The 418,014-nt window shown below is 48.2% G+C and overlaps 3 protein-coding genes and 1 long non-coding RNA gene across 8 annotated transcripts; 2 read left to right on the top strand and 2 right to left on the bottom strand.

Annotated features, from left to right (window-relative positions):
• Nucleotides 1-22,349: 22,349 nt before the first annotated feature.
• On the top strand, nt 22,350-291,893 carry LOC120999840 (ATP-binding cassette sub-family C member 10-like). 3 transcript variants are annotated; one of them, XM_040430859.1, is made up of 24 exons: nt 22,350-22,369; nt 56,507-56,689; nt 59,250-60,504; nt 61,920-62,147; nt 62,435-62,594; nt 62,661-62,779; nt 63,109-63,188; nt 63,265-63,436; nt 64,333-64,431; nt 65,523-65,712; nt 69,483-69,560; nt 82,517-82,705; nt 82,830-82,968; nt 92,922-93,111; nt 93,315-93,658; nt 99,434-99,603; nt 99,670-99,830; nt 99,928-100,181; nt 100,255-100,400; nt 100,471-100,568; nt 100,677-100,789; nt 103,135-103,869; nt 169,159-169,164; nt 290,729-291,893. In XM_040430859.1, exons 2-22 carry the CDS (start codon nt 56,529-56,531, stop codon nt 103,271-103,273), a joined length of 4,485 nt encoding a protein of 1,494 aa, XP_040286793.1. In that variant the 5' UTR covers nt 22,350-22,369; nt 56,507-56,528; the 3' UTR covers nt 103,274-103,869; nt 169,159-169,164; nt 290,729-291,893. The 3 variants fall into 3 exon arrangements, with proteins under 3 accessions (XP_040286793.1, XP_040286794.1, XP_040286795.1); XM_040430860.1 differs by lacking the exon at nt 169,159-169,164 and having other exon boundaries at nt 103,135-103,829; nt 290,767-291,893; XM_040430861.1 differs by lacking the exons at nt 169,159-169,164; nt 290,729-291,893 and having other exon boundaries at nt 103,135-103,801; nt 103,858-103,927.
• Nucleotides 103,900-294,255, bottom strand: LOC120999841. The gene is made up of 3 exons (XR_005778658.1): nt 293,962-294,255; nt 234,125-234,126; nt 103,900-103,984 (listed from the first exon to the last, which is right to left on the bottom strand). It is a non-coding gene; the product is annotated as an uncharacterized LOC120999841 (long non-coding RNA).
• Nucleotides 149,930-291,893, top strand: ABCC10 (ATP binding cassette subfamily C member 10). Of its 3 annotated transcripts, none has more exons than XM_040430856.1 (23): nt 149,930-149,975; nt 160,991-161,173; nt 163,930-165,184; nt 178,800-179,027; nt 180,616-180,775; nt 180,842-180,960; nt 181,268-181,347; nt 181,424-181,595; nt 183,263-183,361; nt 184,781-184,970; nt 186,590-186,661; nt 222,386-222,574; nt 227,682-227,820; nt 278,779-278,968; nt 279,172-279,515; nt 280,810-280,979; nt 281,046-281,206; nt 281,304-281,557; nt 281,631-281,776; nt 281,847-281,944; nt 282,053-282,165; nt 290,520-290,732; nt 290,765-291,893. In XM_040430856.1, the coding sequence occupies exons 2-22, from the start codon at nt 161,013-161,015 to the stop codon at nt 290,656-290,658; spliced, it is 4,479 nt and encodes a 1,492-aa protein (XP_040286790.1). In that variant the 5' UTR covers nt 149,930-149,975; nt 160,991-161,012; the 3' UTR covers nt 290,659-290,732; nt 290,765-291,893. The 3 variants fall into 3 exon arrangements, with proteins under 3 accessions (XP_040286790.1, XP_040286789.1, XP_040286791.1); XM_040430855.1 differs by having other exon boundaries at nt 186,590-186,667; XM_040430857.1 differs by lacking the exons at nt 181,268-181,347; nt 181,424-181,595 and having other exon boundaries at nt 186,590-186,667.
• Nucleotides 294,256-306,445: 12,190 nt separating the features above from the next.
• DLK2 (delta like non-canonical Notch ligand 2) lies at nt 306,446-321,746 on the bottom strand. Its single transcript, XM_040430854.1, has 6 exons — nt 321,612-321,746; nt 317,241-317,330; nt 313,129-313,192; nt 311,529-311,659; nt 311,118-311,262; nt 306,446-307,685 (listed from the first exon to the last, which is right to left on the bottom strand). Exons 2-6 carry the CDS (start codon nt 317,311-317,313, stop codon nt 306,986-306,988), a joined length of 1,113 nt encoding a protein of 370 aa, XP_040286788.1. The 5' UTR covers nt 317,314-317,330; nt 321,612-321,746; the 3' UTR covers nt 306,446-306,985.
• Between the last annotated feature and the right edge of the window lie 96,268 nt (nt 321,747-418,014).

Raw genomic sequence — 418,014 nt, 5'->3', positions numbered from 1 at the left:
TTGCTGCCCTTCTTGACACCAGGCCATCTTCCAAAAGTCTTGGCCTCACTGTGCGTGCAGATGGGCGCACACCTGCCTGCTGCCATTCCTGAGCAAGCTCTGCACTGGTGGCACTCCGATCCCGCAGCTGAATCCTCTTTAGGAGACGATCCTGGCGCTTGCTGGACTTTCTTGGACGCCCTGAAGCCTTCTTAACAAGAATTGAACCTCTTTCCTTGAAGTTCTTGATGAGCCTATAAATTGTTGATTGAGGTGCAATCTTAGTAGCCACAATATCCTTGCCTGTGAAGCCATTTTTATGCAACGCAATGATGGCTGCACGCGTTTATTTGCAGGTCACCATGGTTAACAATGGAAGAACAATGATTTCAAGCATCACCCTCCTTTTAACATGTCAAGTCTGCCATTTTAACCCAATCAGCCTGACATAATGATCTCCAGCCTTGTGCTCGTCAACATTCTCACCTGAGTTAACAAGACGATTACTGAAATGATCTCAGCAGGTCCTTTAATAATAGCAATGAAATGCAGTGGAAAGTTTTTTTGGGGATTAAGTTAATTTTCATGGCAAAGAAGGTCTATGCAATTCATCTGATCACTCTTCATAACATTCTGGAGTATATGCAAATTGCTATTATAAAAACTTAAGCAGCAACTTTTCCAATATTTATGTAATTCTCAAAACTTTTGGCCACGACTGTACATACACACGTAGTGTGGATTCTGTAATCCTGGAGCCGCTCATTGTGCAATGTCTGCACTCCGCTGACCAGCTGTAGCAGCAGCCTCTTGGCACCAGAGCCTCCATTTATGAGGGTTACAGGTTCTGTACAAAGATCAAACTTCACAGAGTCCTGGGTATGAGACGAGGAGAAGACAGAGCACCGAGGAGACCCTAAAACAAGGTACAGGGGCCCCAACTGAGGGATCATCTCCACATGGAATACAGGGGCCCCAACTGTGAGATACTGAGGGATCATCTGCATACTCTGGATATGGGGCCCCGAACGTGAAATATGTGCGGTATACAGGTCAGAGCTATAGGTGATATGTGCGGTATAGAGGTCAGATGTCACGATCTATCGCGCACCCTGTTGTGCCTGGGGTCAGAAGGTTGCAGCGGGTGGCTACTCGCTCAGTTTCTCAATAGATCGCTCCATGACCTAGTGGTTGGAATGGATTCCGGTCCAAGTTTTCCTGCTTATGTTTGTGATCCTTTTTGTCCAATTTAGGAACCTGTAGCTTTTCCTTTCAGCTGTTCTCTGTCAGCCGCTCCCAGCTACTATATATTCTCCCTTTCTGCTTCCCTTGTTGCCAGATATAGACCTTCTTTTAATATCTTCTATTCTGACCTCAGGTGGAGTTGGAGTTGCTGTGGAGCCGGTGGGACTGTTGCTGTCGTATCTCCGGTTCTCTCCTGTTTGTTGTCTCCCTTCTGCGATTGTTTGTGTTGTTTGTCCTTTCCCTGTTGTTCCCCGAGTTGTCAGTGGTGAGGACTACTACTCCCACCGCCCTACTCACTACCTAGGGCTTATTTCAGGGTAAGCCAGGGACGAGGCACGTGATCGGTGTACGGGTTAGCAGCCCATCTAGGGTGGTCAGGGCAGCCAGGTGAGCTAGGGGTCAGCACTCCTCCCTCTCCCTAGTGGAAGGGTTCTCCTCTTCCCTCCCCTCTGCTCTGTTACCTGCCATATCGTGATATTATATCTGACCCTTATTTAGTATTTTCTTTTTTAAAGAGAGAACTTTTTTTTTTTAGATTCACTATGGATCCTATTGCTGCTTTGAAGAGGTCTGTCTCTTGAAGTGGCAGGATTCAGGGTGTCGGTCCTTCAGCAGCTGCAGCGGACCTCGAGCCCAGTGGTTGCTATGGGTAACCAGGTCAATACAGAACCTAAAGTTGCTCTCCCAGACAGATTTTCTGGAGGTAGAGACAAATTTGTGATGTTCCGAGAAGCCTGTAAACTATATTTCAGGCTGTGTCAAAATTCCTCTGGTAATGAGGAACAGCGGGTGGGGATTGTTATCTCCCTTCTCCAAGGGGATCCTCAATCCTGGGCTTTTTCGTTACCAGCTGGTACCCAGGCCCTCCGGTCGGTCGATGAGTTTTTTGAGGGCCTGGGTCTCATATACGGTGACCCTGACCGAGTCTCCCTAGCTGAGTCTAGATTATGGTGTCTTCAGCAGGGAGGTTGGTCAGTGGAGGTTTATTGTTCAGAGTTTCGAAGGTGGGCCACGGATACTTTGTGGAATGACCCGTTTTGCCAGGGGTTGTCAGAGAAAGTAAAAGACGCCCTTGCGCTGTATGAGACTCTAATGTCCCTTGAGGCCACTATGTCGTTATCTATAAGAATTGATAGACGCCTTAGGGATAGGCCGAGGAGTTCTTGTCCTCCAGAGACTTTTCTCAGGCAGGAGTCTGTTTGTTCTGACTCACACAAACCTATGCAACTAGGGGACGCCACTCATCAGGTTGGTCCTCCTGGGGTTTGCCATAAGACTGGGTTTTGGGTTTTTTGTGGTCGGAGGGGTCATTTTATTGGAGCTTGTCCATCCGTACCCAAAAAGAAACAACCGCCGGAAATACTGACCCCAGGTTGTGCGGAGGATGACACCCTGGGTGTATACATCTCCTCCATATGAACATCTCAGTTTTTTTTGCCAGCTATGGTAGTCTCGGGTAATAAAACTGAGACGATTTCTGTTTTTTTTGGACAGTGGGGCTGGGGTCAATATGGTGGATGCCCGATTCGCTCGGACTCTGGGTTTTTCTTTTAGTCTTTTACCTAGATCTATCCCCATCGACTCTGCTCCTCTTACTCAGGGGAACCTGACACATATGGTACATGACATACATCTTCGGGTGGGGGCCCTCCATAATGAGTTTATTTCTTGCTATGTCCTTGAAGGTCTTCCCAGTCCTATGGTATTGGGTCTTCCCTGGTTGGTGGCGCACAATCCTGTTGTTGATTGGCAGACCAGGGAGATATTGGAATGGAATGAGCATTGTAGGGAGAATTGCTTAAGTAGCAGTTGCTCAGCCACCTCCATTACAACCTTACGAGCATTTGTGTCCAACTTTGAAGATGTTTTCTCTGAGAAGGGGGTGTCAGGAGTTACCACCCCATCGTCCGTATGATTGCCGGTTAAACTGAAAGCGGGTTGCTGGTGGCTCACCTGGCCAATACAATGTGTAGGTGCTCTAGGTTTGACTGATTCACCCAATCAGGAAGGAAGAGTATGCAATAAAATGTATGTGGAAAACCGGCACTCTTCACCTGGTAGTACACTACAAGGAGCGATGTAGACAGATTGGTGGGTAAAAAATATGTATTTGTTAAATATCAATATCACTAATAAGGTATATATAATATAATGGGAGGGGGGATCGTATACGTAAATTCATAGGATTCGATTTAAAATGTAGTAGTCAGTGATAGTGATCACCTAAAAAGGCATAAAAGTAAACAATAGGATGAAAAGTAAAAAATAAAAATATAAAAGCAAAAGTGGGGGTACAGGTATAGTCATTCAGCGCTGATTTCACCTTTAATCATTTGCTGTCACTCTGGTGGGTAGGTATCCCATGTGCTCAGTTTGTAGATGGAGTAACAGTAAGAAAAAGTAAGAAAAAATGTAGCGAGATAAAAGTGTGTTACTTGTAGTACTTCCCTGTTTGGATTTACTGGCCGGTCACTATTAATGGAAATAATATACAAAGAAGGACGATGATGTACCAGTAGGGCGTCCCATACGGTAAGAAGGGCTGCACCCTGACTGTGATGTACCTTCTTAGTAAGGTGCTAGTGTCCCGGCTGTTAGTGCGTCCTTACTGCGCTCCGTAATGGCCGCTCTGATGTTTCGGCATCCCACGTGGATGTGACGTCACCTGTATGGCATCTCACGTGTCCTTCCTTTGTTCGATTCATGATCGCTGTATAGCAATCTTTTATTGTTGTGTGGTTGGTTTGCCTCTTTAATTTATGACCTCCCATATCTTAGATATATTGCGTGAGCTTTGTTTGCCTATGCAAACAAAACTGAAATATAATTTTAGCATATAACTTATTCTCCCGAGGGTCAGTAATACTTGTTTTAAATTATCCTGATGAGTTTCCATATCGGGCGAGTAAATTAGTATGTTATCGAGGTAAATAACAACAAACCTCCCAAACCAAATGATGAAAAATGTAATTGATAAAGTGCTGAAAGACCGCCGGGGCATTAGTCAACCCAAAGGGCATGACCAAGTTCTCGAAGTGGCCCTCAGGGGTATTAAAGGCCGTCTTCCATTCGTCCCCTTCCATGATTCTTATCAGATTATAAGTCCCTCTTAAATCCAACTTGGAAAACACCTTGGCTCAGACAATCTGATCAAATAAATCGGGGATCAAGGGGACGGGATAAGGGTCAAGGACAGTGATAAGATTTAGCTCCCGGAAGTCTAAACACGGTCTAAGCGTCCCATCTTTTTTTTTAACAAAAAAGAAGCCGGCAGCCACCAGTGACTTAGATGGTCTAATATGTCCGTTTGCCAAACTCTCGGTAATATACTCTCGCATAGCTACTCTTTCGGGTTGGGAAAGATTATACAACCGAGACTTTGCCAATTTAGCTCTAGGAATAAGGTTGACCGGACAATCATACTCTCGGTGAGGGGGTAACTCCTGATCTCCAACTTTAGAGAATACATCAGGAAAATCAGAAAGAAACGGGGGTAACACCTTAGTGGATACCACAGAAAGTGACGCACCAAGATAGTTGTCTACAGAAATCACTCCAATTACTGGTCTGTCTTGCTTGCCAATCTATGTTAGGATTATGTCTGGTCAACCATGGTAAAGCTAGCACTAGAGGGGCAGGCAAACCCTTCAGAACAAAACAAGAAATGGACTCAACATGGGAATCACCCACCCTCAAATGAATATCATGCACCATATGACACTTTTGCGAGAGAGGGGCAGAATCAATAGCAAACACAGATATCCCTGTGTTCAATGCGCTTGTTTTAAAACCATGACTCTGAACAAACTGATAGTCCACAAGGTTAACCCCTGCCCCACTGTCAACAAATACTTCCAATTCAATATTTTTGGAGTCTAGCGCCACCATGGCAGGCAGGAGAAATCGGGTACTACCGGTAAAAGACAAAAATACCTTCTCCGACTCCCCACACTGCCAAGGGTAAGAGAACTAGACCCATTAGTTACAACCTTTTTTTTTTCTTTTTCACCTCAAGGTTTGATATAAGGACATACGTTAATAAAATGTCCTTCTTTACCACAGAAGAAACAAAGTCTTTTCTGAACCCTGAAGTTCCCACTACCAGGGCATGAAGAGACCTGTCCCAATTGTATAGGCATATCACCAGACATGAGCTTGAGTGTCTCTGTACCCTATGGGACAGAAGAGGTAGTTTCCCCATATGGTAGTGCATCCGGAGTGAGGGAAACCTTGCACCTCTCTCTCAGGCGTCTATCAATCCGTACGGTCAGGGACATAGCCGCCTTCAATGAATCAGGGTTTTCATGGAATGCCAGAGCGTCTTAGTCTCTCAGAAAGCCCTTGACAGAATTGACAACGGAGTGCTGGGTCATTCCACTCCGAGTCAGTCGCCCATCTCCCAAATTCTGAGCAATATGACTCTGCAGAACGTTCTCCCTGACTGAGAAACCCGGTCTGGGTCATCTTAACCACCTCAGCCCCCAGTGCTTAAACACCCTGAAAGACCAGGCCACTTTTTACACTTCTGACCTACACTACTTTCACCGTTTATTGCTCGGTCATGCAACTTACCACCCAAATGAATTTTACCTCCTTTTCTTCTCACTAATAGAGCTTTCATTTGGTGGTATTTCATTGCTGCTGACATTTTTACTTTTTTTGTTGTTAATCGAAATTTAACGATTTTTTTTGCAAAAAAATTACATTTTTCAATTTCAGTTGTAAAATTTTGCAAAAAAAACGACATCCATATATAAATTTTGCTCTTAATTTATTGTTCTACATGTCTTTGATAAAAAAAAAATGTTTGGGTAAAAAAAAAATGGTTTGGGTAAAAGTTATAGCGTTTACAAACTATGGTACAAAAATGTGAATTTCCGCTTTTTGAAGCAGCTCTGACTTTCTGAGCACCTGTCATGTTTCCTGAGGTTCTACAATGGCCAGACAGTACAAACACCCCACAAATGACCCCATTTCGGAAAGTACACACCCTAAGGTATTCGCTGATGGGCATAGTGAGTTCATAGAACTTTTTATTTTTTGTCACAAGTTAGCGGAAAATGATGATTTTTTTTTTTTTTTTTCTTACAAAGTCTCATATTCCACTAACTTGTGACAAAAAATAAAAACTTCTATGAACTCACTATGCCCATCACGAAATACCTTGGGGTCTCTTCTTTCCAAAATGGGGTCACTTGTGGGGTGGTTATACTGCCCTGGCATTCTAGGGGCCCAAATGTGTGGTAAGGAGTTTGAAATCAAATTCTGTAAAAAATGACCTGTGAAATCCTAAAGGTGCTCTTTGGAATATGGGCCCCTTTGCCCACCTAGGCTGCAAAAAAGTGTCACACATCTGGTATCTCCGTACTCAGGAGAAGGTGGGGAATGTGTTTTGGGGTGTCATTTTATATATACCCATGCTGGGTGAGAGAAATATCTTGGTTAAATGCCAACTTTGTATAAAAAAATGGGAAAAGTTGTCTTTTGCCAAGATATTTCTCTCACCCAGCATGGGTATATGTAAAATGACACCCCAAAACACATTCCCCAACTTCTCCTGAGTACGGAGATACCAGATGTGTGACACTTTTTTGCAGCCTAGGTGGGCAAAGGGGCCCATATTCCAAAGAGCACCTTTCGGATTTCACAGGTCATTTTTTACAGAATTTGATTTCAAACTCCTTACCACACATTTGGGCCCCTAGAATGCCAGGGCAGTATAACTACCCCACAAGTGACCCCATTTTGGAAAGAAGACACCCCAAGGTATTCCGTGAGGGGCATGGCAAGTTCCTAGAATTTTTTATTTTTTGTCACAAGTTAGTGGAAAATGCTGATTTTTTTTTTTTTTCATACAAAGTCTCATATTCCACTAACTTGTGACAAAAAATAAAAACTTCCATGAACTCACTACGCCCATCAGCGAATACCTTGGGGTCTCTTCTTTCCAAAATGGGGTCACTTGTGGGGTAGTTATACTGCCCTGGCATTCTAGGGGCCCAAATGTGTGGTAAGGAGTTTGAAATCAAATTCTGTAAAAAATGACCTGTGAAATCCGAAAGGTGCTCTTTGGAATATGGGCCCCTTTGCCCACCTAGGCTGCAAAAAAGTGTCACACATCTGGTATCTCCGTACTCAGGAGAAGTTGGGGAATGTGTTTTGGGGTGTCATTTTACATATACCCATGCTGGGTGAGAGAAATATCTTGGCAAAAGACAACTTTTCCCATTTTTTTTATACAAAGTTGGCATTTGACCAAGATATTTATCTCACCCAGCATGGGTATATGTAAAAAGACACCCCAAAACACATTCCTCAACTTCTCCTGAATACAGAGATACCAGATGTGTGACACTTTTTTGCAGCCTAGGTGGGCAAAGGGGCCCATATTCCAAAGAGCACCTTTCGGATTTCACAGGTCATTTTTTACAGAATTTGATTTCAAACTCCTTACCACACATTTGGGCCCCTAGAATGCCAGGGCAGTATAACTACCCCACAAGTGACCCCATTTTGGAAAGAAGAGACCCCAAGGTATTCGCTGATGGGCATAGTGAGTTCATGGAGTTTTTATTATTTGTCACAAGTTAGTGGAATATGAGACTTTGTATGAAAAAAAAAAAAAAAAAAAAAATCAGCATTTTCCGCTAACTTGTGACAAAAAATAAAAAATTCTAGGAACTCGCCATGCCCCTCACGGAATACCTTGGGGTGTCTTCTTTCCAAAATGGGGTCACTTGTGGGGTAGTTATACTGCCCTGGCATTTTCCAGGGGCCCAAATGTGTGGTAAGTAGGTAAATGACCTGTGAAATCCTAAAGGTGCTCTTTGGAATATGGGCCCCTTTGCCCACCTAGGCTGCAAAAAAGTGTCACACATGTGGTATCGCCGTATTCAGGAGAAGTTGGGGAATGTGTTTTGGGGTGTCATTTTACATATACCCATGCTGGGTGAGAGAAATATCTTGACAAAAGACAACTTTTCCCATTTTTTTTATACAAAGTTGGCATTTGACCAAGATATTTCTCTCACCCAGCATGGGTATATGTAAAATGACACCCCAAAACACATTCCCCAACTTCTCCTGAGTACGGAGATACCACATGTGTGACACTTTTTTGCAGCCTAGATGCGCAAAGGTGCCCAAATTCCTTTTAGGAGGGCATTTTTAGACATTTGGATACCAGACTTCTTCTCACGCTTTGGGGCCCCTAGAATGCCAGGGCAGTATAAATACCCCACATGTGACCCCATTTTGGAAAGAAGACACCCCAAGGTATTCAATGAGGGGCATGGCGAGTTCATAGAATTTTTTTTTTTTTGGCACAAGTTAGCGGAAATTGATATTTTTAATTTTTTTCTCACAAAGTCTCCCGTTCCGCTAACTTGGGACAAAAATTTCAATCTTTCATGGACTCAATATGCCCCTCACGGAATACCTGGGGGTGTCTTCTTTCCGAAATGGGGTCACATGTGGGGTATTTATACTGCCCTGGCATTCTAGGGGCCCTAAAGCGTGAGAAGAAGTCTGGAATATAAATGTCTAAAAAATTTTACGCATTTGGTTTCCGTGAGGGGTATGGTGAGTTCATGTGAGATTTTATTTTTTGACACAAGTTAGTGGAATATGAGACTTTGTAAGAAAAAAAAATAATAATTCTGCTAACTTGGGCCAAAAAAATGTCTGAATGAAGCCTTACAGAGGGGTGATCAATGACAGGGGGGTGATCAATGACAGGGGGGTGATCAATGACAGGGGGGGTGATCAATGACAGGGGGGGTGATCAATGACAGTGGGGGTGATCAATGACAGGGGGGGTGATCAATGACAGGGGTGGTGATCAATGACAGGGGGGTGATCAATGACAGGGGGGGTGATCAGGGAGTCTATATGGGGTGATAACCACAGTCATTGATCACGCCCCTGTAAGGCTTCATTCAGACGTCCGGATGCGTTTTGCGGATCCGATCCATCTATCAGTGCATCCGTAAAAATCATGCGGACATCTGAATGGAGCTTTACAGGGGGGTAATCAATGACAGGGGGGTGATCAGGGAGTCTATATGGGGTGATAACCACAGTCATTGATCACGCCCCTGTAAGGCTTCATTCAGACGTCCGGATGCGTTTTGCGGATCCGATCCATCTATCAGTGCATCCGTAAAAATCATGCGGACATCTGAATGGAGCTTTACAGGGGGGTGATCAATGACAGGGGGGGGATCAGGGAGTCTATATGGGGTGATCACCACAGTCATTGATCATGCCCCTGTAAGGCTTCATTCAGACGTCCGTATGCGTTTTGCGGATCCGATCCATCTATCAGTGCATCCGTAAAAATCATGCGGACATCTGAATGGAGCTTTACAGGGGGGTAATCAATGACAGGGGGGGGATCAGGGAGTCTATATGGGGTGATCACCACAGTCATTGATCACGCCCCTGTAAGGCTTCATTCAGACGTCCAGATGCGTTTTGCGGATCCGATCCATCTATCAGTGCATGCGTAAAAATCATGCGGACATCTGAATGGAGCTTTACAGGGGGGTAATCAATGACAGGGGGGGTAATCAATGACAGGGGGGTGATCAGGGAGTCTATATGGGGTGATCAGGGGTGATCAGGGGCTAATAAGGGGTTAATAAGTGACGGGGGGTGTAGTGTAGTGTAGTGGTGCTTGGTGCTACTTTACTGAGCTACCTGTGTCCTCTGGTGGTCGATCCAAACAAATGGCACCACCAGAGGACCAGGTAGCAGGTATATTAGACGCTGTTATCAAAACAGCGTCTAATATACCTGTTAGGGGTTAAAAATAACACATCTCCAGCCTGCCAGCGAACGATCGCCGCTGGCAGGCTGGAGATCAACTCTCTTACCTTCCGTTCCTGTGAGCGCGCGCGCGTTCACAGGAAATCTCGCGTCTCGCGAGAGGACGCGCCGGCGCGTCCAGGAGGAATGAATCAACCACCTCCAGGACGCGTCTGTGCGTACAGCGGTCCGGAGGTGGTTAAATAAGGCCCAGGGCTCTGAAAAATTCATCCACCGATCAGAGGGAACGGAAACCGATCGGTAGAGAGAAGGTCCCGGACTGAGCATCATCTTTCAGCAGAGAAATAATAATCCCCACTCTTTGATTTTCGTCCCCAGAGGAGAGCGAACGCAGTCGAAAATACAGTTTACAAGATTCTCTGAACCGAACAAAATTATCACTCCCCCCAGAAAACCTATCTGGGAGGGCGACTTTAGGTTCAAGGCAGCCCGGGTTCCCAGTGACTGAACCAGACACCTGAGAATTCTGAAACTGTGCAACAGAATTACGGAGGTCAGCTACCTACAAAGATAATCCCTGCATGCGATCCACCAGTGCAGTAACAGTATCCATAGCTGCACAAAGCAAGGAAAATAATGACGGTAGGAGCGGTTGACAATGTCACGGCAAGTGGGGATAAGAGGAACACCAAGTAAACAAACAAGCAACAGGTAAACAGACCAGGCCCCAAAGCTAAGGAGGAGGGAATGGTAACCTCCTAACAATCCCTGAGCCTCTCCCTGACTGCTGACAGTATGAGCAAGTCCTGATGGTGAACGAACTCATACGCTGGAACCTAAGCCCTGCTGACACTGTCACAAACCCTAACTTAGGGAGCGGGGAATGAGACAGCCGGTACCTTCCACCGTGAAGGGACCAGCGTCTCCCTGAGACCTAGAAGCAACACATGCACAAAGGAGAAAACAGGAGGACTTAGCTTGAGACGAGCGGGAAGTAGAGGACCCACAAACAACCAGTATAGAACTCCAGAAGGAAAATATCAACTGCAAAGTCAGCAGAAAGAGGCGGACTTGAAAAGAGCCTCTAAAACTGCTAACGAGCAGAACCTGTGGAGAGGTGGGATCCTGCCCACAACAAACAGAAAGGAAACACAGAAAGACCTGTCGGATAGACTCACGTTCTGCAAGTCTATCCAATCTTCTCAGATCCCTCACAGGGCAGGCAGTGACACAGGGAGACTATGGACTCTATACTGTAAGAGCAGGGAGACTATGGACTCTTTACTGTAAGAGCAGTGAGACTATGGACTCTTTACTGTAAGAGCAGTGAGACTATGGACTCTATACTGTAAGAGCAGTGAGACTATGGACTCTATACTGTAAGAGCAGTGAGACTATGGACTCTTTACTGTAAGAGCAGTGAGACTATGGACTCTATACTGTAAGAGCAGTGAGACTATGGACTCTATACTGTAAGAGCAGTGAGACTATGGACTCTTTACTGTAAGAGCGGTGAGACTATAGACTATATACTGTAAGAGCAGTGAGACTATGGACTCTATACTGTAAGAGCAGTGAGACTATGGACTCTTTACTGTAAGAGCAGTGAGACTATGGACTCTGTACTGTAAGAGCAGTGAGACTATGGACTCTATACTGTAAGAGCAGGGAGACTATGGACTCTTTACTGGAAGAGCAGTGAGACTATGGACTATATACTGTAAGAGCAGTGAGACTATGGACTCTATACTGTAAGAGCAGTGAGACTATGGACTCTTTACTGTAAGAGCAGTGAGACTATGGACTCTTTACTGTAAGAGCAGTGAGACTATGGACTCTATACTGTAAGAGCAGTGAGACTATGGACTCTATACTGTAAGAGCAGTGAGACTATGGACTCTTTACTGTAAGAGCAGTGAGACTGTGGACTCTTTACTGTAAGAGCAGTGAGACTATGGACTCTTTACTGTAAGAGCGGTGAGACTATGGACTCTTTACTGTAAGAGCGGTGAGACTATGGACTCTTTACTGTAAGATCAGTGAGACTATGGACTCTATACTGTAAGAGCAGTGAGACTATGGGCTCTTTACTGTAAGAGCAGTGAGACTATGGACTCTTTACTGTAAGAGCAGTGAGACTATGGACTCTTTACTGTAAGAGCAGTGAGACTATGGACTCTTTACTGTAAGAGCAGTGAGACTATGGACTCTTTACTGTAAGAGCAGTGAGATTATGGACTCTTTACTGTAAGAGCAGTGAGACTATGGACTCTTTACTGTAAGAGCAGTGAGACTATGGACTCTATACTGTAAGAGCAGTGAGACTATGGGCTCTTTACTGTAAGAACAGTGAGACTATGGACTCTATACTGTAAGAGCAGTGAGACTATGGACTCTTTACTGTAAGAGCAGTGAGACTATGGACTCTTTACTGTAAGAGCAGTGAGACTATGGACTCTTTATTGTAAGAGCAGTGAGACTATGGACTCTTTACTGTAAGAGCAGTGAGACTATGGACTCTTTACTGTAAGATCAGTGAGACTATGGACTCTATACTGTAAGAGCAGTGAGACTATGGACTCTTTACTGTAAGAGCAGTGAGACTATGGACTCTTTACTGTAAGAGCAGTGAGACTATGGACTCTTTACTGTAAGAGCAGTGAGACTATGGACTCTATACTGTAAGAGCAGTGAGACTATGGGCTCTTTACTGTAAGAGCAGTGAGACTATGGACTCTTTACTGTAAGAGCAGTGAGACTATGGACTCTTTACTGTAAGAGCAGTGAGACTATGGACTCTATACTGTAAGAGCAGTCAGACTATGGACTCTTTACTGTAAGAGCAGTGAGACTATGGACTCTATACTGTAAGAGCAGTGAGACTATGGACTCTTTACGGTAAGAGCAGTGAGACTATGGACTCTTTACAGTAAGAGCAGTGAGACTATGGACTCTTTACTGTAAGAGCAGTGAGACTATGGACTCTTTACTGTAAGAGCAGTGAGACTATGGATCCATTACTGTAAGAGCAGTGAGACTATGGACTCTTTACTGTAAGAGCAGTGAGACTATGGGCTCTTTACGGTAAGAGCAGTGAGACTGTGGACTATATACTGTAAGAGCAGTGAGACTATGGACTCTTTACTGTAAGAGCAGTGAGACTATGGACTCTTTACTCTAAGAGCAGTGAGACTATGGAACTCTTTACTGTAAGAGCAGTGAGACTATGGACTCTTTACTGTAAGAGCAGCGAGACTATGGACTCTTTACTGTATAAGCAGTGAGACTATGGACTCTTTACTGTAAGAGCAGTGAGACTATGGACTCTTTACTGTAAGAGCAGTGAGACTATGGACTCTTTACTGTAAGAGCAGTGAGACTATGGACTCTTTACTGTAAGAGCAGTGAGACTATGGACTCTTTACTGTAAGAGCAGTGAGATTAGTGGACTCTTTACTGTAAGAGCAGTGAGACTATGGACTCTATACTGTAAGAGCAGTGAGACTATGGACTCTTTACTGTAAGAGCAGTGAGACTATGGACTTTTTACGGTAAGAGCAGTGAGACTATGGACTCTTTACTGTAAGAGCAGTGAGAGTATGGACTCTTTACTGTAAGAGCAGGGAGACTATGGACTCTTTACTGTAAGAGCAGTGAGACTATGGACTTTTTACAGTAAGAGCAATAAGACTATGGACTCTTTATGGTAAGAGCAGTGAGACTATGGACTTTTTACAGTAAGAGCAATAAGACTATGGACTCTTTATGGTAAGAGCAGTGAGACTATGGACTTTTTACGGTAACAGCGGTGAGACTGTGGACTCTTTACTGTAAGAGCAGTGAGACTATGGACTCTTTACTGTAAGAGCAGTGAGACTATGGACTCTTTACTGTAAGAGCAGTGAGACTATGGACTCTTTACTGTAAGAGCAGTGAGACTATGGACTCTTTACTGTAAGAGCAGTGAGACTATGGACTCTATACTGTAAGAGCAGTGAGACTATGGACTCTATACTGTAAGAGCAGTGAGACTATGGACTCTTTACTGTAAGAGCAGTGAGACTATGGACTCTGTACTGTAAGAGCAGTGAGACTATGGACTCTTTACTGTAAGAGCAGTGAGATTATGGACTCTATACTATAAGAGCAGGGAGACTATGGACTCTTTACTGTAAGAGCAGGGAGACTATGGACTCTTTACTGTAAGAGCAGTGAGACTGTGGACTTTTTACAGTAAGAGCAGGGAGACTGTGGACTCTTTACTGTAAGAGCAGTGAGACTATGGAACTCTTTACTGTAAGAGCAATGAGACTATGGACTCTTTACGGTAAGAGCAGGGAGACCATGGACTCTATTGTAAGAGCAGTGAGACTTTGGACTTTTTACGGTAAGAGCGGTGAGACTGTGGACTCTTTACTGTAAGAGCAGTGAGACTATGGACTCTTTACTGTAAGAGCAGTGAGACTATGGACTCTTTACTGTAAGAGCAGTGACACTATGGAACTCTTTACTGTAAGAGCAGTGAGACTATGGACTCTATTGTAAGAGCAGTGAGACCATGGACTCTATTGTAAGAGCAGTGAGACTATGGACTCTTTACGGTAAGAGCAGGGAAACTATGGACTCTTTACCGTAAGAGCAGTGAGACTATGGACTCTTTACTGTAAGAGCAGTGAGACTATGGACTCTTTACTGTAAGAGCAGTGAGACTATGGACTCTATTGTAAGAGCAGTGAGACTATGGACTCTTTACTGTAAGAGCAGTGAGACTATGGACTCTTTACTGTAAGAGCAGTGAGACTATGGACTCTTTACTGTAAGAGCAGTGAGACTATGGACTCTACTGTAAGAGCAGTGAGACTATGGACTCTTTACTGTAAGAGCAGTGAGACTATGGACTCTTTACTGTAAGAGCAGTGAGACTATGGACTCTTTACTGTAAGAGCAATGAGACTGTGGACTCTTTAATGTAAGAGCAGTGAGACTATGGAGTCTTTACGGTAAGAGCAGTGAGACTATGGGCTCTTTACTGTAAGAGCAGTGAGACTATGGGCTCTTTACTGTAAGAGCAGTGAGACTATGGACTCTATACTGTAAGAGCAGTGAGACTATGGACTCTTTACTGTAAGAGCAGTGAGACTATGGACTCTACTGTAAGAGCAGTAAGACTATGGACTCTTTACTGTAAGAGCAGTGAGACTATGGACTCTATACTGTAAGAGCAGTGAGACTATGGACTCTTTACTGTAAGAGCAGTGAGACTATGGACTCTTTACTGTAAGAGCAGTGAGACTATGTACTGTTTACTGTAGGAGCAGTGAGACTATGGACTCTTTACTGTAAGAGCAGTGAGACTATGGACTCTGTACTGTAAGAGCAGTGAGACTATGTACTCTATACTGTAAGAGCAGTGAGACTATGGACTCTATACTGTAAGAGCAGTGAGACTATGGACTCTTTACGGTAAGAGCAGTGAGACTATGGACTCTTTACGGTAAGAGCAGTGAGACTATGGACTCTTTACGGTAAGAGCAGTGAGACTATGGACTCTTTACGGTAAGAGCAGTGAGACTATGGACTCTTTACGGTAAGAGCAGTGAGACTATGGACTCTCTGCCTGAGGAGGTGGTGATGGTGAAGTCACTATAAGAGTTCAAGAGGGACCTGGATGTATTTTTTGAGTGTAATAATATTACAGATTATAGCTAGTAGAGATGGGTCATTGATTCAGGGAGTTATTCTGATGCCTGATTGAGTCGGGAAGGAATTTTTTTCCCCTAAAGTGAGGAAAATTGGCTTCTACCTCACAGAGTTTTTGTTGCCTTCCTCTGGATCAACTTGCAGGATAACAGGCTGAACTGGATGGACAGAGGGCTTTTTTCAGCCTTATAAACTATGTTACTATGAGATCCTCCAAGATAGCATCTCTTAGAAAATCTTAAAACAGTTTACCCAAGACAGATGTTAAACTTACCGGCTTATAGTTTCCGGGCTCTGTTTTTGTACCCTTTTTGAATATTGGCACCACATATGCCATGCGCCAAACGTGTGGAACATTCCCTGTCAGTATAGAGTCCGCAAATATCAGAAATAGGGGTCTGGCTATGACATTACTTAATTCCCTTAGGATACGGGGGTGTATGCCATCTGGTCCTAGCGATTTGTCTATTTTAATCTTTTTAAGGGCTCTTTCACACTTGCGTTGTCCGGATCCGTCGTGTACTCCATTTGCCGGAGGTGCCCGCCGGATCTGTAACACCGCAAGTGAACTGAAAGCATTTGAAGACGGATCCGTCTTCAAAATGCGTTCAGTGTTACTATGGCAGCCAGGACGCTATTAAAGTCCTGGCTGCCATAGTAGTAGCGGGGAGCGGTATACTTACCATCCGTGCGGCTCCCGGGGCGCTCCAGAATGACGTCAGAGCGCCCCATGCGCATGGATGACGTGATCCATGCGATCACGTCATCCATGCGCGTGGAGCGCCCTGACGTCACTGTGAAGCGCCCCGGGAGCCGCACGGACGGTAAGTATGCTGCTCCCCCGCTCCCCACTACACTTTACCATGGCAAACAGGACTTTAGCGTCCTGGCAGCCATGGTAACCATTCAGAAAAAGCTGAACGTCGGATCCGGTAATGCGCCGAAACGACGTTTAGCTTAAGGCCGGATCCGGATCAATGCCTTTCAATAGGCATTAATTCCGGATCCGGCCTTGCGGCAAGTGTTCAGGATTTTGGCCCGGAGCAAAAAGCGCAGCATGCTGCGGTATTTTCTCCGGCTAAAAAACGTTCCGATCCGGAACTGAAGACGTCCTTAAGCATCCTGAACGGATTTCTCTCCATTCAGAATGCATTAGGATAAAACTGATCCGTTCTTTCCCGGTATTGAGCCCCGACGACGGAACTCTGTGCCGGAAGAAAAGAACAACGCAGGTGTGAAAGAGCCCTAAGACGCCGCTGTACTTCTTTTATGTTTTCCTTGTAGTTTTTCAATTGTTCCTCGCCCCCTTCCTGTTTAAGTGATTTAAATGCTCTCTTTTTGTCATTTATTGCTTTCTTTACATTTCTATTTATCCACATTGGTCTTCTTGTTCCTTAACCCTTTTATTCCCATACGGTATGTACCTCTCACAATTAGAGTTTAGGCTGCTTTTAAAAATATGCCATTTTGTGGCTGTATTTTAATTTTTGAGGACTTTGTCCCAGTTAGTTAGGACAATGGCCTCTCTTAGTTGGCAAAATTTTGCTTTTTTTTGTTCCTCCCTGAAGAAACCCTCTTTTGAATAACAATTGGAAGGTTATTACTTTATGGTAACTAATTCCAAGGTGTCCTCCAACCTGCATATCTGGTATAATTACTGTGAGGGGCACATATCTGGTATAATTACTGTGAGGGGCACATATCTGGTATAATTACTGTGAGGGGCACATATCTGGTATAATTACTGTGAGGGGGCACATATCTGGTATAATTACTGTGAGGGGCACATATCTGGTATAATTACTGTGAGGGGCACATATCTGGTATAATTACTGTGAGAGGGCACATATCTGGGTATAATTACTGTGAGGGGCACATATCTGGTATAACTACTGTGAGGGGGCACATATCTGGGTATAACTAATGTGAGGGGGCACATATCTGGGTATAACTACTGTGAGGGGGCACATATCTGGGTATAACTACTGTGAGGGGGCACATATCTGGTATAACTACTGTGAGGGGGCACATATCTGGGTATAACTACTGTGAGGGGGCACATATCTCGATATAACTACTGTGAGGGGGCACATATCTGGACATAACTACTGTAAGGGGGCACATATTTGGACATAACTAATGTGAGGGGGCACATATCTGGTATAACTACTGTGAGGGGCACATATCTGGTATAACTACTGTGAGGGGCACATATCTGGTATAACTACTGTGAGGGGGCACATATCTGGATATAACTACTGTGAGGGGCACATATCTGGGTATAACTACTGTGAGGGGGCACATATCTGGACATAACTACTGTGAGGGGGCACATATCTGGTATAATTACTGTGAGGGGCACATATCTGGTATAACTACTGTGAGGGGGCACATATCTGGGTATAACTACTGTGAGGGGGCACATATCTGGGTATAACTACTGTGAGGGGGCACATATCTGGGTATAACTACTGTGAGGGGGCACATATCTGGGTATAACTACTGTGAGGGGGCACATATCTGGGTATAACTACTGTGAGGGGGCACATATCTGGGTATAACTACTGTGAGGGGGCACATATCTGGTATAACTACTGTGAGGGGGCACATATCTGGGTATAACTACTGTGAGGGGGCACATATCTCGATATAACTACTGTGAGGGGGCACATATCTGGACATAACTACTGTAAGGGGGCACATATTTGGACATAACTAATGTGAGGGGGCACATATCTGGTATAACTACTGTGAGGGGCACATATCTGGTATAACTACTGTGAGGGGCACATATCTGGTATAACTACTGTGAGGGGGCACATATCTGGATATAACTACTGTGAGGGGCACATATCTGGGTATAACTACTGTGAGGGGGCACATATCTGGACATAACTACTGTGAGGGGGCACATATCTGGTATAATTACTGTGAGGGGCACATATCTGGTATAACTACTGTGAGGGGGCACATATCTGGGTATAACTACTGTGAGGGGGCACATATCTGGGTATAACTACTGTGAGGGGGCACATATCTGGGTATAACTACTGTGAGGGGGCACATATCTGGGTATAACTACTGTGAGGGGGCACATATCTGGGTATAACTACTGTGAGGGGGCACATATCTGGGTATAACTACTGTGAGGGGGCACATATCTGGTATAACTACTGTGAGGGGGCACATATCTGGGTATAACTACTGTGAGGGAGCACATATCTCGATATAACTACTGTGAGGGGGCACATATCTGGACATAACTACTGTAAGGGGGCACATATTTGGACATAACTAATGTGAGGGGGCACATATCTGGTATAACTACTGTGAGGGGCACATATCTGGTATAACTACTGTGAGGGGCACATATCTGGTATAACTACTGTGAGGGGGCACATATCTGGATATAACTACTGTGAGGGGCACATATCTGGGTATAACTACTGTGAGGGGGCACATATCTGGACATAACTACTGTAAGGGGGCACATATTTGGACATAACTAATGTGAGGGGGCACATATCTGGTATAACTACTGTGAGAGGCACATATCTGGTATATTAATGTGAGGAGCACATATCTGGTATATTACTGTGAGGGGCACATATCTGGTATATTACTGTGAGGGGCACATATCTGGTATATTACTGTGAGGGGGCACATATCTGGATATATTACTGTGAGGGGCACATATCTGGTATAACTACTGTGAGGGGGCACATATCTGGTATATTACTGTGAGGGGCACATATCTGGGTATAATTACTGTGAAGGGGCACATATCTGTGTATAATTACTGTGAAGGGGCACATATCTGGTATATTACTGTGAGGGGCACATATCTGGTATATTACTGTGAGGGGGCACATATCTGGTATATTACTGTGAGGGGCACATATCTGGTATATTACTGTGAGGGGCACATATCTGGTATAACTACTGTGAGGGGGCACATATCTGGTATAACTACTGTTAGGGGGCACATATCTGGTATATTACTGTAAGGGGCACATATCTGGTATATTACTGTGAGGGGCACATATCTGGTATATTACTGTGAGGGGCACATATCTGGTATATTACTGTGAGGGGCACATATCTGGTATATTACTGTGAGGGGCACATATCTGGTATATTACTGTGAGGGGCACATATCGGGTATATTACTGTGAGGGGGCACATATCTGGTATATTACTGTGAGGGGGCACATATCTGGTATATTACTGTGAGGGGGGCACATATCTGGTATATTACTGTGAGGGGCACATATCTGGTAATAACTACTGTGAGGAGGCACATATCTGGACATAACTACTGTGAGGGGCACATATCTGGTATATTACTGTGAGGGGCACATATCTGGTATATTACTGTGAGGGGCACATATCTGGTATATTACTGTGACGGGCACATATCGGGTATATTACTGTGAGGGGCACATATCTGGTATATTACTGTGAGGAGCACATATCTGGTATATTACTGTGAGGGGCACATATCTGGTATAATTACTGTGAGGAGGAACATATCTGGACATAACTACTGTAAGGGGGCACATATCTGGTATATTACTGTGAGGGGCACATATCTGGTATATTACTGTGAGGGGCACATATCTGGTATATTACTGTGAGGGGCACATATCTGGTATATTACTGTGAGGGGCACATATCTGGTATATTATTGTGAGGGGCACATATCTGGTATATTACTGTGAGGGGCACATATCTGGTATATTACTGTGAGGGGCACATATCTGGTATATTACTGTGAGGGGGCACATATCTGGTATATTACTGTGAGGGGCACATATCTGGTATATTACTGTGAGGGGCACATGTCTGGTATATTACTGTGAGGGGCACATATCTGGTATAACTACTGTGAGGGGCACATATCTGGTATATTACTGTGAGGGGCACATATCTGGTATATTACTGTGAGGGGGGCACATATCTGGTATAATTACTGTGAGGGGGCACATATCTGGTATATTACTGTGAGGGGCACATATCTGGTATAACTACTGTGAGGGGCACATATCTGGTATATTACTGTGAGGGGGGCACATATCTGGTATATTACTGTGAGGGGGCACATATTTGGTATATTATTGTGAGGGGCACATATCTGGTATATTACTGTGAGGGGCACATATCTGGTATATTACTGTGAGGGGCACATATCTGGTATAATTACTGTGAGGAAGCACATATCTGGTATAATTACTGTAAGGGGCACATATCTGGTATATTACTGTGAGGGGGCACATATCTGGTATATTACTGTGAGGGGCACATATCTGGTATATTACTATGAGGGGCACTTATCTGGTATAACTACTGTGAGGGGCACATATCTGGTATATTACTGTGAGGGGCACATATCTGGTATAACTACTGTGAGAGGCACATATCTGGTATAACTACTGTGAGAGGCACATATCTGGTATATTACTGTGAGGGGCACATATCTGATATATTACTGTGAGGGGCACATATCTGGTATATTACTGGGAGGGGGCACATATCTGGTATATTACTGTGAGGGGCACATATCTGATATATTACTGTGAGGGGCACATATCTGGTATAATTACTGTGAGGGGCACATATCTGGTATATTACTGTGAGGGGCACATATCTGGTATAACTACTGTGAGAGGCACATATCTGGTATATTACTGTGAGGGGCACATATCTGATATATTACTGTGAGGGGCACATATCTGGTATATTACTGGGAGGGGGCACATATCTGGTATAACTACTGTGAGGGGCACATATCTGGTATATTACTAGGAGGGGGCACATATCTGGTATATTACTGTGAGGGGCACATATCTGGTATATTACTGTGAGGGGCACATATCTGGTATATTACTGTGAGGGGGGCACATATCTGGTATATTACTGTGAGGGGGGCACATATCTGGTATATTACTGTGAGGGGCACATATCTGGTATAATTACTGTGAGGGGCACATAACTGGTATATTACTGTGAGGGGGCACATATCTGGTATATTACTGTGAGGGGCACATATCTGGTATATTACTGTGAGGGGCACATATCTGGTATATTACTGTGAGGGGCACATATCTGGTATATTACTGTGAGGGGCACATATCTGGTATATTACTGTGAGGGGCACATATCTGGTATAATTACTGTGAGGGGGCACATATCTGGTATATTACTGTGAGGGGCACATATCTGGACAGAACTCCTGAGTGCTGTAGGGCCCGGGGCCCCTGGTGCGGTCTCCTGTTCCCCTGAGTCCGAGCAGCGATCAGGAGGGAGGGTGTGAGGCCATGGCGGGAGGAGGCCGATAGGTGCGGAATGACCCAGCTCCAGCAGCTCGTGTTAACCTGTATTGGGAGTAATACTCCCATCATCACTGGTGCAGCACTAATTCCCGGTACCGTACATGTACGCTGCCATCTACCGGTTAGACACTTAATTACACACGTACTTTACTTCCTCGCTGCAACTAATGACGGCCTCGCTGCCATCTAGCGGCTGGCGCCAGTACTACAATTACACTGTACTCACATCACCTCTAGATGCTCTGGTTTTGGTTCCTCACATATTGTCGTCCCGGGAAACATTTTCCCTTCTGTGTTGGTTCCGCTTCCGTGAAAAGAGCTGCCGGGAGCGGGAGGGAAGTGAGGTGAGAAGCGGCAGAAGTCCGTGCAGATCAGATGTGTCTCCATTATAATCCCCGACACTGAGTGTGTGGATGTAACCGAGCAGTGCCACCCCTCAGGATAGACATACAGCCTGTAATATAATGTACAGGGTATAACATACAGCCTGTAATATAATGTACAGGGTATAATATACAGCCTGTAATATAATGTACGGGGTGTAATGTAGTGTGCGGTGTATAATGTACGGGGTGTAATGTAGTGTGCGGTGTATAATGTCTGGGGTGTAATGTAGTGTGCGGTGTATAATGTACGGGGTGTAATGTAGTGTGCGGTGTATAATGTACGGGGTGTAATGTAGTGTGCGGTGTATAATGTACGGGGTGTAATGTAGTGTGCGGTGTATAATGTACGGGGTGTAATGTAGTGTGCGGTGTATAATGTACGGGGTGTAATGTGGTGTCCGGTGTATAATGTACGGGGTGTAATGTGGTGTGCGGTGTATAATGTACGGGGTGTAATGTAGTGTGCGGTATATAATGTACGGGGTGTAATGTAGTGTGCGGTGTATAATGTACGGGGTGTAATGTAGTGTGCGGTGTATAATGTACGGGGTGTAATGTAATGTGCGGTGTATAATGTACACAGTGTAATGTAGTGTGCGTTGTATAATGTACGGGGTGTAATGTAGTGTGCGGTGTATAATGTACACGGTGTAATGTAGTGTGCGGTGTATAATGTACGGGGTGTAATGTAGTGTGCGGTGTATAATGTACGGGGTGTAATGTAGTGTGCGGTGTATAATGTACGGGGTGTAATGTAGTGTGCGGTGTATAATGTACGGGGTGTAATGTAGTGTGCGGTGTATAATGTACGGGGTGTAATGTAGTGTGCGGTGTATAATGTACGGGGTGTAATGTAGTGTGCGGTGTATAATGTACGGGGTGTAATGTAGTGTGCGGTGTATAATGTACGGGGTGTAATGTAGTGTGCGGTGTATAATGTACGGGGTGTAATGTGGTGTGCGGTGTATAATGTACGGGGTGTAATGTAGTGTGCGGTGTATAATGTACGGGGTGTAATGTAGTGTGCGGTGTATGATGTACGGGGTGTAATGTAGTGTGCGGTGTATAATGTACGGGGTGTAATGTAGTGTGCGGTGTATAATGTACGGGGTGTAATGTAGTGTGAGGTGTATAATGTACGGGGTGTAATGTAGTGTGCGGTGTATAATGTACGGGGTGTAATGTAGTGTGCGGTGTATAATGTACGGGGTGTAATGTAGTGTGCGGTGTATAATGTACGGGGTGTAATGTAGTGTGCGGTGTATAATGTACGGGGTGTAATGTAGTGTCTGGTGTATAATGTGCGGGGTGTAATGTAGTGTGCGGTGTATAATGTACGGGGTGTAATGTAGTGTGCGGTGTATAATGTACGGGGTGTAATGTAGTGTGCGGTGTATAATGTACGGGGTGTAATGTAGTGTGCGGTGTATAATGTACGGGGTGTAATGTAGTGTGCGGTGTATAATGTACGGGGTGTAATGTAGTGTGCGGTGTATAATGTACGGGGTGTAATGTAGTGTGCGGTGTAATGTAGTGTGCGGTGTATAATGTACGGGGTGTAATGTAGTGTGCGGTGTATAATGTACGGGGTGTAATGTAGTGTGCGGTGTATAATGTACGGGGTGTAATGTAGTGTGCGGTGTATAATGTACGGGGTGTAATGTAATGTGCGGTGTATAATGTACGGGGTGTAATGTAGTGTGCGGTGTATAATGTACGGGGTGTAATGTAGTGTGCGGTGTATAACGTACGGGGTGTAATGTAGTGTGCGGTGTATAACGTACGGGGTGTAATGTAGTGTCCGGTGTATAACGTACGGGGTGTAATGTAGTGTGCGGTGTATAACGTACGGGGTGTAATGTAGTGTGCGGTGTATAACGTACGGGGTGTAATGTAGTGTGCGGTGTATAATGTACGGGGTGTAATGTAGTGTGCGGTGTATAATGTACGGGGTGTAATGTAGCGTGCGGTGTACAATGTACGGGGTGTAATGTAGCGTGCGGTGTATAATGTACGGGGTGTAATGTAGCGTGCGGTGTATAATGTACGGGGTGTAATGTGGTGTCCGGTGTATAATGTCCGGGGTGTAATGTAGTGTGCGGTGTATAATGTACGGGGTGTAATGTAGTGTGCGGTGTATAATGTACGGGGTGTAATGTAGTGTGCGGTGTATAATGTACGGGGTGTAATGTAGTGTGCGGTGTATAATGTACGGGGTGTAATGTAGTGTGCGGTGTATAATGTACGGGGTGTAATGTAGTGTGCGGTGTATAATGTACGGGGTGTAATGTAGTGTGCGGTGTATAATGTACCCGGTGTAATGTAGTGTGCGGTGTATAATGTACGGGGTGTAATGTAGTGTGCGGTGTATAATGTACGGGGTGTAATGTAATGTGCGGTGTATAATGTACGGGGTGTAATGTAGTGTGCGGTGTATAATGTACGGGGTGTAATGTAGTGTGCGGTGTATAATGTACGGGGTGTAATGTAGTGTGCCGTGTATAATGTACGGGGTGTAATGTAGTGTGCGGTGTATAATGTACGGGGTGTAATGTAGTGTGCGGTGTATAATGTACGGGGTGTAATGTAGTGTGCGGTGTATAATGTACGGGGTGTAATGTAGTGTGCGGTGTATAATGTACGGGGTGTAATGTAGTGTGCGGTGTATAATGTACGGGGTGTAATGTAATGTGCGGTGTAATGTACGAGGTGTAATGTAGTGTGCGGTGTATAATGTACGGGGTGTAATGTAGTGTGCGGTGTATAATGTACGGGGTGTAATGTAGTGTCCGGTGTATAATGTACGGGGTGTATTGTAGTGTGCGGTGTATAATGTACGGGGTGTAATGTAGTGTGCGGTGTATAATGTACGGGGTGTAATGTGGTGTCCGGTGTATAATGTACGGGGTATAATGTACGGGGTGTAATGTAGTGTGCGGTGTATAATGTACGGGGTGTATAATGTACGGGGTGTAATGTAGTGTGCGGTGTATAATGTATGGGGTGTAATGTAGTGTGCGGTGTATAATGTACGGGGTGTAATGTAGTGTGCGGTGTATAATGTACGGGGTGTAATGTAGTGTGCGGTGTATAATGTACGGGGTGTAATGTAGTGTGCGGTGTATAATGTACGGGGTGTAATGTAGTGTGCGGTGTATAATGTACGGGGTGTAATGTAGTGTGCGGTGTATAATGTACGGGGTGTAATGTAGTGTGCGGTGTATAATGTACGGGGTGTAATGTAGCGTGCGGTGTATAATGTACGGGGTGTAATGTAGTGTGCGGTGTATAATGTACGGGGTGTAATGTAGTGTGCGGTGTATAATGTACGGGGTGTAATGTAGTGTGCGGTGTATAATGTACGGGGTGTAATGTAGTGTGCGGTGTATAATGTACGGGGTGTAATGTAGTGTGCGGTGTATAATGTACGGGGTGTAATGTAGTGTGCGGTGTATAATGTACGGGGTGTAATGTAGTGTGCGGTGTATAATGTACGAGGTGTAATGTAGTGTGAGGTGTATAATGTACGAGGTGTAATGTAGTGTGCGGTGTATAACGTACGGGGTGTAATGTAGTGTGGGGTGTAATGTAGTGTGCGTTGTATAATGTACGGGGTGTAATGTAGTGTGGGGTGTAATGTAGTGTGCGTTGTATAATGTACGGGGTGTAATGTAGTGTGCGGTGTATAATGTACGGGGTGTAATGTAGTGTGCGGTGTATAATGTACGGGGTGTAATGTAATGTGCGGTGTATAATGTACGGGGTGTAATGTAGTGTGAGGTGTATAATGTACGAGGTGTAATGTAGTGTGCGGTGTATAACGTACGGGGTGTAATGTAGTGTGCGGTGTATAATGTACGAGGTGTAATGTAGTGTGGGGTGTAATGTAGTGTGCGTTGTATAATGTACGGGGTGTAATGTAGTGTGGGGTGTAATGTAGTGTGCGTTGTATAATGTACGGGGTGTAATGTAGTGTGGGGTGTAATGTAGTGTGCGTTGTATAATGTACGGGGTGTAATGTAGTGTGGGGTGTAATGTAGTGTGCGTTGTATAATGTACGGGGTGTAATGTAGTGTGCGGTGTATAATGTACGAGGTGTAATGTAGTGTGCGGTGTATAATGTACGGGGTGTAATGTAGTGTGCGGTGTATAATGTACGGGGTGTAATGTAGTGTGCGGTGTATAATGTACGGGGTGTAATGTAGTGTGCGGTGTATAATGTACGGGGTGTAATGTAGTGTGCGGTGTATAATGTACGGGGTGTAATGTAGTGTGCGGTGTATAATGTACGGGGTGTAATGTAGTGTGCGTTGTATAATGTACGGGGTGTAATGTAGTGTGCGGTGTATAATGTACGAGGTGTAATGTAGTGTGCGGTGTATAATGTACGGGGTGTAATGTAGTGTGCGGTGTATAATGTACGGGGTGTAATGTAGTGTGCGGTGTATAATGTACGGGGTGTAATGTAGTGTGCGGTGTATAATGTACGAGGTGTAATGTAGTGTGCGGTGTATAATGTACGGGGTGTAATGTAGTGTGAGGTGTATAATGTACGAGGTGTAATGTAGTGTGCGGTGTATAACGTACGGGGTGTAATGTAGTGTGGGGTGTAATGTAGTGTGCAGTGTATAATGTACGGGGTGTAATGTAGCGTGCGGTGTATAATGTACGGGGTGTAATGTAGTGTGCGTTGTATAATGTACGGGGTGTAATGTAGTGTGCGGTGTATAATGTACGAGGTGTAATGTAGTGTGCGGTGTATAATGTACGGGGTGTAATGTAGTGTGCGGTGTATAATGTACGGGGTGTAATGTAGTGTCTGGTGTATAATGTGCGGGGTGTAATGTAGTGTGCGGTGTATAATGTACGGGGTGTAATGTAGTGTGCGGTGTATAATGTACGGGGTGTAATGTAGTGTGCGGTGTATAATGTACGAGTTGTAATGTAGTGTGCGGTGTATAATGTACGGGGTGTAATGTAGTGTGCGGTGTATAATGTACGGGGTGTAATGTAATGTGCGGTGTATAATGTACGGGGTGTAATGTAGTGTGCGGTGTATAATGCACGGGGTGTAATGTAGTGTGCGGTGTATAATGCACGGGGTGTAATGTAGTGTCCGGTGTATAATGTACGGGGTGTAATGTAGTGTGCGGTGTATAATGTACGGGGTGTAATGTAGTGTGCGGTGTATAATGTACGGGGTGTAATGTAGTGTGCGGTGTATAATGTACAGGGTGTAATGTAGTGTGCGGTGTATAATGTACGGGGTGTAATGTAATGTGCGGTGTATAATGTACGGGGTGTAATGTAATGTGCGGTGTATAATGTACGGGGTGTAATGTAATGTGCGGTGTATAATGTACGGGGTGTAATGTAGTGTGCGGTGTATAATGTACGGGGTGTAATGTAATGTGCGGTGTATAATGTACGGGGTGTAATGTAGTGTGCGGTGTATAATGTACGGGGTGTAATGTAGTGTGCGGTGTATAATGTACGGGGTGTAATGTAGTGTGCGGTGTATAATGTACCGGGTGTAATGTAGTGTGCGGTGTATAATGTACGGGGTGTAATGTAGTGTGCGGTGTATGATGTACGGGGTGTAATGTAGTGTGCGGTGTATGATGTACGGGGTGTAATGTAGTGTGCGGTGTATGATGTACGGGGTGTAATGTAGTGTGCGGTGTATAATGTACGGGGTGTAATGTAGTGTGCGGTGTATAATGTACGGGGTGTAATGTAGTGTGCGGTGTATAATGTACGGGGTGTAATGTAGTGTGCGTTGTATAATGTACGGGGTGTAATGTAGTGTGCGGTGTATAATGTACGAGGTGTAATGTAGTGTGCGGTGTATAATGTACGGGGTGTAATGTAGTGTGAGGTGTATAATGTACGAGGTGTAATGTAGTGTGCGGTGTATAACGTACGGGGTGTAATGTAGTGTGGGGTGTAATGTAGTGTGCGTTGTATAATGTACGGGGTGTAATGTAGTGTGGGGTGTAATGTAGTGTGCGTTGTATAATGTACGGGGTGTAATGTAGTGTGCGGTGTATAATGTACGAGGTGTAATGTAGTGTGCGGTGTATAATGTACGGGGTGTAATGTAGTGTGCGGTGTATAATGTACGGGGTGTAATGTAGTGTCTGGTGTATAATGTACGGGGTGTAATGTAGTGTGCGGTGTATAATGTACGGGGTGTAATGTAGTGTGCGGTGTATAATGTACGAGGTGTAATGTAGTGTGCGGTGTATAATGTACGGGGTGTAATGTAGTGTGCGGTGTATAATGTACGGGGTGTAATGTAGTGTGCGGTGTATAATGTACGGGGTGTAATGTAGTGTGCGGTGTATAATGTACGGGGTGTAATGTAGTGTGCGGTGTATAATGTACGGGGTGTAATGTAATGTGCGGTGTATAATGTACGGAGTGTAATGTAGTGTGCGGTGTATAATGTACGGGGTGTAATGTAGTGTGCGGTGTATAATGTACGGGGTGTAATGTAATGTGCGGTGTATAATGTACGGGGTGTAATGTAATGTGCGGTGTATAATGTACGGGGTGTAATGTAGTGTGCGGTGTATAATGTACGGGGTGTAATGTAATGTGCGGTGTATAATGTACGGGGTGTAATGTAGTGTGCGGTGTATAATGTACGGGGTGTAATGTAGTGTGCGGTGTATAATGTACGGGGTGTAATGTAGTGTGCGGTGTATAATGTACGGGGTGTAATGTAGTGTGCGGTGTATAATGTACGGGGTGTAATGTAGTGTGCGGTGTATAATGTACGGGGTGTAATGTAGTGTGCGGTGTATAATGTACGGGGTGTAATGTAGTGTGCGGTGTATAATGTACGGGGTGTAATGTGCGGTGTATAATGTACGGGGTGTAATGTAGTGTGCGGTGTATAATGTACGGGGTGTAATGTAGTGTGCGGTGTATAATGTACGGGGTGTAATGTGGTGTCCGGTGTATAATGTACGGGGTATAATGTACGGGGTGTAATGTAGTGTGCGGTGTATAACGTACGGGGTGTCATGTAGTGTGCGGTGTATAACGTACGGGGTGTCATGTAGTGTGCGGTGTATAACGTACGGGGTGTAATGTAGTGTGCGGTGTATAATGTACGGGGTGTCATGTAGTGTGCGGTGTATAATGTACGGGGTGTAATGTGGTGTCCGGTGTATAATGTACGGGGTGTCATGTAGTGTGCGGTGTATAATGTACGGGGTGTAATGTAGTGTGCGGTGTATAATGTACACAGTGCAATGTAGTGTGCGGTGTATAATGTACGGGGTGTAATGTAGTGTGCGGTGTATAATGTACGGGGTGTAATGTAGTGTGCGGTGTATAATGTACGGGGTGTAATGTAGTGTGCGGTGTATAATGTACGGGGTGTAATGTAGTGTGCGGTGTATAATGTACGGGGTGTAATGTGGTGTCCGGTGTATAATGTACGGGGTGTAATGTAGTGTGCGGTGTATAATGTACGGGGTGTAATGTAGTGTGCGGTGTATAATGTACGGGGTGTAATGTGGTGTCCGGTGTATAATGTACGGGGTGTAATGTAATCCAGCCTCCGCCAAGGGGGTGAAAGTAAAACTAGTGATTTGATTTGTTATTCATAAAAGCAATACTTCTTCTATTCTGCAGCGTCTTGTCTCAGAGTTAGTATTCTGCAGCGTCTTGTCTCAGAGTTAGTATTCTGCAGCGTCTTGTCTCAGAGTTAGTATTCTGCAGCGTCTTGTCTCAGAGTTAGTATTCTGCAGCGTCTTGTCTCAGAGTTAGTATTCTGCAGCGTCTTGTCTCAGAGTTAGTATTCTGCAGCGTCTTGTTTTAGAGTTAGTATTCTGCAGCGTCTTGTCTCAGAGTTAGTATTCTGCAGCGTCTTGTCTCAGAGTTAGTATTCTCTAGCGTCTTGTCTCAGAGTTAGTATTCTGCAGCGTCTTGTCTCAGAGTTAGTATTCTCTAGCGTCTTGTCTCAGAGTTAGTATTCTGCAGCGTCTTGTTTTAGAGTTAGTATTCTGCAGCGTCTTGTCTCAGAGTTAGTATTCTGCAGCGTCTTGTCTCAGAGTTAGTATTCTCTAGCGTCTTGTCTCAGAGTTAGTATTCTGCAGCGTCTTGTCTCAGAGTTAGTATTCTCTAGCGTCTTGTCTCAGAGTTAGTATTCTGCAGCGTCTTGTCTCAGAGTTAGTATTCTGCAGCGTCTTGTCTCAGAGTTAGTATTCTGCAGCGTCTTGTCTCAGAGTTAGTATTCTGCAGCGTCTTGTCTCAGAGTTAGTATTCTGCAGCGTCTTGTCTCAGAGTTAGTATTCTGCAGCGTCTTGTCTCAGAGTTAGTATTCTGCAGCGTCTTGTCTCAGAGTTAGTATTCTCCAGCGTCTTGTCTCAGAGTTAGTATTCTGCAGCGTCTTGTCTCAGTTAGTATTCTGCAGCGTCTTGTCTCAGTTAGTATTCTGCAGCGTCTTGTCTCAGTTAGTATTCTGCAGCGTCTTGTCTCAGAGTTAGTATTCTGCAGCGTCTTGTCTCAGAGTTAGTATTCTGCAGCGTCTTGTCTCAGAGTTAGTATTCTGCAGCGTCTTGTCTCAGAGTTAGTATTCTGCAGCGTCTTGTCTCAGAGTTAGTATTCTGCAGCGTCTTGTCTCAGTTAGTATTCTGCAGCGTCTTGTCTCAGAGTTAGTATTCTGCAGCGTCTTGTCTCAGAGTTAGTATTCTCCAGCAGCGTCTTGTCTCAGAGTTAGTATTCTGCAGCGTCTTGTCTCAGAGTTAGTATTCTGCAGCGTCTTGTCTCAGAGTTAGTATTCTGCAGCGTCTTGTCTCAGAGTTAGTGTTCTGCAGCGTCTTGTCTCAGAGTTAGTGTTCTCCAGCGTCTTGTCTCAGAGTTAGTATTCTGCAGCGTCTTGTCTCAGAGTTAGTATTCCGCAGCGTCTTGTCTCAGTTAGTATTCTGCAGCGTCTTGTCTCAGAGTTAGTATTCTGCAGCGTCTTGTCTCAGAGTTAGTATTCTGCAGCGTCTTGTCTCAGAGTTAGTATTCTGCAGCGTCTTGTCTCAGAGTTAGTATTCTGCAGCGTCTTGTCTCAGAGTTAGTATTCTGCAGCATCTTGTCTCAGAGTTAGTATTCTGCAGCGTCTTGTCTCAGAGTTAGTATTGTGCAGCGTCTTGTCTCAGAGTTAGTATTCTGCAGCGTCTTGTCTCAGTTAGTATTCTGCAGCGTCTTGTCTCAGAGTTAGTATTCTGCAGCGTCTTGTCTCAGAGTTAGTATTCTGCAGCGTCTTGTCTCAGAGTTAGTATTGTGCAGCGTCTTGTCTCAGAGTTAGTATTCTGCAGCGTCTTGTCTCAGAGTTAGTATTCTGCAGCGTCTTGTCTCAGAGTTAGTATTCTGCAGCGTCTTGTCTCAGAGTTAGTATTCTCCAGCAGTTCCTCCCAAGTTCAGAAGGAGCAGAACTGTCTCTTGTCTGTCAGACTCTGATAAGGGAGCGAGGGGCCGCTATCCGGACCTCGCAGCGAGGAACTTCTGATCTATAGACACAGAGACTCCCACATCCTTCACAGCCGGTTCATTAATTTTCCACATATGCACAAGATGGAGGACATGTTTATACAAAATGGATTCTCATCCCTCACAATTCCCCCATTTTGAGATATCTTGGAACTGACACAATAACCCAGAGTTACTTCAGGTGGGGTAGGTCCAACTGCCGGCCGGAGGCCAGATTCCCTCTCAGGTATTGATGCAGTTCCCTCTCAATAATCCTGGTAGTTTCTCCTTTTGGTACAGAACCTGTTGGCGCACATAAACAGCAGCTTAACCCCGGCATATACTACTATTATAATCAGCACTACTTGCAGTATTGTTTGTCTTGCCACCAGGACCCTCCACCCGCCCTGCTATGGGGAGAGGGACCGCAGTGGGGTCATACTTCTCATCATCAGGCCCTGGTCTTCTTTGTGAGACAAACTGCCAACAAGACATATCAATAAGTTCTTTAAAAGTCAAAGGGATTGCCAGATAAGGCAGAGTTCTTGAACAGATCCAACAGTCCTTAATTTTCCTGTCAGTTTCATTGAGTCCTGTAAACAGCACCTGGTGATGTCGGATAAGTACATTGTCCCAGTTATCCTACAGTTGTTGGTGCGGGGCCATTGTCCCAGGATTAGGGCGGCCATCAGCAGGAGGATCCTCATCCTCGGGCGTCAGAACTTTCTTGCAGTGAGAAGCGTGGATCCGGTTAGGCTTTCCTTCAACCTTTACTGCTGTATGAGTAGTCAGCAGGACTTGGAAAGGACCATCAAATCTGGGGTCCAGGCCTCTCCTCACATGTCTCCTGGTTGCAGACTGTGTGTTCCCTCTACTGGATCTGGAAGGGAAGCAAACACTCGTTTATGGCTGTGCTCAAGCCTCTTTGTGAGGGCCGCATGTAGCTGGTTAGGCCATCATTGTTCATTTACAACTGTTGTGCAAAATACAATCCTAACCTGGGGGCGCTTCCAAACAGGATCTCAAATGGGGGTAATCCTGTCTTTCTGTTTGGAGAGGTCCTGACTGAGTATAAGGCTAAGGGCAAACACTCTGGCCAAGGCCGCTGAGTTTCCTACATGGCTTTCTGGATTGTTAATTTGAGCGTGCCATTTAGGCGCTCGACGCGTCCGCTGCTTTGGGGATGGTATGCTGTATGGAAAGCTTGGTGACCCCTAAGGCTGGGTTCACACCTGAGCGTATTCGATAAGCGCTTTTTACAGGCGTTTTTGAGGCGTATTTTGGGGCGTTTTTGTATTTAGGAAACGCATGTAGTACGCGCGTTTGTGTGATTGACCACAGAGGCATCCAATGAAAAACTGCCATAAACGCGCGACAATACTCCCCAAAGAAGCTCCTGTACTTTTTGGGCCGTAGGGCGTTTTACAGCGCGTTCGTACGCGCTGTAAAACGCTCAGGTGTGAACCTAGCCTAAAGCCTGCATCACTTCCCTCATTACTTCTCCTGTGAAGTGGGAACCCCTGTCTGATTCAGTAACTTCAGGGACCCCATACCTGCACACCAGCTCGCTGACCAGCTTCTTTGCTGTGTTCTTTGCATTTGCTACTGGGAAGTCTTCCAGCCAACCTGAAAAGAGATCAACACACACAAGGACAAATTCCTATACTCCTACCTAAGGCAGTTGTGTATAGTCTATCTGCAGTCTCTGGAACGGGAAAAGTGGCCTGGGGGGGGCTCGCTTGGAGTCTTCACCACTTGACCGGGATTGTTCAGTGCACAGACCATACACCCTTGTACAAACCGAGCGGCTACTGTAGAAAATCCTGGAGCAATCCACCCTGCATTAACCACACTTACCATGGCACCTTTTGATAGGTGAGTGGGCCCGTGGGCCTCCTGAGCCATAGCTGGGTATAAAGGGCGCGGTAGACAAATTTTGTCCTTGTTTCTACAAATTACATGTTCATCAGGTTTGGCCCCTTGTTTTGCCCAAAGTTCTTTTTCCTCAGGAGGGGCTTGTTCGAGCATTCTATGAAATGTAGTTACTGAGATGTCCTCAGGTCTCAAGGTTCTCACCGGGGTCGCGTCAGCATTTAGTGGCTGGAGGGCAGCTAGTTTGGCTGCCTTGTCTGCTCGATCATTGCCTTCTGCTTCCACCGTGGTACATCTTGTATGAGCCTTTACCTTAATAATGGCGACTTCCTCTGGTAATAACAGAGAGTTCATAAGTTCGAGTACAGATTCGTTATCTTTAATTGGCTGGCCTGCTGATGTTAGAAAGTCTCTAGCCCACCATATGGGTCCATAGTCATGTGCAATACCAAAAGCATACCTCGAGTCGGTGTAGATGCTCACCTTCTTCCCCTTGGCCAATTTCCACGCCTCAGTGAGTCCCTCCAGCTGCGCCTCTTGCGCTGACATGTGAGGTGGCCGTGGTTCAGCTATCTCTACCTCATGCTGTGTGACTGTAACGGGGCCCTTATAACCCAAATGAGTAGCTCCGTACTGTCACAAGATCATGCGATCCTAAGGTCCCCTTTTCCTCAGAGAAGACACCACACAACCTCTGGTTCATGTGAACTCAGAACATAAACTGATTTATTGAGGTAAAACAACAGTTTTCATATCCCCCTCCACAAGATGTGAGGGATAACAACAGTTTCGAGTCCCCCCTCTCTCATGGCAGGTCACATGACATTATCACATTCCATTGCCCCTATAAGGCTTTACAGGTAAACAACCTTAAGTCCAGCTGTTAATCTGTTGTTGCCGGGCAGAGTCTCCGCAGGGGATGGTGGACACAGTTACAGCCCTCATTCTGCATAGGGGAAGAGATGACAGGATCTCTGCACAGTTCATGACACACAACCATGGCACTTGCTCTCCTGATTTAACAATACTCCCCCCCTTTGTTCAAAGGACCGGTAGACCCGGCCAGATCCTAACGGGTCGGCTAGGGGCTGTCCGGGAAGTTCAGCATTGTTCAGTTCTCAAGCTCCAGTTGCCGGGACAGACCATCAGCATTCCCGTTCTGCTTCCTCGGTCGGTACTGAACCCTGAAGTCATAGGGCTGCAGGGCAAGGCTCCATCTGAAGAGTCGGCCATTGTCCCCAGAGACACGGTGAAGCCATACAAGAGGGTTGTGGTCAGTGAGCACCGTGAAGGACTGCCCATACAGATAAGGCTGGAACTTCTTGAGGACCCAGAGTCAGACACTCCTTCTCTACGGCTGCATATCCTACCTCCCGAGGTAACAACTTGCGGCTAATGTACATCACCGGGTGCTCACGGCCATCGTCCCCCACTTGGCTTAGTTCTGCTCCAAGTCCAAAAGCAGAGGCATCTGTGTGAACACAAAATCCTTTGGTGGGGTCAGGTGCAGTCAGTACGGGTGCAGTAACCAGAGCGTGTTTGAGTTTCTGGAAGGCAGCTTCACACTCTGGAGACCACAGGACTTGTTTAGGCAGATTTTTCTTTATCAAGTCAGTTAGGGGCTTGGCTATGGAGCTGTACTCGGGAACGAATTTGCGGTAATAGCCAGCTGTACCAAGGAACGCTAAGACCCGGGTCTTGGTGCGGGGGGGTGGGCCATCGGGCAACTGCCTCTATCCTTGCCGGCTCTGGACGCTGGCACCCACTACCCACTCGGTGCCCGAGGTATGGGACTTCCGCTACCCCAATTACACATTTGTCGGGCCTGAGGGTGAGCCCCGCTGCCTGCACGCGGTCCAATACAATACCCAAGTGGTCCAAGTGTTCCTCCCAGGTAATGCTGTAGATAGCAATGGCGTCCAGGTATGCGCAGGCATACTCCTGGAGGCCATCTAGGAGCCTATCTATCATCTGCTGCACCGTTGCCGGTGCGTCCTTCATCCCAAACGGCATTACCTTAAACTAGTACAGGCCAAAGGGGGTGACGAACGCCGACTTCGGAATAGTCTTCTGGTCCAGACGAATCTGCCAGTACCCCTTGCAGAGATCTAAGGTGGTGAGGAACTTGCCCCGGGCATTGCGGTCTAACAACTCATCGATACGGGGCATGGGGTAGGCATCAGTCGTGGTCCGGTTATTGAGTCTCCGGTAGTCCATACAAAAACGGGTCGTCCCATCTTTCTTAGGTACGAGAACTACCAGAGAAGCCCAGGGGCTCCCAGATGCCTCGATGATCCCTAAATTGAGAATCTCTCTAATCTCTTGCCTCATCCCTGCTCTAACGGTCTCTGGTACCTATAAGCGGCTTGCTTGAAGGGAGGCTGCCCTGGGGTTTCTACATGGTGCATGGCTAGATCTGTGACTCCTGGGATCATCGAGAACAGGTCCCTACGTCGGGCTTGTACTTCTCTGACCTGCCTCTGCTGGATATCCCCTAACTACTTGGATATCTGTATGCCCTCTATCCCTACTCGGGGTCCCCCCTGTCTGGGGATTTCGGGAAGTGGTAGCTGCTCAGTGTCGTCATCTTCAGGGGCACAGATGGCAGCTACCTCCCCTGCCCTCCCCTCGTATGCCTTTAACATGTTCACATGAAAGGTTTGTTGAATCCTCTCATCTAAACACGTGGCCAGGAGATACGTGGTGTCGCAGAGCTGCTTCACCACCCTTGCCATTTGCCTTGGAGCTTATCCGTCCATACCGGTTTTAGTGCCAGCACTTTCTGCCCTACTGCTAGGATACGGCTCCGAGCGGTACGATCGTACCAAACTCTTTGTCGACTCTGGGCTGCCCGAAGGTTCACCGCCACAGAGGCAGTTAGCTCCTTCAGCCGGTCCCTGAGATTGAGGACATACTGATGTAGTGGGGTCCCTTCCTCCTCCCTCTCTCCCTCCCAGTGGTCTCAAACCAAATCTAGGGGTCCTCTAACTCTTCTCCCGTACAAAAGCTCGAAGGGAGAAAACCCAGTAGACTCCTGCGGCACCTCCCTGTAAGCGAACAGAAGGTGGGGCAGGAACCTCTCCTAGTCCCGGTACTGCAGGGCGAATGTCCGAAGCATTTGCTTCAGGGTCCCATTGAAGCGCTCGCAGAGACCATTGGTCTGGGGGTGATAGGGGGATGTATGCAGACTGTGGATCCTACACAGATCCCAGACCTGCCGGGTCAGTTCAGCGCAGAACTGAGACCCGTTGTCGGAAAGCACCTCTCGAGGAAAACCCACCCTGGAGAAAATACTAACCAGTGCATCATTCACTGACTTGGCGGTGATATTATTTAACGGGACAGCCTCAGGGTACAAAGTAGCAAAGTCTACAACTGCGAGGATGAACCTTTTCCCGGTGGGGCTGGGCTTAGCGAGGGGCCCGATAATATTGACTGCTATGTGGCTAAAGGGCTCCTCCATAATGGGTAAGGGGTGCAGTTTAGCTCTGAGGTTGTCATCTCGCTTCACAAGTTTGCAGGTACATTTTCAAATCCTCGGATAGCCCGGGCCAATAAAAGTTCTGAGTCAGGCGATCCCTGGTACGGTTTATTCAGAGGTGGCCAGCCAGGGGAATGTCATGGCTAACTCGCATGAGGTCAATTCGGTACTGCTGGGGCACGACCAGCTGCTTCTTCTTCTGGGCTTTGTGCCCTCTGTAAGCCGGTATAAAAACCCCTGGCTCCATATAATTTTACCATCGCTTGGCTTTGCCGGCTCAGCCCCAGCACGTTCTCGATACCCGGCTAGGGTTGGATCAGCAAGCGTGGCTTTCCGAAACTCTGCTGAGGTGGCCCACGGCCTATCTGGCGGGTCAGGACCGCTATCTGGGTCACTACCTAGGGACTCGTCAGGGTTGCAGTTAGGGGCAGTCTCACTCACTTAGTTCTCCTCCTTGAGTGCCCCTCTGATCCTCTGCCTCTGCTGGCGTGTTACCACCATACATGTCTCTGTGGTTACGGTATCCTTCTGATAGTGAGAAGTTAAGTAGCCCGAATCATTGGCCAGAAGCACTTCAGCTGGTAACTCCTGCATAACTCCAACTTGGACCTGTTGGCTCCCGTTGCCCCAATCCATTTTAACTTGGGCAAGGGGAATCCGATGTACGTTGCCTCCGGCCACTCGGACAACTATGAAGTTGGACAACTGTCCAGCAGGGGGAACCAGGTGGGGCTTAACAAGGGTCATAGTAGCCCCTGTATCTCGTAGCCCTTCAGCTTTCTTGCCATTGACCCACTCATCCTGCCGGTGGTGTTCCCTGTTGTCTCCAGAGGCAGCTCGGACTGGGTCCACCTCATGCAAAGTTCCAAAGTCCTCCTCAGTTTCTAGGCAGAAAACTGGAGGTTGGGCAGAAAGACGGTTGTTCTTGGGACCCCAGGTGTTGGGGCAGTGTAGCTGGATATGTCCCGCTTGCCCGAAACTAAAACAGGTTCGCAGGTCTGGACGGGTTGGTCTTGCTAGCACAACTCTGTTCTCAGCAAACTGTGCCCGGTAGGGGTTTCGGGCAGCTGAGAGAGGGTAGAATGGTCTGGCAGCTGTGAGAGCAAGGGTTGCCGGACTGGGTCGGGGCTGGAACGGGGTTCTGGTTGGAGTATGTGCATTCAGTACTTGCCTATTATTGTCGAGGTGCCAATTGCGTCGGGAGTCCAGGTACTCGTCCCCAAGAACCAGGGCTGTGGAGTCGGTAGATAAATGTTCCGACTCCTCAGTTTTATGTACTTCTGACTCCGACTCCCCACTCCGACTCCTCTGTATTATCTGCTGCTTTCTCCTTTGTGTGCTTATCTGCTGCTGAAGATAGGGCAGTGGGAGGATCCAGGAAGGGGCATTTATTCTAAAACATGATTTTCCAGTAGAATCCTATAGTCATGTTTAAAGTTTAAGCTAACAATCGGAGTTTACAAGTTTTTATAGCCTTAGCTAAATGACAGCAGTTTTTCCAATGGTTTACAGCTTCAGTCTTGAACTATTGGCCCTCCATTCCCTTCACTTATACAAGTGTCTCACTCTCTAGTCCTGCAAAAAACATATTTATTTAATCCCTTATCAGTGAGAGGCTAGGTTACACATGGACGCTGCGTTCCCTGTAAAAGCAGAACACAACACTATGGAAAGTATAAGTATTGCAGCTCCTAATTGTGCGTTGCGTGCCATATAGTGAAGCACATGAAAAGCATGCTTCTTCACGGTCACTTAACGTGTTCGTTTTGCGGTTACGTGAGGCACTGCATGCATTGGTCTTTATTCTTACAGTAGAGAAGTCATTAATTATAACTTTTTGTGAATTGGGACATTTAAACTTGCTTTTTTTTTTTTATTCCAATCTAAATTTAGTAGGAGTCGGAGTCGGTGCATTGTTTGCCGACTCCGACTCCAGGTACCCAAAAGTTCCCCGACTCCGACTCCTCGACTCCGACTCCACAGCCCTGCCAAGAACTGCTGCTTCGTCCGCAGTTTTGGGTTTACGGTCTTTCACCCACTCGGTGACCGCAGGGGGAGCGAACTCATAAAATTGCTCCAGCAGTACTAACTGGATAACGTCCGAAACAGTCTGTAACGGACCGTTTCAGCAGACAAGGGGTTAAAATCCGTTTAGGCGATAAGCCCCTTTCTGAGAGACAGGCCCAGCTACTGCAGAACACCAATGTCCCGAACTGGATACAAAGTAGCACTCCAAACTGGAACCTCACGAATAGCTGCTAGCAGACGAACAGGAAAAGCATACAATCCTGGCAATCGGTCTTCTAACAGCATACAGCGAATCCCCCCAATAACGAGACAAGGCTCTGTGTTGAGGGTCAAACAGTGGTCTGCCTGTACTTCACGTACAGCCTCTTTTATTCATAACCCACAAACATAGTACTGCCCACAGGGGTTTGAAATACAACCAATCAGTAATTTACAACACATACAATGATACAACAGCAACCAATCATTCACGCCCCCAGAGGACCAGAATGAAGACTGTGACATAGGACAACATATCCCCACAATGCATCATGGTTTCCTCCTCTCTGTCCAGACAACCTGAAGAGCAATCCAATTATCTCTGAGGACAAAGGGAGATTGCCAATACACATGTGAGGACAACAGAACAGACATCACCATTTAAACACACAATGGGACAATGGCACAATAGAAACACACCCGCATTTTCCTCCCAAGCTGACAAGTTACACTTATTATAAATTGTTACAACTTTGTGAGTTTACATTGGCCATACACATAACTTACATTAATTTAAACAGTATAACTTGGGGACAAACCTATCCAAAATTCACTTGAATAGGTTCAGGGGTTTAAAAGTTAGTATATGGCCCATAATCCTGGGGCAAGAGGCCAGCAGCCAGTCCTCTCCAAAACCCAGTGGCGAGGTTGGTTTCGCCACACATCTCCCCCCCCCCCCCCCCCCAGGGAAGACTAACCAGATACCTGACCTCACGCCATTCGGTACCTGAGTTAGTCTGGCAGCCCACCGACAACCAAATACTGGACCTGTTGCATTTGGTAGCCTGTCTCTGTCCAGTGAGTCCACCAAGGTTATGCTGGAAGCTGGTACTCCCGGTCTCTGTGTTGCTCCCTGGCTTAGAGTCTGGTTGTTGGAGGGGGAGACCGACTGTCTCTACCCCCTGTGCTGTAAGTGCAGAGACCACGGTCCCATCTGCACGGTTGTGGGTTTTACTGTCTCCCCCTGGTGCGTTAAGCTGCCGCTGGGGAGAGGGGGTAACGAGCTCCTCTCCCATACATACTTCCAGCCGCTGGGGAGGGCGACCGACCGTCTCCGCTCCCAATACAGTGTCCTGTTGCTGGGGAAAGGAGACTGGGCTCTCTATTCCCTGCTGGACACTCTGCCGCTGGGGGACAGGACCGACTGTCTCTGCACCCTGTAACTCCGCCTGCCGCTGGGGAATGGAGACTGGGCTCCCAATTCCCCAAAAATCATGCTGCTGCTGGGGGGCAGGAACAACTACCTCTGCCCCCTGTAACTCATCCTGCCGCTGCGGAGGGAGGACGCTGCTCTCCTCTCCCTGCATTTCACACTGCCTTCCCGGCATATCACTCTGCTGCTGGGGGGCAGGAACAACTACCTCTGCCCCCTGTAACTCAGCCTGCCGCTGGGGAGGGAGGACGCTGCTCTCCTCTCCCTGCACTTCACACTGCCGCTGGGGAATGGAGACTGGGTTTGTCACCTTACTGTCCTGCTGAGCCTTCTCACTGGCGTGGAACAGCTGCTGGTAGCCCTGTTCCAGCTCCATCTCCCGGCTCACCAGGTGGACCAGGTCCTGCTCAATCTCATGAGTGTCGTCCCAGTCATACCTGCTCTCCCTCCATTCCAAGAGATCATGGAACCGGGCTTGTGTAGGGCTCCCAAACTCCAGCTCTGAAAAAGTCTCCCATAACAAGCCAGGACCATCAAACTCCTCTCCCTCCGGCTTGTCATGCTCAGCTGTCCTGGGTAGGTACTGTGCCCCATACCACCAGAGCGCCGGGTAGGCATCTTCCAGCCACAGCTCCCGCCATGCTAGGAGTTCCAATTCCTTTACCCATTCCTCCCGGGGCTGCTCTCCCAGGAAGGGCATCCGCAGGGCTACTCGCTTCTGCAACCGCTGGTCTTCCGTGGGGAGTCTCTCGTCCTGCATATACTCCATAATACCCAGTGCCTGGTACCAGATGCCTTTGCGGACTGCATCTCGGTCATCCATGACACCCTCATCGTACTCCACTGCTGTTTTCATTCTGGTGCTGTCAGGGTTGCTGTACTGGGACATGCGTTGCCCTCAAATTGTAATTCCAGGGAATGATGTTTCTTTGTAGCTGTCCTTCTGGGCTGTGGGAACGATCCCGCTGCTTGCCACCAATGTAACGGACCGTTTCAGCAGACAAGGGGTTAAAATCCGTTTAGGCGATAAGCCCCTTTCTGAGAGACAGGCCCAGCTACTGCAGAACACCAATGTCCCGAACTGGATACAAAGTAGCACTCCAAACTGGAACCTCACGAATAGCTGCTAGCAGACGAACAGGAAAAGCATACAATCCTGGCAATCGGTCTTCTAACAGCATACAGCGAATCCCCCCAATAACGAGACAAGGCTCCGTTTTGAGGGTCAAACAGTGGTCTGCCTGTACTTCACGTACAGCCTCTTTTATTCATAAACCACAAACATAGTACTGCCCACAAGGGTTTGAAATACAACCAATCAGTAATTTACAACACATACAATGATACAACAGCAACCAATCGTTCACGCCCCCAGAGGACCAGAATGAAGACTGTGACATAGGACAACATATCCCCACAATGCATCATGGTTTCCTCCTCTCTGTCCAGACAACCTGAAGAGCAATCCAATTATCTCTGAGGACAAAGGGAGATCGCCAATACACATGTGAGGACAACAGAACAGACATCACCATTTAAACACACAATGGGACAATGGCACAATAGAAACACACCCGCATTTTCCTCCCAAGCTGACAAGTTACACTTATTATAAATTGTTACAACTTTGTGAGTTTACATTGGCCATACACATAACTTACATTAATTTAAACAGTATAACTTGGGGACAAACCTATCCAAAATTCACTTGAATCGGTTCAGGGGTTTAAAAGTTAGTATATGGCCCATAATCCTGGGGCAAGAGGCCAGCAGCCAGTCCTCTCCAAAACCCAGTGGCGAGGTTGGTTTCGCCACACAGTCTCTGCCCGGTTGCCCAAGATCCAGCCTTCCACAGACCGCTTCATACAGTGCGTCCACCACCAAGGACTGCTGTACCTTCCTTCTGAGGCTACAGAATTTCACTCGGTGCGCCTCAGGGGTTATTCCATAGCGGGCGAGCAGCCGCTCCTTTACTCGTTCATAGTCCTGGCAGTCCTCAGCAGGCATGCTCTCATAGGCAGTCCGTGCTCGGCCGGTAAGCTTACTAGCACAGGGACCCACTCGTCCGGCTCCAGGCATAAGTTGTCTGCCGCTCAAATACCTCAAGGAACTCGTCAATGTCTTCCGATTCCTTTATGCTTGGAATGCCCCATAGGGTAGCTTGTTCCCCCCTATCTTCAGGGCCGGGGCTACTGCTTCCTGTTGGGTCATCCGCCTTTCCCGCTCCAGCTTGTGCACCTGATCCAGCACCTGGTTCACCTTCTCAAGCGTGGGGTGATCTCCATAAAGGGCAAGTCGCCACTCCACCTGCTTCTTTGTGTCTCATATGACAGGACTCTCAACTCGGACCTCTCCTTGTTGCTGGTCTAACTCACACAACTCTTCGATCATCACGGCTTTGGTCTTATTGCCAGACGTTCTTCCTCTAGTCTCCAGCAGATCTTTCAGGGTCTCCCTCTTTAGAGTCTCATAGTAACGCTCCATCATTACAAAGGGGGGTCCCAGTTGGTGGTTTGAATGTCACCCTAGTGGTGGGATCTATCCCACCTCTGCCACCAAATTGTAACGGGGCCCTTATAACCCAAATGAGTAGCTTCGTACTGTCCCAAGATCATGCCATTCGAACATCCAGAACCATGCGATCCTAATGTCCCCTTTTCCTCAGAGAAGACACCACACACCTCTGGTTCATGTGAACTCAGAACATAAACTGATTTATTGAGGTAAAACAAAAGTTTTCATATCCTCCTCCCCAAGATGTGAGGGATAACAACAGTTTCGAATCCCCCCTCTCATGGCAGGTCACATGACATTATCACATTCCATTGCCGTTATAAGGATTTACAGGTAAACAACCTTAAGTACAGCTGTTAATCTATTGTTGCCGGGCAGAGTCTCCGCAGGGGATGGTGGACACAGTTACAGCCCTCATTCTGCATAGGGGAAGAGATGACCTCTGCACAGTTCATGACACACAACCATGGCACTTGCTCTCCTGATGTAACAGTCACACTGCATATCCAGTGTGGAACCGGCCGTCCTCTTCCATCAACCTGCTTCCATCTACAAAATTCTCAAAATTAGGGTTATGAAGGGGGTTTTCATGGACATGATTAACTCCTGACGTTTCTTGTTGCATTAATTGTACGCAGTCATGGGGGTCATGTTCCATCATGTCATTTAGGAGGCTGCCTGTACCTTCTATGCTTCTTCCCCCATTTCTGAATCTGTGATTGGTAACAAAGTAGCAGGATTCAGAGTAGTGCACCTTGTGAAAGAAATGTTAGCGGCATGAGGAGTGCACACTGGAGTCTGAGCTGCCTGGCCATAGAAATATGCTTAGGTTGAACTTGTGTTAATATGCCCTGTATGTCATGGGGTGTTTGTACAGTCACCGGGTAGTCTAACATAATTTCAGAGGTTTTTCTATCATTGCCTGCACTGCTGCTACCGCCCTGACACAGGAGGGGGCGCCTCTGGCGACACGATCTAATTTGGCTGAAAAGTACGGCACTGGTGGTCACCATGTTTCTGAGTCAGCACAGCTATGCTGTGACCCTGCATTTCTGAACAGAACAGGTTAAATTCCTAGTCATATTTTGGGATACCCAGGAGGTTATGCACAGCTTGAATGTATGGAAATTATTCACTCCCTCTTCTGTCAGGTGAAATAGGTCAGATGACAGACAATAATACAGAGGCTGTATTAACATGGAGGCATGTCTAATCCAGGGGTGACAGTATGACACCCGCAGGCTTTGTGCTCCTTTGGGCACTTGTATCCTTTCTTTCTGGGGTTAGGTAGCAAGCTCCATGGGTGAGAAGGTGTCCTAGAAATACAATACCAGCTTCTGTTTTGAGGCTTTACACCCGTTCTGATGGAGGAAAGTTAAAAGAGATATAGTCGCCCCACAGCAAGTCTCATTGTCTTCAGCACACAGGAGCAAATCATCCACGTGTTGTAACAGGAGCACTGAGCCGGCGGTGCCCGGTCTGTAAGGACAGATGGCAGAGCCTGTGTATACATGGTCGGGGAGTTCTGAGCTCCCTGAGGCAGGATGGTCCAAGTATATACTGGTTACCCGTAAATGTGAAGGCAAACAGATACTGGCAGTCAGGATGCAGCGGGACACTAAAGAAGGCATTTGCCAGGTCTGTCACTGTGAAACACGTGGCAGTGGATGGAACTTGTGACAGTAAGGTTGTGGGTTCAGCACTATTGGAGTTTGTAAAACTGTCACCTTGTTAACTTCTCTAAGATCATGAGCCATCCTGTAACTGACAGGCTGTCCCTTAACTGGTTTCTTCTTTATTGGGAACAGCGGGGTGTTAGCAGGAGATACTGCTTTTATCAATACACCGGCCTGGAGGAAAGCATCAATCTGACTGGCCACTGCTATCTCCTGGGCATGACTGAGGGGTACTGCTTCACTTGAGGGGGCCGACCTCCTGGCTTAAGATGCACAGTGGAGACACGGGAAGTCTCCCTATGGTTGTTTTTGATGTTGCCCATAAATCCTTCGGTACCACCTCAAGAACAGCCTGGTCTACAAGGTTTAATTCTGATGGGTCAGTCTCAGGCAGGGCCAGTGTCGCTTTTAAGGGACATAATACTTCCTCTGGGTAATCAACACGGGTAGTGCCATCGGGGTAAAAATGTATGTGGGCTCCCAGAGCTTGCAAAACATCAGTCCCTAAAAGAGGCTCTGGCAGTTTTGCTTTAAAGGGGTTGTCCGGGTTTAGCTCTGAACCCGGACATACCCATATTTTCACCCAGGCAGCCCCCCTGATGTTAGCATCGAAGCATCTCATGCTCCGATGCACTCCCTTGCCCTGCGCTAGATTGCGCAGGGCACGGGCTCTTTTGTTTACAATAGCACACTGCCGGGAGGAGGCTACCGCCCGGCAGTGTGTTCAGTGACGTCACCGGCTCTGATGGGCGTGCTTTAGCGCTTCCCTAGCCGTTTTACTGGATAGGGCAGCGCTAAAGCCTGCCCATCAGTGCTTCCTGGCAGCCCCATGGAGAGCCCGGTTCGTCACCGGAACTCCTGAAAATGCCTTTGCCCTGCGCGATTTATTACAGGGCAAAGGAGTGCATCGGAGCATGAACTGCTCCGATGCTCAAGTCAGGGGGGCTGCCTGGGTGAAAATGGAGGTATGTCCAGGTTCAGCTCTGAACCCAGACAACCCTTTAACTAACAATTGGGTAACAACCGTACTGTCTTTTATCTTTTTTTTTTTAACTTATTTTATTAAGAGGAAATAAAACAAAGTTACAGTACATTGACACATTGACAACTGATCCTCAGTCTCCTCAGAGCTTCCTCACTATATCACCTAGTGTACTCTGTTACTGAGATTTATTATACAAATCAAAAGTCTACAAACCGGACATCGGAGTCCAAGGACTTTGATTTCCTTTTCTATAATGTTCTGCAATTTTCCAAACACAGTAAAGAACAAACAAAACGTATACCGTGACTCCTAAAGCCAGACCAAAAACATTCCAATCAAAGTTACTCATGATCAGAAACTAAACCCAACAATCATAGGTATTTTCAACTTTTAAGGTTCTTTATCAATATGAACTTAACTGTGAAAGGACTTTATACGTACGCCCCTTCAACAATCCCTCGAGCCAAACAACCGGTCAGGGAGGCACAGATATAATGTAAGATAAAGTCTCTTACCTTGCAGCGCTGTCTTTTATATCTGTCCCTCCCAGTCCGGATTATCTAAGTTGTCGGAAGATCAATAAAGTGTCCTTTAGTCGAGCTCCTCGTTGAGGCGCCAAGTTTTGTTGGGGCAAAACCTGTACCTCTATGATTGTCTGGGTTCCAATTGAAGTTTTGTTTATGAGCGCTCAAGAGAGCTGACACAGGCACACTGCTGAATCAAATTCTCTCTCTCTTTATTCCATAAAAGCATATCTTTTTATAAGTCACTGTGAAAGGTGCACCACAATGATATGCAACTGACAACACTGGCTAACCCCTCAAGCTGATGTTAAGAACTGAGACTTTAGCCAATGTATTCGAGTCAGGAACACATCGGAGCCCTTTTGCACCACCATCAAGGTATCTCAGCGTGGCACGGGTTCCTACCACTAAGCTACCTACAGAGTGTGAACAACGGTCTGAGAGGTGCTAAGATCTAACTTACAGCCAAACTCCCACATACCTCCATAGTGAGATCACTCAGGCAGTGGGAGAGATACAACAGAAGTTTCTCCTCATCCTTCTTCAACAGAAGCTAAGTGTCTTGCTTGTTTGTATTTTGTCTTTTCCCCTTGGTTGTGGTTACTAGGCCTCAGGGAGACGCTTGTTCCTTCATCTTGGAAGGAACGGGTTGTCTCAGCCCTGCCAATATCTTTAGGAGTCCTCAGGGCCTCCAGGGCTTCTAGGTTCCTGTGTATGGGCATTTCTACCTTCAAGAGGTGCCCATACGGTTAGGAGTCAGGGCCAGGAGTGGGGTCCTTTAGGTGGTGACCCTTTCCCTAGCGTTGAGGTCTAGTCTCTTTTCCCTTCCCCTCTTGTTGTCGGTGTGGTGTTTACTTCTTTACCTCATCCGTGACATAATCTACCGACATAACCGACATTTTTTTGTTCAGGTCAGTGCAGCTATGGATTCTATGTCTGCACTGGTCGAACAGATGCAGGGGTTGTCTTTGGAGGTAGCAGGTCTCCACGCGACAGTCTTACAGATTCAGAAACCCCAGGCGGCTGGTTCTGGTGGTAGGTACCAGGCCTGCCCTGAACCGAAGGTGGCTCTCCCGGACAGATTTTCTGGAGATAGTGACAATTTCATCCGGTTCAGGGAGTCATGTAAATTATACTTTAAGCTGCATCCATACTCTTCTGGGAACAAGAGTCAATGTGTGGGTATGATCATTTCTTTGCTTAAAAATGACGCCCAGTCGTGGGCTGCATCTCTGCCGACCGGGTCACCGTCCCTCCAGTTGGTAGTTGAATTTTTTAGAGCCTTGGGTCTTATTTACGATGACCCGGATCGGATCTCTCAGGCCGGTGATTTACGGCAGGGAGAGCACTCCGCGGAGATCTATTGCTCTGAATTTAGGAGATGGGCTACGGATACGGAGTGGAGCGATCCTGCTCTCCGTAGCCAATTCTGTCATGGCCTATCTGAGAGGCTGCTGGACGCGTTGGCCTTTCATGAAAATCCTGAGTCATTGGAAGCAGCTATGTCCCTTGCTGTACGTCTTGATAGACGCCTGAGGGAGAGATCTAGGAGTCCTCACCCTCAAGACGTACTGTCACACAAGGTGGCGACTTCCTTTGACACTTATGGTAAAGAGACACCTGTGGTTGTGCCTTGTGATGTGCCAGTTGGGGGGAGCTACTCCTGAGACTGCTGGCAAGAGCTTTGGTCATATGAAGGGAGTCTGTTTTGTTGTGGAAAAAAGGGACATTTTGCAAATATTTGCCCATACATTCAGTGTCAATGTGAAAACAAAAGAAAAATCCCCAAATAACTATTGGTGGTGTGGGTGAGGAGCAAGAAAACTTACTTTTGTCATTTAGTAGTCACAGATTTCTCCTGTCTGCCGAGTCCAAAACGGTGGAAATCGAGGTATTATCGATAGTGGGGCAGGGGTTAACCTGATTGATGGACAGTTTGTTCACATTCACAGGTTGACTACTAGTGCACTAGAGAAAAGTATTTCGTCTTTGCAATTGATTCTGCACCTCTTACCCAAAAATGCCTGTCACAGGTGGTAAATGACATCCATTTAAGAGTGGGTGATTTCCAGCAGGAATCTGTCTCATGTTATGTGTTGGAGGCTCTGCCTGCTCCGATAGTTTTGGGTTTGCCATGGTTAAGCCAACATAATGTCACGGTGGGGAGTGGGGGAAACTCCCTACCGTATTAAGAAAGCTAATACTAAGCCTGGACACAGGGAAAAGATGCAGGTCACCTCCTACAGTTGTCCTAATCCTTACCCTGATCTCCTGACCCGGCTCATACACTGGAACCTAGATAATGCTAACCCTAACGGTCCCTTGCATAGGGGTCAGGAATAGGAGACAACCGGTTCCTCAAGGACACAGACCAACCAGAGTCTCCAGTGGCCTAGTAACAGAAGGGAAAAGATAGATAGAGCTGCAACTGAACGGCAGGTAAGCACCAGGTAAAACAACAACACACCAAAACAACAAACACTTACCTGCCGCAGCAAAGATGGAACAACGACAACCAAACAACCTGGAACCTCCTGCGAACACCGGATGCAAGCTGGCTCCAGGGAAGGCTGCTCCTATGCTTTAGGTTCACCCCTCCGGGAAACCAATAGGACCCCCTTCTGGAGGCATAGACAGACAAGGGGATGTCTAGCAACCATGCCAGGCATAACACCAAACATGCCAGGCATAACACCAAACAAGACATCACCACACACCCATAAAATAAACCCACACCAAACACAGCAGGTAAGGGTAGGGGATAGAACATAGAAACAAGGGGGTGACATTGATGTTCAACTAGGATGGCCCACAGACTGGACAGATGGAATCCAGGAACATCAACAGTCCAACACACACACCAAGGCTGGAGACAAAACTAGCTCTCAGCCTCAAAACACCAGGATAAATAGAGCCTAGAGACCACACCAAGGAAGACATCTTAACCCCGAACACACCAGGATGGGAAGGTACACACAACTTAAAGGGGAAGTGTCAAAACATGCAAAACAACCACATGTTGCCACCAGCAACAAGCATGCACGGCAAAAGTGTCATGGTCCACTACACCAGACCATGACACAGCCGTGACACATAACCCTACCATCGATTGGCAAGCGAGACAGATTCTCCATTGGAGTGATTTTTGCATGGACAACTGTCTTAATACGTCTTTTTCTGTGGGCACCACTAAAACTGTACCCTCGTTCATTTCCGAATTTTCTGATGTTTTTTTCTGAGAGTGGTAACCAGGAGTTACTCCCGCGTTGGCAGTATGATTGTCCCGTCAATCTTATTCCTGGAGCTAATCTTTCGGAGCCCGAAAGAAAGGCTATGTGAGAGTATATCACCAAGAGCTTGGCGAAGGGTCATATCAGACCATCCAAATCCCCAGTGGATGCTGGGTTTTTCTTTGAAAAAAAAAAAAGTTGGTACCCTTAGACCATGTCTGGACTTCAGTGAGCTCAACCGTATTACCGTCCGTGATCCTTACCCCCTTTCTTTGAGTCCGGATTTGTTTAATCAAATTGTCGGTGCCAAGGTGTTCTCTAAATTGGATCTGAGGGGGGCTTATAATTTGGTAAGGCTCAAAGAGGGGGATGAATGGAAGACGGCTTTTAATACCCCTGAGGGTCATTTTGAGAATCTGGTCATGCCCTTTGGGTTAACCAATGCTCCTGCGGTTTTTCAACACTTTGTTAATGACATCTTTCATCACCTGGTGGGGAGGTTTGTCGTTGTATATCTGGATGACATACTAATTTATTCTCCAGACATAGAGACTCATCAGGATCATGTGAGACAGGTGTTACAGATCCTAAGAGAGAATAAGTTGTATGCCAAGATGGAAAACTGTGTTTTTTCTGTTCAGGAAGTGCAATTCCTGGGTTACCTGCTCTCATCGTCAGTCCGTGCCGTGTTGGACTGGGATCGACACGAAAATCTGAAAGCGTTTATGTGGTTTTTGGGATTCACCAACTACTACCGTAAATTCATCTTGAACTATTCGACTGTGGTTAAACCTTTAACAGACATGACTAGGAAGGGGGCCGATTTCTCTGTTTGGTCTGAAGCGGCATTACAGGCCTTTTCTGCTGTGAAGTAATGTTTTGCTTCAGCCCCTATTCTGGTGCAACTGGACGTGTCTCAGCCATTCATTGTAGAGGTTGACGCATCCGATGTAGGGGTGGGAGCAGTTATGTCGCAAGGTCCTTCACCTAGTAAATGGTGCTATTTTCTCAAAAACTCTCGACTGCTGAAATAAATTCTGACGTGGGTAATAGGGAATTGCTCGCCATTAAGTTGGCTTTTGAAGAATGGCGCCATTGGTTGGAAGGAGCGATTCATCCTATTACGGTAATTACCGATCACAAAAATCTGGCTTACCTGGAGTCGGCTAAATGACTGAACCCAAGGCAGGCCAGGTGATCGCTGTTTTTCACCATATTTAACTTCATTGTAGGGCTGCAGTAAACTAATATTTTAGTAATCGAGTATTTACCGATTATTTTTATGATTAATCGAGTACTCTAATAAGAAAAAAATTAATTAATAGACTGTTTTCCTGTATAAAAACTCATCAGACCCCCTGCGCCCCTGCCATCAGTCCCCAACACCCTTCGTTCCCCCCGTGCGATCAGCCCCAGTGCCATCAGCTCCGTTCCCCCCAGTGCCATCAGCTCCGTTCCCCCCAGTGCCATTAGCTCCGTTCCCCCCAGTGCCATCAGCTCCGTTCCCCCCCAGTGCCATCAGCTCTCCCCCCCAGTGCCATCAGCTCCGTTCCCCCCCCCAGTGCCATCAGCTCCGTTCCCCCCCAGTGCCATCAGCTCCGTTCCCCCCAGTGCCATCAGCTCTGTTCCCCCCAGTGCCATCAGCTCCGTTCCCCCCAGTGCCATCAGCTCCGTTCCCCCCAGTGCCATCAGCTCCGTTCCCCCCCAGTGCCATCAGCTCCGTTCCCCCCCAGTGCCATCAGCTCCGTTCCCCCCAGTGCCATCAGCTCTCCCCCCAGTGCCATCAGCTCCGTTCCCCCCCAGTGCCATCAGCTCCGTTCCCCCCCAGTGCCATCAGCTCTCCCCCCCAGTGCCATCAGCTCCGTTCCCCCCCAGTGCCATCAGCTCTCCCCCCCCAGTGCCATCAGCTCCGTTCCCCCCAGTGCCATCAGCTCCGTTCCCCCCAGTGCCATCAGCTCTCCCCCCCAGTGCCATCAGCTCCGTTCCCCCCAGTGCCATCAGCTCTCCCCCCCCAGTGCCATCAGCTCTCCCCCCCCCAGTGCCATCAGCTCTCCCCCCCAGTGCCATCAGCTCTCCCCCCCAGTGCCATCAGCTCTCCCCCCCAGTGCCATCAGCTCTCCCCCCCAGTGCCATCAGCTCCACTATCCCCATGTGCCATCAGCTCCACTATCCCCCTGTGCTATCAGATCCCCCCCCCCTGTGCCATCAGATCCACTATCCCCCTGTGCCATCAGATCCCCCCCCCCCCTGTGCCATCAGCTCCACTATCCCCCTGTGCCATCAGATCTCCCCCCCCCAGTGCCATCAGCTCTACTATCCACCTGTGCCATCAGCTCCACTATCCCCCTGTGCCATCAGATCCCCCCCCCTGTGCCATCAGATCCACTATCCCCCTGTGCCATCAGATCTCCCCCCCCCAGTGCCATCAGCTCCACTATCCCCCTGTGCCATCAGCTCTCCCCCCCAGTGCCATCAGCTCCACTATCCCCCTGTGCCATCAGCTCTCCCCCCCTGTGCCATCAGCTCCACTACCCCCCTGTGCCATCAGATCTCCCCCCCCCAGTGCCATCAGATCTCCCCCCCTGTGCCATCAGATCTCCCCCCCAGTGCCATCAGATCTCCCCCCCAGTGCCATCAGATCTCCCCCCCTGTGCCATCAGATCTCCCCCACAGTGTCATCAGATCTCCCCCCCCAGTGCCATCAGATCTCCCCCCAGTGCCATCAGATCTCCCCCCTAGTGCCATCAGATCTCCCCCCCAGTGCCATCAGATCTCCCCCCCAGTGCCATCAGATCTCCCCCCCTGTGCCATCAGATCTCCCCCCCAGTGCCATCAGATCTCCCCCCTGTGCCATCAGATCTCCCCCCCAGTGCCATCAGATCTCCCCCCCAGTGCCATCAGATCTCCCCCCCCAGTGCCATCAGCTCTCCCCCCCTGTGCCATCAGATCTCCCCCCCAGTGCCATCAGCTCTCCCCCCCTGTGCCATAAAGATGACATTATACTGCATGGGGCCACAAGTTGACATTATACTGCATGGGGCCACAAGTTGACATTATACTGCATGGGGCCACAAGTTGACATTATACTGCATGGGGCCACAAGGTGACATTATACCTCATGGGGCCACAAGGTGACATTATACCTCATGGGGCCACAAGGTGACATTATACCTCATGGGGCCACAAGGTGACATTATACCTCATGGGGGCACAAGGTGACATTATACTGCATGAGGCGGCTGGGGACAAGGTGACATTATACTATATGGGGAGGATTATACTGCATGGGGTGGCTGAAGCCAAGGAGACATTATACTGCATGGGGTGGCTGAGGCCAAATGGTGACATTATACTGCATGGGGCAACAATCCCCCCCACCTTCCAATACAATATCTATTCAGTGTCTGCATGGCATAAATAGCTGAGGGCTTGCTGGCCTTTGTAGTGCACTTAAGGCCACAGGTTGCTTCTTTAACATTAGCTTATTGTATGATGCAAACACAAAGCATCACCTACCTCAGGCAGTGACAACCCCATGGTGGCTCCAGGGCGATGCACTGCAGTAATGTACAGCAAGCCACACTAACCTGAAACCACTTCTAAGCCCCGCCCCCAATCCGTTTATAGCCAATCACCATTTGTCTTACCTCTAACCAATCAGTAGGCCTGTTATGAATGTTCTCACATCAGGTGTACATGAGAGAAGCACTGGGATTGGCTGGGAGCAGCTGCCTGAGGGATTGTCGTACTGGTATGGAGACTGCCGGCTCCTGCAATCACTTCACTCCCGCTCTGTGGTCACATGACACAGACGAATCCTCGCAAAAAATTTGCATCGAGGATTTTTTTGTCTAATTACTCGATTTAATCTTCATTGTCACCTACCGCCCTGGGGTTAAGAACGTCAAGGCGGATGCTTTGTCGTGCAGCTTTCCTGGGGTGGGGTAGGGTTGATTCTAAAGATCCTAGTCCTATTTTGTCTGAAGGGGTAGTGATATCTGCCCTATATCCTGATCTTGAGGCTAAGGTGTTGGAGGCCCAAGAGGATGCTCCGGACTCTTGTCTTCCAGGGAAATTGTTTGTTCCTTCAGACTTGCGTCATAAGTTATTTGAGGAACATCGCTGTACTGTCTTGGCTGGACACCCTGGGAGTAGATCCACTGTCTTGGCTGGACACCCTGGAAGTAGATCCACTGTCTTGGCTGGACACCCTGGGAGTAGATCCACTGTCTTGGCTGGACACCCTGGGAGTAGATCCACTGTCGATCTCATCTCTCGTAGATTCTGGTGGCCGGGGCTGCGTAAGTGTGTTGAGGACTATGTGTCGGCCTGTTGTACCTGTGCTCATGCTAAGGTGACACATACTCGGCCTTCCGGATCTCTTCTTCCGTTACCCATCCTGTCCAGACCTTGGACGCATTTGTCTATGGACTTTATCACAGATTCACCGAATTATTCTGGAAAAACCGTGATCCTGGTGGTTGTTGATTGGTTTAGCAAAATGGCGCATTTTATAGCATTGCTTGCTCTACTTAATGCCAAGACTCTTGCGCAGGTGTTTGTCGATAACATTGTGAAGCAACATGGCATTCCCTCTGATGTGGTGCTGATTGGGGACTCAGTTTGTTTCCAGATTCTGGAGAGCGTTCTGTACTCGTCTGGGGTACAATTGTCCTTCTCTTCGGCTTTTTATCCTCAGTCGAACGGACAGACGGAGCGCACTAACCAGAATCTGGAGACTTACTTGAGATGTTTTGTTTCGGAGAAGTGGTCTTCATTCTTGTCGTTAGCTGAGTTTGCCATTAATAACCGTAGACAGGAGTCCACTGATAAGTCGCCGTTTTTTGGGGCATGTGGATTCCATCTGCAGTTTGACACATTTTCTGTTTTTCAAACTTCCGGTATTCTTGCGGAGGAACGATTTTCCTCTTCTTTGTCTTTGATTTGGCGGAAAATTCAAAATAACCTGAAAAAAGATGGGCAACAGGTATAAGCATTTGGCTGACAGGAGACGTATGAATGGTCCGGACCTGATAGTGGGTGATTCTGTGTGGCTTAAGGTACCTTCTTGGAAGTTGAGCCCAAGATTTATTGGTCCATATAAGATCACTGCCCTTGTTAACCTTGTAGCCTTCCGTCTTGAACTTCCTCAGGCTTTGAAAATCCATAAAGTGTTTCATAAGTCGTTGTTGAAGAAATGTGTCGAACCTGTTGAGCCGTCCTCCCCGCCTCCCGCTCCTGTCAAGATGGACTGTAATTTAGAATTTCAAATCAGCAGGATTGTGGACTCCTGAGTTCTTCATAGATCCCTCCAGTATCTTGTCCACTGGAAGGGTTACGGACCAGAGGAGAGGACGTGGGTTCCAGCGGCCGATATTAATGCGAATCCTCTGGTGAAGGCCTTTCACAGGGCCCATCCTGATAACGTCGGTCCTGGGTGCCCAGAGGTCACCTGTAGAATGGGGGGTACTGTCACGGTCCCTCCGGTGTCAGCTGTTGATCAGTGGTCATCACTTCTACCCTTTATAGTCTGACCCCACCGTTCTGACTATGCGGTAGATTGCTTCATTTGGTTTTGGAAAGAGCTGGAGTGTGGTTCTCCCTGAGTTTCTCCTAGAACCTAAGTGTCTCGCTTGTTTGTATTTTGTCTTTTCCCCTTGGTTGTTGTTACTACGCCTCAGGGAGACGCGTGTTCCTTCATCTTGGAAGTACCAGGTTGTCTCAGCCCTGCCAATATCTTTAGGGCTCCTCAGGGTCTCCAGGGCTCCCAGGTTGCTGTGTATGGGCATTTCTACCTTCAAGGGGTGCCCATACAGTTAGGAGTCAGGGCCAGGAGTAGGGTTCTTTAGGTGGTGACCCTTTCCCTTCCCTAGCGTTGAGGCCTAGTGGCTTTTCCCTTCCCCCCTGGTTGTCGGTGTAGTGTTTACTCCTTTACCTCATCCGTGACAGGTGGAAAGCGAAATTAATGATTTGATTGGTTATTCATAAAAGGTAATACTTCCACATCATACTATCAGGATTCTAATAATTAAGACGTTTTTGCAGCATCTTATCTCAAAGTTAGTATTCATTAGCAGCGCATCCCGAATCTCAGGAAGAACATAATGAGGGAGCTGCTTACCTTGGCCTTGTAGCTGTCTATACACAGAGACTCCATACCTCCTGCCAGCTGGCTCATTCATTTTTCCACATATGGGGGACATGTTTATGCAAAATGGATTCTCATCCTTCACACGGTGTATAATGCACGGGGTGTAATGTAGTGTGCGGTGTATAATGTACGGGGTGTCATGTAGTGTCCGGTGTATAATGTACGGGGTGTAATGTAGTGTGCGGTGTATAATGTACGGGGTGTAATGTAGTGTGCGGTGTATAATGTACGGGGTGTAATGTAGTACGGGGTGTAATGTAGTGTGCGGTGTATAATGTACGGGGTGTAATGTAGTGTGCGGTGTATAATGTACGGGGTGTAATGTACAGTTGCACCCTGCTGAGGCGGTCTATGACTCTAGCGGTGTGAGGGATGAGGCTCCGTCTTTGTGTCTGCAGACAGGGGGGGGTAGCTCAGCTCCTCCTGTGCTATTCTCGAGAAATGGCCACTGCTCGGTGTTCTTTATCTACTTCCTCTATCTTGATAAATGTCTTGTTTTTTGTACAGAAAGTCTGCGGTTATTGACATCTACACCTTCTGCATTTCTTTATGTCCAGATGTTCATGTAAAGTGTTTGCTTCCATAAGTAATAAACAGAGACTTGCTGAAGATACAACCTTGATGATTGTATTATTCTATTCTCCCGATTTGCCATTCTAATCTGGAACTCAGCATAAATCAGAGTAGGGGTCTTTGGCCTGACAGCGGTCACAGTCTCTGCTGTCTGATGATGTCTCTGTGGTCTCTTGCAGGGTCTCGTCTGCTGTGGATGTGATGGAAGACGTCCTTGTCCAGCTCTGTGGCTCCCGCTCCTCGGACCCCGTTCCCATCTGGGTCCATGGACATGTCGGCCTTTGCTTCAATCACCTTCTCATCAGCTGCATCCCTCATGTTCTCCTGGCTGTGAGCAGTGCATGTCACGCTGGAGCTCCCAGGTAAGAGCTACACCTGCCTTCTGACTGTCTCCCAGGTAACAGCCCTGTGCACACACCACCTACTGACTGTCTCCCAGGTAACTGCTCTGTATACACACCACCTACTGACTGTCTCCCAGGTAACAGCCCTATGCACACACCACCTACTGACTGTCTCCCAGGTAACAGCCCTGTGCACACACCACCTACTGACTGTCTCCCAGGTGACTGGTCTGTATACACACCACCTACTGACTGTCTCCCAGGTAACTGCTCTGTGCACACACCACCTACTGACTGTCTCCCAAGTAATAGCCCTGTTCACCCACCACCTACTGACTGTCTCCCAGGTGACTGGTCTGTATACACACCACCTACTGACTGTCTCCCAGGTGACTGCTCTGTATACACACCACCTACTGACTGTCTCCCAGGTAACAGCCCTGTGCACACACCACCTACTGACTGTCTCCCAGGTAACTGCTCTGTATACACACACCACCTACTGACTGTCTCCCACGTAATAGCCCTGTGCACACACCACCTACTGACTGTCTCACTGTTAAAAAGGAAAGGAATTTGGGGATCAACAAATAGTGTTACCTGGGAAAAGGTTCAGAAGAGACTAAGAGACAGAGAGGAAGTAGAGGGAATGGAGGTCATGTTCACCAGATAGGAAGAAGAGGGAATGGAGGTCATGTCCACCATATAGGAAAAAGAGGGAATGGAGGTCATGTTCACCAGATAGGAGGTAGAGGGAATGGAGGTCATGTTCACCAGATAGGAAGAAGAGGGAATGGAGGTCATGTTCACCAGATAGGAAGAAGAGGGAATGGAAGTCATCTTCACCAGATAGGAAGAAGAGGGAATGGAGGTCATGTCCACCAGATAGGAAGAAGAGGGAATGGAAGTCATCTTCACCAGATAGGAAGAAGAGGGAATGGAGGTCATGTCCACCAGATAGGAAGAAGAGGGAATGGAGGTCATTTCCACCAGATAGGAAGAAGAGGGAATGGAGGTCATGTCCACCATATAGGAAGAAGAGGGTTTGGAGGTCATGTCCACCAGAAAGGAACAAGAGGTAATGGAGGTCATGTTCACCAGATAGGAACAAGAGGGAATGGAGGTCATGTTCACCAGATAGGAACAAGAGGGAATGGAGATCATGTTCACCAGATAGGAAGAAGAGGGAATGGAGGTCATGTCCACCATATAGGAAGAAGAGGGATTGGAGGTCATGTCCACCAGATATGAACAAGAGGGAATGGAGGTCATGTTCACCAGATAGGAACAAGAGGGAATGGAGGTCATGTTCACCAGATAGGAACAAGAGGGAATGGAGGTCATGTTCACCAGATAGGAACAAGAGGGAATGGAGATCATGTTCACCAGATAGGAAGAAGAGGGAATGGAGGTCATGTCCACCATATAGGAAGAAGAGGGATTGGAGGTCATGTCCACCAGATAGGAACAAGAGGGAATGGAGGTCATGTTCACCAGATAGGAAGTAGAGGGAATGGAGGTCATGTCCACCAGATAGGAATAAGAGGGAATGGAGGTCATGTTCACCAGATAGGAAGAAGAGGGAATGGAAGTCATGTTCACCAGATAGGAAGAAGAGGGAATGGAAGTCATGTTCACCAGATAGGAAGAAGAGGGAATGGAGGTCATGTCCACCAGATAGGAAGAAGAGGGAATGGAGGTCATGTCCACCAGATAGGAAGAAGAGGGAATGGAGGTCATGTCCACCAGATAGGAAGAAGAGGGAATGGAGGTCATGTCCACCAGATAGGAAGAGGGAAAGGAGGTCATGTCCACCAGATAGGTGGAAGAGGGAATGGAGCTCATGTCCACCAGATAGGAAGAAGAGGGAATGGAGGTCATGTCCACCAGATAGGAACAAGAGGGAATGGAGGTCATGTTCACCAGATAGGAACAAGAGGGAATGGAGGTCATGTTCACCAGATAGGAAGTAGAGGGAATGGAGGTCATGTCCACCAGATAGGTAGAAGAGGGAATGGAGCTCATGTCCACCAGATAGGAAGAAGAGGGAATGGAGGTCATGTCCACCAGATAGGAAGAAGAGGGAATGGAGGTCATGTTCACCAGATAGGAAGAAGAGGGAATGGAGGTCATGTTCACCAGGTAGGAAGAAGAGGGAATGGAGGTCATGTTCACCAGATAGGAAGAAGAGGGAATGGAGGTCATGTTCACCAGGTAGGAAGAAGAGGGAATGGAGGTCATGTTCACCAGATAGGAAGAAGAGGGAATGGAGGTCATGTTCACCAGATAGGAAGAAGAGGGAATGGAAATCATGTTCACCTTAGAGGAAGAAGAGGGAATGGAAGTCATGTTCACCTTAGAGGAAGAAGGGAGGTCACGTTATCTGGAGGGGAAGAATGGGGAAGCTGCGGATGGTTGATGGTCTTAAGTAGGATAGAATTTTTTAAAGGGCAGACTGTGTTCACTAAGAAATATTGGAAATGTGTCTGGAGAAGGTCGCCATTTGTGTCGGAGCAGAGCTACCACCATGATGATGTCTCTGATCTTGTTCCTGACTGGTTATTCTGTCTTCTTGTAGGCATGGCATTTCTGGCTGCACGAGTGCTCCATGGCTGTGCAGGACTTGCATCTCCTTCGTCATATCGTGCCTTTGTGCTGCTGATTTGGTCCTTGGAGCTCTTTTTCCCCGTGAAGTTACCACCAATTTAGAGGTCCTTAACGGGAGTGTGTCCTGCTTAGCATGGATCACCCACTTTCTATCACTCCTCAACCTCCGAAAGTCCTGCTATGGAAATACTCGGGGACCTGTGAGTCTGATGTTTGCGGTCCTCCTGGTGACCCCGTCAGTGGTGATTATGATGGTGTGGCTGTGTGAGGAGGGAGCAGTGAGGTCACCTCTGAACATGGTGCTGGTCTCCCGCTTCTCGGTGTCATGTCTTCGCCTCTTTTGCATCATTGTTTATTTATGCGCCTTTCTTGTCCCTCCTCGTCACCTCACGTCTCCTACCGTTGTCTCCGTCAACGATGACGGTGAATATTCTCCTTTGGTCGCCTCGTTCCCCGACAGTGATGAGGAACCAGCAGAGGACGGTGAAAGTTGGTTGTCACGATTCTTCTATTTTTGGATGAAGCCCCTGCTACAAAGAGGAGCATGTGGAGCACTGAAGTGCCCTCAGGATGTTTATCTTTTGCCCCGTCATCTCCAAACACCAAGGATCCGCAGGAACTTCTTCTCTAAGTGTGGCCCTGGAGCCCCGAGCCTCCTTTGGGCGCTGCACTCCTGTTTCGGAGCTCATTATTACTCCCTGGGAGTCCTGAAGCTTTTCTCCTGTGCTCTGATCTTCATGGGGCCTGTGCTGCTTAATCTCCTGGTGAATTTCATGGAGACAAGGCAGGAGGCTCTCAGCTGGGGTGTGCTGTACACCATCGGACTCTTCACCACTGGACTTCTTGGTGCCCTGGTTCAGAATCAGTTCACACATCAGATTAACAAGCTGATGCTCTCCGTGCGGGCCTCAGTGCTCACCAGCATCTACCAGAAGACCCTCCGTGGGGAGGGGACTGGCCTGGCCAAGTTCTCCCCAGGGGAAGTCATCAACTTCATGAGCACAGATGCTGATCGGATATCGAACTTCTGCCGCAGCTTCCATGAACTCTGGAGCCTCCCGGTGCAGTTCTCAGTCACACTCTACCTCATGTACTTGCAGGTGGGCATTGCCTTTCTCGGGGGTCTGGGCCTGGCACTTCTACTGGTGCCCCTCAACAAAGTCATCGCCAGCCGTATAATGCACAACAACAAAGAAATGCTGCAACATAAGGATGCCCGGGTCAAGGTAGGAGCCCTCAGTATCTGTGTGCAATGTCATTGCTGTATAATCTGGAGAGCGGTGATGTCACCTCCTGTATAATATAGCTGATATCTGGAGAGCAGTGATGCCACCTCCTGTATAATGTAACTGATATCTGGAGAGCAGTGATGTCACCTCCTGTATAATGTAACTGATATCTGGAGAGCAGTGATGTCACCTCCTGTATAATATAACTGATAACTGGAGGGCGGTGATGTCACCTCCTGTATAATATAACTGATATCTGGAGAGCGGTGATGTCACCTCCTGTATAATATAACTGATATCTGGAGGGCAGTGATGTCACCTCCTGTATAATGTAACTGATATCTGGAGAGCAGTGATGTCACCTCCTGTATAATATAACTGATAACTGGAGGGCGGTGATGTCACCTCCTGTATAATATAACTGATATCTGGAGAGCGGTGATGTCACCTCCTGTATAATATAACTGATATCTGGAGGGCAGTGATGTCACCTCCTGTATAATATACCTGATAACTGGAGACCGGTGATGTCACCTCCTGTATAATGTAACTGATATCTGGAGAGCAGTGATGTCACCTCCTGTATAATATAACTGATATCTGGAGGGCGGTGATGTCACCTCCTGTATAATATACCTGATATCTGGAGAGCAGTGATGTCACCTCCTGTATAATATAACTGATATCTGGAGGGCAGTGATGTCACCTCCTGTATAATGTAACTGATATCTGGAGAGCAGTGATGTCACCTCCTGTATAATATAACTGATATCTGGAGGGCGGTGATGTCACCTCCTGTATAATATACCTGATATCTGGAGAGCAGTGATGTCACCTCCTGTATAATATAACTGATATCTGGAGAGCGGTGATGTCACCTCCTGTATAATATACCTTATATCTGGAGAGCGGTGATGTCACCTCCTGTATAATATAACTGATATCTGGAGGGCAGTGATGTCACCTCCTGTATAATATACCTTATATCTGGAGGGCAGTGATGTCACCTCCTGTATAATATAACTGATATCTGGAGAGCACTGATGTCACCTCCTGTATAATATACCTTATATCTGGAGAGCGGTGATGTCACCTCCTGTATAATCTAACTGATATCTGGAGGGCAGTGATGTCACCTCCTGTGTAATATAACTGATATCTGGAGAGCAGTGATGTCACCTCCTGTATAATCTAACTGATATCTGGAGGGCAGTGATGTCACCTCCTGTATAATATAACTGATATCTGGAGAGCAGTGATGTCACCTCCTGTATAATATAACTGATATCTGGAGGGCAGTGATGTCACCTCCTGTATAATATAACTGATATCTGGAGGGCAGTGATGTCACCTCCTGTATAATATACCTTATATCTGGAGGGCAGTGATGTCACAGTTCGCTGTCTCTCCAGCTGGTGACGGAGCTCCTGTCCGGGATGCGGGTGGTGAAGTTTTACACGTGGGAGGAACATTTTGCCCGTCTGGTGTCTACGTTACGGGCACGAGAGCTGCGCAGTCTTCGTGCTATTAAGCTGCTGGACGCGGTGTGTGTTTACCTGTGGGCGGCGCTGCCCGTCCTTATATCCATCATCACATTCATCACCTATGTGTTGCTTGGACACCAGCTGACTGCGGCTAAGGTGAGTGCCATCATGTCGGGTGCAGCAGACAATACACCTGACCCCGCCCACTCCCCACCTATATGCTCTCCTGACCCCTCCCCTTCTCCACCTCTATTTCCCACCCATCCTGACCCCGCCCCTTTTCCAACTCTATTTCCCACCCATCCTGACCCCACCTCCTCTCCACCTCTATTCCCCACCCATCCTGACCCCGCCCCCTCTCTCTTCCTCTTCATTCCGCGCTCCCTCTTCACCTCGTGACTGCGCTTCTTCCGGTTTCCTGACCCTGCCCTCCTCCCTTGCAGGTGTTCACCTCCTTGGCTCTGGTGGGGATGTTAATTCTGCCCCTCAATAACTTCCCCTGGGTGCTGAATGGAGTTTTGGAGGCCAAGGTGTCCCTGGAGCGGGTGGAGAGCTTCCTGGGGCTCCCGGAGCAGGACATGCTGCGCTACTACCGGGTGGAAGGTAAGTGTCCCCGCCCTGCGCCCACACCTTGCCCCACACGACCTGAAGTCTCTGCTGTCGTTTCAGCTCCTTCTAGAAATGGACGTCTGGCGGTGGAGATGAGGAATGCCACCTTCTCCTGGGGGTCAGAGGTCAAGGAATCCAGATCCTTCACCCTCTTTATCCAGCAGCTGTCTGTGAAGGAGGTGAGGCGCCCCCCAGCCTGAACCCCCAGATAACCACCCGGCTATACACCCTGTACTGACCCCCACTCAGCTCTGCCGCCAAGAAATGGCTATTGCATCATGTCTTATACTCCAGTCACATCCAGAGCTGCAGCCACATGTCTGCTGTTATATCATTCTGTCTTATACTCCAGTCACATCTAGAGCTGATGTTTTTCATATCTACTCTCTGGGGGTTGATAACTTGTTCTTGCGGGGTATGAATACTTTTCCACATCCTTGTGGTGTTGCACCCTCCTCATTCCTGTGAGTTTTTGGGGTCACGTTATCGGTGTCGGCCTCTTTCACAGGGCATGCTGCTGGCGGTTGTCGGGAAGGTTGGCTGCGGGAAGAGCTCGTTACTCTCAGCGATCACCGGAGAACTTGGCAGGTAATGGCGGCTCTCAGATGCTGGAGCGCAGCTCCGGGGCACATAGTAAAGCGCGTCTTTTCTGTTCTTGCGGCAGGCTGGGCGGAGACTTGTTTGTCGCACACCAGGAGTTTGGATTTGGGTTTGTAGCTCAGGAGTCGTGGATCCAGTTCGCCACCATCCGAGAGAACATCCTGTTTGGGAAGGAGTACAATGAGCGCCTGTACAAGGAGGTGCTGGAGGCCTGCGCCCTGAGCCCGGACCTCAACGTGAGTGGTGGCACTTGGAGTTTAGGCCACAGGTCCAGCTTCTTCAGTCATTGGGGGACAGTGGCAGCAGTTGGGGTTGAGGTCCCAGGTCCAGCTTCTCCAGCAGTTGGGGTTCAGGTTCCAGGTCTGACTTCTCCAGATGTTGGGGGGCATCCCAGCAGTTGGAGTTCAGGTCACAAGTCCAGCTTCAACAGTCGTTGGGGGACATGGCAGCAGTTGGAGTTCAGCTCACAGGTGTGGCTTCTCCAGCAGTTGGGGTTAAGGTCCCAGGTCTGACTTCTCCAGTTGTTGGGTGATGTCCCAACAGTTAGGGTTCAGGTCCATCTTCTCCAGCTGTTGGGGGACGTGGCAGCAGATGGAGTTCAGGTCCCGGGTCCATCTTCTCCAGCAGTTGGGGTTAAGGTCCCAGATCTGGCTTCTCCGGCTGTTGGGGAGCAAGACAGCAGTTGGAGTTCAGGTCCAGTTTCTCCAGGTAATGGGGTTCAGGCCCTAGTTCCAGCTTCCCCAGCAGTTGGGGTTCAGGTAGTAGATCCGGTTTCTCCAACTATTGGGGACGTGGCAGCAGATTGGGTTCAGGTCCAGCTTCTACAGATATTGGGTGAGCTTGAGCTTCTTTGGCTGTTGGGGGACGTGACTGCAATTAGAGTTGAGGTCCCAGGTCTGGTTTCGTCAGTCGTTGGGGTTCAGGTTCTAGGTCTGGCTTCTCTAGCAGTTGGGGTTTAGGTGGCAGGTCCGGCTTCTCCAGCTGTTGGGGAAGCAGTTGGGGTTCAGGTCCTCTTGTTTATTTGGTAGGATTGTGGAAAACCTTTTATTTTGTATATCCTTTTGGGGGAGGACTCGCCATATTGACAACCAATCAACTAACTATCTGACCTCACCATTCTCCTCCACTTCAGATTTTGCCAGCTGGTGACCAGACAGAGGTCGGGGAGAATGGCGTGACATTGAGTGGAGGGCAGAAGGCTCGGATAAGCCTGGCCCGGGCTGTATATCAGGTGAGTCCCTGTCTATAGAATCCTAGTGGTGGTTGAGGAATTTTGACAGCTGATAGTACAAGGCTCCTCCCACAGTGCCTGCCCTGTGACAGCTGGTAGTACAAGGCTCCTCCCACAGTGCAGGACCTGTGACAGATGATAGTACAAGGCTTCTCCCACAGTGCAGGACCTGTGACAGATAATAGTACAAGGCTCCTCCCACAGTGCAGGCCCTGTGAGAGCTGATAGTACTAGGCTCCTCCCACAGAGCAGGCCCTGTGACAGCTGGTAGTACAAGGCTCCTCCCACAGTGCAGGACCTGTGACAGATGATAGTACAAGGCTTCTCCCACAGTGCAGGACTGTGACAGCTGATAGTATTAGGCTCCTGCCACAAAGCAGGACCTGTGAGAGCTGATAGTACTAGGTTGTACCTACAGAGCATGCTCTGTGACAGCTGATTGTACAAGGCTCCTCCCACAGAGCAGGCCCTGTGACAGCTGATAGGACTCGGCCCCTCCCACAGAGCAGGACCTGGGACAGCTGATAGTACTAGGCTCTACCTACATAGCAGGACCTGTGACAGCTGATAGTACTATTCTACTCCCACCGAGCAGGACCTGTGACAGCTGATAGTACTAGGCTCTAGCTACAAAGCAGCACCTGTGACAGCTGATACTCTGTGGGTGGGACCTAGTACTAGGACCTGGGACAGCTGATAGTACTAGGCCCCTCCTACAGAGTAGGACTTGGGACAGCTGATAGTACTAGGCCCCTCCTACAGAGTAGGACTTGGGACAGCTGATAGTACTAGGCCCCTGCCCCCTGCCATAGCGCAGGGCAGCTGATAAAACTAGGCTCCTCCCACAGGGCAGGCAGCATGGTGGTACAGTCCTCCATAATTGGGCGTGGCCTCTTCAGGTTGGGTAATGTCACAATCTGGCGGCAGTTCCTGTAGTCATTACTCATCATGGTGTCCTTCAGAGTCCTCCCTCACCACTGTTAATGCTGCCTCTTCAGAGCAGCAATCATTCCTTCTGTGAAGATGGCGGAGGAACTGGTGGGTAGAGCGTGCTGCTCTGGGGGGTTAATCACCCTCCTTCACCTCCACAGGAGAAGGACATTTACCTCCTGGATGACCCCCTGGCCGCAGTGGACACAGATGTGGCCGCTCACCTCATGGACAGATGCATTCTGGGTATTCTCAGACACAAGACAAGGATCCTCTGCACCCACCGCACCGAACTGCTGGAGAAAGCGGACGTCATCGTACTGATGGAGGACGGCGAAATTGTCTGCACAGGTGAGTGATGGGTCCTCTGCCCTCTGTACAGGGCAATGATGGGTCCTCTGCCCTCTGTATAGGTCCTGTGCCCTCTGTACAGGGCAGTGATGGGTCCTGTGCCCTCTGTACAGGGCAATGATGGGTCCTCTGCCCTCTGTACAGGGGAGTGATGGGTCCCGTGCCCTTTGTACAGGGCAATGATGGGTCCCGTGCCCTCTGTACAGGGCAGTGATGGGTCCTGTGCCCTCTGTACAGGGGAGTGATGGGTCCTGTGCCCTCTGTACAGGGGAGTGATGGGTCCTGTGCCCTCTGTACAGGGGAGTGATGGGTCCCGTGCCCTCTGTACAGGGGAGTGATGGGTCCTGTGCCCTCTGTACAGGGCAATGATGGGTCCTGTGCCCTCTGTACAGGGCAGTGATGGGTCCTCTGCCCTCTGTACAGGTCCTCTGCCCTCTGTACAGGGGAGTGATGGGTCCTGTGCCCTCTGTACAGGGCAGTGATGGGTCCTGTGCCCTCTGTACAGGGCAGTGATGGGTCCCGTGCCCTCTGTACAGGGGAGTGATGGGTCCTGTGCCCTCTGTACAGGAGAGTGATGGGTCCCGTGCCCTCTGTACAGGGCAGTGATGGGTCCTGTGCCCTCTGTACAGGGCAGTGATGGGTCCTGTGCCCTCTGTACAGGGGAGTGATGGGTCCTGTGCCCTCTGTACAGGGCAATGATGGGTCCTGTGCCCTCTGTACAGGGCAGTGATGGGTCCTGTGCCCTCTGTACAGGGCAGTGATGGGTCCTGTGCCCTCTGTACAGGAGAGTGATAGGTCCCGTGCCCTCTGTACAGGGCAATGATGGGTCCTGTGCCCTCTGTACAGGGGAGTGATGGGTCCTGTGCCCTCTGTACAGGGGAGTGATGGGTCCTGTGCCCTCTGTACAGGGGAGTGATGGGTCCTGTGCCCTCTGTACAGGGCAGTGATGGGTCCTGTGCCCTCTGTACAGGGCACTGATGGGTCCTGTGCCCTCTGTACAGGGCAGTGATGGGTTCCGTGCCCTCTGTACAGGGCAGTGATGGGTCCTGTGCCCTCTGTACAAGGGAGTGATGGGTCCTGTGCCCTCTGTACGGGTGAGTGATGGGTCCTGTGCCCTCTGTACGGGTGAGTGATGGGTCCTGTGCCCTCTGTACGGGTGAGTGATGGGTCCTGTGCCCTCTGTACGGGTGAGTGATGGGTCCTGTGCCCTCTGTACGGGTGAGTGATGGGTCCTGTGCCCTCTATACGGGTGAGTGATGGGTCCTGTGCCCTCTGTACGGGTGAGTGATGGGTCCTGTGCCCTCTGTACGGGTGAGTGATGGGTCCTGTGCCCTCTGTACAGGTGAGTGATGGGTCCTGTGCCCTCTGTACAGGGCAGTGATGGGTCCTGTGCCCTCTGTACAGGGCAGTGATGGGTTCCGTGCCCTCTGTACAGGGCAGTGATGGGTCCTGTGCCCTCTGTACAAGGGAGTGATGGGTCCTGTGCCCTCTGTACAGGGCAGTGATGGGTCCTGTGCCCTCTGTACGGGTGAGTGATGGGTCCTGTGCCCTCTGTACGGGTGAGTGATGGGTCCTGTGCCCTCTGTACAGGTGAGTGATGGGTCCTGTGCCCTCTGTACGGGTGAGTGATGGGTCCTGTGCCCTCTGTACGGGTGAGTGATGGGTCCTGTGCCCTCTGTACGGGTGAGTGATGGGTCCTGTGCCCTCTGTACAGGGCAGTGATGGGTCCTGTGCCCTCTGTACAGGGCAGTGATGGGTCCTGTGCCCTCTGTACGGGTGAGTGATGGGTCCTGTGCCCTCTGTACAGGTGAGTGATGGGTCCCGTTTTGGCAGGCGCAGCACTATGAAGTGCCTTTTGCGCTGCGGCATTAGAAGAATTCTGATATCTCTGACTTTTAGTCTAAACAGACTGTCTATTACTCTGTAATTCCTCTAGCGCCGTTCTATGGAAACAGTAGGTATAAAGAGCACCCCAAATGCTTGAAATAACTTCTTTATTAACTTCAACTTTTCTTCATATATAACACTGCCACCTCCGCAGCAGATAGTCAATGTACATAACATGTGTTGAAAAGAGATCACAAAATGGCGGTATGCATAAGATGGTGGTTCAACTGTTCAATCTTGTCATTCAACATAAACTGGTGGATATATTTCTCTCTTCAGTATCTGTACTCTCACTTTAAGTTATTTAAGCACTTTATGATCTCTCTGAGGGGTATATCTGAGGTCTAACTAATAGTTCACTTGCTGAATTTTGTTGCAATTTGCAGTATGCAGTTAGCAGTAACTATTTGCAGATTGGTTGAGTATGATCTGGTATGGTTGTATGCAATTTGAATTGCAATATGGAATTTGAATTGTCAACTTTTTAGTTTGCAATTGGTGGAACTGTAAGTAAACATACATATAACTAGTTCAGTATACAGTTCTAATCACTATATTAACAGTAGGAACATTATATAACTGTTTTAAATACCTATTTTGGCCTCTTGATTCCATAAAACACAGCTTTTAGTGGAGTGAATGTCTCTTCAGCTCCTGTCTCTGGTGAATAATGATTCTAGCAGCTGGTGCTAGGGGAATTTCCCATACAGGCTGTGTGTGAGGCTGGCTGTGATTGGTCAAAACTCTTGCTGTGTGTGAGGCTGGCTGTGATTGGTCAAGACTCCTGCCCAGCAACAACAGTTTAACTTTATGCTTTCTGTTGTTTCTGCTGTGTCATTGAGCTAACCTTACATTATATAAAGAATCTTAAAAGCATATTATCTTTTCGGCTTCTGTGAAGACAATATATAACAGTTATATGACATCCAAACATGAAGTCACTGTAAATAACTCTGCTTTTGTCTTTAACACACAAACATAGGAACTGTATTAAGGTTATTGGCAGGTCTGGCTGTATACACATATAAGCTATACTAGCAACCTAGGACAGGTCTAAGCTGGCCAGCTACACCCGTTCCCTCTGTACAGGGGAGTGATGGGTCCTGTGCCCTCTGTACAGGGGAGTGATGGGTCCTGTGCCCTCTGTACAGGGCAATGATGGGTCCTGTGCCCTCTGTACAGGGGAGTGATGGGTCCTGTGCCCTCTGTACAGGGGAGTGATGGGTCCTGTGCCCTCTGTACAGGGCAATGATGGGTCCTGTGCCCTCTGTACAGGGGAGTGATGGGTCCTGTGCCCTCTGTACAGGGGAGTGATGGGTCCTGTGCCCTCTGTACAGGGCAGTGATGGGTCCTGTGCCCTCTGTACAGGGCAGTGATGGGTTCTGTGCCCTCTGTACAGGGCAGTGATGGGTCCTGTGCCCTCTGTACAGGGGAGTGATGGGTCCTGTGCCCTCTGTACAGGGCAGTGATGGGTCCTGTGCCCTCTGTACAGGGCAGTGATGGGTCCTGTGCCCTCTGTACAGGGCAGTGATGGGTCCTGTGCCCTCTGTACAGGGGAGTGATGGGTCCTGTGCCCTCTGTACAGGGCAATGATGGGTCCTGTGCCCTCTGTACAGGGCAGTGATGGGTCCTGTGCCCTCTGTACAGGGGAGTGATGGGTCCTGTGCCCTCTGTACAGGGCAGTGATGGGTCCTGTGCCCTCTGTACAGGGCAGTGATGGGTCCTGTGCCCTCTGTACAGGGGAGTGATGGGTCCTGTGCCCTCTGTACAGGGCAGTGATGGGTCCTGTGCCCTCTGTACAGGGCAGTGATGGGTCCTGTGCCCTCTGTACAGGGCAGTGATGGGTCCTGTGCCCTCTGTAACTCTGCCCTTTTTTTTTGTAGGTCCACCAGAAGAAGTCTTACCTCGGGTGCAGAAATCTCCTAAGTTAACCCCATCTTCTCTGCAGACCTCAGATGATGGTGTGTATCTATGTCATTGCTTGTGGAGTTGTGGGGGTTCTGCACCATTGTAGCTACACCGTGCCGCTGGGCTGTGTCTGTGCAGGGCATCGAGATGTGGGGGTGACATATCCCAGGAGACCCCCGCAGACCAGACACGGTCTCCTTACAGTTATGAGGAAAATGGCGCCCCCCGGTCTTGTAAGTTGTCTGCTTTATGTGACAGGACATAATATAATCATCCGGGTCTTAGAAGGTCTAATAATGAGGAAACTCCAGCCTCAGATGAAAACTAAGTGCTCCCTATACAAGTGCCCCTCATGACTCCATATACAAGTGCCCCTCATGACTCCATATACAAGTGCCCCTCATGACTCCCTATACATGTGCCCCCCATGACTCCATATACAAGTGCCCCTCATGACTCCATATACAAGTGCCCCTCATGACTCCATATACAAGTGCCCCTCATGACTCCATATACAAGTGCCCCCCATGACTCCATATACAAGTGCCCCTCATGACTCCATATACAAGTGCCCCTCATGACTCCATATACAAGTGCCCCTCATGACTCCATATACAAGTGCCCCTCATGACTCCCTATACATGTGCCCCCCATGACTCCATATACAAGTGCCCCCCATGACTCCATATACAAGTGCCCCTCATGACTCCATATACAAGTGCCCCTCATGACTCCATATACAAGTGCCCCCCATGACTCCATATACAAGTGCCCCTCATGACTCCATATACAAGTGCCCCTCATGACTCCATATACAAGTGCCCCTCATGACTCCATATACAAGTGCCCCTCATGACTCCATATACAAGTGCCCCTCATGACTCCATATACAAGTGCCCCCCATGACTCCATATACAAGTGCCCCTCATGACTCCATATACAAGTGCCCCTCATGACTCCATATACAAGTGCCCCTCATAACTCCATATACAAGTGCCCCTCATGACTCCATATACATGTGCCCCTCATGACTCCATATACAAGTGCCTCCCATGATTCCATATACAAGTGCCCCTCATGACTCCATATACAAGTGCCCCTCATGACTCCATATACAAGTGCCCCTCATGACTCCATATACAAGTGCCCCTCATGACTCCATATACAAGTGCCCCTCATGACTCCATATACAAGTGCCCCTCATGACTCCATATACAAGTGCCCCTCATGACTCCATATACAAGTGCCCCTCATGACTCCATATACAAGTGCCCCTCATGACTCCATATACAAGTGCCCCTCATGACTCCATATACAAGTGCCCCTCATGACTCCATATACAAGTGCCCCTCATGACTCCATATATAAGTGCCCCTCATAACTCCATATACAAGTGCCTCCCATGATTCCATATACAAGTGCCCCTCATGACTCCATATACAAGTGCCCCTCATGACTCCATATACAAGTGCCCCTCATGACTCCATATACAAGTGCCCCTCATGACTCCATATACAAGTGCCCCTCATGACTCCATATACAAGTGCCCCTCATGACTCCATATACAAGTGCCCCTCATGACTCCATATACAAGTGCCCCTCATGACTCCATATATAAGTGCCCCTCATAACTCCATATACAAGTGCCTCCCATGATTCCATATACAAGTGCCCCTCATGACTCCATATACAAGTGCCCCTCATGACTCCATATACAAGTGCCCCTCATGACTCCATATACAAGTGCCCCTCATGACTCCATATACAAGTGCCCCTCATGACTCCATATACAAGTGCCCCTCATGACTCCATATACAAGTGCCCCTCATGACTCCATATACAAGTGCCCCCCATGACTCCATATACAAGTGCCCCTCATGACTCCATATATAAGTGCCCCTCATGACTCCATATACAAGTGCCTCCCATGATTCCATATACAAGTGCCCCTCATGACTCCATATATAAGTGCCCCTCATGACTCCATATACAAGTGCCTCCCATGATTCCATATACAAGGGCCCCTCATGACTCCATATACAAGTGCCCCCCATGACTCCATATACAAGTGCCCCCCATGACTCCATATACAAGTGCCCCTCATGACTCCATATACAAGTGCCCCTCATGACTCCATATACAAGTGCCCCTCATGACTCCATATACAAGTGCCCCCCATGACTCCATATACAAGTGCCCCTCATGACTCCATATACAAGTGCCCCTCATGACTCCATATACAAGTGCCCCTCATGACTCCATATACAAGTGCCCCTCATGACTCCATATACAAGTGCCCCTCATGACTCCATATACAAGTGCCCCTCATGACTCCATATACAAGTGCCCCTCATGACTCCATATACAAGTGCCCCTCATGACTCCATATACAAGTGCCCCTCATGACTCCATATACAAGTGCCCCTCATGACTCCATATACAAGTGCCCCCCATGACTCCATATACAAGTGCCCCCCATGACTCCATATACAAGTGCCCCTCATGACTCCATATACAAGTGCCCCTCATGACTCCATATACAAGTGCCCCTCATGACTCCATATACAAGTGCCCCCCATGACTCCATATACAAGTGCCCCTCATGACTCCATATACAAGTGCCCCTCATGACTCCATATACAAGTGCCCCTCATGACTCCATATACAAGTGCCCCTCATGACTCCATATACAAGTGCCCCCCATGACTCCATATACAAGTGCCCCTCATGACTCCATATACAAGTGCCCCTCATGACTCCATATACAAGTGCCTCCCATGACTCCATATACAAGTGCCCCTCATGACTCCATATACAAGTGCCTCCCATGATTCCATATACAAGGGCCCCTCATGACTCCATATACAAGTGCCCCCCATGACTCCATATACAAGTGCCCCCCATGACTCCATATACAAGTGCCCCTCATGACTCCATATACAAGTGCCCCTCATGACTCCATATACAAGTGCCCCTCATGACTCCATATACAAGTGCCCCTCATGACTCCATATACAAGTGCCCCTCATGACTCCATATACAAGTGCCCCTCATGACTCCATATACAAGTGCCCCTCATGACTCCATATACAAGTGCCCCTCATGACTCCATATACAAGTGCCCCCCATGACTCCATATACAAGTGCCCCTCATGACTCCATATACAAGTGCCCCTCATGACTCCATATACAAGTGCCCCTCATGACTCCATATACAAGTGCCCCTCATGACTCCATATACAAGTGCCCCTCATGACTCCATATACAAGTGCCCCTCATGACTCCATATACAAGTGCCCCTCATGACTCCATATACAAGTGCCCCTCATGACTCCATATATAAGTGCCCCTCATGACTCCATATACAAGTGCCTCCCATGATTCCATATACAAGTGCCCCTCATGACTCCATATACAAGTGCCCCTCATGACTCCATATACAAGTGCCCCTCATGACTCCATATACAAGTGCCCCTCATGACTCCATATACAAGTGCCCCTCATGACTCCATATACAAGTGCCCCTCATGACTCCATATACAAGTGCCCCTCATGACTCCATATACAAGTGCCCCCCATGACTCCATATACAAGTGCCCCCCATGACTCCATATACAAGTGCCCCTCATGACTCCATATACAAGTGCCCCTCATGACTCCATATACAAGTGCCCCTCATGACTCCATATACAAGTGCCCCTCATGATTCCATAGCTTGTAGCAGCACCTTCAGCAGCAGTAACTTGAGGTCCTGGTTTTCTAAGGTTTGGGGGTGTCCGTTTTGTTCTCTTAAAGGGGTTGTGGCGAGTGTAAGTTATCCTCCATCCACAGGATAGGAGATAACTATCTAATCGCTGGGGGTCTGACTGCTGGGACCCCTACTGATGATGAGATCTGGGGTCCTTTTATCCATTCTGATGCAGGTTGTGCAGAATGGAGAAACGGGACCCGTGTTCTCGTGATCAGTGGAGGTCCCTGCGGTCAGACCCCCCACGATCAGTTAGTTATGCCCTATCCTGTGGATCAGCACTTGGTTCCCTTCTTTCTCAACCGTTCTGCTGTACATTTGCTGCTGTGCTCAGGGTCATTGTCCGTCTCCGTTACCCAGTTTCGGCCAAGTGTTGGATAGATGCCTCACACCTAACTCTGGAATACCTTGATATACAGAGTTGCTCATGGTTGAGTCATTGACTGCAAGGTGCCCGGGTCCTGTGGCATTATAACCATTCCAGATTGATGGCAGCAACAACTGCTTCTCTCCGATCACTGCTGAGGTCTTCAATACCCCAGACCAGCAAACTGACAAACCTTCTTCATTTAGGGTGACTTCACAAATTTTGATGACTCATAATCAGTTCTATTCACCTGAATGGGGCTAAGAGACATCGATGCGCGTCGCCCACTGAAATTAAGGGAACTGATCTTCATTCGCAGACATTTCTGCAACAAAATCCACAGTGTGTGCAGGTGTCCTTATAGAGGGGATCACACTGGACGTAAAACCAGAGACTTCACAGGTCGGCTCTCCTGATATCTGTCCTCCTAGAGTCCAGCGGGAGTCCTGATACATAAAACCAGAGACTTCACAGGGGCGGACTGTTCTCACACCCGTATATCAGGTCGGCTCTCCCGATATCTGTCCTCCTAGAGTCCAGCGTCAGTCCTGATACATAAAACCAGAGACTTCACAGGGGCGGACTGTTCTCACACCGATATATCAGGTCGGCTCTCCCGATATCTGTCCTCCTAGAGTCCAGCGTCAGTCCTGATACATAAAACCAGAGACTTCACAGGGTCGGACTGTTCTCACACCCGTATATCAGGTCGGCTCTCCCGATATCTGTCCTCCTAGAGTCCAGCGTCAGTCCTGATACATAAAACCAGAGACTTCACAGGGGCGGACTGTTCTCACACCGATATATCAGGTCGGCTCTCCTGATATCTGTCCTCCTAGAGTCCAGCGGGAGTCCTGATACATAAAACCAGAGACTTCACTGGGGCGGACTGTTCTCACACCCGTATATCAGGTCGGCTCTCCCGATATCTGTCCTCCTAGAGTCCAGCGGGAGTCCTGATACATAAAACCAGATACATCACAGGGGCGGACTGTTCTCACACCCGTATATCAGGTCGGCTCTCCTGATATCTGTCCTCCTAGAGTCCAGCGTCAGTCCTGATACATAAAACCAGAGACTTCACAGGGGCGGACTGTTCTCACACCCGTATATCAGGTCGGCTCTCCCGATATCTGTCCTCCTAGAGTCCAGCGGGAGTCCTGATACATAAAACCAGAGACTTCACAGGGGCGGACTGTTCTCACACCCGTATATCAGGTCGGCTCTCCCGATATCTGTCCTCCTAGAGTCCAGCGTCAGTCCTGATACATAAAACCAGAGACTTCACAGGGGCGGACTGTTCTCACACCCGTATATCAGGTCGGCTCTCCCGATATCTGTCCTCCTAGAGTCCAGCGGGAGTCCTGATACATAAAACCAGAGACTTCACAGGGGCGGACTGTTCTCACACCCGTATATCAGGTCGGCTCTCCCGATATCTGTCCTCCTAGAGTCCAGCGGGAGTCCTCCTGATACATAAAACCAGAGACTTCACAGGAGCGGACTGTTCTCACACCCGTATATCAGGTCGGCTCTCCCGATATCTGTCCTCCTAGAGTCCAGCGTCAGTCCTGATACATATAACCAGAGACTTCACAGGGGCGGACTGTTCTCACACCTGTATATCAGGTCGGCTCTCCCGATATCTGTCCTCCTAGAGTCCAGCGGGAGTCCTGATACATAAAACCAGAGACTTCACAGGGGCGGACTGTTCTCACACCCGTATATCAGGTCGGCTCTCCCGATATCTGTCCTCCTAGAGTCCAGCGGGAGTCCTGATACATAAAACCAGAGACTTCACAGGGGCGGACTATTCTCACACCCGTATATCAGGTCGGCTCTCCCGATATCTGTCCTCCTAGAGTCCAGCGGGAGTCCTCCTGATACATAAAACCAGAGACTTCACAGGAGCGGACTGTTCTCACACCCGTATATCAGGTCGGCTCTCCTGATATCTGTCCTCCTAGAGTCCAGCGTCAGTCCTGATACATAAAACCAGAGACATCACAGGGGCGGACTATTCTCACACCCGTATATCAGGTCGGCTCTCCCGATATCTGTCCTCCTAGAGTCCAGCGTCAGTCCTGATACATAAAACCAGAGACATCACAGGGGCGGACTGTTCTCACACCCATATATCAGGTCGGCTCTCCCGATATCTGTCCTCCTAGAGTCCAGCGGGAGTCCTGATACATAAAACCAGAGACTTTACAGGGGCGGACTGTTCTCACACCCGTATATCAGGTCGGCTCTCCCGATATCTGTCCTCCTAGAGTCCAGCGTCAGTTCTGATACATAAAACCAGAGACTTCACAGGGGCGGACTGTTCTCACACCCGTATATTAGGTCGGCTCTCCCGATATCTGTCCTCCTAGAGTCCAGCGTCAGTCCTGATACATAAAACCAGAGACTTCACAGGGGCGGACTGTTCTCACACCCGTATATCAGGTCGGCTCTCCCGATATCTGTCCTCCTAGAGTCCAGCGGGAGTCCTCATATATAAAACCAGAGACTTCACAGGGGCGGACTGTTCTCACACCCGTATATCAGGTCGGCTCTCCCGATAACTGTCCTCCTAGAGTCCAGCGTCAGTCCAGATACATAAAACCAGAGACTTCACAGGGGCGGACTGTTCTCACACCCGTATATCAGGTCGGCTCTCCCGATATCTGTCCTCCTAGAGTCCAGCGTCAGTCCTGATACATAAAACCAGAGACTTCACAGGGGCGGACTGTTCTCACACCCGTATATTAGGTCGGCTCTCCCGATATCTGTCCTCCTAGAGTCCAGCGTGAGTCCTGATACATAAAACCAGAGACTTCACAGGAGCGGACTGTTCTCACACCCGTATATCAGGTCGGCTCTCCTGATATCTGTCCTCCTAGAGTCCAGCGGGAGTCCTGATACATAAAACCAGAGACTTCACAGGGGCGGACTGTTCTCACACCCGTATATCAGGTCGGCTCTCCTGATATCTGTCCTCCTAGAGTCCAGCGTCAGTCCTGATACATAAAACCAGAGACTTCACAGGGGCGGACTGTTCTCACACCCGTATATCAGGTCGGCTCTCCCGATATCTGTCCTCCTAGAGTCCAGCGTCAGTCCTGATACATAAAACCAGAGACTTCACAGGGGCGGACTGTTCTCACACCCGTATATCAGGTCGGCTCTCCTGATATCTGTCCTCCTAGAGTCCAGCGGGAGTCCTGATACATAAAACCACAGACTTCACAGGGGCGGACTGTTCTCACACCCGTATATCAGGTCGGCTCTCCCGATATCTGTCCTCCTAGAGTCCAGCGTCAGTCCTGATACATAAAACCAGAGACTTCACAGGAGCGGACTGTTCTCACACCCGTATATCAGGTCGGCTCTCCTGATATCTGTCCTCCTAGAGTCCAGCGTCAGTCCAGATACATAAAACCAGAGACTTCACAGGGGCGGACTGTTCTCACACCCGTATATCAGGTCGGCTCTCCTGATATCTGTCCTCCTAGAGTCCAGCGTCAGTCCAGATACATAAAACCAGAGACTTCACAGGGGCGGACTGTTCTCACACCCGTATATCAGGTCGGCTCTCCTGATATCTGTCCTCCTAGAGTCCAGCGGGAGTCCTGATACATAAAACCAGAGACTTCACAGGGGCGGACTGTTCTCACACCCGTATATCAGGTCGGCTCTCCCGATATCTGTCCTCCTAGAGTCCAGCGGGAGTCCTGATACATAAAACCAGAGACTTCACAGGGGCGGACTGTTCTCACACCTGTATATCAGGTCGGCTCTCCCGCTATCTGTCCTCCTAGAGTCCAGCGTGAGTCCTGATACATAAAACCAGAGACTTCACAGGAGCGGACTGTTCTCACACCCGTATATCAGGTCGGCTCTCCTGATATCTGTCCTCCTAGAGTCCAGCGTCAGTCCTGATACATAAAACCAGAGACATCACAGGGGCGGACTGTTCTCACACCCGTATATCAGGTCGGCTCTCCTGATATCTGTCCTCCTAGAGTCCAGCGTCAGTCCTGATACATAAAACCAGAGACTTCACAGGGGCGGACTGTTCTCACACCCGTATATCAGGTCGGCTCTCCCGATATCTGTCCTCCTAGAGTCCAGCGGGAGTCCTGATACATAAAACCAGAGACTTCACAGGGGCGGACTGTTCTCACACCCGTATATCAGGTCGGCTCTCCCGATATCTGTCCTCCTAGAGTCCAGCGTCAGTCCTGATACATAAAACCAGAGACTTCACAGGGGCGGACTGTTCTCACACCCGTATATCAGGTCGGCTCTCCTGATATCTGTCCTCCTAGAGTCCAGCGTCAGTCCTGATACATAAAACCAGAGACTTCACAGGGGCGGACTGTTCTCACACCCGTATATCAGGTCGGCTCTCCTGATATCTGTCCTCCTAGAGTCCAGCGTCAGTCCAGATACATAAAACCAGAGACTTCACAGGGGCGGACTGTTCTTACACCCGTATATCAGGTCGGCTCTCCTGATATCTGTCCTCCTAGAGTCCAGCGTCAGTCCTGATACATAAAACCAGAGTCTTCACAGGGGCGGACTGTTCTCACACCCGTATATCAGGTCGGCTCTCCTGATATCTGTCCTCCTAGAGTCCAGCGTCAGTCCTGATACATAAAACCAGAGACTTCACAGGGGCGGACTGTTCTCACACCCGTATATCAGGTCGGCTCTCCTGATATCTGTCCTCCTAGAGTCCAGCGGGAGTCCTGATACATAAAACCAGAGACTTCACAGGAGCGGACTGTTCTCACACCCGTATATCAGGTCTGCTCTCCTGATATCTGTCCTCCTAGAGTCCAGCGTCAGTCCAGATACATAAAACCAGAGACTTCACAGGGGCGGACTGTTCTCACACCCGTATATCAGGTCGGCTCTCCTGATATCTGTCCTCCTAGAGTCCAGCGTCAGTCCAGATACATAAAACCAGAGACTTCACAGGGGCGGACTGTTCTCACACCCGTATATCAGGTCGGCTCTCCTGATATCTGTCCTCCTAGAGTCCAGCGGGAGTCCTGATACATAAAACCAGAGACTTCACAGGGGCGGACTGTTCTCACAACCGTATATCAGGTCGGCTCTCCTGATATCTGTCCTCCTAGAGTCCAGCGTCAGTCCTGATACATAAAACCAGAGACATCACAGGGGCGGACTGTTCTCACACCCGTATATCAGGTCGGCTCTCCTGATATCTGTCCTCCTAGAGTCCAGCGGGAGTCCTGATACATAAAACCAGAGACTTCACAGGGGCGGACTGTTCTCACACCCGTATATCAGGTCGGCTCTCCTGATATCTGTCCTCCTAGAGTCCAGCGGGAGTCCTGATACATAAAACCACAGACTTCACAGGGGCGGACTGTTCTCACACCCGTATATCAGGTCGGCTCTCCCGAGATCTGTCCTCCTAGAGTCCAGCGGGAGTCCTGATACATAAAACCAGAGACTTCACTGGGGCGGACTGTTCTCACACCTGTATATCAGGTCGGCTCTCCTGATATCTGTCCTCCTAAAGTCCAGCGTCAGTCCTGATACATAAAACCAGAGACATCACAGGGGCGGACTGTTCTCACACCCGTATATCAGGTCGGCTCTCCCGATATCTGTCCTCCTAGAGTCCAGCGGGATTCCTGATACATAAAACCAGAGACTTCACAGGGGCGGACTGTTCTCACACCCGTATATCAGGTCGGCTCTCCTGATATCTGTCCTCCTAGAGTCCATCTTGAGTCCTGATACATAAAACCAGAGACATCACAGGGGCGGACTATTCTCACACCCGTATATCAGGTCGGCTCTCCTGATATCTGTCCTCCTAGAGTCCAGCGGGAGTCCTGATACATAAAACCAGAGACTTCACAGGGGCGGACTGTTCTCACACCCTTATATCAGGTCGGCTCTCCTGATATCTGTCCTCCTAGAGTCCAGCGTGAGTCCTGATACATAAAACCAGAGACTTCACAGGGGCGGACTGTTCTCACACCCGTATATCAGGTCGGCTCTCCTGATATCTGTCCTCCTAGAGTCCAGCTTGAGTCCTGATACATAAAACCAGAGACTTCACAGGGGCGGACTGTTCTCACACCCGTATATCAGGTCGGCTCTCCTGATATCTGTCCTCCTAGAGTCCAGCGGGAGTCCTGATACATAAAACCAGAGACTTCACAGGGGCGGACTGTTCTCACACCCGTATATCAGGTCGGCTCTCCTGATATCTGTCCTCCGAGAGTCCAGCGGGAGTCCTGATACATAAAACCAGAGACTTCACAGGGGCGGACTGTTCTCACACCCGTATATCAGGTCGGCTCTCCTGATATCTGTCCTCCTAGAGTCCAGCGGGAGTCCTGATACATAAAACCAGAGACTTCACAGGGGCGGACTGTTCTCACACCCGTATATCAGGTCGGCTCTCCTGATATCTGTCCTCCTAGAGTCCAGCGTCAGTCCTGATACATAAAACCAGAGACTTCACAGGGGCGGACTGTTCTCACACCCGTATATCAGGTCGGCTCTCCCGATATCTGTCCTAGAGTCCAGCGTCAGTCCTGATACATATAACCAGAGACTTCACAGGGGTGGACTGTTCTCACACCTGTATATCAGGTCGGCTCTCCCGATATCTGTCCTCCTAGAGTCCAGCGTCAGTCCTGATACATAAAACCAGAGACTTCACAGGGGCGGACTGTTCTCACACCCGTATATCAGGTCGGCTCTCCTGATATCTGTCCTCCTAGAGTCCAGTGTCAGTCCTGATACATAAAACCAGAGACTTCACAGGGGCGGACTGTTCTCACACCCGTATATCAGGTCGGCTCTCCCGATATCTGTCCTCCTAGAGTCCAGCGGGAGTCCTGATACATAAAACCAGAGACTTCACAGGGGCGGACTGTTCTCACACCCGTATATCAGGTCGGCTCTCCTGATATCTGTCCTCCTAGAGTCCAGCGGGAGTCCTGATACATAAAACCAGAGATTTCACAGGGGCGGACTGTTCTCACACCTGTATATCAGGTCGGCTCTCCTGATATCTGTCCTAGAGTCCAGCGTCAGTCCTGATACATAAAACCAGAGACTTCACAGGGTCGGACTGTTCTCACACCCGTATATCAGGTCGGCTCTCCCGATATCTGTCCTCCTAGAGTCCAGCGGGAGTCCTGATACATAAAACCAGAGACTTCACAGGGGCGGACTGTTCTCACACCCGTATATCAGGTCGGCTCTCCTGATATCTGTCCTCCTAGAGTCCAGCGGGAGTCCTGATACATAAAACCAGAGACATCACAGGGGCGGACTGTTCTCACACCCGTATATCAGGTCGGCTCTCCTGATATCTGTCCTCCTAGAGTCCAGCGTCAGTCCTGATACATAAAACCAGAGACTTCACAGGGGCGGACTGTTCTCACACCCGTATATCAGGTCGGCTCTCCTGATATCTGTCCTCCTAGAGTCCAGCGGGAGTCCTGATACATAAAACCAGAGACATCACAGGGGCGGACTGTTCTCACACCCATATATCAGGTCGGCTCTCCCGATATCTGTCCTCCTAGAGTCCAGCGGGAGTCCTGATACATAAAACCAGAGACTTCACAGGGGCGGACTGTTCTCACACCCGTATATCAGGTCGGCTCTCCCGATATCTGTCCTCCTAGAGTCCAGCGGGAGTCCTGATACAAAAAACCAGAGACTTCACAGGGGCGGACTGTTCTCACACCCGTATATCAGGTCGGCTCTCCTGATATCTGTCCTCCTAGAGTCCAGCGGGAGTTTTACATAAAACCAGAGACTTCACAGGGGTGGACTGTTCTCACACCCGTATATCAGGTCGGCTCTCCTGATATCTGTCCTCATAGAGTCCAGCGGGAGTCCTGATACATAAAACCAGAGACTTCACAGGGGCGGACTGTTCTCACACCCGTATATCAGGTCGGCTCTCCTGATATCTGTCCTCCTAGAGTCCAGCGTGAGTCCTGATACATAAAAACAGAGACTTCACAGGGGCGGACTGTTCTCACACCCGTATATCAGGTCGGCTCTCCCGATATCTGTCCTCCTAGAGTCCAGCGGGAGTCCTGATACATAAAACCAGAGACTTCACAGGGGCGGACTGTTCTCACACCCGTATATCAGGTCGGCTCTCCTGATATCTGTCCTCCTAGAGTCCAGCGTCAGTCCTGATACATAAAACCAGAGACTTCACAGGGGCGGACTGTTCTCACACCCGTATATCAGGTCGGCTCTCCCGATATCTGTCCTCCTAGAGTTCAGCGTGAGTCCTGATACATAAAACCAGATACATCACAGGGGCGGACTGTTCTCACACCCGTATATCAGGTCGGCTCTCCCGATATCTGTCCTCCTAGAGTCCAGCGTCAGTCCTGATACATAAAACCAGAGACTTCACAGGGGCGGACTGTTCTCACACCCGTATATCAGGTCGGCTCTCCTGATATCTGTCCTCCTAGAGTCCAGCGGGAGTCCTGATACATAAAACCAGAGACTTCACAGGAGCGGACTGTTCTCACACCCGTATATCAGGTCGGCTCTCCTGATATCTGTCCTCCTAGAGTCCAGCGGGAGTCCTGATACATAAAACCAGAGACTTCACAGGGGCGGACTGTTCTCACACCCGTATATCAGGTCGGCTCTCCCGATATCTGTCCTCCTAGAGTCCAGCGTCAGTCCTGATACATAAAACCAGAGACATCACAGGGGCGGACTGTTCTCACACCCGTATATCAGGTCGGCTCTCCCGATATCTGTCCTCCTAGAGTCCAGCGTGAGTCCTGATACATAAAACCAGAGACTTCACAGGAGCGGACTGTTCTCACACTCATATATCAGGTCGCCTCATCTGATATCTTTCCTCCTAGAGTCCAGCGTGAGTCCTGATAGTTTGGAGGATGGAGACGAGGGGCCGCTAGCAGCTCCAGGCTCGGGGTTTAAGAAGGAGGAGGAGAAGAAGGAAGGGGCCGTGTCCCTGCAGGTGTATGTGGTATATTGGAGAGCGGTCGGGGCCACACTGGGGGCCTCCGTGCTCCTGGCGTTACTCTTCATGCAGGGTGAGTGTCCTCTCCGTCCAGACTTAGTCCTCTGGTGCAGATGTTCTGGGCTATATCTGGGGACAATTGGCCGACATCTGCGAGGAACAGCGGATGGATCTTAACATCTTGACCTTTCTTCTAGCTTCCAGGAACGTCTCTGACTGGTGGTTGTCCTTCTGGATCACCCGCTTACCAGACGCCCCCCAGAACTCCTCTCTGGTGATGGTAACCCCTCCGGTGCTGGCGCCATCTCTGCTGCTGTTTTCTGTTGGAGGTCTTGTGTGAGTAATGGCAAAGTGATAAATGTATCCCCAGTGTAAGTGGTATATACAGTATATACACAGTGTAGGCGGTATATACAGTATATACACAGTTTAGGCGGTATATACAGTATGTACACAGTTTAGGCGGTATATACAGTATATACACAGTGTAGGCGGTATAGACAGTATATATACACTGTAGGTGGTATATACAGTGTGTATATATATATATATATATATATATATATATACACACATAATGTAAGCGATCTCTATGGCATATACAGTGGCATGCAAAAGTCTCGGCACCCCTGGTCACCGTTCTTGTTACTGTGAAGACTTAAAGGGGTTGGCCACTATATAAGTACTTTCCACTATAGTGAGAGGTAGGGTAAAAAAAGAGTTTCCTATTATACTTTATTTAAAAAATCTGAATGGTAGTGGTTTAATAATGAGCCCCGTCCCCTCAGCGCCGCTCTGCGTGCTGCCAGTTCGTCCATGGCTGCACGCGACATGGAAGAGCTTTAGAGAAAGCTTGTCCATGGCTTTATTCTAACTGCACATGTGCTGCTTTTCCTAATAAGTCCCTGCCACTGGCGCGCTCCCTGCTCGGACTCTGTCTCTACAACCGGCTTATTCCTGTCAGAGTTCGGAGCGTGAAGAAAAGTAAGAGCGCATCGGGGATCAGACGCGCTCTTACTTTTCTTCCCGCTCTGAACTCTGACAGGAATAAGCCGGTTGTAGAGACAGAGTCGGAGCAGGCATGCGCTGCTCAAGTTCTATTTTACCATCATCGGTCCACAAGACTTGTTTCCCAGACTTGTATCAGACTTGTTTAGATGTTCTTTTGCTGAATTTTGTGGTGAGGACGCAGGAGTGGTTGTCTTCTGATGACTCTTCCATGCAGGCCATATTTGTGCAGGTGTCACTGAACAGTAGAATAATGTACCAGAACTCCAGAGTCTGCTAAATCTTCCAGAAGGTCTTTTGCAGTCAAGCGGGGGTCCTGATTTGCCTTTCTAGCAATCTTATGACCTTCTCTTGACCTCCACTGCCATTTCTTTTTTTTATCTTCTTTTTTTTATTATTCCAGCAATAAAATTGTACAAATACCATACATAAAACAACATTCATAGTATATTTTATGATTTGTAAGACAACCCAAACCCACACCACCGCCACCCCGAGAGCAAAGAGGAGGAGAAGAAAATACATTAATTGGAAAGTTCTTCCAATTACTCCATATTCTTTCATGGGCTTGCGTTTTGTTTAATTTGAAGTAACCTGCTTTTTCGATAGACCTGTTTAAGTTCATCACATTTATCTACTCCTTAACAGTGGGAACCTCAGTTCTCATCCATCTTCGAGCTACCACTAACCGAGCTAAAAAAAGGGATTTATAAAGCATAAGGCTACTTTCACATGCCAACGGAACTGCCCGCCGGATCCGGAAAAACGTGTGAAAACTGATTACATTTGAATCCTGATCAGGATTTTGATCACAATGAAAAAATGCATTGGAAAAAACGGATCCGCCATTTATGGACTTTAACTTTTTTTTCAAATTTTTCGGGTTTAACATGCAAAAGCCGGATACGTTTTGACGGAACACACGGCGCCGGATCCGGCGTGAATGCAAGTCAATGGGAAAAAGGCCGGATCCGGCGTTCAGTCAAAGTGTTCCGGATTTTTGGCCGGAGATAAAAATACAACATGCTACGGTTTTCTGAAAAGCCTGATCAGTCAAAAAGACTGAACTGAAGACGTCCTGATGCATCCTGAAGGACGGATTACTCTCCATTCAGAATGCATGGGGATAAAACTGATCAGTTCTTTTCCGGATTTGAGCCCCTAGGACGGAACTCAGCGCCGGAAAAGAAAAACGCTAGTGTGAAAGTAGCCTAAGCCTATTATCTTTTGTTAGTTTAGGAGAATTTCTCCCAAAATGCACAAAGAACACGTCATAAGTAAGTTAAGGTAAAAAGCATCTCTGATCACTTCAGTTAATCCTTTCCAAAAGGGTTGTATTTTAGGACACCGCCACCACATATGAATCAAATCTGCTTTATAATTTCCACACCTTGGGCATGCATTTACAGTACCTGCTGAAAATCTCTGGAGCCGTTTAGGGGTCACATATATAACCGATGTAAAATCATAAATTGGGTAACCCTAACCCAAAAACCCTTCCATTGTTCATCTGTTAAGGGACCAATATCCCTTTCCCAAGCAATCTTGCTATTCAAACTCTCTCCACTGTGACGAACTGTGATTTCCCCCCCAACCAAAAATGAAATTCAACAATTCATGTGAACATAATTCTAGTGATTCTAGTGAAGAATTCTAGTGAATTCTTATTCTTTGCTACCTTAAAAATTGTTGATTATTAAAAATATCTAAACCAACTCAAATTGTCATTTCCTAAATCACCTAGTAACTCTACCGTAGACTTCAGTTCCCCATCCTTAATATATTGTGAAATGTACCACAAACCCTTTGAAATCCAATAGTTAGCCTCCTCTATAAAAGTACTATCACCCAATGTCTTATTGTACCAAAAGGGAGTATTGTCACGGTCTTTGTTGTGCGCCGTGACACATTAGCCGTACATGCTGATTGCCAGGGGCAACGCGTTGTTGTCGCAGCATGTATGGGCTTTGCTCCCCTTCTCCTGGTTCCTCCCCTGTCTGGTGCTGGAGGGGTTAACTTGCTGGCTGGGTGTGGCCACTTGGGTTTTATAACCTGTGGTTTCCAGGCTGGAGTGAGTTGTACTCCAGCCTTTGTTGGTGCTGGAGCAATGTCTCCCCGATGTCATCCTGTTGTCTACCTTCCCTTCACTACCCTACCATATGTATGGTGATGTTTATGTATGGGTGGTTGTTGTCTTGTCTAGTCTGTAGGTGTTTGTAGTCCAGCATGTTGCTAGACATGTTCCCTGTGTGTTGTGTGCCTCCGGAAGGGGGTGTTAGGGTTCCCCAGAGGGGGAACTACAAGTCTGTATGCAGCTCTGCCTAGGGCCACCATGCATCCTGTTTGCATGGGGGTCCATGCAGTAACTGGTGTGCTGGATACCTGGGTGTGGTTGTTTGTACTGTGTCCTGTATGGTATTTGGGTACCAGTACTCATGCTTGGGCTCCAGTCGGTGTTGCTGCGGCAGGTACGGCTGTAGCAGGGTTAACACACAAACTCTTAACTCAAATTTCTTAACTCATCACAAAAGCCATTGAAAAGCAATTGAAGGTGTTTTCTTAACGCATTTAGTTTAGATAACAAGTCTCATAAAGCGTGTGTGTTAACTCTACTACATCTGTAAGTGTGTTGTATGGTGTGTTTACCTTGCGATCTAGTTACTGTATACGGTCTCCACTTTTTCCTTGCAGCTAGGCCGACGGAGGCTTCTGTTCATCCGTGTCTGGGATGAGCAGGTGGTCTCTGACCTTTCTTTATTTGAGGGATTATCAGGGCGACTCGGGGTCCTAGGTTTCCTGGGTATGAGCCGTCCTACCATCCAGGTCCGCTCATACGGTGAGGAGTTAGGGCGAGGATTAGTGATGCAATAGGAGGGGATCTGCTCCCTTGTCCCCGATGTCCTGGCCCAGTTGCTATCCCGTCCGCTCCCTATCGTGACAAGTATAACATGAAATTCCCTCCAATCCCAAGTGTCGTTTCTTCATGGACCGATTCTCCATTACCACTTTCACCATAGGAAACCTAGGTGCCCCTCTACTATATAGTTGTTGAGATTCAAGTAGTAGTACCAGGTATTGTAATAAATCCACCGGTTCCCATTTCATTATCAGTGCGATTTTAACCCCTAAATAATAAAGCTCCTTGATCATAGGCCTTAGTAAAGCAGCTTAATTTTTCCCTAACTCTCTTACCCGCTGTAACGGAACTCCTAGCACCCCGACCGGGTACCTCCGTTGATAGTTGCTCCTAGTGCTTTCCGAGGACTCCAAGCACTCCACTTGACACCGTCAGCGCTACAGACCCCACGAACCGCCGAAGCTTGGTTGAGGTCTCACCGTCTCCTACCCACCCTGGACCTACGACCAGGCTCCAGTGGGTGAACCTCTCTTAAAACCAGAGAGCAGGAACAGCTCTTAAAAGAGCTAGTAGTAAAGCCAGGGGAGTATAGCAAATCTCCCAGCGTATAGCAATCCCCAGCGTTGATCAGTTACCCAAACATCAGCCTCAACATGATCAAGGGTAAAACAGGAACACTTTATTGAGGGCTACCCGCCCGTATTTATGCAGGTCCCCATCTGGTGGACACGCCCCTAGGGGACCAGAAGGAAGACTGTGACACAGGACAGATATGCAGCACTGCAGGATAGACAGACACAATACATCCCCACAATGCATCATGGTTTCCTCCTCTCTGCCCTGGAGACACCCGAGGAGTAATCCAATTATCTCTCAAGACAAAGGGAAATCGCCAATACACATGTGGATACAACAGGACAGGAATCACCACCCAAACACACAATGTCACACCCTCCCAGCCAACACAGACATTTAACATATTCCCAGGTAGCTCAAGTCTGAGTGCATATCATTAGGTGAATGGCACTCAGAATACACAAATACAATTGCAAAGACAGATTTAAGCTGTGCGGCCGGTCTGTCTGCTTCTTTAAAGTTAGTATGGGCCATAATCCTGAGGCAAGAGGCTGGTAGCCAGGCCCCTCTGAAACCCAGTGGCGAGGTTGGTTTCGCCACACCCGCCCATACCAAAGCATTGAATAGTTTCTCCATTTCTGTAAAAATGGGTCAGTTCCTACTAATATACAACATTTGGGGTGGTAAAACCATTTTAGTAATGCCCATCCTGTCAGCTTTATCTATGGGAGGTTTATTCCATATCCTGGTCCTTTTCTTTAATCTTCCGAAACAGCGGCAACAAATTAAGATCTGTAAATCTAAAGGGGTCTTTTATTATTTCTAATCCTAAATATCTAAAACTGTCATGGGATACAGTATCCTTAATTGTTGATCTGTTACCTTCTCGCTCAACGGTCGTAAAACTGATTCATTCCACTTTATAACAACACCCGAGAGTGCCCCAAACGGACTCATTACTGCCATGACACGGTCCCGGTCTTTGTTAGCACCCCCCAAGAAGAAACGGCGATCATCTGCATAGTGTGAGAGTTTGTCCTCTCCCCCCCCCCCCGACCCCAAATCCACAGAAATCTGTTATTTGTCTGATTTTTGCCACTAGTGGTTCAACAGCTAGGGCAAAGAGTAGGGGGGAGAGAGGACAACCCTGTCTAATCCCCCTTTCAATGATAAAACAATCAGACAGCTGACCGGTAACAGAAATACGCGCTGTCGGAGCATTATAAATAGTCCTCAGCCACTTCTTGAATTCGGGTCCAATAACAAACTGGTCGAATATTTCCCATAGAAAATCCCATTCCATGCTATCGAAAGCTTTTGACGCATCCAATGACAGGACCGCACAATGACCCCCTCCTCCACCCATTGCAGGTTAGCGGAAATCCTGAAGAGGTTTAAGGATCTGGACCTTCCGGGGATATATCGGTTTTGGTCTCAATGTAATAACTTTGTTATTACTCCTTTCAGTCTTTTCGACAAAATCCAAGCCAGAATCTGACGGCCATTTCTTAATTATACAGTATTTTGAATTGAGGAAATGGCAACCTTAAAGCACTTTGCTATCTTCTTCTAGCCTTCTCCTGCTTTGTGGGCATTATGCTCAGCTCCTCCTGCTCTATAACACGCTGCCTGCAGATTACATGGTGACAGGTCCTCTGTGTATATATAATCTGCTCAGCTCCTCCTGCTCTATAACACGCTGCCTGCAGATTACATGGTGACAGGTCCTCTTTATATATAATCTGCTCAGCTCCTCCTGCTCTATAACACACTGCCTGCAGATTACACGGTGACAGGTTCTCTTTATATATAATCTGCTCAGCTCCTCCTGCTCTATAACACGCTGCCTGCTGATTACACGGTGACAGGTTCTCTTTATATATATTCTGCTCAGCTCCTCCTGCTCTATAACACACTGCCTGCAGATTACATGGTGACAGGTTCTCTTTATATATAATCTGCTCAGCTCCTCCTGCTCTATAACACGCTGCCTGCAGATTACACGGTGACAGGTCCTCTGTATATATAATCTGCTCAGCTCCTCCTGCTCTATAACACACTGCCTGCAGATTACATGGTGACAGGTCCTCTATATATATAATCTGCTCAGCTCCTCCTGCTCTATAACATACTGCCTGCAGATTACACGGTGACAGGTTCTCTGTATATATAATCTGCTCAGCTCCTCCTGCTCTATAACACTCTGCCTGCAGATTACATGGTGAGAGGTTCTCTTTATATATAATCTGCTCAGCTCCTCCTGCTCTATAACACACTGCCTGCAGATTACAAGGTGACAGGTTCTCTTTATATATAATCTGCTCAGCTCCTCCTGCTCTGTAACACACTGCCTGCAGATTACATGGTGACAGGTTCTCTGTATATATAATCTGCTCAGCTCCTCCTGCTCTATAACACACTGCCTGCAGATTACATGGTGACAGGTTCTCTGTATATATAATCTGCTCAGCTCCTCCTGCTCTATAACACACTGCCTGCAGATTACATGGTGACAGGTTCTCTGTATATATAATCTGCTCAGCTCCTCCTGCTCTATAACACGCTGCCTGCAGATTACATGGTGACAGGTTCTCTTTATATATAATCTGCTCAGCTCCTCCTGCTCTATAACACACTGCCTGCAGATTACATGGTGACAGGTTCTCTTTATATATAATCTGCTCAGCTCCTCCTGCTCTATAACATGTTGTCTGCAGATTACATGGTGACAGTTTCTCTTTATATATAATCTGCTCAGCTCCTCCTGCTCTATAACATGTTGTCTGCAGATTACATGGTGACAGGTTCTCTTTATATATAATCTGCTCAGCTTCTCCTGCTCTATAACACACTGCCTGCAGATTACATGGTGACAGTTTCTCTTTATATATAATCTGCTCAGCTCCTCCTGCTCTAGAACATGCTGCCTGCAGATTACATGGTGACAGGTTCTCTGTATATATAATCTGCTCAGCTCCTCCTGCTCTATAACATGTTGTCTGCAGATTACATGGTGACAGTTTCTCTTTATATATAATCTGCTCAGATCCTCCTGCTCTATAACACACTGCCTGCAGATTACATGGTGATAGGTTCTCTTTATATATAATCTGCTCAGCTCCTCCTGCTCTATAACACACTGCCTGCCGATTACATGGTGACAGGTTCTCTTTATATATAATCTGCTCAGCTCCTCCTGCTCTAGAACACGCTGCCTGCAGATTACATGGTGACAGGTTCTCTATATATATATAATCTGCTCAGCTCCTCCTGCTCTATAACACGCTGCCTGCAGATTACATGGTGACAGGTTCTCTTTATATATAATCTGCTCAGCTCCTCCTGCTCTATAACACACTGCCTGCAGGTTACATGGTGACAGGTCCTCTGTATATATAATCTGCTCAGCTCCTCCTGCTCTATAACACGCTGCCTGCAGATTACATGGTGACAGGTTCTCTTTATATATAATCTGCTCAGCTCCTCCTGCTCTATAACACTCTGCCTGCAGATTACATGGTGACAGGTTCTCTTTATATATAATCTGCTCAGCTCCTCCTGCTCAATAACACGCTGCCTGCAGATTACATGGTGACAGGTTCTCTATATATATAATCTGCTCAGCTCCTCCTGCTCTATAACACACTGCCTGCAGATTACATGGTGACAGGTTCTCTTTATATATAATCTGCGGTCGGTGGTTGTGTGGTAAGAGCTCCTCTCAGTGTCTGCTGTTGGTGGTTGTGTGGTAAGAGCTCCTCTCAGTACCTGCAGTGTCTGCTGTCGGTGGTTGTGTGGTAAGAGCTTCTCTCAGTACCTGCTGTTGGTGGTTGTGTGGTAAGAGCTCCTCTCAGTACCTGCAGTGTGTGCTGTCGGTGGTTGTGTGGTAAGAGCTCCTCTCAGTACCTGCAGTGTCTGCTGTTGGTGGTAGTGTGGTAAGAGCTCCTCTCAGTACCTGCGGTGTCTGCTGTTGGTGGTTGTGTGGTAAGAGCTCCTCTCACTACCTGCAGTGTCTGCTCTTGGTGGTTGTGTGGTAAGAGCTCCTCTCAGTAACTGCAGTGTCTGCTGTCGGTGGTTGTGTGGAAAGAGCTCCTCTCAGTACCTCCAGTGTCTGCTGTCGGTGGTTGTGTGGTAAGAGCTCCTCTCAGTAACTGCAGTGTCTGCTGTCGGTGGTTGTGTGGTAAGAGCTCCTCTCAGTACCTCCAGTGTCTGCTGTCGGTGGTTGTGTGGTAAGAGCTCCTCTCAGTACCTGCAGTGTCTGTTGTTGGTGGTTGTGTGGTAAGAGCTCCTCTCAGTACCTGCAGTGTCTGCTGTTGGTGGTTGTGTGGTAAGAGCTCCTCAGTACCTGCAGTGTCTGCTGTTGGTGGTTGTGTGGTAAGAGCTCCTCTCAGTACCTGCAGTGTGTGCTGTCGGTGGTTGTGTGGTAAGAGCTCCTCTCAGTACCTGCAGTGTCTGCTGTCGGTGGTTGTGTGGTAAGAGCTCCTCTCAGTACCTCCAGTGTCTGTTGTTGGTGGTTGTGTGGTAAGAGCTCCTCTCAGTACCTGCAGTGTCTGCTGTTGGTGGTTGTGTGGTAAGAGCTCCTCTCAGTACCTGCAGTGTCTGCTGTTGGTGGTTGTGTGGTAAGAGCTCCTCTCAGTACCTCCAGTGTCTGCTGTCAGTGGTTGTGTGGTAAGAGCTCCTCTCAGTATCTCCAGTGTCTGTTGTTGGTGGTTGTGTGGTAAGAGCTCCTCTCAGTACCTCCAGTGTCTGCTGTTGGTGGTTGTGTGGTAAGAGCTCCTCTCAGTACCTGCAGTGTCTGTTGTTGGTGGTTGTGTGGTAAGAGCTCCTCTCAGTACCTGCAGTGTGTGCTGTTGGTGGTTGTGTGGTAAGAGCTCCTCTCAGTGTCTGCTGTCGATGGTTGTGTGGTAAGAGCTCCTCTCAGTACCTGCAGTGTCTGTTGTTGGTGGTTGTGTGGTAAGAGCTCCTCTCAGTACCTGCAGTGTCTGCTGTCGGTGGTTGTGTGGTAAGAGCTCCTCTCAGTACCTGCAGTGTCTGCTGTCGGTGGTTGTGTGGTAAGAGCTCCTCTCAGTACCTGCAGTGTCTGCTGTCGGTGGTTGTGTGGTAAGAGCTCCTCCCAGTATCTCCAGTGTCTGTTGTTGGTGGTTGTGTGGTAAGAGCTCCTCTCAGTACCTGCAGTGTCTGCTGTTGGTGGTTGTGTGGTAAGAGCTCCTCTCAGTACCTGCAGTGTCTGCTGTTGGTGGTTGTGTGGTAAGAGCTCCTCTCAGTACCTCCAGTGTCTGCTGTTGGTGGTTGTGTGGTAAGAGCTCCTCTCAGTACCTGCAGTGTCTGCTGTTGGTGGTTGTGTGGTAAGAGCTCCTCTCAGTACCTCCAGTGTCTGCTGTTGGTGGTTGTGTGGTAAGAGCTCCTCTCAGTACCTGCAGTGTCTGTTGTTGGTGGTTGTGTGGTAAGAGCTCCTCAGTACCTGCAGTGTCTGCTGTTGGTGGTTGTGTGGTAAGAGCTCCTCTCAGTACCTCCAGTGTCTGCTGTCAGTGGTTGTGTGGTAAGAGCTCCTCTCAGTATCTCCAGTGTCTGTTGTTGGTGGTTGTGTGGTAAGAGCTCCTCTCAGTACCTCCAGTGTCTGCTGTTGGTGGTTGTGTGGTAAGAGCTCCTCTCAGTACCTGCAGTGTCTGCTGTCGGTGGTTGTGTGGTAAGAGCTCCTCTCAGTACCTGCAGTGTCTGTTGTTGGTGGTTGTGTGGTAAGAGCTCCTCTCAGTACCTCCAGTGTCTGCTGTTGGTGGTTGTGTGGTAAGAGCACTTTTGTGCCTCTCTCACCCGTTTCTCTGTGTCGCACGCTTTTGTCTTGATTCAGGGCCCCGATGAGCTGGGAGCAGTCCATGGGGCCGAACACCTCTGTGGGCATCAGCTTCTATCTGTCAGTGTACGGGGGGATTGCAGTAGCAAATTCCGTCTTTACTGCCCTACGTGCCCTGCTTTTCGCACTTGGAACAGTTCGCGCAGCTACAGTGATCCACGAGCGCCTGTTAAAGAGGGTCTTAAGGGTAAGATCTGCAGACCATTACGTAGGACACGACCACCAGAGAAGTATGGAGGCATTATACACAGCACTGAGGGTCACACTATAATGTGGCGTGCTCAGCTCTGCTACATACAGTATTCCAGGCAGTGGCTCCTTGGCGGTTACCAGTGCCTGATGTAGTGTGAGCGATGTCTGACATAGTCCACCCTGTTTCCATATTTCCAGGCCACGGTCACCTTCTTTGACAGTACACCTGCTGGTCGCATTATTAACCGCTTCTCCTCTGACCTTTACTGTGTGGACGACTCGCTGCCCTTCATCCTGAACATTTTTCTGGCCAACGCGTTTGGTCTGCTGGGAATGCTGGTGATGATCAGCTACGGGCTGCCGCTGATCCTGCCCATACTGGTGCCCCTGGCCATCCTGTACTACTATATCCAGCGTTATTACCGCCATTCATCGCGGGAGCTGAAGAGGCTGCAGAGCGTCACCCTGTCCCCCATCTATAGCCACTTCTCGGAGACCCTGACCGGCTTGACCACCATCCGGGCCACACGCCATGCTGACAGGTGAGATGTGGGGGCAAATCTACCAATCTGTGGGACTGATGTCAGTGGATGGGTGGTCTGGTTTGTATGGATGTTGTGTTTGGACAGGTTGTCTGCCTTTAGTGGGGTGTTGTAACAGTCCTACAGGCTCACCTGAGTCAGAGGACCGCTGGCTGGAGGTAGGAGTGGAGCCCAGTGGCAAGGACCGCAGGCAGGTAGTACGTGCAGGAAGTCTGGCAGAGGCGTAGTCGGTAGGCAGGCGGTGGGTCAGGGCAGGCGGCAGTAAGCGTGGTCAGACAATCCGGATGGCAACGGTGGTAGCAGTTCAGTAGGTAGGGACAAAGCAGAAGAGTAGTCGGTAGGCAATTCCTGGTCAGCAGTGGACTTCCAGTAGTAGCAAGAGCAGCAGATGAGGAGAAGCTTGATCAAGGCTCAGGAGCTCAATAATCAGCAAACTGGAGTGCAAGGGGCTGGACTTATATAGGGAAGTACCAGGTGTGGGGAATCAAGGGTGATGAGCAAGGCTTGGCAAGACTGAGGTTAACTAATAGGCTTCAGGGAGGAATGTCCAGAGAGGACGGTAGCCTAGTAAGCAGGACTACCGCCTGGGATGTGGCTGGTCATGGGTTCGAATCCCGACAGTACTCCCCCCCCCTTCCAAGGTGACCTCCGGGCACCGCAGGGGCAGTCTTACCGGGGTGCCGTTGGTGGAACTCTTTTACCAGTCTGGGGGCGTGGACATTTTCTTCTGGCTCCCACGAGTTATCCTCGGGAGGGTAACCCTCCCACCCAATTAGGTATTGTAGTCTTCCCCGGTGGATCCTGGAGTCGAGGATCTTTGCGACAGTGTATTCTTCTTCACCCTGTACCCTTACGGGTGGTGGAGGGGGCGAGTGGCGGCCAGTGAAGGTGTTCTCCACGTATGGCTTGAGGAGTGAACAATGGAAGACAGGGTGCACCCTAATGGAGTACGGAAGGTAAGACGATCAACCACGACCAGGATGGTGTTCATCCCTTTTAAAGGAGGAAGGTCTACCACAAAGTCCATGGAGATCGAGCCCCAGGGGCGGGAGGGAATCGGGAGGGGTTGTAACAGACCCACGGGAAAGGAACGAGGAGTCTTATTGTGGGCACAGACCGTGCACGAGGAGATGTACCTCTTGATGTCCTCCTTGTATGTTGGCCACCAGAAGGAGCAGGAGAGAAGCTCCTGGGTCTTTCTTGTGCCAAAATGGCCGGCCACCTTGGAGTCATGGTTGAGTTTGAGCACTTAGAGCCGTGCGATTTCTGGTACATATAGTTGTAGGTCCTGATGAAACCAATGACCGTTCTTAAACGTAAGGCTGACATTCCCTGTGGGGTGAACGAGGAAGGGGTCATTTTCATATCCTTCTTTGATTGTGCCCAGGAGTTCTTTAGAGTAGGTGGCCCCTACGACCCTTCTCTCGGGTAGGATGTTATTTTGGCCCTTGTTACTCTTTGAGGGCTCGGAAAACATTCTGGAGAGGGCGTCAGCCTTGCCGTTTTTTGATCTGGGGCGATAGGTGATGAGAAAGTTGAAGCGGGAAAAGAATAGGCTCCATCTGGGCTGTCTGGCTGAGAGTCTCTTAGCGCTGCGGATGAACTCGAGGTTCTTGTGGTCAGTTAGTACGATTATGGGGTTGGTGGCTCCCTCCAGCAGGTGTCTCCACTCAGAGAAGGCATCCTTGATCGCCAGTAGTTCTTTGTTCCAGATGTCATAGTTCTTCTCGGAGGGGGACATCTGGCGGGAGAAATATGCGCACGAGTGTAATGGCATCCTCTCCCCTGTCCGTTGTGACAAAACTGCCCCCACAGCGGAGTCTGATGCATCCACTTCGACTGTAAATGGCAGCTCGGGGTTCGGGTGGATTTGGATTGGAGCAGAAGTGAAGAGGAGTTTCAACTTAGTGAAGGCTTCCTGAGCCTCGGGTGTCCAGGAGAAGGGGACTGCCTTCTTGGTGAGTTGGGTGATTGGTGCTATGACCTTGGAGAAGTTCCGGATAAACTTCCGATAGAAGTTGGCGAAGCCAATGAATCTTTGTATCTCCTTCTCGTTTCTCGGAACGGGCCAGTTCATCACAGCTTGGACCTTCCCCGGGTCCATACTTAGGCTCTCAGGGGAGATGATGTATCCGAGGAACTGAGTGGTGGTTCGCTCAAACTCGCATTTCTCTAGCTTGATATAGAGAGAGTTCTGTTGGAGTCTCTGCAGTACCCTGCGGACGTGTTCGCGGTGCTGCTCGAGGTCTTCAGAGAAGATCAAGTGAAGATCTTCGCTGCCCGGAGTCTCTCGAGGAGTTCTGAAATCAGTGGGAGCGGGTACCGTTTTTTTACGGTTATGTTATTAAACTTTCTGTAGTCTATGCAGGGACGCAGGGAGGAGTCTTTTTTCTCTACGAAGAAAAAGGGGCTCCCGCTGGGGAGGTAGAGGGCCGGATGAACCCCTTCCTCAGGTCCTCGTCCAGGTACTCTTTCAGAGCCTTGAGTTCAGGCTCTGAGAGGGGGTAGATACTGCCAAAGGGTATTTCGGCCCCGGGCAACAGTTCTATAGGGCAGTCGTAGGGTCGGTGTGGTGGCAGCTTGTCTGCGTTTTTCTTGTCGCAGACATCCTGGAACTCGCTGTATTGAGGGGGTAGCAGATCCTTGACGGATAGTTTTGAGATGGTGGTGTCTTCGGGTGGAAGGACGGGTTTGTGGGAGCAATTTAGCGAGCAGAACTCGGACGGGAATCGTATGCAGCGGGTTTCCCAGTCCACCGAGGGGTTGTGGGTGGCCAACCATGGGATGCCCAAGATCACCGGGAACTTCGAGGAGGCGATCAGCGAGAAGTAGATCTTTTCGCGGTGATCGGGTTCTATGAGGAGTTGTAGTTCTGTGGTCTCGTGAGTGGCCGGCCCCGAGGAGAGTGGGGATCCGTCGACGGTTTCCAGGTCAACGGGGGCTGCCTTGATTGTCAGTGGAATGTTCTTTTCGCGGGCAAAGGTTAGGTTCATGAAGTTGCCTCCCGCCCCGGAGTCTAACATCGCTGAACAGGGGAGTTGTCGCCCCTCAATGTCGATGAGGATGGGAACGATGAAGTGGGATCCATGAGCCGCCGTGTTGTTATTTTCCGGGGCTGCTGGCGGGGTTGGAGTCTGTGGTTGCTCCTTTAGTTCCGTGACGGCAATAGTCTTTCGGATCTTATGAGGACATTTGATGGCAAAATGACCCGGCTCCCCACAGTAGAGGCAGAGGTTTTCGGCCAGCCGTCTCTCCTTCTCAGCTGGGGATAGAGACCTGCGTAGAGCGTCGACCTGCATAGGTTCAGTTGCTGATTGGGGGTCGTGCTGGGCGGTGGAAGAGAAGGAGTAAGTGGATCTGTGGTCCGAGGACCAGAGTCTTTCTTTCTTCCTCTCGGAGAGTCTTTGATCTATCCGGATGCATAACTGAATGAAGTCATCCAGATCGTCCGGGGCCTCAACTCTGGCGAGTTCGTCCTTTATTAATTCAGACAGGCCTCGCCGGAATTGGCTCCTCTGTGCCGCTGGGTTCCAGGTGGTGTCCGTGACCCAACGGCGAAACTCATCGGTGTATTCGGCGACGGAGCGTCTCCCTTGCCGCAGACCATGTAGTTGCGCCTCGGCTGTCGCACAGCGGTTGGGGTCGTCGAAGACTTGGCTCATGGCGGTGATGAAGTTGTTTAGGTTGTCCAGGAGCTGACTGTTAGTCTCCACGTAAGGTGATGCCCATGCTAATGCTTCATCCGTCAGGAGATTGACCATGAATAGCACCTTCTTTTTCTCGGTGGTGAAGGGGGCCGGGTACATCTGAAAATAGATGCGGCATTGGTTTAGAAACCCCCGATACTGGCGTCTGTCACCGCTAAATCTTGATGGGAGTGGCATGCGGGTGTCTGCGGCCGCGCCGCGGACGTCCAGGAGTTGCCTCTGTAGTTCAATAATCTCCCTTTGCTGGCTTTGGACTACGCCTTGGAGCTGGGCAAATTTCTCCAGATATGTAGTACCAAGTTCTTGAAGTTCGGAGACCTGCTTACGCAGAGTGGCCATTGCGGACTCCATAGTGCGGCTGATTATTCTGTAACAGTCCTACAGGCTCACCTGATTCAGAGGACCGCTGGCTGGAGGTAGAAGTGGAGCCCAGTGGCAAGGACCGCAGGCAGGTATTAGGTGCAGGAAGTCTGGCAGAGGCGTAGTCGGTAGGCAGGCGGTGGGTCAGGGCAGGCGGCAGTAAGCGTGGTCAGACAATCCGGATGGCAACGGTGGTAGCAGTTCAGTAGATAGGGACAAAGCAGAAGAGTAGTCGGTAGGCAGGCGGTGGGTCAGGGCAGGCGGCAGTAAGCGTGGTCAGACAATCCAGATGGCAACGGTGGTAGCAGTTCAGTAGGTAGGGACAAAGCAGAAGAGTAGTCAGTAGGCAATTCCTGGTCAGCAGTGGACTTCCAGTAGTAGCAAGAGCAGCAGATGAGGAGAAGCTTGATCAAGGCTCAGGAGCTCAATAATCAGCAAACTGGAGTGCAAGGGGCTGAACTTATATAGGGAAGTACCAGGTGTGGGGAATCAAGGGTGATGAGCAAGGCTTGGCAAGACTGAGGTTAACTAATAGGCTTCAGGGAGGAATGTCCAGAGAGGACGGTAGCATAGTAAGCAGGGCTACCGCCTGGGATGTGGCTGGTCATGGGTTCGAATCCCGACAGGTGTTTCTAATTGGGTTGTCTGGTGTGGATGGTTGTTGGTGTAGGATGTCTGGTATGCATAGGTTTTGTGTTTGGGTTGTCAGGTGTAGATGTTGTGTTTGAGTCATCGGATGTGGATAAGTGTTGTGTTTGGGTGGTGTGGCATTGATGAGTGTGGTGTTTGGATCTTTTGTGGATGGGTGTTGTGTTTGGGTCATTGGTTTGTACAGGCGTTGTGTTTGGGTGGTCTGGCGTTAATGAGTATGGTGTTTGGATCTTTTGTGGATGGGTGTTGTGCTTGGGTCATCTGTTGTGGATGTGTGTTTGGCTTTGGTTGTGTGGTATGGATGGATGTGGTGGTCGTCAGGTGGATTGGTTGGTTGTCCGGTGTAGATATGCGTTGTGTGTGGGTGGGCGTTGTGCGTCAGCGTTGTTTAGGTGGTCCAGTGTGGATGCGTGTTTTTGGCTGTTCCAGTGTGGATCCATGTTGTGTATGGGTCTTGTTGTGCGGATTGGTGTTGTGTTTGGGTTGTTGATGTGAATCATTGTTGTGTTTTGGTGGTTTGTGTGGATCGATGTTGTGTTTGTACGGGGGTTGTGTTTGGGTGGTCTGGCGTTGATGGTTATGGTGTTTGGATCTTTTGTGGATGGGTGTTGGGCTTTGGTTGTGTGGTATGGATGGGTGTGGTTTTTGGGTCGTCAGGTGGATGGGTGGTCCGGTGTGGATATGCGTTGTGTGTGGGTGGGCGTTGTGGATCAGTGTTGTGTTTGGCTGTTCCAGTGTGGATGGGTGTTGTGTTTGGTTGGTAGGTGTGGATCCATGTTGTGTATCGGTGTGGTGTTTGGGTCTTGTCCGGATTGGTGTTGTGTTTGGGTGGTCTGGGGTGGATTAGTGTTGTGTTTGGGTGTTTGTTGTGTTTGGGTGGTTGATGTGAATCGTTGTTGTGTTTTGGTGGTTTGTGTGGATCGATGTGTTTGGGTGGTCTAGTGTTGATGGGTGTGCTGTTTGGGTTGTTGCTGTGGATCAGTTTTGTGTTTGGGTGGTTGGTTGTGAATGGGTGGGGAGGTAACTTTGCTTCTTCACTGTCTCTTGGATGACTCAGGTTTGCGGAGGAATGTGAATCTCGGATGGAGCTGAACCAGCGCTGCCTGTTTGCCTGCAACACAGCTGTACAGTGGTTAGACATCCGTCTGCAGATGATTGGAGTAGTAGTGGTTACCGCTATTGCCATCATTGCATTAATCCAGCACCAGAGAAGCTCTGGAGATCCAGGTAAGTAAACGTCATATAGTGGTGCCGGCGCCTCATCCTGCAACATCTCACCAGCTTCCTCTTTAGGGTTGGTGGGACTGTCTCTTTCATACGCGCTCTCCATCACCGGTTTACTGTCCGGACTCATCTCCAGCTTCACACAGACGGAGGCCATGATGGTCAGTGTGGAGCGAGCAGAGGAGTACGCCACCACGCTTCCCTCCGAGCCCACCCAGGGCACCGTGACGGTGAGTCCAGGATCCACAGGTGGAGCACATCCCCAGACCCCCTCACCCTGTGATCCTCCTCCCCCCTTTGTGATGCAGACCTCCGCCTCCTCCTCAGGTGCAGCCGGAGTGGCCCCAGCGAGGAAGCATTGAGTTCAGAGACGCAGTTCTGTGTTATCGGCGGGGTCTTCCCAATGCTCTGGACGGGGTGAGTTTCATTATCCGTGCGGGGGAGAAGATTGGCGTTGTGGGACGGACGGGCTCAGGGAAGTCCACTATGTTCTTGGCGCTGTTCAGGATGATGGAGCTGAACTCTGGCCTCATCCTCATTGATGATGTGTCCACCCGAGAGCTGAGCCTGGACATACTAAGGTGAGCACGCCAAAACGCCGCACCCGCAGGTAATGAGCGCTGCCCATACTGACCTCCATGTCCCCCCCTCCAGGTCGCGGCTAGCCATCATCCCCCAGGATGCCTTCCTACTGAGTGGGAGCGTGCGGCAGAACCTGGACCCTCTGTCCCATCACACAGACGAGGAGCTGCAGGATGTACTGGGCCAGTGCCACCTGCAGGACCTGGTGTCACGCATAGGTAAGGGACGCAGAAGGGGAAAGGGGGGCTGCTGACCGCCCATTGTCATCTCACTGTCTATGTCGAGCAGGAGGCCTGAGCGCCGATGTCGGGGAGAGAGGGAAGAACTTCTCCCTGGGGCAGAGGCAGCTCCTGTGTCTGGCCCGAGCTCTGCTAACTGAAGCCAAGGTGAGGACAAGCGCTAGCTCTTGGGTTCAGGAACCCTGGTAGAGGTCATGTCACACTGAGTACTACTATGCTGTGGCGACCCACGTGACTGTGTGCATTGTGTCACAGGTTCTCTGCATCGATGAGGCCACTGCCAGTGTCGACCACCAGACGGACCACCTGCTGCAGGCGACCATCCGCCAGAGATTCCAGGAGCGCACCGTTCTCACCATCGCACACAGGTGCATGCCACATAACAGCTCTGCTCCACCCCCGCATACAACTCTTCTCCGCCCCCGCATACAGCTCTTCTCCACCCCCACATACAGCTCTGCTCCGCCCCCGCATACAGATCTTCTCCACCCCCACATACAGCTCTTCTCCACCCCCACATACAGCTCTGCTCCACCCCCACATACAGCTCTTCTCCGCCCCCGCATACAGCTCTTCTCTGCCCCCACATACAGCTCTTCTCTGCCCCCGGATACAGATCTTCTCCACCCCCACATACAGCTCTTCTCCACCTCCACATACAGCTCTTCTCCGCCCCCACATACAGCTCTGCTCCACCCCCGCATACATCTCTTCTCCACCCCCACATACAGCTCTGCTCCACCCCCGCATACAGCTCTGCTCCGCCCCCGCATACAGCTCTGCTCCGCCTCCACATACAGCTCTGCTCCGCCTCCACATACAGCTCTGCTCCGCCTCCACATACAGCTCTGCTCCGCCTCCACATACAGCTCTACTCCACCCTCCCCCACACATATCACACTGTTGTACAGCTCTACTCCACCCTCCCCCACACATATCACACTGTTGTACAGTTCTACTCCACCCTCCCCCACACATATCACACTGTTGTACAGCTCTACTCCACCCTCCCCCACACATATCACACTATTGTACAGCTCTACTCCACCCTCCCCCACACATATCACACTGTTGTACAGCTCTACTCCACCCTCCCCCACACATATCACACTATTGTACAGCTCTACTCCACCCTCCCCCACACATATCACACTATTGTACAGCTCTACTCCACCCTCCCCCACACATATCACACTGTTGTACAGCTCTACTCCACCCTCCTCCACACATATCACACTATTGTACAGCTCTACTCCACTCTCCTCCACACATATCACACTATTGTACAGCTCTACTCCACCCTCCCCCACACATATCACACTGTTGTACAGCTCTACTCCACCCTCCTCCACACATATCACACTGTTGTACAGCTCTACTCCACCCTCCCCCACACATATCACACTATTGTACAGCTCTACTCCACCCTCCTCCACACATATCACACTATTGTACAGCTCTACTCCACCCTCCCCCACACATATCACACTGTTGTACAGCTCTACTCCACCCTCCCCCACACATATCACACTGTTGTACAGCTCTACTCCACCCTCCCCCACACATATCACACTGTTGTACAGCTCTACTCCACCCTCCCCCACACATATCACACTGTTGTACAGCTCTACTCCACCCTCCCCCACACATATCACACTGTTGTACAGCTCTACTCCACCCTCCTCCACACATATCACACTGTTGTACAGCTCTACTCCACCCTCCCCCACACATATCACACTATTGTACAGCTCTACTCCACCCTCCTCCACACATATCACACTATTGTACAGCTCTACTCCACCCTCCCCCACACATATCACACTGTTGTACAGCTTTACTCCACCCTCCCCCACACATATCACACTGTTGTACAGTTCTACTCCACCCTCCCCCACACATATCACACTGTTGTACAGCTCTACTCCACCCTCCTCCACACATATCACACTGTTGTACAGCTTTACTCCACCCTCCCCCACACATATCACACTGTTGTACAGTTCTACTCCACCCTCCCCCACACATATCACACTGTTGTACAGCTCTACTCCACCCTCCTCCACACATATCACACTGTTGTACAGCTTTACTCCACCCTCCCCCACACATATCACACTGTTGTACAGTTCTACTCCACCCTCCCCCACACATATCACACTGTTGTACAGCTCTACTCCACCCTCCTCCACACATATCACACTGTTGTACAGCTCTACTCCACCCTCCCCCACACATATCACACTATTGTACAGCTCTACTCCACCCTCCCCCACACATATCACACTGTTGTACAGTTCTACTCCACCCTCCCCCACACATATCACACTGTTGTACAGCTCTTCTCCACCCTCCCCCACACATATCACACTGTTGTACAGTTCTACTCCACCCTCCCCCACACATATCACACTGTTGTACAGCTCTACTCCACCCTCCCCCACACATATCACACTGTTGTACAGCTCTTCTCCACCCTCCCCCACACATATCACACTGTTGTACAGCTCTACTCCACCCTCCCCCACACATATCACACTGTTGTACAGCTCTACTCCACCCTCCTCCACACATATCACACTGTTGTACAGCTCTACTCCACCCTCCCCCACACATATCACACTGTTGTACAGCTCTACTCCACCCTCCCCCACACATATCACACTGTTGTACAGCTCTACAGTTCTGAAGCTATGGCTCCCCTTTCTTTCAGGCTGCACACGATCATGGACTCTGACCGGGTGCTGGTGATGCATGCTGGGAAAGTGGCAGAGTTTGACTCCCCTAGAATCCTGAGCAGCAACAGAGATTCGCACTTCTACCGGCTAATACACAGCGCCAACTCAGAATGACAACGGACAGCGCCGTGAAAATACTGCACTGTTATGAGGCAGTACCGGCAGCGCAACACTACTGATTAAGATGTGCAGCGGGGACAGTACTGCTAATGATGTGCAGCGGTGACAGTACTGCTAATGATGTGCAGCGGTGACAGTACTGCTAATGATGTGCAGCGGTGACAGTACTGCTAATGATGTGCAGCGGTGACAGTACTGCTAATGATGTGCAGCGGTGACAGTACTGCTAATGATGTGCAGCGGTGACAGTACTGCTAATGATGTGCAGCGGTGACAGTACTGCTAATGATGTGCAGAGGTGACAGTACTGCTAATGATGTGCAGCGGTGACAGTACTGCTAATGATGTGCAGCGGTGACAGTACTGCTAATGATGTGCAGAGGTGACAGTACTGCTAATGATGTGCAGAGGTGACAGTACTGCTAATGATGTGCAGCGGTGACAGTACTGCTAATGATGTGCAGAGGTGACAGTACTGCTAATGATGTGCAGCGGTGACAGTACTGCTAATGATGTGCAGCGGTGACAGTACTGCTAATGATGTGCAGCGGTGACAGTACTGCTAATGGTGTGCAGAGGTGACAGTACGGGTTTGACAATGTCAGTACAGAGGAAGAAATGTGACGCTACGTGGTGGGGACAGTGCGGGTGACGCTGTGTAAACAGGACAGTACAGGTGACGGTGGGGACAGTACAGGTGACGCTCTGTGGTGCAGGAGGTACAGGCGGAGATGTGTGACATTTTCTGCTGCACTTTATCTCTCAGGGAGGGGCTTCTCTGCTCTTTTATACGGTGTAAATATTGTTGTTTCTTATAAACATTGTTATGACGGTCTCTGCTGTCGTGTACCAATCGTACAGCTAGCCCCTCCATCAGTCCTAGACCACCAGGGAATTTACAGCTAGCCCCTCCATCAATCCTAGACCACCAGAGAGTTTACAGCTAGCCCCTCCATCAATCCTAGACCACCAGGGAATTTACAGCTAGCCCCTCCATCAATCCTAGACCACCAGGGAATTTACAGCTAGCCCCTCCATCAATCCTAGACCACCAGGGAATTTACAGCTAGCCCCTCCATCAATCCTAGACCACCAGGGAATTTACAGCTAGCCCCTCCATCAATCCTAGACCACCAGGGAATTTACAGCTAGCCCCTCCATCAGTCCTAGACCACCAGGGAATTTACAGCTAGCCCCTCCATCAATCCTAGACCACCAGGGAATTTACAGCTAGCCCCTCCATCAATCCTAGACCACCAGGGAATTTACAGCTAGCCCCTCCATCAATCCTAGACCACCAGGGAATTTACAGCTAGCCCCTCTATCAATCCTAGACCACCAGGGAATTTACAGCTAGCCCCTCCATCAATCCTAGACCACCAGGGAATTTACAGCTAGCCCCTCCATCAATCCTAGACCACCAGGGAATTTACAGCTAGCCCCTCCATCAATCCTAGACCACCAGGGAATTTACAGCTAGCCCCTCCATCAATCCTAGACCACCAGGGAATTTACAGCTAGCCCCTCCATCAATCCTAGACCACCAGGGAATTTACAGCTAGCCCCTCCATCAATCCTAGACCACCAGGGAATTTACAGCTAGCCCCTCCATCAATCCTAGACCACCAGGGAATTTACAGCTAGCCCCTCCATCAATCCTAGACCACCAGGGAATTTACAGCTAGCCCCTCCATCAATCCTAGACCACCAGGGAATTTACAGCTAGCCCCTCCATCAATCCTAGACCACCAGGGAATTTACAGCTAGCCCCTCCATCAATCCTAGACCACCAGGGAATTTACAGCTAGCCCCTCCATCAATCCTAGACCACCAGGGAATTTACAGCTAGCCCCTCCATCAATCCTAGACCACCAGGGAGTTTACAGCTAGCCCCTCCATCAATCCTAGACCACCAGGGAATTTACAGCTAACCCCTCCATCAATCCTAGACCACCAGGGAGTTTACAGCTAACCCCTCCATCAATCCTAGACCACCAGGGAGTTTACAGCTAGCCCCTCCATCAATCCTAGACCACCAGGGAATTTACAGCTAGCCCCTCCATCAATCCTAGACCACCAGGGAATTTACAGCTAGCCCCTTCATCAATCCTAGACCACCAAGGAATTTACAGCTAGCCCCTCCATCAATCCTAGACCACCAGGGAATTTACAGCTAGCCCCTCCATCAATCCTAGACCACAGGGGAATTTACAGCTAGCCCTTCCATCAGTCCTAGACCACCAGGGAATTTACAACTAACCCCTCCATCAATCCAGGACCACCAGGGAATTTACAGCTAACCCCTCCATCAGTCCTAGACCACAGGGTAATTTACAGCTAGCCCCTACATCAGTCCAGGATCACCAGGGAAATCACAACAAACCCCTCCGTCAATCCTAGACCACCAGGGAATTTTCAACTAACCCCTCCATCAGTCCTAGACCACCAAGGAATTTACAATTAACCCCTCCATCAATCCTAGAGCACCAGGGAATTCACAGCTAGCCCCTCCATCAATCCTAGACCACCAGGGAATTTACAGCTAACCCCTCCACGAGGGAATTTACACATCATCCCTCCATCAGTCCTAGACCACCAGGGAATATACAGCTGACCCCTTCACTAGTCCTAGATCACCAGAGAATTTATAACTAACCCCTCCACCATTCCTAGACCACCAGGAAATTTACAATTTCATGATTTTCCTATTCCATGACGTAAAGTCATGATTTTATTAAAGACACGGAGGCGAGTATTGCATCAACTCTCTTTACTGTTACCATAGCAGCAAAGAATGAACAGTCAATCACAAAAGAAAACCATAGTAACAAACTCCTCCCCACCATCCCAGTATATAATGGCTCAGCCCCTGGGATCATCCTCTTTCTTTGTACAGCTGCTCCGAACTGTAAACCTTCCGAAACTGGCCACCCTGGACCGGAACCAAAACTCTTGACAACGCAGAAAGAATAACGCCTTCAACAGAAGGGAAAACGCCCCCTGACGGTGTAACAACACAGGTCCTATTCCTGGAACCGAATCTGCAAACCAACCGACGTCTCAACCTGTGGAATGGAAATACACCAGCGATAGAATCATAAAGGTAACGGAATGCACCAAACATACTTAAACTCTAAATCAGATAAATAACTGAGATGAAAGTAAGAACGAGGATTACACAACCACAATCCAAACATCATACACAATCTAAGTAAGGGCGGGCAATACTCGCCTCCGTGTCTTTAATAAAATCATGACTTTACGTCATGGAATAGGAAAATCATGAAATTTTATGACAAGACACGGAGGCTCCTATTGCAAGTTTAAAGCTGAGAAACAACAGAAGTAAATGCATGAGTCATGGGACGAAAATAAAATTCTCGGAACGCGGACACCCTGGACCAATCCGCTAAACGCATAACATCTTCCAAACGGGCCCCAGAAACCGACATGGAAGTAGCGGAAGCACTGCGAACCGAATGGGCCGTAAAAGTATTAGTATCAATGCCTGCTTGACTCAGAATCTCCTTAACCCAGCGTGACAAGGTCACACTGGAGACGGGGGCATAAGGTCTCCGAAAAGATATAAATAAATGAGGAAATTCCTGGAGAACGCAGGGCCACAGTACGGGATTCATACTCCTGTAAGCAAGCTACTGGGCAAAGTTGTGGGGACTGCCGGAAGGAAGGGTAGGATACCGAGCGGATGCCTGTTTTAGTACGTCTGGAGATGTTAAACTGGACACCTTACGGAATGAACGACCGCGCATCATAGTCTAGGGCTCGAACATCCGATACCCTCTTACAAGAAATGAGGCAAAACAATGTTACTAATTTTGCCGATAAATGGCGCAGGGACAGCTGAGCATTAGGCCACCAAGAGGATAAGAAATTTAACACCAATTCCACATCCCAAGTCGTAGAAAAGCGAGGTCGAGACAGACGAGAGCCTTTAAGCAAGCGACACACAAGAGGATGTTGGCCCACAGGGCATCCCTCAAAACCCTTGTGTCTTGAAGAAATCGCTGACCTGTAAAGGTTAATCGTGCGATAGGCCTTACCTGAATCATAAAGGGAAGACAAAAAGGACAATACAGAATTTACAGGGGCACGAAAGGGATCCAGAGAGTGTTCTCCGCACCAACGAGCCCAAGCGTCCCAGGCGGAACAATAAGCCCGTCTGGTTCCGGGGGCCCATGCGTTTTCCAGTAGGAAAACAGTTGTGTTCGAAACTCCAGACAATGAGCTGGAACACCCCAGATCCTGCAAGCGAGAAGGCGAAGCAATCCTACTTGTAGAAGGGGATGGGATTCCCACGTCGGACTCCACAGGAGGGAGAGCTGGTCCGGAAGGAGAAGCGGAAAATCCACTAATAGATCCAGGACCAGAGGGAACCAAGACTGTGACCTCCATAGGGGCAGGACCAAGACGAGCTCCGCTGCTTGGTGTTGAGCCTGTAGGAGAACCCGAGGGATCAGAGCAAATGGAGGAAAAGCGTACATTAACGCTCCTCCCCAGTGTTGCAGGAATGCGTCCACTGCTTCTGCCAGAGGGTCCGGTCGCCAGCTTGGGAAGCTGGGCGTTCAAGCGGTTCACGAATAAATCCACAGAGGGGAAACCCCATCGTGATGACAAAGCTAGGAATATCCTCTCGTCTAATTTCCAATCTCTGGAATCCGATATGTATCGCGAATTCCAGTCCGCTAACACATTGTGAAGGCCGGGAAGGTGTTCTGCAATCACCACGATACCCCTGGCGAGACAGAACTCCCAAAAGTCCTTCGCCAGGTAGGTCAGAACTGATGAGCGCGTGCCGCCCATATCGTTGACGTATCGGACCGCGGAGACATTGTCCATCCGTAGTCTAATACAGGTCGTGACTGTGCCGTTGGCGAAACTGCGAATCGCCAAAGACCCTGCTAGCAACTCTAGACCATTGATAAGGAGACGAGCCTCCTCGGGGGACCAGGGGCCTCCTGTGGATACCCCATTGCAGTGTGCTCCCCAGCCGCGCAAGCTGGCGTCCGACTCTATGACAAGATCTGGAAGAAGGCCAAATAGGGCTTTGCCGTTCCAGACCGACAGGTTCTGGATCCACCACCGTAGCTCGTCCCTCGTCTCCCTGTCTAGAATGACCATGTCGGAATAAGCGGCTCCAGCCTGGAGATGGGCAATCTTGAGCCGCTGGAGGGCCCGGTAATGCAAGGGGGCCGGAAAAATGGCCTGTATGGACGATGTCAGAATTCCTATTAGTCGTGCCAGGTGTCGCAGAGACAACTGCGGTCGAAGCAGCGCATGGCGCAGCTCTTTGCGAATCGACCGGACCTTGGATAGGGGAAGATGAAGGGTCAGGGAAGAGGAGTCTATCCTGAACCCTAGGAATTCCATTGAAGTAGATGGTGTGAGGCAAGATTTCTCTTGGTTTATGATAAAACCTAACCCGGAGGAAAGAAGATTGACGGACATGGAGAGATGTCTGTGGAGGAGAGACGGACTTTGCCCCATGATAAGAATATCGTCTAGATAAATTATCATGCGTACCCCTCTGCTGCGGAGCCAAGTCACTACTGGCTTCATTACCTTGGTGAAACACCAAGGGGCGGAAGACAGGCCAAAAGGTAGGCAGGTGAAACGCCAGATCTGCTCTCCCCAATGGAAACGAAGTAGATCCCTGGAGGCGGGGGATACGCATCTTTTAGGTCCAGTTTGACCATCCAGTCGCCCGCAAGGAGCATGTCTCTTAAAAGATGGATGCCCTCCATCTTGAAGTGATGATATTGGACCAAAGCGTTGAGGGGTTTCAAATTGATGACTGGGCGCATCTGACCTCCCTTTTTCTGCACTAGAAACATATTGCTGATCACACCGGTGGTGTGAGCCATAGTGCGCTCTATTGCTTGTTTGTGGAATAGCTCCATGAGTTCCCTGTGAAGATGTAACTGGAGTGAACCGGTTAAGTGTATAGGATGGGGAGTAGGCAAGAGGTCCGGGGAGGCTACTAGGTCTATTGTGAAACCTCTGACGGTGTTCAGTACCCACCGGTCTGAGGTGATCGCGGACCAGGCATGGAAAAAGAGACGGAGTCTGCCCCCGACACAACCTGTTGAAGAAGGCAACATGAGAGCGGGATGGGGACTTACCGACTGGTCGTCGAAAGGAGGGAGCTCCACGGAAACCTCTGGAACGTCCTGGGGTACCCCGGGAGGGGAAGAAGGAAGGTTGGTGTCTGGGGTCCTGAAGCGAGGATCTGTAATTAAAGGAGCCTCTCCCCGTGCCGCGGGGATGGAAATTAGAGCGGCCGGACAGGCGGCCCCTAGAGTTGCCGGCCCTGTTGGAAAAATGGTTGTTAAACACTTTCCGCCATGAGGTCTGAGCTTTGTCAAGAGCCGTGAAAGCCCCGACATATCTGCCCAATTCCTTTATAAAGGAATCTCCGAATAAAAGACCCTGGGCATCTTTGCCCGCCTCAGACAAGGCTAGGTTGGAGAGTTTTGGCTCCACCTTTATCAAAATGGCTTTACGCCTTTCTATGGCCAAAGAGGTGTTTACGTTGCCCGTAATACAAATGGCCCTCTGAATCCATCCTCCTAATTCAATGGGGTCTACGGATCTACCTTCTGCCTTGGCGGACTCCGCCATGTCAAAAATCCTGTCAAGAGGGCCCGTAATGTCCAGGAGCTTATCTTGGACGGCTCTCAGAGCCGAATCTAACCCCTTCTTGGGGTTGAACCCCGTTTTTGACAGAAACTGGACCATCTTTGGATCCACTGTCGGTGTCTCACACACCTTGTGGGGAATAAGAGGGCGTGGGCACTCAGCTCGCAACTTGTTGCGTGATTCTTTACTTAAGGGGGTGCGATACTGCGCTAGCTGGGAGCCATTCCGCAGAGCGGGGGTGATGGAGTTCGTCAGGATTAAACAATGGATCGCCCAGGGGGTCAACCAAAAGATCGTCCAGTATAGGGTGCCCTTCTGGTACAATAGCCGTTGCAGGGACGGGGTTAGGCAACAGATCTAGAGGATCAAGAGCCACATCCTCAAGTTCCTCAACCGAGTCAAAGTTTGACTAATTCTGAGCCTCCTCTATAGATTCCTTATCTGAATCTGACATTGGCTCAGGTAAGGTCCTGGCCGTCTTCCAAGCGCGAGTACGTTCTGCCTGTCGCGGGCAGGCTCTTTTACGCGGGACAACCGCGTGATCATATGATGGCTCACCATCAGTCATAGAGGTTCTGGAGGCTGAGGGCATGTTAATATCCACCCCTGCGTTCTGAGCGGACTGGGAACATAAGGCCTGGGATATAGACTGCGACAGGGCTGAGGACATAGCGCCCATGGCTGCCATAATCGCATTAGAAATCGATTGTTGTAACACAGCATTCTGTCTATCCTGTGAGGAAATCTCAGTGCGGCTGTCTACAGCAGGGGGGGGGGGGGGGGGTAGGGACAGAGGGGTCACCCTGTCTAGGGGTAGAACTATCACTGCGGCGGGACATAATGGAAAGGGTGGTAGGAGTAATTCACCCCAGACCACCAAACTGCAGCAGAAAAAACAGACCTAGAAGAAGAAAAGAGAACCAATGAGGGCCTGAAAAAACGTAATAAGCGCTAATGTAGGCGCAAGAGGGGGTACTCACCAAATGCATCGGCAGCAGGAGACTCCGGAATGAGCGCCGTGCGATTCTGTGAAGATGGTGCCGAGATCTCGGCGAAACGGCGAGATCGCGGGGGAAGAAGAGGGAGCACCAAGATGGAGGCCGAAGTCTCGCGATCGCGAGAGTTCGGCCGGGAAAGATAACAGGGCGCAGGAACCGGTGAGAGGGGCCAGAGGAGAGACCGGAGCGTCCGGTGAGTAGAAGAAAGCGCCGAATCAGGGTAGAGAGCTACCCACAGATAGACTGGCAAAAATGGGAATGAAAATAGCATAATAAATGCGACATAAATATAATTATGACAATAGATTGATCCATAAAGAAAAACGGGATCAAATAATCAATAATAATAGGGAATTAACCCTGAGTGGGGAGAAAAATAAGCAAAATCACCATCAAAGAACATACAATAGTAAATGGATACTCATCTGCCATGGCAGCAGCAAAGAAAGAGGATGATCCCAGGGGCTGAGCCATTATATACTGGGATGGTGGGGAGGAGTTGGTTACTATGGTTTTCTTTTGTGATTGACTGTTCATTCTTTGCTGCTATGGTAACAGTAAAAAGAGTTGATGCAATAGGAGCCTCCGTGTCTTGTCATAAAATTAACCCCTCTACAGTACCAGACTACCAGGCAGTTTACAACTAATTTCTTTTTCGACTCATAGACCACCAGGGGATTTTCAACTAACCCCTCCATCAATCCTAGACCACCAGAGAGTTTACAGCTAACCCCTCCACCAGTCGTAGATCACCAAGTGACTTTCAACTTACCGCTCCACCAATCCTAGACCACCAGGGAGTTTACAGCTAACCCCTCCATCAATCTTAGACCACCAGGAATTTACAGCTAACCCCTCCTTCAATCCTAGACCACCAGGGAATTTACAACTAACCCCTCCACCAATCCTAGACCACCAGGGAGTTTACAGCTAACCCCTCCATCAATCTTAGACCACCAGGAATTTACAGCTAACCCCTCCTTCAATCCTAGACCACCAGGGAATTTACAACTAACCCCTCCACCAGTACTAGACCACCAGGGAATTTACAGCTAACCCTTCCACCAGTACTAGACCACCAGGGAATTTACAAATAACCCCTCCATCAATCCTAGACCAGCAGGGAATTTACAGCTAACCTCTCCACCAGTCCTAGAGCACCAGGGAATTTACAGCTAATCCCTCCATCAATCCTAGACCACCAGGGAATTTATAGCTAACCACTTCTCAGGTCTTAGACCTCCAGGGAATTTACAACTAACCCCTCTTTCAATCCTAGACCACCAGGGAATTTACAGCTAACCCCTTCACTAGGACTAGACCACCAGGCATTTTACAACTAAGGGCTAGGAGACAAGATGTGTGGTCATTACCAGCAACAACACTGAAATAAGTTAAACCAAAAGATCACATCAAGTGCAGCCAGTCTCTTAGATCTTCTAACACCTGTCACGTTAGATACCGTGACATTACCCCCCTTCTACGGATGGCCTCCGAACACTCAGGACCGACTTTATCCGGATGAGCTCTATGAAAGGCTTTCACAAGCCAACTAGCATTAACGGCGGCCGCGTGAACCCACATCCTCTCCTCTGGTCCGTTACCCTTCCAGTGAACGAGGTACTGAAGGGATCTACGGAGAACTCGGGAGTCCACTATCCTGGCGATCTGAAATTCCAAATTGCCATCCACCATGACAGGAGCGGGAGGCAAGTAGGACGGTTCAACAGGTTCGACATATCTCTTCAACAACGACCTATGGAACACATTATAAATTTTCAAAGCCTGAGGAAGTTCAAGACGAAAGGCTACCGGGTTAATAATGGCAGAGATCCTATATGGACCAATAAACCTTGGGCCCAACTTCCAAGAAGGTACCTTCAACTTAATGTTTCTTGTGGACAGCCACACAGAATCACCCACTCTCAGGTCCGGACCACTCACACGTCTCCTGTCAGCCACATAGAATCACCCACTCTCAGGTCCGGACCACTCATATGTCTCTTGTCAGCCATACGTTAATACTTGTTGCCCATCTTTTTCAGATTATTTTGAATTTTCCGCCAAATAGATGACAAAGAAGAGGAAAATCTTTCCTTTTCAGGTATACCAGAAGTCTCAGTACCAGAAAATGTGCCAAATTGCAGGTGGAACCCATATGCCCCACAACACGGCGACTTATCAGTGGACTCCTGTCTACGATTATTTATGGCAAATTCGGCATGAAGACCACTCCTGATTCTCCGAGACACAACATCTCAAGTAAGTCTCCAGATTCTGATTAGTGCGTTCAGTCTGTCCGTTCGATTGAGGGTGAAAAGCCAAAGAGAGCCAGACGAGTACAGAACGCCTTCCAGAATTTGGAAACAAACTGAGTCCCCCTATCAGACACCACATCAAGAGGAATACCATGTAATTTCACGATGTTATCGACAAACACTTGTGCCAGAGTTTTAGCATTAGGTAGACCTGGCAATGCTATGAAGTGCGCCATTTTACTCTAGCGATCAACAACCACCAGAATCACAGTTTTTCCTGAAGAATTCTGTAAATCTGTGATAAAATCCATGGATAAGCGAGTCCAAGGTCGGGATGGGTAACGGAAGTAGAGATCCTGAAGGCCGAGTATGTGTCACCTTAGCACGTGCACAAGTACTACAAGCAGACACATAGTCCTTAACACACTTACGCAACCCCGGCCACCAGAATCTATGATAGATGAGATCGACAGTGGATCTGCTCCAAGGGTGTCCAATGAGAACCGTACAATGATGTTCCTCGAACACCTTAACCGTAATTCAGAAGGAACAAACAACTTCACAGGAGGGCAAGAATCCGGTGCATCTCCCTGGGCCTCCAACACCTCTTCCTCAAGGTCAGGTTATAGGGCGGATATAACTAGCTCTTCAGACAATATCAGACCAGGATCTTCCGAATCACCCCCCCCCCCCCTAGGAAAGCTACACGACAAAGCATCAGCCTTGACGTTCTTAACCCCAGAGCGATAGGTGACGATGAAATTAAATCTGGTAAAAAACAACGACCATTTGGCCTGCCTTGGGTTCAGTCATTTAGCCGACTCCAGGTAAGCCAGATTTTTGTGATCGGTAATCACAGTAATACGATGAATTGCTCCTTCCAACCAATGACGCCATTCCTCAAATGCCAACTTAATGGCCAGCAACTCTCTATTACCCACGTCATAATTCCTTTCTGCAGCCGAGAGTTTCTTAGTTAAGAATGCACATGGACGCCATTTACTAGGTGAAGGACCCTGTGACAAGACTGCTCCTACCCCTACCTCGGACACGTCAACCTCAACAATGAATGGCTGTGACCCATCCTGTTGCACCAGTATAGGGGCAGAAGCAAAACATTCCTTCACCGCTGAAAAGGCTTGTGATGCCTCATCAGACCAGACTGAGAAATCCAAACCTTTCCGAGTCATGTCCGTTAAAGGTTTAACCACAGTCGAGTAGTTTAAAATAAATTTACGGTAGTAGTTGGTGAACCCCAAAAACCGCATAAGCGCTTTCAGATTTTCGGGTGGATCCCAGTCCAACACGGCACGGACCTTCTCTGGATCCATACGAAAACCTGAAGATGAGAGCAGGTAACCCAGGAATTGCACTTCCTGAGCAGCAAATGCACACTTCTCCAACTTAGCATACAACTTATTCTCTCTTAGGATCTGTAACAACTGTGTCACGTGATCCTGATGAGTCTCCATGTCTGGAGAATAAATTAGTATGTCATCCAGATACACAACAACAAAACTCCTCACCAGATGATGAAAGATATCAACAAAATGCTTGAAAACTGCAGGAGCATTAGTAAACCCAAACGGCATGACCAGATTTTCAAAATGACCCTCTGGGATATTAAACCCCGTCTTCCATTCATCCCGACCAGATTATATGTCCCCCCTTAAATCCAACTTGGAGAAGACCTTGGCACCAACAATCTGATTAAACATCAGGAATCAAAGGAAGGGGGTACGGATCACGGACCATGATCCGATTGAGCTCACGGAAGTCCAGGCATGGCATAAAAGTTCAGTCTTTCTTCTTTACAAAGAAAAACCCTGCTGTCAGTGGGGATTTGGAAGGTCTAAAATGTCCCTTAGCCAAACTCTCGGCAATATACTGTACTCTAGCATGGCCGCTCTTTCGGGTTCAGAAAGGTTATACAATCTACAACTTTGCTCCGGGAATAAGATTGATAGGACAATCATATTCCCGATGTGGAGGTAAATCCTGGGAACCACTCTCAGAAAATACATTAGAAAAATCAGAAATGAAAGTGGGAACAGCTTTAGTGGTTAAAGGGCTTCTGTCAGCCCACTAAACCGTTTTTTTTTTTTTTTGCTTAATAATAATCCCTACACTGCGATTTATCCATACATAAATAAAATAAGAATTTTGGTTCAGTAGAATTTGCTAAAACCCTATTTTTATAATATGTAAATTACCCGTCTACCAGCAGTAGGGCGGTTACTTGCTGGTAGCAGCCGCATCCTCCGATGGTAATGACGCCCCCTCTGCTTGTTGATTGACAGGGCCAGCGGACGGGATCTTTCTCCGCTGGCCCTGCCTGTTTTCATTCAATATCTGGCGCCTGCGCCGCGGCCGTACCTATCTTCAATCGGCGCAGGCGCACTGAGAGGCGGCCACTCACTCGGCCGCTCGCTCCTCAATGCGCCTGCGCCGGGTGTAGATGTGACGTCATCGGCGCAGGCGCATTGAGGATGAAGCGGCCGAGTGAGTGGCCGCCTCTCAGTGCGCCTGCGCCGATTGAAGATAGGTACGGCCGCGGCGCAGGCGCCAGATATTGAATGAAAACAGGCAGGGCCAGCGGAGAAAGATCCCGTCCGCTGGCCCTGTCAATCAACAAGCAGAGGGGGCGTCATTACCATCGGAGGATGCGGCTGCTACCAGCAAGTAACCGCCCTACTGCTGGTAGCAAGGTAATTTACATATTATAAAAATAGGGTTTTAGCAAATTCTACTGAACCAAAATTATTATTTTACTTATGTATGCAGAGATCGCAGTGTAGGGGTTATTATTAAGCAAAAAAAAAACAAACGGTTTAGTGGGCTGACAGAAGCCCTTTAAGACAGAAAGAGATGTATTAAGACCGTTGTCCATGCAAATATCACTCCAATCGAGAATCTGTCTCGCTTGCCGGTCAATGGTAGGATTATGTTTGCTTAAAGGGGTTCTGCACTTTGTTTAAACTGATGATCTATCCTCTGGATAGATCATCAGCATCTGATCGGCGGGGGTGCAACACCCGGGACCCCTGCCGATCAGCTGTTTGAGAAGGCAACAGCGCCGCGGCCTTCTCACTGTTTACTGCAGGCCCAGTGACGTCACGACTAGTATTAACTGGCCTGGGCGCGGCTAAGCTCCGTTCCCTCGAATGGAGCTTAGCCCCGCCCAGGCCAGTTGATAAAAGTCGCGACATCACTCGGCCAGCGGTAAACAGTGAGAAGGCCGCGGCGCTGCTGCCTTCTCAAACAGCTGATCGGCAGGGGTCCCGGGTGTTGCACCCCCGCCGATCAGATGCTGATGATCTATCCAGAGGATAGATCATCAGTTTAAACCAAGTGCAGAACCCCTTTAACCATGGTAAGCCCAGAACCAACGGAGCAGGCAGACCCTCCAGGAGAAAAACACAAAATGGATTCCTGATGAAAATCACCCACTCCTAAACGGATGTCCTGCACCATCTGTGACAAACATTTCTGAGTAAGTGGTGCGGAGTCAATTGCAAACACCGAAATATCTTTTTCTAATACACTTGTTGTTAACCCATGCATACGGACGAACTGACCATCAACTAGGTTAACCCCTGCCCCACTGTCAATAAACACCTCAATTCCGACAGACAGGAGAAATCGGGTACTACCAGTAGATGACAAAAGTAAGTTCTTTGACTCCCCACCCACACCACCAAGAGTAAGATGAACTCTTGTTTTCACCTTGACGCAGAACGTAAGGACAAAATGTTAACAAAATGTCCCCTTTTTCCCCAGGAAAAACATACTCCCTTCTTATGACTAGAACCCTTGCAAGCAGGACCAGGGGTAGCTCCCCCTAACTGCATAGGTTTGTCACCAGACATAAACTTAGGAGTCTCTCCACCTAAAGTGTTAGAGGAAACCGCCACATTATATGATGGTTTATCCTGAGAGTAATAAGGGACCTTAGATCTCTCCCTCAGGCGTCTATCAATACGTACGGCAAGGGACATAGCTGCTTACAAAGATAATCCCTGACAGAAATGGCTACGGAGAGCTGGATCATTCTACTCTGTATCCCATCTCCTAAATTCAGAGCAATAGATCTCCGCAGAACGCTTTCCCTACCGTGAACCACGTAACTTAGTCACGGCCAGGGAGATCCGATCTGGGTCATCGTAGATAAGACCTAGCACTCTGAAAAATTTACCCACCGGCCGGACGGACTGTGATGCGTTCGGTAGAGAAAAAGCCCAAGACTGACCGTCCCCTTTAAGCAACGAAATGATAATGCCAACTCTTCGACTCATCCCCCAATGAGAGCAGATGTAACTTAAAGCGTGTAGAGGGAAGTCAGGTGGGCGTATGTATGTATCTGCCCTTCATTGATATGTGTAGGTATGTATGTATATGGGCCCCCTTATATGGCCAATAGGGATATATATTCCCTGTATGGCTGTGTATATATTCCCTCCTATGTAGATGTATATATGAGGATGTGTGTATGCAGTGCATACATCTGTATATGTGTATCTATATATATATGTATATATATATGTATATATGTCTGTGTATATATATATATATATATATATAAATAAAATCTCAAAAGGATGAGGCAGAATAGTAGATCTTTTATTCCCCTCTGCAACGTTTCAACCGCTCAATGCGGTCTTTATCAAGCATAAAATCAGGTGTCATACAAGGGTATATATACCCCCAGAATACATAGTGGCAAAACAAGTGATAATCATTCAATTAAAAAAAATATAGACATAAAAACAAGTCAAAATACAGACAATATCTCCATGATATGAATCGCCTAACAATAATGATTTACATAATGTGTGACATAGTGAAAATCAATAATATCCATAGACATCTCATATCTATACCCTAAATTGTGTAAATAGGGCTCATTATATTAGTGACACACCACCTGTGAGAACGTGTTAACAGTAATCATGATTAATAAAACTAAAAAAACTCACTCAGCGGTGACCGGATTACGGTGCCAAAGTCTGCGTCCTCCATGGCCAACTGCGCATGTCCCAACACCTAGCAACGCCGCCCAAACAAACCAAGCCAAGAGACGTCACAAGGCCTACGTGAATGACCACCTGATCACCCACCTGACCCATGCAACCATCGCAAGACCAGTCCCGAGGGCGGCGCCGAACACCGTCACGCCGGCGGGGAAGGGCAAGCGTCGAAGGGTCAACAACGCCAGCAATACTGGCGTCGTTGCCCCAGCAACCACAAGCCACCCACCGCAGGCAGACCGCGTCCAAGCCAGAGAGAAAGGGCAAAAGCTGCCAGGACAAGCAGGGAGTGGGAGAAACAGAGGGCACAACATAACGCAACGGCAGTCAAAGACCAAGGAAGTGGGCGTCAAAGGTAGAGACAAACAGATAAATGTATAAAGACACCCAAAGGTCGCTGTATTCAGGCTAAGGACAAGAGCGAGCGTGGTACTTAAAGTATATCAGCACCCAGAAAAAACCTTTCAGGATAGGTGCCATACATGTAGGGAGAGGCCACAGGCTATATCATTTCCATGACCATAACCGTAGGCCCACAACGGGTCTGAGGTCAAGGACACGTCCATGCCCAAAAACCTCAACACCCAATATCTCCCTTAAACTCTAAAATTAGAAAGATAAAGACCACCACTCATAGAACAAAAGCCCTATACAGTCGACCGGCATAATTGGCAATAATCTTTATTAATATTTGTGCCCCATGGATCCCCACAGTCCCAAAATATATAAGGAGAGACGTAGAATTCCGCGTCCGCCATCACCGCTGCAGAAGCATTGATAGAAACAATCTAAAAAGAGAAAAATAGGGATGAAAATAACTGAAAAACCAGTTGTCATAATAAATTATGAAGTGGATGACACCTATTGATCTCACACACACAGGACACAACAAACAACGAACACAGAGAATACTGAGGAGCCCCATCTTATATCACACTCCATTTAAAATCAACATTGAGTCCAATTGGTCTCAGAGTATTGAGGCGATGGATCCACCGTAGCTCTCTCTGTTTGAGAGCCAGTGTCCTGTGCCCCCCCCCCCCTGGACAAATTGATCTGGTCCAGTATCATACATTTAGGATCCTTCTCCTTATGATTTGCTTCAACAAAATGTTGCTGTTCCCATACAGTATAACGTCTCCTTGTAGCTGCCCCCCATACAGTATAACCTCTCCTTGTGGCTGCCCCCATACAGTATAACGTCTCCTTGTGGCTGCCCACATACAGTATAACGTCTCCTTGTGGCTGCCCACATACAGTATAACGTCTCCTTGTGGCTGCCCACATACAGTATAACGTCTCCTTGTGGCTGCCCCCATACAGTATAACGTCTCCTTGTGGCCCCCCATACAGTATAACGTCTCCTTGTGGCTGCCCCCATACAGTATAACGTCTCCTTGTGGCTGCCCCCATACAGTATAACGTCTCCTTGTGGCTGCCCCCATACAGTATAACGTCTCCTTGTGGCTGCCCCCATACAGTATAACGTCTCCTTGTGGCTGCCCACATACAGTATAACGTCTCCTTGTGGCTGCCCCCATACAGTATAACGTCTCCTTGTGGCTGCCCCCATACAGTATAACGTCTCCTTGTGGCTGCCCACATACAGTATAACGTCTCCTTGTGGCTGCCCCCATACAGTGTAACGTCTCCTTGTGGCTGCCCCCATACAGTATAACGTCCCCTTGTGGCTGCCCCCATACAGTATAACGTCTCCTTGTGGCTTCCCCCATACAGTATAACGTCTCCTTGTGGCTGCCCCCATACAGTATAACGTCCTCTTGTGGCTGCCCCCATACAGTATAACGTCCCCTTGTGGCTGCCCCCATACAGTATAACGTCTCCTTGTGGCCCCCCATACAGTATAACGTCTCCTTGTGGCTGCCCCCATACAGTATAACGTCTCCTTGTGGCTGCCCCCATACAGTATAACGTCTCCTTGTGGCTGCCCCCATACAGTATAACGTCTCCTTGTGGCCCCCATACAGTATAACGTCTCCTTGTGGCCCCTGATACAGTATAACGTCTCCTTGTGGCTGCCCCCATACAGTATAACATCTCCTTGTGGCTGCCCCCATACAGTATAACGTCTCCTTGTGGCTGCCCCCATACAGTGTAACGTCTCCTTGTGGCTGCCCCCATACAGTATAACGTCTCCTTGTGGCTGCCCCCATACAGTATAACGTGTCCTTGTGGCTGACCCCATACAGTATAACGTCTCCTTGTGGCTGCCCCATACAGTATAACGTCTCCTTGTGGCTCCCCCCATACAGTATAACGTCTCCTTGTGGCTGCCCCATACAGTATAACGTCTCCTTGTGGCTCCCCCCATACAGTATAACATCTCCTTGTGGCTGCCCCATACAGTATAACCTCTCCTTGTGGCTGCCCCCATACAGTATAACGTCTCCTTGTGGCTGCCCACATACAGTATAACGTCTCCTTGTGGCTGCCCACATACAGTATAACGTCTCCTTGTGGCTGCCCCCATACAGTATAACGTCTCCTTGTGGCCCCCCATACAGTATAACGTCTCCTTGTGGCTGCCCCCATACAGTATAACGTCTCCTTGTGGCTGCCCCCATACAGTATAACGTCTCCTTGTGGCTGCCCCCATACAGTATAACGTCTCCTTGTGGCTGCCCCCATACAGTATAACGTCTCCTTGTGGCTGCCCACATACAGTATAACGTCTCCTTGTGGCTGCCCACATACAGTATAACGTCTCCTTGTGGCTGCCCCCATACAGTATAACGTCTCCTTGTGGCTGCCCCCATACAGTATAACGTCTCCTTGTGGCCCCCATACAGTATAACGTCTCCTTGTGGCTGCCCCCATACAGTATAACGTCTCCTTGTGGCTGCCCACATACAGTATAACGTCTCCTTGTGGCTGCCCCCATACAGTGTAACGTCTCCTTGTGGCTGCCCCCATACAGTATAACGTCCCCTTGTGGCTGCCCCCATACAGTATAACGTCTCCTTGTGGCTTCCCCCATACAGTATAACGTCTCCTTGTGGCTGCCCCCATACAGTATAACGTCCTCTTGTGGCTGCCCCCCATACAGTATAACGTCTCCTTGTGGCCCCCCATACAGTATAACGTCTCCTTGTGGCTGCCCCCATACAGTATAACGTCTCCTTGTGGCTGCCCCCATACAGTATAACGTCTCCTTGTGGCTGCCCCCATACAGTATAACGTCTCCTTGTGGCCCCCATACAGTATAACGTCTCCTTGTGGCCCCTGATACAGTATAACGTCTCCTTGTGGCTGCCCCCATACAGTATAACATCTCCTTGTGGCTGCCCCCATACAGTATAACGTCTCCTTGTGGCTCCCCCCATACAGTATAACGTCTCCTTGTGGTTCCCCCCATACAGTATAACATCTCCTTGTGGCTGCCCCCCATACAGTATAACGTCTCCTTGTGGTTCCCCCCATACAGTGTAACGTCTCCTTGTGGCTGCCCCCATATAGTATAATGTCTCCTTGTAGCTGCCCCCATACAGTATAACGTCTCCTTGTGGCCCCCATACAGTATAACGTCTCCTTGTGGCCCCTGATACAGTATAACGTCTCCTTGTGGCTGCCCCCATACAGTATAACATCTCCTTGTGGCTGCCCCCATACAGTATAACGTCTCCTTGTGGCTGCCCCCATACAGTGTAACGTCTCCTTGTGGCTGCCCCCATACAGTATAACGTCTCCTTGTGGCTGACCCCATACAGTATAACGTGTCCTTGTGGCTGCCCCCATACAGTATAATGTCTCCTTGTGGCTGCCCTCCATACAGTATAACGTCTCCTTGTGGCTGCCCCATACAGTATAACGTCTCCTTGTGGCTCCCCCCATACAGTATAACGTCCCCTTGTGGCTGCCCCCATACAGTATAACGTCTCCTTGTGGCTTCCCCCATACAGTATAACATCTCCTTGTGGCTGCCCCCATACAGTATAACGTCTCCTTGTGGCTGCCCCCATACAGTGTAACGTCTCCTTGTGGCTGCCCCCATACAGTATAACGTCTCCTTGTGGCTGACCCCATACAGTATAACGTGTCCTTGTGGCTGCCCCCATACAGTATAACGTCTCCTTGTGGCTGCCCCCATACAGTATAACGTCTCCTTGTGGCTGCCCCCATACAGTATAACGTCTCCTTGTGGCCCCCATACAGTATAACGTCTCCTTGTGGCCCCTGATACAGTATAACGTCTCCTTGTGGCTGCCCCCATACAGTATAACATCTCCTTGTGGCTGCCCCCATACAGTATAACGTCTCCTTGTGGCTCCCCCCATACAGTATAACGTCTCCTTGTGGTTCCCCCCATACAGTGTAACGTCTCCTTGTGGCTGCCCCCATATAGTATAATGTCTCCTTGTAGCTGCCCCCATACAGTATAACGTCTCCTTGTGGCCCCCATACAGTATAACGTCTCCTTGTGGCCCCTGATACAGTATAACGTCTCCTTGTGGCTGCCCCCATACAGTATAACATCTCCTTGTGGCTGCCCCCATACAGTATAACGTCTCCTTGTGGCTGCCCCCATACAGTGTAACGTCTCCTTGTGGCTGCCCCCATACAGTATAACGTCTCCTTGTGGCTGACCCCATACAGTATAACGTGTCCTTGTGGCTGCCCCCATACAGTATAATGTCTCCTTGTGGCTGCCCTCCATACAGTATAACGTCTCCTTGTGGCTGCCCCATACAGTATAACGTCTCCTTGTGGCTCCCCCCATACAGTATAACGTCCCCTTGTGGCTGCCCCCATACAGTATAACGTCTCCTTGTGGCTTCCCCCATACAGTATAACATCTCCTTGTGGCTGCCCCCATACAGTATAACGTCTCCTTGTGGCTGCCCCCATACAGTGTAACGTCTCCTTGTGGCTGCCCCCATACAGTATAACGTCTCCTTGTGGCTGACCCCATACAGTATAACGTGTCCTTGTGGCTGCCCCCATACAGTATAATGTCTCCTTGTGGCTGCCCTCCATACAGTATAACGTCTCCTTGTGGCTGCCCCATACAGTATAACGTCTCCTTGTGGCTGCCCCCATACAGTATAACGTCTCCTTGTGGCTGCCCCCATACAGTATAACGTCTCCTTGTGGCTGCCCCCATACAGTATAACGTCTCCTTGTGGTTCTCCCCATACAGTATAACATCTCCTTGTGGCTGCCCCCCATACAGTATAACGTCTCCTTGTGGCTGCCCCCATACAGTATAACGTCTCCTTGTGGCTGCCCCCATACAGTATAACGTCTCCTTGTGGCTGCCCCCATACAGTATAATGTCTCCTTGTGGCCGCCCTCATACAGTATAACGTCTCCTTGTGGCTGCCCCCATACAGTATAACGTCTCCTTGTGGCTGCCCCCATACAGTATAACATCTCCTTGTAGCTGCCCCCATACAGTATAACGTCTCCTTGTGGCTGCCCCCATACAGTATAACGTCTCCTTGTGGCTGCCCCCATACAGTGTAACGTCTCCTTGTGGCTGCCCCCATACAGTATAACGTCTCCTTGTGGCTGCCCCCATACAGTGTAACGTCTCCTTGTGGCTGCCCCCATACAGTATAACGTCTCCTTGTGGCTGCCCCCATACAGTATAACGTCTCCTTGTGGCTGTTCCCATACAGTATAACGTCTCCTTGTGGCTGCCCCCATACAGCATAACGTCTCCTTGTGGCTGCCCCCATACAGCATAACATCTCCTTGTGGCTGCCCCCATACAGTATAACCTCTCCTTGTGGCCCCCATACAGTATAACGTCTCCTTGTGGCTTCCCCCATACAGTATAACGACTCCTTGTGGCCCCCATACAGTATAACGTCTCCTTGTGGCTGCCCCCCATACAGTATAATGTCTCCTTGTGGCCCCCATACAGTATAACGTCTCCTTGTGGCTGCCCCCATACAGTATAACGTCTCCTTGTGGCCGCCCGCCTACAGTATAACATCTCCTTGTGGCTGCCCCCATACAGTATAACGTCTCCTTGTGGCTGCCCCCATACAGTATAACGTCTCCTTGTGGCTGCCCCCATACAGTGTAACGTCTCCTTATGGCTGCCCCCATACAGTATAACGTCTCCTTGTGGCTGCCCCCATACAGTATAACGTCTCCTTGTGGCTGCCCCCATACAGTATAACGTCTCCTTGTGGCTGCCCCCATACAGTATAACGTCTCCTTGTGGCTGCCCCCATACAGTATAACGTCTCCTTGTGGCCGCCCCCATACAGTATAACGTCTCCTTGTGGCTGCCCCCATACAGTATAACGTCTCCTTGTGGCCGCCCCCATACAGTATAACGTCTCCTTGTGGCTGCCCCCATACAGTATAATGTCTCCTTGTGGGTGCCCCCCTACAGTATAACGGCTCCTTGTGGCTGCCCCTATACAGTGTAACGTCTCCTTGTGGCTGCCCCCATACAGTATAACGTCTCCTTGTGGCTGCTCCCATACAGTATAACGTCTCCTTGTGGCTGCCCCCATACAGTGTAACGTCTCCTTGTGGTTCCCCCCATACAGTATAACGTCTCCTTGTGGCTGCCCCCATACAGTATAACGTCTCCTTGTGGCTGCCCCCATACAGTATAACGTCTCCTTGTGGCTGCCCCCATACAGTATAACGTCTCCTTGTGGCTGCCCCCATACAGTATAACATCTCCTTGTGGCTGCCCCCATACATAGAAACATAGAATGTGTCGGCAGATAAGAACCATTTGGCCCATCTAGTCTGCCCAATATACTGAATACTATGGATAGCCTCCGGCCCTATCTTATATGAAGGATGGCCTTATGCCTATCCCATGCATGCTTAAACCCCTTCACTGTATTTGCAGCTACCACTTCTGCAGGAAGGCTATTCCATGCATCCACTACTCTCTCAGTAAAGTAATACTTCCTTATATTACTTTTAAACCTTTGCCCCTCTAATTTAAAACTGTGTCCTCTTGTGGTAGTTTTTCTTCTTGTAAATCTTCTCTCTTCCTTTACCGAGTTGATTCCCTTTATGTATTTAGCAGTTTCTATCATATCCCCTCTGTCTCTTCTTTCTTCCAAGCTATACATATTAAGGTCCTTTAACCTTTCCTGGTAAGTTTTATCCTGCAATCCATGTACTAGTTTAGTAGCTCTTCTCTGAACTCTCTCTAGAGTATCTATATCCTTCTGGAGATATGGCCTCCAGTACTGCGCACAATACTCCAAGTGAGGTCTCACTAGTGTTCTGTACAGCGGCATAAGCACTTCACTCTTTCTACTGCTTATACCTCTCCCTATACATCCAAGCATTCTGCTGGCATTTCGTGCTGCCCTATTACATTGTCTTCCCACCTTTAAGTCTTCTGAAATAATTACTCCTAAATCCCTTTCCTCAGATACTGCGGTCAGGACTGTCAAATATTCTATATTCTGCCCTTGGGTTTTTACACCCCAGGTGCATTATCTTGCACTTATCCACATTAAATTTCAGTTTCCAGAGTTCTGACCATTCTTCTAGTTTTCCTAAGTCCTTTTCCATTTGGCGTTTCCCTCCAGGAACATCAACCCTGTTACATATCTTTGTGTCATCAGCAAAAAGACAAACCTTACCAGCGAGGCCTTTTGCAATATCACTTATGAAGATATTAAACAAAATTGGTCCCAGTACAGATCCCTGTGGAACCCCACTGGTAACATGACCTTGTTTTGAATGTTCTCCATTGACTACAACCCTCTGCTGTCTGTCATTCAGCCACTGCCTAATCCACTCAACAATATGGGAGTCCATGCTCAATGACTGCAGTTTATTGATAAGTCTTCTATGTGGGACAGTGTCAAAAGCCTTACTAAAATCTAGATATGCGATGTCTACTGCACCTCCACCGTCTATTATTTTATTCACCCAGTCAAAAAAATCTATAAGATTTGTTTGACATGATCTCCCTGAAGTAAACCCATGTTGTTTTTCATCTTGCAATCCATGGGATTTTAGATGTTCCACAATCCTATCCTTTAATAGGGTTTCCATTAATTTGCCTACTATTGATGTCAGACTCACTGGTCTATAGTTGCTCGATTCCTCCCTACTACCTTTCTTGTGAATGGGCACGACATTTGCCAATTTCCAATCTTCCGGGACGACTCCTGTTACTAATGATTGGTTAAATAAATCTGTTAACGGTTTTGCCAGCTCACCACTAAGCTCTTTTAATAATTTTGGGTGTATCTCATCAGGCCCCTGTGACTTATTTGTCTTCACTTTAGACAGCAAACTTAGAAAATCTTCCTCTGTAAAGATACATGCATCAAACGATTTAATAGTCATTCTTTCTAGTGGAGGTCCTTCTCCTTTTTCTTTTGTAAAAACTGAACAGAAGTATTCATTAAGGCAGTCGGCTAGCCCTTTATTCTCTTCTACATACCTTCCGTCCTTTGTTTTTAATTTAGTTATTCCTTGTTTTAATTTCCTTTTTTCATTTATTTATCTGAAGAATGTCTTATCCCCTTTTTTCATAGACTGAGCTAGTTTTTCTTCTGCCTGCGCTTTAGAAGTTCTTATAACTTGCTTGGCCTCTCTCTGCCTAATCTTGTAGATTTCCTTATCTTCATTGCTCTGGGTTTTTTTTATAATTACAAAATGCTATCTTTTTATTTTTAATGATTTGGGCCACTTCTGCTGAGTACCACAGTGGTCTCCTACTTTTTTTGCTTTTACTGACAAGTCTAATGCAATTTTCTGTTGCCTTCAATAATGCACCTTTTAAGTAGTCCCATTTCTCCTGGACTCCATGTAATCCGTTCCAGTCTGATAAGGACTCATTTATGACTAATTTCATTTTTGAAAAGTCTGTTTTTCTAAAATCTAAAACTTTTGTTTTTGTGTGGTGGGACTCTTTCACAGTTCTTATATTAAACCACACTGACTGGTGATCACTAGATCCCAAGGTTTCGCCTACAATGACATCATATACCGAATCCCCATTTGTGAATACCAAATCCAAAATGGCCTCCCTCCGGGTTGGCTCCTCAACCACTTGTTGTAGAGATAACCCCAGTAGGGAATTTAGAATATCTGTACTCCTGGTAGAACTTGCTATTTTGGTTTTCCAGTTTATATCTGGAAGATTGAAATCTCCCATAATGATAACTTCTCCTTTCATTGTCATTTTAGCTATTTCTTCAACTAGTAGATCATCTAGTTCTTTAACTTGACCAGGTGGTCTATATATCACACCTACACGAGTTACTGCATGGTTAGCAAACTGCAACGTAACCCAAACTGACTCTATGTTGGCCTCACCAACTTGTATTAGGTTAGATTTAATGCTATCTTTCACATACAGGGCCACTCCTCCTCCTTTCTTGCCTTCTCTGTCTCTTCTGTATAAAGAGTACCCTGGTATGGTTATGTCCCAGTCATTTCTTTCATTAAACCATGTCTCCGTAACAGCCACTAAATCTACATTCTCAGATGCCATTATTGACCCAAGTTCATTGATTTTTTTACCTAAACTGCGAGCATTTGTAGACAGGACTCTGAGCTTATCATTTCTTAACCTCTGTGCTTCTGACCTGTTCTGGCATTGTTTCGGGGGGCAATTGGACTCTTTTATTTTCACTCTTTTGCCCCCCCTTCCTAGTTTAAATACTCTTTCGCAAATTCTTGGAGTTGTTCACTAAGTACATTTGTTCCTTTGAGAGAAAGATGCAAACCATCTTTTTTGTACAGTTCCTTTCTATTCCAAGTAGAGCTATCATGAGAAACAAAGCCAAATCCTTGCTCTTGACACCATTTACCAAGCCATATGTTGAACTCCTTCATGCGCCTCTGCCTATCATTCTGAACATTATGCACAGGCAGAACTTCCGAAAATGAAATGGTGGATGCAAAATCCTGTACGTCATTACCAAGTGTGATAAAAGATTTTTTCACCTCTGACACTTCATTGCAAGCCAGGTGATTTGTCCCTAGATGGACAAGAACATCCACGTCCCCTTCCTGCTTTGCTTGCTTAACAATATTAATAATACGTCTTCTGTCTCTTCTAGCAGTAGCCCCAGGGAGACATCTCACAAAACCATTTTCTTTAAGCTCCACACTTCTTATGATTGAATCACCCAGCAACAGCTGCTTCCTTTGAGACTTCACTTTATCTTTTTTGTTGCATACATTAGACATAGGAGTCGATGGTTTCTCACCCTCTGTGCTTGAGTCCATATCCATGTTGTCCTTACATTCTGAGAGTGCTGCAAATGAATTATGGAGAACCACCGACTGTGGGACATGTCTTCTATCCACCACTCTAAGACTTCCAGAACCTACAGTAACCCATCTGCCATTTCTGGGGGTCGTCTGTGGCAGTGGCATTGCAGCAGTCCTAGCTGAAGTTTGTTTAACAGATAATTTAAATATTTCAGCTTTCAAAAATGCAATTTCCTGCTGCAGTAAGGAGAACTGTCTACAGATCTGACAGCATCCGAATCGCCAAAGAGTGGAACATGAAATAAATGCGCAACAATTCCTGCACTGAAGCAAGTCTGCCATTTTAAAGAGGATAAAAAAAAAAATTGTAACGTTAAATCAAACAAATCTTACTTTTTTTTTTTTTTTGTATTGTTTCCACCTTCCAGCCTACCTCCTGACTATCTCCTGCAATATCTCTTTACTAGTACTTAATGTAGTACTTGAAGGTAGTACTTGCAGCTAATGAATGAATACAGTATAACGTCTCCTTGTGGCTGCCCCCCATACAGTGTAACGTCTCCTTGTGGCCCCCATACAGTATAACGTCTCCTTGTGGCTGCCCCTATACAGTATAACATCTCCTTGTGGCTGCCCCCATACAGTATAACGTCTCCTTGTGGCTGCCCCCATACAGTATAACATCTCCTTGTGGCTGCCCCCATACAGTATAACGGGTCCTTGTGGCTGCCCCCATACAGTATAATGTCTCCTTGTAGCTGCCCCCATACAGTATAACGTCTCCTTGTGGCTGCCCCCATACAGTATAATGTCTCCTTGAGGCTGCCCCCATACAGTGTAACGTCCCCTTGTGGCTGCCCCCATACAGTATAACGTCTCTTTGTGGCTGCCCCCATACAGTATAACGTCTCTTTGTGTCTGCCATCATACAGTATAATGTCTCCTTGTGGCTGCCCCCCATACAGTATAACGTCTCCTTGTGGCTGCCCCCATACAGTATAACGTCTCCTTGTGGCTGCCCCATACAGTATAACGTCTCCTTGTGGCTGCCCCCATACAGTATAACGTCTCCTTGTGGCTGCCCCCATACAGTATAACGGCTCCTTGTGGCTGACCCCATACAGTATAACGTCTCCTTGTGGCTGCCCACATACAGTATAACGTCTCCTTGTGGCTGCCCCCATACAGTATAATGGGTCCTTGTGGCTGCCCCCATACAGTATAACGTCTCCTTGTGGCTGCCCCCATACAGTATAACGTCTCCTTGTGGCCGCCCCCATACAGTATAACGTCTCCTTGTGGCTGCCCCATACAGTATAACGTCTCCTTGTGGCTGCCCCCATACAGTATAACATCTCCTTGTGGCTGCCCCCATACAGTATAACGGGTCCTTGTGGCTGCCCCCATACAGTATAATGTCTCCTTGTAGCTGCCCCCATACAGTATAACGTCTCCTTGTGGCTGCCCCCATACAGTATAATGTCTCCTTGAGGCTGCCCCCATACAGTGTAACGTCCCCTTGTGGCTGCCCCCATACAGTATAACGTCTCTTTGTGGCTGCCCCCATACAGTATAACGTCTCTTTGTGTCTGCCATCATACAGTATAATGTCTCCTTGTGGCTGCCCCCCATACAGTATAACGTCTCCTTGTGGCTGCCCCATACAGTATAACGTCTCCTTGTGGCTGCCCCATACAGTATAACGTCTCCTTGTGGCTGCCCCCATACAGTATAACGTCTCCTTGTGGCTGCCCCCATACAGTATAACGGCTCCTTGTGGCTGACCCCATACAGTATAACGTCTCCTTGTGGCTGCCCACATACAGTATAACGTCTCCTTGTGGCTGCCCCCATACAGTATAATGGGTCCTTGTGGCTGCCCCCATACAGTATAACGTCTCCTTGTGGCTGCCCCCATACAGTATAACGTCTCCTTGTGGCTGCCCCCATACAGTATAACGGCTCCTTGTGGCTGCCCCCATACAGTATAACGTCTCCTTGTAGCTGCCCCCATACAGTATAACGTCTCCTTGTAGCTGCCCCCATACAGTATAACATCTCCTTGTGGCTGCCCCATACAGTATAACGTCTCCTTGTGGCTGCCCCCATACAGTATAACGTCTCCTTGTGGTTCCCCCCATACAGTATAACGTCTCCTTGTGGTTCCCCCCATACAGTATAACATCTCCTTGTGGCCCCCATACAGTATAACGTCTCCTTGTGGCTGCCCCCATACAGTATAACATCTCCTTGTGGCTGCCCCCATACAGTGTAACGTCTCCTTGTGGCTGCCCCCATACAGTATAACGGCTCCTTGTGGCTGACCCCATACAGTATAACGTCTCCTTGTGGCTGCCCACATACAGTATAACGTCTCCTTGTGGCTGCCCCCATACAGTATAACGGGTCCTTGTGGCTGCCCCCATACAGTATAACGTCTCCTTGTGGCTGCCCCCATACAGTATAACGTCTCCTTGTGGCCGCCCCCATACAGTATAACGTCTCCTTGTGGCTGCCCCATACAGTATAACGTCTCCTTGTGGCTGCCCCCATACAGTATAACGTCTCCTTGTGGTTCCCCCCATACAGTATAACGGCTCCTTGTGGCTGCCCCCATACAGTATAACGTCTCCTTGTAGCTGCCCCCATACAGTATAACGTCTCCTTGTAGCTGCCCCCATACAGTATAACATCTCCTTGTGGCTGCCCCCATACAGTATAACGTCTCCTTGTGGCTGCCCCCATACAGTATAACGTCTCCTTGTGGTTCCCCCCATACAGTATAACGTCTCCTTGTGGTTCCCCCCATACAGTATAACATCTCCTTGTGGCCCCCATACAGTATAACGTCTCCTTGTGGCTGCTCCCATACAGTATAACATCTCCTTGTGGCTGCCCCCATACAGTGTAACGTCTCCTTGTGGCTGCCCCCATACAGTATAACATCTCCTTGTGGCCCCCCATACAGTATAACGTCTCCTTGTGGCTGCCCCCATACAGTATAACGTCTCCTTGTGGCTGCCCCCATACAGTATAACGTCTCCTTGTGGCTGCCCCCATACAGTATAACGTCTCCTTGTGGCTGCCCCCATACAGTATGTCTCCTTGTAGCTGCCCCCATACAGTGTAAAGTCTCCTTGTGGCTGCCCCCATACAGTATAACGTCTCCTTGTGGCTGCCCCCATACAGTATAACGTCTCCTTGTGGCTGCCCCCATACAGTGTAACGTCTCCTTGTGGCTGCCCACATACAGTATAACGTCTCCTTGTGGCTGCCCCCATACAGTGTAACGTCTCCCTGTGGCTGCCCCCCATACAGTATAACGTCTCCTTGTGGCTGCCCCCATACAGTGTAACGTCTCCTTGTGGCTGCCCACATACAGTATAACGTCTCCTTGTGGCTGCCCCCATACAGTGTAACGTCTCCCTGTGGCTGCCCCCCATACAGTATAACGTCTCCTTGTGGCTGCCCCCATACAGTATAACGTCTCCTTGTGGCTGCCCCCCATACAGTATAACGTCTTCTTGTAGCTGCCCCCATACAGTATAACGTCTCCCTGTGGCTGCCCCCATACAGTATAACGTCTCCTTGTGGCTGACCCCACACAGTGTAACGTCTTCTTGTGGCCCCCCCATACAGTGTAACGTCTCCTTGTGGCTGCCCCCATACAGTATAACGTCTCCTTGTGGCTGCCCCCATACAGCATAACGTCTCCTTGTGGCTGCCCCCATACAGCATAACATCTCCTTGTGGCTGCCCCCATACAGTATAACCTCTCCTTGTGGCCCCCATACAGTATAACGTCTCCTTGTGGCTGCCCCCATACAGTATAACGTCTCCTTGTGGCCCCCATACAGTATAACGTCTCCTTGTGGCTGCCCCCCATACAGTATAATGTCTCCTTGTGGCCCCCATACAGTATAACGTCTCCTTGTGGCTGCCCCCATACAGTATAACGTCTCCTTGTAGCTGCCCCCATACAGTATAACGTCTCCTTGTGGCTGCCCCCATACAGTATAACGTCTCCTTGTGGCTGACCCCATACAGTATAACGTCTCCTTGTGGCTGACCCCATACAGTATAACGTCTCCTTGTGGCTGCCCCCATACAGTATAACGTCTCCCTGTGGCTGCCCCCATACAGTATAACGTCTCCTTGTGGCTGCCCCCATACAGTATAACGTCTCCTTGTGGCTGTTCCCATACAGTATAACGTCCCCTTGTGGCTGCCCCCATACAGTATAACGTCTCCTTGTGGCTGCCCCCATACAGTATAACGTCTCCTTGTGGCTGTCCCATACAGTATAACGTCTCCTTGTAGCTGCCCCCATACAGTATAACGTCTCCTTGTGGCTGCCCCCATACAGTATAACGTCTCCTTGTGGCTGCCCCCATACAGTATAACGTCTCCTTGTGGCTGCCCCCCATACAGTATAACGTCCCCTTGTGGCTGCCCCCATACAGTATAACGACTCCTTGTGGCTGCCCCATACAGTATAACGTCTCCTTGTAGCTGCCCCCATACAGTATAACGTCTCCTTGTGGCTGCCCCCATACAGTATAACGTCTCCTTGTGGCTGACCCCATACAGTATAACGTCTCCTTGTGGCTGCCCCCATACAGTGTAACGTCTCCTTGTGGCTGCCCCCATACAGTATAATGTCTCCCTGTGGCCCCAAGTGTTTTTTTCTTCTAAATGGGCATTAATCGCGATAAATTTCTTAATATCGTTATCGTGGGAATATTTTTGATATCGTCCAACCCTATCTAGTATAACTACTGTGAGGAGGCACATATCTGGGTATAACTACTGTGAGGGAGCACATATCTGGGTATAACTACTGTGAGGGGCACATATCTGGTATATTACTGTGAGGGGGCACATATCTAGTATAACTACTGTGAGGGGCACATATCTTGTATAACTACTGTGAGGGAGCACATATCTGGTATAACTACTGTGAGGGGCACATATCTTGTATAACTACTGTGAGGGGGCACATATCTTGGTATAACTACTGTGAGGGGGCACATATCTGGTATAACTACTGTGAGGGGGCACATATCTTGGTATAACTACTGTGAGGGGGCACATATCTGGTATAACTACTGTGAGGGGGCACATATCTGGTATAACTACTGTGAGGGGGCACATATCTTGGTATAACTACTGTGAGGGGGCACATATCTGGATATAACTACTGTGAGGGAGCACATATCTGGTATAACTACTGTGAGGGGCACATATCTTGTATAACTACTGTGAGGGGGCACATATCTGGGTATAACTACTGTGAGGGAGCACATATCTGGTATAACTACTGTGAGGGGCACATATCTTGTATAACTACTGTGAGGGGGCACATATCTGGACATAACTACAGTGAGGGGGCACATATCTGGGTTTAACTACTGTGAGGGGCACATATCTAGTATAACTACTTTGAGGGGGCACATATTTGGATATAATTGTGAGGGGCACATATCTGGATATAACTACTGTGAGGGAGCACATATCTGGGTATAACTACTGTGAGGAGGCACATATCTTGTATAACTACTGTGAGGGGGCACATATCTGGGTATAACTACTGTGAGGGAGCACATATCTGGTATAACTACTGTGAGGGGCACATATCTTGTATAACTACTGTGAGGGGGCACATATCTGGTATAACTACTGTGAGGGGGCACATATCTTGGTATAACTACTGTGAGGGGGCACATATCTGGTATAACTACTGTGAGGGGGCACATATCTGGAAATAACTACTGTGAGGGAGCACATATCTGGTATAACTACTGTGAGGGGCACATATCTTGTATAACTACTGTGAGGGGGCACATATCTGGGTATAACTACTGTGAGGGAGCACATATCTGGTATAACTACTGTGAGGGGCACATATCTTGTATAACTACTGTGAGGGGGCACATATCTGGACATAACTACAGTGAGGGGGCACATATCTGGGTTTAACTACTGTGAGGGGCACATATCTAGTATAACTACTGTGAGGGGGCACATATTTGGATATAATTGTGAGGGGCACATATCTGGATATAACTACTGTGAGGGAGCACATATCTGGGTATAACTACTGTGAGGAGGCACATATCTTGTATAACTACTGTGAGGGGGCACATATCTGGGTATAACTACTGTGAGGGAGCACATATCTGGTATAACTACTGTGAGGGAGCACATATCTGGTATAACTACTGTGAGGGGCACATATCTTGTATAACTACTGTGAGGGGGCACATATCTGGACATAACTACAGTGAGGGGGCACATATCTGGGTATAACTACTGTGAGGGGTACATATCTAGTATAACTACTGTGAGGGGGCACATATCTGGATATAATTGTGAGGGGCACATATCTGGATATAACTACTGTGAGGGAGCACATATCTGGGTATAACTACTGTGAGGAGGCACATATCTTGTATAACTACTGTGAGGGGGCACATATCTGGGTATAACTACTGTGAGGGAGCACATATCTGGTATAACTACTGTGAGGGGCACATATCTGGGTATAACTACTGTGAGGGAGCACATATCTGGGTATAACTACTGTGAGGAGGCACATATCTGGAATAACTACTGTGAGGGGGCACATATCTGGGTATAACTACTGTGAGGAGGCTCATATCTTGTATAACTACTGTGAGGGGGCACATATCTGGGTATAACTACTGTGAGGGGCACATATCTGGTATAACTACTGTGAGGGGCACATATCTGGGTATAACTACTGTGAGGAGGCACATATCTGGGTATAACTACTGTGAGGGGGCACATATCTAGTATAACAACTGTGAGGGGGCACATATCTGGGTATAACTACTGTGAGGAGGCATGTATCTGGGTATAACTACTGTGAGGGGGCACATATCTAGTATAACAACTGTGAGGGGGCACATATCTGATATAACTACTGTGAGGGGGCACATATCTGGGTATAACTACTGTGAGGAGGCACGTATCTGGGTATGACTACTGTGAGGGGGCACATATCTGATATAACTACTGTGAGGGGGCACATATCTGGGTATAACTACTGTGAAGGGGCACATATCTGGGTATAACTACTGTGAAGGGGCACATATCTGGGTATAACTACTGTGAAGGGGCACATATCTGGTATATTACTGTGAGGGGGCACATATCTGGTATAACTACTGTGAGGGGGCACATATCTGGTATAACTACTGTGAGGGGCACATATCTGGTATAACTACTGTGAGGGGCACATATCTGGTATATTACTGTGAGGGGCACATATCTGGTATAACTATTGTGAGGGGGCACATATCTGGTATAACTACTGTGAGGGGCACATATCTGGTATATTACTGTGAGGGGCACATATCTGGTATATTACTGTGAGGGGCACATATCTGGTATATTACTGTGAGGGGCACATATCTGGGTATAACTACTGTGAGGGGGGCACATATCTGGGTATAACTACTGTGAGGGGCACATATCTGGTATATTACTGCGAGGGGGGCACATATCTGGGTATAACTACTGTGAGGGGCACATATCTAGTATAACTACTGTGAGGGGCACATATCTAGTATAACTACTGTGAGGGGCACATATCTGGTATATTACTGTGAGGGGGCACATATCTGGACATAACTACAGTGAGGGGGCACATATCTGGGTATAACTACTGTGAGGGGGCACGCGTTAATTTCTTAACGATAATTTGTTTTCCCTTAGTCCTAACAGCAGCACATGTGGGGTTTATCCGCCCCAGTGAAACTGGTAGGAAAGACGGAATATTTAATGAAGTAAAGTAATCAAATAAATCCACGCCCCCATTACCTCCCTATAAGAGGCCAAACCCCCCATACATCAGTGTGTCATAACAAGAAACTCTCAAAAAACAAAAACAAAGGGAGGGATATTTGTGTGCTGCTGTTAGGACTAAGGGAAAACAAATTATCGTTAAGAAATTATCGCTTCCCTTACGTCCTAACCAGCAGCACATGTGGGGACTTAGCAAGAAGTTAGCCTAAAGGGTAGGGACTTCAATGCTGAATGGAACTCAAAACAGACCGCCCAAAGGCAGTGTCTTCTGAACCCCTGAGGTTGAGTCTATAATGGCTCATAAGTGTAGAATGTAAGCTCCAGGAGGCCGCGGAACAAATCTGTTCCAGTGGAATAAGAGACCTTTCGGCCCAATTAGTAGAGACTGCTCGGGTGGAGTGAGCAGTGACAAAGGCAGGAGGAGGTCTATTCTGGGAAGCGAAAGATTCTCTGATGGCCTCTCTGATCCATCTACTTAGAGTAGGCTTAGAGGCCTTCTTCCCTTTATTCCTGCCAAAGAACAGGATAAGAAGATTCTCTGACCTTCTGAACTCCTGGGATCTCTCAATGTAGATTCTCAAACATCTGGCCACATCCAGAGTATAGAGGGAACTTTCTTCTGCAGAGGAAGAAGAGGAACATAACACAGGCAAAGACACAACTTGATTAATGTTGTGCACTCTGTCCGGTAAAAATAAAGTGTATGGCTCATACGCCGAAAAAGCCTGAAGCTCTGAAATGCGTTTGGCCGAAGTTACGGCCAACAAAAAGGTTACCTTCCAGGATAAAAAACTTAAAGTCCACTTCTTCCAAGGGTTCAAAGGGGGGACCACTCAACCCTTTATGCACCACTGAGAGATCCCACTGCGGTATAGGTCTTGAAATGCTAGGCTTAAGGAACCTCTTAATCAGAGGGTCTTGATGTAAAGATCTGCCAAAGGGCTGAGGCCCTTATCTAGTCCATCCTGCATGAACTGGAGAATAGCTGATACTGGAGGATCCTGAGATGGTACTTGATGAGATGCACACCATAGAAGAAAAATGCGCTTTACCCTGGCGTAGGCCTTGACAGTCCCAGGAGCTCTGGAATGAGACATCGTTCTTAAGACCGCTGCTGATAGCCCTTCAGGCTCTAGAAGGGACTCATCAATCTCCAGGCTGTCAGATTGAGTCTGGATGGATCCAGGCAGAGCTGAGTGCCCCTGGACACCAGGTTCTGCAGTGGGGGAAGCTTCCAATATTGCCCTCGGCTCATCTGCATGAGCAGGGTAAACCAAGACCTCCTGGGCCAGAATGGAATCACGGCTATTACTGAGGCTTGGTCCTGCCGATTCTTCATCAATACCCTGGGTATCATGGCGATGGGAGGAAAGATGTAGGCCAGTCTGAACTCCCATGGAATTGACAGAGCATCTACTGCCAAGGGATTGTCCTCCCGATACAGGGAACAGAACGTTTCCACTTTGGCATTGAATCTTGTCACCATGAGATCTGTCTGGGCGACCCCACCGGAGAGTGATCTGATGAAAGATCTCCTGGTTCAGAGACATTTCTCCCAGAGCTGGGACTTCTCTGCTGAGCTGGTCCGCAACCACATTCAGGGACCCCCGAATGTGGACTGCTGAAAGGTGGGAAAGATTCTGCTCTGCCCAAGACAGAATTAGACCTACTTCTGAGAGTAGACTCTGAGACCTGGTGCCTCCCTGTTTGTTGATGTAGGATACCGCAGTTTGTTGATGTAGGATACCGCAGTAGAATTGTCCGAGCGAACCCTTACAGCCTTGTTTCTGATAAGGGGGAAAAAATGAAAGAGAGCCACCCGGATTGCTCTGAGTTCTCTCAGATTGGATGACATCAAACGCTCTTGAGGGCTCCAGGATCCTTGAACTTGAAGTTCCTCTAGATGGGCACCCCAGCCTAGAAGGGATGCATCTGTTGTCAACAGGATCCAACAAGGTTGGATCAAGGACCTCCCATCTTTGACCCGTTTCTACCACTTCAGTGAGCGGCGAGCTTGAGATGACAGGGAGCACTTTGTCTCTAGCCCTCTGGGAGTTCGATCCCATAGACTCAGAACTTCCGCTTGAAGAGGGCGAATATGCCACAAGGCCCAAGGAACCGCATCCACGGCTGCTGACATTAGGCCTAACATCCTCATCAATACTCTGATAGTTACCCGGCGGGGAACCATGAGTTGATCTGCAGTCTTGGAAATGCGTAACTTCCTTTCCGGAGAAAGGTAGAGCGTCATGTTGGCAGAATCTATTATGAACCCTAGAAACCTCCTGGTAGTGGAGGGAGAAATCTCTGACTTCTGCCAATTGATAATCCAGCCCAAGCGCTGGAGGAAGGACTGAGCCTGCAGCAGATGAAGCGTCTCTACCGAGTGGGCTTTTAGAAGCCAATCGTCCAGATATGGAATGATCTCCAGGCCTCTCAGTCTGAGCGGAGCTACTATAGCTATTACCACTTTGGTGAAGATGTAAGGCGCGGTTGTGATGCCGAAGGGAAGCGCGGCAAACTGAAAATGTTTCACCGTCCCCCTTAGACTCACTGCCACTCGTAGATACTTCCTGTGGGCCTGGCACACAGGGATGTGGAGCTAGGCATCCCTTAGATCCAGTGTAACCATCAGGTCCACTGGGCTCAGGATGCTGATTACCGATTTGATGGTTTCCATCCGGAACCGCCTTTTCTTTATGAATCGGTTGAGGTAGCGGAGATCTATGATCATGCGTCAACCTCCTGTGGCTTTGGGAACAAGGAAAACTGGCGAATAAACGCCGGATCCAATCTCTTCTGGAGGAACCTCCTCCAAGGCCCTTTTCTGCCTGTATTCCAGTATAGACTCCTCCAACACCGATTGCTTCTCGCGCAGAAGTAATCTTGTCAAAACTAATTTTTCTGGGGGAACAGATAAAAATTCTATCCTGTACCCTGTCCTTATTATATTCAGGACCCAGGGATCTGGAACAAACTCTGTCCAGGTATTTAGAAAAAAAGTTAAACGGCCTCCGACTTAGAGGTCTGAAAGAATAGGAGTCAAATTTATGACTGGATCTGACGGAAGGGGAGGGCCGTCACTGGTCGGCTTTATTGTTTTTGTTCACACCGGAACGATATGATCCTCCCCTCCTGGACCCACGGCCTCGCTGAGGCCTGGATTGGCCCTGAAAGGGTCTGGACCCTCTACCCTGCCTACCCCTACCCCTAGGGGTTTGAGAGAGGCATTTACCTTTTTTATCGGCAAGACCCTCCATAATGCGGTCCAGTTCAGCCCCAAAAAGCCTTCCTGGCTCGTAAGGGAGGCTGCATAAATTATACTTGGAGGCATTATCTGCCACCCAAGGTTTTAGCCATAGTGGCCTCCTACCCGCTGAAGAGAGGGCCATAGCCTTAGAGGCTAATTTTAACTGCTGTGGGCCGGAGTCACACAGAAATTCCACGGCAAGTAGAATGGACTTAAACCGCGCCAGGATGTCATCACGGGATATGCCAGAGTCGATATCCGACTGCACCTGTCGGAGGCGTCTTTGGAGGAAGACGGCTACCTCCGTAGAGGATATAGCCACAGATGCAGCAGCAGCAGCAGTGGAGTAAGATCTTCTCAAGGTGCATTCTACCAGCCTGTCCATTGGGTCCTGTAAGTTGGAGCCGTCATCAGCCGGGACAAGAGTCCTCTTAGACAATTTTGCAATTGCCAAATCAACTTTTGGCACAGTGCCCCACTGGTCTAATTGGGATTTCACAATCGGGTACATGGATTTGAAGCGCTTTGAGATGACCGGTGCCTTCTCAGGATGCTTCCATTCTAGTTTCATTAACCGAGACATAGTCTCGTCCACTTTGAAGGCCCTTGGCCCCCTAGAGGTGGACTCTGAAGCTTCCCCGGGATCAACATCCTGGTCCCCCGACCGGATGGATCTAAGTAACCTCTGGGTCTTCTCTACAGGAAAGAAGTACCTTACAGCCTCTTCTTCCTCCCCGCTAGACTCAGAGGAATGGACTTCGTCCACGGTATGGTAGGCTTCCTCCTGCATAGGAGTGGGTCTCAGAGGAGATCGGACACTGGGTCTTCTGGATGACACGGAATCCCTTAGGGTGTTCATTGAGGACTCCACAAAGTCCTTTACCCAGACTACTACGTCCCGTATGGTAGGCTCCGTATCAGGAGGCAGAGAAGGAGGACGGCAAGAGGGACACCTATTAAATTCATAGGAGTCTGCTAGAGGGGTGTCACAATCCCTACATGCCAAATGCTTGCGCTTGGATGACGTCTTGCGCCCAGACCGATCCCCTTCACCGGCAGAGGACATTATCTGCAGAGAAAAAATTATAATGAATGAACAATGTCTATCCCTTAGACAAACAAAGAAGCAGAAAACCTACCAGGAACAGGAAAACTGGTAACTAAAGTAGTTTGCCTCAGTAACCAACCCAAGGCTGCAAACAGCACAGCCTGGAAGGACTGGAGGCTATATATATTTAAATTTGGCACCCAAAGTGACGTCAGACGCCAGGTTTGAACAAACTTTAATCATTGTTGTTCACCGACAGACCACCAGAGGGCGCTGGCACACAAGCTCCCGCAGGTGAAGAGAGGAAACCAAACAGGAAGCTGAATACAGGAGCTCCGTGCCTAGGACAGGAGCTTGCCTGCCGCCACCACGCCGCACAGCAGAACCAGCTTCCATCAGATAAGCTGCAACCCTGAAAGAAAAACACAAGGTTAGCCTGTAATCTAAGAGTACGGCAGCCAAATGGCTGCCCCCGTCTGTCCTGCAGTCCCAAGGACAGAAAAAAACACACTGATGTATGGGGGGTTTGGCCTCTTATAGTGAGGTAATGGGGGCGTGGATTTATTAGATTACTTTACTTCATTAAATATTCCGTCTGTCCTACCAGTTTCACTGGGGCGGATAAACCCCACATGTGCTGCTGGTTAGGACGTAAGGGAACTATCTAGTATAACTACTGTGAGGGGGCACATATCTGGATATAATTGTGAGGGGCACATATCTGGATATAACTACTGTGAGGGAGCACATATCTGGGTATAACTACTGTGAGGGGCACATATCTGGATATAACTACTGTGAGGGGCACATATCTGGATATAACTACTGTGAGGGAGCACATATCTGGATATAACTACTGTGAGGGAGCACATATCTGGGTATAACTACTGTGAGGGGCACATATCTGGGTATAACTACTGTGAGGGGCACATATCTGGATATAACTACTGTGAGGGAGCACATATCAGGATATAACTACTGTGAGGGGGCACATATCTTGTATAACTACTGTGAAGGGGCACATATCTGGGTATAACTACTGTGAGGGGGCACATATCTGGTATATTACTGTGAGGGGGCACATATCTGGGTATAACTACTGTGAGGAGGCACGTGTCTAGGTATAACTACTGTGAGGGGGCACATATCTGATATAACTACTGTGAGGGGCACATATCTGATATAACTACTGTGAGGGGGCACATATCTGGTATAATTACTGTGAGGGGCACATATCTGGTATAATTACTGTGAGGGGGCACATATCTAGTATAACAACTGTGAGGGGGCACATATCTGGTATAACTACTGTGAAGGGGCACATATCTGGGTATAACTACTGTGAGGGGCACATATCTGGTATATTACTGTGAGGGGGCACATATCTGGCATAACTACTGTGAGGGTAACATATCTGTTATAACTACTGTGAGGGGGCACATATCTGGTATAACTACTGTGAGGGGCACATATCTGGTATAACTACTGTGAGGGGGCAGATATCTGGTATAACTACTGTGAGGGGGCACATATCTGGTATAACTACTGTGAGGGGCACATATCTGGTATAACTACTGTGAGGGGGCAGATATCTGGTATAACTACTGTGAGGGGCAGATATCTGGTATAACTACTGTGAGGGGGCACATATCTGGTATATTACTGTGAGGGGCACATATCTGGTATAATTACTGTGAGGGGGCACATATCTGGTATATTACTGTGAGGGGCACATATCTGGTATAACTACTGTGAGGGGGCAGATATCTGGTATAACTACTGTGAGGGGCACATATCTGGTATAACTACTGTGAGGGGGCAGATATCTGGTATAACTACTGTGAGGGGGCACATATCTGGTATATTACTGTGAGGAGCACATATCTGGTATAACTACTGTGAGGGGGGCACATATCTGGTATAACTACTGTGAGGGGCACATATCTGGTATAACTACTGTGAGGGGGCAGATATCTGGTATAACTACTGTGAGGGGCAGATATCTGGTATAACTACTGTGAGGGGCACATATCTGGTATAACTACTGTGAGGGGGCAGATATCTGGTATAACTACTGTGAGGGGCAGATATCTGGTATAACTACTGTGAGGGGGCACATATCTGGTATATTACTGTGAGGGGCACATATCTGGTATATTACTGTGAGGGGGCACATATCTGGTATATTACTGTGAGGGGCACATATCTGGTATATTACTGTGAGGGGGCACATATCTGGTATAATTACTGTGAGGGGGGCACATATCTGGGTATAACTACTGTGAGGAGGCACATATCTGGTATAACTACTGTGAGGGGCACATATCTGGTATATTACTGTGAGGGGCACATATCTGGTATATTACTGTGAGGAGGCACATATCTGGTATATTACTGTGAGGGGGTACATATCTGGTATAATTACTGTGAGGGGGCACATATCTGGTATATTACTGTGAGGGGGCACATATCTGGTATATTACTGTGAGGGGCACATATCTGGTATATTACTGTGAGGGGCACATATCTGGTATAATTACTGTGAGGGGCACATATCTGGGTATAACTACTGTGAGGGGCACATATCTGGGTATAAGGAAGAGAAATCCGTCTCACTTCAGGTGAAGTATTATAACTTTATTCCAGCGTAGTAAAATCCGTAAACAAGTAACATAAATCAATCGACGCGTTTCCGACGATATGTGGGTCCTTCCTCATGACAAACGTGCATATGAAATGTTTACGGATTTTACTTCGCTGGAATAAAGTTATACTACTTCACCTGAAGTGAGCCGGACTTCTCTTCTCTGTCCTCTGGATCTCACCGCGCCCAGGTGCGGCCTCCGTGCACACAGGTGATTCAACCACCGCAGGTGAGAGCTGCCTCACTATCTTTCCGTATTGTTTACCTGGTGGCGTGCACTCCCTGTACGGACTTCCAATAATACAGCGTTGTTTTCCGGTTTTTCTCCTGGAACATGGCACACATTTCATTACGCCCTGTGGATAATGATGATGACAGGGTAAGGAAAATGAACGCCATTTTTGATGTTCCTAAGCAAGAATTACAAGATGTACTAAATATGAAGATGCAAATGTCATCGCTAGAGAATCTGTTACTCAAGGAGTTACGGACATGGTGGGACGCCACATGACATAGATAAGAAAATTATCCCCCGTGGCCTGCGGATTAACTCCGACTCCTTCATCTCACAGTGGCAAACCATTCTATCGGAACTGATAGTGCGCCACGAACAGGACACCCTCTCTAATGTGAGAGAAGAAATTAAAATCATTTAGCTCCACAGAACGCGAGTCACAGGAGTCTTCACCAGACCCAGCTGACCTCCCCACTAACAACTCGGAGAAGAATCCCAACCTCCGTGTGACATCCGTGGCCTAACACAGGAAAGAATCAAAAAACGACGGGCAGGCCGGAGGCACCGGAAGAAATCACTGCTACCCGTCCAGGCAGAAAAGATAACCAAGGACATACAAGTCATCAATCTGTCGGCATCCATCATTACATCGCAACAGGTCAAGGTTCTACAAAAGGGACTTTCGTTCTCACCCACAAACCACTTCAACCTTTACCGCACGATCCTGGATGTCAATAGATTCGCCCGGAACCTCACACTGAGGAAGCATTTCCGGGGGGAACCTTTGGGAGATGCACCAGATGCCGCTGTTTCTTCTCCGTTGCAAGTTCCACCGGACTCTGATACAAACCAGGGACTTGACAGCACGGCTCCTTGCATCTATCTGCGGCCACGGTAGTAAGTCTGTCACGGTTAATGCTATGTCCACATTATATAGTAACACCATGAGTTTTGCTGATTTGGTCCAATGTAACTCCCTTCAAACTGCTATCAGCGATGAGGGGGCTACATTAATACTTCCCCACAGGGATTCTTACCCCATCCAATCCCGATCGATTGCTCTTGATAAATACCAGGAATTGGTAGAGAGAGAATGATGTCTCTTAGATGATACCACCAGAGCACAGGGACACTCCAATGTGACCGCAGCAGAAGAAACTGCCCTTCGTGATCTGGGGGAAAGGGAGGACATTATCATCAGAGAGGCGGACAAGGGGGGGTCCGTGGTTGTACTGGACAAAGGCTTATATGGATCCCTTGTAACCACTATGTTAGGTGACATTGGGGTTTATGTCCGCTTGTCCAGTGACCCATTAAGGGCTTTTCAATCAGAAATGAAGAATCTCCTGTCACGTGGTTGCCTCAGTACCAGAGAGAGGGAATACATTTTTGTGGAACATCCTATAGCTCCTATTTTCCATGCATTACCTAAAGTCCACAAGGATGTATTCCCCCCACCCCTCAGACCCATCGTGGCTGGTATAGGCTTCTCTGAGTGGGTGGACTCCCTGCTACCACCGCTGATGCCACTTATTCCGGGCTTTCTGAAGGATACGAGGGCAGTATTACAAGCCTTCGCTGACTTCGAGTGGAGGATAACAGTGGACATCACGTCCTTGTACACTAATACTCCCCACAATCTAGCTGTTGTCTCACTGAGGTGGTTTTTTGAACACTATAGTGATTACACCCAGGTACTCAGGGAGTATGTTGTTCAGGTGGTGGACTTCCTCTTCAGGCACAACTATTTTCTGTTTGGTGAGAACTTTTACCTCCAGGTGTCGGGGGTGTCGATGGGGGCCAAGTTCTCTCCCTCCATTGCAATCATATTCATGGCACGGTGGGAAGGACACTGTCTCCTCATCGACACCTCTCCACTCCTGGACCGCCTGCTCCGGTATGGACGTTACATGGACGACCTGCTGATGGTATGGTCTGGCGGTGTGGCGTCCATACTGGAGCTCATGGAATATTTCAATTCCAAGGTGGACTGCATACAATTTGTTCTCCACACTCATCAAACTGAGATCCAGTTTTTGGATCTGTGCCTGAGGGGGGAGGTCTCCGCCCATAGGGTTAATACATTTACCCACCGGAAACAACTTGCTGGGAATACCATATTACTGGCCCAGTCATGCCATCCCTCCCTCACCATTCACAGTATCCCCAAGGGTGAATTGATACGTGCCCGTCGGAACTGTCCCGATCAGAAGGCTTTTGAAAGGGAAGCTTCTAACATAACTGAAAGATTGCTACGTAGGGATTACTCATGTACGAATATACAGCAGGCCACCAAGGTGGTCTCAAACATGAACAGACAGTCCCTCATTTTTCCCAAACAGTCCACGGCATCTAGACAACCAGCAGATACTGACCACAGCAAACAAGCAACTTATTTCGTCACACAATACAGCCAAGAATTCTCTGCCATATGCAAAATTATGAAGAAATATTTTCACGTGCTCAACTTTGATGGCGACTGGTCTGATATTGTGTGTAACGGAATTAAGTGTGTGGCCAGGAGAGCGCCCGCCCTGGGCAACATTATCAGCCCCAGCTTTATCTCAGAGGGAAGGAAACCACAAGCCACTTGGTTACAACACAAAGGTAACTTCAAATGTGGACACAAAACATGTATCTGTTGTCACCACATGACCACCGAGAAAACGTCCAAATCTATGACTAATGGAAAGTATATAACATCCAGTCTTATAGTAACTGTGACACCAAACACGTGGTCTATCTCATCACATGTACAATGTGCTCTCTGCTATATGTGGGCTGCACCACCAATCGGATCGGCAGACACATATCCGATGTGCCACATTATAAAGACCCGAATGTCTCTGAGACGTGTCCCATCTACAAGTCCAGGGTATAGAAAGGGTCCATCTGCCGCCGAGGAAACCCCTTAACAGGGAGGCCTTCTGGATCTTCCAGCTGGGACCTCGTCAGCCATGATCTCATCCTACAATACTGACATGAGATCGCGGCGTTCTCTTCTCTTTTCCTTTGTGTATATTTATTGACCTTTTGATTATTGCTCTTTTTGAATCTTGATTTTCACCTATTACCATCATTACTGTTTTTGTGGCAGCATTTATACCACGGCCTCCTTCTCACGTTGCTTTGATCCTGATTGTAAAGTTTTTTTAACTTGGTTAATTTGCATGTGAACACCGCCTGATGTCCCCTCCCCCCAGGTGATACTCATTAACCTGGGGTCAGTCTGGGATACATAAGGAGGGGCTCCCATTTCATATGCACGTTTGTCATGAGGAAGGACCCACATATCCAAGAGGTCGGAAACGCGTCGACTGATTTATGTTACTTGTATACGGATGTTACTTCGCTGGAATAAAGTAATAATACTTCACCTGAAGTGAGACGGACTTCTCTTCTCTGTTCTCTGGATTTGACCGCATCCAGGTGATCTAACCACTGCAGGTGAGAGCTGCCTCACTATTGTTCTATATCTGGGTATAACTACTGTGAGGGCACATATCTGGGTATAACTACTGTGAGGGGGCACATATCTGGGTATAACTACTGTGAGGGGCACATATCTGGTATATTACTGTGAGGGGCACATATCTGGGTATAATTACTGTGAGGGGCACATATCTGGGTATAATTACTGTGAGGGGCACATATCTGGGTATAATTACTGTGAGGGGCACATATCTGGTATAACTACTGTGAGGGGGGCACATATCTGGTATATTACTGTGAGGGGGCACATATCTGGTATAACTACTTTGAGGGGGGCACATATCTGGTATAACTACTGTGAGGGGGGCACATATCTGGTATATTACTGTGAGGGGGCACATATCTGGTATATTACTGTGAGGGGCACATATCTGGTATATTACTGTGAGGGGCACATATCTGGTATATTACTGTGAGGGGCACATATCTGGTATATTACTGTGAGGGGCACATATCTGGTATAATTACTGTGAGGGGGGCACATATCTGGTATATTACTGTGAGGGGCACATATCTGGTATAATTACTGTGAGGGGCACATATCTGGTATAATTACTGTGAGGGGGCACATATCTGGTATATTACTGTGAGGGGGCACATATCTGGTATATTACTGTGAGGGGCACATATCTGGTATATTACTGTGAGGGGCACATATCTGGTATATTACTGTGAGGGGCACATATCTGGTATATTACTGTGAGGGGCACATATCTGGTATATTACTGTGAGGGGGCACATATCTGGTATATTACTGTGAGGGGGCACATATCTGGTATATTACTGTGAGGGGCACATATCTGGTATATTACTGTGAGGGGGCACATATCTGGTATATTACTGAATTTACTGTGAGGGGCACATATCTGGTATATTACTGTGAGGGGGCACATATCTGGTATAATTACTGTGAGGGGCACATATCTGGTATATTACTGTGAGGGGCACATATCTGGTATATTACTGTGAGGGGCACATATCTGGTATATTACTGTGAGGGGGCACATATCTGGTATAATTACTGTGAGGGGCACATATCTGGGCATAACTACTGTGAGGGGCACATATCTGGTATATTACTGTGAGGGGCACATATCTGGTATATTACTGTGAGGGGCACATATCTGGTATAATTACTGTGAGGGGGCACATATCTGGTATAACTACTGTGAGGGGCACATATCTGGTATATTACTGTGAGGGGCACATATCTGGTATATTACTGTGAGGGGCACATATCTGGTATAATTACTGTGAGGGGCACATATCTGGTATATTACTGTGAGGGGGGCACATATCTGGTATATTACTGTGAGGGGCACATATCTGGTACATTACTGTGAGGGGGCACATATCTGGTATAATTACTGTGAGGGGGCACATATCTGGTATATTACTGTGAGGGGGCACATATCTGGTATATTACTGTGAGGGGCACATATCTGGTATATTACTGTGAGGGGCACATATCTGGTATATTACTGTGAGGGGCACATATCTGGTATATTACTGTGAGGGGGCACATATCTGGTATATTATTGTGAGGGGCACATATCTGGTATATTACTGTGAGGGGCACATATCTGGTATAATTACTGTGAGGGGCACATATCTGGTATATTACTGTGAGGGGCACATATCTGGTATAATTACTGTGAGGGGCACATATCTGGTATATTACTGTGAGGGGGCACATATCTGGTATATTACTGTGAGGGGGCACATATCTGGTATATTACTGTGAGGGGCACATATCTGGTATAATTACTGTGAGGGGCACATATCTGGTATATTACTGTGAGGGGGCACATATCTGGTATATTACTGTGAGGGGGCACATATCTGGTATAATTACTGTGAGGGGCACATATCTGGTATATTACTGTGAGGGGCACATATCTGGGTATAACTACTGTGAGGGGGGCACATATCTGGTATATTACTGTGAGGGGCACATATCTGGTATATTACTGTGAGGGGCACATATCTGGTATATTACTGTGAGGGGCACATATCTGGTATAATTACTGTGAGGGGCACATATCTGGTATATTACTGTGAGGGGCACATATCTGGTATATTACTGTGAGGGGGCACATATCTGGTATATTACTGTGAGGGGCACATATCTGGTATATTACTGTGAGGGGGGCACATATCTGGTATATTACTGTGAGGGGCACATATCTGGTATAACTACTGTGAGGGGCACATATCTGGTATATTACTGTGAGGGGCACATATCTGGTATAATTACTGTGAGGGGCACATATCTGGTATATTACTGTGAGGGGCACATATCTGGTATAACTACTGTGAGGGGCACATATCTGGTATATTACTGTGAGGGGCACATATCTGGTATAATTACTGTGAGGGGCACATATCTGGTATATTACTGTGAGGGGCACATATCTGGTATAATTACTGTGAGGGGGGCACATATCTGGTATATTACTGTGAGGGGCACATATCTGGTATAATTACTGTGAGGGGGCACATATCTGGTATAACTACTGTGAGGGGCACATATCTGGTATATTACTGTGAGGGGCACATATCTGGTATATTACTGTGAGGGGCACATATCTGGACAGAACTCCTGAGTGCTGTAGGGCCCGGGGCCCCTGGGGCGGTCTCCTGTTGCCCTGAGTGAGAAGAAAGCTGAGGCCTCGTCCCCTGGAGTCCGAGCAGCGATCAGGAGGGAGGGTGTGAGGCCATGGCGGGAGGAGGCCGATAGGTGAGGAATGACCCAGCCCCAGCAGCTCGTGTTACCCTGTATTGGGAGTAATACTCCCATCATCACTGGTGCAGCACTAATTCCAGGTACCGTACATGTACGCTGCCATCTACCGGTTGGAATTACACACGTACTTTACTTCCCCGCTGCAACTAATGACGGCCTCGCTGCCACCTAGCGGCTGGCGCCAGTACTACAATTACGCTGTTCTAACATCACCTCTAGGTACTCTGGTTTAGGTTCCTCACATATTGTCGTCCCGGGAAACATTTCCCCCTCTGTGTTGGTTCCGCTTCCGTGAAGTGAGCTGCCGGGAGCGGGAGGGAAGTGAGGTGAGAAGCGGCAGAAGTCCGTGCAGATCAGATGTGTCTCCATTATAATCCCCGACACTGAGTGTGTGGATGTAACCGAGCAGTGCCACCCCTCAGGATAGACATACAGCCTGTAATATAATGTTCAGGGTATAACATACAGCCTGTAATATAATGTACAATGTATAATATACAGCCTGTAATATAATGTACAGGGTATAATATACAGCCTGTAATATAATGTACCGGGTATAATATACAGCCTGTAATATAATGTACAGGGTATAATATACAGCCTGTAATATAATGTACAATGTATAATATACAGCCTGTAATATAATGTACAGGGTATAATATACAGCCTGCAATATAATGTACAGGGTATAATATACAGCCTGTAATATAATGTACAGGGTATAATATACAGCCTGTAATATAATGTACAGGGTATAACATACAGCCTGTAATATAATGTACGGGGTGTAATATACAGCCTGCAATATAATGTACAGGGTATAATATACAGCCTGTAATATAATGTACAGGGTATAATATACAGCCTGTAATATAATGTACGGGGTGTAATATACAGCCTGTAATATAATGTACAGGGTATAATATACAGCCTGCAATATAATGTACAGGGTATAATATACAGCCTGTAATATAATGTACAGGGTATAATATACATCCTGTAATATAATGTACAGGGTATAATATACAGCCTGCAATATAATGTACAGGGTATAATATACAGCCTGTAATATAATGTACAGGGTATAATATACAGCCTGTAATATAATGTACAGGGTATAATATACAGCCTGTAATATAATGTACAGGGTATAATATACAGCCTGTAATATAATGTACAGTGTATAATATACAGCCTGCAATATAATGTACAGGGTGTAATATACAGCCTGTAATATAATGTATATAATGTACAGGGTATAACATACAGCCTGTAATATAATGTATAGGGTATAGTATACAGCCTGTGATATAATGTACAGGGTATAATATACAGCCTGTGATATAATGTACAGGGTATAATATACAGCCTGTGATATAATGTACAGGGTATAATATACAGCCTGTAATATAATGTATGGGGTATAATATACAGCCTGTAATATAATGTACGGGGTGTAATGTAGTGTGCGGTGTATAATGTACGGGGTGTAATGTAGTGTGCGGTGTATAATGTACGGGGTGTAATGTAGTGTGCGGTGTATAATGTACGGGGTGTAATGTGGTGTCCGGTGTATAATGTACGGGGTGTAATGTAGTGTGCGGTGTATAATGTACGGGGTGTAATGTAGTGTGCGGTGTATAATGTACGGGGTGTAATGTAGTGTGCGGTGTATAATGTACGGGGTGTAATGTAGTGTGCGGTGTATAATGTACGGGGTGTAATGTAGTGTGCGGTGTATAATGTACGGGGTGTAATGTAGTGTGCGGTGTATAATGTACGGGGTGTAATGTAGTGTGCGGTGTATAATGTACGGGGTGTAATGTAGTGTGCGGTGTATAATGTACGGGGTGTAATGTAGTGTGCGGTGTATAATGTACGGGGTGTAATGTGGTGTCCGGTGTATAATGTACGGGGTGTAATGTAGTGTGTGGTGTATAATGTACGGGGTGTAATGTAGTGTGCGGTGTATAATGTACGGGGTGTAATGTAGTGTGCGGTGTATAATGTACGGGGTGTAATGTACGGGGTGTAATGTGCGGTGTATAATGTACGGGGTGTAATGTAGTGTGCGGTGTATAATGTACGGGGTGTAATGTAGTGTGCGGCGTATAATGTACAGTGTGTAATGTAGTGTGCGGTGTATAATGTACGGGGTGTAATGTAGTGTGCGGTGTATAATGTACGGGGTGTAATGTGCGGTGTATAATGTACGGGGTGTAATGTAGTGTGCGGTGTATAATGCACGGGGTGTAATGTAGTGTGCGGCGTATAATGTACAGTGTGTAATGTAGTGTCCGGTGTATAATGTACGGGGTGTAATGTAGTGTGCGGCGTATAATGTACGGGGTGTAATGTGCGGTGTATAATGTACAGTGTGTAATGTAGTGTCCGGTGTATAATGTACGGGGTGTAATGTAGTGTGCGGCGTATAATGTACGGGGTGTAATGTAGTGTGGGGTGTAATGTAGTGTGCGGTGTATAATGCACGGGGTGTAATGTAGTGTGCGGCGTATAATGTACAGTGTGTAATGTAGTGTCCGGTGTATAATGTACGGGGTGTAATGTAGTGTGCGGTGTATGATGTACGGGGTGTAATGTAGTGTGCGGTGTATAATGTACGGGGTGTAATGTAGTGTGCGGTGTATAATGTACGGGGTGTAATGTAGTGTGCGGTGTATAATGTACGGGGTGTAATGTAGTGTGCGGTGTATAATGTACGGGGTGTAATGTAGTGTGCGGTGTATAATGTACGGGGTGTAATGTAGTGTGCGGTGTATAATGTACGGGGTGTAATGTAGTGTGCGGTGTATAATGTACGGGGTGTAATGTAGTGTGCGGTGTATAATGTACGGGGTGTAATGTAGTGTGCTGTGTATAATGTACGGGGTGTAATGTAGTGTGCGGTGTATAATGTACGGGGTGTAATGTAGTGTGCGGTGTATAATGTACGGGGTGTAATGTAGTGTGCGGTGTATAATGTACGGGGTGTAATGTAGTGTGCGGTGTATAATGTACGGGGTGTAATGTAGTGTGCGGTGTATAATGTACGGGGTGTAATGTAGTGTGCGGTGTATAATGTACGGGGTGTAATGTAGTACGGGGTGTAATGTACGGGGTGTAATGTAGTGTGCGGTGTATAATGTACGGGGTGTAATGTAGTGTGCGGTGTATAATGTACGGGGTGTAATGTACGGGGTGTAATGTGCGGTGTATAATGTACGGGGTGTAATGTAGTGTGCGGCGTATAATGTACGGGGTGTAATGTAGTGTGCGGTGTATAATGTACGGGGTGTAATGTGGTGTCCGGTGTATAATGTACAGTGTGTAATGTAGTGTGCGGTGTATAATGTACGGGGTGTAATGTGGTGTCCGGTGTATAATGTACAGTGTGTAATGTAGTGTGCGGTGTATAATGCACGGGGTGTAATGTAGTGTGCGGTGTATAATGTACGGGGTGTAATGTGGTGTCCGGTGTATAATGTACGGGGTGTAATGTGGTGTGCGGTGTATAATGTACGGGGTGTAATGTAGTGTGCGGTGTATAATGTACGGGGTGTAATGTAGTGTGCGGTGTATAATGTACGGGGTGTAATGTAGTGTGCGGTGTATAATGTACGGGGTGTAATGTAGTGTGCGGTGTATAATGTACGGGGTGTAATGTAGTGTGCGGTGTATAATGTACGGGGTGTAATGTAGTGTGCGGTGTATAATGTACGGGGTGTAATGTAGTGTGCGGTGTATAATGTACGGGGTGTAATGTAGTGTGCGGTGTATAATGTACGGGGTGTAATGTACGGGGTGTAATGTGCGGTGTATAATGTACGGGGTGTAATGTAGTGTGCGGTGTATAATGTACGGGGTGTAATGTAGTGTGCGGCGTATAATGTACAGTGTGTAATGTAGTGTGCGGCGTATAATGTACGGGGTGTAATGTAGTGTGCGGTGTATAATGTACGGGGTGTAATGTAGTGTGCGGTGTATAATGCACGGGGTGTAATGTAGTGTGCGGCGTATAATGTACGGGGTGTAATGTAGTGTGCGGTGTATAATGTACGGGGTGTAATGTAGTGTGCGGTGTATAATGTACGGGGTGTAATGTAGTGTCCGGTGTATAATGTACGGGGTGTAATGTAGTGTGCGGTGTATAATGTACGGGGTGTCATGTAGTGTGCGGTGTATGATGTACGGGGTGTAATGTAGTGTGCGGTGTATAATGTACGGGGTGTAATGTAGTGTGCGGTGTATAATGTACGGGGTGTAATGTAGTGTGCGGTGTATAATGTACGGGGTGTAATGTAGTGTGCGGTGTATAATGTACGGGGTGTAATGTAGTGTGCGGTGTATAATGTACGGGGTGTAATGTAGTGTGCGGTGTATAATGTACGGGGTGTAATGTAGTGTGCGGTGTATAATGTACGGGGTGTAATGTAGTGTGCGGTGTATAATGTACGGGGTGTAATGTAGTGTGCGGTGTATAATGTACGGGGTGTAATGTAGTGTGCTGTGTATAATGTACGGGGTGTAATGTAGTGTGCGGTGTATAATGTACGGGGTGTAATGTAGTGTGCGGTGTATAATGTACGGGGTGTAATGTAGTGTGCGGTGTATAATGTACGGGGTGTAATGTAGTGTGCGGTGTATAATGTACGGGGTGTAATGTAGTGTGCGGTGTATAATGTACGGGGTATAATGTAGTGTGCGGTGTATAATGTACGGGGTGTAATGTAGTGTGCGGTGTATAATGTACGGGGTGTAATGTAGTGTGCGGTGTATAATGTACGGGGTGTAATGTAGTGTGCGGTGTATAATGTACGGGGTGTAATGTAGTGTGCGGTGTATAATGTACGGGGTGTAATGTAATGTGCGGTGTATAATGTACGGGGTGTAATGTAGTGTGCGGTGTATAATGTACGGGGTGTAATGTAGTGTGCGGTGTATAATGTACGGGGTGTAATGTAGTGTGCGGTGTATAATGTACGGGGTGTAATGTAGTGTCCGGTGTATAATGTACGGGGTGTAATGTAGTGTGCGGTGTATAATGTACGGGGTGTAATGTAGTGTGCGGTGTATAATGTACGGGGTGTAATGTAGTGTGCGGTGTATAATGTACGGGGTGTAATGTAGTGTGCGGTGTATAATGTACGGGGTGTAATGTAGTGTGCGGTGTATAATGTACGGGGTGTAATGTAGTGTGCTGTGTATAATGTACGGGGTGTAATGTAGTGTGCGGTGTATAATGTACGGGGTGTAATGTAGTGTGCGGTGTATAATGTACGGGGTGTAATGTAGTGTGCGGTGTATAATGTACGGGGTGTAATGTAGTGTGCGGTGTATAATGTACGGGGTGTAATGTAGTGTGCGGTGTATAATGTACGGGGTATAATGTAGTGTGCGGTGTATAATGTACGGGGTGTAATGTAGTGTGCGGTGTATAATGTACGGGGTGTAATGTAGTGTGCGGTGTATAATGTACGGGGTGTAATGTAGTGTGCGGTGTATAATGTACGGGGTGTAATGTAGTGTGCGGTGTATAATGTACGGGGTGTAATGTAGTGTGCGGTGTATAATGTACGGGGTGTAATGTAGTGTGCGGTGTATAATGTACGGGGTGTAATGTAGTGTGCGGTGTATAATGTACGGGGTGTAATGTAATGTGCGGTGTATAATGTACGGGGTGTAATGTAGTGTGCGGTGTATAATGTACGGGGTGTAATGTAGTGTGCGGTGTATAATGTACGGGGTGTAATGTAGTGTGCGGTGTATAATGTACGGGGTGTAATGTAGTGTCCGGTGTATAATGTACGGGGTGTAATGTAGTGTGCGGTGTATAATGTACGGGGTGTAATGTAGTGTGCGGTGTATAATGTACGGGGTGTAATGTAGTGTGCGGTGTATAATGTACGGGGTGTAATGTAGTGTGCTGTGTATAATGTACGGGGTGTAATGTAGTGTGCGGTGTATAATGTACGGGGTGTAATGTAGTGTGCGGTGTATAATGTACGGGGTGTAATGTAGTGTGCGGTGTATAATGTACGGGGTGTAATGTAGTGTGCGGTGTATAATGTACGGGGTGTAATGTAGTGTGCGGTGTATAATGTACGGGGTGTAATGTAGTGTGCGGTGTATAATGTACGGGGTGTAATGTAGTGTGCGGTGTATAATGTACGGGGTGTAATGTAGTGTGCGGTGTATCATGCACGGGGTGTAATGTAGTGTGCGGTGTATAATGTACGGGGTGTAATGTAGTGTGCGGTGTATAATGTACGGGGTGTAATGTAGTGTGCGGTGTATCATGCACGGGGTGTAATGTAGTGTGCGGTGTATAATGTACGGGGTGTAATGTAGTGTGCGGTGTATAATGTACGGGGTGTAATGTAGTGTGCGGTGTATAATGTACGGGGTGTAATGTAGTGTGCGGTGTATCATGCACGGGGTGTAATGTAGTGTGCGGTGTATAATGTACGGGGTGTAATGTAGTGTGCGGTGTATAATGTACGGGGTGTAATGTAGTGTGCGGTGTATAATGTACGGGGTGTAATGTAGTGTGCGGTGTATAATGTACGGGGTGTAATGTAGTGTGCGGTGTATAATGTACGGGGTGTAATGTAATGTGCGGTGTATAATGTACGGGGTGTAATGTAGTGTGCGGTGTATAATGTACGGGGTGTAATGTAGTGTGCGGTGTATAATGTACGGGGTGTAATGTAGTGTGCGGTGTATAATGTACGGGGTGTAATGTAGTGTCCGGTGTATAATGTACGGGGTGTAATGTAGTGTGCGGTGTATAATGTACGGGGTGTAATGTAGTGTGCGGTGTATAATGTACGGGGTGTAATGTAGTGTGCGGTGTATAATGTACGGGGTGTAATGTAGTGTGCTGTGTATAATGTACGGGGTGTAATGTAGTGTGCGGTGTATAATGTACGGGGTGTAATGTAGTGTGCGGTGTATAATGTACGGGGTGTAATGTAGTGTGCGGTGTATAATGTACGGGGTGTAATGTAGTGTGCGGTGTATAATGTACGGGGTGTAATGTAGTGTGCGGTGTATAATGTACGGGGTATAATGTAGTGTGCGGTGTATAATGTACGGGGTGTAATGTAGTGTGCGGTGTATAATGTACGGGGTGTAATGTAGTGTGCGGTGTATAATGTACGGGGTGTAATGTAGTGTGCGGTGTATAATGTACGGGGTGTAATGTAGTGTGCGGTGTATAATGTACGGGGTGTAATGTAATGTGCGGTGTATAATGTACGGGGTGTAATGTAGTGTGCGGTGTATAATGTACGGGGTGTAATGTAGTGTGCGGTGTATAATGTACGGGGTGTAATGTAGTGTGCGGTGTATAATGTACGGGGTGTAATGTAGTGTGCGGTGTATAATGTACGGGGTGTAATGTAGTGTCCGGTGTATAATGTACGGGGTATAATGTAGTGTGCGGTGTATAATGTACGGGGTGTAATGTAGTGTGCGGTGTATAATGTACGGGGTGTAATGTAGTGTGCGGTGTATAATGTACGGGGTGTAATGTAGTGTGCGGTGTATAATGTACGGGGTGTAATGTAGTGTGCGGTGTATAATGTACGGGGTGTAATGTAATGTGCGGTGTATAATGTACGGGGTGTAATGTAGTGTGCGGTGTATAATGTACGGGGTGTAATGTAGTGTGCGGTGTATAATGTACGGGGTGTAATGTAGTGTGCGGTGTATAATGTACGGGGTGTAATGTAGTGTGCGGTGTATAATGTACGGGGTGTAATGTAGTGTCCGGTGTATACAGGGAGTGCAGAATTATTAGGCAAGTTGTATTTTTGAGGATTAATTTTATTATTGAACAACAACCATGTTCTCAATGAACCAAAAAAACTCATTAATATCAAAGCTGAATATTTTTGGAAGTAGTTTTTAGTTTGTTTTTAGTTTTAGCTATTTTAGGGGGATATCTGTGTGTGCAGGTGACTATTACTGTGCATAATTATTAGGCAACTCAACAAAAAACAAATATATACCCATTTCAATTATTTATTTTTACCAGTGAAACCAATATAACATCTCAACATTCACAAATATACATTTCTGACATTCAAAAACAAAACAAAAACAAATCAGTGACCAATATAGCCACCTTTCTTTGCAAGGACACTCAAAAGCCTGCCATCCATGGATTCTGTCAGTGTTTTGATCTGTTCACCATCAACATTGCGTGCAGCAGCAACCACAGCCTCCCAGACACTGTTCAGAGAAGTGTACTGTTTTCCCTCCTTGTAAATCTCACATTTGATGATGGACCACAGGTTCTCAATGGGGTTCAGATCAGGTGAACAAGGAGGCCATGTCATTAGATTTTCTTCTTTTATACCCTTTCTTGCCAGCCACGCTGTGGAGTACTTGGACGCGTGTGATGGAGCATTGTCCTGCATGAAAATCATGTTTTTCTTGAAGGATGCAGACTTCTTCCTGTACCACTGCTTGAAGAAGGTGTCTTCCAGAAACTGGCAGTAGGACTGGGAGTTGAGCTTGACTCCATCCTCAACCCGAAAAGGCCCCACAAGCTCATCTTTGATGATACCAGCCCAAACCAGTACTCCACCTCCACCTTGCTGGCGTCTGAGTCGGACTGGAGCTCTCTGCCCATTACCAATCCAGCCACGGGCCCATCCATCTGGCCCATCAAGACTCACTCTCATTTCATCAGTCCATAAAACCTTAGAAAAATCAGTCTTGAGATATTTCTTGGCCCAGTCTTGACGTTTCAGCTTGTGTGTCTTGTTCAGTGGTGGTCGTCTTTCAGCCTTTCTTACCTTGGCCATCTCTCTGAGTATTGCACACCTTGTGCTTTTGGGCACTCCAGTGATGTTGCAGCTCTGAAATATGGCCAAACTGGTGGCAAGTGGCATCTTGGCAGCTGCACGCTTGACTTTTCTCAGTTCATGGGCAGTTATTTTGCGCCTTGGTTTTTCCACACGCTTCTTGCGACCCTGTTGACTATTTTGAATGAAACGCTTGATTGTTCGATGATCACGCTTCAGAAGCTTTGCAATTTTAAGAGTGCTGCATCCCTCTGCAAGATATCTCACTATTTTTGACTTTTCTGAGCCTGTCAAGTCCTTCTTTTGACCCATTTTGCCAAAGGAAAGGAAGTTGCCTAATAATTATGCACACCTGATATAGGGTGTTGATGTCATTAGACCACACCCCTTCTCATTACAGAGATGCACATCACCTAATATGCTTAATTGGTAGTAGGCTTTCGAGCCTATACAGCTTGGAGTAAGACAACATGCATAAAGAGGATGATGTGGTCAAAATACTCATTTGCCTAATAATTCTGCACGCAGTGTAATGTACGGGGTGTAATGTAGTGTGCGGTGTATAATGTACGGGGTGTAATGTAGTGTGCGGTGTATAATGTACGGGGTGTAATGTAGTGTGCGGTGTATAATGTACGGGGTGTAATGTAGTGTGCGGTGTATAATGTACGGGGTGTAATGTAATGTGCGGTGTATAATGTACGGGGTGTAATGTAATGTGCGGTGTATAATGTACGGGGTGTAATGTAGTGTGCGGTGTATAATGTACGGGGTGTAATGTAGTGTGCGGTGTATAATGTACGGGGTGTAATGTAGTGTGCGGTGTATAATGTACGGGGTGTAATGTAATGTGCGGTGTATAATGTACGGGGTGTAATGTAGTGTGCGGTGTATAATGTACAGGGTGTAATGTAGTGTGCGGTGTATAATGTACGGGGTGTAATGTAGTGTGCGGTGTAATGTACGGGGTGTAATGTAGTGTGCGGTGTATAATGTACGGGGTGTAATGTAGTGTGCGGTGTATAATGTACGGGGTGTAATGTAGTGTGCGGTGTATAATGTACGTGGTGTAATGTAGTGTGCGGTGTATAATGTACGGTGTGTAATGTAGTGTGCGGTGTATAATGTGCGGGGTGTAATGTAGTGTGCGGTGTATAATGTACGGGGTGTAATGTAGTCTGCGGTGTATAATGTACGGGGTGTAATGTAGTGTGCGGTGTATAATGTACGGGGTGTAATGTAGTGTGCGGTGTATAATGTACGGGGTGTAATGTAGTGTGCGGTGTATAATGTACGGGGTGTAATGTAGTGTGCGGTGTATAATGTACGGGGTGTAATGTAGTGTGCGGTGTATAATGTACGGGGTGTAATGTAGTGTGCGGTGTATAATGTACGGGGTGTAATGTAGTGTGCGGTGTATAATGTACGGGGTGTAATGTAGTCTGCGGTGTATAATGTACGGGGTGTAATGTAGTGTGCGGTGTATAATGTACGGGGTGTAATGTAGTGTGCGGTGTATAATGTACGGGGTGTAATGTAGTGTGCGGTGTATAATGTACGGGGTGTATTGTAGTGTGCGGTGTATAATGTACGAGGTGTAATGTAGTGTGCGGTGTATAATGTACGGGGTGTAATGTAGTGTGCGGTGTATAATGTACGGGGTGTAATGTAGTGTGCGGTGTATAATGTACGGGGTGTAATGTAGTGTGTGGTGTATAATGTACGGGGTGTAATGTGGTGTGCGGTGTATAATGTACGGGGTGTAATGTAGTGTGCGGTGTATAATGTACGGGGTGTAATGTAGTGTGCGGTGTATAATGTACGGGGTGTAATGTAGTGTGCGGTGTATAATGTACGGGGTGTAATGTAGTGTGTGGTGTATAATGTACGGGGTGTAATGTGGTGTGCGGTGTATAATGTACGGGGTGTAATGTAGTGTGCGGTGTATAATGTACGGGGTGTAATGTAGTGTGCGGTGTATAATGTACGGGGTGTAATGTAGTGTGCGGTGTATAATGTACGGGGTGTAATGTACGAGGTGTAATGTACAGTTGCTCCCTGCTGAGGCGCCATTCTCTGGGCGGTCTATGACTCTAGCGGTGTGAGGGATGAGGCTCCGTCTTTGTGTCTGCAGACAGGGGGGGGTAGCTCAGCTCCTCCTGTGCTATTCTCGAGAAATGGAGACTGCTCGGTGTTCTTTATCTACTTCCTCTATCTTGATAAATGTATGTCTTGTTTTTTGTACAGAAAGTCTGCGGTTATTGACATCTACACCTTCTGCTTTTCTATATGTCCAGATGTTCATGTAAAGTGTGTGTAACCGGAACTGGCCCCAATGTGGTATCAGTATTTGCTTCCATAAGTAATAAACAGAGACTTGCTTAAGATACAACCTTGATGATTGTATTATTATATTCTCCCGATTTGCCATTCTAATCTGGAACTCAGCATAAATCAGAGTAGGGGTCTTTGCCCTGACAGCGGTCACAGTCTCTGCTGTCTGATGATGTCTCTGTGGTCTCTTGCAGGGTCTCGTCTGCTGTGGATGTGATGGAAGACGTCCTTGTCCAGCTCTGTGGCTCCCGCTCCTCAGACCCGGTTCCCATCTGGGTCCATGGACATGTCGGCCTTTGCTTCAATCACCTTCTCATCAGCTGCATCCCTCATGTTCTCCTGGCTGTGAGCAGTGCATGTCACGCTGGAGCTCCCAGGTAAGAGCTACACCTGCCTTCTGACTGTCTCCCAGGTAACAGCCCTGTGCACACACCACCTACTGACTGTCTCCCAGGTAACAGCCCTATGCACACACCACCTACTGACTGTCTCCCAGGTAACAGCCCTATGCACACACCACCTACTGACTGTCTCCCAGGTAACTGCTCTGTGCACACACCACCTACTGACTGTCTCCCAGGTGACTGGTCTGTATACACACCACCTACTGACTGTCTCCCAGGTAACTGCTCTGTATACACACCACCTACTGACTGTCTCCCAAGTAATAGCCCTGTGCACACACCACCTACTGACTGTCTCCCAAGTAATAGCCCTGTTCACCCACCACCTACTGACTGTCTCCCAGGTGACTGGTCTGTATACACACCACCTACTGACTGTCTCCCAAGTAACTGCTCTGTATACACACCACCTACTGACTGTCTCCCAGGTAACAGCCCTGTGCGCACACCACCTACTGACTGTCTCCCAGGTAATAGCCCTGTATACACACCACCTACTGACTGTCTCCCAGGTAACAGCCCTGTGCACACACCACCTACTGACTGTCTCCCAGGTAACTGCTCTGTGCACACACCACCTACTGACTGTCTCCCAGGTAACAGCCCTGTGCACACACCACCTACTGACTGTCTCCCAGGTAACTGCTCTGTATACACACCACCTACTGACTGTCTCCCAGGTAACAGCCCTGTGCACACACCACCTACTGACTGTCTCCCAGGTAACAGCCCTGTGCACACACCACCTACTTACTGTCTCCCAGGTAACAGCCCTGTGCACACACCACCTACTGACTGTCTCCCAGGTAACAGCCCTGTGCACACACCACCTACTGACTGTCTCCCAGGTAATAGCCCTGTGCACACACCACCTACTGACTGTCTCCCAGGTAACAGCCCTGTGCACACACCACCTACTGACTGTCTCCCAGGTAACTGCTCTGTATACACACCACCTACTGACTGTCTCCCAGGTAACAGCCCTGTGCGCACACCACCTACTGACTGTCTCCCAGGTAACAGCCCTGTGCACACACCACCTACTGACTGTCTCCCAGGTAACAGCCCTGTGCACACACCACCTACTGACTGTCTCCCAGGTAACTGCTCTGTATACACACCACCTACTGACTGTCTCCCAGGTAACTGCTCTGTATACACACCACCTACTGACTGTCTCTCAGGTAACTGGTCTGTATACACACCACCTACTGACTATCTCCCAGGTAACTGCTCTGTATACACACCACCTACTGACTGTCTCCCAGGTAACAGCCCTGTGCGCACACCACCTACTGACTGTCTCCCAGGTAATAGCCCTGTGCACACACCACCTACTGACTGTCTCCCAGGTAACTGCTCTGTATACACACCACCTACTGACTGTCTCTCAGGTAACTGGTCTGTATACACACCACCTACTGACTGTCTCCCAGGTAACTGGTCTGTATACACACCACCTACTGACTGTCTCCCAGGTAACTGGTCTGTATACACACCACCTACTGACTGTCTCCCAGGTAATAGCCCTGTGCACACACCACCTACTGACTGTCTCCCAGGTAATATCCCTGTGCACACACCACCTACTGACTGTCTCCCAGGTAACAGCCCTGTGCACACACCACCTACTGACTGTCTCCCAGGTAACTGCTCTGTATACACACCACCTACTGACTGTCTCCCAGGTAACAGCCCTGTGCACACACCACCTACTGACTGTCTCCCAGGTAACTGCTCTGTATACACACCACCTACTGACTGTCTCTCAGGTAATAGCCCTGTGCACACACCACCTACTGACTGTCTCCCAGGTAACAGCCCTGTGCACACACCACCTACTGACTGTCTCCCAGGTAACTGCTCTGTATACACACCACCTACTGACTGTCTCCCAGGTAACAGCCCTGTGCACACACCACCTACTGACTGTCTCCCAGGTAACTGCTCTGTATACACACCACCTACTGACTGTCTCCCAGGTAACAGCCCTGTGCACACACCACCTACTGACTGTCTCCCAGGTAACTGCTCTGTATACACACCACCTACTGACTGTCTCCCAGGTAACAGCCCTGTGCACACACCACCTACTGACTGTCTCCCAGGTAACAGCCCTGTGCGCACACCACCTACTGACTGTCTCCCAGGTAACTTCTCTGTATACACACCACCTACTGACTGTCTCCCAAGTGACAGCCCTGTGCACGCACCACCTACTGACTGTCTCTCTGTTAAAAAGAAAAGGAATTTGGGAATTAATAAATAGTGTTACCTAGGAAAAAGTTCAGAAGAGACTAAGAGACAGAGAAGAGAGGTCATGTTCACCAGATAGGAAGTAGAGGGAATGGAGGTCATGTTCACCAGATAGGAAGTAGAGGGAATGGAGGTCATGTTCACCAGATAGGAAGTAGAGGGAATGGAGGTCATGTTCACTAGATAGGAAGTAGAGGGAATGGAGGTCATGTTCACCAGATAGGAAGAAGAGGGAATGGAAATCATGTTCACCAGATAGGAAGAAGAAGGAAGGGAGGTCATGTCCACTGGAGGTGAAGAATGGGGAAGGAAGCAGCGGATGGTTGATGGTCTTAAGTAGGACAGACGGTGTTCACTAAGAAATATTGGTAATGTGTCTGGAGAAGGTCTCCATTTGTGTCGGAGCAGACCTACCACCATGAATGATGATGTCTCTGATCTTGTTCCTGACTGGTTATTCTGTCTTCTTGTAGGCATGGCATTTCTGGCTGCACGAGTGCTCCATGGCTGTGCAGGACTTGCATCTCCTTCGTCATATCGTGCCTTTGTGCTGCTGATTTGGTCCTTGGAGCTCTTTTTCCCCGTGAAGTTACCACCAGTTTAGAGGTCCTTAACGGGAGTGTGTCCTGCTTAGCATGGATCACCCACTTTCTATCACTCCTCAACCTCCGTAAGTCCTGCTATGGAAATACTCGGGGACCTGTGAGTCTGATGTTTGCGGTCCTCCTGGTGACCCCGTCAGTGGTGATTATGATGGTGTGGCTGTGTGAGGAGGGAGCAGTGAGGTCACCTCTGAACATGGTGCTGGTCTCCCGCTTCTCGGTGTCATGTCTTCGCCTCTTTAGCATCATAGTTTATTTATGCGCCTTTCTTGTCCCTCCTCGTCACCTTACGTCTCCTACCGTTGTCTCCGTCAATGATGACGGTGAATATTCTCCTTTGGTCGCCTCGTTCCCCGACAGTGATGAGGAACCAGCAGAGGACGGTGAAAGTTGGTTGTCACGATTCTTCTACTTTTGGATGAAGCCCCTGCTACAAAGAGGAGCATGTGGAGGACTGAAGTGCCCTCAGGATGTTTATCTTTTGCCCCGTCATCTCCAAACACCAAGGATCCGCAGGAACTTGTTCTCTAAGCGTGGCCCTGGAGCCCCGCGCCTTCTTTGGGCGCTGCACTCCTGTTTCGGAGCTAATTATTACTCCCTGGGAGTCCTGAAGCTTTTCTCCTGTGCTCTGATCTTCATGGGGCCTGTGCTGCTTAATCTCCTGGTGAATTTCATGGAGACAAGGCAGGAGGCTCTCAGCTGGGGTGTGCTGTACACCATCGGACTCTTCACCACTGGACTTCTTGGTGCCCTGGTTCAGAATCAGTTCACACATCAGATTAACAAGCTGATGCTATCCGTGCGGGCCTCAGTGCTCACCAGCATCTACCAGAAGACCCTCCGCGGGGAGGGGACTGGCCTGGCCAAGTTCTCCCCAGGGGAAGTCATCAACTTCATGAGCACAGATGCTGACCGGATATCGAACTTCTGCCGCAGCTTCCATGAACTCTGGAGCCTCCCGGTGCAGTTCTCAGTCACACTCTACCTCATGTACTTGCAGGTGGGCATTGCCTTTCTTGGGTGTCTGGGCCTGGCACTTTTACTGGTGCCCCTCAACAAAGTCATCGCCAGCCGTATCATGCACAACAACAAAGAAATGCTGCAACATAAGGATGCCCGGGTCAAGGTAGGAGCCCCTAGTATCTGTGTGCAATGTCCTTCCTGTATAATCTGGAGAGCGGTGATGTCACCTCCTGTATAATATAACTGATATCTGGAGAGTTGTGATGTCCCCTCCTGTATAATATAACATATCTGGGGAGCGGTGATGTCACCTCCTGTATAATATAACATATCTGGGGAGCGGTGATGTCACCTCCTGCATAATATAACTGATATCTGGAGAGCGGTGATGTCACCTCCTGTATAATATAACTGATATCTGGAGAGCGGTGATGTCACCTCCTGTATAATATAACTGATATCTGGAGAGCGGTGATGTCACCTCCTGTATAATATAATTGATATCTGGAGAGCGGTGATGTCACCTCCTGTATAATATAACTGATATCTGGAGAGCAGTGATGTCACCTCCTGTATAATATAACTGCTATCTGGAGAGCGGTGATGTCACCTCCTGTATAATATAACTGATATCTGGAGAGCGGTGATGTCACCTCCTGTATAATATAACTGATATCCGGAGAGCGGTGATGTCACCTCCTGTACAATGTAACTGATATCTGGAGAGCAGTGATGTCACCTCCTGTATAATGTAACTGATATCTGGAGAGCGGTGATGTCACCTCCTGTATAATATAACTGATATCCGGAGAGCGGTGATGTCACCTCCTGTATAATATAACTGATATCTGGAGAGCGGTGATGTCACCTCCTGTATAATATAACTGATATCTGGAGAGCGGTGATGTCACCTCCTGTATAATATAACTGATATCTGGAGAGCGGTGATGTCACCCCCTGTATAATATAACTGATATCTAGAGAGCAGTGATGTCACCTCCTGTATAATATAACTGATATCTAGAGAGCAGTGATGTCACCTCCTGTATAATATAACTGATATCTAGAGAGCAGTGATGTCACCTCCTGTATAATATAACTGATATCTGGAGAGCGGTGATGTCACCTCCTGTATAATATAACTGATATCTGGAGAGTTGTGATGTCACCTCCTGTATAATATAACATATCTGGGGAGCGGTGATGTCACCTCCTGCATAATATAACTGATATCTGGAGAGCGGTGATGTCACCTCCTGTACAATGTAACTGATATCTGGAGAGCGGTGATGTCACCTCCTGTATAATATAACTGATATCTGGAGAGCGGTGATGTCACCTCCTGTATAATATAACTGATATCTGGAGAGTTGTGATGTCACCTCCTGTATAATATAACATATCTGGGGAGTGGTGATGTCACCTCCTGCATAATATAACTGATATCTGGAGGGCCGTGATGTCACTGCTGTATAATATAACTGATATCTGGAGAGCGGTGATGTCAACTCCTGTATAATTTAAGTGATATCTGGAGAGCGGTGATGTCACCTCCTGTTTAATATAACTGATATCTGGAGAGCGGTGATGTCACCTCCTGTTTAATATAACTTATTGTCACCGTCAGCTCTCTGAGAAGCTCTGGCAGATGTTCTTCTGTACCTCTTGCATGATGTTCTTTGTTTTGGTTTCACTTTGTCATTTCCTTTCCTTCTCCCAGCTGTCATCTATTTACACTGATTGCCTCCCTTTATATTCCCTCCCATACTGCCTCACTTTGCGGTTTATACTACTTCCTGGATTGTGCTCACTGCTAGATGCTGCAACTGCTGGTTCCTCAGATAAGTCTTTTCCTTTATTTGTGTTTCCGTGCTGGCTTGATTCTAGGTGACCCTGACTCCCTTCGTATAGTGCAGGGAGCCGGTGGTCGTGTCCCCTCACTATTATAGGGTTTTCAGGTGTCACACAGTCTAGGTACGAGGGCATGCAATTTTCTATCATAAAGATCTTTGCATGGGCAGAGCAGTCAGGGAGAGCTCTAGGGGTTTTATAGGGCTCACCCATATGTTCCTTAGTTTGGGATCAAGTCAGTCGGATGTTTATTTATAACTTCCAGTTTTCTGCAACACCATCTGTGACACTTATATCTTGAGGGCAGTGATGTCACCTCCTGTCGGGGATATAAAGCAAATGGCTTTATATAAAAGAAAGGATCAAAGAAAAAATATCGAAGGCAGTTGATCCTCGAGGTGGACATATATAACACCTCAAAATGAGTTTGATTGGTTATTTAATTATATTGTGTAATCAGTAAAACAAGGTACAAGTGTTTATATCAATACTATACAAAATAAAGTTATACATTACTGAGAATGCAGATGATGTGCAGAGACTAAGGGAAGTCAGCTCTAAGGTACGATCTGGTCATTAGGATCTTTCTCCTGGGTTTTCTTTGTTTCTCTGTGTTTTCTCTCTTTTTTTTTCTCTTTTGTTGGTGGTGATGGTCCCTTTCCTCATGTGTGTGTGGTTTATGATCACAAACTTAGCAGTTAGACACACCTTTCTAGCTAGGAGTTTTCCAATCATTGTCGGCTAGGCATGTACATACGATAAGAACTGTGATGTCATTGTATTACCCAAAATGCACTTCTGCTGCTGTTGTAATGTCACCTACTCATACCTAGGTGGCACTGTTGTATAAGCTATTAGCATCATTCTATTAAGGGTTAAATATCTAAATATGACTATCTCACATTCTATACACATAAACTCTGGAACCTAAATCAAAGCTATAGCAATTAATTCTGACACTTCTTACCAATTAAGGACAGACTTCTAGGCGCCCCTTGATTGTTTCTCACACTGTTAATTTATGGGACCGATAATATGAATGAGCCTTGTTTTCTCACAGAGATATCTGTGCCTCCTCTGCTACACCAACGGGTGATTGATTGTTACTAAAAACACCACATCTTTACAGATACTCATTAACAAAGTCCATACCCAAACTGTCTTCATCATATAATAGGAAAATATGCGTTCCTAAGAAAATATATATATATATATATATATATATATAACAGAATAACAGATACATAAACATCCTTAAAGGGAACCTGTCACCTCTACTATGCTACCCTCACTGAGCTTTTCTAAATGTTCATTGTGTTACCCTAAACATATAAATTACACTATTAATTTCATTTGCAGACGAATTCAATCAGTATTATGCATTTTTGTACTTCCCGCCTTTTATGCAAATTAACATAAAAGAGTCATATCTTACTTGTGTGACTAGAGAAGAGTCATATTTTCAAGCTCTGACTCATCTCAGGTTAATTTGCATATGTATCAAATAGTTTTTTTTACACAATAAAAGCACACAGAGCTATGGGGACTGGATATTGCGGATGTGCTAGCGGCCATCTAGCAACTCATGTCCTCAGCTCTATACCCAAAATCCAGGTGACAGGTTCCCTTTAATAATACGTAACAATATAAAACAATACATATGTCTTATTAAATTTTCTTATACAAAACTAAGGTTAATTATAAGCTTATATAGATATCACAGATTTTCTGCTTCATTAATAAATACCAAACTGTAGAGGTAATTAGCACCAGCTGTGTCTGGAGAGCACCCTTATCTCCTGTCATAAATCCATAAGGAGACAAGAAGGCCTCTTTTCAGACTGGTACATCCATGAGGAGAAATCTTATTAACAGCGACCTTCCCATGAACTTCTCTCGGCCATCTTTAAAATACATACATATAGCAATATGGTCTCTTATAGGTATATATAATCAAATCCACTATAATTATGATATTTAGATCAATGTTTTATACACTTATGAAAAAGCACAACAAATCCCCCTTCATTGCAATATAATCCATTGAAATAAAATTGGATTATATTGGAATACCAAATAGATGTTTTCATACGGGTTCCTCCAGAATCGGGGTGTTTGTACTCGGTTTGTAACGTTCCAACCAGAGCTTTGCTAAAGTCTTTCTGAAAACTTGCATCCAACACATCGCTTGGATAGTTAGGATCAATGCGCTCAGGAATATAAGTTCTTGTTTAAAATGTTCGTTACCCTCATGAAGATTTATTGAGTGGGTCAATAACTTGTAAGTTGGTGGTGACGATAGTGTCCTCCTCAATGGAATATAAGTCCGTTAGATGTTGCTTCTGATTTTCCATCTCTGCATGAGTGTCATCAGGTTCCTTTTTAGAGAACCGATCTCAAGTTCCAATGTCTTAATAGACATGGAATTAGCAGCTGATACACCGGTGGCAACGACAGCGCCTACTACGCCAAAGATTATGGCAGCTGCAATCGCAGAAATGAACCGCTTTGGTCGTTGACTCTTGGAAAGCTGTTCCCTGGTCAGGGTCTTTCTTGTCTGCTCCAGGATCTGTGTAATCCGTTCTTGGGAATAACCAACATGCATTTGATACCACATCTTTATCTCTGGAGACTGAATCTCGGGAACGTTGAACTGTCTTTCAACGGAGATGCGTGGATCCACTGACGTAGATCTTCTAGGATAGAATCCTCTTATTCATCAAGATGAATCCCATGGTATTCTGCAGCATAATCCCAGATGAAGGGCCTGGTACAGCGATCGGTTCAGCGTGGAACTCCTTCCCCAAGACCAGGACGATGTAGGTAACAGCAACAATCTTTGATGCCATCTTGCGCCTATAATATATTGTATGACAAATATAAGCTCATACATCTTCCCTCTTTTCTTTTAACAACCCTACGATGAAAGAAGTCATACTACCATACATCTTCAATTTGGCATAGTTTTCTTTCTTGAACAGAGCAAGTTCTTGGTTCAGAAGTGAGTTAAGAGATAATTAGTTACAGAGGAAAAATACATGAGGATAGGTTAGTACACTCGTATGTTTATACTATACCAATCCTGGGTTTCCGTCTTTAGCTGGAACCTTGATATCTCTTTACTCCTCATCATCGGGTAATCCTTTCATTTAGCGAAGTTGTGATTTGCAAAGCGTCTCCGCCTACACTTATCAAAGAGCCATCAACTATTTCAATTTCGGCTTCTTTGCTGTCACATCCATAACCTGTTGGAAATAACTATATAACAATATAGTGGCTTGTGATCCCGTGTCAAGTGAACTCCTAATCGGCCCGATAAGTTCATCTTGGAGATAAGAATGAACAAAATATCGGCCTTCAACCTGAAACAAATCACATAAGAAATTAGGATGTTCACTCATCTGACGCTTTTTTAGGATTTGATCCTATTGCAGCGATGCGACTTCTGGAGAAACCTGGACATTCCTACTGCACGCGGCAGCAGCCCCCGCCTTTGGGAAAACTAGATTATATCACAGTTTACAGACGGCAGCTCACAGATTAACGCTGAGATGATGGGATCACTCATTGGAGAAGACACATTAGTGCACGAATCTACATGGTTAGGCTGCAAAATAGACAACACGTTAGACACCTACTCTTTGGCCTCAATTTTCGGGTCAGGAACGCTGCAAGGCAATATAGGATTAGGAATCACATTAGATTCTTCCACAACCACCTCGGTAGCCTTGCGTTGGCCTGGGCTCTGACGCCGCCCTGCCTGCTTTATAGGGCTGAGCTGGGACCTGCAGCCGCCCCTAAAGAAGGCTCAGGATGTTTTTCCATGGACACCTGGGACATCTCATTAACTATTTCAGTTAATTTAGCCACTTAATCTACCAACTGATCAGACTGATCATTTGATTTGTGCACAGTTTGGTTTTGTGGTGTACCCTTACTAGAGGTGGGAGATCCAACTTCTAGGTGAAGAAGAGGGTCCAGGCCTACCGTCCTTCTGCTATCTGGGCCTGTTATTCCAGCGCCTGTATCCCGTGGACCCCTATTGTAATATTGGGGATGGTAGATAGACCTCTTATCACCATTATTATCCCCCTCTGACCCGTTAGGGCTATGAGGTTTTGTTTGCTTGGGTCCTATCTGTTGTCGCTGGGTTCTTTGGAAAGGTCCTGTAGACGGAGGGTACCTGCGTGGCTGCGTTTCAAATCCCAGGTTGGGGTTTATTTTAGCTTCTGCTACGTTTTGTTCTGGGGACCCTTTGTATCTCCTCTCACCCGTAGCATGGCACTGATGTTATACAGGGAAGTGGCAGCCGTCACCAACCTGTCCAAGAGAGCTTTAAGATCAAGATCTCTAGCTAGGCTAAATTTAATTTGCATAGGCATTGCATCATAAAACAGCTGTTTGAATTCCCCAGATTCCCAATTTGGGGACCTATATGGTAACCCATAGGCATTTTTAAGGATAGAGAGAAATTCCCGGGAACTTTGATTGGGTCTACATGTGAGTTTATAAATATCACTTTTTGCAGCAGTAATGGTCCGGTAAGGGCCAAATTCTAATTTTACCTCGTGCAAAACATCCTGCCAATCCCGGATCCCCCTGTCTCTGAAGGAAATAAAGTAATGGCAATATTTATTCTCAAATGCCCATGGTAGGAATCTGATCCTGTCCGCATCAGAATACAATTTTAAAGAATCCATGGTGGAATGGTACAAGTGATCAGCAATTTCAGGAGAACCTTTCTTAGAGAATTTAGGTACAGTGGCATTGAGAAATTGAATGATACTCGAGGAACTCTGATCCCCTTCTGCACACTGAGCTTTTTTCTTTCTAGAGACCACCTCAGCATATGATGGACCCCTGGAACTCTCTTCTGCCTGCAGCTCACTTAACCATGCAGTTACATCCTGATCCAAACTCAACCGTGAATTTACATATTCAACAATGACCTGGAATAACTGTTCCGGGCTAGATGGACTATCTCCTGTAGCTTCACCAGAACCCGCTTCACTACCGGCTGCGCTCATTTTCTCTACCAATAATTAGTTCACAGATATATCAACAGTCTGGTCAGCCAAGAAAATTATGGAACGTTTTACTATTTGCACAAAGGACTAATAAATTAACACAATCTCACTAGGGCCTCCATTTTTATGTCGGGGATGTAAAGCAAAAGGCTTTATATAAAAGAAAGGATCTAAGAAAAAATATCAAAGGCAGTTGATACTCGAGGTGGACATATATAACACCTCAAAAAGAGTTCGATCGGTTATTTAATTATATTGTGCAATCAGTAAAACAAGGTACAAGCATCTATGCAAAAATATAAATGATTTATACAATAATTTAAAATACAATCAGAGATTAATCAATGTGAAACTCAATAATCTGCAAAGATACACAGTGATATGCACTGTAGGGATCGACCGATATAGATTTTTTAGGGCCGATACCGATAATTTGTGAACTTTCAGGCCGATAGCCGATAATTTATACCGATATTCTGTGAAATTTCATTTTTGAAAAAAAAAAATTCCTACACACATCTGCTAAAAATAAATATTTTTATTGTTAATGTGTATTTTTTATATATTTTTTGTAAATTTTTCTTTTTTCTTTTTACTTAATATTTTGGTGTTTATTTTTTACTAACTATTAGCCCCCTTAGGGACTAGAACCCTTGTCCTATTCACCCTGATAGAGATCTATCAGGGTGAATAGGAGCTCACACTGTCCTTGCTGCTCTGTGCTCTGTGCACACAGCAGCAGGGAGGTTACCATGGCAGCCAGAGCTTCAATAGCGTCCTGGCTGCCATGGTAACCGATCGGAGCCCCAGGATTACACAGCTGGGGCTCCGATCGGAGGAGGGGGGGAGAGGGGACCCTGTGGCCACTGTCACCAATGATTAAAACTGGGGGGGGCGCACTGCGCCACCAATGTTTTTAATGTGGGGGTGGGGGGCGCACTGCGCCACCAATGATTAATACTGGGGGGCTTGGGGGGGCGCACTGCGCCACCAATGAACATAAATCTCTCATTAATTCATATACAGGAGGCGGGAGCTGGCTGCAGAATCACATAGCCGGCTCCCGACCTCTATGAGCGGTAGCTGCGATCCGCGGCACCTGAGGGGTTAACTACCGCAGATCGCAGCTACCGCTCATAGAGGTCGGGAGCCGGCTATGTGATTCTGCAGCTCCCGCCTCCTGTTCAATTTGAATGAATGAGTAAGTCAACATCATTGGTGGCGCAGCGGCCACAGCCCCTCCCCTCCTCTTGTCTTCTCTCCTCTCATTGGCGGCATCACAGGGGGAGGAGACACTGCTTCCTTCTCCCCTGTGCTGCGGAGGGAACACATAGAGCGCTGACAGCAGCGCGTTCTGTGTTCCCCATACGTTATCGGTATATCGGCAAAATAGATGCCGATAACGTTCAAAATCCTGAATATCGGCCGATAATATCGGTAAAACCGATAATCGGTCGATCCCTAATATGCAGTACCCAAAATTCACCACTAGATGACACCAACACAAATACCAGAGTATTCACAGTACCTCTCAGACAGAAGAAAATAATACAATCCGTCTCAACCACAATTTTTAGATATAAAAACTCAATAACATTAATAAAAGATACTGTCGGGAAGTAATAATTCAATTAAGAATTATTAATTATGGTCATAAAAATAATTAACCATAAAAAATAAAATTTATAAAATTTGTTATAAATTCTTAAAGGGAACCTGTCACCTGCAAAACGCATATTAAACCGACCACAGTACCTCACAGTATCCCCCAGTGTGTTGCTAATCATGTTCCTCTTTCCTCTTTGTGTTTCTTCATACTTGTGAAAAACGCTGTTTTAATGTCGGTCGGCGCTGTCTCCGAGTCAGGCTTGAAGTCAAGGGGGCAGCGGCCTCCTTGTCACATATTGTACTTCATGACACTGGTAAAATGAAGTCAAAAAAATTATTTTTTTTGCACAAAAAAGTACCTTATTTACCAAAAATTTGGAAAAATTTGAAAATTTCAAAGTTTCAGTTTCTCTACTTCTGTAATACATAGCAAATCTTGAAATGTTTCAGAAATTTACAAAAACTAAATTTTTAGGGACCAGTTCAGGTCTCAAGTCACTTTGCGAGGCTTACATATAAGAAACCACCCAAAAATGACCCCATCTAAGAAACTACACCCCTCAAGGTATTCAAAACTGATTTTGCATACGTTGTTAACCCTTTAGGTGTTGCACAAGAGTTATTGGAAAATGGGGAGGAAATTTGAGCCATAGTTTTTTCAGTTTTTGGGCGATTATCTTAAGTAGGGTCTCATTTTTTGCGGGATGAGATGACGGTTTGATTGGCATCTATTTTGGGGTGCATATGACTTTTTGATTGCTTGCTATTACACTTTTTGTGACGTAAGATGACAAAAAATGGCTTTTTTTACACCGTTTTTATTTTTATTTTTTTACGGTGGTCATCTGAGGGGTTAGATCATATGATATTTTTATAGAGCCGGTCGATACGGACGCGGCGATACCTAATATGTATACTTTTTTTTTTATTTATGTAAGTTTTACACAATGATTTCATTTTTGAAACAAAAAAAAATCATGTTTTAGTGTCTCCATAGTCTAAGAGCCATAGTTTTTTCAGTTTTTGGGCGATTATCTTGGGTAGGGTATGATTTTTGCGGGATGAGATGACGGTTTGATTGTTACAATTTTGGCGTACATGCAACTTTTTTGATCACTTTTATTACCTTTTTTGGGAAGTAAGGTGGGCAAAATTTCAATTTCATCATAGTTTTTTATTTTTTATTTTTATGGCGTTCACCGTTCGGGTAAAGTAACACGACCGTTTTATAGATCAGGTCGTTACGGACGCGGCGATACCAAACATGTGTAGGGAATTTTATTTTTTTCATTTTTAATCAGTGATAAATGTGTTTTTTGATTTTTACTTTATTTTCACTTTTATTCACTTTTTCTTTGACCCAGACCCAAGTGTATTTTACACTTTGTCTGAACAGATCTATGCCTTTAGCACAGATCTGTTCAGCACCATGGACAGCAGGACGCCTGAGACGGCGTCCTGTTGCCATGGGAACCTTCCCCGTCTGCTCAGTACTGGTCAGAACTTCGCAGACGGGGAAGGGTAAGGACGGGGCTGTTGGGGGGCTGTCTGGGGGCTCTCTCCCTCTCCATCGGGGGGCTGCAAAGGCTCAGCAGCCCCCCGTTGAGAGAGGGAGGGAGCTCCCTGAGCTGTTAACCTTTTCCATACAGCGGTCCGTATGGACCGCTGTATGGAAAGGGTTAAACGGCTGACATCGCATCGCAGATGTCAGCCGTTTATACCAGGGTGCCAGTAATGTGCTGGCACCCTGGTATACCCACTAGATGCCAACGATTATTCAAGGGGAGGCCGCACCGCCCGCAACCCTCCCCCTGCACGTCCCACCGGGCTAAAATCACTCAGGGGTGCAGGGGGGGGATACAGATATATTTTAGGGACACTAAAGTTTCTGATCCCCGCGGTCAGGGACCGCGGGGATCAGAAACTGCAGAAATCGCAGCAAACCGCAGGTCTGAATTGACCTGCGGTTTGCCGCGATCGCCGACATGGGGGGGTCACGGGACTCCCCCCGCGCATTTAGCCTAGGTGCCTGCTCAATGATTTAAGCAGGCACCAGGTCCCGACCACTGCCAGCCGCACGGCAGTGATCGAAAATACACAGGGCGTACATGTACACCCTGTGTCCTTAAGTACCAGGGCACAAGGGCGTACCTGTATGCCATATGTCCTTAAGAGGTTAAGGACAGACTTCTAGGCGCCCCTTTGAATGTTTCTCATACCGTTAATTTATGGGACCGATGATAATATGATGAGCCTTGTTTTCTCACAGAGATATCTGTGCCTCCTCTGCTACACCAACGGGTGATTGTAAGTAAAAACACCACATCTTTACAGATACTCAATAACAAAGTCCATACCCAAACTGTCTTCATCATACACAGGGCTCCAGACTAAAAAAAATTCCTACTAGCCATTGGCTCCTGAACTGAAAAATTTAGGAGCCAAATTAAATTTTTATAGTCGCCAAATCAAAACCGAATCAAAATGTTGGTATCGTGACAGATCGGCGTAGGGTTGTTTCGATACCAAAGTTTTGATTCGCTTTCGTCACCATAAAAAAATATTGCGATACTCAATACCGTGCAAAAAAAAAGAAAACACCAAAAAAAGCTGCGTGCATTTCGCATTTTATGAAACGTTCGGCCCATAATAGAACAGTCCGATCCTATTTTTTGGGGTGACAAGGTGACTAAAAATGGCGAATGCTCACCGCATAGGAAATTTTTTTTAAAAATTTTATAGTTTGGACTTTTCGGACGCAGCGCTATGTAATATGTTTATTTTTTGTTTATATATTTTATATGTAAAATTGGGAAAGGGGGGATTTAAACTTAATATTTTAGGGTACTTTCACACTAGCGTTTTTCATTTCCGGCATAGAGTCCTGTCACAGGGGCTCAATACCGGAAAAGATGTCTTCAGGTCAGTCTTTTTGACTGATCAGGCAAAAGATAAAACTGCAGCATGCTACGGTTTTATCTCTGGCGAAAAAAACTGAAGATTTGCCTGAATGCCGGATTCAGCATTTTTCCCCATAGGAATGTATTAGTGCCGTATCCGGCATTCAAAATACCGGAATGCCGGATCCATCCTTCCGGTTGAACCGTGCGATTTTCACGCATGGTTGCTAGGATGACAGTCTATTCACTGTATTACTTTCCCTTATAACAACATGGTTATAAGGGAAAATAATAGCATTCTTTAATGCAGAATGCGTAGTAGAAGGTCAATATAATAAACATTGGTGGCGCAGTGCGCCCCCCCCCAACACCCCAGTATAATAAACATTGGTGGCGCAGTGCACCCCCCTTCCCTAGTATAATAAACATTGGTGGCGCAGTGCCCCCCCCCACATAATAAACATTGGTAGTGCAGTGCCCCCCCCAACATAATAAACATTGGTGGCGCAGTGCCCCCCCCCACATAATAAACATTGGTGGCGCAGTGCGCCCCCCCAACATAATAAACATTGGTGGCGCAGTGCCCCCCCCCCACATAATAAACATTGGTGGCGCAGTGCCCCCCCCCCACATAATAAACATTGGTGGCGCAGTGCGCCCCCCCTCCCTAGTATAATAAACATTGGTGGCGCAGTGCGCCCCCCCTCCCTAGTATAATAAACATATAAACATTGGTGGCGCAGTGCGCCCCCCCCCCCCCCCTCCCTAGTATAATAAACATATAAACATTGGTGGGCAGTGCCAATGAGGGTTAAAAAAAATTAAATTAAATTAACTCACCTCCTCCAATTGATCGCGTAGCAGCCGGTCTCCTGTTCTTTCTTCAGGACCTGTCATCACATGATACATCACATGATCCATCACCATGGTAATGGACCATGTGATGAAGCTCAGTGACGTCACCACAGGTCCTGAAGAAAGAACAGGAGACCGGCAGCTACGCGATCAATTGGAGGAGGTGAGTTTTTTGTTTTTTTTTTAACCCTCATTGGCACTGCCCACTGCGCCACCAATGTTTATTATACTAGGGGGGGCCACACTCAATGTTTATTATACTGGGGGGGCCGCACTCAATGTTTATTATACTGGGGGGGCCGCACTCAATGTTTATTATACTGGGGGGGTCCACACTCAATGGTTATTATACTGGGATGTTGGGGGGGGGGGGGGGGGGTGCGCACTGTGCCACCAATGAAGATACCTGAGCTGTTAATACAAATACAGGAGGCGGGTGCCGGAATCAAATAGCGGCACCCGACCTCTATGACAGGGAGCTGCGATCTGCTGCAGTTAACCCCTCAGGTGCCGCTCCCAGTGTCATAGAGGTTGGGTGCCACTATTTGATTCCGGCTCCCGCCTCCTGTATTTGTATTAACAGCTCAGGTATCTTCATTGGTGGCGCAGTGGCCACAGCCCCTCCCCTCCTCCTCCTGTCCCTCTCCTTATTGGCCGCGGCGGCAGCAGCACAGGGGGAGGGAGAGACTCTTCCACTGCGCTGCTGATAAGAACATGATAGTTCAGCTCCTGTGCCCGCCGCTGTATTCAGAGCTGCGGCGCGGCTCTAGTCGCAAATGGCGACAAGACTAAAAAGTCTTGTCGCCATTTGTAAATTCTAAGTCGCATTGGCGACCATTTTGGTCGCCATCTGGAGCCCTGATATAATAGGAAAATATGCGTTCCTAAAAATATATATATGATAACATATAAATGTCCTTAATAATACGTAACAATATAAAACAATACATATGTCTTATTAAATTTTCTTATGCAAAACTAAGGTTGATTATAAGCATATATAGATATCACAGATTTTCTGCTTCATTAATAAATACCAAACTGTAGAGGTAATTAGCACCAGCTGCGTCTAGAGAGCACCCTTATCTCCTGTCATAAATCCATAAGGAGACAAGAAGGCCTCTTTTCAGACTGGTACATCCATGAGGAGAAATTTTATTAACAGTGACCTTTCCATGAACTTCTCTCGGACATCTTTAAAATTCATACATATAACAATATGGCCTCTTATAGGTCTAATCAACTCCACTATAATTATGATATTTAGATCAATGTTTTATACACTTATGAAAAAGCACAACACTCCTGTATAATATAACTGATATCTGGAGAGCGGTGATGTCACCTCCTGTATAATATAACTGATATCTGGAGAGCGGTGATGTCACCTCCTGTATAATATAACTGATATCTGGAGAGCGGTGATGTCACCTCCTGTATAATATAACTGATATCTGGAGGGCAGTGATATCACCTCCTGTATAATATACCTTATATCTGGAGGGCAGTGATGTCACAGTTCGCTGTCTCTCTCCAGCTGGTGACGGAGCTCCTGTCCGGGATGCGGGTGGTGAAGTTTTACACGTGGGAGGAACATTTTGCCCGTCTGGTGTCTACGTTACGGGCCCGAGAGCTGCGCAGTCTTCGTGCTATTAAGCTGCTGGACGCGGTGTGTATTTACCTGTTTGCGGCGCAACCTGTCCTTATATCCATCATCACATTCATCACCTATGTGTTGCTTGGACACCAGCTGACTGCGGCTAAGGTGAGTGCCATCATGTCGGGTGTAGCAGACAATACACCTGACCCCGCCCAGTCTCCACCTATCTGCTTTTCTTCCATCTTGATCCCGCCCAGTCTCCATCTATATTCTCTCCTTCCATCCTGACCCCACCTCCTCTCCACCTCTGTTCCCCACCCATCCTGACCCCACCTCCTCTCCACCTCTGTTCCCCACCCATCCTGACCCCACCTCCTCTCCACCTCTGTTCCACACCCATCCTGACCCTGCCTCCTCTCCACCTCTGTTCCCCACCCATCCTGACCCTGCCTCCTCTCCACCTCTGTTCCCCACTTATCCTGACCCTGCCTCCTCTCCACCTCTGTTCCCCACCCATCCTGACCCTGCCTCCTCTCTACCTCTATTTCCCATCTATCCTGACTCCGTACCCTCTCCACCTCTATTCCCCACCCATCTTGACCCCGCCCCTTCATCTCTATTCCTCACCCATCCTGACCCCGCCTATTCCCCACCCATCCTGACCCTGACCCCTCTCCACTTCTATTCCCTACCCATCCTGCCCCCGCTCCTTCTCCACTTCTATTCCCCACCCATCTTGACCCCGCTCCCGGTCTACCTTCCCTATTCCCCACCCATCCTGTCCCCGCCCCTTCTCCACCTCTATTTACCACCCATTCTGACCCCGCCCCTTCACCTCTGTTCCCCACCCATCCTGCCCCCTCTCCTCTTCTCCACCTTTATTCCCTACCCATCTTGACCCAGCTCCTGCTCTACATCCCCATTTCCCCCCTCTCCACCTCTATTCCCCACCCATCTTGACCCCGCCTCCTCTCTACCTTCCTATTCCTCACCCATCCTGACCCTGCCTCCTCTCCACCTCTGTTCCCCACCTTTTCTGACCCCGCCTCTTCCCCTTCTCCACCTCTATTCCCCACCCATCTTGACCCCGCTCCTGCTCTACCTCCCCTATTCCCCACCCATCCTGACCCCACCTTCTCTCCACCTATCTACTCTCCTTCCATCCTGATGTGACCCTTATCTACCTCCCTAGTCCTCACGCATCCTGACCCCGCCCCTTCTCCACCTCTATTTCCCACCCATGCTGACCCCGCCCCCTCCCAACCTCTATTTTTTTACACATCCTGTCCCCGCCCCTTCTCCACCTCTTTTCCTCACTTATCCTGACCCCAACTATTCTCTACCCATCCTGACCCCTCTCCACCTCTATTCCCCACCCATCCTGACCCGCCTCCTCTCTACCTCCCTATTCCCCACCCATCCTGACCCCGTCTCCTCTCTATTCCCCACCCATCCTGACCCCACCTCCTCTCTACCTCCCTATTCCCCACCCATCCTGACTCCGCCCCTTCTCCACCTCTATTCCCCACCCATCCTGACCCCACCCCTTCTCTACCTCTATTCCCCACCCATCCTGACCCCGCCCCTTCTCCACCTCTATTTCGAACCCATCCTGACCCCACCTCCTCTCCACCTCCATATTCTTCACCCATCCTGACCCCGCCCCCTCTCTCTTCCTCTTCATTCCCCGCTCCCTCTCCACCTCGTGACTGCGCTTCTTCCGGTTTCCTGACCCTGCCCTCCTCCCTTGCAGGTGTTCACCTCCTTGGCTCTGGTGGGGATGTTAATTCCGTCCCTCAATAACTTCCCCTGGGTGCTGAATGGAGTTTTGGAGGCCAAGGTGTCCCTGGAGCGGGTGGAGAGCTTCCTGGGGCTCCCGGAGCAGGACATGCTGCGCTACTACCGGGTGGAAGGTAAGTGTCCCCGCCCTGCGCCCACACCTTGCCCCACACGACCTGAAGTCTCTGCTGTCGTTTCAGCTCCTTCTAGAAATGGACGTCTGGCGGTGGAGATGAGGAATGCCACCTTCTCCTGGGGGACAGAGGTCAAGGAATCCAGATCCTTCACCCTCTTCATCCAGCAGCTGTCTGTGAAGGAGGTGAGGCGCCCCCCAGCCTGAACCCCCAGATAACCACCCGGCCATTCACCCTGTACTGACTCCCACTCAGCAACTGCCACCAAGAAATGGCTATTGCATCATGTCTTATTCTCTAGTCACATCTAGAGCTGCAGCACTGCTGATATGATTTTCATATCTACTTTCTGGGGGTTGATAACTTGTTCTCGCGGGGTATGAATACTTTTCCACATCCTTGTGTTGTTGCTCCCTCCTCATTCCTGGCAGTTTTTGGGGTCACGTTATGGGGTGTGATCTCTGTGGTGTCAGTTGTTGGCCTCTTTCACAGGGCATGCTGCTGGCGGTTGTCGGGAAGGTTGGCTGCGGGAAGAGCTCGTTACTCTCAGCGATCACCGGAGAACTTGGCAGGTAATGGCGGCTCTCAGATGCTGGAGCGCAGCTCCGGGGCACATAGTAAAGCACGTATTTTCTGTTCTTGCGGCAGGCTGGGCGGAGACTTGTTTGTCGCCCACCAGGAGTTTGGATTTGGGTTTGTAGCTCAGGAGTCGTGGATCCAGTTCGCCACCATCCGAGAGAACATCCTGTTTGGGAAGGAGTACAATGAGCGCCTGTACAAGGAGGTGCTGGATGCCTGCGCCCTGAGCCCGGACCTCAGTGTGAGTGGTGGCACTTGGAGTTCAGGCCACAGGTCCAGCTTCTCCAGTCATTGGGGGACATGGCAGCAGTTGGGGTTGAGGTCCCAGGTCCAGCTTCTCCAGCAATTGGGGTTCAGGTTCCAGGTCTGACTTTTCCAGATGTTGAGGGACATCCCAGCACTTTGGAGTTCAGGTCACAAGTCCAGCTTCAACAGTCATTGGGGTACATGGCAGCAATTGGGGTTCAGATCGCAGGTCCTGCTTCTCAAGCAGTTGGGGTTAAGGTCCCAGGTCTGACTTCTCCAGTTGTTGAGGGATGTCCCAACAGTTGGGGTTCAGGTCCCAGGTCTAGCAGCTCCAGCTGTTGGGGGACGTGGCAGCAGATGGGGTTGAGGTCTCAGGTCCAGCTTCTCCAGCAGTTGGGGTTAAGGTCCCATCACTGACTTCTCCAGATGTTGGGGGACATCCCAGCAGTTGGGGTTGAGTTTCCAGATCTGGCTTCTCCGGCTGTAACAAGACAGCAGTTGGAGTTCAGGTCCAGTTTCTCCAGGTGATGGGGTTTAGGCCCTAGGTCCAGATTCTCCAGCAGTTGGGGTTCAGGTGGTAGATCCGGTTTCTCCAGCTATTGGGGGACGTGGCAGCAGATGGGGTTCACTTCCAGCTTCTCCAGATATTGGAGGACGTGGCAGCAGCTGGGGTTGAGGCCCCAAGTCCAACTTCTCCAGCTGTTGTTGGACATGGCAGGAGATGGGGTTCAGGTCCCAGGTCCCGCTTCTTCGGCTGTTGGGGGACGTGGCAGCAGATGGGGTTCAGATCGCAGGTCCAGCTTCTTTGGCTGTTGGGGGACGTGACTGCAATTGGGGTTCAGGTTCCAGGTCCGGCTTCGTCAATCGTTGAGGTTCAGGTTCTAGGTCTAGCTTCTCTAGCAGGAGAGAATCAAAGGGAAAAAAATCACCAAGTGGCGCCTGACTGCTAGTAAGATGTTATAGGTACTTAGGTAAGATGTACACCAATAATAGCATAAATAGAGATTATAAATATATATATATATATATATATATATATATATATATATATATATATGTAAAACTGGAGTCGATATAAAAAATAGAACAATATAAAAAATAGATAAAAACTAATATATAGTAGATATAAACCCCTTACTAAAATAGAGGGGCGGGACACAGCAATGCTAAGTGCTAATATGGTAGAGCCATAAAACAGCTGGTGTATATTAAATGAAGCACATAAAAGCATATAAAAGGTGAAAAAACACCGAAACTCACTTCACCAGGGAGGGATGTAAAGAGATAAAGCTCAAGACACCCAAAACAACCACCTCCCTCGCCTGGCTCGCTTGTAGAGTGGTTGGAAAATACGGCAGTCCACAACTGGGATCTTCTGGTATAATCCTTTAATAGGTAAATAGGTCAGGTGGGCTCAACGCGTTTCGGGGATTACAAACCCCTTCCTCAGGAGCAGAGCAAGTAATAGGCTTATACCTTGGGTTGGTTGGGGTTTAGGTGGCAGGTCCGGCTTTTCCAGCTGTTGGGTGACGTGGAAGCAGTTGGGGTTCAGGTCCAGCCTCTTGTTTATTTGCTAGGATTGTATATCCTTTTGGGGGAGGACTCGCCATCCTGACAACCAATTAACTAACTATCTGACCTCACCATTCTCTTCCACTTCAGATTTTGCCAGCTGGTGACCAGACGGAGGTCGGGGAGAATGGCGTGACATTGAGTGGAGGGCAGAAGGCTCGGATAAGCCTGGCCCGGGCTGTATATCAGGTGAGTCCCTGTCTATAGAATCCTAGTGGTGGTTGAGGAATTTTGACAGCTGATAGTACAAGGCTCCTCCCACAGTGCAGGACCTGTGACAGCTGATTGTACAAGGCTCCTCCCACAGTGCAGGACCTGTGACAGCTGATTGTACAAGGCTCCTCCCACAGTGCAGGCCCTGTGACAGCTGGTAGTACAAGGCTCCTCCCACAGTGCAGGACCTGTGACAGCTGATTGTACAAGGCTCCTCCCACAGTGCAGGACCTGTGACAGCTGATTGTACAAGGCTCCTCCCACAGTGCAGGCCCTGTGAGAGCTGATAGAAGGCTCCTCCCACAGTGCAGGACCTGTGACAGCTGATAGTACAAGGCTCCTCCCACAGTGCAGGACCTGTGACAGCTGATTGTACAAGGCTCCTCCCACAGTGCAGGACCTGTGACAGCTGATTGTACAAGGCTCCTCCCACAGTGCAGGCCCTGTGAGAGCTGATAGTAGAAGGCTCCTCCCACAGTGCAGGACCTGTGACAGTTGATAGTACAAGGCTCCTCCCACAGTGCAGGCCCTGTGACAGCTGGTAGTACAAGGCTCCTCCCACAGTGCAGGACCTCTGACAGCTGATAGTACTAAGCTCCTGCCACAGAGCAGGACCTGTGACAGCTTATAGTACAAGGCTCCTCCCACAGTGCAGGACCTGTGACAGCTGATTGTACAAGGCTCCTCCCACAGTGGAGGACCTGTGACAGCTGATAGTACAAGGCTCCTCCCACAGTGCAGGCCCTGTGACAGCTGATAGGACTCGGCCCCTCCCACAGAGCAGGAGCTGTGACAGCTGATAGTACTAGGCCCCACCCACAGAGCAGGACATGTGACAGCTGAGGGTACAAGGCTCCTCCCACAGTGCAGGACAGCTGATAGTACAAGGCCCCTCCTACAGAGTAGGATTTGGGACAGCTGATAGTACTAGGCCCCTCCTACAGAGTAGGACCTGTGACAGCTGATAGTACTAGGCCCCACCCACAGAGTAGGACCTGGGACAGCTGATAGTACTAGGCCCCTTCTACAGAGTAGGCGTTGGGACAGCTGATAGTACTAGGCCCCTCCTACAGAGTAGGAGTTGGGACAGCTGATAGTACTAGGCCCCTGCCATAGCGCAGGGCAGCTGATAAAACTAGGCTCCTCCCACAGGGCAGGCAGCATGGTGGTACAGTCCTCCATAATTGGGCGTGGCCTCTTCAGGTTGGGTAATGTCACAATCTGGCGGCAGTTCCTGTAGTCATTACTCATCATGGTGTCCTTCAGAGTCCTCCCTCACCACTGTTAATGCTGCCTCTTCAGAGCAGCAATCATTCCTTCTGTGAAGATGGCGGAGGAACTGGTGGGTAGAGCGTGCTGCTCCGGGGGGTTAATCACCCTTCTTTACCTCCACAGGAGAAGGACATTTACCTCCTGGATGACCCCCTGGCCGCAGTGGACACAGATGTGGCCGCTCACCTCATGGACAGATGCATTCTGGGTATTCTCAGACACAAGACAAGGATCCTCTGCACCCACCGCACCGAACTGCTGGAGAAAGCAGACGTCATCGTATTGATGGAGGACGGCGAAATTGTCTGCACAGGTAAGTGATGGGTCCTGTGCCCTCTGTACAGGGCAGTGATGGGTCCTGTGCCCTCTGTACAGGGCAATGATGGGTCCTCTGCCCTCTGTACAGGGGAGTGATGGGTCCTGTGCCCTCTGTACAGGGGAGTGATGGGTCCTGTGCCCTCTGTGCAGGGCAGTGATGGGTCCTGTGCCCTCTGTACAGGGCAGTGATGGGTCCTCTGCCCTCTGTACAGGGGAGTGATGGGTCCTGTGCCCTCTGTACAGGGGAGTGATGGGTCCTGTGCCCTCTGTGCAGGGCAGTGATGGGTCCTGTGCCCTCTGTACAGGGCAGTGATGGGTCCTCTGCCCTCTGTATAGGTCCTGTGCCCTCTGTACAGGGCAGTGATGGGTCCTGTGCCCTCTGTACAGGGGAGTGATGGGTCCTGTGCCCTCTGTACAGGGCAGTGATGGGTCCTGTGCCCTCTGTACAGGGCAGTGATGGGTCCTCTGCCCTCTGTACAGGGGAGTGATGGGTCCTGTGCCCTCTGTACAGGGCAGTGATGGGTCCTGTGCCCTCTGTACAGGGCAGTGATGGGTCCTGTGCCCTCTGTACAGGGCAGTGATGGGTCCTGTGCCCTCTGTGCAGGGGAGTGATGGGTCCTGTGCCCTCTGTACAGGGCAGTGATGGGTCCTGTGCCCTCTGTGCAGGGGAGTGATGGGTCCTGTGCCCTCTGTACAGGGGAGTGATGGGTCCTGTGCCCTCTGTACAGGGGAGTGATGGGTCCTGTGCCCTCTGTACAGGGCAATGATGGGTCCTGTGCCCTCTGTACAGGGCAGTGATGGGTCCTGTGCCCTCTGTACAGGTGAGTGATGGGTCCTGTGCCCTCTGTACAGGGCAATGATGGGTCCTGTGCCCTCTGTACAGGGGAGTGATGGGTCCTGTGCCCTCTGTACAGGGGAGTGATGGGTCCTGTGCCCTCTGTACAGGGCAATGATGGGTCCTGTGCCCTCTGTACAGGGCAGTGATGGGTCCTGTGCCCTCTGTACAGGGCAGTGATGGGTCCTGTGCCCTCTGTACAGGGCAGTGATGGGTCCTGTGCCCTCTGTACAGGGCAGTGATGGGTCCTGTGCCCTCTGTACAGGGCAGTGATGGGTCCTGTGCCCTCTGTACAGGGCAGTGATGGGTCCTGTGCCCTCTGTACAGGGCAATGATGGGTGCTGTGCCCTCTGTACAGGGGAGTGATGGGTCCTGTGCTCTCTGTACAGGGCAGTGATGGGTCCTGTGCCCTCTGTACAGGGCAATGATGGGTCCTGTGCCCTCTGTACAGGGCAGTGATGGGTCCTGTGCCCTCTGTACAGGGCAGTGATGGGTCCTGTGCCCTCTGTACAGCGCAATGATGGGTCTTGTGCCCTCTGTACAGGGGAGTGATGGGTCCTGTGCCCTCTGTACAGGGCAATGATGGGTCCTGTGCCCTCTGTACAGGGGAGTGATGGGTCCTGTGCCCTCTGTACAGGGGAGTGATGGGTCCTGTGCCCTCTGTACAGGGCAGTGATGGGTCCTGTGCCCTCTGTACAGGGGAGTGATGGGTCCTGTGCCCTCTGTACAGGGCAGTGATGGGTCCCGCGCCCTCTGTAACTCTGTCCTTTTTTTTGTAGGTCCACCAGAAGAAGTCTTACCTCGGGTGCAGAAATCTCCTAAGTTAACCCCATCTTCTCTGCAGACCTCAGATGATGGTGTGTATCTATGTCATTGCTTGTGGAGTTGTGGGGGTTCTGCACCATTGTAGGTACACCGTGCCGCTGGGCTGTGTCTGTGCAGGGCATCGAGATGTGGGGGTGACATATCCCAGGAGACCCCCACAGGGCAGTGAAGGGTCATGTGCCCTCTGTACAGGGGAGTGATGGGTCCTGTGCCCTCTGTACAGGGCAGTGATGGGTCCTGTGCCCTCTGTACAGGGCAGTGATGGGTCCTGTGCCCTCTGTACAGGGCAGTGATGGGTCCTGTGCCCTCTGTACAGGGCAGTGATGGGTCCTGTGCCCTCTGTAAAGGGCAGTGATGGGTCCTGTGCCCTCTGTACAGGGCAATGATTCTGATGCAGGTTGTGCAGAATGGAGAAACGGGACCCCTGTTCTCGTGATCAGTGGGGGTCCCTGCGGTCAGACCCCCCACGGTCAGTTAGTTATGCCCTATCCTGTGGATCAGCACTTGGTTCCCTACTTTCTCAGCCGTTCTGCTGTACATTTGCTGCTGTGCTCAGGGTCATTGTCCGTCTCGGTGACCCAGTTTCGGCCAAGTGTTGGATAGAGGCCTCACACCTAACTCTAGAATTCCTTGATATACAGAGTTGCTCATGGTTGAGTCATTGACTGCAAGGTGCCCGAGTCCTGTGGCCGTAAAACCAACCCCAACCTCCCCCCTCCACCCCCGTGCTGGCAGTTGGTATGAGGGGTCTTCACAAGACATGGAGCTGTGCGTTAATGGCCAACATCTTTGGTCTGTTCACTCCAAACAAGATTGTCCCAGAAGTCTGTGGTTTGTTCAGACGTAGCCTGCACTGCCATGTTGTTTTTCTCCTGACAACCCTCGCACACAAGCCACACTTCTCCAGTCTTTTTCTAATTGTCATGAACTTGACCATGTAACCTGCTGACTGAGGCCTGGAGAGTCTTGGGTTTCTTGCAGTTCCTCTGAGCACTGCACGGTCTGACCTTGGGGTGAATTTCCTGGGACGTCCACTCCTGATGAAGTTGTCAGATGTCTTGAATGTTTCCCACATATGAATGATCTTTCTTGCTGTAGAATGATGGACTTCAGATGGTTTGGCATTATAACCATTCCAGATTGATGGCAGCAACAACTGCTTCTCTCCGATCACTGCTGAGGTCTTCAATACCCCAGACCAGCAAACGGACAAACCTTCTTCGTTTAGGGTGACTTCACAAATTTTGATGACTCAAAATCAGTTCTATTCACCTGAATGGGGCTAAGAGACATCGATGCGCGTCGCCCACTGAAATGAAGGAAACTGATCTTCATTCGCAGAAATTTCTGCAACAAAATCCACAGTGTGTGCAGGTGTCCTTATAGAGGGGATCACACTGGACGTAAAACCAGAGACTTCACAGGGGCGGACTGTTCTCACACCCGTATATCAGGTCGGCTCTCCCGATATCTGTCCTCCTAGAGTCCAGTGTCAGTCCTGATACATAAAACCAGAGCCTTCACAGGGGCGGACTGTTCTCACACCCGTATATCAGGTCGGCTCTCCCGATATCTGTCCTCCTAGAGTCCAGCGGCAGTCCTGATACATAAAACCAGAGACTTCACAGGGGCGGACTGTTCTCACACCCGTATATCAGGTCGGCTCTCCCGATATCTGTCCTCCTAGAGTCCAGCGTCAGTCCTGATACATAAAACCAGAGACTTCACAGGAGCGGACTGTTCTCACACCCGTATATCAGGTCGGCTCTCCCGATATCTGTCCTCCTAGAGTCCAGCGGGAGTCCTGATACATAAAACCAGAGACTTCACAGGGGCGGACTGTTCTCACACCCGTATATCAGGTCGGCTCTCCCGATATCTGTCCTCCTAGAGTCCAGCGGGAGTCCTGATACATAAAACCAGAGACTTCACAGGAGCGGACTGTTCTCACACCCGTATATCAGGTCGGCTATCCTGATATCTGTCCTCCTAGAGTCCAGCGGGAGTCCTGATACATAAAACTAGAGACTTCACAGGAGCGGACTGTTCTCACACCCGTATATCAGGTCGGCTATCCTGATATCTGTCCTCCTAGAGTCCAGCGGGAGTCCTGATACATAAAACTAGAGACTTCACAGGGGCGGACTGTTCTCACACCCGTATATCAGGTCGGCTCTCCCGATATCTGTCCTCCTAGAGTCCAGCGTGAGTCCTGATACATAAAACCAGAGACTTCACAGGGGCGGACTGTTCTCACACCCGTATATCAGGTCGGCTCTCCCGATATCTGTCCTCCTAGAGTCCAGCGGGAGTCCTGATACATAAAACCAGAGACTTCACAGGGACGGACTGTTCTCACACCCGTATATCAGGTCGGCTCTCCCGATATCTGTCCTCCTAGAGTCCAGCGTCAGTCCTGATACATAAAACCAGAGACTTTACAGGGGCGGACTGTTCTCACACCCGTATATCAGGTCGGCTCTCCCGATATCTGTCCTCCTAGAGTCCAGCGGGAGTCCTGATACATAAAACCAGAGACTTCACAGGGGCGGACTGTTCTCACACCCGTATATCAGGTAGGCTCTCCCGATATCTGTCCTCCTAGAGTCCAGCGTCAGTTCTGATACATAAAACCAGAGACTTCACAGGGGCGGACTGTTCTCACACCCGTATATCAGGTCGGCTCTCCCGATATCTGTCCTCCTAGAGTCCAGCGGGAGTCCTGATACATAAAACCAGAGACTTTACAGGGGCGGACTGTTCTCACACCCGTATATCAGGTCGGCTCTCCCCATATCTGTCCTCCTAGAGTCCAGCGTCAGTCCTGATACATAAAACCAGAGACATCACAGGGGCGGACTGTTCTCACACCCGTATATCAGGTCGGCTCTCCCGATATCTGTCCTCCTAGAGTCCAGCAGGAGTCCTGATACATAAAACCAGAGACTTCACAGGGGCGGACTGTTCTCACACCCGTATATCAGGTCGGCTCTCCCGATATCTGTCCTCCTAGAGTCCAGCGGGAGTCCTGATACATAAAACCAGAGACTTCACAGGGGCGGACTGTTCTCACACCCGTATATCAGGTCGGCTCTCCTGATATCTGTCCTCCTAGAGTCCAGCGGGAGTCCTGATACATAAAACCAGAGACTTCACAGGGGCGGACTGTTCTCACACCCGTATATCAGGTCGGCTCTCCTGATATCTGTCCTAGAGTCCAGCGTGAGTCCTGATACATAAAACCAGAGACTTCACAGGGGCGGACTGTTCTCACACCCGTATATCAGGTCGGCTCTCCTGATATCTGTCCTCCTAGAGTCCAGCGTCAGTCCTGATACATAAAACCAGAGACTTCTCAAGGGCGGACTGTTCTCACACCCGTATATCAGGTCGGCTCTCCTGATATCTGTCCTCCTAGAGTCCAGCGGGAGTCCTGATACATAAAACCAGAGACTTCACAGGGTCGGACTGTTCTCACACCCGTATATCAGGTCGGCTCTCCCGATATTTGTCCTCCTAGAGTCCAGCGTCAGTCCTGATACATAAAACCAGAGACTTCACAGGGGCGGACTGTTCTCACACCCGTATATCAGGTCGGCTCTCCTGATATCTGTCCTCCTAGAGTCCAGCGGGAGTCCTGATACATAAAACCAGAGACTTCAAAGGGGCGGACTGTTCTCACACCCGTATATCAGGTCGGCTCTCCCGATATCTGTCCTCCTAGAGTCCAGCGTCAGTCCTGATACATAAAACCAGAGACTTCACAGGGTCGGACTGTTCTCACACCCGTATATCAGGTCGGCTCTCCCGATATCTGTCCTCCTAGAGTCCAGCGGGAGTCCTGATACATAAAACCAGAGACTTCACAGGGGCGGACTGTTCTCACACCCGTATATCAGGTCGGCTCTCCTGATATCTGTCCTCCTAGAGTCCAGCGGGAGTCCTGATACATAAAAACAGAGACTTCACAGGGGCGGACTGTTCTCACACCCGTATATCAGGTCGGCTCTCCTGATATCTGTCCTCCTAGAGTCCAGCGGGAGTCCTAATACATAAAACCAGAGACTTCACAGGAGCGGACTGTTCTCACACCCGTATATCAGGTCGGCTCTCCCGATATCTGTCCTCCTAGAGTCCAGCAGGAGTCCTGATACATAAAACCAGAGACTTCACAGGGGCGGACTGTTCTCACACCCGTATATCAGGTCGGCTTTCCTGATATCTGTCCTCCTAGAGTCCAGCGGGAGTCCTGATACATAAAACCAGAGACTTCACAGGAGCGGACTGTTCTCACACCCGTATATCAGGTCGGCTCTTCTGATATCTGTCCTCCTAGAGTCCAGCGGGAGTCCTGATACATAAAACCAGAGATTTCACAGGGGCGGACTGTTCTCACACCCGTATATCAGGTCGGCTCTCCTGATATCTGTCCTCCTAGAGTCCAGCGTCAGTCCTGATACATAAAACCAGAGACTTCACAGGGGTAGACTGTTCTCACACCCGTATATCAGGTCGGCTCTCCCGATATCTGTCCTCCTAGAGTCCAGCGTCAGTCTAGATACATAAAACCAGAGACTTCACAGGGGCGGACTGTTCTCACACCCGTATATCAGGTCGGCTCTCCCGATATCTGTCCTCCTAGAGTCCAGCGTCAGTCTAGATACATAAAACCAGAGACTTCACAGGGGCGGACTGTACTCACACCCGTATATCAGGTCGGCTTTCCTGATATCTGTCCTCCTAGAGTCCAGCGGGAGTCCTGATACATAAAACCAGAGACTTCACAGGGGCAGACTGTTCTCACACCCGTATATCAGGTCGGCTCTCCTGATATCTGTCCTCCTAGAGTCCAGCGGGAGTCCTGATACATAAAACCAGAGACTTCACAGGGGCGGACTGTTCTCACACCCGTATATCAGGTCGGCTCTCCTGATATCTGTCCTCTAGAGTCCAGCGGGAGTCCTGATACATAAAACCAGAGACTTCACAGGGGCGGACTGTTCTCACACCCGTATATCAGGTCGGCTCTCCCGATATCTGTCCTCCTAGAGTCCAGCGTCAGTCCTGATACATAAAACCAGAGACTTCACAGGAGCGGACTGTTCTCACACCCGTATATCAGGTCGGCTCTCCCGATATCTGTCCTCCTAGAGTCCAGCGGGAGTCCTGATACATAAAACTAGAGACTTCACAGGGGCGGACTGTTCTCACACCCGTATATCAGGTCGGCTCTCCTGATATCTGTCCTCCTAGAGTCCAGCGTCAGTCCTGATACATAAAACCAGAGACTTCACAGGGTCGGACTGTTCTCACACCCGTATATCAGGTCGGCTCTCCTGATATCTGTCCTCCTAGAGTCCAGCGTCAGTCCTGATACATAAAACCAGAGACTTCACAGGGGCGGACTGTTCTCACACCCGTATATCAGGTCGGCTCTCCTGATATCTGTCCTAGAGTCCAGCGGGAGTCCTGATACATAAAACCAGTGACTTCAAAGGGGCGGACTGTTCTCACACCCGTATATCAGGTCGGCTCTCCCGATATCTGTCCTCCTAGAGTCCAGCGTCAGTCCTGATACATAAAACCAGAGACTTCACAGGGGCGGACTGTTCTCACACCCGTATATCAGGTCGGCTCTCCCGATATCTGTCCTCCTAGAGTCCAGCGTCAGTCCTGATACATAAAACCAGAGACTTCACAGGGGCGGACTGTTCTCACACCCGTATATCAGGTCGGCTCTCCCGATATCTGTCCTCCTAGAGTCCAGCGGGAGTCCTGATACATAAAACCAGAGACTTCACAGGGGCGGACTGTTCTCACACCCGTATATCAGGTCGGCTCTCCCGATATCTGTCCTCCTAGAGTCCAGCGGGAGTCCTGATACATAAAACCAGAGCCTTCACAGGGGCGGACTGTTCTCACACCCGTATATCAGGTCGGCTCTCCCGATATCTGTCCTCCTAGAGTCCAGCGGGAGTCCTGATACATAAAACCAGAGACTTCACAGGGGCGGACTGTTCTCACACCCGTATATCAGGTCGGCTCTCCCGATATCTGTCCTCCTAGAGTCCAGCGGGAGTCCTGATACATAAAACCAGAGACTTCACAGGGGCGGACTGTTCTCACACCCTTATATCAGGTCGGCTCTCCTGATATCTGTCCTCCTAGAGTCCAGCGTCAGTCTTGATACATAAAACCAGAGACTTCACAGGGGCGGACTGTTCTCACACCCGTATATCAGGTCGGCTCTCCCGATATCTGTCCTCCTAGAGTCCAGCGTCAGTCCTGATACATAAAACCAGAGACTTCACAGGGGCGGACTGTTCTCACACCCGTATATCAGGTCGGCTCTCCCGATATCTGTCCTCCTAGAGTCCAGCGGGAGTCCTGATACATAAAACCAGAGACTTCACAGGGGCGGACTGTTCTCACACCCGTATATCAGGTCGGCTCTCCTGATATCTGTCCTCCTAGAGTCCAGCGTCAGTCTTGATACATAAAACCAGAGACTTCACAGGAGCGGACTGTTCTCACACCCGTATATCAGGTCGGCTCTCCCGATATCTGTCCTCCTAGAGTCCAGCGGGAGTCCTGATACATAAAACCAGAGACTTCACAGGGGCGGACTGTTCTCACACCCGTATATCAGGTCGGCTCTCCCGATATCTGTCCTCCTAGAGTCCAGCGTCAGTCCTGATACATAAAACCAGAGACTTCACAGGGGCGGACTGTTCTCACACCCGTATATCAGGTCGGCTCTCCTGATATCTGTCCTCCTAGAGTCCAGCGTCAGTCCTGATACATAAAACCAGAGACTTCACAGGGGCGGACTGTTCTCACACCCGTATATCAGGTCGGCTCTCCTGATATCTGTCCTCCTAGAGTCCAGCGGGAGTCCTGATACATAAAACCAGATACATCACAGGGGCGGACTGTTCTCACACCCGTATATCAGGTCGGCTCTCCTGATATCTGTCCTCCTAGAGTCCAGCGGGAGTCCTGATACATAAAACCAGAGACTTCACAGGGGCGGACTGTTCTCACACCCGTATATCAGGTCGGCTCTCCTGATATCTGTCCTCCTAAAGTCCAGCGTCAGTCCTGATACATAAAACCAGAGACTTCACAGGGGCGGACTGTTCTCACACCCGTATATCAGGTCGGCTCTCCTGATATCTGTCCTCCTAGAGTCCAGCGGGAGTCCTGATACATAAAACCAGATACATCACAGGGGCGGACTGTTCTCACACCCGTATATCAGGTCGGCTCTCCTGATATCTGTCCTCCTAGAGTCCAGCGTCAGTCCTGATACATAAAACCAGAGACTTCACAGGGGCGGACTGTTCTCACACCCGTATATCAGGTCGGCTCTCCCGATATCTGTCCTCCTAGAGTCCAGCGTCAGTCCTGGTACATAAAACCAGAGACTTCACAGGGGCGGACTGTTCTCACACCCGTATATCAGGTCGGCTCTCCCGATATCTGTCCTCCTAGAGTCCAGCGGGAGTCCTGATACATAAAACCAGAGACTTCACAGGGGCGGACTGTTCTCACACCCGTATATCAGGTCGGCTCTCCTGATATCTGTCCTCCTAGAGTCCAGCGGGAGTCCTGATACATAAAACCAGAGACTTCACAGGAGCGGACTGTTCTCACACCCGTATATCAGGTCGGCTCTCCTGATATCTGTCCTCCTAGAGTCCAGCGTCAGTCCAGATACATAAAACCAGAGACTTCACAGGGGTGGACTGTTCTCACACCCGTATATCAGGTCGGCTCTCCTGATATCTGTCCTCCTAGAGTCCAGCGTGAGTCCTGATACATAAAACCAGAGACTTCACAGGGGCGGACTGTTCTCACACCCGTATATCAGGTCGGCTCTCCCGATATCTGTCCTCCTAGAGTCCAGCTGGAGTCCTGATACATAAAACCAGAGACTTCACAGGGGCGGACTGTTCTCACACCCGTATATCAGGTAGGCTCTCCCGATATCTGTCCTCCTAGAGTCCAGCGGGAGTCCTGATACATAAAACCAGAGACTTCACAGGGGCGGACTGTTCTCACACCCGTATATCAGGTCGGCTCTCCCGATATCTGTCCTCCTAGAGTCCAGCGTCAGTCCTGATACATAAAACCAGAGACTTCACAGGGGCGGACTGTTCTCACACCCGTATATCAGGTCGGCTCTCCCGATATCTGTCCTCCTAGAGTCCAGCGGGAGTCCTGATACATAAAACCAGAGACTTCACAGGGGCGGACTGTTCTCACACCCGTATATCAGGTCGGCTCTCCCGATATCTGTCCTTCTAGAGTCCAGTGTCAGTCCTGATACATAAAACCAGAGACTTCACAGGGGCGGACTGTTCTCACACCCGTATATCAGGTCGGCTCTCCTGATATCTGTCCTCCTAGAGTCCAGCGGGAGTCCTGATACATAAAACCAGAGACTTCACAGGAGCGGACTGTTCTCACACCGATATATCAGGTCGGCTCTCCTGATATCTGTCCTCCTAGAGTCCAGCGTGAGTCCTGATACATAAAACCAGAGACTTCACAGGAGCGGACTGTTCTCACACCCGTATATCAGGTCGGCTCTCCTGATATCTGTCCTCCTAGAGTCCAGCGTCAGTCCTGATACATAAAACCAGAGACTTCACAGGGGTGGACTGTTCTCACACCCGTATATCAGGTCGGCTCTCCTGATATCTGTCCTCCTAGAGTCCAGCGGGAGTCCTGATACATAAAACCAGAGACTTCACAGGGGCGGACTGTTCTCACACCCTTATATCAGGTCGGCTCTCCTGATATCTGTCCTCCTAGAGTCCAGCGTCAGTCTTGATACATAAAACCAGAGACTTCACAGGGGCGGACTGTTCTCACACCCGTATATCAGGTCGGCTCTCCCGATATCTGTCCTCCTAGAGTCCAGCGTCAGTCCTGATACATAAAACCAGAGACTTCACAGGGGCGGACTGTTCTCACACCCGTATATCAGGTCGGCTCTCCCGATATCTGTCCTCCTAGAGTCCAGCGGGAGTCCTGATACATAAAACCAGAGACTTCACAGGGGCGGACTGTTCTCACACCCGTATATCAGGTCGGCTCTCCTGATATCTGTCCTCCTAGAGTCCAGCGTCAGTCCTGATACATAAAACCAGAGACTTCACAGGAGCGGACTGTTCTCACACCCGTATATCAGGTCGGCTCTCCCGATATCTGTCCTCCTAGAGTCCAGCGGGAGTCCTGATACATAAAACCAGAGACTTCACAGGGGCGGACTGTTCTCACACCCGTATATCAGGTCGGCTCTCCTGATATCTGTCCTCCTAGAGTCCAGCGTCAGTCTGATACATAAAACCAGAGACTTCACAGGAGCGGACTGTTCTCACACCCGTATATCAGGTCGGCTCTCCCGATATCTGTCCTCCTAGAGTCCAGCGGGAGTCCTGATACATAAAACCAGAGACTTCACAGGGGCGGACTGTTCTCACACCCGTATATCAGGTCGGCTCTCCCGATATCTGTCCTCCTAGAGTCCAGCGTCAGTCCTGATACATAAAACCAGAGACTTCACAGGGGCGGACTGTTCTCACACCCGTATATCAGGTCGGCTCTCCCGATATCTGTCCTCCTAGAGTCCAGCGGGAGTCCTGATACATAAAACCAGAGACTTCACAGGGGCGGACTGTTCTCACACCCGTATATCAGGTCGGCTCTCCTGATATCTGTCCTCCTAGAGTCCAGCGGGAGTCCTGATACATAAAACCAGAGACTTCACAGGGGCGGACTGTTCTCACACCCGTATATCAGGTCGGCTCTCCCGATATCTGTCCTCCTAGAGTCCAGCGTCAGTCCTGATACATAAAACCAGAGACTTCACAGGGGCGGACTGTTCTCACACCCGTATATCAGGTCGGCTCTCCTGATATCTGTCCTCCTAGAGTCCAGCGTCAGTCCTGATACATAAAACCAGAGACTTCACAGGGGCGGACTGTTCTCACACCCGTATATCAGGTCGGCTCTCCTGATATCTGTCCTCCTAGAGTCCAGCGGGAGTCCTGATACATAAAACCAGATACATCACAGGGGCGGACTGTTCTCACACCCGTATATCAGGTCGGCTCTCCTGATATCTGTCCTCCTAGAGTCCAGCGGGAGTCCTGATACATAAAACCAGAGACTTCACAGGGGCGGACTGTTCTCACACCCGTATATCAGGTCGGCTCTCCTGATATCTGTCCTCCTAGAGTCCAGCGTCAGTCCTGATACATAAAACCAGAGACTTCACAGGGGCGGACTGTTCTCACACCCGTATATCAGGTCGGCTCTCCTGATATCTGTCCTCCTAGAGTCCAGCGGGAGTCCTGATACATAAAACCAGATACATCACAGGGGCGGACTGTTCTCACACCCGTATATCAGGTCGGCTCTCCTGATATCTGTCCTCCTAGAGTCCAGCGTCAGTCCTGATACATAAAACCAGAGACTTCACAGGGGCGGACTGTTCTCACACCCGTATATCAGGTCGGCTCTCCCGATATCTGTCCTCCTAGAGTCCAGCGGGAGTCCTGATACATAAAACCAGAGACTTCACAGGGGCGGACTGTTCTCACACCCGTATATCAGGTCGGCTCTCCCGATATCTGTCCTCCTAGAGTCCAGCGTCAGTCCTGATACATAAAACCAGAGACTTCACAGGGGCGGACTGTTCTCACACCCGTATATCAGGTCGGCTCTCCTGATATCTGTCCTCCTAGAGTCCAGCGTCAGTCCTGATACATAAAACCAGAGACTTCACAGGGGCGGACTGTTCTCACACCCGTATATCAGGTCGGCTCTCCCGATATCTGTCCTCCTAGAGTCCAGCGGGAGTCCTGATACATAAAACCAGAGACTTCACAGGGGCGGACTGTTCTCACACCCGTATATCAGGTCGGCTCTCCTGATATCTGTCCTCCTAGAGTCCAGCGGGAGTCCTGATACATAAAACCAGAGACTTCACAGGGGCGGACTGTTCTCACACCCGTATATCAGGTCGGCTCTCCTGATATCTGTCCTCCTAGAGTCCAGCGTCAGTCCAGATACATAAAACCAGAGACTTCACAGGGGTGGACTGTTCTCACACCCGTATATCAGGTCGGCTCTCCTGATATCTGTCCTCCTAGAGTCCAGCGTGAGTCCTGATACATAAAACCAGAGACTTCACAGGGGCGGACTGTTCTCACACCCGTATATCAGGTCGGCTCTCCCGATATCTGTCCTCCTAGAGTCCAGCTGGAGTCCTGATACATAAAACCAGAGACATCACAGGGGCGGACTGTTCTCACACCCGTATATCAGGTCGGCTCTCCCGATATCTGTCCTCCTAGAGTCCAGCGTCAGTCCTGATACATAAAACCAGAGACTTCACAGGGGCGGACTGTTCTCACACCCGTATATCAGGTCGGCTCTCCCGATATCTGTCCTCCTAGAGTCCAGCGGGAGTCCTGATACATAAAACCAGAGACTTCACAGGGGCGGACTGTTCTCACACCCGTATATCAGGTCGGCTCTCCCGATATCTGTCCTCTAGAGTCCAGTGTCAGTCCTGATACATAAAACCAGAGACTTCACAGGGGCGGACTGTTCTCACACCCGTATATCAGGTCGGCTCTCCTGATATCTGTCCTCCTAGAGTCCAGCGGGAGTCCTGATACATAAAACCAGAGACTTCACAGGAGCGGACTGTTCTCACACCCGTATATCAGGTCGGCTCTCCTGATATCTGTCCTCCTAGAGTCCAGCGGGAGTCCTGATACATAAAACCAGAGACTTCACAGGAGCGGACTGTTCTCACACCCGTATATCAGGTCGGCTCTCCTGATATCTGTCCTCCTAGAGTCCAGCGTCAGTCCTGATACATAAAACCAGAGACTTCACAGGGGTGGACTGTTCTCACACCCGTATATCAGGTCGGCTCTCCTGATATCTGTCCTCCTAGAGTCCAGCGGGAGTCCTGATACATAAAACCAGAGACTTCACAGGGGCGGACTGTTCTCACACCGATATATCAGGTCGGCTCTCCTGATATCTGTCCTCCTAGAGTCCAGCGGGAGTCCTGATACATAAAACCAGAGACTTCACAGGGGCGGACTGTTCTCACACCCGTATATCAGGTCGGCTCTCCCGATATCTGTCCTCCTAGAGTCCAGCGTCAGTCCTGATACATAAAACCAGAGACTTCACAGGGGCGGACTGTTCTCACACCCGTATATCAGGTCGGCTCTCCTGATATCTGTCCTCCTAGAGTCCAGCGTGAGTCCTGATACATAAAACCAGAGACATCACAGGGGCGGACTGTTCTCACACCCGTATATCAGGTCGGCTCTCCTGATATCTGTCCTCCTAGAGTCCAGCGGGAGTCCTGATACATAAAACCAGAGACATCACAGGGGCGGACTGTTCTCACACCCGTATATCAGGTCGGCTCTCCCGATATCTGTCCTCCTAGAGTCCAGCGTCAGTCCTGATACATAAAACCAGAGACTTCACAGGGGCGGACTGTTCTCACACCCGTATATCAGGTCGGCTCTCCCGATATCTGTCCTCCTAGAGTCCAGCGTCAGTCCTGATACATAAAACCAGAGACTTCACAGGGGCGGACTGTTCTCACACCCGTATATCAGGTCGGCTCTCCCGATATCTGTCCTCCTAGAGTCCAGCGTCAGTCCTGATACATAAAACCAGAGACTTCACAGGGGCGGACTGTTCTCACACCCGTATATCAGGTCGGCTCTCCCGATATCTGTCCTCCTAGAGTCCAGCGTCAGTCCTGATACATAAAACCAGAGACTTCACAGGGGCGGACTGTTCTCACACCCGTATATCAGGTCGGCTCTCCCGATATCTGTCCTCCTAGAGTCCAGCGGGAGTCCTGATACATAAAACCAGAGACTTCACAGGAGCGGACTGTTCTCACACCCGTATATCAGGTCGGCTCTCCTGATATCTGTCCTCCTAGAGTCCAGCGTCAGTCCTGATACATAAAACCAGAGACTTCACAGGAGCGGACTGTTCTCACACCCGTATATCAGGTCGGCTCTCCTGATATCTGTCCTCCTAGAGTCCAGCGGGAGTCCTGATACATAAAACCAGAGACTTCACAGGGGCGGACTGTTCTCACACCCGTATATCAGGTCGGCTCTCCTGATATCTGTCCTCCTAGAGTCCAGCGGGAGTCCTGATACATAAAACCAGAGACTTCACAGGGGCGGACTGTTCTCACACCCGTATATCAGGTCGGCTCTCCCGATATCTGTCCTCCTAGAGTCCAGCGGGAGTCCTGATACATAAAACCAGAGACTTCACAGGGGCGGACTGTTCTCACACCCGTATATCAGGTCGGCTCTCCCGATATCTGTCCTCCTAGAGTCCAGCGTCAGTCCTGATACATAAAACCAGAGACTTCACAGGGGCGGACTGTTCTCACACCCGTATATCAGGTCGGCTCTCCTGATATCTGTCCTCCTAGAGTCCAGCGGGAGTCCTGATACATAAAACCAGAGACTTCACAGGAGCGGACTGTTCTCACACCCGTATATCAGGTCGGCTCTCATTATATCTGTCCTCCTAGAGTCCAGCGGGAGTCCTGATACATAAAACCAGTGACTTCACAGGGGCGGACTGTTCTCACACCCGTATATCAGGTCGGCACTCCCGATATCTGTCCTCCTAGAGTCCAGCGGGAGTCCTGATACATAAAACCAGAGACTTCACAGGAGCGGACTGTTCTCACACCCGTATATCAGGTCGGCTCTCCTGATATCTGTCCTCCTAGAGTCCAGCGTCAGTCCTGATACATAAAACCAGAGACTTCACAGGGGCGGACTGTTCTCACACCCGTATATCAGGTCGGCTCTCCTGATATCTGTCCTCCTAGAGTCCAGCGGGAGTCCTGATACATAAAACCAGAGACTTCACAGGGGCGGACTGTTCTCACACCCGTATATCAGGTCGGCTCTCCTGATATCTGTCCTCCTAGAGTCCAGCGTCAGTCCTGATACATAAAACCAGAGACTTCACAGGGGCGGACTGTTCTCACACCCGTATATCAGGTCGGCTCTCCTGATATCTGTCCTCCTAGAGTCCAGCGGGAGTCCTGATACATAAAACCAGAGACTTCACAGGGGCGGACTGTTCTCACACCCGTATATCAGGTCGGCTCTCCCGATATCTGTCCTCCTAGAGTCCAGCGTCAGTCCTGATACATAAAACCAGAGACATCACAGGGGCGGACTGTTCTCACACCCGTATATCAGGTCGGCTCTCCCGATATCTGTCCTCCTAGAGTCCAGCGTCAGTCCTGATACATAAAACCAGAGACTTCACAGGGGCGGACTGTTCTCACACCCGTATATCAGGTCGGCTCTCCTGATATCTGTCCTCCTAGAGTCCAGCGGGAGTCCTGATACATAAAACCAGAGACTTCACTGGGGCGGACTGTTCTCACACCTGTATATCAGGTCGGCTCTCCTGATATCTGTCCTCCTAGAGTCCAGTGTCAGTCCTGATACATAAAACCAGAGACTTCACAGGGGCGGACTGTTCTCACACCCGTATATCAGGTCGGCTCTCCTGATATCTGTCCTCCTAGAGTCCAGTGTCAGTCCTGATACATAAAACCAGAGACTTCACAGGGGCGGACTGTTCTCACACCCGTATATCAGGTCGGCTCTCCCGATATCTGTCCTCCTAGAGTCCAGCGGGAGTCCTGATACATAAAACCAGAGCCTTCACAGGGGCGGACTGTTCTCACACCCGTATATCAGGTCGGCTCTCCTGATATCTGTCCTCCTAGAGTCCAGCGGGAGTCCTGATACATAAAACCAGAGACTTCACAGGGGCGGACTGTTCTCACACCCGTATATCAGGTCGGCTCTCCCGATATCTGTCCTCCTAGAGTCCAGCGTCAGTCCTGATACATAAAACCAGAGACTTCACAGGGGCGGACTGTTCTCACACCCGTATATCAGGTCGGCTCTCCCGATATCTGTCCTCCTAGAGTCCAGCGGGAGTCCTGATACATAAAACCAGAGACTTCACAGGGGCGGACTGTTCTCACACCCGTATATCAGGTCGGCTCTCCCGATATCTGTCCTCCTAGAGTCCAGCGGGAGTCCTGATACATAAAACCAGAGACTTCACAGGGGCGGACTGTTCTCACACCCGTATATCAGGTCGGCTCTCCCGATATCTGTCCTCCTAGAGTCCAGCGGGAGTCCTGATACATAAAACCAGAGACTTCACAGGGGCGGACTGTTCTCACACCCGTATATCAGGTCGGCTCTCCCGATATCTGTCCTCCTAGAGTCCAGCGGGAGTCCTGATACATAAAACCAGAGACTTCACAGGGGCGGACTGTTCTCACACCCGTATATCAGGTCGGCTCTCCTGATATCTGTCCTCCTAGAGTCCAGCGTCAGTCTTGATACATAAAACCAGAGACTTCACAGGGGCGGACTGTTCTCACACCCGTATATCAGGTCGGCTCTCCCGATATCTGTCCTCCTAGAGTCCAGCGTCAGTCCTGATACATAAAACCAGAGACTTCACAGGGGCGGACTGTTCTCACACCCGTATATCAGGTCGGCTCTCCCGATATCTGTCCTCCTAGAGTCCAGCGGGAGTCCTGATACATAAAACCAGAGACTTCACAGGGGCGGACTGTTCTCACACCCGTATATCAGGTCGGCTCTCCTGATATCTGTCCTCCTAGAGTCCAGCGTCAGTCCTGATACATAAAACCAGAGACTTCACAGGGGCGGACTGTTCTCACACCCGTATATCAGGTCGGCTCTCCCGATATCTGTCCTCCTAGAGTCCAGCGGGAGTCCTGATACATAAAACCAGAGACTTCACAGGGGCGGACTGTTCTCACACCCGTATATCAGGTCGGCTCTCCCGATATCTGTCCTCCTAGAGTCCAGCGTCAGTCCTGATACATAAAACCAGAGACTTCACAGGGGCGGACTGTTCTCACACCCGTATATCAGGTCGGCTCTCCCGATATCTGTCCTCCTAGAGTCCAGCGGGAGTCCTGATACATAAAACCAGAGACTTCACAGGGGCGGACTGTTCTCACACCCGTATATCAGGTCGGCTCTCCTGATATCTGTCCTCCTAGAGTCCAGCGTCAGTCCTGATACATAAAACCAGAGACTTCACAGGGGCGGACTGTTCTCACACCCGTATATCAGGTCGGCTCTCCCGATATCTGTCCTCCTAGAGTCCAGCGGGAGTCCTGATACATAAAACCAGAGACTTCACAGGGGCGGACTGTTCTCACACCCGTATATCAGGTCGGCTCTCCTGATATCTGTCCTCCTAGAGTCCAGCGTCAGTCCTGATACATAAAACCAGAGACTTCACAGGGGCGGACTGTTCTCACACCCGTATATCAGGTCGGCTCTCCTGATATCTGTCCTCCTAGAGTCCAGCGGGAGTCCTGATACATAAAACCAGAGACTTCACAGGGGCGGACTGTTCTCACACCCGTATATCAGGTCGGCTCTCCTGATATCTGTCCTCCTAGAGTCCAGCGTCAGTCCTGATACATAAAACCAGAGACTTCACAGGGGCGGACTGTTCTCACACCCGTATATCAGGTCGGCTCTCCTGATATCTGTCCTCCTAGAGTCCAGCGGGAGTCCTGATACATAAAACCAGAGACTTCACAGGGGCGGACTGTTCTCACACCCGTATATCAGGTCGGCTCTCCTGATATCTGTCCTCCTAGAGTCCAGCGTCAGTCCTGATACATAAAACCAGAGACTTCACAGGGGCGGACTGTTCTCACACCCGTATATCAGGTCGGCTCTCCTGATATCTGTCCTCCTAGAGTCCAGCGGGAGTCCTGATACATAAAACCAGAGACTTCACAGGGGCGGACTGTTCTCACACCCGTATATCAGGTCGGCTCTCCCGATATCTGTCCTCCTAGAGTCCAGCGTCAGTCCTGATACATAAAACCAGAGACTTCACAGGGGCGGACTGTTCTCACACCCGTATATCAGGTCGGCTCTCCTGATATCTGTCCTCCTAGAGTCCAGCGTCAGTCCTGATACATAAAACCAGAGACTTTACAGGAGCGGACTGTTCTCACACCCGTATATCAGGTCGGCTCTCCTGATATCTGTCCTCCTAGAGTCCAGCGGGAGTCCTGATACATAAAACCAGAGACTTCACAGGGGCGGACTGTTCTCACACCCGTATATCAGGTCGGCTCTCCTGATATCTGTCCTCCTAGAGTCCAGCGGGAGTCCTGATACATAAAACCAGAGACTTCACAGGGGCGGACTGTTCTCACACCCGTATATCAGGTCGGCTCTCCTGATATCTGTCCTCCTAGAGTCCAGTGTCAGTCCTGATACATAAAACCAGAGACTTCACAGGGGCGGACTGTTCTCACACCCGTATATCAGGTCGGCTCTCCCGATATATGTCCTCCTAGAGTCCAGCGGGAGTCCTGATACATAAAACCAGAGACTTCACAGGGGCGGACTGTTCTCACACCCGTATATCAGGTCGGCTCTCCTGATATCTGTCCTCCTAGAGTCCAGCGGGAGTCCTGATACATAAAACCAGAGACTTCACAGGGGCGGACTGTTCTCACACCCGTATATCAGGTCGGCTCTCCCGATATCTGTCCTCCTAGAGTCCAGCGTCAGTCCTGATACATAAAACCAGAGACTTCACAGGGGCGGACTGTTCTCACACCCGTATATCAGGTCGGCTCTCCCGATATCTGTCCTCCTAGAGTCCAGCGGGAGTCCTGATACATAAAACCAGAGACTTCACAGGGGCGGACTGTTCTCACACCCGTATATCAGGTCGGCTCTCCTGATATCTGTCCTCCTAGAGTCCAGCGGAGTCCTGATACATAAAACCAGAGACATCACAGGGGCGGACTGTTCTCACACCCGTATATCAGGTCGGCTCTCCTGATATCTGTCCTCCTAGAGTCCAGCGTCAGTCCTGATACATAAAACCAGAGACTTCACAGGGGCGGACTGTTCTCACACCCGTATATCAGGTCGGCTCTCCCGATATCTGTCCTCCTAGAGTCCAGCGTGAGTCCTGATACATAAAACCAGAGACTTCACAGGGGCGGACTGTTCTCACACCCGTATATCAGGTCGGCTCTCCTGATATCTGTCCTCCTAGAGTCCAGCGGAGTCCTGATACATAAAACCAGAGACTTCACAGGGGCGGACTGTTCTCACACCCGTATATCAGGTCGGCTCTCCCGATATCTGTCCTCCTAGAGTCCAGCGTCAGTCCTGATACATAAAACCAGAGACTTCACAGGGGCGGACTGTTCTCACACCCGTATATCAGGTCGGCTCTCCCGATATCTGTCCTCCTAGAGTCCAGCGGGAGTCCTGATACATAAAACCAGAGACTTCACAGGGGCGGACTGTTCTCACACCCGTATATCAGGTCGGCTCTCCTGATATCTGTCCTCCTAGAGTCCAGCGGAGTCCTGATACATAAAACCAGAGACTTCACAGGGGCGGACTGTTCTCACACCCGTATATCAGGTCGGCTCTCCCGATATCTGTCCTCCTAGAGTCCAGCGGGAGTCCTGATACATAAAACCAGAGACTTCACAGGGGCGGACTGTTCTCACACCCGTATATCAGGTCGGCTCTCCGATATCTGTCCTCCTAGAGTCCAGCGTCAGTCCTGATACATAAAACCAGAGACTTCACAGGGGCGGACTGTTCTCACACCCGTATATCAGGTCGGCTCTCCTGATATCTGTCCTCCTAGAGTCCAGCGGCAGTCCTGATACATAAAACCAGAGACTTCACAGGGGCGGACTGTTCTCACACCCGTATATCAGGTCGGCTCTCCTGATATCTGTCCTCCTAGAGTCCAGCGTCAGTCCTGATACATAAAACCAGAGACTTCACAGGGGCGGACTGTTCTCACACCCGTATATCAGGTCGGCTCTCCTGATATCTGTCCTCCTAGAGTCCAGCGGAGTCCTGATACATAAAACCAGAGACTTCACAGGGGCGGACTGTTCTCACACCCGTATATCAGGTCGGCTCTCCTGATATCTGTCCTCCTAGAGTCCAGCGGAGTCCTGATACATAAAACCAGAGACTTCACAGGGGCGGACTGTTCTCACACCCGTATATCAGGTCGGCTCTCCTGATATCTGTCCTCCTAGAGTCCAGCGGGAGTCCTGATACATAAAACCAGAGACTTCACAGGGGCGGACTGTTCTCACACCCGTATATCAGGTCGGCTCTCCCGATATCTGTCCTCCTAGAGTCCAGCGTCAGTCCTGATACATAAAACCAGAGACTTCACAGGGGCGGACTGTTCTCACACCCGTATATCAGGTCGGCTCTCCCGATATCTGTCCTCCTAGAGTCCAGCGTCAGTCCTGATACATAAAACCAGAGACTTCACAGGGGCGGACTGTTCTCACACCCGTATATCAGGTCGGCTCTCCTGATATCTGTCCTCCTAGAGTCCAGCGGGAGTCCTGATACATAAAACCAGAGACTTCACAGGGGCGGACTGTTCTCACACCCGTATATCAGGTCGGCTCTCCTGATATCTGTCCTCCTAGAGTCCAGCGGCAGTCCTGATACATAAAACCAGAGACTTCACAGGGGCGGACTGTTCTCACACCCGTATATCAGGTCGGCTCTCCTGATATCTGTCCTCCTAGAGTCCAGCGTCAGTCCTGATACATAAAACCAGAGACTTCACAGGGGCGGACTGTTCTCACACCCGTATATCAGGTCGGCTCTCCTGATATCTGTCCTCCTAGAGTCCAGCGGGAGTCCTGATACATAAAACCAGAGACTTCACAGGGGCGGACTGTTCTCACACCCGTATATCAGGTCGGCTCTCCTGATATCTGTCCTCCTAGAGTCCAGCGGGAGTCCTGATACATAAAACCAGAGACTTCACAGGGGCGGACTGTTCTCACACCCGTATATCAGGTCGGCTCTCCCGATATCTGTCCTCCTAGAGTCCAGCGTCAGTCCTGATACATAAAACCAGAGACTTCACAGGGGCGGACTGTTCTCACACCCGTATATCAGGTCGGCTCTCCTGATATCTGTCCTCCTAGAGTCCAGCGGGAGTCCTGATACATAAAACCAGAGACTTCACAGGGGCGGACTGTTCTCACACCCGTATATCAGGTCGGCTCTCCTGATATCTGTCCTCCTAGAGTCCAGCGGGAGTCCTGATACATAAAACCAGAGACTTCACAGGGGCGGACTGTTCTCACACCCGTATATCAGGTCGGCTCTCCGATATCTGTCCTCCTAGAGTCCAGCGGGAGTCCTGATACATAAAACCAGAGACTTCACAGGGGCGGACTGTTCTCACACCCGTATATCAGGTCGGCTCTCCTGATATCTGTCCTCCTAGAGTCCAGCGTCAGTCCTGATACATAAAACCAGAGACTTCACAGGGGCGGACTGTTCTCACACCCGTATATCAGGTCGGCTCTCCCGATATCTGTCCTCCTAGAGTCCAGCGTCAGTCCTGATACATAAAACCAGAGACTTCACAGGGGCGGACTGTTCTCACACCCGTATATCAGGTCGGCTCTCCCGATATCTGTCCTCCTAGAGTCCAGCGTCAGTCCTGATACATAAAACCAGAGACTTCACAGGGGCGGACTGTTCTCACACCCGTATATCAGGTCGGCTCTCCTGATATCTGTCCTCCTAGAGTCCAGCGGCAGTCCTGATACATAAAACCAGAGACTTCACAGGGGCGGACTGTTCTCACACCCGTATATCAGGTCGGCTCTCCTGATATCTGTCCTCCTAGAGTCCAGCGTCAGTCCTGATACATAAAACCAGAGACTTCACAGGGGCGGACTGTTCTCACACCCGTATATCAGGTCGGCTCTCCCGATATCTGTCCTCCTAGAGTCCAGCGGGAGTCCTGATACATAAAACCAGAGACTTCACAGGGGCGGACTGTTCTCACACCCGTATATCAGGTCGGCTCTCCTGATATCTGTCCTCCTAGAGTCCAGCGTCAGTCCTGATACATAAAACCAGAGACTTCACAGGGGTGGACTGTTCTCACACCCGTATATCAGGTCGGCTCTCCTGATATCTGTCCTCCTAGAGTCCAGCGGGAGTCCTGATACATAAAACCAGAGACTTCACAGGGGCGGACTGTTCTCACACCCGTATATCAGGTCGGCTCTCCCGATATCTGTCCTCCTAGAGTCCAGCGTCAGTCCTGATACATAAAACCAGAGACTTCACAGGGGCGGACTGTTCTCACACCCGTATATCAGGTCGGCTCTCCCGATATCTGTCCTCCTAGAGTCCAGCGGGAGTCCTGATACATAAAACCAGAGACTTCACAGGGGCGGACTGTTCTCACACCCGTATATCAGGTCGGCTCTCCTGATATCTGTCCTCCTAGAGTCCAGCGTCAGTCCTGATACATAAAACCAGAGACTTCACAGGGGCGGACTGTTCTCACACCCGTATATCAGGTCGGCTCTCCCGATATCTGTCCTCCTAGAGTCCAGCGGGAGTCCTGATACATAAAACCAGAGACTTCACAGGGGCGGACTGTTCTCACACCCGTATATCAGGTCGGCTCTCCTGATATCTGTCCTCCTAGAGTCCAGCGTCAGTCCTGATACATAAAACCAGAGACTTCACAGGAGCGGACTGTTCTCACACCCGTATATCAGGTCGGCTCTCCTGATATCTGTCCTCCTAGAGTCCAGCGGAGTCCTGATACATAAAACCAGAGACTTCACAGGGGCGGACTGTTCTCACACCCGTATATCAGGTCGGCTCTCCTGATATCTGTCCTCCTAGAGTCCAGTGTCAGTCCTGATACATAAAACCAGAGACTTCACAGGGGCGGACTGTTCTCACACCCGTATATCAGGTCGGCTCTCCTGATATCTGTCCTCCTAGAGTCCAGCGGGAGTCCTGATACATAAAACCAGAGACTTCACAGGGGCGGACTGTTCTCACACCCGTATATCAGGTCGGCTCTCCCGATATCTGTCCTCCTAGAGTCCAGCGTCAGTCCTGATACATAAAACCAGAGACTTCACAGGGGCGGACTGTTCTCACACCCGTATATCAGGTCGGCTCTCCCGATATCTGTCCTCCTAGAGTCCAGCGTCAGTCCTGATACATAAAACCAGAGACTTCACAGGGGCGGACTGTTCTCACACCCGTATATCAGGTCGGCTCTCCTGATATCTGTCCTCCTAGAGTCCAGCGGGAGTCCTGATACATAAAACCAGAGACTTCACAGGGGCGGACTGTTCTCACACCCGTATATCAGGTCGGCTCTCCTGATATCTGTCCTCCTAGAGTCCAGCGTCAGTCCTGATACATAAAACCAGAGACTTCACAGGGGCGGACTGTTCTCACACCCGTATATCAGGTCGGCTCTCCTGATATCTGTCCTCCTAGAGTCCAGCGTCAGTCCTGATACATAAAACCAGAGACTTCACAGGGGCGGACTGTTCTCACACCCGTATATCAGGTCGGCTCTCCCGATATCTGTCCTCCTAGAGTCCAGCGGGAGTCCTGATACATAAAACCAGAGACTTCACAGGGGCGGACTGTTCTCACACCCGTATATCAGGTCGGCTCTCCTGATATCTGTCCTCCTAGAGTCCAGCGTCAGTCCTGATACATAAAACCAGAGACTTCACAGGAGCGGACTGTTCTCACACCCGTATATCAGGTCGGCTCTCCTGATATCTGTCCTCCTAGAGTCCAGCGGGAGTCCTGATACATAAAACCAGAGACTTCACAGGGGCGGACTGTTCTCACACCCGTATATCAGGTCGGCTCTCCCGATATCTGTCCTCCTAGAGTCCAGCGGCAGTCCTGATACATAAAACCAGAGACTTCACAGGGGCGGACTGTTCTCACACCCGTATATCAGGTCGGCTCTCCCGATATCTGTCCTCCTAGAGTCCAGCGGGAGTCCTGATACATAAAACCAGAGACTTCACAGGGGCGGACTGTTCTCACACCCGTATATCAGGTCGGCTCTCCTGATATCTGTCCTCCTAGAGTCCAGCGGCAGTCCTGATACATAAAACCAGAGACTTCACAGGGGCGGACTGTTCTCACACCCGTATATCAGGTCGGCTCTCCCGATATCTGTCCTCCTAGAGTCCAGCGTGAGTCCTGATACATAAAACCAGAGACTTCACAGGGGCGGACTGTTCTCACACCCGTATATCAGGTCGGCTCTCCCGATATCTGTCCTCCTAGAGTCCAGCGGGAGTCCTGATACATAAAACCAGAGACTTCACAGGGGCGGACTGTTCTCACACCCGTATATCAGGTCGGCTCTCCGATATCTGTCCTCCTAGAGTCCAGCGGAGTCCTGATACATAAAACCAGAGACTTCACAGGGGCGGACTGTTCTCACACCCGTATATCAGGTCGGCTCTCCCGATATCTGTCCTCCTAGAGTCCAGCGGGAGTCCTGATACATAAAACCAGAGACTTCACAGGGGCGGACTGTTCTCACACCCGTATATCAGGTCGGCTCTCCCGATATCTGTCCTCCTAGAGTCCAGCGTCAGTCCTGATACATAAAACCAGAGACTTCACAGGGGCGGACTGTTCTCACACCCGTATATCAGGTCGGCTCTCCCGATATCTGTCCTCCTAGAGTCCAGCGGGAGTCCTGATACATAAAACCAGAGACTTCACAGGGGCGGACTGTTCTCACACCCGTATATCAGGTCGGCTCTCCTGATATCTGTCCTCCTAGAGTCCAGCGGGAGTCCTGATACATAAAACCAGAGACTTCACAGGGGCGGACTGTTCTCACACCCGTATATCAGGTCGGCTCTCCTGATATCTGTCCTCCTAGAGTCCAGCGGGAGTCCTGATACATAAAACCAGAGACTTCACAGGGGCGGACTGTTCTCACACCCGTATATCAGGTCGGCTCTCCCGATATCTGTCCTCCTAGAGTCCAGCGGGAGTCCTGATACATAAAACCAGAGACTTCACAGGGGCGGACTGTTCTCACACCCGTATATCAGGTCGGCTCTCCTGATATCTGTCCTCCTAGAGTCCAGCGTCAGTCCTGATACATAAAACCAGAGACTTTCACAGGGGCGGACTGTTCTCACACCCGTATATCAGGTCGGCTCTCCTGATATCTGTCCTCCTAGAGTCCAGCGTCAGTCCTGATACATAAAACCAGAGACTTCACAGGGCGGACTGTTCTCACACCCGTATATCAGGTCGGCTCTCCGATATCTGTCCTCCTAGAGTCCAGCGGCAGTCCTGATACATAAAACCAGAGACTTCACAGGGGCGGACTGTTCTCACACCCGTATATCAGGTCGGCTCTCCCGATATCTGTCCTCCTAGAGTCCAGCGGCAGTCCTGATACATAAAACCAGAGACTTCACAGGGGCGGACTGTTCTCACACCCGTATATCAGGTCGGCTCTCCCGATATCTGTCCTCCTAGAGTCCAGCGGAGTCCTGATACATAAAACCAGAGACTTCACAGGGGCGGACTGTTCTCACACCCGTATATCAGGTCGGCTCTCCTGATATCTGTCCTCCTAGAGTCCAGCGTCAGTCCTGATACATAAAACCAGAGACTTCACAGGGGCGGACTGTTCTCACACCCGTATATCAGGTCGGCTCTCCTGATATCTGTCCTCCTAGAGTCCAGCGTCAGTCCTGATACATAAAACCAGAGACATCACAGGGGCGGACTGTTCTCACACCCGTATATCAGGTCGGCTCTCCCGATATCTGTCCTCCTAGAGTCCAGCGTCAGTCCTGATACATAAAACCAGAGACTTCACAGGGGCGGACTGTTCTCACACCCGTATATCAGGTCGGCTCTCCCGATATCTGTCCTCCTAGAGTCCAGCGGGAGTCCTGATACATAAAACCAGAGACTTCACAGGGGCGGACTGTTCTCACCCCCGTATATCAGGTCGGCTCTCCCGATATCTGTCCTCCTAGAGTCCAGCGGGAGTCCTGATACATAAAACCAGAGACTTCACAGGGGCGGACTGTTCTCACACCCGTATATCAGGTCGGCTCTCCTGATATCTGTCCTCCTAGAGTCCAGCGTCAGTCCTGATACATAAAACCAGAGACTTCACAGGGGCGGACTGTTCTCACACCCGTATATCAGGTCGGCTCTCCTGATATCTGTCCTCCTAGAGTCCAGCGGGAGTCCTGATACATAAAACCAGAGACTTCACAGGGGCGGACTGTTCTCACACCCGTATATCAGGTCGGCTCTCCTGATATCTGTCCTCCTAGAGTCCAGCGGAGTCCTGATACATAAAACCAGAGACTTCACAGGGGCGGACTGTTCTCACACCCGTATATCAGGTCGGCTCTCCCGATATCTGTCCTCCTAGAGTCCAGCGTCAGTCCTGATACATAAAACCAGAGACTTCACAGGGGCGGACTGTTCTCACACCCGTATATCAGGTCGGCTCTCCCGATATCTGTCCTCCTAGAGTCCAGCGGGAGTCCTGATACATAAAACCAGAGACTTCACAGGGGCGGACTGTTCTCACACCCGTATATCAGGTCGGCTCTCCCGATATCTGTCCTCCTAGAGTCCAGCGGGAGTCCTGATACATAAAACCAGAGACTTCACAGGGGCGGACTGTTCTCACACCCGTATATCAGGTCGGCTCTCCCGATATCTGTCCTCCTAGAGTCCAGCGGCAGTCCTGATACATAAAACCAGAGACTTCACAGGGGCGGACTGTTCTCACACCCGTATATCAGGTCGGCTCTCCTGATATCTGTCCTCCTAGAGTCCAGCGTCAGTCCTGATACATAAAACCAGAGACTTCACAGGGGCGGACTGTTCTCACACCCGTATATCAGGTCGGCTCTCCTGATATCTGTCCTCCTAGAGTCCAGCGGGAGTCCTGATACATAAAACCAGAGACTTCACAGGGGCGGACTGTTCTCACACCCGTATATCAGGTCGGCTCTCCCGATATCTGTCCTCCTAGAGTCCAGCGGGAGTCCTGATACATAAAACCAGAGACTTCACAGGGGCGGACTGTTCTCACACCCGTATATCAGGTCGGCTCTCCCGATATCTGTCCTCCTAGAGTCCAGCGTCAGTCCTGATACATAAAACCAGAGACTTCACAGGGGCGGACTGTTCTCACACCCGTATATCAGGTCGGCTCTCCTGATATCTGTCCTCCTAGAGTCCAGCGTCAGTCCTGATACATAAAACCAGAGACTTCACAGGGGCGGACTGTTCTCACACCCGTATATCAGGTCGGCTCTCCCGATATCTGTCCTCCTAGAGTCCAGCGTCAGTCCTGATACATAAAACCAGAGACTTCACAGGGGCGGACTGTTCTCACACCCGTATATCAGGTCGGCTCTCCCGATATCTGTCCTCCTAGAGTCCAGCGGGAGTCCTGATACATAAAACCAGAGACTTCACAGGGGCGGACTGTTCTCACACCCGTATATCAGGTCGGCTCTCCTGATATCTGTCCTCCTAGAGTCCAGCGTCAGTCTTGATACATAAAACCAGAGACTTCACAGGGGCGGACTGTTCTCACACCCGTATATCAGGTCGGCTCTCCCGATATCTGTCCTCCTAGAGTCCAGCTGGAGTCCTGATACATAAAACCAGAGACTTCACAGGGGCGGACTGTTCTCACACCCGTATATCAGGTCGGCTCTCCTGATATCTGTCCTCCTAGAGTCCAGCGTCAGTCCTGATACATAAAACCAGAGACATCACAGGGGCGGACTGTTCTCACACCCGTATATCAGGTCGGCTCTCCTGATATCTGTCCTCCTAGAGTCCAGCGTCAGTCCTGATACATAAAACCAGAGACTTCACAGGGGCGGACTGTTCTCACACCCGTATATCAGGTCGGCTCTCCTGATATCTGTCCTCCTAGAGTCCAGCGTCAGTCTTGATACATAAAACCAGAGACTTCACAGGAGCGGACTGTTCTCACACCCGTATATCAGGTCGGCTCTCCCGATATCTGTCCTCCTAGAGTCCAGCGGGAGTCCTGATACATAAAACCAGAGACTTCACAGGGGCGGACTGTTCTCACACCCGTATATCAGGTCGGCTCTCCCGATATCTGTCCTCCTAGAGTCCAGCGTCAGTCCTGATACATAAAACCAGAGACTTCACAGGGGCGGACTGTTCTCACACCCGTATATCAGGTCGGCTCTCCCGATATCTGTCCTCCTAGAGTCCAGCGTCAGTCCTGATACATAAAACCAGAGACTTCACAGGAGCGGACTGTTCTCACACCCGTATATCAGGTCGGCTCTCCCGATATCTGTCCTCCTAGAGTCCAGCGGGAGTCCTGATACATAAAACCAGAGACTTCACAGGGGCGGACTGTTCTCACACCCGTATATCAGGTCGGCTCTCCCGATATCTGTCCTCCTAGAATCCAGCGTCAGTCCTGATACATAAAACCAGAGACTTCACAGGGGCGGACTGTTCTCACACCCGTATATCAGGTCGGCTCTCCCGATATCTGTCCTCCTAGAGTCCAGCGGGAGTCCTGATACATAAAACCAGAGACTTCACAGGGGCGGACTGTTCTCACACCCGTATATCAGGTCGGCTCTCCTGATATCTGTCCTCCTAGAGTCCAGCGTCAGTCTTGATACATAAAACCAGAGACTTCACAGGGGCGGACTGTTCTCACACCCGTATATCAGGTCGGCTCTCCTGATATCTGTCCTCATAGAGTCCAGCGGGAGTCCTGATACATAAAACCAGAGACTTCACAGGGGCGGACTGTTCTCACACCCGTATATCAGGTCGGCTCTCCCGATATCTGTCCTCCTAGAGTCCATCTTGAGTCCTGATACATAAAACCAGAGTCTTCACAGGGGCGGACTGTTCTCACACCCGTATATCAGGTCGGCTCTCCTGATATCTGTCCTCCTAGAGTCCAGCGGGAGTCCTGATACATAAAACCAGAGACTTCACAGGGGCGGACTGTTCTCACACCCGTATATCAGGTCGGCTCTCCTGATATCTGTCCTCCTAGAGTCCAGCGTCAGTCCTGATACATAAAACCAGAGACTTCACAGGGGCGGACTGTTCTCACACCCGTATATCAGGTCGGCTCTCCTGATATCTGTCCTTCTAGAGTCCAGCGGGAGTCCTGATACATAAAACCAGAGACTTCACAGGGGCGGACTGTTCTCACACCCGTATATCAGGTCGGCTCTCCCGATATCTGTCCTCCTAGAGTCCAGTATCAGTCCTGATACATAAAACCAGAGACTTCACAGGGGCGGACTGTTCTCACACCCGTATATCAGGTCGGCTCTCCCGATATATGTCCTCCTAGAGTCCAGCGGGAGTCCTGATACATAAAACCAGAGCCTTCACAGGGGCGGACTGTTCTCACACCCGTATATCAGGTCGGCTCTCCCGATATCTGTCCTCCTAGAGTCCAGCGTCAGTCCTGATACATAAAACCAGAGACTTCACAGGGGCGGACTGTTCTCACACCCGTATATCAGGTCGGCTCTCCCGATATCTGTCCTCCTAGAGTCCAGCGGGAGTCCTGATACATAAAACCAGAGACTTCACAGGGGCGGACTGTTCTCACACCCGTATATCAGGTCGGCTCTCCCGATATCTGTCCTCCTAGAGTCCAGCGTCAGTCCTGATACATAAAACCAGAGACTTCACAGGGGCGGACTGTTCTCACACCCGTATATCAGGTCGGCTCTCCCGATATCTGTCCTCCTAGAGTCCAGCGGGAGTCCTGATACATAAAACCAGAGACTTCACAGGGGCGGACTGTTCTCACACCCGTATATCAGGTCGGCTCTCCTGATATCTGTCCTCCTAGAGTCCAGCGTCAGTCCAGATACATAAAACCAGAGACTTCACAGGGGCGGACTGTTCTCACACCCGTATATCAGGTCGGCTCTCCTGATATCTGTCCTCCTAGAGTCCAGCGGGAGTCCTGATACATAAAACCAGAGACATCACAGGGGCGGACTGTTCTCACACCCGTATATCAGGTCGGCTCTCCCGATATCTGTCCTCCTAGAGTCCAGCGTCAGTCCTGATACATAAAACCAGAGACTTCACAGGGGCGGACTGTTCTCACACCCGTATATCAGGTCGGCTCTCCTGATATCTGTCCTCATAGAGTCCAGCGTCAGTCCTGATACATAAAACCAGAGACTTCACAGGGGCGGACTGTTCTCACACCCGTATATCAGGTCGGCTCTCCCGATATCTGTCCTCCTAGAGTCCAGCGGGAGTCCTGATACATAAAACCAGAGACTTCACAGGGGCGGACTGTTCTCACACCCGTATATCAGGTCGGCTCTCCCGATATCTGTCCTCCTAGAGTCCAGCGGAAGTCCTGATACATAAAACCAGAGACTTCACAGGGGCGGACTGTTCTCACACCTGTATATCAGGTCGGCTCTCCCGATATCTGTCCTCCTAGAGTCCAGCGTCAGTCCTGATACATAAAACCAGAGACTTCACAGGGGCGGACTGTTCTCACACCCGTATATCAGGTCGGCTCTCCTGATATCTGTCCTCCTAGAGTCCAGCGTCAGTCCTGATACATAAAACCAGAGACATCACAGGAGCGGACTGTTCTCACACCCGTATATCAGGTCGGCTCTCCTGATATCTGTCCTCCTAGAGTCCAGCGTCAGTCTTGATACATAAAACCAGAGACTTCACAGGGGCGGACTGTTCTCACACCCGTATATCAGGTCGGCTCTCCCGATGTCTGTCCTCCTAGAGTCCAGCGGGAGTCCTGATACATAAAACCAGAGACTTCACAGGAGCGGACTGTTCTCACACCCGTATATCAGGTCGGCTCTCCCGATATCTGTCCTCCTAGAGTCCAGCGGGAGTCCTGATACATAAAACCAGAGACTTCACAGGAGCGGACTGTTCTCACACCCGTATATCAGGTCGGCTCTCCTGATATCTGTCCTCCTAGAGTCCAGCGTCAGTCTTGATACATAAAACCAGAGACTTCACAGGGGCGGACTGTTCTCACACCCATATATCAGGTCGGCTCTCCTGATATCTGTCCTCATAGAGTCCAGCGGGAGTCCTGATACATAAAACCAGAGACTTCACTGGGGCGGACTGTTCTCACACCCGTATATCAGGTCGGCTCTCCTGATATCTGTCCTCATAGAGTCCAGCGGGAGTCCTGATACATAAAACCAGAGACTTCACAGGGGCGGACTGTTCTCACACCCGTATATCAGGTCGGCTCTCCCGATATCTGTCCTCCTAGAGTCCAGCGTCAGTCCTGATATATAAAACCAGAGACTTCACAGGGGCGGACTGTTCTCACACCCGTATATCAGGTCGGCTCTCCCGATATCTGTCCTCCTAGAGTCCAGCGGGAGTCCTGATACATAAAACCAGAGACTTCACAGGAGCGGACTGTTCTCACACCCGTATATCAGGTCGGCTCTCCCGATATCTGTCCTCCTAGAGTCCAGCAGGAGTCCTGATACATAAAACCAGAGACTTCACAGGGGCGGACTGTTCTCACACCCGTATATCAGGTCGGCTCTCCCGATATCTGTCCTCCTAGAGTCCAGCGGGAGTCCTGATACATAAAACCAGAGACTTCACAGGAGCGGACTGTTCTCACACCCGTATATCAGGTCGGCTCTCCTGATATCTGTCCTCCTAGAGTCCAGCGTCAGTCTTGATACATAAAACCAGAGACTTCACAGGGGCGGACTGTTCTCACACCCATATATCAGGTCGGCTCTCCTGATATCTGTCCTCATAGAGTCCAGCGGGAGTCCTGATACATAAAACCAGAGACTTCACTGGGGCGGACTGTTCTCACACCCGTATATCAGGTCGGCTCTCCCGATATCTGTCCTCCTAGAGTCCAGCGGGAGTCCTGATACATAAAACCAGAGACTTCACAGGGGCGGACTGTTCTCACACCCGTATATCAGGTCGGCTCTCCCGATATCTGTCCTCCTAGAGTCCAGCGTCAGTCCTGATACATAAAACCAGAGACTTCACAGGGGCGGACTGTTCTCACACCCGTATATCAGGTCGGCTCTCCTGATATCTGTCCTTCTAGAGTCCAGCGTCAGTCCTGATACATAAAACCAGAGACATCACAGGAGCGGACTGTTCTCACACCCGTATATCAGATCGGCTCTCCCGATATCTGTCCTAGAGTCCAGCGTCAGTCCAGATACATAAAACCAGAGACTTCACAGGGGCGGACTGTTCTCACACCCGTATATCAGGTCGGCTCTCCCGATATCTGTCCTCCTAGAGTCCAGCGGGAGTCCTGATACATAAAACCAGAGACTTCACAGGGGCGGACTGTTCCCACACCCGTATATCAGGTCGGCTCTCCTGATATCTGTCCTCCTAGAGTCCAGCGTCAGTCTTGATACATAAAACCAGAGACTTCACAGGGGTGGACTGTTCTCACACCCGTATATCAGGTCGGCTCTCCCGATATCTGTCCTCCTAGAGTCCAGCGGAAGTCCTGATACATAAAACCAGAGACTTCACAGGGGCGGACTGTTCTCACACCTGTATATCAGGTCGGCTCTCCTGATATCTGTCCTCCTAGAGTCCAGCGTCAGTCCTGATACATAAAACCAGAGACATCACAGGAGCGGACTGTTCTCACACCCGTATATCAGGTCGGCTCTCCTGATATCTGTCCTCCTAGAGTCCAGCGTCAGTCCTGATACATAAAACCAGAGACTTCACAGGGGCGGACTGTTCTCACACCCGTATATCAGGTCGGCTCTCCTGATATCTGTCCTCCTAGAGTCCAGCGTCAGTCCTGATACATAAAACCAGAGACTTCACAGGAGCGGACTGTTCTCACACCCGTATATCAGGTCGGCTCTCCCGATGTCTGTCCTCCTAGAGTCCAGCGGGAGTCCTGATACATAAAACCAGAGCCTTCACAGGGGCGGACTGTTCTCACACCCGTATATCAGGTCGGCTCTCCCGATATCTATCCTCCTAGAGTCCAGCGTCAGTCCTGATACATAAAACCAGAGACTTCACAGGGGCGGACTGTTCTCACACCCGTATATCAGGTCGGCTCTCCCGATATCTATCCTCCTAGAGTCCAGCGTCAGTCCTGATACATAAAACCAGAGACTTCACAGGAGCGGACTGTTCTCACACCCGTATATCAGGTCGGCTCTCCCGATATCTGTCCTCCTAGAGTCCAGCGGGAGTCCTGATACATAAAACCAGAGACTTCACAGGAGCGGACTGTTCTCACACCCGTATATCAGGTCGGCTCTCCTGATATCTGTCCTCCTAGAGTCCAGCGTCAGTCTTGATACATAAAACCAGAGACTTCACAGGGGCGGACTGTTCTCACACCCGTATATCAGGTCGGCTCTCCCGATATCTGTCCTCCTAGAGTCCAGCGGGAGTCCTGATACATAAAACCAGAGACTTCACAGGGTCGGACTGTTCTCACACCCATATATCAGGTCGGCTCTCCTGATATCTGTCCTCATAGAGTCCAGCGGGAGTCCTGATACATAAAACCAGAGACTTCACTGGGGCGGACTGTTCTCACACCCGTATATCAGGTCGGCTCTCCCGATATCTGTCCTCCTAGAGTCCAGCGGGAGTCCTGATACATAAAACCAGAGACTTCACAGGAGCGGACTGTTCTCACACCCGTATATCAGGTCGGCTCTCCCGATATCTGTCCTCCTAGAGTCCAGCGTCAGTCCTGATACATAAAACCAGAGACTTCACAGGGGCGGACTGTTCTCACACCCGTATATCAGGTCGGCTCTCCTGATATCTGTCCTTCTAGAGTCCAGCGTCAGTCCTGATACATAAAACCAGAGACATCACAGGAGCGGACTGTTCTCACACCCGTATATCAGATCGGCTCTCCCGATATCTGTCCTCCTAGAGTCCAGCGTGAGTCCTGATACATAAAACCAGAGACTTCACAGGGGCGGACTGTTCTCACACCCGTATATCAGGTCGGCTCTCCCGATATCTGTCCTAGAGTCCAGCGTCAGTCCAGATACATAAAACCAGAGACTTCAAAGGGGCGGACTGTTCTCACACCCGTATATCAGGTCGGCTCTCCTGATATCTGTCCTCCTAGAGTCCAGCGTCAGTCCTGATACATAAAACCAGAGTCTTCACAGGGGCGGACTGTTCTCACACCCGTATATCAGGTCGGCTCTCCCGATATCTGTCCTCCTAGAGTCCAGCGTGAGTCCTGATACATAAAACCAGAGACTTCACAGGGGCGGACTGTTCTCACACCCGTATATCAGGTCGGCTCTCCCGATATCTGTCCTCCTAGAGTCCAGCGGGAGTCCTGATACATAAAACCAGAGACTTCACAGGGGCGGACTGTTCTCACACCCGTATATCAGGTCGGCTCTCCCGATATCTGTCCTCCTAGAGTCCAGCGGGAGTCCTGATACATAAAACCAGAGACTTCACAGGGGCGGACTGTTCTCACACCCGTATATCAGGTCGGCTCTCCCGATATCTGTCCTCCTAGAGTCCAGCGTGAGTCCTGATACATAAAACCAGAGACTTCACAGGGGCGGACTGTTCTCATATGTCGGTGGGTAATTATTCAATTAAGAATTATTAATTATGGTCATAAAAATAATTAACCATAAAAAAATTAAATTTATAAAATTTGTGATAAATTCTTAAAATCATGACCTGGTGAATTGTAGACAACCTAATTGATACAATTCACATCTGAGGCCGACTATTTCCTCAGATAAATAAGTTCTTTTTGACGTGAGATGACGTTAATGATAAAATGTAGGTCTGCATTATACAATATACACAGGTATTATAAAAATATGCAGATTTATTGGTTACAAGATTATAAACATATATAAGTAAATAAACACAATGATACATGTGAATGAATATATATAGCGTTAATATAAAGTATTACAAGCTTAACAATACATGTGAGTGGAAATAACTTGTCACATTATAACCGAGCTATTATTAGGTTAGGATATCAAAGGAGGAACATAAGTTATATACATTACTTCTGTTCAGAGAAAACCTCATGACATCAGGACGGGCATGTCTAATCCTAGACATCAATAAAGAATGCTAAATACATTCTGCCCCCCCCCCCCCCCCCCCCCTAACCAACTACACATCACATGACTTCAAGATGGGCAAATCCATCCAAGGATATAACTTAGAAGAGATAACTGTATCCTTCCGCCCCATCCTAGACTATTTTCACATATATAACTTTGGTAAGACTATTAAGACAAATAACAGGGATCTAGGATCTTAAATGGGAAGGACTTGATGTCTTTCCTGTGGGAATCCATCACTTAGCTTGGCGAAGAATGTTCTATCAATATATATATATATAAAAGCAATTATTCAATGCTTTGCTAGATTATGAGTCTTGATTCCTCTGCAGGTAGAATGAAGCCTCACAATATCCTAAAACTACATCTCAATATGGAGATGATCAATTAATTTAATCATTTATTTATTCGCCAATCTAGATGATATAATTTCACCCACACTATCAAATTAGTCTTAATAAAATGAAATATCATTTTCTGTGTCTCTTACCAAGTCCTAGTAGGAATCTCACTTCTGCTCCTAGGAAAGCTGGGTGGTCCATCATAGCGCATCTCATTATGGCTTTCATTTAGATAGACCTCTCTACTTCTCCTTCTTTCTTTCTACCTTTCTCCTTTCTTTCTCTCCTTTCCTACCGCCTGTGTATGGCTTATGATCCCAAACTTATCAGTTAGACACACCTTCCTAGTTTGGAACTTTCCAATCATTGTCGGATGGGCGTGACCATTGATAAAAATGTGACATCATAACCTTACCCAGAATGCACTTTTGCTACTGTTGTAATGTCACCTACTCATACCTAGGTGGCACTGCTGTATAAGCTATTTGCATCATAGTATAAAGGGTTAACTTATGTAAGTCTGAATATACATTTTGACCTTAGAAGCTTTAATTCAAAGCCATAGGGATTAATTCTGACACTTGTAGCAATTAGACACAGACCTCTAGGTGTCTCTCTGACAGTTTCTCACACTTAATTTATGGATCGTAAATAACCTTGTTTTCTCACAGAGATATCAGTACCTCCTCTGTCATATCAAAGATGTGATCACGGTTAGGGTTAATCACGGTTACAAAACACACATCTTTACAGACACTCTTCTAATGAGAAATATATACAATACTGGATACATGTTGTCTTCGTAACATATAACAATATAATATAAACAAATATATATATATATGTCCTACTGATTGTCTTATGCTAAGGACTAACTAAGGCTCATTAAATGAATACACACATATTATATATTTTGCTTCATTAATAAATATCTAATTGTATAGGTAATGATCACCAGCTGCATAGAGCTTATCTTTACCTCCCGTCATAAATTTAAAAGTAGACAAGGAGGCCTCTTCTCAGACTGGTACATTCATGGGAAGGATAACACTGAAGAGTATAAACCTTTGTGTGACCTTAAATTGGCCTACTCAAGACATACAAAATTGCAACTATAGTAGAGCATGGCTCTTAAAGGCAATGAACATCCATTTTGACAATAATGAATTGGATATGAATGTATTTACCTATGAAAAGGCACAACACACACCCGTATATCAGGTCGCCTCTTCTGATATCTTTCCTCCTAGAGTCCAGCGTGAGTCCTGAGAGTTTGGAGGATGGAGACGAGGGGCCACTAGCAGCTCCAGGCTCGGGGATGAAGAAGGAGGAGGAGAAGAAGGAAGGGGCCGTGTCCCTGCAGGTGTATGTGGCATATTGGAGAGCGGTCGGGGCCACACTGGGGGCCTCCGTGCTCCTGGCGTTACTCTTCATGCAGGGTGAGTGTCCTCTCCATCCACACTTAGTCCTCCTGTGATCACGGCAGACATCGCCCCGGTCTCTCTGGCGCAGATGTTCTGGGCTATATCTGGGCCGACAATTGGCCGACATCTGCGAGGAACAGCGGATGGATCTTAACATCTTTACTAGAGATGAGCGATTTTCATCTTATGAAATTCGTTCACACTTTGTTTGAAGGTAAAAGGTGAATTGTGTTATGGATTCCGTCTTCACGGACCATAACGCAATTCTATGACAGAATGTATAACGCAATGTCTTTAGAGACATTCATTTATTCATTCCGTCATAATAAAAGTCTATTTGCTGCAAAACGGATCCGTCCCGTTTCCGTTATGCAGGGGAGGATTCGGGATCAGGAGAGGACTCAGGGTCAGGAGAGGACTCAGGATCATGGGAGGACTCAGGGTCAGGAGAGGACTCGGGATCAGGGGAGGACTCAGGGTCATGAGAGGACTCAGGGTCAGGAGAGAACTCGGGATCAGGGGAGGACTCGGGATCAGGGGAGGACTCGGGGTCAGGGGTGGACTCGGGGTCAGGGGTGGACTCGGGACCATGGGAGGACTCAGGGTCAGGAGAGGACTCTGGATCAGGGGAGGACTCAGGGTCAGGAGAGGACGCGGGATCATGGGAGGACTCAGGGTCAGGAGAGGATTCAGGATCAGGGGAGGACACAGGATCAGGGGAGGACTCAGGGTCATGGGAGGACTCAGGGTCAGGGGCGGACTCGGGGTCAGGAGAGGACTCAGGATCATGGGAGGACTCAGGGTCAGGAGAGGACTCAGGGTCAGGAGAGGACTCAGGATCAGGGGAGGACTCAGGGTCAGGAAAGGACTCGAGATCAGGGGAGGACTCGGGATCAGGGGAGGACTCGGGATCAGGAGAGGACTCGGGATCAGGAGAGGACTCGGGTTCAGGAGAGGACTCGGGATCAGAAGAGTACTCGGGATCAGAAGAGGACTCAGGGTCAGGAGAGGACTCGGGATCATGGGAGAACTCAGGGTGAGGAGAGAACTCAGGGTCAGGAGAGGACGCGGGATCATGGGAGGACTCAGGGTCAGGAGAGGACTCAGGGGAGGACTCAGGGTCAGGGGCGGACTCGGGGTCAGGAGAGGACTCGGGATCAGGGGAGGACTGAGGATCAGGGGAGGACTCAGGGTCATGGGAGGACTCAGGGTCAGGAGAGGACTCGGGATCAGGAGAGGACTAGGGATCAAGGGAGGACTCAGGAGCAGACTCAGGGTCAGGAGAGGACTCAGGATCAGGGGAGGACTCAGGGTCAGGGGAGGACTCAGGGTCAGGAGAGGACTCGGGATCATGGGAGGACTCGGGATCATGGGAGGACTCAGGGTCAGGATAGGACTCTGGATCAGGGGAGGACTCAGGATCAGGTGAGGACTCAGGGTCATGGGAGGACTCAGGGTCAGGGGCGGACTCGGGGTCAGGAGAGGACTGAGGATCAGGGGAGGACTCAGGGTCATGGGAGGACTCAGGGTCAGGAGAGGACTCGGGATCAGGGGAGGACTTGGGATCAGGGGAGGACTCAGGAGCGGACTCAGGGTCAGGAGAGGACTCAGGGTCAGGGGAGGACTCGGGTCAGGGGAGGACTCAGGGTCAGGAGAGGACTCGGGATCAGGGGAGGACTCGTGATCAAGGGAGGACTCGTGATCAGGGGAGGACTCGGGTTCAGGGGAGGACTCAGGGTCATGGGAGGACTCAGGGTCAGGGGCAGACTCGGGGTCAGGAGAGGACTGAGGATCAGGGGAGGACTCAGGGTCATGAGAGGACTCAGGGTCAGGAGAGGACTCGGGATCAGGGGAGGACTCGGGATCAGGGGAGAACTCGGGATCAGGGGAGGACTCGGGATCAGGGGAGGACTCGGGATCAGGGGAGGACTCGGGATCAGGAGAGGACTCGGGATCAGGAGAGGACTCGGGATCAGGAGAGGACTCGGGATCAGGAGAGGACTCGGGATCAGGAGAGGACTCGGGTTTAGGAGAGGACTTGGGATCAGGAGAGGACTCGGGTTCAGGAGAGGACTTGGGATCAGAAGAGGACTCAGGGTCAGGAGAGGACTCGGGATCATGGGAGGACTCAGGGGAGGACTCGGGGTCAGGGGAGGACTCGGGGTCAGGGGAGGACTCTGGATCAGGGGAGGACTCGGGATCAGGGGAGGACTCTGGATCAGGGGAGGACTCTGGATCAGGGGAGGACTCAGGGTCATGAGAGGACTCAGGGTCAGGAGAGGACTCGGGATCAGGGGAGGACTCGGGATCAGGGGAGGACTCGGGGTCAGGGGTGGACTCGGGACCATGGGAGGACTCAGGGTCAGGAGAGGACTCTGGATCAGGGGAGGACTCAGGGTCAGGAGAGGACGCGGGATCATGGGAGGACTCAGGGTCAGGAGAGGATTCGGGATCAGGGGAGGACACAGGATCAGGGGAGGACTCAGGGTCATGGGAGGACTCAGGGTCAGGGGCGGACTCGGGGTCAGGAGAGGACTCAGGATCATGGGAGGACTCAGGGTCAGGAGAGGACTCAGGGTCAGGAGAGGACTCAGGATCAGGGGAGGACTCAGGGTCAGGAAAGGACTCGAGATCAGGGGAGGACTCGGGATCAGGGGAGGACTCGGGATCAGGAGAGGACTCGGGTTCAGGAGAGGACTCGGGATCAGAAGAGTACTCGGGATCAGAAGAGGACTCAGGGTCAGGAGAGGACTCGGGATCATGGGAGAACTCAGGGTGAGGAGAGAACTCAGGGTCAGGAGAGGACGCGGGATCATGGGAGGACTCAGGGTCAGGAGAGGACTCGGGATCAGGAGAGGACTCAGGGGAGGACTCAGGGTCAGGGGCGGACTCGGGGTCAGGAGAGGACTCGGGATCAGGGGAGGACTGAGGATCAGGGGAGGACTCAGGGTCATGGGAGGACTCAGGGTCAGGAGAGGACTCGGGATCAGGAGAGGACTAGGGATCAAGGGAGGACTCAGGAGCGGACTCAGGGTCAGGAGAGGACTCAGGATCAGGGGAGGACTCAGGGTCAGGGGAGGACTCAGGGTCAGGGGAGGACTCAGGGTCAGGAGAGGACTCAGGATCAGGGGAGGACTCGTGATCAGGGGAGGACTCGGGTTCAGGAGAGGACTCGGGTTCAGGAGAGGACTCGGGTTCAGGAGAGGACTCGGGATCAGGAGAGGACTCGGGTTCAGGAGAGGGCTTGGGATCAGAAGAGGACTCAGGGTCAGGAGAGGACTCGGGATCATGGGAGGACTCAGGGTCAGGATAGGACTCTGGATCAGGGGAGGACTCAGGATCAGGTGAGGACTCAGGGTCATGGGAGGACTCAGGGTCAGGGGCGGACTCGGGGTCAGGAGAGGACTGAGGATAAGGGGAGGACTCAGGGTCATGGGAGGACTCAGGGTCAGGAGAGGACTCGGGATCAGGGGAGGACTTGGGATCAGGGGAGGACTCAGGAGCGGACTCAGGGTCAGGAGAGGACTCAGGGTCAGGGGAGGACTCAGGGTCAGGGGAGGACTCGGGTCAGGGGAGGACTCAGGGTCAGGAGAGGACTCGGGATCAGGGGAGGACTCGTGATCAAGGGAGGACTCGTGATCAGGGGAGGACTCGGGTTCAGGGGAGGACTCAGGGTCATGGGAGGACTCAGGGTCAGGGGCAGACTCGGGGTCAGGAGAGGACTGAGGATCAGGGGAGGACTGAGGATCAGGGGAGGACTCAGGGTCATGGGAGGACTCAGGGTCAGGAGAGGACTCGGGATCAGGGGAGGACTCGGGATCAGGGGAGAACTCGGGATCAGGGGAGGACTCGGGATCAGGAGAGGACTCGGGATCAGGAGAGGACTCGGGATCAGGAGAGGACTCGGGATCAGGAGAGGACTCGGGATCAGGAGAGGACTCGGGATCAGGAGAGGACTCGGGATCAGGAGAGGACTCGGGATCAGGAGAGGACTCGGGTTCAGGAGAGGACTTGGGATCAGGAGAGGACTCGGGTTCAGGAGAGGACTTGGGATCAGAAGAGGACTCAGGGTCAGGAGAGGACTCGGGATCATGGGAGGACTCAGGGAAGGACTCGGGTCAGGGGAGGACTCAGGGTCAGGAGAGGACTCGGGATCAGGGGAGGACTCGTGATCAAGGGAGGACTCGTGATCAGGGGAGGACTCGGGTTCAGGGGAGGACTCAGGGTCATGGGAGGACTCAGGGTCAGGGGCAGACTCGGGGTCAGGAGAGGACTGAGGATCAGGGGAGGACTGAGGATCAGGGGAGGACTCAGGGTCATGGGAGGACTCAGGGTCAGGAGAGGACTCGGGATCAGGGGAGGACTCGGGATCAGGGGAGAACTCGGGATCAGGGGAGGACTCGGGATCAGGGGAGGACTCGGGATCAGGAGAGGACTCGGGATCAGGAGAGGACTCGGGATCAGGAGAGGACTCGGGATCAGGAGAGGACTCGGGATCAGGAGAGGACTCGGGATCAGGAGAGGACTCGGGATCAGGAGAGGACTCGGGATCAGGAGAGGACTCGGGTTCAGGAGAGGACTCGGGATCAGGAGAGGACTCGGGTTCAGGAGAGGACTTGGGATCAGAAGAGGACTCAGGGTCAGGAGAGGACTCGGGATCATGGGAGGACTCAGGGGAGGACTCGGGGTCAGGGGAGGACTCGGGGTCAGGGGAGGACTCTGGATCAGGGGAGGACTCGGGATCAGGGGAGGACTCTGGATCAGGGGAGGACTCTGGATCAGGGGAGGACTCTGGATCAGGGGAGGACTCTGGATCAGGGGAGGACTCGGGATCAGGGGAGGACTCGGGATCAGGGGAGGACTCGGGATTAGGAAAGGACTCGGGATCAGGAGAAGGACTCCCCTGCATAACAGAAACAGGACGGATCCGTTTTGCAGCCCATATACTTATATTATGACGGAATGCCTTTAAAGGCATTCCGTTATGCATTTTGTCATAGCATTGCGTTATGGTCCGTGGTAACAGAATCCATAACACAATTCACCTTTTACCACCAAACGAAGTGTGAACGAATTTCATAAGCGGAAATTTGCACATCTCTACTCTTGACCTTTCTTCCAGCTTCCAGGAACGTCTCTGACTGGTGGTTGTCCTTCTGGATCACCAGCTTACCAGACGCCCCCCAGAACTCCTCCCTGGTGATGGTAACCCCTCTGGTGCTGGTGCCATCGCTGCTGCTGTTTTCTGCTGGAGGTCTTGTGTGAGTAATGGCAAAGTGATAAATGTATTCCCAGTGTAAGCGGTATATACAGTATATACACAGTGTAGGCGGTATATACAGTATATATAAACAGTGTAGGCGGGATATACAGTATATATGCAATGTAAGCTGTATATACAGTATATATATATATATACAGTGTAAGCGGTATATACAGTATATATATACAGTGTAAGTGGTATATACAGTATATATATACAGTACAGACCAAAAGTTTGGACACACCTTCTCATTCAAAGAGTTTTCTTTATTTTCATGACTATGAAGTGTCGGGGGGTAATAATTCAATTAAGAATTATTAATTATGGTCATAAAAATAATTAACCATAAAAAAATTTAATTTATAAAATTTGTCATAAATTCTTAAAATCATGACCTGGTGAATTGTAGACAACCTAATTGATACAATTCACATCTGAGTCCGACTATTTCCTCAGATTAATAAGTTCTTTTTGACGTGAGATGACGTTAATGATAAAATGTAGGTCTGCATTATACAATATACACAGGTATTATAAAAATATGCAGATTTATTGGTTACAAGGTTATAAACATATATAAGTAAATAAACACAATGATACATGCAAATTAATATATTCAGCATTGATATAAAGCACTACAAGCTTAACAATACATGTGAGTGGAAGTAACTTGTCACGTTATAACCAAGCTATTATCAGGTTAGGATATCAAAATATGAACATAAGTTATATACATTACTTCTGTTCAGAGAAAACCTCATGATATCAGGACGGGCCTGTCTAATCCTAGACATCAATATGGAATGCTAAATACATTCTGCCCCCCCCCCCCCCCCCCTAACCAACTACACATCACATGACTTCAAGATGGGCAAATCCATCCAAGGATATAACTTAGAAGAGACAACTGTATCCTTCCTCCCCATCGTGGACTATTTTCACACATATAACTTTGGTAAGACTATTAAGACAATTAACAGGGATCTAGGATCTTAAATGGAAAGGATTTGACGTCTTTCCTGTGGGAATCCATCACTTAGCTTGGCGAAGAATGTTCTATCAATATATATACACTGCTCAAAAAAATAAAGGGAACACAAAAATAACACATCCTAGATCTGAGTTAATTAAATATTCTTTTGAAATACTTTGTTCTTTACTTAGTTGAATGTGCTGACAACAAAATCACACAAAAATTTAAAAATGGAAATCAAATTTTTCAACCCATGGAGGTCTGGATTTGGAGTCACACTCAAAATTAAAGTGGAAAAACACACTACAGGCTGATCCAACTTTGATGTAATGTCCTTAAAACAAGTCAAAATGAGGCTCAGTAGTGTGTGTGGCCTCCACGTGCCTGTATGACCTCCCTACAATGCATGTGCATGCTCCTGATGAGGTGGCGGACGGTCTCCTGAGGGATCTCCTCCCAGACCTGGACTAAAGCATCTGCCAACTCCTGGACAGTCTGTGGTGCAACGTGACGTTGGTGGATAGAGCGAGACATGATGTCCCAGATGTGATCAATTGGATTCAGGTCTGGGGAACGGGCGGGCCAGTCCATAGCATCAATGTCTTCGTCTTGCAGGAACTGCTGACACACTCCAGCCACATGAGGTCTAGCATTGTCTTGCATTAGGAGGAACCCAGGGCCAACCGCACCAGCATATGGTCTCACAAGGGGTCTGAGGATCTCATCTCCGTACCTAATGGCAGTCAGGCTACCTCTGGCGAGCACATGGAGGGCTGTGCGGCCCTCCAAAGAAATGCCACCCCACACCATTACTGACCCAATGCCAAACCGGTCAAGCTGGAGGATGTTGCAGGCAGCAGAACGTTCTCCATGGCGTCTCCAGACTCTGTCACGTCTGTCACATGTGCTCAGTGTGAACCTGCTTTCATCTGTGAAGAGCACAGGGCGCCAGTGGCAAATTTGCCAATCTTGGTGTTCTCTGGCAAATGCCAAACGTCCTGCACGGTGTTGGGCTGTAAGCACAACCCCCACCTGTGGACGTCGGGCCCTCATATCACCCTCATGGAGTCTGTTTCTGACCGTTTGAGCAGACACATGCACATTTGTGGCCTGCTGGAGGTCATTTTGCAGGGCTCTGGCAGTGCTCCTCCTGTTCCTCCTTGCACAAAGGCGGAGGTAGCGGTCCTGCTGCTGGGTTGTTGCCCTCCTACGGCCTCCTCCACGTCTCCTGATGTACTGGCCTGTCTCCTGGTAGCGCCTCCATGCTCTGGACACTACGCTGACAGACACAGCAAACCTTCTTGCCACAGCTCGCATTGATGTGCCATCCTGGATAAGCTGCACTACCTGAGCCACTTGTGTGGGTTGTAGACTCCGTCTGATGCTACCATTAGAGTGAAAGCACCGCCAGCATTCAAAAGTGACCAAAACATCAGCCAGGAAGCATAGGAACTGAGAAGTGGTCTGTGGTCACCACTTGCAGAACCACTCCTTTATTGGGGGTGTCTTGCTAATTGCCTATAATTTCCACCTGTTGTCTATCCCATTTGCACAACAACATGTGAAATTGATTGTCACTCAGTGTTGCTTCCTAAGTGGACAGTTTGATTTCACAGAAGTGTGATTGACTTGGAGTTACATTGTGTTGTTTAAGTGTTCCCTTTATTTTTTGAGCAGTATATATATAAGCAATTATTTAATGCTTTGCTAGATTATGAGTCTTGATTCTTCTGCAGGTAAAATGAAGCCTCACAATATCCTAAGACTACATCTCAATATGGAGATGATCAATTAATTTAATTATTTATTTATTCGCCAATCTAGATGGTATAATTTCACCCACACTATCAAATTAGTCTTAATAAAATGAAATATAATTTTCTGTGTCTCTTACCAAGTCCTAGCAGGAATCTCACTTCTGCTCCTAGGAAAGCTGGGTGGTCCATCATAGCGCATCTCATTATGGCTTTCATCTTGATAAACCCCTCTAGAGAGCTCCACTTCTCTCTTTTCCTTTTTTTAATCTCCAGCTCTCGCCTCCTTTTTTCTCTTGCTAGCTCTTTTCATGCTACCCCGCACACGAGTAATTATTCCCCCCCTTATCTAAGAATCATCCCCTTTAGGTTAGGGATTCCCAATCAGGTAAGGTGGGTGTATTCGCATGCTAATAACATCATGATGTCATATCAAACTCCTAATATGGTATAGAAAAAATAATGAAATAATATAATATTGTCCATCTGCCTCCAGATGGCACTGCGGTACTGTAGATGAACGTCACAACTTTTAAGCATTAAAATTAAATATCTTATAATATGTTTTCATGACTTCGTTGACCTTTCTTACCACAAATCATTGAGGAAGGTCTTTTCCTGACACTTTTAATTACCTATATCCTGGACTTGTTGGAGTTGACTGTCTTCTCCTATCTTTTTGAAATATAGGTTGACTTGATGAAAATTTTATATAGCGGCTTTGATGCTGGGCATCGGAACTTGTACATTTCATTTATCTACATCCATGAATAACTATTGTTTTGAAATCCAATTAACTTAAACTTACTTGTTTCTGTACCTTCTAAATGGTAAATACATGATATAACATATATATAAATCGATACATTGTTACACATAGATAACACATATGAATTATTGATTAACATGTTGTAAACTAAATATGCCATGCAAAGATATATATAATATAATTATGAATATATAAATTGAACCTCATACAGCAGGTGTGTGATACGGACATGAGTCCTTATCAAGTAACCTTGTTCCCTCCAGACAGACATGTTTTAGGGAGTTGGCATACTCCTTACAGATGGTCCCATATCTTTAGTAATAACTTTTAAATACAATGTCCGTTTATGTTCACAATTTTTTTTTTTTTATGTAGACTGAACTTGCCATGAACTCATCTTGGCTTCCTCAGCCATATAATATAACTTTGGTTCAGGCTGATCTTATTCTTAAAGGCAATGAGATGAGCATTCATTTTGATTATAATGTCATTAGATAATATTGTATACGTATGAAAATGCACAACAGAAGGCATCAAAACTATGAATTAACACATGTGGAATTATATACATAACAAACAAGTGTGAAACAACTGAAAATATGCCATATTCTAGGTTCTTCAAAGTAGCCACCTTTTGCTTTGATTACTGCTTTGCACACTCTTGGCATTCTCTTGATGAGCTTCAAGAGGTCGTCCCCTGAAATGGTCTTCACTTCACAGGTGTGCCCTGTCAGGTTTAATAAGTGGGATTTCTTGCCTTATAAATGGGGTTGGGACCATCAGTTCCGTTGAGGAGAAGTCAGGTGGATACACAGCTGATAGTCCTACTGAATAGACTGTTAGAATTTGTATTATGGCAAGAAAAAAGCAGCTAAGTAAAAACGAGTGGCCATCATTACTTTAAGAAATGATGACCTGGCCTCCACAGTCACCGGACCTGAACCCAATCGAGATGGTTTGGGGTGAGCTGGACCGTAGAGTGAAGGCAAAAGGGCCAACAAGTGCTAAGCATCTCTGGGAACTCCTTCAAGACTGTTGGAAGACCATTTCAGGGGACTACCTCTTGAAGCTCATCAAGAGAATGCCAAGAGTGTGCAAAGCAGTAATCAAAGCAAAAGGTGGCTACTTTGAAGAACCTAGAATATGACATATTTTCAGTTGTTTTACACTTGTTTGTTATGTATATAATTCCACATATGTTAATTCATAGTTTTGATGCCTTCATAGTCATGAAAATAAAGAAAACTCTTTGAATGAGAAGGTGTGTCTAAACTTTTGGTCTGTACTGTATGTATATATATATATATATATATATATATATACACAGTGTAAGTGGTATATAGAGTATATATACACAGTGTAGGCGGTATATACAGTATATGTGCAATGTAAGCAGTATATACAGTAAGTATACACAGTGTAAGCAGTATATACAGTAAGTATACACAGTGTAAGCGGTATATACGGTATATACAGTTGCAAGAAAAAGTATGTGAACCCTTTGGAATGATATGGATTTCTGCACAAATTGGTCATAAAATGTGATCTGATCTTCATCTAAGTCACAACAATAGACAATCACAGTCGGCTTAAACTAATAACACACAAAGAGTTAAATGTTACCATGTTTTTATTGAACACACCATGTAAACATTCACAGTGCAGGTGGAGAAAGTATGTGAACCCCTAGACTAATGACATCTCCAAGAGCTAATTGGAGTGAGGTGTCTGCCAACTGGAGTCCAATCAATGAGATGAGATTGGAGGTGTTGGTTACAGCTGCCCTGCCCTATAAAAAACACACACCAGTTCTGGGTTTGCTTTTCACAAGAAGCATTGCCCGATGTGAATGATGCCTCGCACAAAAGAGCTCTCAGAAGACCTACGATTAAGAATTGTTGACTTGCATAAAGCTGGAAAGGGTTATAAAAGTATCTCCAAAAGCCTTGCTGTTCATCAGTCCACGGTAAGACAAATTGTCTATAGATGGAGAAAGTTCAGCACTGCTGCTACTCTCCATAGGAGTGTCCGTCCTGTAAAGATGACTGCAAGAGCACAGCACAGACTGCTCAATGAGGTGAAGAAGAATCCTACAGTGTCAGCTAAAGACTTACAGAAGTCTCTGGCATATGGTAACATCCCTGTTAGCGAATCTACGATACGTAAAACACTAAACAAGAATGGATTTCATGGGAGGATACCGCAGAGGAAGCCACTGCTGTCCAAAAAAACATTGCTGCACGTTTGCAGTTTGCACAAGAGCACCTGGATGTTCCACAGCAGTACTGGCAAAATATTCTGTGGACAGATGAAACCAAAGTGGAGTTGTCTGGAAGAAACACACAACACTATGTGTGGAGAAAAAGAGGCACAGCACACCAACATCAAAACCTCATCCCAACTGTGAAGTGTGGTGGTGGTGGGGGCATCATAATTTGGGGCTGCTTTGCTGCGTCAGGGCCTGGACGGATTGATATCATCAAAGGAAAAATGAATTCCCAAGTTTATCAAGACATTTTGCAGGAGAACTTAATGCCATCTGTCCACCAGCTGAAGCTCAACAGAAGATGGGTGCTGCAACAGGACAACGACCCAAAGCATAGAAGTAAATCAACAACAGAATGGCTTAAACAGAAGAAAATCCGCCTTCTGGAGTGGCCCAGTCAGAGTCCTGACCTCAACCCGATGGAGATGCTGTGGCATGACCTCAAGAAAGCGATTCACACCAGACATCCCAAGAATATTGCTGAACTGAAACAGTTCTGTAAAGAGGAATGGCCAAGAATTACTCCTGACCGTTGTGCACGTCTGATCTGCAACTACAGGAAACGTTTGGTGGAAGTTATTGCTGACAAAGGAGGTTCAACCAGATATTAAATCCAAGGGTTCACATACTTTTTCCACCTGCGCTGTGAATGTTTACATGGTGTGTTCACTAAAAACATGGTAACATTTAACTCTTTGTGTGTTATTAGTTTAAGCAGACTGTGATTGTCTATTGTTGTGACTTAGATGAAGATCAGATCGCATTTTATGACCAATTTGTGCAGAAATCCATATCATTCCAAAGGGTTCACATACTTTTTCTTGCAACTGTATAATCTGCTCAGCTCCTCCTGCTCTATAACACGCTGCCTGCAGATTACATGGTGACAGGTTCTCTGTATATATAATCTGCTCAGCTCCTCCTGCTCTATAACACGCTGCCTGCAGATTACACGGTGACAGGTTCTCTGTATATATAATCTGCTCAGCTCCTCCTGCTCTATAACACGCTGCCTGCAGATTACACGGTGACAGGTTCTCTTTATATATAATCTGCTCAGATCCTCCTGCTCTATAACACGCTGCCTGCAGATTACATGGTGACAGGTTCTCTGTATATATAATCTGCTCAGCTCCTCCTGCTCTATAACACGCTGCCTGCAGATTACATGGTGACAGGTTCTCTTTATATATAATCTGCTCAGCTCCTCCTGCTCTATAACACACTGCCTGCAGATTACACGGTGACAGGTTCTCTTTATATATAATCTGCTCAGCTCCTCCTGCTCTATAACACACTGCCTGCAGATTACACGGTGACAGGTCCTCTGTATATATAATCTGCTCAGCTCCTCCTGCTCTATAACACGCTGCCTGCAGATTACACGGTGACAGGTTCTCTCTATATATAATCTGCTCAGCTCCTCCTGCCCTATAACACACTGCCTGCAGATTACATGGTGACAGGTTCTCTTTATATATAATCTGCTCAGCTCCTCCTGCTCTATAACACGCTGCCTGCAGATTACATGGTGACAGGTTCTCTTTATATATAATCTGCTCAGCTCCTCCTGCTCTATAACACACTGCCTGCAGATTACACGGTGACAGGTTCTCTGTATATATAATCTGCTCAGCTCCTCCTGCTCTATAACACGCTGCCTGCAGATTACATGGTGACAGGTTCTCTTTATATATAATCTGCTCAGCTCCTCCTGCTCTATAACACGCTGCCTGCAGATTACACGGTGACAGGTTCTCTTTATATATAATCTGCTCAGCTCCTCCTGCTCTATAACACACTGCCTGCAGATTACACGGTGACAGGTTCTCTTTATATATAATCTGCTCAGCTCCTCCTGCTCTATAACACGCTGCCTGCAGATTACACGGTGACAGGTTCTCTCTATATATAATCTGCTCAGCTCCTCCTGCTCTATAACACGCTGCCTGCAGATTACACGGTGACAGGTTCTCTCTATATATAATCTGCTCAGCTCCTCCTGCTCTATAACACTCTGCCTGCAGATTACATGGTGACAGGTTCTCTTTATATAAAATCTGCTCAGCTCCTCCTGCTCTATAACACGCTGCCTGCAGATTACATGGTGACAGGTTCTCTGTATATATAATCTGCTCAGCTCCTCCTGCTCTATAACACGCTGCCTGCAGATTACATGGTGACAGGTTCTCTTTATATATAATCTGCTCAGCTCCTCCTGCTCTATAACACGCTGCCTGCAGATTACATGGTGACAGGTTCTCTGTATATATAATCTGCTCAGCTCCTCCTGCTCTATAACACGCTGCCTGCAGATTACACGGTGACAGGTTCTCTGTATATATAATCTGCTCAGCTCCTCCTGCTCTATAACACGCTGCCTGCAGATTACACGGTGACAGGTTCTCTTTATATATAATCTGCTCAGATCCTCCTGCTCTATAACACGCTGCCTGCAGATTACATGGTGACAGGTTCTCTGTATATATAATCTGCTCAGCTCCTCCTGCTCTATAACACGCTGCCTGCAGATTACATGGTGACAGGTTCTCTTTATATATAATCTGCTCAGCTCCTCCTGCTCTATAACACACTGCCTGCAGATTACACGGTGACAGGTTCTCTTTATATATAATCTGCTCAGCTCCTCCTGCTCTATAACACACTGCCTGCAGATTACACGGTGACAGGTCCTCTGTATATATAATCTGCTCAGCTCCTCCTGCTCTATAACACGCTGCCTGCAGATTACACGGTGACAGGTTCTCTCTATATATAATCTGCTCAGCTCCTCCTGCCCTATAACACACTGCCTGCAGATTACATGGTGACAGGTTCTCTTTATATATAATCTGCTCAGCTCCTCCTGCTCTATAACACGCTGCCTGCAGATTACATGGTGACAGGTTCTCTTTATATATAATCTGCTCAGCTCCTCCTGCTCTATAACACACTGCCTGCAGATTACACGGTGACAGGTTCTCTGTATATATAATCTGCTCAGCTCCTCCTGCTCTATAACACGCTGCCTGCAGATTACATGGTGACAGGTTCTCTTTATATATAATCTGCTCAGCTCCTCCTGCTCTATAACACGCTGCCTGCAGATTACACGGTGACAGGTTCTCTTTATATATAATCTGCTCAGCTCCTCCTGCTCTATAACACACTGCCTGCAGATTACACGGTGACAGGTTCTCTTTATATATAATCTGCTCAGCTCCTCCTGCTCTATAACACGCTGCCTGCAGATTACACGGTGACAGGTTCTCTCTATATATAATCTGCTCAGCTCCTCCTGCTCTATAACACGCTGCCTGCAGATTACACGGTGACAGGTTCTCTCTATATATAATCTGCTCAGCTCCTCCTGCTCTATAACACTCTGCCTGCAGATTACATGGTGACAGGTTCTCTTTATATAAAATCTGCTCAGCTCCTCCTGCTCTATAACACGCTGCCTGCAGATTACATGGTGACAGGTTCTCTGTATATATAATCTGCTCAGCTCCTCCTGCTCTATAACACGCTGCCTGCAGATTACATGGTGACAGGTTCTCTTTATATATAATCTGCTCAGCTCCTCCTGCTCTATAACACGCTGCCTGCAGATTACATGGTGACAGGTTCTCTGTATATATAATCTGCTCAGCTCCTCCTGCTCTATAACACGCTGCCTGCAGATTACACGGTGACAGGTTCTCTGTATATATAATCTGCTCAGCTCCTCCTGCTCTATAACACGCTGCCTGCAGATTACACGGTGACAGGTTCTCTTTATATATAATCTGCTCAGATCCTCCTGCTCTATAACACGCTGCCTGCAGATTACATGGTGACAGGTTCTCTGTATATATAATCTGCTCAGCTCCTCCTGCTCTATAACACGCTGCCTGCAGATTACATGGTGACAGGTTCTCTTTATATATAATCTGCTCAGCTCCTCCTGCTCTATAACACACTGCCTGCAGATTACACGGTGACAGGTTCTCTTTATATATAATCTGCTCAGCTCCTCCTGCTCTATAACACACTGCCTGCAGATTACACGGTGACAGGTCCTCTGTATATATAATCTGCTCAGCTCCTCCTGCTCTATAACACGCTGCCTGCAGATTACACGGTGACAGGTTCTCTCTATATATAATCTGCTCAGCTCCTCCTGCCCTATAACACACTGCCTGCAGATTACATGGTGACAGGTTCTCTTTATATATAATCTGCTCAGCTCCTCCTGCTCTATAACACGCTGCCTGCAGATTACATGGTGACAGGTTCTCTTTATATATAATCTGCTCAGCTCCTCCTGCTCTATAACACACTGCCTGCAGATTACACGGTGACAGGTTCTCTGTATATATAATCTGCTCAGCTCCTCCTGCTCTATAACACGCTGCCTGCAGATTACATGGTGACAGGTTCTCTTTATATATAATCTGCTCAGCTCCTCCTGCTCTATAACACGCTGCCTGCAGATTACACGGTGACAGGTTCTCTTTATATATAATCTGCTCAGCTCCTCCTGCTCTATAACACACTGCCTGCAGATTACACGGTGACAGGTTCTCTTTATATATAATCTGCTCAGCTCCTCCTGCTCTATAACACGCTGCCTGCAGATTACACGGTGACAGGTTCTCTCTATATATAATCTGCTCAGCTCCTCCTGCTCTATAACACGCTGCCTGCAGATTACACGGTGACAGGTTCTCTCTATATATAATCTGCTCAGCTCCTCCTGCTCTATAACACTCTGCCTGCAGATTACATGGTGACAGGTTCTCTTTATATAAAATCTGCTCAGCTCCTCCTGCTCTATAACACGCTGCCTGCAGATTACATGGTGACAGGTTCTCTTTATATATAATCTGCTCAGCTCCTCCTGCTCTATAACACGCTGCCTGCAGATTACATGGTGACAGGTTCTCTTTATATATAATCTGCTCAGCTCCTCCTGCTCTATAACACACTGCCTGCAGATTACATGGTGACAGGTTCTCTTTATATATAATCTGCTCAGCTCCTCCTGCTCTATAACACACTGCCTGCAGATTACACGGTGACAGGATCTCTTTATATATAATCTGCTCAGCTCCTCCTGCTCTATAACACTCTGCCTGCAGATTACATGGTGACAGGTTCTCTCTATATATAATCTGTTCAGCTCCTCCTGCTCTATAACACACTGCCTGCAGATTACACGGTGACAGGTTCTCTTTATATATAATCTGCTCAGCTCCTCCTGCTCTATAACACACTGCCTGCAGATTACATGGTGACAGGTTCTCTATATATATAATCTGCTCAGCTCCTCCTGCTCTATAACAAGCTGCCTGCAGATTACATGGTGACAGGTTCTCTTTATATATAATCTGCTCAGCTCCTCCTGCTCTATAACACACTGCCTGCAGATTACACGGTGACAGGATCTCTTTATATATAATCTGCTCAGCTCCTCCTGCTCTATAACACGCTGCCTGCAGATTACATGGTGACAGGTTCTCTTTATATATAATCTGCTCAGCTCCTCCTGCTCTATAACACGCTGCCTGCAGATTACATGGTGACAGGTTCTCTTTATATATAATCTGCTCAGCTCCTCCTGCTCTATAACACGCTGCCTGCAGATTACATGGTGACAGGTTCTCTTTATATATAATCTGCTCAGCTCCTCCTGCTCTATAACACGCTGCCTGCAGATTACATGGTGACAGGTTCTCTTTACTTAATATCTGCTCAGCTCCTCCTGCTCTATAACATGCTGTCTGCAGATTACACGGTGACAGGTTCTCTTTATATATAATCTGCTCAGCTCCTCCTGCTCTATAACACTCTGCCTGCAGATTACATGGTGACAGGTTCTCTGTATATATAATCTGCTCAGCTCCTCCTGCTCTATAACACGCTGCCTGCAGATTACACGGTGACAGGTTCTCTCTATATATAATCTGCTCAGCTCCTCCTGCCCTATAACACACTGCCTGCAGATTACATGGTGACAGGTTCTCTTTATATATAATCTGCTCAGCTCCTCCTGCTCTATAACACGCTGCCTGCAGATTACATGGTGACAGGTTCTCTTTATATATAATCTGCTCAGCTCCTCCTGCTCTATAACACGCTGCCTGCAGATTACACGGTGACAGGTTCTCTTTATATATAATCTGCTCAGCTCCTCCTGCTCTATAACACACTGCCTGCAGATTACACGGTGACAGGTTCTCTTTATATATAATCTGCTCAGCTCCTCCTGCTCTATAACACGCTGCCTGCAGATTACACGGTGACAGGTTCTCTCTATATATAATCTGCTCAGCTCCTCCTGCTCTATAACACGCTGCCTGCAGATTACACGGTGACAGGTTCTCTCTATATATAATCTGCTCAGCTCCTCCTGCTCTATAACACTCTGCCTGCAGATTACATGGTGACAGGTTCTCTTTATATAAAATCTGCTCAGCTCCTCCTGCTCTATAACACGCTGCCTGCAGATTACATGGTGACAGGTTCTCTTTATATATAATCTGCTCAGCTCCTCCTGCTCTATAACACGCTGCCTGCAGATTACATGGTGACAGGTTCTCTTTATATATAATCTGCTCAGCTCCTCCTGCTCTATAACACACTGCCTGCAGATTACATGGTGACAGGTTCTCTTTATATATAATCTGCTCAGCTCCTCCTGCTCTATAACACACTGCCTGCAGATTACACGGTGACAGGATCTCTTTATATATAATCTGCTCAGCTCCTCCTGCTCTATAACACTCTGCCTGCAGATTACATGGTGACAGGTTCTCTCTATATATAATCTGTTCAGCTCCTCCTGCTCTATAACACACTGCCTGCAGATTACACGGTGACAGGTTCTCTTTATATATAATCTGCTCAGCTCCTCCTGCTCTATAACACACTGCCTGCAGATTACATGGTGACAGGTTCTCTATATATATAATCTGCTCAGCTCCTCCTGCTCTATAACAAGCTGCCTGCAGATTACATGGTGACAGGTTCTCTTTATATATAATCTGCTCAGCTCCTCCTGCTCTATAACACACTGCCTGCAGATTACACGGTGACAGGATCTCTTTATATATAATCTGCTCAGCTCCTCCTGCTCTATAACACGCTGCCTGCAGATTACATGGTGACAGGTTCTCTTTATATATAATCTGCTCAGCTCCTCCTGCTCTATAACACGCTGCCTGCAGATTACATGGTGACAGGTTCTCTTTATATATAATCTGCTCAGCTCCTCCTGCTCTATAACACGCTGCCTGCAGATTACATGGTGACAGGTTCTCTTTATATATAATCTGCTCAGCTCCTCCTGCTCTATAACACGCTGCCTGCAGATTACATGGTGACAGGTTCTCTTTATATAATATCTGCTCAGCTCCTCCTGCTCTATAACATGCTGTCTGCAGATTACACGGTGACAGGTTCTCTTTATATATAATCTGCTCAGCTCCTCCTGCTCTATAACACTCTGCCTGCAGATTACATGGTGACAGGTTCTCTGTATATATAATCTGCTCAGCTCCTCCTGCTCTATAACACGCTGCCTGCAGATTACATGGTGACAGGTTCTCTTTATATATAATCTGCTCAGCTCCTCCTGCTCTATAACACGCTGCCTGCAGATTACATGGTGACAGGTTCTCTTTATATATAATCTGCTCAACTCCTCCTGCTCTATAACACACTGCCTGCAGATTACATGGTGACAGGATCTCTTTATATATAATCTGCTCAGCTCCTCCTGCTCTATAACACGCTGCCTGCAGATTACATGGTGACAGGTTCTCTTTATATATAATCTGCTCAGCTCCTCCTGCTCTATAACACACTGCCTGCAGATTACATGGTGACAGGTTCTCTGTATATATAATCTGCTCAGCTCCTCCTGCTCTATAACACGCTGCCTGCAGATTACATGGTGACAGGTTCTCTTTATATATAATCTGCTCAGCTCCTCCTGCTCTATAACACTCTGCCTGCAGATTACATGGTGACAGGTTCTCTCTATATATAATCTGCTCAGCTCCTCCTGCTCTATAACACGCTGCCTGCAGATTACACGGTGACAGGTTCTCTGTATATATAATCTGCTCAGCTCCTCCTGCTCTATAACACACTGCCTGCAGATTACATGGTGACAGGTTCTCTTATATATAATCTGCTCAGCTCCTCCTGCTCTATAACATGCTGCCTGCAGATTACATGGTGACAGGTTCTCTTTATATATAATCTGCTCAGCTCCTCCTGCTCTATAACACGCTGCCTGCAGATTACATGGTGACAGGTTCTCTTTATATAATATCTGCTCAGCTCCTCCTGCTCTATAACACGCTGCCTGCAGATTACATGGTGACAGGTTCTCTTTATATATAATCTGCTCAGCTCCTCCTGCTCTATAACACACTGCCTGCAGATTACATGGTGACAGGTTCTCTTTATATATAATCTGCTCAGCTCCTCCTGCTCTATAACACGCTGCCTGCAGATTACATGGTGACAGGTTCTCTTTATATATAATCTGCTCAGCTCCTCCTGCTCTATAACACTCTGCCTGCAGATTACACGGTGACAGGTTCTCTTTATATATAATCTGCTCAGCTCCTCCTGCTCTATAACACGCTGCCTGCAGATTACACGGTGACAGGTTTTCTGTATATATAATCTGCTCAGCTCCTCCTGCTCTATAACACACTGCCTGCAGATTACATGGTGACAGGTTCTCTTATATATAATCTGCTCAGCTCCTCCTGCTCTATAACATGCTGCCTGCAGATTACATGGTGACAGGTTCTCTTTATATATAATCTGCTCAGCTCCTCCTGCTCTATAACACACTGCCTGCAGATTACATGGTAACAGGTTCTCTATATATATATATATATATATATATAATCTGCTCAGCTCCTCCTGCTCTATAACACGCTGCCTGCAGATTACATGGTGACAGGTTCTCTTTATATATAATCTGCTCAGCTCCTCCTGCTCTATAACACGCTGCCTGCAGATTACATGGTGACAGGTTCTCTTTATATATAATCTGCTCAGCTCCTCCTGCACTATAACACGCTGCCTGCAGATTACACGGTGACAGGTTCTCTTTATATAATATCTGCTCAGCTCCTCCTGCTCTATAACACGCTGCCTGCAGATTACACGGTGACAGGTTCTCTGTATACATAATCTGCTCAGCTCCTCCTGCTCTATAACACGCTGCCTGCAGATTACATGGTGACAGGTTCTCTTATATATAATCTGCTCAGCTCCTCCTGCTCTATAACATGCTGCCTGCAGATTACATGGTGACAGGTTCTCTTTATATATAATCTGCTCAGCTCCTCCTGCTCTATAACACGCTGCCTGCAGATTACATGGTGACAGGTTCTCTTTATATAATATCTGCTCAGCTCCTCCTGCTCTATAACACGCTGCCTGCAGATTACATGGTGACAGGTTCTCTTTATATAATATCTGCTCAGCTCCTCCTGCTCTATAACACACTGCCTGCAGATTACATGGTGACAGGTTCTCTTTATATATAATCTGCTTAGCTCCTCCTGCTCTATAACACACTGCCTGCAGATTACATGGTGACAGGTTCTCTTTATATATAATCTGCTCAGCTCCTCCTGCTCTATAACACGCTGCCTGCAGATTACATGGTGACAGGTTCTCTTTATATAATATCTGCTCAGCTCCTCCTGCTCTATAACACGCTGCCTGCAGATTACACGGTGACAGGTTCTCTGTATATATAATCTGCTCAGCTCCTCCTGCTCTATAACACGCTGCCTGCAGATTACATGGTGACAGGTTCTCTTTATATAATATCTGCTCAGCTCCTCCTGCTCTATAACACGCTGCCTGCAGATTACATGGTGACAGATTCTCTTTATATAATATCTGCTCAGCTCCTCCTGCTCTATAACACGCTGCCTGCAGATTACATGGTGACAGGTTCTCTTTATATATAATCTGCTCAGCTCCTCCTGCTCTATAACACACTGCCTGCAGATTACATGGTGACAGGTTCTCTTTATATATAATCTGCTCAGCTCCTCCTGCTCTATAACACGCTGCCTGCAGATTACATGGTGACAGGTTCTCTTTATATATAATCTGCTCAGCTCCTCCTGCTCTATAACACACTGCCTGCAGATTACATGGTGACAGGTTCTCTTTATATATAATCTGCTCAGCTCCTCCTGCTCTATAACACACTGCCTGCAGATTACACGGTGACAGGATCTCTTTATATATAATCTGCTCAGCTCCTCCTGCTCTATAACACTCTGCCTGCAGATTACATGGTGACAGGTTCTCTCTATATATAATCTGTTCAGCTCCTCCTGCTCTATAACACACTGCCTGCAGATTACACGGTGACAGGTTCTCTTTATATATAATCTGCTCAGCTCCTCCTGCTCTATAACACACTGCCTGCAGATTACATGGTGACAGGTTCTCTATATATATAATCTGCTCAGCTCCTCCTGCTCTATAACAAGCTGCCTGCAGATTACATGGTGACAGGTTCTCTTTATATATAATCTGCTCAGCTCCTCCTGCTCTATAACACACTGCCTGCATATTACACGGTGACAGGATCTCTTTATATATAATCTGCTCAGCTCCTCCTGCTCTATAACACGCTGCCTGCAGATTACATGGTGACAGGTTCTCTTTATATATAATCTGCTCAGCTCCTCCTGCTCTATAACATGCTGTCTGCAGATTACACGGTGACAGGTTCTCTTTATATATAATCTGCTCAGCTCCTCCTGCTCTATAACACTCTGCCTGCAGATTACATGGTGACAGGTTCTCTGTATATATAATCTGCTCAGCTCCTCCTGCTCTATAACACACTGCCTGCAGATAACACAGTGACAGGTTCTCTGTATATATAATCTGCTCAGCTCCTCCTGCTCTATAACACACTGCCTGCAGATTACATGGTGACAGGTTCTCTGTATATATAATCTGCTCAGCTCCTCCTGCTCTATAACACGTTGCCTGCAGATTACATGGTGACAGGTTCGCTTTATATATAATCTGCTCAGCTCCTCCTGCTCTATAACACGCTGCCTGCAGATTACACGCTGCCTGCAGATTTATATAATATCTGCTCAGCTCCTCCTGCTCTATAACACGCTGCCTGCAGATTACACGGTGACAGGTTCTCTGTATATATAATCTGCTCAGCTCCTCCTGCTCTATAACACACTGCCTGCAGATTACATGGTGACAGGTTCTCTTATATATAATCTGCTCAGCTCCTCCTGCTCTATAACATGCTGCCTGCAGATTACATGGTGACAGGTTCTCTTTATATATAATCTGCTCAGCTCCTCCTGCTCTATAACATGCTGCCTGCAGATTACACGGTGATAGGTTCTCTTTATATAATATCTGCTCAGCTCCTCCTGCTCTATAACACGCTGCCTGCAGATTACATGGTGACAGGTTCTCTTTATATATAATCTGCTCAGCTCCTCCTGCTCTATAACACCCTGCCTGCAGATTACATGGTGACAGGTTCTCTTTATATATAATCTGCTCAGCTCCTCCTGCTCTATAACACGCTGCCTGCAGATTACATGGTGACAGGTTCTCTTTATATATAATCTGCTCAGCTCCTCCTGCTCTATAACACTCTGCCTGCAGATTACACGGTGACAGGTTCTCTTTATATATAATCTGCTCAGCTCCTCCTGCTCTATAACACACTGCCTGCAGATTACATGGTGACAGGTTCTCTGTATATATAATCTGCTCAGCTCCTCCTGCTCTATAACACGCTGCCTGCAGATTACATGGTGACAGGTTCGCTTTATATATAATCTGCTCAGCTCCTCCTGCTCTATAACACGCTGCCTGCAGATTACACGCTGCCTGCAGATTTATATAATATCTGCTCAGCTCCTCCTGCTCTATAACACGCTGCCTGCAGATTACACGGTGACAGGTTCTCTGTATATATAATCTGCTCAGCTCCTCCTGCTCTATAACACACTGCCTGCAGATTACATGGTGACAGGTTCTCTTATATATAATCTGCTCAGCTCCTCCTGCTCTATAACATGCTGCCTGCAGATTACATGGTGACAGGTTCTCTTTATATATAATCTGCTCAGCTCCTCCTGCTCTATAACATGCTGCCTGCAGATTACACGGTGATAGGTTCTCTTTATATAATATCTGCTCAGCTCCTCCTGCTCTATAACACGCTGCCTGCAGATTACATGGTGACAGGTTCTCTTTATATATAATCTGCTCAGCTCCTCCTGCTCTATAACACCCTGCCTGCAGATTACATGGTGACAGGTTCTCTTTATATATAATCTGCTCAGCTCCTCCTGCTCTATAACACGCTGCCTGCAGATTACATGGTGACAGGTTCTCTTTATATATAATCTGCTCAGCTCCTCCTGCTCTATAACACTCTGCCTGCAGATTACACGGTGACAGGTTCTCTTTATATATAATCTGCTCAGCTCCTCCTGCTCTATAACACGCTGCCTGCAGATTACACGGTGACAGGTTTTCTGTATATATAATCTGCTCAGCTCCTCCTGCTCTATAACACACTGCCTGCAGATTACATGGTGACAGGTTCTCTTATATATAATCTGCTCAGCTCCTCCTGCTCTATAACATGCTGCCTGCAGATTACATGGTGACAGGTTCTCTTTATATATAATCTGCTCAGCTCCTCCTGCTCTATAACACACTGCCTGCAGATTACATGGTAACAGGTTCTCTATATATATATATATATATATATATATAATCTGCTCAGCTCCTCCTGCTCTATAACACGCTGCCTGCAGATTACATGGTGACAGGTTCTCTTTATATATAATCTGCTCAGCTCCTCCTGCTCTATAACACGCTGCCTGCAGATTACATGGTGACAGGTTCTCTTTATATATAATCTGCTCAGCTCCTCCTGCACTATAACACGCTGCCTGCAGATTACACGGTGACAGGTTCTCTTTATATAATATCTGCTCAGCTCCTCCTGCTCTATAACACGCTGCCTGCAGATTACACGGTGACAGGTTCTCTGTATATATAATCTGCTCAGCTCCTCCTGCTCTATAACACGCTGCCTGCAGATTACATGGTGACAGGTTCTCTTATATATAATCTGCTCAGCTCCTCCTGCTCTATAACATGCTGCCTGCAGATTACATGGTGACAGGTTCTCTTTATATATAATCTGCTCAGCTCCTCCTGCTCTATAACACGCTGTCTGCAGATTACATGGTGACAGGTTCTCTTTATATAATATCTGCTCAGCTCCTCCTGCTCTATAACACGCTGCCTGCAGATTACATGGTGACAGGTTCTCTTTATATATAATCTGCTCAGCTCCTCCTGCTCTATAACACGCTGCCTGCAGATTACATGGTGACAGGTTCTCTTTATATATAATCTGCTCAGCTCCTCCTGCTCTATAACACGCTGCCTGCAGATTACACGGTGACAGGTTTTCTGTATATATAATCTGCTCAGCTCCTCCTGCTCTATAACACACTGCCTGCAGATTACATGGTGACAGGTTCTCTTTATATATAATCTGCTTAGCTCCTCCTGCTCTATAACACGCTGCCTGCAGATTACATGGTGACAGGTTCTCTTTATATAATATCTGCTCAGCTCCTCCTGCTCTATAACACGCTGCCTGCAGATTACATGGTGACAGGTTCTCTTTATATAATATCTGCTCAGCTCCTCCTGCTCTATAACACACTGCCTGCAGATTACATGGTGACAGGTTCTCTTTATATATAATCTGCTCAGCTCCTCCTGCTCTATAACACGCTGCCTGCAGATTACATGGTGACAGGTTCTCTTTATATAATATCTGCTCAGCTCCTCCTGCTCTATAACACGCTGCCTGCAGATTACATGGTGACAGGTTCTCTTTATATATAATCTGCTCAGCTCCTCCTGCTCTATAACACGCTGCCTGCAGATTACATGGTGACAGGTTCTCTTTATATATAATCTGCTCAGCTTCTCCTGCACTATAACACGCTGCCTGCAGATTACACGGTGACAGGTTCTCTTTATATAATATCTGCTCAGCTCCTCCTGCTCTATAACACGCTGCCTGCAGATTACACGGTGACAGGTTCTCTGTATATATAATCTGCTCAGCTCCTCCTGCTCTATAACACGCTGCCTGCAGATTACATGGTGACAGGTTCTCTTATATATAATCTGCTCAGCTCCTCCTGCTCTATAACATGCTGCCTGCAGATTACATGGTGACAGGTTCTCTTTATATATAATCTGCTCAGCTCCTCCTGCTCTATAACACGCTGCCTGCAGATTACATGGTGACAGGTTCTCTTTATATAATATCTGCTCAGCTCCTCCTGCTCTATAACACGCTGCCTGCAGATTACATGGTGACAGGTTCTCTTTATATAATATCTGCTCAGCTCCTCCTGCTCTATAACACACTGCCTGCAGATTACATGGTGACAGGTTCTCTTTATATATAATCTGCTTAGCTCCTCCTGCTCTATAACACACTGCCTGCAGATTACATGGTGACAGGTTCTCTTTATATATAATCTGCTCAGCTCCTCCTGCTCTATAACACGCTGCCTGCAGATTACATGGTGACAGGTTCTCTTTATATAATATCTGCTCAGCTCCTCCTGCTCTATAACACGCTGCCTGCAGATTACACGGTGACAGGTTCTCTGTATATATAATCTGCTCAGCTCCTCCTGCTCTATAACACGCTGCCTGCAGATTACATGGTGACAGGTTCTCTTTATATAATATCTGCTCAGCTCCTCCTGCTCTATAACACGCTGCCTGCAGATTACATGGTGACAGATTCTCTTTATATAATATCTGCTCAGCTCCTCCTGCTCTATAACACGCTGCCTGCAGATTACATGGTGACAGGTTCTCTTTATATATAATCTGCTCAGCTCCTCCTGCTCTATAACACACTGCCTGCAGATTACATGGTGACAGGTTCTCTTTATATATAATCTGCTCAGCTCCTCCTGCTCTATAACACGCTGCCTGCAGATTACATGGTGACAGGTTCTCTTTATATATAATCTGCTCAGCTCCTCCTGCTCTATAACACACTGCCTGCAGATTACATGGTGACAGGTTCTCTTTATATATAATCTGCTCAGCTCCTCCTGCTCTATAACACACTGCCTGCAGATTACACGGTGACAGGATCTCTTTATATATAATCTGCTCAGCTCCTCCTGCTCTATAACACTCTGCCTGCAGATTACATGGTGACAGGTTCTCTCTATATATAATCTGTTCAGCTCCTCCTGCTCTATAACACACTGCCTGCAGATTACACGGTGACAGGTTCTCTTTATATATAATCTGCTCAGCTCCTCCTGCTCTATAACACACTGCCTGCAGATTACATGGTGACAGGTTCTCTATATATATAATCTGCTCAGCTCCTCCTGCTCTATAACAAGCTGCCTGCAGATTACACGGTGACAGGTTCTCTTTATATATAATCTGCTCAGCTCCTCCTGCTCTATAACACACTGCCTGCATATTACACGGTGACAGGATCTCTTTATATATAATCTGCTCAGCTCCTCCTGCTCTATAACACGCTGCCTGCAGATTACATGGTGACAGGTTCTCTTTATATATAATCTGCTCAGCTCCTCCTGCTCTATAACATGCTGTCTGCAGATTACACGGTGACAGGTTCTCTTTATATATAATCTGCTCAGCTCCTCCTGCTCTATAACACTCTGCCTGCAGATTACATGGTGACAGGTTCTCTGTATATATAATCTGCTCAGCTCCTCCTGCTCTATAACACACTGCCTGCAGATAACACAGTGACAGGTTCTCTGTATATATAATCTGCTCAGCTCCTCCTGCTCTATAACACACTGCCTGCAGATTACATGGTGACAGGTTCTCTGTATATATAATCTGCTCAGCTCCTCCTGCTCTATAACACGCTGCCTGCAGATTACATGGTGACAGGTTCTCTTTATATATAATCTGCTCAGCTCCTCCTGCTCTATAACACTCTGCCTGCAGATTACATGGTGACAGGTTCTCTCTATATATAATCTGCTCAGCTCCTCCTGCTCTATAACACGCTGCCTGCAGATTACATGGTGACAGGTTCTCTTTATATATAATCTGCTCAGCTTCTCCTGCACTATAACACGCTGCCTGCAGATTACACGGTGACAGGTTCTCTTTATATAATATCTGCTCAGCTCCTCCTGCTCTATAACACGCTGCCTGCAGATTACACGGTGACAGGTTCTCTGTATATATAATCTGCTCAGCTCCTCCTGCTCTATAACACGCTGCCTGCAGATTACATGGTGACAGGTTCTCTTATATATAATCTGCTCAGCTCCTCCTGCTCTATAACATGCTGCCTGCAGATTACATGGTGACAGGTTCTCTTTATATATAATCTGCTCAGCTCCTCCTGCTCTATAACACGCTGCCTGCAGATTACATGGTGACAGGTTCTCTTTATATAATATCTGCTCAGCTCCTCCTGCTCTATAACACGCTGCCTGCAGATTACATGGTGACAGGTTCTCTTTATATAATATCTGCTCAGCTCCTCCTGCTCTATAACACACTGCCTGCAGATTACATGGTGACAGGTTCTCTTTATATATAATCTGCTCAGCTCCTCCTGCTCTATAACACACTGCCTGCAGATTACATGGTGACAGGTTCTCTTTATATATAATCTGCTCAGCTCCTCCTGCTCTATAACACGCTGCCTGCAGATTACATGGTGACAGGTTCTCTTTATATAATATCTGCTCAGCTCCTCCTGCTCTATAACACGCTGCCTGCAGATTACACGGTGACAGGTTCTCTGTATATATAATCTGCTCAGCTCCTCCTGCTCTATAACACGCTGCCTGCAGATTACATGGTGACAGGTTCTCTTTATATAATATCTGCTCAGCTCCTCCTGCTCTATAACACGCTGCCTGCAGATTACATGGTGACAGATTCTCTTTATATAATATCTGCTCAGCTCCTCCTGCTCTATAACACGCTGCCTGCAGATTACATGGTGACAGGTTCTCTTTATATATAATCTGCTCAGCTCCTCCTGCTCTATAACACACTGCCTGCAGATTACATGGTGACAGGTTCTCTTTATATATAATCTGCTCAGCTCCTCCTGCTCTATAACACGCTGCCTGCAGATTACATGGTGACAGGTTCTCTTTATATATAATCTGCTCAGCTCCTCCTGCTCTATAACACACTGCCTGCAGATTACATGGTGACAGGTTCTCTTTATATATAATCTGCTCAGCTCCTCCTGCTCTATAACACACTGCCTGCAGATTACACGGTGACAGGATCTCTTTATATATAATCTGCTCAGCTCCTCCTGCTCTATAACACTCTGCCTGCAGATTACATGGTGACAGGTTCTCTCTATATATAATCTGTTCAGCTCCTCCTGCTCTATAACACACTGCCTGCAGATTACACGGTGACAGGTTCTCTTTATATATAATCTGCTCAGCTCCTCCTGCTCTATAACACTCTGCCTGCAGATTACATGGTGACAGGTTCTCTATATATATAATCTGCTCAGCTCCTCCTGCTCTATAACAAGCTGCCTGCAGATTACATGGTGACAGGTTCTCTTTATATATAATCTGCTCAGCTCCTCCTGCTCTATAACACACTGCCTGCATATTACACGGTGACAGGATCTCTTTATATATAATCTGCTCAGCTCCTCCTGCTCTATAACACGCTGCCTGCAGATTACATGGTGACAGGTTCTCTTTATATATAATCTGCTCAGCTCCTCCTGCTCTATAACATGCTGTCTGCAGATTACACGGTGACAGGTTCTCTTTATATATAATCTGCTCAGCTCCTCCTGCTCTATAACACTCTGCCTGCAGATTACATGGTGACAGGTTCTCTGTATATATAATCTGCTCAGCTCCTCCTGCTCTATAACACACTGCCTGCAGATAACACAGTGACAGGTTCTCTGTATATATAATCTGCTCAGCTCCTCCTGCTCTATAACACACTGCCTGCAGATTACATGGTGACAGGTTCTCTGTATATATAATCTGCTCAGCTCCTCCTGCTCTATAACACGCTGCCTGCAGATTACATGGTGACAGGTTCTCTTTATATATAATCTGCTCAGCTCCTCCTGCTCTATAACACTCTGCCTGCAGATTACATGGTGACAGGTTCTCTCTATATATAATCTGCTCAGCTCCTCCTGCTCTATAACACGCTGCCTGCAGATTACATGGTGACAGGTTCGCTTTATATATAATCTGCTCAGCTCCTCCTGCTCTATAACACGCTGCCTGCAGATTACACGCTGCCTGCAGATTTATATAATATCTGCTCAGCTCCTCCTGCTCTATAACACGCTGCCTGCAGATTACACGGTGACAGGTTCTCTGTATATATAATCTGCTCAGCTCCTCCTGCTCTATAACACACTGCCTGCAGATTACATGGTGACAGGTTCTCTTATATATAATCTGCTCAGCTCCTCCTGCTCTATAACATGCTGCCTGCAGATTACATGGTGACAGGTTCTCTTTATATATAATCTGCTCAGCTCCTCCTGCTCTATAACATGCTGCCTGCAGATTACACGGTGATAGGTTCTCTTTATATAATATCTGCTCAGCTCCTCCTGCTCTATAACACGCTGCCTGCAGATTACATGGTGACAGGTTCTCTTTATATATAATCTGCTCAGCTCCTCCTGCTCTATAACACCCTGCCTGCAGATTACATGGTGACAGGTTCTCTTTATATATAATCTGCTCAGCTCCTCCTGCTCTATAACACGCTGCCTGCAGATTACATGGTGACAGGTTCTCTTTATATATAATCTGCTCAGCTCCTCCTGCTCTATAACACTCTGCCTGCAGATTACACGGTGACAGGTTCTCTTTATATATAATCTGCTCAGCTCCTCCTGCTCTATAACACGCTGCCTGCAGATTACACGGTGACAGGTTTTCTGTATATATAATCTGCTCAGCTCCTCCTGCTCTATAACACACTGCCTGCAGATTACATGGTGACAGGTTCTCTTATATATAATCTGCTCAGCTCCTCCTGCTCTATAACATGCTGCCTGCAGATTACATGGTGACAGGTTCTCTTTATATATAATCTGCTCAGCTCCTCCTGCTCTATAACACACTGCCTGCAGATTACATGGTAACAGGTTCTCTATATATATATATATATATATATATAATCTGCTCAGCTCCTCCTGCTCTATAACACGCTGCCTGCAGATTACATGGTGACAGGTTCTCTTTATATATAATCTGCTCAGCTCCTCCTGCTCTATAACACGCTGCCTGCAGATTACATGGTGACAGGTTCTCTTTATATATAATCTGCTCAGCTCCTCCTGCACTATAACACGCTGCCTGCAGATTACACGGTGACAGGTTCTCTTTATATAATATCTGCTCAGCTCCTCCTGCTCTATAACACGCTGCCTGCAGATTACACGGTGACAGGTTCTCTGTATATATAATCTGCTCAGCTCCTCCTGCTCTATAACACGCTGCCTGCAGATTACATGGTGACAGGTTCTCTTATATATAATCTGCTCAGCTCCTCCTGCTCTATAACATGCTGCCTGCAGATTACATGGTGACAGGTTCTCTTTATATATAATCTGCTCAGCTCCTCCTGCTCTATAACACGCTGTCTGCAGATTACATGGTGACAGGTTCTCTTTATATAATATCTGCTCAGCTCCTCCTGCTCTATAACACGCTGCCTGCAGATTACATGGTGACAGGTTCTCTTTATATATAATCTGCTCAGCTCCTCCTGCTCTATAACACACTGCCTGCAGATTACATGGTGACAGGTTCTCTTTATATATAATCTGCTCAGCTCCTCCTGCTCTATAACACGCTGCCTGCAGATTACACGGTGACAGGTTTTCTGTATATATAATCTGCTCAGCTCCTCCTGCTCTATAACACACTGCCTGCAGATTACATGGTGACAGGTTCTCTTTATATATAATCTGCTTAGCTCCTCCTGCTCTATAACACGCTGCCTGCAGATTACATGGTGACAGGTTCTCTTTATATAATATCTGCTCAGCTCCTCCTGCTCTATAACACGCTGCCTGCAGATTACATGGTGACAGGTTCTCTTTATATAATATCTGCTCAGCTCCTCCTGCTCTATAACACACTGCCTGCAGATTACATGGTGACAGGTTCTCTTTATATATAATCTGCTCAGCTCCTCCTGCTCTATAACACGCTGCCTGCAGATTACATGGTGACAGGTTCTCTTTATATAATATCTGCTCAGCTCCTCCTGCTCTATAACACGCTGCCTGCAGATTACATGGTGACAGGTTCTCTTTATATATAATCTGCTCAGCTCCTCCTGCTCTATAACACGCTGCCTGCAGATTACATGGTGACAGGTTCTCTTTATATATAATCTGCTCAGCTTCTCCTGCACTATAACACGCTGCCTGCAGATTACACGGTGACAGGTTCTCTTTATATAATATCTGCTCAGCTCCTCCTGCTCTATAACACGCTGCCTGCAGATTACACGGTGACAGGTTCTCTGTATATATAATCTGCTCAGCTCCTCCTGCTCTATAACACGCTGCCTGCAGATTACATGGTGACAGGTTCTCTTATATATAATCTGCTCAGCTCCTCCTGCTCTATAACATGCTGCCTGCAGATTACATGGTGACAGGTTCTCTTTATATATAATCTGCTCAGCTCCTCCTGCTCTATAACACGCTGCCTGCAGATTACATGGTGACAGGTTCTCTTTATATAATATCTGCTCAGCTCCGCCTGCTCTATAACACGCTGCCTGCAGATTACATGGTGACAGGTTCTCTTTATATAATATCTGCTCAGCTCCTCCTGCTCTATAACACGCTGCCTGCAGATTACATGGTGACAGGTTCTCTTTATATATAATCTGCTCAGCTCCTCCTGCTCTATAACACACTGCCTGCAGATTACATGGTGACAGGTTCTCTTTATATATAATCTGCTCAGCTCCTCCTGCTCTATAACACGCTGCCTGCAGATTACATGGTGACAGGTTCTCTTTATATAATATCTGCTCAGCTCCTCCTGCTCTATAACACGCTGCCTGCAGATTACACGGTGACAGGTTCTCTGTATATATAATCTGCTCAGCTCCTCCTGCTCTATAACACGCTGCCTGCAGATTACATGGTGACAGGTTCTCTTTATATAATATCTGCTCAGCTCCTCCTGCTCTATAACACGCTGCCTGCAGATTACATGGTGACAGGTTCTCTTTATATAATATCTGCTCAGCTCCTCCTGCTCTATAACACGCTGCCTGCAGATTACATGGTGACAGGTTCTCTTTATATATAATCTGCTCAGCTCCTCCTGCTCTATAACACACTGCCTGCAGATTACATGGTGACAGGTTCTCTTTATATATAATCTGCTCAGCTCCTCCTGCTCTATAACACGCTGCCTGCAGATTACACGGTGACAGGTTTTCTGTATATATAATCTGCTCAGCTCCTCCTGCTCTATAACACACTGCCTGCAGATTACATGGTGACAGGTTCTCTTTATATAATATCTGCTCAGCTCCTCCTGCTCTATAACACGCTGCCTGCAGATTACATGGTGACAGGTTCTCTTTATATATAATCTGCTCAGCTCCTCCTGCTCTATAACACACTGCCTGCAGATTACATGGTGACAGGTTCTCTTTATATATAATCTGCTCAGCTCCTCCTGCTCTATAACACTCTGCCTGCAGATTACATGGTGACAGGTTCTCTGTATATATAATCTGCTCAGCTCCTCCTGCTCTATAACACGCTGCCTGCAGATTACATGGTGACAGGTTCTCTTTATATATAATCTGCTCAGCTCCTCCTGCTCTATAACACACTGCCTGCAGATTACATGGTGACAGGTTCTCTTTATATATAATCTGCTCAGCTCCTCCTGCTCTATAACACGCTGCCTGCAGATTACATGGTGACAGGTTCTCTTTATATATAATCTGCTCAGCTCCTCCTGCTCTATAACACGCTGCCTGCAGATTACATGGTGACAGGTTCTCTTTATATAATATCTGCTCAGCTCCTCCTGCTCTATAACACGCTGCCTGCAGATTACATGGTGACAGGTTCTCTTTATATATAATCTGCTCAGCTCCTCCTGCTCTATAACACACTGCCTGCAGATTACATGGTGACAGGTTCTCTTTATATATAATCTGCTCAGCTCCTCCTGCTCTATAACACGCTGCCTGCAGATTACACGGTGACAGGTTCTCTTTATATATAATCTGCTCAGCTCCTCCTGCTCTATAACACGCTGCCTGCAGATTACATGGTGACAGGTTCTCTTTATATAATATCTGCTCAGCTCCTCCTGCTCTATAACACACTGCCTGCAGATTACATGGTGACAGGTTCTCTTTATATATAATCTGCTCAGCTCCTCCTGCTCTATAACACGCTGCCTGCAGATTACATGGTGACAGGTTCTCTTTATATAATATCTGCTCAGCTCCTCCTGCTCTATAACACGCTGCCTGCAGATTACATGGTGACAGGTTCTCTTTATATATAATCTGCTCAGCTCCTCCTGCTCTATAACACGCTGCCTGCAGATTACATGGTGACAGGTTCTCTTTATATATAATCTGCTCAGCTCCTCCTGCACTATAACACGCTGCCTGCAGATTACACGGTGACAGGTTCTCTTTATATAATATCTGCTCAGCTCCTCCTGCTCTATAACACGCTGCCTGCAGATTACACGGTGACAGGTTCTCTGTATATATAATCTGCTCAGCTCCTCCTGCTCTATAACACACTGCCTGCAGATTACATGGTGACAGGTTCTCTTTATATATAATCTGCTCAGCTCCTCCTGCTCTATAACACTCTGCCTGCAGATTACATGGTGACAGGTTCTCTTTATATATAATCTGCTCAGCTCCTCCTGCTCTATAACACGCTGCCTGCAGATTACATGGTGACAGGTTCTCTTTATATATAATCTGCTCAGCTCCTCCTGCTCTATAACACGCTGCCTGCAGATTACATGGTGACAGGTTCTCTTTATATAATATCTGCTCAGCTCCTCCTGCTCTATAACACGCTGCCTGCAGATTACATGGTGACAGGTTCTCTTTATATATAATCTGCTCAGCTCCTCCTGCTCTATAACACACTGCCTGCAGATTACATGGTGACAGGTTCTCTTTATATATAATCTGCTCAGCTCCTCCTGCTCTATAACACGCTGCCTGCAGATTACACGGTGACAGGTTCTCTTTATATATAATCTGCTCAGCTCCTCCTGCTCTATAACACGCTGCCTGCAGATTACATGGTGACAGGTTCTCTTTATATAATATCTGCTCAGCTCCTCCTGCTCTATAACACACTGCCTGCAGATTACATGGTGACAGGTTCTCTTTATATATAATCTGCTCAGCTCCTCCTGCTCTATAACACGCTGCCTGCAGATTACATGGTGACAGGTTCTCTTTATATAATATCTGCTCAGCTCCTCCTGCTCTATAACACGCTGCCTGCAGATTACATGGTGACAGGTTCTCTTTATATATAATCTGCTCAGCTCCTCCTGCTCTATAACACGCTGCCTGCAGATTACATGGTGACAGGTTCTCTTTATATATAATCTGCTCAGCTCCTCCTGCACTATAACACGCTGCCTGCAGATTACACGGTGACAGGTTCTCTTTATATAATATCTGCTCAGCTCCTCCTGCTCTATAACACGCTGCCTGCAGATTACACGGTGACAGGTTCTCTGTATATATAATCTGCTCAGCTCCTCCTGCTCTATAACACGCTGCCTGCAGATTACATGGTGACAGGTTCTCTTATATATAATCTGCTCAGCTCCTCCTGCTCTATAACATGCTGCCTGCAGATTACATGGTGACAGGTTCTCTTTATATATAATCTGCTCAGCTCCTCCTGCTCTATAACACGCTGCCTGCAGATTACATGGTGACAGGTTCTCTTTATATAATATCTGCTCAGCTCCTCCTGCTCTATAACACGCTGCCTGCAGATTACATGGTGACAGGTTCTCTTTATATATAATCTGCTCAGCTCCTCCTGCTCTATAACACACTGCCTGCAGATTACATGGTGACAGGTTCTCTTTATATATAATCTGCTCAGCTCCTCCTGCTCTATTACACACTGCCTGCAGATTACATGGTGACAGGTTCTCTTTATATATAATCTGCTCAGCTCCGCCTGCTCTATAACACGCTGCCTGCAGATTACATGGTGACAGGTTCTCTTTATATAATATCTGCTCAGCTCCTCCTGCTCTATAACACGCTGCCTGCAGATTACATGGTGACAGGTTCTCTTTATATATAATCTGCTCAGCTCCTCCTGCTCTATAACACGCTGCCTGCAGATTACACGGTGACAGGTTCTCTGTATATATAATCTGCTCAGCTCCTCCTGCTCTATAACACGCTGCCTGCAGATTACATGGTGACAGGTTCTCTTTATATAATATCTGCTCAGCTCCTCCTGCTCTATAACACGCTGCCTGCAGATTACATGGTGACAGGTTCTCTTTATATAATATCTGCTCAGCTCCTCCTGCTCTATAACACGCTGCCTGCAGATTACATGGTGACAGGTTCTCTTTATATATAATCTGCTCAGCTCCTCCTGCTCTATAACACACTGCCTGCAGATTACATGGTGACAGGTTCTCTTTATATATAATCTGCTCAGCTCCTCCTGCTCTATAACACGCTGCCTGCAGATTACACGGTGACAGGTTTTCTGTATATATAATCTGCTCAGCTCCTCCTGCTCTATAACACACTGCCTGCAGATTACATGGTGACAGGTTCTCTTTATATAATATCTGCTCAGCTCCTCCTGCTCTATAACACGCTGCCTGCAGATTACATGGTGACAGGTTCTCTTTATATATAATCTGCTCAGCTCCTCCTGCTCTATAACACACTGCCTGCAGATTACATGGTGACAGGTTCTCTTTATATATAATCTGCTCAGCTCCTCCTGCTCTATAACACTCTGCCTGCAGATTACATGGTGACAGGTTCTCTGTATATATAATCTGCTCAGCTCCTCCTGCTCTATAACACGCTGCCTGCAGATTACATGGTGACAGGTTCTCTTTATATATAATCTGCTCAGCTCCTCCTGCTCTATAACACACTGCCTGCAGATTACATGGTGACAGGTTCTCTTTATATATAATCTGCTCAGCTCCTCCTGCTCTATAACACGCTGCCTGCAGATTACATGGTGACAGGTTCTCTTTATATATAATCTGCTCAGCTCCTCCTGCTCTATAACACGCTGCCTGCAGATTACATGGTGACAGGTTCTCTTTATATAATATCTGCTCAGCTCCTCCTGCTCTATAACACGCTGCCTGCAGATTACATGGTGACAGGTTCTCTTTATATATAATCTGCTCAGCTCCTCCTGCTCTATAACACACTGCCTGCAGATTACATGGTGACAGGTTCTCTTTATATATAATCTGCTCAGCTCCTCCTGCTCTATAACACGCTGCCTGCAGATTACACGGTGACAGGTTCTCTTTATATATAATCTGCTCAGCTCCTCCTGCTCTATAACACGCTGCCTGCAGATTACATGGTGACAGGTTCTCTTTATATAATATCTGCTCAGCTCCTCCTGCTCTATAACACACTGCCTGCAGATTACATGGTGACAGGTTCTCTTTATATATAATCTGCTCAGCTCCTCCTGCTCTATAACACGCTGCCTGCAGATTACATGGTGACAGGTTCTCTTTATATAATATCTGCTCAGCTCCTCCTGCTCTATAACACGCTGCCTGCAGATTACATGGTGACAGGTTCTCTTTATATATAATCTGCTCAGCTCCTCCTGCTCTATAACACGCTGCCTGCAGATTACATGGTGACAGGTTCTCTTTATATATAATCTGCTCAGCTCCTCCTGCACTATAACACGCTGCCTGCAGATTACACGGTGACAGGTTCTCTTTATATAAAATCTGCTCAGCTCCTCCTGCTCTATAACACGCTGCCTGCAGATTACACGGTGACAGGTTCTCTGTATATATAATCTGCTCAGCTCCTCCTGCTCTATAACACGCTGCCTGCAGATTACATGGTGACAGGTTCTCTTATATATAATCTGCTCAGCTCCTCCTGCTCTATAACATGCTGCCTGCAGATTACATGGTGACAGGTTCTCTTTATATATAATCTGCTCAGCTCCTCCTGCTCTATAACACGCTGCCTGCAGATTACATGGTGACAGGTTCTCTTTATATAATATCTGCTCAGCTCCTCCTGCTCTATAACACGCTGCCTGCAGATTACATGGTGACAGGTTCTCTTTATATATAATCTGCTCAGCTCCTCCTGCTCTATAACACACTGCCTGCAGATTACATGGTGACAGGTTCTCTTTATATATAATCTGCTCAGCTCCTCCTGCTCTATAACACGCTGCCTGCAGATTACACGGTGACAGGTTTTCTGTATATATAATCTGCTCAGCTCCTCCTGCTCTATAACACACTGCCTGCAGATTACATATTGACAGGTTCTCTTTATATAATATCTGCTCAGCTCCTCCTGCTCTATAACACGCTGCCTGCAGATTACATGGTGACAGGTTCTCTTTATATATAATCTGCTCAGCTCCTCCTGCTCTATAACACACTGCCTGCAGATTACATGGTGACAGGTTCTCTTTATATATAATCTGCTCAGCTCCTCCTGCTCTATAACACTCTGCCTGCAGATTACATGGTGACAGGTTCTCTGTATATATAATCTGCTCAGCTCCTCCTGCTCTATAACACGCTGCCTGCAGATTACATGGTGACAGGTTCTCTTTATATATAATCTGCTCAGCTCCTCCTGCTCTATAACACACTGCCTGCAGATTACATGGTGACAGGTTCTCTTTATATATAATCTGCTCAGCTCCTCCTGCTCTATAACACGCTGCCTGCAGATTACATGGTGACAGGTTCTCTTTATATATAATCTGCTCAGCTCCTCCTGCTCTATAACACGCTGCCTGCAGATTACATGGTGACAGGTTCTCTTTATATAATATCTGCTCAGCTCCTCCTGCTCTATAACACGCTGCCTGCAGATTACATGGTGACAGGTTCTCTTTATATAATATCTGCTCAGCTCCTCCTGCTCTATAACACGCTGCCTGCAGATTACATGGTGACAGGTTCTCTTTATATATAATCTGCTCAGCTCCTCCTGCTCTATAACACGCTGCCTGCAGATTACATGGTGACAGGTTCTCTTTATATATAATCTGCTCAGCTCCTCCTGCTCTATAACACGCTGCCTGCAGATTACATGGTGACAGGTTCTCTTTATATAATATCTGCTCAGCTCCTCCTGCTCTATAACACGCTGCCTGCAGATTACATGGTGACAGGTTCTCTTTATATAATATCTGCTCAGCTCCTCCTGCTCTATAACACGCTGCCTGCAGATTACATGGTGACAGGTTCTCTTTATATATAATCTGCTCAGCTCCTCCTGCTCTATAACACACTGCCTGCAGATTACATGGTGACAGGTTCTCTTTATATATAATCTGCTCAGCTCCTCCTGCTCTATAACACGCTGCCTGCAGATTACATGGTGACAGGTTCTCTGTATATATAATCTGCTCAGCTCCTCCTGCTCTATAACACGCTGCCTGCAGATTACATGGTGACAAGTTCTCTTTATATATAATCTGCTCAGCTCCTCCTGCTGTTACGGACCCTCCGGTGACAGAGGTTAGAAGATCTGAGAGACTGGCTGCACGTTAGGTCATCTGACAGCCTCTCTGTTTTGACCTGCTGCAGTGTTGTTGCTGGTAATGACCTCTTGTCTCAGGTGCAGCTTGTGGTCATTACTGCTCCTCTATTTAGTCTGGACTCACACTTCTTACCATGCAGATGATATTCTCTGCCTGGAGTTGGAAGAGCTGCTGTGTGGTCCTCATCTGATTTACTGCTCATCCATTTTCTATTGAAGATAATTATATTTTACACTATGTCCTAATTCTTCTGGGGACGAGAGTCAAAGAGTGGGTATAATCATTTTGTTACGTAAAGGTGACGCTCAATCTTGGGCTTTTTCGTTGCCGACCAGATCACAGTCCCTCCGGTCGGTAGATGAACTTTTCAGAGCTCTAGGTCTTATCTACAATGACCCGGATCGGATCTCCCTGGCCGAGACTAAGTTGCGTGGCTTACGGCAGGGAGAGCGTTCTGCGGAGACCTATTGCTCTGAATTTAGGATATGGGCTACGGACACGGAGTAGAATGATCCAGCTCTCCGTAGCCAATTCTGTCAAGGGTTATCCGAGAGCCTGAAGGACGCGTTGGCGTTTCACGAATATCGTGAGTCATTGGAAGTGGCCCTGTCCCTTGCTGTACGTACTGACGCCTGAGGGAGAGATCTAAGGTTCCTCACTCTCAGCACCTACTATCATATAAGGTGGCGGCCTCCTCCGACACTTTGGGTAGAGAGACACTTGAGTTCATGTCTGGTGATGAACCAATGCAGCTGGGGGAGCGACCCCTGGACCTGGTGATAAGAACTTTAGGCTTAAGAAGAGACTCTGCTTTTTCTGTGGAAAAAGAGGGCATTTTGTTAACGTATGTCCTTATGTTCAGCGTGAAAGGGAAAAAGATAAAAAAATGTTTAATCCTCATCTCGCAAAACTGTGGGAATGGAAGTGTTTATTGACAGTGGGGCAGGGGTTAACCTAGGTGATGGTCAGTTTGTCCATATGCATGGGTTAACAACAAGTGCATTAGACAAAAATATTTCGGTGTCTGCAATTGACTCCGCTCCACTCACACAGAAATGTTTATCACAAATGGATGGTGCAGGACATCAGTTTAACCCCTTAAGGACTTAGGGCGTACCGGTACGTCCTAAGTTTAAATCGCTATTGCCGCCCGGCGGGGGTTAATTGCAACAGGATGTCCGCTGAAATCATTCAGCGGGCATCCTGTCCGAACGCCAGTGGGGGGTCCCGTGACCCCCCCTTGTCGGCGATTGCCGCAAACCGCAGGTCAATTCAGACCTGCGGTTTGCGGGTTTTACCTATTGCGGTGGTGGCGTGTGGCAGTGCCATCAGGTCCCCATGCGGCTGTAGGGGGGACCCGATGGCATGGAAGGCATCGCGATGTCTAAGGAAGGCATCGCGCTGCCTTCCGGTGAAGAGCCTGTGAGATCCAGCCCCCCGGATCTCACAGGCCACGGAAGCTGTATGAGTAATACACACAGTATTACTCATACAGCCAATGCATTCTAATAAAGAAGTATTAGAATGCATTGTAAAGGATTAGACCCACAAAAGTTGAAGTCCCAAAGTGGGACAAAAAAAAAAAGTTGAAAAAATTAAGTTTTCCCCCCAAAAAATTAAAAGTTTCAAGTAAAAATAACCAAAAACGTAATTTTCCCCAAATAAAGTTAAAAAAATTTGGTAAAAAATAGGAAAAAAAAAAAAAGTATACATATTAGGTATCCGTATCGATCGGCTCTATAAACATATCACATGACCTAACCCCTCAGATGAGCACCGTAAAAAGTAAAAACTGTGCTAAATAAACCATTTTTTTGTCACCTTACATCACAAAAAGTGCAATAGCAAGCGATAAAAAAGTCATATGCACCCCAAAATAGTGCCAATCAAACCGTCATCTCATCCCGCAAAAAATGAGACCCTACCTAAGATAATCGGCCAAAAACTGAAAAAACTATGGCTCTCAGAATATGGAGACACTAAAACATGATTTTTTTTTTGTTTCAAAAATGATATTATTGTGTAAAACTTACATAAATAAAAAAAGTATACATATTAGGTATCGCCGCGTCCGTATCCACCTGCTCTATAAAAATATCACATGACCTAACCCCTCAGATGAACACCATAAAAAATAAAAACTGTGATAAATAAACAATTTTTTGTCACCTTACATCGCAAAAAGTGTAATAGCAAGTGATCAAAAAGTCATATGCACCCCAAAATAGGGCCAATAAAACCGTCATCTAATCCCACAAAAATCATACCCTACCCAAAGCAATCGCCCAAAAACTGAAAAAATTATGTCTCTCAGACTATGGAAACACTAAAACATGATTTTTTTTTTGCTTCAAAAATGAAATCATTGTGTAAAACTTATATAAATAAAAAAAAAGTATACATATTAGGTATTGCAGCGTCCGTAATAACTTGCTCTAAAAATAATCACATGATCTAACTTGTCAAATGAATGTTGTAAATAACAAAAAATAAAAACGGTGCCAAAACAGCTATTTCTTGTTACCTTGCCTCACAAAAAGTGTAATATAGAGCAACCAAAAATCATATGTACCCTAAACTATTACCAACAATACTGCCACCCTATCCCGTAGTTTCTAAAATGGGGTCACTTTTATGGAGTTTCTACTCTAGGGGTGCATCAGGGGGGCTTCAAATGGGACATCGTGTCAAAAAAAACAGCAAAACCTGCCTTCCAAAAACCGTATGGCATTCCTTTCCTTCTGCGCCCTGCCGTGTGCCATTACAGCGGTTTACGACCACATATGGGGTGTTTCTGTAAACTACAGAATCAGGGCCATAAATATTGAGTTTTGTTTGGCTGTTAACCCTTGCTTTGTTACTGGGAAAAATTGATTAAAATGGAAAATTTGCCAAAAAATTTAAATTCTGAAATTTCATCTCCATTTGCCAATAACTCTTGTGGAACACCTAAAGGGTTAACAACGTTTTTAAAATCAGTTTTGAATACCTTGAGGGGTGTCGTTTCTTAGATGGGGTCACTTTTATGGAGTTTCTACTCTAGGGGTGCATCAGGGGGGCTTCAAATGGGACATGGTGTAAAAAAAAACAGTCCAGCAAAACTGCCTTCCATAAACCGTATGGCATTCCTTTCCTTCTGCGCCCTGCCGTGTGCCCGTACAGCGGTTTACGACCACATATGGGGTGTTTCTGTAAACTACAGAATCAAGGCCATAAATTTCGAGTTTGGTTTGGCTGTTAACCCTTGCTTTGTAACTGGAAAAAAATTATTAAAATGGAAAATCTGGCAAAAAAGTGAAATTTTGAAATTGTATCTCTATTTTCCATTAATTCTTGTGCAACACCTAAAGGGTTAACAACGTTTGTAAAATCAGTTTTGAATACCTTGAGGGGTGTAGTTTCTAGAATGGGTGGTTCATTTTTGGGTGGTTTATCTTATGTAAGCCTCACAAAGTGACTTCAGACCTGAACTGGTCCCTAAAAATTGGGTTTTTGAAAATTTCTGAAAAATTTCAAGATTTGCTTCTAAACTTCTAAGCCTTGTAACATTCCCAAAAAATAAAATATCATTCCCAAAATGATCCAAACATGACGTAGACATATGGGGAATGTAAAGGAATAACTATTTTTGGAGGTATTACTATGTATTATAAAAGTAGAGAAATTGAAACTTTCAATTGAAACAATTTTTTACACATTTTTGGTAAATTTGGTATTTTTTTATAAATAAAAATGAATTTTTTTTTACTTAATTTTACCAGTGTCATGAAGTACAATATGTGACGAAAAAACAATCTCAGAATGGCCTGGATAAGTCAAAGCGTTTTAACGTTATCAGCACTTAAAGTGACACTGGTCAGATTTGCAAAAAATGGCCAAGTCCTTATGGTGAAATAGGGTTAAAAGTCCTTAAGGGGTTAAAAGTGGGTGATTTTCATCAAGAATCCATTTCTTGTTTTGTGTTGTACCTTTTGTTTATTTCTGATTTTTCTGATGTATTCTCTGAAAGTGGAAACCAGGAGTTACCTCCACATCGGGAGAATGATTGCCCCGTCAACCTTGCTCCCGGGGCTAGGTTCCCCAAGTATCGGTTGTATAATCTTTCTGAACCCGAAAGCCATGCGAGAATATATCACCGAGAGTTTGGCTAAAGGTCCCCAGTGGATGCAGGGTTCTTCTTTGTTAAGAAAAACTACGGAACTCTTGTGTTCCATGTTTAGACCTCCGTGAGCTTAATCGCATTACTGTCTGTTATCCTTACCCCCTTCCTTTGATCCTGGATTTGTTCAATCAGATTGTCGGTGCCAAGGTGTTCTCTAAGTTGGATTTGAGGGGGGCATATAATCTGGTAAGGATCAAGGAGGGGGCCGAATGGAAGACGGCCTTTAATACCCCTGAAGGTCATTTTGAGAATATGGTCATGCCTTTTGGGTTAACCAATGCTCCTGCAGTTTTTCAACATTTCATCAATGACATCTTTCATCTGGTGGTCAGGTTTGTTGTTGTGTATCTGGATGATATTCTAATTTATTCTCCTGACATGGAGACGCATCAGGATCACGTGAGACAAGTGTTACAGATCCTAAGAGAGAATACACTGTATGCTAAGTTGGAAAAGTGTGTATTTGTAGTTCAGGAAGTACAATTCCTAGGTTACTTACTTACATCTTCAGATTTTCGGATAGATCCAGAGAAGGTCCGTGCTGTGTTGGACTGGGATTGACTCGAAAATCTGAAAGCGTTTTTGGGGTTCTACTGTAAAATCATTTTGAACTACTCGACTGTGGTTAAACCTTTAACGGAAATGAATAGGAAAGGTTCGGATGTCTCAGTCTGGTCTGATGCAGCATTACAAGCCTTTTCAGCGGTGAAGGAATGTTTTGCTTCTGCCCCTATACTGGTGCAACTGTATGTGTCACAACCATTCATTGTGGAAGTTGACGCATTCGAGGTAGGGGTAGGAGCAGTCTTGTCACAGGGTCCTTCACCTAGTAAATGGCGCCCATGTGCATTCTTCTCTAAGAAACTCTTGGCTGCAGAAAGGAATTATGACGTGGGTAATAGAGAGTTGCTCGCCATTAAGTTGGCTTTTGAGGAATGGCGTCATTGGTTGGAAGGAGCGATTCATCCTATTACGGTAATTACCAATCACAAAAATCTGGCTTACCTGGAGTCGGCTAAATGACTGAACCCAAGGCAGGCCAAATGGTCGTTGTTTTTTACCAGATTTAATTTCATCGTCACCTATCGCTCTGGGGTTAAGAACGTCAAGGCGGATGCTTTGTCGCGTAGCTTTCCTGGGGGGTGATTCGGAAGATCCTGGTCTAATATTGTCTGAAAGGGTAGTTACATCCGCCCTTTACCCCGATTTTGAGGCAGAGGTGTTAGAGGCCCAGGGAGATGCACCGGATCTTTGCCCTCCGGGGAAGTTGTTTGTTCCTTATGAATTACGTCACAAGGTGTTTGAGGAACATCACTGTACAGTTCTCACAGGATATCCTGGGAGCAGATCCACTGTCGATCTCATCTCTCGTAGATTCTGGTGGCCGGGGTTGCATAAGTGTGTTGAGGGCTATGTGTCTGCTTGTAGTACTTGTGCACGTTCTAAGGTGACACATACTCGGCCTTCAGGATCTCTACTTCCGTTGTCCATCCCGTCCAGACCTTGGACTCATTTGTCCATGGACTTTATCACAGATTTGCCGAATTCCTCAGAAAAAACGTGATTCTTGTGCTTGTTGATCACTTCAGCAAGATGTCTCACTTTATAGCATTACCAGGTCTACCTAATGCTAAAACTCTTGCACAAGTGTTTGTCGGTAACATCGTGAAGCTACACGGCATTCCCTCTGATGTGGTGTCTGATCGGGGGACTCAGTTTGTTTCCAGATTCTGGAAGGTGTTCTGTACTCGTCTGGGGTTCCAATTGTCCTTCTCTTCGGCCTTTCATCCTCAGGCAAACGGGCAGACTGAACGCACTAATCAGAATCTGGAGACTTATTTGAGATTTTTTGTCTCCGAGAATCAGGCGCAGTGGTCTTCATTTTTGTCTTTGGCCGAGTTTGCCATAAATAACCGTAGACAGGAGTCCACTGATAAGTCGTCGTTTTTTGGGGCATATGGGTTCCATCTGCAGTTTGGCACATTTTCTGGTACTGAGACTTCTGATATATCTGAAGAGGAAAGATTTTCCTCTTCGTTGTCATCTATTTGGCAGAAAATTCTAAATAATAAAAATGGGCAACAAGTATAAACACATGGCTGACAAGAGACGTATGAGTGGTCCGGAGCGGAGAGTGGGTGATTCTGTGTGGCTGACAGGAGACGTGTGAGTGGTCCGGAGCGGAGAGTGGGTGATTCTGTGTGGCTGACAGGAGACGTGTGAGTGGTCCGGAGCGGAGAGTGGGTGATTCTGTGTGGCTGTCCACAAGAAACATTAGGTTGAAGGTACCTTCTTGGAGGTTGGGTCCAAGATGTATTGGGCCATATAAGATCTCTGCCATTATTAACCCGATAGCCTTTTGTCTTGAACTTCTGCAGGCTTTAAAGATTCATAATGTTTTCCACAAATCATTGCTGAAGAGATATGTCGAACCTGTTGAACCGTCCTCTCCGCCTCCCGCTCCTGTCATGGTGGACGGTAATCTTGAATTTCAGATCGCCAGGATAGTGGACTCACAAATTCTCCGTAGATCCCTCCAGTATCTCGTCCACTGGAAGGATTACGGTCCAGAGGAGAGAATATGGGTTCCAGCACCCGACGTTAATACCAGTCGCCTTGTAAAAGCCTTAAACAGGGCCCATCTGGATAAGGTCGGTCCTGGGTGTCCAGAGGTCACCCGTAGAAGGGCGGGGGGGGGGGGGGCACTGCCACGGCCCCTCCAGTGACAGAGGTTAGAAGATCTGAGAGACTGGCTGCACGTTAGGTTATCTAACAGCCTATCTCTGTGGTCATTTGCAGAAAGCGTCTTATATTGCAGGATGAGCTGAGCAGATTATATATAAAGATAACCTGTCACTGTGTAATCTGCAGGCAGCAGTGTGTGTGGTAAGAGCTCCTCTCAGTGTCTGCTGTCGGTGGTTGTGTGGTAAGAGCTCCTCTCAGTGTCTGCTGTCGGTGGTTGTGTGGTAAGAGCTCCTCTCAGTGTCTGCTGTCGGTGGTTGTGTGGTAAGAGCTCCTCTCAGTGTCTGCTGTCGGTGGTTGTGTGGTAAGAGCTCCTCTCAGTGTCTGCTGTCGGTGGTTGTGTGGTAAGAGCTCCTCTCAGTGTCTGCTGTCGGTGGTTGTGTGGTAAGAGCTCCTCTCAGTGTCTGCTGTCGGTGGTTGTGTGGTAAGAGCTCCTCTCAGTGTCTGCTGTCGGTGGTTGTGTGGTAAGAGCTCCTCTCAGTGTCTGCTGTCGGTGGTTGTGTGGTAAGAGCTCCTCTCAGTGTCTGCTGTCGGTGGTTGTGTGGTAAGAGCTCCTCTCAGTGTCTGCTGTCGGTGGTTGTGTGGTAAGAGCTCCTCTCAGTGTCTGCTGTCGGTGGTTGTGTGGTAAGAGCTCCTCTCAGTGTCTGCTGTCGGTGGTTGTGTGGTAAGAGCTCCTCTCAGTGTCTGCTGTCGGTGGTTGTGTGGTAAGAGCTCCTCTCAGTGTCTGCTGTCGGTGGTTGTGTGGTAAGAGCTCCTCTCAGTGTCTGCTGTCGGTGGTTGTGTGGTAAGAGCTCCTCTCAGTGTCTGCTGTCGGTGGTTGTGTGGTAAGAGCTCCTCTCAGTACCTGTACAGGGAGTGCAGAATTATTAGGCAAATGAGTATTTTGACCACATCATCCTCTTTATGCATGTTGTCTTACTCCAAGCTGTATAGGCTCGAAAGCCTACTACCAATTAAGCATATAAGGTAATGTGCATCTCTGTAATGAGAAGGGGTGTGGTCTAATGACATCAACACCCTATATCAGGTGTGCATAATTATTAGGCAACTTCCTTTCCTTTGGCAAAATGGGTCAAAAGAAGGACTTGACAGGCTCAGAAAAGTCAAAAATGGTGAGATATCTTGCAGAGGGATGCAGCACTCTTAAAATTGCAAAGCTTCTGAAGCGTGATCATCGAACAATCAAGCGTTTCATTCAAAATAGTCAACAGGGTCGCAAGAAGCGTGTGGAAAAACCAAGGCGCAAAATAACTGCCCATGAACTGAGAAAAGTCAAGCGTGCAGCTGCCAAGATGCCACTTGCCACCAGTTTGGCCATATTTCAGAGCTGCAACATCACTGGAGTGCCCAAAAGCACAAGGTGTGCAATACTCAGAGAGATGGCCAAGGTAAGAAAGGCTGAAAGACGACCACCACTGAACAAGACACACAAGCTGAAACGTCAAGACTGGGCCAAGAAATATCTCAAGACTGATTTTTCTAAGGTTTTATGGACTGATGAAATGAGAGTGAGTCTTGATGGGCCAGATGGATGGGCACGTGGCTGGATTGGTAAAGGGCAGAGAGCTCCAGTCCAACTCAGACGCCAGCAAGGTGGAGGTGGAGTACTGGTTTGGGCTGGTATCATCAAAGATGAGCTTGTGGGGCCTTTTCGGGTTGAGGATGGAGTCAAGCTCAACTCCCAGTCCTACTGCCAGTTTCTGGAAGACACCTTCTTCAAGCAGTGGTACAGGAAGAAGTCTGCATCCTTCAAGAAAAACATGATTTTCATGCAGGACAATGCTCCATCACACGCCTCCAAGTACTCCACAGCGTGGCTGGCAAGAAAGGGTATAAAAGAAGAAAATCTAATGACATGGCCTCCTTGTTCACCTGATCTGAACCCCATTGAGAACCTGTGGTCCATCATCAAATGTGAGATTTACAAGGAGGGAAAACAGTACACCTCTCTGAACAGTGTCTGGGAGGCTGTGGTTGCTGCTGCACGCAATGTTGATGGTGAACAGATCAAAACACTGACAGAATCCATGGATGGCAGGCTTTTGAGTGTCCTTGCAAAGAAAGGTGGCTATATTGGTCACTGATTTGTTTTTGTTTTGTTTTTGAATGTCAGAAATGTATATTTGTGAATGTTGAGATGTTATATTGGTTTCACTGGTAAAAATAAATAATTGAAATGGGTATATATTAGTTTTTTGTTAAGTTGCCTAATAATTATGCACAGTAATAGTCACCTGCACACACAGATATCCCCCTAAAATAGCTAAAACTAAAAACTACTTCCAAAAATATTCAGCTTTGATATTAATGAGTTTTTTGGGTTCATTGAGAACATGGTTGTTGTTCAATAATAAAATTAATCCTCAAAAATACAACTTGCCTAATAATTCTGCACTCCCTGCAGTGTCTGCTGTCGGTGGTTGTGTGGTAAGAGCTCCTCTCAGTACCTGCAGTGTCTGCTGTCGGTGGTTGTGTGGTAAGAACTCCTCTCAGTACCTGTAGTGTCTGCTGTCGGTGGTTGTGTGGTAAGAGCTCCTCTCAGTACCTGCAGTGTCTGCTGTCGGTGGTTGTGTGGTAAGAGCTCCTCTCAGTACCTGCAGTGTCTGCTGTCGGTGGTTGTGTGGTAAGAACTCCTCTCAGTACCTGCAGTGTCTGCTGTCGGTGGTTGTGTGGTAAGAGCTCCTCTCAGTACCTGCAGTGTCTGCTGTCGGTGGTTGTGTGGTAAGAGCTCCTCTCAGTACCTCCAGTGACTGCTGTTGGTGGTTGTGTGGTAAGAGCTCCTCTCAGTACCTGCTGTTGGTGGTTGTGTGGTAAGAGCTCCTCTCAGTACCTGCAGTGTCTGCTGTCGGTGGTTGTGTGGTAAGAGCTCCTCAGTACCTGCAGTGTCTGCTGTTGGTGGTTGTGTGGTAAGAGCTCCTCTCAGTACCTCCAGTGTCTGCTGTCAGTGGTTGTGTGGTAAGAGCTCCTCTCAGTACCTGCAGTGTCTGCTGTTGGTGGTTGTGTAGTAAGAGCTCCTCTCAGTACCTCCAGTGTCTGCTGTTGGTGGTTGTGTGGTAAGAGCTCCTCTCAGTACCTGCAGTGTCTGCTGTTGGTAGTTGTGTGGTAAGAGCTCCTCTCAGTACCTGCAGTGTCTGCTGTCGGTGGTTGTGTGGTAAGAGCTCCTCTCAGTACCTGCAGTGTCTGCTGTTGGTAGTTGTGTGGTAAGAGCTCCTCTCAGTACCTGCAGTGTCTGCTGTCGGTGGTTGTGTGGTAAGAGCTCCTCTCAGTACCTGCAGTGTCTGCTGTTGGTGGTTGTATGGTAAGAGCTCCTCTCAGTACCTGCAGTGTCTGCTGTTGGTGGTTGTGTAGTAAGAGCTCCTCTCAGTACCTCCAGTGTCTGCTGTTGGTGGTTGTGTGGTAAGAGCTCCTCTCAGTACCTGCAGTGTCTGCTGTTGGTGGTTGTGTGGTAAGAGCTCCTCTCAGTACCTCCAGTGTCTGCTGTCGGTGGTTGTGTGGTAAGAGCTCCTCTCAGTACCTGCAGTGTCTGCTGTTGGTGGTTGTGTGGTAAGAGCTCCTCTCAGTACCTGTAGTGTCTGCTGTCGGTGGTTGTGTGGTAAGAACTCCTCTCAGTACCTGCAGTGTCTGCTGTCGGTGGTTGTGTGGTAAGAGCTCCTCTCAGTACCTGCAGTGTCTGCTGTCGGTGGTTGTGTGGTAAGAACTCCTCAATACCTGCAGTGTCTGCTGTCGGTGGTTGTGTGGTAAGAGCTCTTCTCAGTACCTCCAGTGTCTGCTGTCGGTGGTTGTGTGGTAAGAACTCCTCAGTACCTCCAGTGTCTGCTGTTGGTGGTTGTGTGGTAAGAGCTCCTCTCAGTACCTGCTGTTGGTGGTTGTGTGGTAAGAGCTCCTCTCAGTACCTGCAGTGTCTGCTGTCGGTGGTTGTGTGGTAAGAGCTCCTCTCAGTACCTGCAGTGTCTGCTGTTGGTAGTTGTGTGGTAAGAGCTCCTCTCAGTACCTCCAGTGTCTGCTGTCGGTGGTTGTGTGGTAAGAGCTCCTCAGTACCTGCAGTGTCTGCTGTTGGTGGTTGTGTGGTAAGAGCTCCTCTCAGTACCTCCAGTGTCTGCTGTCAGTGGTTGTGTGGTAAGAGCTCCTCAGTACCTGCTGTTGGTGGTTGTGTGGTAAGAGCTCCTCTCAGTACCTGCAGTGTCTGCTGTTGGTAGTTGTGTGGTAAGAGCTCCTCAGTACCTGCAGTGTCTGCTGTTGGTGGTTGTGTGGTAAGAACTCCTCAGTACCTGCAGTGTCTGCTGTCGGTGGTTGTGTGGTAAGAGCTCCTCTCAGTACCTGCTGTTGGTGGTTGTGTGGTAAGAACTCCTCTCAGTACCTGCAGTGTCTGCTGTTGGTGGTTGTGTGGTAAGAACTCCTCTCAGTACCTGCAGTGTCTGCTGTCGGTGGTTGTGTGGTAAGAGCTCCTCTCAGTACCTGCAGTGTCTGCTGTCGGTGGTTGTGTGGTAAGAGCTCCTCTCAGTACCTGCAGTGTCTGCTGTTGGTGGTTGTGTGGTAAGAGCTCCTCTCAGTGTCTGCAGTGTGTGCTGTTGGTGGTTGTGTGGTAAGAGCTCCTCTCAGTACCTGCAGTGTCTGCTGTCGGTGGTTGTGTGGTAAGAGCTCCTCTCAGTACCTGCAGTGTGTGCTGTTGGTGGTTGTGTGGTAAGAGCTCCTCTCAGTGCCTCCAGTACCTGCTGTTGGTGGTTGTGTGGTAAGAGCTCCTCTCAGTACCTGCAGTGTCTGCTGTTGGTGGTTGTGTGGTAAGAGCTCCTCTCAGTACCTGCAGTGTCTGCTGTTGGTGGTTGTGTGGTAAGAACTCCTCTCAGTACCTGCAGTGTCTGCTGTTGGTGGTTGTGTGGTAAGAGCTCCTCAGTACCTGCAGTGTCTGCTGTTGGTGGTTGTGTGGTAAGAGCTCCTCTCAGTGCCTCCAGTGTCTGCTGTCGGTGGTTGTGTGGTAAGAGCTCCTCTCAGTACCTGCAGTGTCTGCTGTCGGTGGTTGTGTGGTAAGAGCTCCTCTCAGTACCTGCAGTGTCTGCTGTCGGTGGTTGTGTGGTAAGAGCTCCTCTCAGTACCTGCAGTGTGTGCTGTTGGTGGTTGTGTGGTAAGAGCTCCTCTCAGTGCCTCCAGTACCTGCTGTTGGTGGTTGTGTGGTAAGAGCTCCTCTCAGTGTCTGCTGTCGGTGGTTGTGTGGTAAGAGCTCCTCTCAGTGTCTGCTGTCGGTGGTTGTGTGGTAAGAGCTCCTCTCAGTGTCTGCTGTCGGTGGTTGTGTGGTAAGAGCTCCTCTCAGTGTCTGCTGTCGGTGGTTGTGTGGTAAGAGCTCCTCTCAGTGTCTGCTGTCGGTGGTTGTGTGGTAAGAGCTCCTCTCAGTGTCTGCTGTCGGTGGTTGTGTGGTAAGAGCTCCTCTCAGTGTCTGCTGTCGGTGGTTGTGTGGTAAGAGCTCCTCTCAGTGTCTGCTGTCGGTGGTTGTGTGGTAAGAGCTCCTCTCAGTGTCTGCTGTCGGTGGTTGTGTGGTAAGAGCTCCTCTCAGTGTCTGCTGTCGGTGGTTGTGTGGTAAGAGCTCCTCTCAGTGTCTGCTGTCGGTGGTTGTGTGGTAAGAGCTCCTCTCAGTGTCTGCTGTCGGTGGTTGTGTGGTAAGAGCTCCTCTCAGTGTCTGCTGTCGGTGGTTGTGTGGTAAGAGCTCCTCTCAGTGTCTGCTGTCGGTGGTTGTGTGGTAAGAGCTCCTCTCAGTGTCTGCTGTCGGTGGTTGTGTGGTAAGAGCTCCTCTCAGTGTCTGCTGTCGGTGGTTATGTGGTAAGAGCTCCTCTCAGTGTCTGCTGTCGGTGGTTGTGTGGTAAGAGCTCCTCTCAGTGTCTGCTGTCGGTGGTTGTGTGGTAAGAGCTCCTCTCAGTGTCTGCTGTCGGTGGTTGTGTGGTAAGAGCTCCTCTCAGTGTCTGCTGTCGGTGGTTGTGTGGTAAGAGCTCCTCTCAGTACCTGTACAGGGAGTGCAGAATTATTAGGCAAATGAGTATTTTGACCACATCATCCTCTTTATGCATGTTGTCTTACTCCAAGCTGTATAGGCTCGAAAGCCTACTACCAATTAAGCATATAAGGTAATGTGCATCTCTGTAATGAGAAGGGGTGTGGTCTAATGACATCAACACCCTATATCAGGTGTGCATAATTATTAGGCAACTTCCTTTCCTTTGGCAAAATGGGTCAAAAGAAGGACTTGACAGGCTCAGAAAAGTCAAAAATAATGAGATATCTTGCAGAGGGATGCAGCACTCTTAAAATTGCAAAGCTTCTGAAGCGTGATCATCGAACAATCAAGCGTTTCATTCAAAATAGTCAACAGGGTCGCAAGAAGCGTGTGGAAAAACCAAGGCGCAAAATAACTGCCCATGAACTGAGAAAAGTCAAGCGTGCAGCTGCCAAGATGCCACTTGCCACCAGTTTGGCCATATTTCAGAGCTGCAACATCACTGGAGTGCCCAAAAGCACAAGGTGTGCAATACTCAGAGACATGGCCAAGGTAAGAAAGGCTGAAAGACGACCACCACTGAACAAGACACACAAGCTGAAACGTCAAGACTGGGCCAAGAAATATCTCAAGACTGATTTTTCTAAGGTTTTATGGACTGATGAAATGAGAGTGAGTCTTGATGGGCCAGATGGATGGGCCCGTGGCTGGATTGGTAAAGGGCAGAGAGCTCCAGTCCGACTCAGACGCCAGCAAGGTGGAGGTGGAGTACTGGTTTGGGCTGGTATCATCAAAGATGAGCTTGTGGGGCCTTTTCGGGTTGAGGATGGAGTCAAGCTCAACTCCCAGTCCTACTGCCAGTTTCTGGAAGACACCTTCTTCAAGCAGTGGTACAGGAAGAAGTCTGCATCCTTCAAGAAAAACATGATTTTCATGCAGGACAATGCTCCATCACACGCGTCCAAGTACTCCACAGCGTGGCTGGCAAGAAAGGGTATAAAAGAAGAAAATCTAATGACATGGCCTCCTTGTTCACCTGATCTGAACCCTATTGAGAACCTGTGGTCCATAATCAAATGTGAGATTTACAAGGAGGGAAAACAGTACACCTCTCTGAACAGTGTCTGGGAGGCTGTGGTTGCTGCTGCACGCAATGTTGATGGTGAACAGATCAAAACACTGACAGAATCCATGGATGGCAGGCTTTTGAGTGTCCTTGCAAAGAAAGGTGGCTATATTGGTCACTGATTTGTTTTTGTTTTGTTTTTGAATGTCAGAAATGTATATTTGTGAATGTTGAGATGTTATATTGGTTTCACTGGTAAAAATAAATAATTGAAATGGGTATATATTAGTTTTTTGTTAAGTTGCCTAATAATTATGCACAGTAATAGTCACCTGCACACACAGATATCCCCCTAAAATAGCTAAAACTAAAAACTACTTCCAAAAATATTCAGCTTTGATATTAATGAGTTTTTTGGGTTCATTGAGAACATGGTTGTTGTTCAATAATAAAATTAATCCTCAAAAATACAACTTGCCTAATAATTCTGCACTCCCTGCAGTGTGTGCTGTTGGTGGTTGTGTGGTAAGAGCTCCTCTCAGTACCTGCAGTGTGTGCTGTTGGTGGTTGTGTGGTAAGAGCTCCTCTCAGTGTCTGCTGTCGATGGTTGTGTGGTAAGAGCTCCTCTCAGTACCTGCAGTGTCTGCTGTCGGTGGTTGTGTGGTAAGAGCTCCTCTCAGTACCTGCAGTGTCTGCTGTCGGTGGTTGTGTGGTAAGAGCTCCTCTCAGTACCTGCAGTGTCTGCTGTCGGTGGTTGTGTGGTAAGAGCTCCTCTCAGTACCTGCAGTGTCTGCTGTTGATGGTTGTGTGGTAAGAGCTCCTCTCAGTACCTGTAGTGTCTGCTGTCGGTGGTTGTGTGGTAAGAACTCCTCTCAGTACCTGCAGTGTCTGCTGTCGGTGGTTGTGTGGTAAGAGCTCCTCTCAGTACCTGCAGTGTCTGCTGTTGGTGGTTGTGTGGTAAGAGCTCCTCTCAGTACCTGCAGTGTCTGCTGTAGGTGGTTGTGTGGTAAGAGCTCCTCTCAGTACCTGCAGTGTCTGCTGTCGGTGGTTGTGTGGTAAGAACTCCTCAGTACCTCCAGTGACTGCTGTTGGTGGTTGTGTGGTAAGAGCTCCTCTCAGTACCTGCTGTTGGTGGTTGTGTGGTAAAAGCTCCTCTCAGTACCTGCAGTGTCTGCTGTCGGTGGTTGTGTGGTAAGAGCTCCTCAGTACCTGCAGTGTCTGCTGTTGGTGGTTGTGTGGTAAGAGCTCCTCTCAGTACCTCCAGTGTCTGCTGTCAGTGGTTGTGTGGTAAGAGCTCCTCTCAGTACCTGCAGTGTGTGCTGTTGGTGGTTGTGTGGTAAGAGCTCCTCTCAGTACCTGCAGTGTCTGCTGTCGGTGGTTGTGTGGTAAGAGCTCCTCTCAGTACCTGCAGTGTGTGCTGTTGGTGGTTGTGTGGTAAGAGCTCCTCTCAGTGCCTCCAGTACCTGCTGTTGGTGGTTGTGTGGTAAGAGCTCCTCTCAGTACCTGCAGTGTCTGCTGTTGGTGGTTGTGTGGTAAGAGCTCCTCTCAGTACCTGCAGTGTCTGCTGTTGGTGGTTGTGTGGTAAGAACTCCTCTCAGTACCTGCAGTGTCTGCTGTTGGTGGTTGTGTGGTAAGAGCTCCTCAGTACCTGCAGTGTCTGCTGTTGGTGGTTGTGTGGTAAGAGCTCCTCTCAGTGCCTCCAGTGTCTGCTGTCGGTGGTTGTGTGGTAAGAGCTCCTCTCAGTACCTGCAGTGTCTGCTGTCGGTGGTTGTGTGGTAAGAGCTCCTCTCAGTACCTGCAGTGTGTGCTGTTGGTGGTTGTGTGGTAAGAGCTCCTCTCAGTGCCTCCAGTACCTGCTGTTGGTGGTTGTGTGGTAAGAGCTCCTCTCAGTACCTGCAGTGTCTGCTGTTGGTGGTTGTGTGGTAAGAGCTCCTCTCAGTACCAGCAGTGTCTGCTGTCGGTGGTTGTGTGGTAAGAGCTCCTCTCAGTACCTGCAGTGTCTGCTGTCGGTGGTTGTGTGGTAAGAGCTCCTCTCAGTACCTGCAGTGTCTGCTGTTGGTGGTTGTGTGGTAAGAGCTCCTCTCAGTACCTGCTGTCGGTGGTTGTGTGGTAAGAGCTCCTCTCAGTACCTGCAGTGTCTGCTGTCGGTGGTTGTGTGGTAAGAGCTCCTCTCAGTACCTGCTGTTGGTGGTTGTGTGGTAAGAGCTCCTCTCAGTGCCTCCAGTACCTGCTGTTGGTGGTTGTGTGGTAAGAGCTTCTCTCAGTACCTGCAGTGTCTGCTGTCGGTGGTTGTGTGGTAAGAGCTCCTCTCAGTACCTGCAGTGTCTGCTGTTGGTGGTTGTGTGGTAAGAGCTCCTCTCAGTACCTGCAGTGTCTGCTGTTGGTGGTTGTGTGGTAAGAGCTCCTCTCAGTACCTGCAGTGTCTGCTGTTGGTGGTTGTGTGGTAAGAGCTCCTCTCAGTGTCTGCTGTCGGTGGTTGTGTGGTAAGAGCTCCTCTCTCAGTACCTGCAGTGTCTGCTGTCGGTGGTTGTGTGGTAAGAGCTCCTCTCAGTACCTGCAGTGTGTGCTGTTGGTGGTTGTGTGGTAAGAGCTTCTCTCAGTGTCTGCTGTCGATGGTTGTGTGGTAAGAGCTCCTCTCAGTACCTGCAGTGTCTGTTGTTGGTGGTTGTGTGGTAAGAGCTCCTCTCAGTACCTGCAGTGTGTGCTGTTGGTGGTTGTGTGGTAAGAGCTCCTCTCAGTGTCTGCTGTCGATGGTTGTGTGGTAAGAGCTCCTCTCAGTACCTGCAGTGTCTGCTGTCGGTGGTTGTGTGGTAAGAGCTCCTCTCAGTATCTCAAGTGTCTGTTGTTGGTGGTTGTGTGGTAAGAGCTCCTCTCAGTACCTGCGGTGTCTGCTGTCGGTGGTTGTGTGGTAAGAGCTCCTCTCAGTACCTCCAGTGTCTGTTGTTGGTGGTTGTGTGGTAAGAGCTCCTCTCAGTACCTGCAGTGTCTGCTGTCGGTGGTTGTGTGGTAAGAGCTCCTCTCAGTACCTGCAGTGTCTGCTGTCGGTGGTTGTGTGGTAAGAGCTCCTCTCAGTACCTGCAGTGTCTGCTGTCGGTGGTTGTGTGGTAAGAGCTCCTCTCAGTACCTCCAGTGTCTGCTGTCGGTGGTTGTGTGGTAAGAGCTCCTCTCAGTACCTCCAGTGTCTGTTGTTGGTGGTTGTGTGGTAAGAGCTCCTCAGTACCTGCAGTGTCTGCTGTCGGTGGTTGTGTGGTAAGAGCACTTTTGTGCCTCTCTCACCCGTTTCTCTGTGTCACACGCTTTTGTCTTGATTCAGGGCCCCGATGAGCTGGGAGCAGTCCATGGGGCCGAACACCTCTGTGGGCATCAGCTTCTATCTGTCAGTGTACGGGGGGATTGCAGTAGCAAATTCCGTCTTTACTGCCCTACGTGCCCTGCTTTTCGCACTTGGAACAGTTCGCGCAGCTACAGTGATCCACGAGCGCCTGTTACAGAGGGTCTTAAGGGTAAGATCTGCAGACCATTACGTAGGACACGACCACCAGAGAAGTATGGAGGCATTATACACAGCACTGAGGGTCACACTATAAGGTGGCGTGCTCAGCTCTGCTACATACAGTATTCCAGGCAGTGGCTCCTTGGCGGTTACCAGTGCCTGATGTAGTGTGAGCGATGTCTGACATAGTCCACCCTGTTTCTATATTTCCAGGCCACGGTCACCTTCTTTGACAGTACACCTGCTGGTCGCATTATTAACCGCTTCTCCTCTGACCTTTACTGTGTGGACGACTTTCTGCCCTTCCTCCTGAACGTTTTTCTGGCCAACGTGTTTGGTCTGCTGGGAATGCTGGTGATGATCAGCTACGGGCTGCCGCTGATCCTGCCCATACTGGTGCCCCTGGCCATCCTGTACTACTATATCCAGTGTTATTACCGCCATACATCGCGGGAGCTGAAGAGGCTGCAGAGCGTCACCCTGTCCCCCATCTATAGCCACTTCTCAGAGACCCGGACCGGCTTGACCACCATCCGGGCCACACGCCATGCTGACAGGTGAGATGTGGGGGCAAATCTACCAATCTGTGGGACTGATGTCAGTGGATGGGTGGTCTGGTTTGTATGGATGTTGTGTTTGGACAGGTTGTCTGCCTTTAGTGGGGTGTTGTAATTGGGTTGTCTGGTGTGGATGGTTGTTGGTGTAGGATGTCTGGTATGCATAGGTTTTGTGTTTGGGTTGTCTGGTGTAGATGTTGTGTTTGAGTCATCGGATGTGGATAAGTGTTGTGTTTGGGTGGTCTGCCATTGATGGGTGTGGTGTTTAGGTCTTGGTGTGTGGATGGGTGTTGTGTTTCGGTGATTGTTTTGTATGGACGTTGTGTTTGGGTGGTCTGGCGTTGATGAGTATGGTGTTTTGATCTTTTGTGGATGGGTGTTGTGCTTGGGTCATCTATTGTGGATGTGTGTTTTGGCTTTGGTTGTGTGGTATGGATGGGTGTGGTGTTTGGGTCGTCAGGTGGATGGGTGGTCTGGTGTGGGTCAGCGTTGTGTTTAGGTGGTCCAGTGTGGATGCGTGTTTTTTGGCTGTTCCAGTGTGGATGGGTGTTGTGTTTGGGTGGTAGGTGTGGATCCATGTTGTGTATGGGTGTGGTGTTTGGGTCTTGTTGTGCGGATTGGTGTTGTGTTTGGGTGGTTGATGTGAATCGTTATTGTGTTTTGGTAATTTGTGTGGATTGTTGTTGTGTTTGGGTGGTCTGGCGTTGATGGGTGTGGTGTTCAGTTCTTGGTGTGTGGATGGGTGTTGTGTTTGGGTGGTGGGCGTTTATGGGTAGGGTGATTTGATCTTTTGTGGATGGATGTTGTATTTGGTGTGAATGGCTGTTGTGCTTGGGTCATCTGTTGTGAATGTGTGTTGAGCTTTGGTTGTGTGATATGGATGGGTGTGGTGTTTGGGTCGTCAGGTGGATGGGTGGTCCGGTGTGGATATGCGTTGTGTGTGGGTGGGCGTTGTGGGTCAGTGTTGTGTTTGGCTGTTCCAGTGTGGATGGGTGTTGTGTTTGGTTTGGATAAGCGTTGTATTTGGGTGGTAGGTGTGGATCGGTGTTGTGGTAGGTATGGATCCATGTTGTGTTTGGGTCTTGTTGTGCGGATTGGTGTTGTGTTTGGGTGGTTGATGTGAATCGTTGTTGTGTTTTGGTGGTTTGTGTGGATCGATGTTGTGTTTGGGTGGTCTAGTGTTGATGGGTGTGCTGTTTGGGTTGTTGCTGTGGATCAGTTTTGTGTTTGGGTGGTTGGTTGTGAATGGGTGGGGAGGTAACTTTGCTTCTTCACTGTCTCTTGGATGACTCAGGTTTGCGGAGGAATGTGAATCTCGGATGGAGCTGAACCAGCGCTGCCTGTTTGCCTGTAACACAGCTGTGCAGTGGTTAGACATCCGTCTGCAGATGATTGGAGTAGTAGTGGTTACCGCTATTGCCATCATTGCATTAATCCAGCACCAGAGAAGCTCTGGAGATCCAGGTAAGTAAACGTCATATAGTGGTGCCGGCGCCTCATCCTGCAACATCTCACCAGCTTCCTCTTTAGGGTTGGTGGGACTGTCTCTTTCATACGCGCTCTCCATCACCGGTTTACTGTCCGGACTCATCTCCAGCTTCACACAGACGGAGGCCATGATGGTCAGTGTGGAGCGAGCAGAGGAGTACGCCACCACGCTTCCCTCCGAGCCCACCCAGGGCACCGTGACGGTGAGTCCAGGATCCACAGGTGGAGCACATCCCCAGACCCCCTCACCCTGTGATCCTCCTCCCCCCTTTGTGATGCAGACCTCCGCCTCCTCCTCAGGTGCAGCCGGAGTGGCCCCAGCGAGGAAGCATTGAGTTCAGAGACGCAGTTCTGTGTTATCGGCGGGGTCTTCCCAATGCTCTGGACGGGGTGAGTTTCATTATCCGTGCGGGGGAGAAGATTGGCGTTGTGGGACGGACGGGCTCAGGGAAGTCCACTATGTTCTTGGCGCTGTTCAGGATGATGGAGCTGAACTCTGGCCTCATCCTCATTGATGATGTGTCCACCCGAGAGCTGAGCCTGGACATACTAAGGTGAGCACGCCAAAACGCCGCACCCGCAGGTAATGAGCGCTGCCCATACTGACCTCCATGTCCCCCCCTCCAGGTCGCGGCTAGCCATCATCCCCCAGGATGCCTTCCTACTGAGTGGGAGCGTGCGGCAGAACCTGGACCCTCTGTCCCATCACACAGACGAGGAGCTGCAGGATGTACTGGGCCAGTGCCACCTGCAGGACCTGGTGTCACGCATAGGTAAGGGACGCAGAAGGGGAAAGGGGGGCTGCTGACCGCCCATTGTCATCTCACTGTCTATGTCGAGCAGGAGGCCTGAGCGCCGATGTCGGGGAGAGAGGGAAGAACTTCTCCCTGGGGCAGAGGCAGCTCCTGTGTCTGGCCCGAGCTCTGCTAACTGAAGCCAAGGTGAGGACAAGCGCTAGCTCTTGGGTTCAGGAACCCTGGTAGAGGTCATGTCACACTGAGTACTACTATGCTGTGGCGACCCACGTGACTGTGTGCATTGTGTCACAGGTTCTCTGCATCGATGAGGCCACTGCCAGTGTCGACCACCAGACGGACCACCTGCTGCAGGCGACCATCCGCCAGAGATTCCGGGAGCGCACCGTTCTCACCATCGCACACAGGTGCATGCCACATACAGCTCTGCTCCACCCCCGCATACAGCTCTGCTCCGCCTCCACATACAGCTCTGCTCCACCCCCGCATACAGCTCTTCTCCGCCCCCGCATACAGCTCTTCTCCACCCCCGCATACAGCTCTGCTGCTCCTCCACATACAGCTCTGCTCCACCTCGACATACAGCTCTTCTCCACCCCCACATACAGCTCTGCTCCCCCCCCGCATACAGCTCTTCTCCGCCCCCGCATACATCTCTGCTCCGCCCCCGCATACAGATCTTCTCCACCCCCGCATACAGCTCTTCTCCGCCCCCGCATACAGCTCTTCTCCACCTTCACATACAGCTCTGCTCCGCCCCCGCATACAGCTCTTCTCCACCTCCACATACAGCTCTGCTCCGCCTCCACATACAGCTCTTCTCCGCCCCCGCATACAGCTCTGCTCCACCCCCGCATACAGCTCTTCTCCGCCCCTGCATACAGCTCTGCTCCGCCCCCGCATACAGATCTTCTCCACCCCCACATACAGCTCTTCTCCACCCCCACATACAGCTCTTCTCCACCCCCACATACAGCTCTTCTCCACCCCCACATACAGCTCTTCTCCGCCCCCGCATACAGCTCTGCTCCGCCTCCACATACAGCTCTGCTCCGCCTCCACATACAGCTCTGCTCCGCCTCCACATACAGCTCTGCTCCGCCTCCACATACAGCTCTGCTCCACCTCCACATACAGCTCTGCTCCGCCTCCACATACAGCTCTGCTCCACCCCCGCATACAGCTCTGCTCCACCCCCGCATACAGCTCTGCTCCGCCCCCGCATACAGCTCTTCTCCACCTCCACATACAGCTCTGCTGCGCCTCCACATACAGCTCTGCTCCGCCTCCACATACAGCTCTTCTCTGCCCCCACATACAGCTCTGCTCCGCCTCCACATACAGCTCTGCTCCGCCTCCACATACAGCTCTGCTCCGCCTCCACATACAGCTCTGCTCCACCCCCGCATACAGCTCTTCTCCACCCCCACATACAGCTCTGCTGCTCCTCCACATACAGCTCTGCTCCACCTCACATACAGCTCTGCTCCACCCCCGCATACAGCTCTTCTCCGCCCCCGCATACAGATCTTCTCCGCCCCCGCATACAGATCTTCTCCACCCCCACATACAGCTCTGCTCCGCCCCCGCATACAGCTCTGCTGCTCCTCCACATACAGCTCTGCTCCACCTCCACATACAGCTCTTCTCTGCCCCCACATACAGCTCTGCTCCACCTCACATACAGCTCTGCTGCTCCTCCACATACAGCTCTGCTCCACCCTCCCCCACACATATCACACTATTGTACAGCTCTACTCCACCCTCCCCCACACATATCACACTATTGTACAGCTCTACTCCACCCTCCTCCACACATATCACACTGTTGTACAGCTCTACTCCACCCTCCCCCACACATATCACACTGTTGTACAGCTCTACTCCACCCTCCTCCACACATATCACACTGTTGTACAGCTCTACTCCACCCTCCTCCACACATATCACACTATTGTACAGCTCTACTCCACCCTCCCCCACACATATCACACTATTGTACAGCTCTACTCCACCCTCCCCCACACATATCACACTGTTGTACAGCTCTACTCCACCCTCCCCCACACATATCACACTGTTGTACAGCTCTACTCCACCCCCCTCCACACATATCACACTGTTGTACAGCTCTACTCCACCCTCCTCCACACATATCACACTGTTGTACAGCTCTACTCCACCCTCCCCCACACATATCACACTGTTGTACAGCTCTACTCCACCCTCCTCCACTCATATCACACTATTGTACAGCTCTACTCCACCCTCCCCCACACATATCACACTATTGTACAGCTCTACTCCACCCTCCCCCACACATATCACACTATTGTACAGCTCTACTCCACCCTCCCCCACACATATCACACTATTGTACAGCTCTACTCCACCCTCCCCCACACATATCACACTATTGTACAGCTCTACTCCACCCTCCTCCACACATATCACACTGTTGTACAGCTCTACTCCACCCTCCCCCACACATATCACACTGTTGTACAGCTCTACTCCACCCTCCTCCACACATATCACACTGTTGTACAGCTCTACTCCACCCTCCTCCACACATATCACACTATTGTACAGCTCTACTCCACCCTCCCCCACACATATCACACTATTGTACAGCTCTACTCCACCCTCCCCCACACATATCACACTGTTGTACAGCTCTACTCCACCCTCCCCCACACATATCACACTGTTGTACAGCTCTACTCCACCCTCCTCCACACATATCACACTATTGTACAGCTCTACTCCACCCTCCCCCACACATATCACACTATTGTACAGCTCTACTCCACCCTCCTCCACACATATCACACTGTTGTACAGCTCTACTCCACCCTCCCCCACACATATCACACTGTTGTACAGCTCTACTCCACCCTCCCCCACACATATCACACTGTTGTACAGCTCTACTCCACCCTCCCCCACACATATCACACTATTGTACAGCTCTACTCCACCCTCCCCCACACATATCACACTGTTGTACAGCTCTACTCCACCCTCCTCCACTCATATCACACTGTTGTACAGCTCTACTCCACCCTCCCCCACACATATCACACTATTGTACAGCTCTACTCCACCCTCCCCCACACATATCACACTATTGTACAGCTCTACTCCACCCTCCTCCACACATATCACACTGTTGTACAGCTCTACTCCACCCTCCCCCACACATATCACACTGTTGTACAGCTCTACTCCACCCTCCCCCACACATATCACACTGTTGTACAGCTCTACTCCACCCTCCCCCACACATATCACACTGTTGTACAGCTCTACTCCACCCTCCCCCACACATATCACACTATTGTACAGCTCTACTCCACCCTCCCCCACACATATCACACTATTGTACAGCTCTACTCCACCCTCCTCCACACATATCACACTGTTGTACAGCTCTACTCCACCCTCCCCCACACATATCACACTGTTGTACAGCTCTACTCCACCCTCCCCCACACATATCACACTGTTGTACAGCTCTACTCCACCCTCCCCCACACATATCACACTGTTGTACAGCTCTACTCCACCCTTCCCCACACATATCACACTATTGTACAGCTCTACTCCACCCTCCTCCATACATATCACACTGTTGTACTGCTCTACTCCACCCTCCCCCACACATATCACACTGTTGTACAGCTCTACTCCACCCTCCTCCACACATATCACACTGTTGTACAGCTCTACTCCACCCTCCTCCACACATATCACACTATTGTACAGCTCTACTCCACCCTCCCCCACACATATCACACTGTTGTACAGCTCTACTCCACCCTCCTCCACACATATCACACTGTTGTACAGCTCTACTCCACCCTCCCCCACACATATCACACTGTTGTACAGCTCTACTCCACCCTCCCCCACACATATCACACTATTGTACAGCTCTACTCCACCCTCCTCCACACATATCACACTATTGTACAGCTCTACTCCACCCTCCCCCACACATATCACACTATTGTACAGCTCTACTCCACCCTCCCCCACACATATCACACTATTGTACAGCTCTACTCCACCCTCCCCCACACATATCACACTATTGTACAGCTCTACTCCACCCTCCCCCACACATATCACACTATTGTACAGCTCTACCCCACCCTCCCCCACACATATCACACTGTTGTACAGCTCTACTCCACCCTCCTCCACACATATCACACTGTTGTACAGCTCTACTCCACCCTCCTCCACACATATCACACTGTTGTACAGCTCTACTCCACCCTCCCCCACACATATCACACTATTGTACAGCTCTACTCCACCCTCCCCACACATATCACACTATTGTACAGCTCTACTCCACCCTCCCCCACACATATCACACTGTTGTACAGCTCTACTCCACCCTCCCCCACACATATCACACTGTTGTACAGCTCTACTCCACCCTCCCCCACACATATCACACTATTGTACAGCTCTACTCCACCCTCCTCCACACATATCACACTGTTGTACAGCTCTACTCCACCCTCCTCCACACATATCACACTGTTGTACAGCTCTACTCCACCCTCCCCCACACATATCACACTGTTGCACAGCTCTACTCCACCCTCCTCCACACATATCACACTATTGTACAGCTCTACTCCACCCTCCCCCACACATATCACACTGTTGTACAGCTCTACTCCACCCTCCCCCACACATATCACACTATTGTACAGCTCTACTCCACCCTCCTCCACACATATCACACTGTTGTACAGCTCTACTCCACCCTCCCCCACACATATCACACTGTTGTACAGCTCTACTCCACCCTCCCCCACACATATCACACTATTGTACAGCTCTACTCCACCCTCCTCCACACATATCACACTGTTGTACAGCTCTACTCCACCCTCCCCCACACATATCACACTGTTGTACAGCTCTACTCCACCCTCCCCCACACATATCACACTGTTGTACAGCTCTACTCCACCCTCCCCCACACATATCACACTATTGTACAGCTCTACTCCACCCTCCCCCACACATATCACACTATTGTACAGCTCTACTCCACCCTCCTCCACACATATCACACTGTTGTACAGCTCTACTCCACCCTCCCCCACACATATCACACTATTGTACAGCTCTACTCCTCCCTCCTCCACACATATCACACTGTTGTACAGCTCTACTCCACCCTCCCCCACACATATCACACTATTGTACAGCTCTACTCCACCCTCCCCCACACATATCACACTATTGTACAGCTCTATTCCACCCTCCCCCACACATATCACACTATTGTACAGCTCTACTCCACCCTCCCCCACACATATCACACTGTTGTACAGCTCTACTGCACCCTCCCCCACACATATCACACTGTTGTACAGCTCTACTCCACCCTCCCCCACACATATCACACTATTGTACAGCTCTACTCCACCCTCCCCCACACATATCACACTGTTGTACAGCTCTACTCCACCCTCCCCCACACATATCACACTGTTGTACAGCTCTACTCCACCCTCCCCCACACATATCACACTGTTGTACAGCTCTACTCCATCCTCCCCCACACATATCACACTGTTGTACAGCTCTACTCCACCCTCCCCCACACATATCACACTGTTGTACAGCTCTACTCCACCCTCCCCCACACATATCACACTGTTGTACAGCTCTACTCCACCCTCCCCCACACATATCACACTGTTGTACAGCTCTACTCCACCCTCCTCCACACATATCACACTGTTGTACAGCTCTACTCCACCCTCCTCCACACATATCACACTGTTGTACAGCTCTACTCCACCCTCCTCCACACATATCACACTATTGTACAGCTCTACTCCACCCTCCCCCACACATATCACACTGTTGTACAGCTCTACTCGACCCTCCCCCACACATATCACACTGTTGTACAGCTCTACTCCACCCTCCTCCACACATATCACACTATTGTACAGCTCTACTCCACCCTCCCCCACACATATCACACTATTGTACAGCTCTACTCCACCCTCCCCCACACATATCACACTGTTGTACAGCTCTACTCCACCCTCCCCCACACATATCACACTGTTGTACAGCTCTACTCCACCCTCCCCCACACATATCACACTGTTGTACAGCTCTACTCGACCCTCCCCCACACATATGACACTGTTGTACAGCTCTACTCCACCCTCCCCCACACATATCACACTGTTGTACAGCTCTACTCCACCCTCCCCCACACATATCACACTGTTGTACAGCTCTACTCGACCCTCCCCCACACATATCACACTGTTGTACAGCTCTACTCCACCCTCCCCCACACATATCACACTGTTGTACAGCTCTACTCCACCCTCCCCCACACATATCACACTGTTGTACAGCTCTACTCCACCCTCCTCCACACATATCACACTGTTGTACAGCTCTACTCCACCCTCCCCCACACATATCACACTGTTGTACAGCTCTACTCCACCCTCCTCCACACATATCACACTGTTGCACAGCTCTACTCCACCCTCCCCCACACATATCACACTGTTGTACAGCTCTACTCCACCCTCCCCCACACATATCACACTGTTGTACAGCTCTACTCCACCCTCCTCCACACATATCACACTGTTGTACTGCTCTACTCCACCCTCCCCCACACATATCACACTGTTGTACAGCTCTACTCCACCCTCCCCCACACATATCACACTATTGTACAGCTCTACTCCACCCTCCCCCACACATATCACACTATTGTACAGCTCTACTTCACCCTCCCCCACACATATCACACTGTTGTACAGCTCTACTCCACCCTCCCCCACACATATCACACTGTTGTACAGCTCTACTCCACCCTCCCCCACACATATCACACTGTTGTACAGCTCTACTCCACCCTCCTCCACACATATCACACTGTTGTACAGCTCTACCCCACCCTCCCCCACACATATCACACTGTTGTACAGCTCTACTCCACCCTCCCCCACACATATCACACTGTTGCACAGCTCTACTCCACCCTCCTCCACACATATCACACTATTGTACAGCTCTACTCCACCCTCCCCCACACATATCACACTGTTGTACAGCTCTACTCCACCCTCCCCCACACATATCACACTGTTGTACAGCTCTACTCCACCCTCCTCCACACATATCACACTGTTGTACAGCTCTACTCCACCCTCCTCCACACATATCACACTGTTGTACAGCTCTACTCCACCCTCCCCCACACATATCACACTGTTGTACAGCTCTACTCCACCCTCCCCCACACATATCACACTATTGTACAGCTCTACTCCACCCTCCCCCACACATATCACACTGTTGTACAGCTCTACTCCACCCTCCCCCACACATATCACACTGTTGTACAGCTCTTCTCCACCCTCCTCCACACATATCACACTATTGTACAGCTCTACTCCACCCTCCCCCACACATATCACACTGTTGTACAGCTCTACTCCACCCTCCCCCACACATATCACACTATTGTACAGCTCTACTCCACCCTCCCCCACACATATCACACTATTGTACAGCTCTACTCCACCCTCCCCCACACATATCCCACTGTTGTACAGCTCTACTCCACCCTCCTCCACACATATCACACTGTTGTACAGCTCTACTCCACCCCCCTCCACACATATCACACTGTTGTACAGCTCTACTCCACCCTCCCCCACACATATCACACTATTGTACAGCTCTACTCCACCCTCCTCCACACATATCACACTGTTGTACAGCTCTACTCCACCCTCCCCCACACATATCACACTGTTGTACAGCTCTACTCCACCCTCCTCCACACATATCACACTATTGTACAGCTCTACTCCACCCTCCCCCACACATATCACACTGTTGTACAGCTCTACTCGACCCTCCCCCACACATATCACACTGTTGTACAGCTCTACTCCACCCTCCCCCACACATATCACACTGTTGTACAGCTCTACTCCACCCTCCCCCACACATATCACACTGTTGTACAGCTCTACTCCACCCTCCCCCACACATATCACACTGTTGTACAGCTCTACTCCACCCTCCCCCACACATATCACACTGTTGTACAGCTCTACTCCACCCTCCTCCACACATATCACACTGTTGCACAGCTCTACTCCACCCTCCCCCACACATATCACACTGTTGTACAGCTCTACTCCACCCTCCCCCACACATATCACACTGTTGTACAGCTCTACTCCACCCTCCCCCACACATATCACACTGTTGTACAGCTCTACTCCACCCTCCCCCACACATATCACACTGTTGTACAGCTCTACTCCACCCTCCCCCACACATATCACACTGTTGTACAGCTCTACTCCACCCTCCCCCACACATATCACACTGTTGTACAGCTCTACTCCACCCTCCCCCACACATATCACACTATTGTACAGCTCTACTCCACCCTCCTCCACACATATCACACTGTTGTACAGCTCTACTCCACCCTCCCCCACACATATCACACTGTTGTACAGCTCTACTCCACCCTCCCCCACACATATCACACTATTGTACAGCTCTACTCCACCCTCCCCCACACATATCACACTATTGTACAGCTCTACTCCACCCTCCCCCACACATATCACACTGTTGTACAGCTCTACTCCACCCTCCCCCACACATATCACACTGTTGTACAGCTCTACAGTTCTGAAGCTATGGCTCCCCTTTCTTTCAGGCTGCACACGATCATGGACTCTGACCGGGTGCTGGTGATGCATGCTGGGAAAGTGGCAGAGTTTGACTCCCCTAGAATCCTGAGCAGCAACAGAGATTCGCACTTCTACCGGCTAATACACAGCGCCAACTCAGAATGACAACGGACAGCGCCGTGAAAATACTGCACTGTTATGAGGCAGTACCGGCAGCGCAACACTACTGATTAAGATGTGCAGCGGGGACAGTACTGCTAATGATGTGCAGAGGTGACAGTACTGCTAATGATGTGCAGCGGTGACAGTACTGCTAATGATGTGCAGCGGTGACAGTACTGCTAATGATGTGCAGAGGTGACAGTACTGCTAATGATGTGCAGAGGTGACAGTACTGCTAATGATGTGCAGCGGGGACAGTACTGCTAATGATGTGCAGCGGTGACAGTACTGCTAATGATGTGCAGCGGTGACAGTACTGCTAATGATGTGCAGCGGTGACAGTACTGCTAATGATGTGCAGCGGTGACAGTACTAATGATGTGCAGAGGTGACAGTACTGCTAATGATGTGCAGCGGTGACAGTACTGCTAATGATGTGCAGCGGTGACAGTACTGCTAATGATGTGCAGCGGTGACAGTACTGCTAATGATGTGCAGAGGTGACAGTACTGCTAATGATGTGCAGCGGTGACAGTACTGCTAATGATGTGCAGCGGTGACAGTACTGCTAATGATGTGCAGCGGTGACAGTACTGCTAATGATGTGCAGAGGTGACAGTACTGCTAATGATGTGCAGCGGTGACAGTACTGCTAATGATGTGCAGAGGTGACAGTACTGCTAATGATGTGCAGCGGTGACAGTACTGCTAATGATGTGCAGCGGTGACAGTACTGCTAATGATGTGCAGAGGTGACAGTACTGCTAATGATGTGCAGAGGTGACAGTACTGCTAATGATGTGCAGCGGTGACAGTACTGCTAATGATGTGCAGCGGTGACAGTACTGCTAATGATGTGCAGAGGTGACAGTACTGCTAATGATGTGCAGCGGTGACAGTACTGCTAATGATGTGCAGAGGTGACAGTACTGCTAATGATGTGCAGCGGTGACAGTACTGCTAATGATGTGCAGAGGTGACAGTACTGCTAATGATGTGCAGCGGTGACAGTACTGCTAATGATGTGCAGCGGTGACAGTACTGCTAATGATGTGCAGCGGTGACAGTACTGCTAATGATGTGCAGCGGTGACAGTACTGCTAATGATGTGCAGCGGTGACAGTACTGCTAATGATGTGCAGCGGTGACAGTACTGCTAATGATGTGCAGCGGTGACAGTACTGCTAATGATGTGCAGCGGTGACAGTACTGCTAATAATGTGCAGCGGTTACAGTACTGCTAATGATGTGCAGAGGTGACAGTACTGCTAATGATGTGCAGCGGTGACAGTACTGCTAATGATGTGCAGAGGTGACAGTACTGCTAATGATGTGCAGCGGTGACAGTACTGCTAATGATGTGCAGCGGTGACAGTACTGCTAATGATGTGCAGAGGTGACAGTACTGCTAATGATGTGCAGCGGTGACAGTACTGCTAATGATGTGCAGAGGTGACAGTACTGCTAATGATGTGCAGAGGTGACAGTACTGCTAATGATGTGCAGCGGTGACAGTACTGCTAATGATGTGCAGCGGTGACAGTACTGCTAATGATGTGCAGAGGTGACAGTACTGCTAATGATGTGCAGAGGTGACAGTACTGCTAATGATGTGCAGCGGTGACAGTACTGCTAATGATGTGCAGCGGTGACAGTACTGCTAATGATGTGCAGCGGTGACAGTACTGCTAATGATGTGCAGCGGTGACAGTACTGCTAATGATGTGCAGAGGTGACAGTACTGCTAATGATGTGCAGAGGTGACAGTACTGCTAATGATGTGCAGCGGTGACAGTACTAATGATGTGCAGCGGTGACAGTACTGCTAATGATGTGCAGAGGTGACAGTACTGCTAATGATGTGCAGCGGTGACAGTACTGCTAATGATGTGCAGCGGTGACAGTACTGCTAATGATGTGCAGCGGTGACAGTACTGCTAATGATGTGCAGCGGTGACAGTACTGCTAATGATGTGCAGCTGTGACAGTACTGCTAATGATGTGCAGCGGTGACAGTACTGCTAATGGTGTGCAGCGGTGACAGTACTGCTAATGATGTGCAGCGGTGACAGTACTGCTAATGATGTGCAGCGGTGACAGTACTGCTAATGATGTGCAGCGGTGACAGTACTGCTAATGATGTGCAGCGGGGACAGTACTGCTAATGATGTGCAGCGGTGACAGTACTGCTAATGATGTGCAGCGGTGACAGTACTGCTAATGATGTGCTGCGGTGACAGTACTGCTAATGATGTGCAGCGGTGACAGTACTGCTAATGATGTGCAGAGGTGACAGTACTGCTAATGATGTGCAGCGGTGACAGTACTGCTAATGATGTGCAGCGGTGACAGTACTGCTAATGATGTGCAGCGGGGACAGTACTGCTAATGATGTGCAGCGGTGACAGTACTGCTAATGATGTGCAGCGGTGACAGTACTGCTAATGATGTGCAGCGGTGACAGTACTGCTAATGATGTGCAGCGGTGACAGTACAGCTAATAATGTGCAGCGGTGACAGTACTGCTAATGATGTGCAGCGGTGACAGTACTGCTAATGATGTGCAGCGGTGACAGTACTGCTAATGATGTGCAGAGGTGACAGTACTGCTAATGATGTGCAGCGGTGACAGTACTGCTAATGATGTGCAGAGGTGACAGTACTGCTAATGATGTGCAGCGGTGACAGTACTGCTAATGATGTGCAGCGGTGACAGTACTGCTAATGATGTGCAGCGGTGACAGTACTGCTAATGATGTGCAGCGGTGACAGTACTGCTAATGATGTGCAGCGGTGACAGTACTGCTAATGATGTGCAGCGGTGACAGTACTGCTAATGATGTGCAGCGGTGACAGTACTGCTAATGATGTGCAGCGGTGACAGTACTGCTAATGATGTGCAGCGGTGACAGTACTGCTAATGATGTGCAGCGGTGACAGTACAGCTAATGATGTGCAGCGGTGACAGTACTGCTAATGATGTGCAGCGGTGACAGTACTGCTAATGATGTGCAGCGGTGACAGTACTGCTAATGATGTGCAGCGGTGACAGTACTGCTAATGATGTGCAGAGGTGACAGTACTGCTAATGATGTGCAGAGGTGACAGTACTGCTAATGATGTGCAGCGGTGACAGTACTGCTAATGATGTGCAGCGGTGACAGTACTGCTAATGATGTGCAGAGGTGACAGTACTGCTAATGATGTGCAGCGGTGACAGTACTGCTAATGATGTGCAGAGGTGACAGTACTAATGATGTGCAGCGGTGACAGTACGGGTTTGACAATGAAAAAATGTGACGCTACGTGGTGGGGACAGTACAGGTGACGCTGTGTGAACAGGACAGTACAGGTGACGCTCTGTGGTGCAGGAGGTACAGGCGGAGATGTGTGACATTTTCTGCTGCACTTTATCTCTCAGGGAGGGGCTTCTCTGCTCTTTTATACGGTGTAAATATTGTTGTTTCTTATAAACATTGTTATGACGGTCTCTGCTGTCGTGTACCAATCGTACAGCTAGCCCCTCCATCAATCCTAGACCACCAGGGAATTTACAGCTAACCCCTCCATCAATCCTAGACCACCAGGGAATTTACAGCTAGCCCCTCCATCAATCCTAGACCACCAGGGAATTTACAGCTAGCCCCTCCATCAATCCTAGACCACCAGGGAATTTACAGCTAGCCCCTCCATCAATCCTAGACCACCAGGGAATTTACAGCTAGCCCCTCCATCAGTCCTAGACCACCAGGGAATTTACAGCTAGCCCCTCCATCAATCCTAGACCACCAGGGAATTTACAGCTAGCCCCTCCATCAGTCCTAGACCACCAGAGAGTTTACAGCTAGCCCCTCCATCAATCCTAGACCACCAGGGAATTTACAGCTAACCCCTCCATCAATCCTAGACCACAAGGGAATTTACAGCTAGCCCCTCCATCAATCCTAGACCACCAGGGAATTTACAGCTAGCCCCTCCATCAATCCTAGACCACCAGGGAATTTACAGCTAACCCCTCCATCAATCCTAGACCACCAGGGAATTTACAGCTAGCCCCTCCATCAATCCTAGACCACCAGGGAATTTACAGCTAGCCCCTCCATCAATCCTAGACCACCAGGGAATTTACAGCTAGCCCCTCCATCAATCCTAGACCACCAGGGAATTTACAGCTAGCCCCTCCATCAATCCTAGACCACCAGGGAATTTACAGCTAGCCCCTCCATCAATCCTAGACCACCAGGGAATTTACAGCTAGCCCCTCCATCAATCCTAGACCACCAGGGAATTTACAGCTAGCCCCTCCATCAATCCTAGACCACCAGGGAATTTACAGCTAGCCCCTCCATCAATCCTAGACCACCAGGGAATTTACAGCTAGCCCCTCCATCAGTCCTAGACCACCAGAGAGTTTACAGCTAGCCCCTCCATCAATCCTAGACCACCAGGGAATTTACAGCTAACCCCTCCATCAATCCTAGACCACAAGGGAATTTACAGCTAGCCCCTCCATCAATCCTAGACCACCAGGGAATTTACAGCTAGCCCCTCCATCAATCCTAGACCACCAGGGAATTTACAGCTAGCCCCTCCATCAATCCTAGACCACCAGGGAATTTACAGCTAGCCCCTCCATCAATCCTAGACCACCAGGGAATTTACAGCTAGCCCCTCCATCAGTCCTAGACCACCAGAGAGTTTACAGCTAGCCCCTCCATCAATCCTAGACCACCAGGGAATTTACAGCTAACCCCTCCATCAATCCTAGACCACCAGGGAATTTACAGCTAGCCCCTCCATCAATCCTAGACCACCAGGGAATTTACAGCTAGCCCCTCCATCAATCCTAGACCACCAGGGAATTTACAGCTAGCCCCTCCATCAATCCTAGACCACCAGGGAATTTACAGCTAGCCCCTCCATCAATCTTAGACCACCAGGGAATTTACAGCTAGCCCCTCCATCAATCCTAGACCACCAGGGAATTTACAGCTAGCCCCTCCATCAATCCTAGACCACCAGGGAATTTACAGCTAGCCCCTCCATCAGTCCTAGACCACCAGAGAGTTTACAGCTAGCCCCTCCATCAATCCTAGACCACCAGGGAATTTACAGCTAACCCCTCCATCAATCCTAGACCACAAGGGAATTTACAGCTAGCCCCTCCATCAATCCTAGACCACCAGGGAATTTACAGCTAGCCCCTCCATCAGTCCTAGACCACCAGGGAATTTACAGCTAGCCCCTCCATCAATCCAGGACCACCAGGGACTTTACAGCTTTCCCCTCCATCAGTCCTAGACCACCAGGGAATTTACAGCTAACCCCTCCATCAATCCTAGACCACCAGGGAATTTACAGCTAGCCCCTCCATCAATCCTAGACCACCAGGGAATTTACAGCTAGCCCCTCCATCAGTCCTAGACCACCAGAGAGTTTACAGCTAGCCCCTCCATCAATCCTAGACCACCAGGGAATTTACAGCTAACCCCTCCATCAATCCTAGACCACCAGGGAATTTACAGCTAACCCCTCCATCAATCCTAGACCACCAGGGAATTTACAGCTAGCCCCTCCATCAATCCTAGACCACCAGGGAATTTACAGCTAGCCCCTCAATCAGTCCTAGACCACCAGGGAATTTACAGCTAGCCCCTCCTTCAATCCTAGACCACCAGGGAATTTACAGCTAGCCCCTCCTTCAATCCTAGACCACCAGGGAATTTACAGCTAGCCCCTCCATCAATCCTAGACCACCAGGGAATTTACAGCTAACCCCTCCATCAGTCCTAGACCACCAGGGAATTTACAGCTAACCCCTCCATCAATCCATGACCACCAGGGACTTTTCAGCTATCCCCTCCATCAATCCTAGACCACCAGGAAATTTACAACTAACCCCTCCGTCAATCCTAGACCACCAGGGAGTTTGCAACTAACCCCTCCATCAATCCTAGACCACCAGGGAATTTACAGCTAACCCCTCCATCAGTCCTAGACCACCAGGGAATTTACAGCTAACCCCTCCATCAATCCATGACCACCAGGGACTTTACAGCTAGCCCCTCCATCAATCCTAGACCACCAGGGAATTTACAGCTAGCCCCTCCATCAATCCTAGACCACCAGGGAATTTACAGCTAACCCCTCCATCAATCCATGACCACCAGGGACTTTACAGCTAGCCCCTCCATCAATCCTAGACCACCAGGGAATTTACAGCTAGCCCCTCCATCAATCCAGGACCACCAGGGACTTTGCAGCTTTCCCCTCCATCAGTCCTAGACCACCAGGGAATTTACAGCTAACCCCTCCATCAATCCTAGACCACCAGGGAATTTACAGCTAGCCCCTCCATCAATCCTAGACCACCAGGGAATTTACAGCTAGCCCCTCCATCAGTCCTAGACCACCAGAGAGTTTACAGCTAGCCCCTCCATCAATCCTAGACCACCAGGGAATTTACAGCTAACCCCTCCATCAATCCTAGACCACCAGGGAATTTACAGCTAGCCCCTCCATCAATCCTAGACCACCATGGAATTTACAGCTAGCCCCTCAATCAGTCCTAGACCACCAGGGAATTTACAGCTAGCCCCTCCTTCAATCCTAGACCACCAGGGAATTTACAGCTAGCCCCTCCATCAATCCTAGACCACCAGGGAATTTACAGCTAACCCCTCCATCAGTCCTAGACCACCAGGGAATTTACAGCTAACCCCTCCATCAATCCATGACCACCAGGGACTTTACAGCTATCCCCTCCATCAATCCTAGACCACCAGGAAATTTACAACTAACCCCTCCATCAATCCTAGACCACTAGGGAGTTTGCAACTAACCCCTCCATCAATCCTAGACCACCAGGGAATTTACAGCTAGCCCCTCCATCAGTCCAAGACCACCAGGGAATTTACAGCTAACCCCTCCATCAGTCCTAGACCACCAGGGAATTTACAGCTAACCCCTCCATCAATCCTAGACCACCAGGGACTTTACAGCTATCCCCTCCATCAATCCTAGACCACCAGGGAATTTACAGCTAACCCCTCCATCAATCCATGACCACCAGGGACTTTACAGCTAGCCCCTCCATCAATCCTAGACCACCAGGGAATTTACAGCTAGCCCCTCCATCAGTCCTAGACCACCAGGGAATTTACAGCTAGCCCCTCCATCAGTCCTAGACCACCAGGGAATTTACAGCTAACCCCTCCATCAATCCTAGACCACCAGGGAATTTACAGCTAGCCCCTCCATCAATCCTAGACCACCAGGGAATTTACAGCTAGCCCCTCCATCAGTCCTAGACCACCAGGGAATTTACAGCTAGCCCCTCCATCAGTCCTAGACCACCAGGGAATTTACAGCTAGCCCCTCCATCAATCCTAGACCACCAGGGAATTTACAGCTAACCCCTCCATCAATCCTAGACCACCAGGGAATTTACAGCTAGCCCCTCCATCAATCTTAGACCACCGGGGAATTTACATCTATCCCCTCTATCAATCCTAGACCACCAGAGAATTTACAGCTAACCCCTCCATCAGTCCTACACCACCAGGGAATTTACAGCTAACCCCTCCATCAATCCATGACCACCAGGGACTTTACAGCTAGCCCCTCCATCAATCCTAGACCACCAGGGAATTTACAGCTAGCCCCTCCATCAATCCTAGACCACCAGGGAATTTACAGCTAGCCCCTCCATCAATCTTAGACCACCAGGGAATTTACAGCTAGCCCCTCCATCAATCCTAGACCACCAGGGAATTTACAGCTAGCCCCTCCATCAATCCTAGACCACCAGGGAATTTACAGCTAGCCCCTCCATCAATCCTAGACCACCAGGGAATTTACAGCTAGCCCCTCTATCAATCCTAGACCACCAGGGAATTTACAGCTAACCCCTCCATCAATCCTACACCACCAGGGAATTTACAGCTAGCCCCTCCATCAATCCATGACCACCAGGGACTTTACAGTTAACCCCTCCATCAGTCCTAGACCATCAGTGAATTTACCCCTTCTCCAATCCTAAACTACCTGTCTAGACCTTCCAGGAACTTACAAATGTCCCCTTCTAAAATCCTCGACCGCCAGGGAATCTATAACCTCGTCCTTCTCCAGGTCTAGACCACCACAGAATTTACAAGCAATCCCTCCAAAAGTCCTACACCAACTAAATCCTTCTCCAACCCTAAACCATCCCAAGGTTTACAGTTAACCCCCTTCTCCAGTTCTCCACCAGAGAATTTACAACTTAACCCTTTCCCCAGTCCTAGACCACCAGGGAATTCACAGTGTGTTGGTTCACTCCCCTTTTGGAGGGGAGGGACATGTTAGTTGTAAATTCCCTGATGGTCTACAGCGGTGAATGGGTTAATTACATACTTCTTAAAGGCTTAAGCTTTAGTTGTAAATTCCTCCGTGGTGCAAAAAAGGTTAGCTGTAAAGTTCTGGCCGATGTCTGGGGAAGGATAGTTAGGAGTTACTTGTAGGTTCCCTGGTGGTTTTTGGGGTGAAGGAATTTACTTGCAGATTCCTTGGTGGTCTAGGGTAGTGAAGAGGTTAGTTATGAAGTCCATGGTTGTTGACAGGCTGAATGAGCTACTTGTAAATTTCCAAGGGATCTAGAGTGGTGAAGGGTTTCATTATACATTTCTTTGGCTACAACTAACTACTTTCACCACTGTAAACCACCAGGGAATTTACATCTAATCCCTTTACCACCCTAGACCACCAGGGAATTTACATCTAATCCCTTTACCACCCTAGACCACCAGGGAATTTACATCTAATCCCTTTACCACCCTAGACCACCAGGGAATTTACATCTAATCCCTTTACCACCCTAGACCACCAGGGAATTTACTTCTAATCCCTTTACCACCCTAGACCACCAGGGAATTTACATCTAATCCCTTTACCACCCTAGACCACCAGGGAATTTACATCTAATCCCTTTACCACCCTAGACCACCAGGGAATTTACATCTAATCCCTTTACCACCCTAGACCATCAGGGAATTTACATCTAATCCCTTTACCACCCTAGACCACCACCTATTTTACAGCTAGGCTGGTCACACCCATAGACCACCAGGGTATTTACAGGTAAGATCCTCACCTCCCTAGATCTCCAGTTCATTTATAGCTAAACCCATCACCAGTGTAAATCCTAAAATGGATTACTTCACCGCTCTAGATAATTAAACCCTTCACTTTTTACCTCCCAGCTACCAATTAACCTTTTCACCACCCTAGACCACCCAGGAACATATAATTGGCCCATTTACCACATTAGGTTACCTGCTTTACACACGTGCACAATATTGTTGGTTCCTTCCGTTAAAGAAAGAAAAACCCACAATAGTCACTGAAATAACAGGAAACTGACAAAAGTAATAAATAAAATTACTGAAAATCAGCGAATGAAGATCAGACGTTGCTTCTGAATTGTGGTTCAGTGGAGTCATGACGCCGGCCTGGACACAGACGATGGTTTCTTAACTGAATACTTTATATCACAACCTTCTGAGGCGATTCCTGTGACTCCCGGTGAGACTTCTGCCCCCGTCTACAGGTATATTGGCCGCTGCTCCAGATGTCTCAGGTGTGAAGGTGTCTTCTCCAGACGGCAGGTCTCAGCTCCTTCCAATCAATAGGATTTAGATCCGGGCTCATAGAGGCCAGAATAGTCCAGTTCTTCTCTCTCAGACGTTCTTGGATGTTTTTAGCTGTGTTTTGGGCGATCCATGACCTGCGGTTGACACCAAGCTTCCTGACACTAGGCAGCATATTGCGCTCCAGAATGCCTTGAGAGACGCAGATTCAAGACACCCTGTGCCAGATGCAGCCCCAAAACATCCCTGAGCCTCCTCCTCCTTGTTTCCAGTAGGTACAATGTTCTTTCTAAGCTTCATTTTTGTGTTTGTGAACCTAGAGCTGATGGGACTTACCAGAGAGCTCCAGTTTTGTCTCATCCATCCAGAGGACATTCTCCCAGAAGCTCTGTGTCTTGTCAGTATGCATTTTGTCCAATTTGGCTTTCAACGGTGGTCTCCTCCTCAGTCGTCTTCCATTGAGTCCACGAATGGTGTGATCTGACGCTGATGTACCTTCACCTTGGACTCCACCTCTAATCTCTTCGGAAGTTGTTCTGGGCTCTTCGGTTACCATTCATATTACCTGTCTCATCAATTTGTCATCAGTTTTCCTCTTGCATCCATGTCCGGGGAGGTAGAGTAGGCCACAGTCCATAGATCTTAGACGTTCTTTCTGATCTCCTGAGACAAGGCTCTCCTCAGCTTTCTTTATGTTCCGTGTGTTACCCACCATGACACCAAACAGCACAGGGACTATTTTTCACCCTCTGAATAGGCAGACGGACTGATTACAAGTCTGAGGAACCTGTGATGTAACTACAGGACATGATGTCTCTATGGTCACATTATCTTCAGTCTTTTCTAGGGGAACCCTCATCTGTGTCCAGGCCGGGGGCATCAGTCTGTTTTATAAATAATCAGCTGAACCACAATTCAGAAGCCACGTCTGATCCTCATGAGTGGATTTTCAGTCCATTTTTGCTTATTATTGCTTTCAGTGACCATTGGCATTTTATTCTTTTTTTAACGGAAGGGACCAACAATTTTGTCCACGTGTGTACCATCCGAAATCACCTGAGTATTCAGAATTAACCTCTTCATCACCCTAAGCCACCAGTGCAGTATAAAAGTATTGTGTGCAATGTATGGCAGTATTTGGGAATACTTTGCTGCCAAGAAACGAAATCACAGTTCCCAAATTGACAGTTTTTATTACATTACATTTAATATTCACATATCTGGATAGATGGAGATTGCTTCCAATGTAGAAAAAAGTAGGTTACTGAACAGCCTGTAGAGGGCGCCCTACTCCTATATCATCCTCTCTATAGCTTCTGTAGTGCCCCCAGCATCACAGCCTGTAGAGGGCGCCCTACTCCTATATCATCCTCTCTATAGCTTCCGTAGTGCCCCCAGCATCACTGCCTGTAGAGGGCGCCCTACTCCTATATCATCCTCTCTATAGCTTCCGTAGTGCCCCCAGCATCACTGCCTGTAGAGGGCGCCCTACTCCTATATCATCCTCTCTATAGCTTCTGTAGTGCCCCCATCATCACTGCCTGTAGAGGGCGTCCTACTCCTATATCATCCTCTCTATAGCTTCCGTAGTGCCCCCAGCATCACAGCCTGTAGAGGGCGCCCTACTCCTATATCATCCTCTCTATAGCTTCCGTAGTGTCCCCAGCATCACTGCCTGTAGAGGGCGCCCTACTCCTATATCATCCTCTCTATAGCTTCCGTAGTGCCCCCATCATCACAGCCTGTAGAGGGCGCCCTACTCCTATATCATCCTCTCTATAGCTTCCGTAGTGCCCCCAGCATCACTGCCTGTAGAGGGCGTCCTACTCCTATATCATCCTCTCTATAGCTTCCGTAGTGTCCCCAGCATCACTGCCTGTAGAGGGCGCCCTACTCCTATATCATCCTCTCTATAGCTTCTGTAGTGCCCCCATCATCACTGCCTGTAGAGGGCGTCCTACTCCTATATCATCCTCTCTATAGCTTCCGTAGTGCCCCCAGCATCACTGCCTGTAGAGGGCGCCCTACTCCTATATCATCCTCTCTATAGCTTCCGTAGTGCCCCCAGCATCACAGCCTGTAGAGGGCGCCCTACTCCTATATCATCCTCTCTATAGCTTCTGTAGTGCCCCCATCATCACTGCCTGTAGAGGGCGCCCTACTCCTATATCATCCTCTCTATAGCTTCTGTAGTGCCCCCAGCATCACTGCCTGTAGAGGGCGCCCTACTCCTATATCATCCTCTCTATAGCTTCCGTAGTGCCCCCAGCATCACTGCCTGTAGAGGGCGCCCTACTCCTATATCATCCTCTCTATAGCTTCTGTAGTGCCCCCAGCATCACAGCCTGTAGAGGGCGCCCTACTCCTATATCATCCTCTCTATAGCTTCCGTAGTGTCCCCAGCATCACTGCCTGTAGAGGGCGCCCTACTCCTATATCATCCTCTCTATAGCTTCTGTAGTGCCCCCAGCATCACAGCCTGTAGAGGGCGCCCTACTCCTATATCATCCTCTCTATAGCTTCCGTAGTGCCCCCAGCATCACTGCCTGTAGAGGGCGCCCTACTCCTATATCATCCTCTCTATAGCTTCCGTAGTGCCCCCAGCATCACAGCCTGTAGAGGGCGCCCTACTCCTATATCATCCTCTCTATAGCTTCCGTAGTGTCCCCAGCATCACAGCCTGTAGAGGGCGCCCTACTCCTATATCATCCTCTCTATAGCTTCCGTAGTGCCCCCAGCATCACAGCCTGTAGAGGGCGCCCTACTCCTATATCATCCTCTCTATAGCTTCCGTAGTGTCCCCAGCATCACTGCCTGTAGAGGGCGCCCTACTCCTATATCATCCTCTCTATAGCTTCTATAGTGCCCCCAACATCACAGCCTGTAGAGGGCGCCCTACTCCTATATCATCCTCTCTATAGCTTCCGTAGTGCCCCCAGCTTCACTGCCTGTAGAGGGCGTCCTACTCCTATATCATCCTCTCTATAGCTTCTGTAGTGCCCCCAGCATCACTGCCTGTAGAGGGCGCCCTACTCCTATATCATCCTCTCTATAGCTTCCGTAGTGCCCCCAGCATCACTGCCTGTAGAGGGCGCCCTACTCCTATATCATCCTCTCTATAGCTTCTGTAGTGCCCCCAGCATCACTGCCTGTAGAGGGCGCCCTACTCCTATATCATCCTCTCTATAGCTTCTGTAGTGCCCCCATCATCACAGCCTGTAGAAGGCGCCCTACTCCTATATCATCCTCTCTATAGCTTCTGTAGTGCCCCCAGCATCACTGCCTGTAGAGGGCGCCCTACTCCTATATCATCCTCTCTATAGCTTCTGTAGTGCCCCCAGCATCACAGCCTGTAGAGGGCGCCCTACTCCTATATCATCCTCTCTATAGCTTCTGTAGTGCCCCCATCATCACTGCCTGTAGAGGGCGCCCTACTCCTATATCATCCTCTCTATAGCTTCCGTAGTGCCCCCAGCATCACTGCCTGTAGAGGGCGCCCTACTCCTATATCATCCTCTCTATAGCTTCCGTAGTGCCCCCAGCATCACTGCCTGTAGAGGGCGCCCTACTCCTATATCATCCTCTCTATAGCTTCTGTAGTGCCCCCAACATCACAGCCTGTAGAGGGCGCCCTACTCCTATATCATCCTCTCTATAGCTTCCGTAGTGCCCCCAGCATCACTGCCTGTAGAGGGCGTCCTACTCCTATATCATCCTCTCTATAGCTTCCGTAGTGTCCCCAGCATCACTGCCTGTAGAGGGCGCCCTACTCCTATATCATCCTCTCTATAGCTTCTGTAGTGCCCCCATCATCACTGCCTGTAGAGGGCGTCCTACTCCTATATCATCCTCTCTATAGCTTCCGTAGTGCCCCCAGCATCACTGCCTGTAGAGGGCGCCCTACTCCTATATCATCCTCTCTATAGCTTCCGTAGTGCCCCCAGCATCACAGCCTGTAGAGGGCGCCCTACTCCTATATCATCCTCTCTATAGCTTCTGTAGTGCCCCCATCATCACTGCCTGTAGAGGGCGCCCTACTCCTATATCATCCTCTCTATAGCTTCTGTAGTGCCCCCAGCATCACTGCCTGTAGAGGGCGCCCTACTCCTATATCATCCTCTCTATAGCTTCCGTAGTGCCCCCAGCATCACTGCCTGTAGAGGGCGCCCTACTCCTATATCATCCTCTCTATAGCTTCTGTAGTGCCCCCAGCATCACAGCCTGTAGAGGGCGCCCTACTCCTATATCATCCTCTCTATAGCTTCCGTAGTGTCCCCAGCATCACTGCCTGTAGAGGGCGCCCTACTCCTATATCATCCTCTCTATAGCTTCTGTAGTGCCCCCAGCATCACAGCCTGTAGAGGGCGCCCTACTCCTATATCATCCTCTCTATAGCTTCCGTAGTGTCCCCAGCATCACTGCCTGTAGAGGGCGCCCTACTCCTATATCATCCTCTCTATAGCTTCCGTAGTGTCCCCAGCATCACTGCCTGTAGAGGGCGCCCTACTCCTATATCATCCTCTCTATAGCTTCTGTAGTGCCCCCAACATCACAGCCTGTAGAGGGCGCCCTACTCCTATATCATCCTCTCTATAGCTTCCGTAGTGCCCCCAGCTTCACTGCCTGTAGAGGGCGTCCTACTCCTATATCATCCTCTCTATAGCTTCTGTAGTGCCCCCAGCATCACTGCCTGTAGAGGGCGCCCTACTCCTATATCATCCTCTCTATAGCTTCCGTAGTGCCCCCAGCATCACTGCCTGTAGAGGGCGCCCTACTCCTATATCATCCTCTCTATAGCTTCTGTAGTGCCCCCAGCATCACTGCCTGTAGAGGGCGCCCTACTCCTATATCATCCTCTCTATAGCTTCTGTAGTGCCCCCATCATCACAGCCTGTAGAAGGCGCCCTACTCCTATATCATCCTCTCTATAGCTTCTGTAGTGCCCCCAGCATCACTGCCTGTAGAGGGCGCCCTACTCCTATATCATCCTCTCTATAGCTTCTGTAGTGCCCCCAGCATCACAGCCTGTAGAGGGCGCCCTACTCCTATATCATCCTCTCTATAGCTTCTGTAGTGCCCCCATCATCACTGCCTGTAGAGGGCGCCCTACTCCTATATCATCCTCTCTATAGCTTCCGTAGTGCCCCCAGCATCACTGCCTGTAGAGGGCGCCCTACTCCTATATCATCCTCTCTATAGCTTCCGTAGTGCCCCCAGCATCACTGCCTGTAGAGGGCGCCCTACTCCTATATCATCCTCTCTATAGCTTCCGTAGTGCCCCCAGCATCACAGCCTGTAGAGGGCGCCCTACTCATATATCATCCTCTCTATAGCTTCCGTAGTGCCCCCAGCTTCACAGCCTGTAGAGGGCGCCCTACTCCTATATCATCCTCTCTATAGCTTCCGTAGTGCCCCCAGCATCACAGCCTGTAGAGGGCGCCCTACTCCTATATCATCCTCTCTATAGCTTCTGTAGTGCCCCCAGCATCACAGCCTGTAGAGGGCGCCCTACTCCTATATCATCCTCTCTATAGCTTCTGTAGTGCGCCCAGCTTCACAGCCTGTAGAGGGCGCCCTACTCCTATATCATCCTCTCTATAGCTTCCGTAGTGCCCCCAGCTTCACAGCCTGTAGAGGGCGCCCTACTCCTATATCATCCTCTCTATAGCTTCCGTAGTGCCCCCAGCATCACAGCCTGTAGAGGGCGCCCTACTCCTATATCATCCTCTCTATAGCTTCTGTAGTGCGCCCAGCTTCACTGCCTGTAGAGGGCGCCCTACTCCTATATCATCCTCTCTATAGCTTCTGTAGTGCCCCCAGCATCACAGCCTGTAGAGGGCGCCCTACTCCTATATCATCCTCTCTATAGCTTCTGTAGTGCCCCCAGCATCACAGCCTGTAGAGGGCGCCCTACTCCTATATCATCCTCTCTATAGCTTCTGTAGTGCCCCCATCATCACAGCCTGTAGAGGGCGCCCTACTCCTATATCATCCTCTCTATAGCTTCCGTAGTGCCCCCAGCTTCACAGCCTGTAGAGGGCGCCCTACTCCTATATCATCCTCTCTATAGCTTCCGTAGTGCCCCCAGCATCACAGCCTGTAGAGGGCGTCCTACTCCTATATCATCCTCTCTATAGCTTCTGTAGTGCCCCGAGCTTCACAGCCTGTAGAGGGCGCTCTACTCATATGATGTATGTTTTTATTTTCTCCCTTGGGAAAGGCTTTCTGTTCATCCTGAGCCTCCTTGTTCATAACTGTTCAGACTCCTTGGAACGAAGCTTTGGGATAGGTACATCACAGTGCAGATTTGTATATATCGGTGTCACCAGGGTAATGTTGGCCGCTTGGGTTTGTCCTTCAGCTGTGTTATCTGTGTAGGAGAGCGGGGAGTAGGAGGCATCGTACGTGGGGGGCAACGCCGGGCCGCTCTGGTCAGATCAGGATTTATATGATTTCTCCACAAATAGTCCCATGTCTGTTGGAGGGGGTGCCCTGCTTATGTGACCAGGTGGAGGCCGGCACCAGCTAAATATGAAGGTTCTTGGTAGAGCATGAGACTCTTGGTCCTAATGCAGATGACCTTCTCACCACCCCCGTCATCCTGGGGTTATTTTGTGGCCCCTGTAGTCTCCACGCTGGTTCCTAAACAAGTTTATCTAGTGACCACAGGTCCGTCTGAGGCTGCCATTATGTACACTGACTGCTCACAACTCTGTGGTCTTCCCATGCTCCTGCGACATCCCCTGACACTGGTGATAATGGGTCTTGGTTTCTGGTGAGGTCTGATGACACCAGCATGAGGCGCCTCGGCTCCGGTGCCTCATCATAAGCAGCACGGTGAGAATAATCACCACAACCGTTATCACCCCGAGCACAGCGATGGTGATTAGCTGCAGTTCGCTGAGGCCATGCTCCCGCTGAGTCACCACCTCCTTCACCGAGATCTTGAAGTGACCGGGCTTCTCAGTGGATCCCGGACTCCACCGGGTGCTGCTGACCGTCCTCCCTGAAGGTTCCGAGGGTGCCCTGGCTGACGTTCCAGCCTCATATTCCCATGTGGGCCGGGGGACCAGGATCTCACAGGACGTTCCAGTAAATCCAGCAGGACAATAACACTCGTAGTCTCCGACCCGATCGTAGCACCTTCCGCCATTGTGACATGGCCGCCCGGCACAATCGTCAATGTTGACTGTGCAGAAGCGTCCCTGGAAGCCTGGAGGACATTGACATGAGAAGCGGTTGACCCCGTCTACACAGGTGGCTCCATTAGCGCACGGACGCATCAGGCAGTCATCAACATCTGTCTCACACAGTCGACCCACGTAACCAGCCAAACAGCGACACGTGAAGACCTCTGCGTAGCCCCCGTCATCCAGGCACGTCCCACCATTCTGGCATGGTAACCTGTACGAAGAGAGAGAATGATACCACGGGCATACAGGAGAAAAGGGAGGCCACGTCTAAAGGAGCGACCCTGGCACCCGTCTAATGGAGCAACCCCGGCAGCCGTCCAGAGGAGCGACCCTGGCCCCCGTCTAATGGAGCAACCCCGGCAGCCATCTAATGGAGCGACCATGGTAGCCATCTAACAAAGCGACTATGGCAGCCGTCTAACAGAGCGACCATGGTAGCCATCTAATGGAGCAACCCCAGCAGCCGTCTAACAGAGCGACGATGGCAGCCATCTAACAAAGCGACTATGGCAGCCGTCTAACAGAGCGACCCTGGCACCCGTCTAATGGAGCAACCCCAGCAGCCGTCTAACAGAGCGACGATGGCAGCCATCTAACAAAGCGACTATGGCAGCCGTCTAACAGAGCGACCCTGGCACCAGTCTAGAGGAGTGACCCTGGCACCCGTCTAATGGAGCAACCCTGGCAGCTGTCTAACGGAGTGACCCTGGCAGCCATCTAACGGGGTGACCCTGGCAGCCATCTAACAGAGTGACCCTGGCAGCCATCTAACGGAGCGACCCTGGCACCCGTCTAACGGAGCGACCCTGGCAGCCGTCTAATGGAGCGACCCCGGCAGCCGTATAGAGGCGCAATCATGTTACCCATCTAAAGGAGCGACCCTGGCACCAGACTAATGGAGCGACCCCAGCAGCCATCTAATGGAGCGACCATGGTAGCCATCTAACAAAGCGACCCTGGCAGCAGTCTAAAGGAGCGACCCTGGCACCTGTCTAACGGAGTGACCCTGGCACTCGTCTAACGGAGTGACCCTGGCACCCGTCTAACGGAGGGACCCTGGCACCCGTCTAATGGAGCAACCCCGGCAGCAGTCTAGAGGAGAGACCCTGGCAGCCGTCTAATGGAGCAACCCCGGCAGCAGTCTAGATGAGCGACCCTGGCCCCCGTCTAATGGAGCAACCCCGGCAGCCGTCTAGAGGAGCGACCATGGTAGCCATCTAACAAAGCGACTATGGCAGCCGTCTAACAGAGCGACCCTGGCAGCAGTCTAGAGGAGCGACCATGGTACCTGTCTAATGGAGCAACCCTGGCAGCCGTCTAACGGAGTGACCCTGGCAGCCGTCTAACGGAGTGACCCTGGCACCCGTCTAATGGAGCAACCCTGGCAGCTGTCTAACGGAGTGACCCTGGCAGCCATCTAACAGAGTGACCCTGGCCCCCGTCTAATGGAGCAACCCCGGCAGCCGTCTAGAGGAGCGACCCTGGCAGCTGTCTAACGGAGTGACCCTGGCAGTCATCTAACGGAGTGACCCCAGCTGCCTTCTAGAGGAGCGACCCCGGCAGCCGTATAGAGGCGCAATCATGTTACCCATCTAAAGGAGCGACCCTGGTACCAGACTAATGGAGCGACCCCAGCGGCCATCTAATGGAGCGACCATGGTAGCCATCTAACAGAGCGACTATGGCAGCCGTCTAACAGAGCGACCCTGGCACCAGTCTAATGGAGCGACCCTGGTACCAGACTAATGGAGCGACCCCAGCAGCCATCTAATGGAGCGACCATGGTAGCCATCTAACAAAGCGACCCTGGCAGCAGTCTAAAGGAGCGACCCTGGCACCTGTCTAATGGAGCGACCCTGCCAGCTGTCTAACGGAGTGACCCTGGCACCCGTCTAACGGAGTGACCCTGGCACCCGTCTAACGGAGGGACCCTGGCACCCGTCTAACGGAGGGACCCTGGCACCCGTCTAACGGAGGGACCATGGCACCCGTCTAAGGGAGCGACTCTGGCAGCCGTCTAAGGGAGCGACCCTGGCACCCGTCTAAGGGAGCGACCCTGGCAGCCGTCTAAGGGAGCAACCCTGGCACCCGTCTAACAGAGAGACCCTGGCACCCATCTAACGGAGCGACCCTGGCACCCGTCTAACGGAGCGACCCTGGCAGCCATCTTACGGAGCGACTCTGGCACCCGTCTAACAGAGAGACCCTGGCACCCATCTAACGGAGCGACCCTGGCACCCATCTAACGGAGCGACCCTGGCAGCCATCTTACGGAGCGACTCTGGAACCTGTCTAACGGAGCAACCTGGCAGCAGCCTAACAGAGTGACTCTGGCAGCCGTCAAAGGGGGCGACCCTGGCAGCCGTCCTAACGAGGTGACCCGGGCAGCCGTCTAACGAGGTGACCCGGGCAGGCTTCTAACGGGGCGACCCTGGCAGCCGTCTAACAGGGCGACCCTGGCAGCCGTCTAACGAGGTGACCCGGGCAGTCATCTAACGGGGCGACCCGGGCAGGCTTCTAACGAGGCGACCCGGGCAGGCTTCTAACGGGGCGACCCGGGCAGCCGTCTAATGGGGCGACTCTGGCAGCCGTCTAATGAGGTGACCCGGGCAGCCATCTAACAGGGCGACTCTGGCAGCCGTCTAATGAGGTGACCCGGGCAGCCATCTAACAGGGCGACCCTGGCAGCCGTCTAACGAGGTGACCCGGGCAGCCATCTAACGGGGCGACCCTGGCAGCCGTCTAACAGGGCGACCCTGGCAGCCGTCTAACGAGGTGACCCGGGCAGTCATCTAACGGGGCGACCCGGGCAGGCTTCTAACGAGGCGACCCGGGCAGGCTTCTAACGGGGCGACCCGGGCAGCCGTCTAATGGGGCGACTCTGGCAGCCGTCTAATGAGGTGACCCGGGCAGCCATCTAACAGGGCGACTCTGGCAGCCGTCTAATGAGGTGACCCGGGCAGCCATCTAACAGGGCGACCCTGGCAGCCGTCTAACGAGGTGACCCGGGCAGCCATCTAACGGGGCGACCCTGGCAGCCGTCTAACGAGGCGACCCGGGCAGGCTTCTAACGGGGCGACCCGGGCAGCCGTCTAATGGGGCGACTCTGGCAGCCGTCTAATGAGGTGACCCGGGCAGCCATCTAACAGGGCGACCCTGGCAGCCGTCTAACGAGGTGACCCGGGCAGCCGTCTAACGAGGTGACCCGAGCAGCCGTCTAATGAGGTGACCCGGGCAGCCGTCTAATGGGACGACCATGGCAGCCGTCTAATGAGGTGACCCGAGCAGCCGTCTAACGAGGTGACCCGAGCAGCCGTCTAATGAGGTGACCCGGGCAGCCATCTAACAGGGCGACCCTGGCAGCCGTCTAACGAGGTGACCCGGGCAGCCATCTAACGGGGCGACCCTGGCAGCCGTCTAACGAGGTGACCCGGGCAGCCGTCTAAAGGGGCGACAAATTGTATTGCCAGCTACATGCCCACATAGAAACAATACATGATGGTGGAATGAGAAGCTGTTTGTCACAATGTATCCGATAAAGGCAGAAGCACAAACCCTTCTGTCGTGGAGTCGGGAGCCCACAGATGATGCCAGCAGGTGGTATGTATGTGGGGGTGAAGGTTATGCCAGGGGGCGCTCTTACCCTTGTGCCTCGCAGGGCCCTCTCTTGAGTTCACAGTTTTTGCCATGGAAGGATTCTGGGCAGTCGCAGGAATAATCGCCCTCAGGGGTAATGACGCATTCTGCCCCGTTCTGGCAGGGACTGGAGCGCTCGCAGATGTGCAGATCTGTGGAGGGAGATGTACATGAGATTGAGGATGATGGTGGTGATAGTGCTGACAATGATGAGTCCTTAGGGTCGGAGGCTGTGGCCCCAGCAGATATGGGTGCAGACTCCCCAAGTGTCCCTGATGGTCCGCACCTTTACGGCCAGAGGGCCCTTCCCCCACCTGCCCTCATATGCTGCTGGGGGTCTTGAGAACTGATAGCTGACCTCAGGAGAACATGAGGCCGGTCCATTATAACCTGGACATAATAAGGATACGGCGCTCACCCTTGTCACAGAACTTCCCGTCCCAGCCGCTCAGACACATGCACTGCCAGGGCTGGTGGCACACGCCATGGACGCAGCCGGGCATCCTCACACAGTCCTCACAGAATGGACCGTCCCAACCGGGGTCACACCTGCCGAAAAAACAAAGAAACAAGGTCAGAGTCTGGTAATAATCCCCCCGCTGGGGTCAGTGCTGGTAGTAATCTGGTAATCTAGTCCGCACCCCCCATCCCGCGGGGTCCGTGCCGGTAATAATCCACTGATCTGGCCCCAGCCCCCCATCCCGCGGGGTCAGTGTCGGTAATAATCCAGTGATCTGGCCCCAGCCCCCCATCCCGCGGGGTCAGTGTCGGTATTAATCCAGTGATCTGGCCCCAGCCCCCCATCCCGCGGGGTCAGTGTCGGTAATAATCCAGTGATCTGGCCCCAGCCCCCCATCCCGCGGGGTCAGTGCCGGTAATAATCCAGTGATCTGGCCCCAGCCCCCCATCCCGCGGGGTCAGTGTCGGTAATAATCCAGTGATCTGGCCCCAGCCCCCCATCCCGCGGGGTCAGTGTCGGTAATAATCCAGTGATCTGGCCCCAGCCCCCCATCCCGCGGGGTCAGTGTCGGTATTAATCCAGTGATCTGGCCCCAGCCCCCCATCCCGCGGGGTCAGTGCCGGTAATAATCCAGTGATCTGGCCCCAGCCCCCCATCCCGCGGGGTCAGTGCCGGTAATAATCCAGTGATCTGGCCCCAGCCCCCCATCCCGCGGGGTCAGTGTCGGTAATAATCCAGTGATCTGGCCCCAGCCCCCCATCCCGCGGGGTCAGTGTCGGTAATAATCCAGTGATCTGGCCCCAGCCCCCCATCCCGCGGGGTCAGTGCCGGTAATAATCCAGTGATCTGGCCCCAGCCCCCCATCCCGCGGGGTCAGTGCCGGTAATAATCCAGTGATCTGGCCCCAGCCCCCCATCCCGCGGGGTCAGTGTCGGTAATAATCCAGTGATCTGGCCCCAGCCCCCCATCCCGCGGGGTCAGTGCCGGTATTAATCCAGTGATCTGGCCCCAGCCCCCCATCCCGCGGGGTCAGTGTCGGTAATAATCCAGTGATCTGGCCCCAGCCCCCCATCCCGCGGGGTCAGTGTCGGTATTAATCCAGTGATCTGGCCCCAGCCCCCCATCCCGCGGGGTCAGTGTCGGTAATAATCCAGTGATCTGGCCCCAGCCCCCCATCCCGCGGGGTCAGTGTCGGTATTAATCCAGTGATCTGGCCCCAGCCCCCCATCCCGCGGGGTCAGTGTCGGTATTAATCCAGTGATCTGGCCCCAGCCCCCCATCCCGCCCCAGGTGGAGAGACTTCAGGCACTATACGCACTGTATGAAGATGATCAAGATAAACGATTTCAACCCAAACTATCCAATCATTTTATCCAACCGATGACATCATCACTGGGCAAGTTGTCAACCATTAGTTACAGCGGCGTCAGCGCTTGGCCCCACACCTCCTCGTAGTGTGCACGGCCATGGTTTTTATGGGGTGTCCACCACATAAGACGACCCCAGTATTTTAACTGTTGGGGGGGGGCAGTTTTTTCTTCTCCTGCCCCACACTCACCTGCACACAGCGTCCTCGTCGCAGTGTCCGTGGTACAGGTCGCAGCGCTCCGTGCACTCGTCAGCTGCAGGGAAGAAATGCCACATGTGACCTCACACAGCACAATGGGGCTTCTGAGGATGGGGACACAGCAGAAGATTATACAGAGCGATGAGGTGCACTACCCTGTGTGGCCTGCAGGTGTCACTGACTGAGCACGTTACACATGGGACGGTGTCATGTCACCCAAAATCAGCCTAAGGGCTCATGCACACGACCGTACGCCCTGCGAGACATACAGTCCATGAGCGGGCCATACATCATAGGTTACATATGATCATATGAGAGCAGGACAGTAGACCCGCAGGCGGCCCGATGCGCACTCTTCTACACATTTTAGCAGCAGCGAGAAGTGACCTCTTAGGGGCGAGTAGTGACCTCTGAGGGGCGAGTAGTGACCTCTGAGGGGCGAGTAGTGACCTCTTAGGGGCGAGTAGTGACCTCTGAGGGGCGAGTAGTGACCTCTGAGGGGCGAGTAGTGACCTCTTAGGGGGCGAGTAGTGACCTCTGAGGGGCGAGTAGTAACCTCTGAGGGGCGAGTAGTGACCTCTGAGGGGCGAGTAGTGACCTCTGAGGGGCGAGTAGTGACCTCTGAGGGGCGAGTAGTGACCTCTGAGGGGCGAGTAGTGACCTCTTAGGGGCGAGTAGTGACCTCTGAGGGGCGAGTAGTGACCTCTGAGGGGCGAGTAGTGACCTCTTAGGGGGCGAGTAGTGACCTCTGAGGGGCGAGTAGTAACCTCTGAGGGGCGAGTAGTGACCTCTGAGGGGTGAGTAGTGACCTCTGAGGGGCGAGTAGTGACCTCTGAGGGGCGAGTAGTGACCTCTGAGGGGCGAGTAGTGACCTCTGAGGGGCGAGTAGTGACCTCTGAGGGGCGAGTAGTGACCTCTTAGGGGCGAGTAGTGACCTCTGAGGGGCGAGTAGTGACCTCTTAGGGGGCGAGTAGTGACCTCTTAGGGGGCGAGTAGTGACCTCTTAGGGGGCGAGTAGTGACCTCTGAGGAGCGAGTAGTGACCTCTGAGGGGCGAGTAGTGACCTCTGAGGGGCGAGTAGTAACCTCTGAGGGGCGAGTAGTGACCTCTAAAAGGCGAGTAGTGACCTCTGAGGGGCGAGTAGTGACCTCTGAGGGGTGAGTAGTGACCTCTGAGGGGCGAGTAGTGACCTCTGAGGGGCGAGTAGTGACCTCTGAGGGGAGAGTAGTGACCTCTGAGGGGTGAGTAGTGACCTCTGAGAGGCGAGTAGTGACCTCTGAGGGGCGAGTAGTGACCTCTTAGGGGGCGAGTAGTGACCTCTTAGGGGGCGAGTAGTGACCTCTTAGGGGGCGAGTAGTGACCTCTGAGGAGCGAGTAGTGACCTCTGAGGGGCGAGAAGTGACCTCTGAGGGGCGAGTAGTGACCTCTTAGGGGGCGAGTAGTGACCTCTGAGGAGCGAGTAGTGACCTCTGAGGGGCGAGTAGTGACCTCTGAGAGGCGAGTAGTGACCTCTGAGGGGCGAGTAGTGACCTCTGAGTGGTGAGCAGTGACCTCTTAGGGGCGAGCAGTGACCTCTTAGGGGCGAGTAGTGACCTCTGAGGGGCGAGTAGTGACCTCTGAGGGGCGAGTAGTGACCTCTGAGGGGTGAGTAGTGACCTCTGAGAGGCGAGTAGTGACCTCTGAGGGGCGAGTAGTGACCTCTTAGGGGCGAGTAGTGACCTCTGAGGGGCGAGTAGTGACCTCTGAGGGGCGAGTAGTGACCTCTGAGGGGCGAGTAGTGACCTCTGAGGGGCGAGTAGTGACCTCTGAGGGGCGAGTAGTGACCTCTTAGGGGCGAGTAGTGACCTCTGAGGGGCGAGTAGTGACCTCTTAGGGGGCGAGTAGTGACCTCTTAGGGGGCGAGTAGTGACCTCTTAGGGGGCGAGTAGTGACCTCTGAGGAGCGAGTAGTGACCTCTGAGGGGCGAGAAGTGACCTCTGAGGGGCGAGTAGTGACCTCTGAGGGGCGAGTAGTGACCTCTGAGAGGCGAGTAGTGACCTCTGAGTGGCGAGTAGTGACCTCTGAGGGGCGAGTAGTGACCTCTGAGGGGCGAGTAGTGACCTCTGAGGGGCGAGTAGTAACCTCTGAGGGGCGAGTAGTGACCTCTAAAAGGCGAGTAGTGACCTCTGAGGGGCAAGTAGTGACCTCTGAGGGGTGAGTAGTAACCTCTGAGGGGCGAGTAGTAACCTCTGAGGGGCGAGTAGTGACCTCTAAAAGGCGAGTAGTGACCTCTGAGGGGCGAGTAGTGACCTCTGAGGGGAGAGTAATGACCTCTGAGTGGCGAGTAGTAACCTCTTAGGGGCGAGTAGTGACCTCTGAGGGGCGAGTAGTGACCTCTTAGGGGGCGAGTAGTGACCTCTTAGGGGCGAGTAGTGACCTCTGAGGGGCGAGTAGTGACCTCTGAGGGGCGAGTAGTGACCTCTGAGGGGCGAGTAGTGACCTCTGAGAGGCGAGTAGTGACCTCTGAGGGGCGAGTAGTGACCTCTGAGGGGCGAGTAGTGACCTCTGAGGGGCGAGTAGTGACCTCTGAGGGGCGAGTAGTGACCTCTGAGGGGCGAGTAGTGACCTCTGAGGGGCGAGTAGTGACCTCTGAGGGGCGAGTAGTGACCTCTTAGGGGCGAGTAGTGACCTCTGAGGGGCGAGTAGTGACCTCTTAGGGGGCGAGTAGTGACCTCTTAGGGGGCGAGTAGTGACCTCTTAGGGGGCGAGTAGTGACCTCTGAGGAGCGAGTAGTGACCTCTGAGGGGCGAGAAGTGACCTCTGAGGGGCGAGTAGTGACCTCTGAGGGGCGAGTAGTGACCTCTGAGAGGCGAGTAGTGACCTCTGAGTGGCGAGTAGTGACCTCTGAGGGGCGAGTAGTGACCTCTAAAAGGCGAGTAGTGACCTCTGAGGGGCGAGTAGTGACCTCTGAGGGGCGAGTAGTAACCTCTGAGGGGCGAGTAGTGACCTCTAAAAGGCGAGTAGTGACCTCTGAGGGGCGAGTAGTGACCTCTGAGGGGTGAGTAGTAACCTCTGAGGGGCGAGTAGTAACCTCTGAGGGGCGAGTAGTGACCTCTAAAAGGCGAGTAGTGACCTCTGAGGGGCGAGTAGTGACCTCTGAGGGGCGAGTAGTGACCTCTGAGGGGAGAGTAATGACCTCTGAGTGGCGAGTAGTAACCTCTTAGGGGCGAGTAGTGACCTCTGAGGGGCGAGTAGTGACCTCTTAGGGGGCGAGTAGTGACCTCTTAGGGGGCAAGTAGTGACCTCTTAGGGGGCGAGTAGTGACCTCTAAGGAGCGAGAAGTGACCTCTGAGGGGCGAGAAGTGACCTCTGAGGGGCGAGTAGTGACCTCTTAGGGGGCGAGTAGTGACCTCTTAGGGGGCGAGTAGTGACCTCTGAGGAGCGAGTAGTGACCTCTGAGAGGCGAGTAGTGACCTCTGAGGGGCGAGTAGTGACCTCTGAGTGGTGAGCAGTGACCTCTTAGGGGCGAGTAGTGACCTCTGAGGGGCGAGTAGTGACCTCTGAGGGGCGAGTAGTGACCTCTTAAGGGGTGAGTAGTGACCTCTGAGAGGCGAGTAGTGACCTCTGAGGGGCGAGTAGTGACCTCTGAGAGGCGAGTAGTGACCTCTGAGGGGCGAGTAGTGACCTCTGAGGGGCGAGTAGTAACCTCTGAGGGGCGAGTAGTGACCTCTAAAAGGCGAGTAGTGACCTCTGAGGGGCGAGTAGTGACCTCTGAGGGGTGAGTAGTAACCTCTGAGGGGCGAGTAGTAACCTCTGAGGGGCGAGTAGTGACCTCTAAAAGGCGAGTAGTGACCTCTGAGGGGCGAGTAGTGACCTCTGAGGGGCGAGTAGTGACCTCTGAGGGGAGAGTAATGACCACTGAGAGGCGAGTAGTGACCTCTGAGGGGCGAGTAGTGACCTCTGAGTGGCGAGTAGTGACCTCTGAGGGGCGAGTAGTGACCTCTGAGGGGTGAGTAGTGACCTCTGAGGGGCGAGTAGTGACCTCTGAGGGGCGAGTAGTGACCTCTTAGGGGGCGAGTAGTGACCTCTTAGGGGGCGAGTAGTGACCTCTGAGGGCCAGTCACCTGTTACTGAAGTCTGCAACATGAACAGGACCCAATACAAGGCGGAGAGCAGGAGCGGAGGGCGCCAGAGCATGGTCAGCACTGCAGGGTCTGCAGGGAAAGAGAAAACATCTGTCAGCACCATAATCACTGCACCCTGACATCAATAGCTGCACCCAGAACACTGCACGCCTATCACTGCACTCCATTACTGCACACCTATCACTACACTCCATTACTGCACACCTATCACTGCACTCCATTACTGCACACCTATCACTGCACTCCATTACTGCACGCCTATCACTGCACTCCATTACTGCACGCCTATCACTGCACTCCATTACTGCACACCTATCACTGCACTCCATTACTGCACACCTATCACTGCACACCTATCACTGCACTCCATTACTGCACACCTATCACTGCACCCCATTACTGCACTCCATTACTGCACACCTATCACTGCACTCCATTACTGCACACCTATCACTGCACTCCATTACTGCACACCTATCACTGCACACCTATCACTGCACCCCATTACTGCACACCTATCACTATACCTCATTACTGCACACATATCACAGCACTCCATTACTGCACACCTATCACTGCACTCCGCTACTGCACACCTATCACTGCACTCCATTACTGCACACCTATCACTGCACTCCATTACTGCACACCTATCACTGCATTCCATTATTGCACACCTATCACTGCACTCCATTACTGCACACCTATCACTACATCCCATTACTGCACACCTATCACTGCACTCCATTACTGCACACCTATCACTGCACTCCATTACTGCACACCTATCACTGCACTCCATTACTGCACACCTATCACTGCACTCCATTATTGCACACCTATCACTGCACTCCATTATTGCACACCTATCACTGCACTCCATTACTGCACACCTATCACTACATCCCATTACTGCACACCTATCACTGCACTCCATTACTGCACACCTATCACTGCACTCCATTACTGCACACCTATCACTGCACTCCGTTATTGCACACCTATCACTGCACCCCATTATTGCACACCTATCACTGCACTCCATTACTGCACACCTATCACTACATCCCATTACTGCACACCTATCACTGCACTCCATTACTGCACACCTATAACTACATCCCATTACTGCACACCTATCACTGCACTCCATTACTGCACACCTATCACTGCACTCCATTACTTCACACCTATCACTGCACTCCATTACTGCACACCTATCACTGCACTCCGTTACTGCACACCTATCACTGCACTCCATTACTGCACACCTATCACTGCACTCTATGACTGCACACCTATCACTGCACTCTATTACTGCACACCTATCACTGCACTCCATTACTGCACACCTATCACTGCACCCCATTACTGCACACCTATCATTGCACTCCATTACTGCACACCTATCACTGCACTCCATTACTGCACTCCTATCACTGCACTCCATTACTGCACACCTATCACTGCACTCCATTACTGCACACCTATCACTGCACACCTATCACTGCACACCTATCACTGCGCTCCATTACTGCACACCTATCACTGCACCCCATTACTGCACACCTATCACTATACCTCATTACTGCACACCTATCACTGCACTCTATTACTGCACACCTATCACTGCACTCCATTATTGCACACCTATCACTGCACTCCATTATTGCACACCTATCACTGCACTCCATTATTGCACACCTATCACTGCACTCCATTACTGCACACCTATCACTACATCCCATTACTGCACACCTATCACTGCACTCCATTACTGCACCCCATTACGGCACACCTATCACTGCACTCCATTATTGCACACCTATCACTGCACTCCATTACTGCACACCTATCACTACATCCCATTACTGCACACCTATCACTGCACTCCATTACTGCACCCCTATCACTGCACTCCATTACTGCACACCTATCACTGCACTCCATTACTGCACACCTATCACTGCACTCCATTACTGCACACCTATCACTGCACTCCATTATTGCACACCTATCACTGCACTCCATTACTGCACACCTATCACTACATCCCATTACTGCACACCTATCACTGCACTCCATTACTGCACACCTATAACTACATCCCATTACTGCACACCTATCACTGCACTCCATTACTGCACACCTATCACTGCACTCCATTACTGCACACCTATCACTGCACTCCATTACTGCACACCTATCACTACACTCCATTACTGCACACCTATCACTGCACTCCATTACTGCACACCTATCACTGCACTCCATTACTGCACACCTATCACTGCACTCCATTACTGCTTACGCTTACCTATCACTGCACCCCAATACTGCACACCTATCACTGCACCCCATTACGGCACACCTATCACTGCACTCCATTACTGCACACCTATCACTGCACTCCATTACTGCACACCTATCACTGCACTCCATTATTGCACACCTATCACTGCACCTCATTACTGCACACCTATCACTGCACTCCATTACTGCACACCTATCACTGCACTCCATTACTGCACACCTATCACTGCACTCCATTACTGCACACCTATCACTGCACTCTATTACTGCACACCTATCTCTGCACTCTATAACTGCACACCTATCACTGCACCCCATTATTGCACACCTATGACTGCACCCCATTACTGCACACCTATCACTTCACCCTATTACTGCACACCTATCACTGCACTCCATTACTGCACACCTATCACTGCACTCCATTACTGCACACCTATCACTGCACTCTATTACTGCACACCTATCTCTGCACTCTATAACTGCACACCTATCACTGCACCCCATTATTGCACACCTATGACTGCACCCCATTACTGCACACCTATCACTTCACCCTATTACTGCACACCTATCACTGCACTCCATTACTGCACACCTATCACTGCACTCCATTACTGCACACCTATCACTGCACCCCATTACTGCACACCTATCACTGCACCCCATTACTGCACACCTATCACTGCACTCCATTACTGCACACCTATCACTGCACTCTATTACTGCACGCCTATCACTGCACTCCATTACTGCACACCTATCACTGCACTCCATTACTGCACACCTATCACTGCACTCTATAACTGCACACCTATGACTGCACCCCATTATTGCACACCTATGACTTCACCCTATCACTGCACCCCATTACTGCACACCTATCACTGCACCCCATTACGGCACACCTATCACTGCACTCCATTACTGCACACCTATCACTACACCCCATTACTGCACACCTATCACTGCACTCCATTACTGCACACCTATCACTGCACTCTATTACTGCACACCTATCACTGCACTCTATGACTGCACCTTATTACTGCACACCTATGACTGCACTCCATTATTACACACCTATCACTGCACACCTATCACTGCACCCCATTACTGCACACCTATCACTGCACTCCATTACTGCACACCTATCACTACACCCCATTACTGCACACCTATCACTGCACCCCTATCACTGCACCCCATTACTGCACACCTATCACTGCACCCCATTACTGCACACCTATCACTGCACCCCCTATTACTGCACACCTATCACTGCACCCCATTACTGCACACCTATCACTACACCCCATTACTGCACACCTATCACTACACCCCATTACTGCACACCTATCACTGCACTCCATTACTGCACACCTATCACTGCACTCTATAACTGCACACCTATGACTGCACCCCATTATTGCACACCTATGACTGCACTCCATTATTACACACCTATCACTGCACACCTATCACTGCACCCCATTACTGCACACCTATCACTGCACTCCATTACTGCACACCTATCACTACACCCCATTACTGCACACCTATCACTGCACCCCATTACTGCACACCTATCACTGCACTACATTACTGCACACCTATCACTGCACCCCCTATTACTGCACACCTATCACTGCACCCCATTACTGCACACCTATCACTACACCCCATTACTGCACACCTATCACTACACCCCATTACTGCACACCTATCACTGCACTCCATTACTGCACACCTATTACTGCACACCTATCACTGCACACCTATCACTGCACTCCATTACTGCACACCTATCACTGCACTCCATTACTGCACACCTATCACTGCACTCCATTACTGCACACCTATCACTGCACTCTATTACTGCACACCTATCACTGCACTCCATTACTGCACACCTATCACTGCACTCTATTACTGCACACCTATCACTACACCCCATTACTGCACACCTATCACTGCACTCCATTACTGCACCCCAGTGTGTTCAGAACATTCCCTACCAACACCAAGGGACCGTACCTTCAGTGGAAGGGCGCAGCGTGACTATCCTGCAGATTAGGGCGAGACATGCAGGGAAGGCCCCATCCTGAGGCGCGGAGATGATGGCGAGGTCTGAGGTTTATGACTCTTGAGACTCGGACATCCCAAGGCTTCCTAGGAAATGGAGAGATGGACACAGACATGAGAATCAGTGGTCTATTCATAGAGATCTGCATGAGATGTCATCCACAGTTAAGAGTCCCCTGTGGTCTGTGTACATCATTGACTGGAGAGATCACTGAAATCGGTCACACCTGCAAGGCAGCAGCGGGGAACCTACTGACCCTCATGAGGTGTCTCCATAATTAACAGCAGGGTTCTGACGATGGTGCCATTGATCTGGGCACCCTGGTGGTACGGCGCCAGTTAGAAGGACAAGCTGTTAGGTTATGCAAATCGAGGAAGTTGCTTTAAGGACCACATTATTTCAGGCCAATTCAGATGTCACAGTCCCAAATGTGTATAAAACACCCCATAACTGGCCACAAACTCTGAGGTCATACGCTCCTCTGAAAGTCCAGCATCAAGAAACCATAAGATTAAGCAAATTGAGGAAGTAGCAGCTATCACTAAGATCTGCAGATGATGACATTTCCAGCACCTAGCTCCAATCTGTGGATTGAAACCTCAGAAATCGGATGAAGCCGTGTGGAATGATTGTATGATGCCTCCTGTTCATCCACGTCCCAGTTACCACCACTTGTCAGACACTGAGAGGACAGAATCCTGAGCTGAGAGGCCTTGGTCTATCCCTCCAGCAGATGGCTGATATGTCAGCGCTGGTCAACGCTGTGTGTCCTGGTGGTTGGGAGAAGACGATGAGAATGACAGGAAGAGGAGCAGAGAGGAGAACCTCTGCCCGGACGGGTCCTCTGATTAGAAGAATGGCGCTGAGTGATCTATTACTGCAAGTGAAATGTCACATCCCAAGCCTAGGGCGGCAAACAGCGTCCACACAACCATCAGAAGAAGTCTGCACGACACTGGGCTACGAGCCGGACATCCAGCTACAGGTGTCCACTGACCTCCGCTCACCGCTCTCAAAGGCTATCCTGGTGCACAGCAAGACGGCAATGGAGGCTGGAGATGTGTCCTCTTCAGTGATCAGTCCTGCTTTGGTCTCAGATGCAATGATAGCCAGATATCAGGCTGGAGATCATGTGGACAACACCATGCAGAGGCCTTTATAAGGGAACATCCCACCAGTCCTACTCCCGGGATTATGGGGTGGGGTGGTATAATATACAGTGGATTTGGTCATGGAACCAGTGTTCCCGCCATTTCTCCAAAGTGTCCAAGGAGCCGCTTTTCAACAGGACACCCCCAGGCCACATATTGCTCGTTCTACGTATTACCATGGACTGTAGCGTCTCCGGACTTGTCTCCTATCCAGCACATCTGGGACGTCCTTAGTCGGAGCTGCCAGCAGCGGATCTTGATGATTTGTGTGCCCAGGTGCATTCAGTTTGGCAGAACATTCCTCAGACAACCATTAATAACCTCACTGATATCTGGGAAGTGAGTGCGAGTACATGTGCGAGTGGAGTTCATACTCCATACTGATTGCATCAAGAGGTTTTGAATAAATTGTTTCCATCTTTTCATAATTTGCATATCATTAACATGTCTACCGATCCTGGGATTTCCAGAATTCCGTGACCTTTCCTTCCTGGTGTTGAGTGTATCTGCACCCGCCTACTGTATAATGTATATCCAGACACATGAACGTATGGAGGTGCCATTGCGCTGACGTCGAGGGGGTGTGGCCTGGGAGGAGCAAAATAATGAGAAACATGATGTCTGCATCCTTCAGTCACACTTTATTTCTGAGCCTCTGCTTTCTGTCAGTGAATAGAAGCATTCATTGTTAAGCCAGGATGCAGGTGCATGTAACCGCGGTTGCACGCTCGGTATTCTGAACCTCTGTCAGCTCGTTTCGTGGTTGGAAGGTTTTCATTGTGATCTGTCAGCAGGTGGTTTCTATGTCTCTGGGACACATACCTGAACATCATAATGGCAGATAATCCGGGTCCCCAGGGAGGGCCCGACTGCCAGTGATACCAAGACTGCTGACAGCAGAGAGGTGATTATATGATGACACGACGTCAGTGAGAGCAGCAATAATGTCCTTGTGTAAGGAGAACCGGCTGTAGTGTGAACGACCCCCACAACAACCCTGAGAGAGTACACCCGACTGTACAGAATACTACACCAGACAGTACACCCGACTGTACAGAATACTACACCAGACAGTACACCCGACTGTACAGAATACTACACTGCACAACACACCTGACTGTACAGAATACTACACCGCACAGTACACCCGACTGTACAGAATACTACACCGCACAACACACCCGACTGTACAAAATACTACACCAGACAGTAGTATTCTGTACAGTCAGGTGTACTGTGCGGTGGAGTATTCTGTACAGTCAGGTGTACAGTGTAGTATTCTGTACAGTCGGGTGTACTGTGCGGTGTAGTATTCTGTACAGTCAGGTGTGTTGTGCAGTGTAGTATTCTGTACAGTCAGGTGTACTGTGCGGTGTAGTATTCTGTACAGTCGGGTGTATTGTGCGCTGTAGTATTCTGTACAGTCAGGTGTACTGTGCAGTGTAGTATTCTGTACAGTCGGGTGTACTGTGCGGTGTAGTATTCTGTACAGTCGGGTGTACTGTGCGGTGTAGTATTCTGTACAGTCGGGTGTACTGTGTGGTGTAGTATTCTGTACAGTCGGGTGTACTGTCTGGTGTAGTATTCTGTACACACCTGACTGTACACACCTGACTGTACAGAATACTACACTGCACAACACACCTGACTGTACAGAATACTCCACCGCACAGTACACCTGACTGTACAGAATACTACACCGCACAGTACACCCGACTGTACAGAATACTACACTGCACAACACACCTGACTGTACAGAATACTACACTGCACAACACACCTGACTGTACAGAATACTACACTGCACAACACACCTGACTGTACAGAATACTACACCGCACAGTACACCCGACTGTACAGAATACTACACTGCACAACACACCTGACTGTACAGAATACTACACTGCACAACACACCTGACTGTACAGAATACTACACTGCACAACACACCTGACTGTACAGAATACTACACCACACAGTACACCCGACTGTACAGAATACTACACCGCACAACACACCCGACTGTACAAAATACTACACCAGACAGTACACCCAACTGTACAGAATACTACACCGCACAGTACACCCGACTGTACAGAATACTACACTGCACAACACACCTGACTGTACAGAATACTACACCACACAGTACACCCGACTGTACAGAATACTACACAGCACAACACACCCGACTGTACAAAATACTACACCAGACAGTACACCCAACTGTACAGAATACTACACCGCACAGTACACCCGACTGTACAGAATACTATACCACACAGTACACCCGACTGTACAGAATACTACACCGCACAACACACCTGACTGTACAAAATACTACACAGCACAACACACCTGACTGTACAAAACACTACACCAGACAGTACACCCGACTGTACAGAATACTACACAGTACACCCGACTGTACTGAATACTACACCAGACAGTACACCCGACTGTACAGAATACTACACCACACAGTACACCCGACTGTACAGAATACTACACCGCACAGTACACCCGACTGTACAGAATACTATACCACACAGTACACCCGACTGTACAGAATACTACACAGCACAACACACCTGACTGTACAAAATACTACACAGCACAAGACACCTGACTGTACAAAATACTACACCAGACAGTACACCCAACTGTACAGAATACTACACAGTACACCCGACTGTACTGAATACTACACCAGACAGTACACCCGACTGTACAGAATACTACACCACACAGTACACCCGACTGTACAGAATACTACACCGCACAGTACACCTGACTGTACAGAATACTACACTGCACAACACACCTGACTGTACAGAATACTACACCGCACAGTACACCCGACTGTACAGAATACTACACTGTACACCTGACTGTACAGAATACTCCACCGCACAGTACACCTGACTGTACAGAATACTACACCGCACAACACACCTGACTGTACAGAATACTCCACCGCACAGTACACCTGACTGTACAGAATACTACACCGCACAACACACCTGACTGTACAGAATACTCCACCGCACAGTACACCTGACTGTACAGAATACTACACCGCACAGTACACCCGACTGTACAGAATACTACACTGCACAACACACCTGACTGTACAGAATACTACACTGCACAACACACCTGACTGTACAGAATACTACACTGCACAACACACCTGACTGTACAGAATACTACACTGCACAACACACCTGACTGTACAGAGTACTACACCGCACAGTACACCTGACTGTACAGAATACTACACCACACAGTACACCTGACTGTACAGAATACTACACAGCACAACACACCTGACTGTACAAAATACTACACCGCACAATATACCTGACTGTACAGAATACTACACCGCACAACACACCTGACTGTACAGAATACTACACCACACAGTACACCCAACTGTACAGAATACTACACCGCACAACACACCTGACTGTACAGAATACTCCACCGCACAGTACACCTGACTGTACAGAATACTACACAGCACAACACACCCGACTGTACAAAATACTACACCAGACAGTACACCCAACTGTACAGAATACTGCACCGCACAGTACACCCGAATGTACAGAATACTATACCACACAGTACACCCGACTGTACAGAATACTACACAGCACAACACACCTGACTGTACAAAATACTACACAGCACAACACACCTGACTGTACAAAATACTACACCAGACAGTACACCCGACTGTACAGAATACTACACAGTACACCCGACTGTACTGAATACTACACCAGACAGTACACCCGACTGTACAGAATACTACACCACACAGTACACCCGACTGTACAGAATACTACACCGCACAGTACACCCGACTGTACAGAATACTACACCGCACAGTACACCTGACTGTACAGAATACTACACTGCACAACACACCTGACTGTACAGAATACTACACCGCACAGTACACCCGACTGTACAGAATACTACACTGTACACCTGACTGTACAGAATACTCCACCGCACAGTACACCTGACTGTACAGAATACTACACCGCACAACACACCTGACTGTACAGAATACTACACCGCACAGTACACCCAACTGTACAGAATACTACACAGCACAACACACCTGACTGTACAGAATACTACACCGCACAGTACACCCGACTGTACAGAATACTACACCGCACAACACACCTGACTGTACAGAATACTCCACCGCACAGTACACCTGACTGTACAGAATACTACACCGCACAGTACACCCGACTGTACAGAATACTACACTGCACAACACACCTGACTGTACAGAATACTACACCGCACAGTACACCCGACTGTACAGAATACTACACAGCACAACACACCTGACTGTACAAAATACTACACCGCACAATATACCTGACTGTACAAAATACTACACCGCACAGTACACCCAACTGTACAGAATACTACACAGCACAACACACCTGACTGTACAGAATACTACACTGCACAACACACCTGACTGTACAAAATACTACACCAGACAGTACACCCGACTGTACAGAATACTACACCACACAGTACACCCGACTGTACAGAATACTACACAGTACACCCGACTGTACAGAATACTACACCGCACAGTACACCCGACTGTACAGAATACTACACTGCACAACACACCTGACTGTACAGAATACTACACCAGACAGTACACCCAACTGTACAAAACAATACACCAGACAGTACACCCGACTGTATAGAATACTACACTGTACACCTGACTGTTCAGAATACTACACCGCACAATACACATGACTGTACAAAATTTACACAGCACAATACACCCGACTATACAGAATACTACACTACACAATACACCCGACTGTACAGAATACTACACCGCACAATACACATTACTGTACAAAATGTATACAGCACAATACACCCGACTATACAGAATACTTCACCGCACAATATACCTGACTCTACAGAATACTACACTACACAATACACCCGACTGTACAGAATACTACACCGCACAATACACATTACTGTACAAAATGTATACAGCACAATACACCCGACTATACAGAATACTTCACCGCACAATATACCTGACTCTACAGAATACTACACTACACAATACACCCGACTGTACAGAATAGTAAACCGAACAACACACCCAACTGTACAGAATACTACACTGCACAATAAACCCAACTGTACGGAATACTACACCAGACAGTACACACGATTGTACATAATACTACACCGCACAATACACTCAACTGTACAGAATACTACACTACACAATACACCTGACTGTACAGAATACTACACCACACAATTTACCCGACTGTACAGAATACTACACCGCACAATACACCCAACTGTACAGAATACTACACTACACAATCCACCTGACTGTACAGAATACTAAACCGCACAACACACCCAACTGTACAGAATACTACATTACACAATAAACCCAACTGTACAGAATACTACAGACAGTACACCCGACTGTACAGAATACTATACTACACAATACACCCGACTGTACAGAATACTACACCGCACAATACACATGACTGTACAAAATTTATACAGCACAATACACTGATGGTACAGAATAATATACTGTGCAGTATGCCCGACTGTGAAGAATACTACACCGCACACCTGACTGTACAGAATACTACACTGCACAACACACTGGACTGTACAGAATACTACACCGCACAGCACACCCAACTGTACAGAATACTACACTGCACAACACACCCGACTGTACAGAATACTACACAGCTCAATACACCTGGCTGTAGAGAATACTACACCGCACAATACACCTGGCTGTACAGAATAAAACACTGCACAACACACCCAACTGTACAGAATACTACACTGCACAATACACCCGACTGTACAGAATACTACACCGTACAACACACCCAACTGTACAGAATACTACACCACACAATACACCCAACTGTACAGAATACTACACAACACATTACACCTGACTGTACAGAATACTACACCACACAATACACCTGACTATACAGAATACTACACCGCACAATACACCTGGCTGTACAGAATACTACACCGCACAACACACTCGACTGTACAGAGTACTACACCGCAAAACACACCCGACTGTACACCAAACTCTACAGAATTCTACACAGCACAATATACCCGACTGTACAGAATACTACATCGCACAACACACCTGACTGTACAGAATACTCCACCGCACAATACACCCAACTGTACAGAATACTACACCGCACAACACATTCGACTGTACAGAATTCTATACTGAGCAGTATACCCGACTGTGCAGAATACTACACCACACACCTGACTGCACAGAATACTACACCGCACAATACACCCAATTCTACTGAATTCTACACAGCACAATATACCCGACTGTACAGAATAGTACAACGCACAATACACCCGACTGTACAGAATACTACACCGCACAATACACCTGACTGTACAGAATACTACAGCGCACAACACACCCGACTGTACAGAATACTACAAACTACTGTACTGCACATTACACCCAACTGTACCGAATAAAGCACCTGGCTGTAAAAAAAAATAATTTAACCTGTGCATCTGACTATACAGAACGATTTGCCAAGGAAGGTCCCCAGGGAGGGCCCGACTGCCAGTGATACCAAGACTGCTGACAGCAGAGAGGTGATTATATGATGACACGACGTCAGTGAGAGCAGCAATAATGTCCTCGTGTAAGGAGAACCGGCTGTAGTGTGAACGACCCCCACAACAACCCTGAGAGAGTACACCCAACTCTACAGAATACTACACCGCAAAATATACCTGGCTGTACAGAATACTACACCGCACAATACACCTGGCTGTAGAGAATACTACAGCGCACAACACAACCGACTGTACAGAATACTACACCGCACAATACACTCAACTGTACAGAATATTACACCACACAATACACCCAACTCTACAGAATACTACACCGCACAACACAGCCTACTGTACGAAATACTGCGCCACACAATACACCTGACTGTACAGAATACTACACTGCACAATACACCCAACTCTACAGAATACTACAACGCACAATATACCTGACTGTACAAAATACTACACCACACAATACACCCGACTGTACAAAATACTACAGCGCACAACAGAACCGACTGTACAGAATACTACACCGCACAATACACTCAACTGTACAGAATATTACACCACACAATACACCCAACTCTACAGAATACTACACCGCACAACACAGCCTACTGTACGAAATACTGCGCCACACAATACACCTGACTGTACAGAATACTACACTGCACAATACACCCAACTCTACAGAATACTACAACGCACAATATACCTGACTGTACAAAATACTACACCACACAATACACCCGACTGTACAAAATACTACACCACACAATACACCCGACTGTACAGAATACTACACCACACAATACACCTGACTGTACAGAATACTACACCACACAATACACCTGACTGTACATAAAACTACACTGCATAATACACTCAACTGTACAGAATACTACACCACACAATGCACCTGACTGTACAGAATACTCCACCGCACAATACACTCAACTGTACAGAATACTACATCGCACAATACACTCAACTGTACAGAGTACTACACCACACAACACACCCGACTGTACAGAATTCCATACTGCGTAATATACCCGACTGTGCAGAATACTACACCACATACTTGACTGTACAGAATACTCCACCGCACAATACACTCAACTGTGCAGAATACTACACCGCACAGCACACTCGACTGTACAGAGTACTACACTGCACAACACATCCGACTGTACAGGATTCTATACTGTGCAGTATACCCGACTGTGCAGAATACTACACCACACACCTAACTGTACAAAATACTATACCGCACAATACACCCAACTCTACAGAATAATACAGTGCACAATATACCCGACTGTACAAAATAGTACACCGCACAATACACTGACTGTACAGAATACTACACAGCACAATACACCGGATTGTACAGAATACTACACCGCACAACACACTCGACTGTTCTGAGTACTACACTGCACAACACACCCGACTGTACAGAATACTACAAAGTACTGTACTGCACATTACACCCAACTGTACCGAATAATGCATCTGTAAAAAAAAAAAAAACTGTGCATCTGACTATACAGAACGATTTGCCGAACTGTAAATTTAAGTAACATTCACGTTCTGACCACACAGACTCCCAATCTAGAGGGAAAATCTTCATGCAGAGTAACAGCTGTAGGAGAAGCAGAGGGGCCGAGGTACAGACTTTACATTGTGTTCCAAATGCCTCTAGTTATGCAATTGTCTTCTCTGTATTTTAAGACGAGACGAAGATCTGGGCTTATGTCTGTGTATTAGGAATTTCCTGGGAGTTTGATATCTGTGTATTAGGAGGGGTTGTTCTAGGGGCTGATGTCTGTGTATTAGGAGGGGTTGTTCTAGGGGCTGATGTCTGTCTATTAGGAGGAGTTTCTTGGGGGACTGATGTCTGTATATTAGGAGGAGTTGGTCTGGGGACTGATGTCTGTATATTAGGAGGAGTTGGTCTGGGGACTGATCTCTGTGTATTAGGAGGAGTTGGTCTGGGGACTGATGTCTGTATATTAGGAGGAGTTGGTCTGGGGACTGATGTCTGTATATTAGGAGGAGTTGGTCTGGGGACTGATGTCTGTATATTAGGAGGAGTTGGTCTGGGGACTGATGTCTGTATATTAGGAGGAGTTGGTCTGGGGGCTGATGTCTGTGTATTAGGAGGAGTTGGTCTGGGGACTGATGTCTGTATATTAGGAGGAGTTGGTCTGGGGACTGATGTCTGTATATTAGGAGGAGTTGGTCTGGGGGCTGATGTCTGTGTATTAGGAGGGGTTGTTCTGGGGACTGATGTCTGTGTATTAGGAGGAGTTGGTCTGGGGACTGATGTCTGTGTATTAGGAGGGGTTGTTCTGGGGACTGATGTCTGTGTATTAGGAGGAGTTGGTCTGGGGACTGATGTCTGTGTATTAGGAGGGGTTGGTCTGGGGGCTGATGTCTGTGTATTAGGAGGGGTTGTTCTGGGGACTGATGTCTGTGTATTAGGAGGAGTTGGTCTGGGGACTGATGTCTGTGTATTAGGAGGGGTTGTTCTGGGGACTGATGTCTGTGTATTAGGAGGGGTTGGTCTGGGGGCTGATGTCTGTCTATTAGGAGGAGTTGGTCTGGGGGCTGATGTCTGTGTATTAGGAGGGGTTGTTCTGGGGACTGATGTCTGTGTATTAGGAGGGGTTGGTCTGGGGGCTGATGTCTGTCTATTAGGAGGAGTTGGTCTGGGGACTGATGTCTGTGTATTAGGAGGAGTTGGTCTGGGGACTGATGTCTGTGTATTAGGAGGAGTTGGTCTGGGGGCTGATGTCTGTCTATTAGGAGGAGTTGGTCTGGGGGCTGATGTCTGTGTATTAGGAGGAGTTGGTCTGGGGACTGATGTCTGTGTATTAGGAGGAGTTGGTCTGGGGGCTGATGTCTGTCTATTAGGAGGAGTTGGTCTGGGGACTGATGTCTGTATATTAGGAGGAGTTGGTCTGGGGACTGATCTCTGTGTATTAGGAGGAGTTGGTCTGGGGACTGATGTCTGTATATTAGGAGGAGTTGGTCTGGGGGCTGATGTCTGTCTATTAGGAGGAGTTGGTCTGGGGACTGATGTCTGTATATTAGGAGGAGTTGGTCTGGGGACTGATCTCTGTGTATTAGGAGGAGTTGGTCTGGGGACTGATGTCTGTGTATTAGGAGGGGTTGTTCTGGGGACTGATGTCTGTGTATTAGGAGGAGTTGGTCTGGGGGCTGATGTCTGTCTATTAGGAGGAGTTGGTCTGGGGACTGATGTCTGTGTATTAGGAGGAGTTGGTCTGGGGACTGATGTCTGTGTATTAGGAGGAGTTGGTCTGGGGACTGATGTCTGTGTATTAGGAGGAGTTGGTCTGGGGACTGATGTCTGTGTATTAGGAAGAGTTGGTCTGGGGACTGATGTCTGTGTATTAGAAGTTTGTTGTGATCTGATGTCTGTGTCTTAGGAGGAGCTTGGTGGGGGTTGATGTCTGTGTGTTAGCAGGAATTGGCCTGGAGGTTGATGCCTGTGTATTGTCGGAGGGCTGATTCCTGTGTATTGTCGGGGGGCTGATTCCTGTGTATTGTCGGGGGGCTGATGCCTGTGTATTGTCGGGGGGCTGATTCCTGTGTATTGTCGGGGGGTTGATTCCTGTGTATTGTCGGGGGCTGATTCATGTGTATTGTCGGAGGGCTGATGCCTGTGTATTGTCGGGGGGCTGATGCCTGTGTATTGTCCGGGTGCTGATGCCTGTGTATTGTCCGGGTGCTGATGCCTGTGTATTGTCCGGGTGCTGATGCCTGTGTATTGTCGGAGGGCTGATGCCTGTGTATTGTCGGAGGGCTGATGCCTGTATATTGTCGGAGGGCTGATTCCTGTGTATTTTCGGGGGGCTTATTCCTGTGTATTGTCGGAGGGCTGATGCCTATGTATTGTCGGGGGGCTGATGCCTGTGTATTGTCGGGGGGATGATTCTTGTGTATTTTCGGGGGGCTTATTCCTGTGTATTGTCGGGGGGCTGATGCCTGTATATTGTCGGGGGGCTGATGCCTGTGTATTGTCGGGGGGATGATTCTTGTGTATTGTAGGAGGGCTAATGCCTGTGTATTGTCGGGGGGCTGATGTCTGTGTATTGTCAGGGGCTGATTCCTGTGTATTGTCGGGGGGCTGATGCCTGTGTATTGTCGGAGGGCTGATGCCTGTATATTGTCGGAGGGCTGATTCCTGTGTATTTTCGGGGGGCTTATTCCTGTGTATTGTCGGAGGGCTGATGCCTGTGTATTGTCGGAGGGCTGATGCCTGTATATTGTCAGAGGGCTGATTCCTGTGTATTTTCGGGGGGCTTATTCCTGTGTATTGTCGGGGGGCTGATGCCTGTATATTGTCGGGGGGCTGATGCCTGTGTATTGTCGGGGGGATGATTCTTGTGTATTGTAGGAGGGCTAATGCCTGTGTATTGTCGGGGGGCTGATGTCTGTGTATTGTCAGGGGCTGATTCCTGTGTATTGTCGGGGGGCTGATGCCTGTGTATTGTCGGGGGGATGATTCTTGTGTATTGTAGGAGGGCTAATGCCTGTGTATTGTCGGGGGGCTGATGTCTGTGTATTGTCAGGGGCTGATTCCTGTGTATTGTCGGGGGGCTGATGCCTGTGTATTGTCAGGGGCTGATTCCTGTGTATTGTCGGGGGGCTGATGCCTGTGTATTGTCAGGGGGCTGATTCCTGTGTATTGTCGGGGGCTGATTCCTGTGTATTGTCGGGGGGCTGATGCCTGTGTATTGTCCGGGTGCTGATGCCTGTGTATTGTCGGAGGGCTGATGCCTGTATATTGTCGGGGGGCTGATGCCTGTGTATTGTCGGGGGGCTGATGCCTGTGTATTGTCGGGGGGCTGATTCCTGTGTATTGTAGGAGGGCTGATGCCTGTGTATTGTCGGGGGGCTGATGTCTGTGTATTGTCAGGGGGCTGATTCCTGTGTATTGTCGGGGGGCTGATTCCTGTGTATTGTCGGGGGGCTGATTCCTGTGTATTGTCGGGGGACTGATTCCTGTGTATTGTCTGGGGGCTGATTCCTGTGTATTGTCGGGGGGCTGATGCCTGTGTATTGTCGGGGGGATGATTCTTGTGTATTTTCGGGGGGCTTATTCCTGTGTATTGTCGGGGGGCTGATGCCTGTATATTGTCGGGGGGCTGATGCCTGTGTATTGTCGGGGGGATGATTCTTGTGTATTGTAGGAGGGCTAATGCCTGTGTATTGTCGGGGGGCTGATGTCTGTGTATTGTCAGGGGCTGATTCCTGTGTATTGTCGGGGGGCTGATGCCTGTGTATTGTCGGAGGGCTGATGCCTGTATATTGTCGGAGGGCTGATTCCTGTGTATTTTCGGGGGGCTTATTCCTGTGTATTGTCGGAGGGCTGATGCCTGTGTATTGTCGGAGGGCTGATGCCTGTATATTGTCAGAGGGCTGATTCCTGTGTATTTTCGGGGGGCTTATTCCTGTGTATTGTCGGGGGGCTGATGCCTGTATATTGTCGGGGGGCTGATGCCTGTGTATTGTCGGGGGGATGATTCTTGTGTATTGTAGGAGGGCTAATGCCTGTGTATTGTCGGGGGGCTGATGTCTGTGTATTGTCAGGGGCTGATTCCTGTGTATTGTCGGGGGGCTGATGCCTGTGTATTGTCGGGGGGATGATTCTTGTGTATTGTAGGAGGGCTAATGCCTGTGTATTGTCGGGGGGCTGATGTCTGTGTATTGTCAGGGGCTGATTCCTGTGTATTGTCGGGGGGCTGATGCCTGTGTATTGTCAGGGGCTGATTCCTGTGTATTGTCGGGGGGCTGATGCCTGTGTATTGTCAGGGGGCTGATTCCTGTGTATTGTCGGGGGCTGATTCCTGTGTATTGTCGGGGGGCTGATGCCTGTGTATTGTCCGGGTGCTGATGCCTGTGTATTGTCGGAGGGCTGATGCCTGTATATTGTCGGGGGGCTGATGCCTGTGTATTGTCGGGGGGCTGATGCCTGTGTATTGTCGGGGGGCTGATTCCTGTGTATTGTAGGAGGGCTGATGCCTGTGTATTGTCGGGGGGCTGATGTCTGTGTATTGTCAGGGGGCTGATTCCTGTGTATTGTCGGGGGGCTGATTCCTGTGTATTGTCGGGGGGCTGATTCCTGTGTATTGTCGGGGGACTGATTCCTGTGTATTGTCTGGGGGCTGATTCCTGTGTATTGTCGGGGGCTGATTTCTGTGTATTGTCGGAGGGCTATGCCTGTGTATTGTCGGGGGCTGATGCCTGTGTATTGTCGGGGGCTGATGCCTGTGTATTGTCGGGGTGCTGATGACTGTGTATTGTCGGAGGGCTGATTCCTGTGTATTGTCGGGGGGCTGATGCCTGTGTATTGTCCGGGTGCTAATGCCTGTGTATTGTCGGGGAGCTGATGCCTGTGTATTGTCCGGGTGCTGATGCCTATATATTGTCGGGGGGCTGATGCCTGTATATTGTCGGGGGGCTGATGCCTGTGTATTGTCCGGGTGCTGATGCCTGTGTATTGTCCGGGTGCTGATGCCTGTGTATTGTCAGGGGGCTGATGCCTGTGTGTAGACCAGGGGGCTGATGCCTGTGTGTAGACCAGGGGCTGATGTCGGGGGGTGATGACATTACCTTGTCCTGGTTTCTTCCACTTCCGTCCGGTCTTCTTCAGGGCTATCGGGCAGCGCTGGGGAGGAGCCTATAAAGTCATTCACACACAATAGATGGTGCCCCTGTTGTGAGACTCCTTCCTCTGCGCTGGGCTTTGCTCATTACTTTTCACCAGTGACTGTACAGGTTCAGACCCTCTATGGTAACACCTTCAAGGGTAATGTTCTGATCCAATTATGTCAGTAAATCCTTCAGTAGACATCTTCTGGTACCACCCGTTTATCTTGTTCCTAAGGGCCAAGCTCAGGGGCCAGGACAGGAGCAGTAACCGAGTGCTCAGTCGCCATTACTGGGGTGTCCAAGAGGTTCCAGATAATTCAAGATTACAGTGGGACGCCCAACTTGGAATCCAACAGGACCACGACCTAGAAAAGGAGGAGATGGAAAATAGGAGTCATCCTTCTTTACACTGTATGGACAAGGCCATGCCTGGAGGTCTGGACTTAGAGATAAGTGATGATGGATGTTCCCCAGGTGAAGGGGCGACTGGCAAGAGCTGGGGTAACTGACTGGGGATGTGCCCTGGGTACTGAGGTAACTGACTGTGGATGTGCTGTGGGTATGGGAATAACTGGGTATGTGCCCTGAGTATGGGGGTAACTGGTGCGGATGTGCCCTATGTACTGGAGTAACTGACTGGGGATGTGCCCTGGGCACCGAGGTAACTGATGGGGATGTTCTCTGTGTACTGGTTACTGAGGATCCTAGAGTAAGAGACTTTTTTCTGTTGTGCTCTGTGTTGGGGTGATGTCCAGGATCCACAGCGGTCTTTAGAGGAGGTTTTATAAAGACACCAAGTGTCATCAATACATGTCCAAAACTTCAAGGCCCGGCCACCCCAGGAAGATCAGCAGGAGAACATAAGACGTCGCTAGGAAGCCAAAAACTTAATCCCGGGAGCCAGAGGAAGCTTACACCACTACTGAGGTCACAGTGCAGAAGCTTGCCATTAGCGAGATGGGCACATGTGACATCAACATGGAGGATGATAAGAATAGACCACCACTGTCCATGATGATAAGCCAGAGAATACAAGATGCTGGAAGACCCTTCTAAGAAACCAGAACTTCATCCCAGGACCTACAGGAGGCTCTCACCACTACTGAGGTCACATTGCAGGAGGAGACCATTAGAGAAAGGGGCACATGTGATATCTATATGGAGGGTGATAAGAATATGGACCACCATTGTCCAGGACAATCAGCCAGAGAACATGAGATGCTGGAGAATGCCTCGAAAAAGCCAGAACCTACAGGAAGCTCTCACCAGTGCTGAGGTCACAGTGCAGGAGTAGAACATTAGGGAGAGGGGGAACATGTGACATCTACATGGAGAGTATTAAGAAGAGACTACCACTGTCCGGGACAATCAGCCAGAGAATACAAGATGCTGGAAGACCCCTCTAAGAAGCCAGAACTTCATCCCAGAACCTACAGGAAGCTCTCACCAGTGCTGAGGTCACAGTGCAGGAGTAGAACATTAGAGAGAGGGGGCACATGTGACCTCTACATGGAGAGTATTAAGAAGAGACTACCACTGTCCGGGACAATCAGCCAGAGAATACAAGATGCTGGAAGACCCCTCTAAGAAGCCAGAACTTCATCCCAGAACCTACAGGAAGCTCTCACCAGTGCTGAGGTCACAGTGCAGGAGTAGAACATTAGAGAGAGGGGGCACATGTGACCTCTACATGGAGAGTATTAAGAAGAGACTACCACTGTCTGGGACAATCAGACAGAGAACACAAGATGCTGGAAGACCCCTCTAAGAAGCCAGAACTTCATCCCAGAACCTACAGGAAGCTCTCACCAGTGCTGAGGTCACAGTGCAGGAGTAGAACATTAGAGAGAGGGGGCACATGTGACCTCTACATGGAGAGTATTAAGAAGAGACTACCACTGTCTGGGACAATCAGACAGAGAACACAAGATGCTGGAAGACCCCTCTAAGAAGCCAGAACTTCATCCCAGAACCTACAGGAAGCTCTCACCAGTGCTGAGGTCACAGTGCAGGAGTAGAACATTAGAGAGAGGGGCACATGTGACCTCTACATGGAGAGTATTAAGAAGAGACTACCACTGTCTGGGACAATCAGACAGAGAATACAAGATGCTGGAAGACACCTCTAAGAACCCAGAACTTCACCCCAGGACTAACAGGAAGCTCATACCACTACTGAGGTCAGAGAGCAGGAGGAGACCAGTAGAGAGAGGGATACACATGACATCTAGATAGAGGGTGGCAGGAAAAAATCACCACTGTCCAGAACAATCAGTTAAAGTACACAAGATACTGGAAGACACAACTAAGGAGCCAGAACTTTATCCTGGGACCTACGGGAATTTCTCATCTCTACTGATGTCACAGTGCCATTAGAGAGAGAGACACACATGTGACATCTACATTGGCAGGTTGGCAGGAAGAGACCTCAACTGTTTAGAACAGACAGAGAACACAAGATATTGGAAGACACATCTAAGAAGCTATAACTTTATCCCTGCACCTACAGGAAGTTCTCACCACTACTGAGGTCACAGTGCAGGAGGAGACCATTGGAGAGAGGGACGCACACATGACATCTACATAAAGGGTGGCAGTAAGAGACCACCACTGTCCAGAACAATCAGAAAACTCAAGATACTGGAGGATACCATTAAGAAGCTAGAACTTCATCCTGGGACATAGAGGAAGCTTTCACCATTACTGAGATCACAGTGCAGGAGGAGACCATTGGAGAGAGGGACGCACACGTGACATCTACATAAAGGGTGGCAGTAAGAGACCACCACTGTCCATAGAATGTGTCGGCAGATAAGAACCATTTGGCCCATCTAGTCTGCCCAGAACAATCAGTCAGAGAACACAAGATACTGGAAGATGCTATTAAGAAGCTAGAACTTCATCCTGGGACCTAGAGGAAGCTTTCACCATTACTGAGATCACAGTGCATGAGGAGACCATTGGAGAGAGGGACGCACACATGACATCTACATAAAGGGTGGCAGTAAGAGACCACCACTGTCCATAGAATGTGTCGGCAGATAAGAACCATTTGGCCCATCTAGTCTGCCCAGAACAATCAGTCAGAGAACACAAGATACTGGAAGATGCTATTAAGAAGCTAGAACTTCATCCTGGGACCTAGAGGAAGCTTTCACCATTCCTGAGGTCCGAGAGGGACCGTTGTAAGGAATATCTGCTGGGGTTTCATCTACCAAAAAGGGCAATATCAGGAATTATTTACCCCACACAATGCTCCTGTCAGGATCCCTGAGGGGTTCTCACATCTTTGGAGGGTATGGGACATGATTTCTGTGGATAGGGAACGGCCCAGGAATGGTCTGAAGTTGCGGGAGGAACATTTTATGGCGGCACAAATGGGGCAGGATCTACGGTATATGCTGACTCTGCCCGACTCCTCGCTGCACCCACTGGAGAGCGGGATCTTCATGGATGGTTCGAAGGCTGTCACCGCTCTATGTGACGCAACGTGATTGGGCGATCGAGTATATGTCACCCGCCATACGGGCACGCGGACCTGCGCCATTCTACTCTATTCTAAGCTAATTATTATTATTGTGACCTTAGATTATTATAATACGGAGGTGGTGATGTTATAATACACAGGATGCGACCCTAGATTATTATAATACGGAGGGGGAGATGTTATAATATACAGGATGTGACCTTAGATTATTATAATACGGAGGGGGAGATGTTATAATACACAGGATGCGACCTTAGATTATTATAATACGGAGGGGGAGATGTTATAATATACAGGATGTGACCTTAGATTATTATAATACGGAGGGGGAGATGTTATAATACACAGGATGCGACCTTAGATTATTATAATACGGAGGGTGTGATGTTATAATACACAGGATCTGACCTTCGATTATTATAATACGGAGGGAGTGATGTTATAATACACAGGATGCGACCTTAGATTATTATAATACGGAGGTGGTGATGTTATAATACACAGGATGTGACCTTAGATTATTATAATACGGAGGTGGTGATGTTATAATACACAGGATGTGACCTTAGATTATTATAATACGGAGGGGGTGATGTTATAATACACAGGATCTGACCTTCGATTATTACAATACGGAGTGGGAGATGTTATAATACACAGGATGGGACCTTAGATAATTATAATACGGAGGGGGAGATGTTATAATACACAGGATTCGTCCTTAGATTATTACAATACGGAGTGGGAGATGTTATAATACACAGGATGCGACCTTAGATTATTATAATACGAAGGTGGTGATGTTATAATACACAGGATGCGACCTTAGATTATTATAATACGAAGGTGGTGATGTTATAATACACAGGATGGGACCTTAGATTATTATAATACGGAGGTGGAGATGTTATAATACACAGGATGGGACCTTAGATTATTATAATACGGAGGGGGAGATGTTATAATACACAGGATGCGACCTTAGATTATTACAATACGGAGGGGGAGATGTTATAATACACAGGATGCGTCCTTAGATTATTATAATACGGAGGTGGTGATGTTATAATACACAGGATGTGACCTTAGATTATTACAATACGGAGGGGGAGATGTTATAATACATAGGATGTGACCTTAGATTATTATAATACGAAGGGGGTGATGTTATAATACACAGGATTCGTCCTTAGATTATTACAATACGGAGGGGGAGATGTTATAATACATAGGATGTGACCTTAGATTATTATAATACGGAGGGGGAGATGTTATAATACACAGGATGCGTCCTTAGATTATTACAATACGGAGGGGGAGATGTTATAATACATAGGATGGGACCTTAGATTATTATAATACAGAGGGGGAGATGTTATAATACACAGGATGTGACCTTAGATTATTATAATACAGAGGGGGAGATGTTATAATACACAGGATGCGTCCTTAGATTATTATAATACAGAGGGGGAAATGTTATAATACACAGGATGGGACCTTAGATTATTATAATACGAAGGGAGGAATATTATAATACACAGGATGCGAACCTAGATTATTTTAATACGGGTGGGGGGTGATGTTATAATACACAGTAAAGGGTATATAATATGTCGGATGTTAGATTGTTTTTTATGGGTGAAGTTCAATACTATTTTAGATTGTGAGCTCTTCTGGGCAGGATCTCTTTCTCTTGTGCCCCCCCCCCCCCCCCTGTTATATATTGTATATTCTGACCTTGCGGTTGACGAGGCGTCTTGCAGGAGTCCCGGAGTCGGTCGGTGCCCCCTCCAGGTGTGGAGCGCTGAGCATGGAGCGGAGGTGTGCACGAGCCTCACCTGGGAGCAGCAGGAATCTGCGGAGCAGGCAGCCACTTGTGCAGACTCTCACACACCTTCCCTGCTGTAATCCCCCGAGCAAAGAGAAGGCGGCAGTGATGGGACAGCTATGGCCCTCTACCAGGAGCCACGCTCTGCCCAGACCTGTGCCCAGCACCAGCTAGCTGCCCATACACAGTCCTCAACATATGGAGACAAATGTCTAACCCCCAGCAATGTCCCCCTGCTCATCGCAGTCCGCCTGGACCCCCACCCCTCCCGCTCTGTAACTGGAGATGCCTATTGTTCCCTATATTTGACAGGAGATCAGAGGGAGCAGGAGGCGGGTGGCAGAGGGTGGCGTGCGCCTGTGTTTGGCTAGTGCCTCATTCCCCACATACCCAGGATTGCTCAGGAATAGCAGAGCCGAGAAGATTGCTGCAGGAAAACCCCGGGGTGACCGAGCCCGCTCCACCCAGAAAGGTCCCTCGCGGTCACCTCCGAACCTGGGGGATCTGCCGGACCAGCACGACCCTGCCGTCCGATGGCAGGAGCGGAGCCACGCTCACAGCATGCCAGGCCATGCATCTCCACAAGCCTTTGCCAGGCTCCGTGATGGCACGGCTTATCATCTCACCCACGTCACACAATCTGTGCCCCCTCCACCACCTGCCGAACATCACAGAGTGCGCCCCCCAGCTCCACGTCCACGGGAAAGGATGAGAACCGCACGTTCCAAACCAATGGCGTCAGAAGAGGAGACTGGCCCTACAGATCAGATAAACAGAAGGGCCCCAACGGCCCTTCTTTACCCTATTCCCCCACATCCCATGTAGGAGAGAACCAGCGATGTGCGTACACAGATAAGGGCCCCTCCAATTACTTCAGAGCCACTTGATGTCTCGGACAACTCACCAGAAACCACAAGCCATGAATTAGTCAGTCAGAAATGGAAAACTGGTATCTGCAAACCAAGACCACATGAGCCCTGTCCATAGGAGCTTACAATCTATGAAATGTGGGGGATGAGTCCTGACTATGAGACATACATAAGGGAAGGCGGTCTCTCTCTGCGTGCCATACATTTAGGCTGTCATTAGGACTGTGCCTGGGCCGGGAGGGGTTAAATGGTGCTCAGCTCCCCCCTGTCGTCTCCTCAGCTGTGTGACCCCTGAGTCTGTGTAGGAGGTCAGTGTGCGGGTGGGGACTCAGCTGGTACATGACCTTGTGTACCTGCATAGAAGGATCAGCAGGGGACAGAGGAGCAGCTGCCCTCAGCTGTGACCGCACCCGACGGACATCTAATCCGGCAGAAGTGGCTCCGGGATATTTCATATTTATTTATATTACAAGTGGAAGGGTCACACAAAGACGCCAGCAAGATATAATGACCCCAACGTCAACAAGATATGATGACCCCAACATCAACAAGATATGAGGACCCCAACATCAACAAGATATGATGACCCCAACATCAACGAGATATGATGACCCTCAACATCAACGAGATATGATGACCCCAACATCGGCGAGATATGATGACCCCCAACATCAGCGAGATATGATGACCCCAACATCAGCGAGATATGATGACTCCCAACATCAGCGAGATATGATAGCCCCCGACATTAGTAAGATATGACCCCAACCCCAGCGACATATAATGACCCCCGACATTAGTGAGATATGATGACCCCAACATCAACAAGATGTGATGACCCCAACATCAACAAGATGATGACCCCAACATCAACAAGATATGATGACCCCAACATCAACAAGATATGATGACCCCAACATCAGCGAGATATGATGACCCCAACATCAGCGAGATATGATGACCCCAACATCAGCGAGATATGATGACTCCAACATCAGTTAGATATGATAACCCCCGACATTAGTGAAATATGATGACCCCGACATCAGCGAGATTCTGATGACCTCAACATCAGTGAGATATGATAACCCCAACATCAGCGAGATATGATGACTCCAACATTAGTGAGAGATGATGACCCCCAACGTTAGTGAGATATGATGACCCCAACCTCACCGAGAGATGATGACCCCCAACGTCAGCGAGATATGATGACCCCAGCATCAGCGAGATATGATGACCCTGACATCAGCAAGATATGACCCGAACATCAGCAAGATATGATGACCTCAATGTCGGTGAAATAGGATGACCCTGACATTAGTGAGATATGATGACCCTAACATCAAGGAGATATGAGGACCCCAACATAAGCAAGATATGATGGCCCCAACATCAGCAAGATATGATGACCCCAACATTAGCGAGATATGATGACCCCAACATCAACAAGATATGACCCCAACATCATAGAGATATGATGACCCCCAACATCAGTGAGATATGATAACCCCCGACATTAGTGAACTATGACCCCAACACCAGCAAGACAGTGAGATATGATGAACTCAACATCAGCGAGATATGATAACCCTTGACATTAGTGAGATATGACCCCAACATCAGCTAGATAAGATGACCCCAGCATCAGCGAGATATGATGACCCCAACATCAGCGACATATGATAACCCCCGACATTAGTGAGATATGATGACTCCAACATCAGCGAGATATGATAACCCCCGACATTAGTGAGATATAATGACTCCAACATCAGCGAGAGATGATGACCCCCAACGTTAGTGAAATATGATGACCCAAATGTCAGCGAGATATGATGACCCCCGACGTTAGTGAGATATGATGACACAGACATCAATGAGCAATGACATCAAGATCAGCAAGACATGACCTCGTCAACGAGATATGTTGATATCTCGTTGATGTTGGGGTCATCATATCTCTAACATCAGTGAGAGATGATGACCCCCAACATCAGCGAGATATGATAACCCCAGCATCAGCGAGATATGATGACTCCAACATCAGCGAGAGATGATGACCCCCAACGTTAGTAAAATATGATGACCCCAATGTCAGCGAGATATGATGACCCCTGACGTTAGTGAGATGTGATGACACAGACATCAATGAGCTATGACATCAAGGTCAGCGAGACAGGATGACCCCATCAGCGAAATATGTTGATATCTCTTTGATGTTGGGGTCATCATATCTCTAACATCAGCGAGAGATGATTAGCCCCAAATGTAATTGAGATATGATGACCCCAACATCAGCGAGATATGATAACCCCAATATTAGCGAGATATGATGACCCCAACATCAACAGGATATGATAACCCCGACATTAGTGAGATGATGACCTCAACATCAGCTAAATATGATAACCCCAGCATCAGCGAGATATGATGACCTCAACAACAGTGAGATATGATGACCCTGATGTCAGTGAGATACGATGACCCTGACATCAGTGAGATATGATGACCCCGACATTAGTGAGATATGATGACCCCCAACATTAGTGAGATATTATGACCTCAACGTCAGCGATATATGATGACTCTGACATCAGCGAGATATGATGACCCCAACATCAATGAGATATGATGACCCCAACATCAATGAGATATGATGACCCCAACATCAATGAGATATGATGACCCCGACATCAGCAAGATATGATGACCCCAACATCAGCGAGATATGATGACCCCAACATCAACGAGATATGATGGCCCCAACATCAGCGAGATATGATAACCCCCGACATTAGTGAGATATGACCCCAACACCAGCGAGATATAATGACCCCCGACATTAGTGAGATATAATGACCACAACATCAACGAGATATGATAAATCGGAATAAATTGTTGTGGATAGCTCACCACCCTCCTCCGTATGGCAAAGGTGCTCTAGTTGAAAACTGATCACCCAATCAGTAAAAGTGAATAGAAAATAAATAGAGAGACAACTGGCACTCACTATGTGGGTTACATCAACAGCATTTAATAGCCACTAGCTCAGCAATGGAGTGTAAGCGGCAAAAATACAACATATAATAAAACAATCTAATAAAATACAATATCCGGAAATATCAATCACATAAAAAACCCTAAAAATATCAAATATAAACAGCCGTCCACTGGTGATAGGACCCTATATGAGAAGAGTCCTTTATATATTGCACGGCTTGATAAATATCCAACAGCCTAAATATAATTCCAATATTACACCTGTATGATCTTTATGAACAGATTCTGTGGTAGCGGTGACCGCAATGTCCCTTTAAATGCAAGGTGTGGACATCCACTTGATATTGAGAGCAATGTCCCTTTAAGTGCAGGTAATACTGACGCAGAGTTCGTCTGTTAATTACCCTTTCACCGCAATTTAGACCTTGTGGAGTGTTGAGGACCTTAATATCTTCAGGTGCTCAATGCTGTGGAAAAATTAGCTTACCGTTAATCCCCAACATTAGTGAGATATGACCCCAACATCAGCGACATATGATGACTCTAACATAAGTGAGATATGATAACCCCCGAGATTAGTGAGATATGATGACACCAACATCAGCAAGATATGATAACCCCAGCATCAGCGAGATATGATGACTCCAACATCAGCGAGAGATGATGACCCCCAACGTTAGTGAGATATGATGACCCCAATGTCAGCAAGATATGATGACTCCGACGTTAGTGAGATATGATGACACAGACATCAATGAGATATGGCATCAAGGTCAGCGAGATATGGCATCAAGGTCAGCGAGATATGTTGATATCTCTTTGATGTTGGGGTCATCATATCTCTAACATCAGCGAGAGATGATGAGCCCCAAATGTAATTGAGATATGATAACCCCAACATCATCGAGATAAGATGACCACAACATCAGCGAGATATGATGACCCCAACATCAACAAGAAATGATAACCCCAACATTAGTGAGATGATGACCCCGACATCGAGAGATGATGACCCCCAACGACAGTGAGATAAGATGAACCCAGCATCAGCGAGATATAATGACCCTGACATCAGCAAGATATGACCCCAACATCAGCAAGATATGATGACCTCAACGTCAGTGAAATATGATGACCCTGACATTAGTGAGATACGATGACCCTAACATCAGCAAGATATGACCCCAACAACAGCAAGATATGATGACCTCAACGTCAGTGAGATATTATAACCCTGACATTAGTGAGATATGATGACCCTGATGTTAGTGAGATATGATGACCCCAACATCAGTGAGATATGATGACCTCAACGTCAGTAAGATATGATGACCCCAACATCAGCAATATATGAGGACCCTGACATCAGCGAGATATGACCACAACATCAGCGAGATATGATGACCTCAACGTCGGTGAGATATGATGACCTGAACATCAGCGAGATATGATGACCCCCAACATCAATGAGATATGATGACCCCAACATCAACGAGATATGATGACCCCAACTTCAACGAGATATGATGACTCCAACATCAATGAGATATGATGACCCCAACTTTAACGAGATATGATGACCCCAACATCAATAAGATATGATAACCCCGACATTAGTGAGATGATGACCTCAACATCAGCGAGGTATGATGACCCCCAACATCAGCGAGATATTATGACCCCAACATCAGCGAGAGATGATGACCCCCAACGTCAGCGAGAGATGATGACCCCCAACGTCAGTGAGATATAATGACCCTGACGTTAGTGACCTATGATGACCCTGACATTAGATATGATGACCCCAACGTCAGCGAGATATGATGACCACAACATCAACGAGATTTGATGACCCCAACATCAATGAGAAATGATGACACAGACATCAATAAGATATGAAATCAAGGTCAGCGAGACATGATGACTCCGTCAGCGACATATGATAATCCAAATGTCATTCAGATATGATGACCCCAACATCAATGAGATATGATGACCCCAACATCAGCGAGATATGATGACCTCAACGTCAGTGAGATATGATGACCCTGATGTTAGTGAGATATGATGACTCCATCATCAGCAAGATATGACAACAACATCAGCGAGATATGATGACCCTGACAATTTTTGCCCAGTATATGATGATTTCTCTGCCTAAGGCTACATGCACACGACCGTTATGTGTTTTGCGGTCCGCAAATTGCGGATCCGCAAAACACGGATGGCGTTCGTGTGCATTCCACAATTTGCGTAAAGGGACGGACAGCCATTAATATAACTGCCTATTCTTGTCCGCAAAACGGACAAGAATAGGACAGGTTATATATTTTTTTCAGACCACGGAAGTGCTGTCCGCATCTTTTGCGGTTCCAGTGAAGTGAATAGGTCCGCATCCAAGCCGCAAAATCTGCGGTTCGGATGCGGACCAAATCAACGTCCGTGTGCATGTGGCCTAAAGCAGAATGACTTTTTATGCATCCTGCCTCCAACACCTGGTCATATGTGGTCATCATTAGGAGACCACAGAGTGGCCCAGTGACATAGTGGTGAGGTGGCAGCAGCATGAGGAGACCACAGAGTGGTGATGTGGCAGCAGGAGGTATATTTTTTATTAATACACCCCGTAAATAACTGAAGTACAATGTAACTTCACAGCAGAACGGCAATTAAGACGTATTCTTTTTACTATTAATAAACCCCCCAAAAAGTTACCTCTCTATATCCACAGCTGCCCCTCTGTTCAGGCTTCTACTCACCTCACTATATCCATAGCTGCCCCTTTGTGCAGGCTACTCACCTCACTATAACCATAGCTGCCCCTCTGTCCAGACTTCTACTCACCTCACTACATCCACAGCCTTCCCTCTGTCCAGGCTACTACTTACCTCACTATATCCACAGCTGCCCCTCTGTCCAGGCTTCTACTCACCTCACTATAACCATAGCTGCCCCTCTGTCCAGACTTCTACTTACCTCACTATATCCACAGCTGCCCCTCTGTCCAGGCTGCTACTCACCTCACTATAACCATAGCTGCCCCTCCGTCCAGGCTTCTACTCACCTCACTATATCTACAACCGCCCCTCTGTCCAGGCTTCTACTTACCTCATTATATCTACAGCCGCCCCTCTGTCCAGGCTTCAACTTACCTCACTATATCTACAGCCACCCCTCTGTCCAGGCTTCTAATTACCTCACTATAGCCATAGCCGCCCCGCTGTCCAGGCTTCTACTTAACTCACTACATCCACAGCCGCCCCTCTGTCCAGGCTTTTTCTTACCTCACTACATCCACAGCCGCCCCTCTGTCCAGGCTTCAACTTACCTCACTATAGCCACAGCCGGCCCGCTGTCCAGGCTTCTACTTAACTCACTACATCCACAGCCGACCCTCTGTCCAGGCTTTTTCTTACCTCACTATATCTACAGCCGCCCCTCTGTCCAGGCTTCTACTTACCTCACTATATCCACAGCTGCCCCTCTGTCCAGGCTTCTACTCACCTCACTATATCCACAGCTGCCCCTCTGTCCAGGCTTCTACTCACCTCACTATATCCATAGCCGCCCCTTCTGTCCAGGCTTCTGATTATCTCACTACATCCACAGCCTCCCCTCTATCCAGGGTTCTACTTACCTCACTATAGCCACAGCCGCCCCGCTGTCCAGGCTTCTACTTAACTCACTACATCCACAGCCGACCCTCTGTCCAGGCTTTTTCTTACCTCACTATATCTACAGCCGTCCCTCTTTCCAGGCTTCAACTTACCTCTCTATATCCACAGCCTTCCCTCTGCCCAGGCTTCTACTTACCTCACTATATCCACAGCCACCCCTCTGTCCAGGCTTCTACTTACCTCACTATATCCACAGCCACCCCTCTGTCCAGGCTTCTACTTACCTCACTATATCCACAGCCTTCCCTCTGCCCAGGCTTCTACTTACCTCACTATATCCACAGCCACCCCTCTGTCCAGGCTTCTACTTACCTCACTACATCCACAGCCACCTTTCTATCCAGGCTTCTACTCACCTCAATATATCCACAACCGCCCCTCTGTCCAGGCTTCTACTTACCTCACTATATCTACAGCCGCCCCTCTGTCCAGGCTTCAACTTACCTCACTATATCTCCAACCGCCCCTTTGTCCAGGCTTCTACTTACCTCACTATATCTACAGCCGCCCCTCTGTCCAGGCTTCAACTTACCTCACTATATCTACAGCCACCCCTCTGTCCAGGCTTCTAATTACCTCACTATAGCCACAGCCGCCCCGCTGTCCAGGCTTCTACTTAACTCACTACATCCACAGCTGCCCCTCTGTCCAGGCTTCTGATTATCTCACTACATCCACAGCCTCCCCTCTCTCCAGGGTTCTACTTACCTCACTATAGCCACAGCCGGCCCGCTGTCCAGGCTTTTTCTTACCTCACTATATCTACAGCCGCCCCTCTGTCCAGGCTTCTACTTAACTCACTACATCCACAGCCGACCCTCTGTGCAGGCTTTTTCTTACCTCACTATATCTACAGCCGCCCCTCTGTCCAGGCTTCTACTTACCTCACTACATCCTCAGCCACCCCTCTGTCCAGGCTTCTACTGACTTCACTACATCCACAGCCGACCCTCTGTCCAGGCTACTACTTACCTCACTATATCCACAGCTGCCCCTCTGTCCAGGCTTCTACTTACCTCACTATATCCACATATCCACAGCCGCCCCTCTGTCCAGGCTACTACTCACCTCACTACATCCACAGCCACCCCTCTGTCCAGGCTTCTACTTACCTCACTATATCCACAGCTGCCCCTCTGTCCAGGCTTCTACTCACCTCACTATATCCACAGCTGCCCCTCTGTCCAGGCTTCTACTTACCTCACTACATCCACAGCCGCCCCTCTGTCCAGGCTTCTACTCACCTCACTACATCCACAGCCGCCCCTCTGTCCAGGCTTCTACTCACCTCACTATATCCACAGCCGCCCCTCTGTCCAGGCTTCTACTTACCTCACTATATCCACAGCCGCCCCTCTGTCCAGGCTACTACTCACCTCACTACATCCACAGCCACCCCTCTGTCCAGGCTACTACTTACCTCACTATATCCACAGCTGCCCCTCTGTCCAGGCTTCTACTCACCTCACTATATCCATAGCCGCCCTTCTGTCCAGGCTTCTGATTATCTCACTACATCCACAGCCGCCCCTCTGTCCAGGGTTCTACTTACCTCACTACATCCACAGCCGACCCTCTGTCCAGGCTACTACTTACCTCACTATATCCACAGCTGCCCCTCTGTCCAGGCTTCTACTTACCTCACTATATCCACATATCCACAGCCGCCCCTCTGTCCAGGCTACTACTCACCTCACTACATCCACAGCCACCCCTCTGTCCAGGCTTCTACTTACCTCACTATATCCACAGCTGCCCCTCTGTCCAGGCTTCTACTTACCTCACTATATCCACAGCTGCCCCTCTGTCCAGGCTTCTACTCACCTCACTACATCCACAGCCTCCCCTCTGTCCAGGCTTCTACTCACCTCACTACATCCACAGCCGCCCCTCTGTCCAGGCTTCTACTCACCTCACTAGATCCACAGCCGCCCCTCTGTCCAGGCTTCTACTTACCTCACTATATCCACAGCCGCCCCTCTGTCCAGGCTACTACTCACCTCACTACATCCACAGCCACCCCTCTGTCCAGTCTTCTACTTACCTCACTATATCCACAGCTGCCCCTCTGTCCAGGCTTCTACTCACCTCACTATATCCATAGCCGCCCTTCTGTCCAGGCTTCTGATTATCTCACTACATCCACAGCCGCCCCTCTGTCCAGGGTTCTACTTACCTCACTATATCTACAGCCGTCCCTCTTTCCAGGCTTCAACTTACCTCTCTATATCCACAGCCTTCCCTCTGCCCAGGCTTCTACTTACCTCACTATATCCACAGCCGCCCCTCTGTCCAGTCTTCTACTTACCTCACTATATCTACAGCCGCCCCTCTGTCCAGGCTTCAACTTACCTCACTATATCTACAACCGCCCCTCTGTCCAGGCTTCTACTTACCTCACTATATCTACAGCCGCCCCTCTGTCCAGGCTTCAACTTACCTCACTATATCTACAGCCACCCCTCTGTCCAGGCTTCTAATTACCTCACTATAGCCACAGGCGCCCCTCTGTCCAGGCTTTTTCTTACCTCTCTACATCCACAGCCGCCCCTCTGTCCAGGCTTCTGATTATCTCACTACATCCACAGCCTCCCCTCTGTCCAGTGTTCTACTTACCTCACTATAGCCACAGCCGCCCCTCTGTCCAGGCTTCTGATTATCTCACTACATCCACAGCCGCCCCTCTGTCCAGTGTTCTACTTACCTCACTATAGCCACAGCCGCCCCGCTGTCCAGGCTTCTACTTAACTCACTACATCCACAGCCGACCCTCTGTCCAGGGTTTTTCTTACCTCACTATATCTACAGCCGACCCTCTTTCCAGGCTTCAACCTTCCTCTCTATATCCACAGCCTTCCCTCTGCCCAGGCTTCTACTTACCTCACTATATCCACAGCCACCCCTCTGTCCAGGCTTCTACTTACGCCCCTCTGTCCAGGCTTCTACTTACCTCACTATATCTACAGCTGCCCCTCTTTCCAGGCTTCTACTTACCTCACTACATCCATAGCCTTCTGTCTGTCCAGGCTTCCACTTACCTCACTACATCCATAGCCTTCCGTCTGTCCAGGCTTCCACTTACCTCACTATATCCATAGCCGCCCCTCTGTCCAGGCTTCTATTCGCCTCACTACAACCACAGCCGCCCCTCTGTTAGTTTGACAGCTATTGTCCTTGTTAAGAAGCCCCTCAAACATTTTTACCACAATGGATATTAACCACTTCCAGACCAGGCCATCTACCCCCTTCCTGACTAGGCCCAATTTTGCAAATCTGACCGGTGTCACTTTATTTGGTAATAACTTTGGAAACTTTTACTTATCCAAGGCTGCTGCTGGTGCATCTCCCCGCTGCAGGTGACGCTAGGGAGGATCAGCCCTGTTGCAGCCTGTTATTGGCTGCTCCACCCGTTGCCAGATGTTAATGGTAAATTTAAGTCAATATGTTTTACCTTTATTAATAAAAAAAAGACAAAAATTGGCCAAAAATGTGAAAAAATTCACTTTTTTCTAAATTTTTATTTCTCTGCTTTTAAGGCAGTAATACCTCATAAAATAGTTATTAACATTCCCCATGTGTTTATTTTATGTCGGCATCATTTTGCAAATGTCATTTAATTATTTTAGGAAGTTAGAAAGCTTAGAATTTTTGAAGCAATTTTTGAAATTTATAGGGACATTTCCCAAATCAGTTTTTTTAATGACCAATTCAGTTCTGAAGTCACCTTGAGGAGCTGACATAATAGAAGCCACCCACAAGTTACCCTATTTTAGAAGCTACACCCCTCAATCTATTCAAAACTGATTTTAGAAATTTTGTTACCCCTTTGTGTATTATACAGGAATTAAAATAAACGTGAAATTTCAAAATTTCACTTTTTTTGCATATTTTCTATTTTAATCTATTTTTTCCTGTCCCACATTAAGAGTTAACAACAACACAAACCTATTTATTACCCTGATTCTGCAATTTACAGAAACCCATTTTATATAGTCGTAAACTGCTGTATGGGCACAGGCAGGGCTCAGAAGGGAAGGAGCGCCATATGGTTTTTGGAGGATAGATTTTGCTGAAATGGTCTTTGGGCGCCATGTTGCATTTGAATAGACCTTGAGGTACCCCTACAGTGGAAACCTCCAAAAAGTAACCACATTTTGGAAACTAAACCAGCCAAGGAATTATTAAGGGTGTAGTGAGCACTTTGAGCCCACTGGAGTTTCACAGAATTTATAAAACTTGGCTGTGAAAATTAAAGATTTTCTTTTTGTTTTACAAGAAAATGTTGCTTTAGGCCCACATTTTCTTTTTCACACGGGATAACAGGAGGATATCACCCCACGATTTCTTACCCATTTTCTCCTGAATACAGTAACACCCCATTTGTGGTCGTAAACTGATGTTTGAGGACACTCCAGGGTTCAGAAGGGAAGCAGCGGCATCTGGATTTTCTTATATGGGACTTGCTAAAATGGTTGTTAAGAGCCATGACCTTTTTTATTGTGGACTTTAATGTGTCAGGGCTTATTTTTTGCGGGACAAATTGTCATTTTTATTGTCACCATTTTGGGGTACATTTGGCTTTCTGATCGCTTTTTATCTCATTTTTTGGGAGGTAAGGTGGGCAAAAATTGAAATTCTCTCAGTATTTTTTAATTTTTATGAGGGTTCGCCATGTGGTATATATGATATAACATTATTCTGCAGATTGATACGATTATGGCCATACCAAATTTATAGTTTTTTTGCATGTTTTACTACTTTTGCATAATAAAATCCCTTTTTATTAAAAATCTGTTATATTTTGCATCGCCATATAATAACATCCATAACATTTTTATTTTTCTGGTAAGTAGATGTGCGAGGGCTTGTCTTTTTCAGGACAGACTGTACTGACGCATATACCAAATATGTCTATATTTTTAGGTTTTACACAATAATAGCATTTTTTTATTTAAAAAAATCATGTTTTTGTGTTGCCAGTTTCTTAGAACCACATTTTTTTAATTTTTTCTGGCTGTGGTCTTGTTTTTTTGCGGGATTAGGTGACGTTTTCATTGGTACTGTTTTGGGGTACATAATACGGCGGCAGCAATCGCCAAAGTTATATAGAGGTCTGCACCTCTACAAAAATTTAGTGCATCCGCCTCCAGCACAGTGGTATTAAGACTGGTGTATAAATCGCTGATCTTAAGAAATGCGTTAAGATTCGCGTTTTTAGGTTGGTTTTTAGGTTCTCCTCCCACAAAAAATTTGATAAAAAATTATCAAAAAGTCAAACACACCCCAAAATGGAAAAGTACAGATCGGCCCACAAAGGCCCACAAAAAATAAGCCCTCACAAAGCTCCATACACATAAGTACAAACAAGTTATAGGGGTCAGAACATGGCGATGAAAAGAAAAACGGTGTTTTTTTTCCAATTTCATCCCATTTGTACTCCCCCCCCCCCCCCCTTCTTCCCACCACATTGTATGCAACCGTAGATACTACCATTAGAAAGTGCATCTTGTCCCGCAAAAAGAAAAGCCCTCATACGGCTATGTGAATGAAAAAATAAAAAAGTTATGGCTTTGAAAGGGCTGGGAGTAAAAAATGAAAATGAGAAAACGGAAAATCACCCGGTCTTGAAAGGGTTAATGAGTTAAATTACCCCCTAGATCTAAGCTCACACTTCCCTATAAATTTATATATAGTGTAAGGGGAATACACTGGTGCAGAAGTAGACACGAGTCACATGCCATCTTTGTCGTCTAGGTGCCATCTTGCTTTAAGTGCCCTCCACAGTTAATCATGGCAGTTAGACAGGGCAGGAGACACGGATGCTATGTGAGCTACACAAGGTTTCTCACCGCTCAGGTTTGCTGCACTATTGTTTCACCCTGCTCACTGCTTCTGTCTTTATTGTTGCTGCAGTTTACCTTCAAACTCCTCCACAACTTCCACCCTCTGTCCCTTCTCTCCACATCAGTCCCTCCCTCCTTGCCTCACCCTTGTTCAGTTCACACACACTTTTTACTTAAACCACCCTGACCCATCTTCCTTCATGGTGCAGCATAAAACACAAATCACTCAAACATCTGATGTGTCTTTCTATTCTCCTGCTTCTAGCTGCTGCTGGTCCACCTTCTTCTGCCAACCTCCGCTTCTCACCTGCCACACAAACCCCGAAAATCTGATTAACATTCTCTGTAGATCTTCTTCTGTCTCTTTTAACTGTGCTCTCTAGAACTCTCAGTTGGTGTGCAACAAGCTCCCCACAATCCATGAATTCTTACTTTCAAAATCTCTTAACTTGCTGGACCTAACGGAGACTTGGCTTCAACATTGTGACACGGTGTCCCCTACTGCTCTACTGATGGTGGGCTACACTTTTCCCATAACTGATGACAGGCATGGTGGAGGAGTAGGCATACCTCTTTCTCTACACTGCACGTTTCAGTTCATTCCCCCTGTACCCTCTCTCACATTTCCCCCTTTTGAGGTTCACACTATCAGACTCTTCCGTTCCGCCCACTCCCCCTGCAAGTTGCAGTTGTCTCCCAGGCCTCCATCACTTTGCTGCTTGGTTTCCTCATTTTCTATTGTTGTAGTTACTAACTCTTATAATGCGTGATTTTATTATGCCCATTGACAATCCAATCTCCTCATTGACCTCTCACTACTTCCTCTGTCACACAAAGACAGCAATACACTTGGTCTAGTCTTCTTCCACCCTTTCACCCTTCCCGCTTTCTCACCCCAACTTTTTTTTCCTTTACCATAAAGATCTCTCGTTTCCTCTCCTACATGCCATTAACCTACAGCAACGTATTCACACCCTACAGTTATCTCTCGCCCCAATCTCTTCCCTCTCTGGTCCAGTACTGGCTGCCAGTCATTACAACCATACCCTCAAAACCATCCTGGATGAAGCACGACACAGACGGTGGCAAACACCTCTTCAGCGATGCTCTAGGTGAGCAGAATGTTTATGGAGAAAATCATCAGATATTCTCCATTATAAATTTCTGCTTAGGCTGCGTTCTCCGGCAGATGTTTCTGGCAGGCCATTCCGGCATTCACTGAATCCAGCATTGCTGGATTCAACAGATCAATGCCAGATCCCTCTTGACTATAATGAGATCCAGTGGTGATCCTGCCGCTTTCCGACATAAATGTCAAGTTGTGGCCAGACAAATACTGTTGCGTGCAGCGTTTTTTTTTTCCAGCCAGCTGCCGGCATTTATGTCGGATAAGGCTGCAGGATCATCTCTTAATGTGACTGCAGCCTTAAAATCTCCAATTCTGCCCTCCATCTTGCCTAACAAGCTTATTTCACTTGTCTCCTCTCATATTCAAATAAGCCAAAACGACTCTTTGATACTTTTCACTCTCTCCTCAGCCCTAGAGCGCACGTTCCCACCTCTGTGCTGAAGACTTAGTCAATTACTTTTAAGATAAGACTGATAACATCTGGCAGGAAATAATCTCCCAGACCCCAACCAGCATAGACTCCCTCCCTCCCACACTTCCTCCTGTTCTCTCACCTCATTTGACCCTATAACAGAAGTCGTCTCTAGGCTCCTCTCTTTTATTTGACCCACAACCTGCAGCAGTGATCCTATTCCCTCACACCTTCTCTGGTCCCTTTCCATGGCTGTCTTTAGTCACCTAACTGCAATATTTTACCTCTCTCTCTCTCTTCTGGTATCTTTCCATCCTCTTTTAAACATTCTGTTATAACCCCACTAATAAAAAACATCTCTTGACCCGACCTGTGCTGCTAATCATTGACCTAACCTCCCCTTCATCTCTAAACTCCTCGAATGTCTGGTCTATTATTGCCTAATAAGCTACCTCTATGTTAACTCTCTTCTTGACCCCTTACAATCTTGCTTTCGTCCTCTCCACATTACAGAAACTGCTCTTACCAAAGTGTCTATCTCCTGACAGTGAGGAAGAATGGCAACTACTCTCTACTGATTCTTCTGTATCTCTCTTCAGCATTTGACACTGAAGACCACCATCTCCTTCTCACCATGCTCCACTATATTCAAGGATACTGCTCTCTGCTGGTTCTCTTACTATCTCTCTGACCAATCCTTCAGTGTATCATTCGCCAGTTCTACTTCTCCTTCTCTCCCTCTTGCTGTTGGGGTTTCTCAGGGTTCTGTCCTGGGTCCTCTCCTCTTTTCTCTCTACACAGCCCCGATCGGACAGTACCATCTCTATGTTGATGACACCCAACTATACACTTCATCCTATGACACTAATCCAGTGTCACGGTGTGGTTCACTGTGACAGTTTTGGCCATGTAGGCTGGCTGCATGCTCTCTTGCATACTGGCTGCAGGCCGGAACCTGTGTATGCTGGTTGCTTGGGGCTGCGTGCTGGCTGCGGTGGAGTGTGTGAACTGTGGCCTGTGTTTGTGGCTTCCGTGTCTGTATCTCTGTGGCTTCTGTCACCGGTGCCGTGTAGGCTGGCTGCATGCACTTTGTGTACTGGCTTTGGGTATCCCCATGTATGAACTCCTCAATCTGAGGCAATATGGGATTGAAGGCCATAAAAATGACCAACTGGCCAATAGGCCAACTCTGGACAGAAAGCAGGACAGGTAAACGAATGCAGCACACCTTCTCATAGAAGAGGTCCACCACTAGCCAGATAATGGTGAGTCCCTGGGCCGCATGTAGGTCTGTGACAATGTCCACAAGCAGTTCAGACCAGGGATTTTGAGGAATGGGTAGAAGCTGTGAGGGTCCAAGCCTTTTGAGAGGCCTTGAAATGAATGTGCTGATTACATGAGGTAACTCGTTCACATTTTGTCTCCACTTAGGCCACCAATAAATATGGAAACGCAGCTCTGCAGTACATTTCACTCCAAGATGACCAGAAGAGCATCCAACGTGCTTGAAGAGCATTTAGTCTACAGGCTGACTGCAGATACTCCAGGTATTTGTGGCCAGTATAGATGGCTATTGAGAACTTAGATCCCTCCAGAAAGGACACCATTCGTTTTAGGAGAATTAGACTGCAAGGAGTTCACAGTCTCTGATGAAATACGTCTTCTCTGCAGGGGTACAGTTTTAGGAGAAGATACCACAGGAATGTTTTTTAGTCTCATCAGACTGGAAAATGCATCAGCTTTCAGGAAGAATGGCTCATTAGTGTCAAGATGACCAACTGGACAAGCAGAGAAGTGAGACTTGACAGAAATTTAGACTGCGGAGCCTGGCCAACTGCAAGTGTTTGCCCCTTTACGGGTGAGAACTGTTTTTGATGAACTTCCAGTCGTAAACTGGCAAAGTCAAGAAACCTCTGGAGGGCTTTAAAGGGGTTTTCCAGTAATAATAATATTTTATGTAATGCCTGCAGCCTGCCTCCTAAAAAAGAAGATTCCTACTCACTTGCTCCACACTGTTCCGGTCCTCCGCTGTCTCCAACCTCCGGTCCCCACACTGTTTAATCTCACTGTCCATGGTCACGTGCACGGCTTCAGCCATGCACTGGCTTCAGCAGTGACATGCTATTTGTGGCCACATCACCCCCGAAGCCAGTCACTGTCCCGTCCAGGATCCATCTGTAATCTTCCAGACTATATCACAAAATGTCAACCCCAGGCGTTCACATAGGCATTTCTCCAGTCTAGCATACAGGCACTTTTTCCAAAGCCTCTGCAGAACTGAACGGACAGGAGGGCGATTAGAGCCGAAATACTGGGAAAAAAATCAGGATATTGTCCAGATACACAAGTATGCACCGATTTAGTACCGAGCTGGAGATTTCATTTATGAAATGTTGGTAAACAGCAGGTACACTGCACAGACCAAAGCCCATAGAAGGAACGTAACCAGAACCGGTGATGTCCAAACAGTAATGTAGCAGAGCTGGTACAGTAGGACAGTAGTGGTAGCTGCAAAATGAACTAGACAGGAAAGCCATATACACTGCGTGCAGAATTATTAGGCAAATGAGTATTTTGACCACATCATCCTCTTTATGCATGTTGTCTTACTCCAAGCTGTATAGGCTCGAAAGCCTACTACCAATTAAGCATATTAGGTGATGTGCATCTCTGTAATGAGAAGGGGTGTGGTCTAATGATATCAACACCCTATATTAGGTGTGCATAATTATTAGGCAACTTCCTTTCCTTTGGCAAAATGGGTCAAAAGAAGGACTTGACAGGCTCAGAAAAGTCAAAAATAGTGCGATATCTTGCAGACGGATGCAACACTCTTAAAATTGCAAAGCTTCTGAAGCGTGATCATCGAACAATCAAGCGTTTCATTCAAAATAGTCAACAGGGTCGCAAGAAGCGTGTGGAAAAACCAAGGCGCAAAATAACTGCCCATGAACTGAGAAAAGTCAAGCGTGCAGCTGCCAAGATGCCACTTGCCACCAGTTTGGCCATATTTCAGAGCTGCAACATCACTGGAGTGCCCAAAAGCACAAGGTGTGCAATACTCAGAGACATGGCCAAGGTAAGAAAGGCTGAAAGACGACCACCACTGAACAAGACACACAAGCTGAAACGTCAAGACTGGGCCAAGAAATATCTCAAGACTGATTTTTCGAAGGTTTTATGGACTGATGAAATGAGTGAGTCTTGATGGGCCAGATGGATGGGCCCGTGGCTGGATTGGTAAAGGGCAGAGAGCTCCAGTCCGACTCAGACGCCAGCAAGGTGGAGGTGGAGTACTGGTTTGGGCTGGTATCATCAAAGATGAGCTTGTGGGGCCTTTTCGGGTTGAGGATGGAGTCAAGCTCAACTCCCAGTCCTACTGCCAGTTTCTGGAAGACACCTTGTTCAAGCAGTGGTACAGGAAGAAGTCTGCATCCTTCAAGAAAAACATGATTTTCATGCAGGACAATGCTCCATCACACGCGTCCAAGTACTCCACAGCGTGGCTGGCAAGAAAGGGTATAAAAGAAGAAAATCTAATGACATGGCCTCCTTGTTCACCTTATCTGAACCCCATTGAGAACCTGTGGTCCATCATCAAATGTGAGATTTACAAGGAGAGAAAACAGTACACCTCTCTGAACAGTGTCTGGGAGGCTGTGGTTGCTGCTGCACGCAATGTTGATGGTGAACAGATCAAAACACTGACAGAATCCATGGATGGCAGGCTTTTGAGTGTCCTTGCAAAGAAAGGTGGCTATATTGGTCACTGATTTGTTTTTGTTTTGTTTTTGAATGTCAGAAATGTATATTTGTGAATGTTGAGATGTTATATTGGTTTCACTGGTAAAAATAAATAATTGAAATGGGTATATATTTGTTTTTTGTTAAGTTGCCTAATAATTATGCACAGTAATAGTCACCTGCACACACAGATATCCCCCTAAAATAGCTAAAACTAAAAACAAACTAAAAACTACTTCCAAAAATATTCAGCTTTGATATTAATGAGTTTTTTGGGTTCATTGAGAACATGGTTGTTGTTCAATAATAAAATTAATCCTCAAAAATACAACTTGCCTAATAATTCTGCACTCCCTGTACACCCTGAAAAGCCAGGCAGTATCCTGCTGTCTGAGCTGGGTTTAAATAATCTGGTGGGATGGTGTCAGCGCTGCGCTATGCTTGTTTGGTGGTGACACTTATGGGCCGCAGCCTTATGCTTCGCAGTTACACTTCTTGGCAGAGGCACTATGCTTGGTGGTTATAGTTATTGGTGGAGGCACAATGCTTGGTGGTTACATTCCAGGTAGTGGCACTATGATTGGTGGTTATAGGTCTTGGTGGAGGTACTATGCTTGGTTGGTTATAGTTCTTGGTGGATGCAATATGCTTTGTGGTTAAATTCCTGGTAGAGGCACAATGCTTGGTGGTTACATTCCTGGTAGAGGTACTATGCTTGGTGGTTATAGGTCTTGGTGGAGGCACTATGCTTGGTGGTTGTAGTTCATGGTGGAGGCACTATGCTTGGTGGTTATAGTTCTTGGTGGAGGCACTATGCTTGGTGGTTATAGTTCTTGGTGGAGGCACAATGCTTGGTGGTTACATTCCTGGCAGAGGCACAATGCTTGGTGGTTACATTCCAGGTAGAGGCATTATGCTTGGTGGTTATAGTTCTTGGTGGAGGCACAATGCTTGGTGGTTACATTCCTGGCAGAGGCACAATGCTTGGTGGTTACATTCCAGCTAGAGGCACTATGCTTGGTGGTTTTAGTCTTGGTGGAGGTACTATGCTTGGTGGTTATAGTTCTTGGTGGAGGCACAATGCTTGGTGGTTACATTCCTGGAAGAGGCACAATGCTTGGTGGTTACATTCCAGGTAGAGGCACTATGCTTGGTGGTTTTAGTCTTGGTGGAGGTACTATGCTTGGTGGTTATGGTTCTTGGTGGAGGCAATATGCTTTGTGGTTACATTCCTGGTAGATGTACTATGTTTAGTGGTTATAGGTCTTGGTGGAGGCAATATGCTTGATGGTAACATTTCCTGGTAGGGCACTATGGTTGGTTGTTACACTTCTCAGCAGAGGCACTGTGATTAGTGGTCACATTTTTTGGCAGAGGCAATATGCTTGGTGGTTATAGTTCTTGGTGGAGGCACAATGCTTGGTTGTTTACATTCCTGGCAGAGGCACAATGTTTGGAGGTTACATTACTGGTAGAGGCACTATGCTTGGTGGTTATAGGTCTTGGTGGAGACACTATGCTTGATGGTTACATTTCCTTGTAGGGCTCTATGGTTGGTTGTTACACTTCTCAGCAGAGGCACTGTGATTGGTGATCACATTTTTTGGCAGAGGCATTATGCTTGGTGGTTGCACTTCTCAGTGAATGCACAAAAATAGCTAATGTATACAGGGACATTTAAACAGCTCAGCTCAGTCCCCAAGACCCATTGTGCTTTTTCTTATTATTTTAGTGAAGGCCCCTTAGTAAATGGTTGTAACCTTACCCAAGGAAAACTCCACTATTGTAGGCACTATCGAGTCTGCTCACCAATATTGGTCATTTACTGGACCTTGAGGCTGGCTGTACCATGTCTCCTGGATGCCTGTCACTGGTAGGATATCTTCTCGGTTCATGCTCCTCCCCTGTTCTGATCACGACAACATGGGACCGGTCTTTATAGTAATAGGAACGATTGATCAAGACTCCATCTTCTGTGATGTGAAGGACAACTTTGATCAACAGCTCATCACATGCTCCATTTATTGTCCCCCACAGATTCCTACAGAAGGAAGAGGAGACCATGTTACATGGTGACACATATTACACCTTAGGTTATATTGATGACATTTTCTTGATTACACAAGTGCAAGCCGTGTCTGGGGAGGTGTAAGGATGACCCTCATGACCACAGTCAGTCCTCAGGAGTCCATGGCACCTCGTCAGGGATGATGAATCCCGCTCATTTCCCTCCACCATGTTCTAAATACTTGGATTAACTCATTACTGTGACACCAACCGCCAGATTCCAGGTGTCGAAGTAAATTTGGGATTCAAGCCTCCTACTTACCAGCGACCTGTGGAAGTAATTATAGCAATACCGTGCCCTGGTATGTCACAGATTAACCCCTGCATTCCAGGAGGTAGTGGACTGTCTGGTTATGAAAAGTGTGATAGTCTGCAAATGCACTTCGAAGCTGATCATACACAATGGAGGAGCCTGGATTCCAAGTCATGTGCTGACGATTACGATGAGACCACATACGACCCCCACAGAAAAAACCTCTGGCGGCTGCACCCACCCCGGACAGGGCCTCACCTCAGCAGCATCCATGGTATAGCTGGAAGCAGGAGGCCCCAGAAATCCTGATTCTTACATTGGCCATACACATTCAATATCCGTTGGCGGTCTGTCCCGACTCCTCTGCACACAGACACCTTCAGCCGAGCATCTGAGTCAAGTGTGCCCTGTGCACTTAACCATAAGCCCCAAATCTGATCAAATCTATCAGGGGTTCCCCTCGCTGCATAAGTGAGTTTGTACATCTGCAGGTCAGCGTTTATCAGTTGTATCCAGGAACCAAGGGTAGGGTTCTTTGGTGGTTTCCAATTCAAAAGGATTATTTTCCTCCCATAGAACATGAGTAAACGGAGCAACTTCCTTCCATATTTGGTAGGAACTATTTCTGCCACCAAACCCAACAGACAGACTATAGGAGAAAGTATCCCCGGAAGCCCCAACTTCGAGGAGATAAAATCACAAATCTCACCCCAGTACGCCCACACAACCGGACAAGTCCATACCATGTGATATAAAGATCCTTTTGGTTCACCACACCTGGAACAAGAAGGGTCTGGGAGCTAGCGCACCGGAGTGAGATAAACCCTATGCACCCACTTAAGTTGAATGAGCTGGTCACGAGCACTTATTACCGTGTTCTTCCAGACAGAGCTCAGTTCCTCCAGGTGAGACGCCTCCAGCTCTGGGATATCAACCTTCCAACGCTCAAAGGAGCGACGGAGCGGTGAGTCTTGCATTTTCATAATCTCAACATAGAATGATGAGATAGGTTTATAAAGTTGTTTCAACCGAGCCACAGATTTAATGGGACCACAACTCAAACACAAGGATAAGGATTTGAATTGGGCCTCACAGGCGTGCCTCAGCTGGAGGTACCGATAGAAACATGTATGGGGCAGATTGTATTCCCTGCGAAGGATCTCAAAGGAACATAAGACCCCATCCACATACAATTGAGTAAGGTACTTCACACCCTTTTGGGGCCAAAATTCATAGTCCGATAAGTGAGACAGTTCTTGCAACTGCCTGTTGCTCCACAAAGGTATATACGGGGAGCAGGTATCACTCCCCTCCCCCTCAATGTGCGTCATCACAAACTGCTTCCAAGCCATCATCACCACTGCAGCCAACGCTTCAGTGTAGTGCAAGGCCGAGGTCCCTCCCGATACACCAGGTTGGCCAATGCCTCGTAGGAACCCACCAGAGCCGCCTCCAATACCACTGCAGGATTATTGGCATCTGCCCTGATCCACCAGGAGGCATACACTAATTGGGCAGCAATGTAGTACAAGTACATATCTGGTCATCTCAGACCCCCTCGATTATATAAGGCTTTCAAGGATTTCCCAGCAATGCGAGGGGACTGGTGCTTCCACAGAAACGGAGAAAAAATCTTATCTAAGGAGCAAAGTGGAGATGTGGGATCTTTGTGGGAGCTGCTCTGTAAAGATATAAACGTTTCGGTAATAAGGCCATTTTTATCATATTTGCTCTACCTATTAATGTCAGTGGCAAATTTTCCCAAGCTCCATGGTGGGCACTATATTAAGGCGATAGAACTGCCTGTGATCTCTTCTGTGTATCCTGATCCCCAAATAGACAAAGCATTCAACTACTCTTAAACGTGACAAGGGCGTTATATCTTGGGGGTCCATTTTGTCTATTAGGCAGAGACTAGATTTACTCCAGTTAACCCTGAGGCCTGAGTATTTCCCAAAGCCATCTATGGTATCCAATAGTGCTTCCAAGGAAGGACCAGCATCGGCCAGATAGACCAGCAGGTCATCGGTGTAAAGCGAGATCTCTTCCTGTATTCCCGCTATAGACCATCCCTCAATCAGACATGATCTATTAACTAATTGGGTAAGTGGTTCCATAACATAGGTGATAGGGGACACCCCTGTCTAGTACCTCTATGAAGGCCAAAGGGGCGTGACAAATACCCATTAACTCTAACCCTTGCCATAGGGGCCTGGTATAGTAATTGTACCCACCTTATGAAGGACTGGGGGAAGCCTAGACAGCGCAATATCTCCCACATAAAATTCCACTCAACCGAGTCGAATGCCTTTTCATTATCGAGAGAGGCAATCGCCCCACGGGAACCCGCGTTATCATGTGGGACCTGTAAATTGGTGAACAATCTTCTAAGATCAATATCAGTGGTCTTACCCGGCATAAAACCAGATTGATCCGGATCAATCACTGAGACGTCTAGCGAGAAGTGTAGCTAGGATTTTCGCATCTACATTCGAAAAGGGAGATTGCACTGGTCCGGAGGTTTACCAGGTTTGTGGATTACCACAATGGTCGCCTCCATGAATGATGGGGCAATCTGCTGGACTCAAAGGCGTAATTAAAGAGTTTCAACAACCGCGCACTTTGTTTCTCTGTATCTTGTCTTGTACCATTCCACCGGGAAACCATCCGGACCAGGAGACTTCCCCACCATCATGCTTTCTATCGCCGTCCTGACTTCCCCCACCTGAAAGGGAGCGTCCAGAAAAGATCTGTCTGCGCGGGAAAGAGGCGTAAGCTGGACTTTCTTCAGAAACCCCTGAATATCACTAGCTATGTAAGGCGACCTAGAGGTATATAGGTCAGAATAGAAGCAGGCAAATTGAGTACAAATATCACCTGGTTGGGAAAACTGAATTCCCTCCGCATTAGTAATAAGGGAGACCACTGCCTGAGGATTTCATGTTTTTTCGCTAAATAAGCCAAAGCCCTCCCGTTTTTATCCCCTTCCGAGAACACTACTTGTTTCTGATACAATAGCTTCTTCTGAGTATAATCTAGAAGATGAAGAGGATATCTCCTCTGGGCCTCTTCCTAATCTCTTCTGGTCTCAGGGCAAGGATTCTGAGTATAATCGTTTTCTTTGTTTGCTATTTCTTCCTCTAATTTGGTCCTAGTACTTACTAATTCTTTCCTATGTGAGGCAATGGCGTCTATGAATGTGCCGCGCTGCACCGCTTTAAAGGCCTCCCATTCAACAGTAGGATTAGCTGACCCTTCATTGGAAGCCCAATAATCAGTTGCCCCCTCTAGAGCTGCACAGGCCCCCGGTAACACCTCCAACCATTTAGCGTTTAGACGCCACTGCCTATCTGGGGGTGCCAGCGGCTTAGCAAAAATGACGAGTAACGGGGCATGGTCGGAGATACCCCGCGGGAGGTATTCCACCTTAGAGAGCCATGGCAAAAGCTCCCAGATCTATACGGGACAGGGTATCAAAAGAAGCCGAGTGACAGGAATATTGACGGTCATTCGGGTGAAGAAATCTCCATCCTTCCGTCAGAGCATGGGCATCGGCCCAATTGGCAAGTGCCCTATTGTGCGAGGCCTGGGGACGGAGTCTATCTGCGATCGGGTCTAAAACCGCATTGTAATCACCCAGCATAATTAGAGGATCAGTCAGCAAAATTTACACCCTTCCCATAATATCATCCAGTATTCCTCTCTGAAAGGGGGGGGATATATAGGCCCACCACTATGTAGTCTCTTCGCCGCATAGCCGCATGTACAATAACATACCGCCCCGACAAGTCAGTCTGCACCGAATGTAGTTTAAAAGGGATTGATTTAGATAGTAGGACAGAGACTCCCCTAGCGTAATTACTATATACCGTGTAGGAATGATGAACCCACCCATGGACGCTTTAACGCCAACAGTTTTTGGCCTCTTAAATCTGGGGAAAAGTTCTTCAAATAATAAAAAACTAGAGACCTTTTCACTTTATCATTAAGACCCCTGACATTCCAGGAGATAAAGTTACAGCACGCCATCATGTAATAGGGCCGACCACATATATCACAAGAGTCTCAGGACATCCAGGCCATTCACTCCTCCACACACACCACAAGACAAAAGACAAACATACATAACACTTAGGAACCCTTAACAGTAGCAATGTTAAGCATATCCCCCCAGCATGCCCAGACCACCCCAACCTATCTGAGCCTATCATCCCACACTTAAGGCTAGCAATCCCTGCTAATTCGAAGAGACCCAAGAAACATATACTAAACAGTCCCCAATTTAAAACCTGAGAAGATATAAATCCACAGTAAGTGAAGACGTTCAGACCATAATTTGGACATCCGTACTGTGCACCATGACATTGAGGCTTAGGGGGCCCTGGAAGCTCAGCCTCTCTCGTCAAGCCAGTCCGAGGCCTCCTCTGGAGTAGTAAAGAATTTAAGAAAGTCACCATCCTGGATCCTTAAGCGAGCCAGATACAGCATAGCATAACTGAGGCCCTTTTCCCTCAGACGAGCCCTCACCGCAGAGAACTTGCGTCGCATTTTTTGGACCTCCGATGAAAAGTCCGGATAGAACGAGATCCTGGAGTTTTCAAATCTAATATCTTGTATCTGACGGGCCGCCACCAGGATAGTATCACGGTCCCGATAATTCAGAACTTTTAATATGAAGGGTCGCACCGGAGCACCCGGCGGCAAGGGTTTGGTAGGTATTCTGTGCGCTCTCTCAACGACAAATGTGGTGGAAAGATCTATGGGATCCAGACTTTTTTAATAAGTTGCTCTGCAAAAATCTCAGGTGAATGACCCTCAGCCCTCTCGGGTAGGCCCATAATACGTATGTTATTTTGCCGATTACGGTTTTCGGCATTATCCACTTTTGCTTGCAAGGTCTTCACCTGTTGCTGCAGGGCTCTGACGTGATTTTCTCCTAAGTGAGCCACGTCCTCCACCTCACCCAATCTCCTCTCCACCTCAGTGGTTCTGTCACTGTGAGGGTGGACTGACACTGCGTGATAGCTGACATTATTTTACTCAAGTCAATCGCCCCTTGGTCAGGCGGAGTATTAAGACCCTTGTTTTCGGTTTGACTCATGACGTCCACCATTAATTTAGGAGGAAGGGGCCCACCAAAAACGCCCATCTTGCGGCCCATGTATATACTTCTTAAAATGGGGTGCCAGAAGACGGCTCTCACCCCTCAGACCCCCGTGGAGCAGGCAATCTCTAGGTCAGTCAGTCCAAGCTCCACTGAATAAAAGGGACCCAGCCAGTCCTAAGGGCCTCAGTAGTAAGAAATAGTACAGTCAATGTGGAGTAGAATCCCAGCAGCCTTCCCCCAGTACCTGTTGAGGATATGCTGGCAGCCAAAGCTTTTGGTGACACCAGACAAGTAAGCGCAGGCTTCAGCTAGGTAGATTCAGGTAGGGACCCAAACTAATGATGCTAGGGCCACTGGTCAGCCCCACCGGTCCACAACCCCTTTCACAGCCCAGGATCTAGCAGCGCTGCGTCCTCCACTCACCGCGACAGCGCAGGCAGGTCTCGGCATGCGCGCCCGACCTGTGTCCTGCACCCGCACGGCCGCGATCCCCAGCAAGCCGCAGCTCAGGGTTTCAGGGGGCACCACGAGGAGGGAGCCGGGGGAATCGACCTACCCGCTCACCAGCAGTCACAGTCCCGCGAGCCCGGAGAGGAGACAAGCGCCGCCAGCCAGAGTCACACGGATCCAAGATGGCGCCGGAAGCTGCAGAGTGAAGGCCAGTGGCAGGCTCTATCAGGTAACGAGACCCAGGCGACTGAAAATATAGCCCCCAGACAGCTCCGTTTTGCTGAAATAACAGCAGACCGGTACTTCGTACGCGGGCTTTTAGGTCCTTATACAAATAAGATGGAGCGAATGCGCTCAGTCACTGTCCAGTGTGCAGCAGCCGCGCAGTCGCCGAGAAGTTACTTGTCTGTCATTGATTGAATTTATAAACAATGGTCTAAAAAGATTTAGCAAAATATCTCCTTGTGTAAACCGGCATCAGGTAGACACCAGCACAGGCGACAGGCGAGCAATCTCGAAATTACAAAAATAAATCCACGTCATGACAAAACCTGTGGCTGATCGGCTCATTTTTCCACATTTAAAGAGGACCTCTCCCCGCTCCTGACATGTCTGTTTTAATATCTCCATGCATTCCTCATGTAATAACAATTCTGGAGCCTCTATTCTTATGTCTGTATGTTGTGCCGTTCCTTTATTATTTCTCCTAGAAGTTCTGAATAATTGCCAGCAGTCTGCAGTAAGGGTACAGAGGGGAGGTAACAACTTGGGGGTGTGTCCCTGCACAGTCTGAAAATGGCAGCACTGATTGGATAGAGTGAGTCTGTGCATGGACACGCCCCCAACTGGTTACCGCCCCTCTGTACCCTTACTGCAGACTGCTAGCAATTCATTCCTAACTTCTAGCAGAAATAATAAAGGAACGACAGAACATACAGACATAAGAATGGATGCTCCAGAATTGTTATTACACGGAGAATGCATGAAGATATTAAAACAGACGTGTCAGGAGCGGGGGCGGGTCCTCTTTAAGAAGAACTTTACTGCATTTCTATCCATGGGTGTCGTCTGCTGAACTCCTCGTTTTGTGATTGTGAACATCTCGTCGGTTTTGTTCTTTCATCCAAGAAATGAACTGTCAAATAGCTGAACCGCCATGTTGGATTTTCTGGCCACTGCTCGACTGTAGTCAGCACGGGGACAATATGCATCAGGCACAATGCGGATTTCATGTGGTCGGCACAGGGTGATGTACACAATCAGAAGTGCAGTCCATATGATGGCCGCCCCACCAATGAGCAGCTTCAGGATCCTGCCACCTGGGTACACATACTGGGAGAACCGGCCCATCGCTGAGTGGATCTATTAAGAAGACACTTTACTGATGTGTTGTGCCAAAGCAAACCCAACTCTGCTACATCTGTGCCTTTGACTTCTCATTTTGTTGTATATTATTTTCTGGGAAAGGGGCAACAAACATGGCTGCCGTGTCAGCCATCTTCCGTGGCTTCTGAGTGGGTAATTGTGTAGTTATGCAGCTATGGGCAGGGATGACGGGCGCATCACCCCTGGAACGTCAGGTTCACTCCCATCCCGGTTCTCTTTCTCAAAATGGAACTGCCTCCAGTTCTCTGCCGCCGTCACCCTGTGGGCGGCCCAGCCTGAGGACGCTTCCTTTTCTCTCCTCCCGACACCCTCTTTGGCAAGTCGGGAGGCTCATGCACCCAGGCGGGCTTAATAGTCACCCCAGGAGGGGGTACCCCCAGGTGGGCCTAATGCTCACCCAAGTAAAGAAATTCAATGAAGTGCGGGTAAACGGCGGGAGTAGGCTCCCCCTCCGGAATCCAACCCCCTCTTCCCCATGGTGGCCGTAATGCCGGTCATATTGGCTGTCAGCTCTCTTTTCTAGGGGCTAATAGCTAAGATGAGAATATTTAGTGAGATGATGTCATTGGGCAAATCTTGGATTTTAGGGTTAAATGCTTCCTTCGCTTCCATGTTGAGTCTTCATGACGGCTTGTTGTACAGAAGTGTTTGTCGCCGGCCATCGAGAACATTCTCCTTCTGTAACACAAAGGTTGTGACAACAGAAAGTAAGAGGACACCGCTCAGCTCATGAAACTTTGATGATTCGGCAGGAGACACCTGTAACCAAACCCCAGACCAGGACAGGTGGACGCCTGGAACAACATGACCGTCTGCTGCGGAGAAGTGCTCGATAACATGGAGGGCTGCTGGAGGCGCCCATGGCTAATGCACACTACACCTTTCCTATCACCGGTAAGAGAAGAAAGTTTCCAGCACGTTCTCAAATACTCCTGACTTGACTCAGTATTTGCTGCACTGTGCTCTGCTCCATCTGTAACATCATAATAACAGTACAAGACCCCGCCCTGCATCGTTCTGGAAGCCGTAAGAGGTTATTACCTTCACTGTCCCTACACGTTCCAGACACTAAAACCTCCTCCACTTTCTGCGAATTCTTCAGAATCCTCCTGGAGGTGACCCGGTCACGATACATATCTACTCTAATCATTGCACTCCAAGAGGAGCTATCGTAGGGACTGGCAGGACTCTGGGTGTCACATGGTTGTGGGTAATCCTCTGCCAGTGTTGGACTGGATCCATACACCCACCATCTGCGGACCCCCATAGTGCCAACCTTGGGCTATTAGTAGGAAGGTCACGGACTGGGCTCTGGTATCACAGTAGAAGTGTCTGCTGCAGCACAGGTTGCTGCCCCTCTTGCCCCGGCCCGGCACTCTTCTGAGACCTGGTGGGATTGCTGCCTCGATAATTTACATCTTTGACTCTGCTGCCTTTCGTGAGGACAGCCTCTTTCTAGATCCTTTCTTCTCCAGCTCCACAAGAATTGGTGACACTCTCTGATAAAATCAATATGATAAAAATATCTCGGCAGTGATCCAGGGCGTGAATGAGTCTGGACGAGTCCCACACGACTCTGAAAGCGGAGAGATGCATTAACCCTCAGACTGCTGGACAGCTTCACCAACATTTAACTCTGTTCTCAGTTCTCGTCTGTTCATTGTTCCAGATTCGTTTATTCTTGCATTCTGGTTCTCCCATGTGTCTTAGTGTTGGGTTTCTATGTTTCTCAACGACTTACGGTTCCTGATTTCTGGAAAATGTGTCCAGCCATCTTGGTTCTCCTCTGCCTCCTTCATCTCTTCCATGCACACGTCTTCTCAGCACATGTCCATCTGGTAACCTGCTCTTCACCCGGATAATTCCACCGGGTCAAGCACCCACTTGTTTTTTTGGCATCCCAAATATATGTTCTTCACCAACCTTGGATGTCCAAAAGTGCCAGTTATTTACTTATATTGTTGGAAAGTCGTGGGGTGAAGGTAGTATTCTATCTCATGTAAAATCTTGACCCAAAAAATGTTTCCCACAGAACCAGAGATGATGAAGCTGGACACACATGGGCCAACTATGACCGGTCAATCTGTTGGGTGCTTCTGGCCATGAAACAATCCTTCCAAATGCAGAAGGATGTCTCTTGGACAGTCAATATTCAGTAGATCCAATAATCTAGTGAATTCCTGCTCTCCACGGTCACATCTGGGAAGTTATATTTAACGCCTCGTGACTTCATTATAAGTTCATTAATGTTAATAAGGCATCTCAGGAAAACCTGCGCTGTAGCGCCCCTGGCTGGTGTTCCTGGGACGCGCTGGTCCACCATGGAGAAGTGTGCAGCTCCTAGGGAGCCCTGCAGTTTGGTGGCTTTGTCTGCTTGTAATTCCAGGTTGTGTGTTGGCGCGGTGCCGGTTTGGCAGCATGTTTGTACATAAGCCAGGCTGTGTGTAAAATACGTGCCCTGCGGATACATAATTCACAGCAGCAATTAAAGGGCTCGGTGGTGACCCGCCCGCATTACTCATGGCCAAAGATTTCATTCCCCATGTTTAAATAAACTCAGCATTCACAGCTAATCTCTCAGAGAAAAGAGCTGCAAAACCCACATGGCACTCCCTGTGCAGAGAAGTACCACCGAGGCGCGAAATCTGCCCTCGCTAACACAACACGTGGGGATTCATATACTGCTGCCTCTCTGCGGAGAAGTAAGACATGAGCGTGCACCATTCTGCCCCTATCCTGAGCCTTCAGCATGGCGACACACGGAGCGGGATACACCCGTCTTCCATCTTTACTTCATCTATAGTCAAACCGCATGACACAATGCACACTCAACACTGAAAGGAAAGGTCGTGGAATTCTGGAAATTCCAGGATCGGTAGACATGTTAATGATATGCAAATGATGGAAACAAATTATTCAAAACCTCTTGATGCAATCAGTATGGAGTATGAACTCCACTCGCACATGTACTCACACTCACTCGTCTTCTCAGATATCAGTGAGGTTATTAATGGTTGTCTGAGGAATGTTCTGCCAAACTGAATGCACCTGGGCACACAAATCATCAAGATCCGCTGCTGGCAGCACCGACTAAGGACGTCCCAGATGTGCTGGATAGGAGACAAGTCCGGAGACGCTACAGTCCATGGTAATACGTAGAACGAGCAATATGTGGCCTGGGGGTGTCCTGTTGAAAAGCGGCTCCTTGGACACTTTGGAGAAATGGCAGGAACACTGGTTCCATGACCAAATCCACTGTATATTATACCATCCCACCCTATAATCCCGGGAGTAGGACTGGTGTGATGTTCCCTTATAAAGGCCTCTGCATGGTGTTGTCCACATGATCTCCAGCCTGATATCTGGCTATCATTGCATCTGAGACCAAAGCAGGACTGATCACTGAAGAGGACACATCTCCATTCCAGCCTCCATTGCCGTCTTGCTGTGCACCAGGATAGCCTTTGAGAGCGGTGAGCGGAGGTCAGTGGACACCTGTAGCTGGATGTCCGGCTCGTAGCCCAGTGTCGTGCAGACTTCTTCTGATGGTTGTGTGGACGCTGTTTGCCGCCCTAGGCTTGGGATGTGACATTTCACTTGCAGTAATAGATCACTCAGCGCCATTCTTCTAATCAGAAGACCCGTCCAGGCAGAGGTTCTCCTCTCTGCTCCTCTTCCTGTCATTCTCATCGTCTTCTCCCAACCACCAGGACACATAGCGTTGACCAGCGCTGACATCTCAGCCATCTGCTGGAGGGATAGACCAAGGCCTCTCAGCTCAGGATTCTGTCCTCTCAGTGTCTGACAAGTGGTGGTAACTGGGACGTGGATAAACAGGAGGCATCATACAATCATTCCACACGGCTTCATCCGATTTCTGAGGTTTCAATCCACTGGAGCTAGGTGCTGGAAATGTCATCATCTGCAGATCTTAGTGATAGCTGCTACTTCCTCAATTTGCTTAACCTTAGGGTTTCTTGATGCTGGACGTTCAGAGGAGCGCATGACTTCAGAGATTGTGGACAGGTATGGGTTCTTTTATACACATTTGGGACTGTGGGATCTGAATTGGCCTGAAATAATGTGGTCATTTTAGGAATGAAAGACAAACCTGCCATCTAGCCTGGACATGAGCTCATAGCCCCCCAGTATTGATATTTATTTCCCAAAATTTGTCCAAAAATCTGCACTGGTGAAATCTACATGCATCTGCTGAAGACTGCCGATATACCACCATGGTTTCCTGGTTGCTTCCAGAAGGGTCTGTCTGCAGTCCATCAAATGCTCCTGAGCCATCTGCTTACTGGTCTCTGCCCTTGACTAGTCTCCACCAGAAGCACGACTCCGTTGGGTTCTGCAAACAGCAGAGGAGCTCCCAAAAAATGGTTCCTACAAACGCGCCATTGACCTTCTGTCTGACAGGACTCTGTGCATCCCTAATCCCTCTGTCAGGGACTGCGGCAATGTCCAGTACATCATCTGCAAAAGTGGTTCATCTTGAAGTCACCTTCTTCAGCTGATGCTGGATTTTCAAAGGAGATGTCACTCCAGCCATGTATCATTTACAACGGTCAGAAGAACATGTCCATTCTGACAGATCAGAGACTGAAGCTCGGCAGATGAGATCCTACAGATCAAGTCCTTCTCCAGATCTGCCTCTCATCTTCGCCTCATCCTGACAGGATAGCTGTGAAGTGGCTGCACTCCAGAACCCCCACACATCCCTCGGCTAGATCCTTCACGTTTCCTTTTCCTTTTTTGTCCTAGAACCAATAAAGCCTGTGGTTTATAAGCTCCAGATTCCAGCCTCCCTGCTCTCCACACATTCCATGAGTCCTGCGGAAACCTCTGAGGATCTCCTGCTGGACCAAGAAGACTCAGCACCAGAAGACCTCGGGGACATCACTTTACACAGAGGATTGGTAAGATCTGGCCCCGAAGAAAGAACATTGGAACGTGAAGAACAAACTGCTGCACCAGAAGATATTTACTCCACCAACAGAGAAGGGTGATACTTACCTCAGGCGCTGGATTCCCACCAACCTATGCATGCAATGTCCATCTATCTGCATTAATCATCACATACATGATGTGCATACCTCTAATTACTGAAACCGACACCGAACTAGCACACCTCAACCTAGCATCACAGCGTCTACTCTCCAAACCCTATGGAAAGAAACTCATCCTGTATTATACTCCAGAGCTGCACTCACTATTCTGCTGGTGGAGTCACTGTGTACATACATTACTTATCCTGTACTGATCCTGAGTTACATCCTGTATTATACTCCAGCGCTGCACTCACTATTCTGCTGGTGCAGTCACTGTGTACATACATTACTTATCCTGTACTGATCCTGAGTTACATCCTGTATTATACTCCAGAGCTGCACTCACTATTCTGCTGGTGCAGTCACTGTGTACATACATTACTTATCCTGTACTGATCCTGAGTTACATCCTGTATTATACTCCAGAGCTGCACTCACTATTCTGCTGGTGCAGTCACTGTGTACATACATTACTTATCCTGTACTGATCCTGAGTTACATCCTGTATTATACTCCAGAGCTGCACTCACTATTCTGCTGGTGCAGTCACTGTGTACATACATTACTTATCCTGTACTGATCCTGAGTTACATCCTGTATTATACTCCAGAGCTGCACTCACTATTCTGCTGGTGCAGTCACTGTGTACATACATTACTTATCCTGTACTGATCCTGAGTTACATTCTGTATTATACTCCAGAGCTGCACTCACTATTCTGCTGGTGCAGTCACTGTGTACATACATTACTTATCCTGTACTGATCCTGAGTTACATCCTGTATTATACTCCAGAGCTGCACTCACTATTCTGCTGGTGCAGTCACTGTGTACATACATTACTTATCCTGTACTGATCCTGAGTTACATCCTGTATTATACTCCAGAGCTGCACTCACTATTCTGCTGGTGCAGTCACTGTGTACATACATTACTTATCCTGTACTGATCCTGAGTTACATCCTGTATTATACTCCAGAGCTGCACTCACTATTCTGCTGGTGCAGTCACTGTGTACATACATTACTTATCCTGTACTGATCCTGAGTTACATCCTGTATTATACTCCAGAGCTGCACTCACTATTCTGCTGGTGCAGTCACTGTGTACATACATTACTTATCCTGTACTGATCCTGAGTTACATCCTGTATTATACTCCAGAGCTGCACTCACTATTCTGCTGGTGCAGTCACTGTGTACATACATTACTTATCCTGTACTGATCCTGAGTTACATCCTGTATTATACTCCAGAGCTGCACTCACTATTCTGCTGGAGCAGTCACTGTGTACATGCATTACTTATCCTGTACTGATCCTGAGTTACATCCTGTATTATCCTCCAGAGCTGCACTCACTATTCTGCTGGTGCAGTCACTGTGTACATACATTACTTATCCTGTACTGATCCTGAGTTACATCCTGTATTATCCTCCAGAGCTGCACTCACTATTCTGCTGGTGCAGTCACTGTGTACATACATTACTTATCCTGTACTGATCCTGAGTTACTGTCTGTATTATACTCCAGAGCTGCACTCACTATTCTGCTGGTGCAGTCACTGTGTACATACATTACTTATCCTGTACTGATCCTGAGTTACATCCTGTATTATACTCCAGAGCTGCACTCACTATTCTGCTGGTGCAGTCACTGTGTACATACATTACTTATCCTGTACTGATCCTGAGTTACATCCTGTATTATACTCCAGAGCTGCACTCACTATTCTGCTGGAGCAGTCACTGTGTACATGCATTACTTATCCTGTACTGATCCTGAGTTACATCCTGTATTATCCTCCAGAGCTGCACTCACTATTCTGCTGGTGCAGTCACTGTATACATACATTACTTATCCTGTACTGATCCTGAGTTACATCCTGTATTATACTCCAGAGCTGCACTCACTATTCTGCTGGTGCAGTCACTGTGTACATACATTACTTATCCTGTACTGATCCTCGGTTACATCCTGTATTATACTCCAGAGCGGTATTCACTATTCTGCTGGTGCAGTCACTGTGTACATACATTACTTATCCTGTACTAATCCTGAGTTACATCCTGTATTATACTCCAGAGCTGCACTCACTATTCTGCTGGTGCAGTCACTGTGTACATATATTACTTATCCTGTACTGATCCTGAGTTACATCCTGTATTATCCTCCAGAGCTGCACTCACTATTCTGCTGGTGCAGTCACTGTGTACATACATTACTTATCCTGTACTGATCCTGAGTTACATTCTGTATTATACTCCAGAGCTGCACTCACTATTCTGCTGGTGCAGTCACTGTGTACATACATTACTTATCCTGTACTGATCCTGAGTTACATCCTGTATTATACTCCAGAGCTGCACTCACTATTCTGCTGGTGCAGTCACTGTGTACATACATTACTTATCCTGTACTGATCCTGAGTTACATTCTGTATTATACTCCAGAGCTGCACTCACTATTCTGCTGGTGCAGTCACTGTGTACATACATTACTTATCCTGTACTGATCCTGAGTTACATCCTGTATTATACTCCAGAGCTGCACTCACTATTCTGCTGGTGCAGTCACTGTGTACATACATTACTTATCCTGTACTGATCCTGAGTTACATCCTGTATTATACTCCAGAGCTGCACTCACTATTCTGCTGGTGCAGTCACTGTGTACATACATTACTTATCCTGTACTGATCCTGAGTTACATCCTGTATTATACTCCAGAGCTGCACTCACTATTCTGCTGGTGCAGTCACTGTGTACATACATTACTTATCCTGTACTGATCCTGAGTTACATCCTGTATTATACTCCAGAGCTGCACTCACTATTCTGCTGGTGCAGTCACTGTGTACATACATTACTTATCCTGTACTGATCCTGAGTTACATCCTGTATTATACTCCAGAGCTGCACTCACTATTCTGCTGGTGCAGTCACTGTGTACATACATTACTTATCCTGTACTGATCCTGAGTTACATCCTGTATTATCCTCCAGAGCTGCACTCACTATTCTGCTGGTGCAGTCACTGTGTACATACATTACTTATCCTGTACTGATCCTGAGTTACATCCTGTATTATCCTCCAGAGCTGCACTCACTATTCTGCTGGTGCAGTCACTGTGTACATACATTACTTATCCTGTACTGATCCTGAGTTACATTCTGTATTATACTCCAGAGCTGCACTCACTATTCTGCTGGTGCAGTCACTGTGTACATACATTACTTATCCTGTACTGATCCTGAGTTACATCCTGTATTATACTCCAGAGCTGCACTCACTATTCTGCTGGTGCAGTCACTGTGTACATACATTACTTATCCTGTACTGATCCTGAGTTACATCCTGTGTTATACTCCAGAGCTGCACTCACTATTCTGCTGGTGCAGTCACTGTGTACATACATTACTTATCCTGTACTGATCCTGAGTTACATCCTGTATTATACTCCAGAGCTGCACTCACTATTCTGCTGGAGCAGTCACTGTGTACATGCATTACTTATCCTGTACTGATCCTGAGTTACATCCTGTATTATCCTCCAGAGCTGCACTCACTATTCTGCTGGTGCAGTCACTGTGTACATACATTACTTATCCTGTACTGATCCTGAGTTACATCCTGTATTATCCTCCAGAGCTGCACTCACTATTCTGCTGGTGCAGTCACTGTGTACATACATTACTTATCCTGTACTGATCCTTTGTTACATTCTGTATTATACTCCAGAGCTGCACTCACTATTCTGCTGGTGCAGTCACTGTGTACATACATTACTTATCCTGTACTGATCCTGAGTTACATCCTGTATTATACTCCAGAGCTGCACTCACTATTCTGCTGGTGCAGTCACTGTGTACATACATTACTTATCCTGTACTGATCCTGAGTTACATCCTGTATTATACTCCAGAGCTGCACTCACTATTCTGCTGGTGCAGTCACTGTGTACATACATTACTTATCCTGTAATGATCCTGAGTTACATCCTGTATTATACTCCAGAGCTGCACTCACTATTCTGCTGGAGCAGTCACTGTGTACATGCATTACTTATCCTGTACTGATCCTGAGTTACATCCTGTATTATCCTCCAGAGCTGCACTCACTATTCTGCTGGTGCAGTCACTGTATACATACATTACTTATCCTGTACTGATCCTGAGTTACATCCTGTATTATACTCCAGAGCTGCACTCACTATTCTGCTGGTGCAGTCACTGTGTACATACATTACTTATCCTGTACTGATCCTCGGTTACATCCTGTATTATACTCCAGAGCGGTATTCACTATTCTGCTGGTGCAGTCACTGTGTACATACATTACTTATCCTGTACTAATCCTGAGTTACATCCTGTATTATACTCCAGAGCTGCACTCACTATTCTGCTGGTGCAGTCACTGTGTACATACATTACTTATCCTGTACTGATCCTGAGTTACATCCTGTATTATCCTCCAGAGCTGCACTCACTATTCTGCTGGTGCAGTCACTGTGTACATACATTACTTATCCTGTACTGATCCTGAGTTACATTCTGTATTATACTCCAGAGCTGCACTCACTATTCTGCTGGTGCAGTCACTGTGTACATACATTACTTATCCTGTACTGATCCTGAGTTACATCCTGTATTATACTCCAGAGCTGCACTCACTATTCTGCTGGTGCAGTCACTGTGTACATACATTACTTATCCTGTACTGATCCTGAGTTACATCCTGTGTTATACTCCAGAGCTGCACTCACTATTCTGCTGGTGCAGTCACTGTGTACATACATTACTTATCCTGTACTGATCCTCGGTTACATCCTGTATTATACTCCAGAGCGGTATTCACTATTCTGCTGGTGCAGTCACTGTGTACATACATTACTTATCCTGTACTAATCCTGAGTTACATCCTGTATTATACTCCAGAGCTGCACTCACTATTCTGCTGGTGCAGTCACTGTGTACATACATTACTTATCCTGTATTGATCCTGAGTTACATCCTGTATTATCCTCCAGAGCTGCACTCACTATTCTGCTGGTGCAGTCACTGTGTACATACATTACTTATCCTGTACTGATCCTGAGTTACATTCTGTATTATACTCCAGAGCTGCACTCACTATTCTGCTGGTGCAGTCACTGTGTACATACATTACTTATCCTGTACTGATCCTGAGTTACATCCTGTATTATACTCCAGAGCTGCACTCACTATTCTGCTGGTGCAGTCACTGTGTACATACATTACTTATCCTGTACTGATCCTGAGTTACATCCTGTGTTATACTCCAGAGCTGCACTCACTATTCTGCTGGTGCAGTCACTGTGTACATACATTACTTATCCTGTACTGATCCTCGGTTACATCCTGTATTATACTCCAGAGCGGTATTCACTATTCTGCTGGTGCAGTCACTGTGTACATACATTACTTATCCTGTACTAATCCTGAGTTACATCCTGTATTATACTCCAGAGCTGCACTCACTATTCTGCTGGTGCAGTCACTGTGTACATACATTACTTATCCTGTACTGATCCTGAGTTACATCCTGTATTATCCTCCAGAGCTGCACTCACTATTCTGCTGGTGCAGTCACTGTGTACATACATTACCTATCCTGTACTGATCCTGAGTTACATCCTGTATTATACTCCAGAGCTGCACTCACTATTCTGCTGGTGCAGTCACTGTGTACATACATTACCTATCCTGTACTGATCCTGAGTTACATCCTGTATTATACTCCAGAGCTGCACTCACTATTATGCTGGTGCAGTCACTGTGTACATACATTACTTATCTGTACTGATCCTGAGTTACATCCTGTATTATCCTCCAGAGCTGCACTCACTATTCTGCTGGTGCAGTCACTGTGTACATACATTACTTATCCTGTACTGATCCTGAGTTACATTCTGTATTATACTCCAGAGCTGCACTCACTATTCTGCTGGTGCAGTCACTGTGTACATACATTACTTATCCTGTACTGATCCTGAGTTACATCCTGTATTATACTCCAGAGCTGCACTCACTATTCTGCTGGTGCAGTCACTGTGTACATACATTACTTATCCTGTACTGATCCTGAGTTACATCCTGTGTTATACTCCAGAGCTGCACTCACTATTCTGCTGGTGCAGTCACTGTGTACATACATTACTTATCCTGTACTGATCCTGAGTTACATCCTGTATTATACTCCAGAGCTGCACTCACTATTCTGCTGGTGCAGTCACTGTGTACATACATTACTTATCCTGTACTGATCCTGAGTTACATCCTGTGTTATACTCCAGAGCTGCACTCACTATTCTGCTGGTGCAGTCACTGTGTACATACATTACTTATCCTGTACTGATCCTGAGTTACATCCTGTATTATACCCCAGAGCTGCACTCACTATTCTGCTGGTGGAGTCACTGTGTACATACATTACTTATCCTGTACTGATCCTGAGTTACATCCTGCATTATACTCCAGAGCTGCACTCACTATTCTGCTGGTGCAGTCACTGTGCACATACATTACTTATCCTGTACTGATCCTGGGTTACATCCTGTATTATACTCCAGAGCTGCACTCACTATTCTGCTGCTGCAGTCACTGTGTACATACATTACTTATCCTGTACTGATCCTTAGTTACATCCTGTATTATACTCCAGAGCTGCACTCACTATTCTGCTGGTGCAGTCACTGTATACATACATTACTTTTATCCTGTACTGATCCTGAGTTACATCCTGTATTATACTCCAGAGCTGCACTCTCTATTCTGCTGGTGCAGTCACTGTGTACATACATTACTTATCCTGTACTGATCCTGAGTTACATCCTGTATTATACTCCAGAGCTGCACTCACTATTCTGCTGGTGCAGTCACTGTGTACATACATTACTTATCCTGTACTGATCCTCAGTTACATCCTGTATTATACTCCAGCGCTGCACTCACTATTCTGCTGGTGCAGTCACTGTGCACATACATTACTTATCCTGTACTGATCCTGAGTTACATCCTGTATTATACCCCAGAGCTGCACTCACTATTCTGCTGGTGCAGTCACTGTGTACATACATTACTTATCCTGTACTGATCCTGAGTTACATCCTGTATTATACTCCAGAGCTGCACTCACTATTCTGCTGGTGCAGTCACTGTGTACATACATTACTTATCCTGTACTGATCCTGAGTTACATCCTGTATTATACTCCAGAGCTGCACTCACTATTCTGCTGGTGCAGTCACTGTGTACATACATTACTTATCCTGTACTGATCCTGAGTTACATCCTGTGTTATACTCCAGAGCTGCACTCACTATTCTGCTGGGGCAGTCACTGTGTACATACATTACTTATCCTGTACTGATCCTGAGTTACATCCTGTATTATACTCCAGAGCTGCACTCACTATTCTGCTGGTGCAGTCACTGTGTACATACATTACTTATCCTGTACTGATCCTGAGTTACATCCTGTATTATACTCCAGAGCTGCAATCACTATTCTGCTGGAGCAGTCACTGTGTACATACATTACTTATCCTGTACTGATCCTGAGTTACATCCTGTATTATACTCCAGAGCTGCACTCACTATTCTGCTGGTGCAGTCACTGTGTACATACATTACTTATCCTGTACTGATCCTGAGTTATATCCTGTATTATACTCCAGAGCTGCACTCACTATTCTGCTGGTGCAGTCACTGTGTACATACATTACTTATCCTGTACTGATCCTGAGTTACATCCTGTATTATACTCCAGAGCTGCGCTCACTATTCTGCTGGTGCAGTCACTGTGTACATACATTACTTATCCTGTACTGATCCTGAGTTACATCCTGTATTATACTCCAGAGCTGCACTCACTATTCTGCTGGTGCAGTCACTGTGTACATTCATTACTTATCCTGTACTGATCCTGAGTTACATCCTGTATTATACTCCAGAGCTGCACTCACTATTCTGCTGGTGCAGTCACTGTGTACATACATTACTTATCCTGTACTGATCCTGAGTTACATCCTGTATTATACTCCAGAGCTGCACTCACTATTCTGCTGGTGGAGTCACTGTGTACATACATTACTTATCCTGTACTGATCCTGAGTTACATCCTGTACTATACTCCAGAGCTGCACTCACTATTCTGCTGGTGCAGTCACTGTGTACATACATTACTTATCCTGTACTGATCCTGAGTTACATCCTGTATTATACTCCAGAGCTGCACTCACTATTCTGCTGGTGGAGTCACTGTGTACATACATTACTTATCCTGTACTGATCCTGAGTTACATCCTGTACTATACTCCAGAGCTGCACTCACTATTCTGCTGGTGCAGTCACTGTGTACATACATTACTTATCCTGTACTGATCCTGAGTTACATCCTGTATTATACTCCAGAGCTGCACTCACTATTCTGCTGGTGGAGTCACTGTGTACATACATTACTTATCCTGTACTGATCCTGAGTTACATCCTGTACTATACTCCAGAGCTGCACTCACTATTCTGCTGGTGCAGTCACTGTGTACATACATTACTTATCCTGTACTGATCCTGAGTTACATCCTGTATTATACTCTAGAGCTGCGCTCACTATTCTGCTGGTGCAGTCACTGTGTACATACATTACTTATCCTGTACTGATCCTGAGTTACATCCTGCATTATTCTCCAGAGCTGCACTCACTATTCTGCTGGTGCAGTCACTGTGTACATACATTACTTATCCTGTACTGATCCTGAGTTACATCCTGTATTATACTCCAGAGCTGCACTCACTATTCTGCTGGGGCAGTCACTGTGTACATACATTACTTATCCTGTACTGATCCTGAGTTACATCCTGTATTATACTCCAGAGCTGCACTCACTATTCTGCTGGTGCAGTCACTGTGTACATACATTACTTATCCTGTACTGATCCTGAGTTACATCCTGTATTATACTCCAGAGCTGCACTCACTATTCTGCTGGTGCAGTCACTGTGTACATACATTACTTATCCTGTACTGATCCTGAGTTACATCCTGTATTATACTCCAGAGCTGCACTCACTATTCTGCTGGTGGAGTCACTGTGTACATACATTACTTATCCTGTACTGATCCTGAGTTACATCCTGTACTATACTCCAGAGCTGCACTCACTATTCTGCTGGTGCAGTCACTGTGTACATACATTACTTATCCTGTACTGATCCTGAGTTACATCCTGTATTATACTCCAGAGCTGCACTCACTATTCTGCTGGTGGAGTCACTGTGTACATACATTACTTATCCTGTACTGATCCTGAGTTACATCCTGTACTATACTCCAGAGCTGCACTCACTATTCTGCTGGTGCAGTCACTGTGTACATACATTACTTATCCTGTACTGATCCTGAGTTACATCCTGTATTATACTCCAGAGCTGCACTCACTATTCTGCTGGTGGAGTCACTGTGTACATACATTACTTATCCTGTACTGATCCTGAGTTACATCCTGTATTATATTCCAGAGCTGCACTCACTATTCTGCTGGTGCAGTCACTGTGTACATACATTACTTATCCTGTACTGATCCTGAGTTACATCCTGCATTATTCTCCAGAGCTGCACTCACTATTCTGCTGGTGCAGTCACTGTGTACATACATTACTTATCCTGTACTGATCCTGAGTTACATCCTGTATTATACTCCAGAGCTGCACTCACTATTCTGCTGGTGCAGTCACTGTGTAGATACATTACTTATCCTGTACTGATCCTGAGTTACATCCTGTATTATCCTCCAGAGCTGCACTCACTATTCTGCTGGTGCAGTCACTGTGTACATACATTACTTATCCTGTACTGATCCTGAGTTACATTCTGTATTATACTCCAGAGCTGCACTCACTATTCTGCTGGTGCAGTCACTGTGTACATACATTACTTATCCTGTACTGATCCTGAGTTACATCCTGTATTATACTCCAGAGCTGCACTCACTATTCTGCTGGTGCAGTCACTGTGTACATACATTACTTATCCTGTACTGATCCTGAGTTACATCCTGTGTTATACTCCAGAGCTGCACTCACTATTCTGCTGGTGCAGTCACTGTGTACATACATTACTTATCCTGTACTGATCCTGAGTTACATCCTGTATTATACTCCAGAGCTGCACTCACTATTCTGCTGGTGCAGTCACTGTGTACATACATTACTTATCCTGTACTGATCCTGAGTTACATCCTGTGTTATACTCCAGAGCTGCACTCACTATTCTGCTGGTGCAGTCACTGTGTACATACATTACTTATCCTGTACTGATCCTGAGTTACATCCTGTATTATACCCCAGAGCTGCACTCACTATTCTGCTGGTGGAGTCACTGTGTACATACATTACTTATCCTGTACTGATCCTGAGTTACATCCTGCATTATACTCCAGAGCTGCACTCACTATTCTGCTGGTGCAGTCACTGTGCACATACATTACTTATCCTGTACTGATCCTCAGTTACATCCTGTATTATACTCCAGCGCTGCACTCACTATTCTGCTGCTGCAGTCACTGTGTACATACATTACTTATCCTGTACTGATCCTTAGTTACATCCTGTATTATACTCCAGAGCTGCACTCACTATTCTGCTGGTGCAGTCACTGTATACATACATTACTTTTATCCTGTACTGATCCTGAGTTACATCCTGTATTATACTCCAGAGCTGCACTCTCTATTCTGCTGGTGCAGTCACTGTGTACATACATTACTTATCCTGTACTGATCCTGAGTTACATCCTGTATTATACTCCAGAGCTGCACTCACTATTCTGCTGGTGCAGTCACTGTGTACATACATTACTTATCCTGTACTGATCCTCAGTTACATCCTGTATTATACTCCAGCGCTGCACTCACTATTCTGCTGGTGCAGTCACTGTGCACATACATTACTTATCCTGTACTGATCCTGAGTTACATCCTGTATTATACCCCAGAGCTGCACTCACTATTCTGCTGGTGCAGTCACTGTGTACATACATTACTTATCCTGTACTGATCCTGAGTTACATCCTGTATTATACTCCATAACTGCACTCACTATTCTGCTGGTGCAGTCACTGTGTACATACATTACTTATCCTGTACTGATCCTGAGTTACATCCTGTATTATACTCCAGAGCTGCACTCACTATTCTGCTGGTGCAGTCACTGTGTACATACATTACTTATCCTGTACTGATCCTGAGTTACATCCTGTATTATACTCCAGAGCTGCACTCACTATTCTGCTGGTGCAGTCACTGTGTACATACATTACTTATCCTGTACTGATCCTGAGTTACATCCTGTGTTATACTCCAGAGCTGCACTCACTATTCTGCTGGGGCAGTCACTGTGTACATACATTACTTATCCTGTACTGATCCTGAGTTACATCCTGTATTATACTCCAGAGCTGCACTCACTATTCTGCTGGTGCAGTCACTGTGTACATACATTACTTATCCTGTACTGATCCTGAGTTACATCCTGTATTATACTCCAGAGCTGCAATCACTATTCTGCTGGAGCAGTCACTGTGTACATACATTACTTATCCTGTACTGATCCTGAGTTACATCCTGTATTATACTCCAGAGCTGCACTCACTATTCTGCTGGTGCAGTCACTGTGTACATACATTACTTATCCTGTACTGATCCTGAGTTATATCCTGTATTATACTCCAGAGCTGCACTCACTATTCTGCTGGTGCAGTCACTGTGTACATACATTACTTATCCTGTACTGATCCTGAGTTACATCCTGTATTATACTCCAGAGCTGCGCTCACTATTCTGCTGGTGCAGTCACTGTGTACATACATTACTTATCCTGTACTGATCCTGAGTTACATCCTGTATTATACTCCAGAGCTGCACTCACTATTCTGCTGGTGCAGTCACTGTGTACATACATTACTTATCCTGTACTGATCCTGAGTTACATCCTGTATTATACTCCAGAGCTGCACTCACTATTCTGCTGGTGCAGTCACTGTGTACATACATTACTTATCCTGTACTGATCCTGAGTTACATCCTGTATTATACTCCAGAGCTGCACTCACTATTCTGCTGGTGGAGTCACTGTGTACATACATTACTTATCCTGTACTGATCCTGAGTTACATCCTGTACTATACTCCAGAGCTGCACTCACTATTCTGCTGGTGCAGTCACTGTGTACATACATTACTTATCCTGTACTGATCCTGAGTTACATCCTGTATTATACTCCAGAGCTGCACTCACTATTCTGCTGGTGGAGTCACTGTGTACATACATTACTTATCCTGTACTGATCCTGAGTTACATCCTGTACTATACTCCAGAGCTGCACTCACTATTCTGCTGGTGCAGTCACTGTGTACATACATTACTTATCCTGTACTGATCCTGAGTTACATCCTGTATTATACTCCAGAGCTGCACTCACTATTCTGCTGGTGGAGTCACTGTGTACATACATTACTTATCCTGTACTGATCCTGAGTTACATCCTGTACTATACTCCAGAGCTGCACTCACTATTCTGCTGGTGCAGTCACTGTGTACATACATTACTTATCCTGTACTGATCCTGAGTTACATCCTGTATTATACTCTAGAGCTGCGCTCACTATTCTGCTGGTGCAGTCACTGTGTACATACATTACTTATCCTGTACTGATCCTGAGTTACATCCTGCATTATTCTCCAGAGCTGCACTCACTATTCTGCTGGTGCAGTCACTGTGTACATACATTACTTATCCTGTACTGATCCTGAGTTACATCCTGTATTATACTCCAGAGCTGCACTCACTATTCTGCTGGGGCAGTCACTGTGTACATACATTACTTATCCTGTACTGATCCTGAGTTACATCCTGTATTATACTCCAGAGCTGCACTCACTATTCTGCTGGTGCAGTCACTGTGTACATACATTACTTATCCTGTACTGATCCTGAGTTACATCCTGTATTATACTCCAGAGCTGCACTCACTATTCTGCTGGTGCAGTCACTGTGTACATACATTACTTATCCTGTACTGATCCTGAGTTACATCCTGTATTATACTCCAGAGCTGCACTCACTATTCTGCTGGTGGAGTCACTGTGTACATACATTACTTATCCTGTACTGATCCTGAGTTACATCCTGTACTATACTCCAGAGCTGCACTCACTATTCTGCTGGTGCAGTCACTGTGTACATACATTACTTATCCTGTACTGATCCTGAGTTACATCCTGTATTATACTCCAGAGCTGCACTCACTATTCTGCTGGTGGAGTCACTGTGTACATACATTACTTATCCTGTACTGATCCTGAGTTACATCCTGTACTATACTCCAGAGCTGCACTCACTATTCTGCTGGTGCAGTCACTGTGTACATACATTACTTATCCTGTACTGATCCTGAGTTACATCCTGTATTATACTCCAGAGCTGCACTCACTATTCTGCTGGTGGAGTCACTGTGTACATACATTACTTATCCTGTACTGATCCTGAGTTACATCCTGTACTATACTCCAGAGCTGCTCTCACTATTCTGCTGGTACAGTCACTGTGTACATACATTACTTATCCTGTACTGATCCTGAGTTACATCCTGTATTATACTCCAGAGCTGCACTCACTATTCTGCTGGTGCAGTCACTGTGTACATACATTACTTATCCTGTACTGATCCTGAGTTACATCCTGTATTATATTCCAGAGCTGCACTCACTATTCTGCTGGTGCAGTCACTGTGTACATACATTACTTATCCTGTACTGATCCTGAGTTACATCCTGCATTATTCTCCAGAGCTGCACTCACTATTCTGCTGGTGCAGTCACTGTGTACATACATTACTTATCCTGTACTGATCCTGAGTTACATCCTGTATTATACTCCAGAGCTGCACTCACTATTCTGCTGGTGCAGTCACTGTGTACATACATTACTTATCCTGTACTGATCCTGAGTTACATCCTGTATTATACTCCAGAGCTGCACTCACTATTCTGCTGGTGCAGTCACTGTGTACATACATTACTTATCCTGTACTGATCCTGAGTTACATCCTGTATTATACCCCAGAGCTGCACTCACTATTCTGCTGGTGCAGTCACTGTGTACATACATTACTTATCCTGTACTGATCCTGAGTTACATCCTGCATTATACTCCAGAGCTGCACTCACTATTCTGCTGGTGCAGTCACTGTGCACATACATTACTTATCCTGTACTGATCCTCAGTTACATCCTGTATTATACTCCAGCGCTGCACTCACTATTCTGCTGCTGCAGTCACTGTGTACATACATTACTTATCCTGTACTGATCCTTAGTTACATCCTGTATTATACTCCAGAGCTGCACTCACTATTCTGCTGCTGCAGTCACTGTGTACATACATTACTTATCCTGTACTGATCCTTAGTTACATCCTGTATTATACTCCAGAGCTGCACTCACTATTCTGCTGGTGCAGTCACTGTATACATACATTACTTTTATCCTGTACTGATCCTGAGTTACATCCTGTATTATACTCCAGAGCTGCACTCTCTATTCTGCTGGTGCAGTCACTGTGTACATACATTACTTATCCTGTACTGATCCTGAGTTACATCCTGTATTATACTCCAGAGCTGCACTCACTATTCTGCTGGTGCAGTCACTGTGTACATACATTACTTATCCTGTACTGATCCTCAGTTACATCCTGTATTATACTCCAGCGCTGCACTCACTATTCTGCTGGTGCAGTCACTGTGCACATACATTACTTATCCTGTACTGATCCTGAGTTACATCCTGTATTATACCCCAGAGCTGCACTCACTATTCTGCTGGTGCAGTCACTGTGTACATACATTACTTATCCTGTACTGATCCTGAGTTACATCCTGTATTATACTCCAGAGCTGCACTCACTATTCTGCTGGTGCAGTCACTGTGTACATACATTACTTATCCTGTACTGATCCTGAGTTACATCCTGTATTATACTCCAGAGCTGCACTCACTATTCTGCTGGTGCAGTCACTGTGTACATACATTACTTATCCTGTACTGATCCTGAGTTACATCCTGTGTTATACTCCAGAGCTGCACTCACTATTCTGCTGGGGCAGTCACTGTGTACATACATTACTTATCCTGTACTGATCCTGAGTTACATCCTGTATTATACTCCAGAGCTGCACTCACTATTCTGCTGGTGCAGTCACTGTGTACATACATTACTTATCCTGTACTGATCCTGAGTTACATCCTGTATTATACTCCAGAGCTGCAATCACTATTCTGCTGGAGCAGTCACTGTGTACATACATTACTTATCCTGTACTGATCCTGAGTTACATCCTGTATTATACTCCAGAGCTGCACTCACTATTCTGCTGGTGCAGTCACTGTGTACATACATTACTTATCCTGTACTGATCCTGAGTTATATCCTGTATTATACTCCAGAGCTGCACTCACTATTCTGCTGGTGCAGTCACTGTGTACATACATTACTTATCCTGTACTGATCCTGAGTTACATCCTGTATTATACTCCAGAGCTGCGCTCACTATTCTGCTGGTGCAGTCACTGTGTACATACATTACTTATCCTGTACTGATCCTGAGTTACATCCTGTATTATACTCCAGAGCTGCACTCACTATTCTGCTGGTGCAGTCACTGTGTACATTCATTACTTATCCTGTACTGATCCTGAGTTACATCCTGTATTATACTCCAGAGCTGCACTCACTATTCTGCTGGTGCAGTCACTGTGTACATACATTACTTATCCTGTACTGATCCTGAGTTACATCCTGTATTATACTCCAGAGCTGCACTCACTATTCTGCTGGTGGAGTCACTGTGTACATACATTACTTATCCTGTACTGATCCTGAGTTACATCCTGTACTATACTCCAGAGCTGCACTCACTATTCTGCTGGTGCAGTCACTGTGTACATACATTACTTATCCTGTACTGATCCTGAGTTACATCCTGTATTATACTCCAGAGCTGCACTCACTATTCTGCTGGTGGAGTCACTGTGTACATACATTACTTATCCTGTACTGATCCTGAGTTACATCCTGTACTATACTCCAGAGCTGCACTCACTATTCTGCTGGTGCAGTCACTGTGTACATACATTACTTATCCTGTACTGATCCTGAGTTACATCCTGTATTATACTCCAGAGCTGCACTCACTATTCTGCTGGTGGAGTCACTGTGTACATACATTACTTATCCTGTACTGATCCTGAGTTACATCCTGTACTATACTCCAGAGCTGCACTCACTATTCTGCTGGTGCAGTCACTGTGTACATACATTACTTATCCTGTACTGATCCTGAGTTACATCCTGTATTATACTCTAGAGCTGCGCTCACTATTCTGCTGGTGCAGTCACTGTGTACATACATTACTTATCCTGTACTGATCCTGAGTTACATCCTGCATTATTCTCCAGAGCTGCACTCACTATTCTGCTGGTGCAGTCACTGTGTACATACATTACTTATCCTGTACTGATCCTGAGTTACATCCTGTATTATCCTCCAGAGCTGCACTCACTATTCTGCTGGGGCAGTCACTGTGTACATACATTACTTATCCTGTACTGATCCTGAGTTACATCCTGTATTATACTCCAGAGCTGCACTCACTATTCTGCTGGTGCAGTCACTGTGTACATACATTACTTATCCTGTACTGATCCTGAGTTACATCCTGTATTATACTCCAGAGCTGCAATCACTATTCTGCTGGAGCAGTCACTGTGTACATACATTACTTATCCTGTACTGATCCTGAGTTACATCCTGTATTATACTCCAGAGCTGCACTCACTATTCTGCTGGTGCAGTCACTGTGTACATACATTACTTATCCTGTACTGATCCTGAGTTATATCCTGTATTATACTCCAGAGCTGCACTCACTATTCTGCTGGTGCAGTCACTGTGTACATACATTACTTATCCTGTACTGATCCTGAGTTACATCCTGTATTATACTCCAGAGCTGCGCTCACTATTCTGCTGGTGCAGTCACTGTGTACATACATTACTTATCCTGTACTGATCCTGAGTTACATCCTGTATTATACTCCAGAGCTGCACTCACTATTCTGCTGGTGCAGTCACTGTGTACATACATTACTTATCCTGTACTGATCCTGAGTTACATCCTGTATTATACTCCAGAGCTGCACTCACTATTCTGCTGGTGCAGTCACTGTGTACATACATTACTTATCCTGTACTGATCCTGAGTTACATCCTGTATTATACTCCAGAGCTGCACTCACTATTCTGCTGGTGGAGTCACTGTGTACATACATTACTTATCCTGTACTGATCCTGAGTTACATCCTGTACTATACTCCAGAGCTGCACTCACTATTCTGCTGGTGCAGTCACTGTGTACATACATTACTTATCCTGTACTGATCCTGAGTTACATCCTGTATTATACTCCAGAGCTGCACTCACTATTCTGCTGGTGGAGTCACTGTGTACATACATTACTTATCCTGTACTGATCCTGAGTTACATCCTGTACTATACTCCAGAGCTGCACTCACTATTCTGCTGGTGCAGTCACTGTGTACATACATTACTTATCCTGTACTGATCCTGAGTTACATCCTGTATTATACTCCAGAGCTGCACTCACTATTCTGCTGGTGGAGTCACTGTGTACATACATTACTTATCCTGTACTGATCCTGAGTTACATCCTGTACTATACTCCAGAGCTGCACTCACTATTCTGCTGGTGCAGTCACTGTGTACATACATTACTTATCCTGTACTGATCCTGAGTTACATCCTGTATTATACTCTAGAGCTGCGCTCACTATTCTGCTGGTGCAGTCACTGTGTACATACATTACTTATCCTGTACTGATCCTGAGTTACATCCTGCATTATTCTCCAGAGCTGCACTCACTATTCTGCTGGTGCAGTCACTGTGTACATACATTACTTATCCTGTACTGATCCTGAGTTACATCCTGTATTATACTCCAGAGCTGCACTCACTATTCTGCTGGGGCAGTCACTGTGTACATACATTACTTATCCTGTACTGATCCTGAGTTACATCCTGTATTATACTCCAGAGCTGCACTCACTATTCTGCTGGTGCAGTCACTGTGTACATACATTACTTATCCTGTACTGATCCTGAGTTACATCCTGTATTATACTCCAGAGCTGCACTCACTATTCTGCTGGTGCAGTCACTGTGTACATACATTACTTATCCTGTACTGATCCTGAGTTACATCCTGTATTATACTCCAGAGCTGCACTCACTATTCTGCTGGTGGAGTCACTGTGTACATACATTACTTATCCTGTACTGATCCTGAGTTACATCCTGTACTATACTCCAGAGCTGCACTCACTATTCTGCTGGTGCAGTCACTGTGTACATACATTACTTATCCTGTACTGATCCTGAGTTACATCCTGTATTATACTCCAGAGCTGCACTCACTATTCTGCTGGTGGAGTCACTGTGTACATACATTACTTATCCTGTACTGATCCTGAGTTACATCCTGTATTATACTCCAGAGCTGCACTCACTATTCTGCTGGTGCAGTCACTGTGTACATACATTACTTATCCTGTACTGATCCTGAGTTACATCCTGCATTATTCTCCAGAGCTGCACTCACTATTCTGCTGGTGCAGTCACTGTGTACATACATTACTTATCCTGTACTGATCCTGAGTTACATCCTGTATTATACTCCAGAGCTGCACTCACTATTCTGCTGGTGCAGTCACTGTGTACATACATTACTTATCCTGTACTGATCCTGAGTTACATCCTGTATTATACTCCAGAGCTGCACTCACTATTCTGCTGGTGCAGTCACTGTGTACATACATTACTTATCCTGTACTGATCCTGAGTTACATCCTGTATTATACTCCAGAGCTGCACTCACTATTCTGCTGGTGCAGTCACTGTGTACATACATTACTTATCCTGTACTGATCCTGAGTTACATCCTGTATTATACTCCAGAGCTGCACTCACTATTCTGCTGGTGCAGTCACTGTGTACATACATTACTTATCCTGTACTGATCCTGAGTTACATCCTGTATTATACTCCAGAGCTGCACTCACTATTCTGCTGGCTGCAGTCACTGTGTACATACATTACTTATCCTGTACTGATCCTGAGTTACATCCTGTATTATACTCCAGAGCTGCACTCACTATTCTGCTGGTGCAGTCACTGTATACATACATTACTTTATCCTGTACTGATCCTGAGTTACATCCTGTATTATACTCCAGAGCTGCACTCTCTATTCTGCTGGTGCAGTCACTGTGTACATACATTACTTATCCTGTACTGATCCTGAGTTACATCCTGTATTATACTCCAGAGCTGCACTCACTATTCTGCTGGTGCAGTCACTGTGTACATACATTACTTATCCTGTACTGATCCTCAGTTACATCCTGTATTATACTCCAGCGCTGCACTCACTATTCTGCTGGTGCAGTCACTGTGCACATACATTACTTATCCTGTACTGATCCTGAGTTACATCCTGTATTATACCCAGAGCTGCACTCACTATTCTGCTGGTGCAGTCACTGTGTACATACATTACTTATCCTGTACTGATCCTGAGTTACATCCTGTATTATACTCCAGAACTGCACTCACTATTCTGCTGGTGCAGTCACTGTGTACATACATTACTTTATCCTGTACTGATCCTGAGTTACATCCTGTATTATACTCCAGAGCTGCACTCACTATTCTGCTGGTGCAGTCACTGTGTACATACATTACTTATCCTGTACTGATCCTGAGTTACATCCTGTATTATACTCCAGAGCTGCACTCACTATTCTGCTGGTGCAGTCACTGTGTACATACATTACTTATCCTGTACTGATCCTGAGTTACATCCTGTATTATACTCCAGAGCTGCACTCACTATTCTGCTGGGGCAGTCACTGTGTACATACATTACTTATCCTGTACTGATCCTGAGTTACATCCTGTATTATACTCCAGAGCTGCACTCACTATTCTGCTGGTGCAGTCACTGTGTACATACATTACTTATCCTGTACTGATCCTGAGTTACATCCTGTATTATACTCCAGAGCTGCAATCACTATTCTGCTGGAGCAGTCACTGTGTACATACATTACTTATCCTGTACTGATCCTGAGTTACATCCTGTATTATACTCCAGAGCTGCACTCACTATTCTGCTGGTGCAGTCACTGTGTACATACATTACTTATCCTGTACTGATCCTGAGTTATATCCTGTATTATACTCCAGAGCTGCACTCACTATTCTGCTGGTGCAGTCACTGTGTACATACATTACTTATCCTGTACTGATCCTGAGTTACATCCTGTATTATACTCCAGAGCTGCGCTCACTATTCTGCTGGTGCAGTCACTGTGTACATACATTACTTATCCTGTACTGATCCTGAGTTACATCCTGTATTATACTCCAGAGCTGCACTCACTATTCTGCTGGTGCAGTCACTGTGTACATACATTACTTATCCTGTACTGATCCTGAGTTACATCCTGTATTATACTCCAGAGCTGCACTCACTATTCTGCTGGTGCAGTCACTGTGTACATACATTACTTATCCTGTACTGATCCTGAGTTACATCCTGTATTATACTCCAGAGCTGCACTCACTATTCTGCTGGTGGAGTCACTGTGTACATACATTACTTATCCTGTACTGATCCTGAGTTACATCCTGTACTATACTCCAGAGCTGCACTCACTATTCTGCTGGTGCAGTCACTGTGTACATACATTACTTATCCTGTACTGATCCTGAGTTACATCCTGTATTATACTCCAGAGCTGCACTCACTATTCTGCTGGTGGAGTCACTGTGTACATACATTACTTATCCTGTACTGATCCTGAGTTACATCCTGTACTATACTCCAGAGCTGCACTCACTATTCTGCTGGTGCAGTCACTGTGTACATACATTACTTATCCTGTACTGATCCTGAGTTACATCCTGTATTATACTCCAGAGCTGCACTCACTATTCTGCTGGTGGAGTCACTGTGTACATACATTACTTATCCTGTACTGATCCTGAGTTACATCCTGTACTATACTCCAGAGCTGCACTCACTATTCTGCTGGTGCAGTCACTGTGTACATACATTACTTATCCTGTACTGATCCTGAGTTACATCCTGTATTATACTCTAGAGCTGCGCTCACTATTCTGCTGGTGCAGTCACTGTGTACATACATTACTTATCCTGTACTGATCCTGAGTTACATCCTGCATTATTCTCCAGAGCTGCACTCACTATTCTGCTGGTGCAGTCACTGTGTACATACATTACTTATCCTGTACTGATCCTGAGTTACATCCTGTATTATACTCCAGAGCTGCACTCACTATTCTGCTGGGGCAGTCACTGTGTACATACATTACTTATCCTGTACTGATCCTGAGTTACATCCTGTATTATACTCCAGAGCTGCACTCACTATTCTGCTGGTGCAGTCACTGTGTACATACATTACTTATCCTGTACTGATCCTGAGTTACATCCTGTATTATACTCCAGAGCTGCACTCACTATTCTGCTGGTGCAGTCACTGTGTACATACATTACTTATCCTGTACTGATCCTGAGTTACATCCTGTATTATACTCCAGAGCTGCACTCACTATTCTGCTGGTGGAGTCACTGTGTACATACATTACTTATCCTGTACTGATCCTGAGTTACATCCTGTACTATACTCCAGAGCTGCACTCACTATTCTGCTGGTGCAGTCACTGTGTACATACATTACTTATCCTGTACTGATCCTGAGTTACATCCTGTATTATACTCCAGAGCTGCACTCACTATTCTGCTGGTGCAGTCACTGTGTACATACATTACTTATCCTGTACTGATCCTGAGTTACATCCTGTACTATACTCCAGAGCTGCACTCACTATTCTGCTGGTGCAGTCACTGTGTACATACATTACTTATCCTGTACTGATCCTGAGTTACATCCTGTATTATACTCCAGAGCTGCACTCACTATTCTGCTGGTGGAGTCACTGTGTACATACATTACTTATCCTGTACTGATCCTGAGTTACATCCTGTACTATACTCCAGAGCTGCTCTCACTATTCTGCTGGTACAGTCACTGTGTACATACATTACTTATCCTGTACTGATCCTGAGTTACATCCTGTATTATACTCCAGAGCTGCACTCACTATTCTGCTGGTGCAGTCACTGTGTACATACATTACTTATCCTGTACTGATCCTGAGTTACATCCTGTATTATATTCCAGAGCTGCACTCACTATTCTGCTGGTGCAGTCACTGTGTACATACATTACTTATCCTGTACTGATCCTGAGTTACATCCTGCATTATTCTCCAGAGCTGCACTCACTATTCTGCTGGTGCAGTCACTGTGTACATACATTACTTATCCTGTACTGATCCTGAGTTACATCCTGTATTATACTCCAGAGCTGCACTCACTATTCTGCTGGTGCAGTCACTGTGTACATACATTACTTATCCTGTACTGATCCTGAGTTACATCCTGTATTATACTCCAGAGCTGCACTCACTATTCTGCTGGTGCAGTCACTGTGTACATACATTACTTATCCTGTACTGATCCTGAGTTACATCCTGTATTATACCCAGAGCTGCACTCACTATTCTGCTGGTGCAGTCACTGTGTACATAGATTACTTATCCTTTACTGATCCTGAGTTACATCCTGTATTATACTCCAGAGCTGCACTCACTATTCTGCTGGTGCAGTCACTGTGTACATACATTACTTATCCTGTACTGATCCTGAGTTACATCCTGTATTATACTCCAGAGCTGCACTCACTATTCTGCTGGTGCAGTCACTGTGTACATACATTACTTATCCTGTACTGATCCTGAGTTACATCCTGTATTATACTCCAGAGCTGCACTCACTATTCTGCTGGTGCAGTCACTGTGTACATACATTACTTATCCTGTACTGATCCTGAGTTACATCCTGTATTATACCCCAGAGCTGCACTCACTATTCTGCTGGTGCAGTCACTGTGTACATAGATTACTTATCCTTTACTGATCCTGAGTTACATCCTGTATTATACTCCAGAGCTGCACTCACTATTCTGCTGGTGCAGTCACTGTGTACATACATTACTTATCCTGTACTGATCCTGAGTTACATCCTGTATTATACTCCAGAGCTGCACTCACTATTCTGCTGGTGCAGTCACTGTGTACATACATTACTTATCCTGTACTGATCCTGAGTTTTACAGCAAGACACGGAGGCTCCTATTGCTATCTCCTTCTTTACTGTCCACCATTAGCAGCAAAGAAAAAAACTTTACATAACATAGCGTAACCATGGTAACATCACCCTCCCCTCACAGTCCATATAACAGACGGCTCCTCCTATAGATCCTCCTCTTTCTTTGCTGCTGCCACCAAGATAAGTGCTCATTTTGGCAGCTCCTGTTTTATTCATATTGTGCATTGATTTTTATATGCTGTATTCTGATTGTGCATTTATTATATATGCTTTACTTCATGTTTTTGTTTTATCTGCACGCTTCTCTCAGCGTTTATGGTGCTGGTCATTGCTTGGGGCTAGTTTCCCTGCGGCCATCTCCACTGCTGGGATTTTGTGTTATGGGGATCGTTTTGTTTTCTCTCTATAGCCTCCGCTTCTTGCGGTTTACACTGTGCGCCCATACAGTTTTCTATTCATTACTGTGTCTTACCGCCTTCACCGCATCGCTTCCCGCGCTCTGCCCAGTCTTCTCCATAGTCGCGAGATCTCGGCGGCCATTTTGGTACACCTTTGCCGCCTCCCGCTGGATATCGCGGGATTTCGGCGCCCATTTTGTTTTTCCCCTGGTATCTCCGTCGGACGTCGCGAGACTTCGGCGGCCCTGGCATTTGTCACCGCATCTTCCTGGGTTCCAGTCGCCTGACGCCGGCGCTACTCTCAAAGCGGGTGAATAACCCTATTTTAGCTAGTGTCTCTTAGCGATCTTTCTATTGAGCTCCGATCCCTTACCATTAGATTAAGATCAGTTTTAGTCCCCTGCAGTATATATATTTGACTATACTACCTCACCATGCCTCTTTCAGACCCTACCCCTGAGGCCTCAGCACCTTCATCTCCTGTGAGGGATTCATATATGGATAGTGACACTCAGGCAGTAGCGCTGCAGCGCTCTGTCTCGGCCGCAATTACTGCCGCAATGGACTCCATGTCCTCTGTGCTGTCTCAGACGATAGCACAGGCTCTGTCTGGTCACCCTGTTCCAGGGCCTGTACAGCCTGCGGTCCCCACAGCTCAGCAACCTCCTATGAATAGTCCTGTGTCACAGGTACAATTGACTGGTGCGCCTCCGGCCACCCTTGAACACGCGCATAGATCGCGTAAGAGAGCCTTTCCGCGCCAGGCAGAATGGGCGCGGCCTTGGAAATGCGCTAGAGCGCAACAATTGAGCGATTCTGACGCCGATATTGGGTCAGATGAGGAGGCCTTTGCTGATACAAATGCTGATTCTGAGGATGAAACGCATGCGGGGCCCAGTTCCGCCCTCTGCCCCACTCCTTCCACTTCTCAGGTGAAGGATCCCTCTGCCAGGGCTACTCCGGCCTCCTCCCTGGTTGACTCTTTGGGAGAGCCCATGTTTGACCCTAACGCCCTCCACCATCCCAGATCGGCGGAGTGGCTACCGACGGACCATGTTGGTAAATACCTGGAACATTGGGTCCGCCGCCCCCTTAGCAAGGAGGCGAGAAACAAGATGAAGGCGGAATGCCCTAGGCCCATTGTACCTAATAAGGTATGTGACACCCCTGTGGTAGATCCCAAGGTCACACAATTCCTTGCCAAGTCAGGCTGGAATCCCCGTAAGGGGTTAGACTCAGCTCTGCATAGCTGTCAGGACAAGCTCCTGGATGTGTTTGGTCCTCTGGCCAAGTTGTTTGAGATGGCTGAGAATGCCAGATCAGATGGGTCCCCTATTGACCCTGAGGAAATGAGAGGCTGGATCCAGCGTGCAATTTGCATCGCGGGCAACGCCAATTCCTCTCTAGCAATCAAGAGAAGGAAGGCAATTCTATTTAAAATAGACCCGAAACTGGCCAACCTGGCCCTTACTGAATCAGGCGCAGATGCTCAGGGTCATCTCTTTGGCGACTCCTTTATTAAGGACTTGAGTCGGTTCGTGGGAGCATTCACTGCCTTAGATAAGGCCCAATCTTCAATTAGGAGAGTATTCCAGGGACGGGTCTCCACCAGTGCCGGCAGTATTAGGGGCCGTCTGTCCGGCCGTTCCAATTTTCAAACCCGCAACACGGGCAGAGGCTCCTTTCATCAACGCCCCGCCTTCCAGGAACAGAGGTTTCCATCCCCGTTCTTCCCTGCCAGAGGTGGACAATGGCGTGGCAGACCCTACAGAGGAAATCAGTCCTCACGACGACATTTCGGTAAGTCCTCCCCCGATGGGGGTTTCTTTGGAGCATTGCATAGGGGGCAGACTCCTGCATTTTTCCCCTGCTTGGGCGGCAATAACATCCGACCCTTGGATTTTATCCACTGTAGTAGGCTTCCACGTAGAACTCGTGGCTTCGCCAGACCAGATTTCTACCCCCCCCACCTCCCTGCTGTCTCGCCCCGACGCCGCGCTGGTAGACCTAGAACTCACTTCCCTCTACCACAAACGGGCGATCGAGAGGGCACCACCAGGCATGACGGGTGTCATCAGCTCTATCTTTCTGGTCCAGAAGAAAGGGGGTCAGATGCGCCCTGTTATCAATTTACGGGCTCTGAATGCGATTGTCCGCTATCGCCACTTCAAGATGGAGGGCATCCATCTACTCCGAGATCTCCTCATGCCAGGCGATTGGTTTGTAAAACTAGACCTCAAGGACGCTTACTTAACAGTACCTGTGTCCGCCCCATCCAGGGACTTACTTCGTTTCCTGTGGAGGGGAGAAATCTGGAGGTTCTCTTGCCTCCCTTTCGGCCTTTCCTCAGCACCGTGGTGCTTCACGAAACTTATGCGACCAGTGGTTGCCTGGCTTCGCAGTCGTGGGGTCCGCCTCATAATATACCTGGACGACATTCTTGTTATGCACCAGTCAGCCGCGACTCTGTTGATACATCTCCGCTGGACGATGGACCTTCTATCCCGTCTAGGTTTTCTCGTCAACCACGAGAAGTCGTGCTTAGAACCATCGCAGAGGATGGAGTTCTTGGGGTTTACCGTGGATTCAGTGTCCGAATCCCTCTCCCTACCCGCAACGAAGATGCGTGCCATACGCAAGGAACTCAGACATGCCCTGTCTATACCTCGGCTGTCCCTACGCCATTTGGCCAGGATCATAGGTCTTCTCGCCTCATCGATCCAAGCAGTGTTTCCAGCCCCATTGCACTACAGGGCCCTTCAGCGCTTGAAGATAGCGCATCTCCGCTCTGGCGCTGCGTTCGCAGACACTCTGATCCTGGACCCGGAATCTCGGGAAGAGATCGCTTGGTGGATCGACAACCTGGAAGCATGGAACGGCAAAGCGATATTCGGTTTACAACCCGATTTCACTGTCGAGTCGGACGCCAGCCTTCACGGTTGGGGTGCCCACTGCAACGGGATCTCCACAGGTGGCCGGTGGTCCGCAGAAGAGGCACGACTTCATATCAACGCGAACTTCTTGCCGGTTCCTTTGCCATTCGGAGTTTCACCAACGGGATGGCTCGGGCGTGCATTCGTTTGAGGATGGACAATGTGTCTGCAGTACGATACATCAACCGGTTGGGAGGTACGCGCTCAGCTACCTTGGCACGTTTAGCGAAAGATTTCTGGGCCTTTTGTCTCTCCAGGGAGGTCATGGTTCAAGCGGAATACATCCCGGGACTCCACAACATTCGGGCGGATTGGGGCTCTCGATACCTTACGGACAGCAGCGATTGGATGCTAGCGCCAGAGACATTTTCAGAGTTATCCAGGAATTGGGGTCCTTTTGCGATAGACCTATTTGCCTCACGTCTGAACACCCAGCTTCCAAGGTTTTTCAGCTGGCGCCCGGATCCGGCGGCAGAGGCAGTGGACGCGTTCCTTCAATCCTGGTCCGGTCCGCTGATGTATGCATTCCCGCCATTTGCTATGATCCCGAGGATGATGTTGCATGTGCGTCGTCATCTGGCCGAATTGGTAGTGGTGGTCCCCTTTTGGGGGACTCAGGCTTGGTTTCCGTCACTACTGGGTCTCCTGATAGATGTGCCGTTTCTTCTCCCGAATCGGATGGATCTCCTCCAGGACCCTCGAGGATTACACCACCCGCTCCTGTTGGACGGATCCCTACGTCTGATAGCCTGCCGGATCTCAGGACGCCTGGAGAAATCGGTGATATTTCAGAGGCAACTAGACGCCTTTTGGACAACGCGTGGGCTCCCGGCACCAGAAAATCTTATCGGGCAGCCTGGCGATCTTGGTCTGGTTGGTGCGTGGAACGGGACTTGGATCCCGTTTCGGCCCCTGTGAACCATCTTATAGACTTTCTTACTTCCCTTTTCGAAGCGGGTAAAGCTTATCGGACAATTAATTTGTTCAGATCCGCTATTTCGTCTACGCATCAGGGTTTTGATGGTGTCCCTGCGGGACAGCACCCTTCCGTATCGCGTTTGCTTCGCGGTTCCCGCATGTCTTGTCCTCCCCGTCCTCGCTTTACCACGACTTGGGACGTGTCTTTAGTTTTGTCCTTTTTATCCAACTGGCCAGGTAACCCGGATCTCACCTTACGGCAGTTGTCGGACAAATTAGTGGTTCTATTTTGCTTGATATCCTGTAAGCGGGTCTCTGATGTTCGGGCGCTTGATCACGACGCCAGATCTTTCACTCCGGAGGGGGTCACCTTCAATATATCCAGACGTACTAAGACCAACATTAGGTCGGTCTCTTACCCATCATTTCCAGCCTCGCCGGTTCTTTGTCCGGTGGTTTGTTTGAAGGAGTATGAATCCCGGACGCGTACTTACCGGTCGTCTTCGGTTCCTCAGCTTTTCTTGTCCATTCGGCATCCGTTTGGTCCTGTGTCCAGCCCTACTTTGGCGCGCTGGATGAAGTGGATTATGTCGTTAGCAGGAATTGATACTTCCATATTTACAGCTCATTCCGCTAGAGGCGCTTCAGCTACCGCCTTGGCTGTTTCGGGGGCACGATTGGAGGATATTCTATGTCTTGCGGACTGGTCTTCGGCATCGACATTCAGGGAGTATTATTTTAGACCGCCTCCACATTTGTTTTCTGCTGTGATTGCTCAACTTTAAACTTAGCAATAGGAGCCTCCGTGTCTTGCTGTAAAACTAGGTGATTTTCCTAGTCTATGACGGAAAGTCATGGTTTTATTAAAGACACGGAGGCGAGTATTGCCCACCCTGGGATTCCCTCCCTTATAATGTATTTTCTGTGGTTTTCACTCTGATTTGCATGCTTTGTCTGCATAGTCGGCTTAAGATGTTTATGATGGCAGGATCGCGTATGACTGGCGATGGATTCTTCTGCCCATTGCTTAATTTGTTTATTACTTTCAGGAGGAAGTTGATTCGCTACGGGCTTCAATTGCTCTGCTCCAGTTATAGTCATGTTGGCTTTCAAGGAAGAAAGGTTCCAGTGATCTCAGCTGATGATGTTCGTTCGGATGTTCCGGTGGTTCCAGGCTGGTCGTTCTCCCGATTCAAGGTTCCGGTTTCGTGTTCGGTGGTTCCGGTCATGGTGTCAGGCTCGTAAAGAAAGAGGAGGATCTATAGGAGGAGCCGTCTGTTATATGGACTGTGAGGGGAGGGTGATGTTACTATGGTTACGTCATGTTATGTAAAGTTTTTTTCTTTGCTGCTATGTGGTGGACAGTAAAGAAGGAGATAGCAATAGGAGCCTCCATGTCTTTAATAAAACCATGACTTTCCGTCATAGACTAGGAAAATCACCTAGTTACATCCTGTATTATACTCCAGAACTGCACTCACTATTCTGCTGGTGCAGTCACTGTGTACATACATTACTTATCCTGTACTGATCCTGAGTTACATCCTGTATTATACTTCAGAGCTGCACTCACTATTCTGCTGGTGCAGTCACTGTATACATACATTACTTATCCAGTACTGATCCTTAGTTACACCCTGTATTATACTCCAGAGCTGCACTCACTATTCTGCTGGTGCAGTCACTGTGTACATACATTACTTATCCTGTACTGATCCTGAGTTACATCCTGTATTATACCCCAGAGCTGCACTCACTATTCTGCTGGTGCAGTCACTGTGTACATACATTACTTATCCTGTACTGATCCTGAGTTACATCCTGTATTATACTCCAGAGCTGCACTCACTATTCTGCTGGTGCAGTCACTGTGTACATACATTACTTATCCTGTACTGATCCTGAGTTACATCCTGTATTATACTCCAGAGCTGCACTCACTATTCTGCTGGTGCAGTCACTGTGTACATACATTACTTATCCTGTACTGATCCTGAGTTTTACAGCAAGACACGGAGGCTTCGTATTGCTTTCTCCTTCTTTACTGAACCACCAATAGCAGCAAAGAGAAAAAATTTACATACAAGGAACCATAGCAACCAAGGTCCCTCCCCACTGGCCCCTATAATAGGCCGCTCTTCCTCTGTAACTTCCTCTTTCTTTGCTGCTGCCAAGATAAGTACACTGAAAATCTCTTTATCTGTGATTTGGATTTTATCATGGCTTTGTACTTTTATATATGTGCGCTTTACCCAGGGTGACTAACCCTGTATCGCTTACAGCGCTACCCCTTTTGCTTTGCGTCCCGTTTTATTGCAGCTGCGCTTATTTTGCGCTTTATTGTGTCTCTGCTTGCGCTCCCCGGCGCCCCCCCCCCCCTTAGCTGCTAACTGTCGCTCCCTACGGCGACTCGGTTCGCCGGTGCGGCGCTTCCCCTCACTCTCCGGAACAGTCTCACCTCGTCTATGGACATTGGGAGACGATAGCTCCATCCCGGTCTCCAGCGTCACCTTCTGGAACTCCTCCGGTGATCAGGACGGCCGCGAGATCTCGCGAGATCTCGGTGGCCATCTTGGTATACCTTCAGTGACCCGGTCGGCCGCGAGATCTCGCGAGATCTCAGCGGCCGTCTTGGTAATAGCTTACCGCAATTCGCGGGCTTCTCAGCAGGACTTCCGGTAACCGCGTCACTTCCGGCCCAGCTTACATCTGCTCCTGTGCCCTGCGGTCGGCGGCTCCTGCTCTCTGCCCTAGCTCCGGTCACTGATCATAACAGGTGCTATCAGGGCTGGGACAAGGCCATTTGGTGCCCAGGGCGAAGATGGCAAACTGCGCCCCCCCCCCCCCCCCCCCCCCCGTTTTTAAGAAAGAATCAATGTTGTTTCAAAACAAGAATATACTTAAAGCAATAGAACAAAGGACTGTGGGACTTTGAAAGTCACAGACACTATAAAGTTCCCCCCCATCATCATGTGCCAGTATAAAGTCCCCCCCATCATCATGTGCCAGTTTTGTAATAAGCCCCCCCAATGTGCCAGTAACACTATTGTAAAAAAAAACAAAAAAAAAACACTTATACTTACCTAAGTGTCAGCGATGCGATGCAGCCTCTTCCTGTGTCCCACGCTGTAATGTAAGGCTCAGGCGGCACGATGACGTCATTGCGCCGGCCTCTGATAGGCTGCCGGCCTAGTGCCTGCAGCCAGGGGCGTACATAAAAATCACTGGGCCCCATAGCAGGAATCTAAATTGGGCCCCCATTCCCCTTTTATAGCCCCTCCCTTTGTTCCATGAACTATTCTTGCTGCTGCGTTTTATAATTTATGCCATCAGGGCCGGAATGGGATTACAAAACAGCCCTGGCACACAAAAGAGGTATAATAGATGCAGATGTATATTATATACAGCAGTGTACTGATATGTGAGGTACGCGGTATAATAGATGCAGTGTGTACAGGTATATAGTATATTCCCTAGTGTTCTGATATGTGAGGTACAGGGTATAATAGATGCAGTGTGTACAGGTATATAGTATATACAGCAGTGTACTGATATGTGAGGTACGGGGTATAATATATGCAGTGTATACAGTATATACAGTAGTGTAATATGTGAGGTACGAGGTATAATAGATGCAGTGTGTACAGGTATATAGTAAATACAGCAGTGTATTGACACCTCGTACCTCACATATCAGTACACTGCTGTATATACTATATATCTGTACACACTGCATCTATTATACCTCGTACCTCACATATATAGTATATACAGAAGTGTACTGATATCTGTACACACAGCATCTATTATACCTCATACCTCACATATCAGTGCACTGCGGTATATACTATATATCTGTACATATTGCATGTATAATACTGTGTAATATATGCAGTGTGTGTGCATGTATGTGTGTATATATATATATACAGAGCAGTGTATTGATGTGACACATAGAAGGTATAATACTGTAGATGCAGTGTTTATAGAAATATGTGGTCAGTTATGCATTATAGTCACTGTGAGGTACATGAGGTAGTGGTAACTGTCTGAAGTAGTATACATGAGTGAGCAATGAGTAAAAACAGGGCATGGAGGGGGGGGGGGGGGGTAAATGATGAAAAGTGGAGGACCTCCTCTTACCTCTCCATTCCAGTCTGTATGGATCAATACAGAGCTGCTTGTGAACTTTTAATACTTGCTGTTAGGGGTTGAAGGACCTGTGATGATGTCATCACAGGTCCTGGCAGATGTACCTTTGAAACCTAGGAACTACACCATTTTTGGTGCAGTTCCTTTGCTAGATTCTGCAGGACCTGTGATGTTGAAGATGATGTCATCACAGGTCCTGGCAGATGCACTGTTCTAACCTGGGAACTACACTTTACACTGTGCAGTTCCCTTACAGGACCTGTGATGACATCATCAAAGGTCCTTTAGCTTTAGAAAGGTAAACAGGAGTAATTAGGGGGCGGGCCTCTCCTCCACTTCGGTGCCTGCCTGCAGCCTATCAGAGGAAAGGGAAGGGACACGCCTCTCCCTCCCCTGCACCTCCGCTGGCACAGACAGTTTACAATGGAGATGAGCGCAATGGAAGCGCTCATCTCCCTGTGCCCGGCGGCGGCTGCTCACTTGGGGGGGGGGTCATTTTAGTTGGGGGGGCACATGGGGGGGCACAGCATGATGTAGGGGGGGCCGTGGCTGGCACTTCACCTGCGCCCCCCTCCTGTCCGCAAATGGTAGCGCCCAGGGCACCCGCTCCTTCGGCCCCTGCCTTGTACCGGCCCTGGGTGCTATTAGTTTCAGCTTGCGCTCGCTTTTGCCAGGATTTGTTTATCCTCAGTTAGCTATCGTGGGATCATGTCTACCCCTAATCCCCCTGCTATCATTATGCCCCCCTCCTCCCCTGAGGGTCTCATTCCCACAGATGTGGATGCACAGACGCTGGCCCTGCAGCGCTCTGTATCAGACGCTATCACGGCGGCCATGGGTTCTATGTCGACTACATTGTCGCAAACCATTACCCAGGCTCTGTCCACCCAGCCAGCTAGTAGGCCCTTGCCAGATCATAACACCACTCCGCAGCCTACCTCCATTGAACCTCCTGTACCACAGGAGACTTTGACTGGTGCGCATCATGCCACCCCAGAGACCGTGCATAGTTCACGGAAAAGAGCCTTTTCCCGCCAGGCAGAACGGGCGCGGACATGGAAATGCGCTAGAGCGCAATCCCCCGAAATGTCTGACTCTGATGGAGTTTCAGACGAGGAGGCTATTGCGGACTTTGACTACGGGTCAGAGGAGGATGTCGCCCCCCCAGTGCAGGGTCCTTCTACTTCCGCTACTGCGGCCTCCTCTGCCAAAGTTACGGCATCATCTGCTAACGCTAATCGCGCAGAGGCTCTGCTAGATGCGTCAGGCGAACCCATGTTCGACCCTGAAGCTCTGCATCACCCGCGCTCGGCAGAATGGCTTCCCACTGAACACGTGGGGTCCTATTTAGAACATTGGATACGCCACCCTCTTAACCGTGAGACACGGAACAAGCTGAGGGCCGAGTGCCCCAGGCCGATTGTGCCTAACAAAGTATGTGACACCCCCATGGTTGACCCCAAGATGTCACAATTCTTAGCCAAAACTGGCTGGAACCCTAAGAAGGGCCTGGACTCTCCGCAGCTGCCAGGACAAGGTCTTGGATATCTTTGGCCCGCTGGCAAAGATTTTTGAGTTGGCTGAAACAGCTAGAAATGAGGGCTCTCCAATAGATCCCGAGGAACTACGGGGTTGGATCCAAAGGGCAATTTGTATTGCCGGTAACGCCAATACCTCCTTGGCAATCGAAAGGCGCAAAGCCATCTTGTTTAAGATCGACCCCAAATTGGCAAATTTAGCGCTCACGGAGGCGGGTAAGGACGCCCAGGGTCTCCTCTTTGGAGACTCTTTCATTAAAGACATGAGCCGTTTCGTGGGTACTTTTACCGCACTTGACAAGGCCCAAGCTAATTTGCGCAGAGTATTTCAGGGACGGGTCTCTCATCGGGCCGGCAGTAGTAGGGGCCGCCTGTCCGGCCGTGCAAACTTTCAGGCCCGTGGCACGAACAGAGGTTCTGGTGGTCAGCGACCGTCATTCCAGGACCAGCGTAACCCGTCACCTTTCTTCTCCACAAGAGGAAATCAATGGAGGTCTCGTTCCTTCAGAGGAAATCCAAGCTACCGCAGACCCTTGGGTAAGTCCTCCCCAGATCGGGGATTCTATGGTCCCTTGTGTAGGGGGCAGACTCCATCTTTTTTCGCATGCTTGGAGCCTCATCACCTCAGATCCATGGGTACTTTCCACGGTCAGGGGATTTCACATAGAACTCACGGGTTCCACTTCCCTAATCCCCTCCCCTCCACCCATACCTTTGTCGCGCCCAGATTGCGCTCTGGTGGACACGGAACTGATTTCCCTCAGACAAAAACAGGCGATAGAGCGAGCCCCCCCTTTTGGGAGAGGGGTGGTCAGCAACATTTTCCTTGTCAGGAAAAAAGGAGGTCAGATGAGACCTGTCATCAACCTCCGCGCCCTCAATTCGGTAGTACGCTACCGCCATTTCAAAATGGAGGGGATCCACCTCCTTCGGGACTTGTTAGTTCCCGGGGACTGGATGATAAAGCTGGATCTGAAAGACGCTTATCTAACGGTTCCAGTGGCCTTGCATTCCAGGGATCTTCTCCGGTTCCGGTGGAGAGGAGAAATCTGGAGGTTCACTTGTCTACCATTCGGACTGTCATCGGCCCCTAGGTGTTTCACCAAGTTGCTACGTCCGGTTGTGTCATGGTTGAGGACACGGGGCGTACGCCTTATCATCTACCTGGACGACATCTTGCTGCTGCACGAGTCCAGGTCGGGACTACTGGAGCATCTCCAGTGGACGGCGAACCTACTTTCAGATCTCGGGTTCCTCCTCAACAAGGAGAAGTCTTCTCTCATCCCATCCCAGAGGATGGAATTCCTGGGATTCATGGTGGACTCGCTCTCGGAGTCCCTAAGCCTGCCGGTGACAAAGTTACGAGCCATCCGCAAGGAGTTACGGCATGCTCTTCTCGTCCCCAGCCTCTCATTGCGTCACCTAGCTCGCATCATCGGTCTGCTGGCCTCATTGATTCAGGCGGTGTTTCCGGCCCCGTTACACTACCGGGCTCTTCAACGGCTGAAGATCGCCCATCTTCGGACCGGTGCCTCCTTTGCGGACGCGGTGGTTCTGGACTTGGAGGCCCGAGAGGAGTTGAGTTGGTGGATCGCCAATCTGGAGGCGTGGAACGGCAGAGCAATCTTCGGATTTCTGCCAGAATTGACCATCGAATCGGATGCGAGTCTCCAGGGCTGGGGCGCCCATTGCAATGGGGTCTCCACCGGGGGAGCCTGGTCGACGGAAGAATCCCTCCTCCATATCAATGCCTTGGAACTACTGGCCGGTTCATTTGCGGTGAGGAGTTTCTCCAATGGGATCGCCAACGCGTGCATCAGGCTACGGATGGACAATATATCGGCGGTCCGGTATGTCAATCGTTTGGGAGGTACCCACTCGGCAACCCTGGCTCGGTTGGCCAAGGATTTTTGGTCGTTTTGCCTGTCCAGAGACATCATGGTACAGGCAGAATACTTGCCGGGGCTGAGCAACGTTCGTGCGGACTGGAACTCGCGCTACCTGATGGATGGCAGCGACTGGCAGTTGGATCCACAGGTCTTCTCAGCAATCTCGGAGTTATGGGGCCCGATGTCGGTCGATCTCTTTGCCTCTCGGCTCAACAGGCAACTCGCCCGATTTTTCAGCTGGCGTCCAGATCCGGAAGCTATGGCGGTGGATGCGTTTCTTCAGGATTGGTCGGTAGCCCGCCTTTATGCTTTTCCTCCTTTCTCGATGATTCCGAGGACTCTCCTCCAGGTCCAACGTCACCTGGCGGATGTGGTGTTGGTGATCCCGTTCTTGGGGTCTCAGGTCTGGTTCCCTTCACTGATGAGGATCCTGGTGGAAGCACCCCTTCTCCTCCCGAACCGTATGGATCTCCTACGCAATCCTCAGGGGCTACACCATCCACTTCTCCTAGACGGGTCCCTACGGTTGTTGGCGTGCCGGATCTCCGGACACCTGGAGCTGTCGAGGGCATTTCGGCAGCAACTAGACAGTTACTGGATAACGCATGGGCTCCCGGTACCAGAAAGTCTTCCCGGGCAGCCTGGAGAACTTGGGCTAATTGGTGCGTGGAACGGGACCTGGATCCCATTTCGGCACCTGTAGCCCACCTACTGGAGTTCCTCACATCGCTCTTTGAAGCGGGAAAGGCGTATCGGACCATTAACCTTTTCAGGTCCGCTATCTCTTCTTCCCATGCGGGGTTCGAGGGTGTGCCGGCTGGTCAACACCCTTCTGTGTCTTGCCTTTTGCGGGGGTCACGTTTGACTCGACCTCCTCGACCTCGTTTTCCACTACATGGGACGTCTCTCTGGTCTTATCCTTTTTATCCTCTTGGCCCGAGAATTCTGCCCTTACTATTAAGCAATTATCCGCAAAGTTGTTGGCATTGTTTTGCCTTATTTCTTGTAAAAGGGTCTCGGATGTGAGAGCCCTTGACTACGACGCTCGTTCATTTACCCCGGATGGGGTCACCTTTAACATTTCGCGTCGAACCAAGACTAACGTTAGGGCTGTCTCCTATCCTAGTTTCCCTTCATCTCCGGTCTTGTGCCCTGTGGCTTGCCTTAAGGAGTACGAATCCAGGACTTTGTCACACCGGTCCTCTGCCATTTCCCAATTGTTTCTTTCTATCCGACATCCTTTTGGTCCTGTTTCTAGCCCTACGTTGGCACGTTGGCTCAAGTGGGTCATGTCTCTTGCAGGTATCGACACTTCTATCTTCACGGCCCACTCTGCGCGTGGTGCCTCTGCCACCGCCTTGGCGGTTTCGGGGGCCAGATTGGAGGATGTCATGCGTTTGGCTGATTGGTCGAGTGTTACCACATTCAGAGAATTTTATTTTCGCCCTCCGTCTAATTTGTTTGCTTCTATTATAGACAGGCTTTGAACTTGCAATACGAAGCCTCCGTGTCTTGCTGTAAAACTAAATGATTTTCCTATTCCATGACGTAAAGTCATAGTTTTATTAAAGACACGGAGGCGAGTATTGCCCGCCCTATTCCCTCCCTTGGGTTTTTTCTCGCGGTTTTTTGTTACAGGGTTCATGCATCGTTACCTCTATGTATTATTAACCTTTTAAATTATTTTGTCTTAGGTATTTATTGTCCTAATGTTTGTTTCATTGCCATCGTTTGCATGATATTTTGCCATTTATATTGCCTTCTGTCTTTTGTCACCTGTTGAGTCAGTTGCATAGATGGCTTCCGGACATTCTGTCCTGACATGTTTGTTTCACCTAGGCCTATGGTCTGTTTTATTTTCCAGGATGAAGTTCTTTCCGTTATGGGATGCCGTGTTACCGGATGATGTCTTCCACAGTTTAGCCAGGTTGGCTAGTTGATTGCGCTGCATGGGCGTTGGACTTTCCGTTCCAGTTTGAAGTTCGGAGTTCTTGTTGGGATGTTCGAGATGTCAGCATCAGTTTTCAAAGAAAGAGGAAGTTACAGAGGAAGAGCGGCCTATTATAGGGGCCAGTGGGGAGGGACCTTGGTTGCTATGGTTCCTTGTATGTAAATTTTTTCTCTTTGCTGCTATTGGTGGTTCAGTAAAGAAGGAGAAAGCAATACGAAGCCTCCGTGTCTTTAATAAAACTATGACTTTACGTCATGGAATAGGAAAATCATTTAGTTACATCCTGTATTATACTTCAGAGCTGCACTCACTATTCTGCTGGTGCAGTCACTGTGTATATACATTACTTATCCTGTACTGATCCTGAGTTACAGCCTGTATTATACTCCAGAGCTGCACTCACTATTCTGCTGGTGCAGTCACTGTGTACATACATTACTTATCCAGTACTGATCCTGAGTTACATCCTGTGTTATACTCCAGAGCTGTACTCACTATTCTGCTGGTGCAGTCACTGTGTACATACATTACTTATCCTGTACTGATCCTGAGTTACATCCTGTATTATACCCCAGAGCTGCACTCACTATTCTGCTGGTGCAGTCACTGTGTACATACATTACTTATCCTGTACTGATCCTGAGTTACATCCTGTATTATACTCCAGAGCTGCACTCACTATTCTGCTGGTGCAGTCACTGTGTACATACATTACTTATCCTGTACTGATCCTGAGTTACATCCTGTATTATACTCCAGAGCTGCACTCACTATTCTGCAGGTGGAGTCACTGTGTACATACATTACTTATCCTGTACTGATCCTGAGTTACACCCTGTATTATACTCCAGAGCTGCACTCACTATTCTGCTGGTGCAGTCACTGTGTACATACATTACTTATCCTGTACCGATCCTGAGTTACATCTTGTATTATACTCCAGAGCTGCACTCACTATTCTGCTGGTGCAGTCACTGTGTACATACATTACTTATCCTGTACTGATCCTGAGTTACATCCTGTATTATACTCCAGAGCTGCACTCACTATTCTGCTGGTGCAGTTACTGTGTACATACATTACTTATCCTGTACTGACCCCGAGTTACATCCTGTATTATACTCCAGAGCTGCACTCACTATTCTGCTGGTGCAGTCACTGTGTACATACATTACTTATCCAGTACTGATCCTGAGTTACATCCTGTATTATACTCCAGAGCTGCACTCACTATTCTTCTGGTGCAGTCACTGTGTACATACATTACTTATCCTGTACTGATCCTGAGTTACATCCTGTATTATACTCCAGAGCTGCACTCACTATTCTGCTGGTGCAGTCACTGTGTACATACATTACTTATCATATACTGATCCTGAGTTACATCCTGTATTATACTGCAGAGCTGCACTCATTATTCTGCTGGTGCAGTCACTGTGTACATACATTACTTATCCTGTACTGATCCTGAGTTACATCCTGTATTATACTCCAGAGCTGCACTCACTATTCTGCTGGTGCAGTTACTGTGTACATACATTACTTATCCTGTACTGACCCCGAGTTACATCCTGTATTATACTCCAGAGCTGCACTCACTATTCTGCTGGTGCAGTCACTGTGTACATACATTACTTATCCAGTACTGATCCTGAGTTACATCCTGTATTATACTCCAGAGCTGCACTCACTATTCTGCTGGTGCAGTCACTGTGTACATACATTACTTATCCTGTACTGATCCTGAGTTACATCCTGTATTATACTCCAGAGCTGCACTCACTATTCTGCTGGTGCAGTCACTGTGTACATACATTACTTATCATATACTGATCCTGAGTTACATCCTGTATTATACTGCAGAGCTGCACTCACTATTCTGCTGGTGCAGTCACTGTGTACATACATTACTTATCCTGTACTGATCCTGAGTTACATCCTGTATTATACTCCAGAGCTGCAATCACTATTCTGCTGGTGCAGTCACTGTGTACATACATTACTTATCCTGTACTGATCCTGAGTTACATCCTGTATTATACTCCAGAGCTGCACTCACTATTCTGCTGGTGCAGTCACTGTGTACATACATTACTTATCCTGTACTGATCCTGAGTTACATCCTGTATTATACTCCAGAGCTGCACTCACTATTCTGCTGGTGCAGTCACTGTGTACATACATTACTTATCCAGTACTGATCCTGAGTTACATCCTGTATTATACTCCAGAGCTGCACTCACTATTCTTCTGGTGCAGTCACTGTGTACATACATTACTTATCCTGTACTGATCCTGAGTTACATCCTGTATTATACTCCAGAGCTGCACTCACTATTCTGCTGGTGCAGTCACTGTGTACATACATTACTTATCATATACTGATCCTGAGTTACATCCTGTATTATACTGCAGAGCTGCACTCATTATTCTGCTGGTGCAGTCACTGTGTACATACATTACTTATCCTGTACTGATCCTGAGTTACATCCTGTATTATACTCCAGAGCTGCACTCACTATTCTGCTGGTGCAGTTACTGTGTACATACATTACTTATCCTGTACTGACCCCGAGTTACATCCTGTATTATACTCCAGAGCTGCACTCACTATTCTGCTGGTGCAGTCACTGTGTACATACATTACTTATCCAGTACTGATCCTGAGTTACATCCTGTATTATACTCCAGAGCTGCACTCACTATTCTGCTGGTGCAGTCATTGTGTACATACATTACTTATCCTGTACTGATCCTGAGTTACATCCTGTATTATACTTCAGAGCTGCACTCACTATTCTGCTGGTGCAGTCACTGTGTACATACATTACTTATCCTGTACTGATCCTGAGTTACATCCTGTATTATACCCCAGAGCTGCACTCACTATTCTGCTGGTGCAGTCACTGTGTACATACATTACTTATCCTGTACTGATCCTGAGTTACATCCTGTATTATACTTCAGAGCTGCACTCACTATTCTGCTGGTGCAGTCACTGTGTACATACATTACTTATCCTGTACTGATCCTGAGTTACATCCTGTATTATACTTCAGAGCTGCACTCACTATTCTGCTGGTGCAGTCACTGTGTACATACATTACTTATCCTGTACTGATCCTGAGTTACATCCTGTATTATACTTCAGAGCTGCACTCACTATTCTGCTGGTGCAGTCACTGTGTACATACATTACTTATCCTGTACTGATCCTGAGTTACATCCTGTATTATACTCCAGAGCTGCACTCACTATTCTGCTGGTGGAGTCACTGTGTACATACATTACTTATCCTGTACTGATCCTGAGTTACATCCTGTATTATACTCCAGAGCTGCACTCACTATTCTGCTGGTGCAGTCACTGTGTACATACATTACTTATCTGGTACTGATCCTGAGTTACATCCTGTATTATACTCCAGAGCTGCACTCACTATTCTGCTGGTGGAGTCACTGTGTACATACATTACTTATCCTGTACTGATCCTGAGTTACATCCTGTATTATACTCCAGAGCTGCACTCACTATTCTGCTGGTGCAGTCACTGTGTACATACATTACTTATCTGGTACTGATCCTGAGTTACATCCTGTATTATACTCCAGAGCTGCACTCACTATTCTGCTGGTGGAGTCACTGTGTACATACATTACTTATCCTGTACTGATCCTGAGTTACATCCTGTATTATACTCCAGAGCTGCACTCACTATTCTGCTGGTGCAGTCACTGTGTACATACATTACTTATCTGGTACTGATCCTGAGTTACATCCTGTATTATACTCCAGAGCTGCACTCACTATTCTGCTGGTGCAGTCACTGTGTACATACATTACTTATCCTGTACTGATCCTGAGTTACATCCTGTATTATACTCCAGAACTGCACTCACTATTCTGCTGGTGCAGTCACTGTGTACATACATTACTTATCCTGTACTGATCCTGAGTTACATCCTGTATTATACTCCAGAGCTGCACTCACTATTCTGCTGGTGCAGTCACTGTGTACATACATTACTTATCCTGTACTGATCCTGAGTTACATCCTGTATTATACTCCAGAGCTGCACTCACTATTCTGCTGGTGCAGTCACTGTGTACATACATTACTTATCCTGTACTGATCCTCAGTTAAGTCCTGTATTATACTCCAGAGCTGCACTCACTATTCTGCTGGTGGAGTCACTGTGTACATACATTACTTATCCTGTACTGATCCTGAGTTACATCCTGTATTATACTCCAGAGCTGCACTCACTATTCTGCTGGTGCAGTCACTGTGTACATACATTACTTATCCTGTACTGACCCCGAGTTACATCCTGTATTATACTCCAGAGCTGCACTCACTATTCTGCTGGTGCAGTCACTGTGTACATACATTACTTATCCTGTACTGATCCTGGGTTACATCCTGTATTATACTCCAGAGCTGCACTCACTATTCTGCTGGTGGAGTCACTGTGTACATACATTACTTATCCTGGACTGATCCTGAGTTACATCCTGTATTATACTCCAGAGCTGCACTCACTATTCTGCTGGTGCAGTCACTGTGTACATACATTACTTATCTGGTACTGATCCTGAGTTACATCCTGTATTATACTCCAGAGCTGCACTCACTATTCTGCTGGTGCAGTCACTGTGTACATACATTACTTATCCTGTACTGATCCTGAGTTACATCCTGTATTATACTCCAGAGCTGTACTCACTATTCTGCTGGTGCAGTCACTGTGTACATACATTACTTATCCTGTACTGACCCTGAGTTACATCCTGTATTATACTCCAGAGCTGCACTCACTATTCTGCTGGTGCAGTCACTGTGTACATACATTACTTATCCTGTACTGATCCTGAGTTACATCCTGTATTATACCCCAGAGCTGCACTCACTATTCTGCTGGTGCAGTCACTGTGTGCATACATTACTTATCCTGTACTGATCCTGAGTTACATCCTGTATTATACTCCAGAGCTGCACTCACTATTCTGCTGGTGCAGTCACTATGTACATACATTACTTATCCTGTACTGACCCTGAGTTACATCCTGTATTATACTCCAGAGCTGCACTCACTATTCTGCTGGTGCAGTCACTGTGTACATACATTACTTATCCTGTACTGATCCTGAGTTACATCCTGTATTATACTCCAGAGCTGCACTCACTATTCTGCTGGTGCAGTCACTGTGTACATACATTACTTATCCAGTACTGATCCTGAGTTACATCCTGTATTATACTCCAGAGCTGCACTCACTATTCTGCTGGTGCAGTCACTGTGTACATACATTACTTATCCTGTACTGATCCGGAGTTACATCCTGTATTATACTCCAGAGCTGCACTCACTATTCTGCTGGTGCAGTCACTGTGTACATACATTACTTATCCTGTACTGATCCTGAGTTACATCCTGTATTATACTCCAGAGCTGCACTCACTATTCTGCTGGTGCAGTCACTGTGCACATACATTACTTATCCTGTACTGATCCTGAGTTACAGCCTGTATTATACCCCAGAGCTGCACTCACTATTCTGCTGGTGCAGTCACTGTGTACATACATTACTTATCCTGAGTTACATCCTGTATTATACTCCAGAGCTGCACTCACTATTCTGCTGGTGCAGTCACTGTGTACATACATTACTTATCCTGTACTGACCCTGAATTACATCCTGTATTATACTCCAGAGCTGCACTCACTATTCTGCTGGTGCAGTCACTGTGTACACACATTACTTATCCTATACTGATCCTGAGTTACATCCTGTATTATACTCCAGAGCTGCACTCACTATTTTGCTGGTGCAGTCACTGTGCACATACATTACTTATCCTGTACTGATCCTGAGTTACATCCTGTATTATACTCCAGAGCTGCACTCACTATTCTGCTGGTGGAGTCACTGTGTACATACATTACTTATCCTGTACTGATCCTGAGTTACATCCTGTATTATACTCCAGAGCTGCACTCACTATTCTGCTGGTGCAGTCACTGTGTACATACATTACTTATCCTGTACTGACCCTGAGTTACATCCTGTATTATACCCCAGAGCTGCACTCACTATTCTGGACACTTCAGAGCTGCATTCCTCCAGCATTCCCTGCTTGTTATCTGCAGCTTGTAACATGGGAAAAGGCAAAAATAATAATAATATTATGTTGGGGGTTGTAGTCTCCCTCTCTACAGCGACTACTACTGACACCAGGGCAGACAGGAGTTCTGAGGCGCAGGACGACCAATCACAGGGTTCGTTTTATTTAGGCACAGAAAGCTATGAAATGAAAGCTGCAGTG

Source organism: Bufo bufo, chromosome 4, assembly GCF_905171765.1.
Source record: "Bufo bufo chromosome 4, aBufBuf1.1, whole genome shotgun sequence".
Lineage (NCBI taxonomy): Eukaryota > Metazoa > Chordata > Amphibia > Anura > Bufonidae > Bufo > Bufo bufo.
Note: the sequence above shows the minus strand (reverse complement) of the source record. Positions and strands in the feature narration are given on the sequence as shown.

Coding starts and splice junctions, on each gene's coding strand:
- LOC120999840 (XM_040430860.1), top strand. CDS start 56,529: ATGGAAGACGTCCTTGTCCAGCTCTGTGGCTCCCGCTCCTCGGACCCC. Junction 63,437..64,332: donor CCCTGAGCCCGGACCTCAAC/GTGAGTGGTGGC, acceptor CCTCCACTTCAG/ATTTTGCCAGCTGGTGACCA. Junction 100,182..100,254: donor CTGAGCCTGGACATACTAAG/GTGAGCACGCCA, acceptor CCCCCCCTCCAG/GTCGCGGCTAGCCATCATCC.
- ABCC10 (XM_040430855.1), top strand. CDS start 161,013: ATGGAAGACGTCCTTGTCCAGCTCTGTGGCTCCCGCTCCTCAGACCCG. Junction 281,207..281,303: donor CCACCCAGGGCACCGTGACG/GTGAGTCCAGGA, acceptor CCTCCTCCTCAG/GTGCAGCCGGAGTGGCCCCA. Junction 281,777..281,846: donor GGACCTGGTGTCACGCATAG/GTAAGGGACGCA, acceptor TATGTCGAGCAG/GAGGCCTGAGCGCCGATGTC.
- DLK2 (XM_040430854.1), bottom strand. CDS start 317,313: ATGCTCTGGCGCCCTCCGCTCCTGCTCTCCGCCTTGTATTGGGTCCTG. Junction 311,263..311,528: donor CGGGAAGTTCTGTGACAAGG/GTGAGCGCCGTA, acceptor CTCCCTCCACAG/ATCTGCACATCTGCGAGCGC. Junction 307,686..311,117: donor GGGCCCTGCGAGGCACAAGG/GTAAGAGCGCCC, acceptor CTCTTCGTACAG/GTTACCATGCCAGAATGGTG.